Here is a 575,326-nt window from a genome sequence, read left to right as displayed (position 1 = left end):
GGAGCAAAATTCCTTGGAGATCCTCAGGGGTTTTTAAGGGTGTCAGGAGATCCTCAGACCAAAATGTTTGAGAACGATTGGTCTAGAGCATCACATAATTTCACTGCATTTGGCTTCCGGACGGAAAGAGCGAGGCACAGTGTTAACACCAATTCAAATTCCATCCTGAAACATCGTCTGGCATTGAAGCGGTAGGTTTACCTCCCTCAAGTACCGGAATATAAAATTGCTCTATCGACGTATCGATACTCATCTTGGAGTCCTCTTAATTGTGCCTGAACATTTAACAGCTTAACAAATTTCTCAGCGTTTACTTGTTTCCGTATCACAGGCCCGTGGCTAGTGAACGAAGGCTCTGCCTTTTAGCCTCAGAGCTAAACTAGCTTACCAGAATATTCCCTGCATCATTAATATCTTCCTATGTTTAAGTTCCTTCCATTTCAAATAAGGAAATGAAAAGAACCAGATGTACCTCCTTATAAAAGATGCTGTAAGCATTTGCTTCATCACCCGCAATGACCTACCATCAAATTGCGTGTTACCTGATTCCAGCCGGACGGTGGTTCGGTTTCCCGTGACTCTACAGAGGAAACATCGGATGGGCATCTGGGGGTCGCCACAGCGGACTTGGGGGATCGTAATAGTTGTGGTTCATTATTTCAGTAACAGCTTATTAGCGTTACTCCGTAGCAAGTTATTTACAGACAGACTTGCGTAAGCCTCAGGAAGGTTCACAAGGCAGCTGCCTCTATTAACCCCGCGTCACAGATGGGGGGACTCCGTGGACAGGCTGAGTGTGGCTCGCTAATTTTCCCCGTGGTGCAAACCTTGCTTTGAATGCAGCCGTCAGGTGTCTAAGCCCTAAGCCATAGTATCGTCCTGCTAGTAAGATAATAGTGACCATAATAAATACTCTTATAATAGATAAGTTGAGTTTTGTTTTTTTTTTTTTCTTCCCAGAAGAGGTTCACATTGTCTGGAAGGGAGAGAAATAAATAACAGTAAAAACTGGCAAATACTATTATCACGTTTCCCGAATAGATTTAATAAACCTTTTCCGAATGTGTCATTCAGCTAATGATCTTGTTAAAACAGTATGGAGGGGCGGCGAGCCATGTGACGGCTTCCACCTGGGTGACCAGACAGGGCCTCCCGAGAGGGTGGTGGGTGAGCCACGTCTTCATTCTTGAGAGGGGTTTCCCTCCGGAAAGAAATGTGGGGGTTCTGAGGAGTCAGGAGGAAGGGGAGCCCCAGGAAAGGGTTATCAGCAGCACGGGTCTCTGGCGGTAGAAGTTCTGAAACAGAGTCAGCAACACCGCGTGGGCACCCGTCAGAGGACACGGACGGGAAGGTTGGGGGGGGCTGTGGTGGACGGTGAAGATCACGGGGCCAAGGACGACCTTGACCTCCTCTCAGGAAGGAGCCAGCAAGGGACACCCTCAGGGACATGCCGTCTGCAGCGGGAGGGCAGGCGCGTGGAGAGCACTGGGAAGGGAGAGGACGGTGAAGGGTGTGGAGGTCCTGGCTGACCTTGGACGAGCAGGGTGAGGATCTGTGGGGGTTTGGATCACCTGCTGCCGTCCTTTCGCTTCCTCGGTTTTCCCTCCCAAGGGTGGGGACTGACCCCAGGTTCCAGATGGTGTGCGCGAGGGCAGGCACACCAGCAGGGTGCCCGCTGTCTTTCTAAAGAAAGGAGACTTGGTTCCTTCTGTCATCCCTCTTCTGAACGAGGTTTCCTTTCTTGCCATCTTTTCTTGCCACTCCAGAGATCAGGACTCACCGAAGGTTTCCTTCTGCGTCTCCGCTGAGCCAGGACTCTCTCACCGGGGCTCCAACCCTGGGGACGGTCCGCTCTGTCTGGAGTGCAGCTTCAGGACTCCAGGAAAGGGCCACTCGGAGGGTGCATCCGGGGGACTGCTAGAAACGCCAAATCTCGAACCTTCTGCCGACCTACGGAATGGGAATCTGCAGTTTAGCACACCCCAGGCTGTCCATGAACACAACCACGGATAGTACAGTATACTATCAAAACCCACAGGACAATCTACCAGGATTTCTTTTTTTTTTTTTTTTTCCATTGTCCAGATACTTCCCAATTTCCCACGACAAATCCCAAACTGACTGTTATTTGTTAAGGCATTTTTCTTGGTGAGCATGGTAATGCGGTGTCTCTCCATCTGGGCCCCCACCTCCTGGGCACGCTCCAGCACCTGCCGGTCGGCCAGATTTAAACTTAAGCCCACACATCATATTGCCCATTTTTGCTGCTTCTATGGTTCCCTAGATTGAGTCGCAGCAAGCTGATCATCAAATGACCTCCCCAATGTGGCACCGACTCATTTTCCTTCGCCATATCTTACCCTTATGCTTCATGCTGTTGGGCCGTGTGGGGCCATTTGCCCTCTGGAAATGCAGTGGTCATTTCTCTCTGCATTAACTTCCTGAAGCTCTTTTGACAGCTGGTTTACCCTCTGCCAAGCTCTCTAGTCAACCCCCCCCCCCACCCCGGCCCCGTTCCTTGAAAAGCATGCTGATCTTTTTGTCCATTCATTGACTGTCCCAAGACCCAGGGATCTTTACTTCCCGAATTTGGACCCCGCTTTTGATTTTCCTCGCACACTGTCTCAATAAGTTCAAGTCATTTAAACATCAAGCTGTTCATAAGTTTATCAATTGAAGGGTGGTCTTAAAAGCATAGGTCAAAAAGCGCTGACACTCCAGTAGGCGAACTTCAAGCACCCGCTGAATGAGACAGCAGCCTAGTGGATGGAAGTCTCAGAATCATCCACGGCTTCAGGTATTGATGGGTTTCTTTCACCCCCGCCACCCAAACCGTGCTCTTCACAGCGGCCTCCCTTCCTGAAATTCGTCCCGGCAGGGTCCCCTACACGCATCTTGAGAGCAGAGATCACAACACATTTTTTTTCTTTACCCTACAATATGGGGGATTTTGTCTGGCACAGAGTAGGGCCAAACACAAGACGGTTGGTTGGTTGGTTGGTTGGTTGGAAAGCTTGTGCTATGTGACAAACGGGGATCATCGATGGCTTCTGTTTGACCAAGTGTCATTCTGCTCTCTGTGAGAGGTTTCCATGCATAGTATTAGTGCCTTCTGTGGAGACCCATCTTTAGTTAGGTCTGTCTGGAACCTGGCAGGGTGACAGAATGCGCATTTAAACACTTGATAAATACTTTTAATTAGGATGGTGGACGGTCCACCGCTGTCAGGGTTAATGGCTGAGAAAATAGCGTCTAATACAATTATCCCTACTTTCCTCTTTTGTGATGGAAAATAACTAGGGTCCAAAGGTTTAAGGCAGCTAACATTAACCTTTTAGAAAATTCAAAAAAGGCACTGACTTCACGGGTTGCTATGACTCAGCTTGGTTAACAGAACTGAGAGTTCTTTCAGAAAAAAATGCTCCATAAAAAAGCATGTGGGATGTTCCCGTGACCACTGTAAGCCCCCAGGTACTTAATTTCTTCACAAAGAGGAAGAGAGCCATCATTTCCAGCTTACTCAGATCTTTTTTTCCATACTAATGTCATGATGTGGCCAATCTTCGAAATGAAAGATGCAGTGATATCCTACTAAGTTCACTGCAAGGGCAGTCATTAGGGATGGCTTCTGGGGGTCACAGTTTCCGACTCAGAAACTTGGTTTGCTTTTCTCTCACAACGAAGTGGGCAGCAGACTCTCAGCTGCCAGGGGCTGAAACAGAATTAATGATTTAATGGCCATATGTGTCTGCTCCTCTCAATAAGCTTCTTCCTCTAGATGACATAGCCGGCTTAACCATGTGGGTCACTTGAGAGAGCTATGGCTGTCTGTTGCCAGGGAAACCAGGCGCAAATGAACACACTTGCGTCTCGTCTCTTAGTGGTGGTTAGCAGCCGGCTTCTTGGACGAGGGTTCGTAACAGGATAAATGGAAGACGTCGGGAGGTCCGCACACGTATGCAATATGACAAGCGATGCCTCATTGGGAAACCTCTGGGGATCTGTTATCTTGAATCAACTTGTAAATAATTCTGAAGTATGGGGCGCCTGGGTGGCTCAGTCGGTTGAGCGTCCGACTTCGGCTCAGGTCGTGATCTCACAGTTTGTGGGTTCAAGCCCCGCCTCGGGCTCTGGGCTGACAGCTCGGAGCCCGGAGCCTGCTTCGGATTCTGTGTCTCCCTCTCTCTCTTGGCCCCACCTCCGCTCATGCTCTGTCTCTCTCTGCCTCTCAAAAATAAAGAAACGTAATAAAAAAATTTTTTTTAATAAATAATTCTGAAGTGTGTTGACACCTTTGAAAAACAAGTTTAGACGGCCCACAAGGGACCCATGCTGGTTTTAACACAGAGCAGATCTGTCTTCTCTGTGCAAGGGCACATTGTGTAGTGGAAAGGGGGGCTCGGAGTCCCCGAGGTGTGGGATCCCGTCCGTAGCTGCAGAGGTCACTTGCCGTAGGGTCCTCACGATGCGTGTAATTCATTCTCGGCAATTTGACTTCCTCGATGACACCATAAAGTACACACTGAAGGGGACCCAGTCCGGCTGGATAAACAACCAGACGTAAAGGTGTGTGAAGCCACTGTGAGTCAAGCACACGTTTTCTTAAATCTGTCCACGAGGGCAGCGCGTGCACGGGGGACGCTGTCGCCGCTTCTGCAGGTGGCGGACGGGAAGGTGCTGTCCTCCGATGCAGAACCGGGAGAAGTGAGGACGCCCCAGCTCCCTCAAGGCAGACTTCTCCTGGTTTTCGTTCGACAAGCAATGGAAGCCCTGCCCTCTTGAAGAATAATTTCAGGGGGCACACACGCTTTACTCTGCAAGTAGCCGTATAAACGGAGGGAAACTCGATGTCCGGTTGGGCGAAGGTGACGGTTTTGGTGAGGAGTCAGCCCGCCGGGGGCATCGGCAGTGCTGGACCTGAGCCTCGGCTGCCCTGAGTCCGAGATGCCTCCAGCATGTGGGAAGGGATGAGCACATTCCAGCAACCCAGAGTCAGTGCAGGCAACCCACGAGGAAACGAGAGGAAATGCCAGAAAGAGACCAGGATACGTGAAGGTGCTAAGAGGCTCTGTGCTTTTATGGTGGCTGCTCACAGTGGGCGGCTTCCTGGGAAGAGGGGCGTGTTCGTACCCACGCCAGTGTTGGAAATGAGTGGAGAGGACCCAGAAGCAGCAGTGGTAGCAAAGGGGGAGGTTGAGCGAAGCCCTCCGCGAGCCGGGCCTGGGGGACTGTGCACCACTGAGGAGGGGGAGCCCCCCTCCCCAGCCCCCACCCCGTCCCGGGAAGCCAGACTCGGATTCCTCGTGCTGAGCAAATCACTAGAAGATGCATCTGATTCTGGTCCTGGCAGAGGCCACAGCCACTATCATCAGGCTTCTTAAGACTTTCTTTCATCGACTCGTGTTAATGGAACAAAACTTTATTCGAAACGTTAAACTCTGTTCTACCAAAGGGGCCTCGATTTGTTTGGTACGGAAGCTTCTTATAACCCACAGCATCATCATTCAGACACGGCCGCGAAAGTAGCAAATGTTTTTCAAGCACCTTCTGTGTGTTGAGGACGGAAATAGGTGGTTTTACGCCATTCAGTCCTCACCAGAAAACTGCACAGACATTATAACGGCTCTTGGCAGGTGATTTTCTCAATGCTCCTACCTTCTAAAATGTCATTTTACTCTAAGAACCGCCCCGTGGGACGTATCACATGATGCAGGGAGAAGGCTGCCGAAAGGAGAAGCCGCCATAGCACGTTGCTGCCCGTCTGACTTTGAAGCTCGGAGAGATTTTCTATTTATTTTTGGGACAGAGAGAGACAGAGCATGAACGGGGGAGGGGCAGAGAGAGAGGGAGACAGAGAATCGGAAACAGGCTCCAGGCTCCGAGCCATCAGCCCAGAGCCTGACGCGGGGCTCGAACTCACGGACCGCGAGATCGTGACCTGGCTGAAGTCGGACGCTTAACCGACTGCGCCACCCAGGCGCCCCAAAGCTCTGAGAGATTTTCTAATATACGTTCGGCTATCACCGTGTTATCACTCAAGTCACAGGCTACGGAAGGAGAGAAGGCAATGGCCTGAAAGCACGATGAATTTTTGTTTAATCGAATCTAATGGTCACGGCAACGGAAACAAAAGTAAAAATACAATGTTTAGTTGAAACTTACAGATCATACATAACTGGACTAGCTCATTATTATTTCTGTTTGGAGCCAAAACAATTAGTTCAGGAAAAAACGTGTCAACCGTGGTTCTGGAAAAGTCATGCGTGGCGTATTCTTTTTTTTTTTTAATTTTTTTCTTAACGTTTATTTACTTTTGAGACAGAGAGAGATAGAGCATGAGCGGGGTGGGTCAGAGAGAGAGGGAGACACAGAATCTGAAACAGGCTCCAGGCTCTGAGCTGTCAGCACAGAGCCCGACGCGGGGCTCGAACCCACGAACTGCGAGATTGTGACCTGAGCTGAAGTCGGACGCTTAGCCGACTGAGCCACCCAGGCGCCCCAATGCATGGCGTATTCTGATGATGGACTGTTTACAAGACGATGGGAGATTGAGCCTACGTGCTGTTCATATGTGAGTGTGTGTGTGTGTGTGTGTGTGTGTGTGTGTGAGTGTGCCCCCAGTGTGGGAGTGTGTGAGCACAGAGCTGTGTGCAGTTGGGTGTGTGAAAGACAGGAAGATGAGACGGGAAGGAAGGGACCCTGCCCCCTATTAAATTCTAATGTCTGCAAATCCCCAGGCGTGAAGCATTGAGTTTACTGAGAGTCTTCTCTCAACCACATAGACATCTAACAGAGGGTCTTTAAAAAGGGACATTATCCCTTTTTAATTTAACAGTTAAGATCACGACTGAGCCCAGGGAGAGGGGCAGGCACAAGCCACCCCGTGTCCTTAAGGTATTCATCTCACCTCCAAAACACAGAGAACGCTTCTCTGCTGGCGTGGAAACGACCTGCGTGTGGTTTGCAATGCTCTGCGTAGTCCTGGAGGAGTCTCCAGAAAACACAGCCCCCAGTACGTTAGGAAGGGCTGATTAGGTGAAGGGTTTGTCGCGCAGACCCCAGGAAGGAAGGTGAGCAACGTGGCTGTGGTGTTTAAGTTCCCAAACCTCCGAGAAGAGACAGTGGGTGAGGTTTTCTTGAACGATTTTGTTGTGGTTGATTGGTCGATTTTTTAGGACAAAGCATGGATAGAACAAAAGGCTTGAGAGCAACGTAATGGACAGAAGGCTCTGGTCTAACCTTCTCTGGAAGTCAGTGCTGTAGAGAGACGTAGGCTTCATGCCCCTGGGCTCACGTTCTGCCCACAGGTCCTGTCCCTGTGCTGTAAAAAAACCAAACAAACAAAAATACCTTTTTACGTGGAAAACATCTCAAGTTTTCTTTCTTGGATTCTTTCTTGGCTGCGAACCCCAGCACCTCAAACAACGTCACTGATGACGGAGGCACAGCTTGTACACGTAGCTAGAGTGAAGTCTGGAGTGTCGTGATGTAGAGCCGAAACCAGTGACATTCTCCAATACTGGACCATACAATTTTACCAAAAAAAAAAAAAAAAAAAAAAAAAAAAAAAAAAAAAAAAAAATAGAGGTGCCAACAAGCATTCATGCTACCATTTACCACTAGAAATGGAGCTTAAATGAATGAAGATTAATGAGACACTATTAACAAGCAGGCATTGGCATTATTCCTGAGTACCTGTCTTTGTTTCCTTTCCGAAACGGGGCAGGGTCCTCTGAAATGTCCCCATTCACTGTGGCCGCAGCCAACAAGGGAAGCTTTCAGCGGCGCTTAAGCACTCATTCCAAAAGCGCGGTCTTTCATGAACACGACCGTACGAAGCCACCTTCGTCCAAACATCCTATACCTAAGTGATTAGTTCCCGAAGACGAAAGGCTGCTAGAAAAGAAGACATTTTTGAGTGAAAATGACCAGTACCCTAACTGCAGAATAAAGGGACAGAGTGAAGGCAACGTGATTAGGGTGATCTATGAATTTTCTCTCCCCGTGGAAAATAAAAGTAGCGAGTCCTTTGGATGAAGGTGCTTCTAAGTGCTAACCCCTGTGACATTTCGTCGCTTGGTTTACCCAACTGCAACAGGTGCGTGTGAGGAGGAGTGCGCCTTCTCGGCCCTGCCGGTTGGGGTGGGAGGAAATCTGGGACCTTGCACACACGCCATCCCGGACAACAAGCAGACTCATCTTGAAGATATTGAAATTGTGTCCGATGGCCGAATCCCCTGAGCCACCACTTTCTGAGGCTTTAACACACAGCGTGTTCCTCAGCAAAAGGAGGCCAGGATTGTGGAGGTGGAAGCAGATTTGGGCGTTGACGTCCCCACAGCAGGCCAGTGAAGGGTCCCAACAGCAGAGGCCACTGGGGGCTCCCACAAACGGAAGAGGAAGTGCCGGCTGTCGTTCGCAAGTCTCTTCTGGGACACAGTGTATTGCATAATGCACGTGTGGACGGTAGAACTATGTTGAAAGCGCGCACGTGCACACACACACACACACACACACACACACACCCTACGGCATCTTTAGGCAGCTGCTTGGCGCACATCCATTGGCTCGTTTCCTGGTTAGTGAGCTCCCTCCGCCTGCCTATCCACTCTGCTCCTTCAGCAGCCAATGCACTGGAAGCTCCTTCCTTAAGAGATCACGGGCAGCACTCCAGCCTGCACTGGCCACTCCCTTCTCAAACTCCCGTTACATGTATTGACTCTCCACTTTCATGGCAACTAGAGAGCCCAGAGTTTCGAGAAAGTGCAAGGCTCTCCTTGGATTCATCTGCGAGAACTGATAGGGTAGCCTCCTGGGTCACAGGGCACACAAGGGGAAAAGGAGGCCACGCGTCCCTCCCGTCGGTGGCCTCCTGCTCACTTGGACATTAAGCATTTACTTTATTTCAGGATGTAATTCGTGGGCACAAGCTGTTTCTTCTCCAATGAGATTTTTACAAGATCGTGAGGATCGACGTAGAGAGAAGCATTTTTCTTACACATTCTCTCAATGTCAAATTGATACTAGACTATGGCGGATGTTCAGCAAATATCTGCCAAAGCGAATTGACTTGACTACACAAAGGCCCATCAGAACGGTTTGGTAGCATAGAAGAGAGAGCTATGTTGTACCGTAAAATGTCCTTACATGGAATAGCAGTGTGCTCAATGTTTGTTTGGGAGGGAAGTTTCCTTTTCTTCACAGATATGGCATTGCTGGACCAAGTGAATTCACAGTCACGGACTGAACCAGAGCCTTGTGGAAACCTACTGAGTGGACGTCTCTGTCTCAACACTGCAGATTTATCTTACTTTTAAAAAATGTTCATTTATTTATTTTGAGAGAGGGAGCATGTGCGTGAACTGGGGAGAGGAACAGAGGAAAGGGGGGAGGGAGGGAGGGAGAGAGAGAGAGAGAGAGAGAGAGAGAGAGAGAAGAGAGAGAGTCTTAAGCAGGCTCCATACTCATCATGGAGCCCAACATAGGGGTTAATCCCACCACCCTGGGATTGTGACCTGAACCGAAATCAAGAGCCAGATGCTCAACCGACTGAGCCAGCCAGGTGCCTTAATACTGCAGATTTAAAATAAATCAATAGGGGCACCTGGGTGGCTCAGTGGATTAAGTGTCTGGCTTCAGCTCAGGTCACGATCTCATGGTGCTGACAGCTCGGAGCCAGGAGTCTGCTTCTGATTCTGTGTCTTCCCCTCTCTCTGCCCCTCGCCTGCTCATCCTCTGTCTCTCTCTCCCTCAAAAATAAATAAAAACACTATAAAATCAATCAATCAATCAATCAATCAATCAATATGGTCCAAAGTAGGGGGCGCCTGGATGGCTCAGTCGGTTAAGCGGCCAACCTCAGCTCAGGTCATGATCTGTGGGGACAGCTCAGAGCCTGGAACCTGCTTCGGATTCTGTGTCTCCCTCTCTCTCTCTGCCTCTGCCACACTCGCACTCGTGCTCTTGTTCTCTCTCTCTCTCTCAAAAATAAATAAACATTAAAAAAAAATTTTTAAACTGAATGTGGTCCCAAGTGAAGATGTGCACAAATGCACGCAATATGGGAGAAGCAAAAGAGTGTAAGTGTACAGAACTCCGCTTCACAGATAAACTACAGGAATCTGCATTCAGAGTCCTCAGGAAACAAAACACGGATATTGCTAGAAGCCTTTCAGGTCTGACTGCATTTCCTGGGTTACCAGTGATATACCCAGAATGAAGGCCGGAGGACCTCGGTGGACACACAGACCATGGGGCTCTCTCCCGGATGCACGGACACCCCGTGGGGCAAGTGCACTGACATGTGCCCAACAGGAGCCACACTTCGATTCTAAGCATCAGACTAAACGCCCTTCGGTGGTGCTGACCTCACAATAACGGAGACACGATGAAGGGAGAAAACGGACCCGCTCCTGACATAACGTCAAGGGATATAGGAACATGTGTTGTGTAACAAGAGTGAGTCAGGCCATCTTCGATCAAGTATGTTCAAAAACAAGATGCCGTCTTTGTGGTGCTAATGGAACTCGATTGCCTGGATGAGTCCCCGTTCCCACTTTGCAGGAGGAAATGTAATCTTGTCTTTTCAACGCGTCCTGGTCGATGGTCTCTTTCCAGTAAATGTCGGCTCACATGCACGTGACCATGAGGTCACTATTCAGTTCAGAGCTCTGTGGCTCCCAGCCTGCCCTCCCCCGCTCTGGGTCAGGAATCTGACCCCCCAGCAGAGTTCTAATCCCAGCAGCCACAGAGCATTGAAGACCGGCCTAAGAGTCCACTCCTGGGAGCGGAAACACGGGAGGGGCTGTCCTAGGCTCTGGTCCTGCACACAGCTGGCTCTCTCTTCTGCAGGATTGGGGTGTCCGGTGACGACACGGGGGGTGTTCCCCTCCCCTCCATGCCCAACGGGCACTCTGTCCCAGCCCTGGCCCTGGACAGCCCGCGACGGGACGTCCGGGCCCACCCTGTCCCCACGGACACAGGGCTGCTCCGCTCCGCCCTCCCGACTCCGGTACGTGCCAGCTGGGCCTCAGCAGGGCCGTGGTCTCCCGGTCGTGCCCTTTGCAAGCGTAGTCTGGACAGAGCGGAGACCTCACACTGAGACCCATCCTCCACTTGGCAGGACCTTTGCACGGCTGTCTCGCACACTCGGACCCAGGCGCGGGTGGGGAGGAAGCGGGCTCCGTGGCTGCTCAAAAACCCACTTCCTGTTCTCCTCCCTCCAAACTGGGAGCTACTGTCCCTTCCCACTGGAGCCACGGAGCCTCACCAACCCCACAGGTGGAGAGAGGCTACGCTAAATCTGCCTTGAACTTAGCCGACTGTGGACTAAGTTCCGCATCTTTGTTCTCAGCGACAAATGTCTCTTCCGTGATCCCCGGGCCCCATGCGCCCTTGTCGTTGGGGAACTGGAGACACAAGGAAATTAGGCTCCTCTGGGATTTGTTAGCACCTCGGTCGGCCTCATTCGGAGGTGGCCGCTGGGATCAGAACTCTGCTCAGCGGTCAGACTCCCAGAGCCACCCCCTTCCTAGCTGTGCCCCCTTGGATGTGTTCCTTAACCTCTCTGTGCCTTGGGCTTCTCTGTTACATAGAGCTTACCAAGTTCTTTTGAGATTAAATGGGCTTGTTCACATAAAGGAAATAAAACAGTTTCTCATTCACAGTGTGAATATTTAATATGTAATTATATGATTATTTGCGGGGGGGACAGGATGAGAAGTAACAAAACGGCTTCCGACCTGCGTGAGAACAGGAAACAGAATAAAAGCACAAAATGTGCTTCAGAAAACCACAGAATCACACAGTGTTACAAGTCCAGGACTACGTCAACGCAGTTGCTGACGTGGCAAAGGGAGGAGCATTAAAAAGACAGCTGTGCAAACGTCACGAGAGAATTCCACGGTCCCCTTTGGGCTGATGCCATTGATTCAACAAGAAGTCACTTGGGTTGAAATAATGAAGCGTCCCAGCTGCTCCTTGTGGATTCTCTGAGAAGAACCTGGCCCTTGTTGTACGAGATTCCAGCCTAGTGACAAAATAAAACTGAAATGTCGAAGCACAGCATGGATTCTGTAAATATCGCAAATGTGTGTGCGCCGAGATGTTATGTCATCCTTAACGGAAATAGAAACACTTCGGCTAAAGTCAATTAGCCCACCTGGGATTATGACTGATTGTCCTGCATTAAGAAAAAAGAAAATCTAGAATTGCTGTTAGAAACTGACCAGTTTCATTGTGTAATTGAGGAAGTCCCCAAACTTCACTCTTCGAGCAAAGGAAGGAGGCACAGGCTTTAGAGCAGCCGGGGACAGCCACTCTTGCATTTTGTCCGCTGGCCCTGAATCACCTGACCAGTCTGTGCTTCAGTACCTTCATCCAGAAGATGGGTGACAACAGCCCCCACGACTTGGGGACGCTGTAAAAACTGGGTACAATTCACTTGAAATTCTGTACTAATCTGAAGGATCAATGTAATTACATGTGGCCTCATATAATAAACCAAGTGAATTCAAACTTCATTAGCAGAGGAGTAATTTTAAACATAGACATTCCTTCTTAAAAAGTGCATTTAGGGGCGTCTGGGTGGCTCAGTTTGTTGAGCGTCCAACTTCAGCTCAGGTCATGATCTTGCGGTTCACGAGTTCGAGCTCCACGTTGGGCTCTCTGTTGACAGCTCAGAGCCTGAAGCCTGCTTCAGGTTCTGTGTCTCCCTCTCTCTCTGCCCCTCCCCTGCTCGCACTCTGTCTCTGTCTCTCAAAAATAAACATAAAAAAAATTTTTAAGTGCCCTCTAAAAGCAAATAAGTATTCAGAAAATTATGATTTTAAAGTAACAATTTACAGCCTTCGATTTCTTCCCGAATATTGCTATCAGTCCCCAATACACTAATTAACCATTCATTTGAATTATCTGTCCATTCTCATTTTATTTATTTTTTTAATTTTTTTTTTAACATTTATTTGTTATTGAGAGAGACAGAGCGTCAGCAGAGGAGGAGCAGAGAGAGAGGGAGACATAGAATCTGAAACAGGCTCCAGGCTCAGAGCCGTCAGCACAGAGCCCGACGCGGGGCTCAAACTCAGGAACCTCGAGATCGAGATCATGACCTGAGCCGAAGCTGGACGCACAACCGATTGAGTCACCCAGGCGTCCCTGTCCATTCTCATTTTAGATGTGGCCTTCTCTCAAGACTCAAAATGTTGTAAAATTTTAGTGATTTAACATTTACGCTCATGTCAGGGCCTGCTAATCTGAAGAGAAGCCTCTCACAGCTCCAATGGAAGTGACACCCAGGAAGCAGGAGTGTGGGGAGGGGTACAGTTTATTTTTTCAAGGCTCACTCACTTAACACAGGACAAAGCTATTTGTATCTAAATGTACTTAATTGGCACAAAATCAGAAGCCATAGAAATGTAGAATTTATCAACCTTTAAAATTAGTATATAGCTTAAAATCATGTTGTTACATAAGCTATATGAGATTTGAGTGCTTATTCTGATTAGATTCCTTTCCTGTTTCAGTTTCTGAACAGGACAACACAAATAGTTTTGTTTACTTCCGTAAAACATTGCCTTAATTAAAGTAACTAAAATATAATAATATAAAGCCTATAGAGAAAAGTTGTAAACATAATTTTTCCCTTAAAGAGATTCAAATAATTCACTTTGAGTGTAGACCTGGTGATGTAAGTTAGTTGTTAGAACACAAGGGTGTGGATTCACTGAGGGGAAACTAGAAAGTAGGGAAAACCGATTACATTCTGGGAGAGTCCTTGGATGGGCTCCCCACGGGAGCCGTGCCCTTCAGTCCCTGATTACTTGTTTTCAAGGCACAGGTTCACTAACACCTTTGTTTTTCCTATAAAGACAATGACAAAGATGGGGGGGTGGGGGGACCTATGCTGTAGACATTTAAATGAGGTGGGCATCTTTTCTTTAAGGTTTTGAGGAAAAGGGATTTGGTAACTACAATCGTGCTCAGCTAACAGATTACTCAGGACAAATAAAGTCAATTTCAGGCAAGTGTGATCCTAGATCATTTTCCTTTTCCGCTTGGAAAAAAAAATGTAGTACATACTCAAGATCCCTCCAAAAACCCAAATAAGGAGACATGAGATCCAAGACAGAGATCTTAAACAGAAAAATGCTTTGAAAAGCAACCAAACCGAAAAAGAAAGAAAAGCAAATAAAACAGAAAAATTTGGATTACAGAGGAGTGATTATTTCAAACGAAAACTTTCAAACAATAAAATAATATTTTTTAAAAGGTGATCTTATTCATATTTAGTTTCTCAATTATAGGGAAAAGTAACTGGAAAATGATGGGAAAATGCCCAACAATTTTTATGAGAACACTATGGTCCATAGATAAATAAAATAGCATAAAATGTTATAATCTGGGACAACTGATGGAGGGTTAGGGATGGAGAAGAAAAAGATCTACTTGGTTTTGATGCTTTAAGTAGCCCCGCATGACACTAATTTGCTGAGATTTAATTACATACTTTTCTCCGAGGTTCTCATGACATAACTTGGTTCAATAGTAGAACATTTCTACATATTCATAAGTGTTTATGCTATTATCAATTTTATACTTTAGAATTTATAATCAAGCACAAAATTACTAAAAACTTAACATCTTAAGATACTGATAACTTTTTCAAAGGATACGAATGACAGAAGTTATGTAAGGGGGGGGGGGGGGGAGCAGAGCAGGTGAAGAATAAGGTAGAAGGGAGGCCAATGTCTTCATGTCACTTCCTGGATGTTGAGAGACACTGGCTGCTTTTGAAAGAGTCAGAAATACAGATAAATGCTTAAAGCTGTAAGCGGATGCTGACCTAAATGCCCTCCCTTCCTCACCTTGTAAGTCATTATATAAGATCTGAAGCCAAGAAATAAAGTGCGTAAATACCCAATTTCAATCACAGTGGTAACTTAGTGGACGACTTAAAAACAAGCATGGAGATAATTTCATCTGAGAGGTGATTGGGTTGAAGACCAGAGTATTTTATTTTCTATTTAATATCATTCTGCAATTTGGGGTTATTCAAGCCACATTTATGTATGACAGGCCCACAGTCCCTTCGCTAAGCTGCCTGGGGGGGTGGATAGATTTCAGAATTGGATGTTTTTCACGTTATCTAACATCCCCGTAGGGTCTGGGGTAGCATCCCTACACGTGGGATGCAGGTGATATGTAGCCTCACATTAGTTCAGGACAGGCTTTTGACTGTAAAAGATTTACAAAACTGTCATTTCCCAGAGCCTCGTGGGTTTTGTCACTGGGCCCAGGGCACTCGTCTCCAAGGTGGAATCGTCATGAGACATACCTCGTGTGCCTTATTCCCGACTGTTGTTTCCCCTTTTGCCTCAAGTGCACGCTGCAGCGAAGTAAAGCTGACCAAAGGCATCTTCTCTTTTGAAATAACAAAACACATGTATTTATGCAGCGATGACTGCAGTGATGAAATGTTGGAGAAGATGTTGAAAGCACATTGGGTCTAAAGCGTGATAAAGTCTCCATTTGGATTTTGATGGAAGCGTTGCCATTAGTTTGGCCGGGAACACAGTCCAGCGGGGGCCCTACTCTGATGTGCAACACAGGCAGCCAGGAATGCGTGTCCTTTGCGACTTACCAATCTTTCCACGCTGTCTTTTGTCACAATTAATTTTCTTCATGTTTTTTTCTGCTAAGGATTATAATTTTTAGTTCCGGAAGGGCAAGAGAAGCTTGCGCTCCAGGTGAACAAAATCATGGGCTGTAATGGGAGGAGGCATCACTCAATCCTCAACCAGGGGATTCAGTCCGTACATTTACATTTATGGTAAAAACCGGAGAACAGGATACGCCCCACGTAGACTAAAGTAACACGGTCGTTACGCCACTAGGTCAGCGATGCGAGGTCAGCGAGGACGATGACCACGGCTCGGCTCAAAGGTATTGAATCAGCGAGTGGTGTTTGGGAACTCAACGGGAACGAGGCGGTGTCACAGGACAGCCCAACGGGGAGCAGGAGGCAGGACGTGACTCGGGCACTCACACTGACTGTGAAGGAGACCGCAGCCCTGGATGCTGGTGAGAGAACAAACAGACTTAACGTGTATTTAAATCTTAGCGCTTGATTTGAGTTGTTTAAAAAGGGCAAAGTTTGAGATTGTTGGTGTCGAGATGTCTCATCCGACATTATGACCTCATCATAAATCAGACCTGAAACTGGTCCATCACCATAGCAACCGCATCCCTGAAGCCTCACGGAAGTTTTGTCTGGCTGTGAGAAGCCAACCTTGAAGATGGGGTGAGGAGGGTCCAACGGGCTGCTGGCCCGTCTGGGGTTTTAGGACACGGAGGAGCGTCGGCTCTGGAGACCAGGCTGTCACTGACTCCTCGGGTCCCTCCTGCATCTAGGGTCCTCTTCTTGAAGGTTGTGGTGACCACTGTCCCAGGGAAGGAAGGGGGGGCAAACAGCCAGCATGAACTATCCCATGGGCACGTGGCCGGGAATGTCTGGAAGGGAGTTGAGGTCAAGAGGTCTTCCTTTTGAAAGGAAGGGGGAAAGGGAAGAGTTAGAATGGATTAGAATGGATCATGGCCAGATTGTGGGGCACCATGCAGGACAGGATGAGGATTCCGGAAATTATTCTATAAGGAACAAATATTGGCGACTGGTGCAGGTCATGAGAGCAGAGCTTAGCAAAATGAATGGGATCACAACGTGTAAACCGTAGGAGCAGAATCAAAGCACCGCAGACAGAAATGATAGGTTTATTAGTCTAAGTTTGAAGGGACTGAGGGTCAGACTAGATAAGGCAACTAGAAAATATGTAACAGCGAATGTGGAATAAACTTCCCAGTAACCCCGCGATGGCGTCCCAGTGACCCACTGTGGAATGAAGGGGAAATCCCAGGTGGCTTCCAGAGTCCGTAGGCTTCAAGACAGAGCCTTGACAATGACAGGTTTGATGGCGAAACTCCATCTGGATTTTCAGTGTGAGGGTAGAATGGTATGTTCGGCAGGACGGTGAGAGGCCAGGGAGCAGAGTCTGGGCGGAGGTAGTTCCAGGATTCAGGTGTGGATTGTGGGGAGCAGAACAGCTGATATCATCACCAGAAAAGGAGGGTTGCAGGGAGGCTGAGCAGGCAGGTTAGTGAGCGGGAGAGGAAAGGGGAGGGACCCACGCGGAGAGAGAAGAAGAGGCCAGAGGAGGAAAGGGATGCTGGAACCTTGTGGGAGCACATAACTGGAGAAGGAGAACCCCAAGGCCACAGAGCTGGGGGCTGCAAGTCTCCCAGGGAAGGACAACAAGCTAAACACGACCAGGGCGGACCGTCACCACCACCACCAAGGGGAAATCCATCACCTGCGAGGACAGGGTGAAGAGTTAACTCTTCATATTTCGGTATATTTTCACATGCTTCTTTGGTAAGACCGAATACAGTATTAAGACTTTATTTCAAATAATTCCTCTAGCAGGGCATGTCCTCTCGAACATGTTGTTAAATAAAAATATCTAAGATTGTTATGAAAGCAGATTCAATTTCCATTGTGCCCCTCAAATTATCAGACGCCCCCCGCGCGACCCCATCCCCACCAGACAGACCTTCTAGAACAAAACTTTGTACCTACAATTAAATCCCGATTGATATAATCAGGGAAGGTGTTGATAAAAGAAAGATAAAGAGCAGGGAAAAAGTTCTCAGAGATTTTGAGTCTATATCTTATATCACAATTTGACACCACATAAAAAAGGCAAAAAAAAAAAGGGAGGTACTCTAAAGCTGTGAGGCCAGAAATCAAATATATCCTAGTTCAATTCTCTACCAAAGGAAGGAAGGAGGGAGGGAGGGCGGAAGAAAGGAAAGAAGAAAGGAAGGAAGGAACTCATTTCACTCACAAGTAAATAAGAGAAAAACATCCCCATCAATTGTCATACAAAATTATAAGAAAAATAATGAAGGACAACATAATGTCTCCACACACGGTAAAAGCATGCCAGGAAGACTTTCCCACAAAACAGCTGTACCAAAAAGGAAAATACAGACCAGTCTTACTCAGGAGCTATCAACACAAAATCTGAAATAAAATATTAACCACAGTGTTATAACGAATGAAAAAGAATTACCCCATGAGGAAGGAAGTTTGTTCCAGAAAGAGGAGTGGCTCAGTATGAGAACGCCTACTGACAAAATTCGTCGTATTAGTAAAGGTAAAGAAAAGTCAGGTGACATTCAGAGATACATAAAAGACATTTGACAAAATTCGTATTAAAAATTCATATTCATATTAAAAATAGTATTAATATGAATATTCACTCATATTAAAAATACTCAGTAAGTAGACATTGAGACTATTCTTTCTTGATGTGCATTAGCCCAAAGACAGGCTCTGCCTTAACAGGAAACAACTTGAGGCTTCTGTGCATGTTAGGGACAAGGCATTAAAGAAGGAAAAGTGATCAGAGACATAGCAATTAGGAAGGAAGAAATAGACTCACTTGATTCCCTGTGGAAACACCATAACTAAAATAAATTAGTACACGAGCAGATTTTAAAAGCAACGTAAAGAGGGTGGCTCAGTCCGTTGGGTGTCTTAACTCTTGATTTTGGCTCAGGTCATGATCCCAGGGTCACGGGATCCAGTGCCATGTTGGGCTCTGTGCTGAGGGTGAAGCCTGCTTGAAATTCTCTCTCTCTCCCTCTGCCCCTCTCCCCCTTCCCTTTTTTTAAATTTTTGTGATGTTTTTTTATTTCTGAGAGAGAAAGAGCACGCGTGGGGAAGGGGCAGAGAGAGAGGGAGACACAGAACCCAAGCAGGGTCCAGGCTCTGAGCTGTCAGCACAGAACCCAGCGCGGGGCCCGAACTCACGAGCCGAAGTTGGCTGCTCAACCGACTGAGCCACCCAGGGGCCCCTGCCCCTCTACCCTTTTCTCTCTCTCTCTCTCAAATAAAATTAGATAAATAAGTAAATACACAAAATCGATATAAAGAAATAGCCTTCATATACACAAACAGAACACAGGCTAGAAGATATAGTGAAAGAGACACCTGCATTCGTAACAGTAAAAAAAAATTTTAAACCAAAAGAAAATGCCTAATGTATTTAATAACAAAAATTCAAATACTTGTCTAAGAAAAATTAGAATTTGAAATTTTAGAAATACCGTTTCCAGAAGCACGGAGAAATGAAGTGCTGACATATAAGGCTAAAAGAATGTGTGCTTAGACCTGCAGGTGGAAACCCGTAAGACTCTGATAAAAGAATCAAACATGCAAATAAATGGGGAGCGATTCCCTGCTCACGAGCTGGAAGATCAATACGAAGACGTCGGTTTTCTCATGTAGAATAATTCCAGATAAATTATGCACTCTTTGCTCCCTCGAGGAGGTGAAGCGTGATTCCCCACTTTGTAACTGGGGACTGCACCTAATTCAGTCCCTCCAAAGAATACGAAGTGGAAACGGGGGGAAGGAGGGTGACTTTGCAGGGGGAAACCATGCGAAACGTGAATTCAATGAGGTATTTTGTTAGTGCTGCCAGCGATGTGTCATATCGCTATCGTGTCCCTCCGATTTCGTTATCGTGTGATAACTGATGGAAAACATGGTTACATGGAGGTTCCCATGTGGGGACTCAAATCTTCCCTAATATGAAAGTTTGAAATAATGCAACAATAGGGGGTTTCCCGGTGGCTCAGTCAGGTAAGCGTCTGACTCTCGATTTCAGCTCAGGTCATGGTCTCACGGGGTCGTAAGTTTGAGCCCCAAGTTGGGCTCCATGCTGACAGGGCAGAACCTGCTTGGGATTCTCTCTCTCCCTCCTTCTCTCTGCCCCTCCCCCGCTGGCACATTCTCTCTCTCTCTCTCTCTCTGTCTCTCAATATAAATTAAAAAAAATAATACAATAGAAAATAGATACATCGATTGTATCTAGATGGAGTTCCATGTTAATATATACACGTATATATTTGTTACAATAATTAAATCACTCTCTAAAATTCAACAAATTTGTCTCATTTTTAAAAATTAAAACTATGGGGCGCCTGGGTGGCGCAGTCGGTTAAGCATCCGACTTCAGCCAGGTCACGATCTCGCGGTCCGTGAGTTCGAGCCCCGCGTCGGGCTCTGGGCTGATGGCTTGGAGCCTGGAGCCTGTTTCCGATTCTGTGTCTCCCTCTCTCTCTGCCCCTCCCCCGTTCATGCTCTGTCTCTCTCTGTCCCAAAAATAAATAAACGTTGAAAAAAAAAATTAAAAAAAAAATTAAAACTCATGCAACAGAATGAAAATGAGATAAAGGATAATTAATAGGCTACGGATAGGAGTTGCTGATAGCATATTTTAATAAATACATAGAATGTATAAAGAAAGCCATACAGATTACCACTCAGGAGACTTAAGGCGATTAACATAGGCTCATGGTTAGTCTCCCAAGTAACCAGAAAAAATCAGGTTTAATTTGAAATTTGTTAACCGATGCAAACCACCTGTTGGCTGGACGTGGGGAAAGGGGAATTCTCTCTCCCGCTCCCAACGGAGGCTCTGGCTTTACGAGCCCTGAGGAGCGCTATTTTTCGACACTCCCTGCCTCACCCACAAGGAAAAGGGTTCCAGGCGTGAAGGAGGGCCACTGGGAGTCAGAGGTCAGCAGCCAAAGTTTGTGTGGTCCCCGCGTCCCGCAGGACCCTGGCTGGCAGGCTGCCTGGGCTGCGCACTGGCTGGAACTGTTGTCATCCAGGTACCTTAGAGACAGCGATCAACACAAGACTATGTTCGGGATACACTCTTGCCTGCCTTCCACCGTGCTCGATATCGATCACAAGAGTTTACAGGGCCATGTAACTGCTGACTTATTTTGTCCCTCCATCCCTCATAGTGACCAAGTGATTTCTTCTCTTCCTTGCGTGGCGGCTTGGAATGAAGATCAGGCAGGACTCTGGGGACCAGCACGGGTGTTACGCAATCACTGCTCGCTTCCAGCCCTTGTAAAACTTCCTCACAAGGCGGGTAGCCCAGGGCTCGGGCCACCCTTGTATCCTCCTTCTCCAAACCTTTCCACAGTCGGGGTCTCCAGCCACGCTCCCACCAGCATCTGAAATCCCCACGGTGTGGCTTGAATAGTGTCCCCAAAGAGATATGTTCAAGTCTGAACCCTGATATCTGTGAATGTGACCTTATTTGGAAAGAGGGTCTTGGCAGTTTTGGTCACATTAAAATGAGGTCCCACCAGATACGGTTAGTGTCCTTATAAGGAGAAGGAAGCACAGCGAGACATAGCCGGGGAAGAAATCCACGGGACGGGGAGCAGAACTTGGAGAAATGAATGCACAAGACGAGTCAAGGATTTCCAGGAGCGGCCAGATGTTGGCAGAGGCAGGAAAGGATTTTTCCCCCCACTCCGTAGAGGGGACATGGTCTTACTGACCCCTGGATCAGGTTTCTGGCCTCCAGAGCGGTGAGACAAGGAAGGCGGCTTGTTGCCAGGCTCCTGGAGCGTGGTGACTGGTCAACGGCAGCCACAGGGACACATGCAGCCACTGATGGCCCTTTCTGTCCCAAACCATAGCCCCCAGAGCTACCTGTCTTCGAAAGAGCTACCTCTCTTCTTGGAGGTTCCGTAAGATGCCCACCCCTCTTCTTACTTTAACAACTGAGAAAACTATAAACAAACCCAACAAAGTCCCTATTTTTTTAATGTTTATTTTTGAGAGAGAGAGAGAGAGAGAGAATGTGAGAGAAGAAGGGGCAGAAAGAGAGAGGAAAACACAGAATCCGAAGCAGGATCCAGGCTCTGAGCTGTCAGCACAGAGCCCGATGCGGGGCTCGAACCCACGAACCGCGACATCATGACCCGAGCCGAAGTCGGACGCTTAACCGACTCAGCCACCCAGGCGCCCCTACAAAGTCCCTATTTTGGGGCATAATCGAGATTTCCGTGCGCACCCGTCCTCTCATGTGCTCGAGCCTGAAACGTGTGTGAATAGAAGCAGGGGGCAGTGCCACTGATTCCACAACCAGCGAAGGCATGACAGGGACGGCCCTTTAAGAAGTAATGCATCAGGGGCGCCTGGGTGGCGCAGTCGGTTAAGCGTCCGGCTTCAGCCAGGTCGCGATCTCGCGGTCCGGGAGTTCGAGCCCCGCGTCGGGCTCTGGGCTGATGGCTCGGAGCCTGGAGCCTGTTTCCGATTCTGTGTCTCCCTCTCTCTCTGCCCCTCCCCCGTTCATGCTCTGTCTCTCTCTGTCCCAAAAATAAATAAACGTTGAAAAAAAAATTTTTTTAAAAAGAAGTAATGCATCAGTAATGTCCAGCTGCCGTGTAAACAGCCAGGAGACCCTTCCCGGGGAGCAAGGGGGACCGCACGCAGGGACCACAGTGGGCGTCTCCGGAGGCCGTGGGGAAGGAAGGCAGGTGAGAATGAAAGGCGGAGGGACCTTCGTCCTTAAGTCACAGGCCACACTCTTCTGGTGATTGTTCAGTTTCAATTTCGCCCCAAGTTCAGACCCACTGCTCCCTAATCGCACAACCCTGACGCAGACATTTGGGGAATCTATAGAAGCTGCGAAAACACAAAACCCATTTAGTTGCAAAACCTTTGAGCAATCTTGTTTTGCATGTTCTCATGTCGTTTATTATTTCTTCTACAGATGGATAATGCAACGAATACTCCACCCAGTGTTACAGGGGGCACGGACTAAGGTTTCGAATGGCTGTTTTTCCCTTACGTGCTTTTCTCTCTTAGCATTCGTTCTGGCTTTCAAAAAATTACTGTTCCTATGGAAACAATAATGATACCACTTTGCCCTAAGAGCACTACATAAGAAAAAATGATTGCATCTAAAAAATGGCTTTTAGTTGTAACTCTTACCCGCACAAGACTATAAATACGTATCCGTTATCCTTTATACCAAAAAATTAGAAAAAACAATCCAAAGCTAGACTGTTCTTTGAATTCGACTCAGATATTTTTCCAAGTTCTATTTCTTAGTGAAAGAAATGTTGGTCCTTTGCTCATCGGTTTGTTAACTCAGCCACTCAGCAATCTTTTATTAAATGGCTCCTCTCTGGCGAAGATAGAGAATGTGTCACAGTGTATCTTCTGTTGGACACAAAGAGACCGACGAGAAACAGGAAACAGTGTTCTGTATAATTCTTTTGTCCTTAAGGAATTAGAATGACAAAAGTATCTTTTAAATGTTTACATTTTCCGAAGGAATATTTATTGGTTTAAATTCTTTGAAATGTTTATTTTGAGAGAGAGGAAGAGCAGCAGAGGGGCAGAGAGAGAGAGACACAGAGAGAGAAAGAGACAGAGAAAGAGAGAGACAGAGAATCCTAGGCACAAACACTGAGATCAGGATCTGAGCCGAAATCAAGAGACAGACGCTCAGCCGACTGAGCCACCAGGCACCCCTCAGAAGGATTATTTAAAAAGCTAAAATGACAAAAAAAGAAAAAAAAAGACAAATTATTGTAGGAAAATTCAGCTGCCGGCTTCTGTCAATGGCTGGGTCGAACTGTCTCATGCCTGTTGGTTAATTATTTCTAATCTCTGGAGCTCAGATGTCAGTGGTCCTAAGAAGGCACTCAAGGCAGGCTCGTTGCTGGTCATTTATGAGGAATGATAATGATAATGGAGGAGAAACGGGGCAACGTGTATACTTCATTCTCCAAGTAGCATTAAACCCCAAATCAGTTTGATTTCATTGGAATTCCCAGAGATGTTTTACCGTCAGGTGAGAAATGACTCTTACCCTACAGCTTGAAGTTCTTTGGTCTTCTCATTGAAATAATGTGCATTTATCTTAATAAAACTCTGTAATTCGGGGCAAACGACAGGCCCTCATTTTAATGATAAGCTTTTTTCAGGAGGCTACATATCAATTTTAATTGGAGGTCCTAGTCTGTATTCTTGGCATTGTGTAATTATTCTCTGAGCAGAGGCCTGCAATTTAATTTCCAGGAAAGTAGGGAAGGAACTAGGGAAGTAGCTTACACAGAAGTTTTCATATTAATCCTTTGGGTGAATGAAGTAAGTGTCCATAAGTTCGGCTCAGGTCATGATCTCAGGGTTCGTGGGTTCGAGCCCCAAGTCAGGCTCTGTGCTGAAGCATGGGGCCTCCTTGGGATTTTCTCTCTCTCTTTCTTTCTCTCTTTGAGAACGAATCAACTTAAAAATGAATAAACTTAAAAAAATAGTGTACCTAAAACACAAGAGCTTATTATAATGTAGCAGCATTGAACCCACTGGACAAAGCACCTTGCGTGTCTGTATACGATGTAATGTTTTCAAGGCAGGTCCTGGTGTGGACCGGCACTGTCTCAGCCCCAAACCCCTTTAAGAAAATTTTCTCTGAAGCCAGGAGAAGTTTCCTCACATTATTTCGGCTTCTGCATTTCATGTAATAGGTGTTCTATAAACGTGACCGACTGAAGGGTCATCTGTTACCAGTAGCCATCAGTATGAACCCAGAAGTAAGGGAGAGACGTCCCGGGGACCCTGGGCTTCGCATCACTTGGGCCGAGACAGCAGAAATGCTGCACAGGGCCCAGCGGGTGGTATAGCCAATCCACACAATGCCCGTTTTCAACTCTCTCTCTTTGCCCCGATTGAACGCGGGCACAGAGAGAAGGGCCTAGGGCTCACCAGGCATGCGAGGAGAGGCCTGGTTGCTCTAGAAAGCGGCGGGGGGTGATGGGAAGACACCAGGGTTTTGGAGATTTAACCGGCCTCAGATTCCAGCCCCAGTCTCCATAATGCTGGAGAAGTGCCAATCATTTTCTTAATCCCTCATTGTCTGATATAAAAACAGGATGATAACTGTATTTTTTCATAGAGGGTTTTTTTTTGTTTTTTGTTTTTTTTTTTCACATAGAAGGAGAAAACCCATGTCAAACGTCTAGCAAAAACACGGCACGTAAGGTACATAAACATATTAATACATATCTTCTTCGGTTCCTAAGAACACGCTGATTTTTTCCCTCTCTGGAAGGAAGAGCTTCTAAATGACAGAGGGGAGGAAGTGCTTTGCAAATCATCGGAGTGCAGACAGGTTGCAGAAATGGGGCCCCACGTGACTGCAGAGACCTGAGAACAAGGGGGGTCAGGGCACAGAGCACTTTTACCCACAAACAGATCCCCAAAGTGCGCTGGGGAGGCCATGGGTTTACAGCTCCGAGAGAGCAGGCCCAGCTTATATGCAGCGTCCCCAGGTGCGTTTTGTAAAATGTGTCTCTTGGTCCTGTAAAATCTTCCTGTTGGTACGCGCTCTCTCGGATTGCTTTCCCCGTTTAACCTACCTCGCCCATCTTTTGAGGCAGAATCACCTGATTGCCCACCCGGCCAAAGGGTGCTGCCCCAGCCCCCAGCCCCCAGAGAAGTCCCTTGCACCTGGTCAGGCCGCAGAGACCCAGACCAGCCTGGCCCGGGCGTGCAAGAACTCATCAAGCCGCCTTCTTCTTCTTCTTTTTATTTTAGAGACAGAGAAAGAGAGCATGAGCAGGAGGGAGGGGCACAGAGAGAGGGAGAGAGAATCCCAAGCAGGCTCCACACTCAGCAAGGAGCCCGAGAGCTGAGAGGAAATCAAGAGTTGGATGCTCAACCGACTGAGCCGCCCAGGCGCCCCAGTCCTGCTTTCCTGCTAGTCTGTGAGTCCCCAGCAGACTGGTCTAGTGTTAAGCTGACAAACAGGTAACTTGGTTACGACTCCCCATTCCGGTCACGCACTCACCAAGGTTTCCACGTCCTTTCCATCACACGCCCTCGTCTCTCACCGGCTACCTGCGCGTGCGGAGGCCTGGCCTTCCCTTCCGTCTCAGAGCTCATGCTTAATCTTCGAAAATTATTCCCACTCCTGAAATGTTTACGAACGATCACCGTGCTCCCGCCATGTTCTCACTTTTGTGTTTCCGCGTCTAACTCAGAAGCCTGCTGTCGTGGTCCTTCCAAAGCTCCCTGCCATTGCACTTGGTGGGCTCAGTGGAACTGATCATGTTAAGCCCAAACACAGGAAAGCTATAGGACATCAACAAGGGTATGGATTGAAAGAGCAGAATCTCATACTGCACACTAGAAATCTGTGCAGGGGCGTCTGGGTGGCTCAGTAGGTTAAGCGTCCGACTTCGCTCAGGTCGTGATCTCGCGGTCCGTGGGTTCGAGCCCCACGTCGGGCTCTGTGCCGACAGCTCCGAGCCTGGAGCCTGTTTCCGATTCTCTGTCTCCCTCTCTCTCTGCCCCTTCCCCCCTCACACTCTGTCTCTTTCCGTCTCTTTCTCTCTCTAAAAAATAAACAAATAAATAAACATTTAAAAATAAAAAGTAGAAACGGTAACAAAACAAAAAAAAAAAAAGATCACAGTCTTGTATTACATGCTAGAAATCTGTGCGGAGGGTGCCTGGGTGGCTCAGTTGGTTAAGCGTCCAACTCTTGATTTGGTCTCGGGTCATGATCTCAGGCTTCGTGAGTTTGAACCCTGTGTTGGACTCTGTGTTGAGTGTGGAGCCTGCTTGGCATTCTCTCCCTCTCTCTCTCTCTCTCTCTCTCTTCCTTCCTCCCTCCCTCCCTTCCTCCCTTCCTCCTCCTCCTCCTCCTCCTCCTTCTCTCTCTCTCCCTCTCTCTCTCTCTCTCTCTTCCTCCCTTTCTCTCTTTCTCTCTGTCTCAAAATAAACGAATAAACTTTGAAAAAAAAGAAAGAAAGAAAATCCGTGCTGTCAGAGATACTCGACCCCTTGGCCCCAGCTTAACTCGCTTGGAAATCTTACCACACGGACTCCACAGACCTCCTGTCTCCGGCCTCTGCTTCTCCTCAAGCTGCTCCTCTGGCGAATGCTGCCCCGTCATCCCTCTTCATTCAGGCGGCTAATTCCACTTCTAACATTCATCCTGACATCATCTACGTCACATCGCCGAATTTTTACCCCCGGCCCTGACCTCTCTCCTGACCTTCAAACACACATATGTCCCGCGACACATCTGTTAACCACACTTGGGTCCCTAGAGTTCAGACCCCCTGCCCGTTGCACTCGGGGATTTCTCCCTTGACCCGCTCGGTTGCTCAGTCATTGGGAGTCCTCCCGGATCCCTCCCGCCCACGGACGTCCAGTCCTGCGGACAGCCTTCTCCGCCATTGCTGTGTGGCCAGAATTGGCCTGTTTTGTGTTCATCTCGGTGCAAATCACTGTCACCTCTTCCTCATGTGGCTGCAGCTCATCCCCTCCCTCTGGGAAGTCGGTGTCCTTACAAGAGCCACGTGAGCTGGGGGGAGAAGCGAAGGTTGATCTCCTGCATGACGAAAGCTTTCCAACGGCCTCCACTGCGCAGCGTGAAACCCAGGTTTCTCATCGCGATCGCCCCGTCGCCCCCTTCCCGTCCTGGTCTCGTACTTCTCACCCTCTTGCCCAAGGTGCTGATGACGTATCACAACTGTAGGGTTTGCCCTGCAAACTGCTGGTCCATAGACAGTCAGTACCGGTTTCTAAAAAATGTATTCTCCGAAGATGCAACCGTGTTTTCAGCTCCCCGGGCCCTGCCATTTTCTCGTGAGGAGGTGGAGGACTCCTCCAGGAGTGTGTTCCCTGTCCTCGAGACTGGGTGGGTTTGCGACTGTCTCCGTGGGCAGAGTGCAGCTAAGTGACATCGCGCCCAAGCTTAGGCCGGAGTGGCCGTGTGTCTTCTCTTGGGCTGCCTGCGGGGCACTTGTGTTTAGAACCCGGCTGCCGTGTTGTGAAGACGCAAGGACCACATGGAGAGACAGTGACACTCAGGGCTTTGGCCACAGCAAAGGTCCCAAGGGAGAATCGGGATTGGCCACCAGAAATGGGAGGGAACAAGCCTTCAGGTGATTCTAGGCCTGGGGCTCCTGTCCCCCCCAAGCCTACAAGTTTTTCAGCTGAGGCCTCCGATATTGTGGAGCAGAGCCAAACCAGCCTGCTGCGTCCTCCTGAAAGTCCTGACCTTCCACATTGTTTCCTGAGCAATTTTCTCAGTGGAAACATGAATATGGTCTTCCTCAGCGTAAAATCATTCAACAAGTTCTCACGTAGTTCTGGATACATTATGAATCCTCACTTCACACACCAGAGTGTCCTGAACCTCCATTCGCTGACCGCTGCAAAAACCCGTCTCCGGAGACTTCTTCACGTGAGTCCTTGGCTCACCATCAGCGATCAGTGCCATGTGCTCAGTCAAAACTGTTCCTTTCGGCACATCACTCCGTGGCCTGGAATGCTTCTTCTTCCCTTTTTCTCGCCAGCTAATCTCTGTGTCTGGCTTCATTATCACCCAGAATTCTTTTCCCCAGGGATGCTCTATTCCGTGTTCCCATGGCCCGGGGGCTCCCTCCTATGCAGTATGTACCCTGTGCTGTAATTGGACGTTTATTTCCCTGGAAACCACCGCCTCAGTAAACTATAACTTTCAGAGGGCCCTGTTGTACGGATTGCTTTTAAAAAAATTTTTTTAACGCTTATTTATTTTTGAGAGAGACAGAGACAGAATGTGAGTGGGTTAAGGGCAGAGGGAGAGGGAGACACGGACTCCGAAGCAGCTCCAGGCTCCGAGCTGTCAGCACAGAGCCCGACGCGGGGCTCGAACTCACGGACCGTGAGACCGTGACCTGAGCCCAAGTCGGACGCTCAACCGACCGAGCCCCCCAGGTGCCCCATACTGATTTTGTATGTCCAGTACCTCTTTCCCACAGAGGACACGAAATAAAAGTTGGCTGGCGGGATGTGGCACAGGAGCCATCTGCCCCAGCCGGTGGATTTGCTGCGGCACGTTTCCAGAAGGCTTGTTGTTAGGACCTGAACTTTGCCCGAGCGTTAAATCATTTTCTGTATCCATTTTGCCCACTCTGCTCTTTGTCCCAGGGACAGCTCTCTGTAAAACCCGCTATTTGCAAACAGAGAGCCACATACACAGTCACCCCGAAGCCGGACTAACGGTGCAGATTAGGGACAGAGCCACGGGCACCTCGTCTGATTTGATCTCATTGATATCAACAAAGCACACACAGTCCTGGAAGGCCCGTGAAGGCAGTACCAACTCTGTGCAATGTCTTTTATTTCCGTTTAAAGACAAAGACAGCAGGAAAATAGGTAATATAAACATTTTATGAAATAACTGGCAGAAAGAACTGTCTCATCTAAAGTGTAACCCATAGATTTAATTTAGATTCCTCTACTTGCCAAATCACTAGGAGTTTTCATCAAAAAGGCTCAGCCTACGCTTTTTCTCAAGAGGGTGTTATCTCAAAGTTAATAAGGAAAAATAAACTATAATATTTTCTTTTAATTTTTTGAGGCTTTTAATCAATAAAGTTGATTTTTTTTTTATATGGGAGACGACAGAGAGCCTTGGAGAGATTACTGCTTATCCTTCAATAAGAAAAATTATGAAATAAATCTTCAATTGGAGTCAGCTATTCGTGCCATAATGGATTTCCCATGGGTTTTCCCTTGATGGTTTTTGCACAGTCGCTTGAGAGTTTTAAAACACCACTCGCTCATCCCACTTAACCTCCTGTCTCTCTCGCGACACCTTGGTGTCAGTCAGACGGGGGGGGGGGTTACTGAGCATCAGGCGGTATTTTAATGTCTTGAATTCAAGAGCACACCTGTGTTGTGTGCTTCCTTGTGTGTTCTTAAGGCACATCATTGCGTATCGTAATCACATTTGAGGTTCAGTGGATCCCTGTTGAGCAGAAGTGACTCCTGGTGAAGTTCAATTTGCATAGCAATTTAAAGAAATTTCCTGCCAAAAGTCCCTAATAACGTTTGTCGACTAGGTCCTTTCCTTTTGGTTGAGAAAGGAGTGCCCAGCCACCGTGAGCGCGCGAGGGCGGTGGGCACAGGCCCGGGGGCGTTCCCAGCAGGTTGAGGGGGCTCCGGCTTGGAATTGTCCTTTTTCCTGTCGTCGGGTTTGTGATGAGAGTGGTACAGGCTGACGACAGGTGAAGGCCTTGAAGACGGCCGCGGATTGGGGGATGGGGGTTTTGGCCATTTCAAAGGACTGTCCCGGAACTTAGGTTGACACCGGAGAGGGGCAAGGGCCGAGAAGCCTGGGCCGGGGGTGTCAGCTGACGACGTTCCGGGGAAGAAGGGAAGAGAGGAGAGAAGCAAGGGCAAGCAGAACCTCGGAATCCCTCGTGCTCACCGCACCCAAGTTAGGCTCCGGAAGGCCCTGCCCAAGATGCCCAAGTGGTCGCACAGCAGTCCTGTGTGCAACACCAAGAAAGCCCGTGTCGTTCGTTCTGTGGTAAAAGTGATTCATGTGCATCCGGCTCTCAAAGCTACATATGCTCTTTCTGCCGATAGCTCTGGGAGGGGGAAGGGAGGTCTGACACCTGACACGGAGAAGGTGCCATCAGAACACACTTTGTGACGTGCAAACCTCACGTGCCGCATGTGCGGTCACCTCCGTGTGACGACCGCTGGCTCGACGGACCGAACAGAAAGTTAGGAGCTCGATTCACACTGACAATCCTGACCCCACGAAAACCCTCCAGACCCACCAAGTGCCTGTGTCGTGTCGTGCCAAGTGCCTAACCTCTCCGAATGGCAAGTGCTTCGCCTGGAAGTGAAGGCGGACCGGGAGGTAAGAATCTTCATGAACACACCAGGGGCGCACGCGTCCAGGAACGCTGCCGTCTAGACGTGGCAGTCGGCTACACACCCACGGCAGAGCTGGCCTTCCCTCCCGTTCCCCCTCCACTGTTTATTTACTGAATTTACCTGCCCTTTGGTTCCACAAGAGACTTAAAACTCACTCCAGTGTTTGTCTCGCATTTTTAGTCAAATTCAACTGACATTTCTTGCTAGAGTTGCCCTACTTGTATCATTAGACTGTTACGTGTTTTGATGCGTTTCAATTAGGACTGTTACCATCTGTTCTTCTGATCCCTTGCTGGGTGACAAACCACCCACACTCGGTGACCTAAACCAACAACCACGGCTTCGGTAGATCAGAAGTCTGAACAGGGCCCAGGAGGGAGCCCTGACGCTCCGTGACTCCTTGGGACAGGACAAGCCGGGGTGACGTGAGTGGCCGAGCTACAACAGCTGAGTCGGGGACCCGCTTTCGAGATGGTTCCCTCACCCATGCACCTGTGCTCTGGCCAGGAAGGCGCGGCTCAGCGGGTGCCCCACGTGGGGGAGTCTGCACATGACCTCCGCGCGCAGCAGTGTTGGGGTAACAAATTCTTTCCTGGTGGCTGGCTTCCTCTGGAAGGAGTCTCTGCGAAGGCACAGGCAGAAGCTGGCTCAGGAGTCACAGAGCATCGGGGGAGAGCACGCCGAGCCCTCCCTTTGTGTCCAAGTTCATGTGCCACTAGCAGTCAGTCCGCATCATCCATGGTAGTTCCGTTCCGGAAAATCACCATGAGCACTGAAATTGCAAATACCTAAAACTTATTCCCCGGGGAAACGGGGGTTAGGTTCCTGTGAGCTTCTGACCACAAGATTTTAGTAATCCAATGAATACATAACTTCGTTTGTTGTGTGTTTCTGTTTAAATTGTTGATTCATTAACACTGAAATCATGGCCAGCAGCTCCGGGACTGAAGCCCGAAGGAGACTCGTCTAAACACATGTATTTCCTCCTTGAGGTGCCTATCAACCTTCTCGCACTTGGGAGCGTTGGATGGTGCTTGAGTCCCTCCCCCCCCCCCTCACCCAGGGGACATTGTAAAAGTGACGTCCCCGACAAAAACGTGCAAAAATGCAAAACGAAGTAACATGTCACTGAATAGATGGCGGAAAGGACACTTGTCTCCAGTCCAAGATCTGAAAGGAGAAAGCAGAGTGCCGCTCTGAGCAGCTCCAGGTGGGCGAGGGCCCAGCACCGCCGTGGGCATCTGTGAACGGCTGTGCACACACACCGAGCGTTGATTTTCAGGTTACGAATAAAGTTTAGTGAGTAGCCAAATTCTCAGATATGGAATCCACAAATGAGGACTATTGCATTTTTCCAAATCACCACATCATCTTGGCAATTTATGGGTGTGCTGTTGACCGAGTGTTCTTTAAATGATCTTCGTCAGTATCTGTGTAACAAAGAGGTATTTGCACAAATCTGACACGGGCCAAAATCTTCTCAGAACTCTGCTTAATACAACTTTTGATGGCAATGGGCGAAGCGTGACAGCAGAAAGTAGGGTTCATGTAGCTCCTTACTCTCGAACACCCATCTTCTGGTTGCTGCAGGCTCCTGACTGTTCACTCAATACCGTTTGAATAAATAAGTTAATATGTACTTTTCCCAAGCTCAAAACATCTGGCTGTTGTGGAACGGCTGGCAGCAAAAAGGGTCCTATATTTCTAGAAGTGACACAAATTACAGACTGTACCTGGAACCAGATCTGAGAAAAAAATAGATCTTCACCAACACCATGAGTTCCTTTGCTGAAATCTGAGTTCAGGACAACGTTGGAAATCTGTTAGATAAAGACAAGTAGATGAAATGACAACAATCAGGAAAAAGTGAGGTCGATCTTTTGTTTGAAAGTATTTGAAATTGCAGGGATGCATCTAGGGTGATTAAACAAGAAGGAGTTCCATCATTTTCTGGAAGAATAAGGAATAAATAGCGCGTGAGTACACAAAGGTCTTCAAAAGATCGTTCTCTTGTGCGTCATTTCAGAGTTGAAAGCGGAAATAAAAGAAGACGTTTTAAGAATACAGACATAGGGGCGCCTGGGTGGCGCAGTCGGTTGGGCATCCGACTTCAGCCAGGTCACGATCTCACGGTCCGTGAGTTCGAGCCTCGCGTCGGGCTCTGGGCTCATGGCTCGGAGCCTGGAGCCTGTTTCCGATTCTGTGTCTCCCTCTCTCTCTGCCCCTCCCCCGTTCATGCTCTGTCTCTCTCTGTCCCAAAAATAAATAAAAAAAAAGTTGAAAAAAAAAGAAAAAAAAAAAGAATACAGACATAAAAGTAGCTCATAATTAATCTATCCCTTTGTTCTTATTCTTTCTCATAAACAGTAGAAGATATTGTCACTATTATCACTATATAAATATAGACAATTATACCTGTTTTCATTTCTCTGGCAAATAGGAAACAACACAGGTTTTAGAATCAGATGATTTGGCATTTGGAGCTACATAAACTGCAGCCGGTCGTTCAGCGAATAAGGGTCTAATTCCTGCCTCTAAGCCCTCATCTGCGGTGACTTGGAAAGTGCCCTCCTGGCCCACAACAGACGCTGAGGGATCATCTCTGTCCCCGCGCACATGCACGCGCTCGCTGTGTTCATCTCTTGGTAACCCTGGTGAGGGTCTCTTGGCAAACGCAGATGTGTGGAGTCACACAGCCGAAGACGACGCGGGGGACCCCCACCTGTAGAAGACGTGGCCTGCTGCCCTTCTCCCAGCAGCCCCTCTGCCCGGCACCTGCGACTCCCTCCCTCGGCTCAGCTGGCTCCTCTGATCCTCTACAACATCGGGTCCCTCACCCTGGACTTCCTGAGCTGCTCCAACACCCCCGGCACGTTTCAGCCCTGAGTTCTGTGCAGCCACTATGGTACAAAGTAGGGAGTTTCCTTAAAAAACTAAAAATAAAACTACCATGCGATCCAGTAATTCCACTCTGGGTTTTTATCCAAAGAAAGTTATTAATTCAAAAAGTCATTAATTCAAAAAGATACATGCACCTTCATGTTCATGCAGCATTATTTACAACAGCCAGGATATGGAAACAACCTAAGTGCTCATCAGTGGATGAACAGATAAATAAATTGTGGTAACATATACATACACAAACACATACACATACACATATACATATACATACACGTACACATACATGTACACATATACATATTACACACACAGATACATACACAAACACATACACATATATATACACATACATATACATACACATATACATACACAAACACATACACATATACATGCACATACACGTACGCGTACACGTACACATACGTACACATATACATACACATACACGTACACATACACGTACATATACATATACACATACATACACATACACATATACATACACATACACACATATATATATACACATACATATACATACACATACACATATACATATACATATACACATACACATATACGTACACGTACACATACACATATACATATACACATACACATACATACATATACACATATACATACACAAACACATACACATACACATATACATACACATACACATACACATATATATACATATACACATACATATACATACACATACACATATACATACACATACACATATACATATACATATACATATACACACATATACATACACATGCTCATATACATACACAAACACATACACATACACATATACATACACATATATACACATATACACATACATATACATACACATACACATATACATACACAAACACATACACATATACATATACACATATACATATACACATACACGTACATGTACACATATACATATACACATACATATACATACACATGCACATATACATACACAAACACACACATACATGCACATATATATACATATACACATACATATACACACATATACATACACAAACACATACACATATGCATATATATACATATACATATACACATACATATACATACACATATACATACACAAACACATACACATATATATATATATATACATATACTATACATATACAGAGTGAAATCTTGCACTTGCAACAACATGAATGGATCACGAAGGCATTATGCTAAGCGAAATAAGTCAAAGACAAATATTGTAGTCTCTCTTACATGTACAATCTAAATATGTATATTATATACATATTTATATTTCATATAATATAAACATATAAGATATAAATGCTTTATTGCCTCAAGAGGTAGCTGTGTCTAGTCATGGCGAAAGACTCCACTTTTATTTTACTTGATAAATTCGACATGTTTCATTTTGTAAATTTAAGGTGCACAGCGTGTTACTTTCATACGTTTATGTGTTGTGTTGTGAGTGCCACTGAGGCAATATTTATGTCATCACATCATCATAGTCCAATAGTATTGTCTATATTCAGTAGATCTCTATGGCTGATTTGCTATTTGTTACAAATTTGTACCCTTAACACCATCAGTCGTATCCTTCCCCATCCCCCATCCCCTGGTGACCACCATTTTATTCTTTCTCTTTCTCATTTTATAGGGTTGGCTTTCTAGATTCCACATAGTGTGATATCAGGCAGTACTTGTCTTTGGCTTCTCTTTCTGGGCACAATGTGCTTAGAGTCCATCCCTATTGTTATGAGTGGCAGGGTATCCCCCTTTCAAATGGCTGAATAGTATTCTGCTGTGCATGGGTACCACATCGGTTTTACCTATTCATCCACTGACGGACATTGGGGTTGTTTCCATATCTTGGCTATTGTGAATATTGCTAGATAAACACAGGTGTGCATAGATCTTGTCAGAATCCTGTTTTCAAGGACTTCACTTTTAAACAATATATTCTTGGTGCGCCTGGGTGACTCAGTCAGTTAAGCATCTGACTTTGGCTCAGGTCACGATCTCACGGTCCATGAGCCCGAGCCCCACGTCGGAGTCTGTGCTGACAGCTCAGAGCCTGGAGCCTGCTTTGGATTCTGTGTCTCCCTCTCTCTCTTCCCCTCACCCTCTCACACTCTATGTCACTCTCACTCTCAAAAATAAACAAACATTAAAATACATAAATAAATAAATAATGAACATCATATTCTCGTCCTGTTCATGTTTGTGTTCATGTTCGTGAAAATGCACCAAGAACTAACACACCTTACTCAGGTGTTCAGTAGACTTTTATCTGTGAAAGCCTCACCTTTCCTTGAGCCTGGAAGAATTTCTTCCTAAGAGGAAACTTCTCTTCTCATGTCTCTTTTAGATTCCCATCTATGCCTGTGAATTCTCTTCTCCTAAGGAGGGAAGCAGTTTTGTTTTTGTTTTTGTTTTCAAATAATGCACGTACCTCAGTTGAAGTCATGACACCATGAACAGCTATGATCAACAGGCCAACCAAGCCAAGGGCAGCAGCAAATTGCCATCAGTTGAAAAAAACTTCCAAATCATAAGAATCTTAAAATGTGGGGGAAAAATGAATATACTAACATAGGTAAAATATGTGACAATTGGCATTTTGAGCACTTATTACATTCCAGGCCCTTATTCAAGTCTGTTATATTCATTAACTTTTTAGTCAGATAATATGCAAAGCTGTTTAGCAGGGGGCTCATTGTCCCTATTTTATAAATGAGGAACGAGGGGTGTCTGAGCAACGAGACGCGTGTTACGCCCAGGCCGTCATTCCAGTTGGTTTTTGGCTGCACTGTCCCTTCCTTGCCAAACGCAACATGACATTATCGAGAAAAGAGTAGGACGTCAGAATAGTCCAAAAAAGCAATAGAAACGATCTTTCAATATAATCCCGTGCTAGGGTTGTCAGATAAGATACAAAACCCTCATATAAATTTCAATCTCAGAAAATCAACGAACAATCTTTAGTATAAGCACCTCCCAGATACAGCATGGACACGCTTACACTGAAAAAGATAACACTCGTCGTTTACTGAAATTCAAATTTCAGAGTATCCTATGCTTGTACTTCTAAATCTGGCAAATCCGTCTTGTGTTGGAGTCAAGTGCTTCTTTACACGTCCTGGTAGCACCTCGCTTCCCTTTCAGGACAGAGCGAAAAGCTCACATATTTAAGCATATTTAGGACATTGTGTATTTTTACAAGAGTGTATATGGCACTCTCCACGCGCCACGTTCTTTACGCATGTTATCGATGGTCCACAGAGCAGCCTGACAGGGACAGTATTGCTAGGCACGTTTTATAGATGAGTGCACTGGCAGGAAAGAAGTGAATTAATATCTTCAAGGTTACATAGGAAGTGAGAGGTGAAATAAATACACAAATCCATTACCGTCTGGCCGCAGGGCCAGGCTCGTTGCAATCAAAACCATAGTTTTGTGTTATATTTTTCCATATCGACGGTTCAGAACTGTTTTTCCCAAGTGGGCATCATTGCTCCTGGTCCAATTCATCTAAAACAGTGGGGATTATTGTCAAAACGGGGGAGTCACTGCATGTGCTCTGCGTCGTCTCTCTCTGCGGTCCACAGTGACCGGGGACCGCATGACCAGCTTGATGTCAGTTCATCCCCTACTCGTCACCAGCAAAAGAGTAAACAAGAAATCCATGCTAATTCCCCATTCTGAGGGAAAGCTGGGTGTACAGGTCAATAGGTGTGCATTTTCCACATTGAATAGGGATAGAGCCATTAAGGGAAAACATTCACCTCCAGACGACAGAAAAGGAATAAAAAGTTTTTGCTCCCAAGTTGTTGACTTACAACTAGACATGGTAGATAGCAACCCCAATGTGGCTCAGGCTACACGCTTCTTATCCTCAAGACAATTTGGCATTTCGAATGTATTTAGTTTGTTTAAATATTTATTGGGTGAGGTTTAAGATTAAAATCAATGAGATTTATTATACTTCATTTTAGCTGAGAATTTTCATGAAGTAATTCAACCATATTTTTCCAATGATGTTCTAAAATTCACATTAAAGGTGAAGACATTCTTTTTCAAGAAAAAAAAAACCTATTACATTTCTATATCTCGCATTTGTCATCGGGCTTTACTTTTATTAGCCACGTCCATACCTCCCTACTTTACTATTTTGGAAAGGTCTCAGGGTCTGTTTAAAAGTGGTGGTCCTGGGGCACCTGGGTGGCGCAGTCGGTTAAGCGTCCGACTTCAGCCAGGTCACGATCTCGCGGTCCGTGAGTTCGAGCCCCGCGTCGGGCTCTGGGCTGATGGCTCAGAGCCTGGAGCCTGTTTCCGATTCTGTGTCTCCCTCTCTCTCTGCCCCTCCCCCGTTCATGCTCTGTCTCTCTCTGTCCCAAAAATAAATAAATGTTGAAAAAAAAAAATTTTAAAGTGGTGGTCCTCCTCCGGGGATGGAAAACGGGTTTGGCTTCCATGGTTTCAACTGCCATTGACAGTGGGTGGTGCTTTTTGGTGGATTAAAGCAGAGGCAAGAGAGAAGGGAAAAAGTAACATGGATGACATAGTTTGCAAAAGTAAAGGAAGAAGAAAGTCTGTATTGAAGGAGGGAAAGAAAGGAAAAAAGTAGGAACTGCATTGAAGAATGTTCAGAAAATCACATTCAGATTAATCTTATCTGGTCTCCGCAAATCCATTCTTTTCAGTGCTGAACAAGACATGTTGCTAAAACACAGCTCCATTAGATTGAAAACTCTCATGACTTTCCATTGACTGCGTTGTGAAGGTCAAACTCTCTAGAATGTGCGTATTGGTCATCCTCCATGGGCTCTCTCCCTCTGTGCCCCTCAATGGCCTCTACCCTCAACCTGCTCTGAAGGTTGCACCAGGGAGACCCCCAGGAAGCTCTCTGGGTCTTATGGAACCATTAGTGGCCTTATTCTTATGAAACCGACCAAGGCAAAAAAGACTTTTTTCGGTATGAGGTCATAAGTTTGAAGTGAATAAATTGTGGTTTTCCATTAAAAAAAAGTGTATGAAAATATCCGCATTATCTTCCTCTGAATCTCATCAGAGATGAGACGGCATGGAGCATGGTATCCATGGGATTGAATGACACACCCCTGAGGAACACGACCCTCATGGTATTTACAAACTCATGCCTTCCAGTCTTAATAACAACAGAGTGCTAGAAGTTCAATGACACATGAAAAAGAAACGGAAGACAGCCAAATCAGAAAGGAAGAAGTAAAATTATTTCTGTTCACAGATGGCATGATCATGTACAAATGCATAAATAAATTTATACATGTATAAAACCCTAAATACCACACACACACACACACACACACACACACACATCTATTAAAACTACTGAACAACTCAACAGTGGCAGGAAGCAAAAGCAACACACAAATCAATTGTGTGTCTATACACTAAGGATAACCAAGTCAAAGAAGAAATCAAAAAAGGAAGTTCATCTATTATATCAAAAAGAATTACATCATTAGGGATAAATGTAACAAAGAAGGTGAAAGACTGGTACAATGGAAACCTGGAAACATTGCTAGAAGAAATGCAATATACACATACATGGAAAGACATCTTGTGCCCTTGGATCAAAAGAACACAGGGGCGCCTGGGCGGCTCAGTCTGTTAAGCCTCCGTCTTCGGCTTGGGTCAAGGTCTTGTGGTTTGTGAGTCCAAGCCCCACGTCGGGCTCTGTGCCGACAGCTCAGAGCCTGGAGTCCGCTTCGGATTCTGTGTCTCCCTCTCTCTCTGCCCCTCCCCCGTGGGTGCTCTGTGCATGTGTCTTTCAAAAATAAATAAAGATTTTAAAAAAAAATTTTTTTAACCAGACACAGCACAGCGAGAAGTCCATGCTACCCAAAGCAACCTGTAGATTCGAAGCAATCCTTATCAAAATCTCAATGGCATTTTGGCAGAAACAAATCGGAATTGATGTAACAGGTGTGCTCCCTTATCTACAAATTAAACAGCAAGATCAAGCAGTGCAAGCATTCGGAAGTTGTGACGAGCATGAACATCAGGTCAATACACATCTGTGTGCTCCAGCGTGTTGTGAAATGCCACGGGTCTGTGGTGAGGGAAAGGACTCCGGTACAGGGTGACTTGAAAACACAAGAGAAAAAGGCAACAAATGGACCCGAGAGGAGATCGGAGAGGAGAGAAGACGGTGAGAAGGAGCCTTGAGCCCGGGGGAGTCGGTCTTCCTCGGAAGGCGGGAGGAGGGCAGGCCGCTGGCACAGTGTTAAGCAGCCTCACGGGTGAGGGCAGAGCGGGCAGCTCCGTGACGCGGTACGAAGAGCCACAGCCGTTCACGTCATTATGAAAAGTAAACGATGAAACAGTATCTAGAGCACAGCAGACGGTACATACTATTGTCCACGTGGGAGGTCACAAGTGTGTTTTCCCGGTGGATTCATGAGTTTCAGGCATCACCCAGACTGGAAATCATTGGTCTTTAGAAAATACTCCAAGCAATAATTTCTGACGACTTGTCTCAGGGGCCTGGAACGTCACTATCGTCATCACCATCACCACCATCACCATCATCTTCATAATCTAATTCACTACTATTTTCTTTTTTTTTAATTTTTTTTAAATGTTTATTTATTTTTGAGACAGAGCATGAGCAGGGGAGGGGCAGAGAGGGGGAGACACAGAATCTGAAGCAGGCTCCAGGCTCCGAGCCATCAGTACAGAGCCCGATGCGGGGCTCGAACTCATGAACTGTGAGATCGTGACCTGAGCCGAAGTCGGAGGCTCAACCGACTGAGCCACCCAGGCGCCCCTAATTAACTACTATTTTCTGAGTCCTTGCAGTGCTCCAGGAACTATGCCAAGTGCTTTCCATACATTAGCCTATTTAATCCTCGTCACAACTGCAAGGTGGGAAGCTCTGCATATCAGGGGGAGGCCGTGGTGTGGGGCCAGCCCAGCCTCAGGAAGCTGACAGCCCAACACAGGAAGCGCATTCTCAATTGGCATCTGTGTGAGCCCCAAAGTCTGCACTAGGTGACCTGGCACATGTGATCTCTCCACATTTAATTCTTTGGGGGATCGGTTTTTCAGAAAGTTAATATTTACTACAGAAAAGTTTCTTGGGTTAGATCAAAAAGAAACTTGCAAAAAGTGTATTGATTAATTTCTGGATGTACCACTTTTTCCCATGATAATACTGATATGGATTTTCTCTCATTCAGAGCAATACTCTAACAACTGATTCAATATGGTATATTCACAGAAAATGGAAACTGTATAAACCTTTTTTAATGTTGTTTTTTTAGAGACAGAGAGACAGAGCACAAGTGGGGGAAGGGCAGAGAGAGGGAGACACAGAATCGGAAGCAGGCTCCAGGCTCCGAGCCGTCAACACAGAGCCCGTCTCAGGGCTTGGACTCAACAAACCGCGAGATCATGACCTGAGTTGGAGTCGGACGCTTAACAGACTGAGCCACCCAGGCACCCAAAAATGGAAACTTTATTCTATCAGAAATTAATATTTGAAAAGAAAAATAATTAGGAACACATATTTTAAGCAAAACAAGCTGTAAATAAATAATGATTAGTGATCAGAAAAGATGGGATTTAATACCATATTTCATCCAAATAAAAGAAATTATTTCCTTAAAAACACAACTTTAAAAAGAATGTTGTACTACGTCCCCTAGAATTCACTCATTTATTCTTTCAACAAATAAATCTCATTATTATGCTTCAAGATATAGATGATGAAATAATTTACATAGTAAAACTTAATGTATTTAATATTTTTGGTTTCAAGTGATCGCTATGCCAAGAGCTTCGTACTCTTTTTTTTTAAGTTTATTTATTTTAAGAAAGAGAGAGAGCACGAGCAGGAGTAGGGCAGAGAGAGGGGGAGGAAGAACTCCAAGCAGGCTCCACACTCAGCTCAGAGCTCAACGGGGCTCATGAACTGAGCAGAAATCAAGAGTCAGACGTTTAACCAACTGAGCCACCCAGGCGCCCCAAAGAGCTTGGTGTTCTGAAGGACTGCCCCCACTGGCCCAGGGCTTGTGTGCTATAGGAGGGAAGTGAGCCAGAGTTCTACCCGGATCATGAACATGCTATGCAGTCACACACATGAGTTGGGTCTTTCAACAATGTCAACATTATTCAGTCATAAAGCAAATTTAACATAATTATAAATCTGGTTTAGGATTCCAAAGTCAATGACATTTCACCAAGCATTTAACTTGGCTTCATACATGTCACACAAAGCCAAGCACAAGACGAAGTCACCCAACAAACAAGATACAACAAGGGGCGGGGGTGGGGGTGGGTAGTTAACCAACCAAACGTGAAGTCAGTCCTTGGGCGTATAGCTGAGGTGGAGCTTCCTCTCTCCACGCTTACCGCTTCCTGTGTTCGAGCAGTGGACGATCTCTGTTACGTTCAGAGATCAGTCGGGCAGAGCCTTGGGGGTCAGCTCTCACACGTGGTCAGATGTGGGAGGGTCGTGGAGAGTCGGAGAGGTGGCTATGGGATTCCCCCCCTTGTCAGTGGGTGTCACCAGCCTTGGGTCCGTTTGCTGGCTTCTCTGGTCCCAGGGATTATTAGCCCCTTATTCAGGCTCTCTTGACTTTGCTGGTTATCAGTTCCTGGTACCTCCAGCCTGTGCTGGTTTCCGCGATGACTGGTCTTGGCTACAACACCCTTGGCTGCTAATGTCACTGCCAGAGCGATGACTCCTTCTTTGTCTCTACCCCCTGCCGAATAACCCTAAAGCCAATTACGTGGATGAGAAGTCATCCCCTTACTTTTACCGGTCTTTCCCTCGGGTCCTGGGACAGATATGAAGATGGCAGGGAAGGAAGGAGGCCCGCCTGGGAGAAGAAAGGGCTGGGAGGAATCAGTCCTGAGCTGTACCTCCGGGAATCTTGGACTCTGCTCTCCGAACTTTGCAGCGACACACTGTTAGTAATGTCCCTGTTCGGAGGGTTCGAAAGAGTTCAGTAAAATTTCTAAAATAACAAGTAAGTGGTACAGTAAGGCCAATAAAAGGAGCCTTCAGTGTGCCATGAAGTGCCTGTTTCAGCACAGAATGGGCAAAATCATCAATGCGAATTTTGGGGCAGTTACCAGGAAGAAGCCAGTTCAATGCCAACCACGAGATGCATTATTGCTTAGAGTCTGGTGCTGGGAGGTCCATAAAGGGGAGACATTGCCGTTATAAGTTCCCCTGGGGGCCCCCTCGAGCATGAGGCTGACTACAATCTCCACTTATCTTAATGAGCTCCCGCAAAATGGCCATTACTTCTCGTCTAGTGAAGAGCTAATAAAATAAGTTTCATTACGTTGTGTGGGTGCCTTTGCCGAAAACCCACGCTTTGGTTTCTTTACAGTGCTTTTTAAAGATCTTGATGACATAGGAACACGTTGCTTTTCTGAACTGAAACTACCATGTCATGTATTCGATGAAGGGAAATACTAAACATGAGAGCAATGGCAAGCTTCACATTACCTGAAGTCAGCATTAAAGTCTTAAACCTGCTCAAATTCATGGAGGCTTTGTTCTATCCCAAGCACCACTGGTATTTGGGGTATTTTCAAAGTTTCTAGGGAATAACCTGAAAAAACTTAAAAAAAAAAAAACCCTGTCTGTTTCTTGGCCTCAATTTGTGAGGAAGAAGCAGCAAGAACCAGGCTGGCAAATTTAAGAATTTTCACGCTCTGTCTGCAACCAGCCAAGCTCTTTGCCCACGGGGACCCAGTGACCGATGGCTGCAGACAGCGGCCTCCTCAGTGGCGTCTGCAGCCTGTTGATTGCATGGGTTGCCAAGAGGGACCCTGGAGATAGCCCTTTCCAGTGGACAGTCGTGTCTGACCTTAACCAAGACACCTGGATTCATATAAGGTACTTAATGTAGACACCTGGGTGTTGCTGGGAAAACCCCAGATCACAGCGGCCAGGGTTCACATTGGCCAAATCACCACGTCCATCCGCACCAACCTGTAGAACAAGGAGGATGTGACCGAGGCCATACACAGGGCCAAGTTCAAGCTCCCTGACCACCAGAAGATGAGTTGTGCTGTGGCTTTGTTCCTTCCTGCCTTTCCTTGCCCCGGTGTCCAGGCTTTCTGTTCCTGTTCCTTCCATCACTCCCTAGATCCACAGCTCCAAGAAGTGGGGCATTGCTAAGTTAACGCGGACAAATTTCAAGACGAAGTGGCTGGAGAGCAGCTCATCCCAGATGGCTGCGGGGTCAAATATATCTCTCATCACAGCCCCTGGGACAGGTGGCAGGCTCCACACTCATGAGAACTTTGGTGTTTCCCCCTCCTTATTCATGCCCACCAATAAATCCTCTTTCCTGTCAAAAAAAAAAAAAATGTTCACACTTTGGCTTGGTGGATGGGTGGTAATTCGTTTCTTTGTTCATCAGTTAATTCAACATATGCTTAGTGACAGCTTCCCCTGTTGCTAGCACTGGTCTCAATCCTGAGAGCTCATCCCTGGACAAAACAAAAATTCCTACCTTCGTGGATCTTAATTCTAAGTTGGGAAGAGACGATGTAGGTAGGGGATGTGTAGATAGCTAAGTAAAACACACAGCATGTCAGATGGTAATTCACGCTAAGGAGTTATGGTTTTAAATTCCACGATCAGAACGGAGCTTGAAAGTGACCCATATGGAAATCAGGGAGGGAGTGTTCCCAGCGCGTTCCAGGAACCCAAGCAAGTCGGGTTGGAAAGCCTGCTGATGTGGAGAAGGAGTCATTCAAACAGGTGACAGTGGGGTGTTTCTCCTGAAAAAAAAATGTATAAAATGAAAAGGCTTATATCAGTTATGCTTATATCAGTTATGCTTATATCAGTAATTGAATGAGAGGCAAATATCTTTTGTGCTATTTTAATAAAACAAAAACCATCCTCAATAGAAACATAAATGTGATCCACAGATCATACTACGGGCCTCCTGAACAGTCTGATAAAGGTCAAGTTTTGCAATATTGTGTAAACGAATCCAGGTGTCTTCATCAAGTACTTTATACGAATACGAAGTTGTTAAAGTTAAAAGACACGCCATTGCCTGCTCCCTCCATGGACACCTAATACAGGAAGCCCCCTTGTCACCACCTGCTGACTTCCACTACGCGCACCTGCTCTCCTCCAACTGGCCCACGGGTTTCTCTTTGCCAGATCCTTCTATATCTGCATTTGTGGTTGCCAGATATTCTGATTGCCACTCTAACTGGCCACAAAACTCTACCTGCATTTAACTCACTCACGTCTCCCAGGGTGTCACAGGAAGACAACACCACACTCCCAAGGGCTTCCTTCCAGGGATCATGCAGGGCCTCAATTCAATGATGGATGCACATTTTATTATGAGCCTCACATTTATTATTTGTGCCATTTAATATTCTGGGATGGCTGTGAATCTTGCTGGACATTAGCCCTATTTTCCTTATTGCTGAGAAATCCAGGACGTGCAATCAGAGGCATGTCCTGTTATGTGAATTGTTCCCATGTTGGGATCACACACCCCAACATCCACCCCACTGGCGCTCACCTAGTTCAACTTATAATTTCTTGTCTGAGCTATTTCAAAGACTTTCCTAAGAGACTAGGGGCGCCTGGGTGGCTCAGTCGGTTGAACATCGGCTTCGGCTCAGGTCATGATCTCAAGGTTCGTGAGTTCAAGCCCCGCATCGGGCTCTGTGCTGACAGCTTAGAGCCTGGAGCCTGCTTCGGATTTGGTGTCTCCCTCTCTCTCTGCTCCTCCCCTGCTCATGCTCTGTCTCTCTCTCTCCTTCAAAAATAAATAAAAACATTAAAAAAAATTTTGTAAGAGGCCAGCAAATGGGTGCAAAATGTCCTCACCAGTAATACAACAGTATGATAGATATTTTAGGGCTAGAAAGGAACTATTTAATCTAGCTCATTTGTCTGATACATGGACCCTATTTTGTAAAATTTCCACCAGTTAGTTTCCAGTTTTCGATTTTGTAATGGAACTCCTCCGGTGAGAGTTCACATAGTCTGGCAGAGGTCAAATCCAACAATTCGAATTTTAAGCCCTGGAAAATCAAGTCCGGCAGTGTGCAAAAAACTACACGTTACGAACACGTGGGTTTTTCCCAGGTGTGCGCGGCTAGTTCAACATTCAGTAATTCTACTACAGGCTAAAGATGAAACCTCATATACACGTATCAAAGGGAGCAGAAGCGTGAACAAAATCCACCCTCCTGGATTTATCGTGTTGTTCCATGCCTGCTCGCAGAAATTGCTTCTTCCGTTCATGGTTCCCTCCCCATCCTGTAAAACATGAGAACCTCACTCATCCCTTCGTTAGTCACACCAAGCACATCACGACAAGGACCGCGTCCCAGCCCTCAGTACGAAGCCGCCCATCCCCAAATCTGTCTTCACTTCTCTTCAGAAGGGCGTCCTTGACTTCTAGCATCAGCTAGACTCCTCTCATGCAAACCATTCTCTCCTCACTGCTCACCCTTCCTTTAGATCAAGGAAACAATATTAATCATGTTTGTGTCTCCAGTGGGAGCACAGAGTGGATATGAGGAAAAATGACTCGGCCAAGTAATGATTCAAGGGTAGGAATCAGTGTACTTTTTTTGAATTGAATTGCATTGAAATGAATGGACAGAAACATGTTCCTCCAGGAAGTTAAACTTCATTCCACTGCACAATTATCAAAATTACCCTGGAGTTTTTCCTACCGACTGTTTGTTAATCCAATTTAAAATTTAGAGCCAAATATTTTAAAATTTAAAAGTTTATCGGAAAAAAATGTATACTTGGAACAATAAAGTAAGAACCAGGAGAGACTGGAAAACATTAATTAAATTTACTTTGGGGTGATTTTAGAGGTCATATCGTCAAATCAGAATATTTTATTAAAACAAATAACCGAGGCTTCTGTTGTTATTTCTAAGGTCATAACCTCATACATCCAACTTTAAAGATGGACTTCAAAAGTTGAGTTGGTTTTATGTTTTGGAAAAAATGGGAACATTTCCTGCTCCTTTTATGAAGGTAATGTATCCTGAAGGCAAACCTCAACACCACTTAAAATAGAATTCTGGCACTCTGACATGTAAGGAACCTGTAAACCATCACTCCCGTCCTTGCAATAAGATCAAACTGGACAGACTAAAAGCTGATGGCTTTTCTCAGAAACTAGGAGAAGGGAGGTCAGGACACAGTGTACCCAGAAATCTGGAGAGACAGGTTTATCCAGAGAATCACAGCCAGGATGAGCTGGTCCCAAACAGCAGCTGCTGGAGCCTCCACTGGGAGGAACGGGAGGTGGTTGTTTTGATGAATTGCTGGAAACTGAGAAGTTCACTGGGTTTTCACAGTCAAGACCTATCCTGGCCCTGGCCGCAGGAAGGGAGGTGCAACAGGCTGAGGCATGCCCAGAACCTTCTCTCTACAAAAGCTCCCTCTGGGGGGAGAAAGCTGTCAGGCCCTCAGAGTAGCTGGGGAGGAGTCCAACCATCCTCCCATCTCTCCAGAAGAAGAAGTTACATGTTCCCGACATCATAGTCAACATGGGGAGGGGGTCGTGAAGGAGAGTAGGCAGCCAGCCAGCATGCAGGGCCCAGGACAGAATGAGTGTCACTGGAGAGGCACGTGAAAGCCACAGCCCCGGACGCAGACCAGCTCCGACACGAGATGTAGCTCAAAGAACGCAGAAGCCTGCCCTCCTCCAACCTCACTGCATGCCAGCAGGGCTCCTGTGTGGGAACACAGACCCTCTCTCTCTCCGACGAGCATTCGGGGAAGTCTGGGTTCAAGGGACAGGCAAAGGTAGGGACACCAGAGGGACAGCAAGCACTGAACAGGCAGAACCCCTGGCCAGATTAACATGAATCCTCACACCAAAGCTGGGGTACCTCCCCGTCACACAGTACAACACGTCTGGCTTTCAACGCAAAGTGTACAAGGCGTGATGGAGGCAAGAGATGAGCGGTCGCCAGCACCAGAGTTGGATACGGGACAGAGGCTGGAATCGTCATGTGAAGAATTTACGAGAACTGGGATTAATATGTGAAGGGCTCTAATAAGAGGAGAGAAAACACGTGAGAGCAGATGGATACTGTCAACGCAGAGAGTGGAAGGTCCAAGAAAGAATCAGAATTAAATGTGAGAAACCAAACTCGGTGAGAGAGATGAAGAAGCTTGGGGGGGGGGGGTCGGCAGTGCTAACGAATAGACTCGACTCAGCGGAGGCAGAGTCCCTGAGATTGTGGATAGGTCAATAGACACTTCCAAACTGAGTCACACACACAAAAAGAATGAACAACACAGAGCAGAACAGCCAAGACCTGTAAGGCCACAGACCAATGTCCGCACCCAGGCATTGACTCTAGTTAGTGATTTCCCACGTGGGCGCAGGTTAACCATTCCCAAGCCAGCGCGCGTGCAGACTGGAATCGAACAATTACGTAAAGGGGCAGCAGGTGGTGGGGGCCGGGCTCCTCACTGTTGGAGAGGAGGTTACAGAGAAGCAAGGGGGTGAAGTGACATGATCCCAGTGGTGATGGCTCTGAGTCAAAGGGAGGGAGAAACACATTTGCCCCCATACAGGTGCAGATCTGTGCAAATGGAAACGGTCACAGGCAAGCACACACGCCAGGTAGTTTGCTTATGTGCGTTCCCTTGCTCTGGCAACTGAGGAGAACTAAACGCAAAGACACCTCTGTACCAGTGAGCACGCCTGGAACGCACACCTTGGTTTCTAATACCACTTTCCAGTAATCGGAATCCCAGGGTTTCTGGGAGTTACTAGGACGGGGGCAGGAAATACACCAGAAGAAACAGAACAGTCTAGTAACGCCAGAAAGTACGGGAATGCTAACCGAAAGCAAACAACAAAACCAAACCAACAAAACACCTTCAAAAACTCACATGTGATGAAGTTTTGTCAAAGGAACACAGGAGAAACCCGGAAAGAGCTCCCAGCGGCCAAAGCAGCAACAATTTGAACAAGAGAAATATATAAAGTGGTTCTGGAACATAGCCACATTGGAATACAACCCAAAGGCTAACACAAACATCCGTGTGGCCATAGCGATAGAACCAAATTATCGAACTAATAAATACACCGGAGAGAAGAGACAAAGGGTGCGGGCAGACGTATGCAGATCATAGGGGTCGGGGCATGACTCCCCATCTGCACACAGGGCTGGAAGGAAGGGCATCTCCTACCCGATCTGCTGCAGAGAAACAGAATCGTTGCAGTGGATCAGAATTTACAATCTTGCTAGAAACGGCTGACAACGACAGAACACACACTGTTGAGTGACACCGTCCTCCTCTCAGAAGCGCGCTCAGGCATGACTGTGTTTTGTAGCAGGTACGCACATATTGATGGAGACTCATTTGCAAAGCATTTCAGACATGTCCCCTCTTGCCCAGACAGCGAGGTGAGCAGAATTGCCTGGCTTCTGACCTGACTGTGCTAGCCCTTAACCATCCTGCAAGCCCCTAGGTCCTATGCCAGCCTACGACGGAAGAGAATGTTCCATCCGGCAGGATAGAAAGACAAGTGGCAGGACGTTTTCAGTCTCTGTCTTGGATTGCATGTGCCCGGTCTTTGTCATCGTTGCACATTCCCAGAGGAGCTCTCCATTTTGAGGTGTCGTGAGTTTATGCCCTATTTCCCCAATTATTCAATAAGACCCTTGAGTAAAAGACCCTCTCCTTCTGTTCTTGTACGACAGGACCTTAAACCTAGGCCCAAACGCAGGATATTCAACATAGTGGATATTCAAGAACTTAACCTCATCTTCTTCATTTTGTAGGTCAGCTGAATAGAGCTGGGGATTTAAACGTGTGACCCCAGAACATCTGCACAGTCCACAACATGATCACCTGAATGTGTTATGAAGATTCGTATTCGGAGACACTTAACACCTCTGTTGAGCTTGGAGATTATTTTTCTAAAATTTTTTTTTTCAACGTTTATTTATTTTTGGGACAGAGAGAGACAGAGCATGAACAGGGGAGGGGCAGGGAGAGAGGGAGACACAGAATCGGAAGCAGGCTCCGGGCTCCGAGCCATCAGCCCAGAGCCCGACGCGGGGCTCGAACTCGCGGACCGCGAGATCGTGACCCGGCTGAAGTCGGACGCTCAACCGACTGCGCCACCCAGGCGCCCCTGAGATTATTTTTCTAATGCAGTCGGGAGGGGAGGTCAGCCACAGCTGATAAACACACGCGTTAAGCAAGCACACTCTTCTCTTCTTACACGTTGATTAGAGATGTTACAATGGGTGCTATTATTCAAGTACGTGGGGACAAGTGATTTCCTGGGGTGCTGGCAACCTCTGAGCAGGAGACAGTTTTCAGGCAGATGAGCCCGTCTTTTCCAGGGCTGTGTCTGTACCTGCTGGTTTCATCATGTGTTCGCTGCATAACTTCTGCCAAGGCTTGTCAGGATCTCGTGTTTAAACACCATACGCACACATGTGGCAAGTAATGAAATCTAGAAAGCAAACATCATTTTGTTTTTGTTGTCCCCATTGCAGGAGTACAAGTGATGACAATTTGAAAATTGAGTCGTGCATATTTTCGTGCTCTGATACCCTAACTAGAAGGAGATTCAATAAGAAAGCCAAGGAGGAAATAAATTCATGTCAGTCATTCTATATTAGCTCATCACTAGGACCTAAGTGTCCCAGAATCCTCGCCAACAGGGCCAGGCTGCTGTGCTGCCCACATTCCACAGTGAGAATTTCTCTGTCCCCCCAAAGTCCCCCGTGTGTCTGGGATGCACACTCTAGGACTTGGGTTATGAAACCTGTTCTCCTGTTAGCCAGGAATGAACCGTTGAAGGGGTAAGACTAGCCACGGGCCTCCCAGAGGCCTCCGCAGTGTGGGCGTGAGAGCACCGGAACATGGAGGAAAGGAAGAAATGCAGGAAACATGAGTGGTCAAACACTACGCTGTCTCATCATCCACTTCTGCCCGCAGCGAACTGCACAAAGACCGATTATTTGTAAGTTCGACTGTGCGCAACATAAACACATTTACTTTATGTGACCCTCCTGAGGGAATGTAGGCGTTACTAAATATGTTTCATTTGCTTCCAACCTTGGATCAACCTTAGTTTTCTTGGATCCCGTAAGCAAGGTAAAAATTTGATTGAAACAATAAAATATAAATATAAATATAAATATTTATATAAATATAAATAAAATATAAATATCGTTCTTAAGTATGACAATGTCATGCAAAAAGCATGCACGTTAGTTTGTAAATATAAGCAAAAAAGCAAGTTATTCGGTGTTGAGGCACTTACGTGTAGACGTCCAGTACTCGGGTATGTAGGAACACCAGGCATTTCTCCAGGAGGACACAAAATGCTTCAGTCAGCTCATGCTATTACTATAATGTACATCCTGACACTTACATTACCTCTATTGGGTCATAAAAGTCACCTCCTTAATTGTTTTAAGATCACGTCGAAAACACTGATTTGAGGATCTTAACTTTTATAGTGTGTTTCTTCAATTCTTGATGTTTGCAAAGTTTGGATTACTCAAAGCCACAATTTTTTTTTCATTTTTTACGTTTTATTTAAAGTACTCTCTATGCCCAATGGAGGGCTTGAACTCACGCCCCCGAGATCGAGAGTCATTCACTCTTCTGAGTCAGCCAGGTGCCCCAAAGCCACTACAATTTTAAAACAACTACACAGCCTTCTGGGTCCGACAATTATTCATTTTTAAAAATAATTTGATTGAAAACATTTTAATTTTGGAGTCTTCCAATCCAAAAGTTTTAAACATCTTCTCATTAATAATCTTATTGAATTTATATTGGAGCTTATGCACTCTGTTTACTATTTTTTCCTCAAAAAAGAGAATGCAAATGCAGGGATCATTTCTATTAAAGGTTCAGATTCTTCCCTGCCCTCTACCGCCCATGGAGGTTTGGGAATCCTTCTGGCACATTTTCAGACCTGTAAAGAGTTGCAAGAATGATCCAAATAAGTCCCATGACCTTCGCCCATACTCCCCCGTTGCTATCGTCTTACCGCACGAGCTTCACTATTTGCTCTTTGTCTCTGAATCCTGACGAGCTCCGGGTGTGCGTATTTCCAACAAACAACGGGACATAATGTGCAATGACAAAAATTGAGAAATTTATGGTTAAACTGTTTTATTACTGTTTTTTTTTTTTTTTCAGATTTTCCCAATTGTCCCAAAATGTACTTTATGACAAAATAAACTCCAGGATCGTGAGTTGCGTGTGGTTGTCACGTGTCCCCCCAGTGGCCTTCAGTGGGGGCCGTTCTTCCGGCTTCCTGTTTCACGACATAACATTGTGAAGATTGCCTGCTGACTCCCATGAGCCTGTCCCCATGGCGCACGTTGGGGTCACACTTTTCTTGGTGTCCTGTCAGGGGGCACATGGTCAGGAGGGCCAGCCAGTTAATGTTGGTCATCTCCCTAAGACGGTGTCTTCCAGGCCTCCGTACGTTAAGGTTATGATTTTTTCCCACCGTAATTTAGAAATATCTTATGGGAGACGGTTTAAGACTATGTTTAGGGGGCGCCTGGGTGGCTCAGTCGGCTGGGCGACCGACTGCGGCTCAGGTCATGATCTCGCGATTCGTGGGTTCGAGCCTGGCATCGGGCTCTGTGCTGACAGCTCGGAGCCTGGAGCCTGCTTCGAATTCTGTGTCTCTCTCTCTCTACCCCTCCCCTGCTCACGCTCTTGATGGCCAAGTGTTCCCTCGGGTTTTTCTATTATTAATGTATTGTGTTTTTCTCAAGCACCCTATTTATGCAGCTGTTACTAAAGTACTTCAGTAGCAGTAACAAAATGGGCGTTCTGTCAGGAAACAGCCCTTACCTGCAGCTCTCTGAATTGCACAGGCCGTATTGATCCTTGTAAATCCCAGAGACCTGGCATCCATGGCTGTTCCAGAAGCAGCTGGCCCACTGCTGACCTGGGAGCCAGAGGCCAGCTGTGCCGGGTTCTCCGTCCCAGCTCCACCTACAATGGCTGCTAGCATGTCTCACTTGTATACCTGCTGCTGTGGTGTTAAAATCACATCAAATCAAGGTGAAAAGGAGACACGTAGCAAACACCAGGCTGCACGGAGAAGGTCGGCAAGGACACAGTGAAGAGTAGTGAAAAGCACAAGAATGTGGGTCAATCATTTCATCCCTGACCTTCAAGCTCTTCTCCCATCAAAGGATGATGTGAGTCATCTAATTGGATTGCCCCAAGGATTAAATCAGATCAGAAATGCACTCTGACTAGCAACCAGAAGCTACATTTTCTGGGACACTAATTGCTGCCGGGCTCCGTTACCGTCACTCAAGTCAACAAACCCACTGTATCCTCAGGACCGCCTGGTCCGTCAAGTTTTATCCGTCCCATGTCCAGACGCAGAAGTTGACATACAAGGTAAGAAGGATTGCCTGGAGATAGACCCGCAGATCTGGGGTTCGAGCCTGGTCTGTCTGACTCCCAAGCAAGGATGGGAGAAGATGGGTGTGGCAGGACCCACCGTCGGAGAAGACCGAGCCTCCGTCATCCTGAAGATGGAAATAATGACGGGACCAGCTGGAGTCATGTAATTAGTGGTCGAGCTAACCCTTCAGAAGTCGCCTGTGGAATTTATCCCCCATCATTAGCGGCGTCTGAGTTGCTGCTCAGTGATGGATGCGGGAGTGCTTCTCCAGCCATCGGTGTAGTTGAGGATTTTTTTCCTGAAGAAACTAAGCCAAGCAACTCTCTTTATTTCAAAATGGATGCTACTTGGGATGCCTGGGTGGGTCAGTCAGGTAAGTGTGTGACTTCAGCTCAGGTCATGGGATCAAACCCTGTGTCAGGCTCAGGCTCTGTGCTGACAGCCTGGAGCCTGCTTGGGATTCTCTCTCTCTCCTTCATTCCACCCCTCCCCCCACTCATTCTTCCTCTCAAAAATAAATAAACATTTTCTGAAAAAGATGCTGCTTTAGAACAGCCCAGGTTGTGCTAGTCTGTAAACTGGGGATCTAGAAAGCCGAAAAAAGTATGCACTCCCTTCTCTTCTGATCTCATCTCTTCGTGTGAGATGGAGAAGCTCTCAGTCTATCTCTCAGCGTTTGTCTCTTGGCCCCTAAAATGGGAGCATCGCTCCTGGTTCTGCTTCTCTCAGAGGCGCGTCAGAGGGGCTGAGGTCTGTGGCCGGCTCTTTGTCTCCAGATCGAGATGTGGCACAGAGGCCACCTGTTCGTGCAGACAGGCTCACTTGCAGCAGCAGGAGTGAATGGGGAAATAGGAGAAATCCACCTTTAAATGGACTCACGGAAGCCATTGCGCTTCTTGGGTTTATAAACTAAGTTAGAATTAACTGAAAACAGAAATGCATCCATATCAGCAGCTGCAACAGCCCGGCTGGGCTACCGGTCATGGTCACGGCTGCCCCAGAGCAGGTCCGTCACCCCCAGCTCCTCCTCTCTCACACGGTTCCCTGTGTGTTGTTTCCTGGGTGTGGAAGATCGGCCGTGTTCCTGTCTCCCAGGCAGACAAATCATGGGACCCCGTGTCTGTGAAAGCCACCCCCCCATCGTGCCTTCTTGTCCCCATAGCCTGTCTTCCCCTCACCCTTCAGCTGACGCTCCTGCCCCTGACATCTCTGTTTCCAGAAAAGAATCAGCTTCGTGCTGGAAATACAGTAGAAAAACACTGGACAGAAGTCATACTCAAAACAACAACAAGGCACTTTTGTACCCAAAGATGTTAATAATTTAGATCCTCAGAGTCAAGATAGAAAGGTAACTGGCTCTCCATTTTATTTATTTACTTTTATTTTATTTATTTACTTTTTTAGAAAGAGAGTGTAAGGAGGAGGTAGGTAGGGGGCAGAGAGAGAGGGAGAGAATCTCAAGCAGGTTCCGTGCTCAGCATAGAGCCTAACATGGTGCTCGATCCCAACACTCCGGGATCATGGCCTGAGCCAAAATCAAGAGTTGGCCGACTGAGGCACCCAGGCGCCCCTCGCTTTTGGTTTTCACACCGTTGCCAAGTCTGTCTGCACATTGAAACCATTTCTGAAGCTTTAGAAAGAAGCTGACGCACCAGCCTCACGGCTGAATTGTCGTCTTGTCAAAGCTCCTCAGTGACCCGGAGGCCCTGGAAAGGTTCAAAACCACCATGACAGGAATGTGTGACCTGAGACACTGTCTTCCACCTAGAAAATACTCAGAAACGCTCAGCCTAGATGTGAATTGTCCTTGGAACCCAAACTTTCCTTTCTGCTTTGTTACACGCTTTTTCTAACATCGTGAAAAGAAACCCAGCAAATACAAAAGCAAAGAGGTTTGTATACATTTGTAACCCACATATGTGTTTGCTTACTGAGTCAGATTTAAAAAGAGTGACACTGAGTGAAACTCACGTGACTTTGTGTTTTGGGTCATCATACAAAGTAGTAAGAAGAGATCTGTGTTACCTTTCTTGATTTTCTGAGCTGGGAGCCCACTAACATTTTTATGGGAAATATGAGAAATCCAAAGAGGGAGCTGCTGTTTATTGCCCGGATACACCACCTCTGCTGAGGCAGGGACTCCGGAGGCCAGTTGGGTCCTAAGACGGAGCAGACCGGCTGCACATTTTTGAGGCAATGGACAGGACCCTTGAACGTGAAGCTGTGATGTTCCCTGTGCACTAAAGAAAAGTACGTTATGATCGAAGAGTCTGTTCTAGCAAGGCACGGGAGCACTAGGAAGCCTGTGGTAGCATCCGTACCAAATCTAAGAATGAAAAATGTATGACAATCTCTGAAGAGGTTGAAAAGGCTTTTGACAAAACACAATTCTGGATTAAAAACTTAAACATCAAAGACACTACCGAATTCCACTTTTACGTGTACAACAATATAAAAGCCAGATACATAGCGGTAGGATCAAAGGTAAGATTTCCACTCTGCTCCGGAGAGACAAGGATGGCCACCATCACCATTAACATTTATTCCAAGTATTTACTAAAGCAATTAGGTAGAGAAGCAACACAGATGGACACACATCAGAAATAAGAGGTAAGTCTGTCCTTCTTTGTGAATAACAATCATACACACATGATCCAACAGAATCAACTGAAAAACCACCACGAAGAATGAGGGAATCAACCAGGCAGCAGGCAGAGGGAATATTCAGAAATCAACAGCCTGCACTACCAGTGACAACGTAACCCGTGAAAACCATAACGGCCAGTTACAAGGTGCAATGGAAGACACGATGCTACCAACAAAAATAGCAAGAAAAAACATGAGAAAAGCACCTTGGAATAATCTTCAAAAACATGAGAGGGGAAAAACACATAAATAAAAGATGCAAAAGTGGATTGAAAGCCAGAAGACAAGTCTTGTTCTCAAATGTGATGACTCAGCATCATCAAGCCTTCATTCTTCCCGGGTAAACGGCTACTTTTAGCAAGAGCCTAATAAACGTACCTAAAGGTTTTTATTTTAATTTCTATTCCAGAATTTATGTGAGAAAACCAGCCAGCAACACTAGGAGTAGTCACGTAGAGAGCACCAAGGCGGGGCTACTCCTCCTGGACATTAGCATGTATTGTAAGAAGCCTCGTCAATGATAACACTGTGGTCAAGTACACAGACAGCTGACCAGGGGACCAGACGGGAGGATTGGAAATAGACCAGGTATCAGAAACACATTCAGAAATTTAGTCAATGAGGAAGGCTGCATCTTCTGTTGCCTGAGAAAACACGAGGTGTCCAATTAAATTTAATTCCAGAAAAAAATGAGTAATTTTTCATATCTATTTTAGAATGCCATTTTGAGCTAAGAGCCACAGAAATGTATTGTCAATATACCATGATTTTTTTTTAATTCAATGAATACTTTAAAACTCACTTTGCGAAAAGATTGGCAGCAATTAAAATGCGGGCAATATGAAGATACCAGAACTCACTTCTGGTGTGCGTACCCATTTGTAAGCCAGCGTGGACATTAGCAGGTTGATGCAGCCAGTGACGTGGATGTTCTGCTCCCAGGTATGAATCGCAGACACTCTTGCTCACGTGCACCAAGAGGGGATCACAGTAATGTCCATAAGAGTATGACGTGAGGACAAGAGGTACATCAAGCGTGGCCCATCTATGGAAGGAGGTGCTATGCAGAAAATGAGCTAAGTTGACTAATTACTTTGAAAACATACTTTCTCCATCCTCTCTGGAACTCCTAGGATCACACTGGTTGAGCCTGAAGTGTTAGGAATTGTCCAGCAGGTTCTAAGCCACTCGGCTTTGCAATCCTGCATGGTGGTCTTGTAGACGTTCTCCCTGGCCTTTGAGGTTTCTTGTATCAAAGTCTCCACCAAAAGTTCCATTTCATCATCCTTTCCAAATATTCTGGGCCTTTGGAAATTGTGGTGATTGTGTTTGAGAGATACTTTTTTTTCAATGCCCCCAGTGACAGAAGAAAAATAATCTGAAAATTTACCTTTCTCCTCTGGGTTACTGAGAAACGGGCTGGTTTTTCTCTCTGACCCTTTTATGCTCAAATACATCCATCGTAGCAGAAAGTGTTTTGCTTTTAAAGTATGAAGGCCCAAAATGTACACTTCTAATCAATGGTTTGGGACATTTTACATAATCTAAACTCACTCGGGAAACTAAACGTGTGTTTACATGGCTAAAAATTCAAGAATGTGTGTCCCGAGCAGGACGCATGCTGCACGAGTAACTCTACAATTAGCTCTAAAATATGCTGACACGTATGAGTGCTGTTTCAATGAATCGACAACAGGTTCTGAAGTCAGCACATTTCAAAACTAATTCAGGCGTGGCCCCTGCTCTGCCTCATGCTGCTGTCCCACCTCCTCACCCACGTTCATAAGGTCAGTCTTGGGACCTCGTCACAGAAATCAAAGGAAATCACTTAAGGAGCAGAGCTGGGCCCACCCCCAGGATGCGTGCACCTGATGGGCTCCCTGGCCCGGCTGCTGACAGAAGCAGCTAGAGCAGGAAGGCCAAGGGCCCATCCCTGTCCCGAGGCCATGGCTGGCCATCCTGAATCAAGGCAGCTGCATGAAGATGTGGGGGGAACCTCCTGAGAAGTTCAGAAGCAAAGAAATTCAGAATCCCCCTTTTCTCCATGTCTCCACCAACCCAACCTGGCTCCTTCCCGCCCCGGCGGATCCCAGAGCTCCTGGGTGGCCTCCTCGGGCAGAGAGCAAGCCGGGAGAGCAGAGCAGAGCCCCACAAACCAACTTCCTCATGGGGAGTCTGGAGGCAAAGCCAGGAACAAGGCTGAGGCACAATAGAGTGGCCTCTCTGCAGTGTGGATGGCAGAATAGCCCAGAAGTGTGTCCGCGGCACGCTAAGAGCGATGAGGCCTCAGAAATCCTGGAAAAACATGAGGATGTAGGAGTAGGGAAGCTTCTGGAAGAGCAGATCTCTGGAGCCGAGGAGGAGGACACAGGAGAATCAAGGGGATTATGATTTTTCCCATGTTTATGGGAAACTGGTTGGTGACTCATTTTAAGCATGTAGGTGTTGGGTGGTGACCTATAAGTCACAGGGGAGAAAGAATGATGTCTAAGATGGTCCTGGGATTAGATGCTCTGGACTCAGACCTTTGAGAAAAAAAAAAAAAAAAAAACAGATCATCACGTGTCGCGTCCCCAGCGGCAGTCCCCACACCGCCTGCCCAGCACCTCCAGTAAGGACGGCCCGCAGATGACGATGGGCCACCGCTCACTGGTCTCTTTCCCACCGAAAGGAGATTGAGGGCCCCTTAAATCTTAATATTTCATCAACAGTAAAATTAAGTGAAAACCCCACGCGCACAACAGTTTTCAGAGAGAATCAAGGGGCGGTCCAGGACCCAGCCCCCTCCCATTGCCATGGTGACCACTGCTGGCATCATCACCTTTCAGTTCTACCTCTGAGAACAATCGCTCTGCATGGTTATCGATTAACAAGGTGGGAGGTGCACTTTCCCTCCAAGGACCTTATCATCGGCATAACCCTGGTGGATTGTCCCACTCTGCCCGATGTCTAGAGGAGAGAGTCTAAAAAAACAGGACTATATGCTAGCCGTTGTCTTTTAGGATGGAAAAAGGAATGAATTTGTATGTGTCTGGTAAACGTTTTTAATGTTTATTTTTTTAATTTACTTTGAGAGAGAGAGAGAGAGAGAGAGAGAGAGAGAGAGAGAGGATGAGTGGGGGAGGAGCCAAGAGCTAGAGGGAGAGAGAATCCCAAGCAGGCTGACAGTGCAGAGCCCGACGTGGGATCTAACTGACGAACTGTGAGAGCATGACCTGAGCCGAGATCAAGAGCCGGAGGCATACCTAACTGAGCCACCCAGGTGCCCCGGGTTGTCTGGTAAATTCGGATAAGAATGTCCCAAGGTTGTCAGGACTGACACCTCTGCCCTCAGGAAGCCTACGTTACAAGTGACCTTATCTCTGGGAGTCATCCTGGTAACTGACGGTCCCAGGATAGTTCCTCTAACAACTGTCTCCTGAAGCACAAACTGACTTTCTGGGGACAAGCAGACACATCGTCTCCTTGCTGGCTTTGACTTGAGAGGTGCCTTTGTCTCCTTACGCCCTTGTCCTCTGTGTCATCCTCAGCTTGACCCCAGCGGGGATGGGGTCTCTCCTCGGCTGGAGTCCTCGGTGACCCCACGTCTATTTCAAATCCCGGCTGGACTAGTCCCAGCACCGCGACCTCCCTCAACTTGCCAAACTGCCCGACGCCCCGGTTTTTTCTCGGTAAGACCGGTTTTGGGTAAAGCACGCAGCACATAGAGCTGTTGGGAGTATGAGATCAGATATGAAGCCCCTTTCCCGAAGTGTGTGGCCCCAGCAGACCTCCGCGGAGAGCAGCGTGTCGTCCCTCACGGGGCTGAGTCCCCGTGCCCTTCCCTGGGGAGATGGTTGGCCACGTTAAGTTCAGATCTGTGCTCCGGCAGAAACCTCAGCCGGTAACGGGGGCTTCCCAGGCCCCCAACCTTCACAGCGGAACCCGGCCAGCACGCCCCTGAGACGGGCCACCACCACACCCCTAGGTGGCCAGGGGGCCCCGTCCAGTTTGCTAGGGGGCTCCAGAGCCCTGCTGGGATTCCCGGACACGCTCTTCAGCTTAACAACCCTTCCATCTGGTCACCTTCCTTTGGACCCCCTGCTGCCTGTGAATCCCGGTCTCCACTGAGCATGAGGTTTGGTCCTGCGGGGTAACCATTCTCTGTGCACAGCGATCGTCCCTCTGGAGCCCAGCCTGACTCAGGACGTCTGGGTCCTATTCCTGGTTATTCATCGAGAATAACTAGTGATGCCCCGCTCGATCCCAACGCGGCAACGTGAGAGCTACAGGGCCTGGAACCTCGCGATGCTATTACACAGAGCCGTGTCATTTTAAAAGTGGCGCAAACGTCCCGGTGTCCCAGCGGCCCCTGACACCAACCTCAGGGGTCACCACTGAGCGTGCGTCACACTTCTGCATGTCACCAAAGGTGTGTGGCGATTTCTTCTGAAGATGTGAATAGCAAATGTACACACAGAATTCCGATGAGCAACCGAATTATCTTCTGATGAAAAACTATCTTTTTTTTTTTTTTTTTTTTTAATGCTGGACAAATTCCTCCAGTCCAGTGACATAGACCCAGGTCCTGCCTCCTGATAGCCCGGGACTGGGCATCACCATGTGAGGTCCACTCTAATCCCCTAATGCAATCTTAACCTGCATTAGACCTCATTTAGAGCCACTCTCTCTCATTCTAGATGCTGGTGGCAGGTGCCGGGCCCTTGAGAGCTCAGTCTCACAGAGAAAACAGACGAACTGATCATTTCCAGATAAGTGAGTAAAATAGAAGAGAGGTAGGCAGGAAGATGTTACGGGATCACAGAGTAAGGGTGCGATATCAACACAAAAGGGCAAAGGGCCAATGACCGTGGATACCCTGGAAATGACAGGCTCCCAGAGAATGAGATGGAATGTGCCAGGCCGCGGATGAAGGAGGCGGGGTGAACACACAGTTAGGTGGGGCCGCGGATGTTGACAGGTGCTGGGACTGTCGTGGAGAAAGTCTTTACGTCTTAGGCGGCAGAGAGGCCGAGGGAATGCATGTAAGCAAGGAAAGGACATGGACAGATCTGCATTTTCACGCTGTCACTCTGGCCGTGATGTAGAGGATGATTCTAGTGTGGGTGCGGTCAGAAGGACGGGAAATGGAAAGCGATTTATCCACCCATCACAGTTGTTGACTGTCGCTCTGTGACAGGACAAGCAGAGTGTTTGGTGCTTCAGACGGAGCAGGAGACGGGACAGACTCACGCCCTTGGGCCCTGTTTCCACAGATTGTCACCAACTCTACAAAGATGTGCAAGATGTCACAAGACCATAAAACAGAGGGCAGCTGATGGGAAAGCATCAGGAAAACACCCTGTGCAGAAATCACATTTAACCTGAGTCGTGCAGCTGTGTGGTCGGTGTGGGGGTGAGGGCACGGGGGTGGCTGGTCCCAGAAGACGGAGGGCACGGGACCTCAGGCGGGACGAGCCGCAGGTGCAAAGACACAGGCCCCACATTGGTGCCCAGAGCTGAACGAGTGGGTTCTGGGAAAGAAAGACAGTCCAAGTGTGCATGCTTAAGCTGATCCCTCTGTGAGGACCCAGGCCCCATCACGTGGGAGCCTCTGCAGAGCCATGAACATGCCTCTCAGACTGACCCCCACACCCCCCACCCAGTCTTCTGGTCTCCACTGGGTCGGGGCTGCTCCCCAGGACTGCTTTCCTAGCCCTTCCAGGTTTCTGCATCCACACAGGGTCTGCGAGGGACCCCGAGGCACTGAGACTAGAACAGCTGGTGGGAGCGACAGTGTTATCAGGTGTGGTCGGGGCGCCCCCGAGGAGGAAAGACACCAGCCAGGTCTCTGATTTAGCGATCTGGTAAGTGCTGGCGTGCAGAAACGTTACTGTCGTACCTGGGGAAGAAGGGTGACATCCACAGTGTTTTTTCTCACTTGTTTCGCCTTTTTACCTTGCCGGACGCCACAAAGCAGCCCTCTTGAGAACCCAGCAGAGCCTGGGCTTCGTGACATCAGAAAGAGCTAAAACGATTGTGTCCGTTTCAAAGGCTCGGAATGACCTTTTCCTAACACCAACTTTAACGACCTAAAAAATTAAAAGGTATGACCTAACTGACTTCCCTTGGTTACACTGGAAATCTCCGATAATGCTTTTTTATGTTCAAACACACGAGGAGCTTCGCGATAGAAAATAGAGCACAATTATTTTATTATTACAACTCAACATTAGCAGCAATCATGCATACCCTAACAATAAGCACCCTCGATAAAGATTCAACATAATGGGCACATTTAAACCATTGTGCAGAGAATACAGAAGATTGCCTTTCTGGCATGTCCTCACTAATACTGGAAGCTACGTATCTATAGAAAATGTGGTAGTTTGGTTGGCTCTGCTAGTTTTCAAGTTTCTAAGATTCTCTGCAACGAATCTGATAGGAGACACCTTGGCGATTAAAAGATAAAGAATTCCTTCCGTTTCATGGAACGAGTTTGACCTCGCGTCAGATTACAACTTCCGTGAATACGTGATGTACTATTACGTCACTTATTCAGACGTTGACAATTATCCCTATTTCAAAAATAAAAATACTTTGTTACGTCTGCAAACTTTTTAAAATTCAGTTTTCAATGCATTAAATATCCTGTCTGCAACTTTGCTTTGGGGACCTTTATACACTTCATTTTTGAGAACATAAAAGCATTTCACAGTTTATTTCGATGGGGCAGCTTAGCTAGTGAGCCTCCAGGACTCACAGGGAAGCATCATCATGATCACCGGTTTATTTCTATTTCTATTTTATTTTATGGAACGCACAATATCTCTTTTCGGCAATGCATTTCCACAAGATATATGTTTTGCGTCGTTCTGGAGGGCTACTCTCGTTGATGTTGCTTTTGTGATCTACTTGTTAAAGTACAAAGCACATGATCCATGTACATGGAAACTGAAGTACCTGTGCGAATCATAGCCACACACTCAGTGGGCTCCTTCTTGTTCACCCCTCCACGCGCATTAATTACTTAGCTCATAAGTGTTTATCATTGTTCTTTGTAATCATAGAAACAACTCCAAATGTAAAAAAAAAAAAAAAAAAATTCTGTTGTTCTTGGTTGGTTGGTTGGTTGGTTGGCAAATTACTGCATTATGTCGCTATAAAAACTGAAAACAAAACTCCTCTCCACCTACGATTTATACGTTTGATGAGTTGTCCTTAGCGGCGAAATAGCGTTAAAGAGTCAGAAACCATACTGAAGGGTTTATCCATCCAGATTTGTGAAATAATCCTAAATTACTAAATAATAGCTTTAAAATAAAGGGCTCAGTCTCCTGGCAGACCTGGCTCAGAGGAAGCCCGCGTAGACTGCCGCTACCTCAAACTGCAACTCAAGACCCTGGGTGGCGAGCAAACCTATGGCCGCGGGCAGACTCGGAAGGTGAGTAGAGGTTGCAGAACCACCCATACAGCAGCTTGGTTTGCCTTTGGCGTCTTTTATCCTTCCCCGTCCGGCTTTGACCCAAGTGTGGGCTGGCGACATCACGGAGCCACACAGCCAGGCTGGATGACAAAACGGACTGTCTTTCTGGACAGAAAATTGAGAGAATGGGCCTCCCTGAGCCGCCAGAGCACGTGGGGCCAGTCCTTCTCCTCTCCCTCCAGATGCGCCACGAGGCCACCAATGGTTGCACAGCTGCCGCCAGAAAGTGAGCCAAGACCCACCCCGTAGAGAAGGGAGCCCTGGAAGGAAGCTCGAGTTGTGTGAAGGCCATGGAGGTAAAACTGCTACTTTCTCTCCCTGCTCCGCGCTGAAGGCGTCACCCAGAACCTTGTGACATGACCGCGGCTACAACTTAGAAAATGTTTCCAGCCCTGGGACCAGGAGGGAGTTCCCTGGAATTCAGAAAGCGTGGGAAAACCTCCCAAAGGAGCCAGATGGGTCAGGGGACCCCTAATTCCAAGGTGGGAGGTGATAAAGGGTCTAGACGTCCAAGCTGCACGTGTCTGGAACGCACCGAAGAAGCACCGCGAAGTTTCTACCCACTGAACTTCCGTGGAAACCACCTCCCGCATCACAACTAACTTTGCAGGAAAAGTTACTCCAGTACCTGGGATTCATTGTCTCACTGCTTCTAAGAATGAAGAGGTGGACACAAAACGAGCAGCAGGCAAAAGTTTATTAGGGTATCAGATCAGAAAGTAAGGGTGGTAGGAAGGCTCTCTTTACAGAGAGGGGACATTCGAAAGTGAATACACATGGACTACAGGCGAGGATCCTCGTTTTACAAGGTTTTGGTCGCCCCTCCTCTAGCCTTCCCCCCTTGTCCCTTCTCAGGTGCTACCCTTATTGGCTGGAGAGCTCTAGGTGTTGGGTTGTCCATTCCCAACTGGCTGGATTCCATTGCATGAGGGGTGGTCTATGGCCATATCATTCCTTGTGGATCAGGTATTTTATGGTCTACGATTTAGTTTTAGTTAGTTCTTTTGTCAAATTCCTGAGGGAAACCTGAGGGGGAGTAGGTGCGGTCTGTCACATTCTTGAGAGGAACCTTACACCCGAGGGGGTTTGTTCTGGTCAGACGCTCCCAGCACGGTTCCAAAATATGTGTTTTTTTCCCCAGCCAGGGACCTCAGATCCTAATCTTTCCCTGTCTGCCTATCTTATCCTCTCATTTCCTACCATACTAACCCCCCGTGTTGCCGTCAGGGGCAAACCCAAGTGACTTGCCCAGGCTCGAAGACAAAACTGATGTTGAAAAGCCATTCACCACCTGCCGTCTTAAGCAGTGGGTTGAAGTGAACGTTCTCCAGATTTTAACAGAACTCACGAGCCTCACGGTGTTAGACGTGAGATGCCTGAGTCACAATCCAAAATGACTCGACATGCCAAGGGCCACGACACGCTGAGCAGTTCTCAGAGGAAGAGATCTCAGAACACGCCAGGCTGAGATGGCACGGACGTCGGGGTGACGGAGGGTTTCCAGAAGCTTCCGCAACCACCTTCCACGATGTAAAGGCGAACACACTTGAAGTGAATGGAAATACAGGAATTCTCAGTAGGGAAGTGGAAAATCCCGACAGATAAATAGAAATTCAAGAAAGAACAAACAAACTTCTGCAAAGTTCAGAACCGAGAAATACAATACCTCAAAAATGAATAACTCAGTAGATGGGCTGAATAGAAAAACAGAGTGACCCAGAAGAGAACAATAGAAATTATACAACCTGAACGACAAAGAGGAAAGTGAGCAGAGCCTCAGGTAGGACGATGTGCAAAGTTCTAACAGTTATGTCACCGGAATCCCTGAGAGAGAAGAAAGAGATTGGGACAGAAAAAATCTATGTGGAAAAACAGTGGCCGATGATTTTGGTGAAAAATATAAATTTTCCAGATGCAAGATAAGCAAAACACAAGCAAAATAAGCCCCGAGAGAAACGTGCCCAGACAGAAGCACACAATTCTGAGAGGTAAAGGTTTAAAAATGCAAGTAGAAATCAGCACAGGGGAACCACACATTGTGTGTGGGGGGAAGGGTCCCGAGGCCTGCGGATCTCCCATCAGCAAGGTCAGAGGAGAACAGAACAGCCACCCACAATTCCACGTCCACAAAACACAGTCTCCAGATTACGGCTAGATAAAGGCATTCCGGGATGAAGGAGAGCAGAGGACAGTCACCAGCAGACCTGCTCCCACATCCGTGCTATCTGGGATTCTTCAGTCAGATGCGGAATGACCCCAAAGGGAAATTGGGGATGAGCAGGAGAAATGATAAACACACACGTATGTGTATAGGGGACATTTCTCTTCAAAAGTTCTCTAAAATATGTTTAAAAGTTGAATCGAAAATATAACGTTGGAGAGAGTGGAAGCTTCAGGGGATGCAGACGTGCCACAGGGGACAGCGGGGAGAATAATGATGAATCCCACATGGCCACAAACGTTCCACGTCCTACGCGAAATGGTGAAATATCAACAGAGTCCAGTGTAAAGCCTTAGGGGTCCGTTAGTATAATCAGAGATATAACAAAACTACAGGGAGAGAATAGTCCAGATAAATAGATAAATAAAAATTAAAAATGTTAAATATTCAAATCACAAAAAGAAAGCGAAATAAACAGATCCTAAAAATTACCTTTATAAAACCTCCCACAATTGACACAGAAAGAAAACCTTATACAAAAAATGTTATATTTAGTAAAATATTCTTTAGAAAACTGGGCCGTGTAAAATGTACAGTCAGAAGACTTTTTCTAATCAAAATTAGTTAAGTAAGTGTGATGTTTGCAAAGGTACACAAACCTGAGTTTTCTTGTGTATGCCTGAGAAAGATTCTTCAAACTCTACAATTAACTTATGTTTTGTGGTTTTTTTTCTTTTTTTAAAAGCTTATTCATTTATTTTTGAGAAAGAGAGACATAGAGACTGCACAAGCTGGGGGGCGAGAAAGAGACCCAAGCAGGTCTCCATCTCGTGAACCGTGAGACCAAGATCTGAGCCGAAATCGAGTCGATTGCTTAACTGACTGAGCCAACCAGGCTTCCCCGTGATTATTTTCTTTTTAATACAGCTTCCGTAAGAAAGCTCAACCATTATCAAGCTTTGAAACATCTAAGGATTTGAATAAGCAGTTGCAAAGGTGTAATAATGGTTAATGCATATGGGGCGCCTGTGTAGCTCAGTTGGTTAAGAGGCAGACTTCAGCTCAGATCACGATCTCATGGTTCGTGGGTTCGAGCCCTGCATCGGGCTCTGTGCTGACAGCTGGGAGCCTGGAGCCTGCTTCGGATTCTGTGTCTCCCTCTCTCTCTGCCGCTCCCCAGCTCGCACTCTGTCTCTGTCTCTCTCAAAAATAAAATTTAAAAACTTTAAAAATTTTAAAAAACTATTTGAAAAGAATCGAATCATTAAGAACCAGAAAATATAAAATTAACTTGAAAAGAACTGAATCACTTAAAGTTATAAAATATAAAAATAAATCAGTTGAAAAGAATACTAACATAAGAAGAAATTGACAAAGTTATGAAAAAGTTACCAAAAGCGTTAGAAGACTGAATCCAATATGCTGATTCATGAATACAATCATGACTTTAAGAAAGACTAATTCTCGGGGCACCTGGGTGGCTCAGTCAGTTAAGCGGCCCACTTCAGCTCAGGTCATGATCTCGGGGTCCGTGAGTTCGAGCCCCGTGTAGGGTGATAGCTCAGAGCCTGGTGCCTGCTTCAGATTCTGTGTCTTCCTCTCTCTCCGCCCCTCCTCCTCCTCCTCCTCTCTCTCTCTCTCTCTCAAAAATGAATAAATGTTAAAGTTTAAAAAAAGAAAAACTAATTCTGGTGTTACATAAGCTATTATGCAGCCTTCGAAAAAGCCAGTCACGTCGCACGTTTTATGAGTTAAATAATGGCCACTATCAAAAACCCAATAGAGAGAAAAGTCTAGTGAAGGCAAAATTTATAGATCATTACAAATTATTATAATAGAGAAAATGTATCATCTAGATACTTGCCCACAAACTGAATTCAATACAGTGCTCGGACTTTCTGATTTAGTTTCTGGTTACCTTCTGTTTCTGTATTATAGTCCCTATGATTTGGAGATTAAACGTTACAAATCCAAGTAATTACTATTATTGAACATTTTCTCAAGAAAATTTTCTATTTTTTCTTAAGAAAATTTTCAAAGTGAGTGCCATGTACCAAATGTTCTAGAATCCCTGCATGAACATGAATATAAGATTACGTTTATTCATAAGGGTGAAATCCCAGACTCCTGTTGTAACCTTAAAGACAATAGGGGAAACACTGAGGAACCAGAATTTGGGGCTTTATTGAAACTTGTCCGTCATTTTATACTCCGCACTCGCTTTGTATAATTCAGTCACCGTGACTTAGGACAAATCCCACTGAGCCCCTGCTTCCCAACCCTTTGCTACTCATCCTGTAACTGACATTCTCCACACTCAGGGCACATATAATGGGCAACGTAGACTCAGATTCACGCTCCGGTTTTGACGGCCAGCCTCCTGGAAGAACACAATGGTGGTGGGGAAATCAGTCTGTGCCCACACGTATCACCCCCGGGGCTCAGACACGGGAGCTCAGGGGACCCCACAAGAGCATCGCAGCAGTGTGCACGGTGGGGCTTAGACGTGCTCGTGAGGCTGTAGGCGGTGGCCCAGCAGGCTGGCCCCGAGAGGTCCACCTGACGAGGCCACAAAGCGCGGGCGGTGTATAGGGGAGAGAGGGACGCTTCTCTCTGCCCTGTTGGCCCTTGCGGGACCTGCCAGCTGGAAGACGTGGCCGTGGGCACAATGTGAGGCTGTCACTCAAACCGGACTCCGATCCAGTCCGGTGAATTTACTCCTGGGTCCAGATTTGCAAGTCAACGTGAAAATAGATTTTGAGAAAGTTAAGAACTGAGATGCAGAAGCTACTGCTTGAGACGCGTCTAAGTCATGTTCAAGACGAGACGGGAAACAGGTGCTATCTGCCACCCCTCCGCAGGCCACTCTGCCTCGGGGCTGGGGGGGAGACAGCGCAGCCCACAGAACGTGCTGGAGAGCCGACCTGAGGCAGGGCAGCAGCAGCGACAGCAAAGACACCAGGGCGCACGACAGGGCAGAGGCCATGGGGGCTCTCAGCCACAGAGATCCTGCCTGCACCCCAAATCCCGTGCGGCAGGGCGGCGCTGGGGTACAGATGCTCCAGGGTCAGGGCACTGGAGGCATCCCTAGTCCAGTCCTGTCTCCCCCAAAGGCGGGCAGCCTTGGGAAGCTACACATATACTTTTGGGTGGTCTAGGCGTGTTTCAAGTCATGACAAATAACTACCCCCGGAACAGTGCCAACACAGCAGCCTTCACGGGCCTTGGGAACCCTGCACCCCCCGCGGCTGCCAACGTGCCGCTCCGTACTTCTCCCCGGAAGCAGTCAGGCCAGCGTTTCCCGGGCCCCCTCGCACTGCCTGCAGCATGTACGGCAACCCTTCCGAATCTGGCACTCGCCAGTTGCCCGGTCGCTTCGCCGGTCGGTGGCTTTGATGGAACTGATCACCCCCAGCAGCTGGTGGAAACACCTCTTCGCTGCATTTCCTGGACAGAACAGTCCCCTTGTTCTTCTCTTACCTCACTGGCTCCCGGTTCTCAATTATCGTTGCTGGGTTTTCTTTAGCTCTCCAGATTCCCCAGGACACATGTTTGGCTTATCGTCTCCCAAAGCCCTCACCCCCTTGTCAGTAGCATCCCATCCCGTGGGTCTAAATACCCCTGCAGACTGACGGCTCACACCCATGACTCTCCTCCCCAGACCTCTCCACTGGGCTCAGCCCTACATATTCATCTGATATGTGAGACGAACATCTCTGTGAACACTTGCAAACCCAAATGTTTCCTATTATTTCCCTCATATAAGTAACTGACAACTGTATCTTCAGGCCAATAATCTCACACCCACTCTCGATTCCTCTTTTCCTCAAGTTCTGTATCCTTTCTTTCCTCAAATGCTATGTTAAGCTTCCCTTCAAAAAACATATTCAATTATTTTATGTTTTGTTGCCTGGCTCCAAGCTTCAGGGAGGGCAGAGATGTTGTCTGTTTTGTTCCTTGATGTATTTGCAGCCGTGGGTGTTGAGTAAACATTTGCTGAAGTAACGGGTGAATGAACGAATGAACGAATGGGGGAAAGCCTGGTTGGCTTCCTGTGGGTCACTGCTGTTACTTGTTTCAAACCGAAAGGCATCATCTCCAGCACCCTCTAGCAGGAATGACGTCAGATATAATGCTTCTGGTCTTTTGGGAAACAGGAAGGGTAAAATTGTCAGCGTCTCAGGGGAGAGAGGTGAGGAGAGAAGAGGGACAGAGAATGCGTCGATCCGCACCCATGGTGCACAATCCTTCCACGCTGGTCTGTCTTCCTTTCGTCTTCTGAGCTTTGGTGGACCTCCGGGACCCACTGCCTGGTAGGGAAGCTGTTCATAAAATAGAAGAAGATTCTCATTCCTGGAGGGATATATTGAGGATGCGGGCATCTCAGAGCTATTCTGAGATGCGGCAGGACATTCTTAGCGACATTATGCATGCATACACCTCATGTCTAGCATTCCCACTCTTGTGTATATAGCTGAGAAAAAATCTTACTCAATTCCATAAATGGGATTTCAAGACTTATCAGGAAGCTAGAGTAATTGACAGAGTAGGATGTTGGTAAAAACACAGGCAATGTTGTCAGCTAAACAAAAAGAGAGGTCAGAAATAGTACTGCACACACGCCATCAGATTTATAACCGAGGAGATAACGTCCACCTGCGAGAAACACATCAGTTCAGCGACTGGAAATGGCATGATTGGCTCTCGGCGTGAAAACAAAACTGTACGCTGACCCCTACCTCACACCATACACAAGCATTCCTTCCAGGTAGATTAAAGATCTCAGTGTGAAAAGTAAAGAAGAAACTCTTTCAAAAGAAAAAAATGGGAACATGCCTTCTTTCCCTTCGTGAAGGAGGTAAAGTTTTCTTAAACAAGGTAGAAAAAGTGCTACTTTCTCAGAAGGTTGTTAAGTTGGACCCTTAACGTTAAGAACTTGTATTCAGTTAACAGTAACAAAAACACAAAAAGGTAAGTAGTGAAGCAACCAAGTGTGGACAGAGTATAACTGTAATATGTGCATCCCAGGAAGGACTCGCATCCCCAACGTTACCCCTTAACTGAATGAGGGGAGGGGGAGAAACAACTTTTTTAAAAGATGGCAAAAGGGGGCTCCTGGGTGGCTCAGTTGGTTGGGCATCCAACTCTTGATATTGGCTCAGGTCATGATCTCACGGTTCATTTGTGAGTTCGAGCCCCACCTGGGACTCTGTGCTGACAGCACCTCTCTCTCTGCCCCTCCCCTGCTCATGCTCTCCTTCTCTCTCCCTCCCTCTCTCCCTCTCTCTCTCTGTCTCTGTCTCTGTCTCTCAGAAAGAAAGAAAGAGGGACGGAGGGAGGAAGGAAGAGAGGAAAATGACAAAAATACCGAAGTGACTTCAAAAAATACTACAACAGGTGGTCGGCAAGAATATGGAAAGGTATTCAGCTTCATCAGTCACAGGGAAACGTACATTAAATCCAAAAACAACGCCACGATCAGCCCCTGAGAGTGGCCAAATGAGAAAGCCGAGGAACCCTGAGCGCAGGTGAGTATATGGAGACCGGGGAGACTCACGCTCTGCTGAAAGCTTCCACGGAGGCGACCACTTTGCAAACCTGTGTGAGCCGCGTGCAGCATCAAGCTCATGCACACGCCATGGCCCGGCGTTGCACTCCTAGGTACGTGTCCGTGGAGGTGCCCGCACGTGGTAACCAGAGTCACGTACAGAAATGTTCACAGTTTGTGGTAACACTGGACCTATAATTGCCCAAATGCCCGCTCCCAACAGAATGAAGAAATAAATGTGGTTATTCCGCTTGAAATTCTACACAGCCACTAAAAATGCAACAACACAGACGAAACTCACAGAAATAATGTTGAACGAAAGAAGCCAGACATGAAAAAGCGCACGGGCTGTGGTTGCGTTTACATGAAGGACAAGACAGCAAAGGTTCATCTCGCAGCTCGCACAGTGGGCCCCCCGGGGCCGGAACTGAGTGGGGAGCGCGGGGACAAGGGCATCGGCGTCGTAAGCAACCCTCTTTCCCGCCATCTGGGTTCTGATTACACAGGGAGGGTCCATTCCCGAAAATCCATCTGTACACCGAAGTACTTTTTGGCGACGTGATAGTTCAGTAAAAAGCAAAAATGAAATGCGTAAGGATGCCTGCTCGGTTCTCGGAAACCCTGGTAAAAGGTTCAAATGCCATGGGAAGGAAGGCACCTGCGTGGCTCAGTCTGTTGAGCATCCGATTTCCGCTCAGATCATGATCCCAGAGTCATGGGCTCAAGCTCCATGTTGGCACTTCATTGAACGTGGAGCCTGCTTGGAGTTCTCTCTCTCTCTCTATCTCTCTCTCTCACTCTCTCTCTCTCTCTCTCCCCACCCCCCCTCTTTCTCACAAATAAAAACTAAAAAAATAAAGAAGAAGAATAAAATGCTGTGGGATCCAAGCCTTTGCTTTAAAATGATACATAGATGGGCGCCTGGGTGGCGCAGTCGGTTAAGCGTCCGACTTCAGCCAGGTCACGATCTCGCGGTCCGTGAGTTCGAGCCCTGCGTCGGGCTCTGGGCGGATGGCTCAGAGCCTGGAGCCTGTTTCCGATTCTGTGTCTCCCTCTCTCTCTGCCCCTCCCCCGTTCATGCTCTGTCTCTCTCTGTCCCCAAAATAAATTAAAAAAAAAAAAAAAAACGTTGAAAAAAAAAATAAAATGATACATAGACATTCTGACGTTGAGAAGGCGTCTCATGATCCAATTCAGGAACAGTGCAAAGGAACATTTTGAAATGGACTTCCTAGTTGCTCATCATTATGGTACATTCTTCTCTAAGGCTAATGGTCTTTTTCTAAGATATTCGGCGATCTCAAGACAAGTTATAAAAATACGTTGCAATGCATGTTTTTTCACCCAAAATGTTTCTAAGTAACAGTAATAAATTTCTTTTTTCCTGCAATAATGCCCGCAGTGATGGAGCTTTTATGCTGTATTTGATAGGCTATCAATTATTTCCCCCCAAATTGAAATATTCCACAATAAAAGGGTTAAAAATAAAAGGCAATCGTGCTGGAAAAATTCTCAATACGTATGCAACAAAGAACATAGCAGACCTGTGCGGACCTATCCTTAAAAGGCGTGCTTGCGGGGCATCTGGGTGGCTCAGTCGGTTAAGCATCTGACTTCGGCTCAGGTCACAATCTCACCGATTGTGGGTTCAAGCCCCGCGTCGGGCTCTGTGCTGATAGCTCGGAGCCTGGAGCTGCTTCGGATTCTGTGCCTCCCTCTCTCTCTGCCCCTCCCCCACTCGCACTCTGTCTCTCTCTCTATCTCTCTCAAAAATAAATAAACCTTAAAAAATTGAAAGAAAAAAAAAAGGCCTGCTTGCAAGACCGGCATCTGGGAATTCCACTGGTAACGGTTCTCTGTGCCGATAGAAGAATTTCCCTTCTGAGGACAGGTGTTCACCACGCCTGCTGCCTGTGCAAACAACCTGATGAAGTCGTTCTGACTGTAGCTGTTGGTCCAGGGGACTGACCCGTGAGCACTTCCATCCCCGAAATCAAAACCTGCGTGCCCCGCAGGCTGGTAACACGCAAATCCGGTGGCCACGGCTGAGCCCGGAGTCAAGGGCATCCTCAACTGACAGGAGCTGGGGGTTGTGTCTGGAGAAGCTGGCACAGGAGTACAGTGTTGTGACAAAGGGGGGGTGGTGGGGAGGGGAGATGTTGACAGGCCACGGAGAAGAGCCTGAAGTAGGAGAATGGAGCTTTTACAGGTGGGGACGCCATGGGCGACCAGGAATGTTGTGTGTGGAAGGCTGCGGACCATGTCCGTGTCTCTGCCACGGCCTCCATGATTAATATTTAAGAGTCTGTTTGTGCACCTGACCTCTGACCCCGGGCAGACCCACAGAAGACATTCGGCTGCATCAGTTCTCTCCTGGTTTTTGTTCTTGTTTCTAAGCTTACGAAGAAGCTTTCTGAATGGGATTTGAATTCCCCAAAGGGTTTTCCTGAAACAAAAGCATGCTCCTTCTGGACCGGGAGCATCCCTGGTGGCTCGGGTGGTGAGAAAGCCAAATGGCTTTGAGTGACAATCAGTGCTTCCCGCTGAGACTGATGATGTTGAAAGGCTGGCTGGTCGCGTGAGCTCGCCGCAAACGAGTGTGTTGGAATTTTGGTTCCATATCTCAAGATTGCAAGCTTGATTACGTTGTGTCCTCCACTGGGAAATGGCTCTGCTCTTGAGTATTAACCAAATCAGAGCTCCCACGAGGCTGAATTTAAGATAATGAACATCACCCCAGGAGCCCTTCCGGAAGCCAGCCCCAAAGCTCTTCCTTAAAGTGCCATTAGCTGCATACCCCAGCTCCCTAATTGTCTGTATTTATGATTCTCTTGATCTAGGTTAAGGGTGTGGTCTAGACCATCCAGTGCTTCCCCAAGATGCTTCCCTCCCCCCTGCACATGAAGCTCCCGGTGTCTTGCGGGGTGCCTGATGTCATGGCGGGGAACAGTGTGAGCACAGTCGCTTTGATAAAGGAAAAGTGAGCATTTTGCAAATCGCCCTCATCCGTGACTTTCAAATACACGGATAAATACATACATAGTGATATCTGTATATCAGTAACAGCGCTGTCGTGGTTTGGCTCTCTTCACCCGTGAAAGAGCACCTGTAGAAAATAGAACTCCGTCTCAGCTATCTTTGCTTCAGACCCTGAAGTTCGACCGTCGCCCTGCACAAAACAGCAAAACCCAGCCCGTTGCTGCCGGGCGGGAGCTGATGTCGGAGAGGAGGCGTGAGCTTGGGCACACAGCCGGTGAGGTCAGCGAGGAGGGCGGACAGCCGGGGACCGTGGGGACGCTCTGCCGCGTTCACTTTGCATGTCGCCTCGCCTGGCCTGCGCCCAGATGGAAGGTCCTTTCTAGGTGTGACTGTGCAGGTGTTTGCAGATGAGACTAGCGTCTGACTCAGCAGACTCGGTAAGGTAGCCTGCCCTCCCCAGTGCGGATGGGCCTCGTCCAAACCACTGAGGGCCCGAATAGAACGAGAGGCAGAGGAAGAGGAAATCAATCCTCTTCCCCTGTATTGCTACTGAGCTGAGATACCCCCCTGATCTCCAGCACTGGGACTGAGATGCTATCTCCCTGGTTCTCAGGCATTCAGACTTGGGGATTACCCCCCAGCTCTCCTGGCTCCCCTGGGTAGACTGTGGGACTTTTTTCTTTCTTTTCTTTTAAAGTTTCTTTATTTCTGTATTTATTTATTCATTCACTTATTTATTTATAGAGATCGTGAGCAGGGGAGAGGAAGAGAGGCAGGCAGAGAGAGAAGGAGAGACAAAATTCCAAGCAGGTTCTGTGCTGTCAGCACAGAGCCAGATGGGGGGCTTGATCCCACAACCGTGAGATCGTGACCTGAGCTGAAGGCAAGAGTCAGACGCTTAACTGACTGAGCCACCCAGGCACCCACGGATTGTGGGAATCTTAGCCTCTGAAATGGCATGAGCCAATTTTCCATAGTAAGGCTGTCTATCTATCTATCTATCTATCTATCTATCTATCTATCTATCTATCCATCCATGTATCCATCTATCCATCATCGTCTATCTTACTGGAACTCATCAGAATAGGTGCCAGGGAGCCCTGGCTCAGCATCCTTCAACCCTACAGCATCCACTGGAGCCTGTGATGCCAGGGGCACCATCGCTGTTTTTAGCCCATGAGCAGTAGTGGGGGCAGGGGGCAGGCACACATTCTGGCACTGGCATGAAGCAGGACTTCTCCACTGACGAGACAAGAAAAACATGAGTACACCTCTCATATGGTTTGCTGCGAGGATTGCAAATATTATAAATTATCAAGAGTATAAATATTAACTATATTGTATTACATATAAATATAAGCTCTATTAAACATAAATAAGTTCGTGTTTAATACACTCTCAGCGGGGCGTCTGGGCGGCCGACTACAGCCCAGGTCATGATGCCGCGGTCTGTGAGTTCGAGCCCCGCATCGGGCTCTGTGCTGACAGCTCAGAGCCTGGAGCCTGCTTCGGATCCTGCGTCTCCCTCTCTCTCTGGCCCTTCCCTTCTCGAGCTCTGTCTCTCTGTCTCTCTCTCTCAAAACTAAATAAACATTAAAAAAAATTTTTTTTAAAGCAGAGACACAGGAAACCTTTGAACAAGATGGGTATGTTTATTACCCTGATTGTGGCAATGGTTTCACAGGTATATGTGTGGGCCCGAACTCACAAAATGATAGATCGCATCGTAATTGTCATAAATAGTATCAATCATATTTCAATAAAGCTGCTAAAAACAAGGAATGGCTGGCTTATTAAAGCTCATAGTGTAAAGGCAGGTACATTGCCTACTAAACATTTATTGAGCATGACTGAGCTAAGATCTACTCCGGGGGCTGGGGACGGAGCCTGGAAGTTACAGCAGCAAGTGCAGACGAGATGCATTAACTGAGTGCTGTGTCTGAAGGTAATTAGTGCTTTGCAGAGAAAGGGAAAGAGGGTGGATAATACAGGCACATGTATTTAAAGGGGTCACTGAGGCCATATTGATGCGTGAGCAAATCCGCGGGAGCTGAGGCAGCCATTCCTGCAGATGCCTGGGAAGGTTCGGCAGGCTGTGCTCTGGATTCTCAAGGGGGCTGGTGGGGGTCGTCGGGAGCAGTACAACGGCCAGGGAGGCAAGGGAGGATCACAGCATCTGCTGTGCACAGAAGTGCTGAGATGAGCCCTCAACAAGGATGCCGGATCATCCCACCCTTGTAGGTCACGGTAAGGACATTAGAGACCAAAGGCAGGTTTGAGCAGAAGCTCCTGTGGCCGCTGAACTAGTCATGGATCGCAGTGGGGGCGGGGTTCGTGGATGTAGGAAGACAGGTGGGAGAGGAAAACTGAGTGACCTCGGGGTCAAGGGGCAGTGGTGAGCCTGCGGAGAGGCGGTCAGCTTCCGGAGCACGCTGACAGTGAAGCTCCCACGACTGATGCGATGTGGAATGCTGCACTGTGAGAAAGCAAGGTCAGGAGGTGGGTCCCGGTGGTCAGTGAAGCATGCGATGCTGAAAGTCACAGTGAAGAGGGCCCGGCGGCAGACTCCCGGCTCACCACGTCAGTGGAGACAGACTCACTGAGGTGACGACGTTGAGTTGGTTTTGAGACATGAACTCGAACTTCCTGGGTAGAAAAGGGAAGGAAATCCATGCTGGGCAGAAGGAAGAACGGAACAGAAGGGGAGGTCTGGCGCTGCTCAGCGGTGAGGGGATTTGAGCAGATGGTTTCTGGTGAAGCGTGGGTTCTTGAGACTCAGTGATGGAGGTCAGCTTTTCCAGGCTGGTTACCGATGAGTCAGGGAAACCAGCTCATATCCAACTATGGAGTTTGAACTTTATCCCAAAGTTAAAATGAAGGGTTTACACAAGGGCTGGCCAGAAGCATATTTCCCATTTAAAAAGATGACCACCGACATAGAAAAGATTAAGATTAAGTGAAGGAAGACCCAGCGTCCAGACAAGCAATTAAAATTCTCTGGTACCCCTCAAGGGGCGTTAAGACCAGAATATCAGTGCCTGCATTGGGAAAAGTGAATAGAAAATACATTTATGAGATGATTATGAATAAAAACAATGTAGTTATTATAAAGCTAACAATATATATACAGGGCATGTATAGGAAAACTATAAAATGCTAAAAAAAAGAAGTAAAAGAATATTTATATAAATGAAGAGAGAGTCCATGTTCATGGATAGGGAAACTGTGGTGTTAAGATCTCGTTTCTAACCAACTTCATCTCTGGATTGAACTCGTCCAGTGTTCACTTCAGCAGCACATATACTAATATTGGATTGAACTCATCCTGGCGGGCAAGTGATTTTGTGGATATCAACAAACTGACCTAACGTTTGTATGGAGGCAAAAGACCTCCGATGGCCAACTCGATCTTGAAAGAGAAGCACAAAGTTGAAGAATGTACACTACGTAGCTTTACGACTTAGGATAGCAGTTCATGATAGTGATGAAGACAGTGTGGCTGGTGAGGGAACAGACAGATCAATATAACATAATAAAACAGCCCAGAAATAGACCCATACAAATGTACTGAACTGGGCTTGTACAAAGGAACAAAGGCAACTGTATAGAGAAAGGACAGTCTTTCAACAGATGGGCCTGGGAGGACTGGATATCCATGTTTAAAAAAGAAAATAAAAAAATAATAAAACAAATTTTTAAAAGAAAAGAAAATAATTTCAGACACAGACTTTACACTCCTCGCAAAAATTAACTCAAAATGGATCATGAACCTGAAAGTAAAACGCAAAATCAAAGAACTCCTAGAAGATAGCAGAGGAGAAAATCCAGGTGACTTTGGGTTTGACAATGACTTTATAGATACAAAACCAAAGCACCATCCGTGGAAGAAAGAATTATTGATTGAAACTGAAAACATCTGGTCGGCAAAAGACAGTGTTAAGAAAATGAAAAAAGCAGCCACAGATTAGGTGAAAATCTTCGTAAAACATACATCGGACCAAGGAATGATATCAAAAATATACAAAGAACACTTAAAAGTCAACCATAAGAAATCAAACAACCCAATTAAAAATTGAGCCAAAGGTCTTAACACACAGCCACCCCACCAAAGAAGACACACAGGTGGCAAATTAGTATACAAAAAGATGCTCCATACCCTACATCATCAAGAAAATGCTAATTACATGGGATGCCTGGGTGGCTCAGTCGGTTGAGCGTCCGACTTCAGCTCAGGTCATGATCTCACACTCCACGAGTTCGAGCCCTGCGTCAGGCTCTGTGCTGACAGCTCAGAGCCTGGAGCCCGCTTCAGATTCTGTGTCTCCCCTGTCTCTACCCCTCCCCTGCTCATGCTCTGTCTCTCTCTGTCTCAAAAATAAATAAAAACATTAAAAAAAATTTTTTAAAGATAATGCTAATTACAACAAAAATGAGATATCACTGAAAATTTATTAAAATGGCTAAAATCCGGAACACAAACAACACCAAATGCTGGTGAGGCTACGAAACAACAGGAACTCTCATTCAGGGCTGGTGAGGATACAGAGAGGTACAGCCACCACGGAAGACACTTTGACAGTTTCTCACGAGATTAAACGTATTCTTTACCGTGAGGTACAGCAATTGTTCTCTTTGCCACCCGTCCAAGTGAGACGAAAACTCGTGGCCGCACAAAACCTGTGCACAACTACCGTAGCAGCTTCATTCGTAATTGCCCAAACCTAGAAGCACCTGCGATGCCCTTTAGCGCGTGAATGGATAAACAACTGGTAAACCCAGACAATGGAATTTTATTCAGCGCTAAAAGCAAAAGAGCTATCAGACCGCAAGAAGTCACACGGAGCAACCTGAATGCACAGATACCATCACGAGGAAGAAGCCAGCCTGAGAAGGCTGCGTCCCGTGCGGTTCCAACTACGTGACGTTCGCGAAAAGGCAAAACTGTAGAGACAGTAACAAGATCACCGGTTGCCAGGGGTTGGGGGAGGGATGAACGGGTGGACCAGGGGAGTTTTAGGGCCGCAAAGCTACTCTGTATGACACCGTAATGGTGGACACAGGCTATGACATAATCGTAGAAACCCACAGACTTGCAGGACACCGTGGGTAAAAACTAAGACGCACTGCGGACTGTAGACAACAAGCACATACTGTAAGAGATGCCCCACACTTGCGCAAGGTGCTACCACAGGAAAAGTGGGGAGGAGATGAGGGAGAGTATCAAAACTCCCTGTACTTCCTGTCCGGTCTTCCTCTAGACCTGAAACTGCTCTAAAAAACAAAGGCTATTAACACTTTTTCTTAAATTCGAAAATGTACGGTTAAAACTAAGAGAAGAAAGCCAACATTTTTGAGAGCGCATTTCAGGTTTTGACCTGGGAATTGGGATGCAGTTTGACGCCCTGTGCCTGAATCAGGACGCAGTGGAGAAAACAGGTTGTGATGTGAGAATAAAGAAAAATGCATTTTTGGTTGTGTTTGGGGCCGAGTAAGTGTAGTTTGTATCAGACCCTGCAAAAGCCAGCTACAATGATGGTTTAATTATCTTCTCAGTCTTGCAGCAATTTTCTCTGATCGAGGCATCAATGTGACTCGGCAAAATGATATATTGTAGTAGAACCACACTATTTCATTATATGGAAAGAGCCAATAAATGCTAAGCAAAGTTAATCCATTTATCACATCAGTTATAAATTATATATGAACCAAATTTTATGGCATCCTTTATAACTAAGCCAGATAACTCCCAAAAGCCCCTAGATACGTTTAAAATAAGATCTACTGGCCGGGCGTTTAAAATTGCCCTACAGTCACTGAATTATTATGCAAACACCGTCTTTCCCTTGCAATGTGGAGACCCAGATTTATGGATCAATCCTTGCAGAGTTTTGAATTTTCACTGAATAATTGCACGGAGCTGAACCAATGCCAAAATTGAATCAGCATATTTAAGGAAACTTTTAAACACACAAGGTCTGTACGAGGGGCAAAGCAGCTCTTTTGTTTTGTCTTATTTTAAGAGATATGCTGTCCTGCAGAGACGGCACGGATGAAAAGCATTATGCGTTCGCCTCCGTCCTACAGGCGTACTGCTTACTTGGTGCAGGTACAAATGAAGAGCGTCAGGGACTTTTCTGGTCGCAAATATTGTTTGGGGGGTTAGGAACGTTGCTGGCTGTCGTCGGGCTCCACAAAGGCTGAGTGCCTGGCCACCGCTCAGCTCACTGCTCATTTCGATTAACTCTTGTTGGAGACATCGTAAGTCAATCGGCCTGTAAAGGCCAGTACTTCTCAGATTAATTATTTTTTCAGTCAAGAACTAAATCTAATCAACGGAAACGTCTTACAAAATAAGACTCTGCTTGGATAGGAGTAATTAAAACCTGAAAAGCTATGACTTGTAACTTTTCTTGTCCTGTTTCATTTTGCCGGTTCATAGTGGCCTGGACTTGGTGTTGTCAAAGACAGGGATGGTTTGAGGGGCCAGTTATGGAAACAGTGAGCACGTTGCTATCCTGGGGGCGCTGTTGTCCCAGGACCCTGGCTTTGGACTTTGAGGTCACATAGGATGCTGGCGGGTATGTGTTTTCTGCTTTTATCTGTCATCCAAGGGATTGATCCATGCATGCAGGGAGCTGAGCAACGGGTAGGGTAGCGACTTAAAGAGATAGACGCGTGTCCCGACTCCCATAACCCGTGAACGTGACTTTCTGGGGGAAAGTGTCTTTGCTCGTGTAACTAAGGCTCTCAAGGCGAGATCATCTTGGATCGAATTGTGAAAAATAACCAAAATTCTGCTAGAAAGAATGGCACAGTAAAAAGAGCAAAAGATTAGAAGCACAAAATTTGTCTACACTACTTCCGAAACTCGGCTTTAAAGTTTGGTGTTTCAAGGGCAAGTGCAAGTATTTGTCCCACAGATGCCACCAGTTCTTGTGACTGGAAACCCTACACACTTACTCCAACTGGTTCACAGATTTACCCCTTACAGTTCTCAATGTCTGTGTAATTCACAGATAAACAAAACCAATTGCCCCGGACACCGCCAGCTATCGCCAGCCCCGAAGCCACACAGAGAGCAGGTGCCCCAGACAGGAGCCAGGAGGTGAATCTCGTGAGGCGGGTGGGACTTTGGATGCCGTGAGTGGGGAGTTTTGTCATTGAAACCCTTTCAAGGGGTGAAGAAAGGGCAGGCTGTGGCCCCCGAAAGCTCCCCCTGCCAACATGGCCAAGAATAGACTGGAAGCTTTGCGAATGAAGGCAGGGAGAGCCATCGGCAATGTTACATCACGCCCATTACTTAAATGCCCTGCATCGGTCTCTCAGGTAACGGCAAACCGTGCACTTTTCAGAGCATGCCTGTGCCTACAGGACCGTGAGATTTAGAAAACTTTGTAAGATAGATCGTAACTCAAAATGTTTAGCAGCATTGACTTTTTGCCTTCACTAAATAAGAAAACAATGCATTCACTGTCTGAGCAGTAAGGCTCGAGGGGGAGCATTGAAAACACAGAAGGTGGTTGGGCAGACATTAACCCGGCCAGGGATTTTTTGCTTATATAATCAGTGGCATGCCTATTTAAGAATGAAATTTGGGGCGCCTGGGTGGCGCAGTCGGTTAAGCGTCCGACTTCAGCCAGGTCACGATCTCGCGGTCCGTGAGTTCGAGCCCCGCGTCGGGCTCTGGGCTGATGGCTCGGAGCCTGGAGCCTGTTTCCGATTCTGTGTCTCCCTCTCTCTCTGCCCCTCCCCCGTTCATGCTCTGTCTCTCTCTGTCCCAAAAATAAACGTTGAAAAAAAAAAAATTTAAAAAAGAACGAAATTTGGAGCAATCACAGAAATTTCATAAAAAACGGTAATAAAGTAAAAAGCATTTCAAATGCAATTCTAAAGATAGAAGTTTTGATACTTCATAAATTCATAACATAAGCACTTAGGCGACAGAACAGGAAGTGTTTCAACAGTACCAAACTGCAAGGTATCTCATAGAATTTCCGGTGTCAATATGGAATGTTACATTACCTAGCACATCCAACTGAGTCAGGAGACCGACCAGCTTTGCCCCTTCCCAGTAAACACCTAGGAAATCCCTAATCATAGACCATCTTTAAAATGGATGATGTCGGCTACAGAGAATGGGAGAAGAATTTCAGCGGATCAAAACTAATCGTCCCTTTTGGAAAATCAACTAAAAATCTCAGGCCTCACCAAACATATTGTAGTGTTTAGATGGAGAAATCTACACTAATTATGATCTCTAAAGAGCAGGTCTTAGTTACTCTTGCTGGAGCAAAATCTGTTCAAATGGACTGTTATTGGTATTGAGTAAAACTATAGATGCAAATGATACTTTTAAAGCTTTACCTAACCCTTATTTTTAAGCTCAAAGGACACAGGGACTGCAGAGAAAGAAAATACAATATTTGGACTTGGCAAGAAAGGAATGGCCTCCAAAATAGACAAGCCTGTTTTCCTAGGAGAAGAAAATTGTTTTTTAACTTCCTGCTAAACAAAATTCAGTCCTTGATTTCCTAAATGTCAAGACTTAGGGCAAGTACCCCATGCAAGCCTGTGGCTACAACAGACCCAGAGAGACGAGGACAGGAGCTTTATTTGGGACCCACATGATGGCCCATATCCTGGGATATAAAACAAACCCAAACAAGATTAAAAGAATTTAAACCCTGCAGAGTAGGCTTTTTAACCATAATGGAATGAAACTTGAAATCAATAATAAAAGAACAACAAGAAATTCTCCAAGCACTTTGAAATTAAATGCAGCACTTCTAAATAAGCCACGAGTCCAAGAGGAAGTCTCTAAGGGAATAACAAAGGCAACTGGAAGAAGATGAAAATACAGCATAATGGAATCTGTGGAATGCAGCTAAGTCAACGCGGAGGAGGGCGTATTCACAAGCCTATATGGTTACATTCGGAAAGAGAAAGGTTTCAAATTAACACAGTTCCTAGGTCAAGAAATTGGGGGGGAAATGAGTGAAATAATACAAATGTGAGAATAATGAAGGAAACAATAAGTAAATATAACAAATGACATCAAACAAATACCACGGAGTAGAAATCCATGAATCTGGAAAAAGGAAAACACTGGAGAAAGCCAATGACTCCAGGTTCTCTTTCCTTGGCAAACCTCTAGCAAGAATGCCAGAAATAAAAAGAAGAAACAAATTACCTGCACCAGGAAGGAAGTAGCTATTGTTCCAGATCCCGTAGTGATTAAAAGCATTATAAGGAGATACTAGGATCAACTCTATGCTAAGAAATTCAAGTTTAGAAGAAATGAACCAATTTCTCAAAACTGTCTTCGTTTGCTAGGGCTGCCGTGACAAACCACAGACCAGAGGCATAACACAACTTGAGTTTATTATCTACAGCTCTCGGGGTGACAAGCGTGAAGGTGTCCTCACGACCTCGGGCTAGAATCAGGGGTCCGCAGGCTGCGTTCCTTCCGGGGGCCCTGGAGGAGAACACACTGCCTTACCTTTCCCTTCCACTAGAGGCGTCACACTCCTTGGCTCCTGGCTCCATCCACAAAGCTGACCTTGGTTCTCTTCCGTCACCCTCTTCTCTTTTTTGAGAACTTTTTGTTTACAAGGGGGCCAGAGTAATCCAGGATAAGCTCCCTCTTTTAAGGTCTATTAGCATCTGATTTCCACCTGTCACCTTGATTCCCCTTTGCCATGTAACCAACAGATATCTTAGTGAAACTAATCCTGTGTACTATACCCACAAATTACCACAAATCAACCAAGATTACATAGATCATCTGAATGGGCCCATAACCATTAAAGAAACTGCATTTGTAATTATTGAGCTCTCCAAAGAATATCTTCAGACTCTGATGGTTTCTCTGGAGGATCTGACCAAATCTTTAAAGAGTTAATACAAATTTGCACAATCTACTCCAGAAAACAGGGCAGGAGAGAACATTTTCAGATGTTACGAGGCCAGTATCATCCCGATATCAAAACCAGACAAACACAGCACAAAATGAAGACAACTACAAACAAGTATTTCTCATGAACTTAGACACAGTTCTCCTTAAATAATTAGCACATTGAATCAAATAATGAAAAAAAGAATTTTACAACATGACTAAGTGCAATGCTAGTTCAACATTTAAAAACTCCACCACATGAGCAAGCTGGGAAAAAAAAGTCATATGATCATAAGAACTGATGTACAAAAAGTACTTGACAAATCTAACATCCATTCATGATGAGAGCTCTCCAAAAACTAAGAACATAGAGGAATTACAATAACCTGAAAACATTATCTAAACTACACCTGTAGCTAACAACATACTCAGCTACGAACCTTTTCTCTCAATGTTAAGAAAAAATGAAGATGTCTGCTTTCTTATTCAAAATGGCACTGCGAGTTCTAACCAGTGCAAAAAGCAAGAAGAAATAAAAGACACGCAAATAGGAAAGGAAGAATTTAAAACTGTGATCATTTGTAGATCACGTGGACATGATTATAACAGCCCCAAGGAATCTACAAACAAAAACATAACTAATAAAGTGGGTTCAGCAACATCAAGTTCAGGATACAAGATAATGTACAAAAATTACTACACTTCCATCACTCAAAATGAACATGTAGGAAGTGACATTAAAAGCACAATGTCACTTATATCCGCACCAAAGAAAATGAAATCCTTTGGTAAACACTTCACAAAACAAGTATAGGATCCACATGTTGAAATTACAAAATTCTAAGGCTGGTAATTCTGGAGAAATGAAAATCCAGCCCTTGTTTACATTGGACTCTTCAACGTACCGTCGCATGCATGATGCTGAAAACACATCCTTTTTTTTTTTTTTAAGTTTATTATTTATTTTGAGGGGGGGGGATGGAGGGGCAGAGAGGAAGAGAGAGAGAATCCCAAGTTGGCTCTGTGCTGTCAGTTCAGAGCCCAATGCAAGGCTCGATCCCACGACCATGAGATCACGACCTGAGCTGAAATCAAGAGACGGACGCTTATGACTGAGCCACCCAGGTGCCCCTGAAAATACATCTTACTATTCACAATGTTAGGGGAAGAAATTTAACTTCACATAGATTTTTTTTTCTTAAATTATCCCAGAGTAAATTTTTCTTTACGTAGAAAATTCATTCAGTTACTTATCTATGTAGTCAATCAATATTGATTCGATATCGATCACATAATAGGTGCTATGGGAAAACGGCAAAGAGGAATAACAAAGCTGACCCTTTCAACAAGATTTGCCACCAAATAGAGACAGAGATAGTAGCAAAGAAGCCATAAGAGACAGTTCTTCTCTGGGAATTTCACTGTACCTGCCAGAGGTTGACCCGCATGTGAATGGATATGCCAGGTCACACGTGGTGAATGTCATGCAACTGTAATATGATCCCTTTCTACCCAAACCACACTTGACAAATTCACCCTCACATACCCATATGTACGTGTTTCACTGTAATCCTCAAAGACTCTTTCATGCCCTAGACTCCCCGTCGTGAGAACGTCGTGGGTCTGGGGCCGCCTGTGCTCGGGCTCCTCCCCGAGACCTCGAGGGCCCCCTGTGCACCTGCTCCAGTCAGCAGCTGTGGGCTTCTGCCGTCCCCAAAGCATCTCCCGCACGAGCAGGGTGCGGTCATTAGGGTTCCTTCGCAGCGCTAATCGTGTCTTGGTGGTATTCGCAGCTGTCGGGGGTAACAAGACACATGGAAACACGTCACAGACCACAGCAGAAAAACCTATGAATGCATGGGGCACCTGGGGGGCTCAGTCGGTTGAGCAACCGACTCTTGATCTCAGCTCAGGTCGTGATCTCACTGTTAGTGAGTTTGAGTCCCACATCGGGCTCTACACTGGCAGTATGGAGCCTGCTTGGGATTCTCTCTCTCCCTCTCTCTCCGCCCTCCCCCACTTGCAAAATAAATAAATAAACATGAAAAAAGAATTTAAAAAACAGAAAGAAAGAAATCGATCCACAGTGACTTTTTAATCATTTTCCTCATCCTGACCTTTGACAGCCAGGTTTTCCTGAGTTTGCATTAGCCCCTAGCACCAACCCCAGATGCCCTCCTCCCTCAGCTCGTTCCAGACTCAGGTCTTACAGCTTGACGAGGTCGGGGACTCCAGAGAAAGGCAGCATTCCCACTGATGGAGAAGGATGCTGGTGACAGCACAGGGTCCAGGGGGACGGAGGTTGGGGGGAAGGAAGGGGGCGGGGGGCGGGTGATCGCTGACCACAAGAGACCGAGGAGAATCTCCTAGTCCACTCCCAGACCTTTAGTGAGTCACCAGAGACAGACACGGCTTCTCCTGAGAAGAGCAGGTGCACAGGCGACCGGGGATCACGGAGCCAAGCTCGGTGCTGAGCCCTGCGTGTCATATGTGAGGTCCCTGGAAAGCATCTGCCTGTGTCTCAGTTCTACTGACGACTGGAATGAAGGCACAGAGAGTCAGGTGTCTTACCGAGGTCACATCGCTGGTGAATGGTGATGGCAGGACTCAAACCCCAGGCAGCCCCAGCAGTCCCCCTTCTGGTCCTGCCCCTGCCAGCCCCCCGCTGCCAGGGAGGCGCGCTTTGTGAAGTGAATCCCTCAGCCCCGGGCGGTGTCTTGACCTTGGCCCAGAACTTGTGCCCTGTCGGTAGCACACAACATGCTTTCCGGGGATGACAGTAAGGAGCCTCGAGTCAAGTGGGAGAAACACTGCCCGGCCGTCAGGTCAACACAGGAGAGGACACAGAGAAAGCACATCCCGACAACGTCCCCGCCCTGCCCACCACCACGCAGGGACACCGGCCTGGACCCCTCCTGCGTGGGCTCCCCCCACAGAGGTGTCAGAGAGAGCGGCTCCAACCACCCCCCCCCCCCGGGGGCCAGCAGTGCCCCCGACCCTCTGTCCTCAGGGAGGAGGCCACCACCCATCAGTCCTCCAACATGTCCAGAGTGGAGGCTGTGCTGGGGCCTCGTCCCGACAGAAGGAAGAGACCTCTTCCCAGGCGCTGCTGTCTCACCTCGGGGAGGAAAGCAGACAGGTGCAGCCACAGCGGCTGGGTGTCTGGGGACACACAGGGACGCATCAGCAGGGACGGGCCAGCAAGCAGCCTGGGCAGCACAGGCCCGGGGGCACAGAGAGCTGGGTGACGAGGTTACAGGTGCTCCTCCTGTCAAACCGCAGCTGTCGTGGGGACAGCTGGCAGGTGTGCTGGCCGCGGGCCCCTCCTGGGACAGAGAGGTCCCAGAACGGGGACGGGAACCAGCGCACGGACACCTGGCCCCCAGCTGCACACCACAAACACGGGTCCGCACGTCCAGGTCCTCGGAGGCTCCTTTCCGGCATGTGACACACATCCAGTTCCAACAAAAACCAAAGGACACCCCGAAAGCAAGAGAAGCAGGGCCCGGAGAGAGACAGCAAGTGTCAGAAGCCCCACAGATATGACACAGACATTGCATCAATGACCTCACAAAGACAGCCCTCCCCCTGTTGTCCTCCGCTGATGCCCTCCGCAGAGGGGGCCCGCACCGTGGGCGTCAGGACCACTGGCCCTGGACAGCTGACCTGACGCCAGAGGAGAACCCGACCGACGCTGACCCGGGGTCACACCCTGTTTCTTGAGTGTCCCTTTTCCCACAGAGTCTTTCCTAGGGCATCCTGAGCACAAGTAGCTGGTGTGACAAGTTAGCCACTCGAGGGCCTCCTCTGGCTCAGCGGGAAGGGCTGGCACCTCTTCCGGAAGCACAGCAATGCCGTGCGGGCATCGAGGGGGCGGGGGCTGCCCTGGACCCGGCCTTAGTGGCACTGCTTTGTGTCCTTGGGAGAGACAGTCGATCTTTCCCAGGACAACCCTTCCATCAGTCCAGGGTGTTTTAACATAAGAAGAATTAGAACCACCTTCTGTTAAATAAAACAAATGTCTTCTCACACGTGCCATCTTTGTTCTGGCGCATGCTGTGAACCCCCCACACCCACACCCGGCCAGGAGAACCCGCTCCAGCATTCAACAAGCGATCGTCTTCTCGGGAAGGGGCCCAGTCACCACACGTAGCACTTCCGGGCGCCGAAAGAACATTTAACGTCACCCTAACGCAACCAGCTCCCCACTGCTAAGAATGGGTGACAGGGGCCAACCAGTGGAGAAAAATAGAGCACTTTTCAGCACGTCTCGTCTTCGTTGCGCGGATCCGGCCAGGGACGGACGGTGGTGGCAGTGGTAAGGACGAGAAGCAAGTCACGGAAAATTAGGGGCTTTGTGGCGCAGCCGTCTCGCCAAGCAGCTCCACTCCAGACACGCTCCACAAACACCCGCAGACACTCTCAACGTTAACATCATAGTGTACAAATGACGATATTCTGGATCTAATTTCACGGTCATGCTGTTCCGCAGGTACAAGGCGGGTGAAAAAAAAGTGTTGCAGGCAGGCCTGGGGATTCACCATCCTGTGACCTTGTTTCTACAGGAGAAAACGGCCGGAATCGATCCTGCAATTCACCCACTCCTGGACTTTTAGGGCCAACTCATGGGCAGACTGGGAGCTGGCGGTAATTCTCTGGAAATTGTAAGTTACAAAGTACTTCAAATTCGACCCAAATTATGCGCAGATAATCGATGTAATTAGAAGGATAATACGGCTGAGAAAACCTCCAGGGAGAAATGCAATAAAATAATTTTAGTGTCGAGTGACAAGGCAGAGACATAGTTCAAATATAATTCTAGCTTGAAAAGCCCTCAGAAAGGGGGCAGCATCAGTAGACCGTCTGCTTGACTCTGATAGTCAGACTATATATATATATATATATATATATGCATATCTATTGTGTTAAGTTGAAATCTTCCTTCTGGAAAGGAAACTTGAGATAATAATAAGTCATTTTATTCATCAGCGCCAAATTTATTGGACCTGTGTGGCTGTTTTCCCTTTACTCTTCCGCCACACTGTTATTAAGAATTCCTCCATCATTTAGTCGCTGAAAAACCACGGAGCAAGTTGACATTTTCATTAAAGGAACAAGGGCAGATCATCACGCCTGTGACATTCATCTAATAAATACATTTTCCTGACCTTTCCTATGTGAAAGTCCGTGACATTGTGTTTTTTTAAATATTTGTTCCTTTGGGAATCTCAGAAGAGGAAAGCTTGTGAAAAGAGGGGTCTCAGCTCCAAAATTAAAAGTACTTAGGGAGAAGTTGGAGGGGTGAAGATCCAGGGTGTGGCATGCGGGAGTGCTTTGAAATACCCGCAGGCCTGCTCTGACTTCAAAATCTTGAAATGCTGTGGTCTGAGCGTCTGATACTGAGGCTAATGATTCATTCCAGAGAAATGAGACGCCCCAGGAGTTTTGCTCCTGTGTAGGATGGGGCAACCAGTGGGCTTGTGGTACCTGTGCCTAGAGAGGCTAGAATCCCAGGGAGACTTCCAGAGTTCCTCCTGTGCCTGCAGCACAGGCAGGGCCTTTACACAGGCTCTTGGCCCACTGGGTGGTGGCTGGGGAAGGTACCACCCACTGATAAGATGGCAACAAAGGGGCAGGGGAGCGTCCTCTGTTCCTCTGGGCCCCGGTCACAGGCGGGCCTGTGCACCTGAGCCGCCGGCCGGGCTCCTCGGTGCTCCCGGCCTTCTTCCCAAGGCAGACGAAGTGCCTTCTGTTTGCGGGGAGTGGGGGAAGGAAAGGTTCTCCTGCTCCCCACGCACCTGGAGACATCTGAGGAGAGAGTCGGTGAGCCCGAAGCGAGGCTAAGAGCAGGTTTAGGAGCTGAACTGCAAGGAGAAACAAGAGAGAGAAAAGAGGGGAAAAAGAAGAAATTCAAAGCCAGCGGGATACTACAAATGATCCAACATCCCCAGCGGGATCCTTTGTACTTTCTGAGTTGACAGGACAACACCTTAACTGTCCCATTGATACAGTTCTCATTGGACAATCAGTCTCTGAAATCCAACCAGTAAGCAGTTGGGAGGTACAACCGTGCAAATCGAGCTATTTAAAACATTCTTTCATAAGGGGGCAGGGGCGCCCGAGTGGCTCAGTCGGTGGAGCATCAGACTTCGGCTCAGGCCATGACCTCGTGTTCATGGGATCGAGCCCCGCATAGAGCTCTGTGCTGACAGCTCAGAGCCTGGAGCCTGCGTCGGATTCTGTGTCTCCCTCTCTCTCTGCCCCTCCCCTGCTTGCTCTCTGGCTCTTCCTCTCTCTCTCAAAAATAAATAAACATTAAAAAAAAATTTATAAGGGGTGGAATCTTTCACCTAGGTATACTCTGCCCTCAAAATACTAAATTAATGTTTTCTGGAATACATGTAAACATAACGCAGGTTTGAACCAGTATGTTCTGTAGATGAAAACTGAAATAAATGCGTAATAGTTTGATCCCGCCCTCCATTCCTGATTCCATTATCATCTATAAATGCTGTCGCCAATTCAATTTCAATAACTTCGCTACAGTTTAATTCAATTCAGTATAAATCATGCTGAAATGCATTAATCAGAATGAAATACAAGTTTTTAAGAGAAAAGTTTTACCGAGAATTTAGCAAAGGATTTTTTGCTGTTCTTTTATTGTTCTTTATGAAATATATAAATATGTTGATTTATTTACAGCTACACAGATGTCTTAGGAACCTAGTATTCCTTACTTATAGTTTAGATGGACTCTGAGGTCCACTATTATAGGATTTCTAAATATAATGAAATCAGAGAAGTTGACAGAACTCCAATCCACCCCATCTGAATGTCTCCTGGGAGACACGGCTCCAAGAAATGAATGTCCAATTTCTTTAGAAAATGAGATCCTTCCTTAATTCAATCACAACGATTATGAACCATAAGAAACATAGAACCAGTCCGTGATATAAAGCAACAGTGTCCAACCATGGCGTGGAAGAGAGAATTGTACAAATTGGGGCGTGTCATGAGATAGTCATCACCGATGGGAACAGCCTCAGATTCTGGGATGTGCCCGCAGCCCTCTCTCCAGCCCTCGAGTCTGAAAGTCCACCCCCAGCTAGTAATTTCCTTCCTAATTAAAGCCTTACTTTCTCCTGGAGTGTTATTTAAAATGAAAGACTCACTAAATATTCTGACATTAATCCATCAGGTGAATTATTTGATTTGACCACTTTCTTCCATGAATGAAAGGAGGCTGTCTAAGATATTTCTTGGAAGAAACTGGAGGCCAGGCTAAAATATGTAGGCGGTAGGTGCATGGGAGTGGGGCATCACAAGGCTCTCACGGTACAAAGAATAATACGTGGTCCTTGTCATCAGAGGGTTCACGGTCCAATTGAGAAGAGCAGGCACGCACGTCAAAGATAACCAAAACCAAAAACTACCATGTTCTGTGCCTATGATTGGCACAGACAGGACACTCCACAGAGAAGGGGAAAATAAAATGAGGCCAAGAAAATCTGCAAGGGTGGGTGGCTAAGAGCTCAATGGGAAGCATTCCGACTCTCCAAGGCACGGCAGGATCATTCTGCAATCACAGACCCTGAGGGTTTGAAAGGGTCTCAGGGAGATTTATGACAACTGCCTGCACTCAAAGGCACTATCCCTCAAAGGCCGACCCACAGGGGTTGCCTGTGTTTGAACGTCTCCAGTCAGTTTATCCCAACTCTGTCGCTTGGAAGGTCTTCCTACATTGATTCAAAATTTGCCCCCTTTTATATTTCTCCCCAAAGATCTCAGTTACCCTTGGGAACTACAAATATGTTGACTACCTCGCTCCCACTCGACACCTTTCAAACGGTTGCAGAAACACTCAATGTCCTTCGGAATCTTGCCTTTCGAGGCCAAACGCACTGAACGTCTTCCACCATTTTTTCCTTGAGATGATCCTGAGACTTATCATCATCCCAATGCTGATCCAAAAATTGGTACCAAAAAAATGTGTGATCTGGTCTTTTCTGTTCAGGGAATACAACTCACAGGGCAGGGTTTGGAGAACATTTACAAAGGTTCGCAAAAGCCAGAGCGTGGAAACTTGAATGTTGCCTAAGCAGTCTGTACTTCATCCGTAAGCGGAGGAAGGCACTAAATCCTACTCTGGAGAGGATTTACAGGTAAAAAGTGACCCCAAAATGTATCTTAGGGGTCAACCTAGAGATCTGACTTTCTGAGTTCCAAGCCAGATTAGCCTCCGTGCTAATCATAGGAAGACAAATGTCCCGTTATTCAGAAGAATCAGGGTTTGGCTGGTATGTTTCCTCCTCATCGCGGAGCTGAGCTAACTGAAACATGTCTGCTGTCATTTAACACATTCTCTCCTGCACTCCTTCAACTGTAACGTAAGGATCCTTGCCCATGCCTTTCCCACGAAACTCCTGTCGTGCGAGGCACTTGTGGGTACAAGCGACTCCACTGGATGCTTGTGGCCACCAGGGTTTCTTCCACCAGCACATTGCACTCGGCTTCTCCCCAGACCCTGTTTGCACACCAGCTCCCTCCTCTTTGACTTTCTCACTAAACTAACCTCCCTCAATTTATTCCAAAGCATTTCAGGCTCCCCCCGCGTATAGAGCTCTGGACTATCCTCTGCGTATTCAACTTGTAATCAGGGTGCCGGCCACACGGAATGGCTTATGCTCCAGACCATGCCCTGTCCCAGGACCAAAGCTGTCCTTATTTCCCTCATGTCCCCAGTTAGCTGCCATGGGAGGGAACAGTATTAACAACTCACTTCCCTACTGATAGGATTTCTTCCACTCGGAAAGAAGTAGCTATAACCAGCTTTGATTCGCACGTGACATTTTTCTCTGTTTTACAGAAACGCTAATTCCATAGTGTTTTGTAAGAAGAATTAGTAGGAAGAGAAACCAAAAAACGTCAGTGAACTTCAGAAGGTACTAAAATAGCCCAGATGTAAGTGACATAGGATTATACTAGGGCCAATACTTTAATAGAAGATGTGAACGATTCAAGAGAATTTAGAAAAGGGAAATCAAATGAATAAACCATAAGGAAAAGCAAACATGAGTCAAGGTTGACTCTGGTTTTCCCCCTGGGTAGCCAGGAGTGCTCATTCATATGACAGACACTTGGTGCTTGACAAGGGTGAGGCGTGGCTCCCGGTGCCAGAGGACAGGCGGGATACAGGCCCCCACTTACCTTCTGATGGGAGAAACCCACAATCAGAGCACAGATAACCGGGCAACATGTGGACAAAAAGTTCTATGAGGACCACCTAACAGGGTGAGGGACCGTGGCTGGGGCAGGGGAGGCAGTACCGCTGTGGATTAGGCAATCAAGTTAGGTGTCGTGGATAATGAAACCGAAACCAGATAATATGAAGGAGGTGGCTGTGTAGATGCTGATAGCAGACGATTCCAGGAGAAAGACCCAAAAGAGACCCCAGCGTTAAGGACAAACTAGGTACAGCGGGGGAAGGGTCTGAGGGACTGGGGCCACTGCGTGAGGTTGTGCAGGGCGAGGTTGGGGAGGGCGGCAGGCAGGAAGGCGCTCGGGGATGAGATGATGGTGCGGGCGATTTGACACCACACTTGGCCTCTTGTAATACTCCATAAATAGCAACTGTCCCCACTCATCCCATTGTTGTTACTGTCACCCTTGGCTTCTCAGGGAAGGCTGTGTGGAATTGTGGGCCCTCAACCGACTCACAGCCTATTCGACACACTGCAGGCACAGGAAGAACAGAAGCTTAGCGAAGCCTCAACGATCATCAGGTAAATGCAAAGTGAAAACAATTCCAATTATTTATAGGATTGGACAAAGATGGGGAAAACTTCTTATAGAGTGAAAAAACTCAGTCATGTCTTACTCTGCTGGTGGGATTGCTACATTTGCACAGTTTTGTGGAAGGCAAGTTGATAAAAATCTACCCAAAACCATTACACGTGAGCATGCCTTTTGACTCAGAAATTGCATTTCTTGAAAATATTTAAGCATAAGAGTGAATTCAGGGTGTGTGCAAGTATTCCATTAACGGGACATTTGGGGCTCCCAGGTGGCTCAGTAGGTTGAGCGTCCAACTTCGGCTCAGGTCATGATCTCGCGGTTCGTGAGTTCGAGCCCCGCGTCGGGCTCTGTGCTGACAGCCCGGAGCCTGGAGCCTGCTTCAGATTCTGTGTCTCCCTCTTTCTGCCCCTTCCCTGCCCATGCTCTGTCTCTCTGTCTCTCAAAAAAAGATAAACGTTAAAAAAATTTTAAAAATTAACAGGACATTGGTGTGATAATGATTGTCTTAAAGAAAACTGGAAATGTACTAAATCCCCATGAATAAGGAATGGTTAAATTATCAAACATCCACACATCTGACTGTAGTTCCATCACTAAGGCTGGCTTTGCAAAATGTGTACATTTTATTGACATGGGAAAATGTGTGTGATATTACTGGAAGAAACCATGTAAAGAATTACCATGGTATGATGGTACCATGATTACCATGCTGAGATGGACACCTTTTTGGTACACCCAACCTTTTGGGGGGGATCCCTGTCCCTCTTTTCTTGGTTCATGTGGGTTGGTTGGGTTTGGGGAAGGCGCCTGACCAGATAGGGTGCTGCTCGGCCGTAGCAATTGTGATGAGCGGGTTTATGAACCCGGGGGTGGGTTGTGATCCCAAGGGCTCTCTCCAGAGAGCACAGAAAGACAGTGCTCCCTTGGTGTTGGGGGAGCCTCACCCAGCCAGGCAGCCCTCTTTGTCAGGATGCCGTGTGACTTCCTGATTTGAGCCCCCAGTTCTTCAGCATAACCCACCAGTTCCTCAGTCGTATGATCTGGGAAATTCAGTGTTTTCTTAGACTAGTATGAATTGATTCGCTGTCTCTCGAAACTGAAAGAATCGTAGTTAATGAGATCTTGTTTGTGTAAAAGTGCATAGGAAGGCTCCTGAAAGGACCTGTATCAAAGTGTTGGTAGTGGCTGTTTGTGGATGGGGGCGGGCGGAGGGATAGTTCTTTCTTATTTATAGTTTCCATATTGAGTACATAGTGTCTTAAGTTTTTATTTTAATGACTACAACTCACACCATCAAACAGAATCAGTGGGAGTAAGCTAGGGGTGGTGAAAAGAGATAGACGTTTAGGGTCCAGATTTGGAGAAAGGAAGAGTTCTGTTTTGATCGTGTCGGTTTTGCTGTGAACATTACGTACCGAGATGGCAGCGTTGATGTGCACGTTGTGCGCTGAGGTCAGAGCTCAGCGACAGAAGCTCAAGCAGCAGATGTAAAAATGGGACAAGTCACTCGATAGATGGTATGTAACTAAGTAGGGAGTGTAGAGAGAGAAAGCGGGGCCCCAAGGAACTGCACATTTCACAGCTGTCAGAGGACACACACTGGTACAATCATAAAGACAGCGTGAGGGTCAAGAGCAGTCAGCAGTCGCGGAAGAAGGCCAACCTGGGATGGGTCATGGAGACGAGAGGAGTTTGCGGACTGATCACCGCGTTTAGGTTCACGCAGGCGCAGACGTAGGAAGGTGTCGGCTCCAACAAGCCAGTCGTCGGTGACCTTGCTAAGAGCAAGCAGTGTGGCCAGACACACAGGGGCACTGGGTCCAGGAGCGAAGGGGGTGAAAGCCCAGCTGTCGGTGACTCGAGACGGTTTGCTGAGGGGCACAGAAGGCAGAGCCATCCCGGTGAGGGGGGCGAGCAGCTCGAGGTGTTGTGGACACGCCGGGGGACAGGAAACCCTGCATCATGTGTTGACAAAAAGGACGCTAAAGGGACACTGTGAGCACCCAAGGGGCAGAGGGTGTCGTTGTAAAACTGACGCCCTTGAAAGAGGCGGGAAATGGAATTTAGAATACAAGACCTCAACCTTGTGCAGGAGGAGGCCGGCAAGCTGACGGTGGGTAGGAATGAAGGAAGAGATGGTTAGGTCCACAGGTGACACAGCAACAGAGTTTCCTTCCAGTGACTTCTCACCAGTTTCTCACTGCAGCGCGAAGCAGGATCCGGCAGGATTCTCAGCTGAGGGTGGGAGAATGGAAACACTAGCAGTTAGAAAGAGGAAGGATGGGACGGCCATTTCCGGCCAGTGATGGCACGTATGGTGTTTTCAGACACTGTGGACAGCACAGTTGAGATTCTTTCCTGAGCTACAGGAAGGCCGGGGAAGCCACAACTTGTTCAAACTAGCTGGTGTTCGGTTATAAAATAATAATATTCAGATGGGTCTTCTCAAGTCACGTGAGCCCCATCTTCCACAAACAAAGCATCTGTGGCAACATCCTTAACAACTGCTCTTGTCCAACAATGGAATTTCTCACCCAGGGTGGCGGTTCCAGTAACTTCTGCTCAGCAATTGGTGATCCCCACCAAGGAGAATATCTTACCGGCACTTTTCCTTAGGAAAGTCCTTAAGAAAAAAAAAAATCCCTCTTTGTCTTTTTAAAAGATAATTCTCTCTCTCTCTCTCTCTCTCTCACACACACACACACACACACACACACACACACACATAAAATAAAAGATAATTCACACAACAAAGCTAGGATGTATTTAAGTTAAGCTCTGTGAGTAAATGGAGTTGAGATGTGAAACCAGGACTCCCTGGCTGGTTTTAAAACCTCTGAAACCTATTTCTTAACTATTTTCTTTCCTACCTCATTTTGAAACAACAAACAAACAAAATGCACAATAAAAATGTAGACGCTAAGTGACACCTTCACGGACAGCGACAAAGAGGGAACTAGATTGTGCCTCATGTGGGAGAGATCTGTGCGTTTTTCAAACATGGTTTCTCCCCCGCAACATAGTTTTAAAAATCCCCTGACACAAAACCTTCCCAACCCACCCCCACCCCCTACCCCAAAGAGAAGCCTGGAAACAATTTTTCTCACCATCAGCTTTACTTAAAAATCACAGAAATAATATGCTTCTGGATTTTGAAAGAGCTCTTGTGCAACTCCCCAGGAAATGAAATTCTTAATAATACACACAAGCCCGAATAATAAAAATGAGCGTCTATGACCAGCAGACACGTAAACAAAACAGAGATCTGACGTATGTAAACCGTGTAACATCGAAAATAGCAAAAGGTATGTAACCTGCAGCGCGTGAAAATCCCATGTGCACCTTGAAAATATTGTCATTATAAAAAATAAACCGTTGCCCGTATGTCATCACCATGAGCCACAAACACGGGGAGGTAAGACTGAAAAGACATAGAGGCGTTCCAATTCCACAGTGTTGGGGGTTTTGTCTAGTTTTGAATGAAGTGGGGAGAAGTTTTAGTGCCGCAGAATTGGGCTAACGAAGGACCAGAGAAAGGATATGGAGAGCCGTCAAGGGGACCGTCAGGGAAGAGAAAAGGAGGCTCCAGCAGCCACTTGGAGTCAAGAAATAATGAGAAGCCGCAGACCATGAAACAAGCCGGTCTCTGAAGGTGGCTAAGAGATGATCAAAGGAGACGTCTTCTGGCTCTGAAATCCTTTTTCCTTGGGTCTGCAAACATCACTATTGTGCCTCGTCTTATGTTAGATACATCCGCCATATGCTGTGCAGGTAACGGAAACTTTCTACCAAGGGAAATTGGAATGTTGGCGAACATCAAGGAAAACCCAAACGTTGCAAGGATTCGAGGTTGACACGTTTTTATGCAAAAAGAAAACAAGAGAAGAAATTCAAGCTCTCCACATTCAATATTCAAAGTAGTTATATTTGGAGAAAAGCTCGCTTTATAGTGTATCTAATTATAAAAATCTGACTCAGTGTAACAATTGAAGCAGTAAGAGTTGACTACGGGACTCAAAATCTGTAAGCATCTGGTGCGTGATTCCTTAAACAATTGTCTGGCCTTGATTAGACAGAGACAGAGTTGGTCCACTATAAAACTGTCCCTAAGCGTGTATTCTGACGTAAGGTATATCGCACACCCAACACTTATCGCTGAAGTTACGTATATTCACAGTAAAGTCACGTGTTCTGGGATTTCTCTAAATTTGATCTGCAAACACTTCCATCTGAACAACATGCAGGAACAAAATAGATATTTTTGTTTTGTTTCACACACACAAAAAATACAAACTAAAAATTACCCAGCCGTCTGGATTTGCCGGACCGATTTTGGAATCCTCAAAAGAACATAAGGGACACCCGCAACGGAACTAAAACAGGTAGGATTTGTAACGAGTTAGATCTATTGACCACGTGAAAAAAAGGCAGCGAAGGTCAGAGGCAATTCACAAAATGAACAGCTCAGCTGGTTCGTATGAGCAAAGGTGGTTCGTACGGCTCCGTCCCGCCTCCAGACAGTGACCTCCAGACACCTGTCCCGTAACTAGAGCTGCATGGTAGGGGGATGCAGGTAACAGACAGAGAGGAAGGACGTGCCTTCTACGTTCTCACCATCATAGACGGCAACGAAAGGACAGAAGCAACTCAGAGAAGGTCCGTCTTTGGGCTGAACATCTTCCTTTGTTTCCTCTTCTCCACTCCCCTCCCCGCTCCCACTCATCCAGTGAACACAACTCACTAGACCTCATAACCAATGGGGACGGCTTCCGTAGATTTGAGGGATTTACTGACACCAACATCACACAAAATCGACTAGTACCTTCCCCAACTGGCGCCCATGAGTCAACAGAGCAGATTCATAGAACCATGAAATTCCCTCATTTTCACTCATGGAAAAGGTGTAAAAGTCATACAACCATAGAATGTTAGATCCTTAAAAAATTAGTGATCTACACACCAACTGCCTAATTTTTCCAAAGAACCTACTAAATTCTAGAGCAAGAAGTATCTTGTCAAATGCATCCAATAGTTAAAAAACTGCATTTGGAAAGAACCTAAGGCCTAAGACTCAATTTCTTATTTTCCATCCTGACATTTCTTGTATAACAATAATAATAATAATAATAACAAAACCCTCACCACTTATTTCAAGTCTTTTAGATTCAAGTTACATTTATTCTCACATTCTAAATATAATAGAAACATTCATGGCGGTAGTTCACAGACAGGACCGAAAATGTCTCGTCTGATTTCTTTTCTAGGCTCTTTCTACCACTTGGATAATTACCCTAGAGAAACGATTAATAAATCTGGGTTCATTGATGAGCTTATCTGGCACAAACACAGTATAAATTGAAATCCCTTTGCCTTAATGCATCAAGAGTAGATCTCGCTCAGGCATCTCCTCATTTTTGGAAAACCAGCAGGGAGAAATGCGTAGGGCACCAAAATGGCAGCCATAAATTGAAGGGTCGCTCAGGTAGCGGGCGGTGAGGGCTGTGGCTGCCCCTTTCTCCGCCAGTCTCCCTCCGCGGGAACAGGCACTGCACAGACAGGCCCCGCGGGCCACACCGTTGCACACGACACAGCCTCCCCTCCACCACGAGGTCCCAGAACGTGTGTAATTTTTAAAAATCAACCTTGTGGGGGCGCCTGGGTGGCGCAGTCGGTTAAGCGTCCGACTTCAGCCAGGTCACGATCTCGCAGTCCGTGAGTTCGAGCCCCGCGTCGGGCTCTGGGCTGATGGCTCAGAGCCTGGAGCCTGTTTCCGATTCTGTGTCTCCCTCTCTCTCTGCCCCTCCCCCGTTCAGGCTCTGTCTCTCTCTGTCCCAAAAATAAATAAACGTTGGAAAAAAAAAAATCAACCTTGTGTATACTCACTGAAGAAAATGTATAAATAAGCATAAGCGAGAGATTAAAGCCATCCAGGATACCCCAGTCTAGCAGTAACTGTTGCTAACCTTTCTACATGTTTAATTCCAGCCTTTTGAAAATGTACATTTGGTGCTTACGTATAGTTGAATCATACCGTATGCAACTTATTTTTAAACTTAATATTTTCACAAGCATTTTTTTTTAACTTCTTTCACCGGTCATACGTATTTCCTTGCACGTGAAGATTTCCCAAAATGTATTTAACCAACCCCTAATTAGTTATATGAACAATATATTTTTTTACACTTTTTTGACATAATTAAGATCACCGGGATAAAATTGCTCATGCATAAGTTATTGTCTGCATCTTGAATCATTTCCTTATGTTTTTAGAAGTGTAATTATTAATGCAAAGGATGCGAAAACCTCCCTGCATCTCGGCAGTATTGTGAAAGAGCTTTCCCTAAACGCTTGTGCCAACGTAGACCTCCACCAGGGACACCGAGAGTGGGGTGCCTTTGTACCCGGCTCAGCACCGAGCGTCAGCAGGCTCTGTCAGTTTACAACTGACCGATGTTTCTGCTGCTACTATGGATAGACAATCTTGCTGTTCATTCATGACACGTCTCCGTTTCCTCGGAGTCTCTGAAGCAGACCCTCTCCTGCCAGGTTTTACAAACTCTCGTCGTTTAAGGGTATGAGCCCAGGGTCATAGCTTTCTGGCCGTTTTCTCTAGCTGGCTTGGCTTTTTGTTTTGTTTTTAAAACCTTTTTATGCCCACAAATAAGCAAAGGAAGCAATAGAAAAATCACAACCAATATGCTTGTTGGGCATGAGCCCAGGCTTGCCGATAGTCCACCGAGGGGGGCGTCTGTCGTAACGGGGGGTGGGGGAAGAAAGTGGTCTCCAGAGAGGCCAGAGAGGTCAGCACAGGCCAAGCAAGAAGATAGCTTCTTGGAATACTAATTTATCTCACTGTTCTCATTTTTCCCTTTCCCCACCCAAATACTCTGTAGATGCTGTGCTCCCTTGCTTGAGGGAGTTATTTTCTAAGACTTCACAACATTCAGGAAGAAGGAATTACACCTGCAAAAAAAAAAAAAAAAAAAAAAAACCCAAAAAAACAAAAACAAAACAAAACAAAACAAAAAAAACAACAACAACACAGAAACTAGCAAGGAGCCATCCTGTATGGAGTGCAGAGCATGGTCCACCGGGACCTGAGTCCTACCTCGTAGAAGGTCCCATGCAGACCGTCGATCTTTGAGGGGACAGCAGCACAGCATCTCAGGAAAGCTGCATCCGGGTTCTAGGCTCAGTGTCACGAGTTAGCCAGCTCACATATCACGTGAGGGGGTCCTGTGGGCTGGGGACACGGGCACTCCTCTGTGGGCATCTGTGTGACCAGATGACCCACGGCTCCCTGACAGCCAGCATCTCAGCCCTCCCGGGGAGACCCCTGCAGCCCTGAGAATGAGCTTAGACAGTCGGATGGGACAAGGTGGCGGGGGGGGGGGGGGAGTCAGTGCTGGTATCACAAATAGGTCTTACGTGTCTTGGGCACCTAACTTTCTAGACCAGAGTTTATCACTCCTGCAGCCAGACCACAGAGAAACCTCAGAAGACCAGATTAAGGAATCAGGACTTTGTTGGAGTCCTGGACAGTCAACCAGTGCTAGTCTCTTGGAAGCACAAAGCGGGGCAGGCGGCGAGACGGGAGAGAGGCTGGCTCCCAGGGTCTGCGTCAAAATCACGGGAGAGGCAAAGTCCCGGGGGAAAGACTGACAATGTCCACGGGTCGTGTGCCAAGCGATCAATTCGGAATCAGCTTCCAGTGCAGGCCAGCACACTGGACGTTCCCGAGCAGAAGGAGAGGACGATAACTGGAGGAGGACGCAGAGCCCGGATCTTGTCTGAAAGAGAAGCAGACGCAGAAGCGGGTCTGTTTGCACACCTGTGCTGCACGCGCACCTGAGCGAGGCAGGTGTCGACGGCATGCCGCGCCCTCACCAAGCTCGTCTTCAGCACAGACGGAGGTGGTGAGTTTCCGGCCTCCTCGCCGAAATCGTGTGCCAGCGTGGAAGGCAGGCCTCCAGGATTGCTCAGAGCTTTGACCTCTGTGAAGGTCGTGGCGCAGCAGGAGTCTCGCCCCTCCAGCGCTGTTTTTTCTTACTCTGAACGCAGGAGCTGCCGCACGGAGCGGAGGGAAACCGACTACAAGCAGCGAGAAGCGGGCTCGGGGTAGGAAGAATGATGGGGCACACCAGGAGAAGAGGAAAGGAGCAAGCCACCTCAAAGAACTCAGGGTGTCGGGGGCGCCTGGGTGGCTCCGTCGGTTCAACGCCCAACTCTTGGCATGGGCTCAGGCCACGATCTCGCAGTTCCGTGGGTTCAAGCCCCACGTCGGGCTCTGTCCTGGCAGCACGGAGCCCGCTGGGGATTCTCCCTCTCTCTCTGCCTCTCCCCCATTTGCGCTGTCCCTGTCTCTCTCAAAAATAAATAAGCTAAAAAAAAATTAAAAAAAAAAAAAGAACTCAGGGTGCATTCCTTCTGCCACGGCGGGGGGGAGGGGGGCCGTGTGCTCCAACGTGAGACACGCAGTGTGGCCACGTGCAGGTGTTCCTCTGGAACCCGGCCAGGTGAGTGCCCGTCACCAGCAGCTGGCCACCATGCTCAAAGTTCTCCCGGGGCCCCACCATCAGAACACCCGTTGGCCCCGAGGGAGACGGTCCGATGGCTGAAAGCAGGTGTTCACAGCTGAACGAACGGTGCCCCGCTTGGCCGTCCGATCAACGTTCTGAAACGTGACCGTGATCAGACCCACCTGCGGGGCTTGTGAAACGGGTCCCTCGGCCCTCCCCCCGAGTTCCTCATTTATCTGTGGTAAGGCCCAAGAATGTGCATTCCTGACACGTTCCCTCGTGAGGCTGATCCTGCTGGCTCAGGGACACCACTTTGAGAACCGCTGGGCCAGGAGCCTGAGCTCCTCGGTGGACAAGAACATCCTGTGCAGGGCAAGCTGAACACCCAGCCACGAAGGCAGGGCTTTCTGGCCCCTTGTCACCGCAGACTCGGTGTCGCCGGGAGCTCCAGATGGACGCCCGCTCTCGGGCCGCTCAGATCTGCACGTTAATGGGGCCCGGGCTGGCCCCGTGGAGGCCGGGATGCCCTGTTCTCTTGCGTGATGGGGAGAAGGTGGTTTTGGGAAGGGGTTTCCTTTGGGGGAGGGGGTCTTGCCCTCTATAAACCAAGAACGAGAACCAGCTGCCGCTGAATCCCCTGGCCGACACCAGCACCGGCCCTCGAGCCTGTAGAGAGGGGCTCAGCCGACAACTAGAACTTCTCCTGCCTCGGTCTCCCTGCACCGCTCCGGCCACGTTCGCACCCGACGGGAGCCACGCCTCATCGCGGGGCCACACAGACGTCCTCCTGACCTCGGCCACCCGCCCAGGCAGAGGGCAGTGGAGGAGAGCCATTGCATCTTCTGGCCTCAGCACCCACAGCCCTGCAGGCTGGCCCTGGCTCCGTGTGTAGGCCTGCGGGAACACACAAGCTCCCGGGGGTGCCCACACCCCCTACAGCTTTCCTGAGGCTACAGGTCCCTGCCGGGGTGGGCCTGGCTTTGGTGCCTGTTCCCTCCAACACCGCTGTCTACGATGGAGGCTTGACTGGAGCAGACTGGACATCAACGTAGTCCCCGCGGCTGGGGATGCCCCATGTCCCTGTGGACAAGCTAGTCTCTGGCCCGGCAACTCGGGGCCTGGTTCGCCATTCTGCCCATCGGCCTCCTGTCCTGGGGGGAACATGTCACAAAAGAGTGAACATGATGACAGCTGACACAAAGCTTGGACTCATGAGCACCAGGATATAATCTAATCTCTCACCACAAACTAAATTCCATCACCACACGTATTTTTAAACGTAATATAGGAATTCAGGTATTGAAAAAAAAGTCATATGAAAGAAAACCCATTAGAATCATTTTCTTTCCTGAAATGGTTTTGTTGGGATCTGCCAGGAACTGCCCAGTCCTCACCAGGGTCCCCATGTTCCCGGAAGCAGCCTGCTGCCGGTCACACGGGTCCTCGGTGGGTGCGATGCGCACAATTTTAGGACGATTCCCAAACAGACCTTTCGGTTCTGTTATGCCGATCGTGAAGTCCTGCGAAGTCAACATGAGACTATTTCTAGATAAAGGAAACATTACTGCGAATAACTGAGCCCCCAAACCCCACAGAGCAAATCCCGTTCAAGCTGCTTTCCTTCTCTCGACTAATAGAACACAGCCTCTCACAACCTTCCAAACCTTCCGGCACATTTCAACCAGAAAAGCTTTCTTGGCTCTTTATTTCCGCTCACGGACTGCTCGGCTACATCTAAGAAAACGTATTTCCAAAACTTTGGTTCTCCTTACGTGCTTTACCTGAGGGCCCGGCGAGTAGTTAGAGTCCAACAGAAAGACTGTCTCAAGTCAGATGCGTCTTGTTTCTTCCTGGTGCTGCGCATTGCCTTCTGTCATCTCACTAACAGGTCCGCCACACGGAGATCATTGCTCCTGGACAAACTGCCGTCTCATAGTGTCTGACCTTTAAGCTTACATTTTATCAAAATGGATTCCTTTCCCTATCCCAGCTATGTTTTATGACATGATTTCCCAGACCAATATGTGTTTACAGTTTTATTTTTTTAATTTTTAAACATTTTTATTTATCTTTGAGAGTGAGGAGTGGGGGAGGGGTATAGAGGACGGGGTACCGAGGATCTGAAGTGGGCTCTGAGCCGTCAGCAAAGAGCCCAACGCGGGGCCTGAACTCACAAGCCGTGAGATCACCACCTGAGCCGAAGTCGGACGCTCGACTGACTGAGCCACCCACGCGCCCCGTATTTACAATTTTAAGTGAGTTTTGTCTGATCTTATTTTCCTGTAAAGTCATCATAGACGAAGGAAACGTTTACAGCTGGCCACTTGTCCCTGCAGGCGTAGAGTCCAAATCTCAAGGGCTGAAGAAGGCGGACCTGTCTCTAAACCCCAACTCCGCGGTCACCAGCAAGGAGACTTGGGGTGAATTCTTGTATGAAAGGGATCAAAGTGCCGACCTCATAGAACTGCTGTAAGGTGACATAAGGTCGCCAGCTCTAGTCCCGCCCTCAGCAGGCCCCTCATCGATGAGCGTCTTTGGAGCTTCCCCCATGCCACGGCCTCTGAGGAGGCCTCACCTCACTCACTGTCCACGGCACGTGGAAGATGCCGCGGCCCCTGCGCCAGGGTCCTCCCAGTCACAGCTTGTTAGGGCTTTGCAATGGAGCAGAGCACAGCCCTTTCTGAGAAGCAGGACCTGAAGAAAGCTGTTGACCTTCACCACATAAGACCACCACGGTAGGAAGCCTCCGTCTCCAACGAGATCGGGAGTCCGTGCCAATTCTCCTGACTGCCATCGGCAGAGCCACGCACGTCACAGCCTTATTAACAAAGCAGCAGAGACGGTGTCCCGAGACGTGCCTTTTGGGGGGCTTTGCTCCTTTCCTGACACCAAGAGTCCACATCGAACCCAACGCGTGAGACGTTCCCCGTCACGTCAGGCTTTTCGGCACGTCCCTGTAATACTAGGTCTGCTCTGTGTCCGGAATGTATCTACTGAAAACAAAATCACTTCAGTGCCCTGGGAAGGACTTCTGGAAGCACCCCGCACCCCCGGCTGGCACACAGGCCCCCCCTCCCCTAACAGGAGCAGGTGCACCACACTTCGCTTCCCACTGCCACGACTCCCTTGTGTCTACAAGCTGTCAAAAGCACAGAACCCAAGATCTGCGAGGGCTGAGCTTCCAGACATCTGCCAGCAGCCAGCACCCCACATCCAGACAGCCTGGCCAGGGCGGCCCCTGGTTCCCCACCCGACAAGGCCATCCGTCCCCTGGAACCAGACCTTCCTGATTGCCCACTGGTCCAGCCAGCAAGCCTCCCTGAAGAACAACGGGGAGGAACGGGCACGTCTCTGGATGGCTCTCGGCCTAATTAAGTTCCCCCCAGAAGACCGACGCCTGGGTCCTCACCGTGTGATTCAAGCCCTCCCCCCACAGGCTGAGCGGGTCGGGTACTCATCCTGTGGCCCACACTAGCCGGGGAGTGTCAGCCACGAGGGGCTCGCCTGGAACAACCGCTATGGGACCGAAGAGACACGGACCCTGTGCCAGACGCCCCGCGGATGCAGAATGCGGCAGAGCACGTGTGGGGACCACCCCCGGACAGGAGCAGCATCCTGCTGGGCACAGAGCCCGGTGGAGAGGTGGGGAAGGAGGCGCCACCGTGAGTCCCCTCCGGTTAACCCTCGGAAGCCCTCTCCCCACCCTGAACGCTCCCCTCCCCGGGGCCCTGACTACGTTGATGGGGCACACACGCATTTGCTCGTGGTTCCGGAGGCACCAGAGAAAGGAAGCCCGGTGGTTAAGGGCGAGGCTAAGACCACCTCTGTCCCGGTACTTGGAGTCCCTCAGAGAACAAGGAGCGTGGGCCCAACAGCTGGAAGCCGTGGTCTCCGGCCTTTTCTCTGCCTTTTTCGCTTGGTTATGTTTCCAAGGTTGAGTCACGCGGGGTCTCTGAAGCTCAGCCTCCTAGTCTAAAAGGCGATTATAACATCCCGTCTTCTTCCACCGATGCCTACTGGCAAACTCAAAGCCCAGCAAAATGGCTCATACAGTTGGGACCACAGGACTCAGGAAACCCTAAAGGGCAGGGGGAAGGCCCCGCGGCCTGTCTCCGGCGCCCTCCCCATGTAGTCTGGCCCTCACTGCACTGCCCCCCTGTCCCCAGACCCCTGCCCCCCGGTGCCCCCCTGTCCCCAGACCCCTGCTGTCCTGACCTTCGGGAATGGGTCGTCCCCAGCTCTAGAGGTCAGTTAATTCTGTCCCACCGCGATGAAGGATCTGAGAGGCCATAAATGACGTAAATTGCTATCTTTGCTGTCCTGGCCGGGGAGGGAGCTGAGTTAGCTGGGAATCTACCTCCTGCAGGTGTAACGTAACCCAGCTCCCCCCCCACCCCACCCCCCCGGTGGTGTTCCCAGAAGGGCTGGGCATCTGAGCACTGTTAGCACGTTTATACGGGGCTTGAGAAATCCAGACACGGAACTCTAAGGAGGGGGCCTCCATGGTATTTCTAGAGCAGGCGGAAAGCTGTTTGGAGAAGGGGCTCCGGATCTCACGGCCGAGCAGACCACCAGGCCTGTCTCCCGGCTGCGCTGCGCTGGGAAGGTCACGGCGGGCCAGGCTGGGGTCTCCCGGCTCCCCTGGGGAAGCAGCTTGAACCCTCTGCCCTGGACGTGGCCTCTGGTCCTTGCTGGAGGCTCAGGGATCCCCCATCACCCACAGGCCACCTCCCTTGGCCCCTGACACCACTCTGAGCCCTTCTGGTCCTGCACACGTTCCTCCAACCCCGGGCTCTCCCCCAGCAGGGGCCTGGCCCGTGGACCCTGCTTGCTTCCTGTGCACCCCTGTTCCCTGGGGTCTGGAGCAGGGGCAGCCCTGGGCAGAAAGCTGAGCACTAACCCAGAGCAGGGTGCAGGGGGCATGTTTGGGAATGGGAGCATTCTGTCACGGACAGTCTGCAACCTGCAAGTTCAAGCTCTCCAGCCACGCAAGGCTGACCGTATGTCAAATCCCGAAGTGAGCTCTCACCTGTGCCTGGTGCCGGGGGAGCGGGGGAGGCCTGGGGGAAGACCTGGGAGGCACTGGCATGGGCCGTGTGGCCCCGGAGCCTGGGCCAGGCTGAGAAGCCTCCCTCCGCCCGCCTCTCTCCAGCTAGGCCTGGGGATTCCCTGCTCTGACCCCATCCCAGGATGCAAGGTCCTCCCGGCCATCCTGTCCTTCCCTCTGGAGGGCCGCCGTCTCTGTGGGAGCCACAGCCCCACCGGAAAACCCGCTGCCCTCCCACTCTTCTCCCCGTGTGAATGCAGCCACGAATCACGTCTCATTAACAGTTCACTCGGCCAGGCAGTTCTGTTTCTGAACAAATCAGAATGCAAAAGCCCGAAGTGTGTTCATGTAGTGCACTGTGCAAAAGCCCGAAGTGTGTTCATGTAGTGCACTGTGCAAGTAGAATGCCAATCTCTTACTTTCTTCAAGAACGGAAACTGAAAGTGCAGAATAATGTTATATACAGTGCTATTTTGTTATGTCCTCAGCATTATTTTAAAAATTAAACAGTTGGGGCGCCTGGGTGGTTCAGTCAGTTCATGGCTCAGGTCATGATCTCATGGCTCGTGAGTTTGAGCCCTGTGTCAGGCTCTGTGCTGACAGCTGAGAGCCTGGAGCTGCTTCGGATTCTGTGTCTCCTTCTCTCTCTGCCCCTCCCCTGCTCGTGTTCTGTCTCTCTCTTTGATTTATTTATCAAAAATAAAATAAACCTTAAAAAATTTTTTAAAAACATACAATACCTTGTTTTTACTTTTCTGAGCCTTTCCCGAACTTTCCAATTTGTTTCTTATTATTTCCTCTTGTTCTACCCCTGCCTCTTTTATAAAGATTAAAAATCATGGGGCGCCTGGGTGGCGCAGTCGGTTAAGCGTCCGACTTCAGCCAGGTCACGATCTCGCGGTCCGTGAGTTCGAGCCCCGCGTCAGGCTCTGGGCTGATGGCTCGGAGCCTGGAGCCTGTTTCCGATTCTGTGTCTCCCTCTCTCTCTGCCCCTCCCCCGTTCATGCTCTGTCTCTCTCTGTCCCAAAAATAAATAAACGTTGAAAAAAAAAAAAGATTAAAAATCAATTAAATTAAGTCAAATTCCAAAAATTAGATTTCATACAAATAAAATTCCTGTCCCAGCCTCCCACGGGGACTTTTATCTGTGCATTTGGAGACAATTCCAGTTTCCCAGTGCACGTCCGCGGTTGGCCACAGCCTTGACACTGAGTCCATTGAATCATGTTTGTCCACAAAGGTGGCCACTCCCACTGGGCAGGTGAAACGGTTTCAATCACGCCCGGTCAGGCACTCAGACCTTCACTTAAGGACACGGCGCTCTGGAGTCTGACGTCGGGGCAGTGTAAGCGACGCCCTGTGCCCGCACCGAGCGGTGGGCTGCACGTTGCTGAAATGGCTCTGTGTCTCCTCCTTGGACCTTAGACTACAGAGCACAGGTGGTGCCCCGCACGGGGCTGCAGGGGACACAGGATTTCCGGAGGCATGGACAGCGCCCAGCAGCCCTTCCCGCCTGGCCCCGGAGCGCATCGTGCATAGAAGTCGTGGTGTCGCCTCCCAGGGCCGCCTCGGCGCCCCTCGGAGGCTCTGTGCTGCGCCCGCCTTTGAAACACGGAGGCCTCTGTGTCTCCGCTATTGCAGCGTAAGGCCGAGCCCAGTGTTCCGTTCAGCTGAACGTTCAGTGCGTCTGAAAGTCCCTGACGGGGTCGCTGTGTCCTGAGATGAGCAATCACAGTCGAGCGGAAGGAAAAAGCGCTCAGCAGATGAGAGCACAGGCCGAGGGGCAGCTGCCGGTCTGTCTGTGCTGTCGACTGCAGAGGCCCGGGGCCTGGCGCTGGGCAGGGGCCCTGCTCCCCACCGAGGACGGTCCCCCCAGTGTCTTGTCACCAAGGTCACCTCTCGCCGGCTCGGGGATCGAGGCCTCCGTGCCCCGCGGATCTTCTCTGGCCGCTCTCGCAGGAAACCATGCACCTCCTCCCCGAGACTCTGTGGCCAGTTGCCCCCACGACACAGGAGTGCCGTGATCGCAGGCTCAAGTGTACCTCCCCCACGTTTTACATCCCCCGCCTCCAACAATCTTCAGAAGAAAGCTGCTGCGGTTTAACCGGCACACGCAGGCGCTCCAGATGTGTCCGGATGGTGACGCTCAGGGTCCCGTGGCCGCGGGGACGCTGTGCCCTGGATGCGTTTACACGGCGCAAGGAAATGCTTCGCTATGGGGTTTCCTTAGAGATGTCGGTGGCTTGGAGCCTGGGGACAGGCCACCCCCAAGCTTACGTGAATCCAGAGAACCAAAGGACCGTGGGCACGCCCTCTGTGGTCAAGGTAACAAATCACCCGAAAGGAGACGGCTAAGACACCACGAACGTTGCCCCTGAGGACAGTAAAGTACTGAAGTCTGACCCCAGTCCCCCTGAGCCGATGCCGCGGTGTGGACACGGCCGTCCCTGCTGGGCGCTCTGGCCTGCACTGTTTCCTCGCCCTTCCCACCAGTCGAGGGCTGCAGGCACCCGAGGCCCGTGGCTCCTACAGCCCGCATGGCTTCTGCAAGGCTCTCCCACTCTCCCCATCACCACACCGCCTTTTCTGACTGCCCTCTGGTCGCCCCCCTTGAGGTGGGTCCCCGACAGTTATCCAGGGTAATCCTCCCATTTTGAGATATTTAACAGAATCACAAATACAAAGAAACTTCTCCCAGATGAGAAATCGTATTCACAGGCTCCAGAGATTAGGACACGGTTGGATTTGAGGGATATTATCCTGTCCATCTCAGACCGCTTGAGGCAGTGGGTCACATGAGTACAATAGGTACAAAATGGCAGTTTGTGTTACAAGAGGCTAAGACGGGTTCAGGGAGAGGGTGCCCCGAAAATCTCGGACCCAGGGTAGACATAAGAAGGAGGAAGCGGCCAGTGGGGAGAGACAGGAATGTGGGTCCGGGAGGGGTGACACGCGGTACAGTGACGGGCGTTAGGAATAGGTGTGATGTCGTTGACCTGGGCTTGTTAAGGTTTGGATCCAAGTGTTGGAATTGGGGGCCTGGAGTCTTACTCATCAGGGAGTCCCAGGGACCTAAGGCATTGTGGACGATAGGGGCACAAAGGACAAGAAGGGCAGATAGTGTCTCAGCATCAGACAGGGCTGAACCCACCCCCCCAGGGAGCTCCCTGCACCCAGCCCCCCATGAGGTCTTTCACAACGTCCTAGAAATACGTTGGCAATGATTTTGGGTGGCCAGACCTGAGCAGAGGGGAACAGCTTGAGGGACATTCCCTTAGCATGTGGGCCGCCTCCTGGGCTGGGGGCTCCCCGTGAATTGAATCGCCAGCAAGGGCTGCTCCGAGCACTGAGGGAATTTTGCCACCAGGGACAGCGGTGGCCTGATGCTCCCGAGATGCCAAGATGGTGATGGCCAAATTGTTGAAGAGCCCACGCAAAAGTGAGTGACACCACAGGCAAACAGAGAGCCCAACGTGTGTGGCACTGAGAGGGGGGGATCTGCCTTGCAGATGCAGGGGCCCAGGCCCAGACTGTTCCCCCAGGTGGACCCAACCAGCCCGTGAAGACCCAAAAGGACAAACAGGGACGTGTGTGCAGCCTGGGAACCGGGAACATCACTCCCATGGGCACCGTGTAGACAGTCAACGAGCCATGGTCTGTGTCCAGGCTGAGCCTCTGGGTGCTGACGCTGTGCCCCGCAGCTGCGCGGTGGTTGGATGCAGCCCCAGGCCTGAGGGGGCCCCTGCCACGCTGTGCTCTGGACAGACTCAAGTCCGTTGTAGTGCATGCTCACACCCAGCTTGCCAGCAACGGCCATACGGGGTTGTTTAACATTTTAAATGAAGAGTAGGTTGCCTCCAGAACCCGAAAAGGCTGAAAGGCACTGGACCGTGTTAATGTGAGCGTTGGGAGTCTCTAGATAGTGCGGGCGGGGGGAGCAGCCCTGAGCAGACCAGGTGATAACTGGCTTCTCTGGCAGTAGAACCCAAAGGGCAGTTAAACCCAAAGGAAATCCCATTTGGAGGGTAAGAGTCTGCGGTGTGCACAGTGAGGCAGGGGGCTCACTTCGTGTTCATATACTTGAGCCATTGTCCGCACACACGAAAAACTGTGCAGGTAAGGACAAAAATCCTTTTCATTTACGTATAAATCATGGGAAGAAAAGCGACATAAAGTCAGATCCAAGATGCTAGTCAATCTTTCCAGATCCTCTGGGGAGAAGTCGTGCTTGCTTTTATTATCCAGATGACTTATGGTGCACGATACATTCACCTGAGAGGTTTTCTCCTTTGCTGTCCTCAAGCAACAAAGGATTTGGTGATGGTCTTTTGCTTCTCTATTGTGTGTGTGTGTGTGTGTGTGTGTGTGTGTGTGTGTGTGTGTTTCCCACAAAAACATATATAGCACGTTGTTGGAAAACCTATTCAATAGGTTTTGAAAAATTCATTTCTGCTTTTAAAAAATCATGTGAATGATTTTCAGATTCTCATTAAAATACACGAAGTCTTAATAATAAAATCCTTCACTGAAAATGTAACACATGATGACCTAAATATTGTGAAGGAGGCATTTTCCCCCCAAATGGTACGGTCTACAAAACTGGAGTTTTGGGGTTTTTTTTTTACCAATGAATAACCAACATCTACTAAGATTTTATTGCAGAATGAACAGTAGACTTAGTGCAGAGACGTGAAAACGTATAAGCACTAAAATATTTAAGAGAGATGGATGGAGTCAAAGAGGAACACAACCTTCGGTGACTCGATTGTTCTTTCATTTCCTGGCAACAAAAGCAAATGGCAATTCGACACTGGTAACCAGGTAAGTGTCCTTTCGCAAATACAGTCTGGATAGCACGCTTTTTCGTGAATTTTGACTTTCACCTATTTGACATCCAAAATATCGCTTGCCTGTTTATTGAAGACTGAAGTTTTAAACAGGGAATGAATGAAAACCATATCTCAGAGAAGACTTTTGCCTCCAGCCTTTTTATTTTGGATTCAGTCTTGAGCATTAAAGACACAGATGTTTGCCATCATAAAACAAAATTACCCGATTCCGTGTGTTGATTCTGTAGAACTTTTTGATCCCTAATCACAGAAGGAGACATTCTTTCTGTTTCATCAGGAATTTAAAATCCCACCTGGAGGGAATCAGATTCTGCTGTTTCCTTGAGATTTCTAAGTGTGAATCTGAATATGAGATTCTGAAATATTTACTTTCTGCTTGTCAGCTTTCATTAAAAGTATGAAAAGGCACCAATTTTGTTTTGCTTTCAACAGTAATATAAGTCTGTCAGATAAAATGCCAAAGCTTATTTCTTTTGTAGAAGCGACAGTTTTAAGGTTTTCACATCATGATAATTATTTTCTGGAGACACAGCGACTGCAGAAGAGAAGCGGGGTTTGCTGCATGTGGGGGATGCTGTGGGCCTACTGTGTCCACACGGAGTGCTGTGTCGCAGGTGCGTGTACCCAGCCCGCCTCACTGGATGCCACTGTCAGTCACCTGTGCAGGATGGCTGACTCTATTCCATCTGGGGGCCGGTATGTCCACCGTGAGGTTGAATACCCCACCATCCATTGTCCCAGGTTGTATGGATTCACTTGCATTACTTTATTCTTCCTCGAAGAGGAAATAAGAGGTAATGTAGCTTGAAATGAGACTTTCCGCAAGCATTTGATGAATCGACGTGCTAATTTTCACATCTCATAGCCTCAAAATCTCTGACTCATCAGACAATCGGTAACAAAGTTGAACCTGCTTTAGTAAAGTGATCCCAGTCTCCGCGCCAAGCTTTAATCTCCAGAAATCTGACACGAGGAGTCACATGGAAAGAACACATCTGCAATATTCCCTGAGGCATTTACGTAAAACAGCAGCTGTAGTTGGAGCACAAGATATCCACCCCTCGCCTCTTTCTGCCACTTGAACTTCATGGGACGCATCCTACGAGGGTCTGCCTGAGATTCTGTATGGACCAGAGTGCTGTCTTCTCCGCACCGAGAGTCCCAGTATTCGATGGCAGGTGCCGGGAAGACTTTCTACTGCTGTGCTTCATCGATAATTCTGTGAGCTGTGTCAGCCGACACACCGCTTGCCTTCAAAAACCTGGAGTTACCAACAGCTGTGAATTTTAAAGTCCGTTCGCATCCAGGTTCCACTGAGACTCACAACCACCTATAAGGATGAGGTTCACCTTGTTCACTTCCTCACGAAGGAATGAGAAACAGAGCCTCTGAAGAGTTAGCGGTCCCAGGGTCAGAGCCAAATAATAACCCACATCTGACTCCAAATTCAAAATTCCTTCCACTGTTACCTCATCGAGAAGCTGGCATGCGAGTGTGTAATACAATTTAAGCAAACTGAATTGCTACCGGCCTATGGAAATGACCCAGGCAAAATACGAATCATTGGTAGATGTGAGCTTAGACACAGAATAATCACTGTTTAGAACCCAGGAGTGCCATGATTTAGCAATTGTTACAACGTCTGTGTTTAAAAATGCATGATATCCTCAAACTAATGTTTCCCTAGAATTTCTCAGAGCTTGCAATGGTCAGCTGAAAGCCTACTTTCTAAAGGTCAGCACTCTAGCGCCACATTTCACAAGAAAATTTCCCGAGGACATAATTCTCCAAAAGAGAGAAAGAAAGAAAGAAAGAAAGAAAGAAAGAAAGAAAGAAAGAAAGAAAAGACAAGAAGTTCTTGCAAATATGGTTGAAAAATGCTGAGTTACTCGACTTGCAATGAGGTTCTTGATGGCAAGATGGTTCAGGGTTATGGATATTCTGATTTGTTAAGTAGGAAATATAACTGGCACTCTTTTCAAAATGTGTTGAACACAGAGCACTTCCTGGTGACACGTGCTAGGGTTTAGGGCCCACGGAACACACCTGAGGAGCAAGCATCCAGATGATGGATGACACTGATGTCCCGGGGACAAGGAGGGGCCCAGATGGAAGGATCCTTCCTGTAGACCGGAGCGGAATTTCCAGGGCGAAGTCTAAGCTCTAAATCACAATGCGGACTGTTTGCTTTGTGGGCGTCGGAGGTGGGAATGTGCTCGTATGTGCTCTGCTGGGCTGTCCTGGGAACACACCCGGAAAGGATGCGCAGGGCAGGACTGGGCAGTCACAGACAGGGGCTCGGTGGATCCCGTGGCAGAGCCCCGCGAGTCCAAAGAGGTGTAATCGTGGGTGGGACACAGTTCCTCAGCTGTGCCATGAGCTGAGCAGCCCCACTTCTGACCCAGCCCTAAACAAAGAATTTTTGTGCACTCCTCTGTAGCTTTGCTTACAAAAGGAAAGAAATCTAGATAGGAGACAACGGATTGCATTAATTATGGTGAATCAGCATAAAGGATCACTGCAGCATACATCCATTAATGACACAGAAATACGACCGAGTGTTACTATTAACTGGAACAGCAGACGGTAAAACAATGATAACGTAATTAGGGATAGTTTTTAATTTTCCCGTGTAAATGTTGCCACCTATACTTGTCTCACTTCCATGATTACGTGAAATCCATCCACACATTTTATTAAGTCAGCAGAAATAATCACAGGAGACAGTAGTATGATTTAATCCTCAGCACACAAAATAGAACGAACTCCATTTGAATAACATATTTTCAACAGCCGAAATCTTTGAAAGTGACTCATTGACACTGAAGGCTGTTTTGATGTAAGACAACGTACGTTTCCAAATATAGTCTCAGTGCTAAAAATATTCCCGGCAACAAAGAAAGCAATGCAGCATCTAATATGAACGTGACGATTTTCTTTAGACCTTGTCTCTCCAGAGGAATAAACGGAGCTCAGTGCAAAGCTTCAGACGCCAGTGGCCTTGCTGGGACCCACTTCCCAAAATGGCAGGACCAGTTTGTGTGGGGGCGGGAGGGGGTTCTGTGGTCACGTTGCTGGGAGAGGCTGAGTGTCACAGTGTCTCTGAGTCTCGACAGACCGAGAACACACACGGTGGCCTCCAGGGGAAGCCGTACATTTCAGGTGCATGGAAAGTCTTCAGGCTTTGCTTGATCTTTAGTTTTGCTTTTGCTTCTAAACTTGAATGGTTTTAATGACGTAACTCTCACCATTGATGCCCTGGCAGACGTGCTTTATCAAACTCAGCCCGAAACAAACAATTTAGTCTTCTAGAAGCGCAAAAGGATTTCTGGCAGCTCGACACCAATAAATGCCTTTCTGGGTGGGATGGGCCCGGAGGCCCCAGCCTCTGATAGTTCCGTGGATGGGCCCGACGGGAAAGACAGAAAAGCATGGCCGGCAAACAGAGCCGTGGAAGCCTCCGTCCCGTGGCCCAGAGCCCGCGGAGCTTTGTGAGGAAGCCAGGCCGTCCCCTCCACTTGCCCCGGAGACGTCACGTTGACTCAGACGAACCCAGTGGTCCCCCGATTGCTGCCGTACTGGCGGAGGCCGGGGCACGGACCGCTCCCTCACATCTGCACCGAGACCTTCCTCAGCGATGACCTGGCACTTCGACTTTTTACGGAGAACAGTGGATGCCAGAGTCAGCAAACTTTTTCTGTAAAGAGCCAAACAGTACACAGTGTAGGTTTTGCGGCTCTTTGGGCTCCGACACGCAACTCAGCTCTGCCTTGTGGCACCCAGGCACCGACAGACAACGCGCGTGGCCGTGCGCCACGAACACCTCGTGGCCCTGAGACTTGAATTTCACGTGATTTTCTCGCGTCACAAAACACCCTTCTTCTGACTTTTCTCAACCGTTTGAAAATGCAAAAATCGTCCCCAGCCTGTGGGTTATACAGGCCAGGCAGAGGGCTCTTGGGCCACGGGCTGGGGTCTGCCAACCTCTGCTGTGTGCTTCTGACGCTGCTTGGAGGCGTCATCTGGTCTCTGATGATAACTGTCCTGCTATTAACTGTGTGTTGTTAAGAATCCAACCTGGAGCTCTCCTCGTCACTTCTGAGATACTCTTCGTGGCACCTTCCTTGTGTCTTTAACGGCTCATTCTGGACCGCAAAGAACTGTTTTCGTGAAAATCGTTCCACGTCACATCCCCCGCCTCTCTCGAGCTCAGTGTCCATGAAGGAAAGGGGTCATTTTCCTCAATCTCGTGGCGCTCTGCAAGCCGCATCGTGGCAACTCTGGCGGGACATCCGTACGTAAAGTGATAGGAAAATCACAAGGGACAGAAACACAAAATAAGAAAACATAAAATGCAGTCTTTTCTGGCAGTGGTGCTGCTTCGTGCTATATTGCCAGCTTTACCGGCTAAGTGTTTTCGGCAGGAGATCGGAAGAGAGATAGTGTTTCCCCCGGGTGCTGGGGTCCCAGCCAGGTTCCCTCTGAGATCGCAAGATTCCCACCCGCTGACCTCACGTGCGCGTGGGACCTGAGACCATCGCCTGCCGTGAGCGGTTCGGGGGACTCGAAACAAACACAACGGTCCCCGACTACCTGAGCCTTCTCAAAGTAACACTTGCTTATTAGAACAGGCGGTTTTTGGAACAAGCCTCCCCCTTCCTCTGTACGGAAGATGTTCTGAGCATCATTCGGGACAGACGTGCGCTTTTGTGCTGTTTTGTGTCTCCCCTGACTTCACGCTCAGGTAACTGCCTGTCTGACGCCGGGGGGTGCACGCATCCTCAGGACACAGCTCGCTGCCACGTGCCCTTTGCTGGGTCTTTGGGGAGAGGCTTCCACCGCGAATACGCTTGGTCCTCCTGCTAAGGCGCTATTCCCCTGAGATTTATCACCTGAACTTGAACTTCAAATGAAAAGGAGCCAGTGGTGTTCCCTCTTATGGAACGCTGCATGGTCGAAGTCGACAGTTCACAGGCGGCTCAGCTCTGCGCGACAGTCTCAACAACCCTGGGTTTTCTCCTTGCCACCTGCTCTTGCCGCGTGAACACATGGACATCAGCACGTTCTTACTCGCGTCTTCTAACTTAGCACTGCTTTCGGGGCATTGACTGTTTATTTACTGAAATCACCTCTGATCTTACCGACCTCCCCCAGCCATTGGCGGCACCGCGGAAAACACACGCGAATACCTCGGGGAGAGACTTTGTGGGGAAAATGTCACTTCCAGGGCCCCCGGGGTTTTGGAACTGACACGTGCCATCCTGGGGCCAGACAGCAGCTCAATTCCAGTCTTGGAATTTCCACCTAAATTCCCTATTCCTCGCCCCACCCCCACCTGCCCGGGGTGCCGGGGACCTCGCTGCCTTGACCCTCGGAGCTCACCCTGGTGGGGAGCAGCCAGGTTCCCTGGGCGGCCCGCGTGCCCTGAGATGGGCCTCGTCCCGCTCAGCCTGCCTGCCACATGCGGGCCGCTGCTCCACCATTCCCGAAGGCGGGCTTTGCTCTTGGCCATCTCCTGCCCATCATCGGGGGGAAACCCTGCAGCCTTGCTCCCTAAAGAGCCCCCGTCCCCTCCACCGGCCCTTTCCTGGACTCTGCTAGATTGCCTGCGTCGGCTCTCCCTCACCCACAGCAGTCGCGGCTGTGCTGCGTGCACCCAGCGGCCCTCCTGCACCGCCCACTTGTGGACTCAGGGTGCAATGCGGGGCTGCCTTCCGCGGCACTGGGGTGACAAAGCCAGGTGGAAACGGGAGGGAGCTGCCCCTGAAGAAAGGAGTTCGGAGGCTTACCTGTGTGTGGCTCTCTGCAGGTGCACCTCCGAGCAGGTGTGCAAGTCAGCCGAGACGAGGGCAGAGTGCAGCTGGGGGTCAGAGACTTGGGGCAGTCGGGGATGCTAGAAGGTGAGGGGATAGCTCAGAAACAGGGAAGCCCCGGCATGCAGGAGGAGCAACAAAACACGCACATATATACACACATGTATATACGCACATATACATATATACACACATATACATATATATATACATGCATGCACACACACATATATACATGCATGCACATACACATATATACACATATACATACATATATACATTCACACATACATACATATATACACACATATACATGCATACATATATATACATATATATACACACATACATAGACAAATATACACAACACACACATATACATACACACATATACACATATATACATACATGTATGTACAAACATATACACACACATACACATATATACATACATGCATATACACATACATACACATATACATACATATATACATTCACACACACACATATATATATACACATATACATGCATACATATATATACACATATATACACACATACATAGACAAATATACACAACACACACATATACACACACATATACACATATATACATGCATGCATATACACATATATACACATATACATACATATATACATTCACACATACAACACATATATACACACATATATACATGCATACATATATATATACACGTATATACACACACATACATAGACAAATATACACAACACACACATATACATGCACACATATACATACACACAAATATACACACAAACACACGTATACACACATACATACATACCTACACACATATATACATACACAAATATACACAACACATACATATATACACACACATATATATATATACACACATATATACACACATATACACAACACACATCTATCATCCATATGTTCTATGTGTGCATAGAAATACATAAGTATATACACTTTAAAATACATTCAGTATGTGTATTATTAAATATTAATAATTATATATCAATAACCAATGTTTAATATATTGAACAATTCATACACTAAATGTATTTAATATAATTATATGCAATAAATTGATGTGCTAATTGTGTTTGTGTTTAAAATATTAAATATATGTATTATAATAATGTATATTTGATATCCAAAGCATACTTACTCTATTAAATATATACATTGTTTTCCAAACTGTCCACGAGATTGGACAATTACATTTTCATAAGGTTCTCCTTGAGATTAGTCCTAGTAATATTCTTTAGAATTTCACAATCTTTCTGCTGACATTATGTCACTCTGTTCTGGTCTTTAATGTTTCCCTCGGCAGCATCTGGGTCACAGATTATAGCTCCTTCAAGGACTTTCTAGAGCGAATTTCACGGCAGTGGAAACATAAATGTGTGTGTCTCAGGGAGACGGCCAAAGTGGAGTAGGGATCCACACCCGAAGCTCCCAACCCGGGGAACTGGTGCCACCAGCTGCTTTGGTCCCCGAAGAATCCTGTGGGGTCAGTGCAGGTTGCACACAGGGTCTCCAGTGCTCGGTTTCCTTGCTAAGGGCTGAATTCCATCGAGTCAGGCTGGTGCACACACTCATCCCATACTGATAAGAATCTGTGCAGTGCACGGGGGACAGAGGGACAGGGCAGTCAGTCCCAAGCTCGAGGTCCTTGTGGGAGAAAGAGAAAGCAGGGAGGTAATAAATACGAATACTAATTCTTTGTTGCACTTCATCCTGTTTAGAGGACCACAGATTTGCACGCTGGTCCTGCTTCTGCTGGGAAAGCCACAAACTGAGCGCGTCTGAGCACGTCCCTCAGACAGTGACTGCATGGGGGGAGGGGATTGTCAGCCGTGACACACGCAGCTAAAAACACCCAGGGAAAATTAAAACGCTCTAAAAAGCAACTGGAGACAAACTGATACTTTACTCACAAATACCTTTGTATTTGTATCACCTGGGTTATTGCATTTTTGTCCACAAAATAAAGCTAATATGTTACAATGTGCAAAATTCTGAGAAATAGTAGACACAGAAAAGTAATGCCTACCCAAAGCAACAACGAAAACTTAATATGTAAAAAAAAAGTGGCAAAATATATTAGAATTTCACAATTATGCAAACTAACATATCCAAGGGGATCTGGCTGGGGTTTATTTGCATTTTAATTTTGTTTTTATTCATAAAGTAATCAGGTAGGTATATGCCTTATGGGTGCAAGGACAAAGTTCTTAAATGAATAAGGATATAATAAAAAAATACAGACACTCAACAGGGGCTGCTATCAAACTTTTAAACATCTAATAGTGCTGAGTGCTGTGGGGAGGCAATTTAGAAGCCCAGTCATGGTTTGTTCTCTTGGTAGAAACCAGGTCCTTCAGGTAATGATTACCTGTCAACAGAGAAACTTCCTAGGTTAAAATGCAATGTCAGAAAACAAATGACATAATAAAGCAGGATTTAGGGAACTTTTCTTCTGGGAATTTTAGTTTTATTCCAGTAAAAGAGAAGCCATAGAGCCTTCCAATGGTAAGCTGGAGAGAACTTAGGGAACAGCCTCCTGGTTGGCCGAGTGAATCAAAGCCTGAGAGATGCTGTGGGCCCGTGTCACACAAGGAGCTGGCTGCGGGGACAGACAGGCCTGCCTTTTCCTCTAGCTCCCGGGGAAGAGTCCCCTGAGGAAGGGTGACTTCCTGAGATCCTCCCCGACCAGAGCGGGATCTCTGGACTCAGCTTGGTCACGTGCCCCCCCCCCCCCCGAACTCCATCACATGGCAGTTTCGCTATTGCTCCTGCTAAGGCTGCAAACTCGACAAGTTCTCACGGAGCCGTCTGTCCGTCCACGTTGGAGCAGGACACTTTGATGAACGGATAGGACCCCGTGCAATGCAACTTAGAAAAGGAGCTGCCAGCACAAGCTGCTTTGTGGAAGTAGTGGGGTTAAAACTAGATTTTAAAGGATGGCCCTACAGTAATTCTAGGCTTGTCACGCTCCACGACCCCACTGTCCACCAGGCAGGCTAACTGTGGAATCCACGTGACACACACCCCGGCTGCCCGAAGTGAGCCGGGGACTGAGAAGTAGGAACCTGCTCACAGCCCGAGTCCCACCACACCGTGCATTCTACCTCTGATCATTCCAAGAATTCGATTCAAACTCAGAAACGTCTCGGGGCGCCTGGTGGCTCAGGAGGTTGAGCATCCGACTTCGGCTCAGGTCATGATCTCGTCGTTCGTGAGTTCGAGCCCCGCGTCGGGCTCTGTGCTGACGGCTCGGAGCCTGGAGCCTGCTTGCGATTCGGTGTCTGCCTCTCTCTCTGCCCTTCCCACGCTCATGCTCTGTCTGTCTCTGTCTCTCAATAATAAATTAAATGTTAAAAATAAATAAATACATAAATAAATAAATAAATAAACCCATCTGCATAGTCCCAGCGCCATCGCCGGGAGCCATACTACCCCAGGAAAATTGGACAAAACAAGTGACTGGTTGCTGAGACACACACGTGAGGGACAAGGCACAGAGAGAAGAGGGTCGAACGCCTCCTCCTCCCTCCTGTCCGCAGCCAGACTAACAGCCTCAGAAAGATGGACTGCTGGCTTAAATCGTGTTACTGCCCAAGAACACAGTGCTCTGTCAGAGACCAAACCCCAATATTGGTTCGAAAGCCCTGATGGCTAAAGTTGGAGGAGAGCGATTTATGCCTCCAACCAATGTTTCCGTTTTTCTTGTTGTGGAGGCTCCACGTGGCCCCTTGCTGACAACGCCTTTATTTAGGGTGGAATATTTCAATGGCTCCTTTGGCAATATAGGATAAACAAAGAGCGTATTTTGAAATAAAGAGGGCTACAGTCATGAGGGACAACAACAGCGAGATGCCCCCACACACCTACGAGAACAGCCAAAATCAGGACCGTGGACAGCACCCGGAGGGGGGGCGGGGACGGGGGAGGGTGTGGGAGGAAGTCACAGCCAGTGGACACGCGCAGTGGTGCAGGCGTTGAGGAGGACAGTTGGGTGGCTTCTCACAAAATTAAACAGGCTCTTCCTGTACGATCCAGCAATCCCGCTTTCTTGGTGTTTACCCAAATGAACTGAAAACTTACGTCCACACAAAAACCCGCACACAAATGTTTATAGCTGCTTTATTCATAATTGCCCAACTTGGAGGCAAGCGAGACTTCCCTCAGTAGGTGATGGGTAGTAAACTGTGGTCCATTCAGAAAACACAATATGATTCAACACTAAGAGGAAGTGAACTATTAAGCCATGGAAAGATGTAGAAGAATTTTAATTGAATATTACCAAGTGAAAGAAGCAATTGTGGAAAGACTACATATTATGATTCCAATTATATGACAGTCTGGAAAAAGCAAAAACAGAGACAATAAAAGGATCAATGGTTGTCAGGGTTTAGGGAGAGGGATGGATGAACAGGGGAGCACAGAGAATTTTTAGGGCAGGGAAACTATGATGCTATAATGGTGGATACATGACTATACATTTGTCCAAACCCAAGGGTGAACCCTAATGTCAAGTATGGACTGTGAGTAATAATGATGTGTCAACGGAGGCCCACCGTAGTAACAGGTGCACAACCCTGGTGGGGATATCGATGATGGGGGAGGATGTGCACATGTGGGTTCAGGGGACATGTTGAAAATCTATGTATCTTCCATTCGATTTTGCTGTGAACCTAAAACCAGTCTAAAAAATGAAGTTGATTTTTAAAAAGGTATGAGGCGCTAAACTGTGTAGACAATTCAATAGACGGCCATCTTCACTGTAGGGGACATTGTATCACTACGGATCACCTTCCACTTCAGAGGTTTTACTTGGTTTCCTGTTAGTGTGCCTCAACTCCGAATACTGGGGGCCACGAGCCAATTTCTCAGCGGGGCTGGAGCCTCGGGTGAAGGAAAGGGATCCCACGGTTCCCAGATCTACATATTCGCTAGATTATGCTCTTATGTTCCGCTCGGCACTCTTACCATATCCCTGGTCTTCAGTCGAGTCCCACTAGGCGATACAGGCTGGGAGTGCTGTGCTCTGACATTATGAGCACAGGAGTCTCTGTGCACATTCTCTGGGGGAGATCCTGGGCCGGAGGGCAGGAGAGAGGGCACAGTCTGGTTGAAGACAGAAGTCACCCCATATCATCTGCCTGACACACTCTAACAAAAGCAGGTTTGTGGGGCGTTTAAGACTCTCTTGAGAAAATTCCCAGAATTACTTGGTGAAAGAAATCTAGTTAGAATGACAAAGAGAGAGAGAGAGAGAAGAAGGAAGGAAGGGAGGGAGGGAGGGAGGGAGGGAGGGAGGGATCTGGGCATCCTAGGATCCAGCAGGATAGGGTTCAATGGATTATTATTTGCTTATTAAATGAACATATGGTATCTTTATGCTGAAGAAGCTTGGAGCATCTGGGTTACATATCAATATACATCAGTATGTATTCCTTTTCCATTTCTTAAATTTAAGATGTAGGCAAAGTATTTGCTGACAAATAAATAAAAATTGTGAACTAACATTATGCAACAACATGAAATTCTTCCAAATTAGCTGTTTTTATCTATCTACCATCTATCTATCTATCTATCTATCTATCTATCTATCTATCTATCTTTAGGGAGAGAAAGAGCATGTAAGCAAGGGAAAGGGGCAGAGGGGGAGAGAGAGAGAGAGAGAGAGAGAGAGAGAGAGAGAGAGTCTTAAGCAAGCTCCGCACTCAGTGCAGAACCCGATGCAGAGTTCGATCTCAATCTCACAACTGTGAGATCATGACCGGAGTCGAAATTAAGAGTCAGATGCTTAGCCGACTGAGCCACCCAGGTGTCCCCACTTCCCGGTTTTAAAGAGGAGCAAATATGATTCTTTTCTCTTAGAAAATATTATTAAACTTAACTAATTTGGAAAGTATATTAAAGCACAAAGAAAAACACAAAAATGATCCATAATCCTCCACCAGCTGGTCTGTTAAAGATGTGTGTATAGAACGTGTGCACAAAAAAGGTGTTTATAGCATGTGCACACACACACAGAAGACATGTACTTTTGTAACTTTCTATTTTGTGCAAATAGCTGTTATTGTCTGTGCAGCCACTGCAAGGTGGGGTTCATGAAAGCTGTGGGCCCTGTCAGCCTCCTTCATAGGCCTGTCCACAGCACCTACAGACCACACAAAGTATTAACGTCGTTGCTGGCAATCTGCTGTTATTACACATTCTTTTGCAACTGCATACTTGAAAAGCATCTCATTTTATATGGTCTCATAACTAGTGTTCCTATTCTATGATGGTCAACATTTAGGCAGATTCTCAGTTTTGCTGTGCATAGATGTACAACAGCAGGAATGTTTGTCCATATCTGCAATTATATCTTTAGAATAACGGGTGAGTCAACAGGGAGCCAAAAAAGGAGACTTCTGATACATACAATATATTGCTTTCTAGAAAGGTTACTTCCCATAACACAGCTCTCCCTGAGGTAACATACATTTCACTCAACCAATTAAACAACCCCATAGGTAGCATTTGAAATGTGATAGATGAAAAGTCTTACGTTGATTCTATTGGAAATTCTGCCATTCTGAGATTAAACATTTTTCTATTTTTATTGATCACTTTCGTCCCCTCTTTTGTGTACTCACCTTGCTCCAAAATCTGTGTCTTTTCTCTTGTTGACTGACACGAGCGAACCACACGTAAGGACTTGGGAACATTGTCAAATGTGGCGCAGCTAATTTTTCAAGGTCACCACCTGACTTTTATGCGTGGCTTGATGGGGCTGGATGTCTTTAACTTTCAACTTTTCGTGTGATCAAACCCATGATTCTTTTTCCGATTCCTTAAGATCAAATCTTGTCTATGTGTTCACTCTACCACTTATTTTAAACTCATCCACCCAAAACAAATTTCATTTTATGATGTGAACTAGAGATCTACCTTTTTCTGATGTCTCAGCTGTCAGGCCAGTTTTATCAGTAACAGTCATTGAGAAATTGATCATTTTTCTAACTAATTTGACATTCTCCTGCAGCTAATACTAAATTATTAGCAAAATCACATCGTTCTTTTCTAGTATTCTCATTTTACCATTTTCTTAATTGGCTGTTCCTCATGGAGCACACAGTTTATTTATAACCAAGATATATATATATTTTTTTTTTTATAAATTTTTGGAAATTACATATCTTTGACTTAAAACAAAAACAATTTTAAAATAAGCAAAGGACTTAAATCGATCTTTCTCCAAAGGAGATACACAAGTGGTTAGTAAGCACATGAAAAGAGGCTGAACATCATTAGTCATTTGTGAAATGCAAATCATAACCACAGTGAGATACCCCTTCACATCCAACAGGTGGCTAAAATGAATATAGGTAAGATTAGATAGATAGATAGATAGATAGATAGATGACTGATAGATGATAGATAGATATAGATAGATAGATAGATAGATAGATAGATAGATAGATAGATGACTGATAGATGATAGATATAGATAGATAGACAGAAAACCTCAAGTGTTAGTGAGGATGTGGAGAAACTTCATGCATTGTGGGTGGGAATATAAAACAGTTCAGCTGCTATGAATAAGTTTGGTGTTTCCTCACAAAGTTAAGGGTAGAATTATCATATGACCCAGCGATTCCTAAGTATATGCCCAAAAGGACTGAAACAGGTATTTACATGCAGATATTCATTGAGGTATATTGGCAGCAGCCAAGAGGTGGAAACAACCCCAATGCCCACCAGCTGATGAACGGATACACATGCAATGGAATACTATTCAGGCATCAAAAGGAATGGAGTGCTGGTCCCTGGAATCACACAGCTGAACTTTAAAAATATACGCTAGATGAAGAAGCTGGTCACAAGGTTCACGTATTATGAGCCCACCTCTGTGAAATACCAGAAAAGGTCAATGTATGGCGACAGAAAGCAGATGGTGGGGTGTGGGGGAAGGGAAGAATAGGAGTGGCCGTGTAACAGGTTAATGGGTATAAGGTTTGCTTTCCAAGAGGTGAGAATAACTTGGAACCGGGTAGAGGGCACAGCTGTCACTTACTAAATGCCACTTAATTGTCCATTTCTGAATGATAAGTGGTTCCTTTTATGTCAGGTGAATTTTACTGCACTCAGAATATAATAATCTCCCATCTGTGCTCCTCACGGCAATTACTTACTTGCCAAGGCAGAGGCTCACTACCAGTCTATTTCCGTCACAACTTCATCACTCTTGACTTTCATCTCTTCGTGTTTGGCTGGAGCAAATGCCCAGCAGCGCTCTTGAGGAAGAGTGCACGTGTGCGGGGTTTGCTGGCTCACACACATTTCAAAAATGCCTTTCTGGAGGCTCCACGCACCCACAAACACAACGTGGGAAGACGCCCTTGCAGTAGCCGCTAGCCTTTCCTACTTGAGGGCGGTCGGGGTGGACGGCTCTGGTCCGGGCCACATCCGTGCTGTAGGAGGAATGGGCTGAGGCCGGATGATCTGTGTTCCTCAGCGAGTAACCTGCCTTCCAGCCTGGAGGTTTATACAAAATGTCCTTCTTTATTTTCTAATTCAAAACATTTGCAGAGTTTGCCTAGATGTCAGTTTCTTTTTTTACCAATATTTCCTAGAGTGTGCAAAACCCATTCCGTTCTCAGGTTTCCTTCGGATCCGAAAATTTTTCTTCTGTCATTTCTCTGATAACTGTCTCTGTTCCATGTCTTCGGGCTCCTGCTGGGGGAGCCGGAGATTTCGACGCTCTGATCTCCACTTCTGTCAGCTTGCTCTCATGGTTTTTCTCTATTGTTTCGTGAGAGTTTCTCAAACTTCTTTCCCGCATCCGATTTTCAGCACATTACATGCACCCAATAATGTTTTAATTCTTACAACAATATTTTAATTTTCTTCCAGTCTTTGCCACATTCACGTTCCTCTGTAACGTGTAGTAGGGTCTTTTTAACTCTGTCGCCACTTCTAATGTTTTTCTACTTTGATGAAGTCTCCTACCATTGTATTAGAGATTCCAGTCTTCCAAAATATTCAAGACAAGGACTTGAGGTTTCTTCCTTTGTCCTGTCTGATTGTTTTACTGGATTTACCATCTCTGAAAGGGTATAGATGGCTGCATAATTTAGGCTGGGGAGAGAAGGACTTCACCCCAGTTGATGAGCCCTGGGTGTCCACAGAGACCAATGCAGAGGACAAAGCCCATGTGCATTTCTTACCAACCTAGCTGTTTTTAGATAGTAAATTTCCTCCCCGGCCTCGACACTAGGATGTCTATTGTTCTCAGCAGCATTTCAAATTTCCAGCTTTTTCTGTGAAGCAATAGTAATTTCACAGAGAAAATGAAAGATATCACAATCAGAATTGACTCTCAAACCAGTAATCCTACTTTCTAAATTGTCCAATTTACCTGAGTTGGTGCAACATATTATACTCCAGACAATTTAAAATATTTAAATAATTCATCTAAAAATTAAGAATACTCTGTCGGAGAAGGATTTACTGACACTCTAATTTTATCAATGCTTTGGGTTACATTCACAGAGGGTGAATACGCTATCCATGAGTAAAGTCATTTTTCCCTCCATTAGTAGACTTTGGTAAGTCGATTTCCCCCCCCAAAAAAATCCTATGGAGGACCAGCATGGGACAGAAACTGGTCGAGCCCAGCCCTGCCAACGAGCTGCGGGCCTGGATGGTCCCAGGCAAATTTCCCGACTTGCGAGCCCCGTTTTCGTCATCTTAACGCACACAAACCTTTAACTGTAGGATCTCCAAAGTCTTACTTGGCTAACCTCCCCTGATTCTTCCCCACGTTTGTCTCATTTTATTTCTGCGAACAAGTCAAGTATCTGTAATGACAAACATCTGCTGTAAAAATAGAGAGTCTCATTTCTATTCTGTTTTCATTCAAAGCCACACAAGAGACTATTTCTCTTTCTCGGGCAAACAGCCCTGGCTTGCAGCCTTGTGATGGTAGCTTGTAGGTACTCAGAAGCAGTGCCGTTGGGATGTGGCTGGGGAAGTTTCGAAGGCCACCTGTTCGGTAACAGCTGTCCCTCCACGCTCCTTCTCCCGGTCAGTGACCCGAAGAGCTCCTCCTCAGGGTCCAGGGAGGTGTTGGGGCTCCAGTTTGCCACACCACAGAGCCTGGACCGGGGATGCTGACCACACAAGACAGATGGCTAAGGTAGAGTGGTAGCAAGTTTTCCCTTATTTTGTGGAAATAAATGTAATACTCAACCTTCCCCACATGGCATAATTACATTAGCATAATTAGTTATATTAGTAGCACGTGGTGGCATTGAGTGCTACGACACTTCACAGTTCTCAAAAACTATCTTTTCCCAGGGAGCTCTAAGAGAGTGAAATCCACACGAGAAACAGCGAAAACTTACCAATGTAATAATAAAAAATCTTTTCAAACACTCCACTTGGAATTATAAAATTTAATTCAGACCTCATGAAAAACCGCCCCTGAGAACCAAAGTGGATTATACAAGAAGCAAATGTCCTCATTTCAATCAATGCTTAATAATGTACAGGGAACATTGTAAGACTGTACTAATGCCTCAGGTCCTGGAGCTCCAATTATCTGTTTCTCAGATGGTGCTGTGTGTGTGCTTGTTTACATGTCCGTCTCCAACCTGCAGGCACAAACCCTGGGGTCCTATACATCCTCGTGTCTTCCGTGAGCTTCCGCAGGTACAAAGCCTTCCCACACATTGTTGCATAGATAGAGGAATGCAAAGTAGGGAAAGGTCTACGTAGGGAACACCATGGAGCTTGGACCGAGACTGTTTTTCGTGTTCACAAAACAACAGGGTTCTTGAGTGCACGACAGCCAGAGTCCTTAGCCAATTTAAGAGGCGCGCGCCAGGCCGGAGTATTCCAATTATGTCCAAGTTACAGCATGTTGACGAAGTTCAGGCGATCACAGTCGTGTTCCTACTCCATCCTGTGTGTTCTTGATTTTTCCTTCTCTAAAACTCCATAACTGCTGGGAGGTGAGCCAGAGGAAGGGATTCGAATGGTGACATTGCTTGGAGAATACGGCGAAGTAAGACAAGGGCACGTGGAAAGTTGGCTGGAAATTCAAACTGATCTATCAGTGCCAGTGTGGGACCCGGATGTTGGACGAGGTTCCAACAAAGGAGCTGGGGGAGAGGAGCTGGGAACTGTAGGAACTGGTGTAGAGGAGGGGGATGGAGTGACTGCATGTGACACTCTCCTCTTGGCTTAAAGCTCTCATCCAGGGGTGCCTGGGTGGCTCAGTCGGTTAAGCCTCTGACTTCAGCTCAGGTCATGGTCTCGCGGTTCATGAGTTCGAGCCCTGTGTCGGTTTCTGTGCTGGCAGCTCGGAGCCTGGAACCTGCTTTGGATTCTATCTCTCTGTGTCTCTTTCTTTTTTTTTTTTTTTAATTTTTTTTAATGTTTTATTTAGTTTTGACTGAGAGAGAGAGACAGAGCAGGAGCGGGGGAAGGGCAGAGAGAGAGGGAGACACAGAATCCGAAGCAGGCTCCAGGCTCTGAGCTGTCAGCACAGAGCCCGATGCGGGGCTCGAACTCACAGAATGCAAGATCATGACCTGAGCCGAAGTCGGACGCTCAAACGACTGAGCCACCCAGGCGCCCCTCTGTCTCTCTTTCAAAAATAAATAAACATGAAAAAAAATTAAAGCTCTCATCCAAACTTCCATTCTCCAAATAGTTTGATCTGATTACCTGTGGCCGACGGTGGCCATCTGCGTGAGCACCTTCAATTGCAGAGAACCAAGAAATGTTTAGGAAATGAATGCTTCATTACAAATCGCTGGTGGTAGATTGTTCAGTAAATAACGTTAGGACAATAACTTTAAAAACTACTAAGTTACATGACTACATCTCATTATTAAAATAAATTCCAGGGGTGCCTGGCTGGCTCAGTCGGTAGAGCACATGACTCTTTATCCCAGAGTCATGGGTTCGAGTCCCAGCGTGGGGAGGTGTGCTGGTGACAGAGCAGCCCAGAAGCCAGCATCATGGCGACTTAGAGCACAACCTCATTCTGTTCCACGACCCTCCTCCAGGATGCGGGGCGTCCTCGGTCCATCCCAGCTTCAGACATCCGAGCTCCAGTGTCATTGTAGATTCCGAACACTCACCATATTTCCAGTCCTGGCTCCTGCCTTCAGGCAGGGTGGCAACCTTAAACCTTTGTAGGCTTCTTACTCATTTTGTTCAGTCGGTTCTATGTGCCGGGATACCCTACCACCGTCCTCGGGGCTGCGGACGGGGCAGACTTGATGGCTCTGGCCTCAGAGCCGTCCCTTGGCAGGTGGGACACACACGGCCGGGGCTGCCCGGCTCCTATAGGAGGCTTCACCTGACCTCCCTGCTCCCACCCTGTGCCCTGAGCCAATTCCATGTGATTGACAGGGTTTTCTGTGTATGGCATCCTGTGTCTCCTGTGTCTCATCTTTGCCCTGAGATAATTTAACAAGGTGGAACATTTTGTTGGGCAGCCGTCCCTCCAAATATATCCTGGCAGATCTGTACTGTTTGGGAACCAGAAGCCATTGCTTCCTCCCGACAATAAAGGCCTAGTATCACGGCAGTCTGCTTGCGACTGACAATGCACTCCGACTCGTGCGACGTGCTCACACCAGCCCAGCACAAACGGGTCGGTGTCCCAGGACCGGGTCAGTGTCCTCCACGGCCCATGCTGTCTCCAAGCTGTCCCAGGCCTCAGGTCACCGGTGCTTTGGGTCCTGGGACACCCCTGTCCTTCCGGCGCCCCAGACGGCCTCCCTGCCTGCTGGGCTCTAACCTGTGGGGCGGATTTCCCAAGGGTTCATTCATGTCTCTACCTGCAGCAACCAGCATTTGGGTGACAACTTCCCAAACAGCTGAAAACAAATTAGCTGACAGCTTTGGAAAAGATTTTTGACCCTCTGTGTTTCAATATTCAAATTCCAAGATATGAAGGAACGTGACCAGACAATGCTGATGTCCAGCCCTAAGATTTTACGGTTGGTTATTAGCTTTCTTCAGGTGGAGTGAACACTGAGACGAAATCTCATCTACTTGTGGAAGTGGGTACCCGCATAAACTAGTTCTCAAGGATGATTTTTAGCCCCTTTCTTTGGTTTCACAAAGCTGCAGGATGTCTGCTAATGACCCGCCAGATTCAGGTCCCAAATCTACTTTATTGACTGTAAGAACACACCTTAGTGGGGTGTTGAAAACGATGTGCTGTTACTGCTTTTAAGCCCATTTATTCAGTAGGAAGAGAAAAACCCCACAGCCGGAAGTCATAGTGTCCCCAGTTCCCTTCCGACAGTCATGTGCCGTGCTCCACGGCTGGTGCCCCTCCCCACGTGCAGTTTCCGACGGGAAGACCCATCGCGGTGTCCCTGGGCTGCAGGGACCAAGGGGGGCCTGAACACGTGCCCCAAACTGAGTCACCAGTGGCTCAGTGTGTGTCCTCTCCCGACGTATCTGCCCGGCTGCTGGTCAAATGTGCGAAGTAGACATCTATGATCAAGGCAACCGTCACGCTTGTCACAGAGACAGGAGCCCTCAAGGAGGAAGCAAAGCAGAGAAGCAGCATAAAGAGAAAACGGGGGCGCCTGGGTGGTCTAGTTGGTTGAGCTTCCGACACTTGATTTCAGCTCAGGTCGCGATCGCACGGTTCGTGGGATCGAGTCCGGAGTTGGGCTCCTCACTGAGTGTGGAGCCTGCTTGGGATTCTCTCTCTCCCTCTGCCCCTCCCCTGCTTGGGGGTGTGCAGTCTCTCTCTCTCTCTCTCTCTCTAAAAAAAAGAAAAAGGAATGGGAAGGAAAAGGAAGGGAAGGGAAGGGAGGGGAGGGGAGGGGAGGGGAAAGGAAGGGAAGGGAAGGGAAGGGAAGGGAAGGGAAGGGAAGGGAAGAAGAAAAGAGGGAGGACAGACCAAGCAACATCAGCCATAACCCTCTGCATGCAGCATCTTCTTGCCTGGAGCTGCCCTGATAACCTGGTGGCAAAATGCCTATATTTCAGTATCTTACTTTATTACCGTCATCATCACCACTCTCCACTTAAGGAATCTGAGCCGGTTTCTATCTCTTGAAACTAAAAGAATCCTCTAAATAATGGGGGTTTAGCTGCGCGCAATTTCCTCTTTGATTTCTACCATTTGCCTCCAGTTCCTCCAGCCGTGTGTCTGCTTCCCTGTGCCGATGCGCGCAAGACTTCAGGACCGCTTATCAACAACTGTTCTAGCACAATAGCCAGGAGACCTGGAACACAGCTCTGGGCCCGCCGCTGTCTTCATGTGTCCTTGGCGGAATCATTTACATCGTTCTCTGAAATAAGGGAGGCCAGACCGTGCGGCCCAGACATAGCGCACTGCATGTGATCTCAGACAGACTCGCTCAAGCCTAACGCTGACTGAATAGCTTTGCTTGAGCCTCATGCGTTTGCCCTGCACTCCCTACAAAAGCCGTGGAATGTAGCTACCCGTATCCCCACGTCACACACAAGGAAAGCTAAGCTCACACAGGTCGCCGGGGACTGGATGAAAAGCCAAGGGTCCGAGTCTACAGCGCGTGTCCTCTCCGTGGCACACCAGAGCCACGGTTCTCACTTGTGGACCAACCACACACCAACTCCTCAGAGCGCTTGTGAGTGGGATATCATTTGGAAAACTGCAAACTCCATGGATGAGTCACACACCTGCCATGCCAAATAAGACACAGCTCTGATGAAGTGAGCTCTATGCCAGTCTCAGGGCACGACCCACGAGAGTGTCCTAACCTTGAAGCATGACCCTTGAGAGCGTCTTAAACTCCAAGTACAACCCACGAAGTGTCCTGACCTCCAAGCACGACCCACGAAGTCCTAGCCTTGAAACATGACCCACGAGAATGTCCTAATCTCCAAGTACAACCCACGAAGTACCCTAACCTCCAAGTACGACCCACAAAGTGTGCTAACCTTGAAGCACAACCCACAAAGTGTCCTAACCTTAAAGCACAACCCACAAGAGTGTTCTAACCTCCAAGTATGACCCGCGAGTGTCCTAATCTTGAAGCATGACCCACGAGTGTCCTAATCTCCAAGCATGACCCACGAAGTGTCCTAACCTCCAAGCATGACCCACAAAGAGTCCTAACATTGAAGCACGACCCATAAAAGTGTCTTAACATCCAAGCATGACCCACAAAGTGTCCTAACCTTGAAGCACGACTCACGAAGTGTCCTAACCTCCAAACACAACCCACAAGAGTGTCCTAACCTCCAAGTACGACCCACAAGAGTGTCCTAACCTTGAAGCATGACCCATGCGAGTGTCCTAACCTCCAGGCACAAGCCAAGAGAATGTCCTAACCTCCAGACACGACCCACAAGAGTATCCTAACTTTGCACAGCAACTGTCTCCCAGGGTTGTGAAGAGAAGCTTTGGAAAGGCGAGGGTCAATGGTCCTTCAAACCCCACAACAAGTGAATCAAGTCTGTGGCCAGAACAAACTGTATGGAACACAAGTTAGTAAGAGAACCATTGATTTTTAACCTCCTGGAGCCTAGAGGAGCATTCAGTTGTAATCGCTGTCAGTTGATGAAAATGCATGGATTTTTCCATTTAAAAAATAACAAAAACGTGGCATTGAAAATGTCATCAAAATAAAAGTCCCAAAACCTTTGAAGAACTCAGTGAATTGACTGCAGGTTTGGAACAAAAGTCTGACTCAACACAACATATGAGAGAATTACAATTCCCTAAATAATAGGACATTAATCGTGGCAGCCTTCGATAAAAATAATGTATGCCTGATGACTTCCCAGATAAGCATTTGTCTTGTGTCCTTCACTGTTTTAAATTTAAAATCTATGAGTTTTGGCACTCCTGGGTGGCTGTTGAACGACCAACTTAGGCTCAGGTCGTGATCTCACAGCTTGTGAGTTCGAGCTCCGCATCAGGCTCTGTGCTGACAGCTCAGAGCCTGGAGCCTGCTTTGGATTCTGTGTCTCCCTCTCTCTCTGCCCCTAACCCACTCGCATTCTGTCTCTGTCTCTCTCAAAAATAAATGAAAACATTAAAAAAATTAAAAAATAAAAATCAATGAGTTTTTTTGGAAGAAGTCATAGAAGAACTATTTATGACAACCAATAAAAATGAGTCCAGTGAATTAACAAGCGTATACAGTATACGTACATATAACCTGTACTTACAGCCTCTAACTATAATTAAAATAAAGATGCTATACAAGCTAAGTGCATAAGATACAAGCGGCTCACAACCGCCACCACAGCCACACTATCAGTCCGCGTTCTGCAGGCTTTGCTAACGGCCATCACAGCTGAAAGGCGGAGGATTACCTGCCGCCACTGTTGCTCCCACTTTAAAGATGGGAAAACTGAGCCAAGCAGAGGCGAGGAAGTCATCTAAGGACCCACAGCATCAAGCCCCGTGCTGCTGGAACACTGCACCGCTCTACCTGCCTTTCCTGAACATTCGAATGTACTCCTACAGGGGGGTTTTAATGAGGTCCCGCAAATGTGCAGCAGGTGTTTATGGGGTGGCCCCATACTGTCTCGGGGGTCGTGCAGAGTGGCTGGCAGGACTTACAGAACCGGGGACACAGCCCAGCGCAGCCGGGACGAGGGCGGCGGCCAGCAAGGTCGTGCCCTGGGAAGGAGCGAGCCGGCTGTGCTGTGCGGGGTGAGGGCTGCAGGGCACGGCCTTGAGCTCGCCGGAGTCAGGCTTCCTCAGCGCAGGGCGGACACCTGCACGAGGAAGGCAAAGCCCTACCTGGAAGCCTCAGAGGGCAGATTTCGGGAGAAGGGGGTCGCGTCTAGCACAGGGCGCAGGCGCATGATGCAGTAACCTACCCTCAGGGGGCGCCTCTAACCCGCCTTGGTTCCCGTGGTCCTCACAGCGCCCCCCAGAGACAGGTGTCTGGACGCTCAGAGGATGACACAGCAGAAACCGGCCGCGTCCCCACTCAGAGCACACCGTGGGCGTCTAAACCACCTGGGGGAAGGGAGCCCCTGGCTGGGCGCCTGCTCTCTGTGGGTTTGGTGCACCTCGTGTTAGTGTCAGATTCGTGTTAGCGTCAGAGCGGAGCCGGACCCTGGACCTCGTGTGATGAGCTGAATGTCCGGGCTTCCGGCTTGTTCTGAAATATTGTCTGCAGGGGCACCTGGGACGCTCAGTCGGTTAAGCCTCGGACTCTTGGTTTCGGCTGAGGTCATGATGTCAAACTTTGTGGGTGCAAACCCCTCATCAGGCTCTGCATTGACAGTGTGGAGCCTGCTTGAGATTCTTTCTCCCTCCCTCTCTCTCTGTCTCGTTCTGTCTCTCTCCCTCTTCCCCTCCCCTGCTCTCTCTCAAAATAAATAAATTTAAATATATATATATATATAGTTTTCAAAAACAACTAAAAATATCTGATAAAAAATCAAATCAAATCTGATAAACAAATCAAAAACTCCATAAATTTCTAAGGCCTTTCCTTGCAGAGGTCCTCTGCAAGGAACTGGGTTTTAGGTTCTGCAAGGAACTGGTTTTAGGGTTTTAGCCCTGCAAGGAACAGGGCTTTTTCTGGGTGGGAAACAAGGGTTAATCTAAGGACGAGGGTCTGCCCCAGGGGTTTTGGTACTGGGGTTCCCTGCCCTCTAACAGAGGACATCCGCTGCGGAGGCCTTGACCGCGTGCAAAGTGCCCCCCTTCCTAAACCACCCTCAGCACCTTGGTGCCAGAATGAGGGAGGTGGGGACAAGGATTCCCACTGGGCAGTGTGGGTGGCGACCTAATAAACCGGGCAGGGTGTGCGAGGGCCCTGCCTTTCCTCCCGCGGTCTGTCCCTCTGTCGCATCCTGTTCTTCTCTGCCTTCCCACCTCAGGGTCTCCGCAGACGAGCCTTCTGACTCAAGCCTCAGTCCCTGCGACTCTCTGGGCACAGCAGCCCTACCACCTTTTCTCTCCTGGAGAGGTGCGTCTGGCCTCCTGTTCCCGCCTTCAAAGGCCCTTGATGGCCTCATTGACTGCATCGTCAGGCACCCAGCCCTGCTCCAGGCCCTGCCAGCTCACGGAGATGCAACACAGACTGGTCCATGACGGGTCAGTACTCGTGAGGAGGAGCCACCCACCGACCCCAGGCATCCCGGGAAATCACGGCATCACACGGATTCAGACCCAACGCAGCTACGCGTTTCCGCTCTATGAATGAGCACGTCAGCTGATCTCTGTGAACATCCCTTTCCCTAGCTATAACATATGAGCATGGAACTCGTTTCATAGATTTATTATGCTGTGAAACGGTCAATGCAAAGGATCTTGAACAATACTCATCGTGGGCGTTTGTGACGGTTAATTTTACATATTGACCTGAGGGCCCCTGGGATGCCCAGATGTTTGGTTAAACAGGACCCGGGCATGACAGGATAAGATTAAGGCTGGAATTTGTAGACTGAGTAAAGCACATGGCTCTTCTGTGTGGTTGCACCTCATCCAATCCACTGAGAGCCTGGAGGGAACAAGAGGGACAAGTAAGAGAATGCTCTCTCTTCCTGCCTGTCTTCGAGCTGGGACAAAGGTCCCAGCCTGGACCCCACACCATTGTCTCTCCTGGCTCTCAGGCCTCTGGACTCAGACTACAACCATCACTGGCTCTCCTGAGTCTGGACTTGTCAGCCTCCATGACCATGCGAGCCAGCTCCTGATAGGAAGTCTCTTCGTGCACACAAACGGTTCTGTTTCTCATGGGAACCCTGGCAATTCTGTGTTATGAGCAATACGGTACTCAATAAATGTTGACTCCTTGGGCCACAAAGGAATGACCTATGGAGAGGGGAGGAGATACTTTGGGTAAAGGAACTTGAAAATGCAAACGTTTGAATCAGACCACAGAGCATTATCACCTGGAACCGCTCTGTCTTTCCCTGAAAACTTTCCTGAACCCTCCTGAAACTTCTCAGGCTCTCAGAGCTCACCCGCAATGGACACCCACTGTGCGTAGTGACCAGCTTTGAGTCACCGTTTAGCGTCTCCCACTTCAGCCCAAGGGACTCCCTTTACTATTTCTTGTAGGACAGTTGACAACAAACTATCTCAATTTTTGTTTATCAGGGAATGTCTTAATTTCTCCTTCATTTTTAAAGTATAGTTTAGCCAGATATAGAACTCTTGGTTGACAGGGTTTCTTAAATGTCCACATTCTGAACAGGGCATCCCACTGCCTCCCAACTTTGATGGTTTTGACCAGAAATCAGCTACTGACCATGTTGAGGATCACTTCCATCTGTCTTGCTGCTTTAAAGAGTATCTCTGTTTTGACTTTCAATAGTTTGATTCTGAAAAACTTGATTCTGACTGTTTTTGCCAGGTTTTTCATTGCTTTTGAGGAGGGGTGGATTTGGGGGGTTCCCAACTCTGCCATTTTCAGAGATGTCTCACATGATGTCTGGATGACAGATGGTGATACACACCCTCTAATTAAGTTAGGCTGCAGAGGACAGAGAGAGGCATGTGCATGTCAACACAACTTTATTTCAAGCGTCAACAAGAATTTTCTCTTCTCACAATTCTCAAACATACTCCAATCATATTTACATAACACTGTAAGAGAAAATGAGAAGTTTAAGCATAATGAGAACTTTAAAACTCAGTAACGTGCTCCTCAGGAGAGATGTAACCGTAGAAAAAGACAACCGCCTGCAAAAGATTAACTGTGAACATATCTCTGGCCTGGACTTCGAAAAGCAGAATTATAATCTTAGAGTTGGAAGTTAATTTAGCGTGCATGGGCTATAGCATCTCTGCAAGAAACAATGTCCTAGACTCACGGGCTCCCGGACTGGAGAACTCACCTCCCCTTCACTGCCCCGGGGAAACCCTGGTGTCATGGTTACCAAAGGGGTAGGAGCGAAGAAAAGAGTGTTAGCCACCGGCATCCACCCAAAATCTACCAATTGCAGAAAAGAGGTCATAGGTGTCAAGGGTGGGAGGTATGGACAGAGATTCCCTTCTCTCTTGTCTTATCATTGCATCCGAGAGGGTCTTGGATGAGCATAGGGATGGTTCTGAGTTCACCCAGATGCTGTGCTGGATTACAAGCTTGGGGATGCAGGACAGAAGAGCAGGCAAATTACATCTGGACAGCAGCAAGGTGGGGGCAGGGAGTGCAGAGCCATGGCGGGTCAGGCCCTGGTCATCGAGGAGGATGTCATAGGCTGAATGTATGCGCCCATCTGCAAACTGATTTGTTGACCCCTAATCCCCAATGTGCTGGTGTCAGGAGGTGGGGCATTCGGGAGATGGTGAGGTCATGAGAATGAACCTCTTATATATGGGATTGGCATCCTTGTGAAAGAGGCTCCAAGGAGTTCCCTTGCCCCTTCTGCCGTGTGAGGACAAGGCAAGAAGACAGCAGTCGTGAGCCGGGAAGCGGGTCCTCATCAGACACCAAATCTACCAGTGACTCGATCTTGGACTCCCATCCTTTAGAACGATGCGAAATGAATTTCTGTTGCGTGGAAGCCACCCAGTCTGTGGTATTTTATTACAGTGACCTGAATGACCTAAGAGAATAACTGACCCAAAGAACCTGCAAAGTCCTGGGAGACCCCGATGATAATTGTCAAGAGGAGTGAAATGTTGTGATGTCAGAGAAATGGAACAGAGACGGTCCCTTGTTGCAGGGCAGCCCGTGGAAGGATGTGCCTAGATACACTATGTCACCTCCCATGTCTCACGCCTAAGTATTTACAGGAGCTCATTAGCACTGGAAGTTTTCCCAGTTTTTAATGAAATTTTACAATGTCATAAAGTAGTACCTATACCTAAGGAAAAATGCTCATTGGAATATGCATTTTAAAATGGTTTTTACTGAGGACAATTTTAACTACCAAGACTATTAACTTTTATAAAGTTAATAAATGACCCACTAATGTTATTTATACCACATATAATGACAGTAATTTTTCTGTGTTTGTTGTAAAAATTGTCTTGACAATGGAAATGGTGCCTAGGAACCAAGATCTTTCTCCTGTATTTTAGGGAAAATCATATCAAATTTGTGTATGTAACCCAAAAGAAAATATGGAGTGTCTTCTTGCTAAATAAAATAATTAACATTTCTCAAGGAGAAAGGAAAATGAAGGCTCTATGCAACCCTCCCAGATTTGGCCATAAGGATTTACTACAGAAAAAACAATATTGAAAGCATTATTGGCCTCAGGATAGATTTCACTTCAGTGTCCCACAAAATTATACTTCTGACAAGACAGTGCAAAGGAAACATGACGGAATGGGGAGACTAAACTGGATGACTCTGAGGGCCATGCTTGGACATTTAAAAGCTCTTGACCATGGCCAAGGCTCTCATTTTAGGGATACCAACAAGTTCCATAATTTGATGTAGGGAGCTCTGAAGTTTCTCCAATGATCAAGTTAAGTCTGAAAGGTCCTTGTCAGTAGAATTGTATCTCACTCTGTGGACTGCATGTAAATGCATGTACATTGTACTGGGATTAATAAAATATAAACCATTGAAATGTACAACTGATTCACTGTAGCATTTTTTCATTTTGTCTTTTGCGTGTTTATGTTGTATCCTGTGACCTTGCTGACATCACTCATTAGTTCAAATAGTTTCTGGTAGATTCTTTGGGATTTTTCTAGGTAGACAATCATATCAGCTGCAAATACAGTTTGATCCTTTCTGATGTTATGCCTCTTTTTGCTTTTGTCACAGTGGCTAGAATTGCTATGCTATGCTGAATAAGAACAGAGATCCTTGTGTTTCTCCTGATTTGATGGGGAAAGCATTCAGTCTTTCACTATTAAGTATGAGGGAAGCTGTAAGGTTTAATGTAAATATTATTTACCACGTTGAGGAAGTTACCCTCTGTTCTTAGTTTGCTGAGAATTTTTAATTATAAATGGGTGTTACATTTTGTCAAATGCTTTTTCTATGTCAGGTATGATCCTATGATTTTTTTTTTTTTTTACTTAGCCTGCTAATATGATAGATTACGGTGACTGATTTTTGAGTGCTGATCCAGCCTTGCATTTCTGGAATAAACCTTGCTTGGTCATGGTGTTTAATTCCTTTTAAACATTGCTGGATATTTGCCTATATTTTGTTGAGGATCGTGTGTCTATGTTCATGAGAGATATTAGTCTGTAGCTTTTTCTCTCCCTTTTTTTTCATTTTGCCTTTTCTCTATCAATATATATTACAAGTACAATTGGTCTTACAGTAGTTGAGTCTGGTAGTTGTTTGTTTCAAAAATCCTTACACTCCAAAATGTTGGAAGTCACTGGATAGGAAAGTATGAATATCCTTCTCAGTTCTGTGGAATCTTAATTCAATTTGTGAAGAATACTCAGGCATCAGAGAGTGATGAAAACACCCATCCGTGTGAAAATACCAGGCATCAATAATTTTAAAAGGCAAGTGGGCATCCAAAGGGGAAAAAAAGCTAGTTATCTAAAATGGGGAAAATCACCTTACTTTCCAACTTGTTCGCAGTATGATCAAAATTCTGAGCTGCACCTGAAGATACACATGAAAATTAAGTCCAATGAAATAATTTCATATTTGACTCTTTTCCTGGGTGTTAAAGTCGACAAATGAATCTTTTACAACATGTAATAACTCAGAAATACAGCACCTTTGAGATCTGTTGAGGAACAAACTATTACTTGACAAGATGAATCCGCATAAAGAGCTCATAAGAGAGCTTACAAAAACCCTACTGATAAACAATATATCAACTGAAATACAGAATTAAGATTTTTAAAAAAGCATTTTCTATGAGAAAGAAACTCAGATACTATCTAAAGTCAAGGGTACTTATAAAGTTAGCTCCAATTCCCGTTAACGTGACATAATCTTTGTTTTTAACTTACGGCGATCAACCGTTTAAAATTTCTTCCTATTCCACTTTATTTTACACGTTGCCAATTAAATTAATGTTAAAGTCAATAAATGTATTCATAAATAGTATGCATATTATGATCTAATTTTTCTGAGATTCCTTCTCCCTCCCTCCACCCCTTCTTTTCATCCTTTGTTCTTATGTATACTCATTGTATACACTTAGAAGATGTTAATGATGGTTCTTTAGTCTTTATAATTTCTTGTAGTAATCTTGTCTCATTTCTACAAAAACAATAGACGTGTATTCTTTTTGAAAACAGAGAGAGGGGGTTGGCGCCTGGGTGGTTCAGTCAACTCTTGATTTCGGCTCAGGTCATGATCTCACAGTACATGAGTTCAAGCCTCACATCAGGCTCCATGCTGGCAGCATGGATCCTTCTTGGGATTCTCTCTCTCTCTCTCTCTCTTTCTCTCTCTCTCTCTCTCTCTCTCTCTCTTTCTCTCTGACCCTCCCCCTTCCAAATGAAAAAAAAATAATAAACTTAAAAAGAGAGAGAGAAAGGGAAAGAGAAGAAGAGGAAAGAAAGACCAAAGGATGAGGGAAAGAAGGAAGAAAACATTTACCCACATATTTGTCAGTTTCCAATGTGATTCCCCTGTATTCTCCACGGCAGCTCTCCATAAGAATGAAACTAATATAATTTGACAACGTTGTATTATGTTCTTGTACTTATAGAAATGCCTTATAAAGCAGTGCAATTACTTTGTGTGAAAATAGCATACTCGTAAGTAAGAATACTTTAAGGAACATAATTTTATTTTCAGTTCAAGAAATTGGTTCAAAACACACATCCACCAGACTTCATGCAGAACACAGAGTGATTTAGGATGTCTACATTTGGTACTACATAGATTAATACAACTCTTAATTTTTGGCATTCGGCTTTGTGAGTTTACTGGTATTCATGCTAAATTTATAGATGATAAGACACATTTTAGAGAAACAAACTCCAGAGAGTAGTTGTAACAGCATCTGGTGTAGGAAGATCCACGTTCGTTATTATTTCTACAGCAGTGTTTAAGCAATCACGTTGGTAAAATTAAAAAAAATCAATATTCACATATTTTCTTCGTTATACATACTACTATGTTATCGGGAGATAATTAACTGAAAACCTTACACAGAGAAGTTACATTTATCTCTTAGAGATAATAATGCTGTTAAAAATCAGCAGCTGCACAGAAAGACATGCATATATTTCATTTCAACATTGAGTTAAAAAATTCACACGTAACAACTGGAATGCAGTATTCACTTCTCTATATTGGGGGAGACAACAAAATTAATGTACAAGTGCTCTTTTCCACCAAGCTATTTTTTTTGATGGGAAAAATATGATAATCTCTGAAATCCTTACATGTAAGTTATCCAACTCTCTCACGCTTTGAAAATATGTAAATTTCTGCAGATAGGCTAATATAATAGTTGAACAGATATTTTATGAATCAGATCAATGTAAACAATGAAATCTGATCGATTTAGATCTCACAGAAGGAATTACTTTTTCATAGAACCACTCAAGTTTTGGCTTACAGAGGACCATCCACTCAGTTTGAATGGTTCTTAACTCTGGCGGTGTGCCTGAGGCCTTGAAAAATGCTTGGGCTCCACCTCCAACCCAATCAAATCGGGAAGGAGGTCTGAAAATGGGGTCCCTGGACCCGCAGCATCAATATCACCAAAGAGCCCGTTAGAAATACAAATCTTGGGGCTTTACCCCAAAGGTACTGAATTGGAAATTCTGGAGGTGAGGCCCGGTAATCTGTGTTAACAAACTCTTCAGGTGATTCAGATACTTGGTAAAGGCTGAGAACCATGGTCCTTAGGTGAGCCCAGAGCCTCACGGCCATAAGGTGAGCCCAGAGTATCATTCGTACCTTCTGCAGAATTCCCCGCTCATTCAAATGTGTTTCCCTTTAGAGACTTGTTCATCCCATTCAACTTTTCTTTCATGTGTGAGAATACCAAAGACAGCATTTCCATCAGCAACCTTAGCCACAGGATCAAACCAAACCTAATGTCCCTTACCTTTTCTGCAATGCACAGCTCTCCTGTGCAGCTATAACTTGAGAAATTACAAGATTCACCAACAAGGTTCAAGAAAACTTGGCATTTCTATCCCTCGGTGTCACACCTTCAGTCTTTACGAAATACATGGCCATGAAGCCTGACTCTCAGAAAATCAATATATGGCAAACAATATTTATGTATCCATTTCTGGTTTGTAAATATTCCCAAAGTATAATCTGATTTAATAACGAGAGGATTATTAAATTTAATTCTTTATCCAGGCTAGCTGGCCCTATGCTGAAAATATCACAAACTAGGCGTCTGCTCACTCACTCAGTAAGTATATTCCATGTAAAGTTCCTCACGGGACCTCAAGGCTCTGAGGATAAATAGGATTCATGCGCCTACCGACGCTCCCCACCTCCCTGTGTGCTGCCTGGTCCTGAGCTGCATTATTGCAACACACTTCTTATCTATGTCTACACCCCCGCAACCGGCTCTTTAATGGGAAATTGACATGGTTTCTATTGTTATCAACAGTTTCTCTGAGAGCTAGACTGAAATGTGCCACAATTGCATGTTTACATTGAGTTTTTCTTCCTAAGGAGATGGGAAGGTTTCCACCTCCCCACGTGCTTCTGCTCTCTCGGACTTTTGTGGTTTCCAAACGGAGACTGTTTAGCGGTACCTTAGCAGGTTAAGTGGCAAGACACCCATTCCGACCCTTTCGTTTTGGCTGCTCTGGGCCCCAAGGTGCTCACCTATATTTTGCCTTCACTCCTGACACGTCAGAAAGAGCTCTTTCTGGCCCAGGGATCATAGGCCATTTGCCTGGTCCAATCTCTTGGCAAAGTGGACGCAGAGAGGGGCAGGGTAGGTCGGGACGACTCATCCTGCAGAAGCAGAGGAAGCGCGCCCGGAGACCTGCTGCAGCCACAGCCAGGCGCCCACCTCCTGACTCCCATCTGCTGTGACAGTCACTCACAGGACACGAGCTCTTGTGGGTGTGACATCACCAGAGCCAGCACCCCAAAGAGGGCCCTCGGGACAGACGTGCCCATGGGCCTGCTCAACTGCCTTTCGATTCTCTGAAGAAACTGGTCATCTGTGATCCTTACGAAAGGAACTTTTCTCTGAAAGCTTGTGTTTCCGACACTTCACGGTTAAAGGGAAGGCTATGGATAGGGTAACCAGGAAGATGTGATGAGCCCGGCCGAACAATGAAGATATGAAAAGTGTTGGACTTGGGTCATTCAGGGATCCCTCAATGATGACAAAATCTGGAGGATCTCAAGCACAGAAATACGATTGACCTTAAGAAAGGAGCAGGGGAGAACAGATAGGGTCACAAGTTGCATAGGTAATACAAACAGTGAGTGGAGGCGTGACCAGAAAAATCCAATACAAACACTGGGTAACGTGTGCCTTGGATTCATTGTTTCTAACTTTCGGCGAAACCGGACACGGAAATCCAAGGGCAGAGGAAGCAGATGCCCTCTGGCTGAACAGCAGAGGACGCAGCTGGTGCCTGTCCCCCGAGGTCCCACTCTCCTGCCTCCGTGCACGGTCGAAGATCTACACCATCTGGAGCCCCAAGGAGCGGGGTCTACCACCAACACCCAGGTGATGCTCTGCCACGTTGTGAACATTCAAGACACAGCCGTTACATCCCAAAGGCTCCCATTCCGTCACTGGTACCCTGCTCCACAAGTGGGCATGTCCCGTCACAGCCAAACTTCCTACTTCATCTGCCACATCAACAATGCTGGCAACATGGGCACCTTGCCCCCCCTCCCCCCCCCCCCCCCCCCCCCCCACACACACAAATCGCTCCGGATAAGATTGGCCCCCACCACCGCCTTTCCGGTACCTGGAGGCGTGGCTTCCACTGCCTTTCCGGTACCTGGAGGCATGGCTTCCACCGCCTTTCCAGTGTCTGGAGGCGTGGCCTCACTGCCTTTCCGGAGCCTAGAGGTGTGCTTACACTCGCACTGATGCTCACCACAGCGTAAAATGCTGCCAGTCACTTCCTTTCTTCACCGTCCCCTCCCGGGACCACCCCGTTTTACCCACTGGATGGCATGTTACCTTGACTGCCCGGAACAAGCCCACCACAGGAGAAAAAGGAGCTTAACAGATCCACAGTGGTCTTGAGAACAAGCACACAAAAGTAGGTTCCGTTTTAACAGTCAATATTCAATCTTTTGAAGTAAGGCTCCATATATAGCGCGTGGTGGCCGGTAGAAAACCCAGAGTGGACCACAAGGTTCATCCCAGTTTATAGGTCACCTTAATGATCATCACTGCCTGAGAGTAAAGACTCTGAATGGTGGATCCCGGTTCCTGTCGATGCCAGCAGCTGGTGATCTTTGTTTTGACTTCCCTAATGCTGAAAATCTGGACTGGCACGATGTACCTAGAGATATCCAGAGATCTGTTCCCCAGCAGAAAGGATGAGGCTTTCCACCCCCAAAGTGACATCAAAACCCTTCTCTATGCAATCAGTTCTCCATGCAGTTGTTTAAATAGAGAAAACTCAGCCAAGGTCAGAACAGACAGAGCGAGTCCAGCTGAGGTCGTCTCCACGGTGTACTCAGAGCTAAGAGCTTCCTCCTCACCCCCTAGAAAGGCCCCTCCCGCCGCAGCTGCGCCCAGGACACAACCCGAGTTCTGGCAGAGGGGTGTGCTGAGCGCGAGCTCAGGAGCCAGCGGTGAGCGGTGCTGAGCCCAGTGGAGGTGCAAATGCACCAGCCTGCTAATGTTCCTAAAGATCACGCCCAATCAAGAAGACGTGCCTGTCCCAGAGGCCCAGCAGGGCAGCCAGAGTGACAAAGGTGACTGTGAGTGAATCTGCCACGCCTAAGACACTAAACACACATCCGACACCCTCCCCAGACATGCTGGCCTTCCGCAGACACAGCCCACACCAAAGACGTGGTCGGTGCGTGCAGTTGTTCCTCGGCCCCAACTTTTCCTCTTCTAAAAGAGAAAAATCAAAGTACATTATAAATTGAAATACAACTGCCATCCTGTCATTTTTTCTTCCTAAGACAATAGGTGGCCATCAGCATTTGGGGCCACCTACTCTTCGTATAGATGGCTTTTTTATAATACACAAGTCAGTAACATCCACTTGACAGACAGCCTAATAGGGAGCACTTTTTAACGGCCAAGAACAAGATCGCCTTAGGAAGAAACCCGGTTACAAATTTCAAACGTGGGAGATACCTGCAGTCAGTGTCGATCACAATTTACAAATTTCAGAAGAGAAGGGTCCAGTGGAAGCAGCCACATTGATAGATTTACCCCAATTACAGGACTATGTGGTTTACATACATGCATTTAAAATATCCTTTTAGGCAAAGAAGAGGGGGAAGCTGTACATGGTTTTATTTGACGCAATGCTGCTTCAACGCGGGCGTTTGGGGACCCGCAAGCATCTGCAGTATCTGTGGAGAGGAAATGAATGTCTCGCTAAGTTATTCTCTCCTGCTCAGAAGAAGCCTGGCCCCGGGTTTCCGCTAACACTCGGGGACTACGACTGCACCGTCTCCACGCAGCTGAGGCGCTGAGCAAATGCAGTCATCCTCGAGGCCGCAAGTTAAAGTTGACTCACGAGTGACTCACGTGGTTCAGCAAGCGCCTTCTCTGTTCACTGTAACTCATCACATCTGAGTCGAAGGCCGGATTTCACCAGGGTAGATACGAGAGTGAGAAACTCGGGATAGAAGCACATTTCGAGAAGAGCACAAGAGGGTGGGGGCGGAGGAAGAGAAGGAAATGACTGTTTTACTCCTAAGGTGTGCATTGAACGATTTCATTAAAGGCGAAAATATTTACCTAAAATATTCAGAAAATGGCCTCTGTCCCCACATTGCTGAGGACACACGTGGTCAGAACGCAGACAGCATCTACTTAAGGTATCTCCTGGGGTCGCGGGGTGAGAAAGTCGTTCCAACCACGTCACTATATATCAGTAGGAGACTGAAACCCGTCCCCATCCGTGTGAAGCAGCCAGCATTTCGGCCATTTAAATATTCCAGAGCTAGTGTCCAAATGTGAAACACTAAAAGCCCAGAAAAAAATCACAACCGCCTTCTGGTACCGAGGCAGCCAAATCTAAGGAGACGACATCAATTCTCTTTGAAGTTCACTGAAAAACATGGTTTGCAAGCCGCCCAACTTCAAAGGCAAATACAGCATTTGTCCGTTAGTCTGGCTGCTGCAAGAAAAAGCGTGTCCTAGGGAGGCCTTCTTTATTTAGAGGAGGAAGCAAAGGTGCTTCTGACTTGGTTGCGTTAATTATATGTTAGAAAAACCACCACCTAGGAAGCACGCGCTTGGTCAATGCAAGACACTCTGATGCCTCTCTGGGCAACTGAAGTCTGTTCCAGTCCTTCTGGAACTCCTCACGCAGACAGCTTCACAGAGGTTCAGATCTTCGCAGGACCCGAGTCATCATCAGCCTCAAAGTTTCTTATACCAGTGGACCACCTAGGCTCTGAATAAGAGGAATTGACTTAAATGCCGATGGACAGGAAAAATACCCTAACAGGTCCGCATGTACACTCAGCAAATGGGAAGTTTTGCAGGTGCCGGCTACGACTCTGGCGCTATGCTTCTGGCTTCCGTCACGCCAGCCACAAATGGGATGGACCAAGGGGACACGGGTGGGTACATAAATACATCTTCCACGTGCTTCGTAGAAAACAGAAACATTAGGTCCCGCATTTCTTCTAATACCTCTGTGTGTGGAGGAATCACAAGAGGAAAACAAAGGAACAGCCAGGGTGCAGGAAGCCTTTGTCAACCATGCAAGTCCAAAGGCAACCAGGAGGCACCTCTTTGTACAGCTGTGGGGGTTCACACACACACACACACACGACCTGTTCTGGCGTCTGCAATGGCGACTTCAAGTTCCACAAAGGACATGAGGTATCACTGTCAGGGTACAATGTTTCTGCGGCTGTATTTGAATAAAGTGCAAAGAATTTTCCATGCAAAGGACTTAGGCTGTCCTCTAAAACACTGGCATCACACATACATGCAACTTCTTTCCCTAGCCACCAAACTTGAGAGCTCATGATTTCCCATCCTTTCGAAGAATTTTCTCCTGTTCTGGCTAGAGAATCAGTTTAAGCATTGCAAATGTAAATACCATTTGCTGGAGGAGTGTGATTAGTGACAATGAATTCATCAGCTGGAAAATTTAACATGCAAAGACTTATATCGAGTTTTTTCATCTAAAATTTGATATTTCCTATGGAATCCTGATTTGACACGGGTGTGCATTACACTAAATCCTTTTTCAAAAAGTCTTCCTGATGTTATATTCTCACAAAATATAGCAAAGTCCTGGAGTCTGAACACTACTGTTCTAAGGTAGAATAATTTAATCTCTTCATCCCGTGTTTTTCATTCCACACATGAATAAATACGAAATTGTCGTGAAAAGTACATTTGAAATTCAGCCTATGATCATTTTCGAGGAAGTAATATTGGGGGTAAATGTGCATTTAACATTACTACAAATTTAATGAAACAAAGCATGCGTTTGTACAACATATATCCCTGGGTATACCTGCTCAGAAGATTCCTTTTCTTCTAATGTTATCTGAATCACGTGTTGCGTATGCTTTCCACATGTGGCATGACTACCATGTGTCTTACTGGATTCTGACTTCTTCCCAGCCCCATAGAAACTATTACCCACATATCATCCTCCCTGGCATTTTTTTTTACTCCCTTTTGGCTCAGTTCCACCCAAGGCACACAAAATACCCTGGGTGATATATTTGTAAAACTTTAATGACCACGTTCCCTCTTGGATCTCACTGAAAGCTTCCACTATTAGAACAGTTGTCCTTGGCATTTTCCCTGATTTTTTTTTTAGGTAACTCTACACAGCTTACATCGCAGAATAGTTTTAAGTGACCGGGCCAATGTCCGTCACCGTGAGTCACCTCTGTGCCGCTGTGCTGGTCTCCGGAGATGAAGTTAATGGGCCCTCATGACCACAGACAGGTGAAGCTCATCTCTGGAAACCGTGTTCACTATTTACAGTTGGGGGCAAATGAGGCCAGTGCAAATCGACTTGGCAAAGTCTCACCGCCATTTAACAGATGTGCCTCTATATAAATGGCCACAAAAAAAATGAAATCCAGGTCAAACTTTGATCGTGTATCCATGATCATATTTTGAAACACATACCTCGCAATATTACCTCGTTTCTTAAAACTGAAGAATTAACACATACATGTGTTTTTTTCTAAATAAACTGGGTTCAAAATGTAGATCGCCAGTATTCCTGACCATCTTTATAGGCTGTCCTATGAAGAATTGAACATGTCGATGGAATTCTATTAACCTTTCGTTTCTGTAAAGGTATAAAAAACTATGTAGCATTTCCTTTTGTTTTTGAAATAAAATTTAGAAACAATCTTTACTAGACCTCGAGATTTCCTAAATGGATTAAAGTATTGTTTTCAAAAACAGGTGGAACTAAAATGATGCGACTTGTCATGAGCACAAGAAGTTGCAGGCTTGCTAACCCCTTGTCGTACCGTGCTCTGTCTGAGACTCCACACGAGCGCTCTAACGCTCTCACACGTGAGTGCAATTGGTGGACGGCGGGGTATCTATTCGACTTTTATTTTCTTTCGTATCATTAAGAGGTGACTCATTGCGCATGTGGCACTTGAACACTTGCTTATAGGCCTTCCTAAAATTTTCTGAGAGAAAAGCGTATATGATAGGATTCACCGAGGAATTACTGTAGGCCAGGCAGTGAGCGGCGATTCTGAAGAGGAAGGAGACGGGGGTCAGCGGGAAAACCCCAAACTCGGCCCAGAGATTGATGACATGATGTGGCAGCCAGGAGATCCCAAAAACCACAACCACCACCAGAACCGTCTGCGCGGTCTAGAAGAAGAAGAAGAAAATACAGGAAGTGCGTCAATTACAGCAGGCAAAGAATGTTCCAGAGTTTCAAAACCTGCTCTGAGAAAATGTTATGTGTATCACCATGCAATCAAACGGATGCTAACTCTGCTGAACTGTCACTTCATATAACGGTTGTGTTCAAAACTTGTCCAGGACCTGCCACGGGGTAACGTTACCACATACGTGAGATGCGTGTGGATTACGGGCTGTGTCTTTGGGATCGTGGAACTATAAATGTGCAGAGATTAAACACTGTCACCTTAAAGCCTGCAGAGCTCTGAAGCCAGCAGCACACGCAGAGACAGGTTCACCAGCGGGCAGCTCGGATGGGCACTCGAACCCTCTCTGAACGGCTGCCTCAACAGACGGTGTATTTCTTTATTTCTCCTCGTTCACCTTTGGCCAGTGAAAGACCCCAACGCACTGATGCATTCCGGAAAGCCATCTCTGTTTCTGTCTGTGGGCTGATGAGCCCCATTTTTAGCTTGTACCTATCGTAACCCTTCCCTTGCTCTCCCTAAATCTGAAAACACCCGGAGGCTGGGGCAGGACACCCACGTGTTTCCTTGGAGATTTGTGCCAAGCAGGTGATGGAAGAAAGCCACACCTGATCGAAGACCTCAGCACAAGAGGAGCCCTCCCTCCTGCTTCCCGTCTGCACCCCGCTTCGTGTGGGAGCCCATCACCTTCCCCGTGGGCGCACACCTAAAGGGCTGGGGTCAAGCCCGAGAACCACTTCTCCTGCATTTCAGGGCAGCTGGTTTGGTACATGTCGGAAAGGCAACAACTAGATAATTAACCTTGTGATTAGCTGGAAACTCTATGTCTACGGCTCCAAACAGAAGATGCTGCTCTCAACGTTTTGGAAACAAAAACCTGATGCAATCAGCTGGCTCCTTCCTTGAAAGGTCTCCCCTCCTGGGAGACCTCCCCTCTTCCCCCCCAGGAACCAAGCAGGGCCCTGACTGCCAGATGGGCACAGCGGCCCCCGGGCAGTGGAGTGTGGCTGATTGTCACTGCCTGACTACCGGCGGTGGGCACGAAGTGGGGCCCACCGGGATCACGGCTCCTAGATGAGGACGCTGAGGTGCAGAACAGTCGAGACAGGTGCCTGGCGTTCCAGAGCCGGAGGCCAAGTCAGAGCCCGAAGCCGGGTCAAGTGACCCCAAGCGCGTGCTCCGAACGCTCAGACATGGGGAAAGAAAAGCTTACAAAGTCTGCCTGGTCACCACCAGCCCCGTCTCCGGGGGCTGCCTGTGCAGCCCTTGGGCGGGCGATCAGGGACCCACAGGACAACGGTCGCTCAGCCCTCCAGACAAACCAGGCGAGGACACGTGCCCAGCCCCCACATGCAGCACTGCCAGCTCCTAGGTCACCTCACCAGTAGGTCCACCCCTCGCAGAGGATGTGAGAGATAGGGACTTGGAGCCCCTCGACTGGGGATTAGGAATCTTCTTCCTCAGACTGTGAGTCCGGGCCGCCTGAATTTGTGGAGGGGACACGTGGACACGTGGAAGTCTGCAGCACCCGCCGCTCCACCCCACCCCACCCCACCCCACCCCGACGGGAAAAGGCAATGACGCACCTTCCCCCACCTCCCTGCCGGGGCACCGAGGTGGAGCCCAAGATTCCCTGACGGCGCCCCTCTGCCTTCCCTTCTGCACAGAACCAGTCCCGACCGAACGGACGGATAAGGGGAAGGAGGGTTGGGAGGACAGAGGCAGAAGGAAGGTGACAGAACCCAGGGACGCTCATTGTCACGTCCTCACACAGGACGAGGGCTGGACATGGGGGAGGCGGTTCTGAGACGAGGACATCACTGTCACAGCACAACTGAACCTGCCGCCTCGCGCCCGGTGCCCCCACCCCCCCCCCCGGCACTGCCCTGAGGGCTGTGTCCCCACCAGGATGTGCCCTCCACCCACGCCGTGAATTAGCGGCCAGACCAGCCAGGACGGCAGCAGGGAGCCGCCCACTCCGAGGGCAGCACACGCAGACACGAGCGTCAGAGACACGGGTCAGAAGCCGGGCGTTCTGCAACCAGGTGGAGGCAGGGATGCGGCAGGAGGGTGGGATTGCAGGGCAAGGCCAGGGCAAACGCAGTGTCAGGAGGGGCAGGAGACGACAGCTAAGCTCACCATCACGGGGCTCCGTGGATTGTATACAGGAGCCCGGGACGGACAGTGGCCACGACCTGGCTGTGCAGCCTCGTGAAAACTGACGTAGCCTCCCAGGGCCTCAACTCCGTGCCCCAGAGACGTGGCTCTGGCTGTACCTGGTCCATTCAGACACTTAAAAGAACTCAGGTAAAACCTGACAACAGGTTTTTATAGGGCGGCAGGATTACATATTAAAGCTGCTTCCTGCAGGGCCCACAGAGCAAACAAGAGATTTGTCCACATGTATTAACAGATTGTCTGCCATCGATGCTCTTATCCATTAGCGCATGAGAGGTTCCATCCCCAGATGATTTAATCAAAAACAATCTAGGCGTAATTATACCTACAAATAGAACAGAACACATCGTCTTTTCTTTCTAAGACAATAAGAACATCTCTCTGCTTCCCCAAACAAATACCCTCTGGATATCCCCTTTCAGTGCCTCTTTCAGGAAGTTTCTAGTAAGTGCCACGCTTAGGACAGAAATCGACCCCCAGCAGCTTACTGGTAGGATCCATAACGTATCAAAGTCCATAGGGCAAGGGCAATACGAATATGGTATATTTTCTGTTTGCAGTTCATTCAAAATGTACCTTTTTGTTTTGAGTAATTCCACTGGCCTCCTCAGAACCACGGACAAGGCTCTCTGGGAGCTTTGAATACGAGGGCATTGCAATTTAGTAGTTCTTGGGGGAAAAATACTTAGTGGGCACTTACATAAACTCGATCATCCATCTAAGGCTGTTGTTCCCAAAGAATTAAATGGCACGGCCGTCAGCACCGACTGCTGCCAGCTGCACATCCTCGGGGATTTGCTATTTTCTCCCAGCCTCATCAGGCAGCTCAGTCCCTCAGACTGATGTTCTCTTAGCGGATGGCGACCCCGCACCCTGCACGCGGGTTGACTCCAAATCGGCCTCGGCGACGTTTGGGCGAGCGCGTCCAGGTTAGTGTAGCTGGGGACAGGAAACGTCCGTCTTCTTCTGTCTCCCTGTGGGTCCCGACCGAGCCGAGGAGACGGCGGCCACAGGACAGGAGTCCACGCAGGCAGAATAGCGACCGACTGCAACCTAGAGAGCTGGTCAGAGTAACACATGGGACAAGTCCCAAACCTGAGACGGAAGTGCCTCCCTGTGCTGATCACTCCCCAGGACACTGCTTGTTAAAAGCCAAACATCTAGGCCTCGTGCCCCACATCGCAGTGCAGGGGTGGGGGGCTATTGGGGACTTACCCAGGAATCTGCCTTTCTTTCTAAAAAGCTCAGTGGCATTTGAAAAACCCCTGGTGAATTCCAGACAAGCCACAGCAAAAGCAAATTATCGTCCCCGTCTCCAATTAAAGGCAAAGCCGCTTCCTCAACACCGACAGCCGCCAAGGCTGAACCATGACTTTTCCCCAGGAAGCCTGGAAAAGGCTCCTTGCTCTCCTAGGTGAGACGTCAGAATGCAGTGAGAGCGTTCCCGTCTGTGGAGAATGAGGCTGATTGCTCTTGATTTCTATTAGCAATAATCGCGCCTCGGATAAACCTCATTGGCTACGATACTGCCACTGCACAAAGCTTGATTGCTCTTGATTTCTTACGTGACTTTTTTGCATTTCTTCTGACACCACTTGCCTTAGTCCGAGATGGAGTTGAACCCCATGCCCCTACGGCTTGCCTCATCCGTCCGTATCGTGTCTAGACTCCCGACACTATCTTCTGACACAGAAAAAGTCCTCCTTTAGAGTGATGTACAAAATCTCCAGATGCTTTACTGTCCTCGAGACTGGGCCCTTGATTAGCGTGCTTTCTTGCTCCTTCTACTGAAAGTATCTGAAAAACATGAATCTCTCTTCCTCCTGTAAGATGTTCTTTTGGAACGTCTTCTAAGACATCTGTTCTTTCTTCAAAGGACCATACTCGCAACATGTCTAATGGAGCTTGGCTGGGAAGAAAAAGGTGACCGAAAGAAGAAAATGATGGAAACATTCCCTAGATCGTATCAACGGCAGCCAAAGAGCTTGCCGGGTTACTTCAGGTGCCGAGGGAGCCCAGGTTGTCAGGGGGGTCAGCGAAGCCTCTAGTCCAGTGTCCCCTGCGAGGGACCCGCCCACTACGACGTCTGTCCCATTCTGAAGTCTTCCAGAGATGATCTGGGAGCCTCGTTTCAGTATCCCATCAGCCTTGCACCAGGAAACCCGTCTTCACGTGTGGCGGGGCTCGGGCAGAGCGTGGAACCAACCGCAGGGCTCTCCTATTCTTTCTAGTATTTTCTGCCGTGGAGATGTCGCCCTATGTATGTTCCTCCAAACGTGAAGGGTAAGTGTTGAGCATGTTCATGGAAGGCCTCTCTGCCCCACGCCCCTCACGCACCTGAAGCGGAGCCCCTGTGTGGGTGGACACGGCGAGGAGGAAGGGAGACTACCCACCATGGGGGGAGGGGCCGCGACACGAGGGACGCTGAGCTGAGCGAACTACAAAAACCAGCCCCTAGCGTGCACCTGCCCAGCGCCTCCCTGTGCTGAGCCCTGCGGGAGGGAGTGTCCGCCAGGAGTCGACCCGTCTCTGCCTCCGGGAAGGAGCGGCCCACCCGGGCTTCTCTACCAGAACCCTCTCCCCTCGTCCTCCTCCACCTCTCCGCCCTTTGCCCTCTTCTCACCCCGCCCCCAACCCCACCCCGCCTCTTGCTCAGACGCAGGCGTGCGCACCACCCCCAGCACTGCACCTTATTTGTTCTATGCAAACAAGGAGGCGATTAAATGTATCAGAAGAGAACTGACATCTGTTCAGGGCTGGTGAGGGTCAGAGGCTCTGAAAACGGAAGAGAAAATCTGCCCACCTCTCAATGCCACACCTTCTCCTATGGGAGGAATTACATTTACATGTGATAGACACGCGTTTAAATATGTACCCAGTGCACATATACACAGATATATTATACGCTGTGCACATGTACAAGATATACACGTGTGTATGTACCCACTCACATACATATGTGCACATTTCTGTTATGTATGCATACATAATATATGCACATACATGCACACACACATATACACACTCACATACATAATCTATAAGACATGTAATATATGTGTGCACATGTAATATATACATGCATGTAACATGTATATTTTATGCACACACAATACACACATACACACATACATACACATGCACATGTGTAATCTATAACACAGTATATGCATATATGTGTGCCTATACACGTATACATGCATGCACACACACACACATAAAACTAAACACAACTTTTAAACTAATTGCTAATCAGTATTCTTGGCTATAAAGCAGAGAGTTTTCTAATTACTTCTTACAGGATCTATTTTCATTCTTTCCACTGTGAGACTGCAGCGATTTCTCTGCAACACTTTGCAAACACAGACACGGACAGTAGCCAAGCCCGCAAACACATGCGGCCAATGTTAAGGAAGCGTTTGACTTCTGTCCTTTGCGAAGCGTGAACCTCTTACCCCAGTAAAGAGCATGCACACGGCCCAGGGGCTTCTCCTCTGTGGAGGTGCCCCAGTCCAGTTCCTCCCAAAGACACTCCCCCGCCTACCGGGCCTCACTCCGCACAGCTAAAAGTATGTCTCTCCCCCTGCAGAGTTGTGACCACAGGGAACCAGGGCCCCTTCCAGCCCCAGGGGCTGGCTCTGGCCCTGGAGGGCGAGGACTCCATGAGGAACTATCCCACAGGAAATTACAGTCCTTAATTGTTTGCAGTCGATAATCTTCTTGGAGGTGAGTGGCTCAGAGGACAGACTGAGAGGCGGACTCCAAAAATGGAAATAGTCCAGCACAACATCACGGAGAACAGAGAAAGGAAAGACCAGCTTTAGGGTTCACTCCATTCACGCAACTGAACGGCGGTGGCCGTTTAAAGGGATCCAGAAGCAAAATAAAGCCTACGGACGCATCAGTGGCCGGAAGAGGCAAGACAGCCTCGTTACATATGCTCCATCGTTTACTCTTAGGGGGATATTCGGAAGGCCACACGATCGAACTTGGAATCCAGGCCGAACTTCATGCTTTCTAAGCAGCTCCTACCCCTTCTCGTCATCGAGTCCGAGAGCAGATGTGTTTTGAGGAAAGTCAAGAAGAGCTGTGCTTTATGTAAGTAGAATTTTTAAAAATAACTATAATTATACTGTAAGTCCTGCGAGTTCCGTATTATTGGCCATAAAAAAGTAGTTGTGAGGACAAGCAAGGTGCTTTCAGATGTTATGATATATTTGCAGGTAAAAAATGCCTGGCTATAATCCCCTCCCTAAACATCTTGTCCAATACTCTTATACCGCTTCCTAAAGTCAAAGATGTGTAAGAGGTAGATTAATCCTGACTTGTAACTTAGTTTTTTCTCAAAATGCGAACTGTAACAAATACCAGGATGTTAAATGCTTTAATATTACTCAGGAGAAGCTTATTTAAATCAGGATTCACCGGAGGAGAAAGACAATTAAAAGTGGGAAAAATTCCCCTTGGGGACCCTTTCATATTTAATTCTCCCCCCACCCCTGCCTGGGAACCAGCATCAGTCAGGACAAGTCAGGGAGGAAGAGAGGACAATACATCTGATCTTGGGGCTTAGGGGGCATATTACAACAATATTCTCTGTGGGGCGCCTGCGGGGCTCAGTCGGTTAAGCGTCCAACTTCAGTTCAGGTCATGATCCCACAGTTCATGAGTTCCAGCCCCGCATCGGGCTCTGTGCTGACAGTTCGGAGCCTGGAGCCTGCTTTGGATTCTGTGTCTCCCTCTCTCTCTCTGCCCCTCCCCGGCTTATGCTGGCTCTCTCTCTCTCTCAAAAATAAACATTTTTAAAACTTCTTAAATAATAATAATGTTCCCTGCAAAGACAGTTAAGCCAAAGCCTTCTGATATCACATCAGCTATGGTAGATGCACAATAAAATGGTTTTGTGCAAATGAAGGATGTCAGCAACTCTTCTTCTGACCTAATCAACTTAGAACACGCCTCCTAAAGAGGCTCAGAATCCAAAAAATGTATGTTTCCTCATCTCTCCAAACCTCCGTCTAAGTTCTAATGCAGCCTCTGGTCACTGTGACGCCCAGGGGAGCTGACTTCCCATTCCTACCCCCACCTAATGGTAAGAGGTTCATTTCAAGGTCTGCGCCAAGGATCCTAAATTTCGTAGGCAATGGGTGGATATTAGGATAATTAGGAATAAAAATGAACTAGGCTCTAACATGCGACATATACAATATATATTTGGGAATATTACCTTTTTCTTCGATGCTTCTGACTTCTTTGACATGTTCTTCAACTTTTTATGCAAATGATTGAGGACCTGGAAAACACAGACTGATTAAACCGATCGCCTCCTGCCCACAGTTCACCGTCTGATTGGCACTGATAATTCTCGACCTTCTGGCGTGGGAATCACACTGCAAGGTCATTCACGTGGAAATGCCCTTAAGGTGGCAAAGTCTCACCGAACGTGAACCGCCAAACACGTCTGTTCCTCTCACATTCAGGAGCATCCAGGGGAAGTTTGTGCTCCTAGCATCTGTTTGCAGAGAGCCCTGCGTTGTGTGGCTCTGGGGTTTTGTCCAGAAAAACGCAGATATGCATGGATGCATCCTCACTGGTCTGCCTTTCACCTCAGATTTCCCCGAGCTTCCACGTTGTAACAATCGCTAGGCCCCTATTATATGTCAGACGCAATGCTAAATCCTAGATAAGTGGAAACACTAGAAGTCTCCTTCCAGTGAACCGTCCAATGCAGGAAGCCAGCAAGTGAGCAAATCACGATGATATCAGCAGAGAATTCTTCCGTGCAGGCCATGTTTGCTGCAACTTATTCCTTCTGTGTTCCTGTTGTGGGCTCCTTAAAGCAAATTACCACCCATCCAATCTCCTTACGTTCTTTATTCTAATTCTACCCACCTCGCCATGCTTTTAGAAAACTCACATTTGGGGAATTCGGCTTCTCGGGAGGTTTATAGACTATTTAGCAAGGTTTTACAATTGACATCCCTGTCAGAGGATCTCCTGACAGACACTGGCTTCGTTCATTAGAGAAACTATTTTTGTCTCCTCTTGTCGACGTAATAGTCGGGAGAAGTGACGTGAAACATTTGGGTTATGTGTAGGAATTTGCAGCGTAAGCTTGCTCTCACACACCTGAGCCAAGCCTGCAGATTCATACTTGAGTTGAGTTTTCTATCCCATCTGAGTGACATCTAAGGAAAATTAGCCTCTGGATGACTCAGGGCTTGGACTTCTCCATCATTTCCCAGATGAGCCTCTGAGAGAACTAGAAACCACATTCCAGACATTTTCTGGCTTCCCTCCAGCACCTCGGCCTGGAAATAATGCAATCCATTTGGAACACTGCACAAGCCTGCAGCACTCAGCTGGATGTGGCACTTCTGGAATGATCAGTTATACCCTAAATTAAGAAACTACAGGATTTCTTTACCAACTCCGTGGGCTCCACGCAAGTTAAGCAGACATCTTTGGGGTTTGAACTTCTGACTCCAAATTTGCAGCCCTACTGAACTACTTCTCTTCCAACAGTGGGGTGTCATCACCTCCAACGTGACAAGTCTTACAGTGATATGTAGGATCGCTTCCGATATGTTGACAGTGGCTGAGTTAACTGTTCTGCCAGAACAGTTCTGGGGTCCCAGAAACGGAATGTAAGAGAAAAACAGAAGAAGAACTTTTGTGAGATCTTTCCTGGAAAGGACGGGCCTAGTGAGTTTCCTTGCTGGCAGCCTTCCCAGCAAGAGACCACGGGAGGACACTGGTCATGGAGGACGAGGGACAAGAAGAGCGAACAGAGGACAGGTGGCAAAACAAAATCCTCCTGGAGAGGAGGCCGAACAGAAAAGTCTAGGGTTATCTGCTTCCTGATGCTGCCCAAGGGTCTATTGACTCCTTCAGTAAACTCAGTCGGATCACATCTCAGCAACTTCAAGACTCCCGTGGGATGTTGAGTGGTCATGGAGAAAACACTCAAGTATAGTTTTCTTCAGTAGCTGTATTTCTGTCCATGGACCCACACTATGAGCATATATTGGTCTATTATAATGCATATAGTGACATACATTTGATGAGGTCGTCATCAAAGGTATCATGATGGGTCATAATCGCATTTCTTTAAAAGACGATGGCAGCATGGTGGCATCACTCCATTGTTCTATACGCTTAGGAGCGTGTGTAGGAAGGTGCGCGTTCAAACCTGAGCCAAGGTCATCCCGGGCAGCATATGTCTCTGGGGATGTGGCAGAACCTGGCAGGTGGGTATGTGAAGAGTTTGCCCTCATGTCAGATGGTGGAGGGTCCCAGACAAGAACTCCCTCTAAGGCAAGATGGGGAGGGGCCACCCCTGTGCAAGAGGGAGCACGGCAGGCACAGTCCAGCCCGGGCCTTCTACGTGTTTCTCGGGGACTATCCGACACAAACTGTTCTACCAAAGCCATAAGGTTTGGGGAGTAGAAGGCAACACTGGAATGCAACTCCCTTGTTGAGTTAAAAAGGAGAAGAAGAAGAAGAAGAAGAAGAAGAAGAAGAAGAAGAAGAAGGGAAAAAATGTAATTCTTGGCCACTTGTGATTTTTCATGGTGGCCATTGGTCCGGGGCCTTAGAGAAACAGCCAGTCCTGATCCTAACATTCAAGAAGAAGAACCATTAGCTGGACAGTGTTCTCTAACAATGGGGCCAAAGAAAATCAGCTAGAAAGAAACAACCAAGGTCTTGTTTAAACCCTGGAGTGAATCTGCAAATAGCTTGAATTTGAGAGAAATTCCCAGTTACGCTTCAAAGCAAATGATTTCCCTATTAAAAAAAAAAAAATTCCCAGTGATTATATATTTGTTGAATTGTTTTAAAACTCTTTTGAAACTTTGCCCTTTTTTGAACTTTGCTCTTTTTGAAACTTTCCTTTCATAAATAAATAAACTTTCATAAATAAATAAACTTTGCTTTCATAAACTCTCAAACGACGGAAATGTAGCCTAATTTTTCCTAAAAATCTGCCTTGTCATTTCCATTGAGAAGACCTGTGGACTTTGGAAAAATGAAGGAAAGGTCTGCTTCAGCCTACTTTAGGTGATTATGAGCCTATCACTGAATATTCTAAGGACACTTCTAGCCCCGAGCTTCCTCCTGCCAAGGCCCTCCCTCAGGGACTGGTGGCTCTGCATTAAAACCCTTCCTGAACGGTTTACCGGCTTCATAATCTGGGTCAGTTGCCTTCCTCCCCCAAAACCCTTTTCTCAGCTCCCACCCCCACGGTTGTACAGACTGAGTGAGACAGTGCACACAGTGGATCGCTGCACTGGTACAACCACCTGCTGTTTTGTTTTGTTTTGTTTTGTTTTGTTTTGTTTGTTTTTGTTTTGTTTTGCTTTGTTTTGGTTGTTTGTTGGGTTTGGGTTTTTTGTGTATTTTTTATGAGGTTTTTTTGTTTGTTTGTTGTGGTGGTTGTTGTTTTTGCATTTACAAAAGAGCTAAGCTACAGATATCTTCCAAAAGCTCTATCCTGTCCTATCTCCTCGGTATATCTTTATATGTAACCCTTTGAGGCAGGCCATCCTTCCAGACAATATCCCAGACTATGACCATTCAAGTAGACATGACTCTACCTACAGAATATGGGGCAGGAGAAAACAAAGACCAGGGGGCTGTAGTAAACATTTTTGCTGGAATAAAAGAAATTATTGCTCTCTGTCATCTGGTTACTCCCGGCCCTACAGTCACAGCCTTATCAGAAACCGAATCAGAGACACAAGAAGATGAAAATAAAATGGTAGGAATTTCAATTTTTGGCTACAAAGCTGTTTTCCTAGTGCTAATAATACTACCACAGTACATCAGAGAACTGTAGTTTTTACCCCCACGAATGACTCATGTGATTAAGCAGATACTCTTACTCAAACACAAACGAGTTTATCAAAAAAGTTGAAGACTTTTGGTAGGTAAGACGTCTTCAAGTCCTGGTGTGGGTTTGCTGAGCTCCAAGGAGCAGAGGACAGAGGGAGGGGGTAGCCGGGCCACAGAGGGAGGGGGGAGCTGGGCCACAGAGGGAAGGGGGAGCTGGGCCACAGAGGGAGGGGGGAGCTGGGCCACAGAGGGAGGGGGGAGCTGGGCCACAGAGGGAGGGGGGAGCTGGGCCACAGAGGGAGGGGGGAGCTGGGCCACAGAGGGAGGGGGGAGCTGGGCCACAGAGGGAGGGGGGAGCTGGGCCACAGAGGGAGGGGGGAGCTGGGCCACAGAGGGAGGGAGAGCTGGGCCACGTGCGTAGTAATGCATCTCTTGAGGACAGTTAGGGATTCAGGCCTGAATCACCTAATATTGTCTACACAACCCTTCTAATTGGAAACCCACCCAGTCCTGACTAAGGTCAAGATTCTGTGAAGAAATATTCTCTTAGCACCTGGCTTATAAAGCTTAAACTTGGGGTAAAATAAAATCCGAAACACCGTCTCCAGGAGCAAGGTTTCACAGAGCGGGAAGGGGACCAGGGCCACCACGCAGGGCGTCCCAGCAGAGCGCTGGGGAGGGAACATGGGGCCGCGCTCCTGCTGGGCACGCTCGGAACCGATCCGCACTCGGGCCGCGGAGATTTCATCCTGGAGACTGGGTCTGAGTGCCTAAAACTGAGCCCGATTCCTCTTCTGAGAGGTGGGCGTTGACCGCTCGGCTGCCCGCTGCAGCAAAGACAAATTCGGGGTCAAGGGCTGCGGTGGCAGGAGGCCGAGGGGAGGCGGGACCTCTGGGAAGTCTCACACTTTGTTCTGCGTCTCCCGGACTGCAAGTAACTTTCTCGCGCACCACCAGACCGGCGAGGGCAAAGTGCATTGGGGACCGTTTTCAACCCGAACCGCCCAAGACAGCGAGGTCCAAGGGGCTCCCAGAGGGGCACGGGGACCCAGGAGCTACTGCCAGGCCGGTAGCCGCCCGCCCGCGCCCCGCGCCCCGCGCGCCCACCTTGGCGTAGCAGAAGCAAATGAGCAGAAGCGGCAGCAGGTAGCCGAAGACGAAGGTGCACACCACGTAGGCCTTCTTGTGGCGCTGGTTGGGCCACTGCTCCCAGCAGAAGGTCTGGTTGCTGACTTCCCAATGGAAGAGGCGCTGGTGGTAGGCCACGGGCGAGGCCATGGCGATGGACAGCGCCCAGATGAAGCCCACGCCCAGCAGCGCGTTGCGGGACACCCGCAGGGAGGAGGAGCGCCGGGAGTGCACGATGGCCACGTAGCGGTCCACGGACATCGCGGCCAGCGTGAAGATGCTGACCAGCATGGAGACGGTGAAGAAGTAGTGGATGAACTTGCAGACGAAGGCGCCCAGCACCCAGGAGGGCAGCGCGTAGACCGTGGCCTGGAAGGGGACGCAGAAGAGCAGGTAGGCTAGGTCGGCGATGCTCAGGTTGAGGATGAACAGGTTGGTGGTGCTGCGCGGCCGGCCAGGCTTGCTGCGCGCCAGCACGGTGATCACCAGGCTGTTGCCCAGCACGCCGAGCGCGAAGATCAGGCCGAACAGCACCAGGGTGACGACGTTCTCGACGCCGATGCCGAAGAGCGGCCTGGGCTCCGGGGCTGGGGGCTCGGGGCCGCTCGCGTTCCCGTCGCTGAGGTTCCCGGCTGCCGGCTCCATGGCCCGCGCGGGGCGCCCGGGCGCGCTGGCGACGGCGCCTGCTGGGGAAGAAGGCTCCGAGGACGGCCGGGGGTCCCGGCCCCGAGCACGCAGGGCGCGCGGGTTCCCGAGCCCGAGGCCCCGGCGGCTGCGCCTACTGGGACCGTCTCTGTGCCGGGAGCCCCGCTCTGGACCCTCCCGGGCGGGGGTCCCTCTGCGCGGCACCCGCCCCGAGCCGGGGAGGAGGGACGCGCCAGGGCAGCCGCACCGAGAGACCCCGCCGGCGCCTTACCGGGTCCTGGTTCCTGGCCGGCTGCCTCGTTCCGGGAGCGGCTTCGGGCTGCACCTGTTGCTACGAGCCGCTCCCTTCCCGCGTCGCTCCGAGCACGGCCGGCGCACCGCGCTGTCGGTGGAGACGGCTGCCCGCGCCCCCACGCCGGCGGCGCCGCGTCTCCCCTCCCAGCTTTTGCAGGGATTCCAGGCGATCGACAGGGCGAGCGCTTTCCCCAGGGTTCGCAGGGGGAGACGGCGGGGCGGGGGGTGCTCCGGGGCCTCCGCTGTGCACCCGAGACGTAGGAAACACAGCGCCCTGAGATCCGCGCCCCGGGGGGCCTCTCCGCTCCCCCCGGAGGTCACAGCGCGCGCAGAGACCGGACGGGTCCTACCGGATGGGTCGCCGCCCACCTCGTCGCCCGGACTGGGGCGCGCGCGCTCGCCTGTGCGAGGTGCGGACCTGCGTGCGGCCCGGGAGGGCGGCAGCTGCGGGGAGCCGCACCCCCGCGGCCCAGAGGAGCCGAGCGGGCTGCCGCGGGGCGGGGAGGCGGCCGGGCGCAGCCCGCTCCTCTCTCCCCCTCCCGGGGTGGCTGTCAGCGGGAGCGCTCCCGCCCCGGGAATGGGCGCTGCAACCCGAGTTTTGTCACATCCCTACTCCCGCCCCCACCCTTCCCACCGCTAGGGAGGAAACAAGCAGGGGAAAAAGGGAACGCCTCTGAGTTTTCTTTACAAACGTGCCCGGAATTCACGGTGTCGTGTTCCCACCATCCACCTTTAGGTCACTTTTGCCCTACGTTTCTCATGCGAGTGGCACAAACACAAGCGGCCACAAGCCGTGTTTAGGAGGTGGAAAGAAAGCGCCTGGTGTCGCATCCCTCTTGTGAACCGTGGCTACACCAGAAGCTGAGCGAGCTAGTGGTGAGTAAGCATTATCCTTGTGTGTAATCTTGCGGGTTCCCAACTGGAGAGCTGAGCCGAACCCATCTGTTTGCAGCCTTGACAGGATGCGTCTGTATTCACTTCCAAGATGACCCCATGTTTGCAGCGCTCCCCAGATAATGACTGAGTGTCCCTTATGTGCCAGACGCAGCCAGGTCACACAAAGCTGAGCGGGGTGCACCGTATCCTGCGGATGAGAGACAAAGAATCCACAGGGGCCCCGGCAAGGGCCCACAGGTGGGGGAGGCAGGGGAGGGGGGTGCGGGGCTCTCCCCATGGCATTTGCCCTTCTGCCTCCCCTGTTCCCTTCTGCCTCATTTCCAGGAAGATTTTGACGCAGTTCCTTGACTGACCGTGTGCGGAGTACTTCACCTATTTCTCTTAATGTCCACACACATTTCCCTGAGGCCGAAATTGAGTTTAAGTAACTTGTTTCGCAGAGTATCTTGCTAAATCAAGAAGGGCCTCGCCTTCCCTGGAAGGTGCCTCCAAGCCTTGTCGGTCAGTATTGCTTTTCTTCCCAAAGGGCTCTCTGACCTCCACATTCATGGATCTTGTGTTGGAAGTCATTTATCATCAGATATGGGAAACAGGGTTTTTTAATTATTATTATGAACCATTTTCAACATGGAACAGATCTGATGAAGTTATGTTAACTACCGTGTGTCCATCATCCGGCTTAGAATAAAAAAAAAAAATTATCAATAGAGTTGGAGGCACTTTTATGTACTTTTAAATCAACCTCCGTCGCCGCCCTCCCACCTCCAGGTAACCTAACGTCTTGTCTTTTCATCATTTACTGACGTATTTATGGCATCTGCATATGTTCTTATATAATATGCTGTGAGTTTCTACTTTATTTTAATGTTATATGGTCGGTATGGTAATACTTTTTCCTTAAAGTGTAAATTGTCCTGTATTGTGGTACATACACCAACAGGCTTTGCTATTTATTGGTCTTCTGTATTTTTTGCAATCTTCCTATGTCCTGTGATTTAGGGGGTATCTCTTAGAAGGAGCACATAACTGGATTGTTTTAAAATCCAACTTGACAATCTCTATTTTTTTAACTGGTGAGTTTTAGTCTGTTTACGTTTATTGTTATTACTCATCTGTGTGAACTTACTTTTATTTATTTTTATTTTTTAATGTTTATTTATTTATCTTGAGAAAGACAGAGATAGAGACAGAGCAAGCAGGGTAGGGGCAGAGAGAGAGAGGGAGACAGAGAATCCCAGGCAGGCTCTACACCGACAGCTCAGAGCCCGACGCGGGGCTCAGACTCACAAACTGTGAGATCATGACTTGAGTCGAAACCAAGAGTCAGACACTTAACCGACTGAGCCGCCTGGGCGTCCGGATGTGGACTTATTTTAACATTTTATTTTATACTTTCCTCTGTTTTCTGTTTCCATGCTGCTGCTACTCTCCCTCGTTTTGACATTGTTTGGATTTTGCATTTTAACCCGGTTTTTCCCCACCTCAAAATGGGAAAAGGGAAGGAATATGATCCATTCTTATTCTTTTCCTGGTTACCCTTGAGTACCTGCTACATGCTAGGAACTATTTTAGGTCCTGGAGATCTAGCAGTGAACAAAGCCGAGCCCCTTCCTCCACAGATTTTGTGTCTGATTTTAGAGACAAGACACTTAAACAGAAACAAAACCGTAATATGCCGTATGGTAAATACTATGAAGGAGAAGAAAACAGGATGAAGGAAAGAGAGTGGTTGGAGGGTCGCGTCATAGAGAGTAATCAGGAGGTAGGTCTGGGAGAAGCTGACTTTTGAGCGGGAACCAGGAGACAGGGAAGCAGAAAGCCTTTGTCTCGGCCAGTGCAGGACGCTGTAAGGAAATGCTGTAGACCAGGTAACTCATAAACAACGGACATTTATTTCCGAGCTGTGAGGGCCGAGGTCCATGAGCAAGGCCAGACTTGGAGGGCCTGCTTTTCGTTTCACATCTAGGACCTTCTCGCTGAGTCCTCGGGGCAGAATGGGATCAGTTACAAGGGCACCGATCCCATGCGTGGGGCTCCCCCTCGCGACCTGGTCACCCCCCAAAGGCCCACCTCCTAATGCCATGACGTTGGGGGCTAGCTTTCAATATGGGACTTTGGGGGGGACACCAGCAGCTTGTGAATACCAAGCATAGAACATTCTAGCGAGAAAGACCAGGCTTCGGGCAATAAGACGCTCGTCCTGTTTGAGGAACGAGGAGGCCTGCGTTGCTAGGGTGTCGCTCTCTGGGGAGATTTGTGGGCTGTGAGGTCAGAAGAGATTGGGTGGGGCAAGTGGGGTTGGTGATACTGGCGCTGGGAGAGCGAGGACAGAACGTTGGTCTTATTCAGAGCCAGATGGAAACCACCGGGGCGTGTCAACCTGTAGAAGGATTCCAATGCTCTCCGGAACAGGCCGTAAGAACAATAAAGGAAGGAGAAGGAAGACCAGGAAGAAGGCTTACAGGGATCTAGACGGCAGAGAATACCGGAATGGCATGAGGACAGGAGAGAGGCCGAGAAGGATGATGCCCCCTGGGTTTTAAAAAAAATTTTTTTTTACATTTATTTATTTTTGAGAAACAGAGTGAGACAAAGCATGAACGGGGGAGGGGCAGAGAGAGAAGGAGACACAGAATCCGAAGCAGGCTCCAGGCTCCGAGCTGTCAGCCCAGACCCCGACGCGGGGCTCGAACCCACGAACCGCGAGATCGTGACCCGAGCCGAAGTCGGACGCTCAACCGACTGAGCCGCCCAGGTGCCCCTGTTCAAATATTCTAAGCCTGCTGAGGTTATCTTCTGCACATCCTAACATCGGAGCTCCTGTTCACGATGTTCACGGAGCCCTTTTCTGGTGGCTGCTGTCCGCGGTGGTTGCTGTCCTCTGGTCTTGTCCTTTAGATTTCCATGTGGCCGGGACACACCTGTGGGACTCTCCTGACCCCTGTGCTGAGACTACGTTCTTACCGAAGGATTGTCTTTTGCTTCTGCCACTCACCCTCGTGGCTCCATCAGCTCAGAGCTCTTTAGGTGAATTTCCCAGCTCGATGCATCTCAGGACACGCGAACGTGAATTCAGACCGCAAAGTTTATTTGAGGCAGGCGAGGTGGCATAAATTCTCCGAGAGGCCTTTTTCTCCGCCCAGTTCTGGAGCAGGCACGGCGGTTCCTAGAAGCTCACCCCCAGCCCCCTGCTGCCCTCTCTGCTGGACGATGACCCTGCCCTGCCGTGACCACGTGGCCGTCTGTGCTCACTCCCGCCGCTGAGACGAGTGCACCCGGGGACGCCGTGGCGTTGCACGGCGTTAGCACAGGCGGCCCACCCAGGACAGGGTCTCCTTCTTGAGGCTGTCTCCTGGGCAGGAGTGTTTGGACGGCTGCCTCTCTGGCTGCAGGGCTCCTGGTGGTGTGTTGCAAGCGTTCCGGTTTCCGTTCCTCGTCTTGTGTGGCTCCGAGACCCCGTCTAACCTAATGGAAATTGAATGCTAACCGCACACATGCAGGTTTTCGGCAAAGGCTCAGCTCCCGTGTCCAGGCTCGCGTAAGACAGCACTCCTCATGCTGTGTTAATTCCAGTTACATATGAGAGGAGGAGACGTGTGAGTTGCCGGGCCGCACAGGGGGACGCCTGTACGCGGCGAGGGGGTCCTCTCCCCCGCTGGGGTGACGGTGGAGGGCAGCTGCTGCAGGGCCGGCCACAGACGGGAGCCGGCCAGATGCCGAGTCACAGATGGGGACAGCCCCCGGGTGCGGCAACACCGTTCATAGAGCTGAGGTACCTCCCTCTCATGGGCCAAATCCCCGTGGGGTTAGGGACCGGTTTGTTTCATTACTGGGATCCCACTGACATGTGACATGATCTTAGTTGCAGGTGTACAACGTGACGACTGGACACGTGTGATGGGATCGCTTGTTGGCCGCAGCAAAGCACAGCCTGTCCCTAGCGGTTGCCCAAAATCCTGGTTACTGAATTGGGCCGCGTCCTCCTGGCTGTCCATCCACCACTGCGATATTCTCCTCCTGCTTTATTTTTGGACCCTAGGCATTTCCCTGTTTCTTGAAAGCTTCTTTATGGGCTCAAGTTGCTTAAAAAAAAAAACAAAACAAAACCCAGTAAGGCTTTTCAGTATGGAGTCCATAATAGCGATGGAAAATTATGTCCGAAATGAGATTTTAAAAAGCAGACTTTAATGGCGTAGGTGTAATAAATACATCGGCGGAGAGAAAATTATAAAAATGTCCCTGAAGAAAGAACGTGAAACGTTCCATGGGAACACGAAGAAACAAATATCCCATATCCCATATCCAGGTTCCCATATTCAGGTACCTACTCTTATATCTTCCTCTATTTGGGGGCAGGCGGTGAGGTCTAGAAATCAAGGGGAGGGGCACCCAGGGGGCTCAGTCGGTTAAGCATCTGACTCTTGATTTCGGCTCGGGTCATGATCTCACGGTTCATGAGTTCAAGCCCTGAGTCAGGCTCTGTGCTGACAGTGTGGAGCCTGCTTGGGATTCTCTCTCTCTCTCTCTCTCTCCCTCCCTGCTCCTGCTTTCTCTCTCTCAAAATAAATAAATAAACATCTTTTCAAAAGATGCGTTTTCACAGGTTTTTCACTGTTTTGTCCTGTGTCATCGAAGGCCAGTCTGAAAATACATGGGGTTTGGATTTAGGAGCAGTAGACAGAATTATCTCCAGGGTCTGTGAAGCAGGACGTGAGGCAGGTATGTGAAGGTGGCTCTCGGCTCTGCAGAGGCTGTGGGACCACCGTCCTGCACCCCCGCTGGTTTCCCACTGGTTTCCCACCAGCCGGCCGCCCGGCCCCACACAGGCAGTCAATCCACCGCTCGGCCCGTGCGCCCAGCATCCCGGCCCTGCGGCTGGCGGGCAGCTCCCGCCGAGGTGCCGACCTTCCCGCGACGCACGGTGTTTCTTGGTCATTGTGTGCCTTTGTCCGTCTCTCTGAACATCGTTCCCCTTCTGTCACACTGGGGAAATTCTCGCTTGTTGTTCACGCCCTGGGGACCACGCTCCCCCTCTCTGGGGCCTTGTTGGCCTTCCCTGTTCGGGCGGGTCGCCCCTCCTGCCAGAATCACGAAAACCCTGCCTGTTGGCTCTCTCCAGTCACTCAACACAATGCGTGGTAATTTTGTGAGTCGAAGGCAAGCATCTCCCGGGCTAAAAACCCCCGAGTCTCCTCTGGGTAAGTATTCAGGTCAGTTCTAGACTATTCCCTCTCTCCTCCCGGCGTTACTCTCAGCTTCTGCAAGGTTCCACGCCCTGCATGCTGAGCGGCAGCTGCTGTCCCCCTCTGGCCACTGCGGAAGGCTGTCACCGCCCTCCTGTGCCCTGGGCACCGTTTCTGCTCACCCCGTGGGCCTCCCCAGGATGGCTTCCGTCTGTTCACGTCAGCGTCCCCGTGCGGAGGCTGCGAGCTGCCCTGGGAAACCTTCCCTGTCCTCCCTCCCCAGACCCAGGAGTGTGTGCCTTGCTCTCCTTGATCTCCCCCTGCAAGAGCCAGCAAGACTTTCCTCTGGGGTTCTGAGAGAACAGAGGCTGGTCCCAGGCCTGTCTGCTCCTGAGCCCCAGCCCAGCCCCTTGCGGGCTCTCAGCGGGACCAGTTCCCACGGTGGTTTCCTTAATCTTTGTACTGCTGGCCATATTTGGGATCTGCCTGGGCCAGTGTGGGCATATGGGGGGAACATTCCCTAGCGTGAATGTACTGGGACCCCATCGCGTAGGGCCTTCCTGACATGAGTACATGTTTGTCTGCCCAGCATCCCTGGCACCTGCTGGAGACACTGTCTTAACCTTCTGCAGTAATCCTCATTGACCCCCGATGTCCTCACCCTGCTCGAGAATGAGCATCTGTCCGTGGACCTATATAAGGTGACAACTGCCTTTCTTGCCATGTGAAGTGAACCCCTCGAGACCACAGGTAATGTGGAGGAACACCAAGCCCAGGGATGGAGAGGAGCTCGGACTACATCTCTACAGCTGCTGGATCCAGCCATGACTGAAGACTTATCAGTCATATGAGATAACACACTCCTTTTTTTAAAGTAAATGAGTTCAGTTTCTGCAACTGGAAAAGGCTGAATATAGTGCTGCTTCGAAAGATGTCTATAATACCTCTTAGCTGTTTAGATATTTAGGCTCCGTTTGAAAACTGAGATATATGCAGACGTGAAGAAAATATGAAAGATGGTGTAAATTTAGTGGATAGATACTTGAAACTAGTTATTTTGGTCTGTTCTCCAGATTAAAGTTTTCCATTACTTAACTTTTTTATCTCCTTATTTCTCTTTATTCACTTTTAAAGGAATCGTTATATTTACGCTCAACATCTCTAAGGAAATACGGTTCAAAGACTAGTGAGGGCCACACCACGTTTCGTTTAAGAAATCATCTACTTGCAAAGAATTTTTCTCCCTGTAATACACTTGTTCGTCCCCTCCATTCATTCCTTCGCTGCAGGAAATCAGGTAGATCATCACAGACAGTCCTGCACAGGATTACTGTCTGTGCAGTATTTTCCTAAAGAAACATTCCTCACTGAATTGGAATAAATATACAAAACCCTGTGCCGGTCATTCGTTTACAGGCTGACGAAGCTGCAAAGGTCGCTTCGCGCTCAGTAGAAGCTGCACCTGTCTGCCTCCCGTGAAATGCGAGCCAGAGAGCTGGACGCGGCATGGACATCACGGATGAGAGGGGCCTGGGCCCTGGGCCGGCTGCACGTGTGTGTCCCCTGACGCAGAGAACACGTCACTCAGGAATCAGGACGTCCTCCGACTCCCCCTCAAAACTGAGCAAGACGGCGTCACCATGATTGACCCCCCGGGAGCACGTGCGCAGCCGGCTCCCAACTTCCGAGTGCGTCCGGGTCACTGCGGCCACACCCCTGGTCACCCGCTATGACGCCCGTTCTCTGGCCAGTCACGCTGAGCGAATGGCCCGTCTTCCTACTTGTGTGACTCTGTAGGTATCTTTGTGACACCTGCCCTTGTTCTGTCTGCGCAACACGTTTGCCTTCTTTACTTTCCTCTGAGTTCCGGCACCTAAGGGGTGTCAGTCATGTCGTCTGTGTGATTTCATTCACAATTTCCTCCCTTACTCCCTCAATTCCATCCTAAGCTTTGCATTAAAACAACTGGGGAAATGCCGTCCTTCATGTCGGGAGACGCAGGCCAGTCAAGCACGAGCAGAAGCCTCCTTCTCCCACCCGGATTCCCCCACATTTCTCAGCTGGAGAGCTGAACTCCTAACCCTTCCAGGGTCCGGGCTGCGGGCGGCTCCTGTCTGCCCACCACTGCTGACTGGCCCACCGAGGCCCGTATTGGGGGTCCTGTGCGGCCACAGTGTCCGAGGAGACCCGAGACAGGGGGTAGACGGGGCTGGACGTGAGGACACCTCTGAACCCGGCCCGGGCACACCCACACCAGCAGGGGCACAAGCCTGGAGAGATCACGTCGCCGTGAGCCTTGACCTCCTCACCCAAGGAGGAAACCACCATTTCAGGGTCGAGTTTCCTTGAAATCGTCTGTCTGTCGCTATGTCACCCAACCCACCTGAATGTTTAATGCGTGTATAAAACTATGTAAATAGTGAAATGTACGAACTACATACAGAGTTCCCTATCTTCCCATTTGTTTTCCGTGAGGAGAGAACAAATGCTACTTACGGAAAGCGATGTGCAATGTGGGATTTAGCACAATGACACAAGTAGCAGAACTCTTTCTATATTTTTAGAAACTTACAGAATGACAGAGCTGGGGAAACTTAATAAGCTCCCCCTTCCGTTCTCCCTGTCCTGCTTTAGTCTCTCTAACATGCACATCCACGCGTGCACACTCACGGGCAGGCGAGGGACCAGCCAGAAAGGTGTGATCTCCACGTGTCTACGCATACAAGCTTATCATAGAATATCAGCCTCAGAGTACAGACACTCTCTTGTATCCCTATTCTCTTCTTTTCATCTGCAACTTGACGAAAGAACCACTGTCCAAGTGATCGAGCTTGCTCTGAGCGATGGCAGAGAGCCAGGACGCCTTTCTGTCTCACAGTCAGCACGTGGGGAGTCACCTCCAGACTGAAGGTCTCAAAAACCCTTTCAGGAAAGTCTAAGCCCTAAAGAAAATCAACCCAGCTCCATAACAACAGCAAAATCACTGAGAAGTGTGTGTAATGACATAAAGGTTAAGTTGTCCTCAGTGTAAAGTTGTAGACGTTGGGGCTTTTCCCTCTTTGGTGACTAATCGAATGAGGCAACAGGGCAGCTCTGAGAGGAAAGGAGCCAGGGTCAGGGACCATCCACGCCTCTGGACACGGCCGTGCTGGAGAACAGCGGCGACACCCCAGTTGGGACAGACCCCCTGTCCTGTAGGAGGGTTCGGGGTAACGATTTCTGGAGACACCCAAGCGTCAGTACTTGGCCAAACCCACAGAGCATGTTGTCACACGGACAGTCCCGCGGTGGAGAGGCAGAGGGTCCACAAAGGCTTAGCATCGTTCTGATCACGTACACGGACACTCTCGCACACACAGGGCCTTGCTGACCCTGTGCTCTCGTGATTGTTTGCCGGGTGGCTGAAGAAAAGCTTTCAAACAGCCCAAGTTGGGTTCATGTGCCTTGACCTTGTTTTCTTAAAGGACAGAGTGGATGTCAAGGATTATGGGGGACGGAAGCTACCGGGAAATGGTTTTCTGGCAAGAAGTTTGGGTTGGGAAGTTTATGGACAGCCATCTGTTTAGTTAGGGAAACTTGTTCCCATCTGTTGTTCCTCTGTATAAATGTTTACTTAGGACAGTTGAGTGTTGCGAGTAAGTCCAACTCTGGTCTCGCAGAGAGACTCCGTGACCCTTCTCAGAAGTTAAGGCTGGGGGCTTCAGAGAAATGGGGTCTGGGGTGGAGCCAGGAAGGTCTGCAGTCTCCTCTTCCATCTCGCCCCACGGAACCAGAGATCTCCTCCGCTTCCTGTGTTCCTGGCCCTGCCCTGGCCACAGCACCCGTGTCCACGGCTGCCTCGCCCCAGGCCTGGGCAGGGGGAAGGGGTGAGGGGTGAACATCCCTGCACCGTGGCTCATCTAAGCCCCAGATGAGCTGACTCACTTGCTCCGGGGCCCCACTCGCTGCCTCCTTCCTCAGTAGAACAGCAGTCACAGAAGTGACAGTAGCTGTCACACGTGGTGGCATTGTGAAAAGCCAATGGACCGTAGGCGGGTCCAAGGCAGACCAAGAACAGCGCTTGCTTATCGTTAAGTGCGGAAGGAACGCTCAGGTCTCAGGTTGCCTATCAGTTCATGCTCTGGATGCTGCATTTTGAGATACCCATCATCAGAGTAGTTATCACCTCTCACCCTATTTCCGACATAATCAGCTCTCGGTGTAACCGGCCGAGAGTAGTGACGACACCAAATCACGGGTGATTCAAAGATTTCTTACACGGCTTTCTCTAGAACACGCCAAGCTTTACTATCGCTGCAAATTCACGCACCTAGATTTATGTTAAAGGGGATTCCCGTCCCCTAGACTGGTACCCCCTCAACGGGAGGAACAGCCTGGGAGCACGCGCGGCCTCCAGGAGAAGGTGGGGCGAGCCGAGCCGTGTTCAGAGGCACCCGGAGTGGCGGGGGCCGGCTGGCCTGGACGAAGACGGCGATGGAGTGGCCGTGCCCCCATCTTCTCAGTTTTGCGGCGTGGAGCCCCGGGTCTTTCTAGGAGCAAAGGGGACAGCTGGAGAAGCAGCTGAGGGACAGACGGGCGCCTGGGAACGAGCCCGGGGCACTGGCTACGCAGCTTCACAAATGCACCAGATGCCACCGAGCTTCAAAACGGTCCACGTTGTCTCATGTGAATTTCAGCTCAAATTTTTTTTAATCTTTTTCTACGTTTATTTACTTAGTTTGAGGGATATGGGGAGAGAAAGCACAAGCAAGGAAGGGGCAGAGAGAGAGAGAGAGAGAGAGAGAGTCCCAAGCAGGCTCTGCACTGTCAGCGCAGAGCCTGACGCGGGGCTCAAACTTGGGAACCGTGAGATCACGACCCGAGCCAAAACCAAGAGCTGGACCTTTAACTGACTGAGCCACCCAGGCGCCCCTCAGCCCAATTTTTTTTCCTGTAATAATTGCCAGTTTTATTCCTCTGGCTAAGAGATCCAGAGGTGATGTGAGGTTTACATATTTCTTTTAGTTATTCCATCAAGAATTAGGTGCCCCCATTGCCCTTATGAGCCGGTTGCAAATTATTTGACTCTTCCTTATAGAACTTGAATTCTTTGTGTGTGTGTGACATGTGTTCATGAAAAAATACAACGTACCCACACCAAAAGTATATAAACAAATGCAGGATCCCGGGTCTCCGTCTTTATTACGGGTTATGATGGTGAGCCTCGGTTTCCTGCCGCAGAAAGGAAAGCGGCCTGACCTTGCAGAATATGGCCCAGATCTGTGCCCGCCAACTGTCGTCTGCTCTGGGAGGATGTGACTTCTCATGTCCCCCTGTCTTCAGAATGTGTTTTATCCGTCATTCTCACTGAGAAAGGGGTAGTTTCGTGGCAAAGACTTAACAGTGCGTCAGCAGCAAGTGGCTGTCTGTGGCCACACTTCACCCTCGCCACTGACCCGCAGGATCCCCAAGGGGGGACGCTGTGGGGGGAAGGGGGAACAAGAGCTGCCCCGACCCTCCAGGCCGCCTCGGAGCCCAGGTGCCTCCTCCCCTTTCCGTGCCACCACCAGCTGTCACTCGGGGCACGTCGAACGTGTCTCATCTCACCCGCCCAATTCCATTACTGACACGGTTTATCAGCTCACGCCCCTTTGTGCCTCTCCAGCTTCAAAGGCATCCTCTGAGGACGGGCACCTGCTTGGGGAAGTGGCCCTCCGTCACTGCCCTCTCTGTGCCTGGCAACAGCTCGCGGCTCCGAGGGGCGGGTCACAGCACCCAGAGGGACCGCGCCTGTCGGGGACCCCCATCTCTAGGCCGCTTTGAAGTATGAGGAAAACCAAGGGCCACCTTGCCCACGCCAGCATCCGTGCATGGAATCGTCAGCACGCACGGTTACCTCTTTGAACACATTGTGGGCATTCCTTCTTTACAACCAACGTTTGTATCTTCCTTCCTGATTCTGCTGGTATTGCCTCTGCGTTTGTGGTTTATTTAAGTTCCAAACTCAATAAAAAAATCAAGAGGCAGTTAGGCCGAAGCGTTTACATCTTAACAAGGCTATGATTTGAGTGAAATGTGTTGAACAGCAAATCCTGGGGAGCGAAACACAGGCAAAGGGCCTATGACAGCGCTGAATACTTATGTCACTGAAAACATGTTTTCTTGGATCTAGATAAACCACACTTAAGAATGTATGAAAAATCTCCGAGTAAATACTTAGGAGATTTTACAAACCGCTGCAGTTTAGTAAAAACAAGATTATGAATCATGGGACCAGAAGAATCCAGGTTGGACTTCATTTGGTCACATCGTGACCCTGTAACTTTGAGCTAGTCAATTCGTAGAAACATGAAATGATAGGCACTATAAATGATCATTTTTACCCTTTATATATCTTATCTGCGTTATCCTATGAATCTTCAAAACCGTTTTATGAAGCCTTCTCCTCTTCAGGTAGGAAAAATCTCGCTAACTCCTGTTTCTCTGTCTATAAAATGGCAGTAGTAACAATGGAAACCACCAGCCTGTACGTAAGAGACTTACCCCAGAGCTGGTCAGAACGCCTGTGTAATAATGCCTATAAAAATTAGCAATCAATCTTTCTGATAATTGTGGATAGATCGCATGTCCATGTGGGAATGTGGTCGGCAAGAACAAAGTCACTGCGTGTAACACAACGCCCATACGCCTGTTTGCACGAACACCTGTAGGAGAGTTGAACGCAAACCCCAGCAATAGTGACTGATTCGTTATCGACCCATATTAAGGATGTTGGCTTCAGACCTACGAGCTTTAAGTTCGTTGATGCTCTTTCCAAAACTCTGTCCTTCCCTGAGCCCCGCCCAGTATTTCACAGGGGGACAGGGGTGACAGCATAAAGCAAATCGGAATGGCCAGAACCTATTTAGGAGGACGCGGATGCTAATGACCCTGTGACGAGAACTGTCGACACGAATTCTGGGTTGATGTCACTAGGGAGGGTGCTCTCCAGGCGCTGTCCACCTATCGAGATGGGCTTTGCTCATCTGGAGAAAGTGCTTGTCACGGCATGTTCTCCAACTGGAAGGATGTAGGGGCGACAGCCAGCAAAGGAGAAACATCCAAGCCGGTGATGACAGCTGGGGATCGATGGTGACAAAATTTCTCCCAAATTGTGGAAGTACGGTCACCGTCCACCCATCCACCTTCTAGACATCTCCACGGACAAGGGTCAGCAAACCGAGGCTTCTGAAAACCATCTGTCTTTGAAAGACCCACGAGCTGCCCCGTAATGTCGGAAACTGTTGGCATCTCCCTCCTTTCCGGTTGGAAAGTCAAGACTCTGATCCTCAGCACCTTCTGCCACTCAGGCCTGTCTGTCCGGTCGGGGCTTCCGGTAAATTAAGAAGCAGCTCCTCCCCTGCCCCCGACAAAGGTTACAAAGCCCTGAGAGAATTGTGATTGTCCCACGGTGTGGTTACGATTGAAAGCCACCCTGGCTTCCTGCCGGCTCCCAGTAGCTGTCCTTCCCCCTCCCAGATGCTGATGGCGGGCTGATGGCGGGTGGAAGGGCACGAGTGGCTCAGAAGGCGCGTCCCTCCCACCTCTTTACCCCAGGGGGCTGCTTCCTTCCGGTGCCTGGCACCCAGCGTCTCCCATACTGCAGGCAGATCCCCAGTCTTGCTCACAAGGTACCCTGGTCCCTTTGTGTGTGCCCCACTGACCTTGTCCCCGGCCAGCTTCTGCTGCCACCATACGATACGACGAAAACATCACAGCTTTCTGCAAGATGTGCGTCTCTCTCCAAAGTCAGCTTGCTCTGGGGGCTCTGGCTCCCCACGTTCCCTGTCTGAGACCCGGCCGAGAGCACTGAGGGCCACTGTCCTCACTGCGGGGGTGACAGTCCCTCACTGCACAGTGAACTCGCGCAGAGCTGACGTCTATCCAATCTGGGCATTCCGACCGGAGCGGTCATTGAAAGAACGGCAGGGACGGGAGGTCTGCGTGGAAGGACGTGGAAGGACGCCCCACGGCGGGCGGCGGAGAGTGCCTGCTGTACAACGTGGCCAGCACCACGGCCCCTCTGCTCGTGAAAGACGGAGACGGGCAAGGGTGAGTGACCGAAGAGAGGCACCTGGAAGGCCGGCGCTGTTCTCGCGGGGACGTTGTCTGCGGGGAGACGCCCACGAGACAGGATACCAATCTGTCACAGATGCGTTCCTTCCCTGGTGTGGGGCTATCATTCTTTCTTGGGGTGTGCGCACCCTGTTTAAGGGTGGGAGAGACAGGAGAGAAAGATCACAGCCACGGGCGTGCCACCCTCTTGGAACACCAGGGAACCTGAACGCGCACGCGCACCCCGCCACGCGCGTGCTTGGACCCGTGAGCGTTACCATCGCGTGCACACCCGGCAGGAGCCTCCAGGAGCGATGGTGGGAAACGTCACCGCACGTCAGCGTGATGACGGCACGCAGCACAGCAGGAAAGGGCACCAACTTTGCATTAAGCAGAACTGGAAAGCATCCCGGCTTGCCTTCCGTGTGGCCCAGGGCAACCGACTGGGTTTTTCTAGGCCTCGGTTAGTTAACCTGTAAAAAGGTCTCTTTTCACGGTTACAGGAGACAACGCGTGTAGAACCCTTTGTGCCTGGCACGCGGTAACACTCAGAAGTTAGCAACAGGCTAGATTCTCAGGAGCAGGTGCCGCGAAGCTCCAGCTGGAAGCGGCTGCCCCCCAGATGGAGCTCGCCAGTCAGTCAGGTGTGTGGATGCTGGCGCCATGAGGGGGCGCCACGCGGTGGGGGGTGGGTGGGGATGGGGGGGAGGGGGCACCATTATGCGATCACTGCCTCGGCCGGAGGAAGACAGAACCACCACGCACGGGTCTCCCCACGGAGGACACACACCTGCAAACAAGTTCAACGTCATGACCGAAATAGAAGATCCTTGCTTCCAAAGAGAGGGACTGAAACCAGAACTTGCATGCATGTAAAAAGTCGTAAGTTTACCTAAGATTGTAGGACAGCCAGACACACACCCCTAATTGAGATCAGACAGATTCTGGCCAGATGCCACCTGATGACGTCAATGACCCGGAAAACAAGTGTATGTGGAGTCCTCGGCAAGCCCTTGAACTGTGCGTACAGGGTCCGTAGAAACTGAACTTCACCAAGGTAACCCTCAGATCAGACTTTCGCCAAGGTCATCGCCGAACGCGACCACGTCAGGTATTTCCTGTTTCATCGGTCCCAGCTGCTCACGCAAGATAAATTCTGGCATTAATCAGAAAGAGTCTGCACCGTCGCTAACACTTGCGGGAAGCAGCGGCTGGAAAGCCACACCCCAGCACAACACGGCCTGCGCCACGCACGAGAAAGGACGGCAGCTGCCATGGCTCAAGTTTCCTGTCAAGCCAGAGAGGTTTCCTGGTTCTGAGAACGTGCGTGCCGTTCAGTATCGACCAGCAATTTTACTCTTTTCGTGTGAGGCCTTGATCGGTGTTAAAATGCAGCTTTTCTGGGACAGAGGGAGGGAGGGAGGGAGGGAGAAAAGAAGGAGGAGAGGGAGGGGGAGGAGGGGGGACATAATTTCTTGAGAATACACAGGGATGAGAAAACAGCCGTATGAGAAAAAGGAGGAAGGAGGAAAGAGGAGGTAGAGAAAAAACATCATTAAAAACCCGAGAGAAGCGTAAGCGGGGGGGGGGGGGGGGGGCGGGCGCGATTTCGGGGCAAATGACAGAGCCAGGAACTCCACACCACGTTCACCCACAAAAGTAACCAATAAGCTGATAAAAAACTGTCAGAATCAACTCTTTTGGAACTCTGGAGTCTAATCGAAGGTCTAAAGCAACCAGAGTTGGCTCCAGATGGAAAGCCGCCAGGTTTTGGCGAGAGAGCTCTGTGGTATTTTACGGCCCCTGCTGCCAACCAGGCAGCCAGGAAGCCAGCTGGGGAGCCAGCGGGGGACTGGCCCTGAGGACCACGGTGGCGCCGCAAGTGGCCGGTGCCACAGGAAGCGGCCCACGCCTTACTCTGGAGGACAGCGGTTTTGCATTTGCCATGTCTCTGGCTCCCTCGGCATCAGCTCCAGGGCTGTCGTGGCCTCCCCTGCCTTGGCGGTCCCCATGGCACAGGGGGGTTCCCGGGTAGTGTGTATGGAGAGCATTGAAAGGCAAATGTGTTAGCCATTGCCATGTGGGGCGAAGGATAACACTGAACGCAAGCAAGAGGCAGACTGAACGCCCTGAGACAGAAGATGCTGGAAAACAGATCCACGGGAGGAGCGAGGACTTTGAAGGTGTCCATGAATATCAGGGCACACGCATGCCCAGGGCTGGGGGGGTGGCGCTCAGAAAAGAACTGAGGGGACACTGAGCTCTAGCCCCTGGCTGTGCCACAGCGAAGCACGGCTGACACGGAGCGGTGGCCAGCCCGGCTGCTCGGGGGAGGACCGTCCAGCACAGACCCCATCTGTGAGGACTGGGACAGCCATGTGGTTGCGGAAGTCGCGGCCCAAATACCCGCTGTCTGCCCGTTAAGGAAACACAGACGGCAGTGGCCAGATGCAGCCGAGAAGACGGGGTTTACTAAACTGCTGCAGAGGCCATTCAACAAACCAATGACGTCAGAAGATGCACAGCCAACGGTGACAACAAATCCTGGAGAGGGGAGAATCTTATTTCCCCAGTCGCCTCATTATAGAAGTCAAACTGTCCAGTTTCCAGCAGATAATGACAAGACATGCAAAGAAACAAAAAGTGTGGTCTATTCGCAGGAAAAAAGTAATTAATGGAAACCTCAACAGCCAAGACATTGGACTCACTGGAAAAAGACTTCACATCAGCTTCTTAATTATACCCAAGACTGAGAGCAAACAAGGAGGCCAAGGTCTCCCCAGGTAGAGATATCGATAGCGCGAGGGAAGGCATACAAATGAGCCACGGAGACAGGGTGGACCTGAAAAGTACCACGGCTCGGATGAAAAATTCTCCGGTGATGTACAAAGATATGAAGATTGAAAAGCAAAAATAAAGCTGACTTTACTCACAGATGACACGATTGTCTGTGTAGAAAACCCACACGCACCCAAGGAATTCACAGAACATCTCCAGAGATAGTGAGCGTTTGGCCAGATCATAGAACGCAAGGCAAATGTACAAACGTCCATCATTGTCCTTTATATCGGAAGGGAACGATTAAGACTTTAAACTAAAAAAAAATAAAACAAAATACCGTTTACATCAGCACTGGAACACTAACGAACGCAGGGCACCGGGGTGGCTCCGAGGGTTGAGTGTCGGACTTCGGCTCAGGTCATGATCTCTTGGCTTGTGAGTTCGAACCCCGCGTCGGGCTCTGTGACTTGGGCTCTGTTTGCAAATAGCGGGTTTTACAGAGAGCTGTCCCTGGGACAAAGAGCAGAGTGGGCAAAATGGATACAAAAAATGATTTAACGCTCGGGCAAAGTTCAGGTCCTAACAACAAGCTTTCTGGAAACGTGCCACAGCAAATCTACCGGCTGGGGCAGATGGCTCCTGTGCCACACTCCCGCCAGCCAATTTTTATTTCGTGTCCTCTGTGGGAAAGAGGTATTGAATGTACCCCCTCCCCCCCAGCCCCCGCCAGAGCTAGCCTGGTGCCTTGGATCCTGGAGACCCTTCATTCTAGAAGGTATCTACCTCGCAGTTGTGCTAAGTGGTCTCAGAGCTCCCCACCTCTACTTGGCTGTTTCCTCAGCCCCCAGATATGCTAAGACCAAGTCACCCTAAAAGAAACTCTACCTTAAGTCTGCCTCCCTTCGAGTTGCCATCCAACTTCTCCCCGCTGTGTGACTTCTCAGACTTTAACGTGAGCTGCACATCCTGTTTTCTTCAGCCATCAACCCATCAGAACCGTGCCCCGTTTCTCCATGGAAATAGGTGCCTGGATCCCCGATGACCTCCGGGAGCACAGACTCAGAATGTTGCACGAGCAGTAAACAAATCTGCATTTGATAGTGCCATTGAAATATCAGTCCTCACACCCTCTGGGAGAGGTTAGACCATGCTGTGCGTGTAGGGTGACAAGAAATGATGATCAATGACAAAACTGTGAGGAATACTTAGATGTAAGGGAGAAGGATATGAGAAACCAAGAAAGTGACTTGATTCATAGGTGTAGAAGGAGAATGAGGGACACAGAGAGAGAGAAAGAGAAAGAGAGAGAGAGGTGCGACACAGTCACAGAGAGGAGAGAACTTAGACACACAGATAATTGACAATCCTGTGACCATTTTCCACGGGCCAGGAAGAGTGAGGATTGAGGGGCGCCTGGGTGGCTCAGTCGGTCGAGCGTCTGACTTCGGCTCAGGTCATGATCTCACGGTCCGCGAGTTCGAGCCCCGCGTCGGGCTCTGTGCCGACAGCTCAGAGCCTGGAGCCTGCTTCGGATTCTGTGTCTCCCTCTCTCTTGGCTCCTACCCTGCTCATGCTCTGTCTCTCAAAAAATAAATAAACATTTTTAAAAAACGGAATATTTGCTTACAATTTCTTTAAAAAAAAGAAAACTAGAAATCATTTCTTGCGATGGCTTATTTAGGCAGATACTTAGAAGTATGGTAATTTTGTACATGGTGCTTAGAGCCACCGACAATTATGTCATCAAAAATTAAACTAGTTCTATTATTTTCTGCTAATTTAATATCTCTACTCCTTTTATTTATTGAGGTAGTTTACCAATTCCATCACAAGCTGTGAAATAAGCATCTCACATTTCCTGACCTTCTATCCTAATCAGCTCGTTGCAATGAAGTTCAACTGAATCAATTATCGCGTATTAATGCAATAATAAACCCTCTCCACGATGTGGCCAGTCTACTGGCTAATAGAGGAACAACATCACTGGGAATTATTCAGAGATGAGCATCTTCCTGTACTTTGAACGAAATGTACATGGATGCGTTCTCTGACCCGGGGATGTTCCGTTACCTTGATCTGCACGAGGTCGTGTAAAAGAACATTGGTGGGGATGATTTGAAACAGAAAAGTATACAGATTCCTGCAAAATGAAAACTAGATGAGCCTTTGTTTTGATGGTTTATAAAATGGCGTGTTTTTACTTCCAATTCTGAGTTTCACTCTAGATTTCTAGGTGAACTCTAATAATATTTCACTTAATTTTTTTTCAATAGTGGAACGAACTATTATTTATAACCTATAAAACCACACCGCTAAAGAAAAAAAAAAAAAACAGGAAAGCACTAGTAGGAAGTGAGCGTGGCCCCTTTCCTTTTGCCCTGACAGCCCCTGGGACACTCGGTGGGAAAAGAAAGTAACACACGCCCACATTCCAATGAAGGACCTTCAGTGGGAGGTACTTATGCTGGTGAATCCCTAGAGACAGAAAGCAGATCAGAGACGGTTCAGCCAGCGCCCAACAAACAGGCGGATTGTTTGGGGGGACAGATGCTCAGTCTGGGCACTGAAGCTATTCTGGGAGTGAAAGTGGAGATGACCACGTACACTGCCCGTGTGCCACGCGCCAGGAACAGTGTGCTCGAGACGGCTGGAAGGGCAAATGTGATATGCGCTCCACCAAAATAAAATACACTCAAAATACTGGCAACACAGGGCGCCTGGGGGCTCAGTGGATGAAGTGTCAGACTCTTGGTTTCAGCTCGGGTCACGATCTGACAGTTCGTGAATCTGAGCCCTGCACCGGGCTCCACGCTGACAGCCCGGAGCCTGCTTGGGATTCTCTCTCTCTCTCTCTCTCTCTCTCTCTCTCTCTCTCTCTCCCTCTGTCTCTGCACCTCCCCCCCTTCTCACTCTCTCCCTTTCTTCCCCCCTCTCTCAAAATAAATAAACTTAAAAAAATATTGGCAACATATAAAAAGAACCCAAAAAAAGGGTATAAAAGCCTCCTTCCCCTTAGTCCATGCCCAGAAACAATCATTGAAATGGGTTCTCAAGTATTCTCTGAGGAAAATATTATACGCCTAGAGTCCCTTACATATAAATATATAGTATAAACATATTTTTTTTTGCATGGAAAGGAAGCCATCACATACAAGGCTCTGGATTTTGCTTCTCTTTCACTGAACGTTCCTTGAAAATCTTCCTCCGTCAACAGATGGAGACCTACCTCCCTCTTTCTTGCCTGTGCTGTTACTTATTACATGACTTAGCATAATTCATTTAACTGGGCCACTCTAGTCTGCTGCTGGTGATATTTAGACTGGTTTCTTGCCCATATATCCACAGGATCCAGGACAAATGATAGATATTTCAAGAATTTTGGGGGTGCCTGGTTGGCTCAGTAGGTTGAGTGTCCGACTTCGGCTCAGGTCACGATCTCACCATTCGTGGGTTCGAGTCCCGCATCGGGCTCTGTGCCGACAGCTCGGAGCCCGGAGCCTGCTTCGGATGCTGTGTCTCCCTCTCTCTCTGCCCCTCCCCTGCTCACGCTTTGTCTCACTCTGTTTCTCAAAAATAAATAAGTGTAAAAAATAGAATTAAAAAATAAAAAGAATTTTTAAAGAATAATGATGCCAGGCTAGAGGCACCATTTCAATCTTCCCAGTGTTGACACTCTCTTGCTGCTGTTTATGACGGGGAGGATGTTATCTCACTAAGGGGCTGTTTAGTTTCTCACAGCCGTGTACTGAGAGGAAGTTGGATCGCGTTCGAGGCCCCTCTGGTTTGGTCTCAGTCAACAAAGCAAGAAATATTTATTGGGCGCCTGCTGTATATCTGCCTGTGTCCGAATTACTGGAACAACAGCGTTCAAGGTGATACAACCGCTGCCCAGAAGGGGTTCATACTCGAAGAAGGGAAGGCGGGCAAGTATGTAGACGGAGATCGCGGATGCCACTGAGGGGGTTGAGAGGACCGTGTCTCAGGTAGGAAACCAGGAAAGCCTGTCAGTGGAGGTGACAGGTAAGCTGAGTCTGCACACGGAGAAAACAGCAGCCATACAAAGGTCTGGAAAGAACATGTCAAGCGGAAGACAGGAAGAGTGACCCTGGCCCGCGGCTGGCAGATGGAGCGTCTGTCCTGGAAGGGAACAGAAGCGAGAGCACGTGAGGGGAGGCGAAGCGGAAGAGGTGGGCTCCAGGTGGCTCCCGTGGGGCTCCGAGGCCCTGGTGAGCCTCAGACGCCACTCTGGGAGCCTCGGTCGATGTCTCGGGAGCAGAGTAATAGGACCCGACTCACTTCTAATGGCTCAGGCCAGTATTCCCAGACGATGGGCTGCGGGGAGCAGGTGCCCACATCCCGGTGAGTCATGCAGCAGCTTGGCATCAGACTCTAGCGATGAAGTTGGTGAGGACCCGTCCGATTGGGGGAGCGGACGCTTCCAAGTTTTCTGGCCTAAAGAATTTGGAGGCTGGCATCAGTTCCCGAGGGGGAGACACCCGAAGGGACGTCATCAGCTGTTCTCGTCGGGCGTGTTCAGCGTCACGCGCTATGGTCACCAGTGACTTGGGGCAGGTGGTTCTGTGAGTCACTAGACAGGAAGGGAAATGGTGCCAGGAGTCATCCCGGGGGCAGGCGACGGCCTGGGGAAGGCGTGGAAGGAGGTGAGGCGGGAGGAGCCAGCGGAGGAAGGACAGAGGCTTATGGGAAGGGTGGAGAACCAGGTGGGGTGTCATGGAATCCTAGGGAAGAAGGTGGTTCAGGCAGGGGGACCGCCACCGCTCTGCTTCGGTAGGGCCCTTGCGACTCTATTCTGTGCTCCCATGATGACGGTGGTCTCTCCTGCTCATGTCAGACCAGCCCCGTCTAATGAGTGAGCTAATAAAACACAAAAGCATTGAGAACACAGCCTGACAGGGGCGCCTGGGTGGCTCACTCAGTTAAGCGTCCGAGACTTTGGCTCAGGTCACGATCTCACAGTTCGTGGGTTCAAGCCCTGCGTCGGGCTCTGTGCTGACAGCTCAGAGCCTGGAGCCTGTTTCAGGTTCTCCCTCCCTCTCTCTCTCTCTCTCTCTCTTTGCCCCTGCTCACACTCTCTCAACAAGAAATAAAATGTTAAAAAAATTTTTTTAAAAAGACACCAAACCCAAATTTGCCTCGTGTCTTAGAAAATATTCAGTAAGTTAGACGTCAAAATGAGTTGGTGCACCTGCCCATTTTTTTAATAAGTTAAGGAAAACTTTTAGTATTGCTGAAATATCAAAAATGCTTAATAAAAATGTGAAGAACTTAGTAGGTTCTTGTGCATATGAAAAGGAAGGAGATTTTCAATCAGGTATCTAGAGAACCACTAACGAAGTATAAATATATATGAATGATATAGAAATCTTTGCTTTTAATCAGATAGATGGTATTCTCTTGTAACCTATTTTAACTGGAATGTTTTCATTGTGTGCCTCTCACTTTGATTTGGTCACGTACAATCATCTCAGTGAAGTGATGTGCCCAGACTTGTCTCTGTAGTACATGAGCAAAAGAGTAAAAATAATCAGGACTGAATCAAGACAGAAATTTATTCAATTCTAACCTCTTCTTCGAACCATTCAAAAATGCAATTCTCTGCATTTTTAATCTTGTTAATTTTATTAATGAATGCATGCTCTTAACTTTAAATATTGCCTTAGAGTCTAAATAAGAAAAACTTGAAAAAATCTTCTGGATAGATTTTATTAAAGTTTTACATTGCATCACTTAAAATTGTTTAGAATTTTGAAAACACGGTTTCTTTCTTTAATATCTTTCATATTGATATCTTTAAAAGTAATTAATATAATATTACAGTTAGTATCTTTAATTCCATAGTGGAAAGTATAAACGTGCTACAGGAATGAAAACCTCATAATCAAGACCTCCGACACTCAATCCATTCTCTATATGTGGCTTTAACAGCAAAAACTTCCAGTATTTACTCAAATGGCTCCTGAAATTCAGCCGCAGGCATTCAGAAAGACGAGCTGTGAGTCTGGCACAATGATCAAGAATAGTAACACTTTTCCCAAATGATACCCCAAATTTCCAGCATCTGAAAAAAAGAACAGCTTTTACGTGTATGAGAAGTAAGTTTACTTCAATTACCATGTTGCGAATATATCACTATCAAAAACCTTCTTGAATATTTTAACGTGTTTCATGTAAGAAAACACTGCTGTTGTCCAGTTTTGCCACGATCGCATTTCCTAAGGAAGGGACACAGGCAGATTGCATCAGTGGCATCCTGGTCTGCTTCCCAGGATTTCGTGTTGACGGAGAAGTGCCATGTTGAAGGCACCGCGGGAATGTGGCGCTGGTAGGCATTTGCAAGGTGGGTCGAAAGCCAGTCTCAAAGCCGGCACGATTCTGTTGCCCCGCGCGCCCAGGTTTCAGTTCACAAAGCGGAGCAGGCAGCAGGTGCAGGCAGGTGGCTGGGGGGGGGGGGGGGGGGCCCGGCCTGCCATCCTGCCCCTGAATGCTGCGCGTTCTCAGGTCTTAGGCGAGCCGTTCAAATTCCCAAACGTCCTCACCTCTAAAACCCCTCCGACTTTCTGTGTCGAGAGCCTTGCGATTTTCAACTAGATTTTGTTTCAATAAGAATGAAGTACCAGAAATGTTTAGGTCTCAAAACATTTCAACAGCTTTGCTAAGGCCTGGCCGACATAAGATTGCACATATTTTCAACGACGATCGTTTGGTAAGTTTTGACGTTGAATTTGAGGTACCAAAGTTTGGGACTTTTAGAAACCCTATAGGATCAGAATAAGTATGCCTGCCATTGCCGTAAAGCCACAGAGCCGATGATTTTATAAACAGTTAGGCTCCAAAAAGTGGGTGACGTACTTCAGTTGTCGTATGAATGAGAGACGCTATTTGGTGGAAACGGTGTGGATCTGGGGTGCCATAGAGGGACTGGGCTTGGATCCCAGCTCCGCCCAGGAAACCAGAAAAGAAACTTAACTGGAATAATGGCCACATTACAGGGCTCACTATTTCTAATTTGCAGCCAGTAACGTAGGGGGAAAAAACCCACAAGGGAGCATCCTATACAGCAATGTCTGCAGTGTGAACTAGGTCAGCACTCGTAATTATTCGCAGCCGTGCCCACACGCCTGCATACACATGCCAAGCCTCAGACTGCCCTCGTTGGCAGCCCCGCCAGCTAAGACACTGTCCTCTCTCACCCGGACCCTCCGGCAGCCCCCAGTCTGGCCTCCCCGCTCCAGGCTTTTTCCTGGAGGCCGTGCTCCTCGTGGCAGCCAGAGTGCCCACTATCAGATGTAAACCAGAGGCTGCCCTGGGCTCCCGGCGCACCGGGAACAGGGCCATGCCTCCCTGCACAGTCCTCAGACCCCAGCCACAAGCCCGGCCCTGCCAACCACTCGGCCTTTGGTCCCTGCCCCACCCCCCCTTGCCCTGGATCTCTCTGCTGGACCTTGTTCGCCGGCAGGTGCCCAGTGGGTTTAGGGTCTGAGACACGGCGAGACCTCAGCAAGCACAGATGCAAGAGGAGATCAGGAGCCTTATTCACAAGACGGAAGCAGCCCCAGACGGAGCGTTTCCTGACCGCACATCCCTGGAGCGTGCCTCCAGCGCTCATGTCACTGCGGGTGCATCGCGAGTGCTAACGATCCAGAAGGTAACAGACGAGCACCTCGTAGGACATCACTCCAAGTACGCGCACAGCAGGATTGATGGTTAGAAGATGCGGAGGAAGAGAAGCAGGAAAAGGCCCGGGAGGTCCAGGCTGGAGGAGAGTCATTACCAGTGCAGAGCGAGGTGGAGAAATTCGTGGCACTGGGCTCAGAACAGAAGGGCCGGCTGGAGGACCCTGGTTCTCACGCTGGTGCCGGGAAGCTGTCTGGGGGTTTCACGGTCAGCGCCACGGGACCTCCTGATGAGTCAGGAGACATGGGGTGGACGTGGAGCCTGGGAGACACAGAGTACCGAGGTGCCATTTGCTGAAACGGACAAGCCCAGGGGAAGGGCAGGCTGGAGCCACAGACCAGGGACTCTGCCTGGGACCCGCACGCTCTGAGCTGTTTACGTCCACAAGGGTGCAGGTGCGATGGTTCTGGCCGTCAGGCTGCTGCTTGATGTCAGGAACGATATGCTTCTAAGATTTTCTAATAAGTAGAGGTCGTTTCACCATACATAAATTTAAGTCTATCCATAGTCTGAACACATGGCCTGAAGTTTCACTGAGTTGCCTTAATTTTTTTTTAATTTTTTTTAATGTTTATTTTTGAGAGAGAGAGAGAGAGAAAGAGCACAAGAGAGGGAGGGGCAGAGAGAGAGGGAGACACAGAATCCGAAGCAGACTCCACGCTCTGAGCTGTCAGCACAGAGCCCGACGTGGGGCTTGAACTCACGAACCTCGAGATCGTGACCTGAGCCAAAGTTGGACACTCAACAGACTGAGCCACCCAGGTGCCCCACCTTAATATTTTTTTTTCTTTTTTTTTTTTTTTTTTTAATTTTTTTTCAACGTTTTTTACTTATTTTTGGGACAGAGAGAGACAGAGCATGAACGGGGGAGGGGCAGAGAGAGAGGGAGACACAGAATCGGAAACAGGCTCCAGGCTCTGAGCCATCAGCCCAGAGCCTGACGCGGGGCTCGAACTCCCGGACCGCGAGATCGTGACCTCGCTGAAGTCGGATGCTTAACTGACTGCGCCACCCAGGCGCCCCAATATTTTTATAAGCTACATCAAGCAAAGCAATTTTTTAAATGACTACAACATAATAGTGACTAATCTAACATGAATCCAGCATTGAATTTGACCAATTAAAATATGGGTGCTCTTCATAAAGTGGTCAAGTCACAGGAAGTAATCAATTGCCCCCCAAATACTTAGAGCCAGATCAAAAAATAGCACGAAGGAAAAGAGGTACGATCTTCTTCAAGGGCGATACATTCCAGTGACCTTCACTGGCCACACCTATAATGAACCTTAAGTTTCCAGATACTTCATTGAGAAGGTGTTACAACGGTGTTCAGATTATTCAGTGTCTGGTTACTGCATCCCATGATAGGAGTGTACTCCTGTGAGTATACATCACTAGAAAAAAGACAAATTTTCAGTAGATTTTAATACATAAATTACACCTAGAATCCATCACCGTTAAAAAGTTTACTGTCGGGGCGCCTGGGTGGCTCAGTCGGTTAAGTGTCCAACTTTGGCTCGGGTCATGATCTCACGGTTGGTGAGTTCGAGCCCTGCGTCGGGCTCTGTGCTGACAGCTCGGAGCCTGGAGACTGCTTCGGATTCCGTGTCTCCCCATCTCTCTACCCTTCTCCTGCTCACGCTCTGTGCCTCTCTGTCTCTCAATAATAAATAAAACATTTTTAAATCAAAGTTTGCTGTCATCTTTCCTACGTGGAGACTACTATATTGAGATTTGAGATAACCCTCTCAAGTTAAATAGAAGTGGCTTATTAAGAAATCAGAAATTAAACTCTGCCATCAGAGTCAAATCCCAGGAATTACAAGGGATTTTGAGTCCTGAAGATAATGACTCCATGTGGTCTCAATTTCTCGCCCTTCAATGTGCCCGTATCTGCCCCTAAATCCGCCTCCTTTGTTTCTCCTTCGTGAACTTTGACAGGGAGTGGTTGATGGCAGCCACAGAGGTGTCCCTGTTCCAGAACAAGCTCCAGTGTCACAACTCAGATGGATAAATCACAGGATGAATCTTGACATTCACGATTCTGTGCTTTTAGCACAGAGCTAATATTTTCTAAAGCATTAAGGAATACAAGGCTCATTTTCAGGCTCTCATTAAGTCTCTCACAAATTGTTACACAATGTAGAACTTTGAACCACACCAAAAATGAAGACTGGCCATCAAATTAATATGAAAATCTTGAGAGAAATGAAAATAAACAAAGGTAAACCTAAATATTCCATGAAATGCCCTCAGAAATGTTTAACTCCCTGAAAGATTAAGTGGCATGGGCAGGCTTTATGAATCCCAGCCCATTAGTCCTGACAGAAAGAAGCGGGGGCCTCACAGTCTAGAAATTCCGACAGGTTCTCCCGGCTCCTTACGTGTGGCGCAATCCTCTACCGCAAGGACCCTCGCTGGCCATCGCCTCCACCCATCAAACTCCATTTTTTGTATTTTCAGATACAGACGATCCCAGACTTTGGACCAGGAGACAGCGGGAGCCCTCAGAGGGAGGGTAGCAGGTGGGCAGCAGGCTCTGGAAGAGCTCGTAGACCAGCAGCCTGGGGTTTGTCATTATCTCAGTCTTCACGTACTCAGAGTATGAGAGACACAGAAATTAGGGTTTGAGAAAGGTGCATCTCAATAAATCACGGAGGGGAAAACACAGATAAGTTCAGAACCAGACTGGCAGCTATGGGGGACATACCCAAGAGATGTTCTCACACACGGCGACGGGGAACAGGAGCCCAACACGTTCACGTCCGCGGGCCGAGCACGCCTCGACTTGCTGGAGTCTGAGTAAAAAGAAAACACGTATAACGTGACCGAGATGTCGGCACTCCTCGACAATGTCAGAGTGAAACAATGTGGAAGAATCACTCCAGTTCAAGCGGCCCTCAAAGACCATCAGACATGGGAGAAGAGATATGTATCTTGGAAGAGAAAGATTCATAACCACTGACGTCGGGAAACTACGAGATAGCTCGAGAAATAGAAAAAAATGAACTTTAATTCATATTCCGAGAGATTCACAAATGAATGGGTACGCTGTTAGCTGGAACAGAGAACAAAAAGGCTTTCCAACATCAAGCTATGCTTTATAACTTTTTTTATTATTATTGAAGCATCTTTTTTTAATTTTATAGATATAATATGTTTCCTTTAACTAACTTTGGGTAGAAGAAAGAGATTTCTTTTTTTTTTAATATATGAAATTATTGTCAAATTGGTTTCCATACAACACCCAGTGCCCATCCCAACAGGTGCCCTCCTCAATGCCTATCACCCACCCGCCCCCTCCCTCCCACCCCCCATCAACCCTCAGTTTGTTCTCAGTTTTCAAGAGTCTTTTATGCTTTGGCTCTCTCCCACTCTAACCTCTTTCTTTTCTTTCCTTCCCCTCCCCCATGGATTTCCGCCAAGTTTCTCAGGATCCACATACGAGTGAAAACATATGGTATCTGTCCCTCTCTGTATGGCTTATTTCCCTTAGCATCACACTCTCCAGTTCCATCCACGTTGCTACAAAGGGCCATATTTCATTCTTTTTCATTGCCACGTAGTACTCCATTGTGTATATAAACCACAATTTCTTTATCCATTCGTCAGTTGATGGCTATTTAGGCTCCTTCCATAATTTGGCTATTGTTGAAAGTGCTGCTATAAACATTGGGGTACAAGTGCCCCTATGCATCAGCACTCCTGTATCCGTTGGGTCGATTCCTGGCAGTGCTGTTGCTGGGTCATAGGGTAGGTCTATTTTTTAATTTTTTGAGGAACGTCCGCACTGTTTTCCAGAGCGGCTGCACCAGTTTGCATTCCCACCAACAGCGCAAGAGGGTATAACTTTTTAAAAGTAGAGCGGGATAGAGAGGTATTCCAGAATGAAACAAGGAACGGAAACTAAGAAGGAAAGTACGTGAGCGAAGACGGAATCTGTCACCCAGTGTCTGACCAACGCGGACCCAGAAAGAAACGACAGAGGTGAAGAGACTGCCGAGAAATCGTGGCAGTGGTTCGTCCAGCGGCTCTGGAGAAGACGTCACTTGTTCAGGTCGACAGGGTCCCCTCGGAGGCAATAAAATGGATTTTTAAAGGCTCGTCTTCAGAGACATCCCAGAGAATTTCGGGATGAGCAGAGAAATCGGCCGCCCGGGAGCAGGAACAAGGCCGCAGCTGGCACTGTTTGCGCGATTTGGTTCGAACGGCCCCACACCCGGCAGAATTCGCAACGGCAGGCGAGGCTAAGATACAGGCACTTGCGACTATGGAATAATCCAGAAACTTGACTTTTTTATAAAACGACTTGAAGATGTTCTAACAGGATGCTGTTCAGGAATAAAAGACACAGTGCAACACACAGTGTCTATAAGATCCTGGACGCATTTGAGGATATACGAGGATAGACATTAGATGCCCAGGTCTCTCTGGTCAGTGCGAAAGAAAAAAGGCAATCACCAGTTCACCGGAGAAAATTAAAATTCTATGCTGGCATAATTTCAAGCAATTCTTTTATAAAAATTCTTTTATAACGGAAACGTTTCAGTTTCCTTTTTTTTTTTTTTAACTTTTTTAAACATTTATTGATTTTTGAGAGACAGAGAGAGACCGAGCACGAGCAGGGGAGGGGCAGAGAGAGAGGGAGGCACAGAATCCGAAGCAGGCTCCAAGCTCCAAGCTGTCGGCACAGAGCCCAACGCGGGGCTCGAACCCACGAACCGTGAGATCATGAGCCGTGCTAAAGTGGGAGGCTTAACCAACTGAACCACCCAGGCGCCCCAAGGAAAAAAGTTCTTGGAAAGAATCCATGTGATGTTCACACTCCAACATTGTCTTTTTTAATAACACAGCTACCCTAACCTTAGCCTGCACATCATCTCCACACCACACAGCCGGCCGCGAGACCCTGGAAGCTAAAAAAGTGGAATCTGGAATCCAGCCATTTAGACCCAAACCCCAGTTCTGCACTGCACTATTTGACCGACTTTGATTGAGTAGAATTTCATATGCCACTCTATGTTAATTTAATAGATTGGATAAATGGGCACAGACCCATAATACTGGGGAGAAAATGAAACAATCTAAGTCCGTATGCCACTAAGGCATAAATGGGGTCTGTCAAATGCCAAGGAACTCTCCTTTTGTCTGAACTGTTCCAGAATAAAGGGAAAAACAAAACTCTCGGAAATATTTGTACTGAACAAAAAAAAGGAATTAAAACAACCTTATACTCTTGCTGGGGCATGCCATTAATGAAACATGGCAAGAAAATAAATAAATAGCTAAAAAATACTGGAAAGGACAACAAAACTGTTACTTTTTTTTTTTTTTTTTTTTTTTTTTTGCATCTGGGATGATTGTCTAAACATCTAGAGGAAACAGCAGTTTATTAAACCCAGAGTTCCATCAAGCAGGTCAATATAAGATTAACACAGAAAAGCAGTAATTTTCCTATGCACTAATCCAGGTATATGATAGATTGCTTTGTATATGCAAATCATACAGACGCACTGTGCAAACGGACCAGAGACAACAACGAAGAACCGGGATTTTAAATACACCTGTTGGGATGAGCACTGGGTGTTGTATGGAAACCAGTTTCACAATAAATTTCATATCAAAAACAATTAAATACTCTGCAGTGATGCCCCTCGAATCAATCCATAACTCAATGCACCTTCCATCACAATTCCATTGCAGGTGAAGGAGGGTGACGGAGAACTTCACAAAATGGTTCTAAGCTTCACCTGGAAGAGGAAAGTGTAAAAAGGCCAGAACGTCGTCTGAAATAAACGAGTCCTCCTGGAGACAGCAAAGATCGAAAGTGGGTTGCTCGCTTTCAGGAATCATTCCCACAGAAATCAACACGGGCAGCGGACTCACATGAAAGGTGCACCCTGCTGTGTTTGGTAATAGTAAGAAAGCTGGAGATGACCTCACTGCCTGTGTACGTTGTGCAGGATAAATGCAGTCTGATACATCTGCTTCCAGGGCCTTCCATGCACCCACTGAAATACGTACTGTCTGCGGGGCATCTCGAGAAATACCAAGTCTGTGCTAACAGGGAAGAACAACACGAGACACTTAGTGGTGAAAAAAGCTACGAGACGATCTGCACAGCCTGATCGCACTTTTTGAAAACATAAAATGTTTCTGTATGTGCATAGTTCTGTTTGTGTGTCAATAGCAAAATGCGGGAGAATCCACCAGACCCCGGAGGGATCAAAAGGTCAGAGGCAGGGGCGCCTGGGGGGCTCGGTCGGTTGAGCGCCGACTTCGTCTCAGTTCACTATCTCGCGGTTCATGAGTTCGAGCCCCGCGTCAGGCTCTGTGCTGACAGCTCTGAGCCTGGAGCCTGTTTCCGATTCTGTGTCTCCCTCTCTCTCTCTGCCCCACCCCTGCTTGTGCTCTGTCTCTCTCTTGTCTTTCAAAAATGAATAAACATTAAAAAAATTTTTTTAATTAAAAAAATAAAAGGTCAGAGACATCTTCCGCTTTGTGCTCAATGCGTTTGGCGTTGTTTGATTCGTCAATTCAGTGACTGCGTTGGAGGTTTTGTCAGTGATAAAAAAGGAATTTGCAATTATTCAGTGATTTTAAAAAATGTTTTCAGACGCAAATAGAAACCTTGCTCTTTACCAGAGCATTTGTGACTTGGGAACTTTTGTCTGGTCTGACAAACCAGTCTGAAACCTCGCAGGTACCCTGCATCAGCAGCGTCTGCGGGAAAGCCAGCAGAGGGGATACGGATCTTCCCCGAGGCCTGTGTTGCACACGCAAACACGCCCACAGGACCGGCCGCTGGCTGCAGAGCGTGGTTCTCGAACGCCCCCTTGAGTTCTTTCCAAAGAAGTCTCTGGAGATGCAAACCCCTGGCTCCCCGGTGGCGAGGGCACTCCGAAAAGGTTAACAGCACTGTCCAGAACAGAAAGAACTTGATCTGTCAAAAGTATTTACGTAAATAATCAGGAAAGGTTGTTCAAATCGTAGTAAGGCTACCGAGGTGAGGAGTTTATTTTGTGGGAGAAATTGGGCTTCTTTGACTGACCTGCCAGCGGTAGAAATGAAACCACGAGGGACGGGCCACCTACTGACCTCCTGTTGCGCTACGTTCCCCTGACCGCGGGGAAGTTTCGGTGCCTCCGACCCCACGCGTGAGAAAAACGCTCAGAGTGACCGCCCGAAAGTGGTTTTTCTGTCTCTTCTGGGTCAGCCTTGGTTTTTAACTTGTAAAAACCCCTTTTTTTTTACTCGTGGGCACTGAAGAAAAGGATTAGGAAACTGAAGAAAGATGGAAAATAAGGAATAAATATAGACTGAGCGGTAACTGATCCTTCGACTGACGTGTCTCATGTTAAATACCGTCAACTCATCGAAGCCGTTTGCGCGGCCCCGGAGAGACTGGAAGCTGTGTGCTCGCTGCTAAAACGGATGCCACGCTGTCCCGGAAGTGGCCCTGCCCAGTCGCCCTCTCCGTGGCCTGACGTCCTCACGCTTGCTTGGTCTCCGAAGTGTCCTGCTGTGTTGACAGGAGTCACCTTTCGGCCCAGAGACCTTGGAGGTTGTCACCTGTGCGTGGCAGGTGACATCGTGATAAGTTTCCCGTGTATTCGTCTTCTGAGAGTCCAGTGATCACTGGCCTTTACCACCTGAGGCTCGAACCTCGCAACACTCTGGATCCCACCGTTGGATGTGGGGGACGCTGCGGCGTCTGCAACCTGAGATGCCATGTCTCCCACCCGTGCCTGGGCACCCCAGGCGGCGTCTTCCGTGGGCTGCCGACGACAGCAGACGCGGGGCCCTTCCAGGAGGCCGCCCGGGGCCCGTTTGCTTGCTCACGCGTCGGGAGTGGGGTTAGGAGCCGACCGCACCTGAGAGACGCAAGGCGGCACCCCCACACCCCAATCCCCCGCACTGCCGTCTGAGCGGCGGTTCTCAAAGTGTGGTTCCCCCGGGCCTGCAGCCTCAGCCCCGCCCAGAACTGGTTAGAGATGCAGGTTCTCAGGTCGCGCGCTTCACTAACGGGTCGGAAACCCTGGGGAAATATACGGTTTGACGGTGCCTTCAGGTGATTCTAGGGAACCGCCGACGACAGGCAGCATCCCGGGAGCTCCGGACTTCCGTGCTGGCGGCCGACCCGCTGAGCCTCAGTGGGGTCACTAGCCAAGCCAGCCGTTCACACGTGCCCAGCTCTCCAGCCAACAAAGTAAACCCCAAGCCCACGAACGGCCCGGGTCAGTGATCAGGCCTGAGCTCAGCCCGTTCTATCATTTGGGGCCGATCCCCCTGGAAGCCACTTCTCTGCAGCCCCGGGTTCCTGTTGACAAAGACGGACGAGGCCCCGCTCGGGCAGGGAAGTCACTGTCCCCTGGGGCGGGGGCATCGCTTTGCCAAGTCTTATCTATCGCCTTTGTGTTTGTGCGTCCAGAGGAAATAAGGACCAGAGAGGTGGGTCCTGGGGATCAGGACCAGGCAGGGAGCCCACCCCAGGGACAGACAGTGGAAAGCTCGGCAGGTGGCCGCTTTAGGTGGGAGGGGTGCTGCCTCCCAACGCGGGAGGAGGCCAGGGGCGGTGGGAGGTTCCAAGAGCTCGGGGTCACCGGCTGCCTCCTTGTCTCCACCTCCTGACTCAGCAACCCCCCCCCCACACACTCCGGTTTTTACCTGAGCACAAGAAACGAGCATTTGTAGGTAGGGCATTTGTGCGGAGATTAGAACCCAGTTTACAAGCCGGGCCTGGGCTCACCCTCAGCTCTCCGTCTGCAACCGCAGGATGGGGAGTGGGGGTGGGGGGGGCTGCCTCAGAGTCCCCGGCCAGGCTTCCTCGTGGTCTCCACTCTCAGCCGGACACGCCCGGCTTCGGGTCTCCCCTGCCCATGCCCTCCTGGGCAGCCAGGAAGGTCAGCCGCCCCCACCGTCCGGGAGGTCACTGCGGTGGTCATAGCAGCCGAGGGTGGGGACGTCTGATCCCCACCGCCCCCGTGGCTCTGCACTAGCAGTCGTGTGGGGACACGGCAAGTGACAAGTCGCTATCCCGGCAACCCATGGAGTGAAGCGGCTCGTAAAACTCCCCGCGGTCAGGCCCCTGGGCTGCACCCCAGCCGTGCTCCTCACTGGGATACCTGTGCTCAGCGGTACAACCAGGGAACCCCATCCCGCCTGAGCATCTATGGGGAGCACCGCTGCACCTCACAGTGATGCATGTGCCATCTCGTTTCTTACTTCGCTCGTCAGCCCTCTGGGCCCCCCCAGAAAGCACAAGGTTGCACCAGCACCTTCGTCTGTGGGGCCAGAGCTGTTAGGGAGCAGGTCAAGGGGAAGCCTCTGAAACGCTTCCCCAATGTGGGAAACCACGGAAAACCAAAGACGATACGGAGGTCCTCGCTCTGCATGGTTTGATGTGCCCGCGTTTCAGGTACCACTTTTCAGTTCTACCCGCCAACCCCCAGGGTATGAATCGGGGTTCTCCAGAGAAATAGAACCACAGGATGTAAACATACGTGTGTGTGTATGTGTATCTATGCGTGTGTACACAGATGTAGAGACAGAAGGAAGACACAGAGGTGGAGGTGGAGGAAGAGAGTGGAAAAGAGACACGGGCTTGGTTTTAAGGAATCGGCTCATGAGCTCGTGGGGCTGGCAAGTCCCGAATCTTCAGGAGAAGCCAGCTGGCTGGGGACCCGGGGAGAGCTGCTGCTGTAGGTCCAATCCAGAGACAGCCTCGAGACAGAATTGCTTCTTCTCCAGGAAACCTCAGTCTTTGCCTGTAAGACCTTCAACTGATTGGATGCGGCCCACCCACCTCATGGAGAGTAATCTGCTTTCCTCAACCCTGACAACACAGTTCAACTCTCCATGACAGCAGAATATTAACCATGAGTGATTGGCTGAAGTGCAAGCAGTGCTGTTGGTTCTTCAGTCCACAAACCATGACATAAACCACAGGTGCTTGGTGACCAGTCACGTCACTTTTCTCAAACCCTGTTGCTAACTTTCACTGTGCGTCTGTGTGCTCTCAGTTCGTGCACAGACAGCAAAATGTGCAGAAAAAGCATTTGACAAAATTCAACCTCCCTTCACGATTGAAAAAAAAAAATCAAAGAACAAGGAAGAGAACCTCCTCAACCTCATAAAGACACAGCTCACGTCGTAGGTGATGCTGACAGACTGAAAGCTTTCCCCCCTAAGACCAGGAGCAAGGGAACCCTACTGTCGCTGCTCCTTGTCACCATTGTGCTTGAGGTCCCAGCCAGGGCGATTAGGCAAGAAAAAGAATCAAAACCCTTCATACTGAAAAGGATCTGTATAGACACGTCTGCAAAGAAGACGTGAAAATGACCAATAAGTACGTGTAGAGGCTCAACATCATTTGCCAGCAGAGAGAGTAGATCACAAGTGAGACCCCACTTCACCCCCACCAGGATGGCTGCAACCAAAGGACATAGAGTGATGCAGAAGAATCTGAATCCTCACGCGTTGCTGGTGGAAACGTAAGGTGATGCGGCTGCTTTGGGCAACAGTCCAGCAGTTCCCCAAAAGGTCAAACAAAGAGTTTCCATATGACCCAGGAATTCTGCTCCTCACTGTACCCTCATTAAAATGAAAACCTACATCCACATGCAACCTGGACCCAAATGTTTATGATAGTATAGTTCATAACAGCTAAAAAGCGGAAAGACCCAGTGCCCATCAACAGATGAAGGGGAAACAAAATGTCGTCTGTCCATACCGTGGACTATGATCCGGCCATAAAAACGATGAAGTTCTCGTACGTCTATGAAATCCATGATCCTCGCAGGCATTATGCCAAGTGGAAGAAGCCAGACACAAGGAGCCACATACTGTGTGATCCCACGTCAGATGAAATGTCCAGGACGTGAAAATCATAAAGACAGAAGGCGGATTAGTGGCTGCCTGGGGCTTGGGAGCAGCAAAGAGCGACTGTCAACGAGCAAAGGGTTCTTTCAAGAAGGATGAAAATATTCTCAAGTTAGATGGTGGTGTTGGTTGCACAACTCTGTGAAGGTGCTAAAACGTTTGAAACTCTATACACTAATAAATTCGGGGGGTTGTGAAATATCTCTCAATAATGAATAAATGTTCAAAAAAATTATAAAGAATATTTACTTTATAAAGTTTTCAAGTATCATCTAAGAGACCGTCTAATGTAAGGTATATATAGCACACCAAATATCTCCGCATCATGTTTTTCTTGACCTAACTAAGCCTCCACCAGCCCCTCCAGCCTAACTCACAAGTGATGCATTGGTTTAGACAACACATCACCACTTCCTTTCAGGGAATGACTCCAGCAAAATAAAGCTGAAGCGGTGAGCTCCGGCGAATACAAGGTCGAGTGTCGTCTTGGATGTATTTTTCATAAATAATGGCCTTTCTGCAATTCTTCTACTTATTAAAAACCTCCAGCCCTGCTCTGTGTCATTCAAATTTAATTAACACAGACTCTTTGTGTCAAGTAGCTTGCGGTCCTCTGTTAAACCATCAAAGACGTTTGGTTGAAAAGTCTTTGGAATATAATTGTCAGCCGATGGAGGGTATGTTTTACCAAAGAAGGTGAAATTGCAAAACACAGAGAGAGTTTCTCCAACCTGAGAAGACCCCGCTGGAGGGTCAGTAGACACACCCCTGGCCATCCCGGGTGCCCCCGGAGTCTTGATTGAGCAGGGGGGCGGTGGGGCCAGCCACATTGGTGCTACTGTCCGGGTCCTCACTGACCCGATGGACTATGAATCTCCTTTCTCTTCTAGGACGTGCCTCTCTTGTCCCCTCTTTCTACTTTACTCTGCCTGGACCCAGCTGCCAGAATTGGACTGGTTTGTTAAATCCAACCACTGCAAAAGATTCTAGAGAAGGAGCACTGACCTCCTAATTGTGACTCCAGGACCGAGGACTTCGCCAAATGTCACGTTTTTAAGACAGAATTTCCACTGTCGCACTGGGGTAGGTCAAAGTGCCTGATGTGATTAATGTTGAGTTGTAAGTACCTTCCGCAGAGCATTTCTAGCACCAAACACATGGGACCCGAACGCGACCCCGACGCGAGTTCCTCTGCTACAAAGGCACCATTTGCCCGGCGAGGTTAGACTTTCTCAGCCGAACCCGCATGACAGTCTCTCTGCCGAGCCCCCTAATTAGAACTTCCACACACATGGCCGTTTCCAGAAACACTGACCCTGAGCAGGAATTCTCAGCTTTGTCTCTTCTGAGGTGAGCACATAATAAATAGCCTGAAAATAGTTCCATCTTTGACAAATTGGACCATTTCTAACTTATTTCCCACTGCACTTCCGGGGCAAACAAAGTGACGCTCGTCAAGTATATGCGAATGAATGAATGAATGAATGAATGAATGGAATTCAAGCGAAGGAAGGATCTCCGAATGCTAACAATATCCCACAGAGACCCCACTGAGCCTTCCATAAATGACCATGGAAAGGCCACCTTTGAACCACCACACTGAATTCGAATGAATAACTTCCAAAAAACCGGTTGCTTATTTGGAAAACCTGGATTTCCCCCTTTCTGGCCTTCTTTTCTTGGGTAAACTCCTCAGAATCAGAGAAGGGGGGAGATAACATTTTCATGCTCTGCGCTGAATTTTGCACTTTTTCTGAAACTTCTAAAGTAGCGCGATCCCTGACGAGAAGGAATAGAGTCTATGTGCTTACTCACTTTTTCCCGGAGAAGTTACCGGCACTTCCCGAGCTGTGGCAGGTCACCTGGAAACATCCCTGCTCCGTGGGCAATCTTCCCACCTCTCCCACGTCCTGGCTCACACAAAATGGACCACTTTTGTAAGACACACAGAAAGAAAGGCTGCACTGCTCTTGCCTGGAGGAACATGACTTGGGCGCTAGACCAGTCCCCCAGGTGCCAGATTGCCCACCGGCTAAAATTGCTATTGCGGCGTGGGCTCTGCGGCTGGAACACGGTGAGTGGTTCCTCTGACTTGTACAAATGTAAATGGAGTCAGGTCAATAACCACTGGCTTGAGGAAAGAAAATAACAGGTGTCCTGGGGCCCCCCGCCATCACTTAGTATGCAAGGCCAGGAGCTGAGGCAAAGATAGCCGAGTTTATATAAAAGAGAAGTCAAGAAATACATCCCTGCCCCTTTTCCATAGTCGTTCCAATTTTTTTAACATCAGGTTTGTCGGGAATAATTACATAGAGCAAAATCCACCCTTGATACGTGTACAGTTCTGGGAGCTTTGAGAGAGAAACGCAGTTGTGAACCTACCCCCACAATTAAGACGCGGCCTGTTTCCGACACCCCAAAGCGTTCCCTTCTACCCAGTACGGTCGATCGCTCCCGCCACGTGCAGCTCTTGGCAAGCACCAATCTGAATCTGAGTGTGGACACTTATCTTTCCGAAATGTCAGGTATGTGGGATCATACGATTCGGAGCCCTGGGTCCAGCTTCCTTCACCAGGCAGCAGGGCTCCGAGATTCCTCCGGCTGGTGCACCTTTGGAAGTTACTCAATGGCCCACTGAGTAAATGACCTACGGTTCTTTACTCACAGGTGATGGACAGTTGGGATAATCCACTTTGGGCCCACTGTGAATGAAGCTACTGTAGACATGATAAGCCAGTCTTTGTGCAAACATATGCTTTCATTGGTATCATTGCCAAGGAGTTGTATTGCAGGTGGGGTGGTGATTGCGTGTTTTTAAGAAACTACACACCTGTCTTCCGCAGTGGCTGTACCATTCTGCTTCCCCACCAGCCATGGATGAAAGTTCCAGTTCCCCCACACCCTCGCTAGCACTTAGAATTACCGGTTTAGGTCTATTAAACGTTTAAGTCCTTCTAACGGATGTGCACATTGTCCCGTTCTGCGCAGTGACTTGGGCAACACTGTTCTTTTTGATAGCTTTATTTCTTTTTAAAAACATCACTGCAGAATTCCTACAATTGGTATCCCTAAGAAGAAAATTTTTTTTAGCTTTCTGTAACCCCTTTAAAACATTACAACATTTGACCAGGAGTTAAGACGACCCTAAAATTTTTAGAATTTACTTCATTTGCTTTCTGACAGCAAATTGCTACCATGCGCTTAAAGTCAGTGAACTGAAAATAATAAGGAAGAAGAAAAACAGCACCAAGGGCATAGTGAATTTATAAGCTGCATAAAGAGCTGACTTATCTAAACGAACTCAGGAATCTTACTGAGATGTTCCTGCAAATACGTTTGAGATGCTCTGAATGTTTAATCTCTCTCAAGAGGAATTGATTCAACTTGCAAAGCTGTCATAGCTTGTGCTTTAATAGGGGCAAAGGGAAGGTAAGTGCATACGGTTGTGCAAGAACAAGAGGAGGCAGAACACTGGGGGAGCCGGGCAGGGGTCACCCCGAGGCAGGGAGGAAGGCAGAGTGAGGGGCAGCCGTGCACCCTGGCGTTAGAAATCACCATAAAATATCTGCGTTCTGGAATCGGACGTTTTACCTGCGTACGTTTTCAACACAGATTGAGCCTCGCCGACCTTTGGTTTCCTCGTCTGTGATCTGGCGGTGAGAATAGTACAGAGGACATGGTTATAAGTAAGAAAATATGTCAAATGCTCAGCACCTTGGAACCAGGTGGGGGAGATGGTGACAGTAATGGTCAAGTGCGAGGCGTGGGCAAAGGTGGAGACCCACCGTGAACAGACAAACCCTAGAGGAGAATCTGGGAGTTTTAATCTGTCTGGCACTCTAGTCGTTCGCTTATGGGCCATGGGAGCAAATTATGTTACTAGAAAAGAACGTATTTCAGTCTATAAGAGAAGCCCGATGTGAAAAATCAAATGTAAACTTGGAATTGGACAGATCACTATCCACACAGCCTGCCTCCGCTGCAAAAAGTGAGCAAAGACAGAAGAAAATCATTTTTCCTTTCTGAAAAGATCTCGCTTTGTCTGAGGCTGAGTAAAGAAAAAAGTATCCATCTGCTAGTTTAGAGACAAATTCACATAATGGCCTAGGGGTCCACACCAGCTCCCTAGAAAACTCCACAGCACCCATTTTGTTAACGTAGTTGGATAAGCAATTTTACTTATGATAATTTTGTCTTACAGATATGTGGACACATATACACAGTTAAAAAGCTGTACGTATAATCATTCTAGCAACAAGACTGTAAACACTTTATTATCGATGAGAAATGGGTCAAGTTAAAATCACATATATTAGTAAAGTTCAAGTCATAAGTCATGCCCCACGGCAACAAAAAAGAATGAAGAAGCTTTTTATGTCCTGATATATTAACATCTTCAATATATATTGCTAAGTGAAAACAGCAGAATAGCCCCGTACAACAGTGGAATCGAATTGAGAGCTTAGACATAAACCCTCACAGGCATGGTCCATTGACTGCAATAATGGAGCCAAGACAGCGCTGTGACGCCTACAAAAGGATGAATCTGGACCCTTACCTCACACCATATCCAATGATTAACGCCAAGAGGAGCAAAGACCTAACAATAGGAGTTTTCGCTGAAGAAAACTCAGGCATAAATCCTTGTCACCTTGTATTAGTCAGTAGTTTCTTAGATGTGATGCCAAAATCACAAACAACCAAAGAGAAAACGGCTAAATTAGACTTCTTCAAAATGGAACGCTTTGGTGCTTTAAAAGACAACACCAAGGAAGCTAAAAGACGACCGTTAGACAGCCGCCCTCCCAGGACAAGGTGGGGGGAAGTGTTTGCAAATGGTGTATCTGCTCAAGGCCGTGCGTCCAGGTTGTATGAAGAACTCTTACAGCTTAACAGTGAAAAGACAGCTCAGTTAAAAAGTAGGCAAAGGGTCTAAATAGATACTTCCCCAAAGGAAATATAGAAAGAGCCAATTAGCTCAAAAAGTTACGTGGCGAGTGTTCACATAAGCTAGCAATTCTGCTTCTAGGTAGATACCCAAAGAATTGAAAAATCATGGCCACAAATACACCTGTGCATGGATATTCATGCCAGCCTTATTCAAAACACCTGCAATAGAAAAAAAAAGTGTCAACTGATTAATGGATAAACAACATGGAATATTACCCGGCCATAAAAGAACCAAGTACTGATTCATCACATGATATGGAAGAACCTTGAAAACATTATCCTGTGAAAGAGACCAATCACAAAAGACCACGTACTGTGTGATCCCATTCATGCCAAGTGTTTAGGCGAATCCATCAAGACAGAAAGCAGATTAATGGCTGTCAGGGGCAGGGGAGGGGGGCAGCATTTCCTCCTGGGGTGATGAAAATGTTCTCGAACTGAAAAGGAGGGATGGTTGCACAATTCTGTCAAGAAACTACTGAACTGTAATCTTTAAATGGATATATTTTAAGGCATGTCAGTTATACCTCCACAGAATTGCTGCTTTTTCAATGGTTTGATAGGAAATATTGGTGTTTAAATGTTTTAAATATATTTTGAAGTATGTTAATATCTTAATAACGAGGACATATAATCAGATACTGGGATACAAAGACTGTAAGTAGGCCAGGTATCTGTCTTTCATATCAGGGAGTTAATAGATACCGTCTGGTGTGGCAAATAAAAAAATAGGTATAAATGTGTCCTCTCAAGTTAGGAGAGCACCTTGCAACAGAACTGAAAACAGAACCAGTTCTAAGCTATGGTCTCTGGATAACAGCAGGTTAATAGGAGAGTTCTTTTCTTCAGCCCTTTTATACTATTTCATTTGTTAATGAGTGAATACATATTTATTTTAACCAAATATTTTTTTTTAATTTTTTAACGTTTATTTATTTCTGAGACAGAGAGAGAGACAGAGCTTGAGCAGGGGAGGGGCAGAGAGAGAGGGAGACACAGAATCTGAAATAGGCTCTAGGCTCTGAGCTGTCTGCACAGAGCCCGACGCGGGGCTCGAACTCACAGACCGCAGGATCATGACCTGAGCTGAAGTCAGACGCTTAACCAACTGAGCCACCCAGGTGCCCCATTAACCAAATATTTTTAATTACAACAGACTAGAGTTATAATAACAGCTTGCAAAGTTTTCCAAGAAATCTGTGAAGAAACCAAGTTGCAGAAGAGAATACATAATACGATGCCTTCGTTGTTTTGTTTTGTTTTTCTTAAGGAAGCAGCAGAAATTATTGTATCTTTCTGTATGAGTGGGAGGTGTCCACAAGTGCCCAGAATGGCTGGGACGACACTCACAGGACAGTGAATCTGGCTACTTTCACCTTCCAGACTTTTCTCCACCAGGACTGTGCTTCCTTCATGATACTTTAAGTATTCAGATAGGCAATGGCAATCACTCCTTTTTTAAATCTTTTAAAATTTCATCTGATTTTCTATTGCCTTAATAATACCTATCTTCCAATTAATCGGAAAATAATTCAAAGGCAGATAATTCAATCTTTGGAAGGTAAGTCACACGTGAGGAGAGAAAGGCAGGCAGCAGCATTGTTCTTTGAAGACAGAACAATACAGAACAACCCTTCGTCCTTGACCTAAATTCTACTTGAGATTTTGGCAAGTTTTCTCAGAGCCCCCCCCCTTCTCCCCGCAGAAAAATGTACCAAGAACTTGAATAAAAACAAACACTGGAGAACAGGGAAAATGTCATCCAAGTACAGAAAAATACTTAGCCAGGGGATTAATGAGCTGGGTCGAACCAAACAGCCAGAAGCAGGGGAAAGTATAGTCCCTGAGGGAAAAAACAGACAAAGCCAATAAGCTATAAAATGCAGTGGAAAGAAGAGGCAACTTTGTAGATTCCTACACAGATAATACCCAGTTAGAGTTCAATTTGAAATCAACATGAATTTCTTTAAAAAAACATAATTGAAGGGCTTGGAAATTTACAATGAGTATAACGAATTTCTGGTGTCCAGCTCAACTAAATGGTCCAGATTGATCAAGCGTGACTTTTTGTCACCACTTGATGGCAACAAAGTTAATCCAAAGGAGCAGTTATGGACCGGGCAGCACCGACCTCTCCATCGTCAACTCCGATCTGTAGCTGTTACAAGAGGGAGTGCCTTTACCCATCAAGACACAGTTCAGCGAAATTCACAAGAACAGGAAAGTCATTTCAGACCCTCCAAAATGATTGCCTACATGGGCCTTTGCCTTCTATAAGATCAAGCAATATTCTTTGGCAAGCTCAGGAAGGAAGGAAGAAAAGATTACTGCATTCAGAAAAAATTTTAATTTGCCTAGCTACAGTAATTGGATTTTTATTCACAAGCAGTATGTAGAGAATCACAATGGAATGCACTTAAACTAGGTTAAAATGATATCCTTGAAATGTCATTTGCAAAATTAGTTTGTAATACACAGCATTCCCCTGGCCTAATGTTAAGCAGATTTTTATGATATGTTTCAAAGCAATTTTCCATTGGAAGTTTCTAACTTTCATCCCTTTGAGCCTGTATCTGGGCATGTTGTGCAGGACATTGATCTCTCCTCCACAGTTTTAATATGGAGTCTTCAACAAAAAACACAAAGGAACAGCTCTGGCAAAGCAAGTGGCCATCGTGCACTTCAACCTGCAGACTGGATGACCCACCTTTCATGAAGGATCCTTGACTCCAGGGGGAAATCTTTTTTTTTTCCTTAAACCATTGTGTTAGGGTTCCCAGGGAAACAACCAAGAGAGGGGTGTGTGTGTGTGTGTGTGTGTGTGTGTGTGTGTGTGTGTATAGAGACATTTATTGTGAGGGATGGCCCGCACTATCTATTCCCAAGGCTGAGATCGGCCATCAGCCGCCTGCAAGCTGGACGCCCAAGAAGGCCAGCCGTTGCTTGCGTCCTGAGAGTGGGAGACGGAGGGCAGGACACCCACAGCCCCTCTAGCTAGCTCTGCCTTCTCTGCCTTTCCGTCCTTTGGGGTTGGGTAGACTGGACGCCTCCCGCCCACACGGGGGAGGGCCGTCTGCTTCACCCCCCTGAACTCTCTCACATGCCCATCCCTTCCAGAAACACCCCCACAGACGCACCCAGAAATCACGTTTAACCAGACGTCTGGCCCCTGTGGCCCAGCCAGCCGAGTTGACGTGTAAACTTCCTCATCACACCCAACAACCGTCTTCCACTCCTTAGATCGTGTAACAGAGTCAGGCAAGTGTGCAGTGTTGCTCACGATTACCCACATGAGCCCCTGCGCGTGTTATTTGTGACGTACACCTATGCGGGTTGAAGTGCGAGGGGCAACGACGCCCCACGCGAAGTCCCACCGGCCGCAGGCAGAGACTGGCGAGTGACCCAGCCACAGGCAAGGCTGGTGGGCAAGCTGAGGGCTGTTTGCACTGATGTCAGGAGTCATGCAGCCCGGACAGAGAGCACCACGGGCCACGGCGTTACACAGGCGTGGGGCGGAGACGGGCTGCTGCCCAGTGAGGGGGTCCCCAGTGAGACAGAGAGCACACCGGCTTCCAGTTGGGTGGCGAAGGGAGGAGTGCTAAGCCCCCAGACCAGGCAGCGCGTCAACCCTGCCATCTGGGAGGGAGACCCCACTGCTAGCCCACAGGTCACTCCCCAGGACCCTCTGCCCCCTGGGTCTTCAACAGGGCAGAAAAGGTGGTGGCAGGAGGGGCTGATGGGCGCCCTGCTTCCCCGTCCTCTGCTGCCACCCGGCCCAGGGCTCCCCTTAATGCAACACCCGAAATTTCCAGGCCTCAGCCCAGAATCACTCGTCATACGAAGGCCAGGATTTTACTTTCGTGCAACTATCGGAAGTATGTTTCCACAAGGGTGGCATGTTTCTACTCAGAGCCCAGGGCACCCTCCAGGAGTTCACGCTGACCCCGCTCTCGCAGGGGAGCCCTGGGTTGGGCCAGGTGAGCCGGGTGGGGACTCTGGTGGCTCCTGAGCACCGCGTGCAGGTTGAACAGGAGCGCCACCTGCTGGTAGCGCTGAATCCTCCCCCCACGCTGCTGGCTACCAGGAGCATGTAGGTCGCCAGCTGGTCCACCCAGAGCCCCCCACGTGACCGGCTCATCGTGCCCTCCGGTTACAGGTAAGTCAGAGGCGACCACCTCCCAGATCTACTCCTTCAGGTCCGAGAAGCAAAGAAAACACCGGAGGACGTGGACGGTGACTGCCAGCCTCGTTTTTCCTGAAAGACACAATAGATTTGCAAAGACGAAAATGGAGAAAGAGAGCATCATCACACAAGCAAAGGCCACCGTTCACTTTCTCTACCCGCATTTTCCGTTCTCAGCTTTCTTTTTCCTCAGAGAAGGGTTGATAGTATTTATTTAAGCTTAAGATGAACCCTCACTCAGAGAGAAACAAGACACAAGAGACCTTCTGTGCCTATCAGGAAGCTTGGAGGGGCCACCGAACTGTCTCCGGTTCCTCGCTGTTTATTTTTCTATCCAGCGAGCTCAGAAAATAGAGCCCATAGCAAATCGTTACTGAGATAGGCTTGCTGAATGCTCATGCGGTTCTTGGCAGGCACGTGACGTATTAGGATGAATTCCCTGTTTATGTTCGTGCTGGGTAACGTCCTAGCCCTGACCTTGCAGGAACATCGTCTCTTAGTTCATTCCTTCCCCGCATACTTGGTGAGCGCCGGCTCTGGGTAGGGCCAGCAGACCTGCCACCAAGGAGACCGTCAGAGAGTCCAGGCCACGGAGGCAGGACTTTCCGGCTCACCGGACGTTCGTCGGGTCCGGACCGCCGCCACCTGGCACGGCACCGTGCAATTCTGCCGGACCCAACACTGTGGCAATGGGCTGACGGGTGGTGGGCACCTGAAATGCGCCCAGGGCGACTGCGAACTGAGTTGTTCATTTCATTTTATTTTTGTTGGATTTAAAAAACCAGCTGTGGCCGGCGGCTTCCCTACTGGACAAGGTGGACGTGGCTGACCCACGGCGGAAACTCCGTAGTCATGGCGGGAACAGGAGGTGGTCCCTGCCCCGATGGACGTGCCCGTGGAATGCAGGGGGAGAGAGAGCGATCCCGTCAAATGATGATAGAATCGATCTGTAATTTCAAATTATGATCTGGCCTCTGAAAAGCGCACGGTGAGGTAAGGGAATGTGACCGAGGGCCTGGAGGCCTGGGGACACTGTCTCTGAGGAGTGATGTTGGGTCTAATATCAGAGTGCAGGGGTCAAGCAGAGGCACGGAGAGAAGGGAGGGGGGCAGAGTGGTGGGAGGGGGAGGCAGGAAGGGGCAGTGCAGGGCAGGAGGGAGCGGGGCTGACAGAGCAGGGCTGTGGGAGGAGGGTGGCCAGGCCAGGCAGGCGTGGCGGGTGTTGTGGGGGTTGCTCCGCACCCCAGCACCGACGGGAACGTGCTGGAGGGCTCGGACGGCGGGGGGCCTATAAGACTCATCTGTCTATGTTGTAGAACGTTAATTAGCAGGGGAAAAGCGTGGGTTCGAGGACACAGGTAGACACGGGCTCCCAGGACCCCCCGCCCCGGGCTGTAGATGACAGTGGCTCACCGAAGGGTAACGCCGGACAGAGCGGTCCTCTGGAAAAAGAGCGGGCGGGGCCGGGCCAGCACTGGCCGAGAGGGGACGGAGCGCTGCGCCCCTCGGAGCCTCTGCGAAGCCTGGCGAGGGAGTACTGTGCTGGGAACGCCCTGGTCCGTCCAGGTATCCGCGGGAAGAGTCAGTGCCCGCATCACAGGTCGGCAGACGCGAGTTACGTCCCTTCCGTCACCCGTGCGACCGCTCCTGCCAGATGCCAGGCACGACCTCCCGCAGCAGAGACCGCCGTGAGCAGGCCAACACAGGGCTCCCCCCGGGCTGTGCGTGAGCACGCCTGAGTTCTCTGAACCAGGAGGGACAGAAAATCATCATGAAATCACCAGCTCTCATGCCGACAGCGTCTTCCTGTCTATCAATCTACTTCCTGAGATCTTCAGACGGGTCACAGGCGCTCTCCTGGCTTCCGCAGCGTAACCCCAGTCCCAGCGCACAAAGTGCTTCTGTCGTTCTTAGACTGGAAAAGTCTGCCTGTTACCAAAGGCACTCGACACAGACCGCTTGTTTCCAGCAGGCGTGGTGGCGGGTCTCGGCGAGGACAGGCTCTCACACCACACCGTGTCAGGGCCGGCCCGTCGGGCGTGAGAAACACCACCCAGCGTGGCACCACGGCCGTGAGCGGCCGGGGAGCTTGCTGCCATCCCCAGCACGTGACGCAGCGAGAGGTTACCCGTCTGTCTCCCCTTCCAAACGAGGCAGGTCGAGCATCAGTGGGAAAATCTGGTTAAAATTCACTCACAGTTAATGCAGCCAAGACATCACCAATGTCAGGATGTGGCCTAATGCTTCTGTGTTCAAAGCTCCCTGTCACCCAGGCTGGCCGGCCCGCAGAGGGAGTGGGCGGGCCGGCTGGTCTGCAGCCCAGGTGCGTTCCCAAAGCAGGTGCGTCCCAGGCTCCTAGACGGAAAGGCTCTGTGGCACGGTGTCCCCTCTGCCGAGAAGCCCCAGCTGGAGCACGTCATTGGCGAGGAAGGTTCGCTAGCACCAGCTCTGCGGCCACACCTGCCCGAGGCCTCTCCCCACCTGGGACGCCCCCTCCCTCGCCCGTTTCTGGGGCGACAGTCAGTTAAGTGTGTCCAGACTCACTGGAGGCCCAGCAAGGCTGGACCCCGGTCTCAGACAACAGGCTGAGAAAATTCTGACTTTTACTCGGGATGGGGGACCGTGGAGCCCCCGATTTCTGCCCCGGCTTCATACCGAGAGCCGCTTAATGCCAGCCTTGCTCCCCACGTCTGCCTTTGCTCCGATGAAGAAGGACGTCACACTCTCCGAGGCAGGATGTTCACAAAGGCCGTCCCCCGATCAGGAGGGGACAAGAGGAACGGAGCAGTTCCAGGACCAGCTTTTAAGAAGCCGGAGAGCAGAGCCACGTACCTCCCGGCAAAGCTTTGAGCCGCGGCTCCCACCCACGCTGAGGTCCTCCCTCTGGTGCCGGGCGCACTGCCCCCACCGGGGCCTGGAGCCCATCGGCCCTGCAGGCGCACACGGAAAACACATCGGCAACCCCTGAACCATTCCTTCCAGACAGAAGAAACTCTGACTTTGTGATCCTGTGCCCAGAACAGATGCCATTCAGGACCGGTATTTACAGGTGTGGCTTTCAACAAATGATTTCCATTTGGGAAAGGCACCTTTTGAACAAGCAAGCAAAAATTAAGTTTCATGAGTTCAAAAACAGAGATTTCCATTTCGGCAGTAGAGGAAATTCCTTGGGAAGCGCCCACGTGGGTGCTGAGCCGGCTGCCGGGCACCCTGGGCGGTGGTCTTGCCCCACGCGCTGCTGTCCCTGCCCCCACTCGCACTCCTCGCTGATCCCATCAGGCCTCTCCAGGCTTCCTTTGGCAGAAATGTGCCCAATGTAATAAAAACAAGAAAATAAGGGCTCCTGGGTGGCTCAGTCGGTTGAGCATCTGGCTTCTACTCAGGTCATGATCTCATGATCCGTGAGTTCGAGCCCCGCGTCGGGCTCTGTGCTGTCGGTTAGGGGCCTGGAGCCTGCTTGGGATTCTGTCTCCCCCATTCTCTCTCTCTGCCCCTCCCCTGCTCATGCTCTGTCTCTCTCTCTATCAAAAAATGAATAAACATTAAAAAAAAAAAAAGAGAGAGAGAGAGAAAATAAACCCAAACTGCACCTTCAACAAAACTGGAGATACCTGTTCCTGCAAATCACCCAACATGAAGAAGACGGAAGGTGGGGGACAAACCAGAAGACACGGGCACAGCCAGACTGTCAGAGCGTCTGCAGGCAGCAAGAAAGGCCTGGTGTTTGCAGGGGGATTGGTCCCCGGCGGGACGCTGGTCCCCCCAACTCCCAGGACACTCACTGGCCCTCCCCTTCTCGCTTCCCAGAGGCAGGAAACAGGTCCCAGGAGAGGCAAACAGGGAAGAAACGCAGTCTGCCGCCGAGTAACACACAGTAGGTGTGCGTTACAGGCCTCTGTGCACCTTGTTTGGGGGCTTAGGAAACACCCGGTTGGGCAGAGATGGTGAGTATGTTTTTCTCTTCAGGCAGCCGGGAAGATCACTTAGATCACTTAGAACCCAGGTGGTTCTCCCTGGGGGTGGGTCTGTCCTCCCAGAGGACGGCTGTTGTCGGGCGGGGGTGGGGGGGGGTAGGAGGGTAACCACCCTTCAGTGCACCGACAGCCCCCTGCCCAACAAGAATTCTCCAGCCCCAAACATCCAAAACAAAATGCCGTGGTTGAGACGCTCTGCTTTTCGCCCATAAACTTTCTAGCCGATTCCTTGCGACACGGGCTACAAAGCAAGAAATAGAAAAGGGGCAAAAGGGAGAAAGAAGCAGGGCTACCCTGTTCCCATGGACACTGCGTATTTTTGTCCGCTTCTGAGTCATAGTAAAGGCAAAGGCTAAAACAGCATGACTAATTCACCGTGAACTCCTGGCTTTTACGCATGAGTAATATCCAAACCCCAAACAGCATAATAAGCCGAGCACATGGCTTTCTGCACCAGCACAGACTTAGAGCTTAAAAATATCCAATCTGGTAGAACACGCAGAGAGAGAGAGAGAGAGAGAGAGAGGGTGGTGAAGCTGTGCTATCGAAATGTGCACGTAACCGCGGCCGCCTCAGCCGCCCCATCACCAGTCCCACCCCCCGCGGGAGCCCAGTCACACCAGCCCTGCACCTCGTCCGTGGGCAGCAGCAGGCGCTCTCGAGTCCTGGGCTCCCAGAACCACCAGCGGTCAGATGACAAAACCAGGAGGCAGCCAAAAAGACACCGAGGAACCTTCAGCACATGTGACTGAGTGAAAGAGGCCAGTCTCAAAAGGCTGTGTGCCGTGGGTTCCGACTACATGACATCTGGGGAGAGGCAGAACCGTGGCGACAATGAAAAGATGGGTGGGTGTCAGGGGGTGGGTTAGGGGGAGGGGTAACTAGGCAGAGCACAGAGGAATTCAGGGCGATTGTCACGATGCCATGACAGTGGATGCACCTCGTTAGGCATTCGTCCAAACCCACGGAACGCAGGTCGCCCAGAGCGGCCCTCGTGTAAGCCGTGGACACGGGGTGATGGTGATAGAGGAAGGGGGGTTTGGGGGCCCCCGGGGGTGCTGATTACGGGGGAGGCTGTGCATGTTGGGGGGGCAGAGAGTAAATGGAAAACCTCTGCACCTTCCCCTCAATTGTGTTGTGAACATAAAACTGCTCTCCAAAGTTGTTTTAATTAAAAAAAAAAAAAAAGTTTGTTAAAATAGACTCAGAGCATCCTCCTGACAAAGGTGCATTTTCCAGGCAGAGAGACCTTACCAGAGCCTCCTGTCTCCAGGGGAAGGACACCCCAGCCCCTCCTAAAGGGGCGGGGGGCACTGAGCGCCACTGATGACGGTCACAGCCCAGGACACAGGCCCAATACACACCACAGACCACCCCCACCCTCCCCACCTCCACAGCAGCAACGCCCCAACGTGGGACCAGCGAGTTCTGGCTGCAGGGCCACCTGGAGGGCTCCCTGCATGAGGAGGGCTTGGGGAGGCCGAGAGTCAGAGAGCAGAGGAAACCAGGGTCCGACGCAGCTGATGGCTCTGCACTGACGGCCACAGCAAACATGAGAGCAGAGGAGCCGAAGACCTCGCCCCATAGGCCTATTTACCTCCATCCCCACGGCCAGTACATCACGTCCAGCTCTCGACAAAAAAACTACAAGGCACTAAAAGGAAGGAGCATAATCTGAAGAGACGATCCTCAGGGCCAGACTCAAATCCAGCAGAGACATGGGGATTTTCAGACGGGAACTGTAAAACATCTACAATTAATATGTTGGTTTTTTTTTTTTTAATTCTTTCTAATGTGTGTGTATTTTTTAGAGAGAGAGAGTGCGAGCAGGGGAGGGACAGAGAGGGCAGGAGACACAGAATCCAAAGCAGGCTCCAGGCTCCGAGCTGTCAGCCCAGGGCCCGATGCGGGGCTCGAACTCACAGACCGCAAGATAAGCCGAAGTCCAACGCTTAACCGACTCGGCCACCCAGGGGCCCCACTATGATTGCTATGTTAAGGGCTCTAAAGGAGAAAGTAAGCAACAAACAAGAACATGTGGGTTATGTAAACAGAGAAATCGAAATTCTACGAAAGAATCAAGACGGAGCAATGGACGTCATGAACGTCTTCCACGGGTTCACCCGTAGGCCAGACACAGCCAAGAAAAAACGCAGTGAGCTTCAGAATTGGTCGATAGAAACTTCCCAAACTGAAAGGCAAAGAGGAAAAGGGAGTAAAAACGAACTTTTTCTTTAACACAGCATAACAGCCAAGCACTGGAGGATGATTTTAAAAGGTGTAGCATGCATGTAATTAGAAACCAGAAAGGAAGAAAGGACCGCGCAGAAGAAATGTTTGAAGTTTCCTAAGATAGACTTGCCTCAGTAGGGACGTTGTGAGTGTGATGAAGGGCGTATTTTAAGCTCTATTAATATTAATTTCTAGACAGGGTCCGGGGGTGCTGCTGCTGGCTTGTACAGCCCACGAGCTGCAATTGTCCCAACTGTTTACCGACTCCATGTTCACAGGCTTTCCAAAGTCAATGACAGACACCAAACTGCAGATCCAGAAGCACAGAGATACCCCGGAGGACAAATGCCAAAACAGAAAAATAAAACCCCGACACTTGGGCATACCACATTCAAATGAGAAGACCTTGAAAAATGCCAGAGGGAAAAAATGCTGTGCCTGTAGACGGACAGGGACGATCTCGGCAGGTTCCCGCCAGAAACCATGCGGGCGGAGGAGAGCGGAGCGAAATACCGAGAGCGTTGGAAGGAAACACCTACTAACCTGGAATTCTGAATCCAGAAAACTTACCCTTCAATGATGAAGGAGAAATAAAGGCTTTCTCAGACACGTAGGAACCGAGGGAATTCATTTCCAGCAGAACTTCTTTGCACGGAGGGAAAATGACAGAGGTCAGAAAATATGTTTAAAAAAGCAGAGCATCAGAGAAAACATAGATAAAGATAAAATTGCATATTTTTCTTATTCTTAGTTAATTTAGAAGAAAAAAAACGATACAAGACGGGCCAAATTAGCCCAAATATTCAGCAGAAAGTGATTATTTCCAGAGGTTTTTTTTTTTTTTCCCCTCAAACTTAATTGCGGACCAACCACCGATCATTATGAGGACTTTCGAGTGATGTCAATGAAAGACACTGACAGCTGCAAATTCACGTCCCCTAAGCAGTAAATTTACAAGAATTAGTAACATTAAGAGGCAAACACTGAGAAATCCTCCCTTCCAGACTTAGTTGAGATGAAGCGCTGGCCGTGTAAGCTTCCCCTGAGGAGGGTGAGGCGTTCTGGATGCCAGGTGTCGGGGGCCGCTGCACAGGACGGACCGCGGAACGTGATAGAATCACAGTGTTAGAGCCGTGAGGCATCTAACTGAGCACCCGGATGGACGTCCTCCTCTCTCAGATGACAAAACTGAGTCCCGGAGAAGCCGTCTCATTTGCCCACGATCAGGAAAATTCTGCCGGGCGCTGAAGCGTAGAGAAAAGAGGTCACTACCTGCAAACAGCCTGTTGATACACTTGTTACAGCAAATGCTCACTGAACATGATTATCTTGTGAAAGTCTATGCATTTAGAAAAGGGTTTAATGCCATAGATTACCGTAAGAAATATCTTTAACGGGAGTCGTCATAGGCATAGAATAACGTATGCCCATACACACGTACGCATATAATACATACGTGTGGTTGTATACACGCCTGTGTATACACACACACATATACACATACATATATATGTATATGTATGTATTTATCGGGGCTCCCCTTCAAAGGATTTATACGTGAGTCAAAAGTCAAATAACATATAGCAACTTTGAAGATACGTATGGGAGCACCTGCAGAAACTCAAAAACAACGGGAAGGAGGTGAACACTAAGCCTAAGCCATCTCCCCCACCCTCCAGCTCACACAACAGCCAGCCTCCTCTGTGCCCTCTCGGGGCTGACTACGCTTTCCACTGTGCTGTGATAAGGACACCAGGTGACCCTGCTGCAGCCGATGCCTGGGCCAGAACACAACGATGACCAGGAATGATGATGCAGGAACGATGACCATTCTGCATCACACGAACGGTCAAGGGATCCAGGAAAGGCGGACTGACCCCAGAAGAAAGCTGCTGAGGGTATGGGGGTTCTTGGCAAACGCGCATGTTTGCGATGGAAATGAGCCAAGACAAGATGGAGAAAGGGGAAGGAACGTCTGAAATTCATTTCAGTTGACCTCATAAATTTTCACGTGGTCTTGATTGAAACAATGGAACATTTTCTCATCAAAAGGCCCAGAGCGCTGGATTTTCATATTGAGCGTGAAATGACACAATGAGAGACGAGAAACTTATTAGAGGCTTTTGTAGAATAACAATAATTATCACTGCTACTTCATTATACATAGCGTTGTTATTTTATTTCCATCATTATTATTTTCCGGAACTTTCTGTTTCGGGTTACCCTGATGGTCTTCAAGTTCTCATTTAGCTGGATGATTGTTTTGTGATTAATGAGGCTTGATCATGGCTGCCTAATGGTTTTCTTATAGATTCCTCAAATTCACCTGAGAATAACTCAGCCCCATGTGAGACACCACAGTGTATTAGGATGTATAGATTTATGTGTTATAGGTACCTGAAAAAAAAACCTGCAATGGCCAATTTGGGATGGAATGAGGTGAAAGAAGAACCAGCTTGGTGTATACTCTATTCTCCAGGAGTCTGAAGTCCCTCCCCATGAGAAGAAGGCCATGGCGGATGATGCCAAGCAGCTTGGCATGTAAGACGTTTTTGTAGTCTTTTTAACAGTGCGGTGGGTTCTGTGCTGCTAGAGATTATCGGTGACTAGTCCATGCCTTCGAGGTAACGATTCCCAGATGAGCCCTCTGCACCTGCACAGGATAAATGATGGACTTTTTTTTTTTAATGTTTATTTATTTTTGAATGACAGAGAGAGACAGAGCATGAGTAGGGGAGGGGCAGAGAGAGAGGGAGACACAGAATCCGAAGCAGGCTTCAGGCTCTGAGCTGTCAGGACAGAGCCCCACGCGGGTCTCGAACTCACGAGCTGTGAGATCATGACCTGAGCCGAAGTCGGATGCTTAACCAACTGAGAGCCACCCAGGTGCCCCTAAATGATGGACTTTTTTATGCATGCACATGGTTATTGTTCACTGGTTACAAGTGTAATTTTGGATGGCTAACTCATATGAAGACTTGAATTCCTCTCCCATTTGTCTACTGTCTGCCTTTAGCCACGCTAACTATGATAGGTCAACTAGAAGCCTGTAGAGTTCATGGGACAAGTCAAGAGATCACAACATTCTGCCGCGGCACTCCATCATAATTTGGTATCTGTAGCGAGAGACATTTCAAAGCATTAGGACTCTCGTTTTCATGCTGGTGGACAAACAGACATGAACAATGTCCTAGAGATTCTAACTGTACTCACAACAGCACCGCTAAGTATAGTGGATTTTGATAGGAAAACATTCCCCAAAAAACATTAACAGGAGTCTACGTGTCGTTGAGTTACGACCATGGGAGTAACCGAAGAATATCTAGATTCCTGGGAACTGGGAAGAGATTGCTGTTTGTACACATCTTGTTTTGTAGATGACATTGTCCCTGTAATTGACGCCCGAGTGTCATCTGGCATTTTATGATGTGCAGACCTAGTTTGGTATCTGTCCCATCCTAGTATCTCTAAACAGAGCTAAAAGTCAGGAATTTCTCAACATTGCCATCTGCGAAGCATCTCCCACTTAGTACATTTAGCTCCAAATAGACAATGAAGTACCTTGACAACTGTTGCCTTTTGTGCAAGTGATTAACAATGGGCAATCACTAGACTCATAACTAGACCCTTTTAAGTGTTTCGTTTGGACTTCCAGTCTCCTTATCTTACGCTGGGATGATTTGAATATCTCTAGGACCCTCATGAGCTGGATTTCACCGTGGCCAAGCCACCAACATCCCTGATCTCGTTTATTGTAATAATATTCTAGCTGGTCCACCGGCTTCCACCCTTAGCTCCCTGCAGACGACTCAGGAGTGTTTTATAAATTCTGAGTTTCATTTATCAGAGCCCTCCTCTGTGGTGTCTAGCCAATCCAGGAACTGAGAGCAGACACTGGTAATGACAACGGCTGAGGTCTGCTAGTGAAGGAGAAGCTGAGAGCCTGGTCAGAGGCTTCAAGCTTGTTTCTTTCCAGCGCCCTCGCTTTCAAGCTGAAACAAAGATTTTTTTTTTTAACCGCACGCGAAGAACACTGTCATTAAAATAAATAGACTAATGCATGATAGGCTGCATACGTTTACTATAATGAATTCCCCCTTGCTGATCCCTACTAGAAATGCAACCAGCAGAGACGTTAAGGGGACTAAAGTATGTTAGCAATCGGGAGCATGATCACTTAGCTGTGGAACTTGTGCGAAGTGCCCACGGCCTAAGCAGTTGTTAGAAATCAGCCATCACAAGAAGAGATGATTAAGAGAAGCCCACATGGCCGCCTGGAGACAATGGTCTATTGAAAGGCAGCTTAAATGGAAGATAATCAGATGATTACATCTGAAACCCTCACAAGGGCTTCTTCAAAGGGGGCTTGAGGCTGGCATCCTCACACTTCGTAGCTGGAGCGCTGCCCCGAAAGCCTGCATCCCCGGATTCCGATTATGAAGACATATGAACCGGGAAGAGAATCAGAAGTGTGCTATTTCAATTAGACGACAAACACGTCCAGAAATACATGCGATGTCTCTTTCCTTCACCCCTGCGTCCGTCAGCAAGTCCTGTGGGTTCCCCAACACATCAAGCGTCGCTGCAGAGCCCAGCATGTGAGTAAGTGGCCTTAAAGGCCGGGGGAAGATATAACCAGGGGAAGATATAACCAGGGGAAGGTAGAACCAGGGGAAGATATAACCAGGGGAAGATACAAAAGTTCGAAAGCAAGGAGGAAGTCCTGGTAGCAAGGACTGTGGGTGTTCATGCCCGGCCGATGGTGTGGCGTGCCCGGTCCCGCCTCCAAACACCAGCCACAGATGCCAGGCCAGCTGGACAAGAGCCGTGGCAGCGGGTCAGGGCGCTGACCGCTGACCGAAGACCCAGGCCCCGTCCTCGGGGGCTCCCGCTCCGCAGGTCTGGAGGTGGCCACCGTCTGGATTTGTTTTGTGCATATTCCTTTGTGAGTGAGTGATGCCCCAGAAGGAGCCTTGGGCCTAGAATTGGGGGACATGGGTTCGGGTGCAGACGGCGACCACTCAGGTAAACTTGAGCAAAATATTTCACTCTTCGAGCCTCAGTTTCTCCATTTAGATAAACACACTTTACATACCTGTCTAATTTACAGGGGACGCCCTTACTGTTATCAGCGACCATATAGTATTAATCACTACTTACTTCCATTATCGGTATTAGCTTTATTTAACAGGTGATATTTACTGAGAACTTGCCACGTGCATTAGCTCATTAAGGTCCCCCCGGAACGCTATGAACCAAATATGAGCATGTCCAACTTATAGGTCAAAAGAGAGTAAGTGACCCAGTTTTGAGACAATTACGATGAAATTCCACTACCTGCCTGTGTTGACTCTAACGGTAAAGGCGGGCCTGACTCGGTAAGATCTTCCCCTCCAGCTCTCTGCCTGCCTTGTGCTGGTTGAACGTTCGACACATGACCCTCTCCTCTAATTAGAACCAGTCTCCCTCCAGCAACACCTAGTCCTGGTGTGAAGATGCTGGTGCCTCAGGAGCGATGGCTCTCCTTTTCCGTCCCAAGGGCCCCTGAGCCGAATCGCCATGGCAGCCACACCTCGCCCTGCTTGGGGGATCCCGACGCGAGACATCCGATCTTAATTCCACAGACGGCAGCTTCAACCCCACGGCTTCCGAGCTTGGCGCTTGGCGAAGCAACAAATCGGTTTTATTTATAGACCAGCCACCAGTCACTCACCAGGACGAGGTCACCTCGTTGTCAATCTAGAAAACCCTTTTTGCAGAGCCACCAGACCGAGAGCAGGGCTCCGGGGGCAGCTTCACCACCAAGGGACATTGCGCAACGGCTGGAGACGTTTGTGGTTGTCCCCACTGTGCGTGTGTTCTGACATCTCGTGGGTGGAGGCCAGAGGCACTGCTAAACATCCTGCGATCTCCAGGACGCCCTGCAACAGAGAATAATGGGTCCCGAATGTGGCGAGAGCCCAGGGTGAGATGCCCTGTGTCAGGACCGCCCTGCACGCGCCCACCCTGCAGCCGTCCCCCTGCAATGGGACAGGCGCCACAAGTGTCCATTCACCGGGCTCCAGCGGGCGTCTCTGGGGCATGCATTTTGCCTTTCTGGAACCCTACGTAGTTGCTAACTCACAACTACGCAGCATATGGCGCATCGCCCCGTCCAGAATAGGCACTGGTAAACATGAGGTGTTTGAACAAATACTGTTACGTTACATGACCTCTAATGCCATTGATGTTATGAAGACATTGATCCAGTGACAAGCTAACATGTCTGCTGCAGAGCTAAATCAGGAGTAGGACAAGAAGAAAAATGTCAGCATTCCCATTCCAAAGACAGGAGTTCAAACCTCTATGTAAGGCATCTTTTTTTGTTGTTATTTATTTACTTTGAGAGAAAATGAGGGTAAGTAGGGGAAGAGCAGAGAGGAGAGAGAGAATCCCAAACAGGCTCCGTGCTGTCTGCACAGAGCCCAATGTGGGGCTCGAACTCACCAACCGTGAGATCACGACCTGAGCTGAGACCAAGAGTCAGATGCTTAAGTGACCGAGCCCCCCAGGAGCCCCATGGCATCTTTTTTTTTTTTTTAATATGAAAATCACCTAAACGATTACCGTTAAAATGACAAAAATGAATCTTAGGAAAGGGAAACAGTTAACTTTGCTGAGAATTTCACCAGCCTAGTGCAAGGAGACCCTCAGCACTGCTTCTGTGGAGAGTGAGGGCGCTGGCCTTCCCTCCTGCCTCCCCGTGTCCTGCGGGGCTGCGGTGGCTGTCCTGCTGTGGCTCCACGCGGTACCCACACTGAGGGTCTGCACACTTCAGAGGACAGGACGACGACACAATACCCAAGTCAAGGGGTGAGGTGAGTGCGCGGTGAGGCAGGTGAGGGCTGCAGAGGCACAGAGAAGCGGGAGGTGCCCCTTGACAGAGGGCGACCCCTCCCCGCGAGACCCTGACTCCTTGCAGTGTAAGGTCAATGCCCAGAACAATGACCGTCAGCTCAGGCATCCCCGGGGATGGCCAGCGCCCCCCTCCTGCCTCCTGACTTCCCACCGCTCACCTTCCCAAGGACGAGAAGCCAACATGACGGTCACCAGCCTCTGCTGGGGACGGTACACCTGCCACCTGCTCTGGGGCGGGATAACAATGCAGCCCCGGGGCCCCAGTCACTTGCCGTGGGAACGTGGGCCAGAGGCTGAACCTCTGGAGCCTCAGCTTCCCCTCCTGCAAGGTGGGGATCAGATGCTCTGCAGGACATTCTGACAATACGCGACACAGCAAGTGTGACATGTGCAGTGAGCGCTCAAAACCGGTGGCCGTTTCTCCTCTCCGCAGCTGTCCCCATGACAAGAAAACTAGAGTTTCAGCAGGAGCAGGCCCAGAGCTCGGCCACCTACTGGCCACGTAACCTCGGGCCCCAAGCCCCGGGTGTCCTGTCCGTCCCCAGATGCAAACCATCCTGCCTTCCTATCAGCAGACTGATGTGAGGCATGTGCACAGCGCCTGGTGCGTAATAAAGGACTCGAGGACGAGGGTTTCTAGTGTCTCATGGACAGGACAGGTCTACTGACGTTGTCCAAGTGCACGCATCCAATCAGCGCTCACTCGTCATCTCGAGGCAGTGAGAACACCGTGGAGAGACAGAGTACATAAAAGGAGCAGGCTCAACCCTTAAGGAGACACGTCGACGGGCATTTAAAACCTGGAACGCGGATATCAGATTCTGGAACCACTGCTGACTGGGACTGCGGCCTTGGCAAAGTCTCTGACCTCGTTTTTCTCATCTGGAAAGCCCCCTCTTGAAAATGAAATGAAGCCACACTTGTAAATCACCAGGCACATTGCCCGGTACCCCGTGAGCATCCTATAAATAGCCGTCACGGCATTCCCACGGGTATTCCTATCACTACAACGATTGTTATCATTTAGGAAGCAAGTTGCTGCACTCACTCGGACCCTTGCAGACGTAAACCAGGACGATGGATTTCGTAGTGGATTCAGCCGCAGAGGAAAGTTCTGGCTTCACGCGACCCACAAGCCTGCGGCAGGGTCGACTCAGCACAGCTGAACCCCGGCAATAAAACGATCTCCTGGGATCTCACCCTCGTTCTATTTATTGCCTGTGTCTCTTAGTCTCTGCTTTAAACAATTCTCTTATGGGAAGATATCCTTCATGTTAAAAGGAAACTAGCATCTAGGAAACTCAGAATTTTATCCTCCAAGTTACCATGACATACACACACACACACACAGACACACACACGCACGCACACACACACGCACACACACACACACACACTCTAGGAAGGCGTCTCCTTCTCCCACATGGAAGGGCCACTGCCAGGCCTGGGCTGGGCGATCCCTGGGGTCCGGGAAAGCATAATCCAATCGGGCAGGTCTGTGGCACTGGCCCCAGGGCCTCCCGGGGACAGAAGACCACCATTGGCATCACCTTGAGAGTCACTGGGCTAAGGGGGACAATGGATCCCCAGAGGCAAGGGATTGGAACAGTTGGAAAAGGAGCCCATGTTAGCGAAGGACACAAATAAACATAGAAAAGGGACATTATGTGGGGAGGTAACAAGGGCCCAAAGCAGCGAGTAGCAGAGACCCTGAGAGCCTCCTGGGAGACACGATGAAAAGCCACCCACTTACCCCTCTCCAGGGCGAGTGCCCACAACATTCAGCTCAGCGTGAGCGTGACCAGAGCTCTGGTCGCTGCCAATCTTATCCCCAAGGATATTACAAAGCTCTCAAATCGAACACTGGACAGCCATCCTCCGCAGACACTTTATAAATAAAGTCCATCGAACTCTTACTATTCGAGTTAAAGTAGTTTTCTATTTCTTCATCTGAAAGTATTGTAGTAAATACTAAGCGCGTCTGTGAATTGGCTGTACTCCCACTTGGGTAAGTTGATCTGATTCTGCACTTAAAATACACATCGCACACTTCAACTTTTTTATGACCCCCGGGCCGCTGAGACAGGCAGGGAACAGACAGTCCCTGTCTCCCAACCCCTTTTCCCAACACGGACGATGAGGCGTTGCGGACGGATACGCAGCATATCGCGCCAACTCTCCGCAAAAGCACAAAAGTCCCCAAAGGCTTACTGACCACAATAAAATGTCGCATCCTACTTAGCGCGTGATGCTAGCGGTTGAGAATTTTACACTCTGGGGTGGAAGAGGGTCTTATTTTAAGAATAATTCCAGGGGCGCCTGGGTGGCGCAGTCGGTTAAGCGTCCGACTTCAGCCAGGTCACGATCTCGCGGTCCGTGAGTTCGAGCCCCGCGTCGGGCTCTGGGCTGATGGCTCAGAGCCTGGAGCCTGTTTCCGATTCTGTGTCTCCCTCTCTCTCTGCCCCTCCCCCGTTCATGCTCTGTCTCTCTCTGTCCCAAAAATAAATAAAAAACGTTGAAAAAAAAAAAATTTAAAAAAAAAAAAAAAAAGAATAATTCCACTCAAACAGGATCCTGAGCGTGGAGGCTCATTCTGATGATAAAGGTCTCGCGACAAAGGTCCAAGTCCCCTCCGTTTCCGGCTGCCAGGACCCATCAGTGCTGGGCTGTCTCCATCCCAGGATCCGGGGGGGCCTCGAACTCAGCACGTCTGAACACCCATCAGTTCAAGGTCACAGGGGACTGGCTGCCTTTCTTCCTCGTCCCCGGGGGAGCGGTAGACCCCCACCACCCTGCCTCCCCAGGCGGAGCTCTGGCAGGCCCGAGCTGCCGAAGGACGCCCAGCACCCACTCCGGCTGCACGTGGTAAACTCCACCCCCCAACCCCGCCACCCTTTTAGCTGGAAACCTCGCGCTTTCCACCTGGATGGCAGCATTTAATGTCTACTCTTGGGTCTGGTCTCCCGGGTCTCAATCCCGTGAGCAAGAGGGCCTTAACATTGTTCCTTTCCCATTGACGTAACCTCAGACAGGCCTCTTCCTGAGGCTGGGCCCCGACCTCCCTTCGCTTAGAGCATTGACTTCAGAACATGTGTCATTGCACATTCTTTCTCTACCCTTTTGAGGTGTAAATCTTTGTAAAAGCCTCTGCCAGGTGTACCAGCCAGGAAATGTCTTTCTCAAGGACTCGCGGCCAGCCCTTTGGAATATCACCCCGGGGGCACCTGGGTGGCTCGGTCAGTTAAGTGTCCGACTTGGTCTCGTCTCATGTCATGATCTCACGGTCTGTGAGTCCGAGCCCCATGTTGGGGTCTGTGCTAACGGCATGGAGCCTGCTTGAGGTTCTCTCTCTTTCTCTCTCTCTGCCCCTCCCCAGCTCCTGCTGTCTCCTCTGTCTCTCTCAATAAATAAACTTAAAAAAAAGAAATGTTATCCTCAAGGAATGTAGCCCCCCCACCCCCCCCACCTCTGCAGAGCCCCTAAATTCCATGGGCGCCTTGCTTCAAGTTGCAAAAACTGCGTCCTCTAACAAAGAAACAAGGAGGTTTACAAGGTGAGGCCAGCTGGTGAATGCAGGTGGCTTATGTGGCATGCGAGTCCCTCCCACCCGTGGTCTCGTGGCACGGAGCTCAGTCTGCCTCCCTCCTCTGTAGCAATGGCTTGGAATAAAATCTCCCTTGCCCGCTCCACCCTGTCCAGGACAATCGCTGCTTTGACACCTGGGGACCTTCAGACACAGGGGCCCCCGGCACACCTTGGAACCGTCCGGTGGGCCTGCCGGAGCTTGGGGCTCCCCATTATCGCAACAGACGAGGGCGGTCGAGAAGCACGCCCTCATCTCGGTGCTCCCCACGGCATCCTCGCTGGCCTGTGCACAGCCACGTAAGCAAGGTGGGCTGCGGGTGAGGGGCCCGCCCGAGATGTTTCTCAGGGGAGGAGGGCTGAGCATTTTCTCGGGAACCGTGACATGTGCCTTCTGGTGGCAGGGTCCGCCCGTCCTGCTTAGGTTCTGGATACAAGCTAGGCTTGCGGTCCTCTAACATACTGTTGAAACAGTACTGACAAGTCAGGCAGTGCCGACAGCCTGTCCTCTGGGGGCCTTGAACCTCTCCCACTGCTCTGCTTCCCTTGCCTCTCTCTGGTCCTCTCGGGTGCCCTTCATGAGCGCCTTGGGACCGAGACTCCATGTGCCCCTGACAGACCGACTGCTGGACGGACGTGCTCCGTGAGCCACGGGCCACACAAGCCTTCCTCCAAAACAGGGCATTGGATCCCCACGTGGATTATCGCTGTCAGCCAGGACACGGGAACTGCCCCGTTGCACGTGTGGTGGCGTTTGAACGAAGGCTGTCTGTGAGGCCCGTGCACCCCACCGACCAGCTGGGCCTCTGGAACGTTCATCATCTGATGGGCTGGGTGAGGGCCCTCGGTGTCCCTCCCCCAGAGAACGTTTGTTTGCATAAAAGCCAACTCCGTGCGCGTGTTTGACCAGAGACGCCAGGCTCTCCGGGCACAAGTGGCCCGTGGGGCACAGACAGAACAAAGAGGCGTTTCCGCAAGGGCTCATGAGCCCATCCGGTGTCAGGGCTGGGGTCCCTCCCTGAGCAGGAAAGTCCCTCTGAAGGGACTTTCATATTTGGGGGTTCTTGGCATTCATTTTCTGGCACTGGCTTAAAAATCTGCAGGGGCACATTACCGAGTTTCTTTGTGCCTTGACTGCCCCACATGCCGGAGCTTTGGTCCCCATGGCCGGGAGCCGGGAGTCACCCTAAATTGGACTCACCCCAACGCTCACCCCTGTCTCCACAGTCACTCACCCACTGACCTTCATTTTCTGTCCAGGATTCGGTAATCGTTCCCCGATTCGCTTTTGTACCACATCCCCCTGCAATCCACACTTAACCATGTTCCCTTTTCTTAAACCCAGATCCACTTGGGTTGCTTCCCTGGTTCTGTCACCACCCTGGGCTTCGCCAGGCAGAGAATGACCGTGGCCTGGCCCAGCCAGCCTCCACATCGGCACCTGATCCCGGAGCCCTCCGCCGAGCCCCCGCCACCATTAGATAGCTCAAACACACCTGGATAGCTCACGCCGGACCCCCAATTTGAATGTTCAAGATGCATTTGAGTTTTCAAAGCCCTGCTTCGTCTCTGGCCCATCTTACGATCCCTTCCTGCTTTTACCGCCCTCAAAAAATTGCAGAGCAGCTTTGACCAGAAGAGGAAACTGCAGGGTTTAAGGGTCTTGGACATGGGTTCTGTTCTCACTCTTTCCTGCGCGAAGAACACTTACCATGAGATCTACCCTTATAACAAATTTTAGGAGCCCCTCCCACAGTTGGACCACGGATGTCTGACCCACTCATCTTATTTAAGACTTTATGCATTTGACTATCATCTCCCCCTTTCCCTCGCCAGCCGCCGGCCGCCCCCCTTCCCCTCTTTGATTCTAGGAATGTGACCACTTCCGATCAGTCCTCTCAGCGGAATCAAGCAGCGTTGGTCTTTCTGTCACTGGCTCATTTCACTTAGCATCACATCCCCAAGGTTCGTTCCTGTTCTTGAATATTGCAGTCTCCTTCTTTTTCAAACACTTATTGTATTTTATTTTTATTTTAGAGAGAGAGAGCATGCACTAGTGGGGGAGAGGGGAAGAGAGAGAGGGAGAAAGAATCCCAAAGAGGCTCCACGTTCGGCGCAGAGCTGACTAGAGACTCAAACTCACGAGCTGTCAGATCATGACCTGGGCCAAAGGCAAGAGTTGGATGCTCAGCCCGCTGCACCACCCACGTGCCCTGAATTTACGTCTTTTTTAAAGCTACATAGTATTCCACTGTTTGGATGTACCGTGTCTTATTTCTTCATTCATCTGTAGGTGAACGGTTACGTTGTTCCCATATCTTAGCTGTGGGGAACGTTGCTGCAGTGAACACCAGAGTGCTGATATCTCTTTGAGATCCTGTTTTCAGTCCTTCCGGATAAATACCCTGAACCATATGGTAGTTCTGTGTTTAATGCGTGGGGGACCCTCCGCACCGCTCTCCAGAGAGGCCGCAACGTCGACATTCACATCGTCAGTGCACAAGGGTTGTGCTGTCCCCACATCCTCCACCTGCCTTAAGGTCCAGCCCACGGGGAAGGCGAGACATTAGGGTTCACTGAATGCAGAAGAGGGGTCACGAGACCCGAGTCCGACCGCACACGGGCCTGAAGCAGCCAGAGCCCCTATACCTTCTCGTTTATAGAATGCTCCTGACGATATCCTGCTTGTAAAGAGGTGCTCAGGGACCAAGTGACCCGATGTGCCCAGGGACCCAGGACAGATGTCACAGGCACAGAGTTAGCTTTGCAAAAATGACATTTTTTTCTCTGAAATTGAAGGTAGGCCTCAAAGCTCACCGTGCGCGTTAAAGGGGTGTTGTTCCTGGGAACAATTTTTGGGGACTTGGTCAAGTCAAGAATGTTTCCCCATTTTCTCCCCTTCCGTCTGGGGGAGGCGAGGCCCCCAGGAGAGAGCCGTGTCTAGTCTGTGGTCACCGGCATCTGGGCCGTCGTCCTCACTAACTCGAGCTCACAGGGCTGAGGGAAGGGGCGCTGGCCTCCACCCCCAGGCTGCCCGAGCCCACGCTAGTGTAGACCCGGTGCGCACGTGGAGGTAGACCCACCTGCTGGGGCCTGAAGCTACAACAGTGGGGCATCTCTGAGAAAGAGTCAACACTGCGAATACCAACTCAGGTACAGGGCCCAGAAAGGAGTTCATAGATGGAGAAGCCCTCATGCTCAAGCTTTGAGGGTTTTTGGGAAATGCACGTCTGCGTAAGCGTTGGGGGCAAAGTCACGTGACCCTCAGTGTTTCCTCTACAAAGTGGGGATGATGACATATTCTTCACAGTATTATTTAAGTATTAATGTGTTATTGCCCAGTGCCGACCCACAGGAAGTACCCAAAAGGTGAAAAGTGCCATCACAAATGCCGAGGACACAGACGGCCGGTTACCCCAGCTCGTCACGGGCTCCATGGAGAAGGAAGATGTGAGACGGCTTTGGGCAGATTCCGGGGGAGACAGAACAAACATCTCAGCATAGAAGATGGGGCCCAGGGAGGAGCAGATGGCCGACAAGTCTCTGCAGATTCAGAGATAAGGTGATCACAGCGTGATTGCTGAGAAGGTCGAGAAACTGGGTAGGCACCTGATTCCATCACCCGTGACCCCGGTTTCCAGGAGCGCGCCTGCCGTGGGCCGTGGCCTGAACGGTCTCACCTGGTGGGAACCAGCCGGGGGAAGGACGTTTCCAACCACCTGGGGATTTAGAACCAGCCAGGGATTTAGAAGCAGTTAGGGATTTACAACAAGCCAGGGATAAGGAAAATGGATGTAAAAGAGCAGAAGAGGTTGCACACTGGTTGTGAAAGTCGAATCGAGGACACACGCTTGTTGCCAGTGGACAGCGCCATGACTCTTACTGAACACATGCCTGGTGACCACCGTGGTGATGGCTGGCGTGACAACACAGCTCCAGGGACTCACTCCCCAAGGGCCCAGGCTCCAGAAACTCAGGAACAGACTCGCCTGTGTTCCTCTAATAACATCTCGTAATCTACCAGAAAGCAACCCCCTTTCAGAGATAAGACACTCAGGTGGGCAGTAGGGTCCAAATCGAGCCTGTGCATCGCTAACGTGCATCCATAAGTGGGTAGAATTGGGAAAGACAAGTCTGGATCTTCAAAGTAGGGTCGTGGAAGTTATGACAGCTTAGGATACACACGGTGAGGTGGTAAATGCATGAAGAATTATAATGTCCCATGAAGATGAAAATTTGAACTATGAAATCACGATCAATAAAATTATAACTTCCTATTATCCTTCCCTTAGCCATATGAAAAGTTGACACTTTTAGTATGTTTTCTCCAAATTACTCTTGCATTTAAAACTTGTGTTCACGCTCACAGTCCTATAAAAGCTGACTTCACCATTTGGAAGGAGGGAGCTAAATTTTAAATATCACAGTTACTATCAATTCCAATCACAGCATCGTGCACACAACAAGAAACACCTTGAGTTTCTTGTATAAGCAAAAATATTGAACGTAGCTACATATCTTTGAGAGAAGTCTTCTATCTAAAGATGTTGCTTGTGAAGGTTCTTGAACGGCCCAAGAAAACACATCACAGCCTGTGTTGTTACACATGGATGAGAGACTGGAGGAGTGCTCATGCATAAATGCCCTTTTGCGTCTCTACCTCCATGTGAAATTCTGTGGGAACAAGTAAGTCAGCATATTTTTTTAAAAATATTTCTTCTTGACGTTTACAGGGAGAATCTACGTTCTGGGAAAAATCATCACACAACTCAAGCAATTAGCTCCCAGAAAAATGGCATTCTTAGAAAAGTACAGGACTGTGTTAGTTTGCTTTAGAAATGCCAACGTTTTTTTACAAATAACGAAGCATCATACGTTGGCACAAACAACCTTGTTCTATACGACTCAGCATACGGGGACTCAACAAGCATTTGCTCAAACCCTGGGATGGAAATCCTGTCTGGGTTTGCAGATACCCCGGTGACCTACCTTTACAGCTTATAACTATATCTAAAAAAAAATTTTTTTTAATCAACTCATATTCTCTAAACCAGGGCAAAGCACAGAAGAGGGGACTCCTCATTTTTTAAAATGCTTTATCTTTACTTATTTACATATCTCCTCTTTCAAGAAAAGGACTTTGAGATGAATCGCCACAAAACAAGTGTATAATAAAGTAGCAAAACGAAACTTAAAAACGGGAACAGTGATCAAATAAAACCATCAGGTGTTCCCTCCACCCTCTGCATTTATTGTTAGCGCTCAGAGGCGAGAACCATTAAAGAAAAAAAAGATGTAAAATAATTATTTTTAAGGTAAATCTAAAGTAGGTCAAACGTCTCTCCACTGAGAAGGCGGTGACTTTATGTTGAGGTAGGTGCCATTTTATGGAAAAATAAAATTAAGTAGCTAACTCAAATCTACACCTAAGTTAAATACCCCAGAGGCTATTAATGGATGTAAACGAAGGTGGTCCGTCCATAAAATAGAGTCCATGTGGCCAATGCACAGGGATGAACTCCCTATTCGTGCCACAGCATGAATGAACATCAGAAGCACTGGGCTGCAGGAAAGAAAGCAGCCACAGAAGATCACAGATGATATGCTTCCGCTTATAGGAGATGGCCACAACAGGCAGGTCCACAAAGATAGAAAGTGGACCCATGGCTGCCCAGGGCAAGGTGCAGGGAGGGCACATAGGGAGTGTCTGCTCATGGGCAGGCTTTTATTTCCTGGTGTGATGAAAATGTTCTAAAATTAGATCACAGTGATGGTAAATATACTAAAAATCATTGACCTGAACACTTCAAAGCAAGATTTGACTGCAAGTAAATCCTATGTCTGCAAAGTTTTGTTTTGTTTTTTTTTGTTTGTTTGTTTTTTTTTTTTACTATAGTTATAAGCTCTAAAGGTAGGTCACCGGGGTATCTGCAAACCCAGGTAGGATTTCCTTCCCAGTGTTTGAGCAAATGCTTGTTGAGTCCCCATATGCTGAGTCATATAGAATAAGACAGGATTCTTTTCAGCTGGAAAGACTTTCAAACCAAATGCTACCTGTGTCTCACCCAGAGGAAGGAAAACCTCAGTGGATCCCATGGAACACTGTATTCTAAGCAACGTGATTTTCTCCTTGTGCCCACCAAGAAGAGTAATCCCTCCATAGCTAAAGAAGTGAGTTGTCCTGTGAAATTACTTACCGTTCACCACTAGGGACTTTGAGAAGATCTGCGTGGTTCCCATGCATTGTCTCATCTGCCCAGCACCCTCAGGTCTGGGACCAGCTCCCCGATTTCCTGAAACTATCCAGTGACATTCTATCCATAGGACCCCTGCAGGAGCCGCTACTTGAACTTGCTCCCAGGATTGGTTGAGGGGATGGGGGTTGGGCTGGCTTAAGACCAGGTGATTGTGTGCTCAGCCTGGCCTGGAAAAGAGGACTCCACTCCCTGTGAAGTAGGAAGAGCCTCTCTCTCCATTGACTGTCTCCGTAATAAAACTCAAGGGAGCTCAGAGGCCAGGGCAGATAGCAGGGGGCTGACGTAGAGGGAGACCAAGATGGCGGAAAAGAGGGAGAGATTCCAATAGCTCTCCAATTCCTGGCATCCTTGTCCTTCTTGTTCTGGGTTCTGTGACGAGATCGACCCTTGTGTTGGTTCATTACATCTTATTATCTTATTAAATCTCCTCTTCATCTACCTGGGTCAAATTGGGTTTCTTTCACTAATAAAAGTGCCGGCAGGGGCACCTGTGTGGCTCAGTCGGTTGAGCGTCCGACTTTGGCTCAGTCATGATCTCACAGCTCGTGAGTTCGAGCCCCGCGTCGGGCTCTGTGTGGACAGCTCGGAGCCTGGAGCCTGCTTTGGATTCTGTGTCTCCCTCTGTCTCTGTCCCTCCCCTGCTCACTCTCTCTCTCTCTCTCTCTCTCTCTCTCTCTCTCTCTCAAAAATAAATAAACACTAAAAAAAATTTAAAAAATAAAAAATAAAAGTCCTGGCAAACAGACTATCAAAAATGATTATTTTGGTTGTATTGACATTAATTCATTCCACCATGATTTACTGAATAACCACTATGAGCCAGATCTGTTCCAGGTACTAGGTATATAATCCAAAAACAAGCCAGAAGAAGCCATTGTTCCATGGAATATAAGGCACCACTGGCTTGTGTCACACGCCCACAGAAAACTGCTCATTCTATCATTCATTCACAGATACTGAGCTCATAACAAGCAAAATCTCCATTTATTCACAATAAACAAAATATTCATTTACTGAGTTTCTTGATGGCAGACTGTCAATATTCTTGGTCATATTGTCCATGGTCTTGGTCACTTCTTGTATGAGGGCATCTCACCAAACCACCTTAGTAGCCAGATGGCGACTTGTTCAGAGAGAATTCCAGTCAGCGAAAACAGTGACGATGCATAATCAGGTGTAAAAATTCGACATGATTGGAGCCATTTAAAATGAAGTCAGGGGGCGCCTGGGTGGCGCAGTCGGTTAAGCGTCTGACTTCAGCCAGGTCACGATCTCGTGGTCCGTGAGTTTGAGCCCCGCGTCGGGCTCTGGGCTGATGGCTCGGAGCCTGGAGCCTGTTTCCGATTCTGTGTCTCCCTCTCTCTCTGCCCCTCCCCCGTTCATGCTCTGTCTCTCTCTGTCCCAAAAATAAAAAATAAACGTTGAAAATAAATAAATAAATAAAATGAAGTCAGGGTGACTGTTGGAGAGAAACCACCTTACCCACTTTTGTTTGAACTGGGTCAAAACCTCTGGACTCATCAAAATGGCAATTTTCAGGTTGACACGGGTCATCGACTTCAGCTACCAGGTCTCCTTCATATCCTGGGAAAATGTGCCATCTGGGGGCACCCTGGAGACCCAGGCGGGAGTGGCAGTCGGGTTTTAGTCCTCAGTAACTTCAAATCAGGGGAAAATGAGAAAAAATGGGAAAGAACCTGGGGACATTTCAAATTTGGCAAGAGTTGGCAATTTGGGCAACAGGAGTCAGTCCAAATGCAGCCAGGCCTTAAATCCGTCTTTTCCACAAGCAGAAAAGCCAACTAAATCTCTACCACGCAAGAGTTTGCATATCCGTCAGTTAACCACAATTTACACAAAATATAACATCGTTCAAAGACAATGAACAAGGATCTGATAACTCAGAAGGATGGGTGTTACAGAAGGTGCAAGTTTTCTACTGAAATACGAAATGTCTCTCTACAGCCTTTTGATCAAAAGTAATCTCAAAGAAAGATTATTCTTGTTCACAAAATAAAACTGATCTCATTAGACTTGGCTTCATTTATTTTTACCTAGGTGCTATAAGAATGGTAATTTTCCATATAGGCCTTCTTAAGATGCTTTGTTAGAGGTTTTCTTAAGGACCCTCAGACTGGATTACAAAACATTCTTGACACTGGGGCGCCTGGGTGGCTCAGTCAGTTGAGTGTCTGACTTCGGCTCAGGTCATGATCTCTCAGTCCATGAGTTTGAGCTCTGCATCGGGCTCTGTGCTGACAGCTCAGAGCCTGGAGCCTGTTCGGATTCTGTGTCTCCCTCTCTCTCTGCCCCTCCCCCATTCATGCTCTGTCTCTTTCTCTCTTTCTCTCTCTCTGTCAAAAATAAACATTAAAAAAAAAACACACTGTTGACGCAAGGAAGCTAAGCCGAGAACTTGCATCAGATTTCACTTGCAAAACATGTAGATTTAGATGAACTCCTCTCTTCTTGAGGTCTCCAAACTATCTCAAGTTTCCTGAGTCTTCCAGGAAGTGACCATCCTTACTCACTTGTGAGGCTTGGAGCCCGGTGAGCAAAGTACCAGACAAGTTTTGCCAAGAGGACTTTGAAGCATCAGCTCTATAAGGTGGACCTTAGCTCCTTGGAAACATCTGGTCCCATGTGATTCGGCGAGCATGGTTCCCAAATGTGACGTTCCAGTCAAAGTCTCAGTGGCATAACCAGTGTTTCCAATCATGCCCTTTTCATGAGGACAGACTCTTACTGAACCCGTAAAGATAACCATATTGCCATGAAATTAAGAAGACTCCATAAATGTTTCAGCATGCTAGATGCATCCAGCAGGGAGAACACGATGTCATTTAAGTGATTGTTGCAGATTACAAATCAAGGTCTACCAGATTGTTATAAATTGTAGAACTCTTAGAGGAAGGAGAAAGAACTTTCTTGCACATTCAGAAAACAGACCACGAAAGCATCAAGCATATTCCAAATAAAGCCCACAGTCATCCCTCATCAGCTTGGCCAGTCCTATTGTAATTAATTAATTCTCGTTCTACTTGATCCTGAGTTAAGAGTCTCGGGATCCCATCTGTTCTTCGCTGGAATCTGAAAGTCCTGACTCAGCCACCAGTGGAGCTCTGATGGTTTAAATGATGCCGTTGGAAGCCTGTGCCCGCGAGTGCCTGTCCTAATGCTGGTCCACGGGCTCTGTGGACGCCCTCCTCTGTAGAAGGTGAAGTGCTCTTGCCAGAATCTCATTGCAAGCAATTTCCAGAAATCAGCAGAGTAAAATTAACAAACAGCTCTCGATGACAAAAGACTTAAAATAACTATGGTTTATTTACTACCAATAATTTTCAAAAGTGAACGATCTGATGAGTTCACTACAAGAATAATACAACTGACGAGGGCTTTAGTTGTTTTGTGGCTTTCAACCCAAGAGAAAAAAGTCAATCCAAGTGGGTTTTAGACAAAAAAGATCCATAAACATAATCATTGACGCTATTTTCAAAGAAGGAGTGTTTGTAATTTGTAAGAATGGATGAACATAATTCTTACAGAGAAAGGTATCTTCAGACAGAGCATACAATATCCTTGACTTAGTGCATCATGAACACGCCAAGACTTTATCAAGAATATCAGGTAAAGAGACTCTCCCATCCTGGAATAGGTCCTAAACCCCTGAATATTGAAAAGACTACATAGGTTCATGACATGAGTCCCCAGTGGAAAACCACTGGCTTAGAAAATGCTAAATTCAAGTTAAAGAAGCAACGTGTGACAAAACTAACCCTTTAAAGGATAATTGAAACCATGACCAATAACACCGTGTTATTACCATGTTCTTACAGGTAAAGCAGGTGGGGACTCAGACAGACAGACATCACAGATGGTGAGGACATTCACGGATCTGTGTGTCCTGTGCAGCAGGACATTTACCCACACAAATTTAACCTAAGGAGAGCTGGCATCTGTCTGCAGCAAATGCAAATAAGAAAGAAGAGTGTAGAAATGTAAATCATAGTTAATAACACTTCAGTATTCGATCTGACTTGCAAACGATGCATGTATCTAAAGAAGACGTCAATCAACTGAATTTAGTATCAGTCCAAGATTTTCAAAATACCTAAAAGTCTAGAGAACTACTTTCAAGTTGGAATAATTACTCTGGAAATCAAGTTTGTCAGAATAATGATTAAATATCAGTTAACTTCCCTTTTCCATTTTGTACCACATTAGCCATCAGGAGAAGCAATCCTAGAGCCCGCTCGGTCCGTACACCCATGTAGGGTTAGGATGAATATACCCAAGAAGAGACAAAATGCATCCTTGGTTTATACTTCACCGTGACAGCTCAAAGAATAGGGTTTGTTTTTATTAAAACAATAGTAAACTAGTCTTGTTTGCCAAAGACTTATCAAAATTGTGTGAACCAGAATTTTTGAAGTATTTCCAAATTGATTTAAGAACAACTTTTCACATTGAAAGAATTACAGGTTAAGTTTCTTAAATTTCTAAGAATTGAATGTATATAATCACTTATTTATCTATGAACCAATCAGAATAGGCCTTCATGCAGAGACTTTATAATCTAATTTGGTAATACCATCTGGAGGTAAAAAACACCAACATTTACACAATGAGAAACAAAGACCTTTCTTTTTTTTTAATTTTTTTTAACATTTACTTAATTTTGAGAGGCAGAGACAGAGCAGGAGCAGGGGAGGAGCAGAGAGAGAGGAAGACACAGAATCGGAAGCAGGCTCCAGGCTCTGAGCTGTCAGCACAGAGCCCGACGCGCGACTTGAACTCATGAGCTGTGAGATCATGACCTGAGCCAAAGTCAGATGCTTAACCGACTGAGCCACCCACGTTCCCCAAAACAAAGGCCTTTCTGACTGCGGTCTACACACACAGAGGGAAAGCTGACAGCTCCCATTCTAAAATTTCAACCATGGATCAAGCATAAACACAGAAACACAACTTGCCACTTCCCAGTGGGCACGATGACACTGAACTAATTTGAACAGAAAAACAAAAACAAAAGCGAAGACAAGAGAGCAACAGACCAGATTCTCTGGCTCCATATAACAGAGACAATCTCTCCATAAACCACTAATCCATTCACAGAGCTCGCCAAATGGACAGATCATGAAGCCAAAAGAAGTCGGCATCCGTAAGGGGGTGAAAATTCCAAGGAGTAAAACCCATCACTGCTCAAGGACAGAGCACAGAGGGCCAGAGGGCCTCCTTTCCCGGGTGGAGACAATGGAAATCCCAAGACAGTTAAGGAGATGACTTTCTTCTGCCAATTCTAATAGAGATTGTGCAGTAATGAGGGACGTTTCAAGCAAGAGGGAGACACCGTGGAGTTTCGGGAGATGAGAGAATCAGGGAGCAAGGCAGAGGGGGTCTTACCTCAGAATACGTCATCAGTCACCGCCCAGAAGGCCAGAGCTGGGGGGTTCGTGCCCATCTCTGGTACCTAGGAGAGCAGGGCCCGAGGACGAGTGAGGTGGAGGGAAGAAAACAATTCAGGGGGTACACAGCGCTCAGACGTGTCCACTGCCACGGGGAGGCCTGACTCACACTGGGCAGAACCGCGGAGGCTTTATCTGGAAAACCAGCTTCATGCAAAGCTAGGGCTCCCCAGTCATCACCGTGCGTAACTCAGCTTTTCCCCTAGCCTTTCAAAGTCTGGAATCGGAGACGCTACACCGTCCTTACATATTTCCAATATTTATGATGCAAAGGAATTTAACAAGTTTTTCACCAGGAACCAATATTTATAAGTAAATTTCAAGGTTTTGGCCAGTCTCGTGTAAATAAAAATTGGACTTAGTGTCATGAGTTCCACAATTTTTCAAGTCCATTCTGTTCATACCCCTCAGTTTTTAATCACCGATTCTGGCCAAAATGCTAAGCAACAGTCAACAATTCACACGAGGCATTAATTTCTGTGGTGTTTGGACAGGACTTACGGTCTGTTGTTTCTCAGTAAAGAACATCCTGGAAAGGCATCCAAAAATCCATCACGTATTCATAATCCTGCTAGTTTTTTACTTTATAAGGAGTCACAGCATTAAAGAAAAATAACGTGGAACATTTACATTTGCATTTTTAAAAGCCCTGCCTGAGGAGAGGAAGCATTTTTCTCGCATAACCGTAATTATACAACAAAAAAAGAAAGTGGTGATCACAACCTTGCATTTAGACACTGCCTTCCTCCGAACTGAAAAGTCACGGGAATTCGGAGCTGAAAAGGAGCTTGCAGAGAGAAAATCAAGTTCAAAGGTATCACGTGCGATGGGGAACCGAGGCCCAGACAAACATTAAGTGACTTGTAAGGGTAGACTTCACGGGGTGATCTTGGGAGGGTCTGACGTAGATGAACTTTCTAAAGTCTTTGCACGGGGATGCGTATAATTATGCCATGAATGTCGCCAGCTAGTCTGGGTGATGGGGAAGGGAGTCAGGAGAGGTGGACAGCATGGCCCCACGTGGCCTCTCTCCTCGGGGCTGTGGCTGGCTCTGAGCTGGCACTCAGTGTCCCGCGAATTGACCTTTCTTCCCAAAGCCATTCTCGTAGTCACTGTAGGATGTGAAAACGTGAGAACAGCTAGTCTGTGCGTCTTCACTGATCACCATTTATACAGAATCAAAGAGTATCGACAGATATCTCGATGTCCGAATAACACTTCCTCGAAAAATTCAAGATCCTCCTGGACGACCTCCGTGAGCCCAGCTGCCAACAAACGCTCCAACACAGGACAGATACGCGGAAGCACCACGTATCAGTCTTCATTTCCAAACTCCAAGCTTCATTTCCAAACTCACGTCGAGAGCCCGGGGAGCAGATAATACCATGTGGGGCAGGTTTCCCAGGGGATCACAGCTTCAGTGATTTCAGAAATCAGAAAGAGGGTTGGCACAGAGCTCCTGCCACAGGAGTGAAGCTATGGATGTGTGTGAGCTCCCAGGAGAGAAACTTAGAGAAGGAACTTCCAGAGGCCTTGGGTTCTCCTGTGCCAGGCTTCTTGCTGAGCCTCAAGTGTTACTAAATTTAGAAAGGAGATGGGGAAATTAGGACAACAGACAAAAGTCCTAAAATGTCTTTTTCAAAGTTTTGTTAATGTTTATTCATTTTTGAGAGAGAGAGACAGAGAGACAGGGTGTGAGCAGGAGAGGGGCAGAGAGAGAGGGAGACACAGAATCGGAAGCAGTCTCCAGGCTCCAAGCCATCAGCACAGAGCCCGATGCGGGGCTCGAACCCACAAACTGTGGGATCATGACCTCAGCCGAAGTGGGACGCTTAACTGACTGAGCCACTCAGGCGCCCCCTAAAATATGTCTTGATTGAAGAGTATTTGAATTTCAAAAGCCAATTCTGTCTACGTCCTCTTCCAGGAAAATGGAGTAGGACTTCTACCTCCCCCCACAGACTAGTACAACGATAAATCCCGGACAGAAGTCACATTCAATAAAACCAGAAAGCTTCTGACCCACGGGGAGAAGCGGCATACTGGCCGCGGACAGTGGACAGCATGGCGGTGAGCTCCCTGCGGTCTCTTGTTGCCCTCATGAATTCCAGGCTTTGAACAGAAGAAGCCACAACCAAGAAACCTGGTAACAAGTGCTCAGAGGAAACACACTAAGACATAATGGCAGAAAAGTAGCAGCCAACAAAAGAGATCCACCAGGAAGAAGCTGAACAGAAGAAGGCTGGTTAACTATCCATCCGAAATGAAACGTATTTTAAACGCATATCCCAGGGCGCGCAGGCAGAGGCTCTGAAGCCGAGGGCCCACTGCGCGACCTTGGGTGCAAGGCTTTGCTTTGCTCTGTGTGCCTCAGTTTGCTCATCAGCAAACGGAGATAAAGAAGTGGTTTCCTGCTCTCTGGGCGTCTGTGTCTGTGACCAAAGTCTCCTCCTCGTAAGGACACCGGTCACTGCTGGTAGGGCCCCCCCCAATCCATCATGACCTCATTCTAACTCAACTCATTACATCTGCAAAAACCCTACTTCCAAAGAAGATGACATTCAGAGATTCTAGGTGAATACGGATCTTTGGAGAACACTGTTCCACCCTGTATGGGGCCGTCCCACAAAATAACTGGACAGTCCCATCAAAAGCCTCAAGCTCATGGCTGAAGAGACAGACGCTGACCCTGTCTTAGGTTAGACAGGCAGAAGGAACGACTGCTAACTCAGCGCGGAATCCTGGGCCAGCGATTGGTGTGAACATAGGACATCAGAGGGACAAGCGGGAAATGCACACCAGGTCTGGAGAGCACTTAACAGCGTTGGTTTCCATGAGTGTAGTCTGGCCACGTCTGTCGCTGACATTAGCTGGAGCGGAGTGACGGATATACGAGAGAACTGTCTACAGAGAGGTTCACAACATTCTGTGGGTCTCAAACGTATTTTAAGTGAGAGGTTTTAAAAATGAGTATGTCTGCGGGAGATTGAAACTGCATGCCTGAGAAGCTTTAACGCAATGGACACACACTTCCAACGGTCAGGCAGTGCAGGCCGGAAACGGTTATGAAAATCACCCACGTGCCGGATCACACAGCAACTCTCAGCAGAGACCCAAGAACTGGAATCAAAGCAAGCACGTCCACAAGGCAGTCACGTTACAAATGACTAACAAAAAGGTGGCTACGACCCACCCCACACCCATCTGGAAATGAATCACGCACGGAAGCACGCGTTTTCCCGCGCACACGAATAAGGGTCAGAGAACAAATCACGAAGGGAATTTTTAAATAGTTGAAATGAGCAAACATGAAATCATTTATGAGATAAGGCTAGGATGGACAGACACCTATCGACTTCATTGCATATATCACCAAAAAAAAAAAAAAAAGACCAAAAAGGAAGAAGCTAAGTGTCCAATCAAGAAGGTTGATTAAGTGTAAGGGTCCGCCGGTGGCTCAGTAGGTTAAGTATCTGACCGGCCCATGTCACGATCTCGCAGTTTGTGGGTTCGAGCCCCGCATCAGGCTCTGTGCTGACGGGTCAGAGCCTGGAACCTGCTTCGGATTCTGTGTCGTCCTCTCTCTCTGCCCCTCCCCTGCTTGTACTCTCTCTCTCAAAAATAAATAAACATTAAAAACAAAGAAGGTTGATTAAGTATAAAAACGCCCAATGAGCACAGACATATATGAGAATGTTTACCGCAGGAAACTCTTTAATATTAAAATGTAGACACAACCTAACAGCCCTCAGAAGGGAGACGAAAGCCTAGGATTCATTTACACAAGAGCATCGACAGCGGCTGTTGAAATGAGTGAACTACAGCAACAGGTACGTTGCAGATAAATCTGAAAACCAAAATGTGAAATGAAAAAGCAAGCTGTGTAAAGATGCAATGTGGTCTAATACCACTTATGTGTTTTATTTTTTTCATTTTTTATTTTAATTTTTTATTTTTTGAAATTCATTGTCAAACTGGTTTCCATACAACACCCAGTGCTCATCCCAACAGGTGCCCTCCTCAATGCCCATCACCCACTTTCCCCTCCCTGCCACCCCCCATCAACCCTCAGTTTCTTCTCAGTTTTTAAGAGTCTCTTATGGTTTGGCTCCCTCCCTAACTTTTTTTTCCCCTTCCCGTCCCCCATGGTCTTCTGTTAAGTTTCTCAGGATCCACATAAGAGTGAAAAGATATGGTATCTGTCTTTCTCTGTATGACTTATTTTACTTAGCATAACACTCTCCAGTTCCATCTGTGTTGCTACAAAAGCCAGATTTCATTCTTTCTCATTGCCAAGTAATATTCCATTGTGTATATAAACCACAATTTCTTTAGTCACTTATGTGTTTTAAACGCACAAAATATCTGAGAAATGAAAACCATGTGAGGTTTGCCTCCCCGTGTCAGGAAGGCACCAAAGCGGGCACGAGAATGACGCCCATGAACCTGAGAGAGGCAGGGATAGAAAAGAGAGGAAGGAGCTTCAGCTTCACCTGTGTCGTCACAGGTTCCAGCAAGAATGGAGACACCTGAAGCAAATCCCCCATGCTGCTCACGTCTGTCATCCTCATGGGGCGCCTGTGGGTCTGTAGTACTTGCTCCTTTTCAGTATGTTCAAAACCCTTCATAATCAAGGGGTGCCTGGGTGGCTCAGGTGGTGGAGCGTGCGACTCTTGATTTCAGCTCAGGTCATGATCTCACGGTTTGTGGGTCCGAGCCCCGCTGTCAGTGTGGAACCTGCTCGTGATTCTCTCTCTCCCTCTCTCTGACCCTCCCCCACCCATGCTCTCTCTCAAAATAAAACATCATAAAAAAAATCCTTCATAATTAAAACAAAGCAAACCACTGGGTCAATATTTGTGGTGATCATTTTAAATCTCTGTCAATTATCAAAGCATTACTTCCCAATCCTGAAAATGGAACATACGTCTTTATATGTTGGCCAGGAGTCAAGTTCCCAGAATCAAACTGAACTTCAGTGTGACTTATCTGAGCAAAGGTTAGGCTTTCAAAAAGCTCTTTCACCCGATGTGACATCCCGGGGCCATGTGGGCTGCCGTCCAAGCCAACATCGGCTCGCATTGAATACGTCTCCTGAAAAGAAACACAAAGTGCCACCACCACTCTTGTCCTCGGACGCACGCAACGACCTGCAGGAGTCCCCCTGTGGGCTGGGCTCTGAGCCGGCCCCCAGTGGGCGTGTTCTCCCGGGAACAAGCGCCCAACACGAGTCCTCACCCCTCCCGGAGCGGACGCGGGAGCTTGGCCAGTTCACACCGCTTGCCCTGCTAGGGTCTCACCAGTGGCAAGAGATGCCCTCTCCAGTGTTTTTGTGTTGTAGTTTTCTTTCCACTGGCACTAACCACACTCCGTGTTTGGTGCTCGATGCCTGTGTGACCTTCCCGGGGCCACCATCACAAAGTACCACGACCTGGGTGGACTTGTGGCCCCACAGTCCTGGAGGGTGTTCGGCCACCCCCACCCCAGCTTTCCGTGGCCACTGGCCCTCCTCGGCGCCCCGTGGCTTGTGGTTGCGTCGCTGTGACCTCTGCCCCTCCCCCGCCACATGCCTCCTCTGTCTGCACTTTATGTCCAAAGTTCCCTCTTACAAGAGCACAGGTCACTGGGGTGTGTCCACCCCGATCAGCCTGACTTCATCTCACATATACAACGTCTGCAGAGACCCTCTTTCCAAATGAGGTCACATTCGCAGATGCCAGAAGTTAGGCGATATTGTTAAAGTGAACTCAACTAATAAAAAGTAGAATGTCTTCTATTTAACAAATATATTAGATTAAAAACAGGTCCCATAGCTCCCGAGTCAAGGGGTCCAGAGGTTCCACTGCCCTGGGACAGAGCTACCCTCTCGGGATGACACACGGGGCCTGGCATGACAGGACCCTCCCTCTTCCTGCCACCCCTCGGCTGTCCCAGCACCCACTCCATCCACCTGGGAAGCTGCACCACCCCCCTACTGCACGTCCTCTGCCCTGCAGACTCCTGCTCATAGTTCGGGCGACTCTAACATCACGAAAGTTGTTTTTAACAAATACGATGGGGTTCATACACCTGTGAAAGGTGTCATCTTTCACAGTCGTCCAGTGGGAAGCTGCACACACAGACCCTGGGCAGTTGCACGCTTCGCTCACTGCTCAAAACGTCCTGAAGCCTCTTCTTCAGAACCACCTTCAAAGACGGCTAAAGACAAAGTCGTCTCCTTGTTACCTCAAAACAGCAGCAACACCTCATCAGTCTTCCCTGTCCCTCAAGAGACAAAGATCTGCCACTCCCAAGAATTGTCACAAGATTACATCTCACAACGAATGAACATCTTCAAAAAGGGCAAAATCCCCCCACAAAGTAAAAAGGCGAAAAGAACCGCTTTTTTCCAACTCCCATCCCATGAGGCTGATTTCCCTAATACAGAATTTTTACAAAGCATTAAGAAAAAGGCTGATAAAAAGGCCAAATGTGCATAGGAAAAGAAAGTAGGGAAAGGCCCTGAGCAGAGAAATCATATAAAATGAACTAATCCCCTGGAAAGAAGTTGATCGCACACAGTAGTCTCTCCACTGGGGGCTGGCTCTGTCCTCCCAGATCCGCACGAGAGGAAGCTTGATAACACTCCATGGGGCCAGTGAGAAGCCAGCACCATCGACGTAACGTCAGGTCACAAGCTGCCCCTGACGCTGAGGGCGGGAGAGACCAGAGAACTGGGTGGGGAACCCCAGATGGGCGGGGGCGGCTGCTGTAAGGGCCAGGGAACCTACCTGGGGGGGGGTTGTCCTGGACCCCAAGGCGAGGAGGTCTCCGACTCAAAGTCTGGAGAGAAGTCTTAGCGGGGCTCAGTCCCATCCAGGTGCCCTCAGTACCATGCTGCTCTCTCAAGGCTGCCCCACCCCCACCCCGGACCAGCTCCTAGTGGTGCCGCAGGATCTGGGAGCCCACAACACGGAGCTTGTCCTGCCCCGGGCCCCCCACTTCCGTGCTGTCCTCTGGGACCCTGTATTTTATGCCACAGACCACATTTCAGCTGGGCTTTCCAAATGATGAGTTATTAACATGCTTTGAGCAATTTCACAGTGTTCTGATTATTTAAAGAATCTCCCTTGGTTACTATAATTTTTACATTGATTTTTAAAATTACACATGTTGCTTTAGTTCCCCGTGTACAGATGCATAAAGCTTTGACAAGCAGAAAGTCTTACTTCATTGTTTATTTGGCTTCTGAACATCGATAAAATAAATGACCGTGGTAATAATCTTTTTATTGATTTCTCACAATGATGGGATTACACCCAAAAAGAGTTTAAAAATTACCCACTAAACAGGACCTCAAGCTTTTTGAATTATACCTGAAGATGCTGAAATATTTTATGACGTGCTACTTTTGTGTGTACAATTCCGACTTTTCGTGATTTTGTGTGTATATTCCAAATTCGATACTGCTAGGCAACACATTCTTACCAACCGTTTTCCAAATACAAAATTACTGGGTCACCTGTGTGGCTCAGTCGGTTAAGCACCAGAGTTTGGCTCAGGTCACGATCTCAGGGTTCATGGGTTTAAGCCCCGCATCAGGCTCTGTGCTGACAGCTCGGAGCCTGGAGCCTGCTTCGGATTCTGTGTCTCCCTCTCTCTGCCCCTCCCCTGCTCATGCTCTGTCTCTCTCTCAAAAACAAATAAACATTAAAAAAAATTCAAATATAAAATCACCAAAGTTTAACTGAAATGTATTGTATCATTTAACAAATATTTATGAAATGTTCATAACATGCGACGCAGATGGAAAACTCTCTTAGACCTACTCTTGAAAATGACAACGAAGAGAGGGGCGCCTAGGTGGCTCAGTCGGTTGAGCGCCGGACTTCAGCTCAGGTCATGATCTCACAGTTCGTGGGTTCGAGCCCCAGGTCGGGCTCTGTGCTGACAGCTCGGAGCCTGGTGCCTGCTTCAGATTCTGTGTCTCCCTCTCTCTCTGCTCCTCCCCTGCTCGTTCTCTCTCTCTGCCTCTCAAAAATAACTAAACATTGAAAAAAAATTTTAAAGAGTTTGTGGAAATGTGTAGAAGGTGTCACATTTCCCCGCCAACATGGTCTCCTACTGTCCCGCTTATGAATTTTTAATGGCCCCCGGTTATCCCCAGTGTAAATCTCAGAGCTCTTGACGTCAGTGACCTCCCCTCTCTTACCCGTCCAGCCTTATTTCATGACACCACCTCCTCCCTTCCACACTCTCCCTCACGTCCAGAACTTTCTACACCCTGTAGTTACTCCTTCCGTCACTAGCACTTAGTGTCGTGTAAGTTGTGCTGAAATACTAACCCTTGTTTCTCACGTCTGTGCGAGCACTTGCAGTCAGGTCTGTTCTGGGTAAAACCAGGAGGAGGGAGAGCTCGCGGCACCCCAGCGCGCACAGCCAGCCCGCCTCCACCGAGGGTCTGCCCCCCAGCCCCCCGGAGCTCTCTCCTCCCCACTCCAGGAACCAGATCAGGGAAGACCCCAAACCGGTCCCTGCGACACGAAAGTAGCTAAGAGCTTCCATTTCATTTGCCGCTCTGGTAGCATGTGCATCCTATCATGAATCAAAGCCTTAAAATCAAGTTATAACGTTATCATGCCAGACTTGCCGTCAGCAGCAGCAGAAAATTGTGTTCGGGGGGAAGGCAGGGGACGACCTTTCAAATGCCTGCAGTTCCAACTGTCTCCTGCCCTCACGTAAGCCTGCCCTTGGCTGCACTCTGCTCGCCGGGCAAGCATTTACCGCACAGACGAGTAAGCCGCGTTTTTCACTCAACTGGCTATTATTGCACCTGCCAAGACAGGACCGCGCAGCTATCCGTCCACACACAGCGCGCATAAATTTCCACAATAAGCCAGAGATGATTAAATAAGTTTTGTAGAACAGCATTTGAAATCTTGCTTTTATCTACATTTTTCACGATGGTCGGCAGAGAACTGATTGCCCCCATCCAAGAAGAGAATAATTCGGCATCTTAAAGAAGTTCAGAGGCGCACATTAGCACAAGAAACACATCGAGCTGCAGCGAGCTGGGCCCACGCGGCCTCGAGGCCGCTTTAAGCACTCTGTCTTTCAGCTCCGCCAAATGCTAGTTTTTCAAAGCATCCAGATGTCTATCCCGAAGGCAATTATTTCCTTAAAGTTCATGAGGAGTTGGAGACAAACAGAAAATACATCTTAACATTTGTCTGTTTATCCCGCGGCCACAGACGTTAAACAGTAAATTCACGACGACTCTAGGCGTTGTGAGGAAAAGGGGGCCCAGGTATAAATTCAGCCAATGACACTAGGACATCCACGTTAGCTGAGAGAGTCCGTACAAATTTGCGAGTTCTCTCAAGAAACACCGCCAATGCCCCCGTGATGGGCACGTTCGCTGTGTCCACTTGCCTGGGCTGTGGTGCCCAGCTGTCCGGTCACATACTAACCTAGATGTTGCCATGCAGATATATCGTAGACATGATTAGTATCTTCAATCGGGTGACAGTAAATAGATGACCCTTGAGAATATGGATGGGACTCATCCAATCAGTCGAAAGCCTTGGGAGCAAACACGGAGGTTTACTGAAGAAGGAATTCTGCCCCAGACTGCAGTATCGGCTTCTGCCTGAGTCCCCAGCCTGCCTGCAGACGACGAGCTCACCGTCTCCGGGGTCTGTGATCCACTCCCTGGGCATCAACCTCGTCATGGGTGGCAGCTGGATCGACCCATACGTAGACATCCACGGCCCATATTGGTTCTGTCTCTCTGGAGAGCCCCGGAGGGAAGCCACCTTCCCCTACCGGAATAGTAATTCATTGATGACCCACATGCGACAGTTTTTGCAAACGTAGAAGCCCTGTGAATACATTTAGATATACTGTCTTAAAGAACAGATTCTTCATGGCATTAGATCGGTTTTTTCAAGCCATACCTGGTGCCCTGAACACATCGGCAGAGTGACTCAACAGGCCAGAAGAGGCAGGAAACCTTCCAAAGGGCTTTATCATTTCCAGGATTCACTTTAAGATCTGATTCCCTGTGACTGGATCGGTCAGAACCATGCAACTGGAACTTACATGTGCACACACGGAACCACGACACCAGGCTAATCTTGAGATGCTTCCCTGCTGCTCCCGAGGTCTAACGAGAGCACACAACTACTACTTAGTCAGCTTAACTGTGCTTTTCTGCCAACTTGATTATTACATATTTGTCTCATTTCACTGCAGTGAAATTCACATGCATGCATGAAAGATCCTCATTAACTCCTGGGAAGAGACCTGCCTGACTGTTTCTCTGTAAGGGTTCATTTAGGAACCCTCTAAATGAAAAGTGGAAATCGCGGGCTATCTCCAAGGGGATCAAGTCTGGTGTCCCGGAAGAGATTGTCACATTAACATAAACTGACACCTGTGACCCGTGGCTTCTCCTCAGCCATATCTCCTCATGGCTCCCTACCTGCACCACGTCGTGCAGTGTGTCAACGTGACATGTTACAAGACGCTGTGAGTCCTGGGTCTCAGTCCGTGGTATCCGTGATTTTATAAAGGCAAGTTTGAATTATACATGGAATTATAAGTAATTCGTTGAAAATGAATGAGGGGACCTTTCTTTCAAAAGATTCCTAGGGCTTTTGGAGAGCCTGGGTGACTCAGTTGCTTAAGCATCCAACTTTTGATTTCGGCTCAGGTCATGATCTTGTGGTGTGTGAGTTCGAGCCCCGCGTCGGGCTCTGCACTGGGTGTGGAGACTGCTTGGGGTTCTCTCCCTCCCTCTCTGCCCCTCCCCTGCCCACGTGTGCACTCTCTCTCTCAAATAAATAAACTTAAAAGGATCTTCTGGTTTTTTTAAGTTCTCTGGAACGCTGGAATTTGGGTGGCTTTTCTCAAAGCCTGGGTCAGGTTTTACTAAGAGTATAAACATAAGCCTGTGCCGTGAAGTCACCGGTATCTAATTCGGATTAATTGATCGTTCCAGCCATATCCATCCCATAATGATGGCCCAAAGCGTCAGGAGTGCATTTACCCGTGGCAGCGTGTGTTTCGTCTGGGATGTTGAGTGGATTAGGTACTTCGGCCAGTGGAGACTTTCTGTTATTATGTGTAACAGGAATGCCACGGTTCCACTGGTCCTTGGAATTTTCCACGGTGCTTCCGTACACATCTTCTCACTTAATACTCACAACCTCCTATAGCTTTACCTTTCAGATGAGCAAAAACACGCGAGTCATCGGCAGGATATGATAACCCGGGGGAGTCAAAAGTGGGACGTGACCCCCGAGGCCGGTGCCCTCTGCGTCCTACCGTGCCGTGTTCTCTGGCCCCGACGCCTTCCCCAGCTCCTCCCCGGACACTTAGCTGCTTCAAACCCACTTGAGGACTCCCGCGTAAGGACGCCTCACGTTCCGAGAGCTCTTCCTTCCCCACGGATGGCCGAGGACCGGTCTGCGCGTAGATAGATGTCTTTATTCCGTTCGGCTTCACGGTGTCACTCTAGTGACCAGCTGTGCTCCAGTATACTCCAGTGATACCTTGACAGCCACGCAGAACAAAGGAGGGTTGATGTAAGAGGCCAGGGGGCCTTTGCGGCAGACTCACACACAAGGAACTGAGTCCCCAGCAAGACCACCAGCCAGTCCCCACACCCCACGGTGAGCAGTGAGGAGGGTGGTTGGTCGGGATCTATGTACTGACACAGAAAAACTAGCTTATGACATTCTGCTCAGTAGGAAAAGCAGATTACAAAACAATAACACAAAATAGCACAAAATAATGGCACGATTACAGTTGTATAAACAGAGAGAGAACGAAAATGTCTGGAAGTGAAAATGCATGCCATGCCCAAGTAATCACTTCTCAGGAGTGTAATCTGGAGCTTTTTATTTTAAAAGCAAAGTGTGTCTGCAGTTTCTAACTTTCAACCGCAAGCAGGTAGTGCTTGAGTAATCGTGTTACCAGTCACTCCTGGCTCAGCGATCACTGTCACACCAAGGGCCCCCTCCCTCCGGCCTCCAGGGGTCAGGGCAGGGAAGGGCAGGGATAGCACTGGGCCCCACACCTAAGCACTGACAGGCGTGAGCACTTGTAACGCCTCTCCTGGTCTGCAAGATAAGCATCTTCACACCCCAGGACCTCGAGTGCACTTTCCGCTCAGCTGAGACACCACCCGCCGATGCTGAGTGGCCCACAGCGGCATTGCCACCGCCCAAGGTCCGGCCTCCGATTACCATCCCAAGGCACACCCCACCGCTTGTAAGGTGTTATTTGCAGACATCTAAGTATATATAAAGATATGGAGAGAAGGGCAGTGGATGGGGGACAGAGAGAACGGGACCAGAACATATTTGGAAAGGCAGGATCGAGCCCCCTAAATTCCCCACTAAATGTTACAAATGCGAGTTCCTTTTCGCCGGTGAGCGGCCTGGTGCGATTGGGGTTTGACGTCGTTCGGCCTCGGAGCAGGTGTGTGTGGGCGCGGGAGAAGCGCCGCGGGGTCTCCCTCGGGCACCACGGCAGCCACTCCTGACGCCCCGAGGTGCGCGGGGGACGCAGGCTCGCACGGGGAGGGGTTTGCGCAGCGCGAGGCTGCAAGGGGAGCAGGTGCCCAGGCCCCGAAGACGGCGGATGCCGCTCTCTCACTTCACCCTGCCATGTCACGTCATCAGCGCTGCATCGACGGGCAGACAGCAGGCGACGGTCGGAGAAGCACGTTCGACCTGCTTAAGGGCGTAAGCGACTTAAACACCCCCCCCGCGCCCCACGCTCCCGGCTGCGGCAAGCGTTTCTCCTGACTCGTGTCTTACGCTATCAGAGCTGTCCTCTCACGGCCTCCACTCGGGTCTCCTCTGTCGGCCTGGCTGTGGTTACCCCAGGCGCTTTGGACAAACCGTTCTATTTTCCGTCACGGGTGGGAAATGCACCGACGCGGGCAGACGCTTCCTTAGTCTGTATGGTCCCGGCCCCAGGTGAGCATCTTACGCCCAGCACCTCACGGGATCCGTGGGACAGTGGACGGGTAAGGGCGGGACCACTGCCACCACTTACAAGTGGGGAAACCGAGTCGCGCAGGGGCCAACCAGCTCGCCCGAGATCACACAGCCTCTTGCAGGGCAGAGGCTGGAGCCAGACTTCCGCCTCCTGTGTCCCTGCGGTCCCAGTGACAAAAGTCATTGTTCTGTGCGTGTCACATGTGAGCGTGAGCTGCCACTACACTTCCTCCAGAGTGACGCCCTCCCTGCTGACCACCGGGGACCACGCAAACTCAGCCGGCCCCACCGACGAGGCCCCGGGCTCTCACTCGGAGACTGAGCCTAAATCAGGAGGCAGAGCCGCAAAGCCCAGGGAGCACCTGAGCTGCCGCGTCAAGCCGCACCTGAAGGCAGCATTCTTTGTGACCTTCCTGTGGCAGCATGCAGTGGAGCCCTTTTATTGCTCAAGCCATGGTCACGTTGGCTCTCTTCCACTTGCACCTGATAACGTAATTTGGTCCCGGAGTGTGATGTCGTTACCAGCAGCTTTACACGGAATGAATATAGAACGGGCTGCACTGGAGACGGGCAGTGACTGGCCGTCCTTGACATTTGAGAGTGAACACACAGCTACACGATGTCGGCTGGCCAATGACACCTGGAGGCGTGCGGCCGCAGGACGGCAGGATGTTAGGACAAGTCCCATTGGGGCGGGGGGAGCACTGAGCACCTCAGGAAGCAGATAAGCTTACCCTGCAGCTGGCCACCGTCTGTGGACAGAGTGGAGCCAAACGCTGGCTTGGTGTTCAGGACACCTGTCTCCCTCTAGCATGCCATCCAGTCTATGGGGCAGCCTGGGGACCAGGAGCCTTGCAGGGGTGTCTCCCCACAGGGCCGAGCCCAGGGACAGCAGGGACTTGGCAAAAAGGGAAGACGGGGACAGACGGTGAGCCTGACCTTCAAGCGGACCCCAGGCTACTGGCTCTCCGCCATCTGCCGTCGCGGGGTGGACAGGACGTGCCCCTCCCACCGCCTCCCACCGGCGCAGGGCAAAGCACTTCGGTGCAGAGCGAAGCAGAGGGACGCCCTGTTCCAGGATCGAGTCCCCGAATGCTGGCTCACACACAGTGACTGAGAACGAGCCCTGGGCGGTTACTAAGCAACCGACAGGAAACTAATAGGACAGAAGCCTGACTTGTCAAAAACACTGTGTTGCCAGGGAGACTGATGCTGACGGTGAGGTCTCCTCACCCCTCGGATCCCTCCAGCCGGCGAGTGGCCTCACACTGCGCTGGCTGGAAGGCACCTCAGCGCCAGGCCCTGGGGTGGCCCCGTGGGCCCGGGCCTGCGGGATATTCTCCCAGGAGCCCGGGCTGTTCTGTCCACCCCAAAGGGCCAGGCTGTGGGGTTTCCTCCCTCCTCTTTTACAACGAGCCCTTGTTTCCCTCTACCATGGTGGGGGGGGGTGGGCAGCCACGGGTCCCCAGACCCTCAGGAGCTACCCCCTGGTGAGGTGAGAGGGCTTCACCTCACCCGAAGGCCCGAGCCAAGGGCGGCCGTGAGTCTGTGTGAGGTTTGCTTTCTTCTCATGCAGGGCTCGGTGAAGGTGTCTCCTGCCATTCTGGAAAGTGAATGTCTGTGCGGAAGCCCTAAGCGGCGTCCTGCCCTCTCTTAGCTGAGGACGCCACCGTTCAGAGTCCCACGTCCCCTCCGTCCGAGATACGGCCTCTGGTAGCACGTGCACTCGGGGCAGCTGGCCCCGTGCCTCGGCTCTGGGGCTGAAGTCCAGACAAATCACGAAATCCCACCTGCAGCCAACTGGCCAAGGGTGGTCCCAAGATTTAAAGTGTCCCAACCGACCGCAGCCCTCGACAAGCAGGGCAAAGCATGAAGGTAGGGGGCCCTCGGCTGCCCCGTGGGACAGAGAGACAGAGGGACGGAGGGGGAGACACTTACAAGGGAGGGAACTGGGAGTCAGGGGCTGAGAAGAGAGAAACCAGCTTCTGATCACGGCTTGGGATCGGCCGGGACACCCACACGCACACCCACACGGGACGATTTTCCTAACCCGCCCGGGGCCCTGGTCCTGCGCTGGCCAAGCCACTGGGAAGTTACGTACACGGAGATGTGGGTAAGCTCGCAGGATCGGGATGTGTCCTGGGCCCTGGCTGGTCTGTGAGGTCCTTCCCGGGGTGGACAGGACTCAGGCGTGGGCAGGGGGGTGGCAGGACACGTGGGGTTCTGTCACGCCGCTGGCTCCTGGGGCTAATTAGTGAGGCCACATCTGAGGACACAGGATCTTAGGGACATTTAACGTTTCTTCAAATCTGTCACAGAATAGACCGCTTTTCTTTGTGCAAACCCGGTCGTATCTTCGGCTACCGTAGAGATAAAATCACCGATGATCCCGTATGATCCAGGCTTGTTTGCATTTCTTTTAGTAGCCTGTGAAACATGCCCTCTGCCAAACAGAAGCTAATTCTATTTTCCTCACCAAAGCGAAACCTCTGGAATTGCTGCCTTTGGTTGCCGTAAGAACACTTACATACAAATGTTCGATCCCAGGGACAGGATACAGATTTGCAGGTTAATTGAACCCTCGCGTGGTTTCTTTCATATCAGCCATTAGGGTCAGACGTTTTAAGATGGGACATAATTAAAAGCCCCAAGGTATACCCGTTTCAGTAAAAACCCCCGGGTTGCATTTATCTTGCACTTTTGAGCCAGAAGCTTCAAGTACAAAACCACCTGCTGGTCACGGGTGGTGCTGAGCCCGTTATGACACCGACGTGCGAGCGGAAACGTTTCCCGAAGGCGAACGGGGTTCGTTAAAGTGTCAGACGACCCAGAGCCCCGCCTCACTTGCACTGTGAAGAAATGAAGTCCCAGAAGAGCTAAATGCTTGGTCCAAGGGCTAAGGAGAGACCGGCTGGTGGGCTCAGGCACTCGCCTACCAAGGCCCTGGAGCCGACAGAAGGACCCTCCCTGACCCGGACCCGCTGAATCACCACTCTGTTCTGTTTGTTAAGAAGGGCTCCCAAGTGTTACGAGCTCTGGGCCCCGTGACACTTGTCCCCACGAGTGTACAAGAGGGTTGAGGAGGGTCCTTTACCATCCTTGAGGAGCACTTTCAGACAGGAATGTAGGCAGCCAGGGGCCCTGCTCTCTGGAAGGTTCCATCAGCGTGCAAATGGACTGCACTGTTTCACATCCTAAACAATAAGCATCTCCTGACTCCCCCATCCCCCCTCGCACCCGTGTCTTCACCCTTTTAGCAAACTCCCGGAAGGGAGGGTGTGCAGGCACGGCCTCAGATTGCCCCCCACACTCAGATCGTCACTCTGGTCCTGGCGACGGTGACCCAAGACCTCCATGCCGCTAGACCCGGGGGCCCCCGCCGCATGTGGCCACCTTCCCGAGAATCATTGGCTGGCTCCTCCCCCCACCTGCCCCGTCTGTCATGGAAGGCTCCATTAAACACACCCAGTGAGCCTCCGTTCAGAACCGAACAGGCGCGTCCGAAAGAGAGCGGCTGACCTCTCCCTGGTCACTCAGTCCTCCAGCCGCTCAGACTCTGTGCTGTGGCCCCAGGCCCAAACTCCCATCTCTGTTCCTAGCCACCCCCTCCTCTTCTCTCTCCTCCAGCCACAGTGGGCTCCTACAAGTCCTTGAACACGCAGACATGCCCACCCCAGGACCTTTGCACTCGCCACCCGCACTTCCTGGAATGTGCTCCTTCACCCACACCCCTGAGACGACCACAGGGCTTGCTCCCATCACATTGTGAGCCCCCTTCCCTGTCTTGTTTTTCTCCTGGGCACTTCTTTATAAGGATCAAGCCCTCATTCTACCCGTGATCTTCCTGTTGGTGAGCCCCCACTGCTAGGTCAAACCCCTGGGACAACTGCAAGGACAACGAGGACACCAAGGAGATGCTGCCCACCCACTGGTGCCCTTGCATTCCGGAGGAGGTCCTTGGCACTGGGCGCGTGGGGCAGGACCGTGTGAGAAGGAGGCTTCGAGCCCGCCGCTGTTTGTAAGTACCCATCCTGCCACGCTCTGGGCGCAGGGCCCCTAACGGGGTGTGTTATCTGAACAGCCAGCCCGCCCTTACAGAGCCCTTATCTCTCCCTCTCCCCCTCGGCTGGTGTCCGGTCCCGCGAGAACCCCCCCCCCCCCCCACCGGCCTGGCAGAGGCCTGCCTGTCGGTGAGACCCCTCCCTCCCTCGGCCTCAGTGCCCCTCCCCACCCTGCCTGTCCCAGTGGGCACCTTCTTCAGTCGCCCTCAGCAGCGGGCCCCGCGGGCCTAAACTGCAACAGCGATGACGGGGGGGGGGGGGGGGGGGGGGGCGTGTCTGCTTCAGCTGCGCCCTCGGGAGCCCAGGGCCCTTTGGGACGCGGGAAGCAGGTCCCGTCCCAGAGCTGCCTGGAGGACGCAGGGCGCAGCCTGGAAAGCCCTTCGTGCTGGAACCAGCAGAGGCCCGAGCACGATTTCTAAGGTTGGCACCGCACACCCTAGGTCCTCCCAGCTCGCGGGGTGGGGGGGTGGGGGGGGCCGCCTGCCTCCTTCCCCATCTGGCTGTGCGCCCGGAAGGGGAAACGGCCACCGGGTTTTCTCGGCGCCCGTGCAAACACGACCATGCGGCCCCGCAGTGGGGCCCGGAACCCGCACACGGGCTGGGCGAGCGGGGGGCGGGGGGATGGGCACGGGGGCCCAGGACACACAGGTGCTTGGAGCCGCTGTGGAGGCCACGGGGACATCTGCAAGTCGGGAGAGGAGTGTGGGGTGACGTGCGGGGGGTGGGGGTCGTGGCCGCGGTCTCGAACCCTCGAGTGTTTCCTCGTTCACGCGTCTTGTGCCGCGTTGTTCTTAATTGTACTTTCTGGAGCGCACGCCCCTCGTCTACCGGTGTTTGTGACCCGAGCCGAATCCACCCACCTCCTAACCGGGACGTGTGAGGAAGCAGTCCACCCCTCCAGCCTTTGCAGCTACATTTTCTGCTTTGCGAAGGTCACCGGCAGACTGTTACTGACGAACCGGGGTGAACGTGAGGTTCTGTCCTCGTCCGAGCAAAGACACAATCACCAAGGTGCAGTTTCCTGGTGCAGAAGAGAAAGAAAACTCAAAATGCATGCCGTCTTGGCCACTGGAAATTATTTAGGTTCATTTGCTTACTTCTCTGGCTGGGGTCATCTGAAGTTCAGTTCCCCTCAACGCAAATTACGGAGTGTGTGTCTGCAGTAGGATGGAGTCCTGGGGGTCCGTGCCCTCCTTGCCCGGTGTGTACGCGGGTCGGTGGGAATTGTAACAGGATCTTCTCAGAAATACCAAAGAGAGGGCGAGGCTTGGGTCATCTTTCCCTCACTTGTCGAAAGACCTCTTTCGGTTTTATTCAGCAAAATGGATGTCTGTGTTTGGTTAAGGGTGCGTGGCCATCCTTACACAAAGCGTGACTCTCCCGAAAGTCTCCCGACTTTCCAGACGCTGGAAAGCCCTACGACTGGACCTTCCAAATGCCACCTGTCGCTTTACCGAATAGGGTTCGTTACTCCCTCACACACATCTTCTTTCAAGTACCCATGGATATGAATTTGGGGTCACTATTATCTCCCAAAAATACGCACGGCGGAATTTTATAAATACTTTGAAAAGCATTTTAACCGCCAAGCCGGAAATTTGCAAAGACCCCCCCCCGCTGGCGTTTGTAAAGTTTCTATAAATCCCTGAAAACCAGCAGAAGCAGCTGGAAATGGAAGAAGGATGCTGTTTCAGTGCGGCCTAAGGGACTCCCCCCCACCCACCCAGCTTTCAGGAAAGTCTGCAGGGTATGACCCCAGGGAGGAGGGGGAGGAGGAGCTGTTTGTGATGCAGAAACAGACATCCAAAAGGAAGCCAGGTTCTGGGCTCCTCTGGTCTGAACTTTAAGAAGCTTGGGGTGGGGGGGGGGGGCTGGGAGTGGGTGAGTCAGGGACCTGGGAGCTGCCTGGGTCTGACTCAGGGCCCTGTGCACCCTCAGTATTAGCCGGCCTCCCTCACTCTTGCCCTGTTTCCCCGTTTCTGACCCGGAGCCCGAGGGCATGAGGCAGGAAATTTTAAGTGTGGCACAGGGGCGTGAGGTTTCCACTCCTCCTCCTGACCCCGCACCTCACACTCGGGAATCTGTCTTTCCCGAAGAGAGGATCAGTTTGAACATTTATATTACTGCGGACAGATTTCTCCTAGAATCACCAGCACCTGAACTTGGTTGCCAGACCCCTGGGGTCCATGAGGGCGGCCGGTTGGGGCAGACAGCCGTGAACCCACACACGGCTGGCCCAGGGGACACAGGCTCGCTACATACTTCCCCCTGCTCCTAACAAATACTGCGGCTCCCTGTGGGCTCCAGGGCAGTGACAGATTCAATTCCCTGACCCCGAGTCCAAGTCAGGAGGGACACCAGCGTGTCAGCTCTCCCTCCCACCTCCGACCTCCCCACCGCCAGGAGGAGGCCTGGAGCCTGCCGGGGAGAGCCCACCTGCCCATCAAGTCCGTGTGTCCAGGTGACTAACGTGCAAACCGCAGGCTCCCTTCAGGACCAAAAGTGTGGCACTGACCAGGGGCCCGCCGCTTGGGTGACCCAGGGTTCTTCGCCCCTCCCACTTGGCCGTTTTCTGGTCTGTTTTGTGTGTGTTCTCTCCTGCCTCCTCTGGGGACACGCGGAGCCCCCACGGAGCCCCTGTTTGTGGTGCCGGGATCCACGCAAAGCTAATGACCCGGGGCTCCCAAAGGCCAGCCCCGGGAACTCAAGGGGAGTCGGTGGGTGGATTCGGGCCCGCAGCTGCGCTTTGGACCTAAGTGGCCAGGCTGAGAAACGGGGGCCTGGAGACGTTATCTCAGGTCCCTCCTGGCGGCCCGGGGGTGGAGGGGGTGGGGTTGGGGTTCAGAGGATTGGCCCCGGGAAAGGTTCCCAGAGAAGCGGTTCGGAGGCGGCCCAAGCCGGCCTCGCCCCGCCGGCACCGACTCTGCGCCCCGGTCCCCGCGCGTCCGCGGCCCTCCGCGTGGCCAGGCCGTCCCCGAGCGGTCCCCGAGGCGGTCCGGGCGGCGGGGCGGGGGCGGGGCGGCAGGTGGGCGGGCTCCGCGGGCGGCCGTGTTTACCTGGCTCGCAGGAAGCCGGGGCGGCGGGGGCGGGGGGCGGGGTGCGCTCCGGGCCGCGAGCAGCCGCCGTCAGTCACCGCAGCGCGCCAGCGAGGACGAGCCTGCGGCCCTGGCGGCCCGTGTCTCCCTCCCCGGAAGGCGGCGCCGGCAGCTCCGGGACCCGGCCGCCCCCGAGGGGGACCCGGGCAGCGGAGAGACGGCGTGGGAGCCCGCGGCGCCCCTCGGCCTCGGAGCGGCGAGCGCGCGGTGGGTGATCGCGGCGGGGGCGGGAGGGGCGGCCCGGAGCGGGGACCGCGGGGACCTGGGGAGGGGGGTGGGTGACGCGGGGCGCGGGGCTCTCCGAGGCAGCGGCGCAGGTGGCGCGCAGGAGGCCGCCCGAGGTCTCCCTGCGAGCTGGTGGGCGCGGGTGTGGACGCCGGTCTACAGCGGCGGGCGCGGGAACCCGACGGGTGGCCGGGTATGGTCTCTGGCGGGGTCCGGCGGCCCCGTCGCGGGAAGAGCGGGCGGCCTGGGGTTGGCGGTGGGGGTGGGGTTCGGGGGTGGGAGGTGACCGAGGTCAAAGGAGGCGGCTCTGGGCGGCGTGGAGACGGGTGCCGGAGGCGGCGAGCTGAAGAGCAGGCTGGGGGGGGGGGGGGGGTTCGTACCCGGTTAAAGTGCCTGCAGATTCCCCGCGTGGAGCCCCGCGGACGCCCCCGCCCCGCCCCAGACGGACCAAGTTTCCCTTTGATCGCGGGGGGCGGGGACCGGAGACGCCTGGCTTCCGCTTTCTCGGGGCCTGTCCCAGCTCCGTCGCGCGCCGCCCGCGGCCACCGGGGTCCACCTGCGCCCACCTGCGCTCCTGGCGCCTGGGAGCCGGCGGCCCGCGCGCCCCTCCTGGGCCCGACGCGGGGGGGGGGGGGGGCGGTGACCCCCAGGGTGTATGTGTTGTGCTCTCAGGGCGGTGGCGCCCAGGTGGCCCGGGTCTTGTGGGATGCTGGTGGCAGCGCCTGGTTTCTTTTAGGATCTGCTTTCGCCCCTCTTATCGGAAGGCGGAGTGGAGTTTGCAAAACGTGTACGTTTTTTTTTTGTGGGGGGGGGGGGATCTCAGTAAGGCTCTGGCAGGAAATAGGCGCGTTCTGGTTCCTGTTCTGTTTTCCAGTTGCGACAACTTCAGAGGCAGCCACATGTGTTGCGTCCCTCTCTGCTTGAGGTAGCAGGGGTGTGTGCTGAGGGGTGTCAGCGTGGTTCCGGGGGGCCGGCTCATCCGGCCAGGGACACCCACGCTGCTAGAAGGAGGTTTCCAGAGGAAGTGGAGTGTGGAGAGCATCCTACCTGACACCCGTGGTTATTTGAGATTTTCAGCGGCCAAGGTCAGGGAGACATTTCACAGACCATGGCCTTCAAGTCAGGGACCACCCTGAGAGACATCACTGCCAGGTGTAGAGCCGGGGAGCCTGGGACACAGCGGCTCTTAAAGGGTAAGCCAGGTGGCCCGCACGAGGCGGGCAGCCCAGACAAGGAAGAATGGCCATCAGTAGTTTTTGGTGGGTTTTTTTTTAATGGAATGAACAAAAACCTGAAGGGAAGGAAACCGGTTGAAAGTTACTGCACAACATCGCTTAACAGTAACTCTCAGGGATGGAACTGTTCTGAAATGACTACTTTTATTAACCTGGGGTCACACAAAAGTATTTGGTTCAAATCCACTGTGAAAATCTTTACCTAAAGTATCACACTCTGCCCCCAGATAAGGAAGTTTGGGAAAAGTCACTTGCTCTGTGATTTGCCTCTGAATCCTCCGTGGTGGTTCTGAACGCTGGGTCTTTCTTGCTGCCTGGTGGGTGATGGCAGTGACTTTGTGCTGAAAACTGGACCGCAGCCTTCCCTGGGATGTTCTGTTGCCACCCGAACTTCTAAATGTCAGTTGAATCATGTGGTCGCCGACAGTCAAGTAAGACGGTGCCACCCCAGGTTTCCACAGCCTGTCCTTTGTAGCCACCGCCAGCGTGCACCCTCCCCCCTCCCCCCTCCCCCCCCCAGCCCTTGGCACCACAAGTCCTGTTCCCCATTTTCTACAATTTCATCATTTCGAGAATGCTGTAGAAATGGAGTCTCACAATATGCAGCCTTTCTTTTTGACTGGCTTTTTTTTTTCCACTAAGCGCAATTCTCTTCAGATCCGTCCAAGTTGATTATATATCTGGCGGTCTTTCTGTTTTATTGCTGAGCAGTATTTCATGGTACGGATGGACCACTCTGGATTCTTTGGTTTTCAACCATTCACTCTTTGAAAGGCACGCTGATCATTTCCAGTTTGGGGTTATTGAGAATAAAATCGCTGTGGCCATCCACGGACAGGTTTTCCTATGAACATAGTTCTCATGTCTTTGGGATACACACCTAAGAGGTCAATTGCTAAGTCATATGGTAAGCACATGTTTAATTTTATGAAAACAAAAACAGAAACAGCTACACTCTTTTCTGGAATAGCTGCACCACTTTGCATCCCACCAGCAAGGGAGGAGTGACCCAGGATGCGCACAACCTTGTGGGCATTCAGCGCCCTTGCTGCTTTTCATTTTAGCTGTGAGAACAGCTAAGGTGTCTAACGTGACGTCCTGATTTTAATTTGCACTTCCCTCCCGGGTAACGATGTTGAAGATTTTCATGAGTGTAACGGCCATCTGCGTATCCCGTCGGCGAACAGCCTGCTCGTGTCTGACTGGCTGTTTGGCCTTGATCGTCCTTAATGTGTTCTAGACGCGGGTCCCGGTGGTTTGCAGTGATTTCCTTTTATGAGTTGTGATGGCGGGGGTGGGTAAGTAAGAATTTTCTGTGAGCCTGACATCCTGGAGGCTTTTCTCCCGTTGTTTTTTCTACGTATTGCAGTTTTGCATGTTCCGCTGAAGGCTGATTTAATTTCTCCTGAAGCGTGGGGTGCAGGTTGAGGGCTTTTGGTTTTGTTCGGGTGGTTCTGGCCTGAGTGTCTGGTTGTTCCCAGGGTCACCCCTCCCCCAAGGTGCTTTCCTCCTTCGTCAGATTTGTGCGCGTCTGTTTCAGGGTTGTGGGTGTCTGTTCCGTCCGCCAGGACTACACTGTCTGGATTACTGTCCCGGGGGAGTAAACCTTAATGTCAGGCAGACTGGGTCCTCTCTGCTTTTATTAAAAGCATGGTGGCCGGGGCGCCTGGGTGGCTCAGTCACTTAAGTGTCTGACTTCGACTCAGGTCATGATCTCGCGGTTCGTGGGTTTGAGTCCCATGTCGGGCCCTGTGCCGACAGCCCGGAGCCGGCTGTGGAGCCTCTGTCCCCCTCTCTCTCTGCCCTTCCCCAACTCGCACATGAACTCTCTCTTTCTCTCCCTCTCAGAAATAAATAAGCATAAAAATTTTTTTAATTAAAAAATAGAAATCGCGGTGGTTCCTGAGGGCCCTGTGCCTTCCCACGCAGGTGTCACGACAGGCTTGCTTACATCAGAACACTCTCCGTGGGATTTTGACTTCCTGTGGCTAATTCACTTTCTTTGAGAGTGAAGGGGTTAACATTTTCCAGAACAAAAGAAGGGAAATGCGGTTTTATTGGTAATAAGCGATGAGCCACGTTGCACGCTTAGTGTTACGGTAGAGATAAATACAAAAAATATACCAAAAGGCAAGTAACAAAGGGGAAAGAGCATGGGGAGATGGGGCTGAGAGGCAGAGAGCAGGGCAGGGGCCGAGAGAGGCTTTCTCAGTGCCTGAGGGCCTAGTTCTTGGCCACACCCCCCCCCACACACGCAGAGACACATAAACCCACACACTTCTCCACACACACAACCTGACATGCACACCCCCACCTGCTTGCCCCTGGATTCCATGTGTGCTGGCCGATGTTGGGGACACTCCCCCATGGGCACAGAAGAGCTGCCACTCTGTCCCCAAAGGTTATTTTTTTTTTTTCAACGTTTATTTATTTTTGGGACAGAGAGAGACAGAGCATGAACGGGGGAGGGGCAGAGAGAGAGGGAGACACAGAATCGGAAACAGGCTCCAGGCTCTGAGCCATCAGCCCAGAGCCTGACGCGGGGCTCGTGACCTGGCTGAAGTCGGACGCTTAACCGACTGCGCCACCCAGGCACCCCAGCCCAAAGGTTATTTTAAAGAAGGGTTAGTCCTCTGAACCTCTCGGCCCAGGAGTTTCTGTTTATGTGACACCTGTTCTTGGATATAGACATGCATCTTCAGGACATCCATAAAACCCATTCAAAGGCCTAACTAAGCTCCCCCTCCCCCAGTCAGATGTGTTTTCTGGAAGGACACAGACGGACTAATGGTGGACTCTGCAGGAAGGCTGTGTGTCCATGGGTCCAGGCCCTCCTTGGCACCCAATGGGGAAGCCTGGCAGTGCTCCTTCTCAGGCCCTCAGCCAGCCGTCGAATCCCCAGCAGGCCCCCTCCCGGCCACCCCCTAGTGGCACCAGCAGGCCCAAGGGCTCAACCCCGCCCCGTGCCTGGCCGGCCACACGAGCGCCTGGGGACCGCTCAGAAACCAGAGGCCTTTGCAGAACAGCTCTTCTTGGGAGGAAAGAAGCAGATAGGAAAACACTCACTTTTTTCACGTGCAGGAGCATGAGAAGCTCTCTCTTGATGGGGGTAAGACACAGCACAGCGAAACCGACCCCGACTTTGAAAAGGGGTCAGCGGCTCGTAGATGATAACCAAGCGGGTGACACCTTTCAGAGTGTGAGGGGGTTTCTCTGAGGCCCGTAGCCACAGCCTTCTTACAGGAAATGAGCTTCTGCTCAGAGCCCCTTGGCTGTTTTTCTTGAGGATGAAGTGCTTCTCTTTGCTACGTGTTGTACAGTTTATTTTTTTTAATTTTTTTTTTTAATGTTTATTTATTTTTGAGACCGAGAGAGACAGAGCATGAACAGGGGAGGAGCAGAGAGAGAGGGAGACACAGAATCGGAAACAGGCTCCAGGCTCTGAGCTGTCAGCACAGAGCCCGACACGGGGCTCGAACTCACGGACCGTGAGATCATGACCTGAGCCGAAGTCGGACGCTTAACCGACCGAGCCACCCAGGCGCCCCTTGTACGGTTTAAAACACAACGATAGTCACAAGAGCCGTTCAGTATTTCATTAGGTGGAGCGGTTTTCAGCAGCACACGGATTGTGATTTATGCCATAACGAAGGCTTGGGGTTGGTTTATATATCTCCCCTGTTTTAAAACCGCCCAGAAAGGGGCGCCTGGGTGGCTCAGTGGGTTAAGGGTCCCACTTCAGCTCAGGTCATGATCTCGCGGCTCGTGGGTTCGAGCCCCGCGTCGGCTCTGTGCTGACAGCTCGGAGCCTGAAGCCCGCTTCGAATTCTGCGCCTCCCTCTCTCCCTGCCCCTCCCCCACTCTCTCTCTCTCTCTCTCTCTCTCTCTCTCTCTCTCTCTCTCAAAAATAAACAAACATTTAAAAAAATTTTTTTTTTAAAAAACGCCCAGACAACCGCGAGGGCTGCTGACGGGATTGTACCTCCTTGCGGGTTTCCTTGTGATCGGTGGTCAGCATCTGGTGCTGACCACCTGGACGTCTGGTGACCGTGCGCTCTGAGTACTCGGCAGCTGGGCCCTCACTCATCACAGCGCCACATACCCCCTCCCAACCACCGCCTGTGCTGCCCCCCCCCCGCCGGGGACCGGCCCAGCGTCTCCACCACCCAGCGGCCTGGGGCCTGGGGAGACCCGGCTCCGCAGGAGCAGTGCACCTCGCTGCACCCCGTTGCGTGAGATTCGTGTCTCAGAGAATGACTCCTCTTTGCTGCAGCGCAGTCGGGTGACGGTTTGTTTTTGTCGGAGAGGGTGACAAGTATGGCCGTGCAGGTGGTTTTGTTTTAAAGTTTATTTAGGGAGGGAGAGAGAGAGAAGGAGTGATCGCCTGTGAGCAAGCGGGGGCGGGGCAGAGAGGGGAGCGAGGCAGAGCCCCAAGCAGACTCCCAGCTGTCTGCACAGACCCTGACGTGGGGCTTGATCCCACGAACCGTGAGATCGTGGCCTGAGACGAAATCAAGAGTCGGACCCTTAACCGACTGAGCCCCCCCACCCCGCCCCCCGGGCGCCTCCACGGCCCCAGTGTTTTAAGTAAGGGTGGGAAAGGCGGGGCTCCCGAGGGCCTCGTCGCCACTCGCTGGCCTTCCTGCACAAGTGCCGTCCCCGCCTTGTGGGGTCGGGCACCGTGGGATCTCCCCCACCCCAGCCACGTCCTGCCCGCCCCTCCAGGGACAACGTCGGTCCCTGCCGGCGGGAGCCGAGAGCCGGGCGGATGCTCCTCCGGCAAAGACCTCGAAAACACACGAGGCCACCGCCTCCCCAACCAGCAGCTGAAACAGAGAGGAAGGACTCACGCAGGCACAGTTTTTCCTTATCCGGGGTCCCGTGGAAACCTGGAGGCAAAGCTCGCACAGAGCGAACCCCCCCCCCACCCGCCTCTGTGTAGATTTCCAGGAGGCACAGAATCGGCTTGGCGGCTGGCTGGCGGGGAGCCCGCGGGTCCCGTGTCTTCTTACGAGGCTGCTGGGACAGGGTTGGGTCGGCCAACCACCTGCGCACACTTCATCCAGATTCCTGTGGAATGCAGAGTCCCGGGCCCCCATTTCCGCTGCACCACCCACAGCTTGGGGATCGGGTGCAGGAGTGTGTGTTCTGGTAAGGTCCCCAGGAGACTCCGAGGAGCCTGCTCTAAGGAAAGGAAGGAGCCACGTCCAGTCTACACGGGGTTATCCGAGCGTACACGCATGTGCTCACACACGTTTTCATAAGGGCACCGAAATCCGTGTGTTTCACTCATCGAGTGACTTTGCGTCAGAAAGAGGGACCCATGGGAAATAAACTCTGTGCTTTCGTGTTTTTATCTGTGTCTTGTTTGTTGCTGTCTCCGTATTCGGAGAATAGCTTTTATTTCCTGCCTAGTGAGCCCTGGCGCCTCTGACGAGGACTATTTACGGGTGCCCCTGTTCTCATCCAGATGCCTGGACACCTGAAGCCTACCATTTTTTCGAAACTTGCTCTAAAAGCAAACACCACGAGCTGTGTTGCAGGCTTCCCAAATGCAGCGAAGCCATGATTAATCTTTTAAAACCCGTTGACCATGCTCCGCACTGCGTTCCCAGGTCCACCAAGATAAGACGGGTGTGGTTCTTGGCCCGAGAGGCTTCTCCGTATTACTGGGGGGTTAGATGCACACAGACAGGTTTCCCAGGGCAAAACGTCTGCCCACGGCCCCGCGCTGCACACAGACAGCCACGCCTCGGGACTGCTGGTGAGCGGGACCCCCGGGGAGAGGGAGGGAGACAAGGCAGCCTTCCCCAACAGCACTGCGCAGTGAGGGGGACTCTGCCCTGCACCCAGGTCCCTCCCAGGCCTCCTGCTCCCCCAGCAGCCCCGCACCGCTCCCTGGGGTGGCCTGTCTGGCCGTGCCGGAAGTCCCGCTTCCTCATAGGCCCTCTCGTCCCCGGGGCCCTTCCCTCGCCGTGTTTCCGGGGTGTCCACCTTCCCCGCTCAGCTTTTAGCAGCGGTGGCTCTCGTGCGTGGTTTGGTAGCGTTTCGCCGATGAGGGATGGGTGTTGGCTCCCGCCTTGCATTCTGGGAAACCTCCACGTACGTCTACTGGCCTGGGTGTCGTTTCACAGCGTGTGGGGCTCGTGCTTGCCGCATCCACGGAGGGACGGGCTCTGCTGATTCTGATCATCACCCAACAGCTGACACAGCAGGGTCCGGATTGTGCAGGAGTACGCCCAGTCCTAAGGTTGACTCAGCTTACTGTCCTGCCTTAAAAGACCAGATAAATTAAAGCAGGAATTTAACAGAATTAGGAAGTAGTGGGGCGCCTGGGTGGCGCAGTCGGTTGAGCGTCCGACTTCAGCCAGGTCACGATCTCGCGAGGTCTCGCGTGATCTCGCGTGAGTTCGAGCCCCACGTCGGGCTCTGGGCTGATGGCTCGGAGCCTGGAGCCTGTTTCCGATTCTGTGTCTCCCTCTCTCTCTGCCCCTCCCCCGTTCATGCTCTGTCTCTCTCTGTCCAAAAATAAATAAATGTTGAAAAAACAAATTTTTAAAAAATAAAAAAAAAAAAGAATTAGGAAGTAGTGGTGTGTGTGTGCTTGTGTGTGCATATGTGCACGCGTGGCCGTGAGGGTGCTGTGGTTGTTTTCATTCTGGTTCTTTGGTGTCTGAAAATGTAATCACCTTGGACTAGCTGGGACCGAGGGTGTCTGAGTGTCAGCAGCAGCTGCCCTGTCCTTCCTAGAAATATGAAGACGATCGATGACACTTCAGAGACTGCGTAATGCATCCGTAGCTTCCGCTCGTCGCTGTGTGCTGCTGTCTGAAAGGCGGTGTGGTTCCAAACGGGAGATGGTGGCTGTTTTATTCTCTCGTCGTCTGCGTATGTCCAGACTCACTTTGGGAGAGAGAGGGATTTAGACCAGATGCTGGAAGCTGACCTCACTCATTTCAGGCTGCTGGTGGGAACTTGCTCTGTGAAGCAGGGTGTGAAAATGCAGTGCAAGGTCACGGTCGAAACCACATTAGGGAACCGTCCTAACACCACCTATAAACTCGGGTCCGTAGATCTGCCTTTACAGGGGATTAGCAACACCCAAGTGAGTGTGCTGTAGGAAAAGGACGTTTTAATGGGAGAGTACATTAGAACCGGGACAAACTTCAAACCCCTCCAAAAGTAAAAACGCAACTGAATTTGCTCATGAAGAAAGAGACGGTCGCCGGTGGTGCCTTTGCACGAGCTACCGCGATCCGGTCACCTCGGACCTTGCGTCTCCGCGACGTGACTCCATTTGCTCTCGTGACATGGGCTCCAAGAGGAATTTGAGGAAGGCACCCCGGGCTCAACCAGGGTTTGTCCCTGACCTCCTCCAGTGGAGTGACACTTAATGACCGTGACACCTGTCATCGGGTGGGGTCCCGGGCGTGGTTGCTCTGGGCTCCCTGACTGATCACAGACATCTGATGGTGTCTGGTGGAGGCCAGGGGAGGGCAGACGTGAAAGTGTGCGGACAGGGAAGCCCAGGCCCCTCGCCGTGCCTACAGTGAGGTCTTGGGACAGCCTCAGCCGTGGGCCTGGCTCGCGCACCAGTGGTCCCTGCTGGGCTCCTCTGCCCCGGCAACCTGGCCGGTGGCCAGATAACCAGGCTGCCCTCCACCTGGCGGCCAGTCGCCGTGCCGGATGCTGCTTGGATTCACCTGGCTTGGGGTGCTTCTTTTTAACGACATTTGGGTGAAGTTTTATTAGAATATAATGTCTGCCTTAGCACCCTGAAAGGGTAATTAACTCACGTAAGAACGCTCGCCCCTCGACATCTATTACACACTGTAGTATGTTTCCACGTGGTGTCACCCAGGCCTGTCGTAACCAGTGACTGGTGAGCTGAGCACAGGTGGGGCTTTATGTGACCCTGGGGCCACCTTGTCTTCTGAAGGGCTGCGTCCCACGTCTGTGCTGGATCACCTCCTGGACCCATAGGAGCCCGTGTTTGCCCTTGACCGTGGGCACCTGCACACAGCGTGTGGGGGAGGCTGCTGGTCCGGGGCTTCCACACCCTCCACCACATCTGCTCCTCTGGTCCCCAAGCGTCAGAGGGCTCCGTGCAGAGCTGAGGGCGGGGCCTGCGACTCTGGCCACCGCCCTGTGTGCTCGGCACCCCAACCAGCGTGTGGACCCACACTTCCTTTCTGGTTCCTTCTGAGCAAGGGCTTCTGTTTTAAGAGGGCTCTGCCTCGAGACGGCCCTTCAGTGCCCCTGGATCCGAAACTCCTCCCCTGCCGGTGCACCAGGCTGGACGGACCTCCGGGCCACTCCTACCCCCCCGGGCCTCCCCACGGTTCACAGGTTGCTCCGGTTCCGTGGGATGCCACAGACCAACGACAGGTCTCCAAACACACGTGTGCCGTGTATGTGTGTGTGTGTGCACGTGTAAATGGGCATGTGCACATGTGATTGAGAGAGGGGACAGCTTCGAGTGCCTACGACGTCCTGGTCACCGTTGTGGTGCTGGGAAGGTAGCAGTGTGCCTCTGAAACTGGCCTCCGACAGCCTGTGGGGTTTTCTTTCCCAGGCGGACCCTGTCTCGCTCTAGAAAGGTCTCAGGCACAAGTAGGTTAGGTGAGGTCTGAGGATCTGCCTTCAAAGTGACCGGCGGGACAACACGTCTGTGTCCTCCTACCGCCCCAGATCTCAGAAGAGGAAGAGACACAGCACAGACGCACCGTGCATGGGCGTGCACGGGCGAGTACACGCTCGTGTGGGCACGTGACGCAGGCCAGCTCTTTTCGCCCTGCTCCTCCGATGCTCCTTCTGGCACGGAGCACCAAGGAGACGCTCGCGTCGTGAGTTTTCATAGCATCTCCTCCTGGACTTGGCCTCTGGCTTCAGGAAGCCAGCTGTCGTCAGCAGTCGGACACAGCGTGGGCGGCTCTGCCTAAACCTTGTCAGGAAACGCTCCAGTTGTAAAGACACAGGGAGTGCGAAGTCTGTGCTCAGCCCTGGTGGAATCTGAACGCCATGAGCGGCTGCCGAGTCTGGAGCCAGCCTTGTCCAGCCCCTTGTTTCTCCAGAAACACAGCAAACGGGGCCCAGAGAGGCCAGGGGGCCCATCCACGGCCGCCTCACTGCCACGGGCAGGTGGTATTAGAATCCGGGTTTTCTGCCCCAAGCCTGTTTTCTCCCACACGTCCTGCTCCTTTCACTCTTTCAAGTGAGTGCTGTCACTCTTTCAAGTGAGCTAGTTCCGCTCTGCCTTTGGATGTCCCCGCCCTTCATCTGAATCTGGGATGCGGGTCAAGTAAGAAATGCTGCGGTTTGTATGGAGTATGAAGGGTTAAGACCCCTCATGATAGTATTATAGCAGTTCACCAGGGAAGCACTTTATAGCCTACAAAAGGCCATCCCAGACGATCTTGATTTTGATGGAACAAGAAAATCATAAGGCCTCAACCTGGTAGTAATAAATCAGTGCCTTCTGAAAGGATATCGATCTTCCTACGCCTTCAAGGTACCACTTAGAAACCAAATGCTGCGCAGAAACTGCTTCAAAAGCTCAAGTTCAAAATGCAAGCTTCCGGCAATCTTGTGTTCACAATATGCTTCCTGCACTCTTGATTGCCTGTTATGTAATTATTCCTTTATTTTTTTTTAAGTTTATTTCTTTTTGAGAGGGACAGCATGAGTGGGTGAGGGGCAGAGGGAGAGGGAGACACGAATCTGAAGCAGGCTCCTGGCTGTCGGCACAGAGCCCAAGGCGGGACTCAAACCCACGAACCTGGAGATCGTGACCTGAGCTGAAACCAAGAGTCAGAGGCTCAACTGACTGAGCCCCCCAGGCGCCCCTGTAATTATTCCTTTAAGTGCCGTTTTTCAGGAACAGCTTGAAAAGAGACTTCATTGCATGATGTGGTCGTGTCAAGCTTCATTATTTACCGTTGCTTTGCGGTGGTTTTTACGCAGAAGGAGGTGAGGAAGGAAGGCTTTGTGAAGTTGTCGCTAATGTGTTTTGTACCAGGAGAGCATACGTTAAAAGGCCTGAAATGGAGGAAGAGGGGCCCCCTCTGACCTTTGGATGGAGCTTTTGTCCTTAATGAAACCAAGACTCAATGCATGGAGAAATCCTTTCTCAGAGGAAATTGGGGGCCGTGCCCAGGTGCCCGGGTCCATTCAAGGCCGAGCTTGAGCCGAAACTCGGGGACCGTCAGAGGCTCATCTTCTAAACCGGGAGCTCAGTTAGAGCCCCCCCTCAGCGCAGGGGGAGCACAAAGAAGCCACACCGTTGACGCCTCCAGCTAGCACCTGTCACGTCGTCACCCCGTCATGACAGCTACTGTCGGCCTCCTGGATCCAAACCCACAGCCCCGTCGCTGCGTCCTGCTCTCCCGCGACGCGTCTTCCCGCCGTTTCTGTAAATACGATTACCACTCCGCAGCGTCCTGGATCTCTCCATTGCGTCTCCAGAAGTGCAGACTCACCCAGTAACTTGTGGCACGCCCAGGTGAGCCTCGGGCCCACTAGACGGCTCCGAGCCGGGTCTCCTGCAGGCCATGGTGGGTTGGTGACCAGGCGTAGCATTCTTTTCCCTGATTGCAATCTGGAAGGTTCTGGAAAGAAGTCACTCAGTACTGTGCTGCGTGCCTGTGTGAAGATAAGGTGCCAGTGAGATCTGCTGTCTCTGTGGGACCACTTAGGGGTTGGTGATTTGGATCTGGAGGTTTTAGATCAACAGTTCTAGGATCCGAAACACAGCTTTATCTTAGTTAAGACTCAGACTATGCTCTTTTGGCCCCAGGCCACACAGAAACCTACTGCCCGAGCAGGCGCATTTCCTCCCTGTGCTTAATGATCATGAGCCATCATGCCTCATGTCAAGGAATGCATGAGTCGTCGTGGAGGTGGGTTGAGATGCACTGAGTCGAACACGCATCGTTCTGTCGTTTGATCACTGGCCTGGCCTCTGAGCAATGCCCAGAGCGTCTGAGTTTCTTCTCACTGCCGCTGACGGTGCCCCGGGTCACGAGGCACCCCCGGATCTCTGGTGACCGGGCAGGTGTGGCTGATGGCCGGCGCCCTGGGCCGTGTGGCCTAACACCCTTGTGATGATGTCGCACACGTGACTCCCCGCGGGGGCCGAGGAGGGGGACGCCCGTGGGCCGGTCCCAGAAGGCAAGGCCCCTGCGGGGGTTGATTATCCTCTGACCCAGGGTTTGTATCTTCAGGCGCCTGTAAAATATTAACCGGTTGTTTCCAAGCACCTCCGGGAAGTAACATTCACCGTCCCAGGTTTACGCGTTTGGAGCCACGTGGGCCAGAACCCTCAGCGCCAGGCGGGGAGCGTCTGCAAGAAAAGGCATGCCCTGCCCACCCCTGTTACTCAGGCTCTAGATACCTCCGCTCTGAACCCCGCCTGCTTCGTCCCGGTGCTGGGCCCCTGGCTGGGACAGCTTGTGCGCTGCCTGCCTGACACGGAGCCTCACAGGGGCAGTGGGGCCCGGCATTCGCTCGCGGTGACGGAGTCGGGCCAGCGGTGCTGCGGGGTCTCCAGACTTCCCACCTGCCGGGGGAAGGGGGTGCCCCGATCCGATCCCCTCCCCACGCGTCGGCAAGGCCCGTCTCAACGTGACTTGTGATACGGAGCAAGGCCAGCTTCCTACCGCCTGTTTGTGCACGGAGACTTTTTTCTCTGTGCGCAGTAGCAGGCCGGGGAGGGGCCTCGTGGGGCGAGACCCAGTCATCAGCCAGGAGGGGAGGGGGAAGGGGGTCCGGACCGCTGAGGACTCTCCCTCCAGTGACACGAAATGGGAGAGAACGGGGGCGTCACCGGGCCATTCCGAGGCCCGCGTGCCGTTGAGTCGGAAACTCAAACCGAGCCCGGTCAGCCTCCCTCGGCCTCCCTGCCTCCTTTCTCCTGGGGGCTGTGTGCTCGCACACACACCAGCATCCAGACGCCTGCTCTCATCTCTGCTGTACGAATCGTTCAAGTGCTTGCCCCAGAAATTGCTTCAGACTCCCCGTTCTCACCTCTGCTCCCGTAAGCTTTCCCACGGTTGACGAGCATGTCACCTGCTGTTCGCTGCCGGACCCCCACGCCCGCCGTGAGGTCTAGCCCGCGAGTGGCCTTCGGAAGTGCTCTTGGCGTCCTCCCTACCTCGTTTCCCAACGTGCTGGAAAGAACCCCCAACTTCCAGATGCCCCCTGTGTTCCCCTCCCCGTGCTGCTCACGCCGCAGATCTGCACGCGCCCCTTTGCCGTGACGGAGCCTGGTGCGGACGCGCAGAGTGTGGAACAGCCCGGCTCAGCCTCACGCCTTTGTCCCCAGGCTCAAAATTGGGCCACAGAGAGCGCGGCCGCTCCGGCGTGAGCTTGAGGACGCCCAGCCCGGAGCCCGCGTCGCGGCTGCTCACCGGCGCCCGTGGGTCGAATCCGAGGGTTTTGACCGCGGCTTGGTTTCCAAGACGACGGCTCGCAAATCCTTTTCAGCGTCTTTGCCCAGCTCTGTCTACTGCGGAGACAGTCCCGCGTTCCCGCTTCCTGCACGTGTCACGGTGCGGCTGTGTTACCCGAACCTCACAGCCGCCTGCTCAGGTGGGTCAGGCAGGTGTCACCGCCCCCTTTACAAGTGGGGGCCGAGGCTGAGGTTAGGTGAGTTGCTCAAGGCCGGGGGCCAGGTCGCAGCCAACCAGGGGCCCAGACTCCGAGTCTGTCATCCCTCAACGCCGCTTTCATCCTGAACAACGAGCTTCTGAACTTAAGAAAACCCTCCCTTCCTCCCACGTCTCCTTTTGTGAGATGGCTCAAAATCCTTAAAACACTACCCCTCCTGACTAGGAAACCTTTAGACCTTTCAATTGAAGAAAATCAAACGAGACCCTGTTTGCTTTGGGTGCATTTCACCAAGGGTGTGTGGCCTTCCCCGGGGTGGACAGGATGGCTGGCGACTCCCTCTTCGTGTTCAGTTCGCCGTATTGATGGACACGTCACGTGTGACTGACGAGCGTGTGGAGCCCCGCTCACCACTGGGGCGGACGGTGTCGGGAAATGCTGGGATCTCTGAGGTTAGCGGTCTCCCCACGCAGGGCAGATACGGCGAGGGTGCTTCCCTTGGGAGGGTCAGCCTGGAGCTCTCCTGGGGATCCTTCTGTCTGTGGTTCGCGTTCCCAAAAAGGAAATGATGATGCCCCTTTGGCAATTTCGCAGCCTCCTGTCTTACTACCTTTATTCAGGTTACCCCATTTCTGGGCTACCCTAACTACACCCTATCAGTCTAAATTCTACAGTTTTCCTCTCCATGTTCAACCCGGGATTCAGAGGTCAAATAGACCACTTCTGTGCAAATCCACAATCCTCCTCCCAGTTTGCATTCTTCTAGAATGTATAGTCGGACCACCTCCAGAATCCAGCAGCACACTCACGAGCACCTGGTGATTCCAATACTCGTGATTGACACACTCCGTCCCGAGGACCCAGATCCCCGCCCCACGGCAGGTGTCCACAGGGCATCTCCTGGGTACTGGCTACTGGCCCCCAGTAACGAGGTGCGGGGGCCGTTCGGACCCAGGGCCCAGATGAAGTAGGAACCGTAGTAGTGACAGTGAAGTCTGTTGACCTTTTAAAGTCTAGTAAAAAGCAAAAATCCCGTCAATGGTTAATGACAAAGTACATGGACTTGTGAAAACGTTGCCTTCGTGATTTAAAAAATGAAAGAAAGCAGAAGTTCCCAGCCCAGTGGGATTTTACATCCTGCCGCTGTAAGTACATGTTAATGCTCCTCTCGGCTGGCAATGACTCTCAGGGTTCCTAGGGGGTAGATTTTAGCAAATTCACTGTGGGCTCTATGCCTGGACCCGTCTCTGGTCAGTGCAGACCCCAGCCCGTCCCTCCCGGCACCCCCCAGTGCCCTGCCACTGCGCTTCTTACTGGCCCCACCCACACTCCCGCAAGTGCACCCAGGACGGGGAAAACATTGCTCTGAAACAGCACACGTGAACAGTCGCACCCGAGACCGATGACAAAGGCACATCGCCCTCTGGCTCGACACTGATCACGAAGCAATTATTTATTTAAAAAAAATGGTATTACAGGAAAGTTGAACTTTTCCAGTTAAGACGTGTGTGGAAGATAGGCTCTTTGGGGTCCTAATTAACTCCCTGTCTGTCTCACTCTGCATTCGGCACCTTATGTGACATACCAGTCATTCTGTAAGAGGGGAAGAGGGCAGTTCTCTTCCTGATGTGTGGTCAGGGCCGTGGCTGTCGGTCCATCGCGTTACCGAACCCTCCACAGCACGGTGCTACAGGTGTCCGATCCCAAGGGAAAACCAGAAGCCGAGAGAGATCAAACTTGCTAAGGAAGCTCTACAGATAACAACTATTGGCAGGCAGGGAATTAAAACCCAAATAGTTTCTCACGTGCACTTCTCACCAGTTATTCTTGTGAGATACCCGGTAGGGATTTAAGAAAGCCTCTGCCCTTCCCGTTGTTAACCGTGTGTACCCCGCCCCCCATACAGGTGTTTAAAGGAATGGGTTCCTGCAAGTTCGTATTGTTTTCAAGGCTACTTGCTAGAGTAAGGTCTTACTTTTGTTGCACCAATTAATAATTTAGAAATGTACGATGCTTAGACCTACTGCAATGGTTTATTCCACATAAGACATATTTATAATATGTTAAAACAATTCCTAGTTTTACTGAAAATACTTTCCTAAAAGCACGGTACCCTCAAATCTAGATTCAGTCTTCTGAACTTCACTTTCTCAGCTGTGAAATGGGAACAAAGCTCACAGGGCTCTTCCTGTAATTGCGTAACCTACAAGGCGGATGCCTTGAGCCCAAAGGCACCGTGAGGGACAGTAGCAGACCAGCTCCCCACGTCACCCTGACCCTGCATTGCCGCTCCCAGCTTCGTGGGCAGCTCCAGCTCAGTCCCCGCATTCTGGGAGGTTTGGGCGCACGTAAGAGGGTCTGGGTGATTTCTGGGAAGACCAGTATGGAGACCTTCTCTGTGTCACAATAACGTTAGCCCGTTGCCTGTAAAAACGCACGTGGCGGTGCCTCAGACACAGCCAGTTAGCGTTTCCGTTTCTGAAGGCTCTTCCATAGGGGAGCCACTGTCTCTGGAGTCCCCTGCTCGCGGTCTCCTTTGTCGCTTGCGTGGTGACTACAGTCTCGAACCAGCAGAAGTGCTCAGTTAACTTGCCGTGCTGGGCTGCTCTGTGGTTCGGGGAGCTCTCCTTACGGGCTCCTTGTTTGGTGTCGCTTCCGGGCTTCTCAAGGGCCGCTGCTGTCCCTGCCCCCTTCCCTTCCCTTGACCTTGTCAGCCTGAGGGGATGCCCCCGCCTGTGGGAGCCCCTGGAAAGGTCTCTGCGGTACACACGCAGTCAGCGATGGTGGCTGCAGCTGTTTACCCCCCAGCACGTGCTCCCATGCACCTGCTGGGGGGATGGAGGGACAGAGGGACGGAAGCCAGGGTGCCTAGAGCCCCCCACGGGGTGCCTTGTTCTCACCACTGGGCAGTGAGAGGGCTTTTCTTCCCTCCACTTGAAAGGAAGCTGAGGCCCAGAGAGGTGGAGCCAGCGGCCCCACGTCGCCCAGCACAGCCTGCCCTGGAGCCCGGCTCCGACCTGCTGCGTGTGCCCTTCACAGAGTGACAGCAGCTGGAAGTGTGGTGTCTCTGCCTCCGCATCCCTGTGCACGTCAGCCTCCTGTGCAGGTGCACCCAGACACCCCCCGGGGATTCGGTCCCTGTGGGTGCCTTCAGGGTGCCCTCTGAGGTGCCGTGGGTCCCGGCCGCACGAGGGGCAAACTATAAACCACGAAGGCCCAACGGCTACGGCTGGGTTGCTTTCCAGTAAGACTGGATCACTCATGTGTGAGGCTTATGCTCACTTCTAGCTCCCCCTGCCCCCCCCCCCCCCCGCCAGCTCACACCAGTGTGGGTAACCGTGCGGGCATTATGGAAGGTTCCAGAAACCCCCGGCGCTGACCAGGAGTGTCCTCTGGACCTGGACTTCCCTCTAAGGAGAGGGTGGCAGCCGGCCACAGCCAGAGGCCATTCGCCCTCCCCTCCCCCACCTCCCTCTTGTCACTGTTGTACAAGAAGCTTGATGAATTACCCAAGATGCCTCACGCTCCACAGGCTTCCTTGCAGCACCCCACACGTTCGCCAGAATCCTGCTCTCTCGAGTCACTTAATGGCAAAAATGACGTGGCCCAAAGACGCCCTGCCAGTGTCCCACCTGTGTCCACAGTGGGTTCGGGAGGCCGGCGGCTGGCGGTGAGTCCCCTGTGACCCCTGTGGCGGTCAGGCCATCACTCGTGGGCGCGCTGTGGTTTGCCCACAGTCCTACGAGACGCCCCTCAAGCACCACAGGTGCCTTGGAAGGCGTCAGCCCGCGATGAGGCCCTAATCTGAGACGAAGATCGGATGCTACTTGTCACTCGTATCCCCGGTCTTTCTCTCCCCACCCAGTTTGCATATTGTGCATTTAGGGCGGGAATCTGCAGCTCGAAATGATACGTATAAAGTAAGTTCTCCTTCGGTGAATCCGAGAGGCCAGTCAGAGCTACCTGGTTTTTGTACGCCTTCAAAAGTCTCACCTGGACTTGCATTACTTCCGTCTATCCCGGGTCCGGTGGTCTTGAGCTTTCTGAATATTGATTAAATATTTCGGGAATGGGATTCCCAAGTACAGCTTGAAGTTTTGCTTGGAAGTGTGATGAAGTTTTGATCAGGACAGACCAGCTTGGAAAAAGCATTACTTTCGCAGCTTGGGAGAGATCGGTCACTGGGTTTCAGCCGCGGTGCGTATGTCGGAGGGTGGGGGAGATCGGTCACTGGGTTTCAGCCTCGGTGTGTGTGTCGAGGTTAAAATCCTTAGAGCGTGTCTTCTGGAAGGACGGAACATCTCTCTGGAGTTGCCCAAATGCCAGCCAGGGCGACGGTGAGGGAGGCGGTGGGCACCAGGGGGTAGGGGCTGGGGAGCAGGGCGCCGGGTTGGAGACCTGCCCAGGTGAGAACACGGAACATCGCTCGTTACGTTCAGACAGAAGACGACCCCGGAAGTCCAAGTTGTCGACTTCAAGTTACTCCTTTTGCCTGTGTTTCATTTTTTCCCCTTCACCTGTTTCACCCACCCACCCCCCACCTCCCCTCTGGTGCCCATCAGTGTGTTCTCTGTAGAAACAGTCTGTTTCTTGGTCTGTTTCTCTCTTTTTTTTTTCCTTTGTTGCTTTGTTTTGTTTCTCGAATTCCACACCTGAGTGAAATCATATGGTATTTGTCTTTCTCTGACTGACTTATTTCATTTAGCATAATACTCTCCAGTCCCATCCACATGGTTGCAAATGGCAATATTTCATTCTTTTTTATGGTTAATATTCCACTGTATGTGCGCGCGCACACACACACACACACACTACATCTTCTTTATTCATCCATGTATCAATGGACACGTGGGCTATTGTAAATAATGCAGTAAACATGGGGGCGTGTATACCTTCAAAATAGCGTTTTCATATTCTTTGGGTAAATACCCAGTAGTACGATTGCGGGATTATAGGGTAGTTCTATTTTTAACTTTTTGAGGAACCTCCACACTGTTCTCCACAGTGGCTGCACCAGTTTGCATTCCCACCAGTAGTGCAAAAGAGATCCTCTTTCTCTGCATCCTTGCCAACACTTGTTATTTCTTGTTTTGTTTGTTTGTTTTAGCCGTTCTGACAGGTGTAGGACGATATCTCATTGTGGGTTTGTTTGGTATTTCCCTGATGATGAGTGACGCTGAGCATCTTTTCATGTGTCTGTTAGCCATCTGGATGTCTTCTTTGGAAAAGTGTCTATTCATGTCTTCTGCCCATTTCTGCACTGGATTATTTGTTCTTTTGGTGTTGAGTTGTATCAGTACTTTACATATTTTAGATACTAACCCTTTGTCAGATATGTCATTTGCAAATGTATTCTATAGGTCGTCTTCTAGTGTTACTGATTCTTTCCTTTGATGTTCAGAAGCTTTTTGTTTTAATGTAGTTCCAAGAGTTTAGTTTTGCTTTTGTTTTCCTTGCCATAGGAGACAAATGTGGTGCTGTGGCAGATGTCAGAGAAATTACTGCCTATGTTCTCTTCTAAGATTTGTGTGGTTTCAGGTCTCGCATTTAGGTCTTTAATTCATTTTGAGTTTATGTTTGTGTTGGTGTATGAAAGTGGTCCAGTTTCATTCTTGTGCATCTAGCTGTCCAGTTTTCTCAACACCATTTATCGAAGAGACTGTCTTTTTCCCATTACATATTCTTGCTTCCTTTGTCACGATTAATTGATCATATCATCGTGGTTTTATTTCTGGGATCTCTATTCTGTTCCATTGATCTATGTGTCTGTTTTTGTGCCAGTACCATACGGTTTTGATTACTGCAGCTTTGTGGCGTATCTTGAAATCTGGGATTGTGATACCTTTAGTTTTGTTCTTCTTCTTCAAGATTGCTTTGGCTCTTCAGAGTCTTTTGTGGTTCCATACGAATTTTAGGATTGTTTGTTCTAGTTCTGTGAAAAATGCTTTGGTGTTTTGATAGGGATTACATTCAATGTGTAGATTGCTTTGGGTATCATGGACTTTGAACAATATTTGTTACTGCCTGCGTTTAGTTTTGAGTAGTCAATTCTTATTTCTAAAACAGAGTGGGAGATCCACAAGTGTGTAATGCGTTGTTATTCTGTGTCCTCTCTTCATCTCGCAAGTTCTCAGTATTCAGTTAAAACCCTGCGTGGAATCCAAGAGAAGTCAAACCTCAGAGTAACAGCTGCTTCACATCCACATTCAGACCCAGGTCTCCTGGGAGAACACCCACTCACGTTCCCTGACGACTGAGCAGACTCCCAGATGACAAAAACGAGTTCTCCCCTTATTGAGTAAAGTACTATGTGTGCCCAAACCTCCATTTTCCCCGTGAGGGTTCTGTGGTGATCCAATTTAAATGAATGAGTACAGAGATGACAGAATCACACCGGAGGCTGAAATTATCTGCAAAGGTAAACTTGCATCTTTAAAAGCATGCATTTTTAGGGGCGCCTGGGTGGCTCAGTCGGTTGAGCGTCCAACTCCGGCTTCGGTTCGTGGGTTCAAGCCCCACGTCGGGCTCTGTGCTGACAGCTCGGAGCCTGGAACCTGCTTCAGATTCTGTGTCTCCCTCTCTGCCCCATCCCCACTCATGCTCTGTCTCTCTCTGTCTCTCAAAACTAAATAAACATTAAAAAACTTGTTTAAAGCATGTATTTTTAAATATTGGAGGTTTCTTTCACTCTCATGCATCAAAAATGAGGAATTCACCTGAATCCTCTAAGTTTATGGTGTTTTCTCACTGCCAGAGCTGTGTCTGTGATTTGCCAGAACTCATTATTGCCACGTCACCGAATCTTTCTCTTCCCGGGGCCGTCACTGGAAATGGGATCGCCTGCCCCAGTTTCTATTTACAAAGCGTGAGGTGGGAAGGGTGTTCTGTCCACACGTGGTTGGCTGTTTCCGGTCTCTGCTGTGTAACGGCTCACGTACTCACACACACCCTGGGAGGTGACGCTCGAAAATCCCTTTGTCACCCATCCTGCCCTCAGTTGGGGTCCTGTGGACAAAGGCAAGGGCATCCTTCAGGGTCACTGAGAGGCATCCAGAGCTATGGGAGGCTTTGGAAAAATTCGGATCTTAAGCAATTAATTCCCCTTTTTCCTGAGGAGTACCTTTTGGGGGGGCAACTCTTGCCTTTCATCCTGGCATGTGTAACGTTTTAGAAATCCTTCCCGTTTTCAGAAGACGGTTCGTTTTGTTACCTTTCAAGGAAAGCTGTTTCACGTTCAGCAGGGAGTCGGTTCTCTCATAGTCATTAAAAAGGGTTCCTCGTGGAAAGTTACATTTCGGAACTGCCCCTAAACACCAGCACCCGCGGCCCATCGATGGTTCACAGCGACGGAGTGAGTGGTCCTGGTGGTCGGTGCACGTCCAAGGGTGAAGGTGGAAACACAATTGGTGTAGAGTGGGTTTGGCTACATTCTGCAGTGTTGATCCTTTTGGGGGGGAAAATCATGAATTTGCTGCTGAAGTTTATGTTAAAAATACAAATGAGGAACTGAGTTTTTTTTTTTAATCCAACTGTATCTTCCTTGCAAATGCTGCAAATTCTTGGGATACTTGTCTGATAAGCAATCCTTGGTCTGATCTTGCGGTTTCTGTGCTCACGTGATTCCCCAAACAGTGAGCCCGAGTGGACCGCCTCTCATTTTCAGGAGGGTTGCCCTGTTCTGCCTGTCAGTGCGTCTCACCACGCCTGGGGTGGGGGGAGGCGTGACCCCCAAGTGTGTGTGGGTCGCCGGGTCGACACCATCCACGAGTGTTCTCAACCCGGGTTCTTTGTCTACAGAAGAGAACACACTGGAGAGTCTTGGAGACTGAACAGAGTGTGGGTACGGGAAGGGGCCCCACTTCCCAGTGTTTGGCTTGGGATCGGGGGCCAACAGAGGCACCCGCTGGTGAGGCTTCCTGTGCCTCAAGTTTGGGGGTTTTCATTTTCTCCTCTCAGAAATGGGCAGAGCAGAGCACGTGTCACAGGACTGTTGCTCGGATTGGAAACTTTGAGAGTCCCAGCCTTAAGGCTAACGCCTTCTGTTTTTCTTCTAGCTTCTGACCAGAGCACCGGCTCAGGATGGGAAACCACGCGGGAAAGCGGGAGTTAAACGCCGAGAAGGGCCACAAGGTAAGAAGCGAGCCGGGCTCAGAGCATCCCTCCAACAGCGTTTGGTTTTGTCCTTAAACACGACCCTCCCGATGCACACGGTGGCTGCCAGGGCTCCTGGTACAGCTGGTGGACTGTTACCCCCTACCTTAGAAACCTCTAGGGCAGACAGACCGAACCCCGCACGCCTCCGCCGGGACCCCAGGCCCACGACCTTGCCAGTGACACCCCCCTCCCTCCCGTCCCACACCATCGCCGTACCGCCCTTGGAAAGTACAGACGCACCAGAGGGGAAAGGGCCAATAAAAATGGTCCGATTCCTTCCAGGGAGTCCGAAGGAGTCTCCTCTGTATGTCCTGCACGACGTCTGCTACCCACCAGGCTCCTGGTGGCCTCACGCTCTGGCCGGGGCTTTTTCTCCACCACCGAAGGGTCATTTCAGATGAGGAAAGGGGGCTGACATGGGGTGAGACATGCTGAATCTCCCCTGACTCAGGGGGGGGCAGGCAAGGGAAGTCACTCCTTGTCCTTGGTGCCTAACTCCACGGAACCTGACACGTGTTACAGCCCCAGACAGATGGCAGTTCACAACGTCCTGGCACTGAGGCCGGGGCGCCCCCAGCGCCACGTGGGACCGAACTGAGTGGAGGCCCACCCCCTCGTTGTGTTGCGTAGCATAGTCCTTATATGATAACAACCCACCCAGCAGCACTGGGTCCTTCCTGCTCGGTGCTTGGACCCCATTTCTGTACCAGCCGGCTGCGACATGTTCCGGAATTTGCTTTCAGGTCTTCCCCCGCAAAGGAATGAGTGAGAACTCCCTGTTCTTGTCCATGTTTTACGTCAACTGAAGTTGCAAACAGCATCATCTAGTTTCTTGACTCACGATTTCAGGCCCAAGGTGAACGGGAAGGGAGTTACGTGCCTGTGATGTTGCTATGGGTTCAGAATCCTCCCTTTCCCGCCGAAAGGGGAAAATTTTATGAATACTTCAACGATTCCAGTCAATACTGAACGGGGACTGACTTGTTAATTTTTAAAGGTCAAACCATTCTAGTGATACTCTCGTTGTCATAATGGGCAGAGGGGTTGAGCTCTGTGCCGGGTTACCGTGGAGCCTGGAGATTCGGGGACCGGGGTGCCCTCTGACCCAGAGCAGAGTCTCCCCCAGAGGTGAAAGTGGAGAGGGGCCCTAGGCGGAGCTCTGGCCTGTCAGGGCCGCGGGAGCACAAGTCTTGTACGGACAGATTTGCGACTCCGGTTCTAAACGCCACTCTGTGGCTCTCAGTCTCTTTCCTGTCATTGGACCTCATAAAACCCAGAGACATGGTCTTAATTTGTTAATTCTACCTAAGAAAGGTTGTTGAGCAGCAGTAAAGCCTATACTTGAGGCTCTTGTCTCCTGACATCTGATGTGTAACGTTTGGATGGTTTGCAACATTGGAAATTTACGGACACTGGTTCCTGCAGGTGGTTGTTAGGTGTAAAAGCTCTTCGTAAAAAAACTGTTTTGTAACTGGATAGAAAATGTTTGATGCCTTTCAGAGCGAGTGCCAGAGATGTTACACGGCACGTAAACTTGTACCAGGACAGAAAACAAGTACACGAGCTCCTGCCATACTGTTGCCCGTTCTGTGTGTTTCTGCATGTCATCCTGTGAGGCGTGTTTGACTCGCGGGAGAGTGGAAGGAAAGCTTCTGTCGTGGCAGAGTGCTGGGCTGACCTGTTAGTGGGGGGCAGCTGCAAGGCAGAGTCCCTTCCCTTCCCCCCCAAACCCTGGCCTCCTCCTCTGGCGGGAGCTGCTCCCTGGCCTGTCCACCCCTCACCTCCCGCATCGTGCCGTGCACGAGGGTTTTGGCATTGGTTGTTTGCACAGCTTCCTGGTCCGGCCAGGCCCTCTGTCCAGCGCTGGGGAAGGAGACGTAGTCGCTTCCTGCCGGGACCTTCCAGTCTCCAGCTCTCGGGTTTCTGCCCGTGACTCAGCACCGTGTGCCTTCTTCCTGGCTTCTCTCTCCTCCTAAAGAGGATGTGTCGGATGCAGGAGGGAGGAGCCTACGGAAGGAATTACTCTGGAGTTTCTCCAAAGGTGAAAGGAAAGGCCCCCCTTTCCACCCTGGCATTGCTGGTAACCGCTGGGGCGGGACGCACGGCCGTGTAGCAAGGTGGCTGACAGCCCTGTGCCCGTGGCCCCAGCACAGAGCAGAACACCCCATGGTGAGTGTGAGGGACAAAGACCCCAGCCCTGGGAGGAACCACGGGAACAGAACGTGTCCGTGATTCCTTCCCGTTCCCAGAAATGAAGAAACCCTTATTTTGCCTTTGATTCCCCATGTTTTTAAGACTCGTGGTAGAATTTGATTTCCAGATAGCGCCAGCTCACTAACTTATCAGCTCTTTATCAGTCGCTCCCTGTCTAGCAAGGTGACTTGGTAGAACCAAAATGTCCCAGCTGCCCTGGATGAGCCAGAGGGCACCCACGTTTGCTGCTGAAACACCCCCCCCCCCCCCCACTCCCGGCTCCAGGCCAGACTCACAGGGTTCTCAGCAGGCCCCTCCCCCTCACAGAGAGGCTCCTGGAAAACTGGTTCCACAAGCTAAAAATAGACTCCCCTGCCTTTGGGGAGGCTGCACCTGGCTGATGGCCCTGGGGAACCTGGCAGGACACCTGCACGGGGAGAGGAGACATTTGGCTCACTGGCTACTACAGGGATTCCTTACCTTTCGTCGGCTTGAATAGGTGTCAGACCAACTGTTCCTTGGGAGGAACTGCGTATGCAACAGGCCCCGAGCAGAGGGTCCGTACATGACGGGCACTTGGGACATGGTCTTTATGCCACGGGCCCTGAGCGGAGGGTCCACCGATGACGGGCCCTGAGGTTAGGGTCCATACACCTCAGGCACTCCAGCCAGAGACCACGTATGTTGCTTAGGCTGCCCTGGGTTTGTATCCCACTCGGCGTGGGACCCCGCATTTCCCCATTTCCCAATTTCCTACCTACCTTAAGGAATTAGGATTTCCAGTGCCCTTGAACTATTTCTTAACATCTGAATTCTCAGCTTTGTCCGTTGTGTTTGTCTGCCTGTTTCTGTTTTTGAACACTGACATCAGTTTCCTCGGGAATGAACTTTAAAAAAAGGAGCCCTTAAAGTGCCCTGATTTCTTTCTCCTCCCGTGAAAGTAGAGGGTGGCACTCATCAGGATCATTCCTACTGAAGTGTGAAAAATAAAGACAGCCAGTAGTCTGCGTTGACATATTTTCTCCTTTTTCCAAAATGAGTGAAATCAAGTGATGAGTTCAAATGTCGAAATCCTAGCCAAGCACAACAGTCCTGAAAACCTGCTTTCATCTGGGGGCGGCCTGGACTTCTCCTCGTGGTCGTATCTGGCCTCACACGCTTTCTCCACAGGTGCCTGGCCATGTTTCTGGAGGCTTCCGTTTAATCAGCCTAAGGAAAAATAGACCACACTGAAAAACAAAATCTGAGAGCTTGCACACATTCACATCTAAGTTTTACCGTGGGGAGTAACTTCGTAGTTTGGTATTTCCAATTAAACGGATTATCTGGGCTGTTGTTCAAAGCCGAGCGCATGCCAGCCAGGAACCACCAGCTAGTGCACGTTGCCTCTCCGGGGGCGTTCACATCCCTGAAAAGTTCATTCGCGTATTTAATGATCATTAAAACCCACTTCCTTGATGAGACTCTCCAGAGAACATTCGAAGGATGCTCTGAGAAAAAAGGCACCAGTTTGCAGATGTACAAATATACCCAGCAACGTGCGGACCGTCTTTCCCTCTGACGGGAAAGTGCGTTTCCTTTGAAACCACCGACATCCCCGCTGTGCGAGGGGCAGACCTTGTCCGCCTGCTGGCTGGTTCCTCAAGGCCACGCCTCCATGGAGCCCTGGGTCCAGCAAGTTCTCATCCCAGGTATGGGATGGATGCCGTTAGGTTGCCGCCCCGCCTGTTTGGAACGTTCCGTTCTGGCTGTACCATCCTCAAGGGTGAGAAGGAGTTCTGTTTGAAACCATCATTGGTTCGAGCTAATCCTCTCTCCTCCCCACATGGAAGTCAAGTTCAACAGGGTCCTGACCTGGGCCAGCTCTGCTCGTGGATGTGTCCCCAGGCCCCCTCTCTCCCTGGCGCTGCGGGTGAGTGTGGCCAGTGCTCCCCTCCCACCGCCAGCTCCAGGTCGCCCGGGCTCCCCCGGGGTCGCCAGCCTGCGAGCCCCGGGCCGGGGGCTTGTACTCCCAGCAGCCGCCCAGGCTCCAGCCAGCAGCCTCGTGAGACTGACTGAGCACGGAATTCACCCGGAAATACTTCCCTTCCTGATTTGACTGCAGTGCGTTGGCAATTGTTAGAGCCATAAATGCATAATGTCTAGTTTCGAGGCACATCACCTAAAGGAAACTTTGAGAACCCAGATAATTCTTGTGTTAATCATGTTTAAAAGCTTCAGGAAGTGAAGGGGTGCCTGGGTGGCTCAGTTGGTTAGGCATCCGACTTCGGCTCAGGTCATGATCTCGCGGTCTGTGGGTTCGAGCCCCGCGTCGGGCTCTGTGCTGACAGCTCGGAGCCTGGAGCCTGCTTCGGATTCTGTGTCTCCCTCTCTCTCTGCTCCTGCCTTGCCCACACACTCTCTCTGCCTCTCAAAAAGTGAATAAACGTTAAAAAAATATTAATAAAAAACACAAAAAAATGAAAGCCTGGGGAACTGAAAAGCAGAAGGTGTTTCCTTACAGGCACGTACCAAATAGTCTGATGGTCTGAAACATGGACACATCTAGACAACATCTAGTAAATTCTTAGATGGCGAGGTAGAAACTTCCACTGTGCCTTACCCTCAGCAGCACCTCAGAGCTCGTTCTCTGTCAGTCCTGGTCTCTGTCTCTGCATCTCTGTCTCACACACACACACACACACACACATACACCCCTGTAAAGGATTCCTCCCGACCCTGATGGTGGAACGTTCAACTGTCTCTCAGACGCATGTGGCCCAGAAGCATGTGATGTGCGGCTAGCACGACCCAAGAGCCACATTTGAAATGTTATTTATTTTTATTTTTCAACGTTTTTTTTTTTTATTTATTTTTGGGACAGAGAGAGACAGAGCATGAACGGGGGAGGGGCAGAGAGAGAGGGAGACACAGAATCGGAAACAGGCTCCAGGCTCCGAGCCATCAGCCCAGAGCCTGACGCGGGGTTCGAACTCACGGACCGCGAGATCGTGACCTGGCTGAAGTCGGACGCTTAACCGACTGCGCCACCCAGGCGCCCCTGTTATTTATTTTTAAATCACTTAGACTTAAATGGTCTAAGTTTGGAGGTGTGGCACGGCCCCGCTGGATGTTCCGTCCCCGTCACCCTAATCCTCAGGGTACCTGGAACCCCGTCAGATAAGCGTCAGCACCTTTCTGTCGGCGAAAAGAATTCTGGTCTCTGTCAAAGTCATATAGTTTCATGCAAAGGTTAATGGTGAAGGCAGAAGGCAAAATCCCGTGAACAACACAAACACAGTTAGAAGTACCAGAAACTGCCAAGGGTGATGCTGGTGCCCTACAGCCTCCGACGGTGAGAAGGAGGTCTCGGGGCGCCTGGGGGGCTCAGCCAGTGGAGCATGTGACTTCAGCTCAGGTCATGGTCTCACAGCTTGTGAGTTTGAGCCCCGTGCCGGGCTTCACCCTGACGGCACGGAGCCTGCCTGGGATTCTCTCTGTCTCTGCCCTACCCCCCTGCTCTCGCTCTCTCTCAAAAATGAATAAGCATAAAAAAAAAAAAGAGACGGAAAGAAGGTGTTCTTGCCCCCCGCAGCCCGGAAGGCCCACAGCATGTGGCTCTGTCTCCGTCTCGCTCCAAGGCAGGCCGCCCGGGTCAGAATTCAGGCACGTGTGCGTTCCAACAACGTATGTTGACACAGGCTGTTTCGGGATTCAATGAGCACTCGAGCCACTCTCCTGCTTGCTTCCAGAGAACTTCAGTGAGCACCGAAAAAGAGAGAAATACAATAATGTGAAAGACATGCCCTCTGAAAGAAGCCTTCCAAAATCTGTGAATAGTCAATAACCTTCTCATTACAATTCTGGAAAACTCACGGTGAGTCTGCATCTGACTTGAGCACAAGCCAGAGAATGTCACGCGAACCATCTTCCTGCCGTTGGGTTTTGTAAAGTCACGTTCGCGCTGGGGACCAGAGCCAGCTCTGGGGGGGGGGGGGGCTCCCAACCCAGTGGGCAGGTGTTTGTGCCCCGCAGGGAAAGGCCGCAGTGCCCACTGGTGGGCATGTCGGTGCTGTGTCCGAGATACAGAGTTTTTTTTACCAACATTACAGAATAGTCTTACTAAGTGTTTATAGCAGATTCTAGAACGTGTTGAGTCAGCAGTACTCCTGCCTGTAGGACGGACTCAAAGAGAAAGTCCCTTATCACCGATTTGTGTAGAAACACGACCCTAAGGTTGACTCTGCCGTCGAAGGGTCGGAAGCAGGCACTTGTTTCGTCAGCTGAAGCAAGAACACTCACACCTTTGCGGGTCGGGCGTCAGTGAGTGGACAAACACCCGTGTAATTACTGAAGACAGAAGGTATAATTAGTGACACAGCCACCCCTCAACAACCCTTAGTAAAAATAGTGCCGGGCTGATTGTGACGCGGTGCCCCAGGCCATGTAAACCCACGAGCCGAGCCGTCAGCAGCCAGCCTGTGGACCATCAGCCCGCAGGCTGTCCCATCCTGCCCGGCGCCCCCGTGGCTTGGAGCCGGCCACCCTCCACCCTGGGGGGACCCCTTCCATGCCCGCTCCTCCTTTGAAGCCAAGGCCTCGGGATCCTGGGCCTGCGGTTGGGAAGGGCTCCTGACAGTCTCCAGGCTCGGGACCCCGAGGGCTCTGGCGTCTGGTTTGGGGCTTGAAAACCCCGTGGCCGGGACAGCCATGCGATGCTCATGTTCCGTGTCCTTGCATGCTACCGTAGGTTTCCAAGGTCTGCAAGTTCGTGTGCAAAGCTGGTTTTTATCAGAAACTGTGACCCAGTTCACAAGCTGCTAACTTGAGACCCGAGCGGCTGTTAGATGTAAGTGATATATTAACACTGGTTATTAAAGTGAAATCAGGCGCCAATAAAATAATTGTTTGCGTAAAACTACAGACGGGACAGAACACGCACCAGATGTCACATGTCCTCCGTGTTCGCCCGGCCCGCAAACCTGTCTTCTGTCTCCCGTCCCGGACTTATGTCCTTGGCCTGAGACGAGGCGGCCGGTGCTCCTGTGAGACGGGCCTGTTTGCCGGCCTGTTTCCAGCTGGACGCACCGAGCTTTCTTACTTCACTGGCCGATCTTCCCTAATGGCTCTGTCGCTGAGTCTGTGATGCTCTCTTATCGTGCGTGTGCGGACGGGGAGGAAGGGGAGTCCGAAATCTTGCCCTAGCGTCAAAGGGAGCACGGAGCGAGCAGAAGCACAGCTCCTTTCATTCCGTGTGTGTGTGTTTCAATCGAGAAGGCTTTTGAGCTTGTGATGAGTGTGCTTGCTCTGCGTGAAGCGGTTTTTAAGCTCTCTTTGGGGTTTACCTGTGACCAAAAACATGGTCTCGGGTGGGGCCAAGCACATACTTGTTCGTGAATCATCAGTGACGTGGAGGGTGTTAGACGGGGGGGCCTCTGGGACAGGTGACGAGCCACGTTTCCCGGAGCCAGCCGTGCTGGGGCTGAGGCCGCTTTGGGTGCTGAGTGGCTGTCATCACCCCCAGTGACTCAGTCCCTTGCTGTTCTGGCAGCTCACACAAGGCTGGCTGAACCCCGTGTCACAGTCCAGGCCAGGTGAGCTCAGGGATGCCACTGAGGAACTTAATCTTTGAAGGCAGATTTGTCTCTGATACTGGCAGGGAAAAACATGTCCTTTCATATGAAAACTCTGTGCTGCTTTATTATTAAGAAAGAACGTGGGAATGCAGGCTGGTCAGCCCCTCTGGAAAACAGGATGGAGGTTCCTTAAAAAACTAAAACTAGAACTACCCTACGACCCAGCAATCACACTACTAGGCATTTATCCACGGGATGCAGGTGTGCTGTTTCGAAGGGACACGTGCACCCCAATGATTATAGCAGCACTATTGACAACAGCCAAAGTATGGAAAGAGCCCAAATGTCCATCGATGGGTGAATGGATAAAGAAGATGTGGCATATATATACAATGGAGTATTACTTGGCAATCAAAAAGAATGAAATCTTGCCATTTGCAACTACGTGGATGGAACTGGAGGGTATTATGCTAAGTGAAATTAGTCAGAGAAAGACAAAAATCATATGACTTCACTCATATGAGGACTTTAAGAGACAAAACAGATGAACATAAGGGAAGGGAAACCAAAATAATATAAAAACTGGGAGGGGGGACAAAACAGAAGAGACTCATAAATATGGAGAACAAACTGAGGGTTACTGGAGGGGTTGTGGGAGGAGGGATGGGCTAAATGGGTAAGGGGCACTAAGGAATCTACTCCCGAAATCACTGTTGCACCCTATGCTAACTAATTTGGATGTAAATTTTAAAAAATAAAACAATAGAACAAGTTAAAATAAAAAAAAATTATAAGCAAGGGACAGAGAATATAAAAAACAGTAAGGTTTGAAATAAGTTAAATACAATTTTTTTAATGAAAAATGTAAAACCAGTTGACAGGTTGAAGTAAACGTTAGATACAGCTGAAGAAAAAATTATTGAATTAAAAGCTAGATACGGAGAAGTTACTTGAAAGTAGTCCAAAGATACAAAAATATGGAAAATATATGTTCCTAAATTATGGAAAGACACAAAACACTGATTCCAGAAACCCACTGATGGCCTTAAATAACAAATCCATATATGACCATATATGACTATATATAGTTATCTGACATTTTTTTTGAGAGAGAGAGAGAGGGCGCAAGTGAGTGAGGGGCAGAGAGATTGGGAGAGAGAGAGAATCCCTCGTGGGAGAGACAGAAGTGAGGCTCACCGGAAGCAGGGCTCATCCTCACCCAAAGAGGAACTCGAACTCATGAACCGTGAGATCATGACCTGACCCAAAGCCCGATGCTTAACCAACTGAGCCACCCAAGCGCCACAGTCATCCAACATTTTACATGAAACTGTGGAGCACTAAATGGAGTGGGATATCTATAGAAGCCTGAGCAAAAAGGATGGTTTTAACCTGATAGCTGGAATACAGAAGCAGTGGGAGACTCTCTAATGTACCTAGAAGAAAATAAATGTCAACCTAGAACTCTATACCAGCAAAACTATTTTTCAAGTCTAATGATGAAATTTTGAGTTTTTTCTATCTCAATGAAAACTGAAAGTTTACCAAAAATTCTCACTGAATAAAACTCCAAAAGTTTTCCTCAGAAAGAAAAAAAAGAGAGAGAGAGAACATCTTTATATTTCGTAAAACCCTCTTACGGTACTTTTAACGAAACGAAATGTAAAAATCCAGGTGTCAAAATGTTATTTCCTATCTTTTCTCACTTAACTCCCTTGGCAGTGTGGTTTTAAACGTTTAAATTTGGAAGCAGGAGATTTTATGTGCTGGAATATGCTTGTGAAAAGTTGTCTTCCGTGTGTGTGTGTGTGTGTGTGTGTGTGTGTGTGTGTGTGGAGGGGGTGTTTCGAGCCCACCAGCCCCAAACGCCGTGAACACTAATCACCAGCCTCCAGCTCACCTTCTCCTGCTCAGCCCAGCTCCGCGGTCAGATGCATCCAACATAGTCTCCTAGCCGTGACCTGGTACCTGCATTACTTTAATTGTCCTATAGTTAGGCAAAAACCTAGATAAAGTTCATTCTTCATGTTTCTGTGGCTATTGGCCCTTGCAAAACAGACTGTTATTTAATGCACCCTAAATTACACTTGAGCACGAGGCATGTGTAACCAAACACGGGCCATACGTCAACAAGTAAGGCAGGTGGGTGATGACATTAATTACACACGGCGTGGCAGGATTAGGGCAGGGAGGCGTGTGCTCCTGCCTCGAAATTGCGTTAAGACACGTAAGAAAACACCAGCGTCTTCAGATTTAAAAGTAAAGGCTAGCTCCGGTGTTGCTTTCCGATGTGTTTGAGGAGGGCCTTGACGGCTCAGCTCTCCCTCCAGCCAGGCCGTCCTCTCCTGCCCCCGGGGCCTGGCCAGGCCGCCTCGCACCTGCTGTCTAGTCTCTGGCTTCTCCCAGACCCCCTCTTGCAGCTACTCTGTGTCACTGTGCTCGCGCAGCACCCCACCCCCAATGCCAGGTCCCTTGTGTGTGTCTCTGGGGTTTTGCCCCGGATGCCAGCACCCACTCTCAGCCCGTTTCCTTACCCGTGAAAGGTGCCGTGGGCACCCCGCTGGCCCCGAGCACTGAGCCATTGTGTGCATTTGGGCATCTCGCCTGTCTGCTCTGCACGCGCTTGTGGGGCCCTGTTGTCCCCAGGCTCTGTGCTACGATTTAGAGACACCAGTTTGCACTCAGTGAGTGGAATTTACAGAAGCCGCTTCTGAAACCCTGAACTCTGCATGCAGAGTGGAGTCCCAGGTGGAGGCTTAGAGCCCCCGTGGGTGCGGGAGTGGCTTTGCAAGGACTTGTGCAACAGCAACCGCTCTGGGGATCCCAGCACCGCCTCTATGAGGGACCAGGGCCCCAGCTGGCTCCTCACTGTCCAGACCTTCTCCCCCTGGTGCCTGAGGAGCGTTGAAAGAGGCCAGACTAGGGGTGCCTGGGTGGCTCAGTCGGTTAAGCATCCGACTCTTGGTTTCAGCCCAAGTCATGATCTCCTAGTTTGTGACTTTGAGCCCTGCATGTGGCCCTGCACTGGCAGCACGGAGCCTGCGTGGGATTCTCAGTCTCTCCCTGTCTCTGCCCCTCCCCTGCTCATGCTATCTCTGTCTCTCTCAAAATAAATAAATAAACTTAAAAAAAAAAAAAAAAAGAGGAAGAAAGAAAGAGGCCAGACTTGAGCCAGATTCAGTGGGGGAGGGGACGCAGCGGCTGGCCTTCTCAAAGAGGAGTGGTGGAACCCCCAACCAGGGATGCCCTCAGACACCACAGCTCCTGGGAGCTCTTGGGCTTCTGTGCAGTGGCCCCAGCCCAGGCTCATCTCAGGGCAGGAAACAATGAGAGGAAATGGCCTGATCGAATGTATGTCCTTGTCTTTCTAGAAAGTAAGGCCTCCGTGAAAGCACGTGTGTCTGAGGGACGCCCAGTGACGCTGACGGCCACGTTCGCTTCATTGTCTAGGCTGTCCTGGCTCGTTGTTCCTGAGGCGCTAAAATCATGGGTCTTAGATTTTTTTTTTTTCTATTAAATTAATAAAAGGGCTCTTGTGACTGCCACCCACACACCAAATAAATTGAATGCAAAATCCTTTTTTTGTCCTTCTGTTCTACTTTGTCACAATTACAGTGTTTTAAAAAACGGTTCATTGCAGTGCATTTCAAGGTGAAATGTGATGTGATATTTGTAGAATATTCCAAGAGTGTATGATTCTTCCTTTTGACGAGCCGTGTTTAATGCACAGACTCTTCTCCTTTGATGGTTCGAATGCAAAGTATTTAGTTACTCGGTTTAGGAACATTGCATTTCATGCCTTTCTTGCCAGCTCTTCAGTGTTTTAAAGAAAATCAGTCTTTGATTTTCTGGTCTTTGTTCGTGAACATACGTGATAGCACTCTACTAGGAGACGGAGTGTGGTTTTTTAAAGTCACAGTTCCCACAGTGCTCAGAACACCAGGATGCTTCACGAGCAACACGGAGAAACCCAACGGAGCGCATCTGTCCTGGGTGACCCAGCCTCCACGTGACCTGTCGGGTCCATAAAGACTTGGTTCAAACTATGTTTATAATTTGTATCTTCACCTAACTAGACGCTGCCTTGATTTTATCGTCAGTTATGAAACAAGAGAGGTCTGTGGCCTGAAAAAGAAAATTTCTCCTGAATGTGCCTTTGCAGCCAACGTCACGTTCAGACCCTTGATGGAGGGAGGACTCGATCTTATCACCCCTGGTGATCGGACCTATCACCACCTGTACTCGTGAAGTTCTCCAGACATTCCCAGTCTCTTAATGGAGTCCACAGACGTAGCCTGATTGGTGTCTCGGGCGCCGAGAGCCCGCTGGGGCCAGGTCTGCGGCTCTCACGGCTCGGCCCCCATCACAGGGACAGCAGGGTTCCGCTTGGAAGACGAGCGTGTGCGTGGACCAGGGATAATTCCATGTGCAGCGCGAGTGTGTACGCTTAGAGCGACGACACCAGAGTGCAGGTGCAATTCTAGTTCTGTGGGAAATTTCTCTTTCTGTTTGAACCTTACTGCATTAACAGGCTCATGAAAGCCTGTCTGTTACTTAAAAACGATTTTACGTTCACCTCTTCTAAAGTACGGAAAATAGAAGAGGCAGGTTTGCAAAATAAGTAATGGTAGCTGGCAGGCTTCCCACACGGGGCCGTTGGGACCCTCATGGCCACTTTCAGCAAGGAGGCCGGGAGGCCGGCATCGCTGAGGGCTACGGTCAGAAATACAGAAGTGTTAGACCTTTCTGTCCTTCTGCCCTGTCCGCATTGGGGGAAGCAAGTGGATAAGCATGTGTGGGCATGGGGGCATATGTTAGGGGAACGTAAGTAGGACCCTGAGGTTTTATTACATGAAACTGAAGGCAATGCATTCAGCTTCCAGTTGAGAAGATCAGAGTTTTCCACCACCTTGTTCTGTTTTCAGTAATGTGGGATATCCTTTGGAACTGAATGAACTTCCTTACGTGAATCGCCTTTCAGTGCGTTTTCATCGAAGTTGCAATTTACTCTAGAACTCTAAGCAAAAGAGCTACGCTCAACAGTCTCTCTCTCCCTCTCCCCCTCACACCCTTCCGTATGTGACCATCCTTCTCATTTAAGACGTGACCGGCTGATACAGCAGTAGCTTCCAGGAATAAATGGCAAGATATTTGTGTTCCAAAAATAGAAGTTACTGTGTCCGGTTACGCAACGGGCCCCGATAAACAGGCTTGCTGTGACGCTGGTCAGTGCTTGTTTTGCTGTGACTTCTGAAAGTCACTGTTTAAATCAAACCCTGGGCTCATTTCTTTGCCCTGATTATTGGAACACCGCAGTCCTAATTACGTTACAAAATGATCTTGGCAGAGACGGTGGCTTTAACACTTAAGTAGTTAAAAGAGCCACTTCCTAATCTAGGGTAACGGCTCCATAAACCGCCTCGAATACTTAGCTCCAGACTCCCTTCCAGTGATGCGGGGACCTTTCGCTGTTAACTGCCTGCAGGCCCAGCTCGCACGCTTTTTAAAAACACCTTTATGAAGATGTAATTCACATGCCGTACCACTCACCCATTTGAAGTGTACAATTCGGTGGGTTTCTGGTGTATTCACAGATATGCAGGACAGTCACCAACGGTCAGTTTTAGCTATTGGCATCATCTCAGAGAGAAGCTGTCATTCACTCCAGCCCTCAGCCTCCGTGCCCCAGCCCTCAGCAACCACCAGTCTCTTTTCTGTCTCTAGGTTTCCCTGTTCTGGGCATTTCACCCGAATGGAATCATCTGATAGGTGCTCGTCTCTGTCTGGCTCCTTTCGTGGAGCATAATGTTTTCAGAGTCCACATAGCACGGGCCAGCACTCCATTCTTTTTTACGGCTGAATAATGTTGCGTTGTGTGGACGGACCACATTCGGTGTATCCGTTCACCCACGGATGGGCATCGGGCTCTTTCCACCTTTTGGGGCTTATAAATACCACGGCTAGCAGCAAAAGCTCATGTACGAGCTTTTGTGTGCATATGTGTTTTCTTTTCTCTTATATAGTTTCTTAATTAAAAAAAAAACCTGGATTTTCATATACTCTTGTTAGCAGAAATGCTTGCTGTGTTTTCTTTGATGCCATTAAAACAGACAGGTCTGGATAAGGAGCCCTGACTTTGCAATCTCACCCCATGGAGACTTGTAACATCATTGTTTGTTTCTTTCTTTCTTCTGGGGTCTGCGATATTGAGCAGGAGACGTTTTCTGTGCCTTTGTTCATAAATGCATTGGAGGTAATCACTGTCGCCAGGTGTAGAAATAACCAGCCTAAGACGTAGAATAAAGTCTTCCAAAATTTTAATCCCCCACATTTCAAAAACCAGTCTGGGATCCTAGCACGGAATCCCACGCGGTCCCCACAGCGGATGAGCCAGCTATGTGAGGAATGATGCCTCACCTTTAACGTCATAGCCAGAAGCTCACCGGGTCCTGGCTATGGGGTGCATTCCGCTCTTTTTCTTCTAACCAATAGTTCTATTGAGATAAATTCAGATACCCTTAACCTTCACCCATCTGAAACGTACAGCTCAGTCCTTTTTAGTATCTTCCCGGGATTGTGCAGCCATCACCACAGTCTGACTTTATAACGTATTTGTCACCTCTCAAGGAGACCTCGCAGCCACTAGAAGCCCCCGCTTAACCCCATCCACCCCAGGCAACTGCTAACATGCTTCCAGTCCCTCTGGATTTGACTGTTCTGGACGTTTCGTTTATAGGTGATGACGCAGCATGGATGTTTGGCGACCGCCTCCTTCCGTATAGCACAGTGTTTTCAAGCTCATGCCTGTGGCAGGTGGCAACACTTTGTTCCTTGCTGTTAAAGAATTATATGCCCTTGTAGGAATAGGCCGCATTTTAATTATCCATTCATTCGCTGCTGGTCATTTGGGATGCTTCCGTCGTTTGGTATTGTGAATATGCTACTACAAACACTCTTACACAGGTTTTTGTGTGGACGTACGTTTTCATTTCTCTCGGGCGTGTACCCAGGACTGGATCTGATGAGTCCTACTACGGTAACTCTGTGATGAACCGTGTGGGGACCCATCAGGCTGTTTTGCACAGTGGCTGCACCGTTTTACTGGCAGCGTCTGAGGGTTTCCGACTTCTCCGTGTCCTGACCAAGTTACTGTTGTCAGTCTTCTTGCTTGTATCCGTCCTAGCGGACGCAAAGTGGTGCCTCACGTTGTGCTTTTGATTGTATTTCCTTCATGCACGATAATGTTGCGCATCTTTTCCTGTACTTACTGGCCATCTGTCTGTCTTCTTCAGAGAAATGCCTATTCAGATTCTTGGCCCGTTTTTTAAAAAATTAGGCGTTTCGTCTTTTCATTGTTGAATGGTAGGAGCTCTTTACATATTCTGGACACGAATATCTTACCAGATAGATGATTTGAAAGTATTTTCTCTCTTTCTCCAGGTTGTTGTTTTCTTTTCTTGATGGCGTCCATTGCAACACACAGTTTTAAATTTCGATGAGGTCTGATTTATCCATTATTTCTTTTGTGCTGTGTTCCGGGGTCCCGTCTAAGAACCATTGCCAACGGGCCCCTTGTTCTAAATTAAATCTGGTTCTCACCTTCGGTTTCTAATCCGGTCATGTTGTCCCCTCTCTCAAATTAAACTCAAAAGAGTTTTTGATGACTTACAAAGTATTTGAATTTGTTACCAGCAAGCACACTAGTGAATGGATTTACAGTTTTCTCTCCTTCTCAAATACTTCTTTTGGTCTAGACCAGGGGCTCTCAGCTAAGAGTGACCCTCCCTTCCCATCCTCAGGGACATTTGTCAACGTCAGGAGGTATTTCTTATTGTCACAGCAGCAGGATACCATGAGCATCACGTGGGTAGAGGCCAGAGACGCTGCGAAACATCCCACAGTGGACAAGAAACCCTACACGGCACAGCCAACACTCATCCAGCCCACGGTGTCAGTAACACAACACCGAGAAGCCGTTGTCTAGACTGTCGGAGGCCTGCCCTTTTGCACTAATACGTGCATTCTGAGTCTGCAATAAGGAAGACATGCCGTAGAGATGAGCCATGAGTCTGGCTTTCATTTTGCTTCAAATTCTTTACTTCGATCCTAAGAGCTTCCAATGTTTTTCTAGTTTCTTCTGCTGCTTCTCCAGACCCAGCCTAGATCAGGAGTCAGTACGATCCTTCGTTTTTTGGGTTTTTTTTTAACATTTATTTATTTTTGAGACAGAGAGAGAGAGAGCATGAATGGGGAGGGTCAGAGAAAGAGGGAGACACAGAATCTGAAACAGGCTCCAGGCTCTGAGCGGTCAGCACAGAGCCCGACACGGGGCTCAAACCCACAGACCGCGAGATCATGACCTGAGCCGAAGTTGGACGCTTAACTGACTGAGCCACCCAGGTGTCCCTGATCCTTCGTTTTTAAGAAACAAACCAAAATTGCGGAGTAATGAGTGCAAAGTTGTAAGAACTATTTCTATTACACCCCCAACACAGGCATACACACACACACACACACACACACACACACACACACACTCATACTCAGGAATTTTTACTTCCACGGTTTCAGACAAAGTTTATCACCACATTTAAATAACAGGAACATACAGGAGGATGTTTCCATGCACATAAAATAGCGGTGATTTGACCCTCGCTCCACCCTAGCCCATGAAGAGCAGCTCAGCCCCAGACCGCGTCGGCCAGACAGACCTTGGCCGTGGCTTCTCCTCTGCTTCGGTGGCACGTGCATCTTTGGGATGCAACCGAAGGACGGAGCTGTAGGCCTTCGGCGTGTACACAGCCAGCCTGTACAGGGCCTGGACACATTCCGAGCATAAAAGAATGTTTTGCCTCTTGAGTAAAATAAAAGGGAGCGAGTTTCCCTTAGCGTCCACAGTTCTCCGTACAAACGTGCCGGCAGCCTGGCCTTCGTGTCCCTGGTGCCCGTGCCGCCCAAGCCACGGCCGAGGAATCGTCACCCTGCCCCGAGCCCTCCGGGGCCGGGTCCCCAGCAGCCCTCCCCTCCTGGGAGCCCGTGTCACCTGCCAGTGGTGTGGGGCCGGGGTGGCTGCTCTTCCCACCTGACGAGTGCTTGGCCCTGTGACCTCCGTCCACAGCTCTTCATCCCCCGCTCTGAGCACGTGGGGACCGTGTTCTGTCTCTTCGCTGACTCTGGAGCCTGGAGCTGGGAAGCATGAGGGTCCTTCGGAGGCTCACGTCGGGGGAGATGACGGCCAGTGCTCTGTGACTCTCCCCTCATCGCCTCCCCGGCTCCGGCAGGCCCGCTCCGTGGGGCCAACTCCTCTTGGCTCACCGAGCCGCCTTCCTGGGGGCTTGGTGGATGGGGGGGTTGCTGAACCAGGCGTGTCCTGGGCAGGTCCTAGGAAGCCCGGGCAGGGCCAGGAGCCTTCCCTGCCTCGGGGTGCACAAGATTTGGGCAGGCTGGGCGGTGGAGCCATCCCAGCCCCAAGTGCGGCCCCTGGCCGTAAGAGGCTGTCTGGGGCTGTCTGGGCCACGTGAGGCACGCTGTTGACATGAGCCGTAACCACCCCCCCATCAGGAATGCTCTGCGCCCCCCCCCCGACACCTTCCCCACGCTTCTGTCCAGACCAGAAACGCCCTTTCTGCACATCTGCCTCGAGGTTTCCGTCTGGGCTCTGACCTGAGAGGCTGGTGCGTGAGCACACATCATCGGAACCTCTCTTGGCTTCAGTGACCTCAGTAGTAAAATGGGCCGGTTGGGCGGCCTCTGGATTCCTCCCAACTGTAGAAGTCTTGCCTCCCTCTGTCTCCTCTGAACTCGGCTGAGCACAGCTGCCCTGGAGAACTTTGAGCTGGAGAAGGAAACGTGTCAGGTTGGGTGTGACCGTGAAGCGGTCAATGCCAAGAGACTGAGCCATCACGTGGTCGACGTTCGGGAGGCCGCCTGTTCTGCAACCAGCTCTTAGGAGGACGCCCCAGCGTCTCTCATATTCTACACATCCTGCAGGCAAAGCCTCAGGATGGTGGGGGGGCGGGGCAAACATACTGTCTCTTGTATAGGATTCGGGGTCCCTAAGCCAAGATCCTTCTTCCAACAGCACAACCCCGCACATCGGGTCCGTGCCCACTGACCTGTAAGAACCGGGGCTTGGTCCCCACGAGCCCGTAGGAACCTGTAGGAACCGAGTGCCCAGATGATGAGGTTCTAGGACTGCTGTGGGTAATCAGCCATCTGTGGCCTCCGATCCAGGAGTCTCCTGTCTTCCGTCAGCACCCATGACACCGGCAGGCCAGCTCGTCAGCCTGCAGCCTGCACAGAAGTAACATCTCGGGTTTTTCACGGCCTTCAACACTAACCCGGTGTCAGTTCTTTCCAGAAAAGTAGATAATGCAAAAATTTCTATCTTATGAACCAATCTTCTACACTTGTCTTGCTGAACATCGTTTGCATTATAAAAACAATGAATCGCTGTGTCATTTTTCTTCTGCGGGGTCTCAGAAAAGTAGGTGTGGTGTGGTTCCTGCAGCAAATACACCCGGGGGTGGAGTCAAGCTTGCATACCCCGCACTTGGTTCGAATGAACGCCGGCTGGCTTGTTTTCCGATTTCATTTCTGACGTGTCCGCTTTGTTTACTGCACTGTGAACTCCTCCAGGAAGCCCTCTTGTCTTGTCCCAGCCCCAGCTCCCAGCACGTTTGGGTGGGAACCAGTCAGTGAGTGACTGAATGGGAACCTAGTCAGGGAACTCAAACCAGACCCAACTCCCTGCGTCTAAGCCTGTGAGTCCCAACTCAAGTTTTATGAAATCCCATGAAATGTCGTCTTCTTCTAAGGTATTGCAGACTTGTCAAAATCACTTCTTTTTTTCTTTTTTAAAGCAGCCCGTGGTGGGTCACGCCTCTGAGTCCAACAGTTTAAAATGGTCTTGTGGTTTAAAATATCACTTTTAGGGGCGCCTGGGTGGTGCAGTCGGTTAAGCGTCCGACTTCAGCCAGGTCACGATCTCGCGGTCCGTGAGTTCGAGCCCCGCGTCGGGCTCTGGGCTGATGGCTCAGAGCCTGGAGCCTGTTTCCGATTCTGTGTCTCCCTCTCTCTCTGCCCCTCACCCGTTCATGCTCTGTCTCTCTCTGTCCCAAAAAATAAATAAATGTTGAAAAAAAAATTTTTTTTTAAATATCACTTTTAATGTCTTTCAACATCTTTCCTCTCTTGATGCCTGTTTTTTAGTTTGAATCAGAATTTTGTGAATTGTGTAATTTTTTTAAAACTGTGACTCCAGGGTTGCCCTCTCTCAGAGACTTTTTAATTTTTTTTTTTTTTTCGGATGTTGCTACGGTGATTAGAAACTTATCTTCTGGGCCATTCCTCCTAAAATTGTTGCTTCCAGATCATCAGCCTTTCAAAAACTCAAGGCTGATTAAACGCGTTTTATACTTACAATTCCGTGTATGTGTAAATAGCTACACTTTAAGAAAATCTCTTAGGATGGCTGGGGTCCCTGGACGGTGGGTTAGGTCGCAGGGAAATGACTGGACAAGATGGGTACAAAGTTACAAGTGGCTGAACAGACCAGGGCCTAAAATAATTAAACCCGGATGCCTTTTACCAGTGTTTTGGTTTGTTTGCAGCTTTGGTAGGTTTGACTCAATTTTATCCTTTGTTGTTCCGCTTGGTCCTCATGGAGGTGGCCCTGAATCGTACTTCCTGGGTACCAAGGTGAACCCTGTGAATTCCCAGGTCCCTCTCTCCTCACACCGACCCTAGTGCAGGACCCACACTGGCCCACGAGGAACACTTTGATGCTTAAAGTTTAGAAGTCAAGGCCAGGTGAGGTTTTTGTGTTTTGTTGGTTTTTTTAATGTTTTATTCACACACAAAAAAAATGAGAACGTTCTCTGGTTTGTAAGTAGGTTAGGAGACTAGAAATTCCTTAATACCAAAAAAAGCACTAGAAATTCCTTAATGCCAAAAACAGTGCCTTTCTCTGTTTCACTATTCATGTTAACATCCAGAGCTATTTGTGCTACGTATAGAGGGACATAGAGGGACTTGTGTTCATTTCCTGATGCTTCTGCAACAAAGGTCTGCAAACCGGTGCTAAGAACACCAGGAATTTGGTCTCTCACACTGTTGGAGACCAGAAGTCCAGAACCCAGGAGTCGGCAGGGATGGCTCTTCGGAAGGTTCTCATGGCAGCTGCGTTCCAGCCTCTGCCCTAGAATCCGGTGGTTTCTAGCAGTCCTTGGCTGGGGACGTATCCCCCTGTTGGCTCACGGCCCCCTCCCTGTGTGTCTGTGTCTGTGTGTCTGAATTGCCTCTTATGAAGACACCCATCGTGGCTTAGGGGCCCACTCACGGCAGTATGACCTCTTCATAGCTGATCTGCAGGAGCTCTCATTCCTGTTTGAATATTTTTTTAACATTCAAGGATGGACTCAGACTGGACCCAGGCATGTGGACCCCTGAGGCGCCCTCCCTGAGGCTGGTTGAGGGCCAGATGCGGGTCTTTGGTTTGACCTGATTAGATTTCTGTCAAATCTGGAGGAACCAGCTCTTCCCTGAGCACGGACGCTTCGCCTGGCTTTGGTGGAGCGTCCCCCAAGCAGTGACCGCACAAATCGCACGTCCCCCAGGTGACCACACAAAGCACATCCCTCAGGTGACCGCACACACAGCATGTCCCCCAAGCACCGAATGCACACACCGCACCTTTCCCTGTAGGTGAGTACGTGACTCTTGGTCCCCTCAACAGGTCTCCTTCGAAAGTCAGTGTTTCTTTAGGAAATGCAACAAATACCCACACTTACATTGAAAGCGAACTTTGAAACACTTCCAACGCTAAAGTAGATTCCGTCCCGGGGTTTCCATTCAGGACGGTGCCCAGAACCAGAAAAGACGAGAAACGCTGTCTGCTCAGCTTGTGTCCAACAGCACAGACGAGGGACCCGGGGCCCCTAGGATGCCAGTGCCTGGAGCAGACAGGGCCTCGCTTCTCTTCTGAACAAGGACGGGAGGGGGCCAGACACTGGGCAGGGCTTGAGTGCACCTGTCCCTCAGGGGCGTCATTCAGTGAGCAGAGAACCCGTTGGTTAAGAGGGGGGTTTTAATCCCACTTGGATGAAGACTGTTGAGTGAAAACATACAGACCAGGGATGCGGTAAATTGCTTAATTTATCATGAGTGTGGTATCCGTGTTGAAAAATAAGTCTCATCTGCATTTAGAAATATTTTTAGTTTTTTTTATTTGGGAGAGAGCACGTGAGTAGGGGGGGAGGGACAGAGGGAGAAGGAGAGAGAGAATCTTGAGCAGGCTTCATGCTCAGCTGGGAGCCCAGTGCAAGGCTTGATCCCACGACCCCAGGATCATGACCTGAGCTGAAATCAAGAGTCGGACACTCAACTGAGCCCCCCAGGTGCCTCAATATTTTAAAATATTTTTAGGGGCGCCTGGGTGGCTCAGTCGGTTAAGGATCCGACTTCGGTTCAGGTCACGATCTCACGGTTTGTGAGTTGCAGCCCGCGTCGGGCTCTGTGGTGACAGCTCGGAGCCTGGAGCCTGCTTCGGATTCTGCGTCTCCCTCTTTCTCTGCCCCTCCCCTGTCCATGCTCTGTCTCTCAATACTAAATAAACGTTTAAAAAATTTTTTTGTAAAAATATTGTTAAATCGGCATTTGTAATTATGAGACTTTTGCCTTATTGTGTTTACCCCTAAAATTAATGTGGAAAAGTAAGTGAATTCTTACATCGGTCACCTCTCTCATATTTAGGCTGATGAAAATGAAAATTGGTACAAATATTATGAAGGAATCATGACTGCTTGAAACACATTTAGACACGTGCAGTCACAGACACGATTTGAGAATCAGGACACGTTGGGGCAGTGACACCCTGGGTCGCGGGTCTTGTCGGCACCGACCCTCTGTGTATCTGAGTGTTTTATGTCTGTTATTTACTTTCTTTATCGTGAAAATCCCCTTACGTTTGACCCACACCATCTTGATCGTGTGTGTTTTGCTGGTGGACGTTTCGCTTGTTGGAAGTGTGTTCTTCGTAAGGATGTATTTTATGTTCGCGGTAAAGCAACAGCATCAGGTCTCAGAAAGTAACTCTTTGTTGGGACAGAAGTCAGCGAGTAGATTTCCCAGGCCGTGTGCGTGGACTTTTCGCACAGCGTCCTGCACAGCGCGTGGAGTTATGACGCATTATGACCGGAGGAGGTGGGTGAGGTTCGGGGTCCCGTCTGTCATCGGGACTCCGCCCCGCCTCCCCCTGTGGCCCCTTGAAGGAGCAGACGGTGCCCGTTCTGATGCTGCAGCAGGGAGGCCTGCACCGGGCACGGGCTGAGGACACCAGCTATCTCTTCGCCACCACGTCCGGCCGCACCGACCCCAGCAGCTGAGATAGGCAGGCTGTGTGACCCTATCATCCAGCTGCAGTCACTGAGGGCCGAGTGGTTCGCTTTCAATACCGAGCTTTGACCCTGACCCCGAAGTGCCCTCATCCCTGAGACTCCAAGCCTCCCAGAAAGAAGGAGTCCTCGGTTCTAAGTCGAAGACGCTGCTGGTCGTAAGGGGCTTCTTGATCTAAATGTGAAAGCGTGAGAAGATGCACCCGCGATGAAGGAACACGGCAGCTAAATTGTATTCGATCGATTACTTCTCCAGTGATGGGTATTGTGTGCTTGGCAAAGAAGACGACATTGCTGTCAGCCTCAAAGCGCGACGTGAAACAAAGACACGAGACTGGATTCACGGCTGACGAACGGACCTATCGAGAAGTGCTTGCCCACCCAAGTTTTACTCTCCTCTGAGTAAATAGGTGGATATGAGAAAACGCCCACTGAGCCACCTTTGGCTTCCTCTGCCACCAAAAGCTTTGTAAATGTGACAGCCAAACAGTTTTCTCTCCGGCACTTGCTGGGTGCCAGACGCTGGCGAGGCCTGGGGACAGAAGGGTTTATAAGGCAAGGTCCCTCTTGTCAAACAATTTACAGCCTGGTTGGGGGAGAGAGGACTGAGCCTACAGGGGCGGGGGTGGGGTGGGGGGGAGCGGTGGCCAAGTCTACAGGGGAGAGGAGTTCAGACCTGCCCTTGTGGGAGGGGAAGGGTGTGGGGAGGAGGGCAGGAAGAGAGGGAGGGGGGGAGGGGGAAGAGGGGGAGGGGGGAGGGGGAGGAAGGCTGAGGGCAGGAGGAGGAAGCCACTAGGGGTGGGGCTGAGCCTGGTCAGGTCCTCCCTCCCAGACACCCTGACCCTCCTGGACCCTGAGGGCAGGAGGCAAGAGCCTGATCCAGGGGAGGGACAGCTTGGTTTTGTTCTTGTTGGTGTCACAGAACCTGCTGTGAATGTTTATCCAGCTCCCAGAGGGCTCCTGTGTCACTGCATCCCCAACAAGGCTGCAAAGTGCCTTTTTCTCAACTTTGTCAAGTCGAGAATGCATCAGGATGTTAGAAAACAGTCTCTCATTCTTGTCTTGCTTTGTGTCTTTTCAATTACCAGTGAGTTTGAACACGACTGTGTGCTGTTAAATAGTGATTTTAAGAGACTGTTAGATCTCAGTCTGGGAAACCCCAATTTAGTGTATTAACCAGCTGGTGGGGTGCCTGCGTGGCTCAGTCGGTTAAGCGGCCGACTTCGGCTCAGGTCATGATCTCGCGGGCTGTGAGTTCGAGCGTCGGGCTCTGTGCTGACCACTCAGAGCCTGGAGCCTGTTTCGGATTCTGTGTCTCCCCCTCTCTCTCTGACCCTCCCCCGTTCATGCTCTGTCTCTCTCTGTCTCAAAAATAAACGTTAAGAAAAAAAAATTTAAAAAAACCCAGCTGGTAACATCAGCTTCACTGTGAAAATGAAAGCAAACTTCTCCCTCCTCCGTGTTCAGGGTGTTAATTAACAATAAGCCTTTTTTATATGTATAACATTGGACATCATTTAATTGTAGGAACCGGGTTCTAAATGTTGGCCGGTGGGATCTCACCCATCCGTCTGCCCCTGTCTTCCCCATGGGGAGTGGAGACCCCACGCCGGTGTGGGAGAGGAGACCCCATGCTGATGTAGGAGCGGGAACCCTACCCTCGTGTGGGCTAGAGCCTTCCAGAGGGACCTGGGGGCAGTGGTGGGGAGCACAGGTGTGAACTCCAGAGGGCTGGCCTCCACCTCCCCAAGGCCACGGAGGTCACCTCCAGCCTGGGCCCTCACCTCCTCTCCCACCTGCTGGCTGCCTGCCTGTGCTGCTCCCTGACTGTGAATCCGTCCTGGTCTGAATCAGACCTTATGTTGACAGGACAGTCATTATGGCCTCCTCACGAGAAGACTCGTATTAGGATGGGTTTTGTTGCAACGCAGACCCAAGTAGAGCCCGGAACCTGGGAAGGAGGGGGACGGAGGGGCGGGACTTCCTGGGTCAGATTAGCTGGGCACGTTGGCGTCCCAAAGGGCGTCTCTCTCCCCGCCTCCTGCCCACCTGGCCCAGGGGGAGCACACTGCTGGCGGTGCCCGGAGGTGACGCCGGTCCAGCCGGCCCCAGAAGCTTCTGCAGGGCTGGTGCCCAGCCTCGGGGCCACGTGCCCGCTCTCTAGGCCCCCCAGAGATCTGCCAGAGCATGGGAGAAGTGGAGGGGGGAAAGCCGGGCAGGTGAGGCCCACCGGCTGTAAGACAAAGCTTGGGAACAGAGCTGGGGGAGGGGCAGCCAAGAGCCAGAGCTGAGACAGAGGGGAGGGTGTTCACCTTTTTTTTTTTTCAGAGTTTCCCTTTTATTTAACAAACAGTCATTTTACGGTTTCTGTGCGCCAGGTGTGTTGAAAGCACTTACAGATATTAACTTTATTAACCCCGATTACCAGCACGATAAGCAGTATCAGTATTTCCTCTCTTTTATAGAAAAGGGAACTGAAGCCCAGAGAGGTTAAGTGACTGGCCCCAGGTCACACAGCCAGTAAATAAGAGCCAAGCCAGAGTATACACCCAGGCAGTATGGCTCTGGAGCCCGCTGCCCTGGTCACTGTTTCTCCTCTCTTTAGAAGGAAAAGAACATAAAATAGGAAGAAGTCCTAGCTGGAACCTCAGGAAACGAGAGTGGCCTGGGACAAAGTGATGCAGAGCAAGGGTGGAGGCCGGAGTGCGGCTGCGGGAGCCTCAAGCCACGGGGGCAGAGTCCGGGAACGAACCCTGGGCTTGTGGCCCGTGAGTCAGCAACCCCAGCTCACGGGCGCTGCTGGTAACCGGGAAAAGTGCAAACCAGGTGAACGGTCACCGGCAATGGCGGCCTTCGTGGCAATGCCTCAGGTCGGGGCGCGTGCTCTGGCCGCAGAGGCAGGTCAGGCCGCACCGGGCGCCGGGCGCCGTGCAGAGGCTCTTCTAAAGGAGCACAGGACTGGGACGCCTGGGTGGCTCAGTCGGTTGAGCGTCCGACTTCAGCTCAGGTCACGATCTCGCGGTCCATGAGTTCGAGCCCCGCGTCGGGCTCTGGGCTGATGGCTCAGAGCCTGGAGCCTGTTTCAGATTCTATGTCTCCCTCTCTCTCTGCCCCTCCCCCGTTCATGCTCTGTCTCTCTCTGTGTCAAAAATAAATAAACGTTAAAAAAATTTAAAAAATAAATAAATAAATAAAGGAGCACAGGACAAGCTGGAAAGGCTGGGCGCCCCTGCCAGGGGTGGTGGGGCAGGGGGAGATGTGGCGGGGAGGGGAGAGCAGGCCCTCCCGCTGTGCTTGTCAGGGTCCTTTGCAGGGGCGTCTATGCAAGCCTTCCCGACTGATAGCAGAGAATAGAAGCTAAACCATATCTACTCTATGCCCTTAAACTCTTAAAGTCAAAAAGAATGTGCACTCTGGTGCTGCCGTTAGGGCCCCAGGAAGGAGGAGAGGGGAGGTCTTTGCCCGGCCTCCCACCAAGGCTGCCCTGCCTGGCTTCCAGGAGGCCAGAGTTGGAATTCAAGAAAGTCAGGTTTGGCATCCATCCTTTCCTGCAACCCAGACAGCCACTGGGCCGGCTTCCGGAGCGCAGGCCGTGATGTGTAGCTGATTTATTTTATCCGAGGTGATCTGCAATTTCCTTTGTGTGAAAACCTATCCCCTGGAACAAGAGAATGCTTGCAAGCCCAGGCAGAGAAAACAGGCCAGAATCCAGAATCCTCTGCAGAAAACCCACCCTGAGCTAATTATCTTGCCACAAAGTTTACAAGAAGAAAAATGTATTACAACTAGCTTGTTGATAGAACACTGCATCTTTTTTTTTTTAATGTTTATTTTTATTTTTGAGAGAGACAGAGCATGAACAGGGGAGGGGCAGAGAGAGAGGGAGACACGGAATCCGCAGCAGGCTCCAGGCTCTGAGCTGTCAGCACAGCCCGACGCGGGTTCGAACTCACTAGCCGTGAGATCACGACCTGAGCTGAAGTCAGATGCTTAACCCACTGAGCCCCCCAGGCACCCAGGTGAAACACTGCATCTTACGAAAGGGTGTTGTCTGTTTTGTTTCGTTCCCAGGATGCAGACACGGGCACAGGAGAATCCAGCAAGAGGAGGAACCCCCACTACCTTTCCCGGGAGGCCTCGGAAGACAGTGACGTGTTCGGTAGGTGACACGGAACTTGTAGTCGTGGCTTCGTGTGACATCTGTGTGCACCTGCACTCATTGAGGGCTCGTTTTAATTTTATTGTTACATGAGTAATCCATGGCTCTGTTCTCAGTATTAAAAGTGCAGACCCCCTAGAAACGTGGAGGTAAGCCCCCTTCATTAGCCACCTGCTGTCTCTTCTCCCCAACCACGTGACCGCCCTGGGGGCCCGTCCCCTTCGGGTTCTTGTGTTGTGTGCCTGTCTGTACACAGAGGCCAGAGACTTCCCACGTGTATCCTCACTATACAATATTTCTCTCATCATCTGTTTGACCAATTGGGGGTGGAAAACCTAACGGTGCCGGTGAAAAATATCCAACAGGGAAGTGAAACGGTCCCAAAGCCCAGATAGTTCAACCACCAGGAATGACTCAGGAGGCGTTGGAAAATAACCGCTTTCTATCAAAGTGTACATTTTGTGGAGCCCAGCTGACACACGTCGCCGTTACATACGTTGTTCATTTCCATTTCTGTGCCCACCCCCCGCCCTGAGAATAAACGAGTTCTCATCTGATTTTACATGGAAAAAACTCCCCTTTCCCATGTGACCACGATGCTCGGTGATGCCCCAAGGTCACACAGCCAAGCAGATCTGTCCACGTGCCTTACTGTGTTCTCTTCTCCAAGAATTGCCAAAGAGGTGGGGACAAGGGGGGCAGCAGGGGACCGGCCAGGACCCTGAGGGCGCAGGGTAGAGGGGAGGGGAGGAGAGCGGTTTTCTGGCTACAGAAGTAAGCGCCCCCTGCACCTGCTCATCATGGCTCTCCTGGCCGACAGCCTCTCGCCACGTTCCCTGGCCTGGCCGCAGCTTACTTACGGAAAGGGCTTCTTTGTCGTTTGATTCTCGGGCAGGAAAAGCCACCCCAATTTTTTTGTTCCTGATCTGCTTGTTCTTTTTCAAAAATCACTTCTGTTCCTGTGATCCTGCCCTGAGTAAGCACTCGTAATTACACAAGTCCCACTGCCCATTTGCTCAGTGTCTTAAACTGTAATGAAAACCAGCACAACCCAGAGGCCCAGAGACGGAAAACCAGGAAGATTCGTTTAACGGAAACCAGTCAGATACTGCCACAGGAATCAATACCCGCCTGGGTGGACGTGTTGCGCGTCGATTTTCACGGGAATTGGGCGGAGGGGCATAGTCCGCTGCCTTCCAGGTGGGGTCTCCAGGCCTTAGAGGCAGCTCTCGAGCGAGGCGCCCCCCACAGGTGTTGTGAATGCAGAGGGAAGGCAGTCTGCAGATTTGAAGGGAATGTCCGAGCGTCGATGATTTCGAGAATAAGTCCGTCTCTGAACCTCTAACACAAAGGTTCCTCTCGACTCTCTCTCTCCTCCTATATTCCAACTGCATATGTATATACACACGTAAAAGAAAATGACAATATAAAAATGTCCAAATTTAAGCTTTCTATATGATAAGAATACCTTTTGGAATGATTTGGCTAAGCTTACTTGTTTTTATTTTTTAAAGTTTATTTACCTATTTTTGAGAGAGACAGAGTGGTGGGGGGAGGGGCAGAGAGAGGGAGGGAGAGACAGAATTCCAAGCAGGCTCCACGCTGTCAGCACAGAACCCAACATGGGGCTCGAAACCACGAACTGTGAGATCATCACCTGAGCCAACACCAAGAGTCGGACCCTCAACTGAGCCACCCAGGCGCCCCGAAGCTTACTTATCTTTAAAGCAACCACCACCTTCCTCATCGTTCCCCTGGTTGTTTTCAGAACAGTGGTCCCAGAGGGAGGGTTTGGACAGTGGTCCCAGAGGGACACTTTGGACAATGGCTGCCTGCAGTTGACGGTGAAAGCCAGCAGAGATGCTGCCGTTTCAGTCATGTGACAAACTTAGATTTGTCTCCCGGTGGGAAGAATAACGACACAGGCCCCCTCCGCCTCTTGTGTTTACCGTGACTTCTGGGGCCTAGAGCCCTGGAGACGCTCACGGATGTGGGGTCGACAGCCACCCTCACGTGGTCAGGAAGCAGCTCCCGAATCATCACCTCGGCACGTGCGGCTCACACTGGACCCAGGCCGAGTCACCGCAGAGGGAAGCGCGGGGAGCCCGCCCTCTGACCTTGAGTAAGGACGGCCCAGGGGCCTGCTGGCTCCCACTGTTCTGTGCTCAGCAAGACTGAAGACGCAGACAAGGCGACCCCGCAGAGCGGCTGGGCCCCTGCTTTCGACTTACGAGAGTCTCCCACCCGTAACCCGTCCGCAAAGGAACCCCAGGCTGGAGGGGCAGAGTGACAGGGAAAAGAGAAGCAAACGTGATCTTGGCTCCCGGTCTTGACTGTATAATCTCAGGAAATACATATGAGAACTCATTCTAAATTACAAAGTGTTCGGGGCACCCGGAAAGCGTCCGACTTCGGCTCAGGTCATGATCTCACAGTTTGTGAGTTCAAGCCCCGCCTCAGGCTCCGTGCTGACAGCTCAGAGCCTGGAGCCTCTTCAGAGTCTGTGTCTCCCTCTCTCTCTCTCTGCCCCTCCCCCACTTGCTCACGTGTGCGCTCTCTCTCTCTCTCTCAAAAATAAATAAGCATTAAAAAAAATTTTAAATGAATTACAAAGTGTTGTACAAATGTCACCCCAAATGAAATCGGCAGCCGTCTCCCACTTTTCCTGACTGGAAAGTACGATAAAAAGTGCAGAAGTCTCCCAAGTACGATAAAAAGCCCTGCTTTCGCGATGCTCTGTGAGCCCTGAGTCAGCGGCACCCGTTTAGCGGTAATCTCCAGGCTCCTAATGATCGTGTTGTCCGCGTGTCAGAAGAATGGTCCTTATCCCTTACCTGACACCGCTCCTGCAGGATGTACTCAAGGTCTCTGTGAATGTCAGGACAAAAGATTGTCTTACCGCGGCCGGTAGGAGCCCCGCATGGAGGACGGAACTAGAGGGGCCGAGAGAGGTTTGCGCTGACCGTGGTGCAGGTGCCCTAAGCTGCCGGCCTGCACGCCACACACTCAGAATCACCAAGGGCACAGTTAGCCCCCACCTCTGGGAAGGCCACGGCTGGTCATCTACACAGCGATGCACCCAAGATTTGTATTGACTTTTCCATTTCAAGGGAAAATCCAAATGAAGGATTGCTGTTGACCTAAGTAAATAACTCATCAGAGCACACGTACAGATCCCTTTCTGTAGTGTTTTTTTATGACAGTGTGTGGTTATACTTCAGGACTGTTTGCCTAGTTACCCGAAGAGGAAGGAAACACGGTAGCCTAGGGAACCCTGTGTTGTCTGAGCTTTGGGGAACCAGGTTGTTTTGTGGTAGGCCTGTTTTTGAGCTTTTTTTGAACCACACACCCACACGTGTCATACGTGGTCCTTGTCATCTGAAGCCCAGCCAGCAAGGAACACGTACCTCCACCCCTCCCTCCAGAGTTCACCAGCCCCAGGACTGAAACACGGGCTGGAACAATGCAGTTGCCACGAGCAGACGCCTTGGGTCTCCCTCAGTTATAGTGACAAAGGAGCAAAATCCCCAAAAGAGGGCACCCCTGCTCTTCCCAGACAACCGTGGTTCCTCCCGGACGCGACCCGCATCTCAAAAGTCCAAGCAGAAGCGACGCGGCCCCAGCACGTCAGGGAGATTCGGGTGCACCTGTGCAGCGTGTCGGGGTCCCGAGAACATCGCCTGCAGGACCCCTCGCGTGGCTGAGGGCGGACCCCTGTGCAGATCCACCACCACCTTGGTGCTCAAATGATGGAGATACAATGAGCCATGTTTAAGGCGAAGCCAAAAAGTAGTCCTACTAGAAACACTGAAGTGTATACACGTATCTGAAGTATAGATACGTGTGTGTGTATTTGTGTATCTTCATGCCACAAAGCTTGAGTTGGCTCACCCGCCAGGAAACAATACAATATAAAAAGCGCAGAGTGGAGGTCGACTAAAGTAAGACCATGGGTCTGCCTTACAGCAGTTGCTCATAGCTGGACTTCTCATTGAACCCGGAGATTCCTAGATGCCCAAATGGAAAGTGAGACCCAGTCCGTTTGTTTTTTTTTAATTTCTCCTGTTAACGTGGGAGGAAATGCGGCCGCACCACCTGTTAGCTGTGCGATCTCTGCCCGTGTGCTCATCTTGTGTCTTGGCTCCCCCCCAGGCAGGCAGGGGGGACAGCAGACGTGCCCGCAGCTTAGGAACCAGCTAGGGAACGTGCACGTGTCTGACGCTCCCGTCTGCCACCGGGACCGTCAGCCCTACCGGCAGAACCAAGGCTCCTTGCCTTCCTCAAAGGATGCGCAGCTCTGTTGAGCCAGCTGTAAGAATTTCCCTCCTGTTTAAGTTGTTGTCTCAGATAACCCTGCGGTCGTCAACAACCCTGGGGTTCTTGTCCGGCGAACGCACTGGTTAGTTGCACAGGCAAATTGAAATAAACCGGGTAACGAGCTTCCTCGTGCCCGGGCGCTCGGCGTGATGCAAGCGTCCTCCTAGTGACCTCGCCTTGTGGGTCTCCCGCATGGCCCCCTCACATGCCTCCAGGGACCTGGGCGGGGTGGGGGTGTCCCTCCTGGTGGGAAGTGTCCATAAGAGCAGGACCAGGAGGAGGAATGCTGTGCCGCAGACAGAAAGATACGTTCCCTGAGTGCTTTCACATAGCGTTAAAACAATCGTTGCTTTTTGTGGTTTCCAAGGCCTTTCCATGAGCAAAGCTCTTTGAGATGCTTTGTCGAGGAATCTTTGCGTTGAATCGATCCTGATTCGTAGATTAAGCTAGAAAACTGGTAGGTTGTAGTCCTTACTGATAGAGGGTTCTGGGTCAGCTCAGTAATAGCTCTGTGCCTTCCTGGGGACCCCTCGTTAGCTGTCTGTCTGGGGCGGTCCTCGGTGCCCTCCGAGAACGGCTGTTGCACCACCCACTCTTGGAACAGCGGCTGCTGGCTTTTGTTGCTACCTGTGGCTCAATGGCTGCCTGAGCCCTCTTACTCGTATGCGCACCAGGGACAGAATCAGTCCTGAGTGTGTCTTTGGGGGCAGATATAAACCGTAGAGTCAAAACCACGAGTCGAGAACTTGAAGGAACATTGGAAATCGTCTTGTCTGACCCCTCGTTGTAGAGACGAGGGCCTGACTGCCAGGACGGTTAGAAGCTCAAAGGCCACAAGGACAAGACTGTGGCTCCTGGCCCTGCTCTGAGCCCCACGGAAGGCACAATGGCTTGGCCCCGGGGGGCCCGGGGAGAACAGAGGCCGCTTCCATTTCTATTTGACAGATAGTTCAAAAACAGTGAGACAACGTAATACGTATTAGTCTGTGCATTTCGGTGACTGTGATGGTACTTGTGTCTCTTAGACCCATGGACATCTGTGAAGATGTGCTGCGTCCGGGCAGCTCCCAAGCCGCCCCTTGCCCCCCCTCCCCAGCAAAGTCAATTCCCCGCTCCCCGAGCTTACCTGTTTCCAGCCACGATGCCCTCCGGGGGGGTGGGGAGTGGGGCAGAGCGCAGAGGCACCCGCAGTGACTGTGGGCGCTCAGGCCCCCTGGGATGTCTGCTTCTACTCGCCAGCCCCCAGCACCAGCTGCTGGACACATGGCTTGGCCACGTATCTAGGACTCTGGCCCGCAGACCTCTGGGCAGGACCCGCAGCCTCAGGCGCCCGCTGACGCCCTAACGGCCGAGCCCTGGGCTGTCGTGACGAGTCCAGGGCGTCCAAGAGGAGCCACGCTGGGTGGAGCTCACCAGGGAGGACCGCCACCCAGCGTCTCCACCAGGGTGCAGCTGCCCCCGAGCGTCTGGCCTCCCTAACGAAATGCATCACGCCTTCGATAGTCGGTATGCCGTGTGACCCTTGGGTGGGCAGTGTTTACACTTAGGTGCGTGGAGGTGTGTGCACTGTCTTCCCGGAGACAGGGACGCCTGAGGAAGGTAGTGGGCGAGCAGGACGGAATGGAGGCCGGTGCCTGGTGACCACGCACCGGTTCTGGCCGGACTCTGGGCCTCCCTGTCCTTTGCCGCTCGGACAGCAGTGTGGCTGGTGCGCCTCTGCTGACAGCGCCCGGCTGTAACGCCCCCGGGCTTGTCTAGCTCCCGCCTGTCTGTCACTGCGGTCCAAGCCACCGTCGGCACTCACCCGGGTGGTTCTGGGAGCCCCACCTGGCTCCTGCTTCCAGCCAGGCCCCGCCCTCACGCCCCTCCCTGTTCAGAGCCCGCCACCCTCCTCACAGTCTGTGGCTCCCAGTGGGCCCGGGGGCCTCCGACTGCACCTCCTGCACGGCCCTGCCTCCCTCACCCACCTGCTCTCTGCTCCTGAGCGTGGGGCCTTTGCACAGGCTGTGCCCTCCCTCTGTGCCCTCCTTCCCCAGACATCTGGAGGCAAGCTTCCCACCTTCCAGTCTGCACCCCCACGTCCCCTGCAGAGCGAGGACTCCTCTGACCCTCGTACTGAGAAGACCGCTGCATTGGGACCCTGCAGACACCAAAATCTCAGAGCTCCGTGACACGGCTTTACCGTGTCACAGCCCGGCAAGGTCAGGCAGCTGTCCTCTCAGCAGCGACTCAGAGGCCCCGGCTGCTTCCCCTGGGGCCTGGGGACCCGGGGGGTGGCTAATCGTCAGGGAGACAGGGTTCATCCCTTCCGCCGACACTCCCCGGGCCAGAAGGAGTCACGTGGCCCCGGCACACAAGCCCGTCGTGGCCCCGTCTGGCCGGGACAGGGGGACACTGCCCCCTGCTGTCTGGGGTTGGGCTCACCACGCCCGCATGTGTTGTCGGCCTCCCCGCCACCTGTGGAAGGTGAGTCCATGTGGCGGACGCAGGGGCGTCCGTGTCCTCGCGGAGGGCCAGCCCCGTGTGGGTGAGTCCTCATCTGGCGATAACGCGGTGATCCGAGGGACACTGCCCCAGCCCGCTGCCCCCTCTTCCGCAAACTGCTCTGTTCCAAGATCAGGCCACCCGACTGCACGTCCTCAACCTGAGCTTTGCCCTCACGAGAAGCTCGCCTCGTGTGCATAAGCGTCGGGCATCAGAACACGCGTGTGCATGTGTGCATATGTGTTATGCATCATAACATGCATGTGCGTGCGTGTGTGCATAAGCGCCGCACGTCAACACGCGTGTGCGTGTGCATGCGCGTTGGCCACTTGCATGCACACTTGTGTGCACACATGTGCTTCACTGACAAAGTTATCTCTGAAACTCGGGGAGTGGCTTTGGTCCTTTGAAACTGGCAGATGCCAAGACTGCTTTCATCCCAGTGTTTTCGTGAGGACGGGGTCCACAGACGCGGTTTGTAGTTTTGGGGCTTGCTGGTCAACCTGTTCCGTAGAAATTCCGCATGATGGTGAAACCCTGGCCACGCGGCCCCTGTGGGGAGCGGCTGCCCCCAGCTGAGCAGCTCGGTCCCACCTTCTGGTGCACCCTGCATGGCACGCCGCCCCGAGGATGCCCCCGGTGACAGCAAGGAGCCCCTGCAGACAAGGGTGTGGGGTACCAAGCGGGGCATCTCCTCGCGGTCATGGCAGGCCCTGCTGTCCTCGCCACTGACCTGCCCCAGCAGAGGCCAGTGTTGGCGGCTTCTTCACGGCCTTCTACGTTGGGAGACAGAACCCGTGTTTCATCTTCTAAAGAGAGCTGAGGGAGGTTTCTCCAAAGCAGGCCCGGGCTAGCACACGTTCCCAACACCTCCCCCAGTGTCTCCGCTGGTGAGGTCAGGTGAGGAGGGAGGGGGTACTGGGTCCAGAAGGAGGCTGGGAGGTGGCCGCGAGCGTCGCAAGGTCCAAGCCCAGGCCACACTGCACCCGTGGAGGCTCACTGCAGAAGGAACGACTCTCGGGAGCACCGCGAGCTTGCTGGGCGTCCGGAGTCGCAGAGGCCTGATGGTGGCTGCCCTGTGTGCACTTGCCCCCACTGGCGTGGCCTTCGCCATAAAATGGGCGGCTAAGAGTCACTCGAGGCCATCAGAGCCACAATAGGACAACTGAAAGACTTCCAGAACAAAGAGGGAACACAGACCTTACAAAGGCACAAATAGCATCTGTGATGGGCTGTGGCCAGTGGACAGCACCGTGTCCCAGCCTGAGACCCGGGGACTCAGAATCCTCCGGGCCTCTGTCTATGGATCCCTTCATCTGCCCCGCTGCTGTGCTCGTGGGTCTCAGGCCCCCAGTTTGAAAGCACCCGCGTGCGGCCCCCCCAGTAAAAGTTACATTTCTTGCTTCCTCCGCACACCCAGCCCGGACTCACTCGCGGGGTGAACTCAGGAGCTGCCGTGCGGCTGTGGACCGTGTCCTCCTGACGCCTCGGTCGCCAGGAACGCGTCCAGGGGGGCCGGGGACCAGCCCGCGGGCAGAGCAGTGCTCACGCCCCCTCTGCCCGCCGCGGGAGGGACCTGCGTGTTTCTACAGTGAATCCTCTCCGGGGTGAGCCTGCCCGCGTCCTCACTTCCGCCGAGAGCGTTACCCTGGATGGTTTTTAACTGAAGGAAGGAAGTCTTTAAAAGGAAAGCAAAACACCATGCTACGCCCCAGTTTAGCGGCACTGCGGGCCGGACACGGGGCGTCACAGCTGTCCTTCCCCAGCACACGGACTGACCCCTCTGCTGTCCACACCACTGGCGACTGAGTCGTGCTCTGCAGGTGCACTCTGACTGGTTCTGCCCTCAGAGCTGTGATGTGTCACTTCCTAGGAAGCTGTCCGTGGTCCTTACGCCTGCCTGTCCCTCCCGCACGCGCGGGCCCAGTGGCCACAGCCTCCTAGCTCACAGCAACTGACAGGTGAAAGTCGGGTCCTTGCTTCACCCAGACTTCCTGTTGTGTGGAATGTCACCAGGCTCCAGATCCAAAGAAACAGTCCCACGTCTGTGTGATAGGGGACAGCTGTGATGATGGTGACAGGCGGGCTTCTAATCTAGACGATGAACACAGCACAGTGCCAGCAAATTTGATGTTCTCGTTCGGGGGGTCAGAGGCGGCTGGAGACGGTGACGTTCGGGGGGTCAGAGGCAGCTGGAGACACTCACATCATGTCGCCAGCAGGTGAAATCCAGGTAAACGGATGCAGTTCGTGCACATTCTAACTGGAATGTTTCATTAGGTAGACTTTGTGTATCCGGGCCGCTTTTATTTCAGGACTTTCCAGATTATATAAAATGTGCACAGGAAGGGACCCCTACCTTCCTCCCTGTCTCTCTAACGCCGGGGCCGGTGGGGGGGGGGGTGGTCTTACCTCTGCCTCTAGCTGAAACTTTTGTATTTCAGTGACTTCAAAAAATGACGTCTTACTGTTCAGTTTCTTTGTCTCGGAGTCTTTCTTAAGAACCAAAGACACCATGAGCATGTGTTGTAACCAGTGGTCCTGTAACCGGAATGTGACCCTTCGTCACTATGGCGTGCCACACGTGGAGGGACGAGGGGATGGGGCACTTGCCTCCAGACGGCAATGCTCTGTAAGGTCCTCGCAACGCTCGCTCCTCGGATTCCGGGTTATCTCGGGGCCTCAGGACAAGATTTGTCCATCATTCTGCCGGCCTGTGTGGCACCTGCCACAGCGGAGTGGAATCTGTGCTCACGCTCGCCCACGCGTGCAGAGACACGCTCACCCTTACACGTCCTCGCACACGTGCACAGACACACACTCACACGTGCATGGACACACGTGCTCACCCTCACACACACAGTAAGGGGGTCTCCCGCGACCCCAAGCTGGGTCAGAGGCCCGAGGGTGGAGGTGCGCCTGTCTGCAGGCACGGGGGCAGCCGTGTGGACCGCGAGGCTCCGCGCACAAGGAGCGAGCGCCGCTCCAGCTGTGCGGTGGAGTGTGCTGACAGAGGGCTTCCTGGGGGCCTCCCTGTAGGCGGTGGCTTGCCTGGACGGATGACTAAAGGGCTTCAGTAGGATCAGGAAGCCTGTGCTCTCAGGGCTGCTTCGAGGAGCACGGTAGTCACCGGGGCTGTTTTTCTTGGGAACAGAGGGGCAGGATGTTTATCCTGCAGGACTTGGGGGGTCCCTTGGGCATTTCCCGTCTGAGCAGAGGGTTGTGGTTCCGGCTTTTCCAGTATGTAGGAATCGGCCTCATCCTTCAGGGGATGCTGTCTGGTCCCCTGAGCCATTCTTGCTCTCACTGTCATTCCAACTGAGAGAAATAAAGGCCTGAGATCCTGGGGGGGGGGTGGGGAGCCAGCTGGGGGGGAGGGGGCCACAGGAGGACAAAGAGAAAGTGTGGACACCTTGGCCCTCGGGCAGGGTGGGAGCCCCAGGGGCCGAGACGTCAGGATCACGGTCGTGTCTTCTGCACATGCTCCTTGGATTCCAGGAAATGTTCTTTCCAAGTTTGCGTGCCCGGGACGATCAGCAGCGGGCTGGTGCGCTCAGAGATGTGCCTTAGAAGTACTGTACAAACCAGTATGAGTCCTTCAAAGGCTGTCGTTTCTAAGCCATTCACGGAACTTGCGCTCGGCAGCGGCCACGCGGTGTGTGTAGAGCTGGGGCCCCGTCATCGAGTGCACGGTGACTCGGTAGCTGGCGGCCGGCTCCCACAAAGCTCACGAAGGGGGAAATACATAGTTTGACATTTAAAGTATATATAGAACGCCGTCTTCGCGTTTCAGAACCCTAGTTTATCTTCGAAAACGGTAACAGACTATGTGAGTCTTCAAGTCCTTATTTTTGCAACCATGTCTGTCCTCGGCCAGATCCACGAGCCAGAAGGGGAGGGCTCACTGCCAGATCGTCCCGATGAGTCAGCAGCTCCCAGGTTTCCAGACACTTCCGTGGAGCCGCGGTGCTCCGGGGACATGCAGCTTCTCGGAGTCAAGAGAGGACAAGAATGCGGGAATGGAATTGCTCGCGGAAAGCGTGTGGCTTCTGTCATTGCTGCCGTCACCGGGTTCAGGGCCTCGGCGGTGACAACGTCCGCACTCCGAGAAACCTGAAACGGCGCCTGTGCCTGTGGCTGCAGGGGTGGACTTCCCGTGGGGAGTCGAGGGTCATCAGGGGGCACCCAGTGGTGAGCACGTAGCACACCTGCGTGTGAGCAGAGACCGTGGTCGGTAGGGGCGGGGCTGGACAACAGCGTTCCCCGTTCCCTGCACACCTGAGGCCTGGCTTCCCAAAGTGAGGATGTTCAAACCACCGGGCATCACGTCCAGGTCCCCCTGGAGCTCCCCACGTGGCTTGGACCCTACACTTGCAGGAACTTCAAAGACAGAAAATAGAACAACGTTTTCTTTGCTCAGATTTAAACGGGGGCCGGGCTACGACGCTCTCACCACACAGCCCATATCGCCTACTGCATCCCGCGAAGGTTGTCTTCTTATTTGAAATAGGAATCACTTGTCCCACCGATCTTTATCGTGCAACGCTTTCGCCCCAGGCCGCGTCTGAGTGCAGGGGTATAGCACTGAACAAAACAGCCGGGACCCTGCCTGCCTGGAGATTGCTTTTGAATGGGGTTCAAATCCCGCCTCTTGCTTAATAAGTGCGTGTTTTCTGTTTTGACCTCGTTGGGCCTCGCTGTTGACATCGGTAAAACAGAGCTATAATAGCGGCAATTTGGGGGGAGTGAAGTCAGTAACGGGCCTGACACGCCGACCTCGTAAGGACGACATTTACTTTTCCTACCTTCCCCCCCGTACGGGGCCATCCTGGCGCCTCTTTGTTCCACGGCCACCTTCTCAGCCGGGGGTCCGGTCCCTGCCTGTGTCATCCTCAGGGGACAGCACCCCTGCACGCTAAGGGTACTAGCCATTGGGACCACTTCTCGTCTGCTTCTTGTTGAGTGCGTGAGCCCCGGGAGGGGATTTGAGCAGGAGTGTGCTTCCCAGTGGAGACAAAGCCAGAGAGACACCTGTTACACTGAGATCTTTGATTCTCAGCCCACAGCATCCTTCTTACCGGCATGGCGGTCCTGTGTGGAGGCCACAGTACAGAAGATCGTTACATTTCTGTCTCTGCAGTGGTTTTCAGTAATCCTGTGATTGTAAGTTTTGCTCAGAACCTGCTCCTGACGAGTAATAGATCTAATTATTTTATTGCATAGATACATCATCATCAGTGCGCTCGCCGGCATTAGGAATTAAATACTCAACATGGTTTGGCTTTTTTCAATTGCGTGGAAAATCTGAACGCATCCCCTTTTTTGTTCTGGTGTCTCTTCTGTTTTGTTGAAAAGTTGTATTAAAGCAACGTGAGCGAAGTGACCTCCGTCATCGCTTTCATTGTTCGCGGCTTTATTGAGATGCGATTTCTAGCCCATCAAGTTCACGGAGGTGGGCAGTGCTCACCATCACCGAATCCAGAAGCTTCTTGTCCCAGAGACCACACGCACCGATGGCGGTTCTCCGCCCCCTCTGCCGCCGCCAGTCCCCGAACCGCTAATCCACGTTCTGTCTGTGGATCTGCACACTTCTGCCATTTCGCTCAGCGCTTTGCAGGTCTGTCCACGTGGCGGGGTGTCTCGGGCTTCGCTCCTTGGGGATGGCCCTTGTGCTGCCGGTCCCTCCCGGCTGGTGGGTGTGTGGGCTGCCTCTTCATCCTGCCTAGTGTGAGCCCCGCTGCTGTTTACGGCCTCGGTGGTCAGAGGCGTTTGCTGGCTCGGGCGGACGCCTACCCGCCGTGGCTTTATTTTGTTTGCGCGCCGAGCTCCAGAGGGCAGGCTGTCTGCCTCTGCTTCCGTGTGGATGTCTGCCATTTGCATTTGGGTGTTTGTCGAACACCATCCACCGCCCCTGGAAAAGTGCATTTTTGTGTCTGATTCGCTCAATCCTTGAAGATGTCCGGTGCGCAGGCAGCGGAGGGATGGAGAGACCCTAGTTATTTCTTCTCTTGCCTCCGCGAACTGTTGTGGTCATTGGGTGATCACCTTCCAATGTAACTTCTCTAAGCCGACACTTCCCTGGACTAAAAGCCCGCCGCTCACATCTTCCAAGATGGGTGCCTCTCCCTGCACCCAGGGAACAGGACGTGGAGTGAGCAGGTGGACATGGACTGAGCAGGGGGAGGTGATAGGGGAGGCGGTGTGAGCAGGGGGGGAGGTGGTGCGAGCAGGGGGGGAGGCGGCGGGAGTGGGGGGAGGCGGCGCGAGCAGATGGAGGTCGTGGGATCAGGGGGAGGCGGTGTGAGCAGGGGGGGAGGCGGTGTGAGCAGGGGGGGAGGCGGTGTGAGCAGGGAGAAGTGGTGCGAGCAGGGGGAGGCGGTGGGAGCAGGGGGAGGCGGTGTGAGCAGGGAGAGGCGGTGTGAGCAGGGGGGAGGCGGTGTGAGCAGGGAGAAGTGGTGCGAGCAGGGGGAGGCGGTGGGATCAGGGGGAGGCGGTGTGAGCAGGGGGGGAGGCAGTGTGAGCAGGGGGGGGAGGCGGTGTGAGCAGGGAGAAGTGCGAGCAGGGAGAAGTGGTGCGAGCAGGGGGAGGCGGCGGGATCAGGGGGAGGCGGTGTGAGCAGGGAGAGGCGGTGTGAGCAGGGGGGAGGCGGTGTGAGCAGGGAGAAGTGGTGCGAGCAGGGGGAGGCGGTGGGAGCAGGGGGAGGCGGTGTGAGCAGGGGGGGAGGCGGTGTGAGCAGGGAGAAGTGGTGCGAGCAGGGGGAGGCGGTGGGAGCAGGGGGAGGCGGTGTGAGCAGGGGGGGAGGCGGTGTGAGCAGGGAGAAGTGGTGCGAGCAGGGGGAGGCGGTGGGATCAGGGGGAGGCGGTGCGAGCAGGGGGAGGCGGTGCGAGCAGGGAGAGGCGGTGCGAGCAGGGGGGAGGCGGTGTGAGCAGGGAGAAGTGGTGCGAGCAGGGGGAGGCGGTGGGATCAGGGGGAGGCGGTGCGAGCAGGGGGAGGCGGTGCGAGCAGGGAGAGGCGGTGCGAGCAGGGGGGAGGCGGTGTGAGCAGGGAGAAGTGGTGCGAGCAGGGGGAGGCGGTGGGATCAGGGGGAGGCGGTGCGAGCAGGGGGAGGCGATGCGAGCAGGGAGAGGCGGTGCGAGCAGGGGGGAGGCGGTGTGAGCAGGGAGAAGTGGTGCGAGCAGGGGGAGGCGGTGGGAGCAGGGGGAGGCGGTGTGAGCAGGGGGGGAGGCGGTGTGAGCAGGGAGAAGTGGTGCGAGCAGGGGGAGGCGGTGGGAGCAGGGGGAGGCGGTGTGAGCAGGGAGAGGCGGTGCGAGCAGGGGGGAGGCGGTGGGAGCAGGGGGAGGCGGTGTGAGCAGGGGGGGAGGCAGTGTGAGCAGGGGGGGAGGCGGTGTGAGCAGGGAGAAGTGCGAGCAGGGAGAAGTGGTGCGAGCAGGGGGAGGCGGTGGGAGCAGGGGGAGGCGGTGTGAGCAGGGAGAGGCGGTGCGAGCAGGGGGGAGGCGGTGTGAGCAGGGAGAAGTGGTGCGAGCAGGGGGAGGCGGTGCGAGCAGGGGGAGGCGGTGCGAGCAGGGAGAGGCGGTGCGAGCAGGGGGGAGGCGGTGTGAGCAGGGGGGGAGGCAGTGTGAGCAGGGGGGGAGGCGGTGTGAGCAGGGAGAAGTGCGAGCAGGGAGAAGTGGTGCGAGCAGGGGGAGGCGGTGGGAGCAGGGGGAGGCGGTGTGAGCAGGGAGAGGCGGTGCGAGCAGGGGGGAGGCGGTGTGAGCAGGGAGAAGTGGTGCGAGCAGGGGGAGGCGGTGCGAGCAGGGGGAGGCGGTGCGAGCAGGGAGAGGCGGTGCGAGCAGGGGGGAGGCGGTGTGAGCAGGGAGAAGTGGTGCGAGCAGGGGGAGGCGGTGGGATCAGGGGGAGGCGGTGCGAGCAGGGGGAGGCGGTGCGAGCAGGGAGAGGCGGTGCGAGCAGGGGGGAGGCGGTGGGAGCAGGGGGAGGCGGTGGGAGCAGGGGGAGGCAGTGGGAGCAGGGGGAGGTGGTGTGAGCAGATGGAGGTCGTGGGATCAGGGGGAGGCGGTGTGAGCAGGGGGGGAGGCAGTGTGAGCAGGGGGGGAGGCGGTGTGAGCAGGGAGAAGTGCGAGCAGGGGGAGGCGGTGTGAGCAGGGAGAGGTGGTGTGAGCAGGGAGAAGTGGTGCGAGCAGGGGGAGGCGGTGTGAGCAGGGGGGGAAGCGGTGTGAGCAGGGAGAAGTGCGAGCAGGGGGAGGCGGTGGGAGCAGGGGGAGGCGGTGTGAGCAGGGGGGGAGGCGGTGTGAGCAGGGGGGGAGGCGGTGTGAGCAGGGGGGGAGGCGGTGTGAGATCCCGGCTCTGCCCGTCAGGTGTGAGTGGCATCTGTGAAAACGGCATTTTAGGCAGATGTGGATGGCTCAGCTTTGACGTGTTCTGCCTTTGTTGTCCCTCGACTCTGGGACCTCGTGAAAGCAGAGGGAGAACGTAGCTCCCTCACGTGACAACGCAACCATTGCTCAGTCCGTTACAAGACGCACGATATTCATGGAGATCAAAAGGTTCGCATCCTGTAAACCACTTTGTGGCGACGACCTTTCATGCACTGCATTTGAACTCGTGTGGACATACAGGCCGAGGTGACTCTGCAACCCACCCCTGCTGTGCTGTGAGGGACGCTGGCCTTGGGTGATGACAGCGAGCAGTGACACCCGCTCAGTGCCCGGGGGCCTGCACAGCCACCTGGCAGGTTACATCACACAGCTGTGGCTCAGATACTCAGGGACCAGGAACCGGACCCCAGAATTCACCCAAGACTGGTGGAAATGAGCACACTGTCCCTGTGATCAAAAGTTTGAATGTCACGTTTGGTTCAAGGGGACTGATTCCCCGTAGAGACCTTTGTAACACACACCCACGTAAGAGCACACATACGAGCTTACTTCCATGTGATGGAAACGCTGACTTTCTGCTTATAATTTCCTTTCGGAATGACCAACCTAGTGAAGGTTCATGGAACAAAACATCAGAGTAGATTATCATAAGCACCCCTGTGGCTAATTTAGAATTTTCATACATAAATCTTCAAAAGTACTTAGGGGGTTTTTGCTGTTTCTTCAGTTGGACACCCTATGACATCAGATGGTATCTGACGATAGGATCGTGATAAACGGTCTTGAGATGGTTCCCAAAAAAGAAAATAAACCAAAAAAAAGCGTATTCGTGTGCCCTTTACTGAAACAACATATTTCTAAGAAGAGTTAAAGCAGCAGGTGAGCTGAAGAGGGCTCACCTGAGGCCGTCTGTGTAAATGGTATCTTGGAATGTCTTTTTCTCCCCGTGTATCTGGCCGGACATCGCTGTTTCTTAATCTGAATAACATGTCTCGTTGCCTGAGTTTTTTAAAGCATTTCCCTGAACATTTCTCAACCTGAAGAGTTTTCAAGTTATTTTTATCCTTAAACACCAGCAGCAGCTAACACGGGCTGGTACCAGGCTGGCACCGTGTCGGCACTTTCTCGGTGCTGGACGCTGCTTGTGAAAAGCAGACATTGTTGAAGAACCCCCATCTCCGCGGTGCCAGACATTTGACGGCATTGTTCCTTGGCTCCCAGGGACAGAAAGTGCTGCTGAACAGATCTGCAACTGTCCCCAAGAAGAGACCTAAAAATAACTCTCTCATTTACTAAAATGTAAATGTATCGATTATTTGTTGACACTGAGAGCCGTGGGTGATGCCGTCCTGTTTCTGACCCGTCCTGGGTAAGGCGTGACCAAAGTATTCTCTGAATACTTACGAAATAGCATTCATGTTTCGAGGTGCGACGGTCAAGCTTGAAATTGTTTCAGCTGAGAGAAGGGAGGCCGGTCAAAACAGTTAAATCACGGACCCCTGTTTCCTCTTCGTCCGGTCACAGCGCACGCCCCCCCGTAAGGCGGTCTGGTGCCAGCGTCCGATCTTCTCGGAAGACCAAGGACACAGTTTCTGGAACCTGTGTCTTTGGCTGAAAGCATGAGAAAGCTTGCCACTTTCCGTGCACCCTTCAATCCGGGACACCCGCAGCTACGCAGTCAGCAAGCAAAAGTTCCAAAAAGATCTCAGAGGCTGTAGACTCTGGCACCAATTTGCATTTCGTCGTGAATGGTGCTTCTTCACGTCCACACTGGAGAGCTGCAGGTTTGGCTTCTGTTGTGCTGTGATTCGTAGGAATGGCACAGCTCTTACCTGGTTTCCAATAGATAAACTCCGCTGCAGTCCTCACTTGGCGTTTTCTACAGGCCTTTTATCGGTAATTTTTCCAAAATAAGCAGTCGTGTGCCATCTGATGAGTTAGCGAACAAACTTCAGGATTGTAAAGGAAGGAAGGGGCGCCTGGGGGGCTCAGTCGGTTGAGCGTCTGACTCTTCATTTCAGCTCAGGTCGTGATCATGGGATCCCATGGGATCATGGGATTTCAGCTCAGGTCACGGGATCGAGCCCTGTGTCGGGCTCCAAGCTGAGCGAGGAGCCTATTTAAGATTCTCTGTCTCCCTCTCTCTCTGCCCTCCTCTCTCTCTCCCCCCCTCCTCTTTCTCTCTAAATTAAAATTTAAAGAATTTTTAAGATAATGAATCATAAAATAATCGTCATTAATTTTACTCATTACGTTAAAACCAAATGCATTTTTATCACCGCCTTATGGGTCAAGCCACAACACTTCCACAGCGCAAAGAACACCTTCCCATGCGTCCTGACACTGAGTGCAAAAAAAGAGTTACGTAGATTCTTGGACTCTGGGGCTCACAGTTCGCTGACTTCTCCTGAAGTTGTGTGATGTGTAACTGTCCGTTTTGTATCCTACGAAGGCCGCATGGCTAATTAGTCCTGTTCTTAGAGCTGAAAATTAGATTATAGATGACAGGGGTCAATAAGCTTTCTCTGTAAAGGGGCAGGCAGTAAATGTTTTAGGCCAGATGGTCCCTTTGGCGCTTACTCAACTCTGTTTTTGGAGCATGGAAGCGAACACAGATGCTTTTGTCAGTAAATGAGCAAGGCTGAGTTCCAATAAAACTTTATTTATGGACACCGACATTTGAATTTTATATACTTTCCATGTGTCACGAAATACTATTTTTTTCTTTTTAAACTATTTAAGAAAGTAAGAAAAAAAATTGTCGGCTTGCAAGCTGTACAAGAACAGGAGACGGGCCAGATTTGGCCGTGGGTGTAGTTTGCCGACAACTTTTGCGTCACTGATGATGCAAATGGCCCGCTAACCAGTAAAGTCGTGTTGATTTCTGCTCAGTTCAGAATAGGAATGAAGCACTGTGCCTATAGCCAGTGAGAACATTTCCTGTGCTTGCAAAACGGTCCACGAAGTAACTGACGAAGGATTCCTTCATTAAGCAAGTGCTGTATGCACACACGTGCTGGTGTGCGTGTGTCCGTGCACACAGCTGCACAGATGCCGCGTGCGTGCATGCACCCATGCATGGCAGCACTCCCTTCCAGGCCCTTCCAGGCCTTTCCGGGCCCTGTGGAGGTGGGACTACAGGGAGACTGAACAGAGACGTCACACATCCCGGACGGTACGTCCGTCTAATTCCCAGGACTCGTTACGAAGCAGCGTGAAAAACCACACGATATGGTAGCAGAAAGCCCGGGTTGGCATTTCTCCTCGCTGGGTAAGACCGCCCAAGCATGACTGCGTCACGTGTAAAATTGGGGCGGTGACGTCCGTTCTTCGTGGAGATGTGTCTGAGCGTCTGTAAGCCCCAGGTCCCCTCGTGCCGGTTCTTCGAGAGGCCGCTGCCATGCCTCGGAGCTGTTGGTTCCGAACCTGCCCTCCGTGCTGTGACGTGTTCTCACGCTCTTGTCCTTTCAGCCGCTGCTGTTCCCGTTTCCTTTCATCTAAGATTTCTGACACCAGCTCTTAATTCCCATGCGGATCGATTAATCCTTCAGCGGATCGATCTATTGGGTGATTCACTGAACGGCCTCCTGCCAGTGGTAACTGGGCTAAATTATTGGCCCTGGTACGGACCGAAGCCGTCGTGCGCAGGGAGGGTTTTTAAACGTTTAATTTGCTCGCCCTCTTCAAGGGGGATTATCGATCACCTTAGTACTCCCTGCTGTGGCTTCGAGTTTGTGTGGAAATACCCTCCAAGTGCAACAGTGTTTTATTTCAGAATCGTGTCTTTCTGTAATTGGTTCCCATGCCCTGACTCAGGGAGTCAGTTGGATGCACCCCCCGTCCCCCTGCACCCCGCCTGGGGCCACGTCCCCTCTGTCACCAGCGCGTGCTCCGTGCCTGCCCTCACCAAGCATCAGCGTGGCCCCCGGAACCTGGTGTGCACGGAGCAGCCTCCCCCAACCGCCAAAAGGCCGTCCACCCCTCAGGGAACAGACGCTCCCCCAGTGAAGGTGAGGAACCTCCCCACAGTCACAGAGCCGGTCCGTGCAGCCTCCCCCCAGAGAGTCTGTTCTTTACCAATTTCCGCGTCCCTCCTGGAGAGCCCACCGGCATCTGCTCCCCCATCCCGCTCACTGACCTTCAGCCGGGACTGTTGGGAGCAGCCCTCCAGCGGTCTCTCTGTGCCTCTGGCCAGTCTCTCCAGAAGCTGGACACACTCCTGACAACAGGGCATCACTGGAGAAGGATATCCGAGCGCTTGGTCAGCCAGTGCTCGGAAGCAGGAGGCCTGATGTGGAGCGAGCCTCCCTGGTCTGTCAGTTTGTCCCAAGAGATGACGTCCCTATTCTGCCCGCTGGATCAGCAGGCAGTCGGATGGACGGGAGGGTGCGGGCTGCTCGGGACCCGAGGGCAGGCCGGGCGGAGGGCAGGGGTCAGCTGCCAGAGCCGGATGGCCTGAGCCTCCTCCCGGGACCCAGGGAGAGCGTTTGGAAGTAGGGAAAGAAAGCTGGAAGGAAGATGGTCGCACAGGCCCCAAGGTCAGCGAGGCCTGCAGGACAGACAGCTTCCGCCCGAGAAGGTGGCGTCCTCCGACGGGAGAGGGGCCCCCGTGGGTTCCTGAGGGTGCCCGAGAAGGCACGTACGCAGGGGCCTGAGCGGAGGGTGGGCGCTGGGAGGGCGTGGGAGACCGGAAGGAGCCGGTAGAGCCGGTGTGGCCCGGATCAGTTCTCCAGGCACCCCCACACTAGGAAGGGAAACAGACCTGTGTTCAAGTCACAGCATTGGCTTTCCAGCAAAAGTCCTTTAGCGGCATGGTGGCGTCAACGTGACCCGGCACACCCAATCTCCCCAGCACACGTGTGCCCATGCACACACACGCACGCACACATGTACACTCGTACACACGCTCGCATGCATGCACATGCACGTGTACACATGTGCACACATGTGTGCGTTTACAGGCACACGAGCACATATACGCATGCACATGCCTACACGTGCCCATAACGCACACATGCACGTATATGCATGCACACATACACACATGCATACTGTTACATGCACACACACACACTTACATGCACACATACATACGCTTACATGTACACATATGTGTGCATGCACTTACATGTGCGCACAAATGCACATGCATGCACACATGCATGCACATGTGTACACTCACACGGTTACATGTATGTACATGTATGTGTACACGTGTGAGCGCACGTGTGCACTTACATGCACATATACACATACACACATGTACACACACCCGCATGTGCACACAATGCACGCATGCACATATATGCATGCACACACATGCATGCACTTACATGTACACATATGTGTGCATGCACTTACATGCACACACTCACATGTGTGCACAAATGCACAGGCATGCACACACATGCATGCACACACACAAGAGGAGCAGAGGAATCAGGAGCAGCAGAAAGGCACTGTCACCAAGCTCCGCACGACGCGCACACCGTTACAGGTGTTGCGTGTCCCTCCCTGCCCCCCACCTTCTCCCAGCAGGTGACTGTCTTTCCCACAATCCTACAGAGAGGAAGTCTGAGGCAGCGCCCAGATGGTACCTGCTCCAAAGGTTCCTTACAGTAGGAAGTCACCTCCCCTCCGACCTTCTTTGACCGCTGCACACGGCACTGGGAGACTCTGACAGCACAGGGACCCCCCTGCCCCCCTGCAGTCGTCCTGCCACGTGGCCTCTGAGAAGAGACCCCTCCTCTGCTTTTGCAGCATTTTCTTCCCTTCTTAATAGTCACTGTGGCGGGGGCTGCGTGCAGACTCAGCCTCGTTCCTGGTGCACGATGGCCACCGCCAGCAAAGGCCATGCACTTGGCTTTCCTGCTTTGGCCTGATGTGCACCTGCTCCCCCCAACACCGCCCCCATGGGTGCCCCTCACACACGTTTGCTGTAAATGCGTGAGCATACACACAGGGGGGGTCAAGGTGTGGAGCGCGTGTTTGAGCTTTCCTCTGTGGTACTTCTTCTGCCCACAAAGGAAGCAAGCACCTGTTCACATCTCCTGGCCCCCGGGGAGGACTGGGAGCAGGGGGTGGGGGGCCTGACTGCCCCGAGCCAGGACGAGGGCTCCTCGACTTGTGACATGCCCCGGACGGGGCTCCCGGCCCCCGAGAGACCCTGAGCCGCCCCTGGATCTCCATCTCAAGCCTGTGCCGAGTTGGCCGTCTTGAGGGTGCGCTGGGCAGCCTGGGGTGGCCCCGTGGCTGGTGGGGAAGGTGGCAGCCTGAGCTCTGGGCATGGAGCGCCTGCCCACGACATTTCCAGCCCACCTACTCTGTGTGGTGTTTCAGGGTGTGATAACACACATCAGATGACATTGTGATTTTCACACAAGTCAGCCGTGAGGTCACAGATCCGGCTGGGAGATCTCAGACCTGCCCAGAATTGCAACAGGGACAAGGGCTGAACGGGGTCAAAGTGAAGGAAGTGACCTGAGCGCAGGTTGGGGCCAGCAGGAAGGGCTCGGACCGCCGGCTGCTACTTTGCGGCTGTTGACAGTCGTGACCCGGGGCCAGACGGCTTCTCCCGAGGAAAGGTTACTATCCTGGCTGAAGGCGTCAGCACAGAGCTGGAACGTGGTGCCCGCTGAGCTCTGGAAAGCCGCTGTTGAACTTGTGTTTGGGCTAAAGGTAAACCGAGACGGTTTAAAGGTGATGTTTAAGGTGCATGATGCTGTTTTCGTGTTCTGAGAATGTTTCCACTTTTCTTTACTGTTTGCTGCACTGACTGTAGCTCGTCGAAGCCCGGAGTCTTCTTACCTTCTTGTTTGTTTTCTGAGGCCAAATTTTGGGGGGAAGGAGAAGAACGGAAAGCTGGAAGGAATTGGCCCGGCACTTCCTCCTGCGGTTCCCGTTCATGTATTGAAGTGTTTGCACTTTAAAATCGCTGCAGGAATCTAAGCGCGATGCGTGGGGCCCGCTTCCAGAACGGGCAGATCTGCGTCAGCCAGGCTGGCGTTGGGACCACAGCACAGGTCGGTGTTGAAAGCTCCCCGACGTTCCCTGGGGGAGAGGACGACACCCGTGTTCGTGAGTGAGACCCGCCCTGCCCTGAAGGCGGTTCATCAGTGGTGACACAGGTCCTGGGCCACTCGGGGGAGACTGTGGGGAAGGTGGCACCGACACCCGCCACCTCGGTGGCCCCGGAGCCCAGGGGATGCCTCTAAAGGTGCCCTCACCGTGCCCTGAGCTTTCTGTTGACTTGGTCTGGGGGCGGGACGTCCAGAGGCTCGGACGGAGGGGAGTGCGGCCCGCATTGGGAGTGTACGTGACAGCCTCTCTGGGCGGTCGTGTTGATTTGGTGGATGCCCACCCCTCCGCCCGCCCGAGACTTCCCGCTCTGCAGGTGCCCCGTGATCAGAATCCCTGCGGAGCTTTCTCAACACGCAGACTGGGGGCCCGCCCGGCTTCTGGTCAGCAGGCCTGGCACAAGCCAGAGAATCTGCACTTCTGGCAAGTTCCCAGGCGATGCCGACGCTGCCTGGAAGCTGTCCTGTCCCCCCCTCCCCCCTCCCCACCCCCAGAGCTTTGCCATAAGCCGTGCTGATTCTTATCCCCTAAACTCCCGGATCTGCACTTTGCTCCAGCCCCCAAACACTGACCCCAGCCCAGGCCTCCATCATCCCTGGCCTGGTTGACCCTTCAACCTCTCTGCTGTTCCCTGGCTCTGGCTTTTTTCCTCAGTGGACCCAGGAGGGCTTTCTGAAAACATACGTCTGGTTATGTTGTGTCCCAGTTGAAAAGGCCTTTCTGTGGCATCTCATGCTCATAGAATAAAGAACAAAGCACATTACGTGACCTTCAACACCCAGCGCGCCCACACTTGGCCTGCTGGGACCACGTTCCCCTCCGTGTCCAGGCCCCTTTCCATCTCCAGCCCTGGTGTGTGGCTGACCCTTTCTCACCCCAGGCCACAGGGAAGCGAAGTTTCTCTGACCCCCAGGCCCTCCCACTGACGAGATTCTTTCTTTCGTGTAAAGCCCGTGTATTTATCTGTGAGGTTGTCCTATGAATTCCCGTCTCCTAATCTGCGAGCGCATGGGGACAGGAGCCCGGTTTTGTTTGCCTCCGTCTGCTCCCCCAGCACACAGCAGACATGGATACGTTTTCTGTTGCTGCGTAACCAGTCACCACACTCTCAGCAGCTGAAAACACAACTTGTCCGTGACATGCTAGGTTCTCTGCCCAGCACCACCCAGGGCGACGTCAAGGGGTCAGCCAGGTCGGACCCTTATCTGGAGGCCCGGGGGGACATCCGGCTCCAGGCTCAAGCAGGTTGTTGGCAGAATCCAGTTCTGTGTGGTTGTTGGGATGAGATCCCCATTTCTTTGTTGGCTGTCTTCTGGGGTCGCCCTCAGCTCCTAGCGGCCAATCTCTGGACCCTGCACGTGGACCCTCTGTCTCTAAAGCCAGAGACGGTGCTTTCCACCTTTCGTTGCTTGATCGAGAGTCTCTCTAACCTCTGCCTCCACTGCCAGCTGAAGAAAACTCTGCCTTCAAAAGGCTCCTGTGGTTGGAGTAAACAGTCCCAGATTACCTCCCTTTTTCCATGTGACATAATATAATCACAAGGGATGCCTCATCATTTTTATAAGTTTTTTAGGATTATATAAGGGTGAGAATTATTGGGGGCAGTTCGAATTCTGCTAAACATAGGAATGAAATGAGTATTGGGGGGATGTACACATGGATGGCTGGAGAGATGGGTGGGTAATTGGATGCATAGATGGATGGATGGCTGGTGGATGGGTGAGTGACTGGGTGGGTGGATGGGTATGTGGGTAGGTGGATGGGTGGTGGATGGATGGATGGATGGGTGGATCGATGGATGGGTGGATGGATGGGTGGATGGGTGGGTGGGTAGGTGCATGGATGGATGGGTGGATGGATGGGTGGATGGATGGTGGATGAGTGGTGGATGGATGGGTGGATGGATGGATGGATGGATGGGTGGATGGATGGATGGGTGGATGGATGGTGGATGGGTGGATGGATGGATGGGTGGATGGATGGGTGGATGGATGGTGGATGGGTGGATGGATTGTGGATGAGTGGTGGATGGATGGGTGGATGGATGGATGGATGGGTGGATGGATGGGTGGATGGATGAGTGGATGGATGGATGGGTGGATGGATGGATGGATGGATGGGTGGATGGATGGATGGGTGGATGGATGGATGGATTGTGGATGAGTGGTGGATGGATGGGTGGATGGATGGATGGGTGGATGGGTGGATGGATGGATGGGTGGATGGATGGATGGGTGGATGGATGAGTGGTGGATGGATGGGTGGATGGATGGGTGGATGGGTGGATGGGTGGATGGATGGGTGGATGGATGGATGGGTGGATGGATGGATGGGTGGATGGGTGGATGGATGGGTGGGTGGATGGGTGGGTGGATGGGTGGGTGGGTAGATGGATGGATGGATGGGTGGTGGGTGGACGGTGGATGGATGGTGGATGGTGGACGGATGGATGGATGGATAGTTGGTATGTGGAAAACGTGTAGGCTCTTACTGCTGTATACAAGGTATCCCCAGACTAGTGTTTCAAATATCACACCAGCCACAGTAACAGAAGCCCTGACTGATGGGTACTCCGTCTGCACCAGGGCTAAGCCACTTTATTACGTGCCCCTCACGTACTTGTCCCAGCAGTCCCGTGAGGGACCCCAGTAATTCGCTCCATTCTGCAGCTGAGGCGCCAGGACGTGAACACATGGACTCACGTGCTCAAGGCCGCAGAGTCAGCGGTAGAACCAAAGTCCACTGGATTTGACCTCAGCGACCTTTGGTCTCACAGTCCCAAGTCAGTTTAACTCTGCCATGATTACCGAGCCCCACTGGGTACGACAGACGTGGAGACAGGAACACCTCTTTCAGCTTATTCACCCCCCGCTGGAGAGCAGCCCGTAGTGTTCCCGGGATGCCACCTGCTTGCGGGCGATCTCGTCGCCTCTCCGGGCCTGTTCATTGCTGGTACCCAGTTTCACTGAGAATCGACAGAGGCTGCTCAGGGCACAGAACCCACGTGGACATCGGGCTTTTGAAACAAAAAAAATCCCGTATCTCTACACCAGCTGTGCCGGGGAAGCCGGCACCACGTTGTACGATGAGGAAACTCGGGCCCCACGAGGTGCAGACTCGCAGTGGAGCCCCGGCCCGACCCTCGCGGGCCGTTTGCTCTGCACTCGGGCTGCCTCTCCCGCGACCCCGTCCCTGCTGTGGGAGGGCTCCAGGGGTGAGCTATTTAGAGCACATAAAAACTATATGTTCTGGGCGCACAAAGGAGGCATTTGTGCGCGATGGGTGGGTTGATAAGATTCGCTTGTGGAAAAGTTTTAAAGAGGTCTCTGCCAGTAGCCTGGCGGGCGGCCGCATGCCTCTCATAGATGCAGAATTTCTGCCACAGCACATCCACGGGCCACAACCATGGGCCTTTTTGTTTCCATCGCCCTCCCTGGTGACCCTGAGCACGGGGAGCCAAGGACAGAAGTATTCCACAAACAAGGAGGGTCCTCTCAGCCCTGGCCTACACTGGCACATTCCACGGCCCCACCCGCCCAAGGGCCCCGAGGGCTCCTCTGCGGAGAGGGGCTGGGCCGCCGGGACGGGGACACACAGGCACTCACAGCGCCCCTGTTCCTTAAAGCGGGTGGTCAGCCACGTTGTGGCAGCTTGAGGTCCCGTCCATGCCGGGCCTGTGGCGTGGCCTCAGAAGGCCGCCCCTCGCAGGGAGGGGGTCCCTCCTGCCTTCGTCTCCGGGACGGGAGTTGGGGGCTTGGTCACGAGCACCGGTTCCCAGGTCGCGGTCCGCACCACAGCGCCTGCGGGCCTCTGTCTGCCGCCAGTCCCTGGCCTTCCCGCGGGGGCTCTTGGTTTGAGTTTAACCAGAGCCCGACGGAGCCACACGCTTGGTGGCCAGTGCGGTCCTCTGGCCCTCCCCACGATGGGCGGGGGCTGGTCCACACGCAGACTGGGCAGGATGCTTCTCCTGGGGCCTCCCACGTCAGGGACACACCTGCGTGCCCCATGTTAACGTCACTTAGGAAGAGGGGACTTCCGGCTGGAGGTGGAGGAGGGCACATTGCCCCTACCTCCAGAGCCCCACCCCCCATCTCAGCCTCTCAGGCCTTAGGCAAGGAAGCAGGGGCTCCCCAGCGACTCCGTTCCTGGGAAGGCTGCCTGGCCCCGCTCGGAGGCGGGTAGGGGTGAGGTGGGGCAGCCAGGCCTGTACCTGTTATTCCCAGCATCTGCTTCCAAGCATCCGCCACGAATCATCGCGTGCCCTTCACACACGCGCAGGTTTTATTTCTGCACTTGTCTGTAGAGGGTCCAAGGAGCTCTACGTTCGCCTCTCGGCTGTCAGAGTGCTCTTAGCTTCATGGGTCCTCGTGAGGGCTCCAAGGAGAGTCTGCCATCTGGACTCTCGCCGTGGGACCGGCTGGTGGTGGGACACCGCAGGGGGTCCCGCACCTCCAGGCCTAGAGTGGCGAGGCAAAGGAAAAAAAAAATTTAAACAAGCAACAACAACCAAAACACCACCCTTCCGGAAAAGCAACCTGGAGATTTTGTTCCGGTAATGACTGATTTCATACTTTGAGTGAAAATGCGACTGTAGCCCAGCCTCGGGTCTAAGCAGAGGGAACGGTGTCTGCCTCCTGGTTCTTTCCTGGAATCTGCGCTTGGGGGAATTGGAGCCCCAGGAGCTGGCGTTCTGAGCGGTTATCGATGGGCTGGCTGGGAGAGGACAGGCGCGGGAGGCCTGAGGGGCCGGACAGGCAGGGCTCAGTTGGCGGGCGGACAGGTGCGCTCCCGGAGGCCGTGGGCTCATCTGCAAAGCTGCCTTCCCTAAAAGTCCTGAACAGAGAGATCCACACCGTCTACCCCCAACAGAAGCGAACAGAGGATCAGAATTTAACAAGACCCGTAAAGGAGAGTTAATGGTGTCGCTTCAGTTCAAGCCGTGTTTCCGGACGGTTTTCCCCAGGCCGTACGAGGCAGGGCCACCTTCTATTGGTTGGGGCTCTTCTGCAAAGGTGCGAAGTATTAGGTAGCTTTTCCTGAGCCCCTTACAGCCGTCTCTGCATCTCAAGACCTTTTAGCCTGAGAAGTCCCTTGTGTGACTTCAGCTCACCCGCTCTGAAGGACGTGAACTTGGCAAGTGAATTTGGGTGGGCGTGCCCTTGCTTGCCTATGGCAACTCGTCCCAGGAAGAGAGGACCCGAAATCAGGTCGGTGGTGTTTCTCTAGATTGTACAGTGGCCTTAATAGTCTCAGGAATCTCTAACGTACCCGATGAGGAAAAGCTCTGGGGAAGAAAGTACAAATTAAAAAAGCGTGAGTTTAAAAACAAGAAACCAAAGACCCAGTAATTGAAGATTTCCTTCATTGTGTGGATTCCATAATGATGGGCATTAATCTGTCATGCTGCTGCTTTGAGTTAGGAACGAAGGACTAGCCTGGACAATTACCAGAAACAGGACACATTGGTGCATTTGGATATATGGACCTATGTGGGGATAATACTTCCCAAAGGGACCATGAGCTAGAAAACCAGATTGCAAATCACTTAGGAGAAAACCATCCAGTGTACCAGGACAAGGGCGCATACAGCGCCTCTGAATTCTGCCATTGTGTATTTAGATGAAAGTCACCAAGTGTCCCCATCGCTGTGCGGATGCACTCTCCGGCCCCGGAAGGTGACTGAGCCCCATTGAGAACCTCCTCCGTGCGGGGTCCCTGCCTTGTCGCAGGTGCTGCAAGGTTGTCCGCGGGGCACAATAAAGGACAGGACAGCAGGGTGATGCCGACTGCTGTCTGGGCGTCTGGGAACGTGCGTTTCTAGCTGCTTGTCTTTTCTTTATGAATCTCACCATTTCGTTGGTTGTCTGTACTGCAGGCCCCACGGAAGCCGCGGAGGAAGAGATTCCGCGAGGCCTCCCGTGGGGTCTCCGAGACCCCGTCCGGGTCCAGTCTGTGTCTGGGGCCCCCACAAGGAGGGGGTGTGGATAGGAAGCTGGGAACCTGTGTTTTTCAGCCAGGAAAAATCCTAGTTCCTTGGGTGAAAAAACCCTGTGATGGAGGACAGACTCATCAAATCAGTTCAGCTGTGGCTTTGTGGTTGTTTGCTCACTTATGGGAACTTCAAACACCTCAAACAAGCCTGACCTGTACTCTGTGCTATAGACCTGACCAGATCTCCCCCCAGGACAGCTGCTTTTGTTTTTTTTAAGTTTATTTATTTATTTTGAGAGAGACAGAGACAGCGTGAGCAGGGGAGGGGCAGAGAGAGAGAGAGAGAGTGAGTCCCAAGCAGGCTCCTCACTGCCAGTGCAGAGCCTGATGTGGAGCTCGCACTCACAAACTTTGAGATCATGACCTGAGCCAAAACCAAGAGTTGGTCACTTAACCAGCTGAGCCACCTGGGTGCCCCAGGACAGGTGCTTTTAAAACCAAGGTAAGAAGATGCATGAAATCCGTTCAGTCTGATCCCTCAAAATGAATGCACAAATTTTATTTTCTGCCCAAACAGTCGATGGATGTCGTGTAGAAAAAATACAGACGGGGGGTGGCTCACAAAAGCCCCTCTGTGGGGAAAATTGTAGCTGTTGCCCCACGTGGAGGCCGTGCAACTTGTGGGGTTTGGGACGTTTGCAGCGAGTGGGGGGTGGGGAGTTGGATCTGAATTTCAGGTCCGATGCAGACCCCAGGCTTCCTAATGCTTTCCCAGCCTTGACCTCTCCAGGAGGCCGCTCACCAGGGCTGGGCTCAAGGCCTCCTCTGCCTGGGGTGGAGATAGGAGTGTGCATATGTAAAAGAAGCCAACAGCGGTGGTTTGGGTAGGATGAGTGTATAGGGCACGTTTTTAAGTTCAATGTTGGCAAAACGTCTCATCACCTCAGCCCCACAGACTCAGCACGCAGGGGGGTGCACCTTCTCAAGCCAACCCAAAGGGGCGAAAAGTGCTGAGCCCCAGCCCAACGACGGTGGGAAAGGGCCCGACACACAGCGGGCCTAGGATGCTCCGCTTAGTCTCCGAGACTAAGCTCTCCTCCCAGAGACTGTGGTCTGTGAGTGGAAGCAGGGGGTGGAGGGGCGGGTGGGGGGAGGGGACGTGCCATCGTCACACGGTGAGCCGAGGTGTCCTCAGAATGACCGACTGGGCACTTCGCCCGACCTGTTAAAAAAGCAGAATCGGGTGCCATCCCGTGCGTCCCGACTTATGGGGTCTGGGGTGTGCCTGGACGTCTGTATTTTTTCCCATGTGCGAGCACACGCGGGCAGTTCTGATGGAACTTATTCATGAGCTGTGATTCCCACGGGTGCGGCGGAGTGGAACAGACGAGGTATGTTCCACGTTAAATGCAGCGATACTTAAGTACAGGACAATATGCACTTCGTCCTCAGTTTCATCCGAGCCCATCCTAGGAATATCGGGCTCTGGTTCGGGGGGAGCAGGGGACGTGCAGGGAGGCACCTCTGCGTATGCCTGCACAGCTCCCGGAGCCCAGGGTGCACTGAGCCCGCGGGGTGCCTCCGGCGGGTCTCCTGTTTGCAGGTGGGGGCGCTGGCTGAGCTGCTCGCTCGGGACGGGCGGCTTTCTGTGAGGTCCCTCTGCCGCCCCTACGCCTGTCCCTCTCCATTCAGCAGCTGTGACCCACACGTGGCTTAGCGGTCAAGTGTGTGCGGTTAAATTCTCCCCGTAGAGGCAAGAGCCCAGCTGCAGGTAAGGCCCGTCGGGGCCGGAAGAGACCCCGAGCGAGGCCTGGAGCCGTGGTGTTCCGATCGTAGACCTGGAATTAACACCGCGTCCTCCAGTGAGTCCTGCTTAGCTTCCCTACGTGTCTGTTTCCTCATGTGAGTAAAAGCGATCCTAGAACTACCTGCTTGTTAGGGTTGTTGATAATGTGTAGAAGACACCCAGCGCGGTCAGCCAAGGCCTCCCGTCCCGGGCTCTCTGGGGACAGCCGCATGTACGGGAGCGGCCGCCCTGGGTGAAAACTCAGCTCGCCAAACCCTAGCGCGTGCTGCTGAAAGGGGCCTGAAGGTATCTGAGGCAAGAACGTAGCCATATCGTCCCACGTCATCACCACAGATGCCCAGTTCAGCGACCTGCCCAAAGCCATCGTCCGGTCGGAGAGGTTGAGGCTGGTCTGCAGGGTCCTTCTCCGCTGTGCCCTGCAAACCTCGGGCCCTCGCTGGCCCTGACTCCGGATACTGCTGTCCATAGCATGCGGCGATGGCAGTTTCTCTGTTGTCCACGGGCTCAGCTGCGGTCTGGCGGTCCCAGAGCTTGTCAGGTGCGTCCCACTCAGTGAACCATGGACATCACGAGCAATCAGGCCTGACACACAAACTTGGATTTGGACTTGATGAAAGAATAGAGCCGGGAGACTGAATTCCTCATGCTGGTACCTCAGAGCCACGCTGACGGGTTACATTTAGACTATTACAAACCCTTTGCATAGCCGGAAAGAGTCAGATGATACAACTGAAATTCGTTTCTGAGCCAGAGCTTAGACCCTGCTGCAGGGCCTTTCAGGACCGAAGGGAAATCTTCACTTAAAAATAAGCATATAAAAAAAACAGTTTAACAGCAGCGATGCCAATGGCGAAGTTCTTCTAGCAAAGAAGAGGCGGGGATTTGACTTCTTTCCTCTGGGAGGAACGGCCCAGCTCACATCGGCATGGCTGTGATCTTGCTGGGCACCTAGTGCCAACCACGCACCGCATGGGATGCGTAGAGATCAAACAACACGGGGGGCACACGTGTGGGACACGGTGGAGGGCAAACGGAAGAGCAGGCGGGCGAGTCTGTCCTTGGTGCACGTGACATCGGGGGGCAAGTAAGGTCATGTACCGTGAAACCTTGTACGGTCCTTCCATCGGCCCTGGGTACAGTGTGGGATCCCACCAGAGAAGCCCACGGCCTTGGGACCAGCGGTGATGGTGAAGCAAAAACCCCAGCATAAAGTGGCAGAAAAAAAAAAAAAAAAGAGGAAGAAGAAAAAGAAAAGAAGAAGATGGTTACAGTCAGTCAAATAAGAAATCACCCAGGGGGGCCGGATTGAGGACACCCTGCCTGGGAAGGAGCCAGACACACAGGGATCAGCGGGACCACTGGGACCTTCAGCTGGAGACTTGCTGTGGTTAGGACGTCTGAGTTTCTTCCAACAATACACACCGCCTCCCCCAAAATCACCCTCCGGTTCGGTGGGTGTCTCTGTTCCAGAAACCACTCTCGAGTGAGTGACGTCTCTGTTTCTCAGAGATGTTCCAGGAAGCCATTCTGTGATTTTAACAGCATTACTTTCAAAAGTCCAATATGTCGCCCCTCCGAAGCTTTCTGGGGGCCATCCTAGCATTTAGATGAGGTGGGCTTTAAAAAAAAAAAAGTTGTATTGCGAATTCGTGTAGAATTTGAACAACAATAGAGCATTGTAAGTGCATGTTCTGGTAGAATCAGGTTCATGGCTCACAAATTGTGCCCTAAATTGCTATGCTCCACGCTTCGAGTCTCAATAAAAAGACTACATTGGGCTGTAATTCGATGAAAGCTGATATTAATTGACAAATTAAAACTGCATTTGTCCCTACCCAAAATGCTGCACATCACAGATTTCAGTGTCCCCGTGCCCCTTGTGTGCTCAGAGAAGCCACTTTCAGGACAGGAACGCCTTCTCTGTGCCCTCACAAACAGCCGTATTCAGGGACACAAGGCCCAACTGTTACACAAATATTAGTATTCAGATGCGCTTGTGTTTTGTTAATGTGTTTAATTATGTACAATATAGCTTTTGTTTTCTCTCCCGCATTTGCATTAATTTATATTAACCACAGAATATAAGGCACAGCTAGAAAATCAGACTCTTTTTCTGTGGCAACCTATAAATTAGCATCCCATCCCTGCGAAAATCGACAGCTTTGTGCGGCCCTAGGATTCTGTACGTTGCTTTTTCATGTTGCTACTGTGCCGCGAGCCATTTAGTACATTTAGTACATACGTTGTAAAAATACTTGCGTTGCTACCTAGCTGAATTTCATCAGGGGTCCCGAAGGACGTGCCATACTCTAAGGGACGAGTTTCTGAGGCGTCGGGCACAGCTGACCCTGCGTGCTGTCTCCTAGGAGCCTGGATAAGGTCACGGGGATCCCGGGTCCCGGGCTCTGCCTTGTACTTTGTCACTGGCAAACACTGAGCAGGGACGTGGGGAGTGAGGTACTCTACTTTGGAAGTACAGGTCAAGAAACTGTGTGATGAGTGTCATTCACGGGACCGTCTCCTGACGGCCGGGATTTTGTTGAAAGAGAGTGGAATCGTTCGCCTTCTGTTTCTGATGTGTTCGTGAAAGTATGTGTCGTGTAGATGCACAAACATCCTCAAATACTCCCTCCATCTCTCCCGTGGGTGGCATCCCCCCCCCGGACCTGTGCACCTGCAGACCCAGCCCCTTCTTCCTGCCACCTGCGCACTGGGTGCCCTCCCCTCTGCCGGGGCACCCCCACCTGGGCCCACCCATCCCATCCTTCGAGGGGCCTCCCTGAAGCCCCTGCTCCTGCCCTGTGGTCTCCGTATCAGCAGCTGACACGAAATTGTACGTTATGTTGGTGTCCTGTGGCCGAAGGGCAAACCACCACGCGCTGGGTGGTTTCAAACAACGGGAATTTCCATGCTGCTCACGTTCTGGAGGCTGGAGATCCGAACTCAGCGTGTCCGCGGGGCTGTGCCGTGGCTGCCGGCTTAGGGGAGGGTGGGCGCCAGGTCTCTGACCGGCCGGTGCTCCCGCATCACTCCGGTCCCCGCCCCCATCTTCATGTGGCCTCTTCTTCCCGATGTGGCAATGTCTGGATTCAGAGCCCCCTCTTTCTGCAAGGACAACAGCCATTGGTTAAGCCCACCCTCCTCCAGTAGGGCCTCATCTTACGTTGTTGTCTACGAAGGACCCTATTTCTGAAAAAGCTCGCATTCACAGCTACTGGGGTTTAGGGTGGGGACCCGCCATTTTGGGGGGACACTTCAATACATGACACTCATTCTCATCAGTGTTCCTGAGACAAGGACCAGATGTTCATCACTGCAAACCAGGCGCCTAGCACAGTGCACCCCGCTTACTAGGTCCTCAGCAAATAATGGCTGGGTGGCTGGGTGGGTAGATGGCCGGGGTGGCCGGGCGGGTGGCTGGGGAGCTGGTGGTGGGCGGGAGGGAGGGTGAGTGCCTGGATGGGTGGTGGGGAGCTGGGTGGATGGTCTGCGGGCGGATTGGCGGGTGGATAGAGAGGTGGGTGGCCGGACGATGGAGGTGGAGGGGGCTGGAGTGGACGTGCACTTAAACCTAACCTACAACTTGAGAGGAAAGTGGATGCGTTGCCATTCTGGGAGGAAACGCTGCGTTCGTGTGTGCGCACAAAGCTATGAGATGGTGGGATCCCACTTGAAATCCACCATTCCCACTTCGAACTGTACAGTCGTGGCCACTTACAGAAGAGAAGCCAAATGAAAATGTCCTGAATAAGCAGTTCTCTAGTGCAACAGGCCTCTTGTGGAATCTCAAACTGAAGAATTCTAAATGCCCCATTTCTTTAAGGCATGAATTGCAAAAAGATGTGGGAAGTTCCATGTTTATCAAGAATGCTAAAAATACCTTTGGTCAAATAAATGCTCCCGGACACGCTTAGCTTATGCACCAGTGGAATTTTCGAGATTCAACGTCCCACTAAGGTGCCTGTGGTGCTGGCCTCTCCAAACGCGGCAAGGCGGCGCCCAAGGGGGATTGGCCACGTCGGCAGGAAGCGGGGGTGCTCTTTATGTGGGGCGCCAAACCTTGAGCCAGTGAGGCAAGTCCCGGGGCCCAAGAGCGGCAGGTAGGGTGCTCGCTCGGTCCCGGTCGGGTCCTGCCCGAGCGATGTGGGGTTGCCATGCAGCTCGATGGCCCCTCGCGCGTCCTGTGGATTCGGTAGGACACTAGCCCTGGAAGAAAGCGTCATTGTCCCCCGCTCCGCTTTGCACGGCCCGTATTCATATCTCACTGTTGTTTGCAGGGGAGGCAGATGTGGAGCAGAACAATGGGGCCCCCTCTCAGGACACGGCGGTGACAGACTCCAAGCGCACAGCGGACCCAAAGAATGCCTGGCAGGACGCCAACCCAGCTGACCCAGGGGGCCGCCCCCACTTGATCCGCCTCTTTTCCCGAGATGCCCCCGGGAGGGAGGACAACACCTTCAAAGACCGGCCCTCGGAGTCAGACGAGCTCCAGACCATCCAAGAGGACAGCACAGCCACTCCCGAGGGCCTCGATGTGATGGCGTCACAGAAAAGACCCTCCCAGCGGCACGGCTCCAAGTACCTGGCATCCGCCAGTGCCATGGATCACGCCAGGCACGGCTTCCTCCCGAGGCACAGAGACACGGGCATCCTTGACTCCCTCGGGCGCTTCTTTGGCGGTGACAGGGGTGTGCCCAAGCGGGGCTCAGGCAAGGTGAGCTCTGAGGAGTAACAGGGGTGCACAGAACGTGTGTCCGCTGTAGTTGACAAGGAGAAGGAAGGAGAGTGCGCAGGTGAGCTAAGCCGTAGGGGAGATGCTGGTGCGGCCCCTCCGCTTTCCACCTGCCATCCTTGCTGGACGTGCCCCCCGGCCGCGGGAGGGGCCCGGGGGGCCGCCTGCCGTGTTGGCACACAACTCAGCCTCTTTCCCTTCCTCCCAAGGGATGCCCTCGGGATGTGGCCCAGGGCTGCAAGAACGTTCCGAATCGGGCATCTCTAGGGTGGCCTGGCGTGGGCACTGCAGGAAGGGCACCGCGTTCTCGGCTCTTTGGTGGCTCATGCTTGGGGGCTTCGTGGCTGCTTTGCCTCCTGCGCCCCCGCTTTCAGGTTCGACATTGGGTCGTGCTTGTTTTTCTTGGAGTCCGCACTGCTAGCTTCGCGTTGTCTTGCAACAATAATGCGATTGAGGACTTTCGCACAAAGCCGAGATTTAAATTCGCCTTGAGCAGATTTTGCCTTTTGTCTGAGTTATTTTGGGGGCAAGGGGTGGGGGGGGGGGGGCGGGAGGGTTGAGTGTGCCTATGAATCACAACTGTATTATTCTGTTATTCCATTAGCCTGAATCTAGAATCTGTGAAGTTTCATTATTTGAATGTTCTGTAGATGAGAATTGTATCACGAGACAAAAGGCCTCCATTATACTCCCATGTCCAGCGGTGGCTCCTGGACTGGATTGTCACTGGGTCATCCGTGCTCATGTTTCATCCAAGAGCCAAATCCCAAGTGGCTTTCCCATAGCAGACACATAGCACGTCACGTGCCTTTTTGGGGTGGCGCATAGCTGAGCATTTCGGAAGGAGAGGGTGTTTTCAAAGAAGCCCGGGTTTACTGGCCGGGCGCACAGAACTCACACGCCGTAGGTCTTGCCCTGGCTGCGTATTGTTCTTGTTCTGAACTCGGTCTTGGGAACGTCAAGAGGCTTTTGGGTAAAGTGTGGAGCAGGGACCCCGACCTGCGGTTTCTAAAGGAGCTTCTAAAAGTTGCTCTCATCTCTAACTACAATTCTTAAAACGACTGATGATCGTGAAACGGTCACGCGCGAACCACGCGGTCGGTTTCGCTGCACACGCAGGGCCCTGGGCGCTGCTAATGTCTCTGGTACCTGCCCCGAGGCGAGGCCGCTCATGTGGCTCTTGTCATGCCTTCTTGGGACTAACACTTGGTACATCCTACGTGCTGACGGAGTTCGTCTTCTGCTTGGTTCTTTGAGTGTCTGTGTTTGGAGACGTGCGCTTTTACTCTGGGCAGTCTCACGTCACCCTAAAGTGTCGGTCCTCTGATCTGTTTCGAATGCTGGTTTCAGTCCGAGGTGCTTTCTCGAGCACAGCTGTCTGACCACACCAGGTTCTGGCTGCCCAATGAAGCCTTGCTATGATGCTAAGCACCCCGTATGCATGCAGCCACTCTGGAACCATAAGCTTCTCTGCTGAACTCAAGGAACAGGAAAAAATGTATTTGAAGTGTGCAGAAAAGATTAAATGGCTATATAGCATATATTATAAAACAAACTTCATTTCAGTGCTTGTGGCTTCAATGAAAATAAAATTGTGAATGCATTTATATCAACCATTGTGACTCTATTTCCGAATGATGTATATGTGTGTGTGTGTGTGTGTGTGTGCGCGCACGCATACACGTTTTTCTTCCTATATGTAGGATTGCAACCTTTATTGCTTTAAGGCTCTCCTCCTCTTTAATACTTTCAAAGAAAAGATTCAGCTCAGAAGTAGGCCTCAGCTTTGCAAAATAGGGTTGCTAGATTATCAAGGACCCACAGAAATGACAATATTTCCACAGGATTTTAAAAACGAAAAACAATGTTTAAATAATTGTGTTAGAGTTTCTGAAGTGTCAGCCCTGTTCACTGCTGAATGTTGAATAAAGAAGGTTTAAAAATGAACAGCCTTGCCTTTTGATGCCGGAGAAAAAGTTGGGAGTTTGGGTGTGTATACTCACACGAGTGCTTACCAGGCACACCGGCCGGAAAGCAGTGTGTTTTCAACACACCTGTTTTATTGTGGCCTCTGTTTGCTTTTAAACACTGCAGATGTGCGCTTAATACACTCTCCACCCAGGCACACCCCCACGATGGCCCTAGGATTCTGGGGTCCTTACTGGCCTGGGCTGCCGAGGGGTTCTTTTTGGGTTTTGTTTTTATTCTTGCTTTGCTCTGTGTATAAATCAGGAGAACCCTCATTTTATTGAGAGGTCTTTGGGTTGAAGCTTGAGAAAAGAAGAGAATCCAAAGGCCCGATTATCATCCATAAAAGCCCATTTCAGGTTTCCACCGTCTGTCGCTGCCGGGGTCGTTGGGTAAGGTACGGGGAATGCTAGGGGCCCCCCAGGCCTGAGTGGCGGCCTGCCCCCACCGTGTGGGTTTGGGGGGAAGCAGTTACTCAGTTACTCTGTCCGGAGTAGGTTTTTCATGGGACAGTCATGCAAGACTGAATGCATGGCCCCTGGGAAGGAGGCTGTTGGCCTCTGGCCCTTCCGGTGTCCCTCCCCCCGCTGAGGCCACGTGGGACTCCTGCCCCCCCCCTCCCCGATCCTCGGAATGCACCGACAACACCCACCCTCGGATGGCCGGGGCGTTGACATTCAGGGAAAGTGCATTATAAATTCCTTGAGGAGGCATATTCTTTTGAGAGCCACAAATGAAAAGTGTATTCATGGGGAACACGTTCCTTTGTTGCAGGAGGAAAGAAGGACCGTGTTGTTGCCTTTAAAGGACAGGTTTTCCAACGCCCTGGGACGTGGGGTCCCGGGAGGAACGGACAGGCGTTTAGGACAAAGTTTAAGATGCATGTGGTCTTTGTGAGAAGGGCGGCTCTCAGAGCTGTCCCTCCCCACCCCCCCACCCCCCCGCTGCCGTCCCCACCCCGTCAGACCTCACGTGCCCACACGGGGGCTGCGGCCACTCGGGCCCTGACCGTTAGCTTTGGAAACTGTCCATGTTCCTTTTTATCTTGAAGAGGTGAGGTCTGATGAAAATCTAAGCCGGACACGGTGATGTAACACCTGGACGGTTCCCAAGTAAGAATGCAGCCAGAACATGCCCATCGCGGATTTCTCCATACCGCTGTATTTTAAGAGTTTTTGAAAGTTGGTCCTGCACTGATGATCTTGCCTTTCTGCATTCACTGTCAAGGCTCCGTTTATAACCTGCTCTCCGTTGTTCAGCACTGAGGATGATGTGTAGGCCGCTAGCTTTGGTTGTACGGGATGAAGACCGTTTGTCATTTACTGCTATGGCGTGTCATCGGTCTTGTAGATTAATCACCGCGTCCTGTTTGCTGCCTTTTAATTTCATTTAACACATTTTAGTTCTGCCGTAGCTCAATTCCTCATTGTTCGTGTAATATCCCAGTTGTGTAGATACGTTCTGTACTCTCGTGGGGAGTGTGGTGTTCAGAGGCGGCAGGAGGGACGTGGTAGGACATGTGTGTTGGGTCCTCCGGGCCGCGCGGCACCTGCCCCCGAGTCCACGGCCACTGGTGTCAGCGGGCGGGACCTGAGTTAGGACGGTGGGGGCCTTGCCGTGTCCTCTGTACGAGCCACAGGTCTGTACGCTATGCTGATGGGTTTGATGCTGACTGCCTTCTGGTGATTGTATGCCAGTTTGATTTTGTGATGAACTTTTGTTTTATAGACATTTCTTCCTTTTTATGCATTCATTAAACATTTTGACAGACCAACGGTGGTGTACTAATTGCTCGTGAATTTCCTAAGCTGCCTCCTTCGGGTTCCCTCCCTCCCTCACTACATGCATCACTGGTGTGGTTGTGGTCCCCTGATGGGACAGCCAACAGGTGAGTGTGTGAGCACCTGCCACCTGTGCACACCCAGGTCTCTTTCTCGCTCGTGTGCTTTTGCACAGACATTCATTTACTCTTTTCTCTCCACGGACAGACAGCTAAGCGTCCCAGTCTTTCTGCCGTGACTGCTCTCGTTCTGCTCGACGTGTGCAGCGCGTGTCTGGGAGTGCCGTCCCACGCGGGTGGGCAGACGTGGGCACTGAGCACACTCCGGTCCCCTTTGTGTGTGTGGGACACAGTCCCCAGGGCAGCACTTCCCGAGCGACTGTGTGCCCCGCTGAGGGTACCTCCGAGGGGGTCCCAGGAACCCGGGCAGTCTGGCGTTGGGGGGCGTCGGCGAGTGTGAAGGTCATGCATAAGGTTGGGTCGTGGATGAACTAGGCACAAGAGCAAGAATGTGATTAATTTGGACGCACTGACCTCTCCAACAAACTCTGCCGGGAGATGCTCACCTCCTTCGACGTTCATTTCCATACGGGGCATCTATTGATTTTCCTTTGGGTAAAACATGAGCCACTTGGTGGCAGGAATTTCTGGCCGGCTGATGGAGATCTTGACTTGACATCTCAGGGAGCGTACCCCGCTCTCCGGAGCTCCTGGGAGCGTCTAGAGCGTTTAACCACCGGAGAATCTCTGGTCAAACTCTGGCTCACATAGTAAGCGTTTCTACACACGTCTACACCACACCCTTAGGTGCTCTGGAGCCTTCCTCTGCTTCCTAAGAAAGTCTGATGGGCAGGGAGAGTCACAGGAACGAGGGCTCCTCTCAGGGGCCCTTCTTGCCATCGTCGCAGGCCCGTGGGCTGCACCCCTGCCCACACCTGTGCAGAAGAAGCAGGCCGAGCACCGCCTGCAGAGGGGGGAGGAAGCCGCGTTCCCCTCCTGCAGGTGTGGGGTGGGGGGGGGCATGTCTCCTGCAAGCCAGGCAGGTCCCGGCCCCCAGCCTCCCCGCCCTGAGCTGCGTGGCCAGCAGCCCACGGAGGCAGCTGACACGGACCCCCCCAGCCACCTGACACAGCTCGAGGAGCTGAGCCCCGTCCTTAAGAAGGGACATTGTCCCAAACGGGGGAAACAAACTGGAGAATTCTTCTTTGCCTTTTGGCCAAGGGCGTAACAGACTTGCCTTTCTGCCACCCTCTGAGGCACGTCACGCCCTGCGGGGACAACCCGGCCTCATCAAGGCAGAAGCCACCCCAGGCGTACCCTCCCAGACGTACTTGAACCCAAATACTCAGTCGCCTTCCTCTTAAGTGCTCAGGACCCTGAACTAAACTCACCAGGGCTTCTTACCGGAACAGAAAGATCCCCTCTCGCGGGGGAGGATCAGTTGTGGGACGTAGAGCTGAGCCCAGACTCGCCCCAGAGTTGCCTCTGGAAACCCCGTGTGCTCACTTTGCAATAATACTTCTAGAGCGTCCTAACATTCTTATGTATCATAACCACTGTTCATTTCCACACATAACCAGCTGGTAACCTGTTTCTAAAACATTCATTTAATCTGTAGCCAACCTGAGACATCTCTTGAAACCTATTATGTTGATTTTGTCTCTTGACCACTGTAAGGCTCCTTCCCTCCCTCCCTGCCTCTCTCTCCCTCTCTCTGAAGCCTCTCTCTGTCAGTCTCTCTGTCTCTGTCTATCAGCCTCTCTCTGTCTGTCTCTGTTTCTCTATCAGCCTCTCTCTGTCTCTCTGTCTCTGTCTCTACCAGCTTCTCTGTCTCTCTGCCTCTGTCTCTCTCTGTCTCTCTACCAGCCTCTCTCTGTGTGTCTCCCTCTCTCCGTCTCTCACCCACGCACACACCATTCTGCGACGCGCAGACAAGAGGACCTCTCTGCAGGCCATTTTCCTTGGTCCTGCAATACTGTCAACCACACCACTCAAAATCGCATGACACGCAGGTACTTCCCTGGAGCAAACAGAGCAGGGAGAACGCGACACTAGAGGCAAACGCTACTGAGGAAGATTTACGGCGATCGCGCTCAGAGTCCAGGTTAACGCGCAGCTCACGTCCAGGAACGTTACGTTAATATTAAGCTCCTCGGTCTCGGCGGCAGCAGGAGACGTGTCAGAGAGCGTGACCCCGCACCGTCGCCTGGCTTGACTTCGGCCACCGCGTTCCTCGCGGAACTACTTCCCGGCGCCCTGTGTCCCCCGCGGAGCGGGCGTGGTCTCGACCGTACGTCCCGCACGGAAGCGGCCACAGCTGCTCTACGGGGAAGAAGCCTCTACGGGCACCCGCTCCACGCAGGCCGGGAAAGCCCGTTAGCGCATCACGCCGCCCGGAACGCGCTGCCTCCGTGCGAAGCCTTACAGGGCTGGGCCCGCCACGACCAGCGCTAAGAAACCTGGCTCACATGACTGGGCCGGAGCCCCAGCCTCGCCCCTGAATCTCTCCTCTCGCTCCTTTCTCTCCCTGCCGTCTCCTCCCGCCCCGCGCCCTTGGCGGCCAGCACCCATCATCCTCACACCGTCTCCCCTGACCTCCGTCCCCCACTAACCCTCCTCGCCGCGCGGGGGCTTGCCGAGCCCGGTCAGGAGGGGACGTCTGGTGGAGGACTTGGGGGCTTCGCCGCTGGTGCCTCGTGGACTCAACGGCCACTCTGTGTCCCCCGGCAGGTGCCCTGGCTCAAGCAGAGAAGGAGCCCTGTGCCCTCTCATGCCCGCAGCCAGCCCGGGCTGTGCAACATGTACCAGGTAAGACGCGCTGACCCTGCCAGGCCCTCCCCGTCCTCGGTCAGCACGGGCCGCGTCCGGGCCACAGCAGGTCGCGAATGCGTGGGGAAGTCACTTTTGCCAAAGCGAGTGGGGCAGCCCCTGAGGGGAAGCAGGCAAAGGAAAGGCGTGGTGGCAGAAAACCCTTCCAGGGGCCTTTGAATCCGCGAGTGGGGTCCCGCGCAGGTGCCCGGGGCAGGGCCGGCCGCGGGGCCGGGGCAGCGGACGAGCCCACAGGGCCACGGGGGCCTCGGCGCGCCAGGGTCGACCCGCCCTTGGAAACCGCCTGACACGCGTGGAGCCCTCGCTGGTTGGGTTGTCACGTGACGCGTGCCCTTGGGAAGTCGGGTGGCGGGTCGCTGTCCCCGCCCGGGCTCGGCCGAGCCTGCGCTGGGATGAAGGACAAGCCACCGCCTGTCCTCTACTGCTTGCAGCGCCTAGAGCCCCCGGGCGCGTCTGGCTGGCAGGGGGGCAACAGGAAAGAGGAGGCCCTAAGTCGGGCGGGAGTAACAGTGCTCCTTGCTCGTGGGGGCGGCCCACATGCAAGCCGGCGGCCGCAGGCCTCCAGCAGGCGCCGGACCCGGATGTCTGAGTTTTTCACCTGGGAGAATGCAGAAGGTGGGGAAGCGAGGCCCGGAGACGATGGACAGGACGGTGAGCCCGCTGTCCCCACGTGCGTGTGGAGAGCCCCCACCCGCGAGCGTCCACGCGGCGGCCGGCATCTCAGCTCCTGCTCCACTCGCTTTGGGAAGGCCTCTCTCAGAGGCTCCTCGGTCAAAGCAAACACCCTACCCGGGAGGTGCGTGGTCCCAGACACCCGGCAAAGCCACCGGAGTGCCAAAGCCACAGCAGCGTGTGTGACGGGACAGCAGTGAGCCCCACAGCGGAGTTAGAAGCCCCAGGGGGGGCTGGCTTGCTCCCTTCACCCTGCCGCCACCCGGCACCTCCCTGCCTCATTCTCTCCTCCGCTGAGGAGACAGTTGCCATCGGAAGCAGACGGATCCACGGAGAGGCCGAGACTTCACCGGAACCGCCCAGATGCAAAGTCGAGGAACACAGGGCTGTGCTCCTGAGGTCATGTCAAGACACTTTGAACGGAATGTTGATTTTCCTCTTTTAAAGAACTGCTTGGCAGAGAAAAAACAACACCCCTCTCCTCCACGTCCTCACCCCAGACTGACTTTTGTGCATCCGTCAAAAAAACCTGACCTGAAAGAAAGAAACATTCTGCCCAACAGCATCTTTGCGGGACCACGCGGACACGTCGTAAGGCACACAGGACGCACTGCAGGCTCCTGGAAATGGGTCCTCCTCTGCCTTTATCCTTTGTTCGGTCATGGAGACCCCGTTCCAGTCCAAGTAGGATTGGGATTGGCTTTGGAGGATGCACACGAGAAGGCTGTTAAAACACGGAAAGTACCAGCTGACTGTGTACGTATTCACATGCCTGTTAAGTGACGGGAATTCCAAGACAGAGCCTGAGCCGGAACCAAGGGCAAATTCGCCACACAGACCCAGCCCGTGGGCTCGACAAAGTCCTCGCTGACCCCGAAGGCCCCTCACGGGCTGAGTTCCAAGGGCCGCTGCGTCCGTGATCCATGCGGTGGGTGCTCGGGACGCGAAATGCTTTTCAGGAGGTGCTTGTGCATCAGGTGCACACGGAAGGTGGGGCGGCCTGGTCTGAGGACCTCGGAACCCGCCCCCCGGAACCCCCTTTCTGCAGAGAGGGCCTCAGCAGGTGGCACGGCCGTGCTCTTCTCCAGCTGGGGTCTTCTCTCTGAGCAAGGACTTCCCGTTACTTGGAACGCCTTCCCCCAGCAGCTTGGGATTCCTTACTCTTTCAAGAAGGTGGGTGTGTTTACTGGAGGTCTGACGGCACCCGCCGTGGGGAAGGATCGCAAGGGTGGCACTAAACGGTTTCAAAATGCACTTGTCTGAGCATCTGTGACCAAGAGCACTTGAAACAGGCTTGCGGAGGGAAGGAAGGCCGCTGGATGAAACCACAATATGAACAGCTGACTCTCAGCTCTCAGAACCAAGAGTGCCTTCCCGCCCCTGTGGTTTGGAAACTCCAACGGGGTCGATGAGCACCGCCTTCCTACCTTCCAGAATACTCTTCCTTCTCTCTCTCTCTCTGTCGTGGTCGATCTCTCTGCCCTCTGCAAATACACCAAAAAGATAGGAAAGCCTAGGAGAACTGCCATGAAATCAGAGGTAACCCATCCAAGGGCAGATGGGTCCCAGCGCTGCCCCCGGCCTTTGAGAGCCAACTCCCCACCAGGAGTTCTTGGATTCCGGGAGACCCGACATCTGTTCTAGGAATACAGAGCTCCACTTTTCCAGGGAGGCGCGTGACCACAGCAGGCGAGGAGGGGTAGCTACAAGCTGACGAGGAGGGCATCGTATTCGGGAACCCAAAAGCAGGTCGGAAAGGCAAGAATTCCAAGAGAGGAGCAGGGAGCACACCGGTGGAGGGGAGCAGCAAAGCCTGTTCTCCTGGGGTCCTGCTCTGCACAGCCGGCCACCTCGCCCCGCACAGGGTCCCCGTCTTGGCATCACTGCGTGAAGCGAGGGCCTGTGGACGAAAGAGGGGCGGGATACGCCCAGAGCCGGAGGGTGCCGTGGGTGTGTCGAGCCTTACGCGGGACACCTGGTCCCGCAGCCAGCGCCCCGCGTGTGGCCGCCACGTGGGCCCCGGGGACGAGCGAGGGGCGGCAAGGGGACGGCACACACTCTTGCTTGCTCTCCAGCTCCCGGTCCCTCGGGCCTCGCTGGGGCCGGAGAGGGTGAGGGGCGGCCACCACGCGCAACGGGTTTAAGGGACCAAAGACTTCGTACTGCGGAAAAGCGCCGAGCACGAATCGGACACACGGGCTGTGGCTCTGATTTGACCACCGGGCTCCCGTCCTCACCTTAAAGCATCAACAACAGCGAAAGCAGCCACGAGCGCTGCCCACACCGTGCGGATCCCGTGCTAACGGAGCGACATAGTAGGGGCGAACGTGCCGCCCCAGCCCGGGAGCCCTGCCCCTCGGCCGCGCGAGGCCTGAGCTGCCCAGGAGGGACACGCGGTGGCCCCGGCAACCGCAGGCCCCCCTCTGCCGCTCACCGGCTCTGGCCTCGGGCTCACCGGTTTCTGCCCTCAGACCCCAGTTTCTCGACCAGAAATTAAGAGTGTCAGATGACGTTCCTTTGAGGACGACGGTGTGGCGGTGTTCGGGGACGCCTGTAGCCGCACGTGGGGACTCCAGTCTTGCTGAGGCGGCAGCCATCGGGGCATGACTTCCTGTGCGCTAGGCTTGTTAGGAACAGAACGCTCGTCACGCACACGGGGAGGCCTCCAGAGATTCCCTCGTGCTCCTCCTTGGCGTTTCCTGGGTCCGATTTCTTCATCGTCGCCGGACAGACGGCTCGGACAGAGTCGAATGATTTCGACGGCTGCACCTTGGGCGGGCGCTGGAGGTCTAGCCGTGGAGACCGGGAGCCCACCAAGCCCCTGGGGCGGGGGGGCACGCAGGCCACCTGGATGTCCTCGCCCCAGAGCGGGGCCGGCGGTCCGTTCTGCCCACCGAAGCCGCCTTGGGGGCCCACGGCCCTTACCTGCCGGAAAGCATCTCGCAATTTGCCTTTTCCTTCCGAAGAAGACTGTCCAGACCCCGCAGCTCCGAACATGCTTGTGCACAACCTGCGCACGAAGACAACTGGGTTCCAAGCCCAGGAAAGACGTCCAGGGAAATGGTTTTGGCTTCTGTCCCCCGGGAAGCTAGCCCGATGCTCCTGCCAGGAAGAGTCTACCGTGCACGCTGGACACACTGAGGTCATTAAGCATGTGTGTCTGCAAGGGGCAGAAGTCAGAGCGGTGCGGGCCGACCTCCGACCCTGCCTCCCACCGCTTTGGAGGAGCCGGCAGGGAAGCGGCAGAGACCGGAGCTGAGCCGGACTCCGGCTCTGGTCAGCGCCCGCTGCCCCAGCTGTGCGGCACGGAGCTTTCCTGCGGGGAAGACCACCGGTTCCTTCCTCTACGAGCCGTCCCCGGTTTCCTGCAGCAAGTGGGGGGGGGGGGGGCTGCCTGTGACAAGGTGGAGATGACACGCTGGTCCTCGCAGACGCGCTCCCACGCGGACTCCTCACTAAAGCGCCCGTGAGGCACCGGGTGCACCAGCTCGCTGATGGGAGACAGAGCCCAGGAGGGCGGCAAACTCTCCACCATTTCTCCCCAACTTGGGAACCGCTTCCTGCCCCAACGGGCACCCCTGGTCCACCTCCGTCGCCCTCCCCTCCAAGGCACCCACTTCCCAGGATGAGGGGGTTGAGCACCAGGCACCGCGGGCCGAGACACTAGGCTGGCCGCGTCTCTCTGCGCCCAGGGTGACGGCCTCAGGCTCGCATTTCGGTTCATTTCCTGGAGATCCTGGTTCTGGCCTCAGCCCCGCACCAGCGGCCAAGGGAGGGAGAGCCGTCCCCGCAGGGGAGGCGGGCGGGGGGTAGTTTCCCACAGCTTCATTCTCTGCCGACCTTGGAGCTGGTCCCTCCGATCGCGGGACAAAGCGACAGTCCCTCCTGAACGCCAGGAACAGCACAAACCCCACACCACTCTCCTGCCAGCAGCCCGCACCGGCCGGCGCTCTGACTTCCCAGTGTCCGCGGAGAAGGCCGCTTCGGGACAACCGCCAGGTAACCTAGAATTTCCATCTGGATCACAGGTCTGCCTGTAAAGTCCTCCAGAAATAGAGAAAAGACATCCGCTGCCACTGCACAGCTCTCTCTCTCTCTCTCTCTCTCTCACCAAAGGAAGAAGCCGCAGCTTTAATTAAACTCACTCGAGTCAGCAATCCAGGAGCAAACATATTCTTAAACTTGCACAGGGCACCTTGCACATATCATCCGGACGGAAAAGAACTCTCTCCGGTTTACAAAATCTAAAATGCCTTGACCTTGCCAACAACGGAAACGGAAACAAAAACTAACCCTGTCTCCCGAGGCACGGCAGAAGTCTGGACAAAATGGCATCATTGCTTCCTCTGGAAAACGTACGTGAACAGAACTAGTGAGCGAGGCCCGACGGGCTGTAGGAGAACCTCGTGTCCATCGGTGGTTTCTGGGAACACCCGGGGGCCGTGGGCATCTGGGATGTGTGGATCAGAGCAACGCCCCTGGGGATTCCACCCCACACACCGGGACCCGCTCTGAAAGGGACGAAGGTGACGCCTCGAATACCTCTTGGTCGGACCTGTCATTTCGTCCCCAAACTTGTGCCCCTTGGTGCACACGCTGGATTCAATAACACTTACCTCAGTGGCACCTGGGTCGGCACCTGGGCCAGTGGCCACGGTGGGAACAGGAAGATGCCACGGTCCTTACCTCCCCGAGGTCGACAGGACGGGGTAGGAGGGGGCGGACAGGCCAGTTCTACGGTAGGAAATAGGTGTGGCTGGGCAGGTATACGGAAGAGTCTTGGATAGAAAGAGGAGGCTGTTCAGGCACGGAGTCTTTCAGGAAGTCCTCCAGGAGGATAAACCATTTAAGCAAGATTGTTTGTGGACGTAAAGGGTTTGTACACGCCGTGGAAGAAGCGTGAAGTACGAGAGAAGGGGCAGGAAAGTATCCAGGTTTCGTAGTAAACTGTTAGCGGTTCATAAGTGTAAAGTACATCGTATGCAGAAGCGTATTAGGACTCATGACCACTTTCACAAGAGAAAACCGTTGTGTTGATTCCAAGTCTTGCTTAGGTGTGGGCCACTCAGAACAATAATGACACCATTACAGTCCGTGGCTCCAAACAGGGAAAGGGATTAACCACGCGGCTCCCCGGATCTGAGTTTTCCGAGACCGCCACAGAAGCAAAGATTTCTCTGGGGGTAAAAAGCAAAGGGCACGTTCCTTTACTCCCGCCCTCTCAAGATGTCTGGGGAAACCTCCTAAACGGTAAGTGTCCTCCCTGCCACGCCATGGGTATGGGCAGCGCTCCGTGTTGTCGACCCTGTCCGCTACACGAGTAAGTATCCAAGATATGTTTGTCTGTTGGACGGCTGGTTGGTGGGCTGGTTTCAGTGACAGGAACAAAACAGAATGACGCGGATGAGACCGTCATTCGCGTGGAGCCATAACTTCCCCTGGACAGTGGGAGCGAACTGGCTTCTAGCTTTCGGTGCATAGAACCGCAGCCTTTATACCAACAACGAAGCAGAGACATCCCGCTTCATTAACCAGACTTGCTCTCCTTGTCCCCGGCCATCACGGTCGCCAAAACAAGCAGGAACCAATTTTGGAGGGACGAGTGGAGGGCACGGGTCCCCAGTGCTCCGGGCATTAGCTGACACCTCTGTCTCCATCAACACGCATTAATTTTTCCTTATACACGAGAACATTTCTGTTTCTAGCCCATCGTACCTCCACAGCTTAACGTAAGGTAAGTCTCCTAACTTAAACAAAAATAAACCAAATAAACCTCCAGGTTTTAAAATTTTATTCTTCTTTCTTACCTTTCCCTTGGGGCGTCCGGCTAGCCCATGAGGAGTGTTAGGTCGGGAGCATCAGCCTCTGTCCCACGTCGACCCCACAGGCACGGGCCCCGGACTCCCAAGTTAGGAGACGGGCCGGCACGCGCCTTTTCCACTCGGGTACCGGTCGTCACACCTGTTAAGTGGAGTGGCTGGTTCAGAGGGTGCCGTGCAACATTTTTGGTCCAGAAACAACGAGGGTGAACGTAAGAATCATACGCCCCATATTTGAAAGCAAGTACAATTGCTCTCTTAATTCCCTTTTTAAATCGAGTCCTTTGGGGACACATGGAGAAACTCCTGGAACTTGCGTGACTTACGTAATGGGGAAAGTGCCAGCAAGAAAAGTGTCCCTGCCGTTACCGTCGCCGGACGTCAGGGGCCGTAGCACAGAGTGAGGCCGCTGCAAGGGGTCTCCGGCGGCTCCGGGCTTCTCTTCACAGGCTCCGATGTTTGCTGAACACCAGCGAGCCAGCTGACGGGCCAGACCGGGAGCACGTCGGAGGTCTCGGCACCAACCAGGGCTTGAGGGGAGAGAGCCCGGTGTGAGGAGCAGCGAGCTCATTTCTTGTCCGTCATGTAGGAAAGACGGAGCTGATACCAGCCACACGCACTGTCAGGTCCGCACTGGGTTCCAAGGGCCAACGTCCCCCGAACTAGCGCACGACAGAGTAAACGGCGGAGGGACCGAATGTAGTGTTAGTCAACGCGTGTGATCCGCAGGAAGCCGGGCCACACTTAATGATATTTGAAAGATGGTCTAATATTGTAACATATCCCGAGTCGTCGCACGTTGTAAACACTCTTGACCGTCAGGGACAGGGGGCTGGACGCACCAGAATGTGAAGTTTGGGCTGTAAAACACCGGCAAGAATAGATCCTCACACGGGCTCCTCATCGACCACGTGGCTAATCAAAGCCCTTGGTCTACACGTGGGTGATCTTCTAGCTGTCTTCATGTGTGCGCGTGCATCTAGTGATTAGTCACTACCGTCTCGGCTCCGCCTTTGCACTCATGCAACACCCCCCGTCCAGAAGAGAAAGGCCAGCCGTGAGAGGCCCAGCCCGGCCCGTGAGAGGAGGGGACCCGAGTCTCCCTGGGCTGTGCCTGGTGCAACAGGGGACACACAGGTGCATCTCGGGGCCCAGGCCCCGTGAGCGCCGAGCACACAGACCACCGGGAGACACGGATTCACTATGATTCCCTTCCTTGACATGCTGATGGCTGACTCCCTCGACTTTAAATTCCTCTCTCAGAAAAGAAAGAAAGAACCAGAACTTTTTTTCCCTAACCGCAAAACCCCAGGCACGGTGATATTAATTTTTTTCAAGATACACCATTTTCTTCTGAGAGGGAATGACTGCCATCAGTTGGTCTCTAATCAAATCCAAATGCAAACGTGGTGTAGACTAATGTCTTCTCCGTGTTTTCGGGAGCGGGGCGCTGTATTCAAAGGAACGAATCTTTACCCCACCTGATGTGCATTGATCTTCAGATGTGTCAGGTGGAAACTAATCTCCTGTTATTACTTGTCAGTTTAAGAACTCCCAGCTCCCTGGCTAATTGGAAAACAGTTAAAAATCCCTTCCCGAGGTCTGGACGGAACGCGGAAGGGGCCTGGAAGCCAGTACATGAGCTCCCCCTGCTGGTGACGGACATTATCCCAAGTGGGGGGAAAATCCTGTTTGTTTTTCAAAAGCAACACGATGACAGAGGTTAGTGGAAAAAGCAGTTTACCCCCAAAATTTATGAAATGGTTGCTCTTTGTCCCCTGGCTTCCCTCCCATGGTGTTTAAAACTTCTCAGCATGACGTTATTTGCCATCAAGGAGTTGCTGTGTTATTGGTCATGATGCCAAAAAAAAAAAGAAAAAGGAACACAGTAGCACCCGTGCATTCTGAGACCGCGTTTCAGGGCACCTACACGTGGCCGTGTTTAGGCGCGTTAAGCCAGGTCTGAACATAGTTTCACCAAACTGAGAAACGAGGGTCATCCTTAAGTGGTAGAATTTCTTCTACAACCTTTCAAATTTTGGCTTCTTTATATGAGTGTGCGTTATTTTGCCCGTTAGCCGAAATGCTTTCAGTAGATTCTTTTTTTCGAATTTCGCTTGTCCAAAATGTCCAGCGGCACACGCTTCGGGGATACCGTGTTGAGATGGCCTAGCCTGGGGTGTAGACCTGTGGACGTGGGGTGGGACTCCCACGGCCTCCGTCTCTGCGTCTCAGCTCTCAGCCGACGGGGAGCCGCTGCCCTGCCCCTCACCCACGGCCCGTGGCCCACCTTCGAACGCCCTCCTTTGCCCGCTAACCTCCTACGGAGGAAACGAGCTCCCGGGACGGGGTAGACGCGGGCGAGGACACAGCAGTCTTGAGAAATAACTGGAAAATGTTAACAGTTTGGCCTCCTTTTCTTTTCAACCTTAGTGAACACAAAAGTTCTTCATCAGAGAATTACTGTGTGTCTTAAAAACTAAATGACAAAAACCGTTCCCCTGTAAGGGAGCCCCGGCCCAGTGGGCCAGTGGGACTGAGGGAGGAAACCGGACAAGTCACTGGCCCGAGACTCGGAGGGTTTCCACAGGGGACGCTCGGCGGCTGCCGCCTGGCCCCCGGCCTTCACGCCCTTGCCCGGCCTGGCCCCAGCTGGACCGTGGGGCCAACAGGTCACCCTCGTGCCCCGGGAAGCTGCCCCTCTTTCGTGCAGACCTAGCATCCTCCCCGTCCGTCCTGCCCCAGCAAACAGGTCCCCTTGTTCACGGTGAGGGCTAAGGCTCCCCACAGACTAAAATATGACCAATAACCCAACCCCGCTATCTTTCAAGTGACTCCGCAGGGCTCCCAGGGGCTCCCGCTGCTCTATGGACAAAGGTGCCGTGCTCTGACCACGACCTGAGCAGAGCCAGGGCAGGGCTTCGAGGGCCTCGGCCTCACAGCCCAGACAGCCCTCCAGCCGCGGGTGGGCCCCTCGTCCCAGCAGAGCCCACAGGCCTTCGTCACGGTGCGCGCCCTACTCGAGCTCAGACTCCCTGCCAGGCAGCTGCACTTCGCGCTGTGGAGGCGGGGGGAGTCTGGGTCTGGGCGTCCCTTCTGCCAGGTGTCGGAGGCCACGGAAATGTGGCCAGACCACATCAGCCTCGCCAGATCTGGTCGGACCAGCGGCCAAAAGGTGGGAGCAACCCAAGTGCCGGCCAACGGGTGAACGGATAAACTAAATGCGGCGTGTCCGTGCGATAGAGCGTTATCCGGCCTTGAAAGTCTCGGAAAGAAATTCTGACCCTGGCGACAACGTGGGTGAGCCAAGCCAGACGTAGCAGGGCAAATCGGATGAGATACCGAGAACAGTCATGTTCGTGGTGGCAGAGAGTAGAGGGCGAGCGCCAGGGGCTGGGGAGGGGACTTAGTGTCTGATGAGCACGGGGTCTCAGCTCGGGCAATAGAAGCTTCTGCAGGTGGTGCTGAGCAGTGGGTGGGCCACTGCACTGTGCCCTCAAAACTGGCAAAGGTGGTAAATTTCATGTACATTTGACCACAACTAGAGACATATGTAACGGGTGGCTCAGATATAGCTGGCACCCCCACCCCACCGCTGCGCGAGGGCATCATCACCATGACAACCAGGGTGTGTTTCTCATTGTTTCTTCCTGTGCTCACCGCAGAAGCTCCTTAGTTAGTGATCCAAAAATAAGGAGGTTAAACACGAGGTCTAGCGTCTTAGGAAACGCCCTGAGACATAAACCTCCCTGGAGAATGATTCTCCTTCCGTGGCTGCTCTTCAGGGGCCCGGTGGTAATATTCTAGGAGGAAGACCCTCAGTGCGTCTGGCTTCTCATGTGAGCAAATGAATCAAAGCCCCAGCGCACGCCGCGGCTTGCTCGAATCACACAGGCCTTGGTGCCAGGGCCTCCCCGACCCCCGCGGCGTGCTCCCTGCCGAGGCCGCAAAGTTGAGATCCAGCTGAAGGGGTAAGATGCCGAGGGAGAAATAACAGTCCGACGGCACGTGAGGTCTTGCAGCCTCAAGGGACCGCGTTGCTCAGGAGACAGACACATGTGGAAGGTGAAGGCTTTTGCGGCAAGGGCGGCCGTGGGAGCAAGAGCTCGGGCCTGGAAATGAGATGCTGCATGTGGAGGGAAGGCCAGACTCTGGGACCAGGCGCCCAGCAAGGAGGGGCAACGTGTAGCCATCAACGCCGGGCTTGGTCGTGACGGCCCCGCTAGACGGGTCTCCTCTCGTTTAGATACTAACCCACAGTGACGCTCATTGGCCACGTCCAGTTCTGCGAATTTTCAGCCAGGTGGGCTTTTGTGTAGCTGCTGTGAGGCCACAGCACCCCAGGACAGTCCCAACTGCGTCCACGTCGAACCCACGCCACACCCGTCCCCTCCCCCATCGCGGTTCCTGCCACGTGCCGCCCTGCTCACCTCGCTGTGGTTTGATCGTTAGAAGAATGTCACATAAATGAGATCGCACGGAAGGAAATCTTTTCTAGAACGGCGTCTTTTGCTCAGCGCTGCGCCATGGCGATACCTCTGAGCTGTCGCAGGCATCCAAAGTTTGTTCTCTTTTATGGCGGGAGTGGCGTTCCCCTGGATGGATACGCCATTTTGTTTCTCCTTTCTCCCACTGATGAGCATTTGGGTTGTTTGCAGATTTAGGGATTATGAATTGAGCTGCGAAGAAACATTTGTGGACGCATTTTCTCATGAACGTAAGTTTGCAGTTAAGACTTAAATTACTTTTTCCCCCGGGGCGCCTGGGTGGCGCAGTCGGTTGAGCGTCCGACTTCAGCCAGGTCACGATCTCGCGGTCCGTGAGTTCGAGCCCCGCATCGGGCTCTGGGCTGATGGCTCAGAGCCTGGAGCCTGTTTCCGATTCTGTGTCTCCCTCTCTCTCTGCCCCTCCCCCGTTCATGCTCTGTCTCTCTCTGTCCCAAAAATAAATAAAACGTTGAAAAAAAAAGAAAAAAAAATAATAAATAAATAAATTACTTTTTCCCCTCAAAAATGGTGACCCATACTAGGAAAAAAAATCACTTCCAAAAATATTTTTTTTTCCTTCTACCACTCAAAGCAGGATCATAGGGGAAGCAGATGGTTAACTTTATAAGAAACTGCCAAATGGTTTTACGGAGTGACCGCACCGTTTTTGCAATCTTGCCAGCAATGCAAGACCATTTGTTGTTCCGTATCCCCGCCAACACTTAGTGTTGTGAGTACTTTTAATTCTCCCCGTTGTAATACGTGTGTAGCCGTATCGCCCCATGGCTTTGATTTGCATTTTCCTAATGGCTAATGATGTTGGGGATCTTTTCACATGCTTATCGGCCCCCACCCATCCTGGTTCCTGCGGTGTCAATTCCATATTTTGTCCACCGTTTTTAGCTGGGTTATTTTTTTTAACCACTGAGTTAACATACGCTGGTATGTTCTGCTTTCAAGTCCTTTGTCAGATGTGTGGTTTGCCGGTGTTTTCTCCAGCCTGTAGCGTGACTTTTCATTCTCTTAATGGTGTCTTTTGCAAAACAACAGTTCTAAATGTTGATCAAGTCCGGTTTGTCAGCGTTTTTTATGGGCCGTTCTTTGCGTGTTGGGTCTAAGAACTATGTTTTCTTCTGAAATTTTATAGGTTGACATTATAGATAAAGATCTAGAATCCATTTTGAGTTAACTTTTTTATAGGTGTGATTTGGGATTGAGGTTCATTTGGGGGGTATGGAGAAGCTGTTGCCCCAATAACATTTTCTGGAAAAGACTGTCTTTTCTCCGTTGAATGGTCTTGCACCTTTCTCAAAAATCAACTGATCATATTTGGCGGGGGGTGGGGGAGGGGGCTATTTCTGGATGCAGTAGAGTTCCACTGATCTATGTGTCTCTCTCTCCTCTAACACCACACTCCCTTGATTACTATTACTGTATAGAAATCTTAAAATCAAGTGATGTGCCTCCTCGAACTTTATTCTTCTCTTCCGCAATTTTTTTGGCTTTTTTGGTTCCTTTGCATTTCTGTATAGTTATAGAAACAGTTTGTCTACATCTAAAGAAAACCTCACTGGGACTTTGACTGGAAGCGCATTAAATCTGTGGAGCAACCTGGGGAGAATTGACATCTTGACCATGTTGAGTCTTCCCATCCATGAATATGGTACATCTCTCTGCTCACCCAAGCCTCCTTTGCTTTCTTCCTCCAGCCTTTCCTGGTGTTGAGCAGAAGGATCCTATCCTTGCTTTTCTAGATTCGTACATAACTTTTTGTTTCTTTGATGCTATTACACATGGTAGTGTTTTCAAATTTTCCTCTTTAACTGTTCTTTGCTTAGTATATAGAAATATGACTCGCTAAATGTCATTTTAGAACCAGGCCACTAAAAATATACCAATGTAGTCGTAACTGTGTGACTACCTCAGATTACTTGTGCAGCTGACAATTTACAGCCCGGAGCCCAAGTCAAGTCAGTCTTCACTGGGCATGTAACAAAAGAAGCGTGTGATTCCCAGACCATCCTCCTAGTGACTTAAGATCAATTCTTTGTGTGAGGCTCTGTATGGAAAGCGACCTAAGCAGTCTGCTCAGGCCGGCAGGGCACAGGACACCTTGTCCGCAGCACAGCGAGATGTCCAGCCAGAGAGAAGATGCCGTATTTGGTGAGGCAGAGCAGGGGTGGGAGTGGAGGGAAGGGTTCACAGGTGTGTCTGGGCTGCCGAGGGAGGAATCAGAGGAGAAGCTCACGGCTCTTGTCTTAATGTCAGTAGCAGGGGAGGGGAAGGGATTCAAGAGATGTGAAAGGGAGACGTACAGGACTTGTTCCCGGAGGCCAGGGCGACCGCGGGGTTTCAGGCCCGGTGCTCTGAGGCAGGGAAGGGGGCGTCTGGGGACAGCCTCAGATGTCACCGGCAACGAGGTGCCGCGGACAGGGCACCTGTCACTCCAGCCACCCCGGTCGGGGGTGCAGCTGGCGCCGCTCACAGGAGGCCCCTCAAAGGCACTGCGTTCTGCAGAAGCCGGCTGCAGCCGTCCTGGTGACACGTGTCTCCTAAGAAAGCGTCATCTCGTGCAACAGGCACAGAGCGGACGGGGGCGGCACCCCCAGTGACGCCAGCGCATTTGTCTGACTTGCTTTAAAGGAAATCCCCGTCGCGGGTGTAGGGCCCGTCTGGCGCCGACTCCTCGGACCTTCTTCGCCCTGTTCTGTCTCTGGGCGAGCGGGAGGAAAGCCCCGGAGTGCTGACGCTGTGGGATGAGCCCGTGTCTCCTGCTGGTGGGCACAGGCGGCCAATACTCGGCCCGTGGGGTCACTGGAAGCTGCTGCTTGGTGGACCTCCCCCCCCATCGGTGCCCCCATCCGGCGTCGTCCCGGCAGCACTCGCCGAGTGGGGAAGCCCTGGGCGTCACTCCCCACGGCCCTTCCCTCTGCTCCGGACGTGACCGTCCCAAATGGGGCGGAGGCCCAGGGACCCTGTGACCTGACACGCTGACGGGAAACAGACGCTAGTTCATGCGATGCAGCCACCCCGGAGCCGAGACAGGCTGGTCTTCTGCTGTTAGTGGTGGTCCGATCCAAAATTCCAGAGTATTTTCTTTTACCCATGCCAGCAGCTTGGGGAATGAACGCCGGCTTGCCCCGTGTCCGTCGTGGGTGGACTCCGCCCTCCTGTGCGGTGTGTATGTGACCTCTGGGGAGCCAGAGCCTGGCTCGGTGATGGAGACGCAGCCCAGAACATTGCAGCCTGACCCCCGGGATGCTCCTGGTCCCCTGATGCCCCGGGAGTGTCCCCTGCCGGGTCAGCCACTTCCCAGTGTGAGGTCCTGGTCTAAACAGAATCTAGGGGCGCCTGGGGGGCTCAGTCGGTTGAGCTTTCGACTTCAGCTCAGGTCATGATCTTGCGGTTCGTGGGTTGGAGCCCCGCGTCGGGCTCTGTGCTGACGGCTTGGAGCCTGGAGCCTCCTTTGGATTCTGTGTCTCCCTCTCTCTCTGCCCCTCTCCTGCTCTCTCTCTCTCTCTCTCTCTCTGTCTTTCTCTTTTTCTCTCAAAACATAAAATAAAAAATGTTTAAAAAAATTTTTAACAGAATCTAGATGCCCAGAGGAGGAGAGAGGCAGCTTTCCAGGGAGGCCCGACAGGCGGAACCCGGCCTGAGGTCACCATACTCTCTCTTTCAGGATGGACATCACGCGGCGAGAACTGCCCACTATGGCTCCCTGCCCCAGAAGTCTCAGCACGGCCGGCCCCAAGACGAGAACCCCGTAGTGCACTTCTTCAAGAACATCGTAAGTGCCAGCCACAGGGGGCAGGGAGGGCTGGCCACCGCACCCTCCAGGGGCTCTGAGTATGTCCCCAGAGGCCCCTGAGCTCTAATCCACAAGGGACGTGACTACATCCCCAGCGATGCCTCCCTCCTCCTCGGGGTGAGGCCGGCCGTGAGAGTTGGGCCTCATCACGAGGGGCAGGCCGTCTCTGCCACTCACTGGAATTTTGGGTTCTAGCACAGAACTCACTCCTTTTAAGACTACAGGGCTACGAGATGCTTAGTTTAAAGACACAGGCTTTGCCAAACCACGGGGACAGCAAGACCAAAGAGATAAAAAGATGAGTGGCCGTCAGGGTTTGGGGGGAACACGACATCACACGTGCGTCCGCAGAGCCCGACGCGGGGCTCGAACCCACAGGGATCGTGTCGCACGTTCTGCCGACTGAGCCGGCCAGGGGCCCCTGACAAATTCAGGTTTGAAAACAGAAGCGAAACCACGCACTTCTGACCCTGAGCGTTTCTGCAGCAGGCATTGTAAGACGGTGTTTTGCAAGCGAGTTTTAGGAGCCGCAGACCTGAGAGCGCGCCGTCTGAAGCCCTGAAGAGTGGGGGACGCTTCACCTCCCACCCGGGAAAGGACCGTGGGGAAGGAGGCTCACCGTCTCCACCCTCGTGCAGCAGGCGTGCCCCGGGAGGGCTGGTTCCTGCCTGCCGAGCCGCTCCCGTTCCCTGACATTGAACTAGGACGGGAAGGGGGCGGGGTGGGCAGGCAGCCAGCGGGTGACTTGTTAGACCCGGGGGGCCCCCAGCAGACAGGAGGTCCCCAGGAGCAGGAAGGGGGGGACACGGGAGGGAGGGAGGCTCCCGGCCCGCTCACCGGTCTGCCTGTCTTTGTAGGTGACGCCGCGCACACCTCCTCCGTCACAAGGAAAGGTAAGACCTCCGCGTGTTGTCGTTAATTATCACGGTGCGTAGGCCTTCCCCGGAATCCCTAAACGTACCCGGAAGAGGGCCGGACTCACAGCTTCACCCCGGAATGTTCACCATGTGGTCCCGGCGGGAACAGGCCCCGGGGGCCGCCGGTCACTCGGTGCTGCTGGTCCCCAGCACGCTCCCCCTCCACCTGGTCCCAGACCCTCCCCCAGCCGCCGCCCCCCCCCCCCCCACACTCCCAGGGAAGCGGCAAGTGTCCTAAAACTGATTCACCCCCTCAGCACGATCCCGATCGGTGTTTCTGGTTTGTCAAAAGACTTTACTTTTTCCTGCCTTGATCACAGTGTCTGTTTCTCTCTCTTGTCACACAGGGGCGAGGACTGTCCCTCAGCAGATTTAGCTGGGTAGGTGACACGCGCATGTCCACGCGGCTGCCTCTCCTTCCTGCTCTCACAGCCACCCAGCTCCTGCGCTGGGCTCCGTTCCTTTGCCCGACGGTCCCCTTTCTTCCCCTTCAAGCCCGCTGGCCCGGCCATCGGGGGGCCACCTGCTTCTCCCGAGGGGAACCCAGTGCTGGGCCGCTGCCCCCTTGCCACGCTGGAACTGAGCCCCTCCCCGGGAGGGTGCGGCTCCGTGCTGGAGGGATGGGAGCACAGGGGATGGGAGACGAGTCCGCGTAGCGCTGGCCGAGGGAGGCCCCGCGGCCAGAGGACTCTCCATGGCCACCCCTGCCCCCCCGGGGTTGACGCCTTGTTGAGGAAACACGACGCTGCCTTCGGTTACACACTCACAACAGCCTAACTGAGCCACGAGATGTGGGGTTTGACTATAGTGTGGTAACAGCCACAGGGTAGGTATGGCCCCTCCAGAAAAAGTCTTTTTGAGGAATTTTGGGCTTTTGAATACTAAGAACAAAGTGTCAGTGAAGATTTCCAACGGCCAGCTTGCCCGCCTTCCAGATACCAGTGAACTTTGTGTCTGTGCCAGCCTAGAATGGCTGTTGGTAGAGTCTAACCAAACCCACAGACTCCACTCAGTAGTCATGGTGGGTAGAGTTCTTACTTGACAAAAGTTGTGATTTTTCGGGATAAAATAGAAGAAAAGCCACTAACCTACAGGCCGGGAGTCATGTCCATCCTGGAAACACCTCCTGATTCTCTAGCACAGAGCCCACCTCTACTTGGTGCATAATTAAGAAGCATCATATAAACAAATGGATAAATTTTAAAAGAAAGAAAGAGAAAAGGAAGAGGGAAGAAAGACCAGTAAGGAGGAGGGGAGCGAGGGGGAGGGCGAGGCCCGCAGGGGTAGGGGGGTTCCACGAAGCGGCTGCCTCGTCCGATGCATTCTTACGTTGAATTACACGCAGATATTTGCCGCACCATTTTACAGGAATATAGTTGAGCCTCTTCCTAAGCTAATCAATTTGCCAAAAAGGTGACACAGTGTAGGACTGTCACATGGGCTGACCCCGCAGCCGATTGACACTTGACTTTCTCTGCCAGCAGGAGACAGACGACAATGGAAGGACGAACTCTTGTTCCCGTAACTCCTTGGTCTGCCCCCCGACTTTCTAGGCGTGGCCTCCCGGGCACTGTCGCAGCCAGTGGCCGGGGCAAGAGGACCTCTGTCCCTCTGGGCATCCCCCGCACACTCGACCCAACAGCTGACCGAAAGGACCTTCCCTTCCCTCCACATCTCCCTTCCGGCTCCTACTAACGTGTATTCAATTTCTCTTTTTTCCAAAGCAAGATGCTTCCACGTTTTTCCTTGGCTTGTCTGTTTTCTCGAGCCACAGGACTGTCTTCCCGCTTGGAGTTTCTGAGTGTCCCCTATTCTCTTTCTAAACTACACTGAGTGTTTCTCGGTAAATTCTAGGTTGCCTAAAGACATAAGTGACCCAGAATTTGAAAGGAGGAAAAGTCAAGCAGATTGTTAATCTGAGAACCTATGCTTGAATCTTGTCCTCGCAAGCTTTCATTTTCGGGGAACAGCGGCAGGGACGGGAGGATTTAGCCCTGGCGTGTGGGGTGCGGTTTTCCGCCACGTCACGTGTCTGTGCTCGGCTCTGCACGCTTTAGCCATCCGCCTGCCCCTCCGTGTGCGGCCGTGCGGGGAGCACGTCCGCGGAAACGTCTGGACCCCGGGGCAGCGCCGCCACAGCCCTGCCTGACCCCGTCTCCGGCACCTTTGAAAGCAAGACACAGATTGCATGGCTCCCCCGTCCCCTCCAGCCCTAACGCGTTTGTGAAAGTCGAAAGGACAGTAGGCCGAGGCACGGGGTCCTGGGGGCTCCATCAGAAGATGGTTTTGTCCCGTCGACTCGATTCCTGGGGGGCGGGGCACGGAGTCTCCCACATCCTGTTGGCACGACGGTGAAACCTCGGGGCCTGTCCGCCGAGGACAGAGCCGGGGGGCTGCCGGCGACCTTCCGCCGACACCCAGAGGCTTACTTGGCCCCCGTGTCGCACCTGAGGCTGGAGCGTGTGCCACGAATGCCCACTCACCGCGTCTGCACACCCCGAGCCCCAGCCCCTCCCCGTGATCGCAGAGGAAAGTCAAGCACGTCGGAAAACAAGCTGGTCGTAGGGACACAGATATTCTTAGCCGTCAGCGGCCACTGCCCTGTGCCACAGACCCGGAAGTGAGGAGTGAGGGGGGCCGCTGGGGGCTGGAGGCAGGGGCTGGCTTCTCCCTTCATGACACGCCGTGAGCCCACAGGCTCTGTTCACAGAGCAGAGCCTCCTGACCACCCCATAAGGAGGGGCCGTTTATCCCCATTTTATAGAAGAGGAAACTGAGGCTCAGAGAGGTTTTGACACTTGCCCGAGGTCACACAGCTAGGGAGTGGAGAGCTGAGACCCCCAGGCTGCGCCCTGGTGCCTGGCTTGCTGGCCGGCCCCGCCCCATTTCCTTCTTCACGACCGGCCGAGATCCCAGGGTCCCCAGGAGGGTTCTGGTCCTGGCGCCACACATCGGCGCTCAGGGACCCAAGCCATGGCCAGGGGTGGTGCTTCCTGGGAGAGCCTCCTCGAGGCCAGAGAATGTGGATCTTGTCTTTGTGCTTTAGAAAAAGTCTGAGCCTCAAAATTTTGCAGAGTGCTAAGTGCAAAGCTCTGCACCCTCCGGGCCTCTAGCAGGAGGGGGCAGGGGTGAGGGGTCTGCACGAAGAAGCAGGCAGGGACCCCGCCACCCCCTCCCCACACCCAGGACAGGTGCCGGCCCTCCCGCAGACTCCTTTCCAGGGACACGAGCCACCCCCTTCCGCAGACGTGGGGGAGAAGGCTTTTGCTTGACGCGCTGCACTTCTCTTGAAAGCCACACGGTGTGAGGAAGGGATCTAGTCTTTCAGTGACAGCACTTGGGTGCACGGCTCCTCACGCGGGGGCCGGGGCTGGGCCAGCGCTGCAGTGAGGAGCGGGGGAGTGCTCGGTGCTGGGGTCTCCCCGTGCCTCGCCTGGCCCCGCAGGCGCCACCCTGAGAGCCGTCTGGTCTCTTGCAGGGAGCCGAGGGGCAGAAGCCGGGATTTGGCTACGGGGGCCGAGCTGCAGCCCACAAGGGATTCAAGGGGGCCGACGCCCAGGGCACGCTCTCCAAAATCTTCAAACTGGTAATGTAGCCCCTCTTAACGTCAGGGGTGCGTCGGGGTTGCGGGTGGGGGGCCCTGGGGCGGCCTGCAGCCTTTCCACACCGCCTCTCCCACGGGGCTAGCTTGCCAGGCTGGCCGGTTCATCGGGCCTTCTCCAGGCTTATGTGAGCAAGCCCTGGGCTGGGCCGGGCTCCCTCGGGGGCCTGAGGACACGCAGAGGGTCCCATGTGCCCAAGGGAAGGAGTAGGAGCCGAGTGAACAGAGGGGAGGTCACTGCATCGGGCGGAGCCCCCCAGAGGCCACACGGGGGTCAGCCGCACTGGCTGATGTGGACGCTGGAGTCACAGGGGCCACCATCTGTTAGCGCCTGAGCTCAGCAAGGCCCGGACACCGGGACGGGACTTGAGGAGACAGAGTAAGGACAGCAGGCGGTCAGAGAGCCCTGCAGCCCCCTGCTCTGGGCTGGGATCCAGACCGCCACCTGCCCCTGGGTTGTGGGAGGACCCCGTCTGGCCTCTGTTCATTCCCGGCCCCTGTCGTGGCTCACGGTCACGTCCCGGGTTCACTGTCGGTCCCGGAGGGCAGGAAGAACATTGCCGTGAACAGGCTGTAACTGCCTGGGAGCCGGACGTCCGAGGGCCTCGGCCACGGGACCCACCTGATGGCAGCCGCTGTCCCCGGGGGTGGGCACAGTGACTGGTCTGCGCCCCCAGGGCTGCTCCCAGCGCGGGCAGGCCGTGAGCCCACAGTCAGGGGCCCAAGGCTGCCCAGGCATCCCATCCCTGGGATGGGACACAATTCTCGTCGGGCTCAGGGACTCGTTGAGCATTGCCGTGTGCTGTTGGGGGTCCGGGACTGTCCCCCCGCACAAAAGAATCCACGGCCTCCCAGAGGAGCGGGTTCTCATGGTGGGGACGGAAAAAGATGGGTGTTACAGGGAAGAAGCAGGGCAGGGCCCACGGGGGGCACGGGCCTCCGCGCCCCAGAGAGCTGCTCACGGCTCCAGGGAGAGAGCCCCACCAGGCTGCAGGGCTGGCCTCACACCCAGGGGTTCCCGGCTGAGGGGAGACCACGGGTGAGGCATGGGGCTCCCCCCACAGAGGGCCCTCTGACCTCCCGAGGGCTTTGTCACTTGGGTCCCATGACACCTACACTTTACGTGTGTGTGTCGAGGGGCCAGCCGTGCGGGTCTGGCAGAGACCTGTAAGAGTGGGGCTGGGGTGTCCGCGGCACCCATGCGGGGTCTTGGTGGCCGAGCCAGCACTCGAGGGCCCGCAGCTGGAAAAGGAGAGGGGCGACCCCAGCGGGGATGCATCGCCCCTCTGGGCAGTGCGGGACAGTCCCCAGGCTGACTGAAGGCCCCGGGAGCACCGTTCTCTGCCCGGTGTGGTCACACTAACTGTCGTTAGAGTAGCACCACGAGCCCGTTTCCACTCTGAATCCAGACGAGGCCGTCCCCTTCCTTGCTTGATGGCACCAGAGCCGGTTCTGAACAACCAGCCGCGAGTATTTGCAAGGCGGCCCAGTCCGCCCTTTGTCCGACCTGAACAAGTGTGATGCCCGCACGTAAAAGACAGGGCTCCTGTGTCACGGCAGGAAAGGCATCAGAAAAGGCGCAAAACCCCACGATGCCCGCAGCGCCCTGCCGAGAGAACCACAAATCGTGAAAGATTTCACTTTTATCTTTCTCGGGTGAAAGAAAGGTGAGCGAGCGTTGCTGTAGAACACAGAAGACGTGGTCGCCCCAAGGAGGGTGGGGGGATGGTCTGGGCTTGGTTCCCAGACACCAGCACGGGCGCACCTGCTCCGTCCGCGCTCGTCCGCGGCGTCCAGCCATCGCAGACAAAGCATCCCGGGTTCTTATTCCACATGACGGCCTCCTCACCTTGTGTCTTCAGGCCAGTGGTCACGTTCTGGGGGAGGCGTGTGTTTCCACGGAAACTGCACGTTGTCGGTGTTCTTGGTCGCGGATGAGAACAGGGGGTCGGCCTCTCTCCGCCTGTCCTCAGACCACGCGAGGGGTCCCAGTGAACAAGTTAATCTAACATTAAAAGGTCCTGCTGTACGTGGCTCGGCGGTGTCACTCCGAGAGATTGGGCGGCTGAAAGGCGGGACCCACGCTTCCCGCAAGCTCCAGGTCACGCCCGGCTCGGGCTCGGTCTCCGCCAGCCAAGCACGAGGCTCCTCAACCCGACTCACCGTTGACACGAGGCCTCCGACCTGTGTGAGCTTGCTGATGGCTTCGTAACACGCCGAGGTTTTACGATTTGTGCCGGGATAATTTGGCGTGTGGCCCAAATAGCCATCGTGGGGTCGCATGAGTGGTGTGCCCGGTGGCCGGGACACGTGGCGAGAACGGCCCAGTGAGCGAGTGCGTGTAGAATCCCCCCCCCCCCCCCCCGCCACGGTGAGTCCAGATTCAGCGGATGCTGGGCCCACACAGAGGTGAGGGGAAGCAGGACTGTGGTTGAGGAAAGAGCTGTATCCGGGAAAAGGCTCAAATCTGTGAAGTGAGTGGTCACCAATTGGCTTGCTAAGTCGTCTTATGTCAGGTAAAGTGCAGGCAGGATCTTCTCCCCAAGGTCAATTCTAAAGCAAATCTGAGTAAGAAGACAAATCCTACCCCGCATATTCAAGTAACTGAGGTCATCGCGATGCCTTTGCTCAGTTCTGAGATGTGGCGACGAGAAGGTGAGGAAAAGCACCGTGTGGAGGCCCCGGGTACAAACCCAGAGCCGCGTCTGGGAGAGCAGCGCTTCCTAGGTGCCCAGAGCCTGGCCAGGCGTGCCCTCGCCTGCGTCTGAATTGCCTACGGTGCACACGCCGCTCCTGGGCTCCCCCCAAGGCTTCCTGCCCCAGAGCGCCCCGGGTCGGGTCGGAGCCCGGAAGTGTGCAATTGGAAGGCCTCCCCCTCGTCGGAGAAATGCAGACGTACCCACTCAGGGTAAGCAGTTCTGTGCTTTCCGGCGTGGTGACTGTTCATCCCGCGGACAGAATGGCCGGGGGAAAGGGAAGGCCGAAGGGGACCTCCGTCTAAGGAACGTGCCTGTGTGCCAGCCTGGTCACCAGCCCGGTCACCAGCCCCACCGAGAGAGCCCCGTGTCTATCCTGCACATTTACGGTTCACGACTAACACAAGCCTGAGGCCCATTTGAGTTTTGTAGGTTCAGCGCTTTTCCTACGAATTTCTTTTTGTACAAAGTGTTTTAGAAATTTTAAAACTCCTGTACAGACCCAGGGAAACTTCAAATTTCAATTCATATGGGTTTGATCAGATTTTACCACATGAAACGTTCGTGAACTGGCCGACTACAGTCACATGCTGCTGAAAGAGCCACCGCAGTGCGGTGACAGATTAAAAACGATCCCTCCAGAAGTGAGAAGGGCTCGGGGAGGGGGGGGAGGAGGGGATGGCGGAGACCTCACGGTAGTCACGGTGGTGCTGTTTCCTTCCTCGTTGGTTGGAAACTGGGTGGAGAGCACTGTATTTCTCCCAATCGTTAGGGAACGGAATCAAAATGTAATTGGAGTTCGCTATTTCCAAATACGCAGCTGAAACAGTTCCCTGCACTGGGGTACAAGTGGGGAGAGGGCGCAGGACCTTCCGGCAGGTTCTATTCCTTCCCAGCCCACGACTCAGCTTCGGGCCAGCCTTCTCCTAGTGAGGCCAGCCTCATCCACTCGGCGGAGCCCAGGGCCGACCAAGCGCTGGACATCAGTCGGTTCAAACGTGCTAAAAACCCGACGGAGAGAAAAGCGTGAGACCCACGCAGCAGGGGTGCTGGCTCTAAACCTGACTCCGCCTTTGGCTGACTGACTTTGGGGAAATAACTCCACGTCTCTGTGCTTTGGCTCCTCCGACTGTAAAACGGGGAAGCTAAGAATCCCTGCCTCCGGGGTCGGCTTTCTCTTTCCTCAGAGGAAACAGATGTAATGGATTTTGCTCACGGGAGACACTCCGTAAGCTGCAGGTACAACAATAGGAAACAAAACCAAATGTCCACCGTTGTCTCCATCTCAGAAGGAGCCATCAGGAAGTGAAGACGGGGCCTCAGGCCAGGTGTCTTGCGAGGGGTGTGGGGAACTTGGTCCATCTCAGCACACACGGGCTTTGCTCTACAGAGCAGTGGTTCTGCTGCTTTTCGGGAATAAATCACACTGTACAGGGACGCCCGCAGGTGGGTTTCTTGGGAATTTAGGGAACGGTGAAGCCGGTGCGCACTTGTTCTGCCTCCTCCCGAGGGCAGCGCTGAGGGCCGGTGGTCAAAGGCAAGCCAGGCACACGGGTGGGGGGCTGGCCCCTAGGACCCGGCTCAGGTATAGGAGAAAGGCCCCCTCCGGTGACGCCTTCAGATACTTCAGAGGCTAGAATTCCATAAACGTTTTCACTTCTGAACATAAAATCCCACAAGTGAGTTGAAACGTAAAACCCTGACAAATCAGAACCGTCACCTCACTCTGTTGACTGTGCTGTTGATAAGGCGTTTTTGGCTTTAGCGCTCCCATTATTGATATTGTCGGGCAACGTGGCAAACGTGTGATTAGAACAGGGCAGGGTGGGCTCAGTGCACGTGTCATTGGGCAAATAGCATGTTTCATGTATATCTTGCTTTCTGGGGGCTCACAGTCTCAAGGAAATCTTTGAGAGGTGACTTAATTGTTCGTTCATAATCCAAGAAGGAAAGGGGAATCCAAGGAGAAAGAGCCTAAACCTTGAATAAAATTGTGAATGCCAAAAGAAAGGTACATTTCCCCCGGGTCCGTCTAAGTGGCATCTGGACCCACAAATGGCCCCGTCTCCTGGGGAGCTGATGCCTCAACCGAGCCCCCTCTCCGCCACTGGTCTCTGCACAGCTGTGTGCCACCTCGGCGATCGCCAATTCGGGTTTTCGTTCGTCCGGAAAATACGTCCACTCGTGGTTTTAAGACCTTGATGTCCGAGTCTATGGATGACCCCTCTGGGCAGCTGGTTTTATGGGTGAGGCGGGGCAGAGCGCGAACAGGACTGTTCCTGGGGGTGACTTTGCAGGGTCTGGCCCTTGCCTGGTGGGCACAGCGGCAGGTGTGATCACGGGACTGAAATCTCTTCCAAGATGAAGCTGTCCCTATTGTTTGCAGACACCTGCCTCAATTACCCCAGAATCTCTAGCTGCAGACAACCAGGGCTCAGTCGGTGCAGCTGGGACAAACAGGGCTCAGTCAGTTGCACGGGAACAGGGTGGGTGAGCTTTCCACCCCCAGAAGTGCAGCGTTCCATGAGGCACCGGCTCTCTGTGTCCTGGGCAGGAGGTCAAGTGAGTTTACCCCGTGTAAGAGAATCGCACTTGGCACGTGAGAATCTTACCCGCTTGAGAATCGCATTAGCACCCGCATCGGCTGGTTTGTGACCCGGCTTCCTCCCAAGCGGGACGCATGCCCGAGGCTGCCCGTAAGAGCCACCTAACTGCATGTTTCCTTTTCTCAGGGAGGAAGAGACAGTCGTTCCGGATCACCCATGGCTAGACGCTGAAGCCCCGCCTCGTTGTTGTTATAGAATCCCGTCCTCAGCTTCTTAATATAACTGCCTTAAGATTTTAATACTGTTCACATAAATTACCTACTTGTAGCAAACCCCCCTTGCCTAATGCCCGTTGAGTTGTGCACACAGTAGGGGCAGGCACGCCGCATCCTACTGGCAATTTCTGGCCATCAGCTAAATGGAGAAAACGCAGACAGAAAATTAAACGGCGACTCTGAGTTTGAAGATAAACGCCCCGGGACTCTCATCCCCCTGCGACGCAGCCCCGCCGCACTGTGGTGCAGGTGCACGGCGCGCCTCCAAGTTCACCCTCCGTCCTCGGACTCGCTTTGCTGACTCGGCATCCCTCGGCTTCCCGGGCACTGCCGTGGCGACGCTGCTGTGGACACAGAGACACGTGCGGGGCGGTGAGGACTGTTGATCCGAGCTTCCTTTGGTTTCTTCCCCTGCCCTTGCTCACCTCCTAACACACACTCACTCTCCCTCCAGGGTTAGGCAGTCGGGAGCGGCACAGGGGGCTTCGGTATGTGAAGTGCGGGCGGGCAGCTGTGGAGAGTCCCGTGTGGTGGGCGCAGAGGGGGCGCCTGCGGGGGCGGCTGCCCACCACGGCCGGCTGGCAGAATTCAGGCGTGGCGGAGAGGGGAACAGGGAGGCAAACCTGGGCCGGGCTGCGGCCCCAACAGGAAACAGGGTCTTCTTGGACATTAGGCGATGGCGCAGCGGGAGCCAGAGCGGCCCCCGCGAGCCGCCTGTTTCCCCCCAGAGCCCAGCAGGAGGGTCTGAGCGGGACTGGAGGAGTTTTCTGGGTGGCCTCACGGCGTCACCCTGGTCACTGCGGGAGGTGACCGGCGGTATGCTTACCACGGCACGGCACACAGCAGACACTAACCCTGGGAGGACGGGCAGCGTCCCGCCCACCCGCATCCCAGACACAGACGTGCGTAGTCGGTAGGCTTCGGAGGGTTCTCTTCCCGAATCGCTGACCTGGACGTGCGAGCAGAGGGGGACTCCTCTGAGCTGTGTCTCTTCTAACGCGAGCTGACCTTTCCCGTGCGCCCCTCCTAACATACTGACCCCACCTTTTGATTTTAGCGTATCTCTCACAGGCCTTCCAAAGAGCCCCACACCGGCACCCCCGCCCCCTTAGAACCCAGATGAGGAGTAGTGAGCGTAATCCTGTCCTAATTCCTGCTCGGTGTGGGTTTAATGTAGCGTCTATTAATACCTAGCCTCAATGATGAGAGGGTGGGTGGGGGGGGTAGAAAAAAGGTACAAAATTCCAGAAACAGAACCTCCAAATTGCTCAACACACACACACTCGACATCTTTGAGCCAACTGCTGACCGAGTGATCTCTCTTCGTGGCTACGCACCCTGTCAGCGTGCGCTGTGATGGGGGGGTCTCATGGAAAGTACACACTGTTCTTGAATATTGAAATAAAATAATAAACTTTTAATGATATTTGTACGGGTGTCTTACTTTATCTTTATTCTGGTCTGTGGACCGTGAGCCAAACAGAGCAAAAGTCGCGTCTCGGAGGCGACGTGTGACAGTGCTTCCTGAGCAGGGGCTGAGCCGCCGGTCAGTGCGTTATCACCGGACGGCTTCCCGTTAAGAGAAAGTGGAACACAGGTCATGGTTAGGGCACTGGTTTGCTCACTCACAAGGCAAAGAATTTTCAATTTGTCCCTGAACAGCCTGTTGAAGTATATTTACACTTTGTTGTTTTACCAGAGTGCACACCTGTTAACGTGAGCTGAAGAAACTCTGAGAAATTACTTCTTGCCACACGGAGACCTCAACGACCATAAGGGGTTTGGGAAATTTTGTGTGTTAGCTGCTGTGGGTTACAGAAGTTCTGTTTCCAAAAGATAAACCAAAGTTTTCACTTGTTTTGCTTTTAACTAAAATCCCGGACTCCCTAGTGCCTCAGCCATGAGAAACCGTGCACGCCTGCGGGTTAGCGAGGGAAGCCCCCCAACTCTGGGATGCTTGTGGGAGCCCTTCTCCAGGGGCCCCAGGCCCGCTGTCGTACGAATCCCCCCAAGAACGGACGGGGAAGCCGCCCTGCTCGGCCGGGACCGACCCCTCTCCTCTCCACCTCTGGGCCCAACCCTCAGACTGACGAATTGTGAAACTCATGCACAGATAGACACGTTGTGAAAATAGTGTTCTTTCAGGGGCATCTTAACGGACACGTAATACAGGTTTTTGAAACTAAAAAAATATAAGGGGGTGCCTGTGTGGCTCCGTTGGTTAAGTGTTTGGCTCACGGTTCCTGAGTTCAAGCCCGTGTCAGACTCGGTGCTGACAGTACTGAGCCTGCTTGGGATTCTCTCTCCCTCTCTCTGCCCGCCCCGTGCTCCCGTCCTCTCTCAAAATAAGTAAGTTTTAAAAAGCCGCACGAGAACACAGCATCACGTCCGTGATGTCTTGACCAAAGGTGTGTCACGAAGAAACGCTGGGGGAGAAAGTGGGGGACTGCCTCCTGCATGACCGGCCCGGTTTTCAGAAATGTCGCCGTGATGGGAGCCACGGCCAGAGGGGGTGCAGTTCCGACCCGAAGGTCAGGGTAGGTGGGAGCCTGAAGTCCTCTGTTGGTGTGAGGGCGGTACTGTCCGTGCCCTTCCTGTAACTCGTATGGAAGTTTGAAACCGCTTCAGAAATGCAGGGTTACACAGAAGGGATAAAGACGGCCGGTCATTATGGGGCGCTTGGGTGGCTCAGTCGGGTGAGCGTCCGACTTCGGATCGGTTCATGATCTCACAGTCCGTGAGTTCGAGCCCCACGTCGGGCTCTGGGCCGACAGCTCGGAGCCTGGACCCTGCTTCAGATTCTGTGTCTCCCTCTCTCTCCTCCTCCCCCACCCTTGCTCTGTCTCTGTCTCAGAAATAAACATTAAAAAAAAAAAAAAAAAGATGGTGGGTCATTAAACCTGAGAAAGATCACCCCAAGGGAAGCAGGAAAAGGGCGACGTGAAGAGCGCCCCGGGGCAGGTGGCCAGCTGTTGTCCCACTTGGCACAGAGCCACCAAGAAACTGGCGGACCTCACGTCAAGATGAGCTGCTCTGCCTGAGTCATAGGACCGTCTTCCCAGGGAGTGTGGTTACCAGGGTAACTTGGTTCTGATACTAGAGTGGCGGCATAGGACCGTGTCTCTTGATTGATCCAGGATAATGGAATCAGGGAAACGTGTTTGTCGGTAGAGAGTGTGAAGCAGTGTGTGTGGGTGTAGACAGTTTCCACATTTCACTTCTTCCTGAAGGACTAAAAAGAGCCAATACCTCAAAGGTACTACGTGACAATAACAGCTTCTCGGTGATGGGGACGGCATCGTGGATGGTGTGGGGTAAATTGGCCACTGACGTTTGTAATAAAAATTCCCATTCAGAGAGCAAGCCGAGCCAGGGACATTTCACGGCCTCCTGAGTGATCGGACGACGTAGCACCGGCAGCCGCGATGCATCTGAACTTCTCACAAGACGCCAGTTTCCTGGGCGCTGGCAGAGGGCTCCTGGGTCAGAGAGAAAGGGGGTGATCGGTCACAGCACCGGGGGAAGCAGGGCATCAGCCTCTGTGCAGATATCCCCACGCCCGACTCCCACAGGGCGACCCAAAGTGGGCCAGGTGATGCCCATACGCACAGGGCACCGTGGTGCAGGAGAGGAGCCCGGGCTTAGGGAACCTGGGGCTTTTATACAAGGCAGCCAGCTGGCCTGACCTGGCCCCAGAGGAAGACACGTCTTGATTAGACCGGTCAGGAAACAAGCATGGCTCTGCTCTGAAGATTCCCCAGCTCCAGAGTCCGCGTCCTACACGAACAGCCTCGGAAAGATCCTGGGTCAAAGGCAGAGAGCACTGTGTCCCAGGACGCCCAGGAACGAGGCACCTGCGGACCGTGGCCTCCCACCCATGACGGCTCATTAACTGAGAACAACTAACTTTATAGGTGAGGGGACAGGCCCCGAGAAGTTAACTGAGTGTCCTGACGACACGGTCAGCCATCAGCCCCAGGACCGGTTGACCCTGCCCCTCAGCTTTGCTGGCGCACAGGAAGCTTTGTGAACTCATGCCTTTGTGTTTGGACACAAAGACTCTTACATCATCAGAGAGCCAAGCAGCCCGGGAAAATGCATCTGGAGAAGCGTTTTAAACGGAGACAACCACTGTTGTCTCTCTGGAAGAGAGCAGATCTTCCAGAATCTGGGAATTCTTTCTAAAAAGTCCGTTCCCCCCACCCATCACATTTTAAAACCTGTTAGAGCAATATTCCTCCGACAAACAAGAATTGTCAATTTCTCACCATTCCCTCTGATATAAGTCCAGGAAAGGAAACCCAAAATCATTTTAGGTAGTTCAGTCCAACAAGGTATGGAGCCTCCCTCCACTCTGTGCTAGGAACAAGGTGCACAGGGATGTCCCCAGTTTGTCGTCTCAACAGGACAAGGACTTCATAAACCTCCAACTTCTAAAAGTCTGCAAATATATCTTTACTTATTTAAAGTTTATTTACTTATTTTAAGGTAAACAGAGACTGCTGAGCGGGAGAGAAGCAGAGAGAGAGAGAGACAGAGAGAGAATCCCAAGCAGGGGCTCGAACTCACGAAGCCGTGAGATCACGACCTGAGCCGAAACCAAGAGTAGGACAATTAACCGACTGAGCCAGCCAGACGCCCCTGGAAATAGATCTTTAAATAGAGGATTAGATGCTATAATATAAACGAACTCCACTGGTGTTTCTGAGGAAGTCTAACACCCCACACAGCTCACGAACAGACACAGTGATACCGTGATGGCATTTCATTTCCTTGTTGTTACTCCCAAATACCTTGTGAGAGAGAGAAAACGAACAGTTATCCTCAAGGACAGAAAAGAAGACCCGTTCACACTCTTCAAACCCCATGGATCTCAATTCATTGCAAATCCAGCGTCGCTGTGTTGGGTTAACCCTTGCTGAAAACGCTACCTACAGAAAACATCCATCTTTAAAACAGTCGTAACTCACCCCAAACCCAAAAAATGTAAATATACAGGAGCTTTAAAATAATACCAGAACTATTTTTATTCTTCTTAAAGCCAGCACAGTGGCTTTTGGCAGAACTATCCATTTCTAATACAAAATTGGATTAAATAAATATTATCCAATGTATAAATAGACCATGGGACAATTTTGAAGGGTAGAAAAAAAATTCTTCTGTAAATAAAAAAAAAAATTTATTTTTCTTTACTGGTGAATCAAGAGTGAATCACAATGTCATTGTAGGATTTGTCAAATAGATCACAAACCTTGATTTAATACAAAAGTCTTCATGTTGTAAAGCATTACATGTAAAAAAGATTAAATAGCAAGATTTCTTAAGGTTACTGCCTATTGCTCCTGCCACGTAATCTTTATGTTTTTTAGTGCTTCAAATAGTTTATTCATCATCCATGAGAACCTACCATAGCACCTCTATGTAAAGGGCAGGGGTATGACAGGGACTGCGAGCTCATCTGTGTGTGTGTGTGTGTGTGTGTGCAACACAAGCGCACATGCCTCAGGAAGGGCAGTCCATTCAGATGAGGTCAACAGTGACCAAGAGAAACTTGACTTACAAAACTTACCAAGGCGAAGAAAACGTCTTTACCAGAGATGCGCAGACATGGCGGGTTGGCTCCACTTTTTAAACAGTGAAAATGAAAGCAGGTTTTAAAAACCTGATTTTCATTAGGATAAGGCAAAGATCTAGAGGCCCCGGATGTCAACACCTTTGAAATTCTGTTCTAAAAAGCCAAACCCCTACGTTGCATGAATAGGGATTCAGTGGCAAAAAGAGAAAAAAAAATCTAGATTACTACAAAGCGCCAATTATATAATTTCATCTCTGCCTCACTTTACATAGATTTGAGAAAAAGAATACATTAGCAATGACCAACCCTTGGATTATTTTTTTGGTGGTGGTGGTGGTGGTGGGGACACAATAATGATTTTGAAATAAACTTCTGGGGAAAAAAAAAAAAAGACAAAAAAGCAGGCATGAGAAGTCTCTAAGAAGAACACCCAGAAAGCAGACCTACGTATCTTACCTATCTTTTTTCAAAGGTGTTACTTACAGAAATCTGAGTGATCATTTAATGTCAAAAGCGTGCACCTTCACGAGTTACGGATATTTGTCTGCGAAGAACAGAAACCTACTCACACTTCTAAGAAAACCTTGTACCTGTACCAGTGCAAGCATTTCTGGCACATAAATGCTCCACGGGAGGTTCAGAGGAGATGGGAGAACTGGGTATAATCGTGGAGGCCAAGCTCACATTCCCTTACAGGCAATGGGGCAGGGAGCACAGGATATCAAACTAGAGTCGCTGCCCCATTCAATGTCGCACTTGCTCGGAACAGAAACCCGAGGGGGCAGTCAGTGGGAATTCCTCGTTAGGACAGACGGTCCCGTCCCATCCGCATTGGACGGCGGGGGGTCAGGTCTGCACCAAACAGCCAGGCAGGCATCTCCCCCAGTCCCTTGTGGGGTCTGCCCCCCCCGCCCCCCGACCCGTGCAAGCACTGGGGGACCCACAGAGGAGGGCCCAGGGTAGGGACACTTCGGTTTACATTTCTGAAGAGATGTTTTTATTTTACTCTATTGTTCTGGGAAAACAGGACCACCCTTGTGTCCTCCAGGGGACGGGACCCTACGCCCGCCACACCCTGGCTGCCTGCCCGCCCGCCCCAGGAAGCATCCCCTGGTTCTCAGTGTCTGTGCAAAGGCAGGTCACCCTCTAGGCTCACGTGAGTGCTCCCGGACCCTCCCCTCACCACCAGAGTGGGTTCAGGACAGTCACGCACTTTCCAGAGGGACCCAAGTGACCAGGGGATTGTCTAAGGTGGCCAATCATGAAGACAACGGACAACAGGAGGGACATTCATAGCTCACATGGATGGTGCGCCTGTCACTGACCCACATCCTGATTTGTGAGGTCTGGAGCCCCTCAGAGGGACCTTCCAGGGGGTTAAGTCCTCGTCGTCTGGCCTTCACAGAGGGAAAAGGAAAGATCGCTAAAGTTCTGCTCTGTTAAAAATGATCTGAACTTGAAATTAATTCATGTGCCAAACTATTACGTATTAAATACTTTAAAAGAAAAAAATTAATCACACTTCCTAACTTCATTTTTTATTTATTGTTATTCCAAAGCAGGTACGCTATGAGGAGATATTTCTAAAAATACAGTTATCTGTTCTCAAAACCCTGGTTATGCAGGAGGCTAGAAATCTCTTGTCAGAAGACATTTATTAACCAGTAAAATATAAAGATCAACCTGTACTCCACCAAAGGTTCAAGTGAAATTATGTCTTTACAAAACCTTATATTTTCAAGGAATGTTTTGCAAAGAAGCAGCTTTTATAACTAGGAAGTAAATAAAAATAATATATTAATGTCTTGTGTTTGCCTGCTGAGTTAATAAATCGAGAAAACTCACAAAATGAATTATTGATAGATTGTTCCTCATTTTCTTTGACGAAAATAAAAGTAGGCTTTAGATTCACCTGGTAAGGCCTTACGTAAACAGGCAATTCACCAATACAGTTCACTGAACTACGCTTTCTGTACAAGTAGGAATCAAACCCTTTTAGACACTGTCCTGAGAGATGACATTTAATGCTACAAACCAAAATAAATAACCTAGCGAGAACAAAATTTTTTAAATGCAATAATTTCAACTTTGGAGATCTCTGTTCACCAAAATTAATCAACATTTCTAAAATATTTTAATACAAAATTATAAAAGAAAAGTGCATTAAAAGCAGAATCTTTAAAACTCTGGCACAATTACAATTATTCTGAATATATGGACTACTGCCGGTACACAATGACATTCAAGGAGAACCTCAGGATATAGAAGTCCAGTATCACAAGAATAAGTCAAATAAGGCTTTTTTTTTTCCTTAAAAAAATATACAATACACAAAGCAGTTTGAAAAAAAAGTAATATTATTTAACAGTTTTCTGACTTAAATATTTTCACATAACAAAAGTTTTTATATCACCATCAATATTACTTATATACATATGCCCAAAGTGAACAACAACAACAACAACAAAAAATCAAAAGATGCCCTTTGAAAAAATAACAGTGAGAATGTCTCTTTCTTCAGGAATCTGAAATGAGCCCGTCTCTTAATATACAAAGTCCATACAATATTTATAATAAAACTGCTCTCTTCTGAAACCAGGGAGGCAATGAGAGAAAATAAAAGCAATTATTTTTCAGGAAGAAAAAACCAAAAGCAAAGCAACCCCACCTTTATGTTACAATGAAAAGATACCCATTTGTGAATATAACAAATACAATACTGATCTGAAGTGCTCGCAGGGAGCTAAAAACTCTGACGCTCTCTCTGGAATCTGGGGACTAGAGCTTCTATTTACAAAATATACTGTTCAGCCACACAGAGGCCCATATATCTGCGTATGTACATATGTATTTATATATAGAACATATAAATAACTTTGAAGGAGAAATTCACATGAAGTAAAGAACTTTCCATCTTTGGAATGCTGTGGGAGCAACGCACACTGCCCCCCGCATGGGGTGGGATTTGGTTTGGGACGTGTTCAGTGTGGCACCATTGATGATAGTAAAGAATTCCCTGAAATAAAAAGTACACCTGCTTATGCGTGAAGAGAAAGTCACGGGGCTCGCACGGTCCTTACCTTTAACCTACAAACGCACCTCTCAGGCGTCGGGGTGGGCAGGGCCACGGCGCCCTCACTCCCGGGAGCCAGCTCTGCCCTTCCCTGCTTGTGACGTATGGCTTGTGCTTTCTGCAACCGTCTGACCCGCGCACCTGGATGTCGACTAAAGAAGCAAGTGCGGCCCCTCCCGCGAGGACGGTTTAATCCTTCTCGGCGTCGGGTTTACAGCCCCCCACGTTTCTGCCCCGATGCTGTGTTCCTGTAGCTAATGATTAGACAAACGTAATGCGGAGAGAACTGGTCCAGCCGGCTCTCAAGGAACTAGTTAGATTAACTTACGGTAGACCAAAAACAGTCCATTTCTAACTTCGAAATGCACAGAGGAAAAGAAATGGAAAAAACTTCCCTGTGTGTTCTGACTTTTTTCGAACTTCATGCACCTATTTTATGTGTGTTTTATAAGCTCTGCTTCTTACAACAGAAAGCATGAAGGAAACTATCTTACTTTTTCCATGGTAACTTTCGTCTTTGCCAATACAAAGACGTCACACCACGAGGACAGTGAGATCCAGTTAAGTTCTGTTTAACTAGATGCACTGGCCGCCGAGTAGAGGGGGAAACTACCTATCGTAGTACCTGAGCTCAATGATTCGTAGACAAATGACGGCACCGCGTTCACACCGTCCCCGGTTTTTTCCTCTCAGTCTCTGAAAGACAATGATTCTTAGATAATTTTATAACTGAAACACCGCGGTGGTAACATCCTTGACACTTGGAGCTTCAACACGGACACTCCAAGCGCTCTGTTCTTCCGCGACACGCGACGCGAGGGACGGCCCTCCAGGCGGGGACGGGTGCGTCAGAACACACCGGCCAAGGCCTGCCACTCGCTCGCGGCCTCCTGCACCACGTCTTCCAGCTGGAGGGTGCGGCTCAGCTCCTCCGCTCCGGGCTCCTGCGGGGCCACGGGCTCCTGCACGCTTCCTGCAGCACAGACGGGAAAGAGCAGGCGGGGGCTGGGCCAGCGGCACACGGCTACTCACCTTTACACAGAGACGATTAAACAGAGACCAGAGATCTCTAAATTGGTTTGCTTTCCGTCCCACTGGAAAAATCATTTGAGCTGCAGCTTAAATAATTATGGGGGTGACAACTTCCGCTCTTGGAATGTGAATGAACGGCCCTTGCCGTGCACACTCGCTGCCGGACGATTACGTCAACGCGGGCCGTGGTGAGCGATTAATCATGAATCCCACCAATACGGCGGGCGTGGCCTCCTCACAGGAGGAGCAGCACAGAATGTTTGTGTGACAACAAAGGCTCCCTCTCCGGATGCCCCGCCCCAGGTGAAGGCCCGTCCCGCTGGCTCCCGGACCCGCTGTCCTGAACAACCATGATCTCGAGACACAGAAGCACGGGCCGCCTGCACGTTTCCAGCTCGGGCCTCCCGCCCAGCTGGCAGTGTCCACGGTGGCCACGGCGAGGCCATGTGCTCCCCTTGCCTCCCTGGCAAAGCCAGGTGCTGTGCGGGCCACCAAGGACCAGGAGGGAGATGGACCGTGGTGGGGGGGCGGGGGGCAGGGGGGGAGACGGGCCGTGCGGGGGGGGTGGGGGGCAGGGGGGGAGACGGGCCATGGGGGGGGTGGGGGGCGGGGGGGGAGACGGGCCGTGGGGGGGGGCAGGGGGGGGAGACAGGCCATGGGGGGGGCAGGGGGCAGGGGGGGAGACAGGCCATGGGGGGGTGGGGGGCAGGGGGGGAGACGGGCCGTGGCGGGCGGGGGGGGTGACGGGCCGTGGGGGGGGGGGTGGGGGGCAGGGGGAGACGGGCCGTGGGAGGGGTGGGGGGCGGGGGGGGAGACGGGCCGTGGGGGGGGGTGGGGGGCGGGGGGGAGACGGGCCGTGGGGGGGGTGGGGGGCGGGGGGGGAGACGGGCCGTGGGGGGGGTGGGGGGGCAGGGGGGGAGACGGGCCGTGGGGGGGGGTGGGGGGCAGGGGGGGAGACGGGCCGTGGGGGGGGGGTGGGGGGCAGGGGGGGAGACGGGCCATGGGGGGGGGTGGGGGGCAGGGGAGGGAGACGGGTGTGGCGGGCGGGGGGGGGCACAGCGGGGGCAGGGGGGTGACGGGCCGTGGGGGGGGGTGGGGGGCAGGGTGGGGAGACGGGCCGTGGGGGGGGTGGGGGGCGGGGGGGGAGATGGGCCGTGGGGGGGGGGCAGGGGGGGAGACAGGCCGTGGCGGGCGGGGGGGGGACAGGCTGTAGCAGGCGGGGGCGGGCCTTACCGGCGTAGCTGTGCGCCCGCTTCATGTGCAGCTTCATGTTACTCTTCTGGGTGAAGCCCATGACGCAGTAGTCACACTTGTAGGGCCTCTCGCCCGTGTGCTTCTTCATGTGCACCTGCAGCGCGCTCTTCTGGTTAAAGGCCTTCTCGCAGAGCGTGCAGTGGAACGGCCGCTCCCCTGGGGGGACGCACACACGTGAGCGCCCTCCTGGACGCTGCACACACGTGAGCGCCCCCCTCCGCCCCCCGCGACGCCGCACCCGAGGGCACACACAGGGAAAGCGTCCTGAGCAGTCTACACAGAGTGCTAGTGTGAATGTACCCCACAGCGAGACCCAAACTAAAACCTGAATCAAAAGCTACTGCAACTCCTAGAAGCATCCGGAAATAAAAGTAGAGCACCCATGGCTTACACAAAATGTTGCTAATACACCTTAGGCAGTAAGGCAAGAAAACATTAAGTACGGAGAACATCAAAGCCACTCAATTAAAAGGATAGTTTATCTAGTATTTTCTCAAATGTCATTTTAGCTGCTTTTGAGTTAATGTAGAAACTGAAAACCGAAGGCAAAGCTTCCATGTTGGCCTCCTGCCGCAAGCCTGTCTGGCAGTGGGCTCGTCTCCAGTGCCCGCTCCGGCCGCAGCCCTGCCCCTCACCGTCCCTGCCTCTGCCCCACACGCCGGGCCACCGCGAAGCCCCCAGGGCACGACCCCTTCCTCTGGGCCTACAAGGTTCCTTCCCGTGGACTCTGCACGGCTGCCTCCTGGTCAGGGGTCTGTCCGCTCTCCCGGCGCAGCCTTCCTGGACCACGTGTCAGCAGGAAGCACCGCGTAGTGGCTCAGAGATCACCTGCTCTGCTCCCAGGGTGTCGCTCTAAGTCTGTCCCTGCTACCCAGTGGCTGAGACACAGAAGGTCTCAACCACGGCTCACCGGTGCCAGGCAGAGCCGTGAAAGGGCTCCGACGCTGTCCTGCCGTAATCCCCGGGACTCTGCATGCGAGGACGTTGTACCTGTGACGGTGCTCCCTCACACAGAGGGAACGGTATCACAGACGTCATTACAGCCACTGGAGCGGACTCGGGGGACCCGGAGGGGGATCGTCCCTGTGGGCCCACACACACCCTGCCAGAGCAGAGGCGGCCGCCGCAGGGACCGGAGGCTGCACGGGGCTCTCCGCTGGTTTGCAGACGGAGCGCCCGCGGGAAGGGGGCGGTCCCGGAAAGCGGCACGCAGCGCACAGGGCGACGTGCCAGCAGCGGGCTCTCCACACCTCCGTACGCACCCGGCTCGTTGGGAAAGCCCCTTAGCGCGTAAATACACGAGCAGGTACGGCCTCGCTGTTTTTCACTCCCACACTGCCGAGTGCCGGCCTGTGCGGACCACCGGGGACGTCCCCAAGGACACCAGAGCCCGGGGCCGGGAGGGGCGCAGACGGGGCCGGCCAGGGGCACCGAAGGGCGCAGAGGCCTCGTGGGGGGTGGTGTCCGGGCTGACACCTGAAGAGGAGTCAGAGGAGGGCGGGCGGAGGGAGACCTGGAGGCCAGCACAGGTCGCGCACAGTAGTGCCAGTCACCGGACAGCAGGCGCAGCTGCAGGTCCTCAGAGGGCACGAGACGGCCACGTCCGCCTGCCCCCCAGGGTCTCCACCCGGCCGGCGCGGAGGCAGACCAGGCCTCGGCGGAGCAGGGAAGGCGCTGAGGCGGAGGCCACCGGGCCGGATCAGGGCGGGTGGCGCGTCACGGCGCGGGAGAGGCAGGGACAGACCCGAGCAGGCTCAGGTGGGGACAGGACGTCCGCACGGAGAAGCCTGAGGATGTAGGGGAAGGGAAGGAACGCCCCCGAATGCGGGCCCAGCCCCAGAGGACGCAGCAGCCGGCGCCTCATGCGTCCTGAGTTCTGTGGTCGCCCAGGAAACCACAAACTCTGTGGCCTGCGGAAGCCAGCGGGCCAAGGGACCGACGGCAGCGTGCAGGCCCAGCTCCACAGGGCACGTGTGCCGCGATCCCCTTTCCTCGGCGGCGCTCCAGCGCCCGGCGCCCAGCCCGACGGCGCGGCCCAGTTACCTGTGTGGATACGGCTGTGCCGCTCCAGCTGGCTGGGCTTGGCGAACGCCTTCTCACAGGTGTCACACTTGAACACTCTGGGCTTCTGGGAGCTGAGGGAAGGGCCGGCCTGGTGCGTCTGCATGTGTTCCTGTTAACGACCACACAAGACACCTGAGGTCACGCCGGGACCACAGACCTGTGACAGGAAAGGCAACACAGCCACGGGATCACGTCCGCGGCACAGCCCACCCGGGGCCCCACCCCGCAGGTCGGACACAGCAGGCCGACCCCGCCGCCCTCGGGCACCAGCTGTGCGGCTCTCCAGGGCCTCTGCCCTCCCTCGTTGCCCGTGACCTTGACGGTTTTTAGGAGCACCGCTCAGCTATTCTGCAGGATGTTCGTCGACTGAGAACCGTCTGAAATGTTTCCCGTGATGGGACCGTGGCTCTGGGCTTAGGGGGTAAGGAGGTGTCCCGGTCCCAGACTATCAGGGGTGCACAGCCTGCTCCGTGACCGTGGACAAGCTTCACCACGTGGCTGACGTCTCACCTGTCAGCCCCTCCCAGGCACACTTAACTGTTTTTCGCGCATCCTCGTGCGCCCTGGGGAAGAAGGAAGGAGGAGGGGACGCCCCGAGGGCGGTGTCCACACAAATTGCTTGGGTTTGTCTCCTCTTCCTGGCCATTAGCTTCTCCAAGCACATTTACCTCCGCGAGGACTCGCGGGGATTTATCGTGCGCCGTGGGTTATAACCCAATGCTACCTTATACCTTTTCTTGCTGCAACTGTTCCAGCTCTGGCCGCCGGGAGCTCTTCCAGAGAATTCCCGGGTGCCTTCGACACATTTGTTACCCTTTTCTTTCCACCGGTGAGATTCAGGACTTCCACCGAATCGCGTCGGTCACCCTCGGAGGGGGTGGCGGTGCTGGGGGACGGCAGCCGGGCCGCGGGGGAGCCTACCTTGAGGTGAGTGGCGCGCTTGAAGGCCTTCCTGCACACGGGACACACGTGGATGCGCTCCCGGCCGTGTACCTCCTTGCTGTGCTGCAGCAGCATGGCGGCCGACGCGAAGCCACGGCCACACTCCACGCACTGGTGCAGCCGGGCCTCCTTCTCGGGCGGCCCGCCCTGGGCCAGGCCGGCAGAGACGTCAGTGACCTGCGGTGGGGCCGGAAAGCCCGGGCGTTACTCCACGGCTGCGGCTTGCAGCAGAGCGACAGAGGCACCCTTCGACACAGGCACGCTCAGCCCCGAGTGTCGTCTGTCACCCTAGGGGGGGCGGCGGGGACCCAGGCATCCTATCTGACCGGCCCGCTCTCGCACTCGGGGCAGAGTTTAGAGAACGGAACGGGGTTCCGCACACGTGACCTCCCAGGTGCAAATTCGGCTCCCACCTGACGTCCCGGCTGCTCTGGAGAGAGCTTCTCCACCCTGTCCCTGGCTTCCTCATCCGGTCAACCATAACTATCAGGGCTGGTGACGGCTCGATGAGGTAACCCATGAAAGGTCCTGAGAATAACGCCTGGCTTACAGCACGTACTCAGGAAATGCTATTCGTGATAGTAGTTTTAGCAGAGACAAGTATAAAGGACACTGCCCCCACAATGCTGCTGCCTTGGCTGAAGATGTTTCTCAGCAAAGTGCAATATAAACAATACTTAGTAGAAGGTGTTTTTAGCTTTTGATTGGATGAGAGCATTTTCTCCAAACTTTAACCACAACGAATTAGGTTTTCAAATCATTTTAATGGGATGCTATTAGCACCCGGAGAATAAATAAAGCCAGAGGAGTTTACTACTCACTTTTATAAAAAAGACTTTGGTTTTGCAGGTGAAAACTTATATAGGACAATTTAGTGGAAGAAAATCAGAAATAGTTATAAAGATAATTGATGGGATTTTTCAACATTTTTGTTCTAGTTTATCAAGTACTTTTTCATAATACTGTAATATACAGAAATGGATAAAATTTAAACACCTAACAAGAAAAGATTTCTACAAGGTGCTCTAATATTATTAATCTGTGCCGTAATAAAAAAAAAAAAAAGAATGGAATGAAAAAACAAAATAGAAAACATGAGAGGCACAAAGATGATGCAGTTGCATCACGTGCCATAAATAGGTGTCACTTCATGGTGCCTGTTAGGCGTACACGTTTCTACGTGTGACGGTGTGTGCAAAGCAAAGAAACAAGGACACACTGTGTATTCAGATCAGCGCATAAAATATATTTGTTGTGAGTCAAAAAAAGTCTGAAAACCCCTGGAATAAATCAGACCAAAGCGCCTGGGTGGCTCAGTCGGTTGAGCGTCGGACTTCGGCTCAGGTCATGATCTCGCGGTTTGTGAGTTCGAGCCCCGCGTCGGGCTCTGTGCTGACAGCTCGGAGCCTGGAGCCTGTTTCAGATTCTGTGTCTCCCCCTCTCTCTGCCCCTCCCCTGCTCGTGCTCTATCTCTCTCTCTCTCTCAAAAATAAATAAACATTAAAAAAAATTAAAACAAAAACAAACCACACGATTAAAGCAAATGATGCAAAAAGTGCAGTCCCTGAAACAGACCCTGGGAGCTAATGGCGCTGACGTGCCTCTGTTCCTCCGCTGGTCCTTCCCAGTAGCTATGGTAACTGGACGCCATCACAAGACATGAAGACTCGAGGCGGCGCCCTATCGCTGGGACCACAAGTGAAAGATCAGATGGGGAGCCTCCCCAGGCCGTCCTCCACGGGCAGCACAGCCCGAGAGCCCCAGAGACAAGTGGGCTACCATGACCCGCGCTGACATGCAGCTGCATGAGGCTGACCGTGTCTCAATTCTTCAACACAAAGGAGTCCTCGGGGGGCGCCTGAGTGGCCCACTTAAGCATCTGACTTCGGCTCAGGTCATGATCTCATGGTTTTACGAGTTCAAGCCCCACGTGGGGCTCTGTGCTGACAGCTCAGACCTGGAGCCTGCTTCACAATCTGTGTCTCTCTCTCCATCTGCCCCTCCCCCACTTGTGCTCTCTTTCAAAAATAAAAAAAAAATAAAAATAAAGGAGTCCTCATCCCATTGAAAGGCCAATGAGAAATTTTCTTGAAAACTTACTTGCTAAAATTGCATAAAATGTAATGCTGCTTACAGTCAGTATTTATTATCTGTACTTTAACTTTGAAAAGTTTTAAGGAAAGAGCTTTTAGATTCTTGTATATTTAGAACTATCATTCACTAAATCTTAGACCCTGAAAACGTGCATTTTAAGTACAAAACTGGTCAAATGACAAATAGGTCATGCAGACACATATAGGTGTGATGCATGAAAAAGTATAACCAGACTTAAAACAATCAGCAAAGGCTTGACAAGAAAACCTATGAAAAGAACTAAACGCAGGTAAATGGCCAAGTGAAGTCGGATCGGTTGGCCAGAGGAATAAATTTACAACCAGACTCACGAGTTGTTTCTACATGACTCTGCAATACGGAAAGCCCACCCAACAAGCAACATATCACGGCCCGGACGAGACCAGTGTCCTCCGCTCACCACTGGCTGCCCCGCAGTGCCCACTCCTTATCCCCGCGTGGGTGCAGACGCCGCCCCCCCACCCCCGGAGGGACCAGCCCTTCTCGGTCCGTGTGTCAGCACCTGGGGCTGAGTGTGAGCGACGTACCTGGTAGGTGATGTCTTCGCCAGCAGTGGAGGAGGGCTGGGGGGTGTGGCTCACTAAGATGACCTGTGGGGAGCCCGCCCCCCCTTGGCCGGAGAGCGAGGGATCCGTGAGTAAGGCTGGGAACTGCTGACCCTGCTGAAGACAGACTGTGTTAGAGGCCGTACCGTTATCAAACTCAGGAAGAATTTAAAAGATGGCTTCGGGAGCCGTTACTGTGGAAAATGAGCTGGCAGGCCCTCGGGAACAACCACAGAATCAGCAGGCGACCGGGCAGCTCCGTCCCAGGTATCTGCCCCAGGGAAACAAAAACACTTATGCACGAACGTTCATGGCAACCAAGAAGGGGTTGTAAACCGAGGTGTATCTACGCTTTTTTCAGCCACGAGAAGGGTGAGCCGTGGAAACAGAAGACGCTGAGTGAGGGGGGCCGGTGCAGACCCACTCATGTGACGCGTCCCAAACAGGTGCGTCCACAGAAGGGGAGAGTGCCTGGTGCTTGTCAGGGGCGGGGGAGACAGCGAGAGGTGGGCAGGGGTGACATGGGGGTGACCGCGAGCTGCTCACGGTGCCACATTTCTGAGGTGATGATATGTTCCCAAACTAGATGTGGTCGTGGGTGTGCAACTCTGTAAACACACTAAAGACCGGTAGGTTGTATCCTTTAAGTTGAACAAGTGAACGCTACAGCACACACGTTATATCTCAACAAAGTTGTAAATATATATATATATATATATATATATATATATATATATATATATATATCATAAGCACTCGTGCTTAAAAACACACGTTTCGGGGGTGCCCGGTGGCTCAGTTGGTTAAGCATCTGACTCTTGGTTTCAGCTCAGGTCATGATCTCGCGGTTCATGGGCTCGAGCCCCACATGGGGCTCTGTGCTGACAGCTCAGAGCCTGGAACCTGCTTTGGATTCTGTGTCTCCCTCTCTCTCTGCTCCTCCCCTGCTCATTCTCTCTCTCAAAATCAACTTTAAAAAAAAACCCAAAACACCACACATTCCATTTTGCTGTGGCCCACCAGCTGCTCTGAGCCTTCCCCTGCTCCAGCACACCTCCCACTGCACCCGGCGGGCCGACCGCACACGCCAGCGCGGGAGCCACGCAAACGTCGCACACACACAGCACGGGCTGCCGAATCAGCACAGACTCCAACACGGCCGACCCGTGATCAGAACGTGTGCGTGAAACACAAGGATTCAAGAGCCAATGCCCACGCACGAAGGGGCCAGGAGTCTCCAAGAGAACTTGGGTCGTAAAGAACGTGGCCCGTGTCACAGGTCCCCCACGGCTGAAGACAAGGGCTGTTCTTGTGTCTTTGGGACACTGCACGAGCTGTGCTCCAATGGGGCAGAGACTTGAGCAGGGGTGGGCGGTGGAAAACGGACTGAGAAGGCAGTGAAGGAATTTTAGGTCCACTTCCTGTGGAAAGACACTTCCCAAGGCACACAGGGAAACATGGGGCAGAACATAAATTTACAAGGACGTCGTCATAGATTCTAGACAAAAGGAGTGTCTTAAATTGATTTGGATTCTCTGCTTTCTGCAGGCACCTTTACAAAAAAAAACAAAATGATATTTTAGGTGTCTCCATATATCAAATTTTTTTACACGGACGTATTTTGAAAAGTTCTGATCTACATCCACAGAGATTCCTGCTCGCTATCCCCCTCCGGTGGGGAAGACGGTTCGATAAGGCTCCCTTCAAGTACTGGTGACTCCTGCACAGTGGTGCCTTGTCTGCGGCCGGCTCTGCCTGCCCTCTCGCCAAACCACCCGATTTGGGGGAATGGCATCAATCAAAATTAATAAATTCACATTTCGTAATTTTACCCATCAAAGACAAATGCAACTGCTGGCCAGAAATTCTGATACACCTAAGAACCAGCGTTGGCTCAGTAAATCCATATACTCTCAAAGAAAGCTAAGGCCTCTGAGATACTCAGCTTCTATAGGATTTTCAAGGACAAATCGCAACTCCTTTTGTTCCGAAGGGACAAAATCACAGAAGCGGGGGACAGACGAGCAATTGTCAGGGGAAGGGGATGCAGGAAATCAAACGTGAGGGACCTTGTGGGCTGGAACTTGTGGGCTGGAAGGTCCTGTGATACTGCCCCTGCAGCTTTACAAGATACTACCACTGGGGATACCAGCCCCGTATCCTTTCCTAAAACTGACGACGAGTCGATAATTATCTCAAAATAAAAAGTTTAATGAAAAGAACCCCAAACACAACGTAACTTACTAGCTTACTGTTGGTGGTTCAACTGCTAATATTAAGTCCTCTTAATGTATACACCCTGATTTAAAAATCAAGCATTCAGGAGCACCTGGGTGGCTCAGTCGATTAAGCGTCCAACTTCAGCTCAGGTCACAATTTCGCAGCTTCTGAGTTCGAGCCCCATGTCGGGCTCTGTGCTAACAGCTCGGAGCCTGGAGCCTCTTCAGATTCTGTGGGTGTGTGTCTCTCTCTCTGCCCCTTCCCTGCTCCTGCTCTCTCTCGCGTGCTCTCAAAAATAAATGAATATTCAAATTTTTTTTAATACATAAAAACCAAGCATCTAGTAAAATAAATGCTCAACCATCAGCCACACTCATGAATGCAGTGACCTGACTCTGCTAAAATGACGCCATCTGAAAGTCATTTATTTTCGCTTTGCAGTATTACTTACAGTGTGTTTCTTTGCTATATTTGGCTCGCACTGTGTTAGAAGTTACAGGAATTCTCGCTCTCAAGCACACGTGGGTTTTGCAAGCACCTGAACGCTGCTGGGCCGAGGGCTGCAGGAGAGTCACGGGGAGGGAGGGGACCACTACCAGACTCCAGCCCCACCCACTACTACTGAATCAACCCTGCAGGACGAGAGCCAAGGATTGTCACGTGCAAACAAGTCTGGGAAATACTGCTGCAAAATTACCAAGAGTTGCCACACTGATGGGTGAGACTTGGTATGACGGCAAATCTGACTCCCTGTCAGGTCCCTCTAAGTCAACCTAATTTAATATTCCCATGTGCTAATCTCACCAGGAATATATTCGTAGCAGCTCATGGCCTCAATTCCCTGTAGAACTCTTAATGAACTACAATAAACGCTGCGCCTCAATGAAAATGCCGCGAGAGTTAGAACAAGCCAGGACCAGGACGAGACACGTACAGGAAGGAAGCAGAGGAGCTGGAATTAGCAGCCCGGGCTAAAACAAGTCCCATTACTTCAGAACCGGCTGCTTTTCATATCGAGAGTCTCCAATCAGACTTGTCAGTGTCCGCTTCACCGCACTGTCAAATTCTGACTTCTTATTAAGACCCGGAAAACCACATTTACATGTCTAACCACGAAGTTTCCTATGTTTTGTACCGGGCCAGTTGTCTGTACTAACAGAGTTAATTAATAAAAACCAAACGAACAAACAAGAAACCAAAACCCACAAGAATTCATATAAAATAGAATTCCCATCAAGAATCAGTTACTTTTTTTTTGTTTTCAGAATAAATGCTGAAGAATCACTCTGCTTTCTTGAACAGAGTTTTAAACGTATGCTTGCATTTCCTTATAAAACTGTCACACTTAGGGGCGCCTGGGTGGCTCAGTCGGTTAAGCGTCCGACTTCGGCTCAGGTCATGATCTTGCAATTCATGGGTTCCAACCCCTCATCGGGCTCTGTGCTGACAGCTCATAGCCTGGAGCCTGCTTTGGATTCTGTGTCTCCCTCTCTCTCTGCTCCTCCCCTGTTCATGCTCTGTCTCTCTCTCTCTCTCTCTCTCTCTCAAAAATAAACATGAAAAAAAAATTTTTAAAAACAAACAAAAAAAACTGTCACACTTAGCCACCTAGCGGTGACACACCCTGGGCCTGATCCCCACCCCCACCAACAACAGTCCAACATTTGGAAAGAAAACCTAACTTCAGGTTTGCAGTTGAAAGAGGAATCTTCGTAACTCACCAATTTTTCTTTTAATACTTCTCCTAGTGGAGTAACTACAAAGTCGCTTCTTAATCCAAGTGTGTGTCAATCACTGTATTCTAACTTTGGCTTCCACACATTGTATTTTTAAATAAACTAATTCTTTTCGGTCTCAGAATGATCATTTACCCCACAAAATATTCTTCTCTAGTTGGGCTAGTTGCAAGTTTTAAATTACGATTAATCGTGGTCTTACAGAAATGTGTTCGTTCCAAACCTTCTGCTACGACAGACTCAACTTCGACCCTTGGCTAAAAACTATTTAACGATACGACATAAGTAAACTACTTAAGACCACCGCTTTTTGCTTTGAGAACCATTTTCTTTTGTGGACTTTATAAACAGACACAGAAAAATACAAAAATGACACTCAAAAAAGTGTACTACTTTTTAAATATACTGCCTCTTTAAATTGTAATTCACGTGTTCACAATCTCGTGTCCTTTCCGTGCCTTTAGGGGGACCCTGATCTTCCACGTGCTGTGTGACTTTCACCTGCAGACAGCAGCTCCTTCTCACTGCTCTCACTTATTTCCTCACTGAATTCAAGCAGCACATGTTGTGAACAGTCTTAAGGGACTAATATTAAGCCATTCAACTTCTGCGGCTTAGTGACTCTCGCCTGTATGCAACACTTACTGCTAGAACGATTAATTTCTCACAAATACCTTTGATTTCCAGGTCACGTTTTTATAGTCATAATCAATCCTAATAATTTACATATTTATAGACACTTCCATAGATGTTCACTGACCTCTTGCAAATGATGGTTTTATTTGTACAACAATTCATTACACTTAGAAAAATTACACTCCTAAAGCTAAGACAGGTTTGTTCTGTTTTTCTTTTCATATTTTCAGTTTTAAATCATTGTGAATCCAAGTTTGGCAGCCGACAGGAAAGATTCAAATTAAAACTACAGAATTTCTCTTGGAGATCAGTAATACTACTGTTGCAAAAAACAAAGCGATCTAATTTAACAAACAGAAAATAAACCCATAATCAGAAAAACAAATGGTTCCCTGGCTCTTTCTCATCAAAACTGACCCCACCCCGCAAAACTTATTCAAAGGCACTGAATTCCATTAAAATCTGCACCTTGAATAGTTTTTACCTTACGCTGCTTCCAGAACTACGTGGCTAGAAGTGCACACGGGGACACGGCCTGGGGGCTGGAGAGAAATGCAACAGGATGGCAGTCATGTCGCCGAGGCCGAGCACTGGCCACAGCCGGTCAAGGGCAAGGCAGCACCACACGTACGTCAGGCTTTGAATGGCGACCGTGATACAAGGTCCTATTTACAGCTACCACCGTGTGAATATAAAATCGGCAGCTTAGCAGCAAGTCGAAGGTGGAGCAAATAAACTAAGGCCCTTTATGGCATCGTGGACCTGGACCGGCAGTCTGTTCTTCGCAGAGTAAGTGCGTAAAAGGTACTTTCTGCGCAGCCTCCTTCCCTACCCGCCCGCCCCAGATCACGGATAACCCAAACCCAGCCCTGTGACGGACGCGCTAGAATCAGGGTAGGAAATAACAACACTCAGCGATTCACCAGAAATCAGGCTCCCTGCATCCTGCATCTAGAAAGAAAACACAGCACATGGACCTCTTAAGACGGCTACCCCCCGTGCCCCATATACGTATATATGTAGGTTCCACACCCAACAGAGGGCTTGACCTCACAACCCCAAGATCGAGTCTGATGCTCTACCGACTGAGCCACCCAGGCACTCCCCCCACAACAGATGCTAATTTTCAGGCGCCCCCCCCCACATCAGAATGCTAATTTTCAGGCCTCCCCCACAACACAATGCTAATTTTCAGGCGCCCCCTCCCACATCAGGATGCTAATTTTCAGGCGCCCCCCCCCCCAACACAATGCTAATTTTCGGTATTCAGAAGGGTGACTGTGTCATGACAAACAGGTGCTGAGTAACACGTGAGAACACATAACTGTCACACGATGTGAGCAAGGACTCGCAGCACAGAACTCAGCAGGTGCCCCCCCCCCCCCCCGCGCTCACAGCGCCCACCACACGCTTTTCCACAGAAGGCCACTCAGTGAGGATGAGGTTCATGGACGCTGGCTTCCAAATGGCCCTCCCAGGTGGGCGCCCGGGCAGCGCCGGCACCGCGTGCGTGTCACCCCGGGGGCCCCGACAGGGCCACTGGCCAGCAGCCCGCGAGCACTTTGCAAGCGCGACGGCCTGTGTTCGTACGGCCGGAAACTGGCTCAGCACTGGCCAGGGGGCGAGGCGGGAAACATCCCTCTTTTACAAATGGAAAGAACTAGAACCTAGAAGAGGGAAGTCAGTTTGCAGAGTCAAAACAGCCAGCGTGCGCCTGGCATGATGGGGTCCGGGACACTGTCGTCCCGGAGGCCCGGTAAGTACCCTTCCGCACAGGGCCGCCGGGGGCAGAGCGATGGTGCTGCCCGAACGCGCTCTGCGTCCTAGGGGGTTCGGAGCCAGGCGGTCAGAGGGAAACTAGGTTCTCCTTAATTACCTTCGTTCTACCGTATCGTGGCTTTTCCAACTCAACCAAGACGTGTGGCGGTGTCCCAGCTCAACGCACTATTCAAAACGCACACCTGCAATCCAGCACCGCCACCTGCTGACTCATCGAAGGACACGGTGACTGAGAGCGTGAGATCCCTCCACCACCTGTGGGGCCCCTGAGGGCCACAGGACGCCCCTCAATAAACTCCTAGAGCTACATGCTGCGGAGCCACTCGAAAACTGCGTATTCCTGAAATCACTGATGGGGAAGATATTCACCGAGCAGTAGCCGGCGAGAGGTTCCCACCACGCAACGTACACACGAACTCGTTTCTGTAGAAACGTTAACGCGTGAAGGTTTACAAGGATATATAGACTAACTCATTAATCTTAGTTCCGTTTGGGCAGTGGATTTTTTTTTTTCTTTTTTGAGACGGGGGAAGAGAGAGACACAGAGAGAGACAGCGTGAGCGCCTGCGAGCAGAAGAGGGGCAGAGGGAGAGGGAGGGAATGGCAAGCGGGCTCCACCCTCAACACACAGCCCGACTTGGGGCTTGACTCTATGACCCTGGGATTGCGACCCGAGCAGAAATCAAGAGTCAGATGCCCATCTGACTGAGCCTCCCAGGCGCCCCTGGGGAGGAGGATTTTTTGAAAACAGTTTTCTGTATTATCGGAATGTTCTTGTTCTCTCCCTTGTGCATTGAACATACTACTTGTATTTTCATCAGGAAAAAAAAAAAACAATTTTGAAACAGACGATCAGAATACACACTTAGGAAAGAAAGAACTAAAGGGTAGTCTCCATGAAGGAAAGGCCGTGCTCTACCTGAGAAGCAATGTTGAGTGTGACCGTGTCCAGTCCTCCGGAGAGCAAGCCCTGAGTATCGGCCAGAGTCAGCGTGACGCTGGCATCTCCCCCCGCCCCTGATGAAGACATGACCAGGTTCTGAGTAGATATGGCCGACGGAGACATGGGTGTCGTCGAAGGCAGGCTTCCAGTTGTAGCATTAAGTTCTGCAAAAGAGAAGAATGAACACATCAGCGGTGGAGCTAGATAAGCCCGGTTCTGCTGGGACAGGAAGAGCGGCTTTCATAGAGGAACTGCGTCTGTCATCATCAGCGTCTACATCGCCCCCACTTTTGAAATTGCATCAAGATAATCAGAGAATCTTTTGTTCCCATTTCATGGCAAGGCTTCTATAGTTTCTAAATATCTTTATATACGTAAATACACTCTGCTTAAGTATAACGTAGAGAAAAAACAAAACAGGACGAGAAGAGTAAAAATATGACCCTACAGTCCTAGTCACTACCGCTAAGGCAGAAGGAAACTGCCAAGAATTTCCAGGACACCGTCCCCGTCGAGGACCAGAGAGCAGCCTGAAGGCACCGAATGTGACCCCCTGAGCACCGATCGGCTCCAAAGCTCACGTGACCATCTCTGCTGAGGCCTCCCCTCCACCTCCTTTAGGTCTGCTTCGTCTGAAATGAACCTCATGCGCCCTATAAACATTAATTTATCCTTCGTGATATCTTACTCTTCTTTGGAAAAGACAACAAGACTTTTTGACACTTTCCCCCTGTAGCCAATGAGAAGAGAAAGGAAGGTATCTGGGACAGAATCAGGCAAAGGAGGGCCTCTTCTTCTACGAAACAGAAACTCATGCACCCGACTGGCAAATGAGAGGGCTGAGCACGGGGTGTCGAGGGCCTGCGGTCCGCACCGACAAAAACACGCTTGTGAGGTTTCACTGGTAAGCATAGCACACATGCACATGCGTGTACACACACACACACACGCACGCACAAATCTCACGATCTAGGCTTCCATTCATCTAACAAACATGACTTATCATCCACGGTGTCAGCCGCTGGGCTCGGTGCTACAGATACACCAAGATGGTAACTGAAGCAGAGTTGAAAACACTATGTCCTCATTAGGTGTGAAAACAAAACAAAAAGAGACTCCTGCGGATCCTTGGCAGTGACCTGGGTCACATCGGTCCAGAGCCTCTGCTCTGATCAGGGGCCAACAGGGAAGCTAGGTTACTTACTTGTAACTGGAGTCCTCCAAATACAATGCCTCCATAGATCCACACTCTTGGAGTCCCACACTGTGCTGCACAGACCTGGAACCTTCAAAAGCAGTATAACCATTAGGAGGCTAGGAGTCTCTGCTCTGCACAGCCACCGGGGCTCCAAAGACAACCTCGCCGGACCCCTCCCACCTTGCCGGGCATCTGCGCAGAGCGGACTGCTAAGACACGCTAGGACCGGAGGAGTGTGGATTTGTGGAGGGTGTATGTTCTAAGCACTCCAGTTACCAGCACAACGGTCAAGCTCGTGTTCTAACCTCACCTCCACGCACCCTTACTCTTGCAGACCAGCATGATTTTAACAGGAGTGGGCAAAGATTAAAAAGAAGGATCCTGTAAAACGTGGCAGTGACCAGACGGGTGAACTGATGTCCGGTCAAAATCACTAAGGAGAAGACGGGGGTTGGGCTGTCAAAGCGCCGGGCGGAGAGAGGCGTGCCGGCACCAGGCTCGCCAGGATCACATCTACAAAAAGCAAAGCCAAGAGCTGCTCCTCGGATGGCCAAGACTTGGTCAAACCTCACCCGAAATAAAGGAATTCCTGAAATAAAGGAACGAGACCTCTTCTCCCTCCCACCAGTAGCATCTTTCTCTCTGACGATTATTAACGTAGGGAGAGGGTCCAGGGCTGTGCAGCACAAGAAACGCAACGAGAAAACAGAAGCCTGTGTGTCGTTTCGCTGAAGCGAATCCTGACACACGGGCCAGTGGAGACACTAACCTCACACAACGCCTGGAGCTCACGTCTCTCTCCAAGTGTGGGGGTGCACTTCACGTGCGTGCTTCGTTCAAGACATTTCCCACAAAGAGGATATCAGCTCAAGTACAATTTCAATCCTCAAAATGGTCCAAAAACAGGTGATGTGAGTAGGAAAAAAATGGAATTTTCTTCAGCATGAAATTAAGTAACTAAATCACATTTGTTCAATATATAGTTCTAAATTACAGAAGAAGATTTATTTAAAGCTCAGAAACCACAGTTTTAACTCAAATTAAATACTCTCAACATGGAAACTGAGACTGAATACTGGAGCAAAGGCTGCAAAAAGTCTTACTTTCAGTTTTCATTCACCGGCTCTGAAGCACAAACACTCAGGCTGTACCACAGAGAGCTAGGTCCTACTTCAGCATATGATTCTAACTCCAAAAACAGGAACGTCTAAAGGATTAACAAATCTCTTCCGGTCCTCAAACCCAACACTGTATTCAATCTTTGTTGGGATAAGTTTTCATAGCTTCTAAGAAAACTTAATTACGATTTTGGAAGGTTTCATAAGTAGTTTAAAGGATGTGAGATCAGTTTTTTCTTGAGATAAACAAAGATGTGGCAATAAAGGTTGGGGGGGGGGGGGTCACGGGAACAGGGAAACACACAGTCCAGCCATTCGTTTCCAAGGAGAAAGTGGGGAGAATGTCCTCCCTACTTATAAAATGTTCCCAACAAATGGGGAATGGGAAATAAGCAATTGATTATACTTAAATCTAGAAGACACCAAGGCTAAAATAACCTTACAAAGGAAGGAAAGAATTCCTTTTTTTTCACTGAAAGCATAACCCAATTTATTCATCAAAATTATCTTAACAGTGGACGAGGGTAAGACCAAAAAGATGATTCCCGTTTGAGATCAATTCCTTAAAAAGTTGTGCTAAATCTCTCAAGCCTCTGAAAGGGCACTTGCGTCACATCTGACCGTTTTCTGATACAAGCACGTGTGTCCGATGCTGTCACCAACGCCCTTGGAGCCAATGAAATGGCTTTCGGCCCCGTGTCAGACACCCGAACACAAGCTCGTGTTTCTGTCTCGCATGTGAAACGCTGACTGCAGTACTTTGATTCACGTATAGCCCCCCCTGGAACGTAACACACTTCTTTTCAACGCTTCAGTTAGGTAGCACGCCGTCCCGGGGGGCTGGGGAGCCTCGGCCCATCTTGTGAACAAGACGGAAAGAACTACAAGTGAGAACAGTCACGGGCATGCCAGCCTGCTCTGGTCTAACGGACTGGCTGGCAACAGAAGTTTTGTAAAATCACTGAGGGTTTTAGAAGAGGCATGTCTTGGGGCGCCTGGGTGGCGCAGTCGGTTAAGCGGCCGACTTCAGCCAGGTCACGATCTCGCGGTCCGTGAGTTCGAGCCCCGCGTCGGGCTCTGGGCTGATGGCTCAGAGCCTGGAGCCTGTTTCCGATTCTGTGTCTCCCTCTCTCTCTGACCCTCCCCCGTTCATGCTCTGTCTCTCTCTGTCCCAAAAAAATAAATAAACGTTAAAAAAAAAAAAATTTAGAAGAGGCATGTCTAAGTCACATGTCAAAGTCATTTTGGTCTCAACTCTGGCACGGTGTGGCCTGAAGCCTGGTCTGGGAGTGACTTTGACGCTCAGGAAAACGCCGCCCTTTCAAGAAGCAATGTCCCGCCCTGTACTGTACTGACGGGTCAGCTCCCGCATTATCACCGGTACCAGTGGATACGCAAACCTCGCAAAATAGTTGCCAGCTATCAAGGCCTGAGTAGTTCAGCATGTGGAAGAATTTCTTCCTGTATCTGGAATCGTTCAAAGATGGCAAAGGTACACGAGAACATAATACAACTGACCTGGTCGTATAAACTCGATCCTGTGTTTATGACACCTGCTATTACATCACTAAACAAACGTGTTCACGTTATGAGCTCAACTTTTATTTTATTTCACTAAATTGCTTGGAAAATAAATTTGAATAAGGCACCAAATTAAGCTCAAGTGACATCAAAAAAAAAGTATTCTCGGGGCGCCTGGGTGGCTCAGTCGGTTAAGCATCCGACTTCAGCTCAGGTCACGATCTCGCGGTCCCTGAGTTCGAGCCCCGCGTCAGGCTCTGGGCTGATGGCTCAGAGCCTGGAGCCTGTTTCCGATTCTGTGTCTCCCTCTCCCTCTGCCCCTCCCCCGTTCATGCTCTGTCTCTCTCTCTCTGTCTCAAAAATAAATAAACGTTAAAAAAAATTAAAAAAAAAAAAAAAGTATTCTCAGCTGGCTCTAAAACAGTAAGTCCAGGGGCACCTGGGTGGCGCAGTCGGTTAAGCGTCCGACTTCAGCCAGGTCACGATCTCGCGGTCCGTGAGTTCGAGCCCCGCATCCGGCTCTGGGCTGATGGCTCGGAGCCTGGAGCCTGTTTCCGATTCTGTGTCTCCCTCTCACTCTGCCCCTCCCCCGTTCATGCTCTGTCTCTCTCTGTCCCAAAAATAAATAAAAAACGTTGAAAAAAAAAAATTTTAAAAAACAGTAAGTCCAAAGGGAAAAATAATTAAATCATGGAAAAGGGCTCGTTCGTTGTTTTCAAAGAAACGCTAGTGAATAACACCCAGGACCCTTAGGCACAACTGGCTGTGGTCAGCTCTACTTCACGAGGGACCCTCCCCTGCACGCAAGGCTCTACGGCTCTGTGCGGGGGCGATCCCAAGGGAAAACACTTCCTCTCTAACCAGACGACAGTGTTGTAATGAAGTATACTGGTGGCCAAAACAGGGCCCTCAGGCCATCCGCTTCTCCATCCTGATCGGAACATCTCCCATTTTCAATTATCTGCTGCACCAGCAAACACCCACAATCCCCAGAGCAGCACAAGAAAACCACTCCATGTAAATCGAAACACCTGAAACCACTGGTCTTTCCAACCATTTGCCCAGGATTCAAAAAGATGTTAAGCAGAGCTTCCAGGGAGACACGAGATGTCACGGCCCCAGGGGAGCGGGCTGAGAGAGCTCACATGGCTAGCATTCCAGAACAGAGTCCGCACCGGAGCCGGACAGCCACTCGCTCCGGCCTACGAGACACAAGGATCAGATACAGAGGGGACATCATGGGCCAGAAATCCAGACTCTGGATCTGCCGACATGGGATTCGAACAAAGTTCTTAACCACTCAGGCCTCATTTCATGCTTCAGCAAACGACAGGGGTGGACAGATGCCCCCACACTCCCAGCCCCACTCTCACAGAAGCCCTGTCCCAACAAGGTTAAATCCCCCAGGACCGATGGCCTATTTTCCTTTATACATCGTTACCGCCACAAGTTTACAATGATTTACGGATTCCTCAGTAAGTGCCTGTGTCCCATTAGTTCCTAGGATCCTAAGTGCAAAGGCGCTACGTCTGCCTTGCTCAGTATTCTATTCCCAGATTGAGTACAGTTCTTATCACACAGTACACATTATACAGTCTGTTAGTGAAGAAATGAATTACCGGATAAGAAAGCATCTCAAATGAGCATGAAAAAGAAAAAAAGCCTAGCTGCGCCTCCAAATATATGTAAAAATTAAATTTTTCCTCTCAAAAGATGATATGGAGAGTTGGAAAATAAGAAGGCTAAGAAATTAACAAGATCTCTACAAGAGGAGATAAACCAGACAGGCATGTCGTTGGAAACCGTTGACCATTACTTGCGAAGCTGTCATTTATGTTACTGGAGATCATTTAAGTTTTTATAGAACTCTACACTTGAAAAGCTTAGCAAGAGGCCATTTTAAAACTGCATTCTCCTAACAGCAGCGGGTGACAGGAGACTCAGGCTGCAGGGCGCGGAGGAACGGGCTGGGTTCCCGCACGGGGAACAGGGCACGGTTCTGTGACGAGCCCTCCAAGTGCTAACTCGCGCAACTCCATCGCGCCTCGTGTGTCGGAACAGGACCGTTCCCCTGCCCTCCCTGGCAAGCAGAATTTCGGCTCGGCTGCTAACCCCACACGCACGGGTAAGGCCAGGGAGTATGGAATCACGTGACACGTGACAGAGCACAGATGACACGGGGGTCCTGCTCCCGTCCGCCGACCCCCCGACCGGGGGCACAGCCCTGTGGCCACGCCGTGGCACACAGCGTGTCCGTGGCTCAGCCAGCAGCCGCGTGCACACCTGAAGAGCTCAGCGGTACACTCCACGAGAGCAGCTGATCACTGCCTCCGGTTAGGGTGGCACCTGGACACTGATCATTGACTGCAGGTGCTGACAATCTCATGCTTCCGTTTAGGTCACTATTTCCGTAAGAATTGTGCTGAATGAGGTCTCGACCTACATGGAAATTAATACTGTGATATCTGAAAATAACATGTTAACTTACATACTGGCACGTGTGCTAAGCATATAATAACATCTTATTCAAATTAAAGCTATTTCACTTTTAATAATATTCCTAGAAAAACTGAAAAGACCAGCAATACATTTTCCCTAAATGACGGTATTTGTTTCCATTTTTTAAGCTGTTAAGTATTTTCAAGTGCTTCCAAAGAGTTCTATTTTAACTCCGTATTTAGGCACTTAAAATTACACTTTGTTGACTAAAACTTAAACTGACTTGAAAATACTTCCAAATGCGGTAGACTGGCAGGTGTGGCTGGGTATGTTTGTAAAAGCAGGTGACCCTAGAGCCCCCGAACCCAGCCGCCGCCGAGCGGGCTTGCGCGGCGGGGACACTCAGCACTAGGGCAGGCGGGGGGAGGGGACCTGTGCCGCTCGCCTTCCAGGAAGCGCTGGCCTTCGCCTCCAGACCCGCCCGCGGATGCCAGCTTCGATGGCCACAGGAGTCACATAAGCGTAAGCGAACCGCATGGAAAACAGACGAACAGAGAAGGGGAACGGCTGCTGACGGAATCTTTGCAAAGACCGGACGTGAACGGGTTACTTTAAAAACATCTGCTGTCAAGTTAGGCAAACGCGAGACTAAACCGGGGGGGAAAGCGTCAAAAGACAAAGGAATGCTGCACTGCCACCGTGCTGTGTAATTATCGACATCGTCACGCTTCGGTAAAGACACAGGAGCAGGAAATGAAGCTGCGTGCTGTGGGCATGAGCACGGGCAAAAGGAAAAACGCAAACTCCTATCAGCAGAGCAGACCCGTCTTCAAAGGATCTGTGGATGAAGGTCATCACTTTCTTGATTCTCTGCCTGACATAACTTTTCACTGAAAACCGGACCAAACCATCAGAGAAGAGGACCTTATTGTGGAGACACGAGACAAGTTGGGGAGCCCGGGGGCTATCGTTGCCTTGTACCCCATATTTTTTTCTCAACTGACTTCCGAATTGCTAAGAGTCTACAAAGCTCAATCGAAGTTTTGCTTTCTAGCACCGACAAGCATTCATAATTACACACATTAATGGAAAAAACAACTGAAAATCTCTACAGAGACCGCAAACTGTTTTCCTACAGCCTTTTCCGAACGGGATAAGGAAACGCTGACTTGTGACTTGACAACTCTCATGATGCGTAACAGTGAGGATTGAGAATTAGAAGCCTCCGGCCCAAAGTTTGGGAAAACCTCGTGTCATCAACTGATTTAAAGATTCCTCCCAGGGTAAACCTTTTAGGCTAACTTTTAAACAATTAGTTAAATTCACTTCCTTATTCTGAATATGCCAATATGCAAAGTATCTACATGATCAATGATAGGAAAATACAGGAGAAACAGAAGCACAACCCATAAGCTAAATAACACACTTTCTCAACTATAAGCCAGAATCTTGGATTATGTGTCTTTTGTACAGGATTCACACAATGCCTCATACACGGAGGGCACACCAAAAAGTTAATTTGATCAACAAAGGTTTCTCAACATAAAAAACATTAAAATTCAGATGCATATAACAAAAGTAGGAAGGTTACCGAATTCTATAAAACTGTAAGTTAATTTCCACTGCCTAAGAGCGTCTAAAATCACTCACGTCGCTCAAAATCAAAACTCTGAGAATAGCTCCTCAAGTTTCTCACCCGCGTTAAAAGGAAAAGATGCTCCCTAAGAAAGCAAGCTTTCTTCAGTTTTCTAAGTAAATTTTCCTCCTTTTGCAATAGTAATCTCCGCAGGAATCTCCCTGAAGCGCAAGTGCGTTACCCGGTCCGCCCTCCGCCCTCCGCCCTCCCCAGTGTTTAAGGGAAAACGCTCCTCTTCCGCCATCACACCCTCTCTCCAGGGGCAGCGTTCGCCTCCCAGCGAAATGTTTTTCTTATTTGTAACAACAGCCTCATAAGGTTGCTATGAGGCTTGAATGAATTAATATTAAATGAGTTCATATTTGTAAAAGTCCGTAGAAGAGCGCCTGGCACATAGTAAGGGTCATACAAAGGGCTGCTAAATTTGAAAATGACTGTTAATGACCACAAAGGGCTCACAGCTAAGAGTCATGTGGGCAGCACACCGCTGTAAAACGTGTTCCAGGCTGACCTAGGTCACACACGACACAGACGGAGAGAAGTCTGGTCGTGGACGTGACAGCCCGGAGACACGGAACGCCTGCTCTCGGCTGACACACGGGATCAATTTGCCAATTTCAAGTGACCTCCACTGCCAAAGGCCATCATCTTCCCGTTTCTCCACTCTTCGGTGCTCTACCCCACATTTAACGCTGTTCCACACGGCCTGTGCAGAGTCCTGGGAAGTCAGGAGGCGCCCAGAGCATCCTCACGCTCAGGTTGTGCCGACCACAGTCCTCTAGTTTCACGTAGCAGGAAAACGGCACATGAAGCCACAGCTTCCTGCTGTCTGCTAACCAGAGCGAGGTGGCCACACAGTGGTCTCAGAGTGGACGTGAGGAACTCTCACTTTTAACTTCTGGTTCGATCTCAACTGTGACGGTCTTTCGCTAAGCCTGAATCTCCCACACGTGTTACCAACACTTCCGGAGCGCTGGCTTTGTGCAAAATTCGGTGTTGCCGAAAACATACATACATACGACTAAGACACACTTCAACTGTGGGGGGAGGAGATTTAAGACGTTAAGTGACTAACCAGAGATGGTCAGGGTGATTTCCTGCGGGGACCCGGAGGACGACGCGGCAGCGGGCCCGGCAGCCTGCGCCAACACCTGGCTCAGACTCGAGTTGTTAATGGTCAGGGTGATCTCGTGGGGGCCGCTGGAGGTGGATACCAGGCCTTGCGACGTCACCACCTGAGAGAGGTCTTGAGTCCCTGGTCGTCGTGACAAAACAAAACAAAGCTGGGCTTAAAAGAATAGTAATTTTCTTTCGTATGTGTTATCTTAATGTTATTTTAATCGTAAACTGTTATTTCAAGAGAAGATTCAGAAGAAAACATCAACCACGTGTAGAATCCCCTCATCCGAAAAGACAAGACGCCTTGGAAACAGGAAGGCAACAGGACCGCGGGAATTACGTGTGGGCGGAAAGGGATGTGCGTAGACTGAACGCACATCACTTAGCAGGGGAAAAGTGCGCGTGTGCTGGGGACGCTCCACGTGTTTGCTGAGCTTGGTAAGGAGAGGAAAGGGGAGCCACGGAGCCCGAAATGCAAATGCGTGACCACAAGCAAGGAGCTGGACCCCCGGCTGCCGCTTACCGCTGCTGGTGGTCATCACGGGGTCCTGCTCAGACAGCGGGCCGACGGTCAGACTGGCAGACGTCACCGTGGGCTGTAAGGACAGGCCTGAGATGGGCTGGATGACGACACTGGCCGGGACCGTGCTGTCCTGTGTCTGCAAGGCGCCGTTTTGGGAGGCCAGGCCGGGCTCCCCCGGCAGCTGCTGACTGAGCAAGTTGCCCTGCTGTAGCGTCTGCTGCAAAATACTTGGGTCAATCTGAAAGGCAAAACAGGTACCTGTGACGGGCAGCGCACGCTCACGTGTGATCGTGTCACGAGGTACCTGTGACGGGAAGCGCGCTCACGTGCGATCTTGACCAATTAAAGCCCGGAAAACCTCAGAAGCGGCATACCTGTAACGTGATGTTGTTAATGCTGGAGGCATCGATTCCAGAGATCTGGACGTTTGGCCCGACTAAGTTAGCAGCCAGCTGTAACTGTATGCCCTCCAGGCTGGTCAAGCTCCCGTCCGTCAAAGACACTGTCCAGTCACCACCAGCTGCAGAGGAAGAGAACCGGGATGACTGCGTATCTGAAAGCCTTCTTAGAAAGCAAAACAGAACAAAAACCCCTCATTTCCATATGGGAATTTTTGTGTACACGGTTTTATTCGTACATCAACGTGATGTGTGTAGTTAAGGCATACTAATATTGCCACCAGACACACGCATGATCTAATTCACCCAACACAAAGCATCCTCTGAAATAGGTGATGTTACGCATTTTAAACACACGAGCAAACTAGGCTCAAAGAGACTACGCTGACTGGCCCAAGGTCTAAAACAACAACTCACGGCTGTGTTGTATCTTTAATGGCCCCACGGGTCACATCCACAGGCTGCTGACACTCACTCTGTGACTTGTAAGTGCACGACAAGCCCGAATGGCTGAAAGTTCCTATTTTTCAAGCACTGGGTGACCCACGTGACCCGAGAGCGATTATTTAAAGAACTCTAGGATAGCACACACGATGTCGGAGGGGAGTCACCGGTCACGTGTGTCACTGTCACGTCTGTGGGGTGCAGAGCAAGAGGCATACGTAAACCCAGGCAAAGCAGCTCAGAGCACCGTGAAGGGTTCAAAGCAGATGCTGCAGCGGGAGGAACAGGGACGGGAGGGTGACTCGCCTCAAGAGTGAAATGTACGTTTTCCCACCTGCCTCACACGGGCAAACCTCAAGGGAGAGAAGCGCACGTCGTGGACGGAGGGCCCCCCCCACTCCCACCCCACCCCCAGCACACCAGTGCCGCCCAGGCCCGGCGCTCACCCGACACGGAGGCAGGGAGGATGGCCTGGCCCACCAGCCCCTGCGGAAGCACGTTCTGCTCGAACTGCCCCGTCAGGACAGAGTTGTTCATGACGAACACGCTGGGGTCGGCGGATGACGGGCTGAGCAGATTTAAGGGCTGCAGCGCCTCCGACGGGCTTCGGGCCACGGGCTTCCTGGCTTTCTTCGGGTCGGGTTTATAATGAAACTGCATGTGCGTCTTCCTCCGCCCGGACGTGCGGAAGCGCAGCTCACAGTGCGGACACTTGAAGGGCTTCGCTCCCGTGTGCAAGCGCATGTGCACCTTCAGGCTCCCCTTTGTGGAAAAGGCGTTGCTGCACACGTGACAGCTGAAGAGCTTCTGACCTGCGGAAAGGTCAAGGGTCAGTGGGGCCCACGACGCGCCACACCCACGCGCAAGCGGCGGGGCGGGGGGCGGGGCCAGGTACGTCAAGGAGGACCCTGTTCTGCGGGTGCTGGCGCAGAGACCTCGCGGTGAGCACCGCCACAGCCTGCGTCCACGACCCCACAGCACCTGGGCGTCTGCACCGCCTCTCACCGAGCCTCGACGGGACCCGGGGTGGGGGCACTAAGCGGCTCAGCCCCGTGTCGCTGTCACTCGCCCCTCGGTTTACAAAGGGCACCTGTACGTGTCAGCACACGTCTATCTTCTTTCTGCAGGGGGGCCCCCGGGACACCTGCGCAGGTGGGGAGTGGCCACAGGTGTGGATCACGTGCTCAGCTCCTGGGACTCTGAGCCAAGGGCATGACGGAGGCCGGGAGGTGGGGCCGAGGGCCCGGTCACCCGCCTACCCTGCCCCGGAGAGGCTCTGGGAGGACTAAAGCGTCCCGGTTTTCTGTTTCTATTTCTCCCAGAAACAATACTGACTTCTATTTAACCGGGCGGGCACGCTGGGACCCACCCCGGGACTAGGGAGGCCAGCTGTCCAGCCCTGCTCGGGGCCCTCAGAGGTCACCCGGGGAGCCCGGAGTGCAGGACGAGGCCTGAAAGGTATCTCTCACAGAGACTTTTCTTTCTGGGCCTCAGGCACAGGGGCCAACACAGAATCCCGGCGTGCGAGCCATCGTGAACACCACTGGCACTGGCCAGGTGAGAGGCCCCTTCTGGTCCTGGCGGCTCACAGCATCACACGAGAGGGACAAAAACACAGCACCCGATGAACCAGCGGAAACACTGCCCACAGCAGGGGCGCACGCTAAGTTCCTGTATCTATCTATTAAATTCCAAACACTAACCCATCAGAAAAGAATCATAGGACTTTACATAAACATGTGAAATTCCCTTGTACATTTTTGGTCAATTCTGCCGGGAACCAAAAATGAAGAATATAAATGAGTTTCACAATCATAATCCTATGAATCACATGAACAACTCTCCCGTTTACTGAGAGTTCACCACAGTTCCCGCGACAGCCAGAGGCTCCGAGAAATGGCCCGGAAGCGAGCACAGACGTCAAATCTGCGCGGGGTGTGCAGGCCTGCCCCTTAACCACTGGGCACCCTGTGCAGGGCAAGCAGCAAAGCCCTGCTGTATTTTAATGAGCACCATTAACCTTCAGTTCCTCAAATGAGATGAAGAAAAAAATGGCTATTGGGAATCGTACATTAATGTTTTTCCTTTATAAGATTTCCCCCCACCTGAAAAGAATTATTAGCTGGTAACTATAATCAGCTTGGCTAAATCCCCAGTTCTTGTAAAACCTCGACAAACCAAAGGTCTCTGGCCTAAATGAGACTAAGAAAGAATTTTCTTAACAAAGGTGTTCAAGGCGCAGTAAGAACACTGACAGCAGGCAGCTCGGCATCGGAGACCGGGCTCCTTTTCCTCCGTGTTTTCTGGATCATTTCTCCCAAGTCAGAAATCAAAACTCCTTTTATACCTATTTCTTCATGGTTCCTGACTTCTAAGCTTCCTATGATCTTGAAAGGTAGACGGGGACAAATACAAAATGCCATCGTGGTGCCTAGGGGGCTCAGTCAGTTAGCAGCCAACTCTCGGGATTCAGCTCAGGTTGTGATCTCAAAGGACATTAGTTCGAGCCTGCTTGGGATTCTCTGTCTCCGTCTCTCTCTGTCCCTCCCCTGCTCATTCTCTCTGTCTCTCTCAAAATAAATGAATGAACATTTAAAATTCTCTACAAAGCGCCATCATAAGGCACCGACGTGGAGCACAGGCGCCCAATCGTACCTGTGTGCGTCTTCACGTGGCAGTCTAGGGTCGATTTAACAGTAAAGCTCTTCCCACATTCATCACATTTATATGGCTTTTCTCCAGTGTGGATTCGCACGTGCCTAACCAGAAAGCATTTACAGTAAGTGTTTTTATTTTTAATTTTATACACATTTACAAGCAATCTCATGATTTTAAATTCGTAACTATGCCTGTAAGTAAAAAATATGTGTTAGTATGGGCTGAATAAACTCGGCCAAATAAAACCTTTGATCTCCATCTACACAAAAACGGCAGAAACAAACTCAGAAGCAAACAAAAACATCTGCAAGATGGACGAACACAGCGCTAACTTTTCTTAAACCGAAGAGTTGTTATAAATCAGCAATAAGACCAGAAACACCACAGTAGAAGAACGGACAACGCATAGGAAGCTCAGAGAAGAAATACAGCCAAAAGCCACGGGAAAGCGTTTCACCCATACCCAGAATTGAAAAAGAGGAAATGAAAACACAAAGCTAGCATTTCTGCTGTCAGTCAGATGAGGCCTCAGTCAGGGGGGCAGTCTGGGCACCACCTGGCGGCAGTGACCCAACCCCCCTGCAGGTGCACCCGCGAGGGCTCCTGTAGCGACCAGAGACAGAAAGCGTGCCATGAGATGAAAGTTGGCATTCCCCCGCGACAGAACACGTCACCACTAAGAAGAAGGTAACAAGCTTGCAGGTACAAACAAAGAAGGGTGTCTACGACTCAATATGTAAAAACTATACCAAAAAATAAAACTGTAGAACTTAATGGTGACACGTGGACATTTCTGGGAAAAACACGTAAGAACCAGTTGACAGCGGTTGTCTCTGGGGAGCAGGAAGGACTTTTTCTCACTTGATGGTGTCCCGGGCTGTGCTTTTCTTTTGTTTTGCTTCATCACAGGACCTGGTCCTCTCCCCCTGAACGCTCTGCTGTCTTACTCCCCACTTAATTGCACCTGACCTCCGGGTGCCCAGAAGGGACACCACCACCACCTCCTCGGCACGCGCCGTCGCCCCACTCACCCCCCTCGCCGCCACCCTCGCTGCAGTGGGAGGAACAGGGCAGTCCAGCGGTCACCCAGGCTCACTGATGAGCACTTCCAGCCCAGTGGCCGCTCTGCCACCAGCCCCACCCACATGGAGGGCACTGAGGGCTCAGGAGGAGCTGGAGGGCAGCCTGCTCCTTCCCCCGCCTCCAACTCCGAACTGCTCCTCCCTGTGTCAGGGGGCCCGGTATCCCCCAACCTACCAGCTTGCTCCTAATCCTGAGCCGTCCAGAGCGACCCTGCAGAGACTGCAGGAGAACATTCTACCTCCCCGTCTTTCCCGCAGGCTGACCTTGCCCCCAGCCCTCGGTGTCCCGTTTCCAAGTCTGCATCATCCTGCTGGACTTGACCTCACATCGTCAGTCACTGCTTGGACAGACTGGTGTGAACTGCACGCTGCCTCCTGACACGCTCGCTCCCGCCCCGGCCTGAGCCTACGCCCCCCGCTCCCTACGCACACCAGCACCCCTGGGGATAAGGATGTCCCTGATGCTGTTTGCAAATGTACAAAGCTCAGCACCATGTTGTCTTCGAGAAATAACTCATTTCCTTTTCTTTTCTTTTTTAAACTAGAGCAGCACACCCCCCCGCGGGAGGTACGGTCCAAGACGCCCCGTGTGTGTACCAAACCGTATTACACCGTTCATTCCTATACCTGATACTTATCGTGAGGTCTGATTTCTAAATTAGGCCCGGTGAGGTTGATGGCAACTGATGATGAACGGGAACACTCACAACAACACACTGTGATAGAAGTTAAAATACCGGATTGTGCCACATCCCCCCCCCACCTCCTTCCGCGATGACGGGCAGTGATGACATGTCCACGTGAGATGACGGCAGGTGACAGACATGGGCACGTGACCCAGCTCAGGAGGAGGGTCGCCCACTTATGGGCCACGGTTGACTTCAGGTAACGAGCAGAAACCGCAGATGAGGGGGGGACGCTGCACCCCACGGCTCTACAGAAAGGAGTACAATCCACGCAGCAAACTCATTTCTCACCAACTTCCTGAATGAGCCCAAAGGGAAGCCTCAAAATTTACGCGGGCTTCAAATCGTAACTCAGGAGACTCCTCAGCCCCTCGCGAGGCACCGGGTTCCGACAGGGACCCCGCGACGGCACCATCGAAGGCTCCCGGGGACGCCCCTCCCGAACCCCCGGGGCAACACCGCGACCTCACCTCACGAGGTCACTGGGCTTCTTGAAGCTCTTGGGGCAGTAGGAGCAGCAGTTGGCGAACTTGGGCTCGGCCTCCAGCTCCGCCTGTCTGTCCTTCATCTCGCTGACGCGGTCCTTCTCGGCCGCCGACTGCACCAGGACCTGCTCCGACACCGTCGCGCTTTCCTGCGGCCGAATTTTGGCCAGTTGTGCCGTCTCCTCCTCTGTGAAGGTGATGACCTCGGGACGAGCCTTTCGAGATGGGTTTCTCTCGGGATTTTCTTCCTCTTCCTCCACACACATATCTACACAAAACAGGAAGGACCAAATCCTCATAAAAACTTAGGTTTTAACACCACAAATATATTAAAACCAAACACCTATGTAGGATTAGAGCGGGTCACTCGGCCTAGCGGGGTCGCCAGGAGGAAGGGGCACAGCGGTCACCGCGTGGGAGCAGTGCCCAAGGACCAGCCGGCAGACAGCTCCGACCCACGGTGTCCACACGGGCCACCGGCGTTCCTAAGCAGACACACGCTACCACGGGCAAAACCTGAAATATCGTCACGTAAAGAAATCAGCAGAGCCCAAGACAGGAGGCCAGAGATAAATTAGCAAAAAGGCCCTAATTAAAGAGTTAAAAAAAAAATTCAAACATACACATATAAGCGTTCTCTGAGTGAGACGTAAGGATGTATTTACATGGATGGTAAACAGGAAGAAGGTGCTATTAAAACCCAAGAAGGAAAAGAGCTGGCTGGGAGGGAGGTCAGAACTGCACAGACAGCTAAAAAATAAAAGAATAAGGACTCAACAGAAACATCGACTAGCCAAACGGACAGTGGCTAACACCACATCAGTGATAAAAACTAACTAGATGCCGCGTCAGGATAAAGGGACAAAGATGGGAGGGAGGGAGAGGAGGAGAGAAGGGAAGAGAGAGGCCAGGGGAGGGTGAGGAAAGGTCGGCCGTGAAGGAGAGAGTAAAGTTTGGCAAGATTTGGGGGCAGTGGGGTAGAGCTGGTGGCCCCACCAGCACGGGTAACGAAATGCGGAGAGAACTATTCAAACACTTAAAGTACCAGGAACCCCATCCACCGGGCAAAGCCACTGGCGGGAAAAGGCGAGCGAAACGGAGCACCACTCACGGAAGAGACAGGATCCGATGGTGTCTGCCACACAGACTCACTGTCCCAACACCGAGAGCAGCTTAAACCCTACCGAGTGGCTCTAGGTTTGGGTAAAAGAAACCAGCGCAAGTGGCTTTTCTTCTGCGGCTAAGAAGGCTCCCGCGGAGCTCTGTTTCTCAGTGACCCCACCGAGGAGAACACCAGGCCCTCGGGTGCACGCTGTGTACGCAGGGGGGTGGCGAGGCCACAACGGGAGCCCCCAGGCGGTCAGCATCAGCTGACAAGGTGGCGCCCTCCCCCTACAGGGTTCCAGAACCTGTTGTGAGGATGCCCCCATTCTGTAAGTCAGCGCAGGGAGAGGTCCTACATGACGGAAGTGGAAAGAAAGGCCTTGCGAGGAGCGAGCAGGATGGAAGCTGGCGCTGTGTGACGGAGGAGGGGCCAACATTCTGAGTTACCTGCGGAAGAAGCCGGAGCAGCTGGCCTGTAGCGGGGAGGCTGGGGGTTTTTATCGCCTTGGGTGGGTTAGGCACGTTTGAAAGACGTTTTCCCCAAACCAGAGGTCGGAGCTACAGCACTCGCTCCCCAGGAGAGCCACCAGGGATGACCGTGACCTTGAGGTCAGCTGAACACGGAGCACACGGGGGCCACAGGCGGGGAGAGGAGCCCGGGGACTCACACCCCCGCCCCGTCACGCCCACCCGGCGACATGCAGCGCCGACCGCGCGGTGTGGACGTGCCGCCATGGGATGTGCTACAAAGACTCGGTCTGGCCGGCGCGGAATGGCAGCCCTACGGCTACTGCGCCCACTCGGGGGGGGGGGGGGGGGGTCAGCCTGCTCCCGTGGAACTGCGCGGTGCGCCACGTGGATCGGCAGAGGCACTGCGGTGCGTGCACCGTGGGGAGCGCGTGAGAGAAAACGAGGGACGTGCGTGCAGTCCCCGGACCTGACGCGCACCTGTGCCGGGTACCAAACACGCCCACGATGCAGAGCATGAACCCCTCTCCAGTGGGAAACCGCACCTCCACCCACGTGCACGGCCGCCCCGGGGGCGGTGACCGGTGACGGGGGGTTTCCCTCTCTGCGCCTCTCCGAACCTGGTTTTCAGGGCACTCAGGCCGTGGTCGTCAGAAAAGAAACCACTGGAAGGGGTGACACGTACACGATCTCTGGGCACGTCAGCACCCGCTCCCCGGACCTCCACCCACACGGGCAGTACCTCCTCCGTCCGCCTCCCCCGGGGCTGGCGCGGCAGAGGGGGCCGCCTGGTGCCTCTTCATGTGCTTCTTGCAGTGGACTGTGGTGCGGAAGCCCTGCTCGCAGAACGGACACTTATAGGGCTTCATGCCCATGTGCGTGGCCATGTGCCTGGTGAGGCTGCCGTTGGTCGTGAACGAAGCGTTGCAAACACTGCAGCTGAACGCCTTCACTCCTGTGACAACAGAACCGCATTTCGTTACCTTACAGCCCTAAGTACTCGAGGGCACACAGAGATACGTTCAACAAGCCACAAAACCCGAGACCGTCTTCGCCCTGGTCTTGTGCCAGGACGTGGCCACGACAGCACATCTTCCTACTAATTCTCTCGTGCGATCACAGCCTCCGAGCGCGCGGCTCCAGACCAACGCCAAGTCCTCTCCGCCCCTCCGTCTGCTACACTGAAACTGACAACATGCCGTGGACTGTACCCTCGAGACGTTTTCTCAAATACATCTTTTTTCCTCATTCCCACAGCAAATGACGGGGGAGCGGCCCACAGCCCCTCTGTACAGCTTCAGTCTCCAGTCGGGCCCGATGGGAGGACCCTCTTCTCCGGACTGAGGGCACAGAGGCCCCCCTGACTGACCACAGCGGCCATCGGCCATTGCTCGTTGCAGGAGTCGTACAGGCTGCTCTCTGCTGCGGGGACAGCGGACTCCTTAGCAGGACCCCAGACCTGCCCTCACGGGCCCTGCCCTCGGCCTGTCTTCCCAGCACCCGCCAAACCGCTCCCTTGTTTTGTCTGTATGTTTTTATTTTCAGATAAAGCCTTATACAGAATATACTGATGTAAAACAGATATGATATACAAAATAAAAGTACAAAATTAAATATATTTAAAATATACTCAACAGCAAATCATAGATCTGATAAAGAATATATTTTGAAAACTCTTTAAACAATGCAATAATGTTTGCAAATTATCTAATTTAAAAATGACATAGGATTAGGATAGCCATTTCTCAACACGCACATGAAAAGATGCTCCACACCATTAGCCACTAGAGAAACGCAAATCAAAGCCACGATCAGACACCACCACACACTCCCAAGGACAGTCATGACAGAAGGGACACACGATAGGCCTGGTGTTGACAAGAGAGTGAAACCAGAACCTTCATCCATTGCTGGTAGAAAGTAAAACAGTGCAGCCACTTTGGAAAGCAGGCTGATCAACTCGAAGGGTTACACGGAGTTACCAAATGACCGGGCAATGTCACCAGTAAACAGAGAAATGGAAACATAGGTCCACAAAAAAGTATGCACATGTTCACAGCAGGCTAATTCCTAGAAGCCTAAGGACAACTCACAGGACCAACAACTGGTGATAATGAGAGGGTCCACCCACACGGGGGAAGGTTATCCCTACAAAAGGGAACGCAGTGCTAACACCCGCTACAATGTGGACCGGTCCCCACACAAGCTCAGTACGAGGAGCCCTATCTTGTATGTTTCCCCCTGCATGCAATGTCCAGAAGAGGCCAACGCACGGAAGCAGATGTGTGGTTGCCTGGGACACTGGGGTGGGGAGGGCACCAAGGGAAAACAGGGAGGGACCACAACAGGCACAGAGCTTCTTTGGGCTATGACGACAATGTTCTAGGATCAGGGGGTGGCGACGGCTGCGCCCCTCCACGAACACACTGAAAACCACAAAACCCCAGTGCGAGGCAGACAGCGACCTGTGTGGGTCTTCTCGTGAGACTTGAGAACGCCTGAGGACACGAAGCCACGGCCACAGAGCTTGCACTTGTAGGGCTTCTCCCCAGTGTGCGACCGCACGTGCTGCTTCAGGTGGCTGGACTTCTTAAAGCCTTTGTTGCAGTACTCACACCTGCGAACACAGAGTGAAAAGCGGAGAATGCGTTCATTCAGAGCTCACTCAGATCTGACACCTGAGACTGGAAGAGAAACAATCTTCACCAGTGATCAGGAAACAATCAGGCGTCGCCATTACAGAAATTATGACATTAGATCAAATTCTGCTCAGAGGGTCTGTGGTCTTACACATACTTTATTATTTCAATGTTGGTAAATCCCGTACCAATCCCCAGCAGGCGTAATATTTGATTGGTCGGAAACTCCTCCTTTATACAGAACAGGAAGATAATTTATCACGTACTATTTTCTTTACTAAGTCATAGGAGACACTGTGAAACCTTCCACTGCTTCAGGGTCAGAATCATTCCTGAGTCCAGACACTTGGAAATGCCAGTTCATATACTCTTTTGGTTTATAAAATACTTCACAAAACACATTTTCCTAGATCTATTTTGAATACTATGTAAATGTACAGTATTATTTTCCCCTAAGTTGTTACAGAATATACCAAAATTGCTTCAAGGATAAAATAATTATAAACTTCTAAATTCTTATTCACATATTATTAAAAACTAAAAAAAAAAAAAAAAAAAAAAGATTTAGAAAGCTTCTTCTATTATATTTCCCTAGCTTTTCCAAGTTTTACCTGCAGTAGGAAATGAGTCAGGTTCCAAACCACGCTCCCTAGGACCAGACATCTGCAGATGCAGTTACTGCCCCCTAGTGTCCACACCGATCTAAAGACTGGCAAATGTAGATGCGTTTTCCAAAGTTCGTTCTGACGCAAGCTTGCTTTTTGAAAAAACCAGAGAAGCAAGCAAACAGCATTCACCAGCTGATGTGAGAAAGCTAATTCCGCCAATGAAGTCGGGACTGGCTCTGTATATAGGGCAGCCGAGGAAAATACTCCATTTGCAGAACTGAGTACCGCTAAACCACACGACGTTTGCTGAGGAAGGCTCCGGCGCCCATACCTACAGATTATGACCAATTTCCAGCACGGGAACAACATCGGCAGTTGTGTGGACAGACACCGGCCCTCAGAGAACAGTCTGAAGCCAGGACGTCACCCCCGCCCAGTCACGCTCCCGCCCCAGGACCAGCCTCCGTCCACGCGGAGACAGGACCCTTCTCTGCCTCCCCTCGCCTCACGAACTACCCTGCCCGCCGTGCAATCACACAGCTGTCCCCTCACGTGTCCAATGTCAGCCTGGGTCACAGAGGCCAACACTGAGGGCAAACCGTCTGCTGTTCCCCAGCACCAGCCCTGATGACGCCACCCCTGTTCCCCAACACCAGCCCTGATGACATGAAACCAAGTCCTGGTCTTTGTGCCATACCTGCTCCCCCAGGGGTGGCCCATTTCTAGGGGCAGTGATTTCACCCTCCCAGCTCTGAGGTCAGAGTCCCAGAGGCCGTCCTCAGCCCCTCCCCTCCTCCCACACCTCTGCCTGTTGGAGGTCCCGTGAAGACCCCACCTTCTGAATGGATAAGGCATCTACAACCAGTCCCAGGACAGTAGCACCTGCTCTCCCACTGGCTGCCACCCAGCACCCACCACCACTTCCTGCTGTCTCTGTCCCCATCTGCTGTGCACCTCGCCCATCCATCTTGCTATCATCTCTTCCCACTAGATTGTCAACTCCTGAGGAATGAAGCTTTTGTTCTGTCTTGCTCACTAATCTAGTGGGTTCTTAATAAACACTGAATAAATGCACAAATGATGCAAGGCCACAAGTCCTGGAAAACCAAGCACATGTCACAAAGGAATCATGAGAAAACATCAATCAGATTAATCTCACTTAAAAATACCAATGCAAAATCCCACTTAAACACGAGCAAGTGAATACCCACTGAATAGATCAGAGTATGAATAAAACAGAAGGAGAGTCTCAGAAGTCCTGAGGCCCATCTCTGTGTATCTCAGATCCCCGAATTAGCAACCACTGCACAAATACCGTGTTGGATTTGCAAATTCGTGAAGATCTCAGGATAATATGCTCCCAAAAGTGAAAAACCTCCTGTATAAAAACACCAGTTCAAGGTACTCGAGGTTGTGTGTGAAAAACAAAACCTATGGAAATGGGAGAGTGACATTACACATTACAGCTTAATGACATTGGCAAATCTTAGCCATTTTCAAAATCCTCAATTAAGACCACTGACTTGAGATAAGATAGCTCACCATTTTTTAAGAGTAACTATAAAGTATTTTTTGTTGTTGTTAAATGGCTGTGGAAAAAATTTAAATTTAGACTTTCAAAAGTATTTTCAGCAAATAAAATTACTAAAATATTATAAAGCCAAGACTATCTCTACAAAGACAACACTCTTATTTAATTGTATACGAGTATGTCTATCTTGTTCCCTGTGAACATTCCCATCCCGTGGAAGCTGGGCTGTGGCCTGCCCACTCTGCAGGGCACCGCACGCGTCCCAAACAGCGCACGGCCACCGTAGGCACTCGGCGCACACGGCTAAGGGAACAGAAGCATGAGGAACAGGCGAATGTAAACGCAGTCTCCGCGGTCACGGTGCTCCTTGGCTGTTATATATACGGCACGCACAGAACCCTGAACAAAAAGACACCCAACAAATTGAAGTTTTTCTGAAAACGTGGTAACAGTGGCTCTCGGCAGTAACAGGAAGTCACCGCACGGCAGGTGAAACGCACAGGCAGGTGGCGAACACTAACCAGCTGTAGAAATCTTAGCAAGCTAATCTCTTTGGTCTCCGATCCTTTAGTTACAATAAAATGGGATGAGAACAGAGCCCGTTCAGAGTCGTTGAGTTAAACCACAAGGCCCTGGGAAGGGTGACGCGTGCGCTGGGCGAGCGGCGGTCAGGACTGGCGTCCGCCGGCCCCCCATGCAGACAGCTACCTGTAGGAGCGCCGGCCCTGGTCCTCCCCGGCCTCCAGGAATTCGGGGCGTGGGGTCTGCAGTTCCAGTTCTTCTTGGGACGACTCTTGGATCAAACGAGTTGTCTAAAATTTAGCACAAGTATAAAGCAGACTACCTGAGTATCTATACATAAATGCAAAACAACCGACAACTAAGGATAAGATTTATAAATGCAGATTCAAAGGAGTAACGCTAAGTAGCTCCATATAATCATCTGGCTAGATTAATAATGAAAATCATTCAGGGGCGCCTGGGTGGCTCAGTCGATTAAGCCTTCGGCTTCGGCTCAGGTCATACACATCCCATGCACGGTTCATGAGTTCGAGCCCCGCATCGGGCTCTGTGCCGACAGCCAGGAGCCTGCTTCAGATCCTGTGTCTCCCTCTCTCTCTGCCCCTCCCCCACTCATGCTCTGTTTCTCAAAAATAAATAAACATTAAAAAATGTTTTTCAAAAAACAAAATAATCATTCATATCAATTTTAGTAAATACTTACTTATTTTCTATTAATTTGCTTTGATACAAAGGCTAGCCAAGAATGAAATTGTTGATCTTTCCATATTTTTTATAATTCTTAATGAGAGATTACTCATCTGCTCTCGTGTTACTGAAAATGAATAAACTCCCACTGCCTCGCTTGTCACAGAACCACAGGGAGAGACAGCATGTCATCCACTCCCCAGGTCCTACCCGGATGCAGCATTTGGACCACAGGCCTTCTAAGCTTTGAAGAAGTGCTCTGAATTTTCCCTGGAGGGTCCAGGCCTGGAGGGTCCAGATAGCTGGAGAAGCTACCCACGGTGGCTCCGGCTGTTTTCAACAGCGGCTTTCACAGAAAGCGAACCATTCATTGGCCGGTCATTTCTTTCACTATTGAAAAATTTCCAAACGTGGAAAAAATCAAAAGCAAAACAAAACTTTAAATGTCCCCAATGAGACTGAGTAAAACTTTTCTTTTTAACTTTTTTTATGTTTATTTATTTTTGAGAGAGAGACAGGGCGTGAGTGGGGGAGGGACAGAGAGAGAGGGAGACACAGAATCCGAAGCAGCTCCAGGCTCCGTGCTATCGGCACAGAGCCCGACGCAGGGCTCGAACCCACAAACTGTGAGATCATGACCTGAGCCGAGGCCGGACGCTCAACCGACTGAGCCACCCAGGTGCCCCAGACTGAGTAAAACTTTTAAATGATGTATTCAGATATTTATTTTTAGGACATCAGCATCCCTTGTATTTCCATTCTGAGATGTAAGATTCCGCAAATAAAAACACATAGCTTGTCACTAACGCAACATGACATCCTTCACGTTATTACACGTTACTGACTTCCCTGAGTTCTAAGAAGTTTTGTAAAATCCCACGTCACGAGACTGAAATCTCTCAGCCAAGTTTAAATGTTTTCAAAGAGAAGACGCTCAGGGGCGCCTGGGTGGCGCAGTCGGTTAAGCGTCCGACTTCAGCCAGGTCACGATCTCGCGGTCCGTGAGTTCGAGCCCCGCGTCGGGCTCTGGGCTGATGGCTCGGAGCCTGGCGCCTGTTTCCGATTCTGTGTCTCCCTCTCTCTCTGCCCCTCCCCCGTTCATGCTCTGTCTCTCTCTGTCCCAAAAATAAATAAAAAACGTTTGGAAAAAAAAAAAATTAAAAAAAAAAAAAAAAAAAAAAAGAGAAGACGCTCATGCTGAACGTTTCGGCGTCACAGGCGACGCGACACTGTCGGTATGAGACATCAGCGTGCCCTCCTAAGTGAGCGACGTCCACGAGGTTACAGGGAAGCCTGAAGGCGCCGGCGCCAGGCACGCCACGCACACTCACCACGTTCATGGCGTCAGAGCCGGGCACGGGGAGCAGGCTCTGCTGGTGGAAGCTGGCGGACAGGGCCTGAGACTCCAGCGTGCTCGAGTCCTGCAGCTGCTGGACGGGCGCGAACGCGGTCTGCTGACCATACGGATCCGTCACGGGGAAGCCTGAAACAAATCAGAAAACACGAGTCCTACAAAAGATGCTCCGGTCACACACAAAGAAGGTAAAAAGAAAAAAAACAAAAAGTCAGTTTTACAAATAAAGATGTTTAAAGGGACATTTCTACCTTCTGAACTAGAATGAGGATTAGCCGACATCGGCAGGCTCTGAGAACAGGTGCTGCGTCCAGCACACGAGCCGTCTACGCAGCCACCCCAGAGTCCCCTTCTACTTAGTCACCACTGCTCGGCTACAAACCACGTGCAGAATGGTCACTAAGGCGCCTTCCAGACGACTGAGTGGCCACACGCAGTGCGCGCGCGCACACACACACACACACACACACGATCCATGCAGAAAGTTATCGGTTTGAAATCATAAACTTCGGAAGGGCCTTAAAACGAACACCAAAGGCTGCTTTGAAGACAACCCAACCCGGGTGCAGCTCACTGACCCTGCGACAAGCCAGCCGGCTCAAAGGACTGTGCTGGAGCCCGTTCCTCAAACTGGTCCACGGGCCCTGGCAGGGCGGGCGGCGGGGCCACGAACCCATCTGAGGTAGACATGCAAACACAAGGGGCAAGTTGTAAACTCCGAAGTCATTTCAGATCTACCAATCCGTCCAAAATGATACGTTAGTGAGTTCTCAAAAATGAGCCTCCTTCTTTTGGAAAGACAGTAGGAAGTACATATACCTGTATAAATATATACACAACACAAAATACACGATAGATAGATACTATAGTTGAGGCATTACCTTTGTACTTCCAGAATGTCACTTCACAGTTTACCCTAAAACTTAGACGTTCTTCTACAGGGAAAATATCCTAAATGCAATTACATTCAATGACTATTTAAAACCTTTTCAGGGGCCCTGGGTGGCTCAGTCGGTTAAGCATCCGATTCTTCGTTTCGGCTCAGGTCAGGATCTCACAGTTCGTGAGTTTGAGCCCCACGCTGGGCTCTGCAGAAGCAGCACAGAGTCTGCTTGGGATTCTCTCTCCCTCTCTCTCTGCCCCTCCCCTACTTGCGCTGTCTCTGTCTCTCTCAAAATAAATAAATAAACTTAAAAAAATTACATTTAAAAAAAATATATATTTTTGGATGGGCATTGTTCCAGGAAACCCAGAGGATAAAAAGCACAAAATCGTGCTCACAGACAAAATACGTCTGGGAGCCCTGTAACACGGAACAGTAACCTGGCCAGCAAACTGTCTGTTAGGCTCGTGAAAGACAAGGAAACTGTGCCAGACACGAACCAACCACGTCACCGAGCTCACTGTCTACAGCTAAGCTGACATCTGTTTGCAGCAAGACCCTGCTGATGAAGAAAGCAACCCGCTGGGTCCGGGGCCTACCCGCTTGCGGATGCGCGACAATTCACAGAGCCATACCATTCCATGAGTCAGATGCTCAGGGCGCCATTACACAATGCTAGAGGTCACAAAGATGTACACTTCCTGAGCACGCAGGCCCTTCTCGACACACGAAGGGCTAAAAGTGCCTACAAGAGGAGTGTGTGTGAAGGGTCCTATCTCTGGAATTCGGGATCCCAGCAGACCCTCTCAGGCTCGCACACGGCACAAACTGGGATCCGAAAACTCAGAGATCAGAGACCCCAACCCAGACTGGAGAGAGTGTGAACGGCTGCAAAAACCGTACGGGTGACTGTAAACGTTAGGACTTCTGGAATATTTGCCTTCGTCCGCTTCCAGAGGCTGGTGTGTCAACGGCTGGCCGAGCCCCGCGTCCTCCGTGCGCACGACCTGCTGTGGCTCCAGGTCTAGCATGGCCTCGGGGTTGGCGGTGTCCGCGGCCGCCCGCCGCAGCTCCTCACTCTCGATGTCCACCTGCACGTGCGTCGGGGCGTGCACGCTCTGCTGGTCCCCGGTGCCGTCGTCCAGGGGGGCGGCTGGCTGATGCTGCTGGTGCTGCTGGAGCTGCTGGGCGAGCTCGTACCTTCAGAACAGCAACGAGAGGCCGCGCGGTCAGGGGCCGCCGAGAACCGCTGGCGCGAAGGACCGCTGTGCGGTCGGTCACTTACTAACAACATTTAAAAGAACGACTTCACCTTGAAGCCATGGCGGCAATCCAGCTCAAATTAAACACTAGTAAGAGTTCCGGAGGAAAAAAATCACGTTCTCCGGACTCTAAGTGCTTTCACAGATTATAGGGATATGAAGGCAGCAAAGAGGAGAGAGCAGAACACGCACCAGAATAGGTAACGTCTTAAAAAAGAGTTTAAAAGATACCATACGTTCCACAGTAAAACTGTCCTAGTGCAGACTCTGCAAGGAGTTCAAGTATTCAGAAAAAGAACCGAACGAAACAAGATAGCACCTTTACGGACAGATTTCAGTATCATAAACAAATGCGGGGTGCAGAAGAGGGCCCGAGTGCCGTGGTCTGCTGGCCCCACAGTCTGGGGACACAGACATCTTCCAGGGACCCATGCGTGACACGGCACGGACCATGAGGTATGTACGTGGCTGCTCCGTATTTCTGCAGAACCCGTATTCACGTTAGTACTGCTTTTACGTACTGTAAGTATACCCGGTACGTTTCCACCAAGGTCAACAATTTGCTTTCAAAGATAGAAATGAATGAGGCATTCAGTGAGTGGATCAAAGAACGTAAAATCCCAGCTGAAACGATTACCTGGCTAACAGGTGGACAACATCTAGGACAAGAACAGCCTGCTCCCCTCTAAGATGCCAGGGTCACACCCACATACACTCCACCATCTGCCTGGTTCCAGAATCGCATGAATCCGCCTCCTGGGAATTCCATTCTTAGCTCCAAACAAACTCTACCTGCTTCATTTTCTAATATCAAAACCAGTCACTTCTAAACTACTTTCACTGAGAAGGGGAAACAAAATGTAATAAGACAGATAAGTATGAAATATGCACGGTCACAGCTTTACAACGCCGGGGACTGTGGGGAGCCCGTGACAGTCACGTATGGCTCTGCCGTCACTCCCCAGAGGACGGAAGTGCATCTTGTATGTAACTTCTGCACCTTTGCTACTTTCTATACTTTTGCCTTTTACACTTACTTTTAAAATAACTGTGTATGGCATTTTAGGAATTCCCATCACTTCAAACAAAGGGATGAAACACCGGAGCTACGGGCTGCCTGCAGGTGGGTTCAGACACATCCAATCTGTAAGACGACACCCAGCTCTGCCCCACCACAGACCTACCAGTCTCCAGGCTGTCACCTCAAAGTCACACATTCATCTCAAGTAACTGTGGCAGGTGTCCTACAGCATAACCCGTGACAAGCAGTGGCCGATACGACACTCCACCTAAGAGAAGTGACCCAGCTAAAACCAGCTGACCTACTTCCCAGAAATTCTACTACTGGCCGTCGAGTCCATAAACAAGGCCTCGGATGTGGACCCCCACGCTACTGTGGCGAGTGCACAGACTTGAAAAGGCCTGAGTTCTTGACGGAGAAAAAGCATTATCCGCCTGCCCCCAGGCCAGGTCGAACCCAAGCTCTACCCTGTTAGCACACGCTGCTCCTAGGCACGCCCGCACAGCAGCCAGGGAGCACAGAGCCCTGAACCTCCGTGGCCACCAGTCCCCCAGTCCAAACGCACACAAAGCACATCATTTACTCCCTAAAAGGAGGAAAATATAAACTGGACAGAAGATTGGTCGACACCAGCACCATCACGTGCCCTAGGATGGTCTCAAGAAGCAGTGAAACCTCGCAGCTAAGTGATAACTGGGCCAAAATCAAACACCATTCTTCCTTGTCCTACGTGCTGAGGCATCCAGAGGGCTAATACCAAACAACTACCTCTCCCGAGTAGCTTGTCCTAACACGTGGGGTTTGGCCTTGTTGATAGTATCAGGCAGAGATATCTGGGTTAAAATACTGCCTGAAGAGGAAATACTCGGGAGCAGACGCTTTCATGTTCTCTTACGGCAGACCTAGCGACTCTTCCTGTCACAGTATCCCGGGATGTGGTGACCTTGTGCAGCCTTCCCAGTACAACACAGAATACTGTGCCTTCACAGAAATCCCAGTGAATGAGCTCCAGACACAGCCAGAAATGCACCGGTGCGAGGGCTTCTTGGGTCACCTCCATCTGGAGATGAGAGAGTCCTCGAATCAGATACAAACGTCAGCGAGCTTTAATGACGGGTTTGTGTGATCGCTAAAACACACGTTCTTTTCAAGTCAACAACACAGAGCGATGAGCGTTCGGAGACACTAATGATGTGCCGGGAAATCACAGGGCGAGTGGCTACCACTGTCTTTTTTGCCCTCTTCACCACCTGATTGTACCAGGCAGTCTACCCCGCACTTGGGCGACTGCTGACTGTTCGGAGAGAATTTACAGAGCCTTTAGCCCAACAGACGCCACTTCGATATTACATTAAAAACAAAAGAGTGAATGTTTTGAGCGTGTGGCTCTTAGACGATGACATAAAAGTTTATCTAGTCCATACACCTCAGCTAGAAGTAATAAAACAGGAAACAAAGACCATTATTTCTCAAAACCACTCTGCACCCCCATCTGGGAATTACAGATAACTAAAAAAGGACCATCAGAATTACACCTACCTATGGGTTTTCATGTGCTTTTTGCAATTTAGCGAGGTCTTAAACGTTTTCTGGCAATAGGGACACATATAGGGACGAAGGTCATTGTGGATACCCATGTGTCGCCGTAGGCTACCGCCAGTAGTGAAAGCCCCGTTACATATCAGACACTTGAAAGACTTGACTCCAGTGTGCGTGCGGACGTGTGCTTTGAGCACTCCCGCAGAAACAAAGCCTCTTCCACACTGAGAACATTTAAAAGGCTTTTCACCTGTATGTGATCTAAAAAGAATAAATATGTTAGTGAATGAGCGTCTTACAACGTTACAATGCTTTGTACGTTAGACTAGAGCACACGTGTCCACCGTTTCATTGAGCGCCACGGCGGCGGAAGGCTCGGCAGTGGGGACACCCTTCTGGACATTCTACCAGCGAGAGCGCTGGAGATTCAGAGCTCGAGGGACTTGCCTGAGCCACACAGCGGCGCACGGCGGAGACAAAGGTCTATGGCAAGTCCGCCTCGAAGTTCTCAACGTTTTCATGACATTTCACCATCTCTCGCGACCAAGTCTCTGCTTTCTTTTCACTGTTGCTAGCACCAAGCATTCATCTAAATTCTGATGAATGAATCTGGAAAACCGTTACAGTACCTCACTGTAACTCAACAAACCCAGTACTTGTTTGACACGTCCTAGAAATTGCAAATGCTGACATATAATAGTGCAAATAAAATGCGGTGACAATTTCTGGGTAGAATAGTCTAGTCAAAACACTAATGAATGAACATATCAGTCACCGGGGGTGCCTGGGTGGCTCAGTTGGTTAAGCGTCGGTCAGCCTTCAGTTCAGGTCATGATCTCACGGTTTGTGAGTTCGAGCCCCGCATCGGACTCTGCACTGACAACTCAGAGCCTGGAGCCTGCTTCGGATTTTGTGTCTCCCTCTCTCTCTCTCCCCTACTCATGCTGACACTCTCTCTCAAAAATAAATAAACATAAAAATATATATATATCAGTCACCAATAAATACTGTGGGGTCAAATGTGACATTTTCGAATCCCAAAAACAAACACTACCCGTCCTTACTATTTCTACAAGCTACCCGCTCACCGAATCACTGCAATTAAGCTACATCTCCCATTTCTGGGTGGACATCACCTTACCTGATGTGCTGTTTAAGGTGGCAAGACTTTTTATATGCACGATGACAGTAAAAACACTTGTACGGTCTGTCTGCTTCGTTTACAAAATTGTTATTAAAATAACTTTGAAAAAACTGGTTTCTTGGAATGGGCTGGATAAGACCTACAAACCAAAAGAAAATCAGGAATAATTCACTGTTAATGCTACTAAAAAAGTTAAATGTCAAAAGGCATCTGTTTTCCCCAAAAGATGAAAATTTGGAGGAGTTAAGATCTAGATTTCCAGTGTTGCAGCTAAATGCTATTTTAATTGTGTTAGAAACTGGCTATTTTAAAAAACTGGGAAACACTTATAAAGTTAACGTAAGACAGGTATTTTCCAACACAAGGGATATACGTACATTGCAGTTCCTTCCTCTGGTTCTAGAGCCAATTTTTAATGCATTCCTACATTTGCTGGCATGGAATCAAAATAACCGTATCCAAACTGTAGGTTAACCAGGACTCTGAATCCCTTATTTGTTCAGTATAAAGACTGTACCCCAAGGACGACAATAAACTCAAAACACAAATGACTCTAACATGATCTTCTGTTCTAAAAAAAAAAGTCTATTTTTATAGAAATGCTATTAAAGGGTTATCTGTGAATAGGAAAACTGGTAACTGAAGTATTCCAGGTTTTACCGACTTTCAATAAATAAAGAACCCCCTTAGGTTGACTGTGAAACTTAGGTCTTGATCAAGCCATTGAGCTAAGTACGCAATTCAGGACAAACACGCATTTGAGCCTTTTCGATCGCTTCCTATTTACCTGGAACGTTAAGAGGGAGACCTCACCGTCGCTCTGCCCAGGCGCCCCCTCCTGCCCCATGGCCACACGGCTGCCGGTCAGGATCCTGGGCCACTAACTCCCGTGTGAGGATTCTTGGCAGGCACCTCTCAGGACACCGTGGCTTTCCTGGACACTCAGACCACAGCTCGGTTCTCTGCCCTAAAACCTACTTCTCCCTCTCAACTCTCCTTGTTGCACGTGAACGACAATCCCCCCAGTCACATGGGGCCAGGAGTTCAGAATTTTTGAGAACTCCCTCCCCGGTCTCGTTCGGTCCTTTGCCGTCCTGGGGGCCCTACGTCCCCACGGCCTCAGAGACCTATTTCCCCTTCTTCATTCCCGCTGCCGCCAATCTCAGACAGCGGAGGAAAAAGCAAAGCTGGGGAGGATTCAGAGGCTCAGCAAGTCACGTCACTCCCATATCAGACTCAGGAAAGGGGCCTGTACCTCCTGATGCCTGCGCCAGAAGCCCACCTGGTTTTCAAAGAGAACTCGGCACCCTCCCTGTGACCTGTGTTTAATCGACAGAGCACAAACCGTTATGCCCAAACTTGTCCCAGTTCACGAGTGTTTGGGACCAGCAGAGCCGTATCAGTGCCATTCAGAGTCACTCTCTCTCTCTGGAAGCTGCAACGCTGTTCCACGCTCCCCGGCTTTGTCCTGGGGACTCAGCTCCCGCTCAAAACAGCTGGAGTCGCCTCCCCCAGGACCCACAGACCGAATCCCACGGAGACATATGCCGCGACGACGCCTCCATCAAATCGCGGTTCTGCTCAACCTTCTCCGGTCCCCAACAGAAAGACCCTGTTACTGAAGAACACGACGTGCTCACAGGCCTTCCGTGGCTTGCTACCGAGTTCTGGATCAGCACCGCTCGGGGTGCCTTCCGCCCGCTTGCGCTGGCGGCTCCACCCGGCCGCCCACCCTCCCTCCAGTCCCTCTGGCTCACTCTCCCGGTCTCTTTCCCCCCCTCCACTGGCTGCAGCGGAAGCCCAGGACCTGTGCCGTGGTCACGGACATAGCCCCGAGCCCGTGACAGTCACCTGCCAAGGAGGACAGGGATCGTGACCAAAGAAATTAATGCTCCCGCCCGCAGTGTCGAGAAAACCAGGGACTGAAGGAAAGAAGCACACACACAAATCCAAACCAAGATCGTACAAGCCCCACCCCAGCCACCTACCTCTGCAGGAACCCCTCAGCCCCCCGTGGTTCCCCACCCAACCCTCTCCTGGGGCTTCTGGAACCTATGTCCTCCACCGTAAACGAGTTCACACAATGTTTAGTGCCTCATTTCTTTTCCATGACAATGAGCCTACCGTCAAGAGTGAGTCCCCTGAAGCTGGCACCCTCACTCCTAGGGATTGGTGCTTCTCTGACGAGGAGCCCTCGCCCTGAGCCCTGGCCCAGTGCTGCCTCCTGGTCTGCCATCATTCCTTCCCGACCTGCCTGCGACTCCATGAGCAGAGTCCTGTATCCAACCCCTCGCGGATGCGCTCCTGTGTACTCTGCAAGTCCTCTGGCCCCCTCTCCGGTAATTAGGAAGCTCGTTAAGAGAAAAGTGAAAGAATCCGCTCTCAGAGATAATCATAATTAACAGTGTGTGTTCTAACAAAAGGGTCTGTTATATACAAACGCAAGTGGGATCGGCCATACACCCTGTTCTGGTTATACTTCAACTCCATATTTGCCACCTTTCCAGGTCAGTACCTAGGACATCCTCATCATCCTCTGCAAGGAACTCAGCTGGGTCAATGTGTCCAGTGCATATCACACACTTTTGGTGAGTATCTCTATTGCCCTAACTGTATACCGTCACAGTGCTGCAAGGAACAATCCAGTCTATACAACTCTTTGCCTTAGTCATTTCCCCAACACGCACGGAATGACAACCTCTGGGGTGGTGTCCAGGCACATGTATTGAGAAACAGACCCCTAAATGATCCTGAGTCCTTTGCAAGTGTGTGGGGGGAGGGGGCTCCCTACTGTGAGCTATTAAGGCAGTAAAATTATAGGCCTCATTTGTTAGATGCTTTTTCACCTATAATTTTACAAACATAAACTCCTGTTACAAAGTTAGACTAATTATAAGGTCTCAATCTTCGAAAAAAAAAAAATTAAGGGAGAATTAAACATACATAAATTTCCTATATATACACACATATATACATATATACATATGTTAAGTAAACTACTCTTCTCAAAGAAAGGCACGAATAAATTCTAGTTGATTAACGTGTCTCAAAAACAAACTGGACATGTGCTTAAAACTCCTAAAATTCCTCCTGTAGTAACAGGAGAAAAAGTTTTATCTTGCTACAGTATTTCAGGAAATCCATTTAAGCCTTAGAAGAGCTTTCACACGTTATAAACAGTAAGAGAATGCAAATACTGCAACATGATGACAAACATAACATTATTATAGATAATGCACACCATATAAAATGAACTTGATATTTGAGGTGAGACGAATGTGTTTTAAAAAGCAAGATAAATGCTCTAATATCAATATAATTAAAACATGAAGATAAACTTGGAAGATCAATCATTACACCCCTGAGGTTTAAAATAAAAGATAACCGGTGCCTGGGTGGCTCAGCCGGTTAAGCGTCCGAGTCGTGATTTTGGCTCAGTGCGTGATCTCATAATTCACGGGATCGAGCCCCAGCATTGGACACTGCACGGATGGTGCAGAGTCTGCTTGGGATTCTCTCTCTCCCTCTCTTTGCCCTTCCCCACTTGGGCTCGCTCTCTCAAAATAAACTTAATAAAAAAATAAATTAAATAAAAGATAACCAAAGCCCGGCTCCCTTTCAAAGAAAAGGTATTTCAAACATCTGTGCTACACAAAATGAAAAAATGGGGACATTACACTTATACACACACATACACGTCGTCACGTATGGGGAAAAACAGTGACTTCTAAAAAAATAGATGTATCTCTGAGTTGAAAACTGAGAAGAAACTATAGACCAGAATCGCTTTTCCTTTTTTCTTCCCCCCTAGCTTTATTGAGAAGCTGAGAAGTAAAAGGCACACATCGCCACAGAGGAAGGCAGACGGCGGGATGGTCTGACGCGTATTGTGACGTGGTCACTGCGGTGGGCTCGGCTAACACCCATCCTCTCATAAAGATACAACAAAAGGGAAAGAAAGGAAAAAAGAAAACAGTGCTACCTGTGATGAGAGCTCTCAGGACCTACTCTTCACAACCGTCCTGCACATCACACGGCAGCGCGAGCTGTAGTCCCCACGGCGGCCTTCTCATCGCTGTTGTGTATTTATCTCACAGCTGGAAGTGTGTGCCTTTTGACCCCCTCCCCCCAACGCTCCCTGTCCCCCACTCCCCTCTTCTGATAAACACTAGTCTGACCTCTTGTTCTATGCATCTGTTTTTGTTTTTTCTTCCTTTTGGATTCCACACATAAGTAAGATCATATGGTATTTGTCTTTCTCAGACTTGTCTCACTTAGCAAAAAAATGCCTTCAAGGTCTGTGCACGTTGCCACAAATGGTAGGATTTCCCCATCGTTTATGTCTGAATAATATTCCATAATGTTTTTACCCATCTGTCCATCAATGGACACTTAGGTTGTTCTCATCTCTTGGCTACTGAAGATACTTCTGCTGTGGACATGGGGGTGTGGCTATCTTTTTGAGTTAGTATTTTCATTTCCTTTGGAGATGGACGCAGAAGCAGAACTGCTGGATCGTATGGCAGCTCTATTCTTAATTTTCTGAGGATCCTCCTTACTGTTTTCCATAGCAGTTGTACCATTAACAGTCCCACCAACAGTGCACAAAGTCTGCCTTTTCTCCACATCCATACCAGCATTTGTTGTCCCACAGGCATAGTTCACTGTGGTTCTACTTTGCATATCCTAATGACTAGCGATGTTGAGCATCTTTTCACGTAACTGTCAGCCTTCTGACTATCTTCTTTGGAGAAAAGTCTATTCAGGTCCGTTACCCACTTTTTAAATTTTTTTTTAGATTTATTTACTTATTTATCATTTTGCCATTCAGTTAGGAGTTCTCTATTTATCTTGGATATTAACATTTTATCAGATACACTGATTGCAAACTTTTTTTTTTTTTGCATTCCATAGGCTATCTTTTCACTTTACTGATGGTTTCTTTTGCTGTACAGAAACTTTTTAGTTTGATGTGGTCCCACTTACTCTTTATTTTGCTGCTTGTGCTTTAGGCATCATATCCAAAACATCGTTACCAAGACCCACATCAAGGAGCTTTGTTCCTAGGTTTTATTCTAGAACTTTTATGGTTTCAAGTATTACATTTATGTATTTAACCCATTTTCAGTTCATTTCTGTAAGTGATATAAGATAAAGGTCTAGTTTCATTCTTTTCCATGTGAATATTCAGTTATCCCAGCACATTTATTGAAGAGAGCATCTTTTCTCCATTGAGTGTTCTTGGCTCCCTTGTCAAGTATCGGTTAACCACATACACTTGGATTTGTGTCTGGGCCCTCAATTTTATTCTATTGGTCTACTGGTTTTTATTCCAGTACCACACTATAACCGTGACTACAGCTTTACAGTATAACTTGAAATCAGGAAGTGTGATGTCTTCTGCTTTGTTCATCTTTCTCATGATTTCCATGGCTAATCAGGTCCTTTGTGGTTCCTTACCAGTTCTTCTACTTCCGTAAAAAAACACCATTAGAATCTTGACAGGACTGCACTGAATCCATAGATGGTTTTGGTAGTATCGGCACTTTAACAATATTAATTCTTCCAATCCATGGAACACTTTTCTATTTATTTGTGTCTTCTTCAACTTCTTTCATCAGTGTCTTGTAGTTTTCAGAGTAGAGACCTTTTACCTCCTTGGTTAAATTTATTCCTAAGTATTTTACTGTTTTTGATGCTATTGATCTAACTAGGACTTCCAATACTCTGTTGAATAAGAGCAGTGAGAATGGGCACCCTTGTCTTGTTTTGATCTTAGAGAAAAAGACTTCAACCTTTTACCATTTAGTATATTGTTAGCTGTAGTCTTGTAGCCTTTATTACATTGAGTTATGTTCCTTCTACTCCTATTATGTTAAAATTCTTTATCATGAATGGATGCTGAATTTTTTCAGATGCTTTTTCTGTGTCTACTGGAATCATATGACTATTTTGTTTTATTCTATTAATGTAACATATCACACTGATTAATTTGCATATGTTGAACCATCCTTGCATCACTGTGATAAATCGCACTTAATCGTGGTAAATAATTCTTTTAATGTGCCGCTGAATTTGGTTTAGCAGTATTGTATTGAGAATTTTTACATTTATATTAATTAGGGATATTGGGTAGTTTTCTTTTCTAGTAGTGTCCTTTTCTGCTTTTGGTGTAAGGATAATTTTGGCCTTGTAAAATGAGTTTGGGGAATGTCCTTCCTCTTTGATTTTTTGGAACAGTTTGAGAAGGGTTGGTATTAATTGTTCTTTAAATGTTCGGTAAAATTCACCAGTGAAACCATCTGGTCCTGGGCTTTTTATATTGAGAGACTTCTGATTATTAATTCAACATCCTTACTAGTCATTGGTCTATTCAGACTTCCTATTTCTTCCTGATTCAGTCTTGGTAAGTTGTAGATTTCTAAGAATTACTCTATTTCTTCTAGATTGTCCAGTTGGTTGGCATTTAATTGTTCATGGTAGCCTCTTCGGATCCTTTGTATTTCTGTGGTATCAGTTGTAATGTTTTCCTTTCCATTTATAATTTTGTTGATTTGGATGCTCTCATTCTACCTTTGTTAGTCTAGAAAAGGTTTTCTCAATTTTGTTTACCTTTTCAAAGAACCAACTCTTAGTTTCATTAATATGTTCTATTGTTTTATGTTCTCTATTTACTTCTGCTCTAATCTTTACTACTCTTTCCCTTCTGTTAACTTTGGGCTCAGTTTGTTGTTCTTTTTCTAGTTCCTTAAGGTGTAGGATCCTTAAGGTGTTGTTTATTTGGGATTTTTGTTGCTTCTTAATTTGGTGTTTACTGCTATGAATTTCCCTCTAAGAGCTCCTTTTGCTGCATCCTATTAATTCTGGTACATTGTGTTTCCATATTCACTTGTCTTAAGAGAGACTTTTTATTTCCTCCTTAGTTTCTTCTTTGATCCACTGGTTGTTCAGGAGAGTATTTCCATGTGTCTGTGTATTTTCCAGTTTCCCTCACTAATTTCTAGATTCACACCACTGTGATCACAGAAGATACCTGGTATGATTTCAATCTTCTTGAATTTGCTAAGGCTTTTTTTTGTGGCCTAACGTATGGTCTACCCTAGAAAATGTCTGATGTGTGCTTGAGAAGAATGGGTATTCTGCTGTTGTTGGTTAGAATGTTCTGTATTTGCCTGTTAGGTCCATTTGGTGTGTAGTGTTGTTCAAATGTGCTGTTTCCTTATTGATTCTCCATCTGAATGATCTGTTCATTGTTGAGAGTGGAGTACTGAAGTCCTCAACTATTACTGTATTACTGTTTATTTCTCCTATTAGCTGTTTCTGCTTTTATATACTTGGGTGCTCCCATGTTGGGCATATAAATATTTACAATTGTTGTATCTTCTTGATGGACTGACCCCGTTATCATTATATAATGACCTCCTTTGTCTTTTTTTTCTTTACCATTTCTACCTTAAAGTCCATTTTGTCTGATACAAGTGGAGCTACTCCTGCTTTTTTCAGTTACTATTTTTGAAATGTCTTTTTCTACCCCCTTCACTCTCTATGTGTTATCTTCACAGCTAACCTGAGCTTCTCCTGGGCAGCATATCACTGAATCTTGTTTTGTTCTCCCTTTAGCCATTCTGTGTCCTTGGATTAGAGGATTTAATCCATTTACATTTAAAGTAATCATTGATAGGTAAGGACTTACTAATGCCATTTGGTTAATTGTTTTCTGAATCCTATGTTCCTTGTTTTCTTATCCTGCTTTTTGTGTTTTGATACCTCAGTATGTTTTAATTTCTTTACCATCTTCTTTTGTGGGATTACTGTAGGATTTTCCCTTGTGGTTACTATGAGGCTTACACAGACTATCTTAAACTTATAACATACTGTTTTAAACAGATAATAACTTCAATAGAATCCATAAATTTTACACTTTTACTTCTCTTCCCCCTCACATTTTAGGTTACTGCTGATAAAATTTATGTTTTTTCTATACTACAAAACTGCAAATGCCTATAGTTATGGTTATTTTTACCACCTTTTTTTTTAACTTTTAAACCAGAGTTGTAAGTAAAGTGTGCACCACTATTGTTGTAATGCAGAATCTAACTATGACTACATATTTACCATTACCAGTGAGATTCATGCTATCTTTTTATGTTTTTATGATGTTAATTACTGTTCTTTTGCCTCCACTCAAAGAAATCCCTTCGGCGTTTCTTATAAGAAGGTCTGGTGGCAATGATCTCTCTCAGCTTTTTATGATGGTAATAATGAGCTCCCTCTGAATATCATGCTTGCCTTATGACTCCAATACCTCCTTAGTCTACACATTATTGTATTTAAAATTTAGTTTTTGAATTCGAAGAAAAAACATTTAGAGTACAAGAGAGCATGTCTAGTGAAATACAATCCCTGACACACAATAAAGTTCACAACACTCAAGTCCAGTAAAAATTACTGGTGCTTGATACCAAGATACAATGACTCCTTGAAAATCATGGTGTGCTCTCCCATACTTTTGTGCCTGGGAGTGCAATGGTAATGGATGTGCAGAGGAAGGGAACTTAACTGACCACAACCCTGGTCTACAAGCCAGAAGATCCAGAATTCTAGTTCTACCATGAGTACAAACTAGTTGTATGATGGAAAAGCAACATCATAACTCTTTCTAGAGCTTAGTTTTTATATCTGTACAAATGAAGAATGTAGAGAAGTTTTGAATGACTATTTTCAAGTTCCTATACAGCTCTCAAAGTTTTTCTGACCATATAATACCATACCACCAACTGTGCTTCCTTAATATGCAGACTAAATTACTTGCTATGGTAGTTTTAATGCATTCTAACTTTCTGAAGTGATAGTCTTAGCCTAAGTGACATACTGTGTTTTAAGTAACTTGGCTAAACTAGAACAGCTCGTCTCTCAATGAAGTCAAATAACTGTAACTAATCTGTGCTAAAACCCTCTCTGTCACACTTTTATCAAAATCTGTCCCCGGAAGGTTATTAAAGTCACATCTTTTCTACAGAGCCCCTGAGGAGCTCAGAGTCTGAAAGAAGAGACAGACACAAATATAAATGACAATGACGTTAAGCATTGTAAATAATTATTTACAATATTTTACCTTCTATAATGCGAAACCCTCTCTATATGAATCATTTCCCTCGTGTGTCTCACTCAGCCTGGACCAAAGGAGAATTCTGCTTCCACTAATTTGATTTAAGTTTGGTTTCCCAACTATCTGTGAAACCAACAAGTAAAATGTACCCATTTTAACCTGGGAAAAAGTCTGGAGTATCGGGACTGTAGTTTAACTACAGGTTTAGAAAGTTAAAGTCAAGAAACCCACAGATGTTTAATTTTATTAATGGCAACCCGAAAAAAAAACTGGTAATTTGAGGGTAACTTTGAAAGCATGAAGGAAAATTCTAGGGCCACTCAACAAATGTTGAATCTGTCCTGACTTTCAGAGACTTTCCTCATTTCAGGAATGACACAAACCATTGAGAACCTATAGATTATGGTGAAGATCAGATACACATTAAATTAGCGTGTTGTTTTGCTTTGTGAGCTACCAAAAGTGGACAAGAACATCAAGACATTCTAACCTCCATGGGAGCTTTGTCAGTTTCTAGGGTTTGAACAATTAATACCCTAAGAATTATAGTTTCCAGGAAGCTCAGTACAACACACACATAAAATCAACAGAGAATGATACTCTGGGGAGGATGACGACCTTCAATCTTTTGTCTGTTTTGGGGTTTTCCATTTCTTCTAGAGTAAATCATGATAGAAGAACATGATTCTAGAAAAGATCCATTTCATCTAAATTTTCAAATGTGTTAGCTATCTGAACTACAGCTAACACATTTAGCTTTGTTCTGTTATGTTTTCATTGAGTTACAATCAAAGATTGTGTCCTGTACAGTATCTACTTTTGAAAATTTGAAATTCTTCCTTATCCTAGGATTTGACCAACTTCAATTCCGTGCATGTTTCAAAGAGTATTATAGAGTAAAAGATTCTATGAAGCTATTAAATAACCCTTTCTATATATATGTGTTCTTCAAATCCGCTTCAGCTTCACCGTTTAGTTAAATTGATCTAATTGAGGAATTTTCACTATACTTTACAATTTGAATATTTCTCCTTTCTTCTAATTGTTTTTGGTTTATATATGTGATGCTATGTTCCTAAATAAAGATTCATGATTTTTTTTTCTTTAGATTCATGATTGTTGAAGAGTGCCTGGATGGCTCAGTTCATTAAGTGTCTGACTCTTGGTTTCCACTCAGTTCATGATCTCACAGTTCGTGAGTTCGAGCCCTGCATCAGGCTCCACACTAACAGTGCAGAGCCTGCTTGGGGTTCTCTCTCTGCCCCTCCCCTGCTCATGTTCGTTCTCTCTCTCTCTCTCTCAAAAAAATAAACTTTAAAAAAAATTCATGATTATTGATCATCTTATTAGCAAACTGTAATTCATATTAATCTAAAATATCTCCCTTTATACCATATGACCTTTATTTATGTTAAACTATACTTTGATGTTAATTTTGTTCGTGGACTGGATTATCTTGCTTAAGACCTAATAAAACACAGACACTGTATAAAAATATAAGTTTTATCCCAGAATTTAATGCAGTTTCTTTCATTTTGTTTAGCACTTTCTCATAAGCAGTGTTTCTAGATAATAAAATCATAGTTTAACCTTAATAACATTGAGCCTGGAAAAAAAAAGCCTTAAACGCTAACAGTTTTCCTTTTTAAGTCCAAAGATGAAAGCAGCCCATATAAAACCTGCGACCTGTCACGTAGGGATTTTAAGATGAAAGTAACAAAGCGGACTGCGCGTCTCACATGAAGAACCCTCGTCCACGCTGACGGTTCCCCTGAGACAGAAATTTGTCTTCAGTGAGGACTTACGTGCTAGTATCTCCAGCTGGACACATCCTTTCTTTCTTAACCAAGAACACAATTTGGGCAGTAGCTGAGACAGAGCTAGGATTTTCAGCTTGACTGTGGAACATACCGGGCCGTAAAGCAAAAGTGCTACACAAACACTTCATGAACAGCATGCTAAAACTGTCTCCCTGTAACCATCGGTCTAGCACTGTGTAGACAAAATACTTATATACTCTCTGCAAGGTGCAAGAGGGAAGAGAATCTTACCTACGTCAGTTATGAGAATCGGCTCTTGCAAAGGAATGTCAGGGACCGGAACGTTCGTCTTGCCGACTCGAACCTTCGCCGGTTTACGCTGGTGCCTCATCTTCCTTAGCTCCGTGTGTTTAAAGTGAGAAGCAATGTGAGTCTTCCTGTGGCCTGAGGTCCGAAACTTTTTGTCACAGTGAGGACAAGCAAAAGGTCTGACTCCTAATAAAAATAGAAGTACGCAGCAGAATTATTTCAAGAACATACATCTCGACAATTAATGCCAACATAAAATCCTAGTAGTTTAATATTGACTTGAAGAGTTTCTCGCTTCACGCGTACAATTTCATGCATCTCATGCAGCTATTTTCCCCTGTGTGCACACAGTGCGTACCATAGATGTTAAGGTACGTCTTAAGATCACTGGAAGTAAAAAAAAATGTGCTATCCTCGCATTGTAAAACATTTAAACCTTCAGATACTCAAATATTCAGTCCCTAGGAATACTCCAGGGCAGTAAGACTGCTCTCTCTCAAATCATCATCTGTAACGTGGAACAACGTCTGCCTCCAGGCTGGCTGCCAGGATTGTAGACACTCATGTTTAACTAGCACTCAGCAGCTCCGGGCATTTAGTAAACAGCAGTAAATGGTAGTTGTCAGTGATTGTAAATAATAACAATGCTGCTGCTGCTGCTGACAGTAATAATGTCCTCTTCACAATTCTCTACTATCAATTCCCTTTCCTGAAGGAAATTCCTTCATTTACAATTTTATCGGTAAAGGAAAACGGAGGTTCCAAAGAAGGGCACATAACAAAAGCAACAAATGTCAGCTTTTTTAAACACTCCTCCACATGATCAGCTCAGCCCCGGAACCCCAGGGGGGCAGGAGAAGTTCCTGCTAATGGATATGGGGTTTCTTCGGTGGGGCCGGGATGATAAAAACGTTGAAGATAGACAGTTGGGCGGGTTGCACAATTTCTGAATAAAGTGAATTCTGAGTTCACCGTAAAATAAGAGTCCATTTTATGATCTGTGAATAGATCACAACAAAACGATCCTAAACGAAATTACAGCCTAAATATGAATGTTTTCATGCCTTCATCCTGACGACAAAACATCTGAAAGGGTGAAGAGGCATCAGGCTTTGCGTCCCTGCCCCAGGCCTCAGCACAAACGCCCCCCCACCACCACCCAGGCGTCTCCTTACAAAGGCCCACCTCCTCCACCTCTACATGCAGTGGCCCCCAACCACCCCTCTCTTGGCCCTTTGCCTCCTGTGTTCATTCCGAGTGCTAGTGCTTAGTGCTTCCCTCATTCAGCCGTGGGCTCTGTGGGCATCTAGTCCCGTCACTCTGTGGACCAGCATATACCTGCAGCCTAGCCTACCAAGGTGATCACAGAGACTTGGGAAGGGTGTTCGGCTCTTGCCCGCAGGCCCCGTGAATCGGAGGGGATAGGAGGGGAAGGTCCCGAGCCCCGGGCACCTGTGTGCAGGCGGATGTGCACTTTGAGGCTCCCCGATGTGGAGAAGCTCTTCATGCAGTACTGGCACTTGAATGCCTTGATGCCCGTGTGGGTCTTGATGTGCGCGGTCAGGGTGCTCTTTACGGCAAAGGCCCGGAAACACTGCGGACACTTGAAGGGCTTCTCGTGGGTGTGAATGCGGATGTGGCGCACCAGGTCACTCGGCTTCCGGAACTCCTTGGTGCAGTAGGGACACACGTGCCACCGGACACCGTTCTCCTCGCGGATCGAACCTGGGGCCGAAAGAAAACACAACCAGTCCGGCTCGGCCTGTCTGGCCCTTGTGTTTTCTACCCACTGTTAAGGCACTTGACCCTCTGGGGTTAGATCGAAACAACAGTGCACCTATGAAAGAGCTATCTACTTTTTTTGCCACAGCAGAAGATATACGATCAGTTAGGGAAAAAGGTGAAATTTCCATCATCACTGAAATGACGGAAGACTATGAGTGAATCCTGCAGAAAATCTTCACAGTCACATGAGAACACAAATCATGGCCCAAGGGAGGGAAGAGGGCTAACTGGACAGGTAATATACATACACCAAAGGCAAGCGTACAAACTCAGGCCACTGTACATGTGAATAAAAGCACATGTGACCAAACGACTCCAAAGTTAACTCGGGATATGAGGAGACGAAGGCGGAGAAAGCACTGTCTGAGCCCATCTGATACCATGAATAACAAACAAGTAATCCCCACACAAGTAATTGGGAGACCATGAATTCTTGCCCTATGAAAAGGCATTCATAAATACTTATGACAAAGAAATAGCTCACGACCAAATATAAAAGACTATTTTGTAACTTTAAATATTATCGTTCAACTTTCAATCAGGTTTAAAACTATTCCCATCGGGGCGCCTGGGTGGCTCAGTCGGTTGAGCGTCTGACTTCGGCTCAGGTCATGATCTCAAGGCCTGTGAGTTCGAGCCCCGCGTCGGGCTCTGTGCGGACAGCTCGGAGCCTAGAGCCTGCTTTGGATTCTGTGTCTCCCTCTCTCTCTGCTCCTCCCCGGCTCATGCTCTGTCTCTGTCTCAGAAATAAATAAACATTTAAATAAATAAATAAATAAATAAATAAATAAATAAATAAATAAATCTATTCCCATCCAAAGAAAAATCACGAGTTTACTGAAATACAAGTAAAATGATTTCTAAATTATAAAAATTTTAAAAACAAAATTCAGCAGAACCACTTTTTATCTTTTATAATTTTGATTAGCTTTATTTATCTGAAATTAAATAGGTATTTACAGTGAGGTCAAGAACCCACTTAAAATTAGAAAGATTTTGGCCAGGTTAACAAAATTCATCAGGAAATTTTAACTGTTTATTTAACTGTGTCTTTACAGACATAGCTTTATTAGATAAAAAATAATTTGTTTCCTTCTGTTATTAGTAAATGCAAGGAATTCTCCTTATGTACAAGTGAATCTACAAGGAGCAAAAATGTATCTTCCTGAAGACGATGCTCTTTGCAAGAGTAACATAGGAAATAAGGTTAGGTAAAAGAAAAAAACTTACATTTTTCTAAAAACAGTGATGCAACAGAAACTAGGTCAAGTCAGGAACACATGCAAACCATAGGGAAAAGAGGAGAAAATAAGGGAAGCAGCTTCAAAAATGGAAGAGCATTTATTTTATGGTGACACCGTTTACATTAAGGAAGTCTGAAACTTAAGGCTGTTTAAAACCAATAGGTAAAAATTAATTCATAGAAGTGCAGTAATTACCTAAAGGTCTTATTTATGATACATCAAAAAAGCCAAGGTATAAAAAGGCGACAGAACTAGAGTATCTATGAGCTAATAAACTTGGGAACCCTCCCCATCAGGTTTTCATCCAGGCAAGAATGAAAGCTGTACCTTTAACTATCTAAGATGACAGAACATTCAACTGTCACCAGGTTCTAATTATTTCCAGGAATGGACTAGAACAGAAATTACAAACTGGCGGCCTTGCAGCAGTCTCCACACGTGGCCTGCATGGGCTTTGTTTGGCCCACGCGCTGCTACTAAAATATTAAATCCAGATTTTCGACCCTCTGACAAACTGAAAGGTCTGGAAAACCAGATGTGCATTCCCACACGGCAACTTTCCCTGGTGCTGGACAACTGCTTTTCTCTTCAAACACATTAATAAATTTAAGAAGAAAAAACATACATTATAATCGTCTTCAAGATGAAAAGGCAATTACTACAATTTAATAGCTAGTCTTAATTCCTAAAAAATTGTCTGAACACAGGAAGAGTTGAACAAACATATCTCAGTATGTTTTCATTTAATAGGAAAATACTAAAAACAATCCTATTACAGTCCAGAAAATATCCGCTATCACTGCCATGAATTTATTGTGTTCTAGTGATACAAGCCAGTGAAATTAGGTAAAATACAGAAATATACAGCATTAACTAACTACAAAGGAAAAGGTAAAAATCATGATTTACAAATGATATGATTAAATGCCTTAAAAAACTTAAAACTCGGGGCGCCTGGGTGGCGCAGTCGGTTAAGCGTCCGACTTCAGCCAGGTCACGATCTCGCGCTCCATGAGTTCGAGCCCCGCGTCGGGCTCTGGGCTGATGGCTCAGAGCCTGGAGCCTGTTTCCGATTCTGTGTCTCCCTCTCTCTCTGCCCCTCCCCCGCTCATGCTCTGTCTCTCTCTGTCCCCAAAATAAATAAACGTTGAAAAAAAAAAAAAAATTAAAAAAAAAAAAAAACTTAAAACTCAAAAAGAGGCACACATTTTAGTACGTGGAAATCAACATCATATCTACAAGCAAAATCCAGAAGAAAATTTTAAAACGCCACTAAAAAATGAAAAAATACAAAGAAAAGATCTGAAGAAATGGAAATCTACACCCTATTCTTTGGTACAAAGACTAAAAGTTATAAAGACATCAATTCTCACTGGTTAAATCACTTACATATAAATACCGAAAGGACTTTTTTAAAAACTAGAGTTTTGGAGCTTTAGCAGACAAGTCTAAAGTACACATGAAAAAATAAGTATGGGAAAATCGTTCAAAACACACCGTCAAGCGTAGCAGGAAAGGACTAGGCCCATAGGCAAGAAAGCGTACCAGTAGTAGACATGAACAAGACGACAGATTCGTGCACAGAACACAGTCCAGAAAAGACCCATACAGGTCTGGAAGGGTAACGAACAGAACGGTATCACAGTGTTTCAGTGGAGAAAACAGGACTTAGTCCATAAATGGTGTTTGGACAGCGCGGTGCCCATCTAAAAACAAAAAATTAAATTGAGTCAGAGATGCAGCTTAAAATATGAAATATGAGGGGCACCTGGGTGGCTCAGTCGGTTGGGCGTCCAACTTCGGCTCAGCTCATGATCTCACGGTTCATGGGTTCAAGCCCCGCAATGGGCTCTGTGCTGACAGCTCAGAGCCTGGAGCCTGCTTCGGATTCTGTGTCTCTCCCTCTCTCTCTGCCCCTCCCCCGTGCTCGCTCGCTCTCTCTCTCTCAAAAATAAACATTAAAAAAAATTGAAAGTATGAAAGCGTTGGATAAAAGAGGTTATTTCCCATAATGTCCACGTTGAAGTCTAAGTATTGTAGAAGTCCAAAATCTGTGAAACACTGACCAATTTGGGTATAGAAAATATTTCTCCCTTTTAATTCAAAACGACAAATTAGAAAAGAATATATGCTCTCAAAATACTATCATCCTTAATGTATCATGGCAAATAAAAATCAAGTCAGGCTAATGAAAAAATGTAGGTGGCTCTTCAACATGAAAAGTTGCTCAACCTTTTTACTCCTTATTAGAGAAATGAAATTAAAGCTACAATCAGAAACCATTTTAACCTATCAGATGAGTAAAAATGGTCCCCAAATTTTGATAACAATCCCTTCAAAAGGCTGTGAGGAAATGGACAGATACCCCAATGCACTGTGGATGGGGGTATAAACTGTCAGAAAGCCCTAGAAGGATAATCAGCAATATTTATCCCATTGTTTTTTTCTTTTGATATGAAGCACATTAGTGATACAAATACTGAAATTTGAACAAGATCTGTGGACTGGATCAATTTCACTACCCTGATGTTGATGCCTATACTCTGGTTCTAGAAGACAGCATCCTTGACCTTAGGACACACACACTAAAGTATTTGAAGGGGTATTAAATAAATTTGTATTTATTATCACCTGTATTTGCAAGATTGCAAATAAGCTACATAATTATTTATCCATAAAATGGAACAATCTCTAGATATTTTCTAAAATATCAGGTGGAAAAAAGTAAACTGCAAGAAAGATTATATATAGATTTTATACACACACACACACACACACACACACACACCCAGTATGCCCCCCAACATACTGAAAAACAATACGATACATACTATATAATAACATGCCTGTACTTGTTTAAAAGACAGAGAGGGGCGCCTGGGTGGCGCAGTCGGTTAAGCGTCCGACTTCAGCCAGGTCACGATCTTGCGGTCCGTGAGTTCGAGCCCCGCGTCAGGCTCTGGGCTGATGGCTCAGAACCTGGAGCCTGTTTCCGATTCTGTGTCTCCCTCTCTCTCTGCCCCTCCCCCGTTCATGCTCTGTCTCTCTCTGTCCCATAAATAAATAAAAACGTTGAAGAAAAAAAAAAAAAAAAAATTAACAAAAAAAAAAAAGACAGAGACCCCCAGTGACAGCAGCTGCCCTGGAGAGGGGTTATGTGGAGGACAAGGATGAACAGGGGACATTTCACTGCACACCGTTTTGTATCTTTTGATTACGTGGCAAGAGCAAGTTTCACCTAGTTAAAAAATAATTTTTAAATTTGTGCATTCCATGCAGCAGTCATCCCGGGTCAGGCACTATTCCTCACACTCAGGTCTCTCCCTTTCGTTCTGCCACTGCCCCATCGCACAGACGAAGGTTAGCGAACCTGCCCCAGGTCAGGTGCCAATAAGTGGAAGAGTCAAGGCACACGTTGACATCTGTGTGATTCTAGAATCTGAGAGCGATTCTCTCAGAGCACTCTGCCCTCCCAGCTCCACTTCAAGGAGAGTGCTCACCACATGCCAACGACCACAGCAGGCAGACCCCTGCCCGTGGAGGGATTCAGGTGCGGGATTCGAGCACGCACGTGCAGCAGAGCTCAGGGACCTGCGTCAGGGTGGACTCGCCCCGGGCAGGGGGGGACGACACGACACTCAGAAACGTCCGCATTCGAGGGAAGGGGGGCCTGGCTGGCTCGGCGGCGGAGCACGTGACTCTGGGTGTCAGCATTATGCGTCAAGCTCCACGTTGGCCCACGTGTCGAGATTATTTAAAAAAAACATAAAATGAAATCTTCAAATAAAAAAGTCTGCATTCGAAAGGCAGTTTTTGGAAGTACATTTACCAGGCAAAGAAGAAGCAAAGCCGGGTATGAAGTTCTGGAAACTTAAAGCTCACAACGGCCACAGCGTGAGAGGTCTCGCGGGGTCCGCGAGACGCAGAGCTTGAGGCAGACAGGGGGACGTGATGGAAAGCCTACGTGCCACGAGAGGTTTTCGGCAGGACGAAGAAAACCGTACCCTAGAGGTGTCCTCCTCACTCCTGAATCGGTTTCCACACCGGAGGAATTACTAGGGACGCGGCCAGCCGTGTCCCCGGCATCGGCCTCGGCCATGGTGGAGGACGAGGGTGACAAGGTGATGAGGACCTGGGTGCCGCAGGGGGGAGGCAGGACCGAGGGACGGGAAGACGCCTGTGGATTCGTCCGGGGGCCAGAGCGCACAGCCACTGCTGTCAGAGAACTGCAGGACAGCAGGAGAGACAGACAGACAGACAGGCTCCTCTAGGACCCTCTCCAAGGGCCGCTTCAGACGCTGGACGAAGGCCCTGGCGTATTCTTGCAACGGAAGGTGTGCCCAGAGGCCGCGGGTGCACACAGAAGGTGCAGTCCGGAGGACATACAGTGACAGTCACAGAAAGTCATTCTGCTTTCTACTGGAACATGAAGCTGAATACAAATACTCAGACTTAACTACTGTTCAACAACGAGCGGGGAGACGCTCATATCTCAGGATCCAAGTTCAGATGCTGAATCTACAGAGAAGACTTCAAACGAAGCAAAGCAGCCCAAGCGTGCCCTCACTTTCTGTTCCACAGCGTCTCCCTACGTGGCCCCAGCCTGAACGGCCGTTGTCGTTCACGCCGTCTCAGCGGCAGACGGGACTGCGAGAGAGGTTAGCACCACTGGACCCTCGCGGCCTCCGACTCAGCCAGTGGGTCGTGGAGTGACGTGGAAACCAGAGGCCGCAGGATCCTCTGACAAAAGACACCCTGTGGGAACAGCGCAGCCCGCACCTGGCGGAGGCAGGACACCGAATCTTGCACAACGTTGGGACACCCACTCGGAAGTGACAGGCCAGTGTCCTGAGGTGGGGGGGCCGTTAAATAGGCTGCTGGGCCATACGCCACGGGACCGCTTATTTGGAGTCGTACACAAAGGGACAGACTCTTGGTGAAGTGGACCGCGCACAATTTCTGTGTCCAGTCCCGCGGTCTACCGGGTTTCTCAGCGATCGGCGGGAGGACGCCTCGGACTTCCTGGCCGGATTCCCGGAGCGGGAAATGGAGGGGACGGTCACTGGCAGCTGGCTGGGCCACATCAATGAGGCAGGGAGACAGCAGGAATGCTCAGACGCAACCCCAGGCGCTAAAACGGGCCCCGTGGCAGCTATGGGCCTTGAGCGCGATGGCACCTGCTCTAACGGCCCACGTGGCTCCGGGGCAGAGGCCACCGTGCTGGCCGGCTGACAACCGGACTTGGGATAAAGCACGTGTGTTTGGGAGCGAGGGGGGAGGAGGAAGCCAGGTCTGCAGGGAAGAGGGCACGGCCGGCACTAGTGCTGTGTGCGACCGAGTCTCCCGGACCCCGCGGCTGTCCCCTGGGCCGGGCCCCCAGTCCCGCTGAACCGGCGACCCCGCGCTGCCCTGAGGTAGGGGCAGTAAGAGCGCTGTCCTGCCACCAGACGCCCCCCGGCCCCCGTCTCACGGTGCTCCCTGCCCACGTGGCATCCCAGAGCGGGTGCTCCACGGGGAGGGACGCAGGGACCACCGGGGGTTTGCTCTCCCGGGAGATCCCCGAGGTCTCCGAAGCTGCAACTGTCCAGGGAGCAGCTATCACCGCCAAAGCATGGCATCCTTCCCCTGCCGGCGGCCCTCCAGGAACCGGTGACGGTGGGACCGATGACCTCTTTCTCACGGAGGGCACCCTGAACAGGAGACGAGATGCGCCAGAGCTCTCCCGGGTATGGCAGGGTGGCGGAGGAGGGCGACCTGCCCTGTGAGCGCCTGTGCAGGTGCCGACAACGAGACAGCTGCGGGGCCAGCCGGAACCTGGCACCCAGGCGGAAAGGCGGCAAGCATTTGGGAAGGGATCTGTCCCTTCCGCTCCTGGAGAGGCTCCAGGTCCCCTCAGAAGAACCTTCGCTGGCGCAGATGAGGAAGGCAGGCCTCCCCGGCGGACTGAGCCAGCTGTGGATGTGCCGGGGGGCCGGCAAGGCTCTCTGCTCCACAGACCGTGGGACACGCGGCTGTTCCAAAGCGCATGTGGACCGCACGGCTTGCCGGCGCTCCCCTGCCCCTCGTAGAGGGGTGCGCTCAGCAGGGGAGTCCCCGCTTCCGTCCCCGCGTGACCCACTGCCCACAGGAGGTGCCGTCCATTCCATCTACCTCCCGGCACCTGCTCGGAAGCTGGGGCACAGGTCCCCCCGGGAGTTGGTGCCTTCTATCGACCAGATTACAGGCGCGGTGATGCCGCACGAACCCTTGTGTTTGCTACTTCTGCTCACCTCTGCTTCATGCAATTCTGGAGGTGCTGCTCTGAGGAGAAAACCACCAATCTGCTGCTTCACAGAGGAGCCACGTTGCCGCCCGCAAACCGTCACTGGGTGAGCTGGGTCAGGGCAAGCAAGGTGCGGGGACACCGTCCCCGAGGAACAATCCGATATCCAGACCTAAGTGCACAGAGGACGTGCTCCCGGACCGCTCAGGGCCGGTCCGAGTCAAGGGTGGAGGAGCCGGCCAGCGGCCTCGCGGATTCTGACCCCAAGGGCAGCGCCTCTCTGCGTGTTTCCCCAGCACCCACAGCGGGAACCTCGGAGCCGGCTCCACGGGTGTGCGCGGCGTCCCTAGAAACAATCCACCCGGAAGGGAGCCCACAGTGCGCGGTGTTCACCAGAACACCCACCCTCCTCTCGGGGAGCCCTGCAAATAATTCACGAGTTTTCGCAAGCGCTCCAGAAGCCTGATGCGGAAGTCCTTCGAAGTGATGCAAAGGTGTCTCCCAGAAAGCAAAGCCTACGGCCCGTCTCCCTCCTGCTTCGTCCCAGGAAGGATCGTATAAAGAAAGAATTTTCTGTGCTGGTCACACTGAACTCTTAAACACTGCTTTGAGCTTACTGCAGTGTCCGTACTATAACTTTCTGTAAAATGGGTGTTTTCCCCAAGTAATGCAGGTGAGAGACAACCAGAGAATTTGCTTACAAGCCAACTCAGATCACTGCATACAGAAATGCTGCTAAAACGTTACAGACCTATCCTAGTACCTAGAACCTTAAACTTCATTTACCTGACTCCTTAAGGCCTTTACAAAGACCACCACTGTTGAAAACTGTACTGTTTAAAAACTGCTGGATATAAATGTTTAAAAATTTTCCTGTATGTGTCTGCACACAAAGTAGGAGAAGAATACAATGATCAAAACTAGTTTCTTCTAGAGAGCAATTACATTTCTTCAAGTTGTTTTAAGACCAACGTACATTCTATAAAAAGGAACGGTTTCATACGCTGATTTTTTTTTTTTTATTTATTTTTTTTTTTTCCAAACGTTTTTCATTTATTTTTGGGACAGAGAGAGACAGAGCATGAACGGGGGAGGGGCAGAGAGAGAGGGAGACACAGAATCGGAAACAGGCTCCAGGCTCCGAGCCATCAGCCCAGAGCCGGACGCGGGGCTCGAACTCATGGACCGCGAGATCGTGACCTGGCTGAAGTCGGACGCTTAACCGACTGCACCACCCAGGCGCCCCTCATACGCTGATTTAAAAGTGAGTACCGGTTATCCATTTTTTTTATTTAAAAAAAGGCATATTTTCTTAAGTGAAATTGAGAAAAAGAATATTGGCCAAGCAAATTCAAAAATGTGTAATAAAAAAACACAATAGAGGGAAAACATGAGAGAGGGAGGAAAGGGGGAGAGAGAAAGAGAAAGAGTCACATCAAAGCCCAAACAGAAGACGTGGTTTGCTTCCCATTAATCAATTACTGTGATTTACCACCTCACAGATTAAAGTAGGAAAACACATGATCATAACAACAGAGGGGAAAAAAGGCATTTGATAATATTCAACATAGAGAAGAAAATAAAAAGCCTTCTTACTAAACCAACAATGGAAGGCAGCTTCCCAAATTTGAGAGGATCTAAGAAAAGCCTATAGTAAAAAGCCAAATCCAACTGTGAAACGTTAAAACCAAACCCCTTAAAAGGCAGGAGGCAAGAGGCAGTTCTCATCTGCATTATGTAGGGACCACCCTCCCTACTTTGTCTACTTAACACTGTGGCAGAAAAGACACCTTAAGGAGTGTCGGATATGGTATTCAAAACACATATAAATAACAAAGAAGGGGCACCTGGGTGGCTCAGCCAGTTAAGCAGGTTAAGCATCCGACTTTGGCTCAGGTACTCAGTCCTGATCTCCCAGTTCATGGGTTCCAGCTTGCTGACAGCTCAGAGCCTGGAGCCTGCTTCTCATTTTGTGTCTCCCTCTCCCTGACCCTCCCCCGTTCATGCTCTGTCTCTCTCTGTCTCAAAAATAAATAAACGTTAAAAAAAAAAAATTAAATGTTCAGTCTGCATACAACGTGAGCTATGTGTCAACAGAAGTTAACGCTAGAACCTTTTTAAAATAATTTTTGATACAGAAACACAAGTGTGATGAACTGGTCACGATGACCCTCACCGAGGCCTCCACACGCTTCACTCTATTTCCGTCAGTGCTCAGTTCTCGTCCCTCTAACTCACAAAAGCTTTCACCTTCTCACTGTGGTCCGCTGAGCTCTCCTATCTCTACATCTGTAACAATACGCCTCTGCGACCGAGACACTGCTTTCGACTGCCGCACACCGTCCACGCACAGACTCCGCTACACCTTAAGCGTCTGGTAGCTCAGTGTCCTTTTTAATACTTGATGGTGTGTTATATTTAGTACATAACGGGGACTCAGCTCAAAACCAGACTACCATTCAAAACAATAAAGGTCTTAAGTAAAGATAATATTCATATTTGGGGTGCCTGGGCGGCTCAGTCGGTTAGGCGTTCGACTTCAGCTCGGGTCACGATCTCATGGTCCGTGAGTTCGGGGGCCCCGCGTCGGGCTCTGTGCTGACTGCTCGGAGCCTGGAGCCTGCTTCGGATTCTGTATCTCCCCCTCTCTCTGCCCCTCCCCCGCTCATGCTCCGTCTCCATCTCAAAAATAAATAAACATTAAAAAAAATTTTAAGATAATATTTAGATTTAATTACAAATGGCAAATTCAAAACAAAACCTGAAGAAAATCCTCTATACTCTGAACCTTACCATCAAAGAATTGTACACAAATGAGATAAATCATGGAATTTTCAAACTAAATTCAACTACGTCCAAATGAATGTTTTTCTTTTTAAAGTTTTTCTATACTGTATTATATGAAAAGCATAAAACAATACAAAATAACAAGCAACGTATCTGAACGATGAACCCAGAAATCTTCTTTATTCACAACACAGACCATCTAAAGAGAAAGAAAAGGAAGAATAAAAAGAAAATACCACTCTCTTGAATTACTTTATGTAGACATAAAACTCCAAATAAGCTCATGCGTGTTATTTTTAGACAAAGTATAATGGTTGCAAAAGTTCTTACCAAGAACAAATTTCTACTTTTTTCTAAATGTTTGCTTATTTTGGGGAGAGAAGGCAGAAAGAGAGAGAATCCCAAGCAGGCTCTTCACTCAGTGCAGAGCCCAACATACTGCTCGATCCCAGGACCCGAGCCCAAATCAAGAGCCAGGATGCTTAACCGACGGAGCCAAGGTGCCCCAATTCATACTTACTTTTTAGGCGGCTATAAAAGCCCTCAGGTATCAGAGCTGCAAGCACTTAGCAGACCTCAAGCAGCAAAATAAGAGAGCGGGACAAAGACTGCTACAGGCAGCTGAGAACAATACGCACGCCATAATAAATGCAGTTTCCAGGGCAGATGAACTGAAGCCCACAGGTCCTGCAACGGGTCAAGCAGATGCCGGCCTATCACAGCACAGAGCAGGGGTCAAGTTCACGGTCCTAAGTCATCAAGAAGAGGTTAAGATTTCAAGACCTTGCTCTGGTGTAAGAGGGTGAAATCTCTCTGGCCTTAGGAAAGACGTCCACACGGAGCAGTTAAACCACTGTCATACCTAAAGGAATAAGCTGCCAGCTTTTCAAAACACCTTTCACTGTGACTTCTAGAGAGCCAATAACTTATAACAAATTTCAAACTCTGTGAAGTTTTAATAATGATTTATATGTCACAAGTTTTACGACAAATATACAAAAAAGCATATTAAATTTTAAATTAATAGGCAAAATACCTCTTAAAATAACCAAATTCTACTAAAAACATTCTCTCTCACAAAACTAAATAAATCAAATAGTGACAGCTTTAGATGGAGTGTGTTCAATCTGGAAATATATGGTTAATTATGAGCTAGCAACAAAACCTTGACTCGTGAGGTCTCCTCAGGACGACAACAGCCCTCCCCTCCCTCAAACAGGTGTTTGCAGAGACAGTCCCTATGCTAGACGTGTGCTCCTCCCTGAAAAGTGTCAGTCAGAAGAAAGAGCTTTTACATCAACCCGTCTCTCAAGCTTCTCTCAGCACACGAAGAAAACAAGCGCCAGCTCCAGCTCGTCCTGAGGATCAGTTTACCGAAAGCGCAGCAGAACTGCATAACCTTGCTCAGCGGTCTACACGTGTATGTGGCTTACTCGGGTCACATCCCGACAGACGGACGCACTGTATGCAAGCTCTCCAGGAGGAGCACCGCATGTGACCTCACGGCCTCTGGAGCCCCACCCAGCACTCGGGGCAGGAGAGAGCGCGGTCTCCGGGCCCAGGGCCGAGTGCCTCCCTCCATCTGGGGGGCCTCAGTGTTGTGGGGAAGCGAGTCTGGAGAAGCGTGTGCTGCCTGCGGCCACATCACAGCACCTTGGAAGGTTCTGGCACAGTAACCGGACAGTGGCCGGTGCTCTCTCGCAGAAGAGGTTTCACGGGCTGTGGATTTCCAGCAGCTTATTGGTGCACATGAAGCAGATACTCAGAAATGCAAGGGGAACTTCTAACCCAGAGGCTTCAAACAGTGAATAAAAATACGTGGAAATGTGCTTTTTTTCCTTCCCTCCTGTCTGGACAGCGGGGATCCCCGGATGATAAACCGCTTAGAATTCAACCTCCGGTTTTTCACTTGGGGCCGAGGGGCCAGATCAAGGGGAAGAGGAGACTAGAACCACCGTGGTCTGTGGGCCGAGAAACAAGGATTTTGTGGCCACATGTCAACACTGAGAAAACGCGTGTCAGGAGGCAGCGTTAACAGATGAGCGCTTTGCCCCTCAGAGAGCACCTGCTCCCCAGACTCCGGGAGACATACAGTCGGTCCCCAAGAAAACACTTCTGTGGGAACACTCCTGCCCCAAAGACAGAAACCTATTTCCTTCAAGAACGATGCAGGAACGCCTGCTCCTCTATGAAGCCATGCTGAGCCCCGCGGGTGCTCAGGAACGAACAGAATGTCGCTACAGTCTGCGCGGGGGCTGTAAGGGCCAGCGCTGCGGGCACTGAGCAGAGGAAGGGCAGGTTCCGAGCCTCCACAAGGAGGCTGCATTCGTGCCGGCCTCGGATGGCCTCATAGGCCTGCCGGAGCTCTCAGGGACGCGGCGGAGAAGGAGAAAAGAAGACACTCCCGCTGAAGAAAGGCCCGTGGCAGAGGATGGCCCTTGAAAAAGAGTGTGACTGTTTCAAACGCCCAGGGAGCCAGCATCCCGAAGACCAGGGAGGGAGGCCGCAGAGGCATGGGGGCCGGCTCACAGAGAGCTCACAGAGAGCTCACGGACCCACAGGGCGAGGAGTGAGCGCGGACGGAACCGGCAAGGGTCCAGCCTGCGGGATGGCGGTGCTGTGGTGGAAGGGAGGACTGGGGTGGCCGAGAGGCTGCTACATCAAGGACAGGCAGAGACCGCCGGGGTAAAGCCCTAGGGGCTGTCGGGAGGAGACACCAATCACAGGGAGAAAAGCAGCCTAAGTTTTACAACTGTCGTGGTTTTGAAATATCAAACAAACAGGCTGATACTACCAGAACTTTCAACAGACCTATCGCCTTTGCGAGAAAAAAAAAAAAAGGAGGCACGTTTCTTAAAAGATAAGCACTATGCCAGCCTAAACATCTCGGCCTTAACGCATATGAAAATTACCAGGGAGAAATGGCGATTTCTTCTTTAGAATTTTTTTTTCTTTTTTATCCAACTTCTCTGGGCTTTCTTGTTCTTTTTCTGGCTCTGCATCGGCGGGGGGGGGCGGCTCACTTGAGGCGTGAGGCGTGTCCGCGGTGGGCCCCTGCGCGGAGGGCGTCCTGGCGTGGCTGGGGTCGTGAGCGTGCGCTGCAGCTGGAATTGAAGACAGCCCACTGTTTTCTAAGGCTTGCTGAGACAGAACAGAACTAACAGGTTAGGAGGGGTGAGGCCCGAACCCGCCTGCCAAAATCAATCACAGAGATGCAATAAGGCTCGCCCACAGAATTCTAATCCCGCCCCACGAGACATAAAACTCTATACGCCGCCGATCATCACTTGTAAGCTCGACTCCCAACTCTAGGAAGCTGATAACTGACATCTCCCCTCCACCCAGAACACGGTACGGTAAAATTAAAAGGAACTGAAGTTAATTCCTTATTAGACTTTTAGGAATTTTACCTCCGACCACGTTGGTTATCTCCAAACGGGTCTGGGACTCGCTGTTTTCAGTTACAGCGAGTCTACCCAAAAGTTTACGTCGGTTGTCATGCACCCTGAGATTCTTTATACCAACTCGTCCCAAAATGTACAGAGAGGAGACAGGTTAGTTGTTACAGCAAGTAACTAAATAGGGTGGAGAAGGCAGGCTGTCTCTGTTGGCAAAGGAAGGATCTGAGGATACAGCTGGCCTGGGGTGAAAGAATCAGAAAAGAGCACTTTGCCCCGATTCGTTCTGCTGCTCTCCCACCGGAGCGTGGACCATCCACATGGCCGAGGAGACACGGGACTGACTCTCTCGAAACAGTTAACACGGGAGCCTCAACAAAGAACGAAGTATGTCTTAGGCCTCCGTCAACGGGGATAAATACAGGAAGGTTCTGAAAAGCCTATTCATCTCAAGTAAACCGTTCATGGAGAAAATTAAAGTTTTAAACTATTTCTAAATGTATGCATTAACCATCTAGGATTCCGCACTGTCCATAAGCAACTCAATAAGAAGGTTTTGTTGCGACACAACGTTTTCAATTAGGACGCATCTTTATTGATGATTCCTCCCTCTGACAAGCCCCTGCCTATTTATTTTTTGGTCCCGAAGCCCAGACGCAGATGAGCACGGACAGGAACAGGCAGATGCGTCTCACCTGTAAAATGTCCTGGTTGATGCCCACTGTGATGCTGAGCTGCTGGCCGGGCTGAGGGGGCTGGCTGGACTCAGCCGGCCCCGGCTCGGACAGCTCCAGGAGCTGCTGGATGACATCGGTCACCGCCTGGGAATTCTGCTGACTCGACGCGGACGTGACGTGGACTTCCGTCTGCTGGAGAGGTAACGTCTGAAACAGTGTGGCCTGAAACGCAGCAGTATTGTCGTTGAAAACATAAGAAGCACATTAACTTGTACTTCAATTTACAAGAAAAAAGAACAGCACCTCTTCCTTACGACCATTAAAATCTAACAATATCCCAAAGATAAATGGTAAATAAAATGTCTCACTGATTTTTACGTGAGCCACAATACTGGCTGTTAAAGGAACGTATTCGGTGAATTGTTCACCTCACTTTTTAAATTTTTCTAAGCGGCAGGAGAGACCATCAGTTCAAGGTGGGGGTTTGAGCACAGGGTTACGAAATAAAATAAGAGAGAAACCACTGTGGCCAAAACAGTTCAAGACATTTCGGGAAAACACGTGCGCTAGAGGAATAAATGCGCAGTGAAGCTACAGACAAGAATATCCAAGCAGGGACCGACCTGATCACCCAGAAACTCAGGAATCTGAAACGCCACACCAAGAAGAGGGTGGAAGTCAGAGACACTCGTGTGTGCGGTGCCATCAAGGTGGACACAGGACGCCACACGTCTGCCAGAATCGACAGGGCACACGACACAGAGCGTGGACCCGAGTCACTGCTAGCACAGCAGCGCTCGCTCATCCTCTGTGACAGACGCGGCATGGAAACGCAAGGGGGCAGCAACAGGGCGGCTACGCATGGGGCTGGTGGGGTACACGGGACTTCTCCACCTTCTGCTCAATTCTCCTGCAAACCTAAAATTGCTCTAAGAAATCAAGTCTATTAATTAGAAAAAAAAAAAAAAGATGATGGAAAACTACTTAGGGCTGCCGGTGAGTCCCTTGTCTTCCTCCACAGAACAAGTGACAGGCACTTACCCTGAGGCAACAGAAATGGGGGATTGTCTCTAGAAGGGGCAACAACGGGGGCACCTTGGGAGGATCAGGGCACCTTCTTGGCACTTAGTCCCCCAACTAAACAAAGTCTGCGTTCTGCCCCAGGGACCCCAAGTTTAAGAGCTGGTTCCCCGGTCAACTGCATGTAAAGTGGCTCTGGAGGCCACACAGCTCCATCCCACACGGGCTCACTGCTGCCTCACTGCGCAAGACGACAGCACCACCGGCCACCGGGAGCCACAGGCTAACTTGACGAGGGCAGGGTGGGCAGTGGCCCTGGGCAGGCCACTCAAGGAGCAGAAGAGAACTTTTAAAGGAAAATGCTAACTAGGCTTCCCAGGAAACCTCACCAAACCAGAAAAGAAAGAAGCAATCAGATGGCAAAGGAGCAGTCTCAGAATTTAAAAATCTTAGCAGCTGGAGCGCCTGGGTGGCTCAGTTGGTTAAGGATAGAACTTCAGCTCAGGTCATGATCTCTCGGTCCGTGAGTTCGAGCCCCGCGTCAGGCTCTGTGCTGGCAGCTCAGAGCCTGGAGCCTGCTTCGGACTCTGTGTCTCCCCCTCTCTCTGCCCCTCCCCTGCTCGTGCTCTCTGTCTCTCTCTCTCTCTCAAAAATAAATAGACATTTAAAAAAAATTTTTTTTTTAATTTAAAAAACAGCCCAAAATAGACATTTGAAGACTTAATCGTTAGTCTCTAATTGTTCTCCAGTTTCAGAACTTATGGACAACAATCCCCCTGATCAGGGGTAAGGTGAGGAACCATCCCACGCCGCAGATACTGCAGAAAAGAGAAGAAAACACAAAGCGCACACGAGGCCCTCACGTTCAGTGAGTGTCTACACTGGCAGGAGGCAGGTGCTGACGAACACACACTAACGCTTCCAAGATTCCTGGACGCAGCGGGTCTGCGGTGGTGGAAACAAGCCTACGCTTAGATCCTGCCATAGAGGCAACAGACCAAGGCCAAGCTGGAGATTCCTCCCAAAAGTTTGTGTGTCAGACAACTTTCAATACGTGTACTGGAAGATACAACTTAGTTTCCCAAAAGTCCACAGTCTCAGGAAAAAATTATCACTGTCACGTCAGACATGGAGAAATCTTATTTGGAAAGGATAACTGATTCTTAAATTATAATAACATAGGGATAGAGATCATTCAATAATAATTGTCAGTAGCACTGTAGGAATTACAAAGTCAGAAATTAATGATTACATTTTGTCCTTTTTTCACTGGTTCAAATGACAGTCCATAAGTCAGGGTCATCTGGTATCATTCTGAAGTCTAAAAAGATTGATTTTCTTTCACTAACTAAAAAAATAAGAAAGCAGCCCTTACCCGCTAGAAACTTTCATAGCACTTTATGGCATTACATAATTTTTTTTTTATGTTTTTTACAAGTGGGGGAGGGGCAGAGAGAGAGGGAGACACAGATTCTGAAGCAGGCTCCGGGCTCTGAACTGTGAGCACTGAGCCCAATGCAGGGCTCGAACTCACAAACCACGAAATCAGGACCTGACCCGAAGTCAGATGCTCAACCAACTGAGCTCCCCAGGTGCCCCGGCACTAAATAATACTCTTAAGTAATATTCAATCTTAAAGGTCAAAATTAGGATGACAGATTTCGGTAAGAGATTATCCTCTTATCAGCCAGCTTACTAAACTCACCGTTAACACATGCGCCGTCTCTGCAGAACTTGCTGGATTCTGTGGTCCACCCATATGCATCTTGCTGATATGAGTGTTCAAGCTACCCAAACTTTTAAATACACAACTACATTCTGTACAATTATAGGTAGGGCCATTCTTGACCTTAAGGAACAAAAAAGGAAAAAATGTTTTTTACAATTGACAATTAGATAAAAATGTTTAAATTATAGCCAATCTAATTTACCGTTCTATTGAAAATGACAGAAACAGCCTAACCATTTAACATTACCTCCTCATTCAAATTAGACAGCTCTAAAATCAATGACCCAATTCTTTAATCAATAATGCCAATCTGAGATTAATTGAAATTTCAGTCTTTTCTATAAATCAGGACACGTTTGGAAGTAAGAAGTGTTCAGTTATTACAATTTGGTAAAAATATCTGACTTACACTCTCAGTTCTTAAATGGCTAAGCACAATGTTCAATTAGAAAGGCTACACAGTTGGGGCCCCTGGGTGGCCCAGTCAGTTAAGCGTCCGACTTGGGCTCAGGTCCTGATCTCACGGTCCGTGAGTCGAGCCCCACGTCGGGCTCTGTGCTGACAGCTGAGAGCCTGGAGCCTGTTTCAGATTGTGTGTCTCCCTCTCTCTCTGACCCTCCCCAGTTCATGCTCTCTGTCTCAAAAATAAATAAACATTAAGAAAAAAAAAAAAAAAAGAAAGGCTACACAGATATAAACATCACCCTAACTGAGCCTTTAGGGAGCTCATACACACACGTGAGGACAGATGGTCACCCAGTGTGTACATTTTTCATCACCAATTCCAATATTCCACATCAGCAACTACTTTCTACCACTGTGACGTAGCCAGAAGTGGGCACCAGAGATAAGGAGTGATGTGGAGGGCTTTTCCAAACTCAGGAGCTCTGGTGAGCACCTCACAGGGCGGCTCGGGGTCCCAGCGAGGTCTCTCTGGGCACTACACAAGTGAACGGTCATCCCGAAACCTCGTCTGGGCAGAAGCAGCTCTGGGAGAACGCCGCATGCAGGCCACATTTATTCTTCTGCGATCTACAGGAAGCCTCACCTCACGTTGTTACCACCTCACTAGCATTTACGTGTTCTTCCTCATGTTTCTGGGTCTGAGATAATAAGCCTTGGTTTTTATTTATTTATTTTTTTTTTAATTTTTTTTTTCAATGTTTATTTATTTTTGGGACAGAGAGAGACAGAGCATGAACGGGGGAGGGGCAGAGAGAGAGGGAGACACAGAATCGGAAACAGGCTCCAGGCTCTGAGCCATCAGCCCAGAGCCTGACGCGGGGCTCGAACTCACGGACCGCGAGATCGTGACCTGGCTGAAGTCGGACGCTTAACCGACTGCGCCACCCAGGCGCCCCAAGCCTTGGTTTTTAAAAGTAACTCACCGCACACGGAAGTCTGAATCTGTTTATAAACTACGTGAAGGGTGTAGGGTTTTTTTTATTTTAGTGATACTTAAGACTTCATTCCAAGGAAAATAAAAAGAGACACATTTGATTTTAATATGAGTTTTCATTCTGGGGCACCTGGGTGGCTCAGTCCGTTGGGTGTCCAACTTCGGCTCAGGTCATGATCTCACGGTCTGTGAGTTCGAGCCCTACATCGGGCTCTGTGCTGACAGCCCGGAGCCTGCTTCAGATTCTGTGTCTCCTTCTCTCTCTGCCCCTCCCCCATTCAATCTCTGTCTCTGTCTCTCTCAAAAATAAACAAACATTTAAAAAAAACAAAAAATTTAAAAAATACATGAGTTTTAATTCTGCAAAAGTTACACAAAATAAACAGATCCTGGATAAAAGTATTTGTGTCGCTTTAACATTTATTTATAGTCTACAATTAGACTATAAAAACACCAAATCATGATAGTCAGTAAGAACAAATGTTAACCTGCTTAAGAGATATACTTCCAGAAGCCTTGCAAGTCGGTAAGATCTACAGACAATAAAAAATTGTCAACATCAGTTTCACTGAAAGAGTTAACACGGAGGGAAATAAACAGACCAGCGGTCTGTCTGACAAAAAATGCGAATGAGGCCACATGTAAGTTTAGCAATAATAATAATAATAGGAAATATACTTTTTTCCTCAATCTGTTTCTTATCTTTCAATTTCTTACACTTCAGAGTGTCCGTGTTTCAAGTTTGCTAAAGGGATGACACAGGTTAACAATCACAACTAGCAAAGGTATGATGATATTCAAACATTTATTCATCAGAGCTATGACAGTGCAAGGCCACAAAGGGATAATATTTTATGTTTCTGCCATATCGGCCTAAAAGGTTTCCATCTACAGGTATCTGTTTCTTGTTTAAAACAAAGTCTGCTCTGCACCAACCCTAAATCTAGAAAAGAATGTCTCAGGCTCACCCATTGGCTCAAGAGCCGCGCAGCGCAGCCCCGTGAAAACCACACCCACCCACGTGCGACGTTTACCTCCGAGTGAACTCTCTGCACGTGTGACTGCAGATTCCCTTTCTGAGAAAAGGCGGCAGGACAGAAGGCACAGGCGTGGGGTTTTTCACCTGTGTGCTTGATCATGTGCGTCTGCAACGCCCCCTTCTGGTTGAAAGCCTTCCCGCATTCACTGCATTTAAACGGCCTTTCACCTAGGGAGGGAGAAAAATGATCAAAATAAAATTCCATAGTGTGGGAGCCCCGGATGAGCGAAGAGAGAAATACGTTCCGCCAAACTCAAGACCCAAAACCTATCTGTCCAGGCAGAACGCCGCCCCATAACTGTAGCCTCATATATCTAACGACCTAGTCAACATGAAGACCACGGGCACACGACAAAGGATGAAAAACCAAGATGATCTTCCAGGTCTAGCTGGCTCTAGAGCACTCGTTCTTTCCTTAAACCACCTCATAAATCACCCAAAAGTGAACGTACTTCATACCTGTGTGTATCCTAATATGCCGAGTTAACTGACTTGGCTTTTGAAACGTCTTTCCACAGTGTGGGCACGAGTACGTGAATCCACTCCTGTCGATGTTCCGATTGTACGACCTTGTACTTGACACCCTAGTGTAACACGGGGGGGAAACACTCATGAAGTCATCTCCTTTGTGTTACAATTTCAAAATTCAAATGCTACCGGAAAGTGTGGCGGACTGGTGGTCAGAACACACAGCAGTGAGAAATCACAGAGGAGTGTGCGTATGCACACACACACACACACACACACACACACACACAGGTGCACACATACATGCAGTTGTTTTGTGTGTTCATTACCATAAAATTCATTTTTTGCTACATAATGAAACGATAAACTTCCTTTTGTCTTGTTTTCTTGGGGGCCGGGGTGCGGAGGTCAGAACGTCCCTTGTGGACAAAGCTTTACCGTGACGGTCAAAGGTAAACAGCTCTATGCTGCCAAGTGTCCCTCCATCCTCCGGTCTCCCGCTGTCAGTACCATCGAGACGGGGCGCCAGGGTGGTTCGCTCATGATCTGGGACAGGCATGCCTACCTGGAAGGGCTTCCCACTACCCTGGGGATAAAATCCTCAGCCCAGGATGGCCTCAGCGCCACAAACTCTCCTCCACAGTGGGCTCCCAGACACCAGGCTCCCTTCTGCTCTCAAACGCAGAAAACTCACCGCTGCTGAGTTGCGGTAACTGCTCTCCCCTTGGCTGCAGGTCCCTGCCCTGGACCCAAAGGGCCCTCCTCATCGCAAGGACCCCTCCTCACAGCGGCTCCCAACCCACCGCCCTTCTCCGCTCACTTGCTCACTGCCTGCCTCCCTGCCTCCCGAGGAGTAGATGAGCAGTCCTCACGGAGTGTGAGGACGAGGCTGTCTGTCTGTCCAGTGTGTCCCTCGGCCCCAGCAGACTCAGAAGCCAGCGTGGCCGAGTGCAAGCCCACCACCCAGTCACCCTTAATCATCTCTCCAAAACCCTCCCAGACACATCAAAACCGCCTGCGCTAAAACCTCATCAGAATAAAACTCTAGTGTGACGGGGCACACGCAGCACGGCTCAAACGGTGACGTCCTCGCTGGGCTCTGCATCTTCAACAACGGGCAAGATGGAGGGAGCGGGAAGGGGAAGAGAGCTCTGACCCCACATGGGGTGCAGGCCCCACATCCAAACCACAGCGCCCGAGAGGATACACGAGCCCTGCCGAGTCCGCGGTGCACACACTTTATTTACCGCTGCGGACACTCTGGTTGTGGCTGTAGTTGTTATTTAAGGGTCTGCATATTCCCTAAGCTTTGGGGCTGGAACGGTGGCGAGCCAAAGTGACAAGGGTAGGTAACAAGAAAACGGACGCTGGCTCTCAGGGTCTGGCGGAGAACTCCGCTCCGCGAGCGTGACACGTAAGCATCGACACCAGGCCCCGGGAGCACAGGCCGGGAAGAGCCCGTCTTCGTTGCATCAAGAAAGTGAAATTGCAACAAGAATACACAATCAGGAATAAATCGAACAGGAAACTTTGAAAGAGGTGTTAAGTTTTACTGGAAGCAAATGCACACTCATGCCGCCAGCATTATGAGCCCTGAAAGCAGACGATGAGGGTTTGATTCCTTGACACTGGAAACTTCGGCGCTGTGCAACCGTGGGAAAGTAACCTGGTCCTGGAATCTCGGGTTTCTCATCCGCAAGGCAACCCGGTCTTACAGGGGTGCTCGTAATGATTAAACTAAGCTTTATTTATGTGTTTTTATACACACGCTAAGCGCAGTGTTCAGAACATAAATGTTCTAAACAGACGGTATAAATAAAGCGATTCATGAAAAAGGGTGCTCATCTGAACCCTGTTACTTACCTGTAAAAACGTATTGCCAGGATCTTGTTCTACAACTTTTTTTTTTTAATTTTTTTTTTCAACGTTTTTTATTTATTTCTGGGACAGAGAGAGACAGAGCATGAACGGGGGAGGGGCAGAGAGAGAGGGAGACACAGAATCGGAAACAGGCTCCAGGCTCTGAGCCATCAGCCCAGAGCCTGACGCGGGGCTCGAACTCACAGACCGCGAGATCGTGACCTGGCTGAAGTCGGACACTTAACCGACTGCGCCACCCAGGCGCCCCATACAACTTTTAATACTCTATACTAGCGAAAAATCTCTACCCGTACAGCCTGCTGCCTATTTAAAATTTTTGCTCTAATCCGAAGCAGGCTCCAGGCCCCGAGCTGTCAGCACACAGCCCGACGTGGGGCTCGAACCCACGAACTGTGAGATCATGTCAGCCGAAGTCAGACGCTCAACTGACCGACCCCCGCAGGCGCCCCGGCTCATACCTAATTTTATAATGAGTCTTCATGTGCTCCTTCAGCTGTGATGACGTCTCAAACTCCTTCCTACAGGCCTTACAGGTGTGCACGCGGCTCCCGGCCAGCTCCTGGCGGTGCTCCTCCATGTGGATGGCCAGCTGGCTCTGCAGGGTGAACTCATCCCCACACTCCGAGCAGATGAGGTTCTGCAACAGCAAAGACCATTCGTGAGCAGAGCAAGCGTTTCAAAACCATCACTTCTTACAAGAACTGGTGTTGGGAACAGTCAATACACAGATTACACTTTCCTCTGGAACAAGCACGATTTCGCCTCAAAAAATACATCATTATGTCCAAATGTGAGTATATAAAAATAATCTTTATTGGAAGTAAAAGAAACATAGGGAAAGGGATGAGAGAACACTGCCATTTTTGGGCAAAGTGAACGGCTTCCAATTGGCTGTTGTGACTGGCATCTTGTCCTTCTGTGCTGTGGACACATTAGAGAGGCAGGACGACTTCACCTCCACAGAAGGGTCAGGACACAATTTAAGATTATAGTTTAATAGACTACCTTAAAACAAAACAGCTGGCAAATTTTTAAATGGAAACATTTCTCATTGTTGCAATTTGTTTACAGGGAGTCTATCACAGAAAAGTCTGGGACTCTGTCCAGACCTGGCTTGCTCCGTACGTGAAACAGGTGTGGTCTGAACAGTGCCGTGAGGACGTATAAAATACACACGGGATTTCAAAGACTTACTGCAAAAAGCAAAGAACATAAGACAGGTCAGTAACTTTTAATATGTGAATAATATTTTGGATATATTTTCAATACAAAATATACCAAACTAAAATTTCTTTTTTTTTTTTTCTTTTGTAGTAGGACTACTTAGTATACATTTTAAATCAGTCGTATGTCAATTAGGTAACACTGGTCCAGATGTTCTGGAGTTGCGTTGGTTCACATGAAGCCTGCCAGTTACGAGCCACGTGCATTTGGGTGTTAACCACTGTGTGTGTGAAACACGGATGTCAGTAACACCTGACCTCACCGGTACTCTAAAGACACCGCATAGAGCGCAGCACAGAGGAAGAACTCAGCATGACACGAATCAGTAGGGGCTACTGACTGAGCACGAGGTTTGATTAGCTTCCCCATTCAGAGTTCCTAATACAATTTTTTAAATGATCCACAAAATAAACTGTCCCAGCAAGGGGGAAAAAGTGAGTGTAACCCGTCAATGAGCATAAACTATTGCCTCCAAATAACAAAACATATAACCATTTCTTTCAACAGACTTTCTTCCATTTACTATACATAATGGCCCTGTGGATGTGCGTAAACCCTATTAAAATGAGCTGGTTCACTGACACTGAGAGCATCCTTAGCAGGAAAAGACAGGGATGAATGGAATATATTGGGCAACCCCATAATGATTTCAACTCAAAGAACTTTAAGTTAGTATTCTTTTATAATAATTTAAGGAAATAAGGAACTACCGAATCGTTAGCATCTTGTTGATAGTAAGAAAACTCTCTCCCGGAAACTGTCAAAAAGAAAAAATACACCTAATTTGCTGCATCTTTTAGAAAACGCTCCTCAATTTGTATGGCAAAATATTCACGTTCACTAAGGACTCCCCCGGGCCTCCCATCTTGTCACTGTGAAATAAAACTTGACCCCAGCACTCTGCCCCGTCCTCACCTTATTCTTTTATTGCTCTGGCTCAGACCCATCCTCTTTTGACTCACCTTTTTGCCAAATGATCAGAGTAGTATATTTTAGGAGAGCTCTATGTTTGTCAGTTCTCTGAGTGAAAACTCTGGTTATGCAGTTTGCTCATTTGGTAAAAGCAAGGGCAAGAACCACCCCCCGGGCCAAAGCAAGAGGCCACGCGATGGAGAGCGTCATCATGGTCTCTGCTTCACGCCGGGAAAGCCCAAGGAGCCAGGACACGCCTTCCGCCCTCCCGCCAGCTGGCGACACTTGCAGAAGCCTGACAAGGAGCCTGCCCTCGAGCCACGGAGGACACCTAAGGGTCTTCTCACCGTGCCGCATTCTCCATAGTCAGAGCTAACGGCAATCTTTGAGGCTAGAAGTGACGACTGCTTCCTCCCCTAGAACAGACCCTTCTGCGTAGTTTCCCTCACTGACAAGTGGCAAGCAGAAATCGTCAAGAGAAATGCATGGCATTCTAATCAGCCTCCACCTTGCTGAAGACAGAATTTTTACAAGTCAGGGTATAAAATATGATAATACTAACTGCCTTGAGACCACTCCCCCTGTAACACCTGTCCTTCCGTCTCCCCAGCCCTGGGGCCACCGAATGAACTTTCCCTGCCGCCCCATCTCTCAGTCACGCGCTCACACCCTCCAGGCTCCAGCATCTAAGGCTGCTGTCTGCCCCTGGCCTTCTCAGGTGCCTCTGGGATTTCTATTCCACGGCTGAGCCCTTCAACTGCGTTCTCTATTTCAATCACTGCATTTTCCGCTCTATCATTTCCCTTTGGCTCTTCCATTTTTTTCATTTATTTCAAAACCATTCGTAAAGCAATTTTAGGATGGCTGCTTTAAAATTCCTTCCAAATAATTCCAACAGCCAGGTCATTTCAGTGTTGGTATTTGCTGTCTTTCCTCGTTAGAGTTGGAACTATCGAGGCTCTTGGTCTGCTCGATGACTTTCAACTGTATCCTGGACACTTTGGGTATTATGCTGTAGACTCCAGATCTCCGCTTATCTTTCAGCCCGCAGTCACTCTGCTTAGATGCAGCACAGGAGCAGGTCAGAGGCAGAGGCTCACCTCGCAGGGCCCCGCTGACCCCACGGGTGGAAAGCCCAGGGCAGACTAGTCCTTCCTGCGCCAACTGGTTCAATGTCGCTGCGGCCAGGTGCGGTGAGGCTCAAAGGACACTATCTGGGCAGAGAATCGGACCACTGCCTGCACCTGCCAGACAGAGTATGGGAGGTCAGGTCCCAGCCCGGCTCCACGGGCACCATCAGGTGGGGGAACCTGGGTGCCGCCTCCGACCAGGGGAGGGCTGCGGGATCAGCTCCTACATATTCCCAGGCGGTCACGGGATCAGAGGGCCATCTGTTCCTGAGAACGGGGACGGGGCGTGGTGAAAGATCACTGGAAGCCTTGCCGAGCGGGTTTTCAGTTGGTATTTGGCCGGAGCAGGATGGGCATCGTCAGAAAGACTTCCCACGGTGGCCACTCTTTTGCCGGTTTTGGCTACGGGGAAGCAGCTTCCATCTACGGTGTTGGCAGGGGCACCAGGCTCCTCCAGCAACCTGCCCAGGGGGAGGGGAGGAAAGAAAGAAGCCGAGGCCCGCCCTCCAGCTGCCTGCCCTCCGCCCACCTCCCCCGGCCCTCTCCACCCGCGGGTTCCCCCTCGTCCAGGCATCTCAGCCGTGAGGGGGCCTGGGACGAAGGGCTTCTCCGTGTTAGCTGGATTCTTACGGCCTATTTCTGCATGTGACTGACTACAGGACTTCTGCCTAGAGTCACATTCATACACCATATTCTTCTACAATCACCCAGAAATACAAACGTACCGCACAGAGAAAGGCAGCCAAAACCGTATTACTTTCACATATGTGGGAAAGACAGAGAACTGTGGTCCAATACCTAGACTTTCCTTACACAGTAACAGATTTCCTACCCGACCAAATACTCCACCTCCCAATCCTGCTCACCCACCACCAGCCCGCGTGAGGACCGTGCCTCTCGGGAGAAGCCCTCTTCGTCCTCCTCATCGAACCACGCGACAGGGTCACCTCAAAGAGAGAGGAGGGCAGAGGGGGTCCTGGACAGCGCGGCCCTGCCAGCTCTGAGCTGCACGGGGCCAGACAGGTGAGCGATGGATACAGAACCCAGATGGAGCCTGATACAAGCATTTAAGACAACGAGCTCCCTCCTTTTCACGTAAGGCCAACACGTTTCTCACACCTGAAGTAAGCACAGCAAACCCTTTTTCTTGTGCCCCTGGAAAGCCCCCCAGACACAAATTCCTGCCCGGCGTGGGGTTACTAAGTCAGGTCACCGAGTATCTGCCTCCAGCTTCCGGAAGCCTTCTTGGCACACACAGGGCACCCACGCGTCCCTGCACGTGCCGCAGACCTCTCTTCCCCGATGGTGGCCACCCTTCCCCTCCCGCCATCCTTCACGATCCGAGACCGGCTGCTATACTCAAAGACAGGAGCCAGATCGCAGGGACAGCAGCAAGAGAAACGTGGAGTCCCCTCATCTCAGGAAGACACGTCTCTCAGAAGACTTTCTAGAAAAACCGTAACAGAGTCGGAAAGTACGGAACATTGACATTGTCACGGCCGTAACAGTAAAAGGCAAAGACGCTGAGGGTCAGGTGGGACCAGCTGCCTGCAGGCGGGGCCTCGTCTTGCAGCCTAACAACAACTGACACGAGGGAAGTTAAACCGTAGACCGTGATCAGAGGGAAGGACGGTGAGCTCCACTGGGAGGAACCACCTGGGAAGGGATACGGACGAAGCGTGTGCAAGAGAAAATACGACCAACGGACGACTCTGAAAGTTACGTACGAGGAACTAAGAACTCCTGCCAGCGAGAGGCGACTGTCAGGGTCCAAGCCGACTGCAAAAGGCCACTCCGAAGAAGCGCTACAGGGGAGCACGGGGAGTGTGGCCGTCGGGGAGCCGCGGGTGGCCGCGAGGGGCCAGAGCGGGTGGCCCGGGGAAGGCACCCCGGCCCGCTTCGCCCCTGCCTGAGTGATCCTGCAGGAGGAGCCACACACACCCCAGCCCAGACGCTTTCTGCCCACAAAACACGGGCTCCAGAAGCACTAACCAGGCTGCACACAGCCATTTGCTCGCACCCAACACACGCTGGCCCGTTCTCAGCAACGAGCCACGCGTCACCTGCACCACCGCCCCGCTCGCGTCTCTCATCAGGCTCCACTCTTATCGCCCGCTCTGTGTCCAAGTGCCTCGGCTCTTGGCCTCATGAAGACAGAGCAGTGCTCCCACCTCACCGAGAAGAATGAGGCTAGCCAGCCACAGGCCCAAGCTGTGGACGGGGCACCGGGTGCCCCAGGGCAAAGTCACGACGGGGCCGGGGACAGCGGGCATTGTCAAGGGCTGTGCGATGCTCACTGCTGTCCGGTCCCGGACGCACGAGTGGCTCCAGACACTCAGCTCCACTGTCATCAGACCTTTGCGAAGTGGCTTTCGGTACCTGCTGTGGTTAGAAGCAGGGACTGAGTGACAATCAGTGTGGAATGGGAAATCCCAGGGTTCAAAAAGCTGTGCAGCACGTAATCCGTGCACGGAAGTCTTTCACATAACTCAGTAAGACCAATACTCACTATGCTGTTTGGATCTAAGTACTTGAAAGAAAAGAAAAAAGAAGAACAGAGAAGGAAAGAGAAGGAAAGAAAAGAGAAGAGAAGGAAAGAGAAGAAAAGAAAAGAAAAAAGAAAAGAAAAGGGGAAAGGAAAGAGGAAAGGAAAGGAAAGGAAAGGAAAGGAAAGGAAAGGAAAGGAAAGGAAAGGAAAGGAAAAAGAAAAGAAAAAAGACGGGAGGGGAGGGGAGGGGAGGGGAGGGGAGGGGAGGGGAGGGGAGGGGAGGGGAGGGGAGGGGAGGGGAGGGGAGGGGAGGGGAGGGGAGGGGAGGGAAAGAAGGAACTCTTAGGTTTTGGCCTCCGAAAAAACTTACTGAGACACGTTGGGAAGTCTGCCCAGTGCGGCAGAAGCCGCCGGGTGTCCACCCCAAACCGGTGCCCTCCCTCCCCGTGAGCCCTCCCACAGGGGGTCACCCCTTGCTCTGCTAGGTGCCGCCTCTGAGGATGAGTCCCTACAGCAGTGTTAAATTCTGGAGCGCGGCCACTGTTCTGTGACGACGAGGGAAATGGTCTTTGCTTTCAGGAGATGCCACACTCAAGTATTCAGACGTGCAACAGCAGTGGGACAATGCGGTGGGGCCGGGGGGACAGAGGTGTGCCTGGCGATCCAGGTAAAGGACTCACTGTTCTCAGGTGCTCACTGGACCCGTCTCAAGTGTGAACTTTTTCAGAATAAAAAGTCAGGGGATATGCTACCACTGACGACACACCATGACGACACACAGGATCAGAAGCTGGTTTTATTGGAGACGCTCCCCCCATATGCTAGTGAAAACAAAACGTCTTATCACCCGATTACTATTTCTAGACGAGGCTGTGTAGCTAAAACCTTACAGAGAAACTGGCAGAATGGCAAGGTACAAAGGCTAACATACAAAATCGCTTTCCTACAGACGAACGACAAACACATACAGAAAAAAACCCTAAACGATGCTAATAAAAATCCTAAAATACTTAAGGGTGTAAATAATACACTGAATAAAACATTACTGAGATGTTTTGACAACAAAGATTCAATATTGTAAACACATTCAATTTTCAGCCGTAACAATCTAAAAATGTAATTCAAACAAAATAAAAATACCAACCGATTTCTAACTAGACGAAATTCTAAAGTTCACATTAGTAACAAACCAGAAAAGGAAAACAGGAAATATACGAAATTTGCTTATGGTCACAGAGGACCACGGCAAAGACAACGGTGGAGGACGAGGAGGTGGTGACCCCCACGAAGCCGCGAGAGGACCGGGCAGAGGGAGACGGCAGTTCTGATGCCACTCTCTGTGTCATCTCGACTTCTACTAGTAGGCTACCTTGCAGATATTCGAAACCGAACGCCCCCTCGCCCCTCAATCCCTACTCTGCCGTGGGCTGTGTGGTCACACTCACTGAACCCAAAGCCGGGGCGGGTGCTTAATCAGATGGAAAGGGGCGGACGTGAAACAGAAGTGGGCTGGACGCCAGAGCCCGGCGCTGACTTCCCCAGATGGACGAGGCTTCCCGGGCTCGCGGACAGCGGTCGCAGCAGGTGGCTGTGGGACTATTCCAGGGACAACTGCAAGGCAGAGGGAGGGGAGGGGCGTGCCGACTGCAGAGGACGGACACGCGGGCCGAGCCGGGGGGCAAGAGCGAGGCCCACAGGAGGACCGGAACCGAGGGATCGGTGTGAGCGCCCGCGAGGTGCAACGGGCGCCGCACGCGCACCTGCACTGCGAGACGCGGCGGGGCCTTGCAAAGTAATTTCAGATGTGGGAAGGAGTTCTGAGCAAGTCCCAGGGACCAGATCTGGAGCTGAACGCGCTGCTCACTGCAGCCTCGTATCTACGAAAAGCTGAAGGCCGCTCACAAGAGGGACGGTAGCCTGCCGACTTCCGCACGTGCGTCTGCAGGTGACACCGTGCGGTTGTTGAAGAGAACGAGACGGCCCAGATGAACACAAGCGGAATGACACCGAGGCTGCACAGCTGAAGACAACAGGAGCAGGACGGACGGCGCGCACTGACCAGGCTGCAGAGACCTGCACACGCCCGGAACGCCAGGCAAGCGGACAGACACCGCTTCCAGGACGCCTCGACACCTCGCTCTCACCCTCCCCACTCGGATTTCTTACCACGTGCGTGTCAAAATTAGTCCAGAGTATTTTAATACACCGTTCAACACACACGTTTTCTGCTTTTCAAAAAACACAAAAACAAAACCAAAAAACAACGAGCGAGACAAGGCACGCCGACACCGTGCGGGAGAACGTATAAAGCAGCACGGGCTTCCCACAACATAACGTGGCATTCTATAAAGACCTGAAAAAGTATTATCAATTCAGCAAATCCAACTGTAGGCATCTATCCTAACGAAATGATTAAAGATGCATAGAAAGACGTATTATTTATAATATTAAAAAAGTATAGGGGCATCCAGGTGGTTCAGTCAGTTATGCACCCGATTGCGGCTCAGGTCATGATCTCATGGTTTGTGAGCCCACGTCCGGCTCTGTGCTGACAGCTCGGAGCCTGGAGCCTGCTTCGGATTCTGTGTCTCCCTCTCGCTCTCTGCCCTACCCCGCTCATGATCTATCTCTCTCTGTCTCTCAAAAAATGAATAAACATTAAAAAAACAATTTTAAACTACTCTTATATATATATAAACTATCATGGAAAGCACATATAGCAAAAAAAAGTCTGAAAGATTACACACGCATTCTCTCTAAATGTTGTGATTATTGGTTCTTTTAATAATGTTACTCTTCTTAATCTTTAGTTTCCAGCTTTTTTCCAAAGTAAATACATATTACCTATACAGTAAGTTTCAAAAAGATAAAAACACATTATTTTGTATAAAAAGCAAAGACATATAAAAAGAAGAGACAAACCTACGTAGAAAGTATGAACCCAATTTTTAGGATGCAAATTTTCCGCATGCGACTTCAATCATGTATTTGTTTTTCTGTCTCAGGAGGAAAGTATACCAAACAGTTATCTGTAACCATCCTTGGAGAGTAGAATTAAAACTTTATTTTCCCCTTTTTACTTTTTTGCATGTTCCTAATTTTACACAATAAGCAGAGATATGGGGGGGTTAATATTTTCAAAGAAGCACCCATTTACACACTGCAGACACAAGCGCCCCCGCCCCCCCCACCAGCGACAGAGAGCCTGGGTTTCCCTCATCAGCACTGCAGCCCCGTCGGCCCTCAGGTGCTCCCAATACCACACCTGTGGTCCTCACAGAGCCCCTGACTGTGGTGTTTGACCTGCTTTGGGTCATCATGAACTTCTCTTCCCCCAAATTCCCACACCTCAGGGGGTTCAGACGCCAAGCAAGGAGACACTACCATCTTGAGAGACAGAATATTTACTTCTGGCCACTGCGGAATCCTACAAAAGTTCATTTCTGATAAAAAAAAAAAAAAAAAAAAAAAAGGGTGGGGGTGGGGGGTGGGTAGGGGAAATACACCAAACATTGAAGGGTCTCTGCCCTAAGGTACTGACATAGGCGAAAAAGAAAACGTTTTGTCAGTCAACTAGAGATTCAGCCAAGGCACATTTAGTGATAATTATCTCCTTGAAATCTATACGCAAGGCTTTTTTACACTAGCTTCCACCTAAAATCCCCCTAAGGATTAGATGCATTTTAAAAATCCATGAACAAAGTATAGGCCAAAATAATTACCTCTTCCTTTTCATGCAGCATAATATGCGCTTTGAGACTAGCCACTCTGGAGAACTTCTTGTTACACACAGGACAGGTAGGGTCTTCCCCATTGTGGGTGCATTTATGAAGTGTCAGGTTGAATTCAACATTAAATGTTTGGGGGCACTGGTCACATCGATGTGGCTATTTGGAGAGAAAAGTCAAGAAGCCACTGAAACACAATCTTTCCATAATAAATGTCATTCAAATATCAACAAGTACCACGATCTACAACCTTTCTAAGGAATTTCTGAAGTCTCTTCTGGACCTGAAGTCAATAAATCCAAAATGGACACAGCAAAGCTCCTTGCAAAATTCCTCAGAAGATTATAAAGATGACAACACGTGTATGTAGAAAATATCTTGAATAAGAAATGCTGCATATAAATGCATCAGGATATAGTCTCTATGAAAATAAACGTGGGGCACCTAGGTGGCTCAGTCGGTCGAGCATCCGACTTAGCGCAATCTGTGGGTTCAAGCCCCACGTTGGGCTCTGTGCTGACAGCTCAGAGCCCGGAGCCTGTTTCAGGTTCTGTCTCTCTATCTCTGCCCCTCCCTCACTTGTGCTCCTTCATGCTCTCTTGCTCTCTATCAAAAATAAATAAATAAACATTTTAAAAAATATATGTATGGGTGCCTGGGTGGCTCAGCTGGTTAAGCGTCTGACTTCAGCTCAGGTCATGATCTCACAGTTTGTGGGTTCGAGCCCCGAGTAGGGCTCTGTGCTGACAGCTCAGAGCCTGGAGCCTGCTTCAGAGTCTGTGTCTCCCTCCCTCTCTGCCCCTCCCCCACTTGGGCGTTCTCGTGTTCTCTCTCTCTCTCTCTCTCTCTCAAATAAATAAACAAACAAACAAACAAACATTTAAAAAAAAGAAAAGAAAAGAAAGGGGAGAAATTTCAACTCACTGGGTTGGATTTTTCTGTTCTTTTCTGATCAACTCTACTGCTCTGAACAATATCACTTCGAGTAAAACAAGTAATCAACGTTTTTAGGTTTTCAGAGAGTTGCTTCTCACAGTCTAAAATTTCCCCCAAATGAAAAGTATTCTGCCACTTACTTGTAGAAAGATAAAGTAATCGCTGGCATTTCTGAAGTATCAAGACCCTGAAGAGTCAGTATTTTCAGATTTTCCGCTTGGGAGGGTAGTCCCAGTCAGTACCAGCACTAACGTTATTATACTCGGTCATATGTTATCTCTAATATTCGCACTGCAGACAAAGCCAGAGTGAGTCACCTCTTGTTCTCCAGAGGAGACTTCCCTGGTCACCTGAACTCGAATGGCTCACCGGCTTACATTCTCCTCATCCAGAGGAAAGTCAACAACCACTTTTTAATGGTGGTCCTAACTGCCACTTCCTATCTATCGGGCAGATCATTCCATTAAGACACTAATACTCTTAACCTAGCCCACAAGGGGCCCTGAAAAGAAGGATTCAAATCTCTATTTAAGATAGTGCTGAAATTCGATCTAAAGTATCTGGAATCTCTTATAAAATGCAAGACACCTTAAGGATAACGCTCCCTGCTGGAGAAAAACCCATCAAGATACACCAATGTTGTGTTCAGGCATACAGAAACCGAACTACTGAAAGTCCCGTTTCGAGATTATTTCTTTTGTCCGCTGACAGAGAACTTCAACACCTAGATTCCCTAGGCAAACCCCCCCTTCGTCTCATTAACCAATATAATGGCTAGGAAACGACTACAACTTAACACAAAACGTCAAAGATTTATTGACGTAAGATAAAACGCTCCACTACTGAGGAATCTAACTTACAAGGACAAGTTTTATTTGACGTGGTGATTTTCACAATACCTCCAGTTTCAACGCTCACATTTCTGACACCCCTCTTGAGAATACATACCTTGTCATTTCGCTCGTGATCCCTCATGTGGCGTTGAAACTGGGACTCTTTTGGAAAAGATAGCAGACAGATTTCACACTTATGGAAGTTTGGAACTTGATAGGCATAATTAGTGTTCTCCGCATTCAATGTTAAAACTCCATCTATAAAATTGCATAAGTATAGACAATAAATACCAGTTGTTATTCTCATCACATAAATAAAACTAAGTTATTTGGTTATTATTTAGAAACCAAATGACGTCAGGGATTTATGAGAGAATTTAGAAGAAATTAATGGTATCTTAAATGTTTTAAGCGGACACGTTCTTAAGTTAGATATGAGAAATGCTGGGACGCCTGAGGCACAGCAGGAAAGAATTCTAAGTCCCCGTGGTAGGGTTTTTAGAAACCTGAAGCTAAACTCCTGAGCTTGATATCCACGCAAAGACACACGAAAGCCAAGTCTCTTAGCCTTGCCTTTGGGCTTAACATGGTTTCAAAGTCACCTGAAATTGCAGAGGCATTTCACCTCTAAGCCACTTTGAGGATTCACCAATAACCCCCACTGTTCTTCTTCCATCACGCAGCAAACAAAACTCAGGTGGAGACAGAAAAGCTAACTAGAGCACTCAATCCACCTCTGAAAACTGCCGCAGAGCAAGATAAGTCAAAGAGGAGAAAACTCGTCCCCCGATGGTTACTGGTCAGACGGACAGAGGCCAGCAGTGCTCCCTCCGGATGAGCCCTGGGCCTCACGATACGCTTCTCGACACCACTCAGGTCAACAGCTACAAACATAAGAGTATTTTCTAATAAAAATATGCAATAATCACAAAAATTCGTCAAGAATTTCAGGAAATAAAGATGTCCAAAACTGCTACAACTCTTTAAATAAACTCCAAGTCTTACTATAATTTAGACACAAATACATAATACATGTTAATGATACAAGAGCTAGAAATAACAGCACGTACGACTCTTCGTATCAAATCTGACTCAAAAATATTAAAATTTAGAAATCTGGAAGTAAAGTAGGGTTGATTTTAAGACTCTAGTGTTAAAGTAAGCTCCAGAAAGTGTTCTATTTCTCATGGAATGCCATGGTAAACATGGGCATTCCACATTTTCAAAAGACCTTTAAATGCCTCCCTTGAGAAAAGAAGCCACAGTTCCAAGTTTGGCCAAAAGTCCTTCTCCTAAGGTGCAAGTGCCCTGAAGGAGAAGTGTGGCCACAGATGGGGGGCGGGGCAGAGGCCAGGCCACGGAGGAGGTGGGGTGGCCGGGCACAGAGAGTGGGTGGCACCTTCAAGAATTCCTCCGGCGGACCCCGGGTAAAGCCGATTCGTTTCTAGAAACACTGGCATAGTTCGATAGACCACAACTTCATCCAGAAACAAACGGGTCTACTACAGAAAAGATGCACATAGCTTTTATTCTATTTGTCTTCAACTATATCCACATTCTGTTCACAGACATGCATTCAAAATTTCTACAGTAAATTAGTAACAAATGTTTTAGGACTCCCCAGGTCCCCCCAAAAATGGTTGCTGGGACATCAATTGATATATTATTCCCTTTGGAAAAGTTTGTACTATGGAAAGAAACAGTTTGGGAGGTTGAGAATGTTCAAGTAAAATATCTGTTGAAAATTGTGTTTTAAGAACTCAGTAGCAACTGCTTCCACCAAATGGCTGAATACAGAGGTGACAGAGCTCCTCAATAAACACAAAACTAAAAGGCTACTTCAGGATGTAGAACGAAACGATGTTCATAGCGTCTATGCTGAAACTGCTTAATGACAGCCCAAAATGAGAAAGGATGTAATTATGTAATTACCTGCAACTAACAGATAAAACCCAACAGATAAGAGACTATACACTCAAACCTGAAAATCACATTGTTTTGCTTATGAATTAAGACTTTTCCAGGGAAGATTTTTATCTTAAGAAGCAAGACCTCCCTCCTTAACGAAGCTCAAAACATACTAAAATCATGTTTTCAGTATGTCCCTTCCACCAGCGATAATACACTATTAATTTGGTTCAAACACAAACTTAAAATGATAATTCAAATCAAAGCATAACTACAAGGGAAAAACATGTCTTAGTTTCCACAGAGAGGATAATTTTAAAATCCACAGCATCTCTCGACTTTTGCTCTGCTTTGGGGACACAGGCTTTGCACACGTCATTTCTCTGCACTGAGAAAGTACGAAGCCTTCCTCCCAGGGCGAGGTGGGCTCTATCATTCACACTGTTCTTTCCGGACAGCGTCCCAGGCCTTACAAAGAACTCTTTCGCCTATCACCTCTTCAAGTTCATTCGAATGTCCAATTTCCGGTCCACAGAGTACCTGTTGTTCAGAAAGAAGCCTATGAAACAAATGTATCCTTAGGACGAGCTTAGGAGGTCCACAAACCCTGTGAAACCCACACGTCCACACACTTCCCATTGTGCTGGGGGAGAGGTAGCATGTCCACAGCCACAGAGGCCACCAGATTGTTTAAGGGGCCACGGATCTAAGTAAGGTGTGATCACACGAATGGTCCGCCCTCCTGGGGACAGCTGCATTGTTAAGAAGCGGCCCGAGGAACGTCACGTGACACTCAGGCAGCACACGTTCCTGATGCTGTCCAAATCAGGTCGGTGTCCTCTGTACCCGACTCCACACACGCAGAGTAAGCACAGAGCCACCTGCATCCAGCAGGGCCCAAATCTAAGAGTTCACCCAGGCCAGGATTTTTCAAGTACGCCTTTCTGCCCGTCCCTGCCCCCAGAGGCAGGGGATGATCACTCCGAGATCAGTTTACCCAGTCACCTAACACACACAGGCACCAACACATTCTCTTCAACTGTCCGCTCTCCCTGACTCCAAGGACACAAATTCACCACCAAATTTAAACAAACACTGACTGTACAAAGATCAGAAATTGAGCAGGGGCGTCTGGGTGGCTCAGTCAGTTAAGAGTCAGACTCTTGAACTCAGCTCAGGTCAAGATCTCAGGGTCTGTGAGACCGAGCCCTGTGTCGGGCTCTACGCGGAGGTGGAGCCTGCTTGGGATCCTCTCTCCCCCCCGCCCCCCCCCCCTCTCTCTCCGAAAAATAAATAAACTTAAACAAAAATTGTTTGAGCAGCTTTGTTTTCCTCGAAAAAAATGTGAATGCTAGTTTCAGAATCATTTAACTCCACACGGAGATTCTCAAGAGTATATAATAACTGACCAGGCCCAAAACAATAAAGCCTCAGAGTCACTCAGGTGAAATGAGACAGATAACGCCTCCTGGCACTACGAGGACAAGCCTGTCAATGACTGAGGCGCACAGCCACCTCTAATGCTGTCCTTCCGCTCCACGGCCCTCCACGGCCCTCCACAACCACACTGCTCCACAGCTTTATGCAGGCCTGCTCTGTAAGGACCTGGGACGGGATGAGCTCTCTTACGAATTGGTCCTTTTCCCAGACCAGGCATGGCAGCTCAGCCCAGTCAGCTAAATCTTAATGGCAAAGGCCTGTTCCTTATCTCCAATCTAAAGAGCTAAGTTGATCTCTCTTTTTTTTAAACATGTTTTAATGTTTATTTATTTTTGAGACACACACACACACACACACACACACACACACACACACACAGAGGGTAAGGGAGGAGGGGCAGAGAGGAAGACACAGAATCCGAAGCAGGCTCCGGGCTGTGAGCTGTCAGCACAGAGCCCGACGTGGGGCTCAAACCCACAAGCCACAAGATCATGACCCGAGCTGAAGTCGGACGCTTAACTGACTCAGCCACCCAGGCCCCCCCTCTCTTTTTTTTTTTTTCAAAGATCTTATTTTGAAGTAATCCCTACACCCAATGTGGGCCTCGAACTCACAACCCAGAGATCAAGAGCTCCGTGCTCCTCTGCCTGAGCCAGTCCGGTGCCCCTCTAAGTTGATGTCTTCTACAAAATGCCTGTCTGTGACATAAGAGTTCCACAAAATCTATTACATTTATAGCATTCCACTGACCGACCTCAAATCTGCATCTCCTGACTGAAATTCTTAAGCACGGTGCATTGATGACCTCGGCTATCCATAAATCCTGAGGCATTCTCCGTATTAAATATCGGGTATCAGTATCGATAATTACTATTAATCAATATAATTATAATTATATGTTACATAGTGTGCATACTAATTATATAATTATAATTATATATTCAATATTAAAATGAGATACACCAGTTTCAGTTTCTAGACTGAGCTAACCCCTAAACTTTGTATCTCTTTTCATGTTTTTGAATAAAAACCTTCCAAAGTATCATTGACCTATCTTCTGCGATAGGCCCGTCTTCCAACAACCCGCCCTGTCCCCAGGAACCCAGCTCTCTACCCACGTGACCTCTGTCCCCTGACCCCAGCTGCCTTCTGAGGCCGCCCCGCGGGCCCCGGGGAGTCTGACAGCCACCACCCTGCTTCACGTGAGGCCACTTCCCTACCATTCTCTCCTTTCTCTTACTGCTCCCTACTTGCTCCTGTTCTCGGATTCCTGCTGCTCCCCCCACACGGGCCAGCATTCGGGCAGGAGCGGTTCAGGGTCAAGCATGGGGGGGGGGGGTCTGGACCCGTGAGCCTTTCTAGGTCATCACGGTGTCTCCGAAGCCTCGCTCAAAGCCTGAGCGCCCAGCGAGTATTTGCTAAGCAGTCGGAGATAAGATGAAAGTTATGACTCTTTCGGTCTCTCCCCAGTTGTCTGAAGCTCCCAAGACCAACGTATCTGATTTCCACCTTCAGCCTGACTCACGCCTCAAAATGACCTAAGTTACACTCAGTACTTCTCCAGCTCGTTGCGTATCCACCAACCGTTCTGACTTTGTGCACATGTTCTCTAGCCATGTGGTTGCTCCGGGAGCCATTATCTTCTCCCTAGAATCTTGCAGAAAAGCCAGTGCTCCGGTCAACAGCTCCAGCCGCAAGCACCCGCTTTCCTCTCAGAAGGAACAAGCATCTGTCAACTCAGGAGTGCCCGCACCGAGAGAGGCGAGTACTGTCAGGGAAGATTCTGGCACTGTTTGAATCTGACCTCTATCATCTATTCAAATGTATCTACTATTAAGTAAATATTCATTTGGAAATGAAGGTAATCCTCAAAACGCAGTCGACGAAAAAAGCAGTACGTTTGCGGTGCTATTACTGCTTTAATAAAGGGATGATGGGGCGGAGATTTACCGTGAGTTTGCTTGTATGTGCACACGATATCCTTGAGAAACTACAGAAAAAAATAACAGCATTGGTGACCTGTAAAAATGGCAACTACGAGAGTGGGACGAGGGCTGGGAAAGGGACTTCCATTTTTTAAAATTCCAAACCATTAGAATGTATTACCTGTTTAAAAAGAATTAAAAAGGAAGACATAAAATTTACTCTGGGGGAAAGGTGAGTTATACAGTCCATACCTTTGCTGCATAACTAAGGAAACCAACACCCCAGAGAAATTTAGCTACTTGGTCAAAATCACACAATAAGCCAGGGCAGAAGTGGGAGTGATTTTCAAGTTCTAGAATCAGGCTTCCCTGCCTCTTAAGGTCCTGATTTCTGAGACAAGACCCCAATTTCAACATTATGCCTACTGTAAAAACAGCAGATGAACTGGGATTCTATCGACAGTACTTTGTCAGTGATCAGCCCAAGACTGCTTATGTTCTTTCCGTATAAAACAGATTCAACGAACTGTCAAGCCAAAGCGCTGGTCAAAACCATGAGGAGTTTTGGGGTGCCTGGGTGGCTCAGTCGGTTGGGTGTCCGACTTCAGGTTAGGTCATGATCTCATGGCTGGTGAGTTCGAGCCCCATGTCAGGCTCTGTGCTGACAGCTTGGAGCCTGGAGTCTGCTTCAGATTCTGTGTCTCCCTCTCTCTCTGCTCCTCCCCCACTCATGCTCTGTCTCTCTCTCTCTCTCTCTCTCTCTCTCTCTCAAAAATAAACAAACATTAAAAAAAAAAAAGAACCATGAGGAGTTTCAATGAGAATCAGAGTCAGAGACACTGGCACTGGTTTCATGATACATGATATGAAACGTATCTGTGGCACAGAGTTAAAGATAAATACTTGGTCAGAAGAAACTCATTACATGATCCCTAACAGGGTCAGGCCGCTCATATTCCCACGGTAAAGTTCACCTTTACCCAGGAGCACTTTCAATGCCCGTCAGTAGGTACCTGTGTGAAGGTCCCCTTTCATGACTCAGATTACATTTTCTCTGCTTTTAAAAGGAGTATCAAGTCCTCTTTCAAATATTTGCTTTTATTACCTGTAAATTTTGATTTCTAAAGAAAGACTTTAAACTCAGGTGGCTGTATATTTAGACACCACACGTTACCCAAATTTAACAAAACTACAGTGCGTTAAAATTACAACAAAATAAAGCCTCCAGGATCTAAAGCCCCACCAGCTAGCTAAAACGTATCTAGGCCCAAGGTCTAAAAGTAACAGGGCCTTTTTGAGACTGATCTGAGAGTGTACTGCTGAGAATAACCTCCTTAGACGATGCACAAAACTAATTTTCCATACGTGACAGAATCACTTCGTATTAATGTATTCGCTGCCAACGCTGTTTCTCATCTCTGCGAACGTACGGTTCATGTCAGCACTGCGACGACAATCAGGTAGAGCTGAATGAAGACTGCCACAGAAAACTGTGCGTGGCCCCGTCCGAGAGCCTGTCCCGATTTCCAATGACGTATGTATGTGCAGGACATGCTATTTTTAACGTACCTATCTTTAAAAACGGGTATCTATAGCTTAAAGTTTGGGTCGTTGGTCACAGATTAGAGAGATGGTGATGAAAACAGGCCTAGCAGTCATGAGACTTCTGAGTGTCCGTCCTGACAAGTGGTCAGTAAGGTCTCCGCAAACCAGATAATCCGTCGCTTGGCTCAATTCTTCCTCCAAAGATGAGGCTGGTTTCCTTACAGGGAATTTACAGGGTGGTTGTGGAAATCCAAGTTATAATAAATAGGAAACAAAAAATACTTCTCCAGAAAAGCAAAATGCACATCTACTAGGAAGGCCAGAATTAAATGAAATTCTCATTATTTTTTTTTTCAACGTTTATTTATTTTTGGGACAGAGAGAGACAGAGCATGAACGGGGGAGGGGCAGAGAGAGAGGGAGACACAGAATTGGAAACAGGCTCCAGGCTCCGAGCCATCAGCCCAGAGCCCGACGCGGGGCTCGAACTCACGGACCGCGAGATCGTGACCTGGCTGAAGTCGGACGCTTAACCGACTGCGCCACCCAGGCGCCCCAGGAAGGCCAGAATTAAAAAGACAGACAAAAACAAGGATTGATGGAATATGAAGCAACTGGAAATCGCACGTACCATGAGAAAGAGTTAAAAATCACTACAATCACTCAAAAACCATCTGGCAGCATTGACCAAAGCTGAACGCACATAAACCCTGAACCCATCAATTCAGCTCCCGGGTATAGCCCCACAGAAACCTGCACATACGTGGACCGAAAACATGTTTAGGGGCACGTGGGTGGCTCAGTCGGTTGAGCATCTAACTGATTTCAGCTCAGGTCACGATCTCATGGTCCTGAGATCGAGCCCCGCACTGGGCTCCGCTCTGGGTGTGGAGTCTGCTTAAAATTCTCTCTCTCCCTTTGCCCCTCTCCCACACGTGCTCTCCCTCTCTTAAAAAAAATCAAACCACATGTTTAAAAATGCTTACAGAAGCATTACTATGACAGCCGGCAGCTAAAAACAATGCAAATGCCCTTAAATAGTAGACGAAGAATTGTCAATCTACAGGTGACAAGTAGAACAATGAAGCATCTAGATGGAACACCTAAGGAAAGGTCTCCGTGATCTTACGACTGTCAAAAATTCCCTATACAGGCCCCAAAAGTACTAAACGTGAAAGAACTGATGTTAGACAATATTAAGATCGGGAATTTCTTTCATGGAAAGATATCCTTAGAAGAGTGAAGGGCAAAGTAAAAGAACTCCCCCACGGTATATACAAAGAACTCCTATAAGTCAATAATGAAAAGACACACGACTCTTCACCAAAAATAGACAGATGTCAAGCAAGCGTACAAAAAGATGGTTTACACTGTATCTCAGAAGGGAACTGCGGATTCAAACGACACACCACCGTACACCTAGGAGAAGGACTAAAGTCTAAACAAATCAATGCCAGGTGCTAACGAGGATGTGGAGCAACAGAAACTCCCGCTCTCTGCTGGTGAGAATGCACAACGGCACAGCCACTTTGGAAGAGGGCGGCGATCTCTTGCAGAGCGAAACACAGTCTCCCCACACCATCCAGCACAGTGTTTACCCACACGAGCCGGAAACATGTCCGCACAAAAAACCCGGCGCACAAACGGTTATAGCAAGTCGCAACTGCCCAAAACCGGAAGCAACCAAGATATCCTTCAAAATGTGAATAAACGGACTGTGGCACATCCAGACAATGGGATATTATTCAACAATAAAAAGAAATGAGCTGTCAAGCCATGAAGAGATGTGAGGGAATCTTAACTGCATATCGCTTCGTGAGAGAGGGCAGTCCGAAGCTCTGTATGGTATGATTCCCGCTTGAGAGCAGGCAGAACGATGGAGACAGTGAACCCTAATGTAAACTAGGGACTTTACCACAAAACTGATCCATTGTTACAAATATAACACTATTACAAGATGAGAATAAGAGGGGAAATCCTGGGGGGGGGGGGGAGATTGGGGAGGGGGATGATAAGAAGTATAGAGGAACTAGGTACCCTCTGCTCAATTTAACGTAAGCCTGAAACTGCTATAAAAAGCAAAGTCTATTAACTAAAAATACATAAATAAGATATCCAATCCAGCAGGAAAGTGGGAAAAGACTTAAAACAGGAGCCTCACAAGAGAAAACAAACGGCTAATGAACATAAAGTCCTCATTAGCACCGAAGCGCAAGTTAGAAGTCAAGATTAACACTACACAGACCGCAATAGCTAAGATATTAAAAGGACAGCGCGGACGGGACTCTGGGACACTGCTGGAAGGAGATTAAACTAGCACAGTCACTAGACAACTGTTCGGCAGTGTCTGCTGGGACCCAGAAACGCATACAAGTTCACAGCGGCGCTGACCTGTAATAGCCCCAAAGTGGAAACCATCCAAGCACCCAGAGCAGAAAGGACAAACTGACAGTGTGTTACACAACGGAATAATATACAACCATGTGAATGAACCTATCTCTGCCAAACAATAGCAGGGAGGGGCGCCTGGGTGGCTCAGTGAGTTGAACGTCAAGACTCTTGATTTTGCCTCAGGTCCCCATCTCAGGTTTCCTGAGCTCCAGCCCCCAGCAGGGCTCTGTGCTGACAGCACAGAGCCTGCTGGGGATTCTCTCTCCCTCTCTGCCCCTCCCCACTTGCTCTTTCTCTCAAAATAAATACATAAAAGCATTAAAAAATAAAACCCATAAACGAGAACAGGGATGATCTCATAAAAGCAAACACTGAATGAATGAAGCCAGAAACAAAAGGGTACATACTGTGAATCCAACTTAGTTTGAAAGCAAGTCGAACTAACCTGAGGTATCAGAAGAGGACAGTGGGGCGGAGAGGGACGTGGTAGTAACTGGGAGGAACAAAAGGAACTTTTAAGATACCACCGATGTTCTGCATACGCATACGTGAAGTTCTTCACTTTAAAATCCGCACACTTCCTGTATAGATGTTCTGTTTGATTAACATCATTACCAAAATACGATAAGGCTTTCAAAAACATACAGGTCTGGCTTCTCTTGAAAAATCACAAGCCACGGCGATAAGTGGACGGAGCAGAGCAGGAGCCTGCCCCCGTGGACAAAACAGGACCCCCACACTTCTCTGAAACCCCCAGAAGCACTGGCACCTGTTACCTTCCCCTGCTCTGCTAGCCTCTGTGGCTGACTCCCTTAATCAGAATTCAGACCCCGGTTGGTGCTGCTTATTATGTTAAGTAAATTATTCTAATCCACTAAAGCAACAGTTTTCTGCTCTGCTGAGAGGAATTTGGGGGGACGGCACCCTAGAGAAACCCTCAGTCTCATGCCTTTCAACCTGCACAGCCCTGCCACAGATCAATGGTTTTCAGCCTTGACCACACAGCAGAATCACCCGGGTTCCACCTCACCGGTTTGGAAGTAACTGGACTCAAGGCCCGGTCATCGGGATTTTTTAAATCTCCTAAGGTAATTTCAACGTTTTGCCAAGGGTGAAAACCACATCTCGAGACCTTGCTGTATTATTTCACGTAAGAAAGTTCCAACACTAAAAGTAATTTGAAAACCAGTTGGGCACAGAGACACAGTCTTTGTATACAGAGAAAATATAAAGACCCTGATATATGATAACGATCATTTTAAAAAGCACTGAATTGATTTTTTTTTTTTTTTTTTTATTTTTTTTTTTTTTTTCAACGTTTTTTTTTTTTTTTTTTTTATTTTATTTTTGGGACAGAGAGAGACAGAGCATGAACGGGGGAGGGGCAGAGAGAGAGGGAGACACAGAATCGGAAACAGGCTCCAGGCTCCGAGCCATCAGCCCAGAGCCTGACGCGGGGCTCGAACTCACGGACCGTGAGATCGTGACCTGGCTGAAGTCGGACGCTTAACCGACTGCGCCACCCAGGCGCCCCTGAATTGATTTTATCTAATGAAGGATTACGGTGCAGTCCAGTTTTCCCAGGCTGTATTTGTGTCAGAGACCAAGATTTTTTTTTTTATTTTTATTTTTTTTTTTTTTTTTTTTTTTTTAATTTTTTTTTTTCAACGTTTATTTATTTTTGGGACAGAGAGAGACAGAGCATGAATGGGGGAGGGGCAGAGAGAGAGGGAGACACAGAATCGGAAACAGGCTCCAGGCTCCGAGCCATTAGCCCAGAGCCCGACGCGGGGCTCGAACTCACGGACCGCGAGATCGTGACCTGGCTGAAGTCGGACGCTTAACCGACTGCGCCACCCAGGCGCCCCAAGATTTTTTTTTAAATACATCCTTATAATGAAATATTTTTCCTTTATTGTGAAAAGACCAAGATTTTGAACTCATGTTAACTCACCACTTGTTTCCAGGATAGTAAATCTTTAAATTTTGTGTTGCCTAATACACTTTCCTCAAAATACTAAAAACTCCAAGTTTCTGCCTACCTAAAAAGTTCAACTACAGAGAGTGAAGGGTACTCCTTTATGAAAAAATCTTTTCGGGGCGCCTGGGTGGCTCAGGTGGTTGGGCGTCCGACTTCAGCTCAGGTCATGATCTCACAGTCCGTGAGTTCGAGCCCCACGTCGGGCTCTGGGCTGACAACTCAGAGCCCGGAGCCTGCTTCGGATTCTGTGTCTTCCTCTCTCTCTGCCCCTCCCCTGCTCATGCTCTGTCTCTCTCTGTCTCAAAATAAATTTAAAAAAATATATATTTTCATCCTTGGACACCTGATATTGTCAGAAAGTTCTTATTCGAAGCAGAATCTGTCTCCCCTTAACTGTTACCGCCAGGAGTACCTAGTTCCGCCCGCTGAAGCAGAGGATTCACCTCTAAATCTGAGGGCACGGGACCTCCTGCCGTCTCGCACACAAAATCCTACTGCTGAGCCCTTCCCACTAGCCCAGTGCCCTTGGAGGGGACAGCAGCTTCCTGAACACGCGCAATAAAATCTGAAGTGGCCTGAAGTGATCATCTGAGCAACAGAGGACTTGTGGATCCATTTGGCTCAAGCTCCGTCTCAGCTCTCAGCTCTGGAAATGAAGCGTTACAAATACTCCTCCGACAGAAAACAGAAAGTGAGCAGGAGGCCGACCACAGGTACAGCCCGGGAGAAAAAGCGTGTACCAGCGCACTGGAAAAAACAAACGGAGGCCAGACAAGGTCCCAAAATGTGGCTTCCATCAAGTCACTACTGCTTAGCAAAACTAAAGCGTGAGGAGGAAGCACTCCTATCTCACCCAGCTTTACTCACCCAGGAGAGAGTGCCAGGCGCCAAGCAAGGGCTGGACAAACACGCCCCTCAGCTGGGAACCCAGGCTTACTCACCACGGGGTCCTCCTCCCCGGCAGCTGATGTCCTGCAAGATCCCGGCGGATGCCAGAAACCACAGAGGGCGTGGAACCCTGTACATCGGGTCTTTTCCTACGCTTACACACCTACCACAAAGTTGAGCATACGCTGCGCACAGTACGAGATCACCAAGAACTAATAACCGAGTAGACACCCGTGACGACATTCTACAGAAGCCGTGTGCATGGGGTCGCCCTCTCTCTTACTGTGCTGCACCTGCCCTTCTGGTGACGACAGATGATACAGTCCCCGCATGACCAGATGAAGGGAGGTGAGTGACCTTAGGCCTGTGAGGCATTGGGACACAGCGTGGGGCCACCGTGACCTCCTGAGGACAGGCCGCAAAGAGGATCACGTGCTTCGGCCCGCGGGGCCCCAACAGATGGAAATGGAAAGTGCGGAGAAGGGTGGACCACTGCACTCGTCCTGAGCCAATTACTTCCAGAAAGGTTTGTCAGCGGGCCTACCCCCACCTCCTCTTGAGGTTTCCACACTGACAGCATCCTCTCCGGGAACCCTGCACTTCCAGCGCCTGTTACCTGCCGCCGGAAGCAGAGTCCCCACCGTCGCAGGACACAGGGTCCTGAGGAGCCAAGGCAGAGATGACCTCTCTGCTGTTGAACTTTGCAACCCAGCCCCTAGCACGGCGACAGGCAGTGCTTTAAAACGTTTTAAATAAACTAACCCATGTGTAGGCCTTTATATTTATCAAGGTGGAACAATACAACGAACGCACCATCTGGTCAAACGTAGGTTCAAATCTCAACTGTGCTGACTAGGCGGGGAAACCTTCCAAATCCCTTCACCTCTCTGAGCTGCATTTCCCCGCCTGCAAAAATCCCCACTGATCTTCCACGTTTTCTTAGGAATAAAATTCCTAACGGTAACACAGAAAACAAGGTAATTTCAGGCGATGAGAGGTATCATTAACAGAGTGACAGAGCAACAGTCCTCAAACATTCTGATCTGGGGATCTTTTCACGTTCTTAAGTATTACTGAGGACTCCGAAGACCTTAAGTTTATATAGATTACATCATTATTCGCCCTACTCAAACCGAGCACTGTTTAAAATAGCTCTTCAATTAAAAGCAAACATCTAGCGTATGTTAATGCAAATACATATTTTTATGAAAAGTATATTCTCAAAAAAAAAACAGTGAAGAGTTTTCACTTTTAGAAATCTTTTTAATGTCTGACAAAACAAGCAGATCCTCCTATCTGCTTATGCATTCTCTCTGTTGCAATCAATATGTTGCGTTTCATTTTCCTGCAAATCATTTTACTTTGATAGATTGAGTTTGCCGTTTTGAGTGAAATACACCAGTCTTGATTCATGCAAAGGCGTCAGCAATTTTACTCCTAATCGTTTTTGTACCACTAGGGCAAAGGTTAACCGAGTGGAGAAACCAAATAGTACCGCTATGAAAAGATTTACCTTGCAGACCCCTGAAAGCGCCTCCGGGAACTCCAGGGGTCCACGAACCACACTTTGAGAACCACTGTGGTAGAAAAAGACTGGTGTAAAGTGAAGTTATTTGCAGGCAGGTTTGAGGAAGGCCTTTTTTAGGAAGCTGACGCCCTGAGACCTAAGGGAGGAGTCAGAGGAGGCGGATTCTCAGAATATCTGCGAGGAACACGAAGAATTGAAGGCTACAGCAAGGAAAAGAGGGAGATGAGCCCTAGACAAAGGCCAGATCAATTAGGATCCTGCACGAATGTCGATCTGACTTTAAGAGAAATCCTTTGAGGAGTTTTAATCGGGGTGTGGCCCTATGATATCCGTTTAAAGAGCCCCTCCACGGACAGGTGATGGACCTAGGCTGGGGCCAGACTACCTGGGACTCAAGTCCACCTGGAGACAAGGGGGCTGGGGAGCCAAGGACACTGGCGATAGAAGAGGTGGGGCTCACTGCAAACACATTTTTGAGGAAGAAGCCACAAGACTTCATTATGAACCGTCTTCAGGAATAAGAGGAGGAGTATTATTCTTAAGTTCGGGGCTTGAAAACCCAAGTGAACGGTGATGCCATTCGGGAAGATGGGGAAGATTGGGGGGATTAGGTTCCCAGCCCTCCGTCAAGGCAGATTTTACATTCTCCATCCTAAGCCTTCGTTAGAGCACCTGAGAGGCACTGCACCTTCTGTTATTTTTGGCAGAGGGCACATTAACAAAAGTACAAACAGTAGACGAAATGAGGCCAAAGCCAAGGCAGTGAGGTCTTTCAGAACTCCTTCCAGAAGCCAAGAGCCACTAATCGAGATTCTGAGCAGTTACTGCCCAAATACAAATCTGCAAACCTGCACGGTTCCCCCGCCAGCGTCCCACTAAGCTCCCTAAGCGCTGTGCGAGGCGTGCGGGTTCGTGCTCAAATTCATACGCGCTCCTGTCCTAACGTCTCCTTCATTTGCCCGTCTGTTAACTTGATCAGTTATGAGACCAGTAAGACCGTCTGGTCGGTACGTCCCGTCAGTAAGTTTACACCGCTGGCTGGTCTCGACCTCTCTCCCTAAACGCGATGAAGGGCTCAGTTAAACACTATCGATCTGCAGTTTCCAGAATTGACCTTGCTCCGTTCTGAAAACCAGTGCCCGTGCGCGCCGCCTGGCACCAGCCCTTGAGTGAGTCCCAGTTTACTCCTCCTCCGGGGAAGGGTAAGCCTGGGCCACCCGGCTCGGGGACCAGCCAGCGACAGGTACGAGCCCCGGGAGCGCGTTCCAAGTCCGCACGGCCGGATCCAGCGCCCACGCAGCCCCCTCTACGACCGCCCCGGCTCTGGTCCCCACCCCACCCCCGGCTCCCCCAGTCCCCCGGGCCCCGCTGGTGCCCTCCCGGTCCCCCGGCCTCCAGGCCCCGGGGCCGGTCTACCCGGCCGTCCCCCAGGTCCGACCCTCCCCACCCCCACCCCACCCCACCCCCCGGGGCCGCGCGCCCGAGGGCCTCCCCAGGGCCTCCCCGCCGGGGCCGCGCAGCGAGCGAGCACTCGACGCTCCGGGGCGGCCAGGCCGGCCGGGGCCCCGCTCCCTCAGGCCCGCGGGTAGGGCGGGCCCTGCCGCCCGCCCACGCTACGCGCGGCCTCGGAGATGGCGGCGGGGCCCGGCGTCCCCGCGACCCGCCCGGGGAGGGCGCCTCCCTCAGGAAGGCCGCCCGCCGCCCCGGAACGCCGGGCCGGGCTGGGCGGCGGGCGGGCCGGGGAGGCCGGATCCCCGCGGGCGGAGGACGGCGGGGGAGGAGGGCGGCCGGGGGAGGAGAAGGAGGAGGGGGAGGGAGGAGGGCGGCGGCGGCGGCGCGCACCTCGCCCCCGGCCCCCGCCGCCGCCGCCCGCCCGGCCCAGGAAAGTAGGCCCAGCCCGGCGGAGGGGCCCGCCGCGCCGCGCCGGTATCATTCCGCCCGCGCCCTGCGGCCCGCACTCGGGCGGCGGCGGCGGCGGCGGGTGCGGCGGCGGGCGCGGCGGCGGCGGCGGCGGGCCCCGGCCCCGCTCGCCGCCCCCGGCCCCGCCGCCCCCGGCCCGGGCCGCTCCCGGCGCCCTCCGCGCCGCATCCGGGGACTATATTCGCGCGGAGCGGCACAGCGCGGCCGGCCCGGACGAGGCCGCTTACCGGTGTCGCCGCGCGCCTTGCTCTCCTTGGGCTTCGGGGGGCGGCCCCGCGGCATCGTCGGCGGCGGCGGCGGCGGACCACCCCTCGGCCGCACACACACTCACACACATACACTCGGCGGAGCGCGCACGCGCGGGGACCGGCCGCGGGGACGCGGCGCGCGCCCGGCCGAGCGACGGAGGCGGGCGGAGCGGTCCGGGAGGGCGGGCGGCCGCCGAGCCCTGTCTGGGCGCCCGCGGGCCTCACGGGGGGAAGGCGCCCGAGGGAGCGAACGGGAGAGCTAGCACCGAGCCGACTTCGGCGGGTTCCATGGCCCGGCGGGCCGCGTTAGGGGCGTTGGGCGCGGGTGCGCGGTGGGGGCGGGGAGAGGCGCCGTGCGCATGCGCGTTCCGCCGTTCGGGCCTGGCGCGGCCTGGCGGCCTGCGGGGCCGTGGTCGCCTGGCGGCCGCCGCCTCCGACGGCCGGCCTGGGGGGAGCGGGAGGGCCGCGGTCACCTCGGGCCCCTATGGCCTGGCAGGGCGGGCCGCGGTCACTCTCGGTCGCCATCGGTCACCCTCGGCCCTGGTCGGAGGGGAGCGGCATGTGGACGTCCTCCGTCACCCTGGGTCCCAATGGCCGGCCCGGGGGGAACGGAAGGGCCGCGGTCACTCCCCGTGCCAGTGGCCTGAGGGGGGGTGGGCGACCGTGGTCCTCCTCGGTCCTGGTCTGAGGGAAGCGGGCTGTGGTCACCCTCGGTCACCCGCCGTCCCCACGTCTGGCCTGAGGGGGCGGGCATTGCAGTGTGTCAGGCCGAAGCCCGCAGCTGGGACAGCCGTCGGGAAAATCGGAAAGGGGGCCTTTGAACTGGCACAGGTGTTGAGAAAGCGCTTTCCCGGTGGAAGCAACACACAAGAAGGAAAAAGACCAGGGTCCTTGACGTGCCAGGTGCCCCCGGCGTGTTCGTGTACGTTTACGTGTGTCACTTAAGGCAGGGAACACCCGGCACGTCGTCCTGCGGGGTCTCGCAGGAAGGCCTCGGACACCCGCCCGCGGCACACGCTGCACGGCCGAACTTAGAACCCAGGCGGCTGGACCGGCGAAGACCGCCCCAGACGTCACTGATGTTCCCGTCGTCGGGTGTAACGCATTAAAATGTACACTTTCAAAGGTGTTGGTCTTTTATTTCTGTTGTTGCTCATACCAGCTTCCACAGAATTCCGACACTAAGGGGACAACAAAGAGTGAGGTGACATGATGGCACAAGGAGCCAAAGAAAACTAAGCAGAGGATCCTATTTGAAAAGAAACAAGCTCAGACAAGTTATCTAACCAACATCAGCTAGCCAATGAGTGGCAAATGGTACTGAATAACGTTTGATCCGCTGTTTTTAACGTTTTAGTGTTTTTCACAATCCTGCAAATACCATTTTACAGATGATACTGAGGTTCAGAAGGGTTAAGTAATTTGATCAAGAGAACCTAGCCTGTCAGCAAGTCCAAGGTGCAAACCCAATCTCACTGGTTCGTCCCATGTACACAGTTGCATCAAAGCAGAAATACACCTAAGGTTAGACAAAATAGGACAGTATTAACGTGTGTATCAGGGCTAGCATAGGTACAAGGCTGGGAAGATAGACTGGAAGCAGATCATAAGGATTTGTAAGTCAATTTGGTTGATGACGATGTGTATAAACGTATACCTATTTTGTTCCAAAGAAGATGTGAAGCACAGGAAAATACAAATGAGGAAATTGGGATGAAGGAAGAAAGTAGGAAACCAAAGGGAGTAAGTGCCTAAACTAATAAAGTCCAATGTACTTATAAAAGGAGACTAGGAGTTGAACTCCAGGTGTCTTAGCCCAAGAAATAGGCATGATTAGTTACAAGATTCTTACTTACCCATAAAAAAACAGCTGTAGGGGCGCCTGGGTGGCGCAGTCGGTTGAGCGTCCGACTTCAGCCAGGTCACGATCTCGCAGTCCGTGAGTTCGAGCCCCGCGTCGGGCTCTGGGCTGATGGCTCGGAGCCTGGAGCCTGTTTCCGATTCTGTGTCTCCCTCTCTCTCTGCCCCTCCCCCGTTCATGCTCTGTCTCTCTCTGTCCCAAAAATAAATAAACGTTGAAAAAAAAAAAAAAAAATTTAAAAAAAAAAAAAAAAACAGCTGTATCCCTATCACCGTATCCCTATGTAGTTTCCTACAATTGTTTCTTTCCTTACCATCCGTATGCATACACAACATATCTGTAAACCAAGGCGATTTGACTTCTTGTGATTTGGATGTCTTTTATTTCTTTTTCTTGCCTAATTGCTCTGGCTAGGACTTTCAGCACAATGTTGAGTACGACTGCTGAGAGCGGACACCCTTGTCCTATTCCTGATCTTAGAGGGAAAGCTTTGAACATTTCACCCTTGAGTATGAGGGTAGCTGTGGGTCTGTCATATATGACCTTTATTGTGCTAAGGTACATTCTTTCCATACCCAATTTGTTGAGAGCTTTTATTAGGAAAGGATGTTGAATTTTGTCAAGTTCTTTTTCTGTGTCTATTGACGTGAACATGAATCTTTTATCCTATTAAAGTGATGTATCACATTAATTTGCATTGCTTTCCAAGGATAAATTACATTTTATCATGGTGTATAATTCTTTTAATGTGCCGAATTAAGTTTGCTAGTATTTCATTGAAAAGTTTTGCATTTATATTCATCAGGGATATTGGCCTATAGTTTTGTTTTGTTTCGTTTTGCTTTCTTGTAGTATCCTTACCTGGCTTTGGTATCAGGGTACCCTGGCCTCATAAAATAAGTTTGAGAGTATTCCCTCTCCGGTTTTTTGGAAGAGTTTGAGAAAGATTGGTGTTATTCTTTAATGTTTCGTAGAATTCACTGGTGAAACCATCTGTTACTGGGCTTTTCTTTGGTGGGAGATTTTTTGAGAGAGCAAGCAGGAGAGAGGCAGAGGGAGAGAGAGAGAATCCCAAGCAGATTCCACACCCAGCATGGAGCCAGACGCAGGGTTCAATCCCATAACCATGAGATCATGACCTGAGCCAAAATCAAGAGTCAGACACTCAACTGACTGAGCCATCCAGGCGCCCCACCTCTGGTGGGAGACTTTTTTTTTTATTAGATTTAATCTCCTTACTCATTGGTCTGTTCAAATTTTCTATTTCTTCATGAGTCAGTCTTGGTAGGTTGTATGTAGGTTAGTTTCCTAGACTCATATTCCTAGATGTCTCAGAGGGTTCCATGAAGGCTGCTCTTTTATTCCATCTCATTTTGAAATTGATACCTATAGGGACACAAAAAGGGGCACGTAAAACCTATGCTCCCCAGAACCACCACACAAGGCACAGCTGGAGAATAGGACCAACAGCCTGGAAGACTCCTAGGTGCTCCTCCCTGAGGCTGCCCTCTTCCTACAGGTATCTGCTCCCCTGACACTAATAACCATCCCCTTGCCTTGATTGTACCGTCTTTTTAGATGGCTTTAAATTAATCTATTGGTCAGTTAGTCCAGCTTTTCAACTTTCAAAGTTTTTCCAAGTTCTTCTGTGGCTTGTATCTTTGTTCATATTGGGTTTGTGAGATTAATCGGTGCTGATACATACAGCTGGAGTTCATTTATTTTCACTGATGGACAGCATTTCATTGTAAGACTATGCCACAGTTTATTCATTCAATCCATTGTTGACAGACTTTTGGGTTATGTCAAGTTGTTTTTCTGTTGTTTTGTGAACACACTGCTATGACTATTTTTGCACTTGCCTTCTGGTGTTGAGTTTTTTGTTTTGTTTTGTTTTTAACACTGGATGAAAAATATTTATTTTTTGCTTTCAATTTGTTCCATGTCAACTAAGTTTACTTCCCTCTACTTTCTTGCCTTTTCTGGACTGACATTTTTTTTTTCTCATTCTGCTTTTTCCCTTTTGCTAGTTTGAAAATTATATTCTCTATTCTGTTAAGGGTAACTTTAGAAACTTCAAGATGATACTTATGAAAGTAGAATGTCAATCAACACCTTTAGTCTTCTCCTAATTCATATACTATTGTCTTTTGGTGTTTCAATTCTACTCTAAAATGCAGAAGATATTATTGTTTTATTTGTCTCATTTGTGGAAATTACTTACATATATTCCAACTTTTTTGTCCTCTACATTCCTCCTTACACCTCCAGACTTCATCTCCTATCTCTGTCGGTATCATAGACACACTGCACAATTTCACTTAGTGAACACGGCTTAGCAACAAGCACTCTTACATTTTTTGTCTACCTGACAATGTCTTTATTTTGTCTTCATTCTTTGAAGATACTCTTTCTGGTTAAGTAATTCTAGGTTAAACAATTCTTTCAATCCACTGAAAATATTCCACTTTTAGCTTAGCTTCGGTTGTAATTGATGGAGGGTCAGTTATCCGTCTTCTTTCTTTTGCACGTCATTCCCCTCCCCCTCCCCACCACTGGAAACTTTTATGACCTTCTCTCAGCCATTGATGCCTTGCGTGTTCGTTAAGGTGTGCCTAAGTGTGAATTCTTTTCATTTATACATTCAGGGATTCACTAGGAATTCTCAGGGATTATTTCTACAAAGATGGCCCTAGCTCCATTCTCTCTCTTTCTCTTGGAGTTCCAGCCAGACTTATGATAGGCCTTCTCATTTTATTCTCCATTTTTCTTAACTTTCCCTTCATATTTTCTCTTTTTCTCTGTCCTCCACCTTGGATGATTTTTTAATATTTCTTTTGCAATTGACCAATTTTATCTTCTGCTATGTCAGTTGAACCTATCCATTGAGCTTGATAATTCAATTATCTTTTATCTTTTCTAATTTGGTTATTTTTCTAATCTACTTGGTAAGCTTTTCCAACTTTTTAATGACAAAATTATCAAACAAGCAAAACAGCTCGAAATAGTATAATGAACTCCCATATACTGAACACTTAAGATTCAACAGTCTTAATATTTTTGCCATACTTGCTTTATCTATTTATTTTTCTATTGTCTTTCGTTTTTCTGGTGTGTGGTTTTTGTTTCCTGTTATTTTGTTTTTGCCAAGCTATTTGAAATAACCTGCAGATCACTTTACCCCTAACTGTGCCAGCATGACTCTCTTAAGAATTCATGCATTTCCGGGGTGCCTGGGTGGCTCAGTCAGTTAAGTGTCCGACTTCGGCTCAGGTCATGATCTCACGGATTGTGAGTTCGAGCCCTGTGTCAGTTTCTGTGCTGACAGCTCGGAGCCTGGAGTCTGCTTCCGACCCTGTGTCTCCTTCTCTCTCTGCCCCTCCCCCACTTGTGCTCTGTCTCTCTCTGTCTATCAAAAATAAATAAATGTAAAAAAAAACTTAAAAAAAAAAGAATTCATGCATTTCCTTACAGAGCAACGGTATCATTACTATACGTAGGAAAAGTACCAATACTCTCCTAATATATTTACTATCCAGTCCAGATTCAAAGACTCCCAATTATTTCTAAGGTTTCTTATTTTCCCAGTCAGGATCCAAAAAGGGCTCATGTCTTAAATTCTTATTGTGCCTCATTTTATTTTTAATGGCTTTGCTGAAATATAATTGACATACAATGAGCTGCACATATTAAAGAGTAAAGTGTGATAAAACCTGACACATGTATACAAATGTGAAGTCATCAGTACAATCAAGATGTGAACATATCCTACCACCCAAACACTTCCTTGTTTCCCCATGTGCTCATCCCCTCCCTGATCCCCAGTTCCCAGGCAACTACCGTTCTTTTTGTCACTGTAGTTGGATCACATTTTCTATAATTTTATATAAATGGAATCATACGATATGTATTCTTTTTGCCTAACTTCTTTCACTCACAATAATTATTTTAATATTTACCCGTGTAGGGGCGCCTGGGTGGCGCAGTCGGTTAAGCGTCCGACTTCAGCCAGGTCACGATCTCGCGGTCCGGGAGTTCGAGCCCCGCGTCGGGCTCTGGGCTGATGGCTCAGAGCCTGGAGCCTGTTTCCGATTCTGTGTCTCCCTCTCTCTCTGCCCCTCCCCCGTTCATGCTCTGTCTCTCTCTGTCCCAAAAATAAATAAACGTTGAAAAAAAAAAAAATTAAAAAAAAAAAAAAAAAAGATTTACCCGTGTATTGTAGGAATCAATAGTTCATTCCTTTTTATTGCTAAGTAGTATTTATTTCCTTTCTTTATTGATATAATTTACATATAACATGTTCATTTCAGGTGTATAATGTAATTATATGTAATTGTATATACTATGGTCCTTGATGTAATGTCTGTTCAAATTTTTGCCCATTTTTAATTGGGTTGTTTGTCACACCACTGAGATGAAGAGTTATTTGCGTATTCCAGATACAATCTCTCTGTCAGGTATATGTTTTGTAGTATTTTCTCCTGGTGCGTGGCTTGCCTTTTCATTTCCGTTACAGTGTCTTTTGAATTGCATAAGTTTTTGCTTTTCTTGAAGTTCACATTATCAATTGTTCCATGCCTGTTGTGTCATTTCAAGGAAACTTTGCCAAACCCAAAGTCACTAGGATTTTCTGTGTTTTCTTTCAGAAGTTTTAGCTCTTATATTTAGGTCTTTCTTCGTTATGAGTTGATTCCTATATATGGTATGAGATAAGAGTTCAGTTTCATTGTTTTTCAACAAGTGATCCACTTGTTCCAGCATTATTTGATTAAAAGATGATTATTCCTCCATTGAACTGCCTTGTCAACATTGTTTAAAATTAATTAATCATATATGTACGGGTCTCTTGTGGACCCTGTTTTATTACTTTTTGTGTTTAGCTTATCTCCAATGCCACACACATTTCCTGAATTTTAAAATCAGCTTGTCAATTTCAAAAAAAAAAAATTTTTTTTTAGGCCAACTAAGATTTTGAGTAGAATTGCTTTGAATCTGGGGTGCCTTGATGGTTCAGTGGGTTAAGTGTCCAACTCTTGATTTCAGCTCAGGTCATGATCTCACAGTTTGTGGGATCAAGCCCCACATTGGGCTCTGTACTGACTGCAAGGAGACTGCTTGAGATTCTCTCTCTCCCTCTCTCTCTCTGCCCCTCCCTTTCTCATGCTCTCTCTCTCTCTCTCTCTCTCTCTCTCAAAATAAATAAATAAACCTTAAAAAATTGCTTTGAATCCATAAATTGATTTGAGAGAAATTCACACCTTAACAATATTGAGTTACCACAATGTCTCTTTCCACTTACTCAGGTGTCTAATTTCTCTCAGCTATGTTTTCTAGTTTTTGGTGATCAGCTCTTGTCCATCTTTTGTCAAATATATCCTTCCTATTTCATATATTTTTATTTAAGTTTCTTTATTTGAGAAAGAGAACACAAGTGGGGGAGGGGCAGAGAGAGAGAGAATCCCAAGCAGTCTCCGTGCTGCCAGCACAGAGCCCAACACGGGGCTTGAACTCACAAAACCAGTAGACATGACCTGGGCTGGAGCCAAGAGTTGGACACTTAACCGGCTGAGCCCCCCAGGCGCCCCAGTATTTCACATCTTTGATGTTATGTTAAACATATTGTTTATGTAGTTTCAAACTGATTGCTTAATTTATTTTTTGATATTGGTTGTTTATCCTGAAACCTTGTTAAACTTAAAATAGCTTTTTCTATAGATTCCAAAAGATTTTTTTTTAAATAAGTGATTATGATTTCTGAAAATAAACTGTTTTACTTCTTTTCCAATATGGAACCTTTTTTCTTTCTTTTTCTGGCTTTATTGCACTGGCCAGAACTTTTTTCAGGTTTTTTTAAAAATCCTTTTAATGTTTATTTCTGAGAGAGAGAGACACACAGCACGAGCAGGAGAGAGCAGAGAGAGAGAGAGAGAGAGACAGAATCCAAAGCAGGCTTTAAGCTGTCAGCACAGAGCCTAATGCGGGGCTCAAACTTACAGACAGCAAGATCATGACCTGAGCTCGAACTCACAGACTGCAAGATCATGACCTGAGCTGACATCAGACGCTTAACTGACTGAACCACCCAGGCGCCCTGAGCACTGGCCAGAACTTCTGGTAATAGCTATAGTACTAACGGGTAGATGGCGTAATAGCAACTATCTTTTTCCTCCCTGATATGAGAGGGGAGAGGATTTGGTCTGTCACTATTAATTAGGACATTAGCTAGAGGTTTTCTGTAGTTGTTCTTTATCATATTAAGGACATTCCCCTCTTTTCCTAGATGGCGAGAGCTTCCATCATGAATGAATGAATGTTGTTGCATTCACTAACATTTTGTTATGAACTTTGGCGTCTGTGTTCATGAGGGATATCCTCAGTCTGTAGTTCTTTTGTTTTGTTTTTATTCCTATTGTGTGTTTTTCTAGTCTTTGTAACAAGGTAATACTAGTCTCCTAACAGGAATTGTGAAGTATTCCTTTCTCTTGAATTTTATGGGAGAGGTTAGCGTGAGCACACTTTTCAAGTCTTATAATGTTTGGACTTTTCAATTTTGCTGCTGTTGTCTTTTTCTTAGCTCCCAAGGATTAAGTACCAGCAGACGGAATCCAAGCTAAGGCTAATGAGGAAGAAAACAAAAACATTGGGCATCCATCATTTGCAGCCAGGCATGTTTACATGTTTAATCTCTTTTAGTTGCCCTAGGTGTAGAAGTGTGCACGATGACTCCCACATTACAAGTCTGTCAAAAGATGTTAAATAAGTTGCCTAAGATAACACAGCACAGGAATTCAGGTGGGGAGGCAGGTGTCAAAGTCTCCAGAACCTGCAAACTAAAGTGTAGACCTACGAGTCTGAGAAACTGAGATCTGGGAGTGTGAATTTCACATCACTCCAGAGTTGTTTACACTCACAGCTTGCCCATTGAACTAGACTCTGAAATCCACCTGACGCTGCAGCTGCCTGGAGTAGTTTCAAGAATCAATTGACTTAGTGTGACACGTAAGAAAATGGAAATAACATGATAAGTGAACCAACAACAATAATGATATACAATGAGCAGACGAATAAGATGATTGCTGAGTCCAAGGAGAACTCCTAGTGATACCAATCGGCCCCATCCTGTGACTCCTTCAGAAGCACTCAGTCGCCCAAGAGAATGGGCACAGTCCACACGCGAGGGGTGGTGTAAAGACTAGCAAAGAACTGATGGGGGGCGAGGGGTGGGGGGAATCTACGGCCTAACCGCACGATTGCAAAAAGCACAATCAGCCGATACGTAATAAGGCATGATGTTCAGACATTCAAGTAAGAAAGCAAGTGATGTGTGAACGCCTGGAATAATAAGGAAAGAATGAGGCTTTATGAGGACGCAGAACAGGGTCCGCAGCGGTGATGGGAGTACAGAGGTGGGAAAGGAAAGTGCTATCAGGGAGGGGACGATGCCCGAGGGCAGAACAACTGTGAGTGACCACAGGTTCCTGGGAGTAAGCGATTGCTTTGTTCTGTCTAGCACCTACCTACCCGTCTTCTGCCTTCTATAGGGCTCACTGGGCACTCACGACGCACCAGGCACGGCACCTCCCTCTTTCACCACACAGTTCCTCCACACCCGTGTCGACCAAAGTAACGGGTAAAGAAAATGGGGAACACGAGGGGTTCATCTACCAGAAAAAGTGGTGTTGGAAGGAGAAGGCAGATTTTAAGTTCTTTATGCCAAAGACTACTCATCACAGAGATAACAGCGTTCGCTCTCTTAAACTGTATACACTAACGGATTCAGTCATGGAAATGCCCAAGAAAGAACAGGCAAAACATCAAACTTCTGAATAAAATTTCCAGATTGTCCTGGTAATACGGACAATGACGCACTTAAATTCAATTCGGGGGCGTTCGGCAATTTCGCAGTCTTTGCAAGTTAATGCTTATTCACCCCCCTTCTCCAAAACGCTGTCTGTGTCTGTGCTGTCACCTGACCCTTATGACACCACGTGAGATGGACAAGGGGTCATGAGGACACCGAGGCCCAAAGGGGTGAAGTACCTCTCTTGCTCAAGGTTCACGGAAGGAAATAGCAGAGCTGTTCTCCAGACACCTTCCCATCTGCACCCACACACGCTCTGTCTCTGATGTCCGTGTTTATGCCCCACACCCCACACCAGCACCTTCCAGCCCCTTGGTGTCTTAGGCTGTATTTTACTCTTTACGCACCTGCACCGGGGGCTGAGGCAGAGATCCCCATCTCGGCTGCGGCTCCCACTTTCTAGAAGGCAGCAGGTGCACACCACGCTCACTCCTCACACAGGGCACGTTCCTGCGGCCCCGCAGTTCAGGAATGTTCTTTCTCACGGCATTGCTCAGGGCCTCGCGGTGCAGGGAGCTCAGCGCGAGCACCCCGCGGCTGCGGACTCTCCCACAGAGGCTTCCTGGGGAAACGTGATAACCCATCGCGGAAGGACAACCGCATCCAGCCCTCGGACACAGCTGCCCAGACTCCTTCCACAGTCCGCAGCCGCCCTTCCCGGTGAGCGGAACACAGCGCCCTTTGACGTTGCTCGGCGGCCCTTGAGGAATCTTTCAAATTTCCGTTCCAGAAGAAGTCCCAGAGCAGCGTCCACGAGGAACTTAGGTGACATGGACTATTGTTCCCGAAGTAGAACCCGCGTGAGTGCTTCCATCTATACGGCTCAGCACCGGCCCCATGGAACCCCACAGAAATGCCACAACCTTTCGGGCCCGCTAGCCTACGGCCTCGGCTGATAGCTTCGATTCATCCTTCCAGAAAATTCGAGGCTGTCTGCGTTCTGGGCTGGAGCAAGCGCCTGACCACTTTTCTCCTGAGTAGATAAAACACGGAAGGGCTCTTAATTATGCCTCATATTTGGGGGCAGGAAACCCTCACCCATTCAGTTGCTCCCTAAAAATAAGAGGTTTTATGTAAACGGGACCTTTCTGCCAGCCAGTTAACCTCGGATAACCCCAGCCTCACCTGCCCAGGTGGGAGGCCGTAGATGCACCATGAACCAGATCTTTTTACACACTCAGCTCACAACAACGTTCTACGGTCGACGTTTTGCGGCCATTACTCCGTGGAGCTTACAAACTTCCAGCACGTTTCCTACCGTGGCCTCCCCGCAGCTGCTGACAGTAACCTTCTCACTCCAGATGTCAGGCTGTGCGACCCGAGGAAAATCACCTTCCCTTTCTCGGTCTCAAATGGCAAAATTAGAACTAAGAGCTGAGCTCGTTGCTCTCTGAGGTCCCCATGCAGGTTTGGTGCGCTCTATGCTATCACCCCTGTACGCTTCAACCAGAAAACATCAAACACAATTTTTTTAGGAAGAGTCTGTTGAACACATACATTTCCAGGGCTCCCTGCCTGCCTGCGGACCGCAGGTGTGAGAGTCGCGCTTGCCTGTAACAAAAACACCAATGTGCTAACAGTTCACTGGCAAACTGAGACCCCAGCTTCATTTGTGTGGCTCCGTGGTGCCAGCGCCCCTCTCTGGGAAGGTCAAGAGCACAGGGGCAGCCACGTTGAAAGAGAGGACTGCATCCTAGCCCGTTCGTCTTCAAACCTAAACACAGCCGGCCCACTGCCCGGGAAGGTCTCCCTGGGGCCAAGTGACAGAGGGCAGGGGCTGTGCTCCGACGCCCCACCACCACGGCCCCTTCCTGTCCCTCTCCCGGTGTCCTTGAGGACCCCGGGGCTCACCCACTGCTCACACTTGTGGAGCGTGCCTCCCCCTCGCCTCCACTGCAAGACCACGTGTGCTCTTCCGTCTAAACGCATCCTCCGCTCCCTCGTCCTCCAGATGTCCTGGGAACCCCCAGGGCGGGCCCCCACACACCTGCTCTCTTCATGCGCTGCCCATGCTTCCCCTGACTCCTGGTCCCCGTGTGGGGCCCTCGCTCAGCTCATGCCCCATTTCACCCGGCTGTGGCCTGCCCTTGGTTGCCCCCCACCCGTCCATCCGTCCACCCGTGGTCTCAGCCAGCAACCCCCTGTGACGCACTCTCTGCTTCTCAAGCCGCTCAGGCCGTGCGCCGTGGAGACCCTCCAGCACCTGCCAGGTCTCCCCGCACCCACGGCCCAGCGTCACCTGGAAGCCGTCCTGCCGAACCGGGACGGCCTTGCTCCCGCCGAGCTTGCCTCCGGGTCGAGGATCTACGTTCCCAGGACACGGTTTGCCGGCTTTCCCGTGCTGCTCCCCGCCCGCTCCACGGGGGCGCCTCGGGCTTTCCTGGCAGCCAGTCCCCAGAATCTGCTGACCGTGGCTCCGTGGCTCCTGCCCCTGCATCGTCCCCGTGGGGTTAACCTCTGAGTCATCCTGTCCTGCCAGCAAGGTTATCTTTCTAGAGTGTAAACCTGACCTTTCCACTCCTAAACCTAAATATTCGGAGGGTCCGCCAATTCCCGCGGTATGAATTTTAAACTCTGTTTTGAAATACATTAAAATAAAATAGGGGGCTCCTGGGTGGCTCAGCCAGTTAAGCATCTGAGTCTTGATTCCGGCTCAGGTTGTGATCTCACAGTTTATGGGACTGAACCTGAGCTCTGGGCTGACAGTGCAAAGTCTGCTTGGGATTCTCTCTCTCCCTTTCTCTCTCTGCCCCTGCCCTGCTCCCGATTTTTCTCTCTCTAAATAAATAACTTAAAAAAATATTTCAGGGGCGCCTGGGTGGCGCAGTCGGTTAAGCGTCCGACTTCAGCCAGGTCACGATCTCGCGGTCCGTGAGTTCGAGCCCCGCGTCGGGCTCTGGGCTGATGGCTCAGGGCCTGGAGCCTGTTTCCGATTCTGTGTCTCCCTCTCTCTCTCTGCCCCTCCCCCGTTCATGCTCTGTCTCTCTCTGTCCCAAAAAGAAATAAACGTTGAAAAAAAAAAATTAAAAAAAAAAAATTTTCAAATACCTTGTGTAATGCTGAACTGCACAGAGGTGTATAAACACTAACACCTGCCCACTCCTCACCCCACTTGCCCCGACATCACAGGTGGAGGTGTCCTCACAGCTACTACGTTGCACAACTCCAGGGCACGCGCACAGGGGCTGTGCCACTACCTGCCCCCAGGCTCCCCTCCACCAAGTCACCCCCAGAGACGGAGCCGGGGGGCGTGTGTCGGCCCGCACGCTCCTCTCCACGGGGCCGCTCCCCCTGCACTGCTGAGCTGCATGGAGTATCGCTTTGCCTCCTCTTTGCAGGCGGCATCGTGCCGCGTATACTTGGGCATCTGCTTCCTTTCTCCATGTTGTGATGGCAGACGTATTGTCTTCACCTTCCCTGCTGCAAACAGTTCCATTGTACGACGACACTGCAATTTTCTTATCCCTTCTGTCGATGAAAGTTAGGCTAATTTTAGTTTTCTCTTTGCTCCTACAGATAATATTGCCCCAAACATCGTTAAAGCGCATCTCCCTGTGGATACAAATACCCTGGGCCGTAGGCATGGACTTGCTGGGGTTCAGCGTGATTTTCCAACGTGATCACAAGAATTTATATTCTTATCAGCGGTGTCTGAAAATGTCTGGTGTGCTGTGTCCTCATCACCATCTAGTATTTACCAGACTTCTCAGCTTTTGTGGACCAGTGAGGTTGTGAGTTTTCTTCATTTCTAGTGAGGCGAAACCTCTCACTTGTTTTTCTCTTTGGTGATTTGCCTGGTTTTGTTTTGTTTTTTGTTTTGTTTTTTTTTTTTGCTTTGGTTTGGCTTTTGCCTATTTTAAAAATTCAGTTGTATGCATTTTCATTGATCTATTGTAATTCTTTGTATATTCTGAATACTAATAGTTTATATGACAAATATGGGTATTTTATCAGATAAATACTATCTTATCAGAGAAAATCAAGTTTCAATTTGATCATAATTTCACATGTCAGCCTTTTCCTCATCCCAAGGAGATTTCAAGTTTTTCCTTCAGGACATTCATGATCCTTTCTAACTCACCTCAAGAGCCCTGCCCAGCTTCCTAAGCCCATGTGTCCACCCGCCACCCATGTCCCCCACATTCGTGACGCTCACGGCCTCCCAGGCTTCCTTCCATCAGATCCAGCTCTCTCCCTGCCCCTTCCCCCACCATGGGGCATCCTGGCCATCCCTTTGGTAATAGCTCGTGTTGGTTACCTGAGTGTCTGTTTTCCCTACTAGATTTGGGGATTTTAACCCCTTTGCTCAGGTAGGGGGATTTGTAGGAGGTGGCAAGGCTGTTCAGACTCAGGATCAACATGGGTGGGGGGCAGTGGTCTGAGTGCAGATGCACCCCCATCAGGGCGGGAAACCCAAGAGCAAAACCAGGTCTCGCGAGAGTGCTGGAGAGTCCAGAAGCACACTGCAGACCGTTCATCATCACCTCCAGGGCCAGGGTGCGGGAGGGAGTCTCCCTCGAGGGGAATCTCAGGGAGCCACAGGGAAAGAAACCTGGGTGGGCGGGGGTGGGGGGGGAAGGGGGAGGCACAGGGCGGCAAGTGGACAAGGGGTGCCCAGGTGCAGTTAAGAGCTCACAGGCGGGACTGCACTCCCTTCACCTTAGGTGTATGTGGTGGGGGGAGGGGGATCCGCCCCAGAGCAGCCTCACCCCTTCACCCAGCACACTGTGCAATCACCATGGCTGATGCCGGTCAGCGCCCCTTTCTGCATGCCCTGGCCCGGGTGGGCAATGCTTATCCAGAAGAGCAGGGCCGGGGTCCTCCCCCACCCACCTTCTCGTCATAAGGTCCAGGGATGATGGTTTACACGCAGAAAGGGGAAAAGGGAAAGACAGGAACGGAATTGAGAAAATGAATTAGAAATTGGGTAGAGGGAGGGAGGAGAGAGGGGGTGGAGGGATGGGGAGGCAGGAAGGGGAGAGGGGGTGAGGGGAAGGATGGGGGAAGGGAAGAGGGGGGACGGAGGAGGGTGAGATGAGGGAGCGCCACCTGGTGGCCAGCCATGCCACCGTCACTTTCTCAGGACTGGAGCCATTTATTACAGGGGCCTGACCTCCAGTGCTGGAACCGTGTTTGGCACATACTGGCTGCTTAAAATAACAACAGGTACCAACAACTTGGAAGGTTTTTTTAATAAATAGATTCTTTCTACAGCTTTAGATTTACAGAAAAGTTGAGCAGCTGGTACAGAGCCCCCATACGCCCTCCCATCATCACAGGTCTCTCCTGCTAACAGCATCTTGCATTAGTTGGTACGTCTGTTACAGTGAAGGAACCAATATCGATACATTGCACACCTTACATTAAGGCTCACTCTTGGTCTTGGACGCTCATTCTGCGGGTATGGACGAATGCATGTCATGTACCCACCATTACGGGGTAGAGAACAGTGTCAACGCCCTCAAATTTCTCTGTGCCTCACCCATGCGCCGCTCCGCCTTCCCCACCCTGGATCGCCTGGCGGCCACACATCATCATTTACTGTCTCCATAGTTCTGCCTCTTCCAGGAGTCACAGCACGTGGCCTTTCCCGACCGGCTTCTTTCACTTAGTGATACGCATCTCAGCTTCCTCCATGGATTGCCGTGGCTTGACAGCTCACTTCTTGTTAGTGCTGAACGACATCCCATTGTCTGCAGGGCCCACGGTTTATTTATCCATCACCTGCGAAGGACACTGATCGCTTACAGGTTTTGGCGATTATGAATAAACCTACTCTGAACACCTGAGTGTGGGATTTTTCGTGAACATTATCTTCAAAACCTTTGGGTAAACACGAAAGAGCACGACTGCTGGGTCATATGCATGGGAGGCGTGTTCCGCCAAACCGTCGTGGGCAGTGGCCGCCCGCAGTGGGCGCTGAGCGCGCGCTCCTGGGCTCCGCACCCGCCAGCACGCGGGGTCGCGAGAGCTCCAGACTCGGGCCTTTCTAACGGGCGCGTGGTGGTGTCTCCCTCTTTTCAATTTGCATTTCCCTGGCGACACATGACATACGGCATCTTTCCATGAGCTTACTTCCCATCTGTACGTCTTCTCCGATGAACTATTTGTTCAGGTCTTTGCCCATTTTTTAATTTGGATTGTTTGCCTGTGGTTGAATTTTAACTTTGTATATTTTGGGTACCAGTTCTTTATCAAATACGTTTTGCAATATATTTTAATATAAATGAAAGAAACGCACAGATGCTTCACTCAAACATATTTGTTGGGCTGTCACTTAAAATCATGTCCTCTGCCATCTGTGGTATATGTACAACATTTGGGGAAGTATTACCTAAATCTTCCGATTAAGGGGAAACGGCAATAACAGATACATTTCTGCGTGCCTATAATTAAAGCAAAATAACCAGAATAGTGTCCATGGAGGCTCGCTTCCCACAGGTTGCAGCCCTGCTCAGACATCTGTTTCAATTTATTTTTTTTTCAACATTTATTTATTTTTGGGACAGAGAGACACAGAGCATGAATGGGGGAGGGGCAGAGAGAGAGGGAGACACAGAATCGGAAACAGGCTCCAGGCTCTGAGCCATCAGCCCAGAGCCCGACGCGGGGCTCGAACTCACGGACCGCGAGATCGTGACCTGGCTGAAGTCGGACGCTTAACCGACTGCGCCACCCAGGCGCCCCTCAGACATCTGTTTCAAAACCAGGGGACTCTTCTGACCCATGGTGCCTGCGGCGTAATATACACAACGTCTGTTCCATACGACGTGGCTTGGGGATGCACCGACATGCAGATTTAAATTTGTTTCACAATGTTTGATACCTGTTTTAGTCTCTTCAGACTCCTATAATAAAGTAGCACAGTCCGAGTGGCTTATACACCACAGAAACTGATTGCTCACCATTCTGGAGGCTGGAAGTCCAAGACCAAGGAGCCGGCATGATCGGGTTCTGATGAGAGCTCTCCTCTGAGGCACAGACGCGGTCTTCTCGCTGTGTCCCCTCGTGGTGGAAGGGGCCAGGGAGCTCTCTGGGGTCTCTTTTCTAAAGCACCGATGCCATTCACGAGGGTTCCACCTTCATGACCTAATCACCCCCAAAGGCCCCAGCTCCTAACACCATCACCCTGGGGGCTGGGTTTCCACACATAAATTGGGGAGGGCGGGGTGACACAAACATTCACTCCATGACAATACCTTCACACAACAGCTGCTCTCACAGAGGTAGGTCTTCGTAGTAGAATCGTTTCAGACATGATGCCTATACCGAAGGTGAGTTGGGTTTTGTTTTTTTTTTTTGGAAAAAAAAATTTTTAATGTTTATTTATTTTGAGAAAGAGGGAGGGAGATCAAACAGGGGAGGGCAGGGAGACAGAGTCCCAAGCAGGCTCTGTGCCCGATGTGGGGCTCAAACCCATGAACCTGGAGATCATGACCTGAGCTGAAATCAAGAGTCAGACGCTCAATCAATCGACCAAGCCACCCAGGCGCCCCTACCAAAGAAAGGTGAGTTTTAGCTTGAAATGATGTACAGCAAACGCCATGTAACTTTCTGTTGCATTCCAGATCTCTCCAAGAGATATTCTGAATAAGGACACCACAGAAAGAGAATGGAGAGAAGGCAGGAGGCAAGTTCTGACGGCAAACGATCATGCACGATGTTAGGTCTCTTAACTTCTCGGAGGCTCAGTTTCTTAACCTAAAGTAAGCGATGGCTAATGTTCTCTCTAAATCTGACACTTTTATGATTCAATGATTTTTGGAGCTCACCTTTAAGACACAGGAAACTGCTACATAAAAAACTGCAGAAGTGGCAGGGCTTGTGTGACATTTAGCCACAAGAGGAAGGAAACGCAGCTTGCATCTTACCCCAGCTGAGACCTGAAACCAACAGCACAGTTGTAGCAGAAAATCCCAGGCCCATCTGAGCTCGTCGTGATGAGTGCGTGATGAACACCACGTGCGTGGAGCCACACGTGTAGCAACGGAAGTACAGATAAAACCTCCAAAGACAATTCCAGTCTAAAATGAGACAACTGCCATCATTCCAGGACGAAGAACACCAACGGCCCAAGCCTGATCTGACAGCCCAAGGCTGATCTCAGGAGCCGGACCCACCAGCCCTGGGCACCGGGGGAGCCGATGGGCTGAAGAATCCCCCTGACCTTGTGTCTTGTCTGTGGAACAAGGGGGGTGTTCGTGCCTCCCTCCGAGGTCGTCACGAATTGTAAACGGCGTGTGCAGAGTACCTGCAGCAGCGCAGCGGCCTTCAGTAGAGGCCAGCCTCTGCCGCGCAGCCACGCCCGCTTTCTAGCACCAGGCCCTGTGGCACCACGCTGGCCGCGGCGCTGACTTCCTGGGCCTTTCCCCCCTCCTCCAGAGGCGCGTGCTCTCAGCTCTCCAGGTGCCCGCACCCAGTGCGTCAGTCGGTGACTGACGATTTCCCCGGAGCAAAAGGAGAAAGTCAGAAAATTAGGTGAGGCACGGGATATTTCATAGTGGTTGAAATTTCAATTAGGACCCAAAACGGATAGTGACAGAACTGCTCTCGATCCATGAAGCACGAAGGAACTCCTTCTCACTCCCTCACTTTCTATATGATGAGAATGCTGGCAGCAGAGGGGCCTTCACCTGCTTCGACCCAAAGCAGGGCTGTGACAAAGGCTTATGTGCAGGTGCTGTATTTGGGAGTGACTCCAGGGAACAGAACAAGGGAAGGAAGGCCAGTGCAACGTATTCTCTAGTTGCGGCCACCACGGACCCTCTGGGGGCCTCCTGAGGAGCATTATGGGATGTAACCCAGGCCCACCTGCCCGGCTGACGGAAAGAGAGGTCAGGGGGCCGTGGCCACCCTTATACTTCGGGGTGGCTCTTGACCAAGTAGAGCTTGGCATCAACTGTGCCTTGACACAGACACAGCACGGTTCTTCTGCTGAGCACGGTCGTCTGACATGGGCCTTCGAGCCCAGAAATAGAAGTAAAATCCCCCAACAACAACAAAAGGGGGCCCCGAGCGTCCAGCAGCCGCTGGCCTAACGCTCGGGTTTCTCACGCTAGGAAAGCTGCATTATTTCCCTGCCCCGGCAATCACATGGAAGACGAGAGGGGGCAGGGCGGGCAGGCCCAGGCACCGACTGCAGACAGGAGACAAGGCAGCTGAAGAAGGCGGCAGGGGCGTGATGACTCAGGGGCCGCCGGGGCCGCTCTGTGCTTCAGAAACAGCGCCAGGAAGAGACTGGCCAACGCTGGCTCAGCGCTCAGGACGCACTGCGTATGTGCCCAGGGGCTCGGCCACTTCCTAGGTCTGTGTGCTAGCGGGCAGCCTGCGTGGCCACGCTCAGACCCTGTTTGTTCGGTGGGAAATCGAGGGCGGGTGTCTGGATTCATGCAATCAGGGTAACTAACCGATCACCTGTGGGAGACGCTCACAAGGTCTGTACCATAGAAAGCAGACAATACGTGTGTTCCCACCCATCTCAGCAAGCTGTGGCCTGCAGGCACACGTCCTGGTTCCACACCATCCTAGAAGCCCACGTGTCCCTGAGTCACCACCGGGCTGGGACCAGGTGAGCCTGAGACACGCCCCCCCGCCCCGCCCTCCACAGGGGCCTCCTCTCGGCTCTGACAGGCTGGGGAGTCCCGGACACATACAGGGGCTGCAGGTTCCCCGACTGTGCTCCACGGACACGGGGAGCGTGCGGGGGGGGGGGGGGGAGGGGGCGGCGGCAGCCAAGGAGAGTCTGGGTCTGAACCACGGGAACGACGCACACCTTGCTCTGGGATTCCTCCTTGGCAGTGTTCCCACCCCGCGCTCCAGCCTCGCAGTACGCTGGCGTCGGGTGGAGAACAGACAGGAAAGAACCAAGTAGGATCACGTAGGCACATCAGAAATAAAGATCTGTGTGAATAAGGTGGCATTTCTGTTCACGGCTGCGCTGGAGAGAAGCGTCCGTCTGACTTTGGCTCAGGTCACGATCTCACGGTTTGTGGGTTTGAGCCCCGTGTCGTCTCGGGCTCTGTGCTGACAGCTCGGAGCTTGGGGCCTGCTTCAGATTCTGTGTCTCCCTCTCTTTCTCTCCCCTCCCCTGCTTGCGCGCTCTGTCTCTCAAAAATAGACATTAAAAAAATTGTTTTTAATGTCATCTCAAACATGTCATGTAAATGGGATCATCGATCGCCAGGAACCACCAGAAGCTGATGGAGACAAGGAAGGATCCTTCCCCTAGAGCTCAGTCCTGCCTTGACTTCAGACTCCTGGCCCCCAGACTAAGGGAACAGGTCCCTGTATGGCAGCCCCAGAGAACAAACACAACAGAGAGAAACTGCAAACGCGCACCCGCAGATGTACATGGGAATGTCGTATTCATTCTTGAACAGTGGCTCTGCTCCTGGGAGAAAAAACCAGGAGACATTTCACATAGCCATCGAGAGGAACGTGATTAGTATATTATAATATAAGCAGAAAACACAAACAGTCAAAGTGGAGAAATTACAGGAACATACAACAGCATGTAAAGTAAGTTTCAAAGACGACATACCACAGGCCACTATTTTGCAAAGTTAACAATCAACTAGAAATCTACCTTCTGGAATATATGCACACATGTAACATGACATGATGCACACAAGGGAGAGAAGAGCCAGGGTCCCCTCCGCCAGGACGAGCGGGCACGTGGGCTAACACAGTTATTGGCGAGGATCTGGCCTTCGCGCTGTGCCTTGTGCTCACGGGCGCTTACCTCGTTGCTACAAAGACGCAAACTTAAAAAAACACGCACGCACAGGCTAACCGTGGCGATTTTTCATGAACCCAGGATACTGATTATTTCAACTTGGTGCACACGGATCCAGTAAGAAAAAATGAACGTGGCCAAGTCCTCTCACTGTGGGAGGAAGTGGGGAGCCAGAACAGCCAGCAGTCTCTGCCGTGTCCCTGTCACCCAATACTTGGGTTATTTCTGCCTTCATCTCGTGGAGCGCATGCTGCTGGGGTGACGCCACGTACTCACCCCCGCGTCCCCCTCAGGGTCGACTACGCGCACAGATGTGACGGGGCTGGAGCCAAGCCCGTCTGAACAGCGCCGCCCACTCGTGTTCCCGCCAGGAGCACACGCGGGCCGCTTCCCAGACCTTTGGTAGCTGGGCGTTACGGTGTAGGGGAAGCCTGCTGTCTGTAGAGCCCGCCAAGGTGCAGAACACAACACAGTTTTTGCACGTTTCTTTAGCAGTTTGTGAATCAGGGTATTTTCCATTCGTTCACCGGCCTTTTGCACTCTTTCTTTTGCGAATACTTGTTCAGATCTTAATCTACTTTTCTTTTGGAGCAGAGTTATTGGGCTGCCTTTTCTCAGCGGTCTGTAAGAGTATTTTATGTACTGATCACCAAAAACACTGCTGTAGATACTAATTAGCAATTCATTCGAACTTCATTGCCTCCCACGGGTAAACTGGGTACAACATCTCTAAGCCGCGAAGATGCTGGGCCCCGCTTCCTCTATTCACTGCTGGTCCAGAAACACTCGTGTGTCTCCGGCATGCTCCCAGGGCAGCAGGGCACACACGGGGGGCGGGGGGGGGGGGGGTTGGGGACAGGAGCCTCTGGACAAGCGTCTCTTCTCGCTCCACCCTGCTCCTCGCCCATCTTCTCCGCCGTACAAAGAGCATGAAGACTTCTGCAGGGATCAACAAGCCACGCATTATGCTTTAAGAATTATTTGACATTTCAACTGCCCTCAAGTGTGAATGAGCTCTATTGTGCACAGGGTCAAATTCGTCACGAGCTCTCAGGCTGTCCTGGTTAGAAGCCTGTTCTCCATTTTCGTCTACATATCACAAGCAGTTTCCTCTTGGAGTCTGAAGACAACGGTCCAGTGTTACACCCAGAAAAAACCTATTTGTGCACAGTGCCCACATGGATGAATCACTCACCCTCCTTAAGTCAGACTCTGTGCAGATGTAACGATCCCTCAGAGGTGTCCTTCCCGAACGGTTTCCCTGCAGTCCCCGTTAATAATCAGCGGGAGGCCCGGTGCCACAGAGGAAATGGGTGGACACGTGCAGCACAAAACAGAGCAGGAGAGAAAGGCCAAGTTCAGAAGCACAGGTGAAAATCTGTCACCCTCTGTGGGTCAGCAGGTGACCCTTTTAGAAGAGACAGCCATGTATTTTCATTTCTTCCCAAATCACTTCATAACATCCTATGCGAGAGACACTTGGTTAAATCATTTGTTATTTTTCAAGTAAAACCAAGGTATGTTTGTAACCAGGGGAGGGATTCCCAACTATTGGTGCGATGAAGGTGGGGACCTCGCCCCCAACGTGCCCTGCGAGGAAGCCTGTGCGCAGGCCGCACGGGACGTGACCGCCTGCCGCTTGTGCCTCCCACCCTGTTGGTGTCCAAATGCACTCTTCGTGTCACCTTCTTGTTTCCACCAACTCACGCAGCAAGAGTAAAGAAGGGTTGTCTGCATGACGCTAACCCAGCCCTGAGTGTCCAGAGCTCTCCGGGGCAGACACCGAGGTGCTGGCAGGGGTGGTGGGAGGGGATCCATCCGGGGCATCCCCCGACAAGGGCAGGGGGACACAGGGGACACGGCGAGGGGCAGTTCTCCAGAACTCTCCAAATCCACCCCCCCAAAGGCAAGCCAAGGGCAGAGCAGTCCAGCCAGGGTTCCCTGGCCGTATCTGCTCCGCCCGGAACACACTGGAGGAACTAGGCTCCGGCCGTGGCCCAAGGTCCCCAGCCTCACCCACTTGCCTCTCTCCAATTTATAGGACGCGCTGACCTTCCAGACGTACTTCTGAGGAATGCCTGGCTCTCTGCTGCCGCTACAAAGGTCACATGTCCTGGCACCCACGCGCCTCGGCACCTGCCCAGTCCCAGATGCATCTGTATATTTGCTCTTATCCTCTAAGCAAGGTTACGCAGGCGCGGAGAGGGCCAGAAACTGGCAGTGCGCCACGATCACTTCACTGACCTGCAGCATCTTCCCCAGTGGGGTCCTGGCACTTGCCTGTTTCTTCCTTCTTTTGTAAGACCCCCAGGTTCTGGGCGCGGCATCCATCCAGGGGCTCAGAGTAAACGCCTGCTCCTCTGGCTTCCGGGTCTGCCAGCGTGTGGCAGTGGTGTTAACACGTGTGCCGTGGGGATACTCTGCCCCGTGTCCGCAGATTCAGGTAGAGGCTCACGTCCCCCTAAAACTTCAGACTCAGCCACCCCGTGTGCACCCAGTGCCCGTCACCAGACCCTGCGGTGGCCTGTTCTATTTTGCCTGCGCCCTACATGATACGCCTCCCACTGGACCATGTCCCTGTGCTGGTGGGGGGTCCGTGAGTGGCAGAAGGGCCGTGGGCCCGTGTGTGTTTGATACACGGACGCCAGGACAACGGGGGGACCTCTGCACAGGTGGCCCCTGGTGATACTGCATCATCATAGGACACAGGACAGAGGGGCCTTCGTTACAGGGATGCTCACCGGCCCCTAGGAACTCTAGACAGAGATGAAGGAGAAAATACACCTGTCACTTCCTTTGGCTGTTAGCAGCATCGACTGATGGGCGGATCATACACAATTTAGAACCAACTGGAAAGAAATGTAAGCATAATAACAATTAGGTATCTTTCACGAATTCTTAACTCTGAAAATCAATTCCACCTACTTCCTGGTACCTAAGGCTTGAGGGCGGGTCCACACTTACTCAGCTCAGAGCCCTCAGAGAGGCGGGGGTCGGGAGAGAGCGCAGCTCCAGCTCTCGCTGGGAACCTGTGCCCTCCCCTGGCCAGCTGTGGTCTGTTCGCTCATTCACCCCTGCACACGTTTACCGAGTGCCTCCTGGCGCCCGCAGGGCTCCAGACGCTGGGCTACATCAGCGAGCAAGCAGGCAGGACCCTGCCACCCAGCCGCTTTCCTTCTGTGGGGGGAGACCCAGCAGAAGCGAGACTGAGCGGGGACAAGGGAGCAAGGAGAGCCGGGAGCCTCCGGAAGCCACCCTGCTCAGAGGTGCTCCCCGCGGCTGCCCGGCCCTGTGCGGCCTGGAGGAGTTAGGGGTGCGGGGCCCGCGAAGGGCTGGGCTCAGGGCAGACAGACACAGGCACTTTGCGGGTATTTGGGGCGGAGGGCGGTAGGGCTCACAGGACGTGGTGATGGACTGAGTACGGGGGGGGGGGGGGGTGCGGCCGGTGGCGTGACGAACGTTGAAATCTGACATCACACTGGTGTGTCCGTGAAAGCGAAGTGGAAACATCCCTGGAACTCACACGGCTTGGCCCGTGACGGTGTTGTCTCTCCTACAACAGAAGTCTGCTCTTTTTCACAGAAAATAACTTCAGTGAACAGGTCACAACGAGGTCCCGCAGACAGCGAGCACCCCAATTACAGAACTTCAGAGTCGCCAAGAGCCGTGGAGATGTTCTGGCTGCCCCCCCCCCCCCCCCCCCCCCCCGCTGTAGATGAGGCAACAGATCCAGGGCAGGTGGCTTTCCCAGGACACGCGGCCGCTCAAGGGACAGGCTGACGAGCCGTGACCCACCCCTCCACTTAGGTCTCCGGTGGGTGCTAGGGGGTGTCAATCCGCACCACTCCATTCCGCCCTCACTCTGCCTCCTTCACCTTCACCCCTGGGGGAAGCGGACACTTCTTGGTCCCCTGCCTCTGACCGCGACACCTGCACCTGTAGCCCCATCAGAGGTGACCCGACTCCCTGCCCACCGCATCTGGGCTCGGACGCCGGCTCCATCACTTCCCGGGGTGACCTTGAGCGAGCCGCTAACGTTGTGTTTTCCGTGATCCCATCTAACAGACAGGAGGGGGTGAGGGTCTGGACTGGGGATTAAACGAGCTCGTCCCGGCCTTAACCCTTGTCCTTCACACAACAGCCCGAACCCCCAGGTCCAGCCAGACTCCCCAGCTCACACCCGAGGAACGGTGGGAGTGGTGGCAGACCCTCCTCCCCCGCTCTCCTCGTTCTCGCTCGGGCACCTCACGCCGTGAAGGGCATCAGGGCCCGGGTGCCCGCCTGCGACATTCCTCCACAGTCCGTGTCCAGATGCGGCACAATCTTAAGTCAGTTTAACTAGGAGTCAGGTAACGGAGCTCCGTACAAGGGAAAAACAGCGACGGGGTAGGCACGCAAACATGCCCGTGTATGTGTGCACATGTGTGCGTGTGCTCGTGTGTGCGTGCGCCCGTGGGGTGGTGAAAGACGGGACGTGGGGGTGTGTGATGCGATGCTTTTGGGAAACGCCACTATTTTCTCTTTCCCTAAAGGGCAGCATTTTAAGAATCAAAAAAATGGAGGAGGAAATAATGAAAGAAATAACACCAGAAAAGTCCCCCAAATTGAAGGCCACGAGGTCCAGATTGAAAGAACCCAACAAATGACTTACATCAAGGACATCACCATGCAATTTAAGAACGGTGGTGATAAAGGCAGGATCCAGGATTTCCCGAGAGGAAAGAGAAAGGAAAAAAACACGAGTCACTTTTTAAAAGTTCGGAAATCAAGATGGCATTGAATTTCCCCAAGACAAGAACGGACCGATGTCCTCAAAATTCTGAAGAGAAACCATTCACATCTAGTGTTGGATCTCCGAGGGAACTGTTGTTAGGCATGACACAACAAAGACACATTTGAACAAAGACACATTTGAACACGCCGGGCTCCTGGTGACTTCAAGTCTCCCAAAGATCTTCTCCGGCAAAATGGAAGAACAAACAGTCAAAATTATGGGAAGAAGAAAGAAAAACTAATTGCGAAAAGGGACGATGTTAAGAAATAGTGGGATAGGGGCGCCTGGGTGGCGCAGTCGGTTAAGCGTCCGACTTCAGCCAGGTCACGATCTCGCGGTCCGGGAGTTCGAGCCCCGCGTCAGGCTCTGGGCTGATGGCTCGGAGCCTGGAGCCTGTTTCCGATTCGGTGTCTCCCTCTCTCTCTGCCCCTCCCCCGTTCATGCTCTGTCTCTCTCTGTCTCAAAAATAAATAAACGTTAAAAAAAATTTTTTTTTAAAAATAAAAAAATAAAAATAGTGGGATAAATATCAGAAGCAAAGGCTAACTGACACACTTTTCTCACACACAAACTCACTCTCGTATACACACATTCTCACACATGCCTTCTGACATTCACTCACACGTGTTCTCTCTCACTCACAACCTCACAACCACTGACTCACACACTCTCCCACATACACTCTCACACTCATTCTCACACACAATCCCTTACACGATTCTCTCACACATTTGTTCACATACACTCTCATACGCGTTCTCTCACACCTTTTACGCACATCTCCTTACAGACTCACACATATTTTCACGCTCTCACACACATTTGCTCTCACGCACAATTATGACCACTCTCTCACATACACACCTGTCCACACATACTCTCTCTCACATTCTTGTGCTTTCACATGCACTCTAACAACTTTCTTTCAAATACACTCTCACACATATTTTCTCACATTTTCACATTCTCTTCTATAATCACACACACGCACCCTCACACAATATTCTCACATCCTCACACTTATACTCACATACTCTTTCACACGTTCTCTCACGTATTTCAACATACTTACACTTAATTCTCACATTCACAACTCCTACAAGCATTTTCACACAGGCAACCACACACCTTCTGGTACACACTCTCAAATTCCTTCACACGCACCCTCTTACACATATTCTCTCACAACTCTCCTACATTCTCATTCACTTTTGCACACACAACCCCACTCACAGCCTATTTCACACACATTACCACACACACACTCTCAAACACGTGGTATCTCACATTTTCTCATATTCTCAAATACACACCCTTACGTAATTCTCACAATTCTCTCACATTCAACACACAATTGTCTCACGCATATTCTCTCACATGCACAATACACAGCATGTCACACACACACCATCACAGTCTCTCATACATACTTTCTCACAAATATTTTCACCCATCCTCACATATATGCTATCGCACATATATATTCTCTTCTACTACTCTCATAGTCTCTCACAGTCTCACAATTCCCTTTCACGCAGATGCTCTCACAAGCATTTTCAGTCACACACACAGTCTCTCATATACTCTATCACATACACATCCTCTGTCTCACATTCTTACATTTTTTGCACTCTTTTACACACATTCTCACATTTAATTTCACACACGTTTTCCAACAAACTCACATTTTTGCACACACATTCTCACATTCTTTTCCATTCTTGCACACACACTCACCTCACACTCACCTTTTCACATACGTTACCACACACAGTCTCTCACACATTTTCTCACATCCACATTATCTCACACACATGCACACAAAGTATCTCACATTTTTTCACATTCTTACAAACTCTTACATAATCCTCTCTCTCGCACATTCAACACATAATTCTGTCTCACACACATTCGCCCACAGGCACTCTCACAATCATTCTCTCACACGCACAATACACATGATCTCTCCCGCACACACCCTCAGTCTCTCATACACACATTTTCTCACATATTTCCACTTACACATCCTCTCAGATACATGCCATTGCACACACACATTCTCTTATACAACTTTCATTCTTTCCCACACTCTCACAATTCCATTTTACACAGCTCCCACACACTTTCACACCCTCTCACATACCTACACGTGTACATACTCTTTTATACAGTCTCTCACACATTTAATTTCACACACATTTTCTAACAGACTCTCACATTCTCTCTGTCTCACACACACACACACACACACACACACGAACTCTCTCTCACACATACATTCTTTCTCTTGCATCTTATCCCAGATTCTCCTCTATCTGCAATTTTAGGGATACCACAGCTCTTCAGTTCAATGTTACATTTCCTGGCACATACTCAAGTAAAAGAGACTGTCCCAAATCCAGGCCGTGAAGACTATATTTGGTCCTTCTTGGGCCAGGGGCCCAGTCCTGACCCAATCACCTGCCATCTGAGAGCTGTGGTTAATTTTAATAAACAGGGGTCCGTGAGTGAGGAGGCTGAGAAAAAAAGGTTGCTGAGAAACAAGCAGACTCTACCATAAAGCTGCACGCTGGCGTCACCGAACACGTACTGGAGCTCTGATTACGTGTGAGACACAGGATGGGACCTGTGCACACTCTGTTCTATCCTCAAGAGACGGACAGTCTATTTGGCAAGACACAGAATAGGATAATTCAAAAATTCAAAAAACAAGGTAGCAAAAATTTCAGTTTGGGGTTAACAAGAGTCCTAGAGGTGGGCGGTGGGGACGGTTGCACATTAACGTGAACGGGATGCCCCGAACCATACACTTGAAAGCGGTTGCCATAACTTCTGTGTATATCTCACCATCACTGTCATCATCACCAACAACACAGCTACAAAAACGGGAGTGGGTGCCGCAGCCAAAAGCGCTACTGGCGTTTCGAGGCCGACGTGACCAGCCAGGGTTTAGACGGGGCCGGCCTCTTGCTCCATTGCCAGTATGAGAATTAACACCTGGCCTGTCCTCTGAGATGCCGAGAGTCACGTCCAGAAAAGAGAACATGTGAAGATACCGCGTGGAGAAGACCCGTGGCTCATGCCGTGAAGCTTCTAGAAACTGAATGCAGCTGTCAGCACCGTGTGGTCCTTCAAGGCGTCAGCAGTTGGCTCAGCTCCTGCCATGCCAAGCCCAACTCACCTCACCAGGCTGGGTCACAATCAGGGGGCCCCGACCAAGGCAGAGCCCTGGAGCGCCTTTCCTGTCACGAGTGGTCTCTAGAGCAGTTTCTAGAAGGTCTCTTGTTGCTGCCAGCCTGACCCTGGCCAGCCTGCAGCTCCTCCCGGGCCCTGCCAGCACCAGCTGTAGGCCGCCAGAGTCCTGCTAGGTCATCCAGACCCTGGACACCGAGGCTGCCTAGGGTTTCTGGCCAGTACTCTGGGTCCCTTATGCGGAGAGCCCTTGCTGGGTGCAGACAGCACCTCACGGTCCCCTGCTCCACAGAAGACTTCTAGCGGCAGGGAGGAGAGGGACCCTGTAGAGAAGCAGCCCCTCACCACCCCCACCCCGAAAGAGGGCAAAGGGCAAAGAAAGAAATAGCTGGGGACACTAGTAAAATCTCATCGGGTCCACACCTTTGACCATCATTCCCTAATCCCCTCTGACAGACAGACAGGATTCCGTCTCCTTGATCACGGAAGTAAAGATACTCGCTCCCCTCCACTCCCCTCCACCACCATAGCACAAGGCACGCCCCAAGGGGCCCTGGGGGTGTGTTTCACACACCGCGTGGCTCTCTCTCACAGCAAGGCGCTCTCTCTGGAGTAACACTTGACAATTACCACTAAATGCAATGCTTCAAGATGGAAAACATTTCTTTTCGTTGGAATGCCTAAAATCTACCTCAAGGGCAAGAAGAAAGAAATAAAAGAGAAGATCATACCAGAACTTCAGAAGTACTCAGAGCAGAGCTTTTCTGGAGTCAAGGTAGAGCCGCATCCTATCGAGACTGACGGCTTCGTTTTGAGGAATACGAAGCAAGAAACCAGGCCAGAAACGAAGCAAGAGATTCTAATTCACCTCCTTTCACGTGAAACACCTTATTCCACAAAGCACAACAGTAAGAGTAAATCCACATCACCTCTGGCAGGAGCGCTGCCGGGAAATCTATGGAAGCTGCCCCGGCAATTTCCAGATAAACTCTCATTAAAAATCTTGATCGGTCCACGATTAAAACGGGCCGCTCAGGAAAATCTGGCATACATAGGGCCTTCTGGAGGATTTAAAGGGCTGCGCAGAAGACATTCTTTTGATTCCACAGCTTTAAAAAGTAGGGTTAGAACATTTCCATCATTTCCATTGCGCCTTCCTCTTACAAAACTATCTTAGAACTGAGAACTTACAGGACGTTTTCTGAAACAAAGGACGCTTTTGTGGGGATTTTTAAGCGGCCATCACAACGGGTACGGTCAGTAGTGCACCAGAAAGATTCCCGAGTCTGTGGGCTGGACGGACCTGCCCGAGCATGGGAGCAAGCAGCACTCGCGGGACTGAGAGAGGACAGAACTTTCCTTCCGTCCTTGACTGTGGAGAAGCAACAGAGGTGATGCCGCAGAACAACCCCCATGGGGTAGAAGGGAAGTCAGAGAGCGAGGTCCGCTGAGGGGCCCGGAGGACAGAGGGGCCAGCTGGACCCTCCCACTGCCCGTTCTGCTGCTCTGAAAGGTCCCTTCCACACTGCGGTCTCCGTCGGATAACCCCCTTTCGCATGGCGTTGATTTTGTTCTTGATGCTTCTCTGTGTTCTCCAAATGTTCTGTAATGAGAAACGTCTAATTTTTAATCAGAAAAAAAAAAAATCAACGAAACACGCAAGCAAACAGGAGACGCGCCAGGGGTCAACGAGCTGTCACTCTCCTTTCTCAAGTGTCCCCTCTTCTTGCCTATAACGTGACAGGAGGGTGGGAAGATCGCTGGTCCCTTCGTCCCGACCGTCTGTGGCTCCGGGTACAGCCTTCCTGTGTAGCACAGAGTGGTGGCGATTTCACCCAGGTCCTAAAGTTCCCTCTGGCTTCTGGAAGGCTCTGCTCCGCCTCCGCTTCTCTTAAGACCACGATTCCTCGGTGTTTCACACCCAACACAACGTGCAAGTCTGCGTCCCACGCCGTTCCCAGAGAACCGACAGACTGAAAAGCCATCTGCCGAGTCATGGTGAGGTAGCAACGATGCTGATGACAGTATGACAGCCTGCCCGAGGAGACACTCGCGTCTTAAGAGGGAGGTCCGGGACATGCCCTACAGGAAGGGCCTCTAGCAGGATGCGTGCTCGCTGAGGGAGGTGCTTCCTGACCACGTGGACCGGCTGTTCTGAGCTCGAACATCATCACGCAGGAGCCCCTCGAGGTAGACTAGCTGCGTACAGACCTCTTGCTGAGCGTGTCTTATGCTCTAAAAACATTTTCAATCCTAATTCCAAATTAGAAAAGGGAAATGAATGGGGCGCCTGGGTGGCTCAGGTGGTTAAGCGCCCGACTTCGGCTCAGGTCATGATCTCACGGTCCGTGAGTTCAAGCCCCGCGTCGGGCTCTGTGCTGACCGCTCAGAGCCTGGAGCCTGTTTCAGATTCTGTGTCTCCCTCTCTCTCTCTGCTCCTCCCCGTTCATACTCTCTCTCTGTCTCAAAAATAAATAAACATTTAAAAAAAAAAAAGCACTTAAGAAAAGGGAAATGAAATTCTTTTATTATTTCTGAGGTTGTCACTTAATGTTCACACCAACCTGGAGAACAACACCTCACTTATTCAAAAGATTATAATCGTTTACGATTCTCTTGGAACCTTCTCCCCTCGTGACTACTTGTGCCCAACCCTCCCACCTCCTAACCTCACAGGCTCATCATGAGGCGTCCGTATGTTAAGCTATTTTGAGTTGGCCCAGCCCTAGATCGGAGCCACATTAGTGACGGCATCAGTCCGAATGTCCTCAGAGGGGCCGCAGGCGGGCCGCTGCTGAGCTGTGCTGCATTGAAACATCTGGAAGAAAGCGGACCCGATTTCTGAGGGCTGCCGTGTGAGCAACAGCTACCCAACCACAAAAGGACCTTCAGGCAGGCGGCCGGGTGACGAGAGGGACCACCTGCCCCGAGGCGCCCCCTAGAAGGCAGACCGCTGGTGTCCCGGGGAACAGACTACCTGTTGGCGGAGGTCTCCACGGCGTGTGGGGGAGGGGGGGACCACGTGGGCCGCACACTTTAGCAAGCAGGGCTGTGCACTTGTTCAGGGGTTGGTTCGCATACGAACTTAAACCTTCTCCCAAATGCAGAAGAGGACCGACCGCCTGTTTAAAACTGGGAACATTTACAACAAAATGGTATCTCCGAGTAAACTAGGTTAACAAAGGTTTCTAGTGTTCGTGCTGTCCGTGGTATTTCCAGATGGAGGAGAAATCCCATCTATGCAACCCTAAATTTTGAGTAAACCTACCACAGAGCATGATCCCACACGTGTGGTCCTGGGAGAGAGGGACATAGATGTCACCCCACGTCTGAACCCCCAGTCACAGCTCCCAACTGAGAGACGGGCCCACAGGTGCCCATGATGGAGAGATGTGCCCTCACGTGTCCCCGATGCAGGGTTGTGCCCGTAAGTGCCCCCGATGGAGGACTCTGTCTGCAGGGGACCCCCAAGCCATCACACCCTCAGCCCGCATTGCTACCGGGTCCCCTCCACCTCTGCTGGCACCAGGACCTCAGAACAGAAGGCTTGTTCACAGGACCCTTTTCGGGACCGTCTGTTACCTCTTAGGAGTTAAAACCCCCCGTCAACGTCCAGATCTGACGGGCTGAGTCCAACAAATCCCAAGAGCACTGCGCGGACGGCCTGGCTTTGCTGGGGCTCTCCCGCACCTCCGCCAGGCCAGGCGAGGCAACCCACGGACCGACGCGGGGACAGGCCCCCGGGACTGTTCACTACCAACCACAGCAACACCCTGGGAGAGCCTGGCGGCCACACCCCCCACACAGGTGCACTTCATGAAGACACGGGAGCACCGGCTCAATTCGGGTGAAAATCTGGGCCAGAAACCACCACGAAGGGGCCGCCACACCTCTTGACTCGGAGGCCACTGTGTGGGCCAGGGCGTCACCCTCACCCAGGCAGGCTGGAGGCCCAGGACAGGCCTCCGGACAGGCCGGGGATCCGCGATTTTAATTCTGCTCTCAGATCGGTCACGGCCCAGACTCAAAGTGGCCGCAGCCATACCAGAGACCTCGCCTCGAGCCGTAAACACTGTCTGTGCCACACGTCCGGGTCCGACCCAATGCTGGGCTGCCCAGCCGGGGCGCACAGAAACGCTGCTGTGGACAGATCCGTGATGGGGAAACTTCCAGAAGCAGGGTTCCAGAGCACGCCAGCCACGAGGGGCCTCCTTCTGGGGTGCAGAAGCGGTCGTGTGTGTGTGTTGATGCAGAACGGTGCCCAGTGTAGGGAGCTCCTTTCTAATGCTTCCCGCTTCTGTAATCCACTCAATGTTTCCTTACTACAATTCCATAGACTTCGCTGAAGAAAAGTCACGTGAGCAGAAGGGAACAAACGAGTAACCCTGGCACCTCAGTGCTCATAAATGGATGTCCAGGGCTCTGGACAGGGCTGTGCGCACAGCTGAGTATGAGGCGACTTTTAAAATTCAGGCCTTACGGCTGCACTGTCACCACGTGCTTGTCCACCCGCTCCTTGATTGTGACTAGTTTGCCAGGTTTCCCCAAATTTTTCTAAACTACCAGGAATTTAAAGACAAAATAAACGAATCATCACCACCCTTAGCTACCTGAAAAATGTTCCAAATGGAAGTGCGAAGACTTCTAATCTTTCTAGTAGCTTCCTTGTACTTTTCAAGCGGGTGCCAGCTATCCTAGATCCAAGTGTGAAGGGGAGAGTCAGCTAGTGATGGTTATGTCTGGTCCACACGTGATGGTCACATCTGGTCTACACGGCTCACCCGGCTTGAGGGAGGACACATTCCTCAGAAGATGGTGTCCACTTCCGCTCTGTCTCCAGCACCTTGTCCGGCCCTTCCTACTGGCCAGGCCCGGGAGGTACTTTTACTCGCTGTGCATGCGCTCTGCTGTCCCACTTACCCGTCTAACTGGGTAGGCTCACTACGTCTCCGGTGTGACCGTGTCCTTTCTCCAAATGACGTACTCGACTTTCCTCCTCTTTCTGAGGTCCTCTCTGTAGAAACTCAGCGAGAGGAGCTGAACGTCACGGCCACTCACTGCATTCTGCCTACTTCCCGGGACAGGCAGAGGTCAAAGACAGCAGCTGGATGTGCGGACCCTCGGCCAACTATGCCCTCAGTGAGTGAGCAAGTCAGGTGCGTGGAAAACAGATCCTTCGTCTCAACCAGAGGATTTGTTCAGCAGCTCAGGGCTCTCGCCCTCTCCCTGGGATCCAGGGCCTCCACTGGGGGAGCATCTGTGAACTACAGGAAGACAAAGAAGAGGTGACGACCCAAAACATACTTGTAATGTATTGTTTTTTTTTTTTTTTTTAAATGTTGCTTTTTAACAACTTCTAACCCATGTTTGCATTTTGGGCTGAGGAAACAGAACTACGTTTAAAAGCAACCGAGATGATGTGTGTATTAGGGTTCTCTAGAAAAACAGAACCAACAGGTAGTGTATGTATACAGATAGCGATTTTAAGGAAATAGCTCACATGACTGTGAGGTTTGGGAAGTACAAAATCTGCGGTAGGACGGCAGGCTGGAGACCCAGCAAGAGTTGATGCTGCAGGCTGAGTCCAACTGCTGGCAGAATTTCTTTTCAGAGGCTCAGTCTTTTCCCATTTAGGCATTCAACTGATTAGGTAAGGCCCGCCACACAATGCAGGGAAATCTGCTTTACTCAAAGTCTATCAAATGTTAAACGACTTAAATGTTAATCTTATCTGAGAAACACCATCACAGAACATTCAGAATAATATCTGACTAGATATTTGGGCCACAACCCAACCAGGTTACCACATCAAATTAACGCTCACAATATGCTTCAGATTATTTTGGGGTACAACTTCTGTGACTTCCAAAAAGTGTCCTCAAAACACAACACTTCCAGGGACATTAAACTAAGTCCTCACCTCACACTGCCCCTTCTCTAGCGGGACCTGGGAGCATGGTCTCTATTTCACCTCCTGCAGCCCTTCCAGGGGGAGCCAGCTCTCACCCTCCTGGCTCTGCTTGCCCTCACCATGCATCCCATCTCTCTTCTCTGCCTGTCTCCCCTGGGCCTTGGGGCATGTTTTTGCGATGCACTTCAAGCCCCCCACTCCTGGAACCCCCGAAGCCTCACCTCTGGACAGCCCACCTTCGCCATCTTTGGCAAGACAAAGTTATCGTGCTTTTAAAATCTCTCTCAGGGTGCCTGGGTGGCTCAGTCAGTTGAGCGTCTGACTTCGGCTCAGGTCACGATCTCGCGGATCATGGGTTTGAGCCCCGCATCGGGCTCTGTGCTGACAGCTCAGAGCCTGGAGCCTGCTTCGGATTCTGGGTCCCTCTCTCTCTGCCCCTCCCCACTCATGCTCTATCTCTCCATCAAAAATAAGCATAAGACAAGACAAGACAGAATAGAACACAACAGAATAGAATAGAATAGAATAGAATAGAATAGAATAGAATAGAATAGAATAGAATCAAATAAAAAAATCAAATCAATACAATACAATACAATACAATACAACACAACACAATACAATACCATCAAATAAAATCCCTCTCAAAATACGTGCCGCCCTGCTTTCTATTCCCACTGCTACTGCCCATCTCCAGGCCCTCGGCATCGGATCGGGGTCTACACAGTGAAATGGCCTCTCATCTGCCATCCCCGCTCCAGCCTCCTGTTCAGGACAGGGCTGTTCTCTAAAACACAGACGCAATCTTGCCATTCTTCTGCTTAAGGGCTTTTGGTGACTTCTGGAGCCTTCTCTGCAATCTCTAAACCTCTCAGCCTCGTATCTGAAGCCACAACACCAGTCTTTTCTTGTAGATCCCACGCTTTTCTTATATTTCCATTATGGGCTGAATTTTGTCTCCTGAGCCCCTCAGGAAAGATGTGTTGGAGGCCTAACTCCCAGGACCTCAGAATGTGACCTTAGTTGGACACAGGGTCTTTACAGGGGTGATCCGGTCTCAATAGGATCACTAGAGTGGGCCCTAATCCACACGACCGGTGCCTTTGCTAAAGGAGGAACTGTGGACACAGACGTGAAGAAGGCAGAGGCCAGGGAGCCTAAGCCCAGGGTCACGGGAGACGGTCAGAAGCTGGGACACAGGCACGAAGCAGATGGCCTTTCACAAGTCCCGAAAACAGCCAACCTGCCGGCACCCTGACCCTGACTTCCAGCCCCGGCGCAGAGTGGGGGGGGTGAGCCGCCCCGGCACTGAGACAACCCTTGCTTCTGGGCCACCTTTTCATTTCTCTCATGAGGTCACGGCTCCACGTGGGTGCCTGTTCACTTCCTCCCTGGACCTCTAGCAAACTTGTATTCTTCAGCCTCAGTTTCCCTTGCTGCCCCGTGCAGGAGAGACCGCCTGAGCTCCTTCCCCACCCCCATGTTCACGTCAGCCCCCACCAATCCACAGGGAAGGACGGCTGCTCATCACGTGGGCCCGAACTCGGAGCATTCACGAGGCCGGGTTTGGGGGCAAAGAGGCTCGGCCGCGTCTCCCTCCCCCAAGCGGGAGAGTCACGGCCAGGAGCCCCCTGCCAGCTTCCTCTCCACGTGCGCCTGGAGCTGCGGGCCAACGCCCGTGGCGCCACGTGGCGACCTGGGACCCGGCAAGATGTCAGGATTTGGATACAGACCCGGGGAAGGTTGACTCCTCGGCTTCATCGGAGCGCCGCACGGGGCTGCCGCGTGCAGCTGAGGACACAGGTCATTCTGTAACTCTGCCAGACCAGGGGACACAGGGGGACGGGTACGGCCAGATTCGATCACTCCCGGGTTTTTGTCGGGACTGCTGCTAAACCCCCAGGCCCTCTACGGTCCCTGGCGTGCCTGTCCTCCCGGAACTTTTCACTCCTTTCCTCGCAGGCTCTACCACTTTGCACACGACTCTTCAGTAAGACGATCCGATTACCGTTTGGTCGTGTGTCTACTGGAGTCCTTACTTTTGCTTCTTTGGCCCTCCCCCAACACGCACTCCCCAAGGCTGGACTCGGAGCCCCGGGAAGACAGGGCCCATTCTGTGCCCATCCTGGTACCTGTGGACACGAGCTCCACGCCTGGCTAACTCGTGTCCTCACCGTGGGGCTCGGTGGCACACGGCACACCGCAGAATCGAGCGGAACCACAGCAAGGTGAAAAGAGAAGAGTGAAAGAATGTGACCTGGATGGTCCTGAGCGGGTCGAGGGTGGAACTGGCAGGGCAGCGTCTCTCTGGGACGCAGCCCCGGGCCCCAGGTACAGCCTCCCCGTTGAACCTGGACGAGACACACAGAACAAGGGTTTTCGGACCCTGGACGATAAGCATCACGGGGCAGAGATCTGTGCGCAAAGGTGGGTCCCACCACTGCCCTCGGCTCACTGCCTGAAGAGACAGGGTGGCCGCAGTGCCAGGAGGGAGAGCCCAAGCAGCGCCCAGCAGTCCTCCTGATGCCAAGTCGGGGAGACTGAGGCACAGAATTCCCAGGTCAGAGTGACAGAGAGGACAGACACACACACGGGTGTGGAGGCCCCACCTCACGGTCTCAGAGGGGTACTGACGAGCACACGCAGGTGAGGCCCAGAAAGAACCACTGGAAAGGATGGGACGGAAGATTCCCGGAGCTCACCCGCAGTGGGGACTGGCTCATGTCCACAGTGCAAGGGGCACTGAGCCTACTCTGGGGCTACCATCCCGGAAGCAAGGCACCTTAGCCCTGAACCAGGCACTCTTTCCGTTCAGCCTAACGATGCTTCAAAGCAAGACCCAAAAGGATCAAACGTTTCCAAGTAATCTGTGACCCAGAATTAAGTTCAAAAATATTGGAAGGAACACCAAAAAACCCAGCACCCAGAATCCAAGTGTTTTTTTTTTTTTACTTCACTTTTTACTATTGAAATATCCCATTCACCCACATGTTCCTGCAAACTTCTCTCTCACATGAGAAGATGGCACCATGGATACACCATTGGGACGTCCCTGAAGTTGTTAAGGACAGACTTGCTTTGATCTGTCTACACTCTCTCCACGGGCTCCTCTGCCAGGGGCACGCATCCTTAGAGAAGACGTCCTATAACAAATGGACACTCACACCTGACAAACTTGAATGGATGAAAATAACAAAACAGAGTATCTGAAATTCTAACTATCCCAGAAAACACGGGAACAGAGCCCGTAAGAAAGTTCTGCCTGGGGGGTGGGGGGGTGCCTGGGTGGCTCAGTCGATTGAGCGTCCGGCTTCAGCTCAGGTCATGACCTCGCGGTTCGTGAGTTTAAGCCCCACGTCAGGCTCTGTGCTGACAGCTCAGAACCTGGAGCCTGCTTTGGATTCTGTGTCTCCCTCTCTCTGCCCCTCCCCTGCTCATGTTCTGTGTGTCTCTCTCCTTCAAAAAAAAAAAAAAAAACATTAAAAAAGTTAAAAAAAAAAAAAAAAGAAAGAAAGAAACAAATTTCGGCCTGGGGTCTTGGCCTCATGAGCACCGATCCTGAGCAGCCAAAAGGAGCAAATCTTGGCGCCTTCTTCTTCATCTTGCCCGGTTCCTACTGCACCAGTCAAGAATGGCCCAGATTTACTATCGGGATAATAAAAAGAGCAAAATAATCATTATAGCATGCGTTTATTTTATAATCATTTGAAAACTGCATCAACCACAACACGGTTGTGTTGTTAATATGAAGAAAGGCGAATATGAAGTCCTACAGTAAAGAAACGTAAGATACTATCACTGTATCGACGGGAAAGGGGTGTCGTCCAGACAACTTTCTATTTCCGGAGTTTAAGTATTGCTCTGTCACGTGGACTTGAAATGTCACAGGCTGTGCCTGCTGCCACCAGTTTGGATGTGCCACAGGGGGGCTGGCCTTTGACAGCATAATCCAAGCAGCACGAAGAAAACCAAGTGCTGAGTCAATAGAAACTCATGCCGAAGTTGTGGTGGTCACACTGGGTGGCTCACTGATACCTCCCTTGGCAACAGTCAGCTGGATTTTTCAGTCTTTCTTCTTTTTCTCTAAGTGACCTCAGCACGAATGATGGAGGGCGGTCTGCATTCAAATGGAGAAACTCTTGATCCTAATGGACAAGATGTCTCTTTAACTCCTCAAAGATGGTTCGACTGGACGTCTGTGGGTCCCACGGAGGGATCCGGGAATGGTTAAAAGAGTTAACAATGGGAAGTGCACACGTGGAGACCACCAACCTGCTGGCAGCATGTGAGCCCAGAGAACGCTCTGGGGTCCCCACCCAGAGTTCCGTGAAGGCCGCGTCTCCTGGCTGTTCATTTCATCCCCTCGGCCAGTCGCCTGCTGGATTCCTACCCCGGAGAGAAGCAAACCAGCCAGATGCTCCCTCCTCTGCTTCACACTGGCACACCCTCCAAAGGCTACTTCTTCTCTGCCCTCACATCCCCCCAATTCTGCAGCTCCTCCCCCCCCACCGCACCTTGATGAGGGACCATAAGGCAGGCTGAGGGCAAAGTACAAGCTGGCACGTCCCTCACCCCCAGGTGGGACAAGTGTGATAGTCCTCAGGCGCTCCTGGCAGTCCAAGGACAAAGGGAAGGACAGAAAACAAATAGTCAAACTGATAAGACTCTCCATCAGTTTACAAATACCTTAACAAATTATAAGAAAAGGATAATCTTATCAATAGCCTAATCTACAGGAACTCCCTACTGTCTTAAGGACAATGGTTTGTGAGAGGGAAAAACCACCTCAGCTTGCCAATCCCTGGGCCTCAGGTATCTCAGGAGTCCTCGTTAGCACATGAACGTCCTTCTGGAGGCCTCCCTTGTGCCTTTCCCTCCCCCAACCCCACAGTATATCACCAGTCACTCCTCACAACCCCAGTGCAACGCTTTCTGCCCACGGGTCCCGTCCCCGTGCTTTAATACAATACGCTTGCACCAAAGATGTCTTCGAGAATTCTTTCTTGGCTGTCAGCTCCAAACCCCACCACAACGCAAAACCTCACCACCCTTGCCCAGCCACCTCCTTGGTGCCTTCTCCACACCAAAGGGAAAGGAATAGTGTTTGAACATCACAAGGGTGCTGGCGTGGGGGAGGGTCTCATCATCAGTCTTTGCTCTCTGTGTGGTCCACACACTAGGAGCCTGTCAAGAATGCAGATTCCTAGGCTTGCCCCAGAGCTCCTGAGATAAGATCCACATTTCCACAAGACACACAGGTCATTTGTGGGCACGCTGTTTGAGAAGCACTGGGCTAGGTGACTCTCCCTACCCTTGGGACTAAGAAATGTTAGTGACTGTGGAACTAAGGGCAATTCTGGGGGGAAAAAAGGCAAATTGGACAAAAATACAATGGAGAGAAAACGAGGAAGAAAGAAGGATGGAGGGAGAGAGGGAAGAAGGAAAGGAGAGAAGGAGGGAAGGGAGAGAACAATTAAGGAAGATGGATGATGGGAAAGGGAGAAAGAAAAGAGAGATGGAGGGAGGAAATGTACATGAATAGGATTTATATTAATTTGCTTATATGGATATGATTCTGAATGATCGAGGGGTGTTAACAATGGCCAAGACTTCAGGTCTAACCAGAAGACGCAATTAGCATTAACTTGTTTTCTGGTCATTCAATTTAATAAGAAGCTTAATAATTGAAAGAGTTCCTTCCTCTTTGCAAGAATTGAGAGAATTATGAAAACAATGGGCCATTACCCTCAGATTCTTACTGCTATCTTCAGAGGCTATTTTTTCCCTTATGTAACTTCAGGTTGGTAACCTTTCCTTCGTATTTGAACAAAAAGGGGGAGTGGGCTACCTCACGATATTGTACTGTGTTTAGAGATGCTGCCTCCCCCATCCCAGTCCAAGGATTTTGAGACAAAAGATCCATTAGAAATGTACCGTGCCTCAGGCTTTCCTTCTCAGAACTGCTGGATCAATGGGTCTAGCACTTCCAAAGAAACAACAAGGCCCAACTATATGCAAGAACATTATATTGATTTATAAAAGATATAAAAAATTTACATGACATGAGATTCCATTTACAAATATGGTTCCATTTACCTCTGAAACAACGAAAGTACCGAGACAGGGAACAAATTACTGGTTGCCAGAGATAAGGAGTGGTGGGGGGTGGGGACGTAAGTGCGGCGCTAAAGGAACGGCAAGAGAGAGTGCTCTGGGTAAGGGAACCGTTCTGTATCTGGATTGCAGTGGCAGTTACATGAAAACACACATGGGATAAAATGGGTTAGATCCCCACACCCACATCTTACAAACATCAGTTTCCTGGTTTTGCTATCGTACCATAGTTAAATATGATACAGCCGTTGGGGGAAACCGGGTGCGGGTACACAGGACCTCTCTGCACTATCTTTAAAACTTGCTGTTAATTGCAGATTATTTCAAAATACAAATCTTGAAAACACTGCATAATTTTACACATGGCATGAGCTCAACCACACAAACAACTGCATTTGGACAAAACAAAATACAGTAAATGCATTCTTTATTATTTTTTACCCAAAAAAGTTAGACACAACCTTCCAGTGCATCATCGACATCATGGAATTACAACTTCCACAGCATTGTTACCTAGTACCGTTGGAATCTGTTTCCTTCTCTGGTTTATAAAATAAAAACCTAGCAAGAAAACGTTAAGTTATTAGTAAGTAACAAAGCTACAGGAAATGTTTACGTTCTGGCTTGGCGAGCCATTCCTCTTTTTCATAAGCCAAACATTTGTCCTGATTTTAAAGCACGTCTTGATGCACAACTGCACGAACACAGAACGCGTTTCTTGTCGGGCACAGTTCATTTTCTATAGACGTGGTGGCATAGAATTAGATAAAAAGTAGGTCAGTTTTACCCAGAAGATTATAACTCTATAGGGTCAAGAGAGATTTCGATCAGATTCATTTCTTACAAGGAAAAGCATAACAAGTACATCTTGGGGGATATGAAATTTCAGATCTGCCGAAAGAAGTAATTTTCTCCTTGTGCCACAAATAGTTCTTTTCTGGATCACATGACCCACAAGGATGTAATGTATTATAGCTGACAATGTGGCCTCAGCCTAGTTCTCAGACCAGTATCTTTTATTTTTTTAAGTTTATTCATGTATTTTGAGAGAGAGAGACAGAGACAGAGAGAGAGAGACAGAGAAAGGGAGGGAGGGACCTTGAACAGGGGAGGGGCAGATGAGACAGAGGGAGAGAGAGAATCCCAGGCAGGCCCCTTGCTGTCAGCACAGAGCCCCATATCGGGCTCAAACTCAAACCATGAGATCATGACCTGAGCTGAAACCAAGAGTCAGATGCTTAACCAACTGAGCCACCTGGGCGCCCCAGGCCAATATCTTAGTGGCCTTCACACTATTACTCTACTGCACTTTTTCTCTATCCGTATATTTTTTTCCTAGTTTGAAGCTCAGCGTACTTAAAATCACAACCTTGTATATAAAAGTCAGCTTTTCTGGGGGCGCCTGGGTGGCTCAGTTGGTTAAGCGTCCGACTTTGGCTCAGGTCATGATCTCGTGGTCTGTGAGTTCGAGCCCCACGTGGGGCTCTGTGCTAACAGCTCAGAGCCTGGGGCCTGCTTTGGATTCTGTGTCTCCTCCTCTCTCTCCCCTTCCCCTGCTCATGCTCTGTCTCTACCCCTATTTACTTAAGAATAAATAAACTTAAAAAAATTTTTTTAAACAGTTTTTCTGAAAACACTACTTTAAGTTTAGTACTCTATTTTCACATTGGTATTTGCAATGCACCGTGAAGCCAGCCACCTTGAAGAGACCCAAGCAGAAACTTGGCCCCAGTTCATATTCTAACTAAGCATCGATCAGTGTCATAGTTCAGAGCTCCACCCGTCTGAATACTAATTTTTTTCCATCCACATTCTCATTTCTCTGATCAGTGACATCTTCCAAACACAGATATTTCAGTAAAAGGTTGAGCCATAAATTTAGTCAGCTCTGTTTCAGTTATCTGTGCCTTCCAAATTTTCTTTGACACAAATTGCAACAATTGCAGTGTTTAGAACACGCTGGGATCTTTTATTGCCTGGCTCTTATCACAAATGTCTGCCCCAAAACGTGCTTATGAAGGGCATTCCCAAGGAACAAATTAATGTTGCTCTAGTCCTCCCTAGATTTGGTACATCTGTTTTGCATTCCATCATAATTTAAAAATTTTAGGGTAGGCAATGTTCTGGTGCAGTCAAATTGCCAGGGGACTCCACAAAGCCCTGAATGCTGCCAGGCCGTTTGAAATAACATGTCAGTGAGTTTGGAAAGACCTACTTTTAAAATACAAATGGGGTGAAAGAGACTTCATTCGCTCTGAGTCAGGTCCAACAAATGAGGCAAAAGAGGACCATCAAAGACTCTGAAAGCAACAGAGCACTGAGGCACCTACAGCCGGACTCCCCCCAGAACTGCAGGTACTTGGGTGGAAAGCCCTATATTTACCGCCCGCCCACTCTGTGCCAGGTAGTACGCTAGGAGCTCTGCATACATCATCAGCAGTCTAACGGGCAGATACCGTGAACTCCCTTTTACTAATGAGGAAACAGGCTCAGAGAAAAGTAACATCTAAGGTCTCAGATCTGGCACGCGGCAGAACTGGGATTAGGTCTGGATCTTACGGGCTGCCTTTCTGCTCCTCCTCCTATCCTGGGGGTCAGCAAAGTAGGCCTGGGCGCCAAATCCCACCTACCCTCTCTTTTGGTAAATGAAGTTTTACCAAACTGCAGCTGGGCCGCCTCACTCGGGCACAGCGTGTGGCGGCTTCCGTGCCGCGGAGGAGCTGAGTAGTTGAAACTGGATATTTACTATCCGGCCTTTTGCAGAAAAAAACGTGCAGGCCCCTGCCCCTTACAATGCGACCTTCTCTTTTGAGGTCCTCCTCCGCTTACCTTGTCCTCATGCAGGAGTCCTAGACAAGTATGCAGCAGGTCCTAAGACAGTGGCTCTCGCACGCTCCCAGAGCCAACAGAGACAGCCTCGGGAGGGCCACTTCACATGGTTAAATCACCATCAGTGGGCAAGGGCCCGCACAGAGCTAACCCTTAATTCCCCCCGAGGCTGCTGCCCAGGGACCCCAGCCTCAGACGGCCACTCGCGGATGACCCGTCGTCAAGGCCGCCCGCACCGTAGAAGCACCCGGACGAAGGCAGGCCCGCAGCAATGCTGTCGCATCGGGCCTCCCTTTCTGCCAGACGCCGTGCCCAGAAAGTGTGCAGGTGCGGCCACCTGCCCCAGACGCCCAGGGCCGCGCCTGTGGATGGACAGTGGACTGGGACAGCCGAGGACCACACGTGAGCCTTATTTATGGGTCACTCACTTGTGTCGGTGGCCATTGCTGCTCGTGTGCAGGACCGTTTACATGTGAGTTTGGAGACCGGCCGTCCAGAGATTTATGGCACTTAGCACTTAGAAGAGGAAGCTGTAAAGTGCCTGACAGAGCGGCTCTAAAAATTAAGACTTCTACTTCCTGAATCCACAGGCTGAAAATCCTTAAATCCTGCGGCCTGGCTGGGCTTTCCTCCTTCCGCACTGGACCCGTTCACGTGTAACACTGGGAAAAAGGGACGAGAAGAATTTAACACAATCTTGTCTGTGAACCTTCCTCACTCTTAGTTCTTGAGATGAAGTAGAACGTTCCAGTTTCATGGGAAGCTCATCAGAAGGACATCTGAGAAGGGATGGAGGTGCAGAGAAGAAGTCAGGCATCCTGACAGCAGCCCGCAGTCTCAACATGCTGAAGATACTCTTGGTAAAAGCCTTCTTTGTGTTCAGAGAGATCTGAGACCACGTTCTGTCCTTGATATATACTGACTTGACTTACGTTCTAACTTAGGTCACGTATAAATTCTCTCCGTCTCGGTTTTTCAGCCCACAGCATTTAAGGATTTGGTAAAACAGAGAGCACGGAGCTAAACCTACGACACGGTTCCCTTTCTTTCCCTTTGGCTCTCTCTTCCTCTAAACTGGCTTCGCCAAGGGTAAGACCGCAGGCCTTGGGACATCTGAAGTAACGAAGTATAAAATGGCGGGAGCGTGAGGCTCTGTTTATTTATGGACATCATTGGCGATTCAGCTTCATTGCCCATCGTCTAACCTGATTTTCTGCAACACAGAAGACACTGGCTTGGAGAACTGCTCCTTTCTGGGGTGGGAGGAAGTATTCTATTCTCTGCTGGGTTCTTTCTGCTCCGAGTCAGGCTCCCTCCAGACCTGTCCAGGGCACGGGCCAGAGTGCCTCCAAGGATGCAAGCGTGGAATCAGGTCAGTGTCGTCCACGTGTCAGTTTAGGCGGAAGAAACCCTCTCAGAGAAAGCAACCTGACAGGGTGCGTGGGTGGCCCAGCTGGTTAAGCATCAGATTCTTGCTTTTGGCTCAGGTCATGAGCTCACAGTTCACGGGTTCAAGCCCCATGTTGGGCTCCACAGCTGGCAACGTGGCACCTGCTTGGGATTGTCCCCCCCCCCCGCCCTTCCCCTGCTGTGTCACACACACACACACACACACTCTCAAAAACATCTAAACATTAAAAAACAAACAAACAAAAAAGGCAACTTGACATGCGGATGGAGAGAAAGAGTAAAACAGACAACCCCAAACGACAGAGAAGACACAGGACTGATATCTTGTCTTTGGCAGGCGTTGCAGTTCTTTCGTTTTGGGTGCATTTGATATTGCGGGAACTTCAAACATTCTAAAGGGCTGCAGGCCTGTGAAGCCCAGAATCCGGAAGCCCTAGAAATGACCCAACTTCCCCATCCTGGCCTGACACTCACTACTTCCTTTCCCCTGTCACCTCCGTGTTTTAATGCTTCATAACCCAAGGCTCACATCTTCAACTTTTCCAGGAGATCCTGCTGAAAACAATAGAACCGGAACTATAAACCCTGGAGTTGTAATTTGGGTGTGTGGCCACCAGGTGGCAGTGGTGTCTCAGTCACAGGCTCCAGGCCCCTTTGCGAAATGCTTCTATGAATGGGGCCCTGGGGTCAGGAGTTTACACTGTAGGTATGGACTTCCCCACAAATCTATGAGCAAGTTGAGACTCCAGCAGTGTAAGCCACTTAGCATCTGTGGCTCACGAGCAGTGGCTCAGGATGCAGGCAGAGTCCGGGTAGGGGGGTTCAGGCGAGACTCAGGGTGGCAGGGTGGCTTGGGTCCAGCCTGCCCCCTCCTGCAGGGCACCTGCCCCTAAGGCGAGTTCTTGGTAAATGTTCCCGGCAACGTGCGAGGTTGCTGACCTCGTCCTTCCCCCCCTGGGGCGGGGGGGGGGGGGGGGGCGCTGGCCTGCTGCCGGTGCAAAGGCACGGGGCTGGATGTTCCCTCCCGCCCTCTCCGACCCCACAGCGTGACCCTTCACTGAGTGCGTCAGACGTCCCCGTAAAAAAAGCCCTACCTCCTTCCTCGGAACTAGGTTTAAGGGTTGAAGGTAAAACAGTAAAATTTATCTGGATGAATTCTTACCGTATGGTCAGTATTCCCAGAGCTCATTCAGACACACATTCTAGAAGGTTCCTCCGGTTTCTTTTAGGTTCTTTCCAGCACGCCTGGCTCCCTGCGCCCCCAAATCCGCTCCTACCTGTCAGGAAGGAAGGAAGGAAGGCAGGCGCAGGCGCGGGCTGCACGACGAGGCCGCGCGGGCCGGATGGGCATCGGTCCCCAAACCACGCAGGCGGCAAGCTCTTCCCGCGACCAGGCCAGCCCGGCCCGCAACCGGTCCGCAGCCCCCGGGCCTTCCCGCCTCTGGGGCCCCTCCCCGCGCAGCCGCAGATCGGGGCTTGTGCGCGGCCGCGTGACGTGATCACGAGCGGCCCAGTCACGTGGCCGCAGCCAGCCAGTCCTGGGGCCGCCCGAGGCATGCTGGGTAAACGTGGCGTGTACCTCGGCCGCCTTCGGAGCCGCAGGTCAGTGGTTAGGTCTTTGTTTCAAAGAATTCTGCCGCTGGTTTCTCCTGGGCGGCCCCGCGTGGCGTCCGGGCGGACGGATTCAGGCCGAGCAGAGGGGCGTGTGAGAGCCGCAGAGAGAAACGGGACAGACGTCGAGGACAGGCCTGTAAGAAGAGAACGATCTGGAGGCAGGCCGTCCTGCCAGGTGCCCACGTGGGGTAAGGAGAGAGGGGAGAAACGGATTTGTGGCTTTATTTTTTAGTGAAATCGCTTTTGGGCATCCCTACCGTCCACCGCATTCAAGTGCACACTTTAACCCTTCGCAACCCTTGCTTCAAGTACAGCCCCGCCCCCCCCCCCCCCCCCCTGCATTTCAGTGTTCTCAGGGCCGTAAATGTCCTGTTAGCCACGGCCTTCTCTTGGATTTTTCCTTTGCCATCTTGCATTGAAAACAACGCCTTAAAAGGGAGACAGGCTGAGATTTCTGCAAGACCAGTTTCATCTCAAATTTCTCACCCACAAAGACCAGGGAAAGTGGGCCCCCTTAATGGGCAGGAGCTGACACTGTGACTTATTTTAGTAAGTCCAGGATGTTCTTTACCAAAAAGCTGTACATCCTCCTCTTCGAGCCAGGAGCACCACTATCTTGAGACCACAGCTCATATTTTTAGGAGGGAGCAGAATGACGGCAGCCAGGGCGAAGGGCTCTGACGTTATCTAAACATTGGAGCTCAGGTCCTTATCAGCGCCAGACCTCCGAGTTGTCCTGTGCTCCAGGGATTGCTCTCTGAACATTTGAGCACAGAAGGCAGGATTTGCTAAGAATGAAAGCCCATTAAGAGGAGCCAAGCAGGGAAAGAAATTTAAATTCCAGTCCTCTAAGCATCTTTTTGCAAAATAGCCCTCTTTCCCAAGCTTCCTCGTTTGCAAGAGAGGACTCCTCAAGTCTGCTGAAGACCCATTTCCTGCCTCCTTGCTGGGGGTGCCGGGCCCCGCGCCCCCAGAATCCTCTCCCATCACCCCGGGAGCCACTCTGGGAGGACCCAGGACCGTGTTGCTAGGATCACAGAGTTTGTAAGAAGTTGCAAAAGTAAGATTTGTGTGTGTGCTCTTTTTCTTAAAGAGTTTCCTTTCCCCAGAAGTTGTAACAGTCCCAAGTTCCACAAAACTTGGATCCGAGCCTGCTCTTGTGTTAACGAAGGCACACGGAGCAGTGACTGCACCCCCACGATAATGATTAACTGGGTTACAGAAAGAAACCATTACAACTTTTTTATCTCTTTTGGTCAAAGAAGAAAATCAGACGTTATTAACACTGTACAGACGGATCCCCTCACCCATCTTCCTGGCCCTCCTTTCCTGTGTACGTCTGACAGGCACAGACAACCATGAAAAGTGACCTGAGTGCCCACGGTGAAGCATGCGGAGAGGAGGTGCTCACTGGCTGTTTTCTTTCAGCATTTGGTGTGTGATTTACGTGTGTAATTTACGTGTGTGAAGCATATTCCTCCTTACTACTTGTACTCCAATCACAAGTTGGAATGAGAGCAAAAGAATATACATTTTCTACAGTTAAAATCAAATAGTGTAAATGTATTATTTAGTTTTATCGCATCCTTTTAAAGTTACATGTTTGCAGTAAGCAGCACATCGGTGCAGTGATCGTACATGTGTATGTGAATTCAATAAATGATTTGGGTAGGTAGTCATTTTCTTGTATCTGATAGGTATGCACCATCAGAAGTTTGGAAATCATAGCTTTAAAGTATCCTATTAATACCATCTCCATTCAGTAGAAAGGGAGCCAGGGCGGAAAAATATGCTTACTATTTGGACATAGTATACTGTTCAGACTTGACTGAATAATAAGTCCTTAACTCCGACCATTAGATTCTTTTTGGATTCAGTAGCTACTCCTTCAGAATGCAAAGCTGGGATCACAAGCTGAGTCAGCAATGGACCATTCACACCTTAGCATGAATTATTCCAGTCACTTCTTCTCTATCAGCAGTCAGACACCATTGAAAATGAGAGTTAGGAGGAATGAAAGAAAAGGAATCCGAGTTACTGAGTTTGGATGATGGGAAATTAATCTGACAGTACAGGTTTCATAGGACACCATCCTGGAAGAGCTCTCTTACAAGAAGGTGTGCGTGGCACCAAATGAGAGAATTGAAGAAAGAGGAAAGATGGGAGCAAGAACTCTAAAGACCAAGTCTCCTCTCAACTTTCATTACTGTCCACGCTGTACCCACGCCTGCACCCCGTACCCCAGACCATCTCTGGCACCCCATTTTAAAATATTCTATTTCAGTTATCTCCGTAAACAATGAAATACTTGGCCTCCACCTTCCAGATGGATAGATGATTCTGGAAGTAGCACAGAGGTGCTATATCAGACTGAACATCCTGACTCTTAAGTTTGGAAACATGACTGCCCCCCTCGTGGGATTTTTTGGAGCTTCTGATGAGTACACATCTTGAATCAGACAGCTCCGGGATATTAGAGCCGAAAAGACACTTAGAGAATGTGTAAAACTTCAGTTCACGGACATGGAGAGCAGATCAGAAAGACTGCAGGGAGCAGGCCTGGGGAGGCCCTGGAACTGGGATTCCTATGTCATCCTTCCCTCTTAGCCAGAGTCTCACATGAGAGCCTGAGCTTCCCAAGCCTGTGTCCCCACAGAATCCTGTTCTGGGATCGTATGTGTTACTTGAGATAACCCATGTGCAAACACTTGCCCCCGTGCGCCACGCGTCATCATATTAGCCCCGAATACGTGCTTCCTCTGCTGCTCTTTGGCTCAGATCACGAGCTAATTGGGTCTAGTCCTGACCTGAAAAAAGAGGCGTAGGGTGTACAGGCCCGTGTGTGTTGATTGTCGAGTCTCACCGTAATGAGAGCAGACTCCGTTCTTTTCCTTAGAGGCAGGAATGGATCATCTTTAGTTTTCCCTCTTTTAAAGCTACAGATATTTAACGACTTTGGAATAAGAGACAAATTTGTCCAAAGCTGGTCCTTTCAGCTGGGGCTCCCTTATAAGTGGCTGCGTTCACAAGGAGACAGAGCTGTTTACTGTGCGAGTAGAAAAAGTCAGCCCGCCAGGAATATGGTGGGCCCAGGGGCCCTTCCTGCCGTGGGGTCTCACGGGGCCCCTGCATCCCGGGTGAGGCAGCTGCAGTCCACCCTCCAGAGCAGAATCAACTCCTACTGAAACAGATGCCCACCGCTTTAAAACATGGCCCACAACTTAGTCTGTTGTAGCTGTCCCCTGTTACCTTTGGTTGTGGGTTCTGCTCGGTGTTATTTTTAAATATAGGGCACCTTTTTTTTTTTCCCCTTCTTATTTGAGACCACCAAGATTCGCTTGCTTTGTTTTCACTAAGGTGAAAGGTGTCATGTCGTGAAGGAGTGCCCGGTGATTTCACAGAAGACTTGGACTTGGAAATGGACGCCTGCGCTGGGCGTGTTACTCCGCTGCCACCAGAGCCTCGTCACTATTTCCACACGCATTTCCTTGATTGGAGAATCCAAAGGTGCGTACCTGTTTATTGACTGTGTTTTTCCTTCCTCTATGTGTCATGTGATTTGCGTGTTTTTTAATTGGGTTTTTTCTCATTCTTGATTTGTAAGGAATTCTTAACGTGTAATGTTAACGTTGATGACATTTTAGCACGTAGTTATCCTGTTTGACTCTTACCTTTTACTTACATGTTTTTCCGGCACATAGAAGTTTAAAATTTTAGGGAGTCAAATATCTTTACCTTTTAGCATATGTTTTTACCGTTAACAGCAACCACGGATGCATATTTATCTAAATACTTGTTTCCTTGTTGTATACGCTGTCCTTTATTTTTCATTGCTTCTTTCCCAGTTTATTTCTGATTATTCTTTTGTTTTAAGGTTTGTTTATTTTTGAGAGACAGAGGCAGAGTGTAAGTGGGGGAGGGGCAGAGAGGGAGGGAGACACAGAATCCCAAGCAGGCTGCAGGCTCCGAGCCGTCAGCACGGAGCCCGATGTATCTTACTGTATTTTTAATCACAATATTGCAGACATAGGTTAACTGAAGGTTTGGGGCTTCTGTGAGAAACAGTAGCTTCTGTTTCTCCCTTTCCCAACCCCATCCTTACCCATCAGAAGAAGTATTTCAGAATTGCTTTTCTTTTCCTTTGTTTTTGGGGGGGAGGGGGGCAGAGGGAGAGAGAGACAGAGAATCCCAAGCAGGCTCTGTGCTCAGCTAGGACCTGGAAGTGGGGCTCGATCCCACGACCCTGGGATCATGATCTGAGCCAAAATCAAGAGTCGGGCGCTCAACTGACTGAGCCGCCCAGGTACCCCAATATTTTGAATTATTTTAGTGGCTTTCTTTTCCTGCCAATTTTCTTGGGTGTTACTGAACGTTATTTCTTCAAAACTTTAGAATTATTTTAACCAAAAAAATCCCTTTAAAATATTATTGAAGTTTTTTAAATTTAAAAAGTAATTTTGAGATCATTAATTTGTTTGTAATACTTTCTTTTCCTGAAATGTCTTCCCATTTATTAAATTTTTCCTGTTCAGTGAATTTTTGGAGTTCCCTGACCCCATCAAGGTCCTCGTTAATAATTCTTTTTCTTTTTAAGTTTATTTATTTTGAGAGAGAGAGAGTATGAGGTGGGGGCAGAGAAAGGAGAGAGAGAATCCCAAGCAGGCTCCACACCGTCAACACAGAGCCCAGCACGGGGCTTGAACCCACAAACTGTGAGATCGTGACCGGAGCCGAAATCAAGAGTCCAGTGTTTAATGGACCGAGCCACCCAGGTGCCCCTGATAATTCTTCAGTGTATCCCTGAGAGGTGTGTGTGTGTGCGTGCGTGTATGTGTGCGTATGTGCACGCATGCACGTGTGACTCAAATTGCAGAAATCCACCCCTACCCACAGAGCTTTGCTATTTTAATAATACGTTTCTTTTCCGTGTCTTTTAAGTAACCAGATGCGTTTCTTCAAGTCATTTCTCTCACAGTCACTCACTGTAGCTGATACAGAGTGAAGGATAATAATAGCACAGCCCTGAGGCCGACACCGTTTCCAGGCTACCACCTTTTCCGCGGCATCGCTCGTCCTTGGTGCCAGTTGCAAGGAGATAACGCCTTGGTGTCGGCATCCAGAATGCAGAATCTCGAGCAACACTTTGTTTCCGATGGGTCAGAATCCTACAGGCAGGATTCCCTCAAATCATTGTGGTCCAGTAATTTCACGATGGGATGCTGTCTTCACGACGTAACCAGAAACGTAGGAGAGGTGTGGCCACATGGGCTCCCATGAGGGCGTGACAGTCCGTAGTTGCTCCTGGCCTCCCGTCTCGCTCTCCCTGCAACACCGGTGCACAGACGCACCCACCCACAGGTGGTACACACTCGCTACTCTCAGCCGCCTTCCTTTATCTTTGAATCGAGCCTGCACACCTCTCCTCCTGGTGGAGTCTTCCCCACCCTGCGTGACTGGTTTCTGCCTCCCATGTGCCCTAGCGTTCTGTCTTCTTGTTCTTTACGTGCAGGTCACAGTGGCAATCGTGGGATGGTTCGTGTAGTTGTGGTTCTTATTTAACGTTCTGTAAGGAATGAAGTCGTGTCTTGGTTACTGCTGCACTTTCTGCCCCGAATAGCACGAGCAAATGTTCACTGAACGTTTGTTAAATGAAAAGAAAGTGAAATGTTGGAATCACCTAAATGCCCAACCGTTACAGTACAGTCAGGAATACTTTCCGATCGTTTACATTTTTGTTTTCATAGTTTTTTAGTGCCAAGGGAAATTGCCTCTTCTGATAGCATTAGTTTTGAGAAAACCAAAACCAAAACATGGAAGTTGCTGGAAAGAAATACACCAAAATGTTCACAGTGGTTATTGCTAAAGTGGAGAACTATGTTCTTGTATGTTTACTTTAAAATAGGCATGTATTAGTTTTACGGCCAGAAAAATATAGTTTTTGTTTCGTTTTTAAATTGATTTAAGCCTAAGTTATGGAAAAAGTACCTCTGAGGCATAGGGAAGTTGCAAGTAAAACCGGGTTTAAAAACAGGGATTTCAGTAAAATATTTTCAAGTTTTATTTCTTTTGAGGGAGAGACAGATCACTCATCTAAGAGCAAGCATGAGTGGGGGAGGGGCAGAGAGAGAGAGAGAGAGAGAGAGAGAGAGAGAGAGAGAATCTCAAGCAGGCTCTGCTATCTCAGAGCCCAACATGGGGCTCGATCCCACAACCCTGGGATCGTGACCTGAGCCGAAATCAAGAGTCAGATGCTTAACTGACTGAGCCACCCCGGCGCCCTTCAATAAAACAGTATTTTAAATGCTCCATTTGAAGAGAAGCCTCATCAGGAGAATGGATAGTAGCTAGATGGAGCAGTACCTTCCCAAAGGACCACCGTCTGACAGAGAACAGAATAAAGCACAGCGACACATTCGCAACAGATAAAGCCTGCAAGAAAACATATAGTGCTATTGATAAAATGAAATCAGTGTATAATAGCAATCCTACAAATGTTTAAGACATGTAAAAATGTGATTAATTGTTTAGGATACATACATGTATTGTAAAGGTACGAAGAAACACATAGTGTGACATGTGGTGATACGAAACTCACAAGAATGGTTTCCTTTGTTGAGAGAGGGGTTTGTGGCTGAGGAGAGAGAAAGGGGGTGTTTGATTTTTTTAACCAAGTGGTGGATATGGGTGTTATTGCAAAATTGTACTTTTGTGTACGTTGTGATATTTTATAGTGTCCTGAAATTTCATAACATGTTTTGAAATAAAAGTAAAACTGAAAGGAATCTGCCGCTAACTCTTTCGTAAACAAAGATTCTTTTGTGAATAGGGGCAGCATGCTTTCTGTGGTCTGTAAACTCAGATTCTCTTTCACTCTCCCTCCTTCCTTCCTGCCCAGTCTCTCTCTTTCTCTTTCTGTCTCTCTGTCTCTCTCTCTTGCTCTCTCTCTCTCTTTTTTTTTTTTTTTTGGCTGTCTTTTATTTTTATTTTTATTTTTTTAATTTTTTTTTAACGTTTTTTATTTATTTTTGAGACAGAGACAGAGCATGAACGGGGGAGGGGCAGAGAGAGAGGGAGACACAGAATCGGAAGCAGGCTCCAGGCTCTGAGCCGTCAGCCCAGAGCCCGACGCGGGGCTCGAACCCACGGACCGTAAGATCCTGACCTGAGCTGAAGTCGGACGCCTAACCGACTGAGCCACCCAGGCACCCCTTGGCTGTCTTTTAAAGTAGCGTATTCTTTTTAACAGCACTGTTTTTACTAGGAAAGTTAGAAATACCATGAAAACCACCAGATAGCTATTATTTGGTCACTGGTATTGCAGATCTGCCTGGTCTGATTATAAGAACTTTTAGGAGTTGTCTAGTGCTTTAAGTTACTAGTAATTTAGATTTCATTTATGTAGATTTCTAACTTGGCATGTACTCCTAGTAAAGCAAACAAGAAAAAGAAATATGCTTCTCTCGCTCTGTTGGATCATGATTGATCTCATTTTTCAGGATCAGCTATTCAAGGAAAGAGCTGGACGGCCCTGGCTTACAAATTTCTAATAACTTGAACTGTGTCTGCGAGAGTCTTAATTGTATGAAAGGGGAGGAGGCTCTCCTCGGAGCATGACCGTGCAGTTTAGAAGTGCTCCAAGGAGAACAGAGTGCAGTGCCTTCCCTCTGGTTCCATAACGAGAAGGAGAGAGGAGGCAGAGCTACTCTTCAGGTGATGGAGTGGTGTCCATTCTTGAAAATAGAGGATTAGCTTTGCAGTGCAATAGGTCAGAGTTTTCATTTTGCAAAGTGCGATTCCATTATAGCCTTCTCATCTCCCACGAGCTCTGGGATTAGTGTTTGTTATGCTAGGAGAATATAATAATTGCTTAAGTATAGGAAAAATACGTTTGACAAACATTCATGCTAGAGAAACAGGAAAGATGGGATCCTTGACCCAGTGCGGAACTGCAGCTGGTCACTTAAGCCCCTTGCTTGTCTGCTGATCCGCTGATTATCTTCTCACCTAATTTTAGCCCAAAGGTTCAGCTTCCACCCCCTCCTGTTTTATCATTTCTTTTTCTCCTGTTGACCTACCTGTGAAGATACCAAGTAGAAGCAAAATTGCTGAAAGGCAGAGCAGAAGAAGAATCTTCCTGGGTCATTTGCTGAGGAGGTCGAGACCCTGACAGCTAAGGGTTAACTGCAGCTGAGGTGCCACAGGCCATGGAGAGCACGTGGGCACGCTCACGTGCACACACACGTGCAGCACTCACACTCATTCGCGCACACTCAGGCGTACACTCACGGGCATACACACAGAAGCACACTCTCACCCCGGCACACACGGCCCTCCCCTGCCCAGCACAGCCTCCCACCGATGCCGCCGCAGGAGTCTGGAGCACACAAGATGGCTCTACAACCACGTCCCTCAGCTGAGAACTGACCCACTTTCACCAGGTTGACAGAGGTGAGGAGATGAGCCGAGGAAGTGGTCCAGACAGAAAACCTGTGACCAGAACAAGATCCTCCTGACCTAGGTTCCCGGATGGCGTGCCTCCGTGGCCGGGATGGACCCGGCCCTCTTTTACTTCACCTCACCTTAACCAGGAACCTGGACCCACACACGCCCAGCGAACTGGCGCCATGTGGCTGATTGGGACATTTCAGCTCTCCTGAAAATTGGTGTTGATCGCTTCAGAAGACACCCGCAGGCAACGATTCGTCGTGACGAATAAGATGGTCAGAATGATTGGGCTCCCCAGCACACAGATGCATTCCACACCGTGCCTGAGCTGGCTCTTGGATTCAAAGGTCAAATTAAAACTGGTCATCTGGGAGTGTGGCTTACGTGCCCATGTTTACAACCTCAACTCTTGTCATGTGTCTGCAGAGTCCCCAACAACAAATCAATATCCTGTAGTCTGGGGGAAAGCAAGAACAAACGATGCTTCAAGAACTGGGGCTAAGTTGCGAATGCCCAGAACACAGTTCGTATACCCAAAACGCGTTACGGCCACAAACTGCTGTGGCACAAATTTGGACTATTTTAAGTTTCTTAAAGTCTCGTTTGCAAGTAGCAAAAGATCCTTATTGTGAAAGATAACTTGGTTCTCTTGTTTATATTCAAGAACCAGTGCAGATTAAAGTGATCTTTTAAAAGGGCTTGAATAGGAGAATAAATCAGTATTGGTGTCCCGTTTGTCTTATTTCAATAATAGTCACTATGGAAACGAATTTCTTTTCATACCTCCAAGTAAACAATAAGGTTTCCTTCCACTTTTCCGTGTATCCTGTTTCCTTTGGAAGAGGGATCTCTGGTATAGAGTGTCTCCAAAGCACTTCTTATTGAAATCTATGGTTCTTCCCTGCATGATTATTTCATTTGTTTTAAACACTCTCAGCCTCGCTGTGGAATTCTGTGAAGGCCACAGGTGGTGACGCAAAGCGCCCAGTGCCATCCTTCCGAAGACCGGGCTCACGCGCCTTTGCGCAGAGCTGGAGAACCCAGTTGCTGCCGGATGCAGCCGAGGGCCAGAGGACGCTCAGACACGTGACAAAGTGCCCAGCACAAACAGCCAATGGACTTTCCCTTTCATTTCCCCTTGTTCCACACCAGTTCACGATTACAGACCAATGGGAATGTCTCCCAGGAGTACTTGCCATGCTAGGCTGCTGATTCGAGAAAGAACAAGCGAAATACTAGCGTGTGTTTCCTCCCTTCCTGTCCTCAACCCACATCCGAAATCCATTTTATATCTGGCTGAAGCCAGAAGTTCTAAATATAGAGGGTGTGCCCTCCCCGGCACTCCCCAGTCTTTCTGCGGGGCTGTCTGTGAATCCACAGCCCATGTTCGCAGGGGCCCCATTAACCCAGCAAGTGTGGCCCCTTGGCGTTGGTCCACAACCCCCCATCTCCAAGGACACACTCCTGCTAGCATATCAAAAGGAAGCACACTGTGTGTAACTCTATTTATTGCTTGCTATTTTTATGACCTGTGAAGGCCTCTTCACTTGTTTACTGCGTGACATGGAAAATTACAGATATATGTAGATATATATTTTTAAAGGCATACACACAAAAAAAGACATAAAAGACAAAAGCCCCATACAGCGGCAGTGCCCTCCAGCAGAGGAAGAGAAGATACTTTAGCGGTGTTCTGTATTAACAAACATATTACAGAAACAGAGTAAAACGGCCATAGTGCTTAATTGTTTTGTCTGACAAATCTATTTTTAAAAACGGAAAGAGGTCAGACCTAGGATGTCAGTGCCTGAAATGTGCCACAGGCATCTTGGGAGAACTCTCTGAGATTTCACTACAAATGTTACTACCTTTATGCCCTTAAAGAGCTGTGATTTTCCAAATGGCCGTGTCAAGATGATAACAAAGTAATTGCTTGGAAGGGGGGGGGGGGGAACTTAATCAGCCTGAGAACCTGGCAGATTGTTGCAAGTGTGGCTCCTACTGTCTACAAGTTCCTTTGCGCAGGCCCTTTGCGGTGTGGCCTGGCAGCTCTTCCCACTGAGAGGCAGAGTCGGTTTCATCACCCTTCAAATCTGGGCTGGCCCCGTGACTCTCTCCAACCATCGAATGTGGCAAAGTGAGAATGTGCTTTTTTTGGCCACCGTCACAAGAACAAGCCTGGGAAGTGTCCTGCAGGATGAGGGAGCACAGAAGAACCGAGGCATCCCAGCTGACTCACAGCTGACTGCGTAGATGTGAGGGCACCAGCCCAGCCCAAACTGCTGACTCATAAAATCATAACTAAATAGGTGGCTCCTATTTTAAACTACTAAGTTTTGGAGGAGTTTGTTACACAGCAATAGCTTAGCTGATATACCTTTTCTTTCTCCTTTTTACCAACACCCCCATCCCCCCCAGAAAGGCTTATCGCTATGCAGAAAGCCCTTGTCAGAGAATCGGAAGATGTAGGTGCTACTCCTGACTCAGAATAATTTAGCTGTATGACTCTGAACTTGCCCTGTACCTTTCTGAGCATCAGTTTCCTTGTCTGGATGTTTACATCCAAGATGTTTCTGGCTGGAGCATCCGTACAAAGGAAACTGCCAGGCAGCTTGGACTTTTCCACACGCTGGTGTGAATGTCTTTAAGAGGTGTGCATAACAAATCTCATTACAAATGTGTCTTTTGATCAGTGGTCCCACTTCTTTGCCATTCTGCCATGGAAGTAAACACCGAATACACTGGCAGTTATGCTCAAGGATGTCTAGTGCAGGATTATTTGTATGGCAGACGTCAAGAAATAGCCTGAATGGCTATCAAGGAAAATGAACAAATAGTGCTATATTCATACTGTAAAATATCATGCAGCTATTTAAAGAATTCTCCAGAAGAACTTTCATGATAATTTTTTTTAAGTGAAAGAAGTGAGGTTCGGGGTACAGTACCATTTTTGTAAACAAAACAAAACACTTATATGAGTGTGCAGTTTCATATGCTTATTTGGCCACTAAGAAAGTTCGGAAGGACACAGAACATGCTGATTTCCTGGGCTGGAGACGGATTTCTAACAGCAAAAAATGTGCAAACAGCCTCTGTGTTTTTAGGTGGAGGGGTTGGATTAATTTAATGATGGCACTTCCATATGGTGAAATAATACTCAGCTGTTAAAAGTGATGATACGTATTACATGAAAACAATTACATACATCTAAAATAATGGTATTAGTGAATATGAAACAACATTAAAGGAAATAAAAATGCATGATCCCATGTATTTAGAAAATCTTTGGGATAAAGACACACCAAATATCCATGGTAATTTTTAATGATCATGAGCTTATAAGTGGCTTACCCTTATTTTCATGGATCTATGTTTTCTAATTTTGCTAAAATAACACGTATAAAAGGGGAAGGAATGGGGCACAGGCAGAAACGTTTAGCGATTCAAAGGTGTTGAGTAAAAGCAGCAGAACCAAAGGGGACTGGATCCTTCATAAACGCAACCACATCCCTAAACAACAAGGAGGTGAGCATACTTTGAGTTGGAAATCACAGTCTGTGAAAGACAGCTTGAGATATTTAGCCCAGTGGGCTGAGCAACCGGCCGTCTAGAATGTTTTTGGCTCACACAATATGATTAGAGTGGATGAGATAATTAATATTTATAAAGCACTTTCATATCCTGCAGAAGAAGCTGTTGTGTAAGATAATACTGTCTTCCTGAACTCAGTCCTTGTGTCTTTCTTCAAATGGGCCCAGGGCCACCTCTTCTGATTCCCCCTTGAAAGATCACCAGCTTATCTCCTAGTCAGCATGCTTTTTGGTTTTCTTAGACAAGAAAACCTGATTGGAGAAAGAGGTTACATTCCTCTTCACCGTAAATTATATACATCCAAACCAGAAACTCTTTTGCCTCTGGAGACTATGTTTGTACTTGGGCAGATGCTGTTAATCAAAGTATTAGCCTTGAACAAACTCCTTCTCTGCCAAGTTTAAAAGACCCCGGACACGACAGGAACTTCTAATGAAGACAGATGATTCCTCATAGATTTAGACTGAAGGCAGCTTGGATTAGGTGTGCGCCACGCAGACTGGAAGGGGATGGGTTGTTTCTGGGGTGCGGCTTCTCCCCCACGGCTACCGCCAGCCACCAAGCCACTCTCACCCCAAGTCTGGAATTCACACAAACAACTAGTCTCTGGATGGGAAACTCACTGACATTCCGCCTAAGTCCATCACCAGGCAACTTATGAGGAAACGGAGCATTCTGAGAGTGCCTGGCCCCTGGTGAACTTGTCCTTCCCTGCGGACAGCCGTCTTGCCCCTTCCTTCGCCTTTGGCGGGTTCTGTAAGGGCTTGTGAGTGATACGGGTCCCTCCGTCCCACTCAGGGCGTTATCCTCACTTTGGCTTTTGCTCTGGGAGAAGCAGCCGCCATTACTTCTTCCACCCAGTCCCGTCGCAGTCGTAGCACACTGACCAAAAGCATTCCGGGGGCGCCTGGGTGGCGCAGTCGGTTAAGCGTCCGACTTCAGCCAGGTCACGATCTCGCGGTCCGTGAGTTCGAGCCCCGCATCGGGCTCTGGGCTGATGGCTCAGAGCCTGGAGCCTGTTTCTGATTCTGTGTCTCCCTCTCTCTCTGCCCCTCCCCCGTTCATGCTCTGTCTCTCTCTGTCCCAAAAATAAATAAAAACGTTGAAAAAAAAAATTAAAAAAAAAAAAAAAAAGCATTCCGACCACAGAATATGTCACTTCAGGACAGAAAGCCGCTGGATGCAAAGTTTGGCAACTTGTTTCCATGCTTGCTACGCTGGGTGACTGAATAGTAAGTAACAGGCTGTGCAGGTTTCTCCACAGGCCCCTGAGTCCCACACATTCCTTTCTCGGGAGTCACTGTGTGTGATTCCTTGGAAGAAAAAGTGGACATTTGAGTCGCTTCCTTTTCCCTCCTGCTAAAACTTGCTTCTCAGTCCCTCACTCTTGCTCACTCAGTCACTGGTCCTGGCTCTCCTGCTTTCATATTTTAAACACACATTTTATCAGCGTGAGCGGCGGGACACCGTGACTCTTTGCACCACAGGAATGAATTCTTGTCATGAGAGTGAAGCCTCAAACATCACTCTTTAAAAGTGTACTCTGTACAAGCAGTTGTTGTTTGGGGGATGGTTTGTGGCCAGGAGTTTAAAAATTTCCCCCAGAAACGACATTCCAGAAACAATGAAAACCACCCCAGAGTTGGGCAGTGTTACCTTTATTTAACTGCAAGTACTCACAGTTCTGCAACTGTGAATGTTCCCTTTTTCTGGGTGTAAAATGTCTGGGTCCATGGAAAAGTTAGTCCTGGGCTGCGTCGGGACAGGACGTTTGTTGTTAGAAGCAGCATCTTTCCTGCCGGTGGGCCGGTTGCATAACTGGCAGTTCCCAACACTGCTCGCGCTGTAGTCTGTATAAAACAGTTACCAAATTAGAAAAAATAACCCTTATGAAATATGCTGTGTGCTGAATCACATCTAGATATTAGCTGAGTGAGTAAAAGTACACTTCCTAAGAAGTCAGACTCTTAGGGGCACCTGGGTGGCTCAGTCAGTTGAGCGTCCAACTTCGGCTCAGGTCATGATCTGGCAGCTCTGAGTTCAAGCCCCACGTCGGCTCTGTGCTGACAGCTCGGAGCCTGGAGCCTGCTTCGGATTCTGTGCCTCCCTCTCTCTCTGTCCCTCTCCTACTTGTGCTCTGTCCCTCTCTCCTTCACAAATAAACATTAAAAAAAATTTTTTTAAAGGGAAGTCAAACTCTTAGCACAAGTGAGAAAATGATCGTCAACATCATTAACTAAAAACTCCGTGCCTGGTGCCCTGACAGCTGATTGGGTGCAGCTGCCCGTAGGGTTGCACTTGGCCCGCCTACGCGTCAGATACACTAAGCCCGAGGTCAGCTTAGAAACCAACAACACGACGTCTGTTTGGAGGCACTTGCTGACCAGCATTTAAATTTGAAGAACAGAAACCCGTCATTCAGAGCTCCTCATAGGTCAGACTGGAAGACACCGTGTTTCTTGACGTGGGGAGTGTCCAGCGTGTCCTGGCCCTTTGTTCATGAAACCTCTTTGGAGGACCTCCGGGTGCCTGTGAGCGGTGTGGATGGGAGTGAAGAAAGAGCAGAGAAATCCCCAGCTCTGGAGGTTGGCAACCAGAGGAGGAGGAAGACGTGTGCCAGTGCGGACGGTGACACGGTCACCGCCCGGGATGCGCGCGGTGCGCTGTGAAGGAAAGTTCAGAAAGCCATGGGCCGGCATGACAAGTGGGCCTCAGACCCCCGGGGCAGCGGACCTAGAGGGCCCGGGTCAGCGACACGACAGCTGAGAGCCGACGTGGGAGCCGGGAACCCCTTTGGCCACACCTGTGCTTTCTGTCTGCCCGCCCTTTCCTGCCGGAGGTCACGCTGGCCCGGTTGACGGTTGTCACCAAGCACCATCTCCCATGGAGTAAACCCGCGGGCCGGGGCGCCCACCCGGGTGTGGTCCCAGGGTGGCGGCCAACGAGTCGGGTCGGAAGGGAGAGGTAAGATAGCCCGTGTGCATTTCGGCCCACGCGCGGCCACGCTGCCTCTGGCTCCCCGCGCGGGAATTCGTTTGCCGACGGAAACACCCCTGCGGGCCGCCGACGGCCACGTGAGCCCGCTCGGCTGGGATGGCAGCACCGCCCAAGGGGCTTGTGCTGTGTTCTGAGGAAGCGGGATTCGGGGCTCGCTGTCTCCCCGCTCTCGATTTATTTTTTATTTTCTAGAACCTGTTTCCACCAAGCTGCTAACGAACAGGTGTATTCCAGGCGGCGTCTGCGGGTGTCGCTTGAGGTGAGCGAGCAACTTGCGCGTGTCTGTGTCCCGCGCTGGGACTCCGAAAGCTCACGTCGGCGGCGTGGTGCGTGGGTCACCCCAGCCTCTGCCGCGAGAACCCCCGTTTGTCAGCCGGTGTCTGTGAGACGTTTGAGAGTCCTCTTCACACCCTCTCAAAGATTGCACGTTGAAAGCGGACGTTTCTCTGCGCTGAAAACGAGTCCGCGTTGTTGCATCATCCGAGGACGAATTCGGACCTATACGAGAGAGACAAACATGCGACGCTGAAGTTTGGCTCTTTACAGCCAGACCTGTTCTCCCCGCCTCCTGTGTGGCCTCCTCTGTCTTCTGCCACCTCTCCGTTGGTGTTGAATCCAGATTTCTTTAAAGTAGGCGTCAGTACTTCGCCAGAAGCCCTCCGGCAACAAGACGACCATCAATGAAATGGCAATGGAATCCCTAGATTCGCCGCGTTTCTTTCTAGCCTTCGCTCTCCTGAGGGCTGTCCTCGGTGAGAGGTGTTGGGAATTCAGTTCATCTCTTTCGTCGAAAACACAGAGCGTTCGCTTCCTCCGCCAGGCCTTTGTGAAAGGTGTGAGCGGAAACGCGGGCCACGTACCGCTGAGCAGCTTCCAGAAGAACCAGTGCCCGAGTGGGAGCGAGTGGGAGCGAGTGGGAGCGGGAGGACCCCCTTTGCAGGGAGGGCCTGGAGGGCGGGGCTTCCTGAGGAGGGCGGGGCTTCCGGCGGGGGGGGGGCGGGGGGGGGCGGGGGGGGGCGGGAAGGGTAGGCCTCTTCTCACCAGTCCCAGTCCCGTGGTGGGACTTCGGGGAGAGACGAGAGAGACGTGGTGCGCGGCTGGCGCCGAGGAGCCGAGAGGCGAGTGTTAGGCGTGCGTGTGCAGACGGACACACGCACCCGGGGCAGGGAGAGCGAGGTGCCGTCCCGGGGGGGGGCGTCGGCGCCACGGAGGATTCACCGGCCTCTGCTCAGGCCCCCCCCCCCCCCCCCCCCCCCGAGCTGGAGCGGGAGGAGGGAAGCGGGCAGAGACGGGACCCCAGCGCCAGACGGAAGCTCCCGAGGCACTGCCTGTTCTCCGCAGACTGCCGCCTCCCTCCTCCGCTGCCGTCCAAGCCCCCCCGGCCACGTGGCTCCTCCAGACCCCGACCGTGACACCGTCCCACCCGCCTCTCCCTGCACGTGACCTCCCGTGGGTGCCGGCAAAAAAGGCCGGCTCTGAGATTTCCGTTCTCCCGGACGTCCGGCCTGCTGCTCGGCGCCCCCCCCCCCCCGCCCCCACTCTCCTTCCACACCCACCCCCCCACCCACCCCCCATCCCCTAGTTGAGGGGCGCCCAAGAGAGCACAGCAGCGGCCCGCGCCGCGTGGCTTGCGGAGGACGGGCCTGGTCGCGCCGTGGGTGCCAGCGGCCGAGCTGAGAGGGTTGCAGTCCCGCTCTGGGGTGTGGGGAAGGCAACGCGGCGGACGGGCGCTTTCCATTTCCCATCGTGAAGACCGCAGACGCTTCCTTCGGCGTCAATACCAGACCGCTCGGAATTCAGGGAGGTGAAACGGGCCGACGCAACGAGGACGGCGCTAGGCTGCCCTTCTGGGCCGCATAATAGTCCCGCTCTTCAAATGCCAGGATGCCAGCGCTCTGTCCGCACCCAGCAGCTCTCATCGGAGAACAACACCGACCGCTCCGGGCGCGGTGGAGCCGTCCTGGTTCCACTAGGCCCTTCCTGCTTTGTCCGGGACCCGCCAACATGGCCATTCGTAATTCTCTTCCTGGGGACCGGACGTTTCCCCGAATACCCTTCTTGGGGAGTTTGCTTCTGGTATCTACCTGTCAAAAACTCAGGAACTAGATTGTCCACGGACTTCAGTCCCTCGGATGCGGGTCCACTGTGCCCGAAGAAAGGACAGGCTTCCGCTCGGGGTAAATGACAAAGGCTGTGATCGGACACCGCCGCCCCTCGTCCCCCTGCTGGGCTGCTGGTGTAACGCCACCGATGCTGCCGGCCGTGTGCACACACCCGCGCGGGCGAGACACCCCTCGTGTTTTCCGAGGATATCTCTGAGCAGACGTGGTGCCGGCGGCCGACAAAAGAGGGCGTCTTGTGGAAGGCCCTGGAGAGCTGTACAAATAGCAACCGGTGAGCACCAGGTTAGATGAAAGCTAATTAAAAATGACGTATTAAACACGGTGCTGCCGGCTGGCGAGTGCCCGTGTTTCACGTCTGCTTCCCCAGGGATATGATCCCAGTGCCCCTTCTCTGCTGAGTCATCGGTTGGTTACCTGCGCCCCACCCCCACCCCCGCACGCCCGGAAACACGAACACCCCGGCCCTTCCCGCTGTTAGCCCTTCCCGCTCACTTGCTAAAAACCCTCCCACCGAAGTCATCCCAACACCTTTAAGGGAGAGGTGTTTAGAAAGACAATGGATTATGCAATTTCATTTCAAGGGCTTATTCTCGGAAAAATGACTCAGATCATGGAAAGGGTCTGTGTATTCAAATGAGAAGTGAATCATTCCTACCTGTTTATGGTCCCTCCCTGGCTGGGACCTGGGGGAGGGAAGAGGTGAGCAGATGATAAGAGAACCAAGTGTCTGCTGCGGTAGGAGCCCCCAAGTGCACTAAGCCCCCACAAAAAGCTAAGTTTTAATGGCCTTGACCTCAATCAAGTTTTTAAAACGATCTTTTCCTGGACTTGTCCGTATTTCCACTTTTCTTTAGGACGAGGAGATCGCTGCTGCGAGGAACTTGGTTTGTAGGCAACTTTGACCCAGTCCTCGGCGGTAAAATGTGCATACCTGTAACCATAACTTATGGCAAAGAGCCATTGACATTGGTTCCTTTTATAGCTTATTTGTTGCCCAAAGGAGGGGCCTGCCTGTGTGTTATTGTGTGTGGGTGCGGGATCTGGGTCAGTCCGCCCTTTGAACTGATACGTGGCCCTGGGATTACCTGCGCGCACCGGGAAGAAAAGAAACAGAACTCAGGGCCCCGGAGGCTTGGCTTGGCGCGTGCATCGTGCACTTTCGCAGGCTCCCAGGAGAGGGCATCCACTTTTTGGAAAAATATCTCGCAGCTACCGGTTTCCCATTCCCGAGGCACACGGCGTGAGCAGCCCCTGCCCCGTGAGGCCAGCTGTGGAAAGCACGGAAGTAAGACATGCTTGCTAACCTACGTCTTTTCTTGACATGGTGTGTCGTTCAATGCCGGGCTTGAGGGCAGCAAGGACTGTCGTCGGCCTGAAGTGTCAGAGCACAGCGCTCGAAACAGGAGCACGCCGCATGGCCAGAGAGCGACGTGTGATTAAAGACACATACCTGTGGGGATCGGCACAGTCTTTTCAGGGTTGGAAACATATTGGGGATCATATGAGCCTTGTTTGCCACCATAAGAACAAACAAAACCAATAACCCAAAGGACCAGATTAAAAAAGAAAATAAAACCGCAAAGGCACCTGGGTGGCTCAGTCGGTTAAGCGTCCGACTTTGGCTCAGGTCATGATCTCACGGTTCGTGGGTTCAAGCCCCAAGTCGGGCTCTGTGCCGACGGCTTTGAGCCTGCTTCAGATCCTCTGTCCCCACCTCCTGCTGCCCCTTCCCACTCGTTCTCTCCTTCTCAAAAATAAATAAACTTAGAGAAAGAAAGGAAGAGAAAGAAAGAAAAAGAAGAAAGAAAAAGAAAAGCAAGGCTCCCTGTGTTTAGACACCTGACGTGCTTGGGAAGCCACTGCGCCTGACCTGCCAGCACAGTTGTGGGGAAGGCAAGGCTCACGTGTCCTGCAGGCTCGCAAAGGGCGCGCACGCTCTGCCCTGTCCCAGCTGTGTGTCAGATGGTGGTTGGGAAAGGACCATGTGTGCAAGGCACACGTGCAAAGGTACAAAGAGTAAACCACAAGACGGCGATCTGCCAGCAAGAGTCACAGAACTGTGGGGCGCGCGGCTGGTCCTGCGGCTGCACCAGCCTGAAGCCCGGCTTGCGCACAGGGTTCATGCAGCTGAGGCACCAGCTGCAAGGCGCCTGCAGGGATGTGGCAGAGCTGAGGCTGCTGCACGTCTCTCCTTGGAGCAAGCGTGGCACCCTCACCGGGGGGGCCCGGGGCTCTCCGTTCCACCTCTCTGCTCTCTCAACACAAACCTCTTGGAAAATGAGTGAAATCACATAGGCGTTGAAATCTTACTGTCTCCAAGTTTTATTTTTAATAGAGAAGACAGTCCAATGTTGAGCATCCACATTTACAGCTGGTTGTGGTGTTCTAGAACCCCAGCCTGGTCTAACCCTGAAAACCCAGAGCTGGGTCTCTGTCCCCTACCAGAGGCCTATGGTCACAGCAGTCCTGGGAAGCATCAGGCCGGTAAGGTCCATGGGGGGGGGGGGCCCACGGCGGTGTGAAGGTGGCCATGTGGGGGGATCCACGGCAGTGTGTAGGCGGCCATGCCATTTGTCCGGTGACCACAGTGGGTGTTTTGTGGGTGCCGTGCCTAGAGGAGCCGCGGGGAGTCGAGGGCTGGGATGGCCCGCAATTGTGGGACCAGACGGGCATGTACAGGGCAGCCGGGCCGGTACTCGCTTCCTCGGAATGTCTGAAGAGTCCTGGCAAAACCCCACTGGCTCGACCGAAGAAGAAAGGCCTGCCAATTCGGCACACGTCACTCATGTGTAAATTATGTTTAAAAGCACAACATCAGAAGGAGAGAGACAGACTCTGTAAATCGCTGTCTGGTCGACACAGAGCTAATGCGCTCCCTGGATGTGAGTGATTCAGCCAAATGCGGTGCTTGGCACTTACGGAGTCGAGAACTGATACGGGGTGGCCTGCTATCAGTTGGCGTGCAGATGCACGTTCTCCTCCTCCTCGCCCTCTGTGACGTGTGCTCGCGGTCCCTGGAGGGACAGCAGGGCAGGCACAGAGGGGAGGGCGCAGGATGGCACACTCGGCGGGTGTGAACTCTCAGGAAGCGGCTTCTTGCCCATCTCACGGAGCTCTGGGAGGATGGAGGTCAGCCCTCCGAGAGCTCCCATGTCGTAGGAGGAAGGCGGATTGGAGGCAACACAGAGTTCCAAAGGAGCAGTGGGGACCACTCTGCTTAGTCGACCAACCACTCACTGTTTAGTAGGTACCAGTCGGACAGAGAAGAAAACACCATTTCCAGGTAAGTCTGCCCTGTCCTCTAAGGCCTCCCGGGGAGGGAGGGGGCGTGAGACACGGGGAGACAGGGCGATGGGGTCATGGGGCACAGGGACACGGGGAAAGATGCCAGGGGGACTCACTAGATAATATGGCGCTCGGTCTCCATGGTCTCGTCCGTTGTCCTTCCCAGCAGGCTGCTTGGGTCCCCCTACAAGGAGGCCTCCGCAGACCCACGCCTCATCGCCATCGGGATATGACCGGACCCGTGGGAGCAGCCAGGAGGCTTGGAGGGTGGGCGAGAGAGGTGCATCCATACAGGCCCCGAGCAGGGAGCACCGAGGGGTCCCCGATGCATCTCAGGGGACCCTCTCAGGAAAGCCATAAAGCTGACCTGTGAGTAGCAGTCACCAAATACAACACTTGCCCGCATCACATTGCCTAAGACAGGAGTGTAACTGTGGGTCAAGGATGGGAAAGGAAATGGGAGGTGACAGATGGGAAAGACACGGGAGGCGGTGAACAGCGGCAGGGACAGCACGCAGACACACAGCCGGAAGAGCACGGTGGTGCCGGACAGGTGGACACGTGAGGTCATGTAGGGCCTCTCCAGGGACAGCCTGTGGTCGCGGGTACTCCCAAAGGCTCGTTATGGGATCCGACTCCGAGTAAGAACGTCTTCGAGAACGTCCTCCTCTCCCTGGCCGGTCACAGGAGACCCCGGGCTCTGACTCCTGCTCCTCCTGAGAGCCCCAGGCCTCCGAGTGCCCATCACGCCAGCTGGCCGAGAACTTCCCGGCAGCGTCTTCCAGCCTCCAGGCTCTCACTCGCTCTTCCTGCTTCTCTGAGAGAGCCTGGGTGGCAGTGAAGGGGTCCGTGAAACGGGCTAGGACCGGGATGAAGAGGCCACGGAGTGCTCAGATGCCTTCTGCTTATCCGGGGCCCGATCATCCACATCCACGAGGGCTCCATCCCGGAGCCGGCTGATCTCTACTTGGGACCTGAAAGTGACAATGACCCTGTTTGTCGACAGAGGACGCTCGTGAGCCCCTTCAGGATTCAGTACAAGACGGCCCGTCCTGTGGACCGCCAGAACCAAGGCTGTGACGTAACGGTCCCCCGTCTTGGCTGCTGCTAGCGATGCGGCTGGCTGTGCCCGGACGCTGGACACAAAGACTCCAGTGGTCTTCCCTGGTGGTGGTGCCCAGCCACCACGTGGAAACAAAGCTTAAAGCTTGATTAGTGCGCGCTTGCATTTCCTTACGTTTTGGCTGCTTTGTATCTATAAATATGGAGCAAGTTAGCTGCTTAATGGGAAGTATTCTGAAGTATGAGCAAGCAGAAAAGTAGTTACAGTCTTATTACCCAGATACACCTATTAACGTTTTGTCCTTTCCTCCTGGGTCTTTGTTACTGTTTTTTAAGCACAGTTGAAATCACACAGTAGATACGGTTTTGAAAACTTAAGAAGGCTTAACATAGCATAACAATTTCCTCATGCATCAAACAATTTTGTAAACAAAATGTAAACACGATTTTTTAATGGCAGCATAAAACTGAAATATAAGGATGAACTACATTTTTACATTTTCCTCTCTTAAATTACAATTCTAATAATATTAATATTGGCTCCTACTCATGGAGCCCTTGCTATTTCTAAACACTGTGTTCAGCATTATATATAGATTATCTGGTTTTAATTGTCAAATCAATCCTATGGAGTAAATACTACCGTTTTACCAATATCAGAGGTAAGGAAACCAGGACTCAGTGGGGACTAATGGTCCCTGGCAGGTGACCCAGCTCAACAGGATCCAGACTTCTTCTGAGGTCCCCATGCCCCACGCACACATGTGTCAAACCCCTCCCCTGGGGCGGGCTTTGTGCAGGTGCCAGGAGCGCAAAGCCAGGGAAAGGCCGAGCTGGGTCTGCTCACAGCGTCTCACCGTCTGGCAGGGCACTCAGAAACACACTGAGCACCCGGTTGATTTTGGGGACGTCACTGGACATTTCCACTGCGTCTCCTCTTTTGTCAAATGGAGACACTAGGACCAGTCATGACCATCGCGAAGAGCGGTGAGAAGTGAAAACGGAGAGTCCTCCTCATGTTGTGCGGGGGGCCTGGCAGCTCCCTGGTGGTGGAGAGGAGCAGAGGGGGGGACCGGGCACAGTAGTGCCCAGAGGGTTGCAGACCTTCCAGTGTACGAGTCAACTGAACAACGGAGCGGCGCCCGGGGGGCTCAGTCGGTTGAGCATCCGACTCCTGGTTTCGGCTCAGGTCATGATCTCACGGCGGGTCGAGCCCCGCATCACACTCTGTGCTGACAGTGCAGAGCCTGCCTGGGATTCTCTTTCCTTCTCTGCCCCTCCCCTGCATGTGCACTCTCTCTTTCAAAATAAATAAATAAGCTTAAAAAACTATTTTAAAAAAGGAATCAACTGAACAATGGACTGTTATTCAACCTTCAAAACGAGGGACTTTTTCATACCTGCTACAGCATGGACGGGCCTGGGGGACATTATGCTCAGAGAGATAAGCCAGACACAAGAGGGCACATTTTGTGTGATTCCACTGACAGGAGGTACCCAGAGCCGTCAGGTTCAGAGAGACACAAAGCGGGGCTGGGAGGGGGACAGAGAGTCAGTGTTCGGTGGGGACAGAGTTTCAGTCTTACAAGGTGAAAAGGTTCTGGAGACGGATGGTGGGGACGGCTGCACAATGCTGTGAATGTGTTTACCATCCCTGAACTGGACCCTGAGAAATGGCTCAATGGTGGCTTTTATGTTCTACGAGTTTTATCGTGATAAGGAAGCAAGCGCCAGAGTTATTCTCTGCTGCGCTGGGCTGTGTGTGCTCCCTAGAGGGGCTGGAAGGGTGGGCTCCTTGCTGATTTACCACAGCAGGTGGCAGGTGGGACTCCCACCCGCTCCAAGGGAGGAAATGATGAAAGGTGAGACCCAGGTCAAAAAGAGAATTGGCCTGGACAGTGACACGAACCACCTCGGGGGGGGGGGGGGGGGCAGGCAGAAAAACTGAGGCTTTCCAACCTCACGTGTGCTGGAGACATTCTCGGGTGGCGTCGGCGTGTCCCGAACTAGACCCTCAGGACTCGCGTCCCTGCTTATTCGGCACTGCTTATGCAGCACCCTCGGGGTTCACGTCAGAACTGGTTCCAGAAATTTATGACCATTGGAAACCACTGACTCAAAGGAAGAGACAGAATTTCAGGCAAACACAGTGAGAGATTTGGAGGTGGGGTCCCCAGACCCCAGACTACACCTGCACAGTGGCAGGTGTTCTGGGTGGCGGGTGGAACCCGAGGAAGGCAATTCCTGGGGTTTCAAGCATGGTGGGCCCACAGGAGTGGAGGCTGGAGTCTGCTGTGACAGCCCAAGGCAGGGGGACGGTTCTCGTAACCAGGGATAGCTCACTGGGCAACTGTGTTCAGCAGGGCCAGGATCCAGAATCAGGAAGCAATGTTGTAGAGGTTTCTGGGCAGTCAAATTAAATATTACAAAGTTAATGCACTAAATCTTGTGCTTTTTGCTGATAATAGAGCCCTTGGGCTCTCACTTACAACCTACTCACTCATACAGATAATTCAGGCAAGCCTGGCTACGTGATTTCTCAGCTCACGGTCTATCAGAAATTGAAGAAAGCTCAGAGGAGGAGGACAGGGGGCTGGCTGAGGCAGGTGAAGACAGCACTGGGGCCCTGACAGCAAAGGAGGGGCATGAGGCATTGCATGGGAATAAAATAATAAAACAGCTTTGCAGCCACGGGCAAATAATATCATGTACCTAGTGTGAGGGGTCCAAGAGAAAATCCAAAATGGTGCCTGAAATGTTTGGTCCCATAATGGAATGGAATTTCCTTTTCTGACAGAGATTAAGGACATTTGCTCCTCTGGAGGGTATTCCTACCTATCTGTGCCTGTCTCTGGAGGACAGGCTGAGGGGAAAGATGAGCGCTGAGATTAGTTCTACTTCTGGGACCCCATGTGTAAGGAGCTGGGAATTGCTGTTTCCCCATCGTATGAGTTTCCTAGCAGCCACTGTAACAAGTGTGATCAACTGGGTGGCTGAAAACAATGGGAATTTACTCTCCCCTGGTCTGGAGCTGCAAGTCCAAAATCAAGGTGTCTGCTGGACCTCCCTCCCTCTGAAGGCTCTGGGAGGACCCTTCCCCGCTCACAGCCTCCAGTGGTTCCTGGTGTCCCTTGGCTTTCCTTGGCTTGCACATGCTTCACTCCAGTCCCTGCCTCCTTCTTCACATGGCATTACCTCTGTGTCCAGATGTCCTCCTTCTCATAAGGACACTAGACACTGGAGTAGGGCCCACTGTCCTCCAGTATGACTTCATCATAACCACTGCGTCTGCAAAGATCCTGTCTGCACACGCTGAGGTTCTGGGTGGAGTGGATTTGGGGCATACCATGTGATCCAGTACAACCACCCTTTACCCATCCCCTTTGTCCCTCCTTCCCGCCTGCTCCCCGCTTTTACTTTGGAGATCCATCCAGTTCCACTGACTTCCTGCTTCTCAGGTGTGTTCAGCCAACCAGAGCACAGCCAGTGTGGGAGGAAACAGCTCCGTCATCCTCAGGTGAGGGCAAGGAAGCACCAGGGGCAAGTCAGCCTGGGAACTGATAGTTGTTGGTTGGGCTGGAGCCAGCCGCTAGACTCCCAGACACCCCATGAGGGTGGTCTTCAACGCGCCCAGTGCCCACCATAGCCGCACCAGAGGTGCAATTTGCCCCCTTCCCATTTTGCTAGCTCCATTTGGGTTCTCTTTACAACCCAAAGTGTCTTAAGGCTCACCTCCGTAGGCCTGTTGACGGCTGACCCATCTGTCTTCCAAATCAGGCAAATAAATAAAGGAAACAAAACCTTTTCTGCTTTGGGAAGAAGTTAAAAAGGCACTTGGTTGTATGGCCAACCCAGCTGCATTTGTTCATCACCCGAGAGGGCTGGGCCAGTGAACTACAGAGCCCAGGACCTTTTGGACAATGGAGGGTTCCTACCTCTGTGCAGAAGGCTGGTAACAGTTTCAGTAATGAAGGAGTTTTACTGGGAATATAAGATGTGTGAGACCCCTTGACAAGCCCTAGGCCCAGGAAGTCTTGAAAAAGTGAACAAAATGAAAGTAATCCAAATACGGTCTGACGTAGAGAGAGGAGACATCCCTCAACAGGGCACATCCTAAAACAAGTCTACAGTAGTTCTGGGGGTATAAATGTATGGATATAATATGATAAACAGCTATGGTGATCATAATCATAAGTCACTAAAAATCATTAGAGGCCATGTGCCTCTAGAATATAAGCATCTATTATTTTTTGAAAAAAATCATAAAAATTTTAAAAGGTGAATATTTCAGTTTATCTGAAAAATGTATTCTTAGAATGCTTCTTGACAATGTCAGATAAATTAAGAATCACTTAATAGCACCTCTGTAAATATATGCATTTGTTTGAGAGCGGAGAGGAATCCATTTGTGGTGTTTCAACTAAAGAACATATGTTCTCTGAGATCTCTGTTCAATGCCCGAATGCCTATTTATTTTTCCTATTTCTCCTATAAAGAAATAAGAATTGTCTGAAGAAGCAAAGACTGCTTATTGCTAACATACAAGTTTGCATGACTGTCTAGATGAAGTTTTCCTCACTAATTACGATTCTTTACTCCTAGGTATATATCCAAGGGAAACGAAGACAGACGTGTGTCCCAAAAGGACTTGTACACAAATGTTCACGGGAGCATTAGTCATAATAGCCCAAAAGTGGAAACAACCCAAATGTCTGTCAATGGATGAATGGATAAGCAAACTGTGTTATATCTGTACAATGGGCTATTATTTGGCAATACAAAGGCTTGAAGTATGACACATGCAACACTGTGTATGAACCTCGAAAACATTGCGCTGAGTGACCATATGTTGGAGGATTACACTTACATGAAAGGTCCTGAACAAGTGAGTCCAGAGAGAGAGAGAGAGAGAGAGAGAGAGAGAGAGTGGGTGAGTGGGGGCTGGGTTGGGGTGATGCAATGGGCCTGGTGCTGACAGGAACAGGGTTTCTTTTAGAAGGGACAAAAATGTCCTAAAATTAGATACAGAGGATGTTTGCACAATCTTGTGAATATATTAAAAACCACTGAATTGTATACTTTAAGTGGGAGAATTCAATGGAATGTGCATTATAAGTCAAGGAAGCTGTTAAACACACACAATTCTTACCCACAAAGAGCTCAGAATCACTGCATTCAAGATATTTCCATGTCATTTTTCTGATAATTATCAAAATAATTAGATCTGGGACTCTGGCAATTTAGGTTTTTTCCCCCTTTTTTTACAAGTTCAGACAGCAATTTCTGCTATTGTTAGAATGGAAAAGTATTTCTAGTTTCCAAAACAGTCTTGCTCAAAGTCATCCTGAGGTGTGAACAGCCTTCCTGAGGCATGAATAGTCATGCTGAGGTATGAACAGCCATCCTGAATTGTGAACAGTCTTCCTGAGGTGTGAACAGCCTTCCTGAGGCATGAATAGTCATGCTGAGGTATGAACAGCCATCCTGAATTGTGAACAGTCCTCCTGAGGTGTGAACAGTCTTCCTGAGGCATGAATTGTCATCCTGAGGTATAAACAGCCATCGTGAGGTCTGAACAGCCAGCCTGAGATGTGAACAGCCTTCCTGAGGTATGAGTAGTCACCCTGAGGTATGAACAGTCATCTTGAGATGTTAACAGTCATCTTGAGATGTTAACAGCCATCCTGAGGTATTAACAGCCATCCTGAGATGTGAACAGCCCTCCCTCCTGAGGTATGAACAGCCCTCCTGAGGTATAAACAGTTTTCCTGAGGTATGAACAGCCATCCTAAATTGTGAACAGTCTTCCTGAGGTGTGAACAGTCTTCCTGAGGCATGAATTGTCATCCCGAGGTATAAACAGCCATCGTGAGGTCTGAACAGCCATCCTGAGGTGTGAACAGCCTTCCTGAGGTATGAGTAGTCACCCTGAGGTATGAACAGTCATCTTGAGATGTTCACAGCCATCCTGAGGTATTAACAGCCATCCTGAGATGTGAACAGCCCTCCCTCCTGAGGTATGAACAGCCCTCCAGAGGTATAAACAGTTTTCCTGAGGTATGAACAGTCGTCCTGAGATGTGAACAGCCATTCTGAGGTACGAACAGCCATCTTGAGGTATGAACAGTCCTTCCGAGGTATGAACAGTCTTCCTGAGGTATGAAGAGTCACCCTGAGATGTGAATAGCCATCCTGAGGTATGAACAGCCCTCCTGAGGTGTGAACAGTCTTCCTGAGATGTGAACAGCCATCCTGAGGTGTGAACAGTCTTCCTGATGTATGAACAGTCATCCTGAGGTGTGAATAGTCATCATGAGGTGTGAACAGCCTTCCTGAGGTATGAACCTTAAATGACAGATTCCTTTGTTTCTTCCACCTTTCTCTGCTGACTTCTTATCCTCACCCACAGTTATAAAAAGTATGCTACTATACTGACAGCCCTTTTTAAATTATCCTAAATTAGGAAATTTAGGGCACTGTGGGACTATGATATTGACATGGTTAAATGGGTACTGATGGGTAGGTGGATATAGTAACTGTGAATATTTTAGATATCAGGTAGCAAAGATCCCCTGCTTTCAAATTTCATGAATGCAAAATTTTCTTTAACTTTTAGTAATTTGGATACTAATTGTAAAAATTGAGAGAGGAAAATATCTCCATTATGTAAGAGTCACATTCCCACAAATTGCTTCTTTGAACTATTTATGGTGAAAAGAACATTTGGTCACATACAACTCATAGATGAGTTGCCCAAGAAGACAAACTGTGGGATCCCCTGTTCCAACCACAAAACTCCAGGGCATGGGAATAGAATGCTTGTTTCTGAGCAACGCTATCCACTCCGTCACCATCCCCACCCCTGTACCCACAAGGACGTGGGCCTGCATCATGGGGCTGGCTTTAGAACTAAATGAACTAGGGTACATGAGTTTCTTGGGACAGTGTCTGGGATACAGGAGCGCTCAGTACTTCAGCTGCTGTTGTCATTGTCACCATCACTGTCATTGTTATTATTTACCTGCTCACCGAATAACTCTTACAGTAGTAATGACTCATCAGAATGCGTCTCCTGACCATCCCTGGCTTGTCTGAGTTTTGCGTCTGCCCCGCAGGTGGACCGTCCCTGGTCGGGAATGAAATGCCCAGGTTGGGTCTCGGGTCTGCGCCGGAGCCTGGGGCCCAGTTCTACCAGAACAGGGCTGGGAGGATGAATTCCCCGCGTGGCATCAGGGGCAGTTGTCGGCAGCAGGCAGGTGACGTTGGGTGGCCCCAGTCAACACATGTCCGCTGCACATTCCGTCCAAAGACATGCCTCTGGCAGGGAGGCTGGTCCGGGTGGGGCGGTGGGGCTGTGGCACCTGTTGTCCTGGGAGACCGGGCCCGAGGCCACGTGTGCTGGCAGCTGTATCTTACGAGAGAACTACGAGAACGGAACTGCCGAGAGCTGATGTGCATGAGCCCCACCGCGAGCTCTCCCTCAGGTCATCTGTCTGTGCGCCCCGCCTTCATATCCAGACACCGTTCCAGGCACTGGAGAGGCCGGTGCGGGCCTTCAGGCCAGGACCCGGCCTCGTCCCCAGCTCAGCGCCCACAGCAGGGATTGGGTCTGGGGGTGAGTTGCCGAGCTCTCTCTCAGGTGCCCGCCGGCCTCTCTCGGCCTCCTGAAGAAACGCGCTTCCTCCTGACCACGTTTGCAGCCTTGCCAGTGGTCACTGGTCTTACAGGTCAAGTCCCCCGCTGGCTGCTGGGGAGCCCTGCCAGGTGCGGAAGGGCGAGGCTCGTCTTGGAGGGGAGAGCTTAGAGAGGGCTCTGTGTTTCCCAGAAGACACCCAGTCGTATTTCCATATATTAAATTGTTTCTCTGGTGTTCTTAGGCCCTCACCACGCCCTCGGACCCTTGGCAAATTCGCTTAGTCTTGTCTGTCTTGTTTATGTAACGAACGGCCTGTCCTGTCTTTTGGTGGTGTGGGTGGTGGCTGTGAGCATGTTGTGATAACTTACAGGGCTCTGGGCACTTGTGTCAGGGGCCCGGAGAGGCCTGCTGCTCAGAGAGGGGCACAGGGCTGTGGGCAGTCCTGACCTTCTTTGGATTTCCTCTTTGCTTTAGGAGGGTCAGGTGATCTTATGGAGCTGTCCTATTGGCTGCTATAAAAGCCCAGCTCACCATCTTTATAGATAAGGAGCTCAGGGGACAGTATTGTGGGGCATATTACGCCCCCAGCAAACAGTGTTCATGTCTTAACCCCGGTGCTTGTGTGTATGACTTGGAAATAGGGTCCCTGCAGATGTAATCAAGGTAAGAGGAAGTCATGCTGGAGTAGGGTGGGCCCTGATCCAGTGACTAGTATCCCTGTAAGAAGAGAGAAATTCATACACGCACACACACGCACACACATGCACACACACTCACATGCACCCACATGCACATACACACAGGAGCCCAGGGGGCCGGGGCTCTCACACCTGGGGCCTTGGGCGAGACTTCTCCATGTGACTCCTCACAGCCGCCGTGGTTCTCTGTAGCCTGGGAAGACAACCAAAGATGATGAGTCACTCACAGCGTTTCCACGGAGGGGAGCCCCCGTGACTTCCGCGCCTTCAAGTCGTAAAGACAAGCAAAAGTGCTCTTTAGAATTAACTTCCCCTGAGCAAGCAAATAAATGCGTTTTCACCCTTTCAACGGCCTCTCAAGGATCAGCTGTTTCAAACCTGCGGACTCCCCAGACATGGCTCTGTGAGGCCATGAACTTGCACGCAAATAGCCACAGAGACCCTGGTGGGGGCGGGGGGCTCGTTTCTGGATGGTCCTGCCTGTAGGAGACACACTCTAATTTAGGCCTTGGCAGGATGATGGTTTTTCTTTCACCTTGGATTACTTGGATATTTTTCAAAAATGTAAGTAGCATATGTTTTCAAAGCTAATAAAAAGATTTTACATTTCAGTTGAGAGCTTAGTGATACAAACGCGCAGTTCCAAGCTCACTGGAAGCTTGAGGAGATGTCCCCGCCCCTTCCCCAGGGGACAGGGGTGGGAAGAAAGCCGTGGAAACCCCATTCCGCTTCCAGAACCATTCCAAGTAATGAGGAGAGGCCACGGCATCGGAGGGAATTTTGGCAAAACTAGTGGGAAACGTTCCTTTGAACACACAGCATTTCTACAGAGGGTAGTCCCCGCCCTGTCCCCACCCGACCCTGCTTTTAGCATTAACCTTTTCGTAATTGGAAATCCTGATGGTGAACAAAATTTATAATGACATTCAAAGGCTAGAGGAGTTGAAAATCCGGACAAAGCCTCAAGCTGACAAAGAATCACAGCTCATCATTTCCCTGTTTCGCTGAGGTTTAGTGAGGAGGACGGCTCGAAAACATCCAGGGAGGGTTGCTTTGTCTGGAGAGGAGCCTGAGGAGCTGACAGCCCCTTTCCAGAATATGCAGAGGTGGACAAAGGCAGAAGCTGTCTATCCTCCCGCCATCTGCCCCACGACACCGGGAGGCCAGGGCCCGGGGCCTGCGGGTCCCTGCTCGCGGGTACCTGGAGGGGCTGGCGGATCCCCAGGGAGCCCCACTGTGAGGGCAGGAGCCCTGGGCTCCGAGGGGCACCTTCTGCTCCCCGGGGGCTCACACTGGGGCCGAGGGTCCACACGCGTGTCTCCCGGCAGCCTGTGACCCACGCTCTTTGCCAAGTGCCAGCTTTATCCTCCCACAGCCCCGGTTTGGGGGCTTCTTCTCCCCCAGGCGTCTTCTGGGCTTTTCTCATGACGCTCAGTTTGTGGGAGAGTAAAATGAAAGGCGGGCAGGGGAGCAGGACGTCCAAGGTTCAAGTGAATGGAACAACTAAACCTGCAGAGAACTCTCGGCCACGTCAGACTCCCCTGGATCCTGATGCGTCAAGAGATGGCTGCACCCGTGTCTGGGGTATCGCCCTCCCACGTGCCACACGGCGGCCACTGTGCTCAGGACTCCGTAGAGACAGACTCGTTTTCTGCTCCCAGGATGAAGGCAAGTACTGGTGTTAGGTGGTGCACAAACAGGAAACATCGCTCACCCGGAACAGACGACCGGGATGGCTAATTGACTCCGCTCGGGCAGCTTATGACGCTGACACAAAGCGAAATGAAACATATCTGCGTGAGTGTGAACAAGAGCCTCCCGCGCCCGTGCATGAGTCCAGAAAGGCCAGCGTGCATGCACGCAGAGTCAACACCGACGGTCCCCTGAGCTCCCCTCGCTCCAAACACTCACGCCACCTTGAGCCCAGTCAGGTCCGTATCTGGGAACCCTGTGTTTTCTGCCCTCGGACACACATGCTTCTCCAAACCGCGGCTTTCACTGCCCCCTCCTGTCTCCACATCCTCCTCCCCAGTCCCGTAGCTCGTTGTCACCACTGTTTTCTCAGGTTGGTGTGAATACCAGGCTGGAAAGGAAGTGACCTGGGACCCAAAGAGAGCATCTCAGTTTAAATGGAGAGCTCTCTTCGCCGAGACATATCCCATCCCACGGCAAGGAACTGGAGAAGGGAGGGCACATTGTGGCTGGGGACAAACCAAGGAGCCTATTACTGCCAGATGTGGTGGTGAGTTCATATACCTTGAACCACATCCTGGAGAAGCCAGCAACCCAGGAATGCCAACAGGCACAGGTGCAAAAGTCCCAAGAAGATCCTGGCCCTCCCTCTCTGGCCACAGGGACCCCCTAAGCAGGACAGAGTACTTTGACACAGTCACGGACCTATGCCGTCCAAATGCATGGAGAAATGCATAGCCTCACCCCTACCCCACCAGGAAGGCCAAGACCAGAAAGTTCACCACCATCTAGAGGGAAGAAGGTGGTCAGGGGATGGGCGCAATTTCCCGACCTTGGTCGGCCTTGCAAACCTCTTGCACAGTGATGTCTAATCTCAATCCTGGGAGAGGTTTTTTTTTTTTTCTTTTTAATCATACCATCCCTGTTGTATGATGCATAATGAAGAAGCAATTTTAACTTTAAAAAGTGGTTTTTGATCAGTATGTCATTAGCGATTGCACTCGAACATTCATTTTGACACAAATGATCATCGTTCGTACAACATCTGAAGACACACTTCAGCTGTCCCCATGGAGAAAGTGACGTTCCCCATTTAATTCATTTCAAAATGATTATCTGATAAAAGCATGTTTTGTTGACAAACACGTTTTTAAATGAAATACCATATCCTGTTTGGTTTTGGCTCATCAAACGCACTAAAATATAGATGGGCAATTAGCTTCGTGTTATAGTAACAAAAACAGACAAAAAGCACAGTTATGGTCTATTTGGAATTCTTGCATATTGTTCTTTTAAAAACCAACTGATTTTTTTAATAATATTTATGTTTTTACGTGGTTACTAAGTGTCACATTTAGTTAATATGCTTTCAGAGATGTCGTAGGAAATCACTCTCTCTTAAATGGAAACTAATTATGCCATTATTTCATTCTTTGATAGAAAAAATGAAATGCTATTACCACTTAGCGATATGAACCCCCTTACAGGGACGTTTGATGGTGATGCATCATGGCTCGTAGGTCTTTCATTCTGCAGTGTTTGGGGTCTCCTCTGCTTCTTGAATCTACGGATTTCCATCTTTTGCTAAATTTGGGAACTTTTCATCCCTGTTTGTCTGACACTTTTTCAGCCTCCCCTCTCCCCGCCACCTCCCCGCCCCTGCCCCCGCCCCCACCCCAGGGCCGCGACAGGAGCATGATGTCTTGTTCTGGCCTCAGGTCCCTGACGTTCTCATCTGCCTATTCCTTCACTCCAGTCTACTTCCTCTCTGCTGCTCAGACTGGGTGACTTCTGTCACCCCACCTTCAAGTACACTGCTTCTTTCTCTGTCCTCTCCATTCTGATGCCGAGGCCCCACTGAGTCTTTCATTTGGATGATCATATTTTTCAGTTCCAAAATCCCGACGTGGCTCTTCGTCGTGTCTTCTCTTTCTTTGCCGAGAGTTTCTTTTTTCTCATTTGTCTCAAGTGTGTTTGTAATTGTTCGTTGATCCAGGGTGGTTTTTTGTTTTGTTGTTGTTGTTTGTTTTTGTTTTTGTTTTGACGGCTGCTTAAAAAATCCTTGCCAGGGGCGCCTGGGTGAAGCGTCCGACTTCAGCCAGGTCACGATCTCGCGGTCCGGGAGTTCGAGCCCCGCGTCAGGCTCTGGGCTGACGGCTCGGAGCCTGGAGCCTGTTTCCGATTCTGTGTCTCCCTCTCTCTCTGCCCCTCCCCCGTTCATGCTCTGTCTCTCTCTGTCGCAAAAATAAATAAACGTTGAAAAAAAATTAAAAAAAAAAAAAATCCTTGCCAGATAATTGTAACATCTCTGTCATCTTGGTATCATACATCTTGGGTGTATTTTCTCATTCAAACGGAGATTTTCCTGGTTGTTGGTATGATGAGTAACTTTTTTAATGATAACCTGGCTATTCTGACTATTCTTTTATGGGGTTCTGGGTCTCATTTGCAATTTCTGCATCAGCAGCCTGTCTTTGACTTGTAGTCTCCCCACTGGCCGTTTGCCTTTACCGTTTCGACAAACTGAGTTAGCCAGGCTCTCGTCACTGCCGGGTGCGCCTGCTGATACCAACTCTGCTGGGCCTCCCCTGACCACCTTCTTCCCACTAGGTGGTGGTGAACATTCTGGTCTTGGCCTTGCTGGTGGGGTAGGGGTGAGGCCATGCATTTCTCCATGCGTTTGGACGGCATAGGTCCGTGACTGTGTCAAAGTACTCTGTCCTGCTAGGGGGTCCCTGTGGCCAGAGAGAGCAGGCTCTTCTTGGGACTTTTGCACCTGTGCCCGTTGGCATTCCTGGGTTGCTGGCTTCTCCAGGATGTGGTTCAAGGTGTATGAACTCACCACCACATCTAGCTGGTCTGGCTTTTCTCTCTGCCTTTCAGAGTCTTTCTGTGTTTGTCTCACATATAAGGCCCAGAGATTTTGCTGTACTTACTGGGACTAATCGGGAGATGCGTGTCCACTCTGTCCTAGCCCCAAATTGGAAATGTTTTCTGGACTGTTTTCTATCATTTTCTTAGACCTTGTCAAAAGTTGTTCTTTCTCCGTAGTCCCATTTTTCCGAGTGTGGCGAAGCCTGTTGGGAGGCCTTCTGTAGCATGGCGCACCAGCATGAACTTGGCTTTGGGAATTAGAGGCATTCACATTTCACTCCAGCCCTGTGACTTCGGTGCTGTGTGATCTGGGCAAACGACTGACCATATCCAGCTGCTTCCTCTGTAAGACGAGCATAACACTCCTTGTCCTGCGGGGTTAGAGCCCTTGTGACAAAGCGCGGTGCCTGGAACTGGAGATGCCCAGGACCTGGCGGCTAGTATTGTCAGCACTTTTGCTTTTGTTGCCAAACTTCAGTTTGATAGCAGGTCTGAAAAAAAAAAAAAAAAGAGCACACACGTTATAGTCAAAGGATAGTCACTTGTGATTTAACATCCCTAGTACACACATGCAGCCAGTGCCATTGTCCTAGGCGTAGCGGGCCAGCCTGGGCAGCACGGGCGTGGCGGGATTTAACAGTGGACCGTGGCAGCCCTCTGTCTCCTTCTAGCTCTAGCTGCTCTGCAAATTCCAGAAGCTTCCCTTTGGGACTGGAGCCTCGTGGAGGCACAGCATTGACCAAGGGAAGTGTGGTCTTCGTTTCACATCAAGTTTCTTGTAAAACACAACACACGCAAAGGAGCAAAACCTTGTCCAGGGGTGGTCTCCTGCCGGGGCCCCCAGAATACGCCCTCAGGTGTCGTGTCCATCCATCGCTCCCCTGCCCAGCCTGGAGGACGCCCACAGGGGCTCTACCTGAGAGAACACAGAAAACCCTGGTGTGCGCTCCAAGCCCTGGTGGTGGCTTACCTACCCCGTTGGCTCCATATCCCGAGGGCACATACGTGCCCATGGGTACACACGACGCACGGGGAGCCCCTGCACTGGAGGAGACGGGGAGGGGGCTCCAGGCTGGCGCTGAACTGCCTTCTCCTGGTGCTTCTGTGCTCGTCTCCTCCTCTGTGCTTTCTCCCGGCTGGCAGCCTGCACCACACCTGTAATTCCATCACCACCAGATTATAAGCCATGGGCACACGTCAGCCTCTGTCCCCAAGTTCAGATCTTAAACGCCTTGTGTTCAGGCACCACTTTAGTGGTTCAGAGTCATTCAAAGGTAGTCAATCTGTGCTGCTGAAATGGGACCTGGCTGGGCGTTCTCCTATGCAGGATAAAAGCCAAAAGTAACAGGTTTGAATGTCCTTAATGTTTCTGTCTGTCTTCTCTAAAAATGCCTTTTAATTTTCTCTGAAACCTGTTGCCCTTTTTTTATTAGAAGTAAAAGCAGCTGTACTATGCGATCTACACCGAATACCATATGTAATTATATTTCGTTGGACGTATTAATCGTTCACGTGAATAAGTTTGCGAGACGTTAAAGAACGAACACTTCCCTTGTGTTCTTGAATTTTAGCTAACAGAGTTCCTTTTGGCTTCTTACCAGCTGTGTGCTCTTGGGCAAGTTGCTTTGTTTCTCAGGGGCCTCAGAGGCCCCACTGGTGAAATGCGGAGGATAAGAGTCCCTGGGTCAGAGGGTCGTCATCTGGGTCACGTGAATTACAGGACTACCGTGCTTGGAACATTGCGTGGAGGGTAGAAAGTTCGGCCAATGCTAGCCATTCTTTCACTGGGATGAAGTTCCTCTCCAGCTCTCACTCTGCTACTTGCCTTGCTTCCTCCTCATGTGACATCGATCAGTGGCTCCATCTGGACATGGAGGCCCCTCTGGACTCGGGTAGAAAACAAATAGCCTCATGGAAACTGGTGACCTCGTGGGGCCCTGGGACCCTCACTGCTCCTGCTGTCCGGGGGGAGTCTTGCTAGGGTTTTGCTCTTTAAATTCCATCTCCTTTAATATATGTGTGTCGTTCGTCTTTCACATTAGGAAGATTGCCTAAATGGGAATTGTGTCTAAATATGCTATTTATACTAACCAAGGGATGATACTCTTTAGTACTCTGCAATGGTTCTCTTTCTGTTAGCTAATTCCCTGGTAACCACAGTGCTTGACCCCCAGGCCCCAGCCCTTTGCAGTCTTGAGACTTGGAGCGAGGCCTTGAAAAAAAAATAGACTTTCCCTCTCAGAAACGTCTGTCGGCTCCTTCCTAGTGTCTTCTGCCCTCCGAGCTGATGGCCGATTGATCATCCAGTGATTTGTCCCAGCATCGTCCCAGATATTGATTCCAAGATGAGCAGTCTGTAATTAGGTGTGAGGTCATCCCTTTCAAAAGATGGTCAGACTCTTCTGCCGACCCTCAGGAGATCCTGTCTGTCCTCTGGGACTTCCCACGGGATGGCTCACATCCCCTAGTGACACCCGCCAGTGCCTGGAGTGGCCCAGAGTATACAGCACCAGGCTCCCCGAAGAAGAGCATCCTCTCCAAGGGGACACTCGATGATTCACTTTCCCCTGGGCATCTCACAGTTGTGTTGACAGAAGTTTCCTTTAGCAAAAATAATAAGCTCAAACATTAAAACAATTACTCTGTTCTTTGGCTTTCCTCTTTAGGGAATGGCATTTTTTTTTTTATTTTTGCCTTCCCCTAATGTCATTGAAAAATGTTAATATTTCTTATTTTTCCTGTGCCGTCGCCCCTCACGAAGCTTGTTGCTGTGTAACTCTGTTCACGAAGACCCGTCTTGACGATCTGGGTGGATCCTGACTGTTTGCGGCAGAAATTTTAACATTCGGTTGGGTGTGGCTGTTCTGGCGAACACAGCAGGTCCACGGATACAGGCGTCTAAGTTCTGGTCCCCAGCGGGAACCCCCCACTCTCGGCTGTGTCTTTGTCGTTGAGCAGTGAGTCCACATTTTCCAGCAAAGTCGTGCGTCCTCTTCGTCCATCACCTCTCTCTTTTTGTTGTCTTGGTGAGCTTCGTTCTCTCCCCCTGCCAGAGGGGAAGGTCACCCACACCAGATTTGGACCAGCTGGGAGCAGGCGAGGGAGGGGTTCCCACGGTCAGGGGCTTTTTCTAGCATCTCCTGCCTGGAGCCCACTCCCCACACCAAGCCTTTGTTTACCACATTCGAGAAACTGCTGATCATTGAACCTTCACTCTCGTGCCGGCCGGACGACCTAGGTCCTCGCCTGCTGGGCAGCACGCCGGAGGGGCCCCTCCTGGGGGTTCCTGCAGCTGGGCTGCCTCTCCCTGTCAATCCTCATCCGCAGAGACTCGTCTGCCACCGCTCCGTCTGCTCCTGCCTTCCCCACGCTTGTCGAAATACCTCACCTGCTGCTGTCTTCTCCCCCTTTATCTTTGTGACCGTGAATAAAACTCTTCAAATTCTTCTGCAGGGGTTTCAGGAAAAGGAAGGTACACGCATCCGCTCAGCCCACCATGTGAAACGGAACATATGCTTGCTTTTCTAAGGTTCTTTTTCTTTGCTTTTCCTTCCTCGTCTGTCTCCCCTGTAAATATTGCCTCTGGGTGTGTTGTGACTGATTCCTCCAAGCCATCTACCAACGAGGGATTTATCTGTAAACCTCCCCCTGTTCCTTCCTGCCGAGGATCAGATTAGTTACAGCCTCTGTCTGATTTGACTCCTCCAACATTCTGGAAGAGGAAATCCCATCTCCAGTGTAGGCCACAAGGCTATTTGGTGGTCTGTGGTCAGCTGAATTGTTTTTCCAGAAGGTAACGGATTAAACGCCCCGTCGTCACGGGATGGAACTGGGAGCTTGGGCGACTCGACCCAAAAGGCCACCTCTTCTTCATGTGGTGCCTGTAAATGGACCCCACCAAGACAGCCCTGGGGCTTAATCTCTTTTGCCTTAGCACGTCTGGTTAACGGCTTCGGACTTCCGGAGAGATTTAACTCGGTGGAGCTCGGCGTTTATCCCCACGGAGGCAGACCCTTCCTGCCGGGACCGTGCCGTGAGACAACGTGCAGCATTTTCTCCCCGGCCGAGAGAGAACGGAATCCCTCATCCACGCGAGGAAGTTTTTGTGACCTTGAAATTGTTCAGGTCTGGTCTTTGGAGAAACCTACTGCAGGGAGGGGAAGAGGGGAAAAAAAGCAATGATGGCTTCCCTGCAATACACAGTATTTTTGTGCAAGTTCCCCAACATTATTTTCTCTCCCAAGGAACAAGGAGGTCCCCGCTAAACCCCCAAACGGTCTGCCCGCGGTCCTCTCTTGATGTCCTTGTAGACAACGCGCCCCGTTGTGTCGCGACTATCCGATGTCCGTCCTTGCTCGCAGGACTTAGGAGTACAGCGTGCTGTGATTCGGAGTTCCCGAAGTACTATGAACAGCGATTACCATCACTTCCCATTTTAGCCTCATTCCTCAGACTCTCCGGTGACCGTGATTCACCGGCTGCGTCTCCGCGGAGCCAGGAGGGCACAGCCTCACCCTTTGAGAGCCAACAAAGGCCGCGGGGAGGCCGGCGATGGGACCCAGGCCGCGGCACGGTCAGGCCAGAACGTCCCAGCCCGACACCGCGGACAGTAAAAAACACCGCTCAGACAGAAAAATCCTAGAAACGTTGGCAGAAAGGGGCCGTATGAGAGAGTGAGACTTCTACCCTTTTGGAATCGAAAACTAATCATGACTTCCATTGCCTAAATTTAGAACATATTCAAAAGAGCGGTTGACATATATTTTTACACAAATGTGTCGATCTGTGTTATCCTATGACACTTACTTTGTGTTCCGTTCAGTCATAACGTTGTTAGAATATCACTTGCTTAATCTGCAGGGAGAACTGGGCAGTGCTCAGAGAAGCAGGGGACAAGGGAGATGTCTCAACAGGAGGAGGGTCCACTTCAGGACTCTCTGGACGGTCTCTGTTCTCCCCGTGGTGGTGAAAAACTGGAACCAACCCGAACGGTCAGCGCCCTGCTGCCCCTTCCCGCTTCCTGCACGCTCAACACTGCAAGAAACACCACCAAAGTCTGATGTGCTTGCAAAACTGCAATCCTAAAAATAATTCAATCACCAACACATTTCCCCTGGCATGAAGGTTTCAGTAGCAGCATGCACGCACGTTTTTAGTAAACAGTTCACTTTTATGCCCAGCGTATAATCAGTTGCTTCAGAAAATATATTGTAAGTAAGCAGATGAGGGAGACAAAGTTTATTTTCCCCAAAGGACTGGTAAAAAATCAAATGTGCTTAGGAGAAATATAGCATAATGCCTTCCCTGGAGCCATTGGTACTACTGTTCTAATCTGGACATCGGAACATCTGGGTATAGATTATTAAATAAAAGCAATGCCTTTTCCATATCCAGACCTTTTTGTTTTTTGAAACAGAGGTATTTCTGCCGTGCTGGCAAGAGAATATTGACTCTCACACTCATTCCCAGTTTTACTGGTGACGGTCCCTGTCCCTGCTCTCTGGGGGCTTTCCACGCGGGACACAGGCGGAACCAGGGCTTCCACGGAGCACGGGGCGGACACTGCGGCAAAACAGGACATTCAGACCCTGGTGCCCCGTCTCCCTGCTGTGTGATGTGACGCGTGTGGCACAGGCTCTGTATCCCGGTGTTTAATGTGGGATAGAGATAGCCGTGGCCCTTCCCCAGTTGGGGTGTTGTGTGGACAGAGTGACTCCGTGGAAAGTCACTCCGCACACTAACTGGTTGTCGTTCTTACTTAAGGGGAGATACTGATCTGGCCCAGGTGGTTGGGTCTTTCCCGCTGGATGTGACCAAAGAGCTGAACTCCCTTCTGCTTCAAAAAGTAGATATTCATTCCATTATTTGGAACATGGTGTCTGCATCCGGGCTTCCTCATCTGATGTGAACAATAGCATTTATCCCCAAGTGATTTTACTCAGGTATTATGGGCAAGAGGCTTAAAAACACTAATTTACGGATAGGAAGTGACTGTGTCTCCTCAAGGAAGGTCCTTGATAGTTACTGATGCCATCAGTCAGAGCTGAAATTCTTCTCCTCTTAAAGAAGTTTGGGACTCCAGATGAAAGACACTAAAAAGCTGTCAAGTAGATTTAGTGTTGAGTAGATTCCAACATTCTCCAGTAATTGGGTAGCTTCAAACAGCTGAGATCCACATCTCCTCGCAGACGACAACTTGAGAGAAGATGGAGGGAGAAAATGGGTTCCGGAAGGAACGGGACCAGGGACACAGTCCTCCCCGGGGAAGAGCCCGCGGAAGGGGAGTCCAGCCAGACGCCAAACCTCCCTCGTTCCTTTCGCGGGCTTCCTCCCCTCCCCCCAGCCTGTAGCTGACGCCCTCCTGGCAAACCGTGAGGCTGCAAAGCCCCTTCACCGGAGCTCTGGTGGAGCGAGCAGAAGCGCTGAGCCTTCTTGGCCGGCACCTGCAGGCCCCGTGGCGGCCCCAGGGCTCATTGACCGAGAGCCGGCTCTCGCGCCGCCTTCTCGCCCTGCACGGTTACCGCCCTCCATTTCACAGGCGAGGAACGCGAAGCGCCGAGAGGCGAACAGCTCGCCTGCTGTCACAGGGCAAGTGCACCCTGTGAGTCCAGAGTCCCTCCTCTTGGCCGGGGCGCCGGTCAGGCTGCCCTTCCGTTCTCCCGGCGCTCCTTCACGCAGCCCCAGTGTCCCCAGGCACCACTACTAAGTCTGCGAAAAGTGAACTTGAACTTGACAGACAAGGTCACTGCCTTCTGGGACAATCAAATCCCAGACAGACAACGACGATATGAGCGGAATGTGCGAGGGCCCCGTCAATAAGAACACAAATTAAAGAACTTCTTGTCTCTGGGGTCCAAGTTCTTTCATCTACAAAATGAAAGCATTGGAACACGTGGGGGTCACCCACCCTTTCTTGATTCACCCATAAAAATGCACGTCTTGAATATTTTTTATGAGCCAGACCCTGGAGACACCACATTCACCTCAAGGAACCCAGAGTCGTACATACGGAAGATGGACACGTACGATGTGCCGTGGATAATGCTGGTCACTCATCTATTCCCTCAGCGACGATTTGTTAAGTTTCTGTTATGCGTCAGAACAGGCAAAACTGGGCAAATCAGGATATTGGTGAATCCTATTCTGTCAGTATCCTAGCCATGATATTGTAGTATCATCTTGCAAGATGTTACCATCTGAGAAAACTCAGTGAAAAGTGCCTGGGCCCTTTCTGTATTATTTCCCATAACTGCATGGGAAGTACAATGATCTCAACACAAAAAGTTTCAAAGAGGGGCTGCCCAGGGTAGAGTCACATCCATCCTTGTCCCGGGATGTTGTGTGGGAGGATGTAATTTTGGAGCCGATGTGACCGGTGAAGGGACACCAACAGAAATGTAGAAGGGTGACCCAGAATCTGGCATCACCGAGTTACCTGTCTAACCAACTGTGAACCGTCTCCTTCTTGATTTCTTATTCTGTGGGACAATAACGATTTCTCACTGCTTAAGGCACTTATACCTGGGTATTCTGTTATTTGCGACTAAAATGCTCTAAGTGATACAGTCCTGGAAATCCAAACTGTCTCAGATAAAAGAATTATTGGAACGGGTTTGCCAGATAACATACGGGTCATCCACTTAACATTTAAATTTCAGATAAACAATGAATAATACTTTAGTATTGATACGCCTCCAGGATTCCATGGGAAATATACTAAAAATTATTTGCTGTTTATTGGAAATTCACATTTTACTGGGTGTCCTGTATTTTCATTTGCCAATAAAATAATAATACATATTATATATAATAAATAATAATATAAATAAATAATAACAAAATAAAAATAATATTTTTATTTGCTGGTACCCCTGTATTGGAACAGGAATGGATGTATACGGTATCTGAAAATCAGAATTTGTATACGCCTCGTTTCATTCAACTCCTGATGAAGGAGGTGAAAGTCAGGCAGGATTTATCGTTTAAGAAAAATATGTTTTCAGAGCACTGACCTCATACTTGGCTGCATGTATCACAATGTTGAGGGTGGAATTCTTCCTATCCCCGCTTCAGCCAAGGCCTCGAGATAACGGGGGTCAGCTACCCCCAGTTCCTCGCAGGGAGCAAGTTCTGTGGGAGCCCTGAGGAGAGGAGGGGCTACAAGTCAGTTACATGATGCTTGCCCCCACCAACCTCCTCAGCGAAAGCTACAAATTCACTCTCAAGTCAGAGTAAACTGGGGA

General features: G+C 50.3%; 3 protein-coding genes, 11 long non-coding RNA genes, 1 other non-coding gene and 1 pseudogene across 40 annotated transcripts in view; 5 read left to right on the top strand and 11 right to left on the bottom strand.

Annotated features, from left to right (window-relative positions):
* Positions 1-43,247: 43,247 nt before the first annotated feature.
* Positions 43,248-43,372, top strand: LOC112868490 (small nucleolar RNA SNORA70; annotated as a pseudogene).
* A 97,986-nt stretch (positions 43,373-141,358) lies between these two features.
* GALR1 (galanin receptor 1) lies at positions 141,359-162,839 on the bottom strand. The gene is made up of 3 exons (XM_086683259.1): positions 161,695-162,839; positions 156,980-157,045; positions 141,359-149,554 (listed from the first exon to the last, which is right to left on the bottom strand). Exons 1-3 carry the CDS (start codon positions 162,358-162,360, stop codon positions 149,237-149,239), a joined length of 1,050 nt encoding a protein of 349 aa, XP_086539385.1. The 5' UTR covers positions 162,361-162,839; the 3' UTR covers positions 141,359-149,236.
* LOC112868463 (U4 spliceosomal RNA) lies at positions 153,160-153,296 on the bottom strand. The gene has a single exon (XR_003224287.1). It is a non-coding gene; the product is annotated as a U4 spliceosomal RNA (small nuclear RNA).
* Positions 161,722-167,818, top strand: LOC147575710 (uncharacterized). The gene is made up of 3 exons (XR_015242679.1): positions 161,722-162,108; positions 163,391-163,530; positions 167,414-167,818. It is a non-coding gene; the product is annotated as an uncharacterized LOC147575710 (long non-coding RNA).
* A 19,481-nt stretch (positions 167,819-187,299) lies between these two features.
* On the bottom strand, positions 187,300-219,313 carry LOC147575709 (uncharacterized). The gene is made up of 5 exons (XR_015242675.1): positions 219,216-219,313; positions 214,509-214,746; positions 214,073-214,147; positions 189,994-190,081; positions 187,300-187,544 (listed from the first exon to the last, which is right to left on the bottom strand). It is a non-coding gene; the product is annotated as an uncharacterized LOC147575709 (long non-coding RNA).
* Positions 219,314-219,342: 29 nt separating this feature from the next.
* On the bottom strand, positions 219,343-256,469 carry LOC147575708 (uncharacterized). Of its 5 annotated transcripts, XR_015242672.1 has the most exons (4): positions 255,810-255,925; positions 253,614-253,774; positions 246,733-247,237; positions 244,584-245,563 (listed from the first exon to the last, which is right to left on the bottom strand). It is a non-coding gene; the product is annotated as an uncharacterized LOC147575708 (long non-coding RNA). The 5 variants fall into 5 exon arrangements; XR_015242671.1 differs by lacking the exons at positions 244,584-245,563; positions 246,733-247,237 and adding an exon at positions 219,343-219,423; XR_015242673.1 differs by lacking the exon at positions 255,810-255,925 and adding an exon at positions 256,454-256,469 and having other exon boundaries at positions 244,584-247,237.
* Positions 252,982-371,912, top strand: MBP (myelin basic protein). 6 transcript variants are annotated; one of them, XM_086683257.1, is made up of 10 exons: positions 253,055-253,173; positions 277,969-278,044; positions 304,281-304,368; positions 338,634-339,070; positions 345,567-345,644; positions 360,323-360,430; positions 361,309-361,344; positions 361,716-361,748; positions 364,847-364,954; positions 370,398-371,912. In XM_086683257.1, exons 2-10 carry the CDS (start codon positions 277,994-277,996, stop codon positions 370,440-370,442), a joined length of 984 nt encoding a protein of 327 aa, XP_086539383.1. In that variant the 5' UTR covers positions 253,055-253,173; positions 277,969-277,993; the 3' UTR covers positions 370,443-371,912. The 6 variants fall into 6 exon arrangements, with proteins under 6 accessions (XP_086539379.1, XP_086539381.1, XP_086539383.1 ...); XM_086683258.1 differs by lacking the exon at positions 253,055-253,173 and adding an exon at positions 255,929-256,055; XM_086683253.1 differs by lacking the exon at positions 304,281-304,368 and having other exon boundaries at positions 252,982-253,173.
* On the top strand, positions 257,817-261,203 carry LOC147575707 (uncharacterized). The gene is made up of 2 exons (XR_015242678.1): positions 257,817-259,709; positions 259,917-261,203. It is a non-coding gene; the product is annotated as an uncharacterized LOC147575707 (long non-coding RNA).
* LOC147575706 (uncharacterized) lies at positions 283,094-296,357 on the bottom strand. Of its 2 annotated transcripts, none has more exons than XR_015242677.1 (2): positions 295,932-296,357; positions 283,094-283,996 (listed from the first exon to the last, which is right to left on the bottom strand). It is a non-coding gene; the product is annotated as an uncharacterized LOC147575706 (long non-coding RNA). The 2 variants fall into 2 exon arrangements; XR_015242676.1 differs by lacking the exon at positions 295,932-296,357 and adding an exon at positions 295,480-295,740.
* A 5,671-nt stretch (positions 371,913-377,583) lies between the features above and the next one.
* On the bottom strand, positions 377,584-486,703 carry ZNF236 (zinc finger protein 236). 12 transcript variants are annotated; one of them, XM_086683252.1, is made up of 32 exons: positions 486,359-486,703; positions 470,721-470,863; positions 468,831-468,995; positions 459,813-459,991; positions 457,465-457,589; positions 457,001-457,173; positions 454,544-454,687; positions 451,837-452,040; positions 450,656-450,884; positions 437,118-437,390; positions 435,648-435,851; positions 424,485-424,626; positions 423,344-423,604; positions 420,462-420,721; positions 419,217-419,315; positions 418,616-418,767; positions 416,784-416,887; positions 413,763-413,914; positions 412,040-412,252; positions 409,711-409,993; positions 407,470-407,573; positions 405,261-405,626; positions 404,347-404,492; positions 403,973-404,210; positions 403,406-403,585; positions 400,539-400,694; positions 394,395-394,582; positions 387,087-387,218; positions 384,406-384,603; positions 383,464-383,593; positions 381,400-381,576; positions 377,584-380,107 (listed from the first exon to the last, which is right to left on the bottom strand). In XM_086683252.1, the coding sequence occupies exons 1-32, from the start codon at positions 486,411-486,413 to the stop codon at positions 379,983-379,985; spliced, it is 5,700 nt and encodes a 1,899-aa protein (XP_086539378.1). In that variant the 5' UTR covers positions 486,414-486,703; the 3' UTR covers positions 377,584-379,982. The 12 variants fall into 12 exon arrangements, 11 of the variants coding, with proteins under 11 accessions (XP_086539378.1, XP_086539368.1, XP_086539369.1 ...); XM_086683242.1 differs by lacking the exon at positions 400,539-400,694 and having other exon boundaries at positions 387,087-387,221; XM_086683243.1 differs by lacking the exon at positions 400,539-400,694 and having other exon boundaries at positions 486,359-486,702.
* A 2,707-nt stretch (positions 486,704-489,410) lies between these two features.
* LOC147575705 (uncharacterized) lies at positions 489,411-497,143 on the bottom strand. The gene is made up of 2 exons (XR_015242669.1): positions 496,449-497,143; positions 489,411-489,626 (listed from the first exon to the last, which is right to left on the bottom strand). It is a non-coding gene; the product is annotated as an uncharacterized LOC147575705 (long non-coding RNA).
* Positions 497,144-506,448: 9,305 nt separating this feature from the next.
* Positions 506,449-511,732, bottom strand: LOC147575704 (uncharacterized). 2 transcript variants are annotated; one of them, XR_015242662.1, is made up of 3 exons: positions 511,488-511,732; positions 510,811-510,894; positions 506,449-510,384 (listed from the first exon to the last, which is right to left on the bottom strand). It is a non-coding gene; the product is annotated as an uncharacterized LOC147575704 (long non-coding RNA). The 2 variants fall into 2 exon arrangements; XR_015242661.1 differs by having other exon boundaries at positions 510,811-511,732.
* Positions 511,733-515,645: 3,913 nt separating this feature from the next.
* Positions 515,646-532,988, bottom strand: LOC147575703 (uncharacterized). 3 transcript variants are annotated; one of them, XR_015242664.1, is made up of 4 exons: positions 532,229-532,988; positions 530,085-530,318; positions 519,787-520,066; positions 515,646-516,405 (listed from the first exon to the last, which is right to left on the bottom strand). It is a non-coding gene; the product is annotated as an uncharacterized LOC147575703 (long non-coding RNA). The 3 variants fall into 3 exon arrangements; XR_015242665.1 differs by lacking the exon at positions 530,085-530,318; XR_015242663.1 differs by lacking the exon at positions 532,229-532,988 and having other exon boundaries at positions 530,085-531,199.
* A 13,370-nt stretch (positions 532,989-546,358) lies between these two features.
* LOC147575702 (uncharacterized) lies at positions 546,359-548,609 on the bottom strand. Of its 2 annotated transcripts, none has more exons than XR_015242666.1 (2): positions 547,909-548,609; positions 546,359-546,566 (listed from the first exon to the last, which is right to left on the bottom strand). It is a non-coding gene; the product is annotated as an uncharacterized LOC147575702 (long non-coding RNA). The 2 variants fall into 2 exon arrangements; XR_015242667.1 differs by lacking the exon at positions 547,909-548,609 and adding an exon at positions 547,101-547,608.
* Positions 548,610-549,309: 700 nt separating this feature from the next.
* On the top strand, positions 549,310-554,673 carry LOC147575701 (uncharacterized). Its single transcript, XR_015242660.1, has 2 exons — positions 549,310-553,119; positions 553,288-554,673. It is a non-coding gene; the product is annotated as an uncharacterized LOC147575701 (long non-coding RNA).
* A 20,642-nt stretch (positions 554,674-575,315) lies between these two features.
* The window catches only part of LOC147575700 (uncharacterized), a 15,040-nt gene continuing 15,029 nt past the window's right edge, over positions 575,316-575,326 (bottom strand). The window contains exon 4 of the long non-coding RNA XR_015242659.1: positions 575,316-575,326. This exon is cut by the window's right edge and continues 7,169 nt beyond it. This is a non-coding gene — a long non-coding RNA (uncharacterized LOC147575700).

This window comes from Puma concolor, chromosome D3, assembly GCF_028749965.1.
Source record: "Puma concolor isolate L17-30 chromosome D3, mPumCon1.1.hap2, whole genome shotgun sequence".
Lineage (NCBI taxonomy): Eukaryota > Metazoa > Chordata > Mammalia > Carnivora > Felidae > Puma > Puma concolor.
This window is presented reverse-complemented; position numbering and strand designations above follow the sequence as displayed.

Excerpts from the sequence above, each read along its gene's own strand:
- GALR1 (XM_086683259.1), bottom strand. The coding sequence starts at position 162,360 with ATGGAGCCGGCAGCCGGGAACCTCAGCGACGGGAACGCGAGCGGCCCC. Across the intron at positions 157,046-161,694 it reads TTTGCTTCTGCTACGCCAAG|GTCCTCAATCATTTGCATAA; the intron begins GTGGGCGCGCGG and ends TGTGTTTTCCAG. Across the intron at positions 149,555-156,979 it reads CAGAAGCATCGAAGAAAAAG|ACCGCGCAGACGGTTCTGGT; the intron begins GTAATATTCCCA and ends TTCTTCTTCTAG.
- MBP (XM_086683253.1), top strand. The coding sequence starts at position 252,997 with ATGACGGGGGGGGGGGGGGGGGGGGGGGCGTGTCTGCTTCAGCTGCGC. Across the intron at positions 361,345-361,715 it reads CTCCTCCGTCACAAGGAAAG|GGGCGAGGACTGTCCCTCAG; the intron begins GTAAGACCTCCG and ends CTTGTCACACAG. Across the intron at positions 361,749-364,846 it reads CCCTCAGCAGATTTAGCTGG|GGAGCCGAGGGGCAGAAGCC; the intron begins GTAGGTGACACG and ends GGTCTCTTGCAG.
- ZNF236 (XM_086683252.1), bottom strand. The coding sequence starts at position 486,413 with ATGCCGCGGGGCCGCCCCCCGAAGCCCAAGGAGAGCAAGGCGCGCGGC. Across the intron at positions 416,888-418,615 it reads GCTCTGACGCCATGAACGTG|ACAACTCGTTTGATCCAAGA; the intron begins GTGAGTGTGCGT and ends GCTAAATTTTAG. Across the intron at positions 400,695-403,405 it reads AATCACCCTGACCATCTCTG|GTCGAGACCTCATTCAGCAC; the intron begins GTTAGTCACTTA and ends ATTTCCATGTAG.